This window comes from Urocitellus parryii, chromosome 2 (assembly GCF_045843805.1).
Source record: "Urocitellus parryii isolate mUroPar1 chromosome 2, mUroPar1.hap1, whole genome shotgun sequence".
Lineage (NCBI taxonomy): Eukaryota > Metazoa > Chordata > Mammalia > Rodentia > Sciuridae > Urocitellus > Urocitellus parryii.
Window position 1 is genome coordinate 24732663 of NC_135532.1, and position 576716 is coordinate 25309378.

The window sequence follows — 576716 nt, forward strand, 5'->3', positions numbered from 1 at the left end:
AAACATTTCCACCATTGCAGAAAGTTCTTTTGGAGAGTGGAATTTGCAGGTGTCCAGGTGGAATGAGAGTTGTCTTTTTTTCTTTTTTTTTTTTTTTTTTTTTTTGGTGCTGGGGATTGAACCCAGGGCCTTGTGCATGATGGGCAAGTGCTCCACCACTGAGCTACATCTGCAGCCCTTGAGCTATTCTGAAAGATAAATTTCCAGGTGGTAGAATGGGGAGCTGGCCATTCTAGCAGAGTGAAAGCACAATGAAGCAGGGCTTTGACTCATCTGGAGACTTTAAGTAGTTGGGTGTGCCAGGAGTGCAGGGGCAAGGAAAGAAGGCTAGAGGTGGGGCTGGAAGACAAGGTGGGCATGGGTCCTGGAAGGCTGGGAGAACCAGGTTGAAGAATTTTTTGGTAGAAAGATCAAGAGTACTTTTACCCATTACTTGCTTGCCTTTTAAGGAATAATGAAAAAAAGGTTTATTTTTTACTTAACCAAGAAAAAAAGCCTGTCATATTTGCAAAAATATTTTTTCCTAGTTGCTATAGTTTGAATCTTGAATGCCTCCCAATGGCCTATGTGTTGAAGGCTTGGTGGTCAACCTATGGCACTGTGGAGAGGTGGAGGAACCTTTGAGTGAGAGGCCAAAAGAAATTAGCTTGCTGGGGGGTGCCCTTGTAGGGGATATTAGAATCCTGGCCTCTTCCTGTCTCTCTCTCTATTCTTTGGTCATCACCACGAGGTAAGCATCTTTACTCCAAACATGGGGTTCGTCCTGGCCCAAAGGCAATGGACCAACTAACCACAATGGAAACCCCTAAAACATTGAGACCTTCCTTCCTCATAAGTTGATTGTCTCAGGAATTTGTTACAGCACTGAAAACTTAACACTCAAGTCTTTTATTTGCTTTTTTAAAAGAACATGATGGTGTTAAATTTTTATATTCAGACGAGTGCTGCTTTTCCATTAGAATTTGTAAGCCTAGAGGCTGATAAATTTTCAATTCTGATTTTGGTTTTTGTTTTCCTTTGCTTTTATTTTTACATAAAATGGTATTAATTTTTGTATGCTTGGAATGAAGCATCTAAATCATTCATATATATATATATGTACATACATCTATGAAATATATATTCATATATGTATACAAATGATTGCTAGCTAGTAATTCCCAAGTCATTTATGAAGCATTTCCCATTCCTAGTGTTGGATCTTTTGTCATATATTATGTTTTTGTACATAGTGAGATGTACTTGTGTTATTCTGTTCTATTGCTTTTTCTTTTTATGTCAATGTCACATTGTTTATTTATGCCACAAAATTATGTTTTGTATATTAAAACTCATGCTTCTTAGTTTCTCCTTTTATGTTTATTGGTAGGGCCTAGCAGTGTTCTCAGCAGGCTCAGTTACACAGCCTGCCACAGAGGCCTGGAGTACAAACACCATTCATTCATGACAAGTACATCTTTAAACATATTCTTTTAGTGCCTTGAAAGAGAGTGTTACCTCGTGGTGAAGAAAAATTCAGTAGTGCATTTAGCACACATCTGCCTGTGTGCCACAGGAGTCTTGCATAGTGATGTTAACAATGCTGAGATTCATGGCAACACAGTAAGTCTGTAAGCATCAACTATAGAGAGAAGCTGTGGCCTTGACATTGCATAGATTGCAGACTCAGAGAACGCAAAGTAGCCTTTTGAAGGCACTTTAAATTAACCAGCCTAGCTAGAATTTCAATGGCCCTGTTATTTTTTCTTGGTCAATCTCTTTCTCTCTCCCCCAACACTTGTGAGTATCTGCTAAAGAATAGAGTTGAGAGGTGTAGGGGAATAGGATCTTGAAAGCTGAGGTAATTTACAAACCTAACTTCTTCAGTAGGTCCTTCCTAACAGTGTGGCGTGAGTTTGAGAGTGTCAGCTTGGTCGGCATTGTGAGTGATCTTCAAATATGGTGAAGAGTGTCTTTTGTGTGACATGTTCCTATTATTTACCTGTAGGTGGATCATCATTGACAGAATCAGAAAATGTTCAGTTTTTCAGAGGTTGCTGTAAGGAACAATTAGTAATTTTCTGAAACAATTTGAATTCAGATATTAATTAGTTTACAACAGACAAGCAAAAAATCAGTCAACTGGTTTTAAAAGATATTCCTTAGTTATTTGTTATTGACACAATGTCTGTACGTACTTGTAAGGTCCAATGTGATGTTTTGATTCATTTAAGTACTGGGGAGTGGTCAACTCAGGATAAGTGGCATACCTACCACCTTCAACTTGTATCCTTTCTGTATGCTGACTACATGCAAATTCCTCTCTTCTATTTTGAGATATATAGCTGATCACTGGTGATTGTATTCACCCTGCCGTGTCATAGAACACCAGAACTTCCTGCCCTATCAAACAATAACATTACAGAAAACCCTAAGGATCTGGTGAACTCTGACAAACCTCAGGCATATGGCAGATTGGAAAAGGAATTTATCTTGCTTGGTCCATGTCTCTCCTTCCCGCTCCACTCCCCTCTTCTCCCCAGTCCTGGCAACCAGTATTCTGCCCTCAACTTCTGTAAGATCAACCAGTCAACAGTTTTTAATTGCCGCCCTGCATTCGTTTGCTGTGAACTATTCCCCAGTAGAAATGACTCTCCTTGGTCGAGCGCTTTAGCATCCCCAAAGCGCCTGTCTCATTTCTCTCATTTGGTGCTTACTCAATACCTGTGAAGAGGGTGTTCACGCTTAACCACACTTTACAAATGTACAACTCAAGCTGTGGAAAGTAGAAAGCAACCCCAAGAATAGGGTGAATTCCCTTTCCAATCTGCCATGTGACCTCAGTTTGGTGGGAGTTCTCCCAGACCTGTTCCTCTGGGTATTCTATAAAATGAAAACAAATAGAACCACTGTAATTATAATGGCAACCCATCTTTGCATGGTTACTCATGCTTATAAAAATTAGTTATATGATTACATTTGAAATATAATATAGGACTATGTCTATTTATTTAAATTAATTATTAATTATTTAAATATGCAACATAATGAAGACTAGTTGAGCCATTTTATTGGTATAGGTATTTTTTTTTTCCCTTAAGTAAGTTTGATTCTGAGGCCAGCCTCTGAGTTTTGCCACTTTGGTATTTCCCATTGCTGTTGGCCCATGGGGTAGGAGGATTATTACAGGAGGCAACTGTGAAGGATCCCCTGTCCTTTTGAATCAGCTGCACTAAAGGCACACACAAATTCATACATCTTGCTCTCAGTTTCATTGCTTTGTGTAGAAAAATGTGGTTTACTATCACTTATATTTATATCTCTTGCTGAATTTCTGCTTCTCAGTGGGACCGCCTTTGCCATGTGCCTCTAATGACTCTTCCTCATTGTTCTTGAAGGCTCACTTTGACAGTCTTTTGTTAATTAATGAAATTTGCTTATGAACTTTGCAAAGTGAGTCTCAAGATAACTGAAGACATCCCAGAGCCCATGAATATAGATAGACACTTTTCTTTCACGTCTCTGGTAACCATTGGCCTAAATGGTTTCAATAATCCTTCACGTTACCTAAGCTAAAAGCACACAGTGGCAACTGTGAAAGAAAAGACATGTCAAAGAAATAATAAAAACATGGTAAAAAACATCTCAGAAATAAATCTTCATTTTCTTATCAGCATCTCTGGTCCACAAAAAATAGTTTAATCTCATTGTGACAAATGACAAAATGCACAGTTAATGTACTTTGTAGTGAAGCTGCTGTACATGTGACCAGGGCATCTGTGCCCCCATTTAATGGCCAAGTTTTTGGTGAAATACTTTGAATCCTATTATTTTTTTTTCTCAAGTGGGACCTAAAAAAATAGGTCCTATTAGCTGAGGGATCTGGAATGTTTCATTGAGAATGGCATCAGGAATGTTTAGGATTTGGATACAGGGAGCTGAAGGAACAAGGTGTTCCCAGTGGGGAACAGGACAGAGAGAGGTCTGTGGAAATGCTCAGAATGTGATGTGGGCAGAGAAAGTTTGCATTTGATGGGAGACGAGAAACAGGTAGTGGATAGAGAGCAGTAACGTGAGAAAGGTGGGCTGGGCTGGTTATGGAGTATTTTGGATTCTTTCATTTACTCCCCCTATACTTGGACATTTGTAATTAAGTTTTAGAAAAACTCACACGTATTTTGTACTTTCCCAACAGAATCTCACTTTATCTCCTGAGCATTATTAGTATGGAAGATTGGTGTACCTTCCTCTGTAAGATTGTCTCTACAAATTATAGAATGGTTTTCAAATGTCACTGTGTTGTTGAGACTCTGATTTACATAGTTCCTGTGGGATGACATTAAGGAATCTGGCTTGTCAAAAAAGGAGGTCAGTGAGAAAAAAAAACAAAAAAACAAAAAAAAAAAAACATCTCATGAGCTAAAAGCAGGATTGATGTACTGTAGCTTTGTATGGCCTGTTACCTAAGAATGGCTTTACATTTTAAATGGTTGAAAAAAAAAGAAGCCTGCTATTTTATGACATGTGAAAATTATATATAATTGAATTTCAGTGTCCATAAATTTTACTGGAACCCAGCCAAAGTCCTTTGTCTACATATTGTCTGTGGCTGTTTTCATGCTATAATGACAAAACTGAGAAGTTGCAGCAAAGACCATCTGGCCCCCAGGGCCTAAATTTACTATCTGGCCCTTCACAGAGAAAAGCTTGTCAACTACTTGTCTAAGGCAGTGGTTCTCAAAGACTTTAGCGTATGTCAGAATCACCTGGAGGGTTGGTTAAACACAAATCACTGGCTCCCACTCCCAGAATTTTAAATTCAGGAGGGTGAGGCTTAAGAATGCACATTTCTAGCAAATTCTCAGGTCACCTTGAGGGTCCTGGGACAACCCTTTGAGACCTACTGGTCCAGTGCAGTGGTGCTCAGACTTTAATGTGCTTGGAAATCATTTGAAGAGCTTGTTAAAATGCAGATTCGGATTTCTCAGGTCTGGAGCAGAGCCTAAGAGTCTACATTTTTAACAGGCTCCGGAATAAAAACTGTGTATCGAGTGTCCAAGTCTGATACACTTGGGTAAGTATGGCTTGCTTTGTCTTTTTTTTTTTTTTTTTTTGCCTGACATGTTGACACAGCCAAAGGAATAGACTTCTTCTGAGATGGGGAAAAGTCTGTGTGACTGGGCTGTAAGCAGCTATTTGGAGAAATAAAATGAACTGGAGACTCTAGGATGGTAAGCAAAGAAATATGCTTGGGCTCTTTATGCTAATTTTTGGCTCATGAGGATATTTAATTGTCTTTGATGCTACCCTATATACATGACTGAATACACAATAATTAAAATTTTTCACTTAACTGTTTCTTTATTGTGATTGAGTTTATTCTCATTACTGTGGCTTACATAAGATTTTATCTTACTTTATATGAGTGTCTTAATTTGAGCCTCGAATGTGTTAATTAAAATTTTACTGGAATTCATGCTTTGACTGTTGCAGACTTTGGCTGAATAGTAAACATTTTTCCTGCAGGCAGGGGTGCCGTCAAAGGTCTGGCACTTGGCAGATGCTTAGAGATGGGTATACAACTTGGACCTGAATTAGAGATTAGGAACTGGACTATTGCTTTGTGAGATGTGAGCTAGTGTCAATTTTCTGGAAGGATAGTTCTTGAGAAAATAAATTAATTTTATAATTTCATTTGGATGAAGTCTATAAAAAGGTAACATCCAATATGTTTGTCAATGATTTGTTGATTTAGGGAACAGGTCCTCAAAGTATCTATTAAAGACACTTGAGGATTTTAGCTTTTGTAAAATTAAAAAAAAATGTCTGTTACTATTAATGGAAACAAACTATGAATGTGATTTCACCTTGGAACCAAAGCAGGCTCTTAATCATATGCATTGATTTTTTTTTAAGCACTGGGAATTGAACCAGGGCCTTAAGCATGATTGGCATGTGCTCTACATCACATACATTTGATTTAACACACTCTTTTTTTTTTTTTTTGTACTGGGGATTGAACTCAGGGGCACTCAACCCTTAAACCCCAGCCCTATTTTGTATTTTGTGTTGCTGAGGCTGGTTTTGAACTTGCAATCCTCCTGTCTCAGCCTCCCAAGATGCTGGGATTAAAGGTGAGTGCCATTGCTTCTGGCTCATTCAACACATTCTTAAAGTGTAAAGCCCTAGTGTCGTAGCACTTGTATCTCCAGTACCTCACAAATCTTGCCAGTGCTAGTTGATTGATTGATACTTAAAGTTTTTATATTTAAGAAAAAGATAGAAAGAGAATTGTTTTTTGCTTTATTTTACTTTTTTCATCTCTTTCACCAGAGAAAGGAAAATAATAAATAATTGTGTGTTTGCTATTCTCTCTTTGTTAAAGATTCTGAAGATGCTCTTGAAAATACAGCCTATCCAAGCCTTTCACAAAACGGGGTGTATAACCCCAAGGTTAAATTTTCATCAAGGCGTAAGACAACTTTCCAAATGAAATTCTTTTGAGGATAACAGAAAAGATGACAGTTCATTTCCGCGGCATACTTGTGCAATCAAGAATTATTGATGATGTTTGTAATTTTGTTAATATTAAAATAATTTTGCTATGAGTCTGACCTCCAGAATCTAAGCTCCTTCAAGGCAGGGATCCTGTACCCAAGTGCTCACCGAACAATGGTTTACTCACATATGTGACTTCCATATTCCTCCAAGCAAATAATACTTTACCTCAGATGGTAGATAGGAGGGTTTTCAACTGATCCTAATTCATCTACATAATTTTAAATAATCTCTCTCTATTTTAAGAAGATAAGGCTCAGGTCCAAAGATAGAAGTTTAAAGGGAGGCAATTTTGGGTTCCGTGGAAGAAGGAACTTTATAACTCTTTAGGGCTGCTCAAAAATAGAATGGGCTGTCTTGTTAGACAGTGACAGTACCTACAATTAGAAACGCTCAAGCAGATGGCAGACACCTACCTGTCAGGGGATCTGTGGGTGGGATTCCTCTCTTAGGCAGGAAATCAGTCTTGGTGGCTTCTGAGAGTTTTCCTTATGCTACTATAGCTTCTTCCCTTACTTCCATAAAATAAACTGTTCAAATGCCAGAGGTGGCTTCCTGACCCGTTGGCAACATGTTTTCAAGTATCCTGGTGGACAGTTAATGCCTCGCTTTTATCATGGAGATGTTAGCCATTTCTTATTTCACAGGAGTGGGGGTTGGGGAGAAGGAAAGGAAACATGTCCCCAGGTTCCATGAGGCTTCATGTCTTATAACATGTGTCCATCCTGGTGTGCAATTGTATAAGCTCCATTCAGATCTCAAGGACAGTGTGGGCCTGCCCCCCATTCCCTGTTGGATGTCTGCTGGATTCCTTTGGACTTAACGTTGTCCTGGGAGCTCTATACAATGTATGATATTGCTTAACAACATTTTGTTTTCTTTTACTTTGTGGAGAATATGTATATTTCTTCAGATGTAAAAGAGAATATGCATATGTACAGATTGGTTATTCCTAATCCAAAATGCTTGGCCCCAGAACTGTTTCAGATTTCAGAGGTTTTCGAATGTTGGAATGTTTCCAAAGACTTTGTTGGTTAAGCATCCCTAATCCTAAAATCCAAAGTCCAGAATGCTCCCAAATCGATTGACATTTTGGATTTAAGATTTTAGGATCGAGGTGCTCAATTTGTAATAGAATATAAATGTGTGTTTCTTAATAAATGTTTACACTTATAATTTTTTTTTTTTTTACGACAATGACTGAAGTTTACCACAGTTCTGTGGTGTAAATTCACATTGCTGTGCTCCCAGTCTCTAGAACTCCTATACATCCTGCAAAGCTGAAACTACCCATTAACAAGAATTCCCTGTGTCTCCTCGCCACCCAGCGCTGGCAACCACCCATTCTACTTTCTGTCACTATGAACCTGATTATACCTATGTTGTAGCTTGTGCCAGTCATTTTAATGAATGACTTCCCATTGTATGTGTATAGCCCAACTTTTTAATCTGTTTGTCTGTTGGTAAACACTTGGGTTCTTCCAACTCTTGGTAATTGTGAATATTGCTGCTGTGAACGTGAATGTACAAATATGTTTTGAGACCTTATTTTCAATTTGGGGGGATATATATTCCAAAATGGGATTGCTGGATCATATGGTAATATGTTTTATATTTTTCAGTGTACGAGTCTTTTGTCTCCCTGATTAAATTAGTTCCTAACTATTTCACTCTTTTTGATGCTATTATAAATGGAACTGTTTTCTTAATTTTCCTTTTGAATTATTCATCGCTAGAGCATAGAAATGTGACTGGATGTTTTTGTGATCACTTTGTGTCCTGCCACGTTGCCAAATTTATTTACTCATTTCTTAGAAGATTCTTTAGAGTTTTCTGTGTACCAGATCATGCCTTAAGCAAATGGAGATAATTTTATTTACTCCTTTCTCATTTGGATGCCTCTTCTTTTTAGTTTTTCTTTCTTTCTATTTATTTGTTATTTATTTATTTATTTATTGCCTACTGACTCTGTCTAGGACTTCTGGTACTATGTTGAATAGAAAAGTGAGAGTGGACATCCTTATCTTGTCACTGATGTGAGAGGAAAAGCTTTTAGTCTTATACCACTTGCATTTTCCCAAGTACCATTGATTGGGTAACCAAGTCAGAAGACCTGACTTGGACGACGTGATATCTGTGAGTAAGTGATTGACAGAGCATACTGGCCAGAGTAAAGCAGGCTAAGGAAGGTGAGGGTGTGGCTAGCGATGGTGGTATGCACATGTGCAGCCTGCTCATGGAATGCTTCTTCCCCCTGGGAGTGTACCAGTACAGATGCTAGGGTGACATTTGAAAAAAAACCCAAAAACAAAACAGAATGTGTTTTCTATTCTGTGTCACCAGTGTGCCCATTTTTCCTTTTCTAGAAAAGAAAATTTCCTTATTTGATGTTTTTAATTAGAGAGACAATACATATTTGTTTTATTAAGTTAGTGCATAGAAAACTTGACACAAAGATCATACTTGGGCAAAGTGATTAATCTAATTCTCTTTCCAATCCAACACATCCTTCCTAAGATAATCAGTGGTAATAGCCTAGTACACGTCTTCCCAAAGTTTTTCTCCTTCCCCACCAGAAATGAGCTTTACTTTCCCCCGTGTGTACACTGTGTATTTTGTCTAAACAGAATCTTTTTATGTTATTTTTCAATTTACTTTTTCAATTTAACAATAGTCATGCACATCCCTGCAAATTGATAGAAGCAGTTCTAACCCCCATTTTATTTTCTGGTATACATAGGAGTATATTGGATGTTCTTTGAGATTTTTTTTTTCCTGATTTCACTTATTTCTTTTCATTACTGTAAATTGCCCATGTGAATTGTATGGGATCTTCCTATGCTTTCCCTCTATGCCCAAATAACCACTTAAGAACATATGAACACAAAAAGGTTTGGGAATAGCTTGCCTACTGTATTCAATGGTATATTACATATACTTTTCTGTATCTTAGTTTTCCACACAACCTCATAGAAGTACCTTCAACTCAACCTGTATACCTTTAATGCATTCTTTGATAGCTGCATTATATTCTATGATATAAACCCATTACTAATTATTCAATTTTCAGTTTATTAATAAACATTTGTTTTGTTTCCTTTCTTCCTTTAGGAATAGTGGTATAATAAGCTTATTTGCACATTTATTCTTTTTTTTTTCACTTCCAAGTTCATTTTATTTTATTTTTATTTTTTATTTTTTTTATTGGTTGTTCAAAACATTACAAAGCTCATGATATATCATATTTCATACATTTGACTCAGTTGGGTTATGAACTCCCATTTTTACCCCAAATACAAATTGCAGAATCACATCGGTTACACACTCACATTTTTACCTAATGGCATATAAGTGACTGTTGTATTCTGCTACCTTTCCTATCCCCTACTATCCCCCCTCCCCTCCCCACCCATCATCCCTCTCTAACTCATCTGCTGTTGTTCAATTCTCTCCCTTGTTTCCCCACCCCTTTCCCTCGCATCCTCTTCCATGTAATTTTGTGTAACATTGAGGGTCTCCTACCATTTCCATATGTTTTCCCTTCTCTCTCCCTTTCTCTCCCCCGACTAGTCTTTGTTTAATGTTAATCTTTTCCTCATGCTCTTCTTCCCTGTTCTGTTCTTAGTTGCTCTCTTTATATCAAAGAAGACATTTGGCATTTGTTTTTTAAGGACTGGCTAGCTTCGCTTAGCATAATCTGCTCTAATGCCATCCATTTCCCTGCAAATTCTATGATTTTGTCATTTTTTATTGCTGTGTAGTACTCCATTTTGTATAGATGCCACATTTTTTTATCCATTCATCTATTGAAGGGCATCCAGGTTGCTTCCACAGTCTAGCTATTGTGAATTTTGCCACTATGATCATTGATGTGGCAGTATCCCTATAGTACGCTCTTTTAAGATCCTCAGGGAATAGTCCGAGGAGGGTGATAGCTGGGTCAAATGGTGGATCCATTCCCAGCTTTCCCAGGTATCTCCATACTGCTTTCCAAATTGGCCTTACCAATTTGCAGTCCCACCAGTAGTGTACAAGTGTACCCTTTTCCCCACATCCTCTCCAGCATTTATTGTTGTTTGACTTCATAATGGCTGCCAATCTTACTGGAGTGAGATGGTATCTTAGGGTGGTTTTGATTTGCATTTCTCTGACTGCTAGAGATGGTGAGCATTTTTTCATGTACTTATTCATTGATTGTATGTCCTCCTCTGTGAAGTGTCTGTTCAGGTCCTTGGCCCATTTGTTGATTGGGTTATTTGTTATCTTATTGTTTAATTTTTTGAGTTCTTTGTATATTCTGGATATTAGGGCTCTATCTGAAGTGTGAGGGGTAAAAATTTGTTCCCAGGATGTAGGCTCTCTATTCACCTCTCTTATTGTTTCTCTTGCTGAGAAAAAACTTTTCAGTTTAAGTAAGTCCCATTTGTTGATTCTTGTTATTAACTCTTGGGCTATGGGCGTCCTATTAAGGAATTTGGAGCCTGACCCCACAGTATGTAGATCGTAGCCAACTTTTTCTTCTATCAGATGCCGTGTCTCTGATTTGATATCTAGCTCCTTGACCCATTTTGAGTTAACTTTTGTGCATGGTGAGAGAAAGGGATTCAGTTTCATTTTGTTGCTTATGGATTTCCAATTTTCCCAGCACCATTTGTTGAAGATGCTATTCTTCCTCCATTGCATGCTTTTAGCCCCTTTATCAAACATAAGATAGTTGTAACTTTGTGGATTAGTCTCTGTATCCTCTATTCTGTGCCATTGGTCCACCAGCCTGTTTTGGTACCAGTACCACACTGTTTTTGTTACTATTGCTTTGTAGTACAGTTTGAAATCTGGTATTGCTATACCTCCAGATTCACACTTCCTGCTTAGAATTGCTTTTGCTATTCTGGGTCTTTTGTTTTTCCATATGAATTTCATGATTGCTTTATCTATTTCTACAAGAAATGCTGTTGGGATTTTGATTGGCATCGCTTTAAACCTGTAGAGAACTTTGGGTAATATCGCCATTTTGATAATGTTAGTTCTGCCTATCCATGAACAGGGTACATTTTTCCATCTTCTAAGATCTTCTTCTATCTCTCTCTTTAGGGTTCTGTAGTTTTCATTGTATAAATCTTTCACCTCTTTTGTTAGGTTGATTCCCAAGTATTTGTGCTAGTATTTTTATTTTGACATTAGAGTATTTTGAAATCCCATTAAAGGGTATCTTTGGCAATAGATGTTGATTCTAAACTTTTCATAACAATTCCAGTAGCAATTTATGAGAGTATCCTTTTCTGACATCTCTGTTAGCAATAAACATTCATTCTTTCATGTATTATGTTGATCTGAATGGAAAGAGTGGATTTCAACAGCTTTCAATATATTTGATCTTCTGGATCTTGGCTTTTCTGAGAGTTGCCTAGGCATTTCTTTTTGAACATTTCCTATAGTCCCCCTCCCCCAATTTCTAAGAGGGATCTTTATATTATCAATATTAGCATTTTATTTAAAATTTCTTTTACAAATATCTCCTCAAATATATTACTTCCATACCTTCCTTGTGATAGATTTTGTGTTTTTTAAATATTTTTTTCAGTTGCAGATGGACACAATACCTTTATTTTCTTTCTTTATTTTTATGTGCTGCTGAGGATTGAACCTTTATTTTTATGTGTGCTGAGGATTAACCTCACACATGCTAGTCAACTGAGCCTTAGATTTTGTTTTTATAGAAGTTTTAGATTTTCATATAGCCAAATATATATCTTTTGTTTTGTTTTTGTTTTTGAAATAAGAACTCCATGTATCCCTAGGTTATCCATAAATTTTCTTTTAGAGCCTATTGTTTTATTTTTGACATCTAACTTTTACCTTATGTAATTCATTTTTATGTATGAGGCAAGAAAAGAAATTAATTTTCTTCCAAGTAGTCAGCTGAAGGGACCAGCACCATTTATTAAGGTCCAAAAATATATCGAAGGAGGATTTGAAACTTTTCTTATTGCACATAAAAGCAAAGTATAAGGTCTACTATGGTAAAATGAATATGATAGACAAATAGAGTGGACCCTCTGTATCTCCAGGTGCCACACTCATTGATTCAATCAGAATAATAAAAAAATTGCATGTGTATCAAATGTGGACAGGTATTTTTCTTGTTTATTCCCTGAGCCATATAGATTAGAACCATTTACATTAATATTATAGGGGATTTGGAGACGACTTAAAGTATATAGGCTGTGTGTGAGTTCTATGCAAATGTGACATTATTTTATATAAGGGATTTGAGTATCTGTGGATTTTGTTGTTTGCAAGGGGTCTGGAACCAGTCCCCCATGGCAACTGAGGAAACTATATCAAGGGAAAAGAATGGAGATTCCAGAAATAGAGCCTAGTGGGGTTAATTTTTTATATATATATGACAAAGTAGTATTTGAATTCTATAGGTAAGAGAGTGAAATATTTAAGCAATATCTACTTTCTAGAAAATTTCAGCGGGAGGGAATTAGAATTTGCAGAGTGTATTTATTTTCACTAACCACACACATAATTCCAAAAGTCATTTGCCAACAAATTCCAAGGAAAAATGCAGAATCTCTGCTCAAGAAATTCTCAATGGCTCATCTCGAGTGAATTTTAATGATAGTGACAGAAAAAAAATCAAGTCATTTCCTGGCTGCACACTGTGCATGTTGACAGGTCTGAGTGATCTCCCAGTGTGTTCCTTCTCAATTTCAAGGCACTAAGGATAACAAAGTTTCCTTCTGTTAATTTCTGCTCATTATTTTAGGCATCCAGAGCATTGGCATCACCTTCTAGCTGAGCACATCTGGACTGAATTAGGGTGGGCCCCTTTATTTATTAATGTACTTACAGTGACCCATGTGGGGGGGGGGGGTTGGCAGTGCCGAGAGGCTGTCAGTAGGAAGGGATTGTTGTAGGACCATTTGAGAAGTAGAGCCAGGAAGCAGAAGAAGGATTTTAACAGGTAGATATTCCAGGCATGGGCAAGGTGACCTTTTGAGACATGAGTGATATAATCAGATGATCACAGTGACCTGCCCCTGTGGGGAGAGGGAGCAGTGATCAGGTTAGGAGTGAGTGATCAGAGGCGGGACTTCCTGCATGGGGACTTCCGCAGGGTGCTGAGTCTTTCTGGAAGTTCTCTAGTGGCTTGGGAAGTCTTTTAATAGCCTGACCTCATTTGGCTTGTTCTCTGTTGACTGTACCTAAAACAACTACCATATGCAGAGACATGTCAGGTGCCAAAGTTCATGAGGCACTGAGCATTGAAGTCAGTGGGTAGGTCTTAGTATGACAAATTAGAAAATTGAAGTTTAACAGACTGGCATCCCCAGAATTATGTTGATTGGCAGAGCTGTGGTTCGTTCTGTCTGTGTGGGTCCAAAAGCTGTGCCCTTTCCACTCTAAGGCACATCTCCTACCCTCCCCTGCAGCATGGTGCATTGGAATGCTCGCCACCTGCCTGCTGTAATGCCAGCCTGGCATTAAATAATTTTTGTGACGTTTCCCATAATGTAGCTCACATTACGCACAGTTGGCCCCATGCATAATTGAATTGACTTTAAAAATAAAATATAAATACCAACTAAAAGTGGATTTATAACTATCTGGAGATGGCCTTTGTGCAGCACGGTGTTTAAGAAAAGCCTTTTATCTCATTGTCAGCATTATGCCGTGCCAGCCGCAGCCAGTCACATAGGAATGTGGTGGCCCACTTAGGTTCTCTTTAATTGCTCACTATAAATAGCATAATGATGCTGCCATAAAAAGACTACTCTAACGGAGGAGCTCTGTGTGACCCATATATGTGATGTTTTTCTAGGTATCTGTGTCTGGCAAAATGGATGGCTACGGACGAGATGGTTTTCATTGCTGAAGTGAAAGCTTCATTTCTAAAGCCGGTCATTTCTTTCCTCCCTGACCTTCAGATCCTGTTGACTCTCAGTCATTCCATTCTGGCTTCGTCAGTCTCACGTGTCGCATAGAATTCCAGCACCCACTTGAGCTGGTCCCAGAAAGAAGTGCCTCCTGAGTGAGCCCTGTCCCGAGACCTAACAAGAAGCCATTGCTGGATGTTGTGGCATGGTCTTTCTGCTCTGGCAGTTGTGGGAAACTGGGCACCGTGCTGGGTGAATTTCCTTGATTCAATCATAGTGTCTTCTCTGCCAAGGTTCTCACCAGCCTTTGTCAATCATCACCCCCGGCAGGGCAGTCACACCCCTTGGGGTTCCCTCTGGCCAGAGGCTGTGAGTTGTTCCAGGTTAATTAAGTGTGTTTGCAGCAAATCTGGGCTCCTTCTGGTGTCTGTTTACCCCCCATTCGCTGTAGGTTGGGTCCTGACCTTTTATAGAACATCTCTTCAAAACTTGGTTGTTTTCCCACCAAAATCTTTCTTTTCAAAAAGAATAGAATCCATAGGATTGCAGGTTTGAAAGGAGAGGGATTGGTGGGTAAAAGGACAGACAGCATAAAGACTCAGACTCTGGGGCAGAGTGTGGGACTGTGGAAAGGCAGATCAAACATTACGACTTGGAAGATTAAGTGGTAGAGCGGGAGGGAGTCTGGGGGTCATGGGGTGACTGGATGGATGAGCTGGTGGGCAGAATGTGTGCTGTGGATGAGGAAGCATGTCATCCTGGAAAAGAAGCAATGGCTTTTGTGGCCTGGGACTTTGCCTCTGCCTTTCTGCAGGTGCTGAAAGAGATCTGAGTAGATCCAGAGTAGATTCGAAGCCAACCCAGGGCACTGGTCCAGATGCTAACAACTGGGTCATAGCATCTGGTATTTTTTCCCTTCGTGGTGAGGTGGTCATTTCCTTACACATAAACCATTACTAGCAGTGATAATTGGCACACTTTGAAAACCTGTCCCTCCATCCCCTCCTCACTCCTTCCCGCCCTCCCTCCCTTCTCTCCTATTTTCCCAGTGCTGGGGACTGAACCCAGGGCCTTGAGCATGCTAGGCAAGTGTTCTTCCATGAGCTACAACCCCAGTTCCCACCCCGATGATTCTTGTGCACTGTGTTTTTCTCTCAAAATTTAATCACGACTCAGTAGACATTGCTTTCCTTCTTCTAATGGATGAGAAAAAATATTCAGTAACTTGTGGGCCATCGAGGTGAATTTAGAACTCTGGCTTTAAACTCACATTCTTTCTCAGGCCCGTATTTCCTGGAAGTATAGTTGGGCAGGAGCCCTGCTGCAGTGTGGTATCAGGCATCGATTCTGAATGCCATGAGGCTGAGGCATTAGAATAGAAAACAAGGTGCTCTCAATTTTGTGATATGCATGGGGTAGAAGATGTGGAGCTAAGCTCTACGGCGGCTCTTTAATCAACCATTAGCCCAGGCATATTGCAAAAACAGGCCTCTGGGGTGTGGTTTCGAAGCCTGTCTCCGGAAACTAGCAGATGCTGGTGTTGTACCAGTGCTGTCAGCTCTGGTTATTCTCTCACAATAAGAGGGTAAGAAAAAAATTCAAAATGCCTATTAAGCATCTACGGTTAACCTATTCTTCCTGCTTAGTTCCCACAATAGTTTGGAGTCCTCAGCTTCCAGCCTGTCTGTGATCTCTGGCACCCTTCTCAGCAGTGGGTTCACAGAGCCACCAGGAGGAGCATGCATTTCCGGTAGTCTGCATTTGGCACAGGCCATCTGATTTCCCATGGGTCTCCTGTGTGCTTGATTTTTGTTAAGGTAAAAAAAAAACCTATAATAACTGCGGCACCTGTTATTTGAGATCATTTATGTCCGACTTCACTTAGCCAGAAGATGAAAAGATGACAGTCTTCAAACCAAAAGGACATTTGAGCAACCGTGAGAGAGGCTGGAAAACTTGTGTATGGCGTGGAGAGTCTGTGACTCTTAGTCTGTTTACTATTGTTTAAAAATATCTCAGAAGATTCGACTGTCTGGTTTCCCAGCCTGCACACTGTTGAAGTGGCAGATTAAAAGGTGTGGGGATTCTGTGGAGGCAGCCGCATTGACAAGAGCGAGGAATAGAAATTAGAGCCAGCAGTTATAGGGACTTCCCAAACCGGGTCAACGAGTCCCATGTCACATGATGGCAAACAGAAGCACGATTATCACATAACAAACTCACGGGACGTCTTGTAGAATCAACAAACATGTGACTATGGCTGTTTGCATTGTTGAGAGAAAAAGAAAAGTTAAATTGATTTTATGGGCCTCTGTTTCAGAAGGGTAGAGCAATGCCCAGTTCACTTTAAAGCATCTCTATGTTTAAGATGTTACAAAAGATTTTCTTTTTAAAAAAAATTTGTGTTTAGAAAGACAAGCTGGACTTCTGCTTCTAGGAAGCTGGTAGGTGCACTTACCCCCTCTTCTCCTCAGATAAAACAAAAACTCCTGTACTTTATTTATTGGAAACACATAAAAACGTGTCTCGACTTCATGACCCAGCAGTGAGGCCCCGGGGTTTCCTTATTGCTCCTATTTGACTTCGAGTAGAAGAGACTGGAAACCCAGAGCAGCCAATGGGCACAGACAAAAACACCAGAGGGACAGAAAAGGAGCCGCTGAGTGAGTCAGAAAACTCAGATGATGACCATCTTCCCCGGCCAGACCCCACAGACAAAACTTGTGGTCACTTGTACCCAAGCCATTAACCATCAAGAGGGGAGCTCAGACGCGATCGTTCTGAGGCTGCCCTGCCCAGAGTGGCATTAGAGCAAGGATCCTGGACTTTCACCCCCACCTGGCACTGACCAGGGGCCCCTCGCCTCCCCACTGTGGTGAGTCTGAGGAGGCCTAGAGTCAGGACTTGCACCAGCCCCAGGGACAGTGAGGCCTCACACCCCTCCTATGGCTCAGTGGAGGCCACGCAGGGAGCCTGAGCCTCTAGTACCTCTTGTCGGTGAGGAGAAGGCCCTCCCTCCTACTCCCGTGTCCTCTGCCAGAGAATGACCAGAAGGTGTCCCTAAGAGCCAGCCTCCCCTATCCTAATACGCAACCCGTCCAGACTTCGGCGAAGACGTGTTCATCCTACCAAGAACCTGGAAGATCTCCGACTGAAGGCAAAAAGACATCTGTAGATGCCAATCTACGGACATCTCACTGAGGTTACAGATGTTAGAACTTACAAAAACGTCCAAGCAGCCATAATAAAAATGATTCAATAGCCCATGAAAAGATGTTCAACACCGTTAGGGAGATGCAAATCAGAACCGTCATGAGGTATTGCTTCAGATCTGCTGGGATGGCTGTAATGCGGAAGAAAGGCACTAGGAATGCTGGTGAGAATCTGGGGGAATTGGAACCCTCACACTTTCCTGGGGGGATACGAAATGGTGCAGCTGCTTTGGAGAGCAGTTTGGCAGTTCCTCTAAAAGCTAAAGTGACTGTATGATCCCGTAATTCTGCTCCTAGTTGTAAAACCAAGAGTATGAAAGCCTATGTCTACCCAAAATCTGTACACAGGAATTGTTCAGAATGCTCACTACACACTCATCGCATTGCTCAAGCACAGAAACAATACAGATATCCATCCTCTGATGAATGCATGAACAAAATACTGTATGCCCTTATAATGAAATATTTTTCTGCTATGAAAGGAAAGAAGTACTTATTCATGCTCTAACATGGATGAATTTTGAAAACGTTGTGCTGACTAAAAGAAACTACACACAAAACATTACATATTTGCATTAGTCAGAATTTTGCTGCTGTGATCAAAAGACCTGACAGAAATTGTTAGAGGAGGGAAAGTTTATTTGGGGCTCAGAGGTCTCAGTGCACAGACAGCCAGTTCCATTGCTCTGGGCCTCAGGTGAGGCAGAATACCATGGCAGAAGAGTGTGGTGGAGGAAGGTGGCTCAGGACATAGCACCAAGAAGTAGGGAGGGAGGTGGAGAGAGAGGGCCAGCGCACACTCCATTCACAGACAAAATATATACCCTAAAGACACTTCCCCAGTGAGCACCTCCAGCCACCCCCTCCAGCTGATCCGTATCAGGTGATTAATGCACTGACTAGGTTAAGGTCCTCACCACCCAATCATTTCCCCTCTGAACTTTCTTGCATTGTCTCACACAGGAGCTTCTGGGGAACACCTCACATCTAAACTGTATCCTATTGTATGATTCCAGTGATATGAAATAGCTAGTATAGGTAAATCTTCAGAGACCGCAAATAGGTTAATGGTTTCCAGGGAATGGGGAGAAAGGTAGATGCACAGCACTTGCTGTGTGGGGTTTTATTTTAGAGGGATACAAATGTTCTGGAATTAGGTAGAAATGGTAGTTGTACTTTATAAATATACCAAAGCCACTGAATTGTGCAGTTTAAAATAATGAATGTTATAATATGCAAATTATATCTCCAACACATGCAGTGTTTGGTAGAGAAATTACAAACACACATGAAACATGAAAAAATAAGTCACATAAAAAAAAATAGAACATGTAAAGAAGAACCAAATGGAAATTTTAGAACCCCCCCCCCAATGTAACACATTTTAAAAAAGCACCTCAATAGGGATCAATGGAAAAATGAAGGAGACAGAAAATAATTGGTTTAATTAAGATACAGTAATAGAAATTATACATTGTAAATAAACAGGGAAAAAAATAAAGAAATGAACAGCTGTCTGGGACCCGTGGGATTCTAACAGAAGATGGTTGATGACGTTGTTGTCATGGGACTCCTAGAAAGAGAGGACAGAAGAAAGAGGGCAGTCTTAAAAAGTACTCAAATAATGGCCCAATTTGGTAAAAGAACTAAAGATGTACAGATGCAAGCAGCAGAGAAAATAACCAAGCCAGATAATCTCAAATAAATCCATACCAGGATACACTCCCGTTAAACCTCTGAAAACAAAAGACAAAGAGAAGAACCTGAACGCAGCATTAGAGAAACTGTACTTCACCAAACAGGAGAAACAGTTAGACAGTGGATTTCACCCCAGGAGCCAAGGAGGTCAGAAGGAGGTGAAATCGAGACACATTTCATGTTACTACATTATCATTACTTCTACCAAATTGCCCTCCCACTCAGCTGAAACTTAAACTTCTAAATTACAAAACCCCTGCTTATCAAAATAAGATTTTATTGTGGATAAGTTGGGATATACAGATTAATACAGAGAAAATGCAAATGGCTCATGATCCTACCACCTGCCAAATCTTTGTGAGCTTCTCAATGTGCTTCTTTATCATAGTCTGTACAGAATCAAGATCCTCCAAGACATATGGTTTTGCTGTCCAACTTTTCATCTAAACTTTGTATGGCAAGGTGCTTTCTACTTTTTGAATGGTCTTCAGGAACATGCTTTTTAATGGTTGCAAAACATTCCGTATTCTGAGGGTAATTTATCTATCGGATTATTTTGAGGGCTTGCAGATTTTCGTGATTTTTAAAGATAAATTTTACTGGGAATATTTAAGGCAGGCAACATGATGTTGTGGGACAATTAAAGATAGTTAAAAGGTTATATGTGTGTCTCGTATTGCTGCAGTGTTAACAGCTTTTCATTGCAGTGACAAATACCTGAGAAGAACAATCTTGTGGAGGACAGATTCATCTTGGCTCACGGTTGGTTTCGGAGGTCTCAGTACGGGGCTGGCTGGCTTTGGGACTGTCGTGAGACAGAGCATCATGGTGGAAAGGCCAGATGGAGAAAAGCTGCTCAGCTTTTCTGGAATTAGGTAGCAGTGGTATGCAAGGAGCCGGGACCTTTCCAGGGCACACCCCTAGTGACCTACTTCCTCCAACCCCCCGGCCACCTGCAGTTTCTAGCTCCTCTGAGCACAACTCCATTCAACTGTGGGTCCACTGATGAGCTCAGAATCCTCATGGTCAAATCACTTCCCAATGCCCTGACTCTGGATGCAGTTGCTCTGGGGACCATGTCTTCAACACATGAGACTTTGGGGGACATTTCAGATCTGAAACATAACAGCTACTCAATTCTTTCACTTTTTGAAGTAAGAGAAGCTAAAATCTACTAATTTTGCATGAATTCCATATCCAGCACAATTTTATTACCTGTAGTTGTACATTGTTTCCCTAGACTTGTTCATTCTGTGGATATATAACTTTGTATGCTCTCAACTACATATCTTCATTTTCTCTCTTCCTCCCGGTAAACACTATTTTGTTTTCTATCTGTATATTTGATTTTTTAAAAAAGATTCCACATATGAGTGAAATCATGCAGTATTTTTCTTTGAGTCTGACTTATTTTACTTACCATAATGTCCTAAATCATCTGTGTTCTGGCAAATAGCAAGAACTTGTTCCTTTTAAGGGCTGAATAATGTTCCATTTTATACACCCCCCGCTACATGGTTTCTTTATTGGTCCATCTCTCAACACTTTGATTATTTGTATGTCTTGGCTCTTGTGAATGATGCTGCAATGAACATGGTAGTACAGATTTCTTTACAAGATGGTGGTTTCATTTTCTTTGAGTATATATTCAGAAGAAGGGTTGCTGGGTCATATGGAGTCCTGTTTTTAATTTTAACGAACCTCCATGCTGTTTTCCATAATGGCTCTCCCAACCCCATCGGTAGTGTACGTGAGTTCCCCTTTCTCCACACCCTCACCAGTGCTTGTTATCTTTTGACTCTGTGATAATTGCCATCCTAAGGAGTGTGAGACGGCCTCCCATAGTGGTCTTGATTTGCATTTTCCTGATGCTTAATGATGTGAAACACTTTTTCATGTAATTGTTGGTCATTTTTACGTTACCTTTGGGGAAAAATCATTTTTGTTATTTTAAACCATACTCTGTGCACATCACTGGGTGAAAAACTGACTATCTCACTGATTATTTTCTCATAATGGGGTCTTAGGTGTAGAATTCTATTTATTTATTCATATTGGTTCTTTTTAGTTACATATGATAGCAGGATCCATTTGCTATAATTATACAAGCATGAATATAGTGAAAGTCCCATTCTTATGGATTACATGGTGGTGGGATTCACTGTGTGGTTGTCAGATTCATCCCACTGTTTTTCCTTCCATTCTCCATTGTCTACTGCACTTCTATTCCAGCCCCCCACCCCACCGCCATGTGGATTAGCTTCGACCTATCACAGAAAACATCTGGCCTTGGGTTTTGGAAACTGATTCTCATTAGCATGATAATCTTCAGATGCATTTACTTGCTGGCAAATGTCATCAGGTCATTCTTCTTTATGGTTGAGTAATACTCTATTGTGTGAGTGAGTGTGTGTGTGTGTGTGTGTGTGTGTGTATACCACATTTTCTTTATTCATCTATCAAAGGGCACCTAGGTTGGTTCCATAATTTAGCTATTGTGAATTGAGCTGCTATAAACATTGATGTGGCTGTGTCACTGTAATATGCTGATTTTAACTCCTTTGGGTATAAATGTAGGAGTGGGATGAATGGGTCAAATGGTGGTTCCATTCCAGGTTTTATTAGGAATCCCCATACTGCTTTCCAGGGTAGTTGCACCAATTTGCAGTTCACCAGCAATGTATGAGTGTGTCTTTTCCCCAACATCCTCACCAACATTTATTGTTGCTTATATCCTTGATGATTGCCATTCTGACTGGAGTGAGGTGGAATCTCAGTGTAGTTTTAATTTGCATTTCTCTAATTGCTAGAGATGTTGAGCACTTTTTCAAAAATTTGTTGACCATTCATTCTTATTTCTTCTTCTGTGGAGAGAAAAATAAAGGAGTAGAATTCTTGGATTGAAGAGAGTAAACATTTAAACATTTTTTTGGATATATTTTGACAAATTTCTGAACTTGTTTACATTATTGGAATGTATCCAAAATTGCTGGACTTTGTAAACCAGGATTCGGGGAGGAGTGTTAGAGAAGGCTGCAGAGGCCTCTCCATCCAGGACTTGCCCTGGGCTGCTCAGAGGTGCTGGATTCAGAGCCGTGTGAGTCCCTCTCTGGCCTCGGGGATGCTGGGTCTGTGTGCACCGCATCCTGACCAGCCCTGAGGATGGGTGGGGCTGAGCTGGCAGGCGGAGTGTCCTCAGGAAGCCCGTGGTCTCTCTCCTGCACGCTCGAACCATCAATGTCTCCCTTCCACTGTGTCGTTCCCAAATGACATACAGAAACGCTGGCGCTCGAATAGAGCCCCACTCACTCTTCCTTTCTTCTTTTTTCATAAAAGTTTGATTTCAAAACTCAAATCTTTTAATGAAAATAGAGTATCTGCATATAAATAGTACAAAATATATTTAAATAATATAAAATATTATAAAAAGCAAATTATATATTCTATAATAAATATATTTTTTATTTTTTTATTGTTGGTTGTTCAAAACATTACATAGTTATTGATATATCATATTTATTATATATATTATATATTACAAATAATATAAAAAGTGAAAGTCCCTTTCACATCTAATACTTTGTTCTTTTCTGTGGGGGCAAAATATTGTTCCCTTTCAGCACAGTATAATATACATAATATACATACAGTAATTTAAACATATATAATACATATTATACATATAATATAAATTACATATTATACATATAATATAAATTACTGTGCCTCTGTGTGTGTGTATGAGTGTGCTGGGTGTGTGAATATATCCTTTTCTACAAAACAAAATCTCTTCCTTGGCCTCACTTCCTCCATGCATTTTGCAGTTCTGTTTGCAGAGTGATTTTGGAAGATCTAGCCACCTCTTTATCCTCTGCATCCTCTCCTCATCCCTCAGTCGGGTGTCCATACTGTCCTTTCATGAGGGCTGTTCTTGCCAGCTTCATCAGTAACTTCCATTCAGCAACTCCAATGGTCACTTTAGTCATCATCTTTCTTTCATTTTGCGAGCCTTTGTACAGTGGCCCATTCCCTCCCTCTGTCTTGGTCAGCTTTCCATTGCTGTGACAAAAATGTCTGGGAAAATCAACTTAAAAAGAGAAAAGGTTTATTTTGGCTCAACGTTTCAGAGGTTTCAGTCCTTGTTTGCTAGGCCCCATTGCTTTGGGTCAATGGTGGGGAGTGTGTCAGAAGAGGTCTTCTCATTCCACAGTGGGCAGGAAACAAAAGAAGTCAGGGGCTAGGGTCCCCAAATCCCCTTGAATGTCCCCCCCAGTGACCCAACTTCCTCCCACTAGGTCCACCTCCTAAAGGTCGTCTGCCACCTCCCAACAGTGCCAGAGTCTTCAAAGCATGGGGCTTTGGGGGGACATTCAGGTTCCAAACCCAAGCGCCCTCCGTCTTGAAACACCCTTCTGTCTGTGCCGCCTCTGGCTCGGGTGCCCTCATGGCCACACTGCTCAGCCTCCACCTTGGGCACCGTCTAGTGGGGCCGTGTGTGCGCTTCTTCTTGACCTCTGAGTGTGAGTGTGTCCCCGCTCAGCACGGGGCTCCATGTCCTTCCTTCATTTCCTCTTTTCCCACAGGGTCTCACCCAGTCCCTGGCTGTAAAAAGCGGTGGTTTCTCCAAAATTTGTACCTCCAGCCCAACCATTCCACGGAGATCTGTACTTTTTCAGTTCATTAAATAATCTCAAAAGTACCGTTTCCAAAATAGGACTCTGGGTGTCCCCCAGTGAGTTGGCTCCTCCCTGGGCCTCCCCGTTCTCGTGAATCCTGGCGCCGTCAGCTCTGCGCTGGAGTCGACAACCAACAACCTCCCAAGTCCTTTGGCCTCTACTTTCAGAAGGGGCTCCCAGCTCCTTCTTCTCTCCTCTTATTCTAGTCCAAGCCACGGCTCCGCACACCCGTCCTGGTCTTCACTCTGCCATTAAAAGAGCTTTTGAAAACGGAAGACAGATGGTGTCATTCCCATGCCACTTCGAGTAAGAGCCTGGCCCCAGAGCCTGTCTGTCAGTGCCTCTTTGTTTCTTGAACTCACTGGTATTGTCCTGTTTTCTGTGTCTGGGGACTGTAGGGACTCACATAGCTGAAGGGTTCAGGGTATCTCCTCCTTTGGGTGTGACTCCAACAGTGTGACCCTTCTTCCATGGACTGGATCTGCCTTGGAATAAGCTTCGCTCTCAGCAGACTCTCCTCACAGTTCCATGAGAGCTGGCAGAAGCTTCTGGTTTCTTACTGATTCATAATTGTTAATTTTTTAGATAGTGGTCCCACCACAATAGTGCCATTGGTACTGGGTGTCGCTGTTTTGCACTTTTTGTCCCCTGTGTGACTTCATGTGCTAACCCACTGGCTGGGTTAGCAATCCCTGTGGGTGGCAGCCACAGTAGCAGGCGGTGCCTGCACTTGGAGGTGCTCTACTTTACAAAGGACCATGACCACAGGTGTGACCACAGTTACAGTTGACATGGGGCTGAATAAGTCCACTGTGACTTTTCATGCATTGCTGCGTTGGCCTGATGTGAACTGGGTCAATATTCCAGTCTTTCTGAGTTTTAGCAGTGGCCAGGACACTTTTCTGTGTTTGTAACACCTGAGTTTTTAGGTTAGAAGGACCAAGCCTTGCAGTGATGACAAAGTCCCACACCGTGTACTGATGGCTGGACTTTCTTGCTTGCGCATTCCTGAACAGAATCACTACTTTCCACCCTGCTTCGTCTTGGCAGGGTCCCATGCTGTGCATGTATGGTTGATGGTTCCATATGTTCTCTCAGTTTCCATGTGGCTCCTATTTTAGAAACATGCGGGTTGTGTGTGATTGCTCCCTTTAGCTGATGAAGAGCACGGTAATTGCAGTTACCCTGTGACATCAGTGTGACACTTTCCATTTTAGAAGTGTAACGGGAAGTGCCTCTTGTTTCAACCTGCATCGTTATAATAATAAGGTTCGTGCAGATGGTTGTGATTTAGTATTTGCTGTCTTCTTGCTCTTCTGTCAGTGTGCATTTCTTTGCAGTTTTTACAAAGTTCTTTCGGATGATGAGCTTAATTAATTGGAGCCTCCTGAGGTGGGCAGGGGTGTCAGCAGGTGTCCCATTCAGTGCGCAGGGAAACTGTGGCATAGTCCCTCAATCCTTTGTTGAGGCTCATTGTCCAAAGTGGGCCCAGATCTTGAATCTTGGTATGTGTACTTTAAAGTGGGCTATCAGCTGTTTGTTGCTCCTGTCTGCCTGTCTCAGGTTGGCATTGATCCCTGTCTGACATATGTAGTGAATGGTAACAATGATTATGAGAGGGTCACCTGGAAGCTGCTTTGCATTGCACGTCAGCAGTTCAGAGATGCCTGCCTGAGTGATTGTATTAGTCAAGGATCTTCAGAGAAATGTAACCAATAGAATGTGTCTGAGTGTACAATAAGCAGATTTATTTTTAGGAATTGTCTTACACAACCATGGGGATTGGCAAGTCTGCACACTGCTGGCAGGCCAGCAAGCTGGAGACCCAGGGAAGAGTTGATATTGCAACTCCAATGTGAAGGCCACCTGCAGGCAGCCTTTCATTTTCCGCTGGGGACCTCAGTCCTCCTCTTGGGGACATCAGCAGATTAGATGTAGCCTTCTCACATTATGGAATGTAATTTGCTTCCCTCAAACTCTGTGTATCTATTTAAATGTTTCACAACTGAAAACTACCTTTGCAGCAACATCTAGACTGGTTGACCACCATCTAGAATTGACCACCATGGGCTAGACATTTGGATGCATAGAATTGCCATCATATTGGCCAACTAGACAGTGCTCTAAGATGACATCTTTATAAAGAGATCCCTAGTGTCTATAAAAAGGAGATGTTTATATTTTCCTTAGCATTATTAACCAAATGATAATAATGAAATAAAGTAATAATGAAAAGCCGGAGTCTTTAATTATATTGTTACATTTCTGATGCCCTGAAAATAGCACTTAGTAAATTAAAGACATGACCTCCCTTTTTTGGATCAGCATCAAAATAGCAAAAAATGATCAATTCCTAGAAAATTCTGTTTGTGCTCAGAAGAATAAGTTCTGATTGTCACAACCTTTCATTTTGGAGACTTGCTTAAAGACATACAGTTTATTTGCACATTCTTTGATTTGCAAATGCTGATTTTATTTAAGTTCTTAGATAATTTTGGATTTTTTAAATGAACACTTTGTTGAAGGGCTTATTATTCTCTTGAGCATTTCCCAAACTCACATGTTTAATGCCTGTCTTTATAAGCCTGAACCTATGCCTTATGGAAATGATATCCATCCTAAAATATTTAGAAAGTTTACAAATCATAGTGTTTTTTTTTTAATTTGATAGACAATAGTCCTCAGAGGAGTTCTATTCAAGCTGAATTCATTGAGAATAGTAGCAAAATTCCCTTTGGTTAAGTTTGGTAAAGGTGAGAATATCCTGAACTGGTTCCCATGGTCTGGGAGTGACATATTAGACATCATTAACTGAGTCATGAAACTCCCTAGAAGACATACCATGCAGTAACTTGACAACGTAAGAATAATATAGTTCCAATAAGTTGTTACCACGTAATTCAGTCATGGACGGGAATAGTGATGGAACTGTCCACCAAGAGCACTGTTGGTTACGAAGATGACCAACACATGAAATATAACTTCTTATCTTTGAACATGTAGTACACCCTGAGTTCAACTATTCAGTATCCTATTGCAACATTCTCCTGTTTTTAATGGAAGGAGGATGTGCTTGCTGAAACTGTCTCATCATCCATCGGGTGCTTTCTATGATGGTGGAGAGCAACAAAGTGCAATTGTGGTTTGCTGGATATTGGCTTTAGGATGTGCTCTACCCAGCTGTTATACCCTCAGCCTTGCTGGTAAGAACAAAAGGAAGCTCTGGTCTGCTCTAGACACTCTTGATTTACCCAAGAGAGGACGTGCCGGGGGGATTAAAGCCTCACTGTCTATGTCATCCTTGTCATCATTGTCATTTGAAAAAAACTCTGTCATTGGTTGGAAGACATTCTAGACATTTCTTCACCAAAAACACAATTCTGCCTGTTTGGCTGAGGGTGTTAGGAATCTGTGTGAGAAATCAGAGGCAGGATCTAGATTTTAGCCCTGGGGCCATTCCCATGTCACGCTGCCCAAGCCATCCATCTCACACACACGTGTCCCTGCCGTCCAGATAATGTGTTGTGCAAAATGTTCATTTTCATAGGAAAACTCAGCTCAGCTTAAATTCGTGGCTTAGTTTCTAAGATTTTAGTTACCCATAGTCAACTGTGGTCCAAAAATAGAGTATAAGAGCACAAGATATTTAAAGAGAGAGAACGTTCACATAATTTTATTACAATATTACTCTATTGTTTGTATTGTGCCTAATTTATAAATTAAACTTTGTCATAAGATTATGGGAAAAAGATAGTTTATAGAAAACTCAGTATTATCTATGGTCTCAGGCATCACTGGGGATCTTGGATACATCCCCCATGGATAAGGAAGACTATCATATATAGTGAGAACAATTTATTTAAAATGGAGTATATGACCGTGGCCCCTGTGTATTATAAATATCATATAAAAACACATATGAACATGAAAATGTTGGAGCCAGATGCGGTGGCACAAGTCTGTAATCCCAGTGACTTGGGAGGCTGGGTCAGGAGGATTGCATGTTTGAAGCCAGCCTCAGTGTCTTAGTGAGGCCCTAACCTATTTTGTGAGACCCTGTCTCAAAATAAGAAACTAAAAAGGAATAGGTAAGTAGCTCAGTGGTAAAGCAACCTGGGTTCAATCCCTGGTACCAAAAAAAAAAAAAAAAAGTAATATCAAGAGACATAGAACTATAGTATTCATTTTAATAATAATTGTTGCTTATTAGTATTGGCTTATTGTTTATATAATTGAAACATGCAATAGACAAAAATCATTCATGCTACCACCATTGCAGTATAAAGCCTTCAGGTATTTCCAATTTGCTTTTTGAATGCATATAAATTATTTACAGTAATAATTCTTTTTTCTTAGGTAACACTGCATTTCAAACATCTTTTTCTACAAAAATTCAGTTCAAAAATTAATTTATGTTTTTCTATATTTGAATGAACCAAAGAATATTTTATGCTAGGAGGCTGGGACAAAATACAAAGGGAGGTCCACATACTGTATAGTTACACATTTAAAAGTTATAAATTGAGTGAACAAACCATTAAATAAAATATGTTTTGTTCTCATACCTTGACATCTATATGGTTGCAATGGAAGTCTTGAAAGAATGAAGAAAAATTATGATTTTTATATGAATGGATGTTATTTAAAAAAACCCAAATGACAGAATTTATTATTTTGTACTATTATCACATTCGGGAAAATGGGATGCTAATATCATTAAGTTTTTTTTTTTTTTTCCAAAATGCATCAGTTATTTAATTAGGTTCTTGGTAAGAAATTTAGAACATCAATTTGTGAAGATAAATTCCATTTGTTAGAGCAAAAACAGATCTAACGGAGCCCGGAGCTTAGGAATAGCTTTGATTTGGGGTAAAATTTGTGAGTCCACAGCTTTCTGATGAACCTTGTGCTGCCCTGTAATTTTGTTTCTCTCTTTCTCTGTGTTGAAGACGTTACCTTCCTGGTGTCTGGGCTTCAGCAACTTCTTCTTGAATTAAGCATCAGGGAGGTATTTTGGGATTTTTAGGTTGCTGACATCCATCTTTGTGGAGGTGGACAACAGATTTCTGGTGTATTTTACCCCGAGGAACTCGACTGAGAGAAAGAGGTCCCCTCATAGTAGCAAGCCACTGCTCAGCGGCTTTAGGAAAACCACTTTTGCCTCCGTGGCAGCCGGTGAGGATGATCCAGATGGTCCCAGGAGTGATGCTGGCTTGCTGTTTTCTCACAGGAGACCCGGGGGGTTTGCCATGGATCAACAGCTTTTGTGGCACATCTACAGCTGGATGGGATCTAGGCATTTTGCAAAGCTTTACCACCCCGGTACCACTATTCTTGTCACCATTGACTGGTTTGTGACAGTAGCAAGAAATTTCTCCGCCTTTTTTTCAACCTGGAACTTAGCAGCTGAGTACTTCTTCTTGTACATGGCTTTTCAGGACTCTGTAGCAGATTGGGGGTTTCGGCTGCAGTGGGGCTTCCCTTCCTGGGGTTTCTTAGCCTTAGGGTCCCCCTTTTTAACCTTGCCAACACCCTCAGCCTTCTTAGCGTCAGGTTTCTTCTCCTTAGTGTCCAGCTTCTCAGCCTTCTCACCTGCCATCTTGCAAGACGGGAAAGAGAACTAAGTACCTGGTTTCTGGTCTGAATGCAATGATTGGCACTGACTCATTAAGCTTTGATTTAATAAAAAAATCCAAAGTTCTTGGGATTTTATCTTACCAGTTAAGAGCTTGGACTAGATGAAGATATTTTTCTTACTCATTTTTAGTGCATCCATCAGTCATTGAATCTTCATTAAATAAGCAAATTACCATGTCCTGCTGATGAAATCTATGTGGCTCATTCTCTAGAGGCCTCTTTGCCTTCATTTTAACATTTAAAAAATATTTTTTAAACCTTTAAAACTTTTTAACCTTTTTCTTTTCTGACTTTTACTTTCATAGTCTCTATTTCTAAAACAATCTTCCTTTATTCTTAATCATCTAGAGAATTAGAAAATATAATTTATCCAAAGTATGCAAAACATAAATCTATTTTCATCAAAAATATAAAATAAATGTGGAAATTAAATTTTTCAAAATTATCGTCTTCGCTAAAATATTCAGTTATGCAATAAGATAAAAAGCAGAATACTGATTACAATTCATGATATCAAAGTTTTGAATAAAATTATTATTAATAAAACTGCAATTTTAATATCTTGAAATTTTACTTCTCATTAAATACTTTTATGAAAAGAATTTTTTTTTACAAAAATTGTCTAATTGTCAGTGTAAAAAATAAGTATTAAGCTTCATGCATGCAGTGTCTAGATATTGACCTATACAAATTAAAGAAAAATATGAATGGTTTAGCATTGTGAAATAGTCCTTAGCCACCATTCAAACTGGTGAATCTGAGGCTAATCTGTGAGTATCTGTTGAACAGGGGTCAGCGGCTTATGGCCCGGGTACCAGATCTGTCCTGCCACCTGTGTGTGTGAATAGAATCCGACTGGAAGACAGCCAGCCCTGATCATTTTATTTGTACTGCCTTCACACTACAGCAGTGGATTTGCCGTGACTAGAGATTGTGTGACCCACAGAGCCTAAAATATTCACTATGTCCTCATGGTGGCCAGGAAGCAAAACAGAGGGAAATAAGAAGCCAGGATTCCAATATCACCTTCAAGGAAGCACACCCCGTGAGCTTTCAGAGAACAGTTTGCTTCCTTCTTTTGAACCACGAATTAGAACATGAAGAAAAGCAAGACAATTAAATCTTGATCTTGCTGGGAGATGGAACTTTTCATGTAAATGCTATACTTCAAATAAGTGTTCCTCAAAGACCTGTGTGTTGAAGGTTTGGTCCCAGCCATTGGTATATTAGGAAGTAGAAGAACCTTTAGAAGGTGAAGGACTTTAGCTCACTGGGCGTACTTCCTTGAAGGTGATATTGGAATCCTGGCTTCTTATTTCCCTCTGTTTTGCTTCCTGGCCACCATGAGGTGACAGCTTCCTCTTCCATGCTCTCTTGCCATGACGTACTGTGTTATCACAGGCCACAGCAATATAGCCAAGGGATCATGGACTAAAACCCGCAAAACAGTGAGCCAAAATAAAGGTGTCCTCAGAATGACTATTGAGGAATATTGGCTTAGGTCAAACCGATTTTGGATACTGCTTTGCATCCTAGGTCATAATGCTGGTGCTTTCATTTCAGGGCCATGTGGCGAGGGCTGTACAAATGTGCTTCCCTGGCTTTTGCTTGGTGTTAATGGTCAGGCGAGATCCGTAGGGTTAGAGACCCTGCTGTGTCCATGTTGAGGGAAGGACCCAGTGTGACAGAGGTGCCCACACATGGCATTTATCTTAGGTATTTGTGATTTTCAAGGACATCTGATGTGGATGGAGGTAAGACCAGTAACCAATATTTGATTCGCTGAGTCACTTGTATTTTAATCTGAACATTGCTCACAAGTCAGTAATTTCACAGTGCCAGAAATTAGAGGTGGGCATTGGATTTGGGATAGTCCAAAGTGGGAGAAGCTTCATCATTTTAATTGTTTGAAAACATTTTAAAGATATCTGGGCTTAGGGTATTTTTAAAATAAAATAACACTATAATGATCTTGGTATTATTTTTCCCCTAATATTGGTAAACTGAGGCCAGATATATGGTTTGAGGCCAGTGAAACACAACAAAATGAACTGTTTCATAAAGGAAGCAAATATCACTCAATGGTCTGATGAGCCAGGTACCTGGGATACGTTGAAAGGAATCCTCAGGTTTTCATTTTGAGAAACAATCTGAGTGCCTGTTCTCTCAAAATGAAAAAGAAATTGTAAAATAGAAAGAATTCAAATTAATAGTTGAGAGAAATATTAAACCCATTAGGACTATAGCAATAAGAGCTGTAGAAAAAATTGAATGGGCTATAATGTACAAATATGGAAATAGCAATCTCCTGTGTTAATTTGCATCACATAATGGGATATAGACATTACGCTCATTAATGTTGCCACAAATAAAAGCACCATCCTATGTTTTCATAATGCTTATTTCGTGCAGAAATTATCTCACCTACCTGAACTTATTTGATTCTCATACAAATATGTGAGAAAGTACAAACAAAGAACTTAAGTAGCAAAAGAGTAAACATTTGTCCAAAGCTTCCATGTGGCCAAAATGCAACACAAATTTAGGTGCTCTTATCCCATTTACCATTTTCTTTCCATGATCCCAAAGCTTCCTTTGAAAATAAGAGAGTGGATGAACTTTGTGTGTTGCCTACAAACAACTATATTAGACAGAAAAGTCACATTAACACTGATTTCAAGTGTTAATGGTGAATTCCAGCATATAATTTATTGCTTTATTACTCAGGAGAACTTACAAATTTCACAAGACATAGTTTGAGCTTGGAGATATTCAAACTACACACACAGAATGACTATTGAGGAATATTGGCTTAGGTCAAACCGATTTTGGATACTGCTTTTCATCCTAGGTCTGCACAAAGCTATTTCTGGAGAGTGAAGATGGCAGTAGGGTCCACATTCTGGGTGGGGGAAACGCCAACCTTTAGAGTCACAGAAGTCACAGGTATGAGAATGAATGGCATCTCTGATAAGTGACCCTACTGTTTTTCCAGGAGACTTACCCACAGAAAATAGTCAGAATTATTATTCCACAAGTAATTGGTTCCTGAAAAGTCTTTCTACATTACTTTAGCAGGTGGCCCATGCAAGGAGTCAGCTAAAATCATGCATGTTCAGCACCAGGCAGCATTTCAACCACCAAAGTTTCAGACTAAGCAGTGTGTATTTGGGAGTAGAGCATTTTAATGTTCAGAAACCCCAGGTGATCTTAGTTTCTCTAAAGTCCAGTTTTCACTAGTTCTGAAAACCAACCACTTAAGTTCATTTTACCTTCTGGCCTGAGGTATTGTAAAACTGAAATATTAACGTCAAAGCTTCTTGTTGATACCGTACCCTCTGAGAGCTGCAGGGTATTAGAGAATGGATTTTTAAAACCTCTGATGTTCACTTAGTTCCTGTTGTAGGAGAGAAAGTGTACGTTGAAAAGGTAATCTTTTAAAACTTATTTTATATTTTTATTTTATGACTTTAAAAAATATATAAACAATATTCAATTTGAATGCACATCCATATTGAATCCACACCTTATGCTTTATCTTTGCATTTTACAAAAAAATAAATAATAGAAGTAAAATAATTTGGATACAACTACAGCTTCAAATCCTTATCTTAATCCCTTTCCTATGTACCATCCCCAAGAAAACCACTATAGAAATAGGTGTGGGCATTTCCTTAAATGATATTATCCTTTTACTTTATGTATGTATATATCCAAGGAAATATATACAGTTTTATTTTGTGTGATGAAAGCATACAGAGTATATGTAGCCTGCTTTTTAAAGGAAAAATACTAGCATTTGGGGGGGCATTAAAATAGATTCATTTATATTATTCTCTTTAACTGTTCTATGGGAAGAGCATCATGTGAATATAAAATTTTATTTTTCCTGTCTGAAGTTGATGGGCATTGAGATGATTTTTAATTTTAAAATCTTAGCAAAATTAATGCAACAAGATTTCTGATAACTCCATAGACACCTGAGAGGTATTCCTAGGCCACTGTTTTTCAAACTGTCATCCATTAACAAGTCATGAAATCAAGTTAATAGATTGTAACTAACATAAAATTAAGATTATGAATTGTATATTATATAAATAATAAACTGTGCATTATAAAGGTGTTTTGTTAAATGGTTCTTTCTGTTAAATATGTGTGGGGGGGCACACACATGTGCACATGGACCAGGCCATGATGTAAAATGAATTTCTCACTGAGGGTCATAGGGAAAAGGTCAAAAGCTACCTACCACTCAGGGGCATGTATTACTAGTTCCAGTGCGGGCCACAGAGCATCTGCCCCTTCAACCTTACTGATTATTGTCAATGGCTCTTAAAAGTGACTGCATCTTGTTTGTGAGTTTCCTTCTTCTTTCATGACATTCTGGCCATGGACTTTTGTGACAAGGTTTCCTAATTGTAATTGTAATTGGCTTTTCCTGATTACTAATGAGGCTGAGAACGGGTCAATTCTAAGTGTTGGAGACACATGGGGAGAGAGGTTACATTTTTATTTTAGCACAGCATTGGATACCCATAGACAAATAACCACAGCAGGTGGGAATAGAAGATAGAATCCCCACAGCCTGATGGGGAAGAAGGAAGATAAGAAATATCTCACATTTTGATATCTGATGTTAAGGACTTCCGTCTTAGAAGAGGACGGGAATTTCTGATGTTCTCTGCTGCCCAGTATATGATGGATGACTCTTGGAGCAGAGGGTGGAGGTGCAGATGCCCTTGGCAGCTCCAGTTTTACATACTTGAGTGAACTGTGCTGTGTGTTCCACGTTTGCATATGCAGCATACAGGAGGAGGGTTCCTCACGGCTTCAGAGAATTATTCTCTCTCTGATTTTTCTTGAGTCACACTGTCCTCGCAGTCTTCCTCTTGTTTTACACTTTGGATGACTAATGCTCATGCAGAAAGCTGACAGAGCTGGGGACATGATGGTTGGGTTGCACCCTGCAGAGGGCATAGCTCCGCACAGAGGGGCAGCTGCAACTTGGCTCTGGAGGACTTGTGTTTTGTGAGAATGTGAATCAGTATTGTAGATACTTTAATGCATTTTCCAAGAGAAGGTGGAAATAATAAATTTAGTTTAATTTTGTGAAATCTCTTGATTTAGTTTTTTAAAATACTGAGTCACGTTTTTAAAAACACAGTTTGGGCCAAATGAATCATGTTTGAATGAACCCATTGGCCCGCTAATTTGCCTTCTCTGTATTAAGGGAACAGAACTATGACTATATCTTGTGACCCAGTTTGACATTTTGCTTGCTTCTTCCTTGGTACATAACTAACTGGGTGTTGAAGGAGCTGAATTATGTTCATTTGTTTTTATTTCTTAGCACCTAATGCAGTGCTTGTTATGTAGTAGGCTTCTAATAAATATGTGTTAGATCGAATAAGCAAATGATGAGACCATAGCTTCTATCTTCCTTTAGAATTGAAAATCTTAGAAAAACATAGTTACCATTGGCTAGTTTCATGTTATTTTCTCAGGATGAATAGCGAGAGAAAATTTCTGCTGCACAAGACTTCCACACATCACACCCCGACAGTTTTACTGTTCACCAAAATGCCACATAGCTAATTCATGATTTATAAAGAAAGCTCAGCACATTAATAGATTAGATAGTTGGTAGAATGAATAATAAATGGCAAAGCTACATGGACAAAGAAAATATGCATAGCTCTTGGAAAATCCTATAACGAGGGTTGGCGCATCTGGAGCCTCCGCTTCCCCAGGGGAAATGTGAGGGCTGAGTGATAATCCTTCAGTCATAAAAGGAGAAAATGAAGTTCCATATGGGCGTTTGATCAAGCCCAGGAAATTGCAGTGAGGAGGAAATTCTAGACAATTAACACTTCCGCACTTAGCCCAGTAGGCAGCCCGACTGGATTGGTGGCAGCAGGATGTTATTGAAAATGTTAGTGTTGAGTGGGTTGGAATTTGAATCACAATCCTTTCCAGCCCTAGTGGTCAAGATTCGGCATTGATTTTAAGTTTCTTGATCCTAAAACCAATCCAGAGTCATCCCTAGTTCTTTCTTCCTTCTCCTAAGATCCCTACATGAGGACCTCATCTTCTAACTGGCCAGCCTCTAAAGGCTCCTGTCATTGACTTGTTAGCCTCCTACCCTGGACCCCTCCCTGCCCGAGAGCCGGTTAGTCCTCTCCTCTGACACCCACAGTGACTTCTTCAGGCAGTTTTCTCATTTGGGAGTTTTAGTCTCCAAGCCCAGCCTCACCACCGTCCCCTCCAGCCTCTTAGCTTTGCTTCTCTTTTGCTTTCTGAACCAGTTCAAGGACCACATGAGGTGAGCCATTCAGGGTTCCACCTCTGCTGGAGCTCAGGTGAAGGGAAAGGAGATTATACTGTGTTGTCACCCCAGGGGAGGCCGAAGCAGGCACTGGCAGCTGGGGAAGCCTGGGCTTGTTCGAAGGGTCAAAGATGACCTCCTGGGTGGTGGCCTAGCTGTCTGGAAGCCTGGGTAAAGAGTTAGATGAAACGGGACCTTGGCATGTTCCAGGAGGAGGGCCTGGTTGGAGCACAGGAAGAGAAGTAGGAGGCCTGATGTTGCCTGAGGACCACAGTCTGATATTACTCAATCAGCATGATGACATTGAGGGGCACCCTGTGGGGAGCATGTGGAGGGTGCCAGTGAGCCTGGCCTTCATCGAGTGTGAAGGGCAGCTGCTGAAGGATTTTAAGCTGGAGACAGATGTGGAAAGATGCATTTGGGTGCATTTTGGGGGATGGATGAGAGGGAGGACAAGAAACAAAGGAGGTCAGTTGCAAGCCTACTGTGATAGTCTAGGAGAAGGATCCTGAGGCACCGAATAAAGTCGGTGGAAATAGCAAGAGATAGGAGAGAGCCGATGTGCAGCCAGGACTGCAGGTGCATGCCTGTGAGCCCAGCTATCTGGGAGACTGAGGCAGGAAGATCAGGAGTTAGAGGACAGCCTGGGTAACTTAGCAACACCCTGTTTCAAAAAAAAAGAAAAGAAAAAGAAGAAGAAGAGAGAATAGGTATGAGAGTAGGCACAGAAAGAGAAAGAGAAGCAAAGCTAAGAAGCTGGAGGGGATGGTGGTGAGACTGGGTTTGGGGACTAAAAACTCCTGGATGAGAACATTTAGAAGTTAGAGTAAGCAGGACATTTTTGTAGCACAAGAGCAACGTAAGTATCTATTTGACTACTGTGAGGGAATAATCAAGTGATATTACACACATACAAGGGCATGTGGTTAGCTGTTAGTAGTAATAAGGTGGTTTTATGTGGACCAGAATGGACAAACTTCCAAGATATTGGAAGTGGCTTGGGTAGGTAGGTACAAAATAATCTGCATGTTTTGCTAATCCTGATGATAAAGAAATATGCGTGGGCTAATTCTGGAAGGATGTATGGGTTGCCTTTGTGAAATACAGGTAGTTAGGAGGAGGGAAGGTGTGGGGGGGACTTGGATTTTATTACGTGTACTTTCCCCTTTGAACTTTGTCCATGGACATATATGATGTACTCTTAAAAACACATTGCTCTGGATTTGGTGGGAGGACTGAGGAAGAGAAGTTGAGTTACACATAACCTCAGGTTTACAAATGCAGGTGAGGGAACAGGTATATCCGGTTGTCTGTGGGTGGAGGAGGGGAGAGGGGATGATGAGTCAGCTTTACTTACTTTTGTCATAGTAGATTTAAGTGGTTTTGATCAATGAATCCCATTATCATGTATCTTTTTCACTTGAAGCCACCCGGTGTTGTAAAATATTTCAACTCAACCGGCTTTTATTTAGACCAATCTGGAGAATAGGAATTTTAGCTTAGTCAAAAAGAAAGACGTGATAGAAAAAATATATGCGGTTCTTTAACTTGGCAGAGAATTTTAACAGGAATAGGACAGAAGACAGCCACCAGATCTGTTCTTTCAGCTACAGTGACAGAGCCACCAATCCATCCCCCAACTTTCCATTTAGGTACTGGCTGCACTTACCTCTTGCCTGGCCCCATCCTTCCTGGGGTTCTGCCTTTGTCCCATGGGGCTACCACCCTGATGTTCTTATAGCTAGTCTGTGATTCCACAGTGCAGGAGGGGAGCATCTGCAAAAAGCAGTGCTAGCTGGAAGAGATGACCCTGGGCAGACCTAGGGCAGGGCTGACTGGCTGCTGTAGAGGTTCTGGGTGCAAAATATGTTGGTATTGGTGGCTTAGGTGTTTCCATGCTTATTGTTCACATTTCCTGGAATTCTACACCATCCTTTGGGTTAATAGTCAACTTTTTAAAGATGCAAGTGTCTTTGAATAGATCACACATTCTATTCTTTGAATAGAATAATTCTGGGAGTGAAGAGCTGGGAGACGGACTTTTAGAGCAGAGGAAGCGTGCTAGACAAGAAGCTTGGTAGACATTTTGTCCAAGGCTAACAGCCTTCTGAGAAGAGGGAAAGGAAATCTTAATGACCAGAGCTCAGCAATTATTATAATTCATTGTTGATAGATTCAATTTAGTTGGGGAAATTAACCTAGAAACTTAAACTGTGTGTGTGTGTGTGTGTGTGTGTGTGTGTGTATGCATGTGTATCTACTTATTTAATAGGATAATATTTTCTTAGTTCCCAGCAACTTACTTCTAAATCTTGTAAAATATAGGTTATGTGGTAATTGGTTTCTTTATTTGCTTTCTATTATGCAGTTATTTGACTGAACAGAATTTTGTAAAAGACATTTGTATACTGTTATAGCTTCACATGTACATGAATCATCACAACGTTATTTTGTTATGTTATCAGTGAGGATAAAAGCCTTTATTGCAACCAAAATAAAAAATTTAAAAAAATTCCTTTCTTGGGTGCAGAAAGAGAAACAAAAAGATAACTTAAAAGACCAGTGTATACTAATCAATTTTTTCTTTTTGAGCTGGTGGAGTTTAGGGTTTATTATTTTTTAAATGGGAAATTGAAACCTTATTAACTTAAAAAATATCAACTTTGCCTGTTTAATGTTTTGGGCTTAAAAATACCAATTATGAAACCTAATATTTCTCAGTATCACGTTTTTTCTCTAGATGTAATATAGTTGCTATCTCTTTCCTAGACTATCACAGCCTTCTGCAAGAGATTCATAACCCAGCAATGGTCTTGAAGATGGAAAAATGACTTCCAAATCACAATCTTGCACAAAGTGCAGTTGCATTGGTCCTTGAAAGAATTTCTCTGCCAAATTAAAAAAAAAACTATATTTTTTCTATTACATTTTATTGCCACATGTGCATTTCAACTGTTTTTTTTTTTTTTTTAAATTCAGCCTTGACATTCATTAGAGCGTATTAAGACCATAGCAAGTTAAGTGAAATAGGCAAATGTCAAAGATACCTACTGGTGAAAATTTCCCCACAGTTTGAAGATTTTCAAATTTCAGAATGTTTCTGGTCTCACCCAACAATTTTGACAAGGATTAAATAGATTGAATCCTGACTTTTCACTTTGTAGATATAATGCTGATTAGTGAACAGAATAGAGTATCTAAAGACCCAGCCTCAGAAATGCACACTCTGACTACTAGATTAAACAACACAGAACAAAGAGCTTAAAGTCCTTTATAGGAGGAGAATGGGAAGGGGGCAACATTTATGCATTTGTTTCCTCCTTAAAATGTAGAAATCATATAGCTGGCTTTATATGTGTCACAGTGTCACATGGGAAGAGGAAAAGGAATTTAGTGTGAATTCTTACAGCATTTTATCTGCCCAACAGACACACCTTTCTCCTTGGGGAACTTGACCAAGATAGTGATCTCTTACATCTCTTAGAAATTACTGGGATATGATGGTTTACAGTGTGTTTTAAAATAGAAACTCCAATGTATTACAGGTACACACATCCTGTGAAGTGTAATTCCTCATGATAATTTTCTTTTGTTAAAAGCTGACAGCATGTCTCTAGGTCTCAGGGACCTCATGGGCTCCATCCAGGGCTCTCTGGCCTTATGACTCCCCTTCTTGTGACTGATCAGTGGAGTCTGCACCATCTGCCTAGGTCCTTACCGGGGATGCTATCAAAGCTGCTGGGTTCTGATGGCCACAATCACTTGCCGACAGCCAGCCAGTGTGGCTCCTTTCCTGGAACCTTTCACCTCATTTGACTCAGTATGACCTTTCCAGAGTGAACCGCCTATGCTTTGGTCTCAGAGCAGTGTGGCAAGTCTCTCCTTCTGCTATTCCTCAAAGGCATTTGTGATCTCTGGGCCTGGGCTCTCCAAGGAGCACTGGTGAACATTTTAGGACGACTTCTAGATTCCACGTGGTTTTGTTAAGAAGCTGAGGGTTGAAGGAAAGTTTAATGAAGAGAGACTTGTTTGAGGCAGGTGGTGTGACCAACCATAGCTGGGGACTCAAACCTCTTTGTCAGGTGCTCTGCATTGAGAGCAGTGGTTTCCATGACCAAGTTGCTGTGACTTTTATTTATGCTTATAAATTTAACGAGAAAGCCACCTAATTAGTGCTTTCCTATTCTTTAAAAAAATCATTATTATATAAACAGGTGTTGTTATTGAAAGTCAATAGAGCCTTAGCATCCTGAAAACCATGATCAGGTCCTTCCCATTTTAAAGAATAACATTGTGAAACTAAACAATACACTTTAAGGTATATTGTCTCTTCTCAGCTAAAAACAATCCTTTTTTATTTTTTTATTTTTTGCAAAAAGAAAAAGAAAGAAATAAAGAAATGTTTAGAAATTTAGAGATTATCTTAAGGACCACAATTTAAAAATGCAAACTTGAAGTTAAATAGTTTAATGGTAAAACATGGAGTCAATATCAGTTTAGGTTTTTTGGGGGGGGGCTATCTCAGGGTCAGCCCTATTAGTTCTAATGTGATTCCCAGATTTAAAATTGAAAAAATAAAGAAAAGTAAGAGCTTAGAAAATGCTTGACATTGTTTTTAAGCTGCCATTTAATGTACAAATTGAAACAATATTAAAACAGTGTTTTTAAGTTTGGAGCAATTTTTTTCCTTTACTTTAAAACGATTCTTGTTTTCAGTGCACATTGTTCCCTCAAAAGAAATGAGCATGGGTTCCTGCAGAGAATTTGGAGTCATTCATTTTGTGTGTGTGTGTTTAGATTTGTGGCACATGGTTAGAAGGAACTTTCTCACGCTCAGCCAAACTATATGATGAATTTTGAAAAGAAAGAATCAAAAAATGAATTAATTTTAAAAAGAAGTTTTCAGATATTTGAGGGGTATTGAGTATATTTAAGTGCTAAAAGGGCAAATGTATTGATTATCTGAATATTGAAATAATTTGATTATAACAAAAAATTCATACCATTAAATTTGGAAGTTCTTTTTGCAAGGAATATTTCAGTCTATTTTTTCTTTTTACTTTATAAACACTGTTAAAAATTTTAAAGATATTAGAAAATATATCTAAAGACAGTTTATTGTTCCCTACCCCACTTCTAGACCACCCAGCCCTTCATCCATAGCTAGATACACTAATTCTTTGGGGGAGTTTCTTTATACATTGCTCCTCTCACCATCTGCCTTTCTTACATAAAAGAAATAGTATACTCTGTATCTTGTTCTTTGTTTTACTCACTTGAAGGAATATTCTATAGCTCTTTCCATATCAGAACAATAGGGAGCTTCATTCTTTTTTGGGTTGTGGATAGACCACAGTTTCTGTAACCAGCTTTCTATAGATGGCTGCTTGGATTGCTTCTGATATTGTTCTTGTTTTTGTATTGCTTCTGGTGCGGTGATATTTTATAGGCATGTGCAGATAAAAATCTTAGAAGTGAGTATCAGGTATGTATGCATTGTCAAATACCTTCCTTCCCATGGAGACTTAGAATTTTCTCTTTCCCACAGGACTGCTTCAGAGAAACTTTTTCCCTGTGGCAGATGCAGTCATATACTTAAAAAAAAAAAAAAAACATTCAAATCAAGATGCTTCTGAGAATGAAAAGTTGCTCTCTTAATCACTCTAGGACCACAGACTGGAGCTTGGACTTTACTGGGCATTCTAAGATGTGCCTCGATTCATTCATATCTTTTCCCAACAGGATGTGCTATCAGAGTTTCAGATTTTTCTCGAGGGACCTGGAGTGGAATTAAAGTTAAAAATTAATACTTGGATGAGGTTAGTCTCTAAGAATAGAGCCAGAAGTAATGTTCACAATGAGAATGTGTTTGATGCCACTGTTACTTAATGCCACTTCCACATAGTTAAGTTGGTCAATTCTATATTATGTATAATTCGTCACAATTTGAGAAACTTAAAATAGTAGGGACTTACATGAACCTCTATGGGTAAGTTGCAAATTATGCAAAACCAAAGAATACAGTATGAAGACACTACATATTGTATGCTTCTATTTCAATAATATTCTAGAAAATCCAAACTATGGAAACATAGATCAAGAATTTCCAGGGAGTCGAGATTTACGGAGGGCTGACTAGAAAGAATCAGGAGGGCAATGGAACTCTTCTATAATTTAATTCTGGTGTTGTTACATGACTGTGTGTCAAAACTCACAGAATTGTACATCAAAAAGATTGCATTTTATTGTATGTAGATGATATCTTAATAAAACATGAATAAAGAGATGGATGAAAACTAAAGCCAGGAGTATTATTTCCTTTGAGCTTTGGGCACAATGGCAGGCATCTGCTGTTCTTGTATGGGCAAGGTCACTGTGACCTGAGGGGCATTTGCCAATGGGCCTCTTGCCTGATGACCACTGTGTCACTTGCATTTTTTCTAGCTGTCATCAGTGGCCCTGCTGCCTCAGAAACTGGCACCGTGAGGATTGGTCTGGCCTGTATTATGGATCTTGGAGGTGCCAAGGTCGCAGGCCCAGGGCTAGCCTGGCCAACCAATGTGTCACCCCAGGGCTAACGGGGGTGTGAATGCGTCTGGTTCTGTTCTGTATGGACAGAGTGCAGAAGTCAGAGGGGTACTTCCCAGGGCTGTGGCCTTTCTGACATGACCAAAGGATTCTTTTTCCTTTCTTTGTGGAGATAGGAAATTCATTCTTAAGCAGGAAATCAATCTCGACTGTGACAGAGGATGCCGTTAATTGCTCAGGTGAATATTTGCTATTTGCTTTCTTGTCCTCAAAAGTCCTCTGATCCCTTACACAGAATTCCTGGCAGTTCCACCTTCCCATCCCTTAGAGAGGCCTAACTGCTCTATATCAGGTACTGTCACTCAGACTTATGCCGATTAGCCTCCTGTGTGCATTCTAGTTCTCACACAGTGACCATCTTCCGTCCCTAGGCTGTCTGGTACAGCAGTCTGAAGCCCCGTGTGGCTGTTGAACACTTTCAACTTGGCTCATCCAAATTGAGATGTGCTGTAACGCAGAATGCACGCTTGAGTTTGAGGCCTTCATCTGACAAAAAGAACATGAAATCTCCCATTAATAATGTGATATTGTTAACATGTTGACATTATAACATCTGGGGGACTCTGTAAAGTGCATTGTTAAAATTAATCTCACTTATCAGATTTTACTTTTGTAAAGTGGCCATTGGATAATTTTAAATTGCATGTTTGGCTCACATTGTCTTTCAATTGACCAGCACTTTTCTAGGTCAGCAGCACCACCTGGGAACTTGTTAGAAATGCAGATTCTTGGGCCCAAGCCCAGGCCTTTGAAATCAGAAACTCTGGGAACAGGGCCAAGCAATCTGCATGACATCCTCCAGGTGATTCTGAGACAGGCTGAAGTCGAGGGCTCTAAGCAAAGCCCCTCTATCTCAGCCAGTTCCTAGGCCACTACTTATTGTTTTAAAGCACTTCCAATGAAAGGAAATGGATAAAGAAGGGAAGAGCCCACTGGTATCTGTGAATGAAAGCTAAGGTACTAGCTTAACAACTACTAAAACTCAAAGTGTGTCTTATCACTGCTACTGAACACCTTTCTTTTCTTTGATTCCAGCTCACAGTAGGAAGGGCAGCAGGTGCAAGTTCGCCCTAGGAACCGTACAACACTCCTAAACTGAGCCTGTGTTTGGGTTCTGGCTTTGCTCTGGGTTCTCCTCTTCATTTTTAGGCTCCTCTGGCTCCTGGTGTTTTTCTACCAATTTCCGGCCACATCTCAGTAGACTTGACAGCCATTCGACCTTCCCTTTTCATTGCTGCCTGGGTCGAAGGCTTGTGGTCATCCTTGGCTATTTCTGCTACTTGATGTACTTGAAATAATGATGATTGCTGAGTAATCATATGAGCTTTGGTGAATTCTCTTCATTCCACTTAGGTAGGAGGGATGGAAAGATGTGGAATGCTGAATTTTCAGTAGTTTTTTAAATCTCTTGTAGTTGAGAATCTTTTGGGGGAAATGAAAAACTCCAAATTTGTCTTTCCCTCCTTCCTTCCCTCTTTTATTTCTTTTGGGAGAAATTTTTGGTTTCTTCCTAGAATCAATGAAAAGGGGCTGCATGAGACTTCTGCATCTGGTTCTGATGAGATCACGTATGTTTGAACAGATCACGTACCTTCCAGTGTCCTCAAAACAGAGTTCTTGGTTTCCAGTGGTACCTGATGGCCGGCAGCCCACTCTGTAACTGCGTGTGGAAGTGTGACTGGATAGGGCCCAGTGGTCAGGAATCCCTGCACTGGCTTTGACATCTGATGGGGCTATATTTGGGTTCATTTTGAACCTTGGGGGCCTCATAAAAATGGGGTCTATGTAGATCTTAGGGCCAAGTATGTGCAGGAATTTTCACTTCTTCACATTTTTAGCTTATGCCTGTATCATATACAACATGACATTCCTAATGGGGTCTGGGACAGCATCTTGCATTGCATACATGAATATTTCTGAAGTGAAACATGAACATTTGTGCTAAGTGGGATTTCAAAATAGAGTATAAATAGCTTTATTTGGGTTTAGGTTATGTTTTGCTATTAAATGAGGTATGAAAGCTTTCTGTTTTTAGATCTTCTTGGTATTTAAGATTTTGGATAAGGGGTTGTGGACTTTGGTAGTGACTGTGTTGTCTGAAATAATGGCATAAACTCAGATTAGCAAATGTACATCTTTGGTTTACTTTGGAAATGTCTGATAAATGTCCTGGATTGGAAAAAGATTCCAAAGAGGTGATGCATATCAACCTTTTAACGTTAATTTTGTTGCCAGGAACCTAAGGGGGCAGTAGTTTAAATGTTCAGACGTATATATGGGCATTTAGGTGTCAGCACTTAATGTTATGGTTTTAGTTTTAGAAACAAAAATAAATCATCCCAATTGAAATACATCTTTGAATCTGGATATATGCATGCTAACTTGAAAATAGAACACACAGTGGTTGCAAAAATTTACAACAATGCTGTAGGTTTGCAGTTTGCAGTGATACTGTGAAAGCTGTAAGCACAGAGTATGTTCCTTACTCAATAAATATGGACTTTGTGTTATATTGTTATTATAATTACAGATGTTAATAATAAGTAGAGCTTATTATTTTTTAGAACTTACTATACCAAGTTTAGATGCTTTTTATCAAAATTTTTTCTATGTTTTAATAGACTTTAAGCTATGAAGGAAATTATGTTCTCGTATTTTTAAAAAGCTTATCTTAGTTTTTTTTCCCCTGGCTTTATTTCAGTGCCTTTGGTCAAGCCACCTCAACTTGGCAATGGCTAATTTTATGTGTCAACTTTGGCTGGGCCACAGTGCCCAGTTATCTGGTCAAACAGGATTCTGGATGTTTCTGTGAGGGCATTTTTGGATAAGATTAACTTTCAAGTTGGTGGACTTTGAGTAAAGCAGATTGTCTTCCATAAGGTGGGTAGGCTTCATGCTGTCAGCTGAGGGTCTGAATAGAAGAAAAGATTGACATCCTTCCTCCCCCAGCAAGAAGCAATTCTGCCAGCAGATGGCCTTTGGACTTGAGCTGCAATATTGGCTCTTCCTCTCTCTCCAGTCTATTGGCCTACCCTGGAGATTTTAAATCTCCCAACCTCCATAATTGTGTGAGACAATTCCTTAAAATCAGTATTTTCCTTTCTCTTCATACTTTCACACATGCAAACACACACACACACAATACACACACATACACACACACACATAGACACATACACACAAACACACACACACACACACACACACACACACACACACACCATACCCTATTGATTCTGTCACTCCAGGGAACCCTAATGAATTTACCTTTATTGATCTCATTTTGGTTTCTTAATTTCTAGAATCAGAAAATGGGAGAAGATAATCTCCAAGGTTTCCTCCAACAGCATGTGACGTAATTTGAGTCTGTGCAGTTGGATTTAGTGCTTGGAAGCCGTCTAGACTGACTCAGGCGTGGCCAATTGAGAGGGTGGAATACAGAGGGAAGTGAACTCTGGGAGAGGGGACAAAAATGACAAGCTTCATCTGGGGCTTTGGAAGGTGGTGGGGATCCATGAGGAGGTATCTGGGGTCATTTGGATCAGGCTTGGTCACAGTGATGGTGATTCACAGAAAGGTGCTAATTAAAACACAGATGAAAGAATTTACCAGTAGCAGAGAGTTCTAGTACAGGCTCCAGGCGGGAGCAGGTGCTGATGCTTCTTTAGTGTTTATTACTCCAGAGCTGTGCTGTCCAGTGTGGAGCCACTAACCCTGTGCAATTCTGTAATCAGATTCTAGAGAACCAAGCAGTGGGGCATCTCTACTTGAGGGTAGTGAAGTTTCATTCCCCCGTGTCCTGGAAACCATGAATCCATGTCTGCCTCCTCACCAGATGCAAATTGTTGGGACAAAACAATTGCTGAATGTTTATTATGTTCTTTATGAATTTTAGTCACTTTCCTGAGCATAAGATCCTCTAACAGGACCAGGTTTCTTCTGTTTCTGCAGAGCCTGAGGCTCAGGTGGGACATTTGGGCTGGAGAGGTTGGCTATTTTTATTCCCTCTGTTAATAGTGACTATGAGAGTAGTAGCTGTGTTTGCTGATGCTTCTTTAGTGTTTATCACTCCAGAGCTGTGCTACCAGCATGGAGCCACTGGCCCCGTGTAATTAAGCCAACTTAAATTAATAAATATTACATAAAATTAAAAATTTAACTTAGTCATACAAGACCCATTGCCAGTGTTCCTTGGCCACGGGTACCTAGTACCTTCCATATTGACCAGCCCATGTGTGGAATATTGCCATTTTCTCAGAAAGTTTTACCAGACAATGATGCTCTAGTCTAGAGCTCTGTGTACATTCTCACATATTCTTGCATTATTTTGGAGTGGAAATTATTGTCCCCATTTTTTTTTAAATAAAAAAAATTAGGGGCCAAGTTGGATAACTGGCCCTGAATCCTAGTGAGTGTGTCATATAAGTGACACAGTTGGGAACTCAGAACCAGGGTCTATTGGACTGTCTGTGAGCCTTTGACCAATCCACCATATTTGGACTTGTTAGTGGGTAGTAGCAAGCCACAAGTATATCTCCCCTCTTGCCATGGGGCAAAAGGGAACCCTGCATAGAAAGAGGCAAAGTGGGACAGGACTCAGCATGGTCCTAGAGAAGCCCAAGGATGCAGTGTTTGAGATCATCCAGTGGGCACAGAGAATCAGAGTCCGTTGCACGTGTCCCTGTGACTTGGCAGTGTATGGCCACTGGCCTTTGACAGAGTGGTTTCAGTGCAATGGAGAAGGAGAAAGACAGAGTTCAGGGTTTTGAGGAGTAAATGGGAGAGGAAAGAGAGGAAGAGAGAGACAGAGGCAGTGGCTGGAAAGGGGCATGAGATAAAAAAAAAAAAAACAGAATATTTTTAGGCTTGAAAAGGTGTGGCCCTGCTGATGGACTGGGGCAGAGCCTGTCTGTAGGAACCAGGCTGGGAGTAACTTCAGGATGAGGAGGCAACCCAGAGACACTTGCTGTGCCCAAAGGGGGTGCAGTGCTGTCACCCCATCCCAGTGACTGTTGATGAAGGCCATATTCACTTTTGGTTGCCAGAGTCCAAACATCTGCATTTTTATATTCAATGTTCCTAATAATAAACACATTTAAAATAACAGAGTATACTCTCTCCATAAAAAGCAAACATTCCATTGTAGAACAATGTGAATGTATTTCATGCCATAGAACTATGCACTTAAAAATGGCTAAAATGGTCAATTTTATCAACCAACCAATTAACCAACACAGAGCATGTGTCTCTGAGCCATTTGGGCACACAAGCTGTGAGGCTGACTCTGGGCAAGGACCATAGGTCCTGAGAGACTCTTTGCATTGATTGTTCAGTGGAGACTTAACCTAAAGCTCAGGACACAACCCAGAGCAATAAAGTCAGGATATGCAGAAGAAGGACCCAGGCATCAGAATTCTTTTAAATGAATAGGTGGGTCCTATATGCAGCCACATTGAGAGCCTCTAATATGGAAGATGAAGTAACTGGAGGATAGAGACAGGAAGGAATAACACAGGGACCCGGGTGGGAGTCCCTCCCTTGCTGGGACTAAAGGAATTAATGGTTGTTTTCTGATTCAAGGATGTAAGGATATTGTAGCAAGAGTGATAGGGACTTTCATTGTGTCCAGCATTTGGGCTCAGCTCTTCTTTAATTTCCCCAGTTTTAAAGTGGGGGATGATATTTGCAGGCATCTAAGTTCATCATCAAGTCTTCTTGTTTCTGAAGATCTGTTTACTCTTTGGGATTCGTTTTGTACACATCTCATAAAGCAAAAGTGTCATCAATGTTGTTAGCGATGACATCTTAGGAGTCATTTTATCTTTCCATTTCTGTCCCTCTACCACTACCAAAAGACATTATTGAGAAAACATAAAGATAGATAAATGCATTTGTGAAGGAAGAAACCAGTAAAAATTAAATGTAAATATATAGGGCCACTAGCAAAGTTTTTAGTAAACTGATCACCCCCTAAAAATCAACTGACTTTGAACCATTATTTCATGATAACTTTTAACTCCAAGATATTAAAAGTCCATTGATTACCAAACATTCAAAGTCATTCAAAGCCTTTGGAGTAAACAAAGCCCTGAAACAATTTTCAGAGGGAACATTTTTATTAGGGGGAATATATTCAAAACCTGAGAAGATTTTGAATAATTCAGGGGAGAAATGGAACTTCGCCCCCACCCACCCGCCAAATGTAATGTAGTTTGAAGTGATGTAAGCTTGTGTCTAAAATATTAGTTTAATATGAGAACAGGCCCCTTTGCAGCCTGAGATGATGTCCCTTCAGCCTCCCTTGTCACCACAAGCAGTTGTTTGTAATCGAGCTCTGCAGTGCTTTGATTCAATTGGTTTGGGGCCAGCCTCTAATCAAGAGATGCAAATACTTTCTCATCCACAGTTTCACCAGCTTAGACCTGTCTGCAGAGGGGGATTGATATTGAATTCCCTGTAATTGAAGATGCTTCATTGGGTGTGCTTGATAACGTTGGTGAGCTGGGAGCGCGCCAGGGGCTGAGATTCTGCATGGGGTTCAGCTGTTGGAATGAGGCACTGGGGAGTCTAGGCAGCCTCAGGAAATTGTTGCTTAGTTATTGTGGACCTTTAGGGATGAATTTTTATCTTGCTTAAGACCTAACCAGTAAAAGAACTTATGAAAATGAGGCCAACATAGTAATGCCTCTTCAGATAAGAGATGAAATATATAAGGAATCTTTATGGATACAAGTAGAGTTCAGATATACAACTAAGACATAGGAAATAAATTTGCTTCACTAATGGAGTCCTTTATCAGCTTCCTGAACTCAGAAAAAGATACCCCAGCAAACTCTAGGAAGTAGGGGGCTACAGGTGTGAAGCAAGTTAGATTTGGCTTATTGGTGATGGCGATGAAGTCATCTATGAATCTGGGTCAAGATGTGATGAGGGTTGAGTCTTCTGCTCCAAGCATCCTCTGATGGGGTGTCCACAGGACCCAGGCAGGGGGAGACAGTTAGGATGATAGGCACCTTCCATTGGGGTGACAGTAGGAGGGATGAGGATGGATGGACAGGGAAGCACAGGAGGCTGATGGCTCTGCCTAGGATCCCTGGCCATTAATGTGTGCCACACCCGCTGCATTGTGGGTATATCTGTGAGCACAGTACCCACTGATCACTGGGCCATCAGTGCCAGGTCATCTCATTTTCACCTTCAGTCAGGCATCTGGATATTTTATGCAGATTTTCTTGATTTCTGCTTATTGATAATGAGTTCAAATTATTACATGGTGAGGGTCACATAAAATGCCTCTGTAGGACAGATTTGGCCCCTGCACCTGTCTTCTCTGCCCCTGCCCTTCCAAACAAGAGGCTGATGAAGAAAGAGGGTGCTGGCACCTTCTCCCTGGGAGGCACTGTGCTCTGGGTTGAGGCCTCACTGACTGGCCACTCGTGCCAGGCACAAGGCAGGGGAGACCTAGGGAAGTCCAGCCAGGGGAGATATTAGAGGCTTGGGACACTGGAAGGATATGGTCTATTTATGGAATAACCCTTTTAAATGTGGGTACAGAGAGAGGGTCACTGTGAGACAATGGCAGGGAGGGATTGTGGCATCGACAAGCTACATCCTGGCAGGAGACAGAAGGTTTTATGGTGGCTCAGTGGTTTGGGTCTCGCTGTAAGTGTAAAAGGGAACTTCTCAGTAGAGCAGTGACATGATCATTCACACATTTAAGAAATGGCTCTGGCAGAAGAACAAGACGATGCAGGGGGCCAGTATATGTTTAACCCAAGGGCTAGAACTAGGCGGTTCATTTAAGACGGACACTATGCTACCTTGTACAGGCAAGTTCTGTGCTGCTCTTGGTCATGCAGGATAGAATGTAAGTGAACATCACAGGGTCATGTGGGTGTGAGGTGGACTGTCCTTCACTGTCCAGCACAAGCTGAAGGGATGTTTCTCTTGATGAAGGATGTGATTTCTCCATTTTGTAGTGTACCAGTGAGGGATCTTAGGTGGGCCTCTTCATCTTCTGTGACTTAATTTTGACTCTGAACTGTTTCTCTACTCTGGGTTACTGGGAGGTTCAATCTTAGCTGCTTTATAGCATTTACCCTCCTTCTGCTTTGTACAAAGGCCCTGGGGTCAGAGGCAGCGCCTAGGTACAAGAGGTATCTTTTTAGTTAAGAATCTCAGGTCTACACTCCTTACCTCTGAGATGTACAAGGTCACCTTGGGTCAGCCAGTGTGCTGCCTGTCTTCTGTATCCAGGAACTTGTACTCACTGGGGTCCCAGCCTGGGCTGGGCTGCAGCTATTTCTTCCTTCCCAGTCTCTACTGGCATAAGAGCAGCCGGTACTCAGCCTACTGCCTCTGTGAACAAAGCCCACGATACTTTGTGGCTTTGGAGTTGATTTTGGAGGAGTCTTTCAATCTCTGGGCTCTTCTCTGTAGTTCCCACAGACGTTCTTCCTCTCATCGGACTATCACCGCCTTTTCCTCCATGGGTTTTAGCATTTGGAAAACAAATCCAAGAAGGAATGTGTCTTCTCAGTGACTCCTGCTCTTTGAGGGTCACCAAGCTGCCCAGGGATGGGAGAACACTGAGCCCGCTTGAGGGAGGCAGAGAAAGAACATAGAAGAAAGAAACGTGCTGTGCTAGTATTTCCACAAGTGTTTTTTTTTTTTTTTCCATGGTGGCACATCAATGTTACTGTTTGATTTCTGTGTTAGCCTTTTATCGCTGTGACTGAGCTACCTGACATGAACAATTTAGAGGAAGAAAGATTTATCTTGGCTCACAGTTTTAGAGAATTCAGTCCATAGTTGGCTCCAAGACAGAAGCATCCAGGGTGTGGCAGAGGAAAGCCCAGGACAGATAGATCCCCAAGGCCACAACCCAGTGACCTATTTCCTGCAGCCATGCCCCACTTGCCTAGAGTTTTCACGACCTCCCAGTAATCCATTCACATTATTAACCCACTGTTGAGGTCAGAGGCCTGATGATCCTGTGCTCCTCTCTGAACACTGCTGCATCACCCAGCACATGAGATTAGCGGGGAGAGGGAATGATACAAATCCACACCATAAGTTTCAGAGCCTAAAGGGAACAGAAATGAAGATTGTGGGAAAGACAGAGAGGGGAAGAGGAAGCCAGGACCTGCCTGGTCCAAAGATCCTTTGCCTTCTGGGGTGGCAGGGAGGAGGGGGAGTGGGCGAGGGGGAAGAGATATTTCTGATGGCTGCTCACCGACCAGAACCAGGAGCTGTCAGCAGAATTCCACACACGAACTGACTCCACACTTGCCACATTCCTGGGGAGGTGCTAATGAATATTTCTTTAATGACTGCCTTTTCAGTGGTTCACGGCCACCTGATAATACCTTGGATTATGCTTGGCCATTTATAGGACTTGGTTTGGCTGCCCCTCCTCTGCTTCCCCTGGTCCTTGGAAGACTCTAGTCTTGGTGGTTCTTTTTTTATTATTATTATTATGGCAAAATAAACATGGCATAATATTTACTATCTTAATCATTTCTACATGCCCAGTTTCGTGGAATAAAGTACATCCCGATTGTTGTGCAACCATCACCACTATCTATATCTAGAATTTTTTTCTTTCATTATTATTATATTGTTTTTGGAATTATGTCACTGGGAGCATGCCTTTGGGGTTTATATTTGTCCTTGGGGAGTGGAACTTTCTCTTTGCTTTCTTATTTTTTTATTGGTTTTATTTTTTAACTACATGACAGTGGAATGCATTACAATTCTTATCACACATATACAGCACAATTTTTCATATCTTTGTATATAAAGTATGTTCATACCAATTCATGTCTTTATATATCTACTTTGGTTTTTTGCATTACAATTCTTATTACACATATATATCATAATCCATCATACCTCTGTTTCTATATAAAGTATGTTGACATCCAATTCATGTCTTCATACATGTACTTTGGATAATGATATCCATCCCATTCCACCATTCTTGCTAATCCCCTACCTCCTCCCTTTCCCTCCCTCCCCTCTTGCCTATCTAGAATTCATCCATTCCTCCCACATTCCCCCTCCCTACCCACTATAAGTCAGCCTCCTTATATCAGAGAAAACATTTGGCATTTGTTTTTTTGGGATTTGCTAATTTCACTTAGCATTATCTTCTTCAACGCCATCCATTTACCTGAAAATGCCATGATTTTATTCTCTTTTATTGCTGAGTAAGATTCCATTGTGTATATATGCCACATTTTTTTTTATCCATTCATCCACTGAAGGGCATCTAGAATGGCTCCACAGTTTAGCTATTGTGAATTGTACTGCTATAAACATTGATGTGGCTGTGTCCCTGTAGTATGCTGTTTTTAAGTCTTTTGGGTGTAGTCCGAGGAGAGATATAGCTGGGTCAAATGGTGGTTCCATTCCCAGATTTCCAAGGAATCTCCATACTGCTTTCCATATTGGCTGCACCAAATTGCAGTCCCACCAGCAGTGTATGAGTGTACCTTTTTCCCCACATCCTTGCCAACACTTATTGTTGTTTGTCTTCATAATAGCTGCCATTCTGACTGGAGTGAGATCATATCTTAGAGTATTTTGATTTGCGTTTCTCTGATTGCTAGAGATGATTGAGCATTTTTTCATATATTTGTTGATTAATTGTATATCCTCTTCTGAGAAGTGTCTGTTCAGGTCCTTGACCCATTTGTTGATTGGGTTATTTATTTATTTATTTTTGGTGCTTAGCTTTTTGAGTTCTTTATATACCCTAGAGATTAGTGCTCTATCTGATGTAAAACTTTTTTAGATTTGCAAAACTGAACCCATTCTCATTAAACAACAAATCACCATTCCCCTCCCCCAGCTTCTGGCAACCACCACTCTACTCTGTATGAATTTAACTATTCTTGGTACCTCATATAAACAGAATCATATGGTATTTATCTATTTGTAACTGATTAGACTCTTACCATGGTGTCCTCAAGGTTCATCCATGTTGTAGAATGCATCAGAATTGCATTCCTTTGTAAATCTGAATGGTATTCTATTGTAGGTACATAACACATCTTATTTATCCATTCATCCACTGACGGACATTTGTGTGGATTCAGTGTTTTCACTGTGACTAATGCTGCTATGAATGTGGGTGTACAAATATCTTTTTGAGACTCAGATTTCAATTCTTTGGGGTCTATTTTTAGAAGTGGGATTTGGGGATTATATGGTAATTCTATTTTAAGTTTGATGGAGGAGGGGGGGACTACCAGAATGTTTTCCACAGAAACTATACCATTTTATAATCACCTTTGCAGAAGGATTCCAATTTGTACATTGGTATCAATATTTGTTATTTTTTTAACAATAGCCACCTAATAAGTATGAGGTGTTGTCCTGTTGCAAGTTTTTATTTGCATTTCTTAATGGTTAGAGTGAACTTGGGAATCTTTTCATGTGCTTATTGGCCATTTGAATATCTCTTTTGGAAATGTCTATTCAAGTTCCTTGTCCATTTTTTAATCAGGTTGGTTTTTGTTGTTGCTTGTGGAATTCAAGGATTTCTCTATATATTCTGGATATAAGTGATTTTATATGTGTATATATACGCTTTATTTGTGATTTTAGAGGAAAAGCTTCTAGTTTTTCACTATTGAGGATGGTTGCTGTGAATTTTTCATATGTGGTTTTTATTGTGTTCAGGAAAATTTCTTCTATATATAGTTTTGTGAGTTTTTATCATGAATAATATTGAATTTTACAAATGCTATTGCTGAATCGATTGAGATTTACCCTCTTTATTCTGTTAATGTGGTATACTGATCAGTTTTCACGTGTTTAACCATCCTTGCTTTCTAGGAGTAAATATCTGTTGGTCATGATGTATAATATTTGAATATGCTGCTGAATTTTGTTTCCCAGGATTTTGTTGAGGATATACCTATCAGTTTTCATAAGGGGTATTGATCTTTAGTTTTATTCTCATGTAGTTCTTTGCCTGGCTTTTCTGCAAGGTTTATTTACAGTGAACTCACAGAATGAATTAGGAAGTGTTCTGTCTTCCTCATTTTGGGGGGATAAGTTTGAGGTACACTGTATTAGTTCTTCTTTATATGCTCAGTAGAATTAACCAGTGAACTTTTCAGGCCCAGGGCTTTTCTTTCTTGGTAAATTTTTGATGACCAATTTGATCTTTTTACTAGCTGTGGGTCTATTCATATTTTCTCTTTCTTTATGACTTAGTAGGTTTTGTGTTTCTAGAAATTTCATCTAGAATATCCAATTTTTTTGGTGTGCAATTGTTCATAGTCCTCTCTTATAATCCTTTTTAATTCTTTAGAAACATTGGTAATGTCCCCCAATATCACTTCTGATGAAAGGTATTTGAGTTTTTCTCTTTCTACCTTAGTCTAGATAATCTAGCCAAATGTCTCTTAATTTTGATACTTTTCAAAGAACCATTTTTTTGTTTCGTTGTTGTTTTTCTAGTTCTTATTCTGCTTATCTCAATATTTTTTTTCCTTCTGCTAACTTTGTTTTAGTTTGTTGTTTTTCTAGTTCCTTGAGTTTGCCTCCTGAAGTTGTAAATATAGGTCATTCATCTTTAATAAAAGTGTTCTTAGCTATAAAATAGCCCTTTAACATTGCCTTTGCTGTATCCCATGAAGTTTGAATATCATTTTCATTTTCATTAAACTGTAATTACTTTTGAATATCCTTTGTGATTGATTCTTTGACCTATTGGTTGATTAAGAGTGTGTTGTTTTTACAAATTTACAAAATTTTCAGTTTTTCTCCTGTTACTGATTTCTAACATTATTCTGTTGTGGTTGGAGAAGACACTTTGTATGGTATCTATGTTTTTAAATATGGAGTCTTAATTTTAAATTTGGGTCTTAATTTGTGGCCTAACATGTGATCTATGCTAAAGATTGTTCCATGTGCACCTATGTGAGTGTGTATGCTATGGTTGTTGGGTAGTGTGTTCTATATAGGTCTGTTACATCTAGTTGGCTTATTGTGTTGTTTAAATCCTTCTGTATAATATTTCATTTTAAGAATTGAGTGTTGACTTCTTCAACTGTTGTAGAACTATTTCTCTCAATTGTAAACATTTACACATATAACAGTAGATAATTAGTATACATAAAACAAAATTAACAGAATTGTTAAACCCTCTGCTGTGCTGAATATTTTGTTAATACATTTTTTTTGTCTTTGGTATTTTTTTTTAAATTTTCCCCCTCTGAATCTAGTATAGCTTACCCTATTCTCTCTTGTTGACACTGTTCACACGAGATATCTTTTTCCATTTACTTTCAACTCGTGCATGTCTTTAGATCTAAAATAGTATCTTACAAACAGTATAGAGTTGGCTCATTTTTTAAAAATAAATTAGTTCAGTCTCTGACTTTTAATTGGAGAGTTTAATCCATTTACATTTAAAATAATTAACGATAATGAAAAACTTGCTTCTATCACATTATTTGTTTTCTATATGCCGTATGACTCTTTTGTTCCTCATTTCTGACACTTATGTCTCCTTTCATGTGTTGTTTATTTTTGTATTCAAACATTTCAAGTCTCTTCTTATTTCCTTTTATGCATATTATATAGCTATTTTCCTTGTGGCTACCATAAGGATTATGCTTAACATCCTAAATTTATATCATCTTAACTTCAGCAGTGGATAAAAACTCTGCTTTTTTACAGTCCTGTCCCTCCCCTCTTTAGTTTTGATGTCACAAAATTACATCTTTATACATTGTGTGTCCAAATATACAAACTAATATTAATTTTCAACACACATATCACTGAAATCATATAGAAAGGAAAATATTAAATTGAAAACTAAAGGTATAAGAATACTAATATTTATACTTGCCTATGTACTTACTTTTACTGTGATCTTTATTTCTCCATACAGCTTCCAGTTACTGTCTAGAATGCTTCCATTTTAACCCTCAGGAGTCCCTTTGAAATTTCTTGTAGGGAAGATCTGGTGGTGATGAACTCCCTTGGCTTTTGTTTATCTTAAAATGTCACTTTACTGATATTTAAATTTGTTGATACACAATATTCTTGACTTCCTCTTGCCTTTACTTCTTCAAACATCTTTGCAATAGTTATTTTAAATGTTTTTTTTCCCCCTTTGGCTCTGCCTTTGAGTCTTCCTTAGGGACAGTTTCTCTTACTTTCTCTTTTTCTTTTGAATGAGCCATAATTTCCATGTTTGTATACCTGATGATTTTGTTATTGTTGAGAACTGAACATTTGACTCTAATAATTTGGTAGCTTTGGGAATCAAGATTCTCACCCTTCTCCAGCCTTTGCTGTTTTCTTTTGGATTGTTGTTGTATGCTGTCTTGGTGCTGAGGGTCAGCCTGAGATATAAACTGAAGGCCTTTATCAAAGCCTGCATCTTTCCCTAGGCATGTGTGGTGCCTTTCCAATATGCCACATAAATGCAGTTGATTTTGAATGTCCTGGTCTTTAATTTCTGTTGCTCAACTGGGGAAAAAGAGAAAGATGAAATAGATTTTTTAAAAAATGCTAGCCCTTTTTAGTCCCATTGAAAGCGCTTCAGTCTGAGAGGAGCAACAATAATGTCTCCTGCCTCTGTGTCTATGTCTCCCTGATCAGAAGCAGCAACCAGCAATCAAACACTAATATTCAGTATTTGAAAGACAGAGTCTGTCTGTTCTGGTTCCCACAAGATACATGAAAGCCACTCCAGGAACATATGCATGATTGACTGCCATGGGCTGGGGTGTAAGGAATGGGCTAAGATCTAAAATGGACTGTTATTAAGTCCAAGACTTCCCCCGGATGTTGCAATTGTTCAGTAGACTCCAGAGTTCCAAAATAGTGACATTGAACAGATTTTGCAAGGGTATTGTTGTTTGGACAAGGAGATGGATTCCTGATGCTTCCTACTCTGTCATCTTCCCAGAGCCCTCTCCCTGGTTCCTGTGCAGATCTCTTACCATGGGATACATAAAATTCATGGTCTTTTGGTTAGTGGCTTCCACTCCCGCTAATGGATGGAAGCTCCATTTTATTTCTAGTGCCTTGAAAGGAGATGGGTGAACTGTTTTCCAGTGTCAAACAATGGTTATTTGACAGGTGGCACTTGAGTAGAGACCCAAAGGTGACTTTTCCTACCCATGTTTGGAGTCTTCTCTTTCCTTCTCATGCATTATAATCTCTTGGTTTTCTATTTGATGGCTTATTCCCATTAGAATTTAGCCTTGTATATCTGGATACCTTAGAAGCAAGTAAGGAATAAAGAAAGAAAGGGAGGAAAGGAAGAAGATGGAGTGAAAATGTAAAAATCCTTTTTTGACTTTTGGTTTCTCTCTTGACACTCCCTCAATGGCCCCATCTCTGCATCTAGTCAGAGTTCTCACTAGATTTGTGAGAGTTCTCTACTCTTGCTTTCTTCCCTTTCTCCTTTCATAGACCAATCAATGCAGAGTGGCTTGAACTCCACTGGGATGATTGTTTGCAAGGTCTCTAAAGCTTAATTAACACTAAATCCAATGGACTATTTTCGGTTCTTTTTTTGCTTGATCGGTTGGAAGCGTTTAAATTCTGGTTTCTTTTGCATTTGTCTGAGACCTGGTTCTAGCAGATGTGCTCCTTATCTCTCCAACTCTTCTTTCTCAGTCTCCTTTGTAGATGTCTCTTTCCCTTAAATGACTCAGTCCTAAACCCTCTTCTCTTTTCTTTCTGTATACTCATGCTGGGTGATTGAAAAAAAATCTATTTCTATGATTTAAGTAACCATTTGCAAACTGGAAATTTGCAAGACTATATTTTCAGCTGATATCTTTAACTTTTCACCCAATTCCATATGGCAGATCACTTACTAGTATTCTGTCTTGATCAGCAGGTCAGAACCAGCTGCTCTTCCTGCAGAGTTTCCCACTTGGCTGATGAGAACACTACCATCTTAGATACCCATCCACTCAAGTCCCAACCTGGGTGTCACCCTTGACTTCACATTTGAGCCATCACTGAGATTGCCATTTCTGCCTCCTAAATAGCCACACAGCTACCCACTTCCCCTTCTCTCTGTTGCCATTGTCCTTTCTGCTGGGAGTTTGTGTCCCCTTCTTATTCCTTTGCCCCACCATTCTGTCTCATCTCAGGATGTGTTTGGAGCTAAGTCCCCAAAGTGCAGACCTGGTAATGCCAAGGCTCTGCTCAATACTGGTCCTTAGGATCCGTCAGGCTTGCCCACCTGGGGTACCCAGCCCTCACTCATGGGCTCTTATTCATTTCATTCCCACTCACAGTCGCTCAGCCATACCAATGGCTTTCATTTCCTGGAAAACTGTTCTTCTTTGCCTCTTTACTACTGTAGTGAGATGGAGAGACATTGGAAGGGTTGGATGAGAGGAGTTACATGACAGACATAATTTGTACTTTCAAAAGACACTCTAGCTGTGGACTGTAGGGTGGAACCTGAGAGGGTCTGCAGACAGTGGTTCCAGGGATCCCACGGAGAGAAGATGGTGGTGTGGGTACTGCCCATGGAGATAGAGGAGGTAGTCAGATGCTGGATATGTTTTGAAAGGATACCAGAGAACACTGGTGACAGGTTGCATGTGGAATCTGAGAGAAAGGGAGGAGTTGGTGGTGACTGCATGGTATTTGCCCTGGGCCACAGGAAAGGTGAACCTGGCATCAACTGAAATGCAGGCAGATGGCAGGTAGAAAGTTTTGAACAGGGGTAGTGGGAGTGGAAAGATCAGCAGCTTACTTCTGAGATCTGCTCAACATGTGTGCTGACACGGTAAGCAGAAGAGCAGCCTCCGACGATCTCAAAGTGGCCATGCATTACCACATAAGCAAAAGGACTTTGCAGATGTGATGAAGTTAAGGATATTGAGATAGGACATTTTCCTGGATTGTCCATGTGGATCCAATAAAGTCACAGGGGTCCTTACAAGTAGGCAGTGGAAATGTCAAAGTCAGAGAAGGAAACCTGATGATTGAAACAGAAGTTGGAGTGATAGGCTTTGAAGTTCTAGCATGAGGCCACAAGCTAAGTAAGCAATGCAGGCAGCCTCTGTATATCTTGTGAAATCCATTTTTCTAACCCTGGCTTTATAAAGCATGGAAATAGATTCTCTCCTGAAGTCTTCAGAAGACTGGGGGAGACTTTGAATTGCCTCTTGTCAAAATCATGCTAGGACCTTCATTTTAGTCTGATAAAGCTCATTTCAAACTTCTGACCTCTAAAACCTGAGGATAAAAAATTTGTGTTGTCTTAAGTCATTAAGTTGTGATAATTTGTTAAAGCAGCACTATGAAACTAATACAGTAGAGATGTCCACCAGGCTATATTATATATGTCTGGAGTTGTGGGAACTCTTTAATTCCTTCACTTCCACTGTCACTTATTACTAGTCAAAATAACAGTGCTGTTTTGGCAGCCTCAACTATCTTAACAGTAAAAATCTGAAAATAGCTTTTAGCTAAGTGAATTCCCCATACAGTATAGCACAAGTTTCCTGCTTTTGGCGGGTGAATCTTGTCCATACTGTAACTGATATACTATATCACTCTATCTACTACATACTTTTTGCTTCATACAGAATTTTGATGTGTATTGCAAGTGATTTCATATTAATAAATATGATATCACATTAATATAACAAAACAAAAAGTTATCATCTGAAGCAGAAAGTAAAAGATGCAAGATGTAATACTTAAGTAATAACAAAGATTCAGGGAAAGTTAAAGAAAGGTACAAGGACTATAATTAAATTGTATTTGAGTTGATAGTTGAAGGGCAAACATATCTTTATACTACAGTAGTTAATTCCTAAGACCATCACTCTTATTGTAGCATGAGTCCAAAATGGTCAACATGAAAAAATTACATGACTATTGACTGATGCAGTCTTTCAGAAAGTAGGAAATTATACAATATACTTTTCAAGCTATCTCTTAGCATAATTCAAATTTTGAGTGCATTGCCTTAGATATGCTTCAGTTGTCTAGAAAATTAATTTAGGTGGAACATTTAGTTCCTCAGTGATACTACGTAATAATAAAGCATCATTGAATTTTGTGAATTTTAAGTTCACAAATCTTAATGGGAGATATTTGATGGGTAAACTCTAATTTTTTTTCTAATGGCAAACTCTAATGCACAGGTCCTATTGCAAAAACCTTTATCTATAGAACTATAAATAACTAAAATAGAGTTAAAATTATGCAGGAGCAACATACTGGAAGTTCACTACCCAAGTGAGTCCTGAAGCAGCAAGTTTGCTATAGCACATGGAGTGATTTTTAAGTCTCTTTAACAAGAAGCTACATCCTGCCTCGTTCTGTTCGAAGACCCCTGCCTATATTAACTGATTTTAAACCTCATAAAAACAATGTTGTGAGTGAAGTACTGTTATTGTTCCCATTTTACAGATGGCAGAACTGAGGCACGGAGAGATCAAGTAACAAACACAAGTTCATCTGGCTGGTAAGTGTAGATTCCAGCGTAGGGAGGCTGGCTCTGGAGCCCGTGCCCTTAACTGTGTGTTGCTGTGTCTTTACTCATTTTTCCACGTACACGTTTGAATTGCCTTTCCTCTGCTCTGTGCCTTTGAAGTCGTCCATGCAGAAGGTGTTAATGGGATTTCTCTTCAACACTTTCTCTCCTAGTTCAGGTCTTCCTCTTTAGCCTGGTCTAGGCCACTAGTTTATTCGTCCTCTGCGGACTCTGATCCTTAATCCAGATGATGTGGCACTGCCTCACCAGATGGCATCCTTCTTGTTGAAAGCCACGTATCATTTTCCCATATCCTACAGAATAGGCGCCTAATTCCCAAGCGTGACATTTTTATCATTTAAGATTCATGTTTGTGAGCAAGAGAAACCCTGTCTAGTAACTCTGATGGGAAGAGTATTTTCCCTGGGTGATGGGAAAGAGCCAGGAAGCCCTGAGCAGGGGCAGCAGGACAGATGAGGCCAGATGCTCTACTGACCACTGCTCTGCCCTGGTTTAACCCCCACAGCCGGGCAGGCTGCCATTGGTGGCTGCAGTTACTACAGCTGCCACTCATCAGAGCATCTGAATCCACTCTCACCATCACCATGGTCTCTGGGTCATATGCTTGAGATTCAAAATCCTACGTGAGAGCAGGCATTTGACTCCGCCTGGCTGGTTTCCCTAAGGGGGAACAAGGATGAGGAGCAACCTCATTTTGCTTCTTTAATGTAATATAGGTCCCTTATATCTGCTGAGACTGACAGCATTGAGAATTGCCTGAAAGTAGGAACTTGGTTTGGTTCCCAGCAGCCAGAAATATCCCCACAGCTTGTTGCTCTAACATTTTTGTCTGTAGCTCAAAAAAGAATATATGTGCACACACACAATGTATGTCCATGTACACACACATGAACATACAGATATTTAACTGAAAAAGACTTCAGGAAACAATTCTTACCCATGGAAATGTGAGCAACTAATATTTTCCATTATTTTCTTATTTCTTAAAATGCTGGTCATAACTTACTCCACCGATTCGCATTTGACTCTGTAGCATTCTCTGAATAGTATTCAAAATTCTCCCAACAAGTAAGTTTTGCTTAGGTAAATGCTTATTTGTGTAAGAGACGAATATTTTCATTAATCCTTAAGTGAATGTTTCAAAATAGATCCTTGAAGGTTGGCATTTATTACCTTGACAACAAAGTAGGCAAACATGAGAAGAAAATATAAATCTGTTATGTAATACAAAGGAGCACTTTGTAATTTCCAAACAGAATATCTGATTGTATCATCAGAAGTACCTAATATAATACTTCAGCATAGCTTGCCAGGAAATGATAAGAGTTTGCCAGGAAGTGATATGTTTTAGTTTTGTGTACCTCTTAAGCAGTAATAGTTTGTCTTTTAACAAATATGAAGTGAATGAGACACTTTGCTGGGTATTATGACAGATACAGTGGTGAACAGGGCTGAAATCCTGGTCTCTAGGAGCTGAAAGTCTAGAAGAGAAGACAAGGATATAGAAAATAGTTGTATCCATTATAAAAAAAAATAAGGATCATGAGAAAAGAATAAAAAGGAATAAATAAGATGCATAGGTGTTCAGAGAAATGTGAGCATCCAGTTCCTGTTGAGCAGGTTCTTTGAAACAAAGGAGGACAAGAGGGACTACAAGAGGGACCTCCTTGTCATCTGCTCCATGGTGCAGCTGATCAGGCCCTGGGGATCCACATGGGCTTCCAGACCACAGGGCTTGTCTATAGGGAAGATTCCTGTCCTAGTCCTCTTTGTTCCTAGTACATAGGTCACCTTTGGCAGTTAGTACCCAGTCAGTACTGAGTAAATAAATAGCAAATGGATTAACCTTCTTTTGGCAGCAGAGTTTCTAGAGGTGATTGGAGCTCAGTGTTCTGGCCAAGGGCTCTTGCAGAGGCCTCCATGGAGTTGAAGGGGGCATGGGACCTCTTTGGAGAATCAATGCCAGCCAGCAGACAGAGTAGGGCTGGAGTTCACAGGCATGTCTTTCCCAAATCAGAAATGACAGGTTGTGTCAGCAAAATTTGCTGAATGTCTTTTAGGTGAACATTCTGGGGCCAGCAGGGATCTATAGATCCTAAAAGTCAAGGATCCTACCCTAAAGGGCTGTCCAGTTCTGCAAATAAAGTAGGACAGGGAGGGAATGAAGGAGGCAAAACAGAAATAACCACGTGCAGTGAAGATGAGAAAGGATAATGCTGTCAGGGAGGCACAGGCAGAGAAAGGGTAGCCAGTGGCCTGGGCCGCATCCAGCTGAGGAACTCTGGGTTGACTTTGGCCAGTGTGAATCAGGCATGATAGCGTCTATGTGTTACTCTTCTCTAGTCATGATACCAATATCTTGAAACTCTGCTCTTTCTTAATAAAATGAACCTAGTACTGTTAACCTGCTGCATTGCATTCATCCAAGTCCTCGTTTGTACTGGGGGACTGTTAAGTACAGAATCTGCTCTCCAGGAACACGCACCATGGAGATAAAGTGGAAGAGGAATAGTATTATCTCATTAGCTTTTTCAAAACAAAACTATTTTTATGTCCTGGCAGATGGTTCATAGTAACATTTTTTTTCTAATTGTATCCAATTCCTTTAAATATGAAACTGCCTAAAAGACACTCCCCAGTCCTTTACTATGTAAAGAGCCAGTCTCTAAACAGAGATGAAAAACGTATCCTGTATTGATGGGCTCTATAAGTTAGAGGATGGAGAGAAGGGTATGACATAACAAGAGGGCAGGTGGACACAGGTCATCTCCAGGGCTGGGCTGAACATAAGCAGAAGAAAAGGCAAGGTACCAGAGGAAGATGCTCCAAGCTACTGCAAAAGGGAAATGCAAACTCTTCTACCAGAAGAATTGAGAACCAGCAAAAGCAAGCAGCAGCAAAACTCATTCTCATTCTGTGAGTGTACTCCCTTCTGAGGCCCAGTCAGCCATGAAGCAGTGAGTCTGCATATTTTTTTAGTGCAGTGGCATAATACTATATCTTATGTAATACCCACCAGGAAGGTGATAGGTGTGTTAGATGCGCTTTCTTCTAGTCCTCACAATAAAGCTACAAGCCACTATTTTTAGTTGTGTTAAACGGCTGACAAGGAGACAGGTTGAGATTAGTGAGTCAACACTTAGCCAGAGGAGGACAGAGGGTGCCAACTTCTCTTTACCTTAATCTAGAAGATCCCCTTGCCTGTCATTGTGCTTTTTTTTTCTTTTTTTTTTTTTTTTGCTCTGATGAAGGCTTTCTGAGAGGCCTAATGATAGGCAGACAGTTTTCAATTCTTTAAGACAAAACAGGGGGAGAGCATGCTACCAGATAGCACACGCTGGATAATTCACATGCTGTTCCACAGGCAGTTGGAACATCTTAAAATTTGCTTCAGAGGTGTCAAAGCAGATGACTCCCTTCTGACACTATGATTTCATTTTCATTCACCCAGCTCAGAATTTCTTCAAATTCCTTCTTTTGCACTCAGGAACAGAGGATTTGGCATCTCCATTTGCCTATTCAAACCCTGGGCCTGCTCTGCTCCAAATACAGCAGCCTCTCCTGCTAATTTTTATTTCCAATCTCGATATCCTGTCATTTCAACAAGAACATCTAACCAGTGGCATCTCCAGGCAACCGATATAATGATCTCCCCAGATAAATCTTAAATTTCAATTTAAACTGCCAACTTGGAAAGTCAATCTTTTTAATCAGTTCGTAGTTTCAGTCCTTCCCCCAGAATCATCTAAATCGTCCCACTTTGAAGTTTTCTCTAACTATTCCATAAGAAAACAGTGGTTTTACATTTTTAACTTTTAATTCGATGATCAAAGGCTCATAACTAGAAACTGCCATCCTTTGCTCTTCCCTTCCCATTTTAAGTCCACTCCTCAGCGGCCACAGATTTCAAATCATTTAGCTGCTTTTCCCAATATCTAGTTTCACCATTCTAAGAATGTGCTCTGTTTGTATCTATGGTTTTTTAAACATCATTTTGGACATTTGCAGGTGGTTCCTCATCACAGCAGTGGAGAATTCAGCTCTTCACTCCACAACCCTCCTCCCCTTTCCTTCCCCTAGAATTTCAAAATTTACATGTCAGCAGTAACTGTTTACATATATAGCTATTACTTGAAATTTGCTGATGATCCCATTAGTGTGCTACGTTGATTCAGTTCTTTACTCTGCAACTTAAAAATAATTCCCCCCTAAGGTTAATAAATGCCACACGAAGCAGACATGGCTAGCTGCTTCCCATCAGCCATTTCCTTTTCCTTTGTGCTGGATGAGCTCTGATTTTGCTCCTGTATTCACCCCTTTACTACATGACTTAGCAAGTCCTATTGGGCCAATCCAATCTCCAGGTCCCACTCCCTGTCCTTCAAGGAAAAGCCTGTGCAGGTTGCCACTAGGGAAGGTTTCTTTGATCTCAGGCAAACAAGGAAGAAATTGCCTCTTCTATTGCTTGGAGAAGAGAGTTCTAAAAATCTGCAGAACACTACTAAACACAAATATCCAAACCCTCAAAGCCACCATTTTTTTTTTTAATCACTGGATTCACTTTCTACAGCCTCTGATCCATTCTGAACTGATTTATTTCTGGGCCTAGTCATGACCTGTTTTCTTTTGGTCCACCTGTTCTGGCTCCTCTGACTTTCTTTCTTTATATCATTATTTTTCAGAAGCGCACTCTTCAGTTGTTCAGGAAATATGAATATGCAATCACTGCCACGTAATAATGACTAACAGAACTCTCGAGGTCTGTTCCTCCGGGGGTCCCACATAAGTGTAGGGAGGCAGGAGCCCCTGAAGTGGGGCTGTTACTTACATTGAGATCCTAGAATGAATTATCCTAAGTTTCTCTGGCAAGAATAGAAATGATTCCCAGGAATGGCATTTCAACCAATGACAGACCGCATGTATGATGTTGTCACGTGAGATTACATCCCTTAGTGACGTCGTAGCTGTCTTAGTTTGGGTCACTGCCTTCTACCATGTTCACACAACAATGAAATTGCCTAATGATGCCTTTCTCGGAACATATGTGGTTAAGCAAAGCATGACAGTATTTGAATTATCTTATATTTGAAAATGTATTTATTCTGTACTCATTCTTGACAATAGTTTAGCAAGGTGTAGAATTCTAGGTCAAAATTGTGATTTCTTACAGCTTTACCATGATTCCTCTGACTTTGAATATTAATTTTTACTATTCATAAATATGTGGCCAATGTTATTCCTTTTATTTGTAATCTGTTTTATCTCCATGGAAGATATAGGACTTTCTCCCAATCTTGTTTCTTTTCAGTATACTAATTTTTCTTTTTTATTTCCTAGGTCCCTGTGGCCTTTTAAATCTGGAGACTTGTGTTTTTCAGTGTTAAGAATTTTCTTGTTTTTTTCTTTAGTAATTTTTCCTTCTTTGTTTCTCTATTCCTTTCCCTCTCTGCATATCTATTATAATTTAGAGCTCCTAGATAGATCCTGTAATCATTTTATGTTTTCTCTGTTCATTTTGTCTTTTTTTTTACTTTCTGAAGATTTTCTATATTTTAAAATCCTTAAACTGCCTACTGATTTTTATATCTTAATTATAATATTTCCAATTTCTTCTATTTAATTAAATGAATTCTCTGTCCTTTTCTATAACATACCTGTTTTGCTTTACAGAAACTCTTATCTCTCTGAGATAATAAATTAGAATTTAAAAATGTTTTCCTCTTTCAACTGATAAATTAATTTTTAAAAGTTGGTATAGCCATGTAATAGAGTATTTCTCAGAAATAAAAATGGTTGAACTGGGGCTGGGGTTGTGGCTCAGCGGTGGAGTTTTTGCCTAGCACGTGTGAGGCCCTGGGTTCGATCCTCAGCACCACAAAAAAGTAAATAAATACAATAATTTTAAAAAAAGGATGAACTGTTGATACATATAATAATATGGATAAATCTTGGATGCAAGGTGCATTCTATATAATATTAATAATATTGATATATTAAATAGGATACCATATCAAATCAATTATATTAATATAACAATATTAACAATATAATAATATCATTTAAATTCATCCATATTAAAATTGAAAGAAGCCAAATTTAAAGGTGACATGCCATGTGATTATATTTACATGACATTCTGGGAAAAACCTAACCAATATTTGCTAGTGGTTGTGGGGAGGGATACCCTGAGAGAGATTTTTGGTGTGATGCAGTTATTTTATATTTTGATTATATTAATGGTTTCTCTATACATTTATCAAACCTCATAGAACTATACATCAAAAGAAACTTTCTCTTTATAAATTAATTGTTTCAGGTATTTCATTGTGATAACACAAAGCTGACTAATCCAAAACATTATGGTAAGGCAAAGCTGACTAATGCAAGTCCAAATAGTAGACTTTGAACAAATTCCTCTCATCAGTGGTTGGTGTGTAGACATGGGAGTTCTAGAACTATCTGGGTTGAGGATGCCCCTCTCTGAAGAACCACACAGAGGGTCTACTAGCATCTATGCTCCCATTCTGTGCCTAACACATATACATACATGTCATACATGTAAGGATGTGATTCTAAATCACTGTGTAGAATTGAGTAATTCTAAATTGTTTTATTTGAAAGATAAGCATATGGCATTTCTTAGAGTGTCTTTGATTAAAATGGATGAGTTTGGGAATTTTGTATTATTAACAGTGAATTTCTAAGCTGTGGTTTGGATATTTAATTCACACCATTAAAATTCATACTCAGGTTTGTATTGGGCATTAGGAAAGTTATTCTTTTTTTTAAATTTTTTAAGTACTGGGAATTGAACTCAGGGGCACTTGACCACTGAGCCACATCCCCAGCCCCATTTTGTATTTTATTTAGAGGCAGGGTTTCATTGAGGCTGAGGCTGGCTTGGAACTCACAATCCTCCTGCCTCAGCCTCCTGAGCCGCTGGGATTACAGTCATGTACCACCACAGAAATGCTAGCAAGGCATTTTCCTAACCTGGGGTTGTTAATTCGAGGCTATTCAACACAGTCAACAAGTTACTGTTTTCAAAGGCATTGTTCAATTTTCTCTGGAATATAGGTATTTTTGCTATTTTCCTTTCAGCTTTGGTGAAATGTTGGAGGATTCTTACAGATTTACTAAGATGATATTATTCATTTATTTCAGTGCACAGCAAAACCAGTCAATCTCCCTAACATACATCATTTATTTTTTTTCCATGTTTTCAGGCTGAGTTGGTTCCTAACTTTTCTATTTCTCTTCATTTCTTTATCTCTTCCTTAGTAATAAAGATATTCTAAGCATGGTGATCCAAAACTGCCTTGTTGTTTACATAGTGTAACTCATGAAAATATAGACTTTATGAAAGGTCCTGGGATATGAAAGTATATACACTTCCATTTAGTTGGAAGTTTCGTGCCATGCGTTTATTTGCTTTCTGGTTTCTGGTTGACTTTTTTTTTTTTTTGCTCAGGCAGCATCACGGTGTTAAATATTTAGCCTAATCCTTCTAGCCCTCTGGTTTATTTGACAGAAGAAAGGTTATTAACTTTATTTAGATGCAAGATAAAAGAAATTCACCTTCTGGGGGGGGGAGAGAAATTGGAACGCGCCCCGTTGACAGTGACCTGGTGCAGGCTTTGGAGCGCTGGGTGATCATGACTTTATTGCTGATAGTGTGAGCAATATTTCTTTCTTCCTTTCAGATAGCACATGATCCCTGAGGATTATAGCCTGTGGTCCCACAGATAAGCAAGGGTCATGTGCTGCCTCCTCCATGAACGCATTCTGTGAGACCCTGTAGCACAGGAGAGTCAAGCATTCCTACTGCTGTAAAGTGAGCCCTCTTGGAGAGGCTGGGTGGAGCAGGGCCCAGCCACAGAGCTTGAGAGAGTATCTTTTTTTGTCCTCAATTTGTACCAAGTCAGCCCCCACCTACCCATGATCACCACCCCCCCCCCCTTCCATTGAAATCAGCTTCCCTTCCTCCATGCTCATGTAGATTTAGGGAAATTTTTGTGGCTACTTGGTTTAGTCTGTCCACTTGGCAGAGGAGACAGGCTGGGCCATCACATCAGGGGCAGGAAACAAAGGAACCGAGAGGGTTTTGGGGATATACTCAAAGTATATGTGGTTAAACCTGAGGAAGGAATAATGAATGAAGTATCAGCCTGTCATATCAACACTAGAGCAGGTGAATAAATAGAAGCACATACTCTAAACCTAAGAGTGGGTTCAGCCTCCGTGGTGTTCAGGAGCCATCTGGGTAGCAGAGACTGTGGAGCAACCAGGTCAATAGGTCCAGCAGCTGCTGCAGACGGGGAGAGAGCTCCTGGCCTGCAACCAGACATTTGCATTTCATTCTTAAACAACTGTTGCTGGCTCCTCCACTATGACCAAAACAAAAAAAGTCATCTGATTCAGCCCCTGGAGAGCTAATTAATATACCTTTATCAAAATATATGATCTTTTCCATAATTCAGAAATTGTTTGCCTTTATCTAGATTTGGAATTCATGTCTCTCTTTCTGATCTCATTTTAGTAAACACAAGCACAAAATACTGTTACTGGAACAGTTCCCATCTCATCCAGTGTTTTTGTGGATAGCATATGAATCTTTAAGGGGTTAGCGTGTCTCACCTGTCTCCCAAAATCATGGCAGAGAATTTATCACAAGCTCTTGATGGTCAGGGCAGTGTTCTTGCTGCCTTTTGAAACTGTCAATCACTTAAACAAGATGAAAAAAATTTATTCCTCCTTCACCAGAAGAGATAACTCCCAATTTTTTTTTTTCTGGCAAAGAAGATAGGGATTGCAAAGATAATTGAAATCCATAGATAATCCCCAGGCTTCGTTTTAGGTATTATTTTGCCCTCTTTCCTCGTAAAATACTTTTTAGAGCAAGCAGTGTTCGACAGATTTGAGTTTCATAGTGGCTTCCTTTCCTTTGCACTTCACCACTGGGGGGGGTGATATAAGTAAATAGAGATTAAGGAAGTGGGTAACTGGGGGAACTGAGGGTCATGCAACTCCAACATCACCTGCAAAGACAACAATGAAGCTTGGAGTGAGGCATCCCTCTGGATTGTGTGCCAGGGGGCCAGCTTGAGTCTTTTTAAAACTGTAAACACACACACACACACACACACACACACACACACACACAGAAAGACGAACCAAAGATTTCTTTCCTTCCAATTCTTTCAACTGAAATTTCTAGCTCCTTCTTGCCATGACATGGTGCTTGGTATGTCTGTTTAATGGCACATTTTACTACACCCTGCCTTGCTTGTATCACCATTGTTATTAGTTATATATAATTAAATCCTTTTCCTTCAGGAGTTTGCAATTCCTGTAAGATTAGGATTCTTCTTTATGTTTTATTTCCTATTGTCTCTCACCCTGTGTGCTTTTAAAAAATCATTGGATGCTCAATAAATTGGGCCCATCTCAGAGCCTTGAGTCCTTTATCTCTGTTGCTTGTTTTTCTTACCTTCCTAGCCCAGGAGGCCTGTTCAGGGTCTGAGAAGGTGGGTGAGCACTAAACTGGGACATGAAGAGCTTGGCTCTACCCTGCACAGAGTCTGTAACTAGGACTAGAGTAGATCATGCAGGCTCTCCAGTCTGCAGTTTCCTGATTCTAATTACAAAATGAGAGGACTGAGCTCTCAGTTCCTTCCCACTTGTAACGCTTCGTGATTCTGTGATGAATATACTCTCAGCATGGTGTTACCCAGAGAGCTAAGTAAATTTGGAAAGATTCGATGATGCTACCCTATTAATTTATTCAGCAAATATTTATCGAGTGTCCACCGTGTGCTGGGTACTAGTCTGTTCGCCAGGATCTGTAGTGAGGTGGACTTATCTTTATCCTAATGGAGCTTTCATTTATTGAGTGAGAAAGACAGTGAACCAATGAGCCATACAGAGAATACCTGATAAAGCTTGTGAAATAACTGACAAGGGCCTGGGATTGGAATAGAGGATGGCACTCAAAGCCTGCCGAGGGAGGGTACATTGAAGCTGAGATCTGAAATATAAGAAGGGTCCCACCAATTGTAGAGTCAGACACGGAGTGTGCAGAGCTGCGAGGACAGCAATGCAGACTCCAGACAGAAAGGCACTGGCATGGAAGACCCCTGTGGCTAGGGCCACGTGGGAGGGAGTGGGGCAGCAGGTGAGGGAATTTTCACAGGGTCACAGAGTTCAGGGCAAGGGTGCTATTGGAGGGTTTGTAGCCTGCAAATGTCCTGTGGAGGGAGAATGGCTTTTTCTTTTTTTATTTGTTTTTAAAAATTTATCTAAAATGACACATAATGGTGGTGCCTATTTGTAGGGTAAAGTATGATAATTTAATAAATGCATACGAGGTATAATGATCAAATTGGCGTGATGAGCATATCTATCTCCTTATACATTTATTATCTCTTGGTGTTTGAAGCCTTCAAACTCTTCTCTTATAGTTTCTAGATTTCTGGCTTTGGTGGTGAGGGAGATGAGGGCACCAATAACCCAGACTAGGGACTGGAAGTATGAGCTGGGCACAAGACAAGGGGTCTTTCCTCCAGCCCTAACACCCTGGAGCAAGCCCCTCAATTTCTAATATCTCAGTTCTCATTGGCAAAATCTGAACTCTGAAAAATAGCCTGTCTCCAAGATTTACCATGTAAAATAAGAGTTGAATAATTTCACTTCAGAGATTTGCAAAATGAAGAAATATAAATGAGCAAATGCCAGGTGAAATGTCACTCGAGGTAAAGTAAAAATAAAGTAGCAAGGCTTTTTGTATGTATTTTTCCTATCAACTTTGAAACCTTAGGATTCTATGGAGGTTTAAATGGTGGCTTGATAAAGGACAGAGATGACATGTTCAAACCCAGCTCTTCTAGTTACTTTCAGAGTTCCTTTAGCTTCTCTCTGCCTTTGTTTCCTTGTCAGTAAAATGGAATCACAATGCTGCTCACTAGATTGTTATACAGATTAAATATAATAGAACAACAAAAAACCAGCCACTGGTAGTGGTAAGTGGGCTGTTGTGGGCTTAGAAGTAGAGTGGCCAAAGGAGAGGTGGAGGTGCCTGTCCCCCAGGACCCCCTATAGGACTCAGAGGAGGCAGATCATAGACAGCAAGTGAACAGGAGAAGAGCTTTCTGAGTGCGGAGCCCCCTCTGTCCAGTGTCCACGTGGCATTTCTTTGCCTTAGCATTTTGATCTCTCGAAAGTGTTCCAGTTTCACACAAAAACCTATGTGAATGTCTATAGGAGCTTTATTCATAATCACCCAAACCTGGAAACGACCCAGGGTCCCTCCCACAGGGGTGGACAAACAGACCTTGATGTGAAGCATGGAATCCTTTTCTGCCCTGGACTGAAATGAACTGCAGATGACCCAGCCTCCTGGATGAATCTCAGTTGCACTGGGTGAGGTGAAGAAGCCAGACACAAAGGCCACATGCTAGATAGTTCCATGGAAGGAATGTTCTGGAAAAGGCAAATTTGTAGGAGCAGAAAACAGATAGGGGCTAGGGATGGATCAGGTTGTTTTGAGCCCATGGAACTGTTTTGCATCTTGATTGCAGTGGTGTGAGACACAGGACTATGTTTACTAAAATTTTCAGAACTGTAGAGTAAAAATGGCGAACTCTATGTGAATTACAGTTTAGTAAAAAAATGAAAAATGTTTCTGAGCAAGAAAAAATATGTTTCCATTTGAATGATAAATGATGTGGTCACTCTAATTACAGTTTTTCAAGGGTGGGGATAGAGCAGGATGTGGGGAAGTCCAGGGAGAGGATGAAGACTGACACTTTTTTCCTTGAGGGCAGTATGTATTTATTAATGGATTACAGGGCATCCATTATGTGTCTGGCTCTCCTGGCCACAAAACAAACCCCTCTGATGGAGCTTAGAGTTCTGTTTTGAGATGCGAATGTGCTATGCATACCATTCCATACCACTCTGCCTTTAGGATCCTCGATTTTCTGGGAAGAATAATTTTAAAAGGTGAAACCCAAAAACAATCTAAAGTTCAAAAATAGGGGAAATGGGCGGTAAGTTATGGCACAAGTGATCATGAAAAATGATGACGTACTAACTACATGTATGGGAAGAAGCCCATAACATCAAACTCAAAAACTGGAGTTACAGAACTAATTTTATGGGTGTTTAAAAAAAAAGGTCTGAGATATTACCTATTAAACTTAATTACTTGGGATGGGGCTAAGGGATTTGGGTATATTTTTACCCTTTTACTGTAATACAAGCTCACTTTTAAAAGTAATTGGCAATATAAACATATCCACTTAAGAGAAAAAAATCATCCAAGAAACCAAAACAAAATAAATATTAATCAGAATAGGAAAAGAGTGAACACCCTGAATTTTGTGGGTGAAGTTCTGTTCTGGAAAGGATTTGTATTTTAATGGGGAAAACAAATGTTTTTGGTTGGCAAGTATGAATGAAGCTTCTTTTGGAGAAGCACGTAACATTTTTGTTGGGGAGATTTTATCAATGGATGTTTTACTTAAATATTGGATTCATCTAACTTATGAAAAACTTTCTTTCCTGGTCCTCTGTAAGTGGAAAATAGCAGCATTTCAACTCCTTTTATTCAAGCAAAATAGAAATAAAATAGCCTCTACTATCTAAAAAGAGGATGTTCTGAATACAGTCTTGTTTTTATATTAGAATAAAGTTTGATAGTTATCCATGTTATGTACATAAGATAAGGAGAGCAGAGAGGACTCCAGAGAGCTGTTACATTTTGTGTTCTTTGGCACACTTTCATAGAATTCAGCACCACAGACAGCTCCAGAATCTATGAATATATATCTTAACATCCCCCAACCAGTAATTTGATTTTTAACCCTATCATGACACTGAAGTTGTGCAGTTCATTTAGTCTGCAGAACATCAAAATTTAGACTGGCTACCATCATGCCTATTGAGAATAGACATGTACACATTGAGCATCCCTAATATGAAATTCTGAAATCCAAAATGCTACAAAACTTGTAAGTTTTGGAGCACTGACAAGATACTATAAGCAGAAATGTCCATACCTGACCTCCTGTGATGAACTGCAGTCAAAACACAGCCACACTAGAATGTTGAATAAAATCGCCTTCAGGGTATGTATATAAGATCTGATGAATGAATTTCATGTTTAGAATTGGGTCCCCTCCCCAAGGTATTTCATTGTTTATATTCAAATATCTCAAAACCTGGGGGCAAAAACTCAAACCTGAAATACTCTGGTCTCAAGCATTTTGGATAAGAGATACTTAACCTATAAATTATTATAAAATAGTATCTAGAACCTGATTATTGTTAAGTAATTGTAATTACAGAGGAATTATTGCCGTGCTGCTAATGTAAGTGATTTTATATGTAAATATTATGTGTGATTACATATAAAGTATCCTATTCAATGTGTTATAACATTATAGACTCCAAATATTTGTTTAATAGAGATATGAAGTGAAATTTTAAAGCTAGGATTTGGACTCTTTTGCATTATTATTATGCTTAGAATTTGGATTTATAATGCCAGATTCGTGGGACCCCAATAGACTTCCAGGAGCCAAATCCGATGCAATCACACAAGAGTCTTTATTGCAAGCTCCAGCCTGGACTCACAACCATTTCTGACACAGTGGTCCCGAGGAGTGAATCCTGTTCCTTTGTTCAGTGAGATTTTATAGGTTTGGGGGGATACTGTATGTGTCACAACATCACACAGCAAATCATTTTACACCGCGGGCAAACCAAACAACTCTTAACATTGATTAGCACGTTCACTGGCGGGAACAAGATGGGTAGGGGTGATTGGTTAGTACAAGAGGGGGATTTCTTTGAACTGATTGGTTTAATCCATGAGGGGTGTACTGCTAAACTTATGTTTAGCAGTTTCCCAACATGTTATCAACCACCATAAACTACTGGGAGGTCATCTGGCATCCCAGGTATTTTCCCTGTCTCATGCTGATTGGTGGTTGCTAGGGGGTTGCCATGGGTCCTCACCTAGCCTGACTGAGTCAGGGACACCTGGTACAGATCTCTCCTGTTATTTACAAACAACTCAGCAGGGTAGCTATCTGCCTAGGAGTACTCTGTGGGGTTTTCCAAGGATAAGGGTCACGCCCCCTCCCTCTGGACAGGGCCTTGAGGTGGAAGCTGGGTTTTCAAAAATGGAGTCACATCAGTTTCTCAGATTCAGTCTATAGATTTTTCTATATCCTAGAGTTTTCTGAAGGATAATTTATTGCATGGCAGAAACTGCAGTTGAAGCTTCTTTGGCAACTAAGTTTTATTGTGTCAGATGGAATTGCATTCACATGCAGAGAGGCACAGTGTTTGTGTATGTATATGAAAACTCACAACTGATTAGACATTGCATAGTAGACCAGGCAGCTAAACAATGCTGTAAGACCATATTTCTCAAAAATCCTTTAAAACTCATTCCTCCTTTTAGTAACACCCAAATCTTCAAACTTCCTTTAGTTTATTTTCTAAATAATTATTAGGACAAATATACATAATGATTAGAATGTATTTTTTTATTATACTCAGCCCTGGTTTGGGAGAGGGGGCTCACCTCGGTTGAGAGGGATAACTTTTCATTCCCTACCTTAAGACATTGAAAAATGATAGACTCCATGCTCTATTGAGAATAGCAAGAACATTCACTTTTTGAGCTCAAGTTGGGATGAAATGGCTTCATGTGAAGTGTCTACCATGTGCAAAGTGCTGTCCCAGAAACCACTCAGGAAACAGAAGCATCTGAGCAGTTAACCTAAAGGGAATAAGACACACATAGTATATTAACAAGACACATAGCTGCAATTTAAAAAGACATAGAATTGGCCCTCCATCTTTGTGATTTCTGATCTGTGGATTCAACCAATCACTGATCAAACATATTTTAAAAATGCATCTGCCATAAAGAAGAATGAAATTATGTTATGTCATTTGCAGGAAAATGGTAGAATTTGAGGACATTATGCAAAATGAAATCAACCAGAGTCAAAAAGCCAAGGGTCATATGTTCTCTTTCATATGTGGAAGCTACAGAGGAAAACAGAAAAGTAAGGTGGAGGGGGGATCTCATGAAAATCAAAGGAAGAGCAGTAGTAGAGAGGAAAGGGACCTGGGGGGTGGGGGAGAGGCAGGGAAGGAAGGGGAATTCCAAATCATATTGCTATATCATGTACTTGTGTGAACATATTGCAATGAATCCCACCATGATGAACAATTATATTGCACTAATAAAAAATATGGAAAAAAGAAAAAAAATGCATCTGTAGTGAACATGTACAGATTTTTCTTGTCATCCTTTCCTAAACAATGTAATATGTTGTATTAGTCCTCTAGAGATGATTTAAGGTATGTAGGAGGATGTGTTGGTTCCATGCAAGTATTATGTCATATGTTTTTTTTTTAGTACTGAGAATTGAACCCAGAAGCACTTAACCACCAAGTGGGATATGTCCCCAGCACTTTTTTATAATTTATGTAGAGACAGGGTCTTGCTAAATTGCTTAGGGCCTCACTAAGTTGCTGAGGCTGGCTTGAACTCAGGATTCTCCTGCCTCAGCTTCCTGAGCCACTGGGATTACAGGCATGCGCCACTGTGCCCAGCTATCATATCATTTTATATAGGACTTGATTATCCTCAGATGGTGATCCAGGAAGGATCCTAGTAACAATGCCCTGTGGACACTGAGGGAATAGTGTACGTAGTTATGATAAAAAGTGTAGTATGACAGTCCCCAAAGAAAAGACCTGCAGATTCAGGACTTGAGAGATAATATCTAGCTCTTCCCCACCATTTTGGGAGGGGAAGAGGAGATAAATCAGGAATGGCTTTATGGAGAAGTGGCCTTTGAGTTGGATTTCTTCTATACTTGGTTGGAGCTATTGTGCAGAGAGGGTGATTTTACTCAGCAGGTGGGAAGATAAAGGGGTTTAAGTCTGGGACCATAGATGAGCCAAGTGCTCATCAGACCTTGTATGTCAAGCTGAGAAGTCTGGCTTTAGCCTGTCATTTAACAGGTAACTCGGGTTGATGCTGGGGATGGTACAGTGGCTGTGCCAGCATTTCTCTTTCTCTGAGAATGCCTTTCATGCTCCATTGGCTGCAACAAACATGGGTAACAGGAAATTGAAGCCCAAGGTGGATGAAGAGATTATGTACAAGCATCAAGGTGCTATTGATCAATTCATGATTCAAAAATGAATATGAATCCAACTGAAAAAAACTTCTAAATGAGAAGGTCAAACCATTTTTGGAGATTGTGAACTCAGGACAGCTGAAGAAAGCCTGATTATTAAAGATGGGCAAAGACAATTTTGTTTTTTAGCAAGGAGATAGCATGGTGCTCAATTATATTCAGGCTGCATAATGGCATTTCGGTCAACAATGTACACATATCTGAAACATTTCATTAAATTTTAATGGAGCTTTTCCTTATGACCTATTAATATCACAGCCATCATAAGTTCTAGAATAATGCTTTACATGTATGTTGGAGGTAATGCTTGTGTTAACAAACCTACTGCACTTCCAGTCATATAAAAGTGTATCACATACAATTATGTACAGTAATGATATGTAATAATGATAATAAGCCACTATATTACTGGTTTATGCACTTATTATATCATGCTTTTATCATTATTTTAGATTTTACTCCTTCGACTTATATAAACATTGTTTTGTGTAAGCAGTATGCTGTGTTATGCAGGCAGCAGCCTCATCCTCTCATGTTTGCCATGTCTCTTGATTATATCAGGAGGCCACACCATTGATTGACCCAGACCATCTGGGTTTGTGTTCATTTGATGGTGTTCACATAATGCAGTCACCTAAGATGCATTTCTTCTAAGGTGCATCATCATTTAGTGACAGTTAATTATTCATACCAGTTACCAGGATGCTGAGCCTGTAGTGGATTTTTCTAAAACATTGGTAATTGATGAGTTCTGAGTAGTGAGGAAATGAACAGTGGGCCCTGCAAGATGACAGGTGATTATGTGGAACAGGTGGATAGCTCAGCCTCCTTCCCTTTTCTTTCTTCATTTTCATTTTCTTTACATTTTGGATGTTAGCATTATTAACATTTCACAACAAGGCAGACGGGATTTCTTAAGATTCAGCTCTTATGAACAAGGGGAGGATATGAGTAGTGACTGCAGGGACAGGTGGGCAGAGAGGATTGGTCAGATGAGGAGCATCATGGAATTGTATTGAGGTGACCCCCCATGGCACCAGCCACTGTGGCTTTATCTCTTGTCCTGTTAACATTAGTATCAGAAAAAATGAATGATGATAAGGAAGCCACTTCCATCTCTTCAAAGATGATATGAAAACAGGATGAATTGCAAACATTTTGGATGAAAAATTAACAACAGGCACCAAAAGTTTTAAACAGGATAGAAAAATGCAGTGAGACCAGCAAGATGAAGTTTGAAGTGTGTATTCTTAGGATCCTACCCAGGGGTGCTAAAAGCCAGCAACAAATGTAGGATTGAGTCAGTTCAGTTTATGATAACATATGTGGTACAGGTTGAGCAACCTTAATTCAAAAATCTTTTTGGAGCATTTTGGAGTTAAGATTTTCAGTTTAGGGTTGCTTAATCATTAGCAAAGCCTGTGCAAATATTCCAAAATCTTTATTTTATTTATTTTTTTTATCAGCTTTATTTTTTTTTTATTGTTGGTCGTTCAAAACATTACATAGTTCTTAATACATCATATTTCACAGTTTGATTCAAGTGGGTTATGAACTCCCAATTTTACCCCTATACAGATTGCTGTATCACATCAGTTACCCTTCCATTGATTGACAAATTGCCTTTCTAGTGTCTGATGCATTCTGCTGTCTGTCCTATTCTCTACTATAAAACACAGAAGTCTGAAATACTTCTGGTCCCACAAACATTTCAGAGTACTCAACTTGTACTTTGGTATTTTAGTTGATGATATAGAATTAGCAGGGTGATGTGTGTGCCCACAGAGGGGTCACTCTCTCAGAATGTGTGGTTGGAAAGATAACTGGGAATGCAAGGTTTTCTTCTACGTGACTCTGGTCGATGCCATTTAAACTAAAGCATGGTGTGTTCTCCAAGCACCCTGTTTAGGAGGGACTTCAGTTTCTCTGCTGTCTGAACTTGAGGGAAACTGCTTAGAGAGTCAGCTTTCAAAAGCTCCTTGAACTCTTGGGAGAATCTGAGATTTTTAACAAGGAGAAGAGTAGAGTTGGGGAAGAAGGAAATATAGAGCCCTTTACAGACCTGAAAGCTTGTCCAGTGGCAGAAGGACGGGTTGTTCTGCTCCAGGGAGGTGGAACTTGCCCACTGTAGCCCTGTACATATGTGTGAGGGGTTGCTGAGAGGGCTGGCGAATTTCCTGGACCTAGTGCCAGGGGAATCCATGCAGGAGACGATCAGGCATCACACGGGTTATAAGCCTAGAAGATCTTTAAGTTCATTTCAATCCTAGGATGTTTTTCCTCAAGAAAAAATACTATTTGTCTCTAAGGCCATTGTTTGTACTTTTTTTGTAATGATGGATCTGATCCACATGAAAGCTACATGGCTCACCCCAGGAAAATGCACCTCAGTTGAGGATTCACTTGGCTGGATATTTGCATATTTTGTTTACTCACACACAATCCAGTATTAGGAATTGGGGTGTTTATGATCATGTTGGGGAAAATGTTTACCTTAGTAGGGAGATCTTGGAATGAAATTTAGATTCATAAAAAAATAACCCTTGTTCAGAATTACTTTGTGACTAAATGATGGAGCTGGTGGGGGTGTCAAGAAAAGAGGGAAGGAAATGAGAAACATTGCTTTCTGTCTGTACTTTTTGCTTATATAATTAAAGTTGTTTTAAAAATTAACCGGTTGCAGTGGCACACGCCTGTAATCCCATTGTCTTGGGAGGCTGAGGCAGGAAGATCACAAGTTCAAAATTGGCCTTAGCAATTTAGTGAGGCTCTAAGCAACCAAGCAAGACCCTGTCACAAATAAAACATAAAAATAGGATGGGGATATGGGTTAAGTACCACTGGACTCGATCTCCCAAACAAAAAAAAAAAAAAGAAAAAAAAAAAAGGCTTTTCCTGTCTTGTGAGTGTTGCTCCTTTTTGGTTTCTGATTTTACTTTTACATTATCAGTCATTCATTAGCAGCTGTTCTTTTTCATGACTCTTTGTTTTTCTGTCCTTGCTCTGCCACCTAGCTGTGTGACCTTGGAAATGTCATGTCTCTGTGCCTCATTTCCTTATCCAAAAGTGAAAGGAAAAAGAAAAACAAAAAGAAGAAAAGAGAATATTAAGACGTATCCTTGGATGAGGTTATAAATACCATTTTACTTAAGTTAATTCTAAATTAAAGTGTAAATAAAGTATAATTGTGTTAGTCTATTTTCTGTTGCTAATAACACAATACCTTAGACCAAGTAAGTTTAAAAGGAAAAAGGGTTTATTTTGGTTCATGGTTCTGATTCAAGGTTGAGGATTCCTCAAGTGGTGATGGCCTTCTTTCTGGAAGAGCCCGAGGTGACAGAGGACATGACTTGATAAGAGACAGGATATATTAGTAAGTTTTGCATTGCTGTGACCAGTACACAAAAAAAGAAAAACTTAGAGGAGGAAAACTTAGAGGAGGAAAAGTTTATTTTACCTTATGGTTTCAGAGGTTCAGTCCGTGACTGCTTACTCCATAGCTCTTGGCCCAAGGTGAGGCAGAACATTATGGTGGAAGGGTGTGGCCGAGGAAAGCCACTTTACATGACATACAGGAAGCAGAGTGTGTGTGTGTGTGTGTGTGTGTGTGCGTGTGTGAGTGTGTGTGTGTGTGTGTGTGTGTGAGTGTGTGTGTGTGTGTGTGTGTGTGTGAGAGAGAGAGAGAGAGAGAGAGAGAGAGAGAGAGAGAGAGGGGGAGAGAGACTGACTGGGGGAGGTGCCAGGGACAAAATATAAACCCAAGAGACACACCCCCAGTAACCCACTTCCTCCAGCCACACACTACCAGCCTACAGTCATCATCCAATTAATCAATTCATTTGGATTAAAAACAAACTAAAGAAAAGAGAAAATTAAGACCTATCACAACCATTAGGTGGCAGCTCTTAGAATCTAATCATGACTTCTCAACATTCCTGCATTGCCTCACACCAGAGCTTTTGGGGATTTCTCATATTCAAACCATAAAATTCCATCCCTGGCTCCAAAAGCTCTTGCCCATCTCACAGTGCAAAATTAATTTAGCCCATTTTCAGGAATCCTCATAGTTTTAACAGTTCTACCATTGCCAGAATTCTAAGTTCAAAATCTCATTTGAGACTCAAGGCAAACTGCTGCCTATGAGCCCCTATAAAGATCAAAAGCAAGTCACATATATCCAAGATATGATGGCATAGAATAAGCATTTCCATTCCAAAGGGAAGAAATAGGGGCATAGAAAGAAGTGAGTGGACTGAAATCCAATACTGAAATCCAACAGGGCATACAAGTCCTTTAGTTCCATGTCCAGCATCTGGGGCACATGGCATCGTGATGTTCTCCAAAGAGCTTGTTTAGCTCCTTCTCTGTGGTCTTGCTGGTTGTAGCCCACATGGCCTCTCTCTTGGCTTGTTGCAGCTTTCCTTGGCAGATATTCCAGAATACTTGCATCTCTTAATTGCAGAAATCTGCATTGCAGCTTCAACTTCTCACATCTGCATGCATCACCCTCTCAGGGGCTGCCTACAGGGATTCTGACCCTGATAAACTTTGCCTAGCCTCCCAGGCCTTTCTTTGCGATCTCAGTGGACACTTCCATGACACTGTAACTTCATCATTCTGTCCTATATATTTTATTTATATTACTCATCTTTGTGACTATTTAAATGGTCACTTTTCTCTAAATCTTTCCACTACATGTTAGTTTGTGCTCTACTTATCTACCTGTACAACAACCCATCCCTCTGAGATAAATTTCAACTTGAAAACCAGTGTTGATGAAAGTACATGAATCTAGTAGTTGCTTCATAAAGACTGGAAGGATAAATGAATTAATGAATTTGTAATATGAAATAACAGGAAGTAATTTCTCAGGAAACAGATATTTGAAACTGTTAGCTATGCCATTCACACATCAGATTCTTCTACTAAATTCTATGTAGTTTTTGACATTTGAGAATGACTGTATTTGGTTTTGTTTCTAATATGAAGTTGCCACCATAATTTTTGTCTTAGTTTGATAGGATTGGCAAAGTAAGAATTTTCCATGTAAGCTCCATTTACAATACTCTGAGGCTTCTCTAACCTTAATTTTCAAAATTTTCCAAACTCCTCCCAGAAACCTCTTCCAAATGCTCTGAACCACATAGGTTAGTCACAGCTATGACCCCACTTCCCAGTACCAGTTTCTGCTTTAGTCAACATTCCATCTCTTTTATCAAGACAGTCAACAAGAACAACTCAGAGGAGGAAGAGTTTATTTTGGTTTATGATTTCAGAGTTTCAGTTCATGGTCACCTGACTCCATTGCTTTGGGGCTGAGGTGAGACAGAATATAATGGTGGAAGGGCATGGAAGAGGAAAGCAGCTCAGAACATGGAAACCAGGAAGGGAAGAGAGATAGAGGGACAGAGGAGGAAAGAGGGTGGGGGTAAGTGTGCACCAGGGACAAAACATAAACCCAAAGCATGCCTCCAGTGACCTACTTCCTCCAGCCACATCCTGTTTGCCTACAGTTGCCACCCAGTTAGTTCATTCAAGTGAATTAATGCCAATTAGGTTCCAGTGTTCACAACCTGATCATTTCACTTCTGAACACCCTTGCATCATCACATACAAAAGCTTTTGGGGGACCCTAGCTCCAAACCACAGCACTGGGAGTGTGCCTGTGTATGCCCTGGTCTTTCCCTCTTCTTTTAAAGGGAGAATTACAGGAATTCAATCACTGGGGCACAATCCTGATGACCTTAAGTACTACTCACTTCCTGAAGGCTCCACCTCTAGACACCATAGTTGGATTAAGTTTCCACTTTCTTCATATCTCACAATGGGGAAGAAATTTCCACATGAGTATCAGAAGAGAAAAACCATAGAAAATCATACAACTGTAATTTTAAAATTAAATTTTACACATGTCTCTCTATTGAGAATTATCCGTGGCCTCTGGAAGGTTTACTTTTCCACCCCCTTATTAATGAGCAATAGTTACTGTCTACTGATCAAGAATGTCTATGATGTAACTCTTATAAAATTAATTTTTACAATTTTTTTTCTAGCAAGACACTGATTTATCCCTGCTTGTCATTTTCTAGCAATTATATTGTGCCTTGTGGTTCATGATATTCTGTTGTTTCTCCCTGCTGAACAGAACTTATTCCTTTCTCCCAGCTGACACAGTTCAAACCAGAGAGCCCTTGGCCTCACGTTTATATGTCTCTCCGCAGAGAGCTCTGAGGGGCTGCCTTTTTGTGGAAGTTCTTGATCTCCTTGGGCTTTCTGGGACACCCATTTCCTAGCCCAGAGAGCACAACATTCTTTTAAATAGCTGTCTTATCGATTTGCGTACATGCTGTTTGTACTCGTGCCCAGAGGATGTGTGTATCTTCAAGGGAAACATATTCAAAATTGAATAAATAAACAGAAGTTGTAGAGAATCTGCTCTTGTGTCAGGAAACTAAGACTGGGATCCGGTATCAGCCCCTTGTTTGAGGGTCAGTCTACATCTGGGGGTGCCACTGGCTTTCTGAAGATAGGTCTGGGAGCAGAAGAAGAGAAGGAGAAAAAGAATGAGGGAGTGTGGAGGATGAGGACCACAAGTGAGACATGGAAAGAGCAAATGAGCAGCACGGCAGGGAATGAAAATGCACCTGTGCATGTACATGTGTGTGTGTGTTCCCCAGGATCCAGGATCACCTGGACATGGGAAGAGAAGGAAAGATCTAGACGGGTGTCTTAATGTTTCTTAGGGTAAAGGGGAAAATAGACAAATTAGAAAAAAAAATCTGACCAGAAAAATCCAACAGCTTCTAGGGAAGAATTTCACTTAGGTAAAATAATACATGCTTAGGTATCAATGCAAAAGAAATGAATGGGGGAAAAAAGAGAGTTCTATCAGCCACAGGGATGCCCATGGTAAGATATTAAACCAGAAGTTCATCTCATAAGTTAGGGGGCTGTGATGGAGAGGGATACTGGAGTACCTGCAAGATCTTTGAGTTGGGTGAGGGGTTCTCTGGTGTTCATTTATATAGTTGCTCACCCTTATTTATAGCAGATACATCCAGAGACCCCTGGTAGATGCTGGGAGCTGCAGATAGTAGCAAAGCCTATACTGTGTTTTCTCCTACACAAATTGTAATAGCCACTGTGACAAAATACCTGAGGGGAAAAAAAAACAACTTAAAAGAAGAAAGATTTATTTTGATTCACAGTTTCAGAGGCTTCAGTCTCTTGACCCCATTACTTTGGCTGGTGGCAAGGCAAGACATCCTAGTGGCAAAACCCTTGACAATGAGGAGTTATATGTGGTGGAGCAAAGTTGCTCACATCATGGTGGCCTCGAAACAAAGAGAAGTAAAGAAGGAAGGGACCAGAGACAAAACATGTCCTTCAGGGACACACCCCCAATGACCTACTTCCTGCTACAGTTCCCACCACTTCCCAACAGTTCATTAAGGTATGAATTCATCAATGGATTAATCCACTGATGAGGCCAGAGCCCTGACAGCCCGATCACCTCCCAAAGGGCCACCTCTGAACACTGCTGTACTGGGGACCAAGCCTTCAATGCATGAGCTTTTAGGGACATTTCAGATCCAAATCATAAGAAATGCATACTCATAGTAATATTTATCTTATAAATTAGGCCCAGAAAGAGATGAACAACAATGAGTGATAATAGAGTCATTATAACAATATATTGTAATATCATTTATGAAGATGTGGCCTTTCTCTTTTTTTTCCTCTCAAAATATCTTCAGAAAAGGTAAAGTCAATTACCTAGAATTTCAAATGGTTTATATTTGCCAGTTTCTCTCTCTCTCTCTCTCTCGTACACTTTGCTAAATTGAGATTATATCATTCTACCCCCTAAATTTTAAAGCAAATATTTTTCCAAGAACAGAGATAATCTCTGAATAATCCGTGTTATTGGACACTGAGCATTAATGTTGATGAAATACTGTCACCTAAAGCACAATCTGTATCTAAGTCTCTGATTGTTCCGATAATGTCCTTTGCTAACAACAACGAGAAGAAACCCAGGATCTGCTTGCATTTTGGGGGTCAGTTAGGTCAGTTATTTTGTAAAACATTCCTCAATTTAACTTTGTCTGATTATTTCTTTTTGATTAAATTCAGGCTGAACATTCATGCAGGAGTACTACTAAGGTGGTATAAAACACTGAAAATACCTCACGGAAGGAACACATGATGTCCATTTCCATTATCAGTGGTGTTAAATTTGATCATTTAGTTATGATGCTGTGCACCAGATTTCTCTGTTGTATTGGTAAAATTTCTCTTTTGTGGGAAATAAGTTAGTCCGGGGGGTGATACTTTGAGATTCTATGAATATCTTGTTCCCCAGTGACATCTTACCCTTTGTTTCTACTGTCTCTCTGTGTCCTGACTTAGATAATTATTGCTCTGGTGATTACCAAATAGTGGTTTTTCAAATTCTGTAATTTTCTATGCATCATTTGATATTCTTCTCTGAAGAAGAACCTTTCTTTCTCCTCTACATTTTCTAATCAGTATATGCTTGTGGACTTTTAAAATGTTTAAATTTAAGAGAGTATGCATTTATTTATAACACATTTCTGACATTTGTCATTTTTTATAATTTTTTAATTTGTTTTAATTAGTTACACGTGACAGTACAATGATCTTGACATAGCATACATTTGAATCAGAGGGGATATAATTTCTCATTTTTCTGAGCGTACAGGTTATGGAATCATGTTGGTTATGCAGTCATGTATATACACACATTTGTCATTTTGAAGTTTCTGTTTTTCCATATTTGGCCAGCAGGAGCCCGTATCAGAAAAGTTTTTGAAAAAAAAATTATCAAATGAAGGAAAGAACAGTATGAAGTGAGGAACACATCTGTGCTTACCCTGTGTTCCAAGTATCTCTACTTGTTAATCTAACACGAATGCATTTTTTTTTTTTATTTCTCTCCAGGTCTGATGGACTAATTGGCTTTCGTTCAGCAGGAACCTAACAGATAAGTCCTTCTGCTGTGTATCAAGACCATGCTTGGTTGAACAACTTCTGAAAATGATCAAAGCTGTGTTGCAATGTGACATGGTCAGAGGAGGACAAACAGCTTGAGGATTTCCTGTTCATCACATCACAGCTTGAAGGAAGCCCCTTTCCATCAAGCGGGACTGCATGGCCAGCAGTCCCCACTGAAGGGTTGACAATGAGCGTCCCAGCAGCTCCCAAGAAATCCTGTTTCAATCAGTTGCGGGACAACAGAAATGGTGCGAAAAACAATAATGAGAGCATCCTAAGTCTGGGAGATACAAATGCCAATCAAATCATGTTGGAGGTCAGCTCCTCTCAGGGTGAGTCAGAGACACAGGACCTGGTGGATGAAATTGGAAATGCAAATTCAGGTGGGCTAGAACACCACACCCACTTCCTTAAGGAACCTCACCAATATCAGGGCTTTGGGAAAGGACCTCAGGCTGCCTCCACCAGTTTGAAAGATTTTAAACTTTCTGCGACCATCCAGAGGGAGCTACCTGAAGAGCATACGATGGAGAGAAGCACAGATTTCCTGCAGAACCCTCGGAGTGTGCAGGGACCAAGCCTGTCAAGTTGGAGGACTGTCATGGGTGAGGCTAGTCTAGAGGTTCTGGCTAAAAGGGATGTTGAAATTCCCAGGCACGTTCCCAAGGATAAGTTGGCAAAGACCCTGGACAATGAGGAATTGAAAAGGCATTCTTTGGAAAGAGCTAGCAGCTCTGCAGCTGCGTTTGGGAGCTTGACTCTGCAGCATCAGCAGCCTGCACAACTGGATGCCCTTGAGCCCCGGGGTCATGTGCCTGGAGGTGGAGAAGGGCCACAGAGGACATGGACTGACCACTCTCCAGGGGCAGCTTTCCTTCCAGCTGATAATACCTCAGAGGGAAAGAGTGTGCATCCTCCTAAACCATCTACCTCAGAAGCCAAGGAGACCAGTCCCTCAGAGACCCCGACAGAGGGTGCACACAGACTGAATGTTTGTCACGAGCACGCATCACGTGCTGCCCATGCAGACCCTGCTCTGAATTCGACTTTGTCATTGAAGGAAACCTTGAGTTATCCAGAAGCACAATTAGGTCAGGGGAAGGGGGAACCAAAGCTGGAACTGAAATATGTTCAATCCAGGACCGGGCAGGAGCTAAAGTCGACCCAGGCAGGGGGTCTGGGGTGTCGCAAGGAAGAGAGTATGTCACACCAAGACAGAAAGGAGTCACGTGGGGAAGCACACAAAGAAGCCATGTTTGCAGTTAGCAACACTTCAAATGGCAGCCAGCACCATCCTGCGGGGGAAGGAGGCAACAGCCAGGAGAAGGCAGGAGTCGGTGCCGGGGTGGAGGGTCTTCTCCAGATCACCCCCAAACAGGGTCCTGCTTCCTTGGAGGTGGCTGGAAATCTTCCCACTGGCAAAGTGTCACCGAGTATAGGTAAGAAGTTGAAGGAAATGGCATCCAGCAACTTTTTGCCCAGTGATGGCCACGTAGCTTTTGTTCCTAATGACCTGACGGACAGCAAGCCCTTGGATGTCAGCGAGGAGACAAAGAGGATGGGCAGTGGGAACAGGGAAAGGACCATGGTGTTGGCCTCAGATCCTTCTCCCGGAGAGAGCAAAACGGAGTCCCCGAACCTTCAAAGCAGCTGCTTAGAAGCAGGGGAAAAAGAGACCACAGTACCCATGGTGGAAAGTGGGAATCTTCCAGAAGATGCAGCCAAGAGTGAAATCACCCCATCAAGAGCAGAGTCAAGTCTCAGTACCCCGGCTCCTCTCCACCCAGAGACAACTGTGAACACGACCCACCAGCCCACGCCACCCAGTAGCAGTTTTCAGGACCTTGGTGTGTTCAGTGTGAACGCAGGGTCACCCTCAGCAGTCCCACCCGCCACTGACAGTGTGCGGCTGCTCAACACATCCCCCAAAGTGCCTGAGAAGAACACCTGCCCCAGTGGGATCCCTAAGCCTGTTGTTGCGCCTTCCAAGGACACACCTTCCTCAGAGGAAGGAATGGAGAAGCATCAGATTGAAAAAACAGAAGAGAGGACAGACGTGAAGCCCATCATCATGCCCAAGCCCAAGCATGTGAGGCCCAAGATCATCACCTACATCCGGAGGAATCCACAAGCCCTGGGCCAGGTGGACACTTCACTGGTCCCTGTGGGGCTTCCCTATGCCCCACCAGCATGTAGCATGCCTCTTCCCCCGGAGGACAAGGTGGCAAGTGGAGACCTGAAGCCATCAGCTAGCCTCTATGAGAAATTCAAGCCAGACTTGCAGAAGCCAAGGGTCTTCAGTTCTGGGTTGATGGTGTCTGGCATCAAGCCCCCAGGACATCACTTCAGTCAAATAAGTGAAAAGTTTTTGCAGGAGGTAAGAGATTGTCCCTCTGATATGACCTATAAGTTGTGTGTCCGAAAGTCTTCAATGAAGACTTTCAGGTGTTTAATACATCATGGAAACAAAATATCCTCTCTAAGCAAGTTGACAATGTTCATGCATATACATTTATAGAAATCAATGCTTTAAAAAAATTTTTTTAAAAATATTTATTTTTTTTAGTTGTAGGTGGACACCATACCTTTATTTTATTTTACTTTATTTTTTATGTGGTGCTGAGGATTGAACCCAGTGCCTTATGCATGCTAGGTGATTACTCTACCTCCAAGCCACAACCCCAGCTCCGAAGTCCATGGGTTTGATGGGAGGAGATCATCTAGAGGAATGGATAGTTTTGGCTTGAAAAGTTGAATGTCAAGATGAGACACACCCAACATCTAAAGAGACCCATTTTAATTTCACCTAGTGTGACCCATACGAAATTAGATAAGTATGCATTTAATTTGGTTTCCGTGTTTAAATAAGTGAGCATAATTCTGTAAGCCAGGTTAAAGCAAGAAAGAATTCAAAATAATTGGATTCTCTTCAAATTGAACAGACATCCTCTGATGGAGAGTATTTCCATTTTAGGAGAATCTCCTGTTCATACATGTGAAGAACATTGGGAATGAGCAGAACATAATGTGATTTTAGTTTGTTTTTAGTAAAAATGATTATGACATTTAGCTAATTGTCTACTATGTTCTGGGCCCACCTAGCATCGTCTTTGTCAGTCTCCACTCACCCTTACAGTGATTCTCTGGAGGTTGGTATTACAGTGTTTATCATTGTAGATATGAACATGTGGACTTGGGGGGTGTAAACCATTCACCTAAGGCTACAAATCAAGGACAGCACTGAGTCTCAAGCCTGTGCAGTTGCAAACTGCTCCATGCTATTCCCATCAGTGCCCAGGTGCTATGGTAGGTTATCCTCTAAGACCTCAGTAATCTGCTGAAACGACCTCTTCATGGGAGCCCGGGTTAAAATGAAGGTTAATCAGATCATCTTCTTTCTAACATCCTCCAGGGTTATCCAGGACACCTGGAACAAAACCCAGAATGTGTAGGATGGCTCAGCCTTTAGGATGTGCTTCCTGTGGCTGCATTACCTACCTACCCACCCTCCTCGCCTTCTACTCCTCACTCTGCTGCCTCTGGACCTTTGCACATCCTTCTGCTTGGAATGTTCTCCCAGTTATCCAAGTGGCTCTCTCCCTCGCTTTCTTTAGGTCTGTGCTCAGATGTCATCTCATTGCACAATCCCCTCACCTTCCCTCTGAATCCATGTTCTTTGGTGTATTTCTTCCCATAACTTTCCTCTGTCTGACATACAGTTATTTCTGCACTGAGGAGAATGTCAATTCCACAAAGTGAATATTCTTTTCAATGTGTTGTTCCCTACTGGTTCTCAGAATTTATAATGGTGTTTGATGTAAATGAATGCTCAAAAGATTTTGAATGGGGACAGAGTGTAGCTCAGCGGTAGAGCACTTGCCTAGCCTGTGTTTGATCTCCAGGGTTCAATCCCTAGCACCACACATACACAAATCCTGAATGGCAGGTCATTTATGAGCTCCATATGTGTCTGGATCCAAACAATAATACACTAAGACTAGAAATAGAATGATTGAGTCCAAGGCTGGACTCCAGCTTGATTGAAAGTGCTGACATCCTTAAAGAGCACTTGAAGAATGCAGGCTTGCACAGTGTTGTCTGCATGGCCTCCTATTCATTATGGGCCTTTCCTGCACTGACCCTCTGACATCATATTCTAGCCAAGATGACCCTTGGGTCTGGCTCTAGGCAGTGGCTTCTCACTAACATTGGACCAACTGCCATTCTGGTTTTATACATCAGTCTCTGAATTTGGCTAAGGTGAGTCATTCTCAATTTTTCAAATACTCATTCACCTGGGCCTCCAAGGCCAGCCTCATGCTCTGCTGCTGGGCACTCCCACTAGCCCCTGGGAGCTGACCCTCCCGAGGCCTGCAGGCACCTTCTTCTCAAAGTATCACTGCAGACGTTCCATGAAAGGACCTGAGATTTCTCTCTGCCAAACATGCTCACGAGGAAAACTTGATTTGGAGATGAGGACAGATATCCTGTTACTATTGGCAATTCTTTCTCAGGGGCCTCTTGTTTTTCTTCTGTATGTTCCTTTTCTATGTTGCTTCTGTTTTCTCTGAAAATGATTACCATAGGCATGTTTTTTCCCCAAACCATTTTCTTCCTTCCTCCTCCAGAAAACTGGAAGGAGAAAGCCTTGAGGGAGTGGGAGTGTGTGGACGTGTGTGGCACTAGTGGTTCGGAGGGAGAGACCCTGTTGAAGTGGTGAAAGCCTCACAGCCTTGTGCCAGGCACACTATCTGGGGACCATTTTCAGCTGTAATCAGAGCATCCTGGCCGTGCAGTCTTTTCTTCAGGCCTCAGTATGCAGCAGGGAGCCCTGGGCACCTGGGCATAATACTCATTTCTGTGATAATTCTCTTTAATCAAAAGTGGGGAGCAGCCTGGCCCTTGGGCATTTGTTCCTACAGCTGCAACTTGTCAGAACCCAGCAGACCCAGGGCAGGGAGATGCAAAAGCCACCCTCCCCTGCCAGTGTGTCCAGAGCTCTCCACCAGTGGCTCCATTCGGCCGCTGAGAAAAGAACACATTTCTGACCGGTTGCAACAGAAATGCTTTTCCATGATTGAAGCCATATAATTTTTGATAAAGTGGGAGAATCTTAAAAGTAAAAACCCAAACTAGCTTCATGTTTTCCCATTATTATTGACAGATTCCCCCCCCCCCCCCAAGTTAGATAGTTTGGATAAAGACAGAGAAATCCAGAGTAAGTGCTCATGTGAGGGAGCCTCTTGTTGCTTGGCAGAAACAGCACAGACATTGAGAGTTTCCAGAAGTGACTTCTGAGATCATCACGTCAGGTTAATGAAATATGCTCACCTGTTTATACCGGTCTCTGCTTTAGGCTCTCCACAGGTCCCAGGGACACTCTTCCACTGGTGATTTTAAGGGGAAGGGAGGTGGGAAGAAGGGACTAGGAAGTGGAAGGACAGGGGAAGGTCGTGTCTCACAGTCTGCAGATGTGCAGTGCAGGGCGGGTCCCCTCGCCACTCCCTGGTTCCACCTCTGAGGGACACCGTTATGATCAGGGCTCTCCAGAGAAATAGAACCAATGGGAGATTGTGTGTGTGTGTATGTGTGTGTGTGTGTGTGTGTGTGTGTGTGTGTGTGTGTAAGCACCCGCACGAGAGAGAGATCAGCATACATGTACATGCATGTACACAGAAACTGATTTATAATCAGCCCTTCACACGCAGGCGTTCCACATCCTTGGATTCAACCTATTGTGAATTGAAGACATTCAGGAAGAAATTGTGTGTGCTGAAAATGTGCAGAGTTTTTTCTTGTGAATATTCCCTGAAAATATGAATAAAGCAATGTTTCCATAGTATTAACATTGTGTTAGGTATCATAAGTCATCCAGAGATTTAAAGCATATGGGAAGTTGTGAGTAGGGTATCTGTAAAGAATATTACCACTTTATACAAGAGACTTGAATGTCCATGGATTTTGGTATCCGCAGTGCGCCCTGGACCCAGTCTCTTTCAGATATCAAGGGCCAAATGTGTTTCAAGAACTGTCTCACGGGACTGTGGAAGATGGCATGTCCAAATTCTGCAGGCAGGCCCGAGAGCCAGCAGCCCGGACACCCAGGGAAGACGTGGTCCCACAGTTTGAATTTGAATTCCCTCTTCTTCAGAGGAAGTCAGTCTTTTTAAATTAAGGACTTCAGCTGATTGGAGGAAGCTCACCTATGCTGTGAAGGGTGATCTGCTTTATTCAAAGTCTGCTGATTTAAATACTAATCTCATCTAAGAATTATCTTCACGGCAACCTTTAGTTGGTGGAACATTACTGGGACTCTGGGGCTCACCCAAGTTGAAAGATGATAATATTAACCATCACGGGCACCTTCTCCCTGCCCCTGACCCAGTGGCTGCTCAGGAAGGCCTCATTTACCCCGTGTCTCTCCAGCCACAATCCCAGTGAACTCGGGGTGTGGGAGCTAGGAGGGGGACAATACAAGAAGAGTGTATTTGCTTGCATACCTTGATTTTAGGAATTTGTTTGAAATCATACGGTTCTTTCGTTTGCTTTCAAATTTCTTTCTCTAAAAACCTCCACTGGAGAAGGGGAGGGAAGGGCAACTCTTGGCACTGATGTCTATGTTTACGACGGTGCCGGGTGCCCTGTTATGTTCTGTCAGTAAAGATGAAAGAAAGGAGTATGAAGCTTTTTGTAGATTCCCTTGTCTAATTAAAAATGCATAAACCAGGCATCTAAGGCACACTTTTTGCCTTTTTGAAGAATTTATGCTCTTACCAGAAATAAATTACCCCATCAAATGACAGGCATTGAAGTTATCAAAATCATAAAAGTCATTCTGGAGTGAGAGTGCGGTGGGTTTTGACCTTTGAAAAGTGTCCAGTTCCAAAGAACTGAGTAATTATTGAGAACCAGCATATTTTAATACTAAAAACCCTACTGATGTGGGTTGGAATTGATATTAATTCCCCATGAGAGCACCTGCTCGAAGCAATGAGCAATAGCGCTCAAAACTTAGAAATTAAAATTTAAAAAAAAACAGAGGGTATAGGGATATAAGAAAAAAAATCTAGAGATCAATAGTGAGAAAGTAAGGACAAAAATTTATTAGACAGCAGATGTAGATGCCCTTTCTCTGGGATATAATTTACTAGCCTGAGTTACATACATCTATCTGCTCGAACAGTCAGGCAATGTGGTTATGATAAAAGCTTAAACACTTAATCTTTTGTTTCAATAATGTCAGTTTTCAGGAGAACTTTATTTCAACATTAATGAAGTATCACACTAAGTGTTTACCTCTTCAACAGTTTGGATCAAATATTTTATAACCCCTATTAAAGAATATTGTTAAATATTTGTGATTCTTGAATAAATAGATGTTTGACACATAAAATGCATTGTGATTTTGAGCACAGTTTACAGATGTATTTTTTCACATATTGCCCCTAGCACGTTTTTTCCCCCCATTATAACTTAAGAAAGTAAGTATGTAGTTCTGATTCTTTTTTCTGGTTTGATTTAAAGAAGAGATGGACTGGGGAGTAGCTCAGTGGCATAGTGCTTGCCTAGCATATGCAAGACCTGGGTTCTATCCTCTGGATGGCAAAAAATAAAAATAAAATAAAGAAAGAAACACTAGTTGTGCAAACAGACATTGGGAAAACAGGATTGCTTTATAAATGGTATATACCTACCTACAAGTTCTATTCCAGCCCAAACTGGTAAGTACAGGAAAAGTAACAGTAACATTATAATTTCTTTATTTTCTCCGAATAGCCATTTCTCCCTTAATAACAATGCACATTTTGTTTTATACATAGCCAAGTAAAGACAATATAAATTAATAAGTTTTATCTACTTATTTTAAGACAAAGTTATATTCACAATGGTACCTTTACTCCACAGGTGTGGTGAAAGTTTCATAATTTTGTGAACATTTGCTATATTCTTGTTTCACTGCCATTATTTATTTAAAGATTGAATGCTGATTCCAATTCCAGTGATTTTGTAACCATGGAATTAAAGATTATAGAGGGAGTTCATATTTTCTCCCAAAGGAATATAGATTCCTAGAACAATCCAAGAGATCATCTAGTTGTCAACTTAGGCATGAAGACGCCGAGGCTCAGAGACTGGAAGAGATTTGCAATCAAGCCCCTCAGTGGTACCAGAGTGGATGTTGTTTGAACCTGAGTCTCCTGACCCTGTTTAGTGTCACACTGTGGTATGAAGATCCTGACCGAGCTTTTAATCATTTGTTGTAGGTGACAGACCATCCTGGAAAAGAAGAATTTTGTTCTCCTCCCTACACTCACTACGAAGTCCCTCCGACTTTCTATCGGTCAGCCATGCTTCTGAAGCCCCAGTTGGGACTGGGTGCCATGTCCCGCCTACCCTCTGCAAAGAGCAGGATTCTAATAGCGAGTCAGAGGTCTTCAGCAAGTGCCATCCACCCACCGGGACCCATAACAACAGCTGCCAGTCTCTACAGTTCTGATCCTTCAGGTAACGGTCCAACAGTCGCTGTCTTTTCTTAAAAAATGCGGTGACCTTTGAAAATGGGAATGCCTCCCATCCCATAATCTTCATCCATTTGTCAGGAGATGCAGACATTTGTTAAAACTCATCTGTTGGCACCTTTACAATGCCAGCCCTTATCACCATCTCCTGGCTTCCTGTAGTTTCTCCCTTCTCTAAAACACCCTGTCCACCAGGGTTCAGAGGCTGCTTCTGCCAAGGGCCAGGTGGTAAATATTTTACCTTTAGGGTCAAACCCCCATGTCATAACTACTTAGAGCTGCCATTATAGCCTGAAGGCAGTTCCAGGCCATATGTGAGTGAGCAGGTGCAGTGTCACTTACGAACAAGGTGTGGGCTGGATTGCCCGTCCTCCGTTGGCTGTAGTTTGTTGGAGAGATCTTCCTAGGGTGCAACACTGGCCACCTCACCCTTCCACCCATTCACAGTCTTGAAAGCCCCACATTTGCTTGCAGAGAAAGCCTGTTGCCTTCCCAGCCCTCAGCTCCTGTACTACAGCAGTGGCCAGTGGCCAGTGGCCAGGTCTCCCCTATGCTCTCTGTACTCCTTTGCTGTCCTCTGCTCCTGTGATTTCCTCTAGGATTTATATATTATTCTATTATAGAAATAATACATTCCATTTGTCAAAAAGTTTGGATGTGGACAAATATGACATAGACCAATATGACCAAATTCTAATATAGACAAATAGGAAGGAAAACATCCTGCTTACATTATTAGAACCTGGCTAGTGTTGATATCATGGAATGTTTTCTTATATCTTATTGTATATTAGACATGATGTTATGGTATGTTGTGTATTATACTATGTGGTATATAAGTTTGACAAGTGTTATGAAATCATGGAAGAAAATGTTTTGAGAAATTGTAACCAGAAGACTCCTGGGGTGAGACACAGGTGCTTCATGGTAGCCTCTTGGAGGAAGGAGGAAGAGGATTGGCTGGTGGGAAAATAAAATTTATTTAATCATTTTCCAACTACCAATGGGGTTCTGCTTATTTTACACTACTAGAAATAATGCTAACATTTGCATTTTTTATATAATTATTTCTCTTCATTTATATTGTTTTCTTGGTACAAATGATCTGAAGTTCGTTATTGGATAAAAGTACATCTGAACATTTTTTAAGACCAACTAATTTTCTAGACAACTTGCAACAATTGTTTTCATGCTAGTGCTTCTTCAGAGTGCTGTTTTCTTGCCATATCCTTGCCAGTATTGAGCATTATCATCATTATTATTGTTTCACTTCTTTTGTTTGAGAAGAAAGTTTTCTTCGTTTGCCATTGTAACACTTTATATATCATCCATCATTTACTGAGGAAATTATTGACTGTCCTGATGCTTTTTTAAAAGTTCTGTATTATTTTTATTGATTCATGCTTTTATTAGTGGATTATAGCAGGGTTCACGCTGACATTTTCATAATTGGATATAACATAATTTTCTCCATTTCAATCCCCAGTGCTGTCCCCTTTCCTTACTTCCTCCTTCCTCTGAGCCCTGTCATCTATTCTATTGGTCTTCCTTCTATTAATTAATTAATTTTAAAATTTATTAAAAAAATAAATGACAGAGGAATGCATTACAATTCTCACACATATACTGCACGATTTTTCACATCTCTGGTTGTATATAAAGTATGTTGACACAATTTATTTTTGAATTGGTACATTATAGTTATACATAAAAATGAAATTCACTATGATATATTCCTATGTTTGCATAACTTAATTTGGCCAGTTGCATTTCATGGTTTCTCCCTCTTTCCACCCCTCTTCCCTCTCTTTAATCCCTTTCTTCCACAGTTCTCTCTTCTATTTTCATGAGATCTCCCCTTTTTAAAATTTCTCATTTCTCTTTATTTTCTGTGCACGAGAGAAAACATTCGACCCTTGACTTTCTGGTCTGGCTTATTTCACTTAGTTTGATGTTCTCCAGTTCCATCCCTTTACGAGCAAATGACATAATTTTATTCTTCTTTATGGCTGAGTATTCCAAGGATTGGGAGAGCTGGGCCATATGGGGATTCTATCCTAGTCTTTTGAGGACTCTACACACTGCCTTCCAAGGTGGTTGTCCTAATTTGCAGTCCCACAAACTGTGCATAGTATACCTTTTCCCCTACTTATTCTCCTGCATTTGTCATTATTTGTGTTTTTGATGGTTGCCATTCTACCTGGAGGGAGATGAAATCTCAGTATAGTTTTGATTTGCATTTCCCTAATTGCTAAGGATGTTGAAAATGTTTTCATATATTTGTTGGCCATTTGCATTTCTTCTTTTGAGAAATGTCTGTTTAGTTCATTTTCCAATTTATTGATATGGTTACTTGTGTGGATTTCTTTCTCTCTCTCTTTTTTTGGTGTTAAGTTTTTAAGTTCTGTATGTTTTCTGGATATTAATCTCCTGTTGAAAGAGTAGCTGGCAAAGATTTTGTCCTATTCTGTAAGCTCTTTCTTCACTTTTAAATGTTTCTTTTTCTATGCAGAAGCTTTTTAATTTGATGCAATCCCATTTAATGATTTTTGGCTTTTATTTCTTGAGCTTTAGGAATCTTATTAAGGAAGGTGGTACCTATTCCAGTATGTTGAAATATTGACTCTCTATTTTCTTCTAGCAGTGGCAGTGTTTCTGGTCTATTTCCTAGGTCTTTCATCCACTTTGAGTTGAATTTTGTGCAGGGTAAGAGATTGAGATTCAGTTCCATTCTTCTGTATATGGATAGCCAGTTTTCCCAGCACCATTTATTAAAAATGCTATCTTTTCTCCAGTGTATATTTTTGGCACATTGGTCAAGAATCAGATGACTATATCTATATCTACATCCATCTCTAGTCTTCTAGTCTATTCCATTGGTCTTCATGTCCATTTTTACGTCAACATCATGCTGTGTTTGTTACTGTATAGCCTTGTAGTATAATTTAATATCAGGTGTTGTTACCAGCATTATTCTTATTGATCTGGACTGCTTTGGTTGTGCTGGGTCTTTTATTCTTTCATATGAGTTTTAGGAGTGTGTTTCTAGTCTGTGGAGAATGTCCTTTGGAGGGGATCACATTGAATCTGTATATTGCTGTTGGTAATATGCTATTTTGACAATATTAATTCTTCCTGTCCAAGAGCATGGTAGCCCTTTCCATTTTCTAAGTTCTTCTTCAATTTTTTTCTTTAGTGTTTTATAATTTTCACTGTAGAGGTCTTTTACCTCCTTTGTTAGATTTAGTAAGTCTTTAATTTTTTTAAGCAACTGTGAATAAAATTGTCTTCCTTATTTCTTTCTCAGAAAATTCATTATTGTAGTATAGGAAAGACTGATTTTTGTATGTTGGTCTTGAATTTGCTACTTGGCTGAATTTGCTTATCAGTTCTAGAAGTCTTCTGGTGGAAATTTTTGGGTCTTCTAAGTATAGGATCATGTCATCAACAAATATAGGTAACTTGACATATTTTCCTATTTACATCCCTTTAATTTCCTTCTCTTGCCTGATTGCTCTGTCTAGAGTTTCAACAACTATATTTTTAATATTTATTTATTTATTTATATTTTTATTTTAATATTTTTGGGAGTATCAGAGATTGAACCTGGAGTATTTAAGCCACATCCTGAGTCCATTTATTATTTTTTATTTTGAGACAGGGTCTTGCTAAATTGCTTAGAGCCTTACAAAATTGCTGAGTCTGGCTTTGACTTGTGATCTTCCTGCCTCAGCTTCCCAAGCCACCAGGATTACAGGTGTGCACCACTGTTCCTGGCAAGAACTATCTTGAATAGGGTGGTGACAGTGGGCATTCTTCTCTTGTTCCTATTTTAGAGGAAATTATTTAAGTTTTTCTCCATTCAGTATGATGTTCGCTTTAGGTTTATAGTTTATATATACTGCTTGATATTAAGGTTAAGTTCCTTCTATCCTTAGTTTTTCTAGTGTATTCAACATGAATGGGTACTGGATTTTGTTGAAGACTTTTTCTGCATCTTTTGAGATGACCATGTGATTTTGGTCCTTATCTCTATTTATGTGATGAATTACATTGATTTACATATGTTGAACCAACTTTGTATCCTTGAAATGAGACCAACTTGGTCATGGTATGCACTCTTCTTTATGTGTTTTAAAGTACAGATTTCTAATATTTTATTGAGAATTTTTGTGTTTATGTTCATCAGGGTTAATATTCTGTAGTTTTCTTTCGTTGATGTGTCTTTTTCTGGTTTTGGTATTAGGGTTCTGGCTTCAAAGAATGAATTTAGCAATGTTCCCGCCCTTCCCATCTCATGGAATAATTGGAGGAGGGTTGGCATTAGTTCTTTAAAAGGCTGTTAGAAGTAGGCTAAGAATCCATTTGGTTCTGGACTTTTCTTTGTTAGGAGGCTTTTTATTCCTTCTTCAATCTTGTTGTCTGATACTGGTACATTTATGTTTTTTATAACCTCCTGATTCAATTTGGGTTGGGTAGGTTATATACAGAGAGAAATTTGTAAATATCTTCTAGATTTTCTAGTTTAATGGAGTATAAATTTTCAGAATAGTTTCTAATGTTCCTCTGGATTTCAGAATTGTCTGTCATAATATCTTCTTTTTCACTCTGATTTTGTTAATTTGGATCTTCTCTCTCTATCTCTTTTGGTTAGTTTGGATAAGAGTTTATAAATCTTATTCATCTTTTCAAAAAACCAACTCTTTATGAATTGACCCTTTATATTTTTTTTATTCTCAATTATATTTATTGTATATCTAATCTTATTTTTTTCCTGTTTTCCACTGGCTTTGGAATGGGTTTGTTCTTGTTTTTCCAGGGTCTTGAAAAATAACATTAGATTATTTATTTTGGATCTTTCTTCTTTTTTTAAATGTAGGTACTCAATGCTAAAAGCTTTTGACTTACACCTGGCTTCATAATGTTCGGAGTTTTTTTTTTTTTGATATTTTGTATCTATTCTCCTTCGTGTCCAAAAATTTTTATTTCTTCCCTGATTCCTTCTGTGACTCATTCCTTGTTCAAAGTGTATTTATTATTCAATATCCATGTATTAGAATTAGTTTTGTTTTTATCTTGTCATTGATCTCTAAATTTCAAGATTCTAGATGTTATCTTGATTTTTTTGTATTTGCTAAACTTGCTTTGTGTCCTAAAATATGGTGTATTTTGAAGAAGATTCCATGTGTAACTGAGAAGAAACTTAATTCAGTTTTTGATGGATGAAATATTCTTTACATGTCTAGTAAGTCTATTTGATTGATTGATAGTATTATATCACTTTATACATTATCATTTACTCAAGTAATCACTGAGAGTCTTAATTTTTTTACAAGAATTTCTATTAAAATCACACAAACTTGCCATGTTCCATGATTTGTGGACATTGTATGGGCTTTCCTGTTGCAGGGTGGTATGACTCAATTATGTGATTCAGTTACTCACGTGGCAGTGGTTCCTGAGGAACTGTCAGCACCTAGTCCAGTTGAGGACAAAGAATTAAAATAGACAAAAATCTTGCCCAAGCAGAGTTTAAATTTTAGAATGGAGGGGACAGGCTTTTAAAAATTTAATAAATTAGATGGCTGATTGGGAGATAGAAATAGTATCACATAAAGTGAGACATTAAAGACAGGGAATAGAAGGTTTGGAATGAGAAGAGATACTGCAATTTTGAATAGAGTGGTTGGAAAAGACCTTCCTGAGAAGGTGAACTTTAAATCAATCCCCAGAGTAAGAGAGACCCCCATGGATGTCAGGGGTACTGCGTTCCAGGCAGAGGGAGGAGCCAGAGCAAAAGCCCTAGTGGGGTAAGAACAGCAAGAAAGTGGAGCAGAGTAGAGAGGTGAGGGGCAGGAGATGAGAATAGAGGGGATTGGTTTGGGGAATGTGGGATGTACAGGGCCCAGTGCCATTGTAGGGATTTGCCTCTTAACTCTTAGAATAAACCCGCAGAGGCTTCGAGCTGGGCTGGCATGACCAGACTTTAGTTAAGCAGGTTCTCTCTTCTTGAAAGCCAACTGACTATCAGGGCACAAAGGCTGAAGCAAGGAGAATGGTCAGGAGGCAATGTGGTGATCCAGGTGAGAGAGGGCAGGACCTTGAACCATCCTGCCATGAGAGAGAGTCAAAAAAAAAAAATGGAGTTTCTCGCTGACTAGATATGGGCCATAAGAGAAAAGGAGCAATGTAGGGTGACAACGGGGTTTTACATCTGAGCCACTAGAAGAAAGCAATGCCACATAGAGAGATGGAAGTTTAGAAGGACAGGCAGCAGCCAAGTTAGGCCGTGTGAAAGTGGAAATGCCTCTGGTCATCATATAGGAGAAAGTACTGCATCTCTGGGACTGGAGCTGAGAAGTCAGGATCTGGCTAGAGATTTAATAGTGCTAGTGGTCAGCAGGTAGTTGGCATTTACACCAGGATGGTCCTCTTCACTGGCCGGCCGCTGCACTTCCATCATTAACCTATAGATATGACATGAACTTGAATTATGTGCCTCTGGAATAGTATGACATAACACATGTTAATAGTTCTATTTTCTACACAAAATGTGGAAAAACTTCAGATCCCTAAAAATAAACTTAGTTGGGATTCATTTTGCAATAGTCAAGGATTTAAGAATAGACCACTGGCATAAAAATACCACTAGCCAGTAGAAGCAGACAGATGGAGTTCTTCTGAGGCTGGCTTATTTGTATTCACACATTTATGGTCAGGGTGACACTCCAAAGTTCAGTTCGGTTCTGGAGATACACATGTGAGGGGCTCTCTTCTCCCTCCTCCTTCAGGCTCCCAACTCTTTTTAGGGCTTCTGTGTGTCTTAATTCAGAGAACAGTGTGTGCCCCCATGAGTAATCATTGGAGATTAAGAAAATCTAACATGAGGACATGGAAAATGTCGGATTCCTTCTTAGTGCTATTGGGAGGACCACCTGGCAGAGGCTCTGGAATAGACTATGAGAGGTTCCTACACCAGGGATTAAGGGGCTGCAGAGGGCAGTGGTACAGCTACCATTGTTCCCGTCCAGTGGAGCCGTCCTTGGCTTTTGCTTGGTTGGCTCACTTGCCTGACCCCAGACAGCAGGCCTTCCCCTTTCTTGGAAACTTTGCTGGAATCCCCCAAGCATTTATCACTTGCTTTAGTAGTAGCTTGACTCCTTCCTTCCTTCCTTCCTTCCTTCCTTCCTTCCTTCCTTCCTTCCTTCCTTCCTTCCTTTCTTTCTTTCTTTCTTCCCCTGGAGAAATCCTTTCATTTTCTTAGTGTTTTCTTTTGTGATATTCTTCAAACTTTGTTTTTTTTTCTTTTTAATTTCACAGTAGACTTAGATGTTCCATGTTCCATGCAATGCAGAACCAAAGTCCTTATCCACCATTAAAACTGTTAATAGTTCTCCTTCACTTGAAAGCTAAGAGCATTTAACTTTCCAACTATTTTTACTTACCCTACTTATTGCAAATATTTATGCATTTTGCTATAGAATAATGAATATAGTTCAGGGGCACTGTTGAAGGACTGTGCTATCCAGGTAGTACCTACCATAAGTTAGATATTATTTTTATTTTTGCATTATGGATGAAGAAAATAAAATTTAAGCTAATTACCTTGTTCTTCTTCTTGCAACTTGTCATACTGTCAAGATTAGAAATCAAAATTCTATCTCAGCATTTTTGTTCTTAACCCCAACATTAGACAATATCCATCAACTGGCTGTGGTAGAATCTTATTGTCCTGCAATATCTTTATTTCATTTTTTATTTAAATTTTTTTTAGTTGTTGACAGACCTTCATTTTATTTATTTACATGTGGTGCTGAGATTTTGAACCCAGTGCTTCACACCTGCTAGGCAAGCACTCTACCACTGAGCCACAACCTCAGCCGTGTGTGTGTGTGTGTGTGTATTTATTTTTTTATTTAGTGGTGCTGAGGACTGAACCCAGGGCCTTGTGCATGCAAGTCAGGCACTCTACCAATTGAGCTATATCCCTAGCCCCTGTATCTTTATTTTATAAGGCCAACTTTTATAGACTTTTCTATGCTGCAGAATTATGGCTCATGGGCTGCAAACCTGATTTTAAAAATAAATTTTATTATATACCTGCATCTATTTTTTTACTGGCTGCTGCCACAGTTGAGTTATTCTTATGGAAACAGGATTTCGCCTAGGAGCCTAAAATATTTACTGTCTGGACCTCTAAGAAAAAGTAGGTTGATCTTGCCTTTGGGTATTGTCAGTTCGCCATTTAGAGTGGCATCATTTAGGTGAAAAGGTAATGACAAACTTTGAAATTCTTTGATCAATGAAAAATTAGGTATGGAAGACAAGAGGAATTTAGATGTCATCCATACTTGGAGCACGATTAATCTGCTTCCAAGAACTTTCCCTCCATCCCTTTCTCCCTTCCCTTTCTCTCCTTCCCTCTTTCTTTTGAATTTAGCTGTTCCAACACAGGATACAGGACTGTGCTGGTGTCGGGGAGGCCTCAAGGGCATTGTGCACATGGTAGGTCTTTAGAAACTCTGACGTTACACACCTCTGGAGAAGTGGCAGGGCATGTGCTGGGTGACTCTCAGTCGTCACACGGAACATCAGGTAGACAAACTGAGTCCTGTGGTGGAGATGCTGTTTTGGTCATCTTTTAACTGCTGTGACTAAAACACCCAACCAGCACAACTGTAGAGGAGGAATCGTTTATTTGTGGGCTCCTAGTTTTAGGGGTCTCAGTCCATAGAAGGCTGGCTCCATTCCTCAGGGCTTGAAGTAAAGTAGAACACCGTGGTGTAAGAATGTGGCAGAAGGAATCAGAAAGAGAGATCTCCACTTACCAAATACAAATCGATACCACAAAGCCATGCCCCAATGCCCCACCTCTTCCAGCCACACCCCACCTGCCTCTAATTACCATTCAATTCATTCAATCAGGGGATTAATTCACTGATTAGGTTAAGACTCTCATAACCCAATCATTTCTCCTCTAAACCTTTTTGCATTGTTACATGTGAGCTTTTGGGGGACTCTTTATATTCAAACCACAACAGATTCTCAGCAAAAAATCTAATGGAAAAGCATTGAGGTGGTCTCTAGGACTCTTCTCCTACCTCTTTTCCAGACCCCTAGTTTTCTTAGTAAGGTAACTTTAGGATGGTAGAATGAAGAAGTTTTAGCCATTTTCTTTTCTAAGAAATCCCCTCCAAAACAACAACAACAACAACAACAAGAACAGAAAACAATGTAAGTGTCATCTTCAATAAACCAAGAAATCTCTGTGTTTTAGTCAAATTTCTCCATAGGAACAGAAACAAAGGACTATTATACGAGAAGATTTATTAGGAGATTGATTAGTCAGAGGCTTGACAGTCCCACAGTGGCCACCTGCATGCTGTAGAGCCAGGAAAACTGGTTTCTTCTCAGTCCAAGAAGCTGGAAACTCAGAATAAGAGGGACCAATGATGGAGCCCCAGACTGACCCGGAAGGCCCTGGAATTCCCTTTAGAGCTACTGGTGCAAGTCCATACTCAAAGGCTGAAGAATCTGGAGTCTGATGTCAATGAGCAACAATATAATAATAACAACAACAACAACAACAATACCTGCTTAGGAGTCAAGGGTACACAGGCACAAAATTCCCTCTTCTGTCTTCACATTCCATCCAGGTCTCCAGCCTTCTGGATGGTGCCACCAGGTTCAAGACTGGTCTTCCCCAGTCAGTTTGCTGACCCATGTGCCAATTTTCCATGGAAGTACACACCTAGAATGCTTTTGCGATTTTATAGGTCTCCCTTGATATAGTCAACAACCAAAATTAACTTTACAATCTGTATGTCCAAACTACTATGATTAATGAAGGGCAGTCAAACGCAGAGGAAGAGTTCAGCTTCAGGTCTCAGGACAGGTGACAGAGGAGCCCACAGGGCAGGGCACTTACCTGAGAGATAGGACCCAGGTGTCCTGTGTTGGAACAATGGGCAGGATGGATGGGCAGGAGGTAAGAGTGGCCATGGCCCACAGGACAGCAGGAGGACAGGGTTGCATGAGAGCACATACATCTTCATAATAAGGTCAGGTGTCAAGAGGCCCTAAAATACACAGCCCTACAGCTGCCAATTTCATATATCTGCCGAGAAACACAGCTTGAAGAAAGAGCCTGTGCCTCACACACACAACCTCAGGGAGCTGAAGCCTCTTGTGGAGCAGTGAGTGTTCCTGCTGGTTAAGGACCCTGCCTGGTCCTCTTCTCAATTAATGGCTCGCAAATAGCTAAACAGGAAGATGAGTGAGAATCAAGTCCTCACCTCCTTGCACCCCATCCTCTGCTCACCTATCAGGCCCCACCTTCAGGGGCCTGGTCTTCTAGGAAACACCAAAAATATTTTTATTTTAATTTTCACTCCCTCTATTGCATTCTCTCATGATCTTAACATTTTAAGCCTTGAGTTTTACTTGTTATGATTCAAATGAGGTACAGAGGCTGGATCTCTCTCTTAATCATCCCTTGGGACCTGTATGGGACAGTCTCAATACAGACACTGGGGGCTCATTCCCAGGTACCATGAGAATAAGACATTCCAATCTACACCTGCTTCTTACAATGCACCCTAAAAATGTCATTTCCCTTTTCTCCTCTCCTTTCTCATGCCCTACTTTTTTTGAGTCCCTCTCTTAATCATGATTTAAAAATACCTCCCAGGAATGCTTCCAATTTCCCCTGACACCCACACTGGCTGTGGCCATTGGGATCTTCTCAGCTCTCCCTCCCCCATCACCAGCCTCACCAGAGTAAGCATGAGACACAAAGTCACCACCAGACCTCCCACTGTGGTTCCACCGTGTCCTGTGTTCCCACAGGGGAAGGATGGTGAGTCAGTAGACTTTCTGCCTTATGTCTAGGAAATCTTGGAGGATGTGCCATGTTTTTTGAATTCTCAATTATCTTCTTATAAGATGATGTCTTCCTCTCTAGGTATTTGCATGAGAAGTACGTTTCAGGCAGAGGGAACAACACACCCAAAACCTTGGGGGTGGCAATGCGCTTGGCTTGATCAGAGAAGAGGAAAAAAGCCAGCTACAGCTAGAGAGGAACATGGTAGGGGAGAAAGTAGGGAGATGGATGATGGAGAGACTAAGGAGCAGGTAAGGAGTTTAAGTGTGAAAGTTTTAAACATGATCTGATGTATGTATGTATGCATCTATTACCAAGATCAACCTTGGTAGTCTGTGTAGAAGAGGTACAAGTAGAAGCAGGGAGATCAAGTAGGAGCTGTCAAAATTGTGCAGATGAGGGATACTGACAGCTGGTAGGATAGAAAGAGAAAGGCATGGAATTATTGGGACATATTTTGTAGGTAGGATTCCATAGTATTGGCATTGAGAGTGGGTGATGGGTAAGGAGAGGACTCAGTTATGACTTCTGGAATTTTTGCTTGAGCAATGAGGTGGATGGTGTTGCCATTTATTAACAGAGGTTGACTAACGAGGGCACAGGGAAAGAGTAGACCTGGGAGGACATTTTTTAAAATTCTGCTTTGAGAATTCTAATGGTTTTCATGGAGGTAATTAAGATGAGTCTGTAGTTCTGGGAGATTAAAATTTGGGGTTCATCAAATACTAACTGAAGTTGGAGAAGTACATCTAAGAGGAGAAGGCATCCCAGAATGGGGCCCTACAACATCACAACATTTAGAGACATAACAGAGAAGACTGGGAAGCAGCAATCATTGTAAAAGGGGGAAAGCTAGAGAATGCGGTGACCTAAAAACTGTAAGAAGAAAATGCCAACAGATTCAAGAAGAGGTCAACAATTTTGAATGCCACTGATGCACTGGGTAATTTAAGGGCAAAGAAAGGATCTATGAATTAGGCAAAATGGAAGCCATTGATTATCTTCATAAGAACAATACAAATGGACAAAGCCTCATAATCCAGATAAAAGGAAATCGACACCCATGTGTAGTCAACTCAAGCTTGTGCATATAAGACACACATAGCAAATATGGCTAGAAGAGACTTGGTCAGGGCTTCTGGAAAACACCTCTGGTGATTTGGGATGATTGAATCAATGTGCAGAATTTCCTTGAAAGCTGCCTCTGTATTGACTGTGACTCAAACATAAGCAGCGCTGTCAGCTGTACCCAAGTGTGTTATGGATCAGGACAAATCTATTAAACTTCCAGGTAATTGGCACATTCAGCTAATTGCTGTCAATGTGAAATATATTTTCTGCAGTTATTTTCCTGGTCTGTTTGCTCAGCTTTTAGAAAATTAAAAGAGCCAGAAAAGGAGAGCTTAGATAAGCAAAGAAAATGAAAATGGCCCAAGCAAAGGAACAATGCATCTGAAAGGCTTACCATCACAGCATTTCAGAAGATAAATAGAAGTTAAGCAAACCGTGGTCTTGAGCAGGGAAAGATGCTTACTCTAAGGCCAAGAGCTGGAGGAGAAGAATCAATGTGAATCACCTTAGTGAAAGTAATGGTTTGTTTTAAGGATAAATTTGTATACAGAATTATTTTTGACAAATTAAATATAATGATGATGAAGATGATAATTCATTATCATTATGCAGAATGATTATCATATAAAACCATATTTTTATGTCATTTGCAAACAACCCTATGAGATATGTTTTTGTTGTTTGCTTTCTGTTCAATTAATAAGGAACTTGTTTTAGGAGTAAGGCTCAGATCACAAATCTTGTGATTCAGGGAAGTAGTACTCAAACTGAGATCTGTGTGGTTGTTAATTTATGTTATTAATCATCAGGATGATAGCACTGTCATTCAACTGCTACTAGAGGGCTCAATTTGCTCTTTCCTTGGAGCAGATAAGTACAATATATTATTGGCAAGATGCAAATTAAGGCTAAACCTAGACAAATGTGTACCTTTGTACCCACAATCAAAACACAGATTGGTTTCCAAATCCACCAAATTTCCCTGCTACAGGCAAATGACAATCTGCTTTCTGTAGTAATGTATTATATTTATTTTTTCTTGACCATCACATATGTGCAATCACACAGGATATACTATTCTTGTGTCTGGTGTCTATCACTCAGCATGTTTTTGAGATCCACTCATTTTGTTATGTGTATCTATAGTTTGTTCCTTTTTTTTTTTTTGCTGAGTATTGTATCTTAGAGTTGTTTTCAGTGTCTGGCTATAACAAATGAAAGTACTACAAGTATTCATGTACAGGTCTTTTCATTAACATGTGGTTTCATTTCTTTTGAGCAAATACATGGGAGTGCAATTGCTGGGCTATACAGCAAGTGTATGTTGATTTTATATGAAATTTCCAAGCTATTTTCCAAAATGTTTTTTTAAATCTTGTATTCCCATTAGCAATTTATGAGAGTTCTAGTTGCTTTATATCTTCACCAGTATCTGATATTGTTAGTTTTTCAATATTAGTCATTCTAGCGGGCACAAAATCTCATTGTAGTTTAAATTTGCATTTATCTACTTTTTTTCTTTTTTGAACTAGAAAGTGAACCCACGGACACTTTAACCACTGAGTCACATCCTCAGCCCTTTTTAAAATTTTTTTATTTTGAGACAGGATTTTGTTAAGTTGCCGAGGCTGGATTTGAACTTACTGTCCTGTCTTAGCCTCCCAAGCTGCTGGGATTACAGACGTTTGCCTCTGCCCTCAGCTGTAATTAATGATTTTGAACATCTTTTTATGTGTTTACTTGCAGTTAGATAACAACTTTGGTGAAACACGTGTTCAAATACTTGGGCCATTTAAAACATCTGATGGTTTTTCTTTTTGTTATTTAGTATTGTTATAGATCATTTCTGTTTCTGACTCCTGTGCTTTCTGACTCTACATCATGCTTTAAGCTATAATGCTTTCCAGCCATTGGGCCTGGGTGAGAAACTAAAAATGTTGTCTTGAGTGCTCAGACATCAGCTGGTCTTTAATTCCTTTTAGGTGGATATAAAATCCGGTTAGTAAAACCCAAGATGGGTGTAGAAACAACTTGCTGTTAGAAACCTTACTTTTAAGGAGTGAAGACACTACTTTTCTGGACTGCCTTTTAGTAGAGTCTATATGTTTTATGTTTTTTCTTCAGAAAAACATCTCTAATGGCCAGATACATGTAAAAGATGTTAACCTATACCATGTACAGCATGGCGGGGTGTAATTTGGGGGTGTAATATATGCACTTAAAATACACCTAATATTGCTAAAAGGTTTTATATGAACCAATACAAGAAAAGGACTATAATATTTTTTGATCAGAATAGTTGAAAGGTCAAAAGTCTTTTTTATCTTTTAGGAATAGAGGATAATACTTCATTCCATAGATAACCAGAGAAATTCAGTCAGATGAGAAAATCTCAGATAGTTTTTCTCAATTATACGATTTTGTTATGGATTCTGCTTATTAAAATAGATTTTATTTGGGGGCTTTACATGCTGTGTAAACTTTCCTTTTTTGGTGATTTAAATAGAATGAAGACTAGTAGAGTAAAGGAAGGGGAATGGGGGAGAGAGAAGAGGAAAAAAGTACTGGGGACTGAGATGGAGCAAAATGTATTCTCTGCATGCATGATTATGTCAAAATGAACCTCAGTATTATAAATAACTATAGTGCAGTAATAAAAGCATTTGAAAATAAAATAAATGGGGTGAATCCTACCAAGTTTTGAAATGTAGATAAAGAAATTACTAACATATTTTGAAGCAAATAAACTTGATGGAATAATTTAAGCTACACACCTTGAACGGTTTTGATAGTATTAGAAATTTAGTAAAATGTAAGTATATGACCAGTATTTCTGGTGTAATAATTCTAAAATGGCAATGTTATTTTTTCCCCTATGACACTTGCTTTTTTTAGTACCAAAGCATGTAATAATTCTGAATCTTCTGATTTGTACAAGCGATCATTTTCAAGTTTTTTATTTTATTTATTTATTTTTAATACCTTTATTTTATTTATTTATTTTTATGTGGTGCTGAGGATCAAACCCAAGGCCTCACACATGCTAGGCAAGCGCTCTACTGCTGAGCCACAACCCCAGCCCTATTTTCAAGTTTTAATGCAGTTAATAGCTGTGAAGGATATTAATATGAAATCCTTAGGATATCCATACCCCTGAGAGCTGCAGGGCTGTCTCTGCCTCTTCATAGTCTAGCAGAGCTCAGTGGTAGGAGGAATGAGGCCTGGGATGCATTGATTCATTCATACATTTTGCTAAATTTCTAATACTATCAAAACCAATCAAGGTGTGCTAGCTTAAATCATTCCATCAAGTTTATTGGCTCTTCAAAATATGTTAGTAATTTCATTATCTACATTTCAAAACTTGGTAGGACTCACCCCATTTATTTTGTTTTTAGATGCTTTTATTATAGCGTTGTAGGAAGCCTGTTCCTAGCACTGGCTCTGTGCAGAGCACTGGTGTGGGCTGCAGAAAAGTGTCTTAGGGAAGGAAGACTGTGAGGGGGCAGCTTGTCCTGCTTTGACAAGTGCAGGAGAGCTCCGAGAGGAATGAGAGTGAGTCTGGACGAGTTCATGGGATGGACACAGCGAAACAGTGACATCCATGTAGGAAGGAAATGACAGACTGGAGTTTGTGCCTCTTCAGGAGGCAGGGGCCAGTTTCATGGGTGGATGTGGAGTGTGCGGGTTGGTGTCACTGAACCAGATGGTGAAGAGATTTCTGTTCCAAGCTAAGTTTAGAGGGATTTTTTTTTTATTTAGAATTTTTTTTTTGGGGGGGTGGGAGGTAGGGAATGGGAAACCTTTAGGTCTTTAAATAGAGAATTGGCATAATTATATATTTTGAAGAGATAGTTAAGGAGGTAGATCATTGTAGGGAGGCAACAAGAAAACTATTTTCATTATATAAGCATGACATAACGTTTTTATACTTTTTCCGTATTTGAATAATGCCATAAATTACTTTTGTGGTCCTCATGATTAAAAGCTAACACTTCAGAAGTCAGATGGAGAGGGTGCCTAGTCTCTTAGTGCTGAGTCTCATCCCAATTCCCTATATATTAGTTACTTCATCTGTACCTCTGAGCCTCAGTGTCTTCATCTCTAAGATAATAGTAATAATAGAACCTAAAGCTTTCAATTGTTGGGAACACTGAATGGAAGCTCTCAGTCTAGTGTCTGGCACTCAGCATATAACCAATAAATCAAAACATCTCACCTGACCTCCAAGGCCTCCAAGGTCAGGTCTGCTGTTCTTTCTCCCTGGATCCTATTTTCACCCCTTTTCCTCTTCTCACTGAACGTACCCCACCGTGAACTCCATTTGGTTTCCAGGCATGCACTTAGTGACTTAAGATCCTTTGTGTTTGCCACTCCTCTAGAACACACTTCCTCCAACACTTTCCAAGGGTAACTCCTTCTCCTCCTTTAGGATTCAACATGAATGCCTCTGCTTCAGAGACACAGGCTACCCTGATCACCCTCTCTCTATTGACCCCTCCTTAGCCAAATACTTGATACCACATTATCCTATGTGTTTCCTTCAATGCATAGTCTGTAATTATCTTGTTTTGCTTTTACATATTGATGATCTCTTACCCCACTGCACTCCATAGTCTGTGAGAACAGAGGGACTTAAAACCTCTCTATCTGTTGAAACAATAATAATATTAATAACAGCAGCCCAGTAATGGTAGATCTTATTGCTTTTTTCATCATTATCAAGAAGTGAGGGCTGAGAATATAGCTCAGTTGGTAGAGTGCTTGCCTCACGGGCACAAGGTTCAATCCCCAGCACCGTAAAAAAAATTAAAAGGAAGAGGAGGAGGAGGGGAGGAGGAGGAGAGGAGGAGGAGGAGCAGGAGGAGGAGAAGGAGGAGGAGGAGGAGGAGGAGGAGGAGGAGGAGATAAGATCCTGAGATACTTTGGAGCTGGGGTGAGCAAACTGAAGGCTAGATGTTAAATATTTCAGGCTTTACTCTCTCTGTTTCGACTCTTCAACTCTTATTGTAGTCCAAGGGCAGCCACAGACAATATGAAAACACTGAGCATGGATGCACTTCCGTAAAACTCTTTTTACAAGAATAGGTGCTGAGACCAGGGATGGTAGTTTGCCAAATGACTGCTGTTTTGAGGAATCACCAGCCTTTGAGATAAGCAGATTTATTCCTTTTTGTTCAATGCAGTATTCCTTCAGAGATCTTTTAAGGTCCTATTCCCAGGTTCTGGTCCATGTGTTTGGGATGCTTAAATTAAATGTGTAGCCCATGACTTTGTGGGATAAATAGTTGCCAAACAAAGAGAAGCACGTGATAGGGACACATGACCAGGCACACAGGGAGGGGTGCCCCATGCAACTTGGGCAGAGGGGGGCTCTGGAAAGATTTTTAAAATTTGAAATTTTGTAAAATATTCATTCTAAATATTGAAGGATAAATAGGAGTTTGCCAACTGGGAAAGGATAAAGATGTAACGTATAGGTATACCTGTCAAAGAGAGAGGCCATCACCTGAGGCAATTAGGATCCCTCATGGAGACCAGTTACTCCTACTCCGTAGGGACTGCTGTGGAATGTTTTGTAGGATTGGAAGTGGGAGTGAACAATTAGTTATTTGACCACATGCAGAATTTGAGATTCCTAAGGGACTTTTAGATAGAAATTTCCAAAAGGCAGTAATTAGGGCTAAAGAGAAGTCTGAGGCAAAGAATAAATGCAGGGTCTTTTGTATTTGAGAGATGTGAGTTGACATCATAAGGAGAGATGAGCAGATTCAGGGAAAGAAAGGGAGAATAGCCAGGTGGTGGCACAGGCCTGTAATCCCAGGGGCTCAGGAGGCTAAGGCAGGAGGATCACGAGTTCAAGGCCAGCCTCAGCAACTTATCAAGGTCCCAAGCAATTTAGTGAGACTCTGTCTTTAAATAAAATATAAAAAAGGGCTGAGGATATGGCTCAGTCATTAAGACCCCTGTGTTTAATTCCCCATGGCAGTGGGGAAGAAAGGAAGAATAAAAAGAGGAGGTCACAAAAGGAGCTTTATGTGCACTCTTAAGGGGCAACTGAAGAGAACAGCCAGCCAGAGGGAGAACACTGTTTGGTGGGAGTGAAGAGACATCTGGAAAATGTGTGTGAGTCTAAGTAAGAGGGAATTTCCAAAGTAGAAAATGGCCAGACTGTCTCACAGGAGAGAGGGCAAGTGAAAACATGCCAAGGGGCTGGCTGTTGGGATTGGAAATTAGGCAGCAGTTGGTGACCTAGTTTTGAAGAGGCCATTTTAGTAAAACATGGGGGTGGAAGTCACATATGAGTAGGTTGAGAAGTGAATGAAAAGTGAGGAAGTGGAAGCAACGAGAATAGACTGCTGTTTCTAAAAATGTGTGGACGGAGAAAAGAGCCCTGGGTGCTATCTGGAGGGCGGAGCAGGGCTGCTTTTTAGAGTGTGGTGGGAGAGATTGGAACGAATTCCAAATATGGGGAGATGGGGAGGAGGGAGGGAGGGAGGGAGGGAGGGAGGGAGGGAGGGGGACAGAGAGACAGACCCACACACCTGCCCATGGAGAGAAGCTGGTGACAAGTGTGCTGGTGGTGATAACCGTTAGACGAGGTCCCCCTGGAAGGTGGTGAATAATGGATCAAGATCATGTTCAAAAGGGTGAACCTTAGGAAATAAGTGTAACATTGATTCTACTAAAGGAAAGGATGGGGCAAGGACGGATGAAAAATAGAGTGTTGACTCCTCAGTTAAGAATGAAAACCATTTATCCACATCACCTGAATGCCACTTCACCGAAGACCAAGTCAGATGACAAACTGGTGAGTTACTGAGACAGTTAAAGAGAACATGGCCCAGTTACAGTTCGTTTGGCATCTTAGTGACAGCAGATGACCTTGGGACTTGTCTTGGAAGCTGCAATAGAATCATTTAATTTGTTCTGCTTTCTTTTTAGAATATATGTCAATGTTATCCATTTCTCTATACTGTTGAAATGGACATAGACCATAGCTAATTTTTTTTTATTGTGAATTGAGAAAATAAAGCTGCCCTATCTTTCTTATTTTTAATTGCAACTGAGAATGCCTAATAATATCTTGGAGAAACATGTTTAAAAAAATAAGTTTCCTTTACCAGACCCAGAGAACCAGCTTCGATGGTTCTGGAGTAGATCCCAGACATTGTAAGTATTTCTCCATTAACTGAGACAATATTATCTTTGTGTTTAGTCAGTATCTACTGAGCACCTGCAATATGTCAGGGAATCTTAGGCAATGAAGATACACTCATGAACAAAGCATAAGAGGTCCCACAGGCAGTTACAATACAGCCTGATTGAATGCTGTGATGGTAGTCTTCTGAGATCAAGAGGACCTAGGAGGTAAGTCTGACGCCAAGTTTGGGTCTAGAAAGTGGAGTTTAGTATGAAGGGTGAAGGAGTCAAGGTGAGGGAGTGAGGGACGAGTTCATGCCACGAATGGAAGAAAGGGTGTTGGAGGCAAGAGAGAATGTATATGCAGAGAGGGACCATACAGCGTTGGGGGAAGGTTGAGAACAAAAACTGGAGAAGATTGTGAGGACACTGTGCTCAAGATTTTGCCATTTATCCCCAAAGTAAGAAGATACCATTGAAGGATTTGAGCATATTCCTGTTTGAGAAATATTAATCAGACTGAAGTTTGGAGGACAAGAATGGGTTGGGTGCAGGTAAAAAGAGTTGAGGACAGAGACCCTGTAGGAGTCTTTTGCAGAATGCCAGAAAGTATAGCCCAACCAGTATGCTGGTTAAAGTGGATGGAGAGAAGTAGATGTGTTTTAGAGGTAGATTTGATTAATCTGTGTTCATCAGTTTCCCAGAGAAACAGGATCGATAGGAGATTTAAAAATATCTTAAGGTATCGATTCTTGTGATTAGGGAGGCTGAGGAGTCCTGTGACCTACTCCCTGCAAACAAACAAACAAAAAAAATCCAGAAAAGTTGATGGTATACTTTGAAAGCCCAACAACTAGAAGCCAAGAGGACAGGAAAGGACCAATGTCCCAGCTCCCAAGTGGTCACACAGAGAAAGAATTCAATCTTCCTCCACCTTTTTGGTTTATTTAGACCCTCAACTAATTGGGTAGTGCCCACTCACATGGAGGAAGGTCCACCAATTCAAATGCTGACCTATTCTGGGGATACCCTCAGACACACTCAAAATAATGTTTAACCAGACACCTGAGTAGCCCATGCCCCCATCAAGTTGACATATACAATTAAACAAGTACACCTCCTGAACCTGTGGCCAGGTGCACATCAGAATGGATCGGAAGGAAAAGAATTACAGAAGAAAAATCAAGGAAGAATAACAACAGCTCTAGCTCAACTCTATGGCAAAGATCCATTACTTATTCTAAGGAACCTGCTGAAGTATGATCCTTGCAGTTAACTGATCCATCTGTAATTTTTTTCAACATGATAGTAATTTAGTGAGACCCTGTCTTAAAAAGAAAAAAATAAAAAGAACTGGAGATGTAGTTCAGGGCAAAACACCCCTTGGTTCAATCCCCAATACTGCTAAATGAATAAATATTGTAAGATGAAAAAGGTAAACAATTTGGATATTTTCATTCTGTTATCTTTGACCTTTGTTAATATGGAATCTCAAGATGTCTATCTTGTTCCTTGGTGCATACAAGTACCTGACACAAAACTCATCTTATTGATTTTATGTAATAGAGAGCAGCTTGCTATAGTCTGGATCTAGAATGTTCTTGTAAGTTTCATGTGTTGAAGGTTTGGTCTCCGAGTGGCGCTATTGTGAGGTGCTAGAACCTTTGAGAGTAGGGCTTAGTGGTAGATCCTTAGGTCATTATGGTGTGCCCTTGAAAGGGATTTTGGCATCCCAGTTACTCCTTCTTTCTTTTGCTTCCTAGCCATGAAGCACTTTGCTCTTTCACATGCTACCTGTCATTGCCACTCAGCACCACATCAGAGATCTAAATAAGCAGCAGGTGTACCTAAACATGATAGATCTCTAAAACCTCGAAAACTTTGAGCCAAAATAAATCTTTTCTCTTTGTTAGTTGACTATGTCGGGTATTTTGTTATAGTAATGGAAAGCTGACCAACACAGGGCTGTATCCTTATCTTTATGTACTCTTCTCCTCCTTCCTTATTCCAAAACCATGATGTCTAAGCACAGTTTCAGAAGTTGGAGAATACTGAGAGGTTTGGGTAGGTTGAGTCTCCTACTCGAGTGAGGGAATAGAATCACTGTAATAAATATTTAGTGGGTACAGACTGTGTCCTGGCCTTTCTATTCTCAGGATGCCCTTTCCTGTTTCTCTTTTTCTCTTGGTGCCTCCCCCTAGACTTTTGTTGTTGTTGTTCTGGGGATTGAACCCAGGGCCTTGTGCATTTGAGGCAAGCACTCTATCAACTGAGCTACATCCCCAGCCCTCCCCCTAGACTTTTGATCCTGAAGTTCCTGTTTGCCTTCTCAACCAGAACTAGTCCTGAAACTTCCCCTTATCTTTCTCCTGAGATGGATCCATGTTTTCCACTCCAGTTTACTTGTTTGTTTTGCTGGAGTACATCCTTGGTAATTTCCTAACAGACAGTTCAAAGAAAGCGAAGCTGCGGAGTTTTTGCATTTTTGGAACTGCTCTTAGTTTGTGTTCACTAAATTAAAAGCAATTTTCTAGATTTTCTTTCAAAATGTAAAGACTTCCAGTGTTGTTCAAGAGACACGATGATGCCAATCTGGTAATCCTTTGGTAGGTGATCCGATTTTTTTTTCTTTTTCTGAAAGTTCTAGAATCTTCTCCTATCCTTGGTATTTTGACAATTTCTAGTTGTATGTACATGTGTGCACACACATACACACAGGTGTGCCCCATTTGTGTGCCCATGTATGTCAGAGTGAAAAAGAGGGAGAGAGGTTGGTCTTGCTCAGTGCTTGTTGAACTATTTGAAGGCTTGTGTCTTTCTTCAGGTCAGTGCCGTCATCCTGTGTTATTTCTGCTTCTTTGTTTCTTCTGTTTTTCTTTCTGGAATTTCTATTATTTGGTTTTGGACCACATCAAATGATTACCTGTGTTGTTACCCTTTTCTTGCATAATTTTCCCTACCTCGTATTTTTCTTCTACATTGTTAGACAATCTTACTTGACTTTTTCCCTAACCCTTCTGTTCAATTTTTGGTTTTGTATTTTTGATTTCAAAGAACGCTTTCTTGGTTTCTCACTGCTTCTTTCCATAGCATATTTCTCTTTTCTTCTTATTATAACATCTCCCCAGATTCTTTGAGGATACTGATGCTATATACATTTTAAACATACCTTTGGTTGCTTGGATTCTCTTTCTATTCTCTAGGGCAATTTTTTTTTCTCTTTGTTTTTTGTTTATTTGTTTGATGCTGGAAGATTTTCCCAAATTCTATCTGGTCTTTGACTCTAGATGAGTTGGATGAACTTAGAGTTCATTTGCTCAAAGTTTTAAGCAGTGTGTTCCCTCCTACTTTGGGGTTTGTCCGGGGGCCAAGGGAGGAGGTAAATACCGGGTCCTGGGCACACACTCCATGCCTAGAGGAGAAGGTGGTGGGGCACAACTGTACCCTCACTTCTCACTACGGTTCTTGCTCCACCTCCCAGATCTGCATCTCTGAGCCCCTGGTAGTCCAGGCTGGGAGGTCAGCAGGTAGCTTCCTCTACTGCAGCTTTGCTGTCTCATCTGCTGCAGACTGCGCTTCTGCTCAGCTCATCAGTCACGGGCCTCCATCTGTGTTCTATGTTCCAGAAATTGTTGGGATTTCTGGCTCAGTAAGTACCCATCTCTTTCCTTTCTCTTATTCAGGCTTAAATATATAAAGTTCTTAATCAAAAGCCATTCATAAATGCTAACTATGATTCTAAATTTTACCTCTTAAAATTGAATTGTTCTCATTTTTAAGCATCTTTGGTTAAAGAGGATGAAACGACCTGTGTTCTGTCTACCATCTTGAGCTGACAGTGGTCTCCGGTTCTACTTAAGTCAACACTGGTGTCCAGCCGCCCTTGGGGTGCTACTCAGTATTGTAGTACAACTGCATTATTGTAAAAGTGCTAATGAGAATGGTGTTTTAAAATGTACTTTATGGAAATGACCTCTTATGTCGTCATATTATGACTTTCTGATTTTTTTTTCCCTTGGTGAATAGAGTATGTGCTTTGATTCTCCTTCCATTTTGAAATGCTAAAGTCATGCATAATCAAAAAACAGATTAGGATGATTTCCCTGAGAATCACTAGTATAAATAGGACCAGGGCTTTATCAGTCTGCATTTCTAATGCAGCAGTTTAGTGGCATGAATAAATTCAGAACTTGTTAATAGTTGGCTAATTCTTCTAATTCTGGGAGATGGGAAAGTGCAAGGTCACCCTAGATTTGACATATCTTTTGAAGTCGCTTCTATTTATAAGCAGCCCTGTCCAGCCACAAAGCCTGACATTTGTGGGACTGATATTGCTTGTACCTTCTGCTCTTGTCCTTTTGTTGGAAGGACTATTTGATGCTTATTTCCTGACCTTCTCACTTTTCAATTCCCTTCTCCGACCCAGAGGTTTTGATTCATTTTTATACTGGCCATTGTTTTATTCAAATCCAGTGGAAAATATGTCAGTGAATACTTGTCAACCTCTGGATTAAACCCAAGTCACTTTAGGTGATATTAATAAGACCTAATTAGAAATGAAAATGCAGATATGTGGATCCTATTTATTCGAATAACTCCAAAATGGTCATCTTTATTTTTTAGGTTGTCACAAGTCAGTAAACTCAAAATTTTGACCTCAATTAAAAACTGTATAAATAGCTTTATTTGGTCTTGAAGATTATTATTATTCCCTTTATCGCAGTTTTCTGTTTTTACTTACACCAATCTGTTTACAATTCCAAAAGCATTAACAAAATAAAATACAGCAAACTTTCATTAGGTTCTCTTTCTGGGCTGAATATCAAATAATGCCAGAGAGCTCCCATTATCTGATAAGGTTTTCTTTTTGCTCCTTATTCTCATGTTATGTACACTTGCATAAAGAGGTTAAAGAAAGTGTGTGTGTGTGTGTGTGTGTGTGTGTGTGTGTGTGTGTGTGTGTTTTCACACATGTTTGTCCTTTACTTTTGGCCAGACAGAATTTTTAAATCAACAGCATAGGGGCTAAGCGCATTCCATCTGTTCACAACCGGGCCTACAGGGGCATCATGCATACATTCTCCACTTCTTCACTGTGCATGTCTCTGAGTTCTACTTAAGTTCTACTTCTGATGGGCAGAAGGAGTGATCTTGCAGGCCAACTGACCATACTGTAGGAGAGCCTTCCAGAAGACTTTTATGACCAGTTTCCTAAAGTCCCTGCAAACTGCTGTATTTTCAGGTGTGCATGCTCTCAGTGGGGGCCTGGTTTAATTACAGTGGTTCCCATAGAGATCTTCTGGGTATGCAGACTTTTTCTTGTTCCAATAACAAATAGGACTACCCTTTCCTCATCCCACCACTCAAAACTAAGCACTTGGCAAGACTTGCTGATTCTGTAACTTCACCTTCAATCCATCCGTCCACCTCCTCCCTGCTCTCAGCAGGACCGGACTTCTCTCTGCCTGCCGCCCCCCACAGGATCTCCCTGCCTTCTGTCCTGCCCTGTCCAAACTATCCCCCACATAGCAAATCAAACCCTGTTCCTCTTTCTTTAGAATTCTTTATTGGCTCTATTTTACCCTGAGGAGAAAGACCAGCTGCCCTAATATCAGTCAAGTCTCATGCAGCTACCTTTGCAGGACCCTTCCCTGAAATACCCTCTTCCCCTCTGTACTCCTAGCTGGCTTGCTTTGGTTGATCCTGTAGGACTCAGCTCAAGTCCACCTGCTCCCAAGAACATGGTCCCTGAGCAGCCCAGGCCAGGCAAGGGGTCCATTCCTCTTTGTGCTCCCCCAGGTCTGGGATCATGCCTGCCTCCTGCTGCGCCTGTCCTTTTCTGCTGTAGAGTCTGACAGTGGTGTTGGCAGGGATGGCGGCCCATTTCTTCTCTATATTTGTGCAAGAACTGGCATGTCCCATGATCCATGTTCCGTGTTTCTGGGACTCAGATGAATGGAATGAAGCCAGAAGAGATGCGGCTCTGCTCCTTTCTCTTGCTCTCCCATGTCTTCTTTTCACTCTGCTTGAGGTAATATCCGTTCTCTGACCTTGGGTTGTGGTCAAGTGGCTGCTAGACTTGTGGGCACCACAGATGCCTCTACTTTAGTGTCTGTCTCCTGGGTGGACAAGGGCGAACCTGGTCATCCGTCTTCTTTACCTTCTTTCTGTCTCTGTGTTCCTTTCCTGGAGCTGCTTAACTAGCCAGCTAGCTCCAGTGCTCCCAGCCCTTCCCCCTCACTCCTTTGCTCACTCTAGCTCCTTCTCAAACAGAAGTTTTATTGAGATATGATTCACATGCCACATATTTTGCCCATTTAAAGTGTAAACCCAATGGTTTTACCTCTGTGTGCAGAGGTGTGCCACCGTTACGGTGGAGAATTTAGAACACTTCATTGCTCCAAAAAGAAACATCGATTTGCTGTCGCCCTAGATTTTCCTCAGGCACCTGGCAACGACTAATCTACTTTCCGTCTCTAAAGCTTTGCCCTTTCCAGACGTCTCGGGGAGTGGAGGCATCTAATATGTGGCCTTTTACAGGTGGCTCTTTCGCTTGCCTTAAATGCTTTCAAAGATTCGTCCAATTCACAGCGTCTATCAAGATTTCATTCCTGTGTTAGTGGTCTCTAGACTGCTGTGTAGACTTCCACAAATGAAATGGCTTAGAAACTTACTTTCTCATAGTTCTGGAGACTTGGAGTTCAACGATCAAGATGCCAGCCTGGTTGGTTTCTGGTGAGACCTCTCTCCTTGCTTTACAGATGACCAACCTCTTGCTTTGTCCCTGCCTTTTCTCTATGCATATACAAAGAGAGAGGTGACACTGATGTCTCCTCCCCTTCTTATGAGGACAGCAGTCAAAATGAATTAGAGTCCCATCTTTATATCCTCATTTAACTTTAATCACCTCATTAACGTCTCTGAATCCAGGTCACATTAGGGATGAGGGCTGCAACATCTGAATTTTGTAGTGATATAAGGCAGTCCCTAATAATTCCTTTTGTATTGCTGTATAACATTCCGTTGTATAGATTTGCCACAATTTATAGCTTCAACAGTTATTGGGCATTTGGATTTTTTCACGATTAATAATGTCATTGTGAATATTTGTGTATAAATTTTTGTGTAGACGTTAATTTTTATTTCTCCTGGGTATATACCTAGAAATAGGATTGCTGGGTACAGTGATATGTACATAGTGCATGTGTTAGGGTATGGTTAGATATGTAGTGTCCCCAAAAAACTCATGTGTGAGACAATGCAAGAAAGTGTAGAGGTGAAATTGATCAGGTTAGGAGACTCTTAACCTAATTCGTGCATCAGTCCTCTGATAGGAATTAACTGGGTGGTAACTGTAGGCAAGTAGGGTGTGGCTGGAGAAGCTGTGTCCATGTGGGGGTGCCCTTGGGGTTTTATCAGTGGTGATGGAATCTCCCTCTTTGCTTCTGTGTGCAATGTCCTGAATTGTTTTCCTTTGCCATGATGTTCTGCCTCATTCTGGGTGCATAGCAATGGAACCAGCTGTCCAAGGACCAAGACCTCTGGATCCCTGAGCCCTGAAATAAACTTTTTCTCCTCTAATGGTTCTTGTTGGGTCTTTTGGCGCTCTGGCGGTGAAAAAGCTGACTAAAACAGCATGTGTAGTGGTATTAAGAAGTGTGTGAGTTTCCTGTATATGTTATTGGATTCACTCCATTAGACAAAAGCCATATCCCCAAATTACCTCCAGATGAGCCTTTCTCTGTCTTGGACTTTTATTAAGGCTAGTGAAGGGTAACAACCTTGAGCTTGTAGAAGTCTTATCATTTGACAATCATTTAAGACACTACCTTAGGTCTTTTCTGAAGTTTTACCAAAGGATTTTACAAATACATCTTTAACTTCATCATTAGGCCGTGTTTTTCTGAATATGATCATGGCCAGCATTTCTTACGTTGGGTATCATTTACTATGTGGAAAGGCTGAGCATTTTCAAACCCAGCAAATCCTAGCTCCTTTATGTTCAATGGCTCCCTTATATTGAAGTCTTCAACTTAGCCCTACTCTCATTACCAGAAAAGTCAGAAGAATCCGGGTAGCACCTTCAGCACTCTACCTTGAAATCTTCTTAGCTAGATTTTAAACTCCTTCCCTAGAATCTCTACATTTCAATATCATCAGGTAACATTGTTTCTGATCAGTTCTGATTCACTGGTAAGAATCATTGCAGAACCATCTTGGAAGTTAGATACTTTGCACCTTGACCTGCGTTTTATTTATTTCTTTGGTGGGGGGATGTACCTCTACCTAAATTGATTTGTGATTATAATGGCAATAGTGTCATTAGTGATAGCAAAAATAGCAATGCCATATGTATCAGGTGTTTTTACAATATCAGACAACATGATAGGCACTTTGGATGCAGTTTTTCTTCTATTATGATAAGGGTAGAGGGTCTTATCTTCATTTTTCACATGAGGAAACTGAGGTATAGAGAGTCTGAATCTAGTCTGGGACCATCTACTTAGCAATAATCACATCAAATTCAGACCTGTAGTACAATTCTCAAATGTGCTACTTCCCTTGCTTTGCTTAATTGTGTCCTTCTTTTCTCCTTTTGGGAAGCTGCAGTCTTAATATCAAAGGGTTTTGTTTGCAGAGTTTTGTCTCAGTGTGACAGGAGCTTGCTGAAAACTGCTGTTTGTTCATATTCCCAAGCAAGGTGAAGGGAGGCAGAACCGCTTCTCAGGCACGTGCCTTTAGCAAAGCAAACCACCTCCCTGCAAAATATCTGTGAAATAAGAAACTGCTTATAAAAGCAATGAGGAAGAACTATTGTACAATTAAAGAAAATAATTTGGCCCAATAAGGTATGTGTAAATATGCTAACACACACACACACACACACACACACACACACACACACACACACTACTCTTCAATTCAAAATTGTAAGGGAAAAATATGGCCCTTGAATAAAAACCTGAGTCATCATGCCTGATGGTCTTGCTTTCATTGAGTTCTTCTCGCCATAGCCTTAGTCTTACCTCTGTTCGGGCCCTGCCCACCCTTTTATCCTGGGCTGTGGCTGTCTATGAATATACACCTCCAGTCCAGGGGGTTGTCAGCCCCAGGTGCAGACCACGCCTTCTTTGAATTTCACACAGCACTCTGAAGTGACTGCCTACGATAGGTGTCTGTGGATACATATTGAATTGAATTAATATGCATTTACTTTCTTCTGTAGTTTTCTCCTTGGGTTATCAAGAATGTTGGGCCATGATGGTTGGATCGTTATTAATATAATATTGAACCTTCAGCACTACAATCAGATTCTAATTGATTGAGATTTTTTTCTAACCTTACAGAGTCATAATTTAAAAAAGAGAATCAATACAAAAAGGAAAAAGCCAAAACAAATAGAATTCAAATTTCATCAAAATGGGAAGTTTTGCTTTCTTCAAAAGATTTATGTTTCAAGAGAAAAATAATATTACTTTGAAATAGCAACACGGCTTTTACAACTTCAGTAGGCAGCAAAATCTCTTTTGTTGTTGAAACAGAAATTTTCATCTTTTTAATTTTTTTGGAAAAATCTTGTCGAAGTATAAAGCCTTGGTAAAACAAAAGAAATTAGTTCATTATAGCTTTTTTTGAATGAGACTTTAATATTTGATCCTGGAGTTTCTAAAAGTGTTTATTAACTTTTGAATTTATTTTAATTAGTTTTCCCATTATAGCTATGATTATTTGAAAAGGTTTTTGATCTGCTGAACAAAACATTCATTTTACCTAACAGAAGTGTTGTTATAGAGGACACACAATGACAGATTAGATTCTCTGACACAGGCTCTTAAAAGTGAAGATACTGATATAGATTGGGGAACTCATCCTGGATCTACCTTAAGTCTGTTATTTACCTGAAGAAAAAAAGATTATGTTTTCTATTTTTAATCTTTTGTTTTAATATATCAGCTTTATTGAGATATAATTCACAGACTATATATAATTCACCTTTGAAAAGTCACAATTCAGTGGTTTTTAGGACAGTCACAGGATTTTGCATTCACCACCACAATTAATTTTAGAACATCTTCATCATCCCTGAAAGAAAGAAAATCTGAATCCATTAGTAGGCTCTACTCATTTCCCCAAACCCTTGTCCTGGGGAACTACGAATCTACTTTCTGTCCCTGGATTTGTCTCTTCAGGACATTTCATATAAGAAATTACATCATACACAGTCTTTTGTGTTTGGCTTCAGTATTTTCAAGTTTCATCCATATTGTTGAATGTATTTATCATTTTTATGGATGAAGAACATTCCACTATGTAGTTAGTCCACATTTTGTTTACCCATTTACCAGCGAACATACATTTGTGATATTTCTACCTTTTATCAAATGCCACTATAAAAATTGACATGTAAGTAGAACATGGGTACGTGTTTTCACTAGAATGTACTTAGGAGTAGAATTATCCAGACATGTGATACTTCTGTATTTAACCTGTTGAGGAACTTCCAGACTGTTTTCCAAACTTGCTATACCAATCCCTCTGTCTCCTGACCACACTCTTTATCATCTATCTTTCTATCCTCTTGGAGGTGAAGTAGAATCTCACTGTGCTGTTTTGCATTCTCCTGATGGCTAGAGATGTTTGCATCTTGTCATGTGCTTATTGACTATTTGTATGTCTTCTTGGGAGGTATCTATTGAAATGCTTCACTAATTATAAAATCTGGTTCTTTTTCTTTTCATTGTTGAATTGAAATAGTCCATCATAAATTTTATATACTAGACATTTATTGGATATTTGATTTGCAAATATTTCCTACTATTCTTGTGGGTTTTTTTTTTTGTTGTTGTTGTTATCATTGTTCTTCAGAAGTTGGAAACTGACTTCATATTACAGTTCACCCATGATGTTTGACTGATGACTCAAATGTACATTTCATTTAGTTGAAGTTGAACTTGTTTAGTATGCCATTATGGTTCTGAAGGAAGGCAAAAGTTCCATAGAATGTCTAATTTAAAAGTCCAGTGCTGTATGTTCTGAGAAATGAAATGAAAGGCTTCTTTACTGTCAGTAACGTCTGGACACCGGAAGTAGATAAGGAGTGCCTTGGTGAGGCCTTGGGTTGTGGCTTTAGTAGATCTGCAGATGAGTGACCTTGACTTATATTTTGGGCATCTGTGAGGCAAGACGTTCCCAGGTAGAGTTTCCACCTACTGTTGGCAAGGCATTTCACAAGTTGTGGGAAATTCGAAGAAGGTGTGGTCCTCACAGGAGGGTGACAACCCCTTGGAGCACAGGAATATAGTCATAGGGTAACCATGGCCAAAGATAAAGGGGAGGGCGAGGCCAGAACAGAAGCAAGAGTAGGTTATGGAGGGAAAATTCAAGGAAAGTAAGGTCATCAAGCAGAATGACTCTGAGTTCTTATTCAAGGGCCATTTTTTCCTTATAATTCATATTTTAAATGTATATTATTTGGACCAAAGAATGTTCTGTGGATTTTTGTATTTTTTCTTTGTTTTATTTTTTGTTTCATCCCACTGGGAGCAACCTTGAACAAGAAATTGTTGCTACTATGGGTTAGACCAACATTCAGAGTATTGGCAATGGCTAAGGAGTATAAAAACACACAGATGTAACTGTCTTGTGACCAGAGCGGCCAGTGCTACACAACTGCCTGAAATTTGTCCAGTCATGCTAACCCTTGGGTCCTTTCATGTACTGAATCTTTGTGTCCTTGTAAAGTTCATATCCTGAAGCACTACTCTCCAATGTGATGTGTTAGGACTTGGGCTTTTGGGTTAGATTTAGGTGAGGTCTTGAGGGTGGAGCCCATGCTGGATGTACGAAAAGACAAGGAGACATCAGAGCTTCTTCTCTCTGTCATTCAGTGACACAGCAAGAAGGCTGCTGTCTGAAAGCCGAGAGACCCAACCAGAACCCAAGCATGCTGGTAACCTGGTCTTGGACTTCTAACCTCCAGAAAGATAAAGCACAAATTGCTGTGGTTTAAAGCACGTAGTCTGGTTCTTTGTTATGGCAACCTGAGTTGACTGAGATTGGTCCCATTTCTTATCAGAGAAATCCTGGTTAACAAATGAAACACACCAGCTGTCCAGTGAGATCCATACGTGGGGGGGAGGTGACGATTTCATCTGTAAAGTGTACAAACTCTCAATGCTGTTCATCAGTTATTTCAAGTGACTCTATAGGTAGCCAAGGAATTGAGAGAGGAGTGACCTCCTGCGGCACTGTGGCAAAGTGCTGGGGAGAGGGGAGACCATTCCCTCCTGGAGGTGAAATATGTGGGAAGGCCCAGGTTTGGCTCCATCCTACTGCAAGGAGGCCTTGGTAGCTGTGCTGAGCTTGCAGGATGGACTTCTTTAACCCAAGGTGTAATGGAACCTGGGTGTGGAGAGTCACATGTTCAGGGCACATAAGTGCTTGCCTTTTTAGGAGAGATTAGCATGTTGCCAGCATTTGCCAGTCTCATGTTGTATGTGGCAGAGCCAAGGGGGACCGTTTCTTTTATCAGAAGCCATGATTGTTCTAGAGATACCAGGAAGCATGAGAAGAGGTTGATAAAGCTCCACAGAGAGGGTTTCTGTAGGACAGAAAGGGAATGCATGTTGATTGCAATTTGGACAGATTCTAGAACCTTTGGGCAGAGGGGACCCTATTAAAGATGAGCTTGATTAAAATTAGCAAATTAGGAATACTTTTGCTTCCTGAACCTTAGCACTTTCTGAAAGATCCTGGGCTTCCTGTAATATTTTGGATGCTGATAGGATCATTAATTGTTTCTTTTTTATTTTTTTATTTTTTTATATTGGTTGTTCAAAACGTTACAGAGCTCATGATATATCATCTTTCATACATTTGACTCAATTGGGTTTTGAACTCCCATTTTTACCCCAAATACAGATTGCAGAATCACCTCTGTTACATACTCACATTTTTACATAATGGCATATTAGTGACTGTTGTATTCTGCTACCTTTCCTATCCCCTACTATCCCCCCTCCCCTCCCTTCCCCTCCCATATTTTTTTATTTGTTCAAATATTAGTTGTTTCTTGAGAGTTTTAGGGATAAAGTGCCCAATGGTTTACCAAGCAATATTCAAAAATTTAAGGTGACAGGACCATGCATCATGCACAGGACAATGGCCTATCTACTTTTGTGAACTTATTTGTTTTTATTTGTATGTTCCTAATGACTATGCCAAATTAATGTCCTCAAAGAGGATGTTATCAATGTAATGACATACCTGTGGGGCTGGAGAAAGTTGGATGCAATTAAGATTTTCCCTGCATACGTTGTGTGCCCTGGCAGATGCTGTGGTATCTTGTGGGTAGCCACTGGGTAAAGATACACTGCATTCCTTTGAAGGTAAAGGAAAACTGTGACTGAGAAGCTATTAAAAATAGAAATTGAGTAGAACATATTAACCAAATCTATAATAGCAAAATGTTTTCCAATATCTTATTAGTTGAAGTCAGTAATTTCAATGATATCATGTCTAGAGATTTTTTATGAGTAGTATCATAGCATTATGGTTACATAATCCTCTGTGAGGTATTACTAATTCCACATTAAGGCCAAATTGGACTATTAAATTGGGAAGCAGCGGAGGCATGTAATGGGTTTCAACCCTGGAAAAACTTGTTTAAATTTACATTGAGCCATGTTCACTATTTTACAGGGGGATTGGCCCGGGGTGGAGGGTGGGCATTTTGCCACATCAACTTGTATGTGTCATGAACTTTTTTCAGGATTTTCTCCACCTCTGGATCCAGCTCTCTTTCTCTGTCTTTCTCTTTCCCTCCATCTATCTTTCTTTCTTTCTTTCTTTCTTTCTTTCTTTCTTTCTTTCTTTCTTTCTTTCTTTCTTTCTTTCTCTTTCTTTCTTTCTTTCTTTCTTTCTTTCTTTCTTTCTTTCTTTCTTTCTTTCTTTCTTTCTTTCTTTCTTTCTTTCTTTCTTTCTTTCTTTCTTTCTTTCTTTCTTTCTTTCTTTTCTGTGCCTCCTGAGAATTTCCTCTGCTTTGCTCCTATTTATAAATTCCTTTCTTCATGGAGCTTCAAGTCTATGGTTAGGGGCTTCCCCCATACAATGGTTGCTTTATAGGGGGTTTAAGTAAGGACACTGGGTTTAAGTAAGGTTGAATTAATCCCCTTTCTGTGCCAACGGGAGTCGTGGGTGCTTTTTCCATAAGTCTAAGGATTGGAATTTTTGTAGCAACAGAGGCATAGGCAGCAACAGCCACCAAGTTACTTAATGATCCCACAGAATCAACTGCTTGTAGGAATGCAAACATTTCCTTTATGTTTTTCTTATCTTCTTTAATGACTGCTCTTTGATGAGCTTCTACCCAATCATCCTGTATCTTGTACAGGATCTTGTTGTTCTACAGAGAGCTCTATAAATCTAGAGCCAAGACCTGGCTGAGAAATGCAACCAATTGGTCACAGGATAGCCTTTGCCCCAAGTCTAGCATCAGACACCTTTCTTCTCAGATATACAGATAGGTCCAGCATGAGACGTACCTCAGAAAAACTTTAAAGAGGCCCCTCCTCCATCCCATTTTCTTATTCCTAAAAAACAATTAAATATTCAAACTTCCAACTTAGATGAGCAGAAGCTGTGACAGAAGGTCTGTAGGACTCAGTGCCGCACAGCCGCACAGCTCCAGCACAAGCTGGCCAGCAAGCCACAGCTGAAGGTGCCTGTGCACGCGGAGGCAGCAGAGCCAGTTAAGAAGCCAAAGCAAGAAGGGAGACCCCCAAAGATGCTGGCCGTGTTCGCAGCATCCTGCTTGCTGCACCTCTTGTTGTAGCCACCCCAAAGAGGCAGAGTGGACCCTCAGCCAAAATTTGGTTTGAATGTCAAGAGTGATGATGAAGCCACAAACAAAGCAAGAGGGTATGGAAAAGCTTATGCTTATGTAATTGGGGTTTGTGGGGAGAGCAGAACAGGCCTCTCAAACAAGTCTGGAAATGGCTTGAGGGAGAAGGAAAGCACGCTGGATTGTGGTTTTATTTGTCATATGGGGGTAGGGGAGCGGCGAACATTCCCATGCAAATGGGCAGTGGCTTACGTGGCTTGAATATAAATATCCTCACACCTCCCAGCATCAAAGGAGGGACCCCTGGACTTTCTTTTCAGCTTTCCCAGATGAGGGGTAGAAGAGGTAGGTGAGAGTAGAGCAAGGTTGTGAGGTGTTGAGGCTAGTAGCTATTAGCAGTCAAATATTAAAAAAAAATATGGAGTCAACCCTTTATTATAATTCTTAAGCATTTTCTTCTCTTTTGGCCCATGATAAATAAAATTGCTTTCCAAATTTCATTTTTGAATTATTTATTGTGAGAGTATAGAAGTCTACTTAATTTTTGCATGTGAATATTTTTATTCTGTGACCTTGCTGAGCTAGTTTATTCATTAATTAAATAGTTTGTTAAATGAATTTCCTAGGATTTTCTCTGTACAAGACCACGTCAACTGCAAAGAGAAAGTTTTGCTTCTGATTTCCAATACGCACATCTTTTCTTTTCTTGCTTAATTCCTCTGGCCAAGACCTTCCCTGCAATGTGAATAGAAAGGGTGAGAGAAGATATCCTTGTTCCTGATGTTGAGGGGAAGCTTTCACTCTTTCACCATTAAGTATAAACTTACCTGCCTTTATCAGATCAAAGGCACTGTCTTCTATTCCTAGTTCACTAACCACTAATAGGTTTTTTTTTTTTTTAAATCATGCACTGATATTGAAATTTGTATTTTTTCTACACATTGAGATGATCATGGGTTTTGTTTTTCTTTATTAATATGGTATAGTATATTGATTTTTATATATTAAAGCAATTTATATTTCTAGGAGAAATATTGCTTGGTCTTGTTATATAATTCTTTATATATGCTTCTGGTTTTAATTTGTTAGTTTTTTGCTGTTAATTTTTATGTAAATGATTGATAGAATTCACTAAAGAAAACATCTGGACCTTGCAGGAAGTTTTTAAATTACTAATTCAATCTTTTTAGTAAACATATATTCGGATTGGAGTCAATTCTCATAGTTTGTGTCTTTCTAAAATTTGTCCATTTCACTAGATTATCTAATTTATTGAGATATTGTCGTTTATAGTCTTCTGTTATAATCCCTTTTATTTCTGTTGGATCAGTAGTGAAATCTCTCTTAGCTTTTTCACTAGTTATCTCTGGTAAACTAGCTTTTCTACAGTTTATCATCTTGCTTTAATGGAGCTATCAGACTCCTTCTAGTTGCTTACCATCAAAATCTCCATTGCTTCTAAGAATTCCCCTAGGTTGGAACTTCATACAAATATTGTTTCAAATAAACTCAGTTCTTTTGAAGAGCATTTCAGAGATCCCTGTTCTTCTGGTGTGCCTGTGTCCTTGGGCAAAATCTCTTACTTATGACTTTGGTGCTAGGGGTTGTAAGAGCAGACAAAAACTCTTACATTACCAGTAAGATGCTAGATAGGGATGGTGCCCTCTAGTTTTCTCTCTTTATCTTTCCTGGGGGTGAATTTCTAGCCTATAAGTGAACAAGGCAGTGTGATTTAGGCCCCAGTATTTTGGGCCTGTTCTACCTGCGTAGTCCTCTACCCTATAAGTTGTGGCTGGGTGAAGAGAGGGTCCCCCTGACCTGTTGACCACATTTGCATAGAATTTAGCCTCTGCAACATGGAACTGAAGATGGGTGGGATGTGGATGAGAAGTGGTGTTATCCCCATGATCCTAGGAAGATACAGTAACCCTTAACTCCAGAGAGAAAAAAAAAAAAAAAAAACACCTATCTTTCTGGCCACATGTACCAGAGTAGAGCTTCCATCATTCTGTGGTGGGAGGTTGGTGATGGGGAACAAGGGAGGGGGTCATGGTTCAAGTGCAACTCTCACTGTTTTCATTGAGTTTTGGTTAATTTTCTTATGTGTGATATACTCTTAGAATAGTTACCAAAGACTTTAAAACTTTTAAAAATAGTTTTCACCAGTTATGATTGTTTCACTGGAGAGAGTGGCATGGAGATCCTCATGCTATCATTCTGTGAAGTATCTTTCTTATGTATTACCTTAGCTTTATTTGATACTAATTTATTATATAATTTATTTATTGAGAGCTTCCTATGCACTTGATACACTATTATTTCTGTCAAAATATATGTCCTAGATTAGAGCAAGGACACTAAATACTTGGAAAATATATTTCTCTGACATGCTAGATATCTTTATTGGGGTTACTGTATGTATTGGTTGGCATATAAACAACAGAAGTGTATTTCTCACTGTTCTGGGAACTGGAAATCTGAGATCAGGGTTACTATGATCTTCTTATTGTTTACCCGTACGATGGAAAGAGAGTGAGTTAGACCTCAGACATCTTTCAATATGTGCACAAATCTCATTATTGAGAGTTCTACTCTTACAACCTATCTACCTCTCCAAGGACCTGACATCAAACACCATCACAGTGGGGTTACTTTGTAAATACTAAATTCAGTCTAAAATGCTGGACTTGTTTGAAAAATAGCCAGGAATATAGGTTTGTGTGTGTGTGTGTATATACATGTAAATAGTTATTTTTATAAGAAGCTAAGATTAAGTTAATGCAATTTGATCAGAGTTGTCAAATGCAATTATTTCACAAGTGAGTTGACATTTTCTGTTGAAGTTTTTAAAGTATGTTCCAACAGCCACCTGAATCAAAATATTTAATCATCTGTTTGAAAGGCAGAATTTTTTTTTAGTCCTCTCCAGACTACTCTTTTATGCAGAGAAATTTGTGGAGATATTTGACTCATACTTTGGGTTAAATTAATATAGTACAACCTTGGTGATAGATTTCAATGAAACATTTATAATAAGAAATTGTATAATCACTGTGCTAGGTGCTGGTAATATAAAAAGAATAAGATTTGCTCCTCCAATCCTGTAAGCATCTGTACTATTCATGATATTAATCTGGTAGAAGGAAAGACAATTATATAGTAACTTGATGTATAGTATAAGTCACATTAAATTTACAAAAGTTCTACACACAGATTTGGGGCAAGGAATACTCCTACAAGTAGCCTAAACATGAGCACACCAACACAGGCACACACACACACACACACACACACACACACACACACACAACACAGAGCATTACAATCATTGCTCAGTATCCATAGCAGATTGAATACACTGCCCATCCCCATTCCTCCCCAAACCATGGATGTTCAAGTTTCTTATATAAAATGCTAAGAATATTTGCATGTAACCAATGCAAATCCAGTACTCCAAGCTGTCTCTAGACTATATATAATACTTAATATAAAGTAAATGCTAGGTAAGTAGTTGATATTCTGTATTATTTTGAGAACAGCAACAAGAAAAAAGTTCCTACATGCTCAGAGAAGATGCAGTGTTTTTCCAAATAGTTTTAATCTGCTCATTTGAATCTGTCTATATGGAACCCATGGATATGAAAAGCCAACTGTTTACCTTTACCAAAAGGAATAGGGAGGAAAAAAATCTAGAAAATAATTTGGAGACTGCTTCCTATACACAGAATCCTGTGTTGTCCACCCTCCCCTTCTCTCTGTGTGTCCCAAAGCTACCTTTCCACCGATGGAATGAACAACTGGATGTAGGTAAGGGTGGAATAAGACACATTTTTGTTTTACACACTCAGAGACTTTATTGTCTTACATAATGATGTAACAAACTTATTTTTTAAAAAATATTAAGTGAATGCTTTCCACATGCCAAGGTTCTTGGTTAGGAATGCTGACTTTTTTTTCTCCCAAATATATGAAGGCATTGAATATGGCATTGATAGCTGATACAAAAGGGCCATTACTACTTGTTAAATGGTGCAGTATTTCTTTCTTTTCTTTTCTTTTTTTATTAGTGGAGCATTTTTTAAGCATTAAAATAGAACTGAACTGGGGATACCTGCAACCCCAGCTCCTTGTTCCCTTTTTCTTCTGTGCTGACCTGATTCCTTCTCTTCCCAGTCCTGACCCAGGAGTCAGGAGACCACAGCTGTGTGGATCCCACCTTCATCTGGACACATATCGGGCTGTGGCCTCTCTTCCAGGAGGACTTGCTGGTAGAAGAGGCCTTTTGGGGGGCCACCATAGACCTAGCATGACATCTACTGGTTCTCTATTTCTACATTTAGATGCTTTCTAATATGTAGTTTCTTCAGTGATCTTTTTAGACATGGCCTTTGGGGGTTTTATGAATCGACCATTATTTAAATTAAGTTTAGTGTGAAACGCAGTTAATCTTTTATAATAAAGAATAGACTAACGGCAGAATAAGAATGCTATGGACTGTTTCGTGTACCCTCAGGGTAAATATGTTTGCAGGTCAAAGTTGCTAAATACCTCCTGAAGGTCAATCACACAAAATATTAGGAAACTTGGGCCTTTTAAATTTCATATCCTAGTATTTTTTGGTTTGGGGTTTCTCTGTGCTGAGAGCCTTCTTGTAGGGTTGTGATGATCATCCTGGCAGCTGCTGATAGAGCCCAGCTCAGACTTAGAGCATGGTGTTTCTGAGATCTTGGATTGACAGCATATTTTATCATCCTAAAACAGACTGGTTTTGCACATATCTAGGAACTGATTTTGAAGTTTGGACTAAAATAAAAACAGAAAAAGGAGAAAAACTGACATTCATCTGAGTACCTATCAAGTTCTGTGTTACAAAGAGTAATGCTAAACCTTGGAGGCCAGCTTTATCATCATTCTTTATAGAGGAAGCTGATTCTCAGTGTTAGGGCTAGGGCTCAGGGTTACATAGCTAGTAACAGAGAGGTCAGATTTCAGTCTGGCTAGCCCCCCCCCTCCCATCCCTACAACCTGCAGAAGGTCAGTAGGATGATTCTGTGAACATGTTTCTGTAAGACTTATCACATAATAGTTAAAATCACCAATGAGTATTTTCTGCAAGAGTTCTTTGCCTATCATATGTCAAATATTAAGGTGAATCTGAATTTCAGAGACCTACAGGTAGCTTTAACAGTCAATATTCTCTTTCCATTCAACATCTGAAGCACTTTATGCCTATGGCCTTACAGTAGGGTCAACCCGTCTGCCTAACTGGACTGTGATCATTTTGGGGCAGGAGCTAGTTCTCCTCTTCCTGAGTTTCTCTGAAGCACCTGGCTCACATAAGAGACCTTTCTCTTAAAGATTTGTTTGTTGCAAATGCATAGAATTGAATTTCAAGATTAATTTTAGCTACATATATATACATATATACACATATATATATTCTCAGGTTTTTTTGTTTTGTTTTGTTTTGTTTTTGCTTTGGTTGTTTTAAGCAGATTTAAAGAAAGCTTCCAGTTCAAATGCTGCAAAATCCAGTCTACCGAAATCCGGACTTCGACCTCCTGGATACTCGCGTCTCCCAGCGGCCAAGCTGGCGGCCTTTGGCTTTGTCCGGAGCTCCAGCGTGTCCTCAGTTTCCAGCACCCAGTCAGCGGACAGCGTGCCGCCCGAGCAGAGCCGGCCAGCCACCCGTAAGTGGGGCAGGGGGAGGGGTTGGGCACCTGTGCCCAGCTCCTGCAGGCCAGTCCAGGCCCTAAAGGTAAATTGACCTGCCTGGGTCCCTATGTGTCATTTTCTTTGTGTGACTAATAATTTTGATCAGTTTCCTTACTCTACCATCCACTTAAGGAAAATAGCCTATTTGGCACTATCTTTTTTTCAGTTTCGGTGAGTTAACAAAGCCAGGAAAAGATTTTGCACCTCTTACCATCTAGAAAATGACTTACCCAGAGACAGGTTCCAGAAGCCCTTTGCTTCACGGGTTATTAGGTAAGAGGTCAAAGAAAGATCCAAGAAAGGTGTCCCTGCGGAGTGTCATCATGAAACCTACCGAGTTTTCAATATTTGCTGAAAGAATTAGTCACCTGTGATTACCTATAGTGCCTTGGAATTGGTGAAGCATTTAACTATGTTTCCAAAAAGTTAACTAAATGAGGTTAAAAACAGGAAGGAGGGTTGAACAACTTCAGGTTCTGTGGTTGGGAACATTTGTAGCTGATAGGAGGCCACTTCAAGGCTCTCTCCTGGGACTGAGATTATGGAGTGTATCTTATGTTTGCACTGCTAGCTCTCTGGGCCAGTCACAGCAGCCACTGTCAGTAGGGGTCAGGAGGGTGACCCTTTGGCTGAACCTTTGATGACCAGACCTCGCCTCAGCCTCACCAACCTCAAAGTCATTGTTATCCGGTCTGAAGCCGTGACATCGAAGATGTTGGTTGTCAAGAACTGCCCAGAGGACCAGGAAAATCTTAGAGGTTTCCAAGTGGAGAGGTGTTTTGATGGGATTATAGAAATCAAATCAAGTGGGAGTAGTATGCAAGAGACAGAGATCATTTTTTTCAATCTTAGTCCTTCACGCTTCTTCATTCTCCTTCCTTTTTTGGGTTCCCAGAGATGATATGTGGAACATTTGTACCTTTACAGTTCTAATTTTTAATCTGCCCAGTTATTCCTGTTCATAATACTGTTTTAATTTATCTTCATATGTAGGTAAGTGGTTTTGAAGGTTGTTTCCTATGTTTTCTTGGTTTCCCGAAGAGGCTGTGGTTCAGACTTGCTTTCACTTGGATTCATTTTAGGAATGTCACTGTAATTAGGCATTACAACATTATACAGTAGCTGCCTCAAAATATGAAACATGAATATGATAAATAACTATTTGCAAATGTATGATCCATTTTTTATATGTACATGTGTATTAACAGTCTAAAGATTTTGAAATACAGGAGGAACTGTTTGTCGTCAGTTTTAGTGACAAAATTTCCAATAATATGCTTCTATTTTAGAGAAAGCATGAAAGAAAAAAAATCTCATGGTATGCATCTTTCTAAGGAAGGAGTTTAGATTTTGATTTCTTAAAAAAATAGATAACCTTGAAGCAAACTGATCCATGATAGCAGCTTTTGTTGAAGAAAAGCTGACAGGCGTGGGTAGAGTAATTCTAGGTATGCTTAGGGCACTCTGACCACTACTTCAAAGAAGAGTAGACAGGGATCCCCTGAGGACCTGAGGGGACAAGAGTTGTTACATGCCAGAGAAAATAACTTCCAATTTTAAAGGCTTTATAGTAAAAATGATATTTACTGTATTCAGAATTGTTTTCTGTTCTTTTAAAATAGAATTGATTTATAATTATCTGCTACCTATTATAAATAAAATTTGTACTTCACCAATGAGCTACAGAAAAACCTCACATGTATCTGAATTACTGTTTTAGCACCACCTACTATTATACCTATACTTGTTATTAGATTTAATGCAAAGAAAAGCAATTTCAATTCTTTAGTGGATGATGCTTTAATGACAGGGATTATGTAAAACAAGAAGTTCTTCAGAGAGCTGGAAGTTATTAAATTATATCCTAGGAGCAAAGCTTTGCTGGTTCAGCTTGTGATAATGCCAATTTGATATCAGAATGGGCTCATTTTTATTTCTTGGAAAGTTGGTCTTTTGCAGACACTATGTCACATAGGATTCATTTTAGGAATACACTGTATTTAGGCATTACATCATAGCACAGTAGACAACTCAAAATCAGAAACATGACTATAATAGGGAACTCTTTGCAAGTGTGTAATTCGTACTTTTAAATACTTATGCTCATATGCATTTCTGAGCAATTTCCCACTGACTGTGGCATGCTATATTTGGGACACTTTTAGGTGATTCATTATGAATTTATTAGTGTTTCCTAGGTAACCTTGCCTCAACTGTGTCGCATCTATGTTGTCTTCCTAGGTTCTGAAGGACAAATGATGATAAGTGTGGAGAGGGGATCCTGAATGGACCCCTGGATATGAGGGGCAGGGGCTGTTTGGGTCTTAGTGGTTCCGTGTGGACTCTTCTCTCTATTCTCGGCTCAGGCTTGTGCCTCTAGTTCAACCCTGCTGGGAAGAGCCTTTCAGAGTCATGTGCCTGTCTATTTTTTTTCAAAAATTTTGGTAAATGGAGCAGACACAAAGAAATGAACTATGTTCATAGAGTGTTAGAATTAGAAGGTATCTTACTGTCTGGGTCACCCTTCATTTCATAACTGGGCAAACTGAGACCAGCATGCCTTGCCCCGGGCTCTTGTTTCCTTTATAAAGCTGGAGAAGACATATTCATAAACATCTTTCCTTTCTCTTAGTTAAGCAAATCTTGAGGTCAGAGCTGTCTTGAGAAGTCTTGCAGGCCAAACCTACCACTTCCCCACTTTCCCAGGTTGTCAGCCAGCCCTGGGGTGAGCTCCCTAAATTGCTGCAAGCATCCTGTGGGCAAAGAAGCAACCCCTGAGGCTGGGCAGCTCTCATTGTTGGGAAGTGCTCCTAATGGGTTCAAGCTGCCTCCTTGTGATTTCTGCCCCCAGCCGCAGTTCCTGAGGTCCCCACAGCGCCTCTGGGAGCCCAGACTGCTCCTTCCTTTGCAGGTTCATCACTTGAAGATGATGAGGTTGGCCTGTTCTATATGCTAGTTAGTGTCCCACAGCTTCTTTTAAAATTCTAAGTTGAAGAGGAAAAAGCATTCTTGTAACTTAGAACTTTTAACTTTAAACTCAAACACACAGTTCTGACCCAGTATATGGCTCCTAATTCTTTGATGGTTTTCAAGGAAGAAAAAAAAATCCCAGATATATTCTTTAAATGACAAAAACTTAAAAAGGAAAACAGTTGCCCTAGAGTTTAGTGTTGGTGACATACTATAGACTGAATTATACTTGGTTGCCAAATTAATCAATGATTAAGTGTAGACTTGATTTTTCCAGTGAATAGGTAGGTATAATTTAAAGTCAAATCTTCCAGGTGGATATGTGGAGGAAAACTTGGAAGACAGGGTTTCATGAAGCAGTCATTAATGGAAATAGATTCTATTACCCAAGGATGAAGTAATTTATATAAATGATCTATTTTGTTGTGTCTTCTGAATTGTGCCTGAATTATTAGGTGCTTAAGAAATGAAAATTCCTATCAGAAGAGTACATGCAGCATAGGATACGTGCAGCTGTCCTTTTCAATTTCTCTTCCTCTTCCTTTTTCCAAATACTGTGGTATTTTCTCTTTGGGATTGTCTAAGACTAGCGTCAATCACACAAAGAATTTGAAAGGTATAAATGGAAAATTATTTTTTCTCTCCTATTCCTTTTCCTTGTCAGAAAACTAGTAGAATGGCGGGGAGGCAGGGGACAGCTGGGGAAGAAGAAGGGAGTAGTTTGCATAAATACTCAGGATGCAAGGATATGTGTTCTCAGATCTTGAACAATGGTGTAGAATTGAGGGTTGGAGGTGGAGGGCTAATTCCTGTTGAGGACCATGAGGGAATTTCTTGAAGAGAGCTGAAAGTTGGGCAGTATTTGGGAGATAGAGATGGGTGATCTTCTAGGGGAGAAGCTATTGGTGCATCCAGAAACCCACTGGAATTTAAGGAGTTGCCACCCCTGGTACAGCCCAGTGTTCAACATGGTGCTATCTCACAAGTACTAAGTACCTTTTTTTGAGCTCCCCACAGTTTGTTCTCAGAATGTGTCTATTCTGGTTCTCCAGTCTTCCCCTTGGTCATCTCATCTACAGTGGCGGCTCTTAGTACTTTGGATGCGAATCTGATATCCATCTCTTCCGTGCTTCTTTGTAGAACCACTTACCTCCATTTCAAAGGATCAATCACACATTTCCAATCAGCTGACCCATGTATACCTTAGACTGATTTTTTTCCACAAAATGAATTCTTTACTTAGTTTTACAAAAAAGCAAAAACAAAAACAAAACAAAAAAAAACCCTCCTTTCAAAGTTTCTCAATGTTTTAACGATACCTATGGTCTTCTGACAACTGGGGCTGGACATTTCAGAGTGAACATTACCTTTTACCTGCTTTTGACTTCGTTTATTCAATAATCAATTCTTGTCCGTTCTTTCTCTTGGGGATCTTTCTTTGCTCATCATCTTAATTGAAATTTATGGTAGCTCTCATCTCAGCAATTCCTGGCACATCATACCCCAACAAACAGCCACAGCTAGCTGGAGTTGTTCACATTTTTCTAGGAGGGATTTTGGTTTTTTCTGTCTGTGGGCTTAGGTTTAAACCATGCTCTGTGAATGTCCTCCCCTCCCACCTCTGCCAAGTTCATCCTCTCTCTCTCTCTCTCTCTCTCTCTCTCTCTCTCTCTCTCTCTCTCTCGTTCATCATCTTCAGGTGCCTTTTAGATTCCTCAAAAAAGCCAGCCCAATGTGATCTCTTTTCTCCTGGGAACCCCTTGAACTCCTTGCTGATATCACTTACCACATCAGCTATTGTAGTTAGTTTCTGTATCCTCCATTCCCCTATAGATTGCAAACACTTTGAGCATAGGAGCTACACTTCATAATACTTTTAGTATCTGTCACCCCTAAAAGACAGTGCTCTTCACACTGGTAGAATTTTAAAAGAAGACCTCTACCCATAGCAATATGTTCTCTCATGTAAGAATACGGGTTTGGGGGGGGGGACTTTGGAAGAAATTTGATTAGTTTTCAGAATGATTTGTGTTGGGAATACATTTTTACTTTATGCATGTATTTTGATAGTTGGTGAAGTTTATAATTACAGTTTTCACAATTTCTAGGATGTCTAAAATATTATTTTCATTAACTGTGGTATACCTATACATAATTTACACAAGTCAAAGAGTACAAAAGACAATAGGTCATGTAAGTATAATTATATTTAGAAAAATTATAATATAGACTGATCTGAGTCTCACAAATATCTAATAACCTGTCTCTTGCAGATAATCAGTCATTTGAAAAGAATTGGGCTAAAATTCTTACTGTTAAGGCTATTAAGGAGAGAATTTCAAAGTTTCCAGAATTAGAGGTCTAGATTCAGAAAGGTTCAATATCCTTATTAAATTCTAGAGTTTTATTTCTTGTTTTAATATTTAAATAAGTAGGTCTTCTTTTAATTATTGAATAGGATTTGGGTTCTGGAGATAATAATCTGAGGTGGAAAATTACTTGCTTCTTTGGAAGGTTAATCAATGAAAATGAGGGTTAATACGAAAGCTTTCTGCAATGTGATCTCAGCATTTATACTCATTAATATTATAAAATGCATTTACATACATAGCTCGTTTGATTTTCTATGTCTGATATGCATTTTAAGTAAGATCAGGGTTGACAAGAAGTGTTATTAATAACTCCTACAGAAACAGCCATTAACCTATCTCATGTTCCATTGGCAAAGAGGGAGTCATTATTTATTCATGGGAAAAGGAGCTGAAAGTGGCTTGGGAGGTCAGATTTCAGGGAAGCTATTGCCTGTTTGAGATTGCCCTTACTGGTGGCTTTGTTCATTCTTTTTCAAAACATTTAGACAATGATCAAATCCACTCAGAGACAGGATGAAAGTGTAAAGTTGTTTTGTTTTGCCTTTAAGAAAGTTGACCATTTATGGTTGTAACATAAACTAAAAGTTGGAGAAGCTTTTTTTTAAAAAAAAAAAAAAGTAGAAAAAATAACATCTAGTTCAATGGCTGCTTTTTTTCTTGACTGTCCTGTTTTATGAAGATTAGCTTGTTCACTTTCTCTTCTGTGATTCTGCACACTTTAAGCATCTAAATACAAATGCTAAATACAAGCTCAGTGCTGAGACTACTCAACCCGACCCTGACACCAGGGTCCTTGCCCTTGTGGGGACTGGGGAGGTAAGATTGTGCACATACACCTGTGCATGGAAGTGTTAGCATAGCTGTGTTAAAGACCACCCAGCCTCTGGAGTGCAGGGTGGGGTGGGGGAGGACCTCACATCCTAAAAGGCCTCTCCAGGCTGACTCAGTGCTACTACATTATGTCTTTAGATTTGATTATTCTCTACTAGTTTCAGGGAATAACAACATTCTGAGTTTGCTATAAAGACAGGTTTTTTTGTCTTGCTGTACAGAAAAAAAAATTTCTAAGCATGGGACAGGATAGGTGAAAAATGATTAGCAAATTTTTGAAAATCTTTGAAGCTGGATGACAGAACTCTGAGGGCTCATTCACACTTCACTTTAAAATTTCCATATGAAAGGTTAAAGTCTTACTTTCTCATGGGCTTTTATTTCTTTTGTTTCATTTATTGGATTTCATATTTTTGCATGTAAAAGATCTTAGATGACTACCTTCTTTTCTTCCCCACTTTTATTGTGATATAATGGACAAAAAATACTGTCTGTATTTTCAATGTACTATGTATTATTTTGATATATGCATACACTGTGAAATGATTACTACAATCAAGCCCGTTAACATATCCATCATCACCCAGTTACCTTTTATGTACGTGGAGGGAGAAGAACGTAAGATGTACTCTGTTAGAAAATTTCAAGCACCCAATACAGTATTGTTGACTATTGACCCCATGCTTCACCTTAGAGTTAAAGAACTTATTTCATTCTGCATAATTGAAATTTTGTACCCTCTGACCAATATCTCTCCATTTTGGGACCACGGGGTACTGGGGATTGAACTCAGGGACAGTCAACCACTGAGCTACATCCTCACCCTTATTTTGTATTTTATTTAGAGACAGGGTCTCACTTAGTTGCTTAGCAACTCACTTTGTGGAGGCTGCCTTTGAACTCTCAGTCCTCCTGCCTCTGCCTTCCAAGGCTCTGGGATTAAAGGTACGCGCCACTGGGCTCACCAATATCTCTCCATTTTTAAGAGATGATACAGAATAATGGTGAAGGACATATACTCTGGAGACAGGCTGTCTGGGTTTACATCTTACCCCTGCAATTTACTAACTCTGTGGTTTTGTTCAAGTTACTTAACTTCTCTGTTCCTCTGTTTCCTAGTAAAATAACTTTATATACAAAGATATGAAAATAATGTACTCTATATGTGTAATAAGAATTGTAATACAGTCCACTGTTGTGTATTTAAAAAATAAAATCAATTAAATAAAAAAATAGTAATATCAATAATAATGAAAGTGAGGTTTAAAACCATCAATGGGTTGGATGTGAACATTAAATGGAATTAATATGTGCAAAGTGCTTAGAAAAGGACTTTACACAACAACAATAATCTTGCTGAGGCCATTTCTATCCTTGGCCATGTGCATAAAGTCCAATGTTGAAGATTTAAAAGCTGATTTGAAAACGTGGTCGGGTTGCATGAGAAGTATCTGTGGAGGGTAAGGAAAATAGTTGTGATCACATTTGATTCAGGGAGATGACATCCATTCCAGTCCTAAAGTTTTATGATCACCTCTCACATGTTTTCTGAGTATTGAAAACATGCATCACTTATGAGACATAAAGTAGACATTGATAAGTTGATTTTCATGGGAACCTCTGACTTCTGGGCAATGAACTTGTGCTTGTTTGGACAGTTATAAGATAAAGGCAAGGAAAGTTGTGTTTCTGTTTTATTGAGGGCTGTGCCAGGTCTGTAGCACATTATCATTTAAGGAAATACATTCAACTGGCTTCCCTTTAAATGAAACATATTCATTTGGGGTGACTAATACATCGCACATTAATCTCAGCTGATGGCATTTAAAACTTCTGCTCAAAATAGAACCGAGACTTTGGATCTGACTCTGTTTCTGTGCCTTCCCAGTGCCTGCTGGAAAAATGAGAACATTTGATTTCACAGTATGAGAAGGGCTTCACACGGCTCCACATTGTGCTAGAGTCTAATTTGCCTTGTACTAGGGTTGGCTTTGTTGAATATCTCAATCCAATTAGGGTGGGTGGGAAAAAGTGAAGGGTGTGAACAAAAACCAAAATAAGGATCTGATTTTCTCTGGAAATGAGGAAGTCAAACAAATGTCACTGATGGATTTAAGTATCTAGTTCCTGAATCTGTAATTATGCAACTTAAAGTATTCTGTATAAAGCAAAAAATAGAATCATTTTCACTGAATCTTGCTGATAACTTTCCCAATGATTCCCAACATTTAGTTCTCTTCTTCCTCTTTGCTTCCTTCACATACATTTACAAAGGAGAACATGATTCTGCCCCCCACCCTGATATTATTTAGCATTTTGTACAAGTGAAAATAATTTCTTTATTGTATAAGTATCACTTATCCTTCTCCCACTCAGACATCTGGGTGAAATTATTAGAAATCACATTGTCCCTGCAGAGATTTGTATGGCATATAAATGTGATATTTTGTCTTGTTGTAGCTCATTTAAGATGTTTAATGAAGAAAGGATACATCCCCTGAGCTATGGAAATAATAGCTAAGATGAGGAAATAATAGTTACGATGAGCTATGGGATAATAGTTAAGATGAGGCCATACTTGCATACATGGCATGTATCAAAACCAGAAATAGTAGGAGAGTTTATAAAAAGTCAGTTTAACCTCACTGGACTCAGATATTGCTATAATTGGATAAATGTCCTCCAAAGGTCATGTGTTAAAGGCTTGGTCACCAGCCGGTAAGATATTGGGAGGTGGTGGAACCTTTCAGAACTGAGGCCTAGTGGAAGGCAGTTAGGTCACTGGGGCCATGCTCTTGAGGGGATGTTGGGATCCTGTATCCTTCCTGTATCTGTTTGCCTCCAACTGCCATGAGGTGAACAGGCTCTTCACCGTGTGCTCCCACCATGATGTGTTGCCTCACCAAAGGCCCAAAGCAACAGGGTCAAGAGATCATGGATGGAAACCTCTGCAACCATGGCCCCAAATAAACCTGTCCTCCATTTACAGGTTTTTTATCAGCTGTTTGTACATGCAATGGAAAGCCAACCAAGACAAATATTAAAAGTTTGGAGGGACTAGGTTAAATGTATTGACTACTTTGGCCTTTAGAGAGCTGGGATTCCGTGACTTTTTACCGTAAAACTTAGGAAATCATTATGGTCTTAAGTAAGGAATAATCATAATTCTATTCAGAGGAAAATCAACATGACAATGGTGAGTAAAGTTTGGAGACAGGAAACTGGGTACCAGAAGACCTGGTTCTGCCAACATTATGGATGTTTCCCATTTGAGCCAGACATGACTTTTGTTCTTTTTGTTCATGTCACACTGAGATGGAAATTTTAGAACACTAACAGACAGATAAAAAAAAAAAAAGACAGTCCAAAGATTTTACTGTCCCAAATGTTTTCTATAAAATGCAGGGCCAGAGCCATGAGATATTTGGAAATTATTTACTTGCCCTACCCTCTACCTGATGCTGGACATCTTGGATTACTGGTTCAAAGTCAGAGCATAGAAAAGGAGGTGAGAGGAAGGGACAGGGAGTAAAATGGGTCTCCAGACTTAACGATTAAGTCACTGGTAACTTTGAAGTGAATTTGAACAAAATGTAGAAGGACAGAACTGGGGTTGTAGGGGGGCAAGGAAGGTAAAGGTGAGAATATAGACAACAGATGAGAAGTTTGGTGGAGGGAAAGAAGGATCTTGGAGGACTCAGTAGAGTTGTAGGAAAAGTTGTTTTATGTTCAATTTTTGCAACGTTTCTAAAGCACATATAAGAATGTTTATGCTTAGAGGTAGGATCTGGTAGCAAGGAATCAAAGACATTAAAGATGAAAGTAAGTGAGGACAGTAGGTAGAGCAATGAAATGATAATAGGTGAGACATAAAGAAAGGGATAAAAGATGGGTATAGAGAAATTTTAGATAGAAGACCATATTAGATGACCTTATTTATCCCAAGTAACTCAAAAGTAGGGTTGTTACAAAGAACAAACATGATGGAGTTGGGGTGTGGGGTTGCATTAAGTAAAAAGCTATAATGGTTGCTTTGAGCAGTATACTCCAAGTCAATGAGGTGAATGGGAGAATTGCAGAGTTGACAAAAGACCCGCTTGAGGTCAGAGATCATGATTTTTTTTTTTTTTTTAGGAACAATATAACAGATACTAGGACTTTCTCTCATGATGTGGGAGACCATACTTCTTTTTAGTTATTACATCCATTGTACTATAAATTATAACAATTAAAAATCCAGAGTGAAAATATAACATTTCTCAGGATCTTCCATAAAGTAGTAATTAAATACAACATCACGGAAGCCAAGGTGCTGGTGGAGGGAGCCTTGAGTCTTCTCTGGGCTTCTCCCCTTCCCTGTCCAATCTCATCAAACAAATCCCTAGGGGACCCCATGGAGCATAATTGGAAATCACTGGTTTTATGGCAAGGATGTCCAGTTGATTCAAGAATTGGAGAAAGAACTTATTTCTTTTGTCAGAAGAGTAAATTCTCTTCTAAAATTTAAACTCCTAATTGTTATTACCAATTAAGACATTTTCATTAGTACTTGTTGGCAGGAAGGACGTTGTGTGTTTCTAGATCAGCTCAGCCTGACGGAATTTCCTGCAGTTATAAAATGTTCTGTATCTTGTTCTTGGTACTGTAACTACTAATCACGTGGGCTATTGAGCCATTGAAATGTGGCTAGTGGAACCAAAGAACTGAATCCTCAATTTCCTTTAATTTGAATGACTTACATCTAAATAGCCACATGTGGCTAGTGGCTCCCCTGTTAGACAGTTCTAGATTATATTATCAGTTAGGATTTCCTAAAAGACAAATGATACTTCTAATCATAATATCTGTTAAGATTCATAACAGGTATTTCCTCCTTTGTTTGGAGAAGTTTCACATGAATCTTTCATGATTTCAGGATCCTAGATTGATGACACAGAATTCATTAAGACCTCAGTTTGTTCCCTTTAAATCTTTCCATAGGGGTTAGGGCTGAGGAGACTCTTCTAAAACCATAGATGCTGTCTCTATTCCTTTTTGGTTGTTTAATAAGTTCATAAAATTTATTATAAGACTAGGTCACAGAAAATGGAGTAAATCATCCCTTGCAGCAGGGAAGAGAGCCAACATCTTCATATATAAGAAGAGCAGAATAAATATAATTTAACATTTTGTTCAATGTACCTTCATGGAGTATAAACATCAGAACTTAGTTCTAACTCTATCGAGTTAGAGTTGGAAAATACCAAATAGAAGGAAAAAGGTGGGAGAAAAAGAGAAATATTGGAAGTCAGAGGAAAGATGGAAGGGGAGGTTCAGGTGGTGGGAAACAACTGAGAAGGGGGTCCTCAGCCTCTCTGTGGATTTCTTGATGACCCCTCCCCAGCTGCTCTCCTGGCCTACACTCCCCAAGGCAGAGACACAAGAAGAAAGAGACAAAAGTATGAGCTACACGTGGCCCTTTAGTTCTCTTGAGAGGCAGACATTTGTGTTTTTAAAAGAGAGATGCCAGACTACTGCTGGGGTACTCTTCAAACAAACAGAAAATCTGAAATGGGTGCTTAGAGAGTAAAAGAAAACTTTGGTCCCGTGAAATGCACATCTTACTCCTTAAATGTGCCTTCCAGATGAGGGGACCATTCAATCACGTGAAGTCCCTTTTGTTGTACTTCTTGAAGGAGAGCAGCCCGAGTGGAAAAGAGGAGACACAGAGTAGGAAAGAAGTGAGCCCAGAGTTCTCTCTGCTAGTGGCTACTGCCGCTGGAAAGGGATATTATAGCCTTTGCAATCAAGAGTGTCTAGATCTCATTCCTCTTGTAAAGCAATTAAAACATCTGTTCAACCAATGGACACCAAAAATTGTACCTGGTGAATGTGACAACTTCTCAGTGCTAAACGGGCACATTTTACGGAATGTTCTTGAGGGTGTGCAGGTTTCATGTGTGTAAGTTTCTTTTAATTGTTGTTGATTTCAGTAAAAGAGCTTCAGTAATTGGCATTCGAATATCAAGGAGCGCTGCGTGCATGTGTGAATTTGGCATTGAAAGTTGGCATCTGAAAGTTTCTTTCCAGCCACGTTGTCAGGATGATTTTGACCAGGCGGCTTGTCAACCAATCGCAGGGTAACCAGTAACCAGCATTGTTAAACACTAGGCATTGCCCTTTATTTTCCTTTAGATTTAGTCCATTGTATTTATTTTCTATGTGGAATTAAACTGAAAAATTCTAAAAAGAAAAATGATGAATATAAATATTGGAAAAAAATGGTTTGCATGAACTGAAGATAATGTGTCTTTTATATCTTTGTATATAAAATGTATAGAATGCATTTTTTGCAATTGTATATGAGAATTTCTTGTACTGGTTTCCTCTTCCTGCTTTAAGTTAGCAAAGTGGTGAAGTATAAAGAAGGAGAGTTGGACTATAGCCAGGACTACTGGACCCTGGTACTAATAAGCTCTGTGGTGTTGGACAGGTTAACTGATTTGTTTGGACCTCAGGTTCTTCATTGGTGAAAAGAGGTGTTTGGACTCAGTAATATTGAACACTCTTTCCAAGTGATTCTAACACACACACACACAAGTCCCATAAAGGTTAAGCTGAATGTCAGGATGTGTATGTTTATTCTACTTACTGCTTATGGTGCCAGATCAGAGCATGATATCAACCAGAACAACTAGGCATTAGGGGGTTATTACTAAATCTTCTCTGTGTTGATGTGTAGATATGTGTGAATACTATGCTGTTTTAACTTGGAGCACACAGAGACATAAATAAAATGTAATCCAGCCTTCCATAAATCTGCCTCCACGCCTGACCCACCAGGCCCCACCATTTCAGCTGTGTGAGGGCTGCGTGGTATTCAGCTCAGATAGATTACTCATCAAGCAATTCAGGTCTCTGTGAAGATAACAGGAAAAAGCTCAACCCACAAGATAGAATTATATGCATTTATCCTAAATATGTTCAACAAACTTGGATCTATGGTAGGTCTGGATGTAAATGTCTAGTTCTTTTTAGGAACTGGTGTGAAACCTCTCACAGTATATCTGAGACACTGAGATCTTGCTTTCTGACATTAGGACCCTTAGTCCATGTTGTCTTTATGTACTAATTCAAAGTTGTATTCCAGTCCAGCATTTCTTCACCGTATTGCTGAGTTGGGTTACTTCTTCCAAAAAGTTCTTAGAAATTCTTTTGCTTCCTTTCCTTTTCTACATGAGAGCACTTTTCTAGTGTCAAGGAGCTTTCTCTAGCTTGAGTATTATGTTTCCTTTCTATGTAGTGTGGTCCTGTGAACAAAAATGAGATATTTTATAATCCTCTTCTTATATAGGTTCTTAATATGGGTGTAAAGTTAAGATGAAGTTTTCTAGAAGCAGTGCTGTGGCCTCAGTGTTTGGTGCCAGTATTGGGACCTCTGCTTAAGTACATCTGCCCTCGCCTAACTAGCCTCAGGGCCCATCCTTAACACCGGTATGTGGTCATGGAGAACCACTTGCAGCTCAGAACTGTGAGAGAGTATGGGCCTGCTTTCCCTCATCCTTTTATAACTTCCGGGGCCATGTTATGTCAGCACTCTCCCCACCTACTCTTTAGTTTTAATTGTTGGCTACTAAACATATGTCTGTGGTTACCTGGGCTTTCTCAATCACATTCCTCTGTGTGTGTGTGTGTGTGTGTGTGTGTATAAGTGTGTGGACATGAAGTTTGCCCAAGTGGAGATGAAGTTTTCCCACCTCCACCTCTCACTCTTGCCAGATACAGGCTGCCTTCTGTATTCATGGGTTCTGCATCTGCAGAGGCAACCAATCTTAGATCAGAAATATTTTTTTATTTTTTTATTTTTTATTTTATTTTATTTTTTTTAAAGAGAGAGTGAGGAGAGAGAGAGAATTTTAACATTTTATTTCTTAGTTTTCGGCAGACACAACATCTTTGTTGGTATGTGGTGCTGAGGATGGAACCCGGGCCGCGTGCATACTAGACGGGCGCGCTACCGCTTGAGCCACATCCCCAGCCCCAACAGAAATATTTTTTAAAAATTGTATTTGTACTAAACATGCCCTGACTTTTCTGTCTTGCTATTTTTCCCTAAACAATGTAAAGCAAACAACTATTTACCTAACATTTCACAGTATTCTCTAGTATAGTCATCTAGAGATATGATTTAAATTGCACATACGAATGTGCACAGACTCTGTGCATGCTTTGGTGTCTCCAGGGGTCCTGGAACCCGTACCCAGTGGATACTGGGGGATTTATGGTAGGAAGCAGCCACCCTAGGATCTCCCACATAGCCACTCTGACAGAAATCTGAGGCTTGAATCCTCTTCCTAGCACTATTTATTTGAAGCTGTGTGTGGCAGGGAGTTGACATGCCAGACAGCTGCAGCCGTCAGCTGCCAACACCCATTGATTCTGACCCCTTTGATTAGAAAATGAAAAATGCCAACACATCTTGGGTGCTGTCAGCCGCAAGGCATGCCTCTAAAGTTGGTGTCGATAGAGGAGACTTCTGTTGCCACCAGTAAGGTTTGTTAATGAAGGCAAATGAGCCTGGATAGATCCTGTCACAATGGTTTCCCTGAAGAAATTGGCTAATTAAGCTGGAGGTCAAGGAGCAGCTGTTGTTTCAAGCAGGTGCTATTAGTTTGTGTCTGATAGTGGCTCTAAAAGCGCATGAGAAATAGAAAAGATGTGCTCACTGACCAGAGACCGGTTACTTGTCCAGGAACTGTAAATTGTCTTTGAATAGTCCTTTACACCTCTCAGGCAACCTTTACCTTCTGCACCGGCTCCTTCTTCACATGTCTTTAGCTGCGTGGTTCTTCCAAGAGCCCCTGTTCACCATCACAGGAGGCTAGAATCTTGTCAATGTACCTTAGATATTATTCAAATGATCATGATCATTCCACAGGAGATGGGTGGAGAAGAGGTAAGAAGACTTGTCACCATCTAGGGGGAGTCAGTAATGGATCCAGGCTGTAACAGTCCTCTCACATCCCCATTCCATGGCACACACCAGGGTGAGAAGCACAAAACACACCTCTGGGGTTCATTGAAGGGAGGTATACTTATTCTGTGGGTAGGTTGAACCTCAGGGTGAGGGGATTCCATGTTGACATAAATTGACAACCACTAGATTCTCTCTTTCCCATAATATTCTTTTTTCAGCTGCTCTAAAGGTATGGAAGCCCATCCACTGATAGCATGTGGATATTGGCTCCAGATCCTGAAGAGCCATCGACAGAGGGCAGGGGGTGAGGGTGTGTGGTGAACACAGAAATCAGCAGGAGCTGTGATCCTTCGCAAAGACTCCAGAGAGGCAGTGAGGTGGTTGAGCCGTGTCTGAGGGTTTAGGAGAGCAGATAGCCAGGCACTATCCTGGGCTATCACCCTGGATTAATCATACAGTCCTTCTGGATGCTTAGTGTCTTCCCTATAAAATTAGGGGTTAGGGCAGTGTTTTCCAAGATTCCTTCATGGATCCTAAGTCTCTGGTCCCATGACTTCAAAGCAGAGGGTTCTCTGAGGTCCCAGAACCCCTAGAACACAAGTTTTCTCCTTTTCATGTCTTATAAACTATCAGGAAAAAACGCTTACATTTTCTATATTTTTAAAAATCACAATTAGAGGACATAAAAGTTATTTTGTGTGTGTGTGTGTATACACACACACACACACACACATATAATTTCAATAAAAACTGATAATCTCAGGACTGTATACCTTAAGCATACAAATATTACATTTTTCCATTTAAGAAAATTTAAGCCCTTTTGACAATGTAGTCATGTACCACATAGCTACATTACTGTCATGGATAAACTGCATATGTGACAGTAGTCCCATAAGATTGGAATGGAGCTGAAAATCCCCATCACCTAGTGAAATGCTTGTGGAGGTATTGGGGTAAACCAACCTATTGCACTCCCAGTCATATTGAAGCATACTATACATAGTTTTATACAGTATATAATACATGATAATATATGATTATGATAGTGGTTTATGTATTTTTGTGTGTGAGAGTTTTATGTCACTGTAAACCAAAATACCCAAGAAGAAAATCTTAGTAGAGGGAAAGTTTATTTTTGCTTACAATTTTAAAGCTTCAGTCCATGGTTGGTCAACTCCATACCTGAAGTGAGGCAGAACATCATCGCAGATTAATGTGGTGGAGGAAAACAGCTCAGGACACAGCAACCAGGAAGCAGAGAGAGAGAGAGAGCACTCCAAGGATAACATCTAAAACCCAAAGTCATGCCCCCAGTGAGCTGTTTCCTTTAGCCACACTTTACCTACCTATAATTATCACTCAGTTAATTCATATTAGTGGATTAATCCACTGATAAGGTTATAGCTCTCATGATATAATAAATATGCCTTGTGATGCTGGCAGCAGCCTCATTAATCTTGCATTTATAGCATTTCATGATTGCATTATTCTCACTTGTGTTTGACTTGATCTCTTGTTGTTTTGTTCATCATGGCTCTGAGAGCAACAGGTCATACAGCTTGTGGTAGGTTTGTGTAAATACGCACTGTGATATATTCTTGTGATTAAATGACACACAAGGACTGTGTTACTAAGAGGATCTAATCCTGAGTCTCATGAATGTACCTCGGGCCAGTTTAGCTGAGGAATAAATTCTCTAAAACTAACTTAAGAAATCTAAGTGGTGGTAAAGTTAGATTGATTCCATGTAGTTTATTTGGTGCTCTACCTTGTGTGAACTTCATGCAAAGAAATGACCTGAATGACCTAGTACAGGACAGAAAGTAGTTAGATATTTAATGTTACAAATTATGAATTTAAGAAGTATGTATGACAAAATGTTTTTATACATTCTTTTATGAAATATTTAGCAAGATACGTCTTGTAATATTTAGTAATTTAAAAACTTTGGTTAAGTTTTCTAACTTAAAAGTTTAATATGTATGAATTTTATGTTTATATTATTGAGGTAAAAATTTAATTAAAGTAAATGGGAAAATTGGCAACAGAAGGAAATATCCTTATTTCTAATCCACCCCGAAACCCCCACCTCTGAACCCTGACTTACCTATTAAAACTGAAGACAGATTGTAGTCTAACACCAGCAAGTGCCCTCCAGCTTGCTACTGTAGTGGCTTGTCTAGTTTTCAAACACGTGACTGTAGAATTTCATCCCCCCAACATTCTGTCTGTAGTTAGAACTTTAGGAGATGAAGCAAATTCATAAAGACATGCAATTAGCAAGTGTCAGAAGATGCCTGGATCATGACTGTGGAGTTTAGGAATAGCCACATCAATCTTATGAAGGTTGGAAATGAAACAAGGATATCTTCCTTCATCAGTACTAATTCTCTTGTTTTAAAAATGCTGGAGAATTCCAATTAAGTAGAAGAAAGCAATGCTATAAACATTGTAAAGGAAGAGGTTAACTGTTAAAATCATTTTGATATAAGACACTGCTTATGGAAAATCAAAGGAACTCAAAAATCTAAAATCAGTAACTAAGAAGCCCATTTGCAATATACAGAATAAAATAGTAGTAGTCTGCTAAAAGAGAAGGTTGGGTGGGGGAGCCCCAGATAACAGCAACAAAGAAACAAAAATCCAAAAATTAAACTAGATATGGTTCAGGACTGTGAAGGAAACTGAAGAAATGTGCTGAGGGGTGGAATTGAAGATTCACATAAATGAAAATACACCAAGTGTCTGGATGGGAAGATTCAAAATGGTAAAAACATTGAATCAGGGGATCCAACATGGCGGCCGGCAAGGAAGCAGCGATTCCAATGTCTCCACTTTAACGGGATAAGAAAGACCCATCGGAACAGCTGCAGCCTACCTACGGAGGAACTTCTAGCATAATTCCCTTAAGAGGAGAGCTGCCGTGAACTGGTAGGTTTATTGGAAGTGACAGTTTGTCCCAGAGAAGTGGATCTTGGACGGCCACGCGGGCACAGAGGCTAGTCCCACAGCCATCAGCCGCTCCGGCAAGCGGCTACCCAGGGAGGCCTAGCTCTCGCTCTGCGAGCAGCCGCCTCACCTGCACAGTTCCTAACCACGTGGCCACAGCTACCCGGCTCTACAGGTGCCCCCGCGGTGGGTACGGAAGTTAAGTCCTGCAGCCAGCAGCCCCCTTTGCAAGCGGGCCGGCACCCGGAGCGGCTTGGCCCACCCCGCCTGAACCGGCAGTCGGCCTCCGCCATCCGGGCTCCCCTGGGAGGCCTAGCTCTCGCTCTGGGAGCAGCCGCCTCACCTGCCCAGTTCCTAACCACGCGGCCGCAGCTACCTGGCTCTACAGGTGGCCTCCCCGGCGGGCGCAGAGGTCCAATCCCGCAGCCACCAGCAGCTTCTGAAAGCGGCGGCGGCCCGGAGTGGAGTGGCAGCCCAAACCGGCAGACGCCCCCGCCATCCCGGCTCTCCTGGGAGGCCCTGCTCTCGCTCTGCGAACAGCCAAACCACCCGCCCGGATCTTAGCCACGCAGACACAGCTGCCCCGCACTTCAGGCGGCTCCCAGTGGCCCGACTCAGCTAGAAGGGTCCCGCATGGCCCAGCACATGGCCATGCCCTCCGGGCTCTGCTAACAGCCCCGCCCACCTGGCGAACAACCGGGAAACTTCAAAATCTCTTCGTGGACGTGACCGCAAGGACCAAAGGACTCTCGACCCCCCACTCCCCCTACTGCCAGAGTCAGGCAGACCTGAGACCCACCAGTGGAACAGGCCTAGAGGCCTGCCAGCATGGTAGACACGTCACTCAAATTGGAGTAGGGGCAGAGCAGAGCAGCCACCCGCATCCGGATCAGGCCCAACGACCCGAGGGGGTGATAGTCACTTCGCCACAATTGGAGTGGGGGCAGAGCAGAGCCGCCACCCACACCCGCAGGGTGGGCAGACCTGCGAACAACAGGCAGAGCAGGCCTAGCGGCCCACCAGCGCGGTAGACAGATCACCCCAATTAGAGGAGGAACACAGCCACTACCCGCCCTGCAAGGGAGATTTTTCAACTATACAAGAGCAATATAAATAATTAGGGGGAAAACCTCATAAACACAACAGTGTCACCAAGCAGAAAGAAACGTGATCAGCATGAAAAGACAAGGAAAGAAAGGACCACAAGCAATGCAGGTCAACTCAACTTTAGAAGAGGTAATAGCTGCAACAGAGGGAATGTCAGAGAGAGAGTTCAGGATATACATGCTTCAGATGATCTGGAGTCTCAAGGAAGACATGAGACAGCAAAATCAGACAATGAAAGATCACATTGACAAACAAATCCAGGAAGTAAAAGATCAATTTCACAGGGAGATAGAGGTAATAAAAAACAAACAAATAGAAATCCTAGAAATGCAGGAAGCAATAAACCAACTTAAAAACTCAATTGAGAATACTACCAGCAGAGTAGATCACTTAGAAGAGAGAACATCAGACAATGAAGACAAAGTATTTCAACTGGAAAAGAACATAGACAGCTCAGCAAGTCTGCTAAGAAACCATGAGTAGAACATCCAGGAATTATGGGATAACGTTAAAAGACCAAACTTAAGAGTCTTTGGGATACAGGAAGGCACAGAGCTCCAAACCAAAGGAATAAACAATGTATTCAGTGAAATAATACGAGAAAACTTCCCAGACTTGAAGAATGAGACAGAATCCCAAATCCTAGAAGCCTACAGGACGCCGAATGTGCAAAATCATAAGAGATCCACACTTAGACACATTATAATGAAGATGACCAACATACATTATAAGGAGAGAATTTTAAAAGCTACAAGAGAAAGGAAGCAGATTACATTTAGGGGTAAACCAATCAGGATAAGAGCTGATCTCTCAACACAGACTCTGAAAGCTAGAAGATCCTGGAATAACATATTTCAAACACTGAAAGAAAATGGGTTCCAACCAAGAATCGTGTATCCGGCGAAATTAAGCTTCAGGATGGAAGATGAAATTAAAACCTTCCACGACAAACAAAAGTTAAAAGAATTTGCAGCTAGAAAACCATCTCTTCAAAAAATCCTTGGCAAAACATTACAGGAAGAGGAAATGGAAAATAACATTGAAAACCAACAGCAGGAGGTAGGACAGTAAAAGGGGGAAAGTAATCAAAGAGGAAAACAAAACAGGTTTAGTAACATTAATAAACAAATATGGCTGGAAGATCAAACCATATCTCAATAATAACTCTAAATGTTAATGGCTTAAACTCACCAATTAAGAGACACAGGCTAGTAGAATGGATCACAAAACAAGACCCAACTATATGCTGCCTACAGGAGACACATTTGATAGAAAAAGATATACATAGACTGAAAGTGAAAGGTTGGGAAAAATCATACCATTCATATGGACTGCGGAAACAAGCAGGAGTATCCATACTCATATCTAATAAAATAGATTTCAAGCCAAAGTTAATCAAAAGGGATAAAGAGGGACACTACATACTGCTCAAGGGAACCATACACCAACAAGACATAACAATCATAAATATATATGCTCCAAATAATGGTGCAGCTATATTCATCAAGCAAACTCTTCTCAAGTTCAAGAGTCTAATAGACCACCATACAATAATCATAGGAGACTTCAACACACCTCTCTTACCACTGGACAAATCTTCCAAACAAAAGTTAAATAAGGAAACTATAGAACTCAATAACACAATTAATAACCTAGACTTAATTGACATATATAGAGTATAGCACCCAACATCAAGTAGCTACACTTTTTTCTCAGCAGCACCTGGAACCTTCTCAAAAATAGACCGTATTCTATGTCACAGGGCAACTCTTAGACAATATAAAGGAGTAGAGATAATACCATGCATCTTATCTGATCATAATGGAATGAAACTGAAAATCAATGATAAAAGAAGGAAGGAAAAATCAAGTATCACTTGGAGAATGAACAATAGGTTACTAAATGATCAATGGGTTTTAGAAGACATCAAGGAGGAAATTAAAAACTTCTTAGAGTTAAATGAAAACACAGACACAACATATCGGAATCTATGGGACACATTGAAAGCAGTTCTAAGAGGAAAATTCATTGCCTGGAGTTCATTCCTTAAAAAAAGAAAAAACCAACAAATAAATTATCTCATTCTTCTTCTCAAAATCCTAGAAAAAGAAGAGCAAAACAACAGCAAAAGACGTAGAAGGCAAGAAATAATTAAAATCAGAGCTGAAATTAATGAAATCGAAACAAAAGAAACAATTGAAAAAATTGACAAAACTAAAAGTTGGTTCTTTGAAAAAATAAATAAAATTGACAGACCCTTATCCATGCTAACAAAGAGAAGAAGAGAGAGAACCCAAATTACTAGAATACGGGATGAAAAAGGTAATATCACAACAGACACTTCAGAAATACAGAACATAATCAGAAATTATTTTGAATCCTTATACTCCAATAAAATAGAAGATAGTGAAGGCATAGATAAATTTCTTAAGTCTTATGATCTGCCCAGATTGAGTCAGGAGGATGTAGACAACCTAAACAGACCAATGACAATAGAGGAAATAGAAGAAACCATCAAAAGACTACCAACTAAGAAAAGCCCAGGACCGGATGGGTGTACAGCAGAGTTTTACAAAACCTTTGAAGAGGAACTAACACCAATACTTTTCAAACTATTTTAGCAAATAGAAAAAGAGGGAGAACTTCCAAATTCATTCTACGAGGCCAATATCACTCTGATCCCTAAACCAGACAAAGACACTTCAAAGAAAGAAAACTACAGACCAATATCTCTAATGAATCTAGACGCAAAAATCCTCAATAAAATTTTGGCGAATCAGATTCAAAAACATACGAAAAAAATCATACACCATGATCAAGTAGGATTCATCCCTGGGATGCAAGGCTGGTTCAATATACGGAAATCAATAAATGTTATTCACCACATCAATAGACTTAAAAATAAGAACCATATGATCATCTCGATAGATGCAGAAAAAGCTTTCGACAAAGTACAGCATCCCTTTATGTTCAAAACTCTAGAAAAATTAGGGATAACAGGATCATACCTCAACATTGTAAAAGCAATCTATGATAAGCCACAGGCCAGCATCATTCTGAATGGAGAAAAATTGAAGGCATTCCCTCTAAGATCTGGTACAAGACAGGGATGCCCTCTCTCACCACTTCTGTTCAACATAGTCCTCGAAACACTGGCCAGAGCAATTAGACAGACGAAAGAAATTAAAGGCATAAAAATAGGAAAAGAAGAACTTAAATTATCACTATTTGCAGATGACATGATCCTTTACCTAGCAGACCCAAAAGGGTCTACAAAGAAACTATTAGAGCTAATAAATGAATTCAGCAAAGTGGCAGGATATAAGATCAACATGCATAAATCAAATGCATTCCTGTATATCAGCGACAAATCCTCTGAAACGGAAATGAGGACAACTACTCCATTCACAATATCCTCCAAAAAAATAAAATACTTGGGAATCAACCTAACAAAAGAGGTGAAAGACTTATACAATGAAAACTACAGAACCCTAAAGAAAGATATAGAAGAAGATCTTAGAAGATGGAATAATATACCCTGTTCATGGATAGGCAGAACTAACATCATCAAAATGGCGATATTACCAAAAGTTCTCTATAAGTTCAATGCAATGCCAATCAAAATCCCAACAACATTTCTTGTAGAAATAGATAAAAGAATCATGAAGTTCATATGGAATAACAAAAGACCCAGAATAGCAAAAACAATGCTAAGCAGGAAGTGTGAATCAGGTGGAATAGCGATACCAGACTTCAAACTATACTACAGAGCAATAGTAACAAAAACAGCATGGTACTGGTACCAAAACAGGTGGGTGGACTAATGGTACAGAATAGAGGACACAGAAACCAATCCACAAAACTACAACTATCTTATATTTGATAAAGGGGCTAAAAGCATGCAATGGAGGAAAGATAGCATCTTCAACAAATGGTGCTGGGAAAACTGGAAATCCATTTGCATCAAAATGAAACTGAATCTCTTTCTCTCACCATGCACAAAAGTTAACTCAAAATGGATCAAGGAGCTTGATATCAAAACAGAGACACGGCGTCTGATAGAAGAAAAAGTTGGCTACGATCTACATACCGTGGGGTCGGGCTCCAAATTCCTCAATAGGACACCCATAGCGCAAGAGTTAACAACTAGAATTAACAAATGGGACTTACTCAAACTAAAAAGTTTTTTCTCAGCAAAAGAAACAATAAGAGAGGTAAATAGGGAGCCTACATCCTGGGAACAAATCTTTACTCCTCACACTTCATATAGAGCCCTAATATCCAGAGTATACAAGGAACTCAAAAAATTAGACAAAAAGTCAACAAATAACCCAATCAACAAATGGGCCAAGGACCTGAACAGACACTTCTCAGAGGAGGACATACAATCAATCAATAAGTACATGAAAAAATGCTCACCATCTCTAGCAGTCAGAGAAATGCAAATCAAAACCACCCTAAGATACCATCTCACTCCAGTAAGAATGGCAGCCATTATGAAGTCAAATAACAACAAGTGTTGGCGAGGATGTGGGAAAAAGGGTACAGTGGTTCATTGTTGGTGGGACTGCAAATTGGTGCAGCCAATTTGGAAAGCAGTATGGAGATTTCTTGGAAAGCTGGAAATGGAACCACCATTTGACCCAGCTATTCCCCTTCTTGGTCTATTCCCCAAAGACCTAATAAGAGCATGCTACAGGGACACTGCTACATCGATATTCATAGCAGCACAATTCACGATAGCAAGATTGTGGAACCAACCTAGATGCCCTTCAATAGATGAATGGATAAAAAAAATGTGGCATTTATACACAATGGAGTATTACTCTGCATTAAGAAACGACAAAATCATAGAATTCAGAGGGAAATGGATGGCATTAGAACAGATTATGCTAAGTGAAGCTATCCAATCCTTAAAAAACAAATGCCAAATGACTTCTTTGATATAAGGGAAGTAACTAAGGACAGAGTAGGGACGAAGAACAGGAGAAGAAGATCAACATTAATAGAGATGAGAGGGGGGAGGGAAAGGGAGAGAGAAGGGAAATTGCATGGAAAGGGATGGTGATCCTCAGGGTTATACAAAATTACATACAAGAGGAAGTGAGAGGTAAGGAAAGAATAATACAAGTGGAAGAAGTGTTTTACAGTAAAGGGGGTTGAGAGAGAAGAGGGGAGGGGAGGGGAGGAGAGGGGGGATAGTAGAGAATAGGATAGGGAGCAGAATTCATCAGACACTAGAATGGCAATATGTAAATCAATGGAAATGTAATTGATGTAACTGATGTGATTCAACAATCTGTATACGGGGTAAAAATGGGAGTTCATAACCCTTTTGAATCAAACTGTGAAATATATCAAAATAGATGTAATGTTTTGAACTACCAACAATAAAAAAAAAAAAATTGAATCCTTCTCCATGAACCCAAGAAGGTGTTTACTATGATGTCAATCATAATCTCAGCAGGACTTGACAAAAAGATTCATCCAAAGAAATAAATTTGTAAAAATTATCAGAAAATATTTGAAAACATAAAGTAATTAAGAGATATTTTCCACTCCAATTTGAAGTATTTGGAATTATTGCAATATTTGGAATTATTACAATACACATGTGCATCTCAATGGAGTGAAATAGAAGATCAGAAATAAGCCAGTCAACCAATCAAGACAGCCAATCTCTGTGTATTATATGTGCTGTAAATATATATATATATGTGTGTGTGTATATATATATGTATATACATATAATACGCATATTTTATATGGAAAATGCAGATTTTAAAATATGTATAATTTAGAAAAAAGTAGTTAGATCTCTATCTCCTATCATACAATAATAAATGACTTTAATATGAATTATAAGTATAAACTAAAAACAAAAATAAAACCAGAAAACACGGAATATAGATTTTCATATAATCTTAAGATAGAGTAAGGTCTTTCTAATCATGACACCAAAATAGAGGTCATAAGAAAAAAGATTAAAAAATATTTCAATAACGTTAATTTACATTAAAAGATGAAAAAGTTCTTTTCAATTTTTTTAACCCAAATAAAAATTAAAGCTTCCATAGGTGATAAAATATTACAAAGCACTGGGTGCTGTGGCACATGCCTGTAATCCCAGAGGCTCGGGAGGCAGAGGCAGGAGGATTGCAAGTTCAAAGCCAGTCTCAGCAAAAGTGAGGCACTAAGCGACTCAATAAGACCCTATCTCTAAATAAATAATATAATATATGGCTGGGGATGTGGCTCAGTGGTCAGGTGCCCCTGAGTTCAATTCCTGGCATCCCCCCAAAAACATAAGGAAAATAATAAAGTGGGAAGCATTTGTAATTTTTTGAACAATTATTACTATCCCTAGCATGTTAGTCAGGATTCTCCAGAAAAACAGAGACAGTAGGATATATATAAAATGAGATTTATTATAAGGTATTGGCTCACACAGTTATGGACTGAGAAGTCCTACCATCTGTGTGCAAGCTGGAGAGAAGCGGGAAAGCTGGTGATGTGGTTTGAAGACCTGAGAGCTGAAGAGCCAGCTAGATGCCAGTCCAGGTCTCAAGTCCTGGGAACCAGGAGCACCGAGGGCAGGTAAAGATGGGTGTGCTAGCTCAAGTGGGGAGTGAGAGCAAATTCAGTCTTCCTCCATCTTTTTTGTTCTGTTTAGACCTTCAGAGGATTGAATGATGCCCACACACATTGAGGAAGGCAGACCTTACTCTGTCCATTAATTCAAATGCTAATAACTTCTAGAAACCTCCGTAGACACATCCAGAAAATGTTTAACCAGATATCTGAGTGTCCTATGGCCCAGTTGTTGACCAAATAAATCATCATGCCTCACCTATAAAGAAATGTTACAAATCAGTAAAAGTACACAAAACCAACTGTGTTCAATAGGTAAGATGGACAGAGGAGAGATGGGCGTTCAAGGAGAACAGTGAAGCCAATGTCTATCCAATTTATGGTATTTTTACCATCATTATTTGTATAATAAAACCAATTAAATGTGATATTTTCTCCTATTAGATTGACAGAGATTAAAAAGGATTATGAAAGAGTATTGGTGACTATGTGGGAAACTGGGCAGTCTCGCATACCGAGGTCAAATTCACAAATTGGTGAGGTATTTAAGGAAGATTCTTTAGTAATATTTTCAAAGAAAATCCTTAATATTATGAATACCTTGTTTTTAAAAAAATTCTATGTGAGAGATTATCTTGAAGGAGTAATCAAACTATTGTATCTAAGCAATGCTCCTTCATTCTTATTTTAATGGTAAAATATTACAACAGCTGAAGACTATGAGAGAATATTTGATTAAGCAAAACCTGATATATCCACATAATTGAATACTATGAAACCCTTAAAAGGTCCATTATTTAAATGGAAAAATCAGAGCAGTGTGTGTGTATGAGCCTATTTAAAACAAAACAAAACAAAACAAACAAAGAGATAAATGCCTAGATTCTGTTCTCTGAGTTTTGGGAGACTTTAAAAAAGTTCACATATCTGCTTCGCTTTCCTAAACATGGGAACTGAAGTGAGAAGAAACACAGGAAGGTGGAAATATATCACATCTTGAAAAGAAGGAAATGATAAAAAGAAAGGAGGATGAAAAGAAGGCTCATTGCCCCACAGTTACCAGGGACCCGAGGAGCAGCTGAAATCCCTATATGAAGCGGGGAGTCACTTTGGTAGCCACATTCCCCCGGGGGACTGGTGTGCCTTGCAGTTCCCTGTTATTGAATTCCGTTCATTCTGGCAGTGAAGATCAAAGTGAGGCAGGCGAAATCTCAACAACATCCAGACAAAAATTAAAAGATGTAAGAAGACTGTATACAATAATTGGCAGCGCAAGAGAAAGCACAGCCTGCCTGTACGTTCACAGAAGACTTTGATAAAAGCCATTCTTAAAAGTCATGTCATGTTATGAAATTGACAATACATGGAACAAAATGTCAGAGCACTTTCCTAACAAAGTGTAGGAGCACTGGGATTTTGTTTCTTTAACAAAGATCAAAAAAGTGTATGTAATAACATGGTATGTTGGTGAGGGAGTGAGGAAACAAACATTTCTCCCTCATATTTGTAGGACGATACATAGACATAATTTCACAAAGGGGCATGGGGTAATAGTCATCCAAATTAAAATGCACCCAGACTTTAACTGGGAAGTTTCCTCTCTGAGATATTTATTCTATGTATATAACTCTCATCTGTGCGTCATGACACTGGTACAAAGATGTTCACTGTGGACAAGCAGCAGCACCAAGGAAAGGATATCTTAAATGCTTACCAAAAGACTAAACTATGATCAAGCCAAAAGAAAAGAAAAAGAAATGAAGTCGGTCTTTGCATATTGATGCAAAATGGTCTTTAAGAAACCTTAAAGTGGAAAAAAGCAAGTTGCAGTGTTTGTGCAAAAATGGAGCTTACTACTACTTGTGCAAAAAATGGAAGTTAGGTTGCATCAGCATAGGTAATCGCTGGAAAAACTTATTAGCAATTGGTAGCAGGATTGCTCTAGGAGTGGGGATGTGAGAATGGGAACATGAGGAATCAATTCCCCTTGTAATATTTATAATTTTTTAAACCAGCATTTGTATTACATTGTCCAAATAAATACAAAGCTAGTCCCTATCTCTTCCCCATTGAACAATGGTGTATGCTGAAACCAGTATGAAAATTGAGTTGGTCAAGCAACTGGATCTTCTGGGGAGACCCCTCCCATCCACCAAGCATCTCTTTCCCTTGGGTCTGTTCCAGTTTGCATCTTGAATCACCAAGTGGATCAGTTAACACTTCCGAATGCACTGCACATTTGAAATATTGCCATATTCCTGTATTTCTCAGGGGGATGTTTTTTCAGGAATCATAAAGCTCTGCATAATTCCTTATTACTATTTTAAGTGGTAACAGTATAAATGTTTTATGGGACATATATAAGAAACAACTCTCACTCATCCGTCAGGAAACTCTCTTAGTATAGATTGGTCAAAAGTTGTCAGTTGTGGATCCCTAAAAAAGTCTTTAAAAAATTTTTTTTTCTGAAAATGTCTTTGATTGCTCTCATATTTAAAAACTCTACAAATATCAATTATGATCCTATTGGCTTTATTCTGTATTGGGTACTTGAGGTAAGGGTCTGGGTATTAATAAGCTTATAACTAAGTTGGTTAAAAATATTTTTCATACATAAAATTAATTTTATATGAAGAATTATATATACGGGCTGGGGATGTGGCTCAAGCGGGTAGCACGCTCGCTTGGCATGCGTGCGGCCCGGGTTCGATCCTCAGCAACACATACCAACAAAGATGTTGTGTCCGCTGAGAACTAAAAAATAAATATTAAAAAATTCTCTTTCTCTCTCTCTCTCTCTCTCTCTCCTCTCTCACTCTCTCTTTAAAAAAAAAGAATTATATATACAATGTCCATGGGTTCTGAAATTATGATTGCAATCAACTGCAGATCAAAACTGTGAGAAAAACTGTATCTGTACTGAATATGCAAACACTTTCTTTTCTTGTCACTGGTCCCTGAGCAAAGACAAAAAAAAAAAACAACTAGTTAAATAGCAGTAACATTATAGTAAGTGTAATAAGTAATCTAGAAATGATTTGAAGTATATGCAAGGATGTGCATAGGTTTTACATAAAGGCTATGCTATTTTATAAAGGGGGCTTGAACATCCAGAGCATTGGTATCCAAGGAGGTGGGTGGTCCTGGAACCAGTCCCCTGTGGATACCAAGAAACAACTACAGGTTGATTTTGCACAGATAGTGTCAGGTAAATACTTATGGGGAATTTTAAAAAGAAATAAAATGAAGTTAGATTTTGTACAAGGTGAATTTCAGGCTATTATTGGGATATGGGAAGAATACAGGACTTACAGGGAGAAGACCCAGGTTGAAGTCCACACTCTTGTCATGCATTCTGTTGCTTTTTCACTCTGCAGTCTCATTTCCTACTGTAGGATGAGAATGGAAAATAAGTAATTGATGCTTTTTGTAGATTAAAGGATATTACATGTCATAAAAATTGGAATACTCCCTAATTGCAGAAAGTCATTCTCTTTATTGATGCCCCAAAGACCCCCTGTATTAAGTGGGTCTTCCTGAATAGGGGCTGGTGTACCAGGTGAGCATGTGAAGAGAGAAGGGGCTGGGATACACTCAACTCATAAAGGACGGAGGCTTTGGGGGATGGAAATCATGGAAAGTCATCAAGCCATGAGTTGATAATGAGATCTGTCTGAACCAGCTCACAACCTACAGCTTCCTGCCTCTGCACTAGCCATCTGAGTTGTTTTTGTTGCTGGTGAAATAGACTGTTTCCCTACTATTCAGAGAAAGACTCATTTTTCCCCCTTACCCATCTATGTAGCCAATCCGGGAAGACCTAGGTTGATTTTATTTCCCTCCTCCATGGCTTCTGCTAATTCGAATGAGACACTGTGTCTCATGAGAAGCTTTTTGCCAGAGGTTACCAAGAATAGGTATTATATTCATGGAAACCTCTTTGTCTACCTAAAGAAGGATACAGACAGGTAAGAAACAGGCCCCCCCAAACAGTTATTTGATTACTTTTTAGAAGTGCTTAAAGAAGTTGGAATTTTCACTTGCCTAATGATCAGAAACAGAAAAGCAACTAAATAGTACCGCCTTATCTAAACAAATTCACATTCCTGCTCATATCACTATTTCTTTCCTTCAGAGGGAAATTTTAAAGTACAGCTTTTGTGGACCATACCTGATCATCAACCTTAGGTCTCCAGTGCCTAGTTCCCCAGCTGCTGTATACTGTGTGCTGAATACATGTTTTAAATTTAATAATAGTTATGGTGTGGATGTGAGGCATCAGCCAAAAGCTTCCAAAAGTTAATGGAGGTAAATGATTAGATTATGAAAGCTATAAAATAATCAGTGAATTATCTACTTGATGTATTAATAATTTGGAAGGATCACTGTACTGGGTGGTAACTATAGGTAGGTGGGGAATGGCTGGAGGAGGAGGGTCACTGGGGGCATGTCCTTGGGGATCATATATCGTCCCCCTGGCTTCTCCGTATCTCTCTCTCTCTCTCTCTCTCTCTCTCTCTCTCTCTCTCTCTTTCCTGAGCAGTTCTCCTCTGCCACACCATCTGCCATGATGTTCTGCCTCATCTTGGGTATAGAGGGATGGAATCTGCTGACCATGGCCTGAAACTCTGAAACTATGAGCCCAAATAAACTTTTCCTCTTTTAAATTATTCTTGTCATTTGGTTACCGTGACAAAATGTTAATGCAGAAATAATTTTAAAACTATGGTAAACATCAAATTGTAATTTCTAACTACCCACCTTTCTCCTTGACCTTTGTGTGGTTCAGTTTATTTTGATGCTTCTTGTTTTGTATTACTGTTTGCCCATCAATGCTTAATACATTTTATTCAAGTTTGTACTCGGAACTCACTTAGTTTCATTACAGAAACTGTTTTGCTTCCTTTTCCTCTTCTTATATTTAAAGGTTACTGCTTCCCATTTATATCATCAATTGATTTCATTTTGTCATTTTTCATGACATTTTAAAAGACTCTGATTCATTGTGTTCTTAATTTTCATTAACATTTGTTCTCATTTTGAGGTTTTATCACCATTTCTTAACTTACCACAATGATATTTCTATTTTAATATTCAAAATACAAACATTTGAAAAGTACATTTCCCTCAATCACGTGTGGAGACTGCTGCATTAATTACTCTGGCAGTTTCCTGGAGAATAAAACCATAGTGTTTTGAGATTATGGCCATGGCCACAGTCTTCCCCTGAGTCCTTCTTATTCTTAGCCAGACACTCACTGTTCCTATCCCAGGTGTGACTGTCAAGCTAGGTAACTGGACTGGCTCCAGGGACTCTGGTCACCATGCCATTGCTGAATGTTGGGTTACATTATCCCTTCACAGAAACAACAGATAGCTGTTCTCCCTGTTGGTAGACTAAACACCTTAGCCTGGTACCCCAAATCTTCCTCAGTCTACTCTGAACCTATTACCCAAAGCTTTCTCATCCATTGGTCATGAGGAATGGGACAGATTTTCATGAGACTTACATTTCAAGACTAGACATGGCCCTGGTTCTCTGTTTTGATTGGATGTTTTAAGGATGAAGAAGACGTGGCTGTTACCATTGAGGAGGTTGTGAATTAGAAGAGGAGGATACAGTCATTCTATTAATGTAAATTATAACAATATGGTGCAATATTGAAGAATTCAGTATAAAAAAATAAAGTATATAAAATCTAGCTACCATACATACCCATTAGAATGGCTACTGTTATTTAAAAAGAAAATAACACTGTTGGTGAGACTCTTACGCATTGTTGGTGAAACTAAAATGGTACAACTGCTATAGAAAACACTTTGGCAATTCCTCAAAATAAATAAATAAAATTACCACGTGATCTCTCAATCCCATTTCTGGGTATATACCCCAAAGAATTGAAAGTGGGTCTTGGAGAGATATTTGTATGCCCATGTCTATAGCCACATTATTCAAAATAGACAAAAGGTGGAAGCAACCTAAGTGGATAAGTGAATATCCATTAATGGATAAATGGATTTAAAAAACCGTACAACCATATAATAGACCATATAATAGAACTTTATTCAGTCTTTAAAAGAAAGGAAAATCTGGCACGTGTTACAACATGGATGAACTTAGATGACATTATGCTAAATGAAAAAAGCCAGACACGAAAGGACAAGTACTGTGTGATTCCACCAATATGAAGTACCTAGAGTAGTCAAATTTATAAAAACAGAAGTCAGAATGGTAGTTGCCAGGTGCTGTGAGAAAAGGGAATGGGGAATTATTTAGTGGATCCAGAATTTCAGTTTGGGAAGATGCAAAGATTCTGGAGATTAGTGGTGGTAAAGTTTGCACAACAATGTAAATGTTGTACACTGAATACTCCTCAGCTGTCCACTTAAGATGGTCAAGTTATGTGCATTTTGAGATAGTAAATATTATGTTTTACGTATTTTATCAGAGTTAAAAATTAATTTTTAAAAATCCAGTAAGAGCCAGTGATGTAGTAGTTAATAAATAAACAGAAAATGAAACTGAGTGGGCTAAGAGGTCACTTTCATGACTTCAAGACAGTGTATAGGGCAATGGGCATAGGTGTTGTATCCAATAGTGGTAGCCTATTACCAATAAATACCCTGTATAAATGCGAGACCTCCACATGTAACAGGCATCAGATTCAGCTTCTTGAGTAGCTTCATTGGTTTAAAATCAGGCGCTGCTTGAGTAGTTGGCAATTCAACCCAAGAAACACTTAGGGTTGCCAAGCAACATATGACTGCCGTCAACAGAAACAAATCTAACATTAATTTTATATCTCCTGCAATGATAGAAGAAATATTGAATCTAAATGTTTTCATTTCTCTATATTCTACTGAATAATATAAACACTTTGTCAAGAACATACTGTGCTATTTCTACAAGAACAATGTTTCGTGAGCAACCTCATGTTTTGTTTTCTTTGCCAAAGCACGTTTAGTTTTCACGAGACCAGAGGTGACACATGGATACCTGCTACTGGATTTACCCCATGGGGACTAATAGCTTATACAAGAATTTCTGAAGTTACTCAGTGAAATAAAGACACTAACTAAATGGCAAACTCTTTCCTAAATGACGAGTTGTTCTTTTCTTTCTTTCTTTCTTTCTTTCTTTCTTTCTTTCTTTCTTTCTTTCTTTCTTTCTTTCTTTCTTTCTTTCTTTCTTTTTGTGTGTGTATGTATTTGCTTTTAATCCAGGGGACTTCTTTTGTTCAAGCTTAGAAACAAAAACAATAAGCCATTCATTGTACTTCCTACACAAAGTAACAAAGATTTAAGTGAGAGAGCTTTTTGTTTGAAGCATCTCCTCACTAAAGTCTAGGGTCCACAGAAATAGTTAGTAATAAAGTTCAAAACTGAAAGAATTTCAACAGTGTCTTAGTCTGTTTTCTGTTGCTGATATACAATACCATAGGTTGGACAAATTATAAAGAAAAGGAGCTGATTTTTGTTTATGGTTCTGGTCCAAAGTTAAGGACCTTGATCTTCTTGCGTGCAGTCCTGAGGCAGTATAGAGTGTCATATGGCCAGAGTCAGGGAACATATGCAAGACCTAACCAAACTGGCTTTTATAGCAGACCTACGCTCAAGATAACCATTAACCCATGAAACCACTAATCCAGCCATTCATTACATTATTAATTAATTCATTAATTAGTCCATCCATTAATCCATGAATCCACTCATAATTCATTCAGTTAGATTAATCCATTCATGGAAGGGAGGCTTTAATCACGTTTAAAGGTCCTACTTGGTCTCACTGTTAATATCACATAATGGGGAATAAACTTCAATATGAGTTTCAAAGGGACAAACCCTATACAACTCAAAGCAAATTCGATTGGCTACAGTACCCCCGTAGAAGATAGTGGATTCTTTTAAAGCAACTACTGTCATCATTACATTTAACTGACCCTATCTAGAATATAGTTCAGCCGATGAACTATTATTTTTTTATTTTTAAAATTTATTTTTATTTTTAATTGACACATATTAATTGTGCATAGTTTTAGAGTATGTTGTGATGTCTTGGAAATCCTCACATGTGAAATTTCCTTTTTGCCTTGATTCCTGCCCTCTTCTGGCAGCCCATAGAGTGACCCATCACACACCTGGTCTTCTCCCTTCTCTAACTCTATGATTCCAGTGAACTTTGGTTCCAAGCTAACCCTTCACACTCCGTACCTTGTCTGCCTGCTCTGTGGCCCCACCTCCCAGCCTCTTCTCTCTCCCCATTTTCCACAGGCTACTCCAAAACTCCATCTAGAATTCCTTCTTGACTTCTTCCCACCTCATGTCCATCTTTAGCTCTTTCTTTCCTATTTCTTTCCGAAGCTAATGTACTTTCTCCATTTAGACCTTGATTCGACTCCCTCCCTCAACCTGAAGATCCTTCTTCCCAGTAAAAGGCCTGGGTTGGAGCTCTGCTTCCTAATTAAGAGCCATGTAACCTTGGGAAGTCAGTTGAACTATTTGTGTACCAGCTTTCCATCAGCAGACACAGTTAATGGTCCCTAGATCATAGGGTAATTGTTAGGATTAAAAGAGATTGTGCATGGGAAGCACTTTGCAAGGAGTCTGCATGAGGTCAGAGCTCAGCCAGGTTCAATTCCTTGATCACCAGCAGCAGCATTTTCTCCACTCTGCCATGAATACACTTCCACCTGGCTCTTGGGCTCCCCTTTGCATATTCTCTGGTTTCCTCTGGCTCCACCTGACCCCAGCCATCAGGCTGCTCTCACACCACTCTTCTACTGTCTTGAAGTCTTGGCTTTAGTGGAAGTTCTAAGGGAGCCTTATTTGACTTCAGATTTCAACCTTATTTCCCGGACCTTTGAATTTCCCCTCTGGGATGGCCAGTTTCATCTGTCAATACAGTTAGGCTAGAGTACCCAGTTATTCAATGAAATGCTAATACAAACTATAGTACCTAGTTATCAAATACTAAGCTCAGTTTTGCTGTGGAGGTATTTTGCCAAGGTAGGTCCCATCCAAACATTCTGAAGAACTTTAAGAGCAAAAAAGGCTTCCTTGAAGAAGAAATCTGGCCTCAAGACTTCAGTGTCAGCTCCTGCCCCAGAGTTTTCACCCTCAGGCATGGACTATACATTTTTAAAAGACTCTGGAAGTAAGACCTTCCCCGAAATCAGTGTGTGTGTGTGTGTGTGTGTGTGTGTGTGTGTGTGTGTGTGTTTCATATTCTTGGGTACTCTGCTTGGGTTAAACAGCAGCTCTGCGTGCCTGTCCCACACCTTAATTTATTTTGAATGAATGAATTAAAATCCAGGACAGAATGTTTAACAGCACATCCTCGATCATAATAAGAATGGTCTCTTATCAAAAATAACTCTGAAAACTGGCACTGTTCCCCTTACCCTTACAGAGGAAATCCTCATCGATCAGTGTCCTTGTCTTGTCTGTGAAGGGCCATGACTATTCGCCTGCTTTTTGCCTACTGACCTCATAGAGAATCATTCATTTACAGGATAGCTACTCTTAATATAAAAATCCCAAATCCAGAACATTTGGAACAACCAACATGTCTTAAGTGGAAATTTCTATACCTGACCTCATGGGATAGACCACAGTCAAAATGTACTGCACTAAAAATATTGTATAAAATTACCTCCAGCCTATGTATATAAAGTGTACATTACATAAAACATTTGAATTTTATATTTAGACTTGGGTCCGGTGCCTGAGAGATCTCATTATGTACATATAAATAGACTAATATCTTAAAAACTTTGAAATCTGAAATGGTTTTGGTCTCAGATATTTTGGATAAGGGATACTCAACCTGTGTTTGAGATCATGATTTATCCTTTTCACTTCTGAATAACCCATTTTGGGACTTTGCTCTTTGGTTTTCCTACACATAGATCATTTGGATGAGAACAGTTTATAAACAGCTGTTCAGAGCTGGATGACTTTTTTGTTTCCTACTTCATCCTTCACTAGGATTTTTCTCTTTCTATAATAGGATTCTTTGAGAGTTCTGGCAAAAGACCTGTTGAAACCCAGGCTGAGGCCAGCTATGCTCCTGGAGATGCTGGGGTAGGTTTATAATGTGCATTTATTTTTGAAGTCCAGATTTCTCTTTAATGCTATTGTATGACATTTTTATTTTTCATTTGGAAGTTGCTTTACTCTGGTAATAGTTTCTACTATTTCTTAGTTGATCAAGCTGTCTCACGTAAGTCCAAAGTTTGACCTCTGCATTTTTTCTTTTCTTTTCTTTTTCATTGACGTTATTACCAAGAGGCCACCAGTGCGCGGGAACCATCTCTAGACACTGGCAACACTGATAAGATCCTATTTCTGAGCTGACATTGTAGGTCCTTGAGACCATTAGGACTGGCTGGATCTCTTTCCACATGACATAATGTATTTTGTCAAAGTTGGAACACGTTGAAGCTATGAACTCAGGCAGTTCCTTGAATTGTTTGGATCCAGAGACACTTGTAGGAACTAAAAATAACTTTACAGGGAAAGCAATGTATCAGGACATTTCTCTTTTTGGGAAGAGCTCTGCTCATTTTGTCTCCTGCTTCTTGGAAAACAGTCTCTCTGGTTCCAGGCCCAGGGAGCCACACTGTGTTTAGACAGTAGAGGTCAATGCCCTGTGTCCTCCAAGGATCTCTTCAGTCCACATTCTTCTCTGGGTAAAAAAGGAATCAGTGCCGAGAAAGAGTGTAGGGAGGCTGAATCTCAAGAGGCCACTAGAGTTTGAGGGCCTGTTCCCAGGTTGGACCTGGTGAGCAGGAGGTGGGCTGTAGTTAGGGGAGATGAAGGCAAAGGGGGTCGTAGAGGAGGAGGATGAACTGGGTTTTGAACTTAAATCATTAGAATGTTTAACCGTGTCCTCACCACTAACTGATGTGAGCATTGCTGCATGAATCACCCATGCAAGTTGATCAGAGATAGGCAGCATGGTTCTCATCCTCAAAGACTTAAAAGTTTTTAATTGTTAGTAGAATGACTTCTTCACACACTGTGTGAATAGCCTGAAATCAAACCAGGATATTAAGCTAAATTTACCCATCCTGGCCACAGCTGAGGCTGTCTCTATCATGTAAACAGAATGCTGACATAGTGTGGACATGATCCCAAATGAGCCACTCCAGAGTTCTGATGATCTTTGCTTTAGCGTCTCCATGTGTAAAATCCCATCCTTCCTGCTACACACCGTGGTTCTGAAGATTAATACATTCAGGTGATGTCGATGGAATACGTTCTGGGTGTCACATACCCTGTGAAGTGTTATACACACAAGCGTGGAAAGAGCCCACCCTACGTATGAAGAGTTGCAGGGGAGATTAGTGTTGGTGAATGTCTGTAGGATGCTGCGGTAGAGTTGTGTCCAGAGTGGTTGTGTTGGAAAGGCGTGCGATACCGGAGAAGGCAGTGGAAGAGGAGGCAAACTTGAAGGAAGAGTAGAGATTGCGGGATGGGATGGGCAGAGAGTAGAGTGGTGTGAATTCATGGAGGCCTGGCATGCTGAGCAGCAAGATGGGGACAAGATCCAGGGACCCATTGTCATACAAGGCAATCAGGCTCAAGCCATGGATGGATGAGAGGGGAACCATGAAATAAAATTCACAGGCACCAGTCCTATTTGTGAGTTAGATTGATGGGCACTATGGACATGGACTAGAGGGAAGGAAAACTATTAAAGAGAAGACTGAGCAGGAATAGGTGACATGCCAGTAATCGGACAGTGGTAGGATGGAAAAGGAAGGATGGGTATAAGAGGACTTTAGGATTGCCTCACTTTATACAGTATATAGTAGCAGAAGATGTAGGGATGTAAAGAGATATGATAGGATCCAAATTAAATCTCAATGTGGTCTTAATAAAGAAGGATCTTATGGTATGGGAATCATACATTAATGAAAAGGAAAAAAGAAGAATTGTCAGTATTTACATGGGAAAAGATGAATAAAAATAGAATTTCCCCAAAATACTTTGGATTTGAAATAGCCACCAAAGGCCCACAGAGTTAAGGCTTGGTCCCCAGCAGGGCACTATTGGGAGGTAATGGAACCTTTGAGAGGTGGGGCCTAGCGAGAGGTTTTAGGTTATTGGGAGTGTGTCCTCAAAGAGGACTGTGGGACATTGGTCTTTTTTCCTTTCACTGTCTGCTGAGTATGAGGTAAGTGGCTTGCTCTGTCACATGTTCCTGCCATGATGTACAGTGCTTCCACAGACACAAGTCAGTGGGGCTAACTAAAACTTCTAAACTAGTGAGCCAAAGTAAACCTTTTCTCTAGAAGTTAATTGTCTCATGTATTTTGTTATAGTAATAGAAAGCTAACACATTCCCCAAATCAGTATTGAACATGCTGAATCTCTGGGGTGAATTTTTTTTTCTTCCTTCCCTTCTTAACTCTACTTAAGATATTCGATGACAGCCACATAATACTTGTGTAGTTAGTCTGAATATAAAAGAATGCCAGGTTGCCTTCAACATATTCGTTAAATTGGGCTCTCTTCCAACTTTTATTTTTCCCATGTGTTGGTATTTTGCTCATATCTAAAACTGAGCCAATACTAAATGTATTCAGTGATTAAATAGGAAATGAAAGAAAGAAGAAACCCTTCGTCTCGGGTGCCTTTTTATTCTGTGTCAAAAGATGACCCTAGTTTGAAAGAAAATTACAAATAAAAAAAAAAAAGGCCCTCAACATGGAGTCTGGTCGAGCATTTCTTTAGATTTTTCTAAATGTTGTGGCAAGCACAATTTCACAGTGATGGACACTGTGTGCACTTTCCCTGGTTTATAAATATTTAGTACCGTGATCACTCATAAATCCAGGGATTGCTGCAGAACTATTTTTCCCTGGCGGTCTGTTTTTTCATCTGGAATGACATTAAGATTCAGAAAGGACTGGCTGTCATTTAGTTGTGTTATTTGGGAGAACCGAAATTCTGTGTTTCTATCATTGGGCCAGGGCTCAGATTTTGGAGAATGATATTCCAATCTTCTTTTCAGAACTGAAGTTATAAGACAGAAAATTTGGGTTCACGATGATAGTCTTTTCTGAAATCCAATTCCCTATGTAACAGACTGGAGGGTAATCTTTCACTTAAAAAAAAATATACTGCCCAACCAAATCTACCTTCCTTATATCATTATTGTGGAGAGAAAGAGGTCCAGCCTATTCAGTGAGTGATGGATTTTTTATTAGCTGGTAGAATATGATTGTGAGTGGAAGGAGGACAAAATCACTCCTGGCTAGTTAACAAAAGTGTCCTGGGCCTAGAATTGGATCCTCGGGGGCAGGACCTTGGTTTCACTGGGATGTGCCAGTTTTATTCTTTGCTGACTTAGTGAAGCAGAAAATAGACTCTTTTCAGAAAATAATGGTGGGGGGAGAGAAGGGGAGTCATGGTCCATTAGGGTCAACAATGAAGTTGGTTTTCTATTTACACTTAGATGAAACCCTCAGGCCCCTCTGAATCCTGGGATGACCCTATCTGCTGTTTTCTCTTTCTGCTATCAGGGAATCTCCACCCTTTGTGTTTTCAGAGAGCTTTGTGACCCTGAGCTTTGCTTAGCTCTGAGTTGAAGAACCAGGTTAGGACTGTCTTGCTCTTGTCAGATTGATGACAGAATGAGTAAGTCTGAGTTGGGGGCAGGGATGGACTTGGCCATTCCCTGGATGCCCTTATTGAAGGGAACAGAAACGTTTGTAAATTTTGAGCAAATCTTTAATTTCTTTGTGATCTCTCCTCATAGAACAGTTATGGTCGACAGGCACTGCTGGTGAGAAAGTTGCAGTTTTGTTTTTAGAGCCTCTGGGATAAGTGGTCCTGTTTAACACATTTAACTCCAATCAGTTCTCTCCCACTCCCGAAGCTCCCGCTTCTCCTTTCATTCAGAGACCAGCCCACATCTTGATTATCCCAGACCCTAAAGCTCCAGGTTTCTTGGCCTTCCTGGTCTTCCCAAGAGCTGCCCCAGCCTCCTGGCTCCTCCCTGAGGCCTGGAGTGCTTGTACCCAGACCTTCAGTCCCTCCCTGCGGCCTCTGCTCACATGTCACCTGCACAATGTAGCCTTCTCTGACCACTCACACCAATGACAGCACCTACCCTGCCCCTGCATTTAACATTCTCTTCTTTTATCTCCTCTAGCAATTTTCACTTCTGGCACGCTTATTCATTATGTGTATCCAATTTATACGTAAAATTTGCTTATTTTAATATGTATTATTATTTATCTCCCCCTATACAAGAGGGATTATCCTTGACTCTCAACTCTAGAACTCTGGAATGAGTATTTATAGGTGTGTGTGTGTGTGTGTGTATGAATGTGTGCTGTATACGCATAGACATATACTTTTGAATGGGGAAAGTATAAACTTTATTGAAGGAATAAAAGCAAACTTGGAGAGAGATAGCCTGATCCTAGATGGACAGATTCAGTATCATAACAATGTCAATTATCATCAAATTCTATAGATTCACTGTGATTACATTCATAATCCTAATTGTGCTCTCTATAGATGTAGGTTTTTTTCCAATTTTTTATTGTAGTAAAATACATATAACAGAATTTATCGTCTTAACCATTCTAGGTAGACATTCAGTGCTGTTAATTCACACTGTTATTAAGTACATTTGCATTGTTATGCAACAATCAACGCTTTCCATCTCCAGGAATATTTGTCTTCATCGACTGAAATTTGGTGCCCATTAAACAGTAACTCCCATTCCCCCAACCCATCCAGTTCTTGTCAACCTTCACTATACTTCTCATTTCAATGAATTTGATTACCATGGGTACTTTATGTAACTGGGACCATATAGTGTTTTGTCACTCTGTGTTTGGCATATTTCATTCAATATAACGTCCTCAAGATTCACCCATGTGTGTCAGAATATTCTTTAAAACTAAATAATACTCCATTGCATGAATGTGTCACATATTGTTTGTTCATTCATCCTGTCAATATTACTTCCATCTTACTGGAATGATGCTGCTATGAACATGTGTGTACAAATGTCTTTTCAAGATTCTGCCTTTATTCCTTTTGAGCACGTACCTGAAATTGAGTTTTTAGTTCATGTGGTAATTCTATTCTTAATTTTTTAAAGAAACAATCATGCTGTTTTTCACAGCAGTTGTATCATTTTATACCCCACTAACAGTGCAAAATGGTTGTAATTTCTCTACATCCTGGCCAACATTTGCTATTTTCTGGGGTTTATTTCTTTGGATAGTAGTCATACTAATTAGGATCTTATATAGTTTTTATTTCAATTTCCATAAGATAGGTGATGTTGAGCACGTTTCCTTTGCATATTTTCTTTGGAGAAATGCCTATTCAAGTCCTCTGTCCATATTTGAATAATATTGTTTTTTGGTTCCAGTTGAGTTTTAGGAATTTGCTACATATTCTGGACATTTATCAGATATGTAATTTGCAAATATTGTCTCCCATCCTATTGCCATTTTTACTGTGTTGAGTAGCAGTTTTTATGGCACAATTTTTAAAATTCCACGAATTCCATTTTATTCATTTCCCCTTTTGTTGTATATGCTTTTGGTATCAAATCCAATGAATCATTGCCAAATGCAATATTGTAAAAAAAAAATTTCCTATTTTATTTGATGAATTTTATAGTTTACGTTTTGCATTGAGGTCTTTGATCCATTTTGAATTAATTGAATTCATTTTTCCAGATGGTGTTAGGTAAAGTCCAACTTTATTCTTTTGCATGTGAATATTCCATTTTCCAAGGAACTTTTATTGAAGTGGCTTTCTTTTCCCCATTTACTGGACTTGTCACCCCCTTTTAAATTATTGGACCATAAATGTGAAGGTTTATTCTGGACTCTTTTTTATTGGTCTCTGTTCTATCTTTTTGCTAGTACCACAATTTGTTTTTTTCAATTTCAATAGCTTTGGAGTAAGTCCTGAAATTGGGAAGTGTGAGACCTCCAGCTGTGTTGTTCTCGAGCTTGTTTTTGGTAATTTTGGAGATTCCATATGAATTTTTGGCTGTTTTCTATTTCTTCAACAAACATCATTGGGTTTTGATAGAGATTGCATTCAATCTGTAGATTTTCTTTGAAGGGAGGTTTTTGATTTCTGATTCAGTCTCCTTTCTAGTTCTATCCAGTTGCTTGGAGAACTCCCTTTCAATCTTTTTTATTTCTGCAGAATCACTAGCAATATCCCCACTTGTATTGTCAATTTTCTCTTTTTGTCCCCCTCAGTCTCACTGAAGATTTTTTTCCATTTGTTGATCTCTTTGAAGAAACAGCTTTTGGTTTTTTTAATTTTTTCTACTAATTTTTATCTTTTATTTCATTTACCTTGGCTCTATTCTTTATCATTTCCTTCTTCTTCTAGTTTTAATTTGTTCTTGTTATGTCTTCTTAAGTTGTAAGGTTAGGTTGTTGATTAGAAATTCGTCCCTTAGCACTGCTTTTGCTAGTCCCATAAGTTTGATATGTATGTTTTTATTTTCATGTGTATCTATTATTTTCGTGATTTCTTCTTTGATCCTTTGGTTGTTAAGAGTGTATTGTATAGGGGGCTGGGGATATAGCTCAGTTGATAGAGTGCTTGCCTTGCTTGCACAAGGTCCTGGGTTCAATCCCCAGCACCAAAAAAGAGAGTATATTGTTTATTATTCACAAATTTGCAAATTTTCCAGGTATTTTTTCCTATGATTGATTTCTAGTGCTATCCTGTTGTGGTAAGAGAAATTGCTTTTTTGATCTGTCTTCATAAATCTAATGAAGGTTATTTTGTAGCCTACAGTATAGTCTATTCTGGAAAACTTCCTGAGTGCACTTGAGAAAAATGTGAATTTTTGTTGTTGGGTAGAGAGTTCTGTATGTCCTTTAGAACTACTAGGCTTGTAATATTTGTTCAAGTCTTCTATTTCTTTACTTTTTATCTTCTGTCTTTCCTATCCACCATCAACAGTAGGGTATTGCAGTGACCAACTATTAGTACTGAATTATTCCCCCGCTTCAATTCTGTCAGTTTTTGCATCATGTATTTTGATCATCTGTTATTAGGCGTCTAAATGTTTATAATTGTTATATTTTTCTGCTGTATTGAAATTTTTGTCATTATATAATATCCTTTTTCGGTTTTTATAGATTTTAAAATTTAAAGTCTGTTTAACCTGATGATGGTATCATCACTCCTGCTTTCTTTTGGTTAATATGGAGTACCTTTTTGCATTCATTCACTTTCAACTTATGTGTGTTTTTAGATCTAAATTGAGTATTTTTCATTCAACATATGGTTGGATTGTCTTTTTTTTTTTAATCCATTCTGTCATTCTCTGTTTTGTTTTTGTTTTTGGATTGGAGAGTTCACTTCATTTACATTTAAAGTAATTACTGATGAGAAAGGACTGCTGTCTTTTTGTTATTTGTTTTCTGTATGGCTTGCAGCTTTTTTAGTCTCATATTCACTGCATTACTGTCTTTACTATGTTTAGATGATTTTGTTTGTTTGTTTTGTAGTTTTAACTCCCATCTTATTTCTTTTGGTATATATACTATAGCTGTTTTCACTGTGATTATCATGGGGATAAAGTTATAACACTCTAATTTGAATTTCATAGCAGCTTAATTTCAATAACATACAAAAGTTCTGCTCCTTTATGACTTCATCCTACCCTTTCTGTTATTGATATAATAAAATTTCATTGTTGTACATAAAATAATAGTTTTTTCTTCAGTGATTAATTCAATTATGTGGAACAAAGTTGAATTGCAAACTAACATTACAATCATATTAGCTTTTAGACTAATTGTTTTTGTAAACATGTATTAGTCTCTTAAGCCACGTAGAAAACAACTTGAATTACACACCATTGTTACAATAACACTGACTTTTATAATTGCTCAAGTACTTATTTTTTATTGAAATCTTTATTTCTTCATATGGCTTCAAGTTATACTCTAGTGTCCTCTCATTCCAATCTGAAATACTTCCTTCAGCATTTCTTGGGCCAACTCTAGTGGTAATGAAATTTCTTAATTTTTGTTTATCTAGGAGTGTCTTAATTTCTCACTCATTTTTTTTTGGGGGGGGAGAAGGTATTAGGGGTTGAACTCAGGGGCACTGAACCACTGAGCCACATCCTCAGCCTTCTTTTGTGTTTTATTTTGAGACAGGGTCTCACTGAGTTGCTTAACGCCTCACTTTTGCTGAGGCTGGCTTTGAACTCATGATCATCCTGCATAGGCTCTGGAGCTGCTGGAATTTCTCCCTCACTTTTGAAAGACAGTTTTGCCAGATATAGGATGGTGATAGTGTGAAATATAATATATATATATATATATATATATATATATATATATATATATATATATAATTTTTGTCTCTGTTTCCTAACATATGACTTCTAAAATCTCGGTATCTCTGGAGTGATGAGTGGCATTGCTATGCTAATGAGATGACTGGTGGCTGGTGGCCCCTGGATAGCATCAGGATGGGGGCTGGTCACCTAAAAAATCAACTCATGATTGGAGTGGTGGGATTTCAGATCCACCCTTAAGCCACAGGGAGGGCAGGGTGGGGGCTGCTGAAGATCCAGTCCATCACCAAGGGCCAATGATTTAATAAATAATGCCTACATAATAAAGTCTTCATAAAAGGACCAGGTTGGGGAGTTTCTGGATAGCTGAATACATGGGGGTGGTGTGCTTAGAGGGGCCATTGGAGGCTCCATACCCCCTTTCCCATATTTTCCCCTATGCATCTCTTTCATCTGGATAATTCATCTTTATCCTTTTTTTAAAATTCTTTAGAATAAACGGGCAAATATAAGTAAAAGATAAGTGTTCTCTGAGTTCTTTGAACTGCTCTAGTGAACTCATGAACAGGGTTATGGGAGCCCTTGATTTATAACAGTCAAAGTATAGGTGCTCCTGCAGTCCGTGTGTGGGTTGCTACGGCAACATGTGCAGCACCTCTACCTGCTGTGAGGCTAAGGGTTAGAGGATGGGGAACTGCTACCATGGTAAGAGGTGGAGGTGACCAAAAATAACCATGATTTACCATCCTAACCTTCTCCTGGAAGCTGAAAGTCTTCAATAGACTCAAGAGTTCCAAAATATTTATATCAGATGGGTTCTGATAGAAGTGAATGTTTTCTAGGTGAAGAAACAGATCCCTGGTGCTTCTTACTCCACCCTCTTCCTGGAATCCTCCATACACTTTTACGATACATGCCTAGAAATACGAATTTTATAATTCAAGCACTAAATTATACTAAAATTAATATGTGGATGAATGGGATGGAGGATGACTAATGAGCGCAGATGAAGAGTGAAGATGGTGAAAATGTTGTTAAATTAGAGTATATGATGGCTGTATAACTGTAAATACACTAAAATCCATTGAATTGTTTTCTTTCAACAGATGAAGTTTATGGTCTATAAATCATGTCTTGGTAAAGCTGTTTTCAAAAATCTCAGCTAAAGTCAATGCAAAACCCATTAAAAAATGCCACTGTATAAGCAATTTTGCTGAAAATGAGCCAAAACTGTAAGTTGAGCATCCTTATCTCAAATGCTTAGGATCATAAGTGTTTCCGATTTTGGATTTTCTCAGATCTTGAAATACTTGTATGTACATACTGATGTATCTTAGGGGTGGGCTCTAAGTCCAAACACAGACTTCATTTTTGTTTTATATACACCTTATACACAGAACCTCAATGTTATTTTGCACAGCATTTAATAATTTTGTGTGCAACACAAAGCAGAATTTTCTTTTTGTGGTGACATGCTGGCACTCAAAACATTTTGGATTGGGGAGCATTTTGGATTTTTGGATTTTTGGATTAAGGATGCTCAGCCTGCATATGGATATTTTGGAATAAGTAAAATGAAAAGCTGTCAAAGTTATTTAAAAATGAAAAATAAATCAGAGTTGTAGTAAGTTTCAGAGTCATTGTAAAAATTTTAAAACAACAACAAACTTTCCTGATGAAAAAGGATTTCTGACTTTGGAAACTGGTTTTCTCCTTTCTTCCCCAAGATATGGAGTAAAGACCTATCTATGTTAATAAACATGTAAGTCCAGTATCTTCCTGTATGCCTCATTTTGCTGACATTTATTGACATTATTTATTGATGTTCCCAGTCTTTTACTAGATTCTTTATGTGTGCTATTTCAGATAAGCTGGACTACATTTGAGCTCATGCACATACAACCCTAACATGAGAGGTTCTTTTGTTGGACCCCATCCCCTAGACAAGAAATCTCAGGCAAAAAGATTAATTAAAACCCTTGGTTATAGGTTAATAATTTTTCTGTCTTGGATGTTTGCATTGGGTTGATGCTCAAAAGGTTCTATACATCACACACTCCTGTTTTCTTCTAGTACTTTACAGATTTTATATTTAAATCTTTAAACCTATTCAGAATTAATTTGGGGATGCAATTAGGAAAGAATGAATATGTAATAAATTATTAGCTAGCAATCCTAAAACAGTATATATCTATTCTCCCCACCCCATGTGATATGTTTATTATGTTACTAAACTTATTATCTATTTATGGACTCTCTACATTTTATGGAATCAGTCCAGTTCAAAACAAAGAATTTTCTATACTTTGTTTGGATCATTGTTCTTCTCTTTACTTCTTGGACTTTGTGGCTTCAGATCTAGGTAGTGATTATATATTCCTCAGAGCATATAAGCAAAATGGCCCCATGTTACAGACATATAGGAGGAATACTTAAATTCTTATTTGTTTTGACAGGTTTTGACACTTTTTTTTGCCCTGATATCCTAATTCTTTTGCTCTTAAATTTCTAGTTAGTACAGGTCCTGGGTCTCTGAGTTATCAGGCATGTGGGAGGCAGGGAAAAATCACTGTCCTCCCTTTCCTGGGGCTCTCTCCATCATAACTGCATTTCCTAGGTTGAGTTTTTCTCTATTGAGCATCACCTGCCCTGTAATAGCTTCTATTTCCCCAAACATTTGGTTGAAACATGAGTTTTCTTGTTCCTGTGTATTTTCTTGTTCCTCTGTATTTTCATAGACATGAAAGTGCACATCTGTGAAAATACAGAGGAATGGAGTCTGCTACCAGAAGTCATTTTTAAATACTCATTTTAGCTTCCCTCCATCAACATAGAGATTCAATTTATTTGTGAATATATGCATAAGATCTCTTCTGATTTCATCAAAATAAGCAGTTTCTTAAATGAAGAGAATATCTTCATTTAGGATAAATGAGGAAGTGGTTAAATTTAGAAGCTTCAGGCGTTTAGGAATAAGTTAGGAAGGGGTTGGTACCCCCAGGATGGGAAGGCAGGCTTCTCCCGGGATGGCCAGCTGCTAAAGGAATCTCTGGGTTACTCCAGGCACCACAGTATTCCTGGCACTGCTCACAGACCTTTGAGGCCAACGCAAACATGACTTTGCCATGAGGTTGCTCCTCTGCAGTCCCACGTCCTGTCAGACAGGCATGCCAGAGTCCTGAAGGAGAACAGACACGAGTCCTAAATGCTGCAGCTATTTTGGGAATGTCTTCCTTTTGTAGGAAACCAAGTTGCTAGCGTTTGGTGGTGTTCTGAACAGGTTGTTCCTGGTCAGCTGTGGTATGAGGGCTTGCTGGCCTTCAGGTGATATGTTTATTATGGTTATAAACTTATTATAATCCTTTAAATGTATTTGTTCATTCGATTATTTTTTCACCTCTGCCTGCCCCAGTGCCTGGGAGGTGAGTAGGCAGCATCAGGCTCTAGAAATTGACTTTTTCTCTGTGGAGCACAATGACTGGTTAACTGCCCACTTTTTTTTTTATCTTCATGTATAGTTTTTAAATATTCCTTTATTGTTATTTTTAATTGACATATATATTTGTGGGATGCATATATTCTAATATATGTGTATAATGTGTAATGATAAAATCAGAGGAATTAGCATTTTCGTGTTGGGAACCATTGAACTCTTCTCTTCCAGTATGTGATCTGTGTCTCTGTGTGTGTATGTGTATATGTATACCTCTCTCTCTCTCTCTCTCTCTCTCTATATATATATATATATATATATATATATGTAATTTTATTTACATATGTATATATAAATATGTTGTATATATATACACAAATATACTCTCTCTATATATATATACACACATGTTTTTATATATATATTTATATATATATATATGTTAATCAAATTATACTCTCCTGTGCTATAGAATAGCACTGTTTCATAATAGTCAAGATACAGAATCAACTGAGTATAGAATAGCAGTCACTGAATGCTAGAAAAGTAGGGGAAATAGAGAGAGGTTGGGTAACAGGAACCAAAGTTAGGTAGGAGGAATAAGCTCTAGTTTGCCTCATCTTAAAGAGAGCCATGTGGTGAACTCTCAAGGATGCTTCCATCATGAAAATCACTTATCTATAAACTAGTCCATGGTTTTCAGATTGTATTAAAAATATAACAGTATCTGTGTTTGTGCCCATACCAAGTCTGAAATCATGTTTCTTATTACTTGTATACCTTCTCATCAAAATTGATGTTGGTAGCAATAAAGATGAGGAGGGATACAGAAACAGGGGAACTCTAAGCCCTTCAATCAGCAGAGGTGAATTATATTCTATTCTAAATTATGTTCATATTTGGTTGAAAAAAATTGGTGCACAGAAAACCATACACAGTATTAAATCTTACCCCCTTTTATTTTTTCCATCCTACAAGCGTTAACCATAAATTATGTGATAATGCTGGATTACAACAATGATAATCCTGATCTCAATGTGCTACTACAATATATGTTAGTGGGGCAAGCAGGTAGAAATGCTTTCATAATGTATGTAGTCAGAACTAGGATAAGGGTTAATAAAGGACCCCAGGAGCATAAGAGAGGGACATCTCACCATTATGAAGTAAAGGGTTAGAGTAGCTTTCTGAAAATGGCCTTCAAGGATACATGGGAGTTATTCAAGCAGGCAGAGAGGCACAAAGAATCTCCCAGACAGCAGGAACAACCTTGAGATGCCACTAGGGAGGTACAGAAGACTGAGTATGACTGTAGTTGGTGGTTCTAGGAGCCTGGATGAGATGGGATATACAAACATAACCCCATGGAGAGCTTCAGATCAATGAACTTTGTGTGCAGAACCAATTCACTGATATTTAAGTTGGTTGCTTGAATGATGATGAATCAAGATGGAATAAAAAGACGAGGGACCTTCAGCCAAACCTGTAGTTTATATAAAATGTATGCAAAATACTTTTCTAAGTGTTTTGAATGTTAGCTAACAATGATTATACTAACTAAATTTTATCACATGCTTCTTGCTGTCTGAAATAAGTCAAATTCTACATGGGGATCTAACTAAATTTTTTTAAGTGATAAATCATTTAGATAACTATAATTATATTTTTATGACACAATGATTAATTAGGGGTTCCCAAACTTTTGAGTGCATCAGAATTACATACAGAGCTTGTTAAAAGAACTGGAGGCATCCTCTTCATGTATCTGACTTGATATGGTTGTGCAGCAAAATTTGTGCTTGTTGTAAGTTCCTAGGTTCTGGTAATGCTGATCCAGGAACCACTTATATAATTGCAATAAAATTGAAGAAGTTCGGGTGTATGAGAACCAAAAAGTTAAGGCCTAGTCAGAGCAGGATGATTAGGATAATGAGATGAATATTGGACCTGCCATTTAAGGAGGGGGAGAAGTTGGGTTGCCAAATGCCAGCCAAATGGTCACATTGGCTTGAGAAGATGGCATGTGAAAAAGCAAGAAAATAAGAAGTTTGTTTACAGGGGTTAGCTTGTCCAGAGAATTCCTGGATTGAGTTAATGAAAAATTAACAGAATATTAGATCGGGAAGGAAGGTGAATGGAGTGTTTTACAGGGTCTTTAGCAAAGCCAAAATATTTGTGTCTTGAATAACAGGCAGAATTCATTGTAGGATCTCCAGCAGCAATAAAATAGAGCTTAGCACGATGTTTCCTAAATCCTGTGTCAGTTAAACAAGGGTTAGGATAAAGCCAAAAGCAGTAGGACAAACACAAACTATTGTATTTTTCCTAGGTGGAAGGTGATAAAGGCGCATACCCAGCTTTTGTGTGGAAATACCAATAGAAAAAAATAGGATGGATAAAATATAGATAAAACTATGAGAAACTTGTAATTTAATAAAGCAGGACAGATCTGTCTTCCTTCCTTTTTCTAAATAAACACTCGAATGTGTTTTTAAAATGCAATGGATTATTCACTTAAAAAATAAATTGCTGGATAACCCCCCAAATATTTTTCTGCCTCTATTTTCATATCCAAAAAAATGGGATTATATAGCAAACCTACCTCTGGGTATTACACAGATAAACAAAATAATTGGTATAAAGTACTTTGATCATCCAAAAGTCTGGATATAATTATTATTGCTAATGATAGAATGAGAAATCAAGTTCTCATGTGGATTTAAATTGGTTCAGAGAAAGAAAATTTGTGTGAATTCTCTTCATGGAAAGGAACTAATGGGGTGCCTCAGGAATTGGTGCCTAGCATATGAAATAATTAGCTGTAGAGAAGTAGCTAGCTCATTGAAGTAGCTGATGACACAAAATTATGTAGGCTAGTAAAAGCCAGAGAGAATTCTATAAAATATTCCAGAAGGAGCTGATCAAACAGTATGACCAGAAAATAGGACAGCAGCTCCATTTTAATGAAGATAAATGATTTGCTTAGAAAAGGAAATATTTTCTGTTTTCGCAGCATGTTGATTAGCCAAGGAGATAGAACAGGGGAAAGTCATGTGTCATGGTGGTTAACATGTATTGAAATAATGAAGTCCTGCCTTCAAACGTCCATTACTGGACTCTTCATTCAGCTCACACTTATTGACCATACCTGTATCAGACAAATATGCTAAACAGCAGGGGAAAGTAAATCAAGACACTTTCTCTATCTTTGAACTAGCTCACAGATAAGAGAGAGAGACATAAATATAAACAGGTAGGGCCATGAAACCACCAAATAGGTAATTGTGTTAGTTTTTTATTGTTGTGTAACAGATGACACAAACCCAGTGGCTTAAAACAAAACATATTATCTCTTGCTTCCCTGGGTGAGGATCTGAGCATGAATGAAGTGTTTTGCAGGGTCTTTAGCAAAGCCAAAATATTTGTGGGGTCCTCTGGGTCCTCTGCTCAGAGCTCAGAAGACTATAGTCAGATATTGGCTGTTTGCATCTCATCTAGGGGCTCAGCTTGGAAGGAATCCCTTTCTATGCTCCCCTAGGCTCTCAGCAGAACTGATTTGCTTGTGGCTATATAACTGGGGGGTTCCTGCTCTTTGTTTATAGTATCTGGAAAGCAGCTCCTGAAACTACCTGCAGTTCCTTAGAGGTCAACTACAGTTCCTTGTCACAAGGGGCTTATTAAACTTACTTTCTTGAATTAGTAAGGGGGATTGCTCACTCCAATCTAAGATGGAGACACGTAACATGAGCTAATCATGGGTGTAATATTCCATCACCTTTGCCATGTCCTATTCGTTATAAGCAAGTCACTGGTCCCAGCTCTGCTCAAGGTGAGGGAATTACATAGGGCATGAACATTAGGAGGCCAATTTTATAGGGATGGGTTCATACTGTGGGGTCTGTCTGCCTCACACACTAGGCTGTGAAGAGCACAAGCATGTATAGGACAAATACTTTGGGAAGGTTATCATCCATTAATCTGCATGTTTGATGACATCCTTGGAATACTTAAAGTTATTGGATGATTTTATCATTAAATATTGTAGTATCATGTTTATTTGGTTGCTCTTTATGTTTATGCTATCAACTTTTGTCAAAGATCACTTATACTAGCAATAAGAACAATTGCTATTGTAATTATCAGTCAGAAAAGTAAAGACAAAAAGGACAATCTCGAATGTTTTAACTGAAATTTTATAAGCATGAATATGTCAACATGGTAAGACCAACTCCATTTGTAATTTCTAGATTAGGTTTCTTTTCAATTGAGGAAGCTCATAAAGACATGTTGAATTTAAACTGAGTGGATACTATCTTTGGAGTACCTCTTTTCTGCCACTTGCCTATGCATTATCTTTGCAAAACATTCAACCTCTTATTCATAGAAATATCTCTCTTTGTGCATTTGTATTTCAGCTTTTGGTGTATTTTAAATTAATTGCAAAATTATAATAGCAAGCATAACTAGAATAAATAGTTTAGGAATCAAGAACAACAGACCATGGTAGCAGATAAAAGATGCCTTCAAATGGAAGAGATAGCTGGACTAAAGTTATTTCCTTAAGTGGGAACCTGGGTCCATGACTCAAGCCAACTCTATTACCTGCTGTATCTTTTACTGTCATTTCAAATTTTGCATCTTCATTTATTGTAAAACTTTCTTGCTACAGTGGTTCTTATTTATCTCGGCTCAGTACATAAAGCTATTAATATGAATTTATTTTTAAGTAAAATGCTAAATAAACTTTTACTGTCCCCCACAGAATACCAACACTTATGTAATAAACAGACTATCACACCTTGAGCATCCTTTGCCCTAGCTGGAGTGTTCAGGTACAACATGAGGTACAAAAACTTTGGAAACTGGGACATGAGATTTCTGGGTTTTAATACTGATATCCACATGTGGCATGCTTATCATTCCACTTAAAACAGACTATTTTATAATAATCATTTGAGAATTAAATCTTTGAGAAGCAGTTACTCTGAGTCAGATTTGCACTCCCATTTTTTGATCCAAAGATTTTTTTTTTACTCTTCACACAGCTGTTTCAGAACAAAAATGACCACAGTTCATACTCTAGATCATTGTGCACCCAACATTAGCAGCTGCCATCATTACTTCAGATTCACACCATTTTTCAGCCTCAAGTCAGACCTCCTTATTAATGTTTGGTAAACATGTATGGAGAAGACTATTTACTTGACACCTGAGACAGATAAATTGTCTAATAGAAAAAGCCACTTATTACCTATCAAGCATAACTAAATGCCAGCATGAAAATGAATGATATTTGGACAGTGATGTTCATGTTTCTTGGTGAAGCTGGATAAAGAGGATTAATACTATATAGACCCAAGTTCACTGGTCTCCTGCCTGTGGTATGGGAAACATAAGAACATCTGTGTTGTTGGACTAAGGATGAACTACCACATTTATCCCAAGTGCCTAGCACAGGACAGGATATCCTATGTATGCAGCATGGGTTTGTTGAGTGAATGAATGAACAAATGTCCTATTGAATAATTATTGTTGTGGTAGTCAATTTTCAATCAGGATGCGGGGAAAACCCAATGAGATTCCAAACTAAGGAATATTAAGTAAAAACAGTTGTTACAAATGGTCTTGTTAACTTAGGTATCTATAATAATCTTGGTATGTAAAAGATATTCAAATAAAGCCTATACATCACAGTGTCAAAGTTTAATCTGTTACAAGGTTGATTTTAAGCCACATTCATTAACCATCAGTGAAGTACATTCAGAAGAAGGTAGTGTTTACCTACCAAGGCCTCAATATAAATTGTTAAGTTTATGTTTGGCACCTTGCAATATCCACACATCAACCCCTCTCCTTAGAAAACTTCTATAGTTGATAAAGTGAAAAATGCTAGTTGGTTGTTATCATTTATGCATCTTTCACACCCCAAATCTGAAATAAGACACTTCCTTTATTCCTGGTCATGTTGTATTTCAGATTTTTATGTGTCCTTTACTTATATTTCCTATACCTAAACTAATAGCAATGATTTGTTTACAATCAATTTTTCTTCAAAAATAGTTCTAAAATTCACTATAATAAATGCCTTCTGAGGAATTAAAATAGAAAGGGATTTTCTAAAATATGTTAAATCGTTATTTCATTAAAAAAATCTGAAATGCTTACTATGTGGATAAAAAAATACCTGATGGATTTTAGCAGAGTGGTCAGTGTGCTACTTAGAAAAATCCCTTGGTACACACTGCTGAGTAACAAATGACCCCAAACCTTGGTGGCTTAAAACAGCAAGCATTTGTTGTCTCACATAGTTTCTAGGGTCATGAATATGGGTGTGGCTGAGCTGGGTGTCTGTGACCAGGATCTCTCATAAGATTGTGCCTAAGCTGTGAGACAGGTCTTATCTCAAGGATCCAGGGAAGCAGAGTCCCCTTCTAAGCTCACTCCCATGGCTCTCGGCAGGATTTGTTTAGTTCTATGTGAGTTGCTGGACTGGGGGCCTCAGTTGCTTATTGTCTGCTTGCCAGAGCCTCTCTCAGGTCCTGGCCCCATGCTCCCTCCCATGAGGATGCATCAAGATGGGGCAGCTTCTTTCCCCAGGTTAAAATCAGAGAGTGATCCCACAGCATGGAAGCCACAGTCTTCTTATACCTCCTCCCAGAAGGGACAGATGCCCATTCCTCTGCATTCCACCGCAGTCCAGCCCAAACTCAAGGAGAGGGCTCACAGAAGGGCATGGCAGGAAGTGGGGATCCTTGGACACCGTCCTAGAGGTGGCCTGCCACAGACAGGAAGGATAAAGGTTACTTCATTTTTCTTCATTGAAGAGGAAGAGCTTGATGGGTTCAGGGGACTCATCATTAATGGGACTGATTTATGGGCACAAAATGTGTGTTGGAGCAGGTGAACTCAGTAATCCCTCAACTTTAGTGTCCACATGTTTTTTGTGAATCCACTGATTTTGGCAAAGCAGCAGTTCTGGTGGGTCTTGAGTGTACTGCAGTATGGTCTGAATGGAAGCTGAATCACCTGTAGAGGACAGGACAAGGTAGTTGCTGGATCATTATCGTTAACCTAAGAGCCCAAGGAAACCCTGAAGTTAAAACAAACAAACTCACTTTTCTAGTGAGAGAATTAATGGAAAATTTTAAGTTAATTACCTACAAATGTACCACACCATATTTACTTTGGAAAGAATTTAGCAAATTCCACTCTCATTCCCTACTGGCTTCTAGACACAGCCCTTCTCTAGCTGTCTCTCCACCTCCCTACCTCTTCTCATCCTATGTTATAGCAGCAAATGCTTTACAGGGTGTCAGAAGACCCCGAGACCACAACTCTTTCCCATTGTCTGCCATTGTCTCCAGGGAGCATGGCTGGCAGGAGGGTCCCTCTATAACAGTGCTGATCTAACCTCTAAGACAATCCCATTTGGCCTTGGCACATCTGGGCTCAATCCCACTCTACCCCTTCTCTGGTTTTCCAGTTGGCATTTGCTGAGTGAGCACCAGCACCCCAACTCCTACTCCCTAAATCTCCTCTTTCTTCTTTTCTTCCTTTATATTTTAATTTAATTTAATTTATTCATTTTTGATACTGGGGATTGAACTCAGAGACACTCAACCACTGAGCCACATTCCCAGCCCTATTTTGTATTTTATTAGAGACAGGGTCTCACTGAGCTACTTAGCACCTCCACATTGCTGAGTCTGGCTTTGAACTCGAGAGTCTCCCATCTCAGCCTCCCAAGTGCTGGGATAACAAGTGTACACCACCACACCCAGCTTAATTTTATTTTTAATTGTCATAATAATTGTACATATCTATGGGTTACAGTGTGGTGTTTCAATGTATGTATATATGTGTAGTAATTGAATCAGCATAACCATCACCTGTTACACTTGGGTTGAAAAAAATCAGGTGACAGTGTCATTGTTTTTAAATAGTTTAAAGTCTCCAATTTCATTTGGCAGGAAGGAAAACATAGAATATAATGCTAATACCCACCTGCGCCTTCAATTGCTCAGCTAAGAAGTTTTGAAGGTCAAAATGGAGCTGAGGTTGTTAAGAAAAAAAAAAAAACTAGCCATGAATACCTAAAAGAATTTGAAAGATTCTGTGGGGTGGCAAATAGAGGTGTGCTCAGGTGTTGAAGTTCAGTTTATTAATACTGTGTTGATCCAGTCTGGCTCTCTATCACATTGCTCATTGGTTACTGACTATCAAGATTAGATAAAACAAAATGTTATTGCATTTTATAGACTGTGTAATAGGAAATAAATTCTTAGATGAGAACATATAAGATTTATGGGAAAATTAATTTCAAACTCTAGGTTTTCATCATGAATACTATCATTGCAAAATATCTGAACTCATTTGTCTGGTTACTCTTCAATTTGAAAATGCTTTTCAAGTGTTTAAGCAACAAGAATTAATTCATACAGCAATTTTACAGATCTTTCTTATAATACTCTGCAAGTTTATGATCTTACTGGAAATACAAACAAATTAGAAGGCCATCATCTCATGCATTTTCGAACATAGCAAGTTCTACCACTGCCTAAAGCAAATAACCATTATCCTTCTCACAACACAAAAGGAACCAATTTCATAAATAATATACTTTTGTAATGATAGTGCAAAATGAGCTTTTTTCCACAGCTAACATTAGAATAACAGACAAAAAAATATTGGGACATTATTTGAAATTTCAGGAGCAGCAATACAGGGAAAGAGTTCAGATTGCCTATCATCATGCCAGGCGCTAGATGTTTTGCTTACATAATTGTTTGACAGGTTTATACAGCTGGAAATTATTTCATATGGGTGAACTGGGTTGGATATTATGTGTAGCTATTACATAGTGAAGCATTCCATTATTTGGTGATTGTGCTTCTCAATTTATAATCCTTTGCTTTCAATTATATTTTTGAGTCTACAATCTTCTAAGAAACCAAGCACCTCAAAAAGACAGGGAAAAATTAGCTGGTAGCACAAAGATAATGTCACATTAAAATAGTTCCTTTTATCACAGTAGGTGGAGCAGGAGGTAAGTTTAACTGCTGCTGCCTCCTACTGATGGAACAAAATATGCCCTGAGAATTTATGAATCTGTAACAGGAAACCTGAACCCAGTTTTTAATGTTCCAGTTTTATTCCTCTGAATTGTAAAGATGAATTCTCATGGTTAGGAAGGTTGATAAAGATAAAATATAATATTGTCTCAAGGGTTTATAAGATTTGGAAGGTTTACCTATTTGATGAAACTGGACTCTCTGAGAGCACTAAGCATGCTTTCTCAGCTTTGAAGAGCTGTGCAGGTTTCCGTAACACCCCAATAGGGAGACAAAGACTGGGGTGAACTGGGAAATATAAGAGGATCAGAATTTCATTTTAAAAGGCTGATAGCATTTGATCTTTTCACATCACTGTATAATTTGCAGTACTCTTAGCAAAATAGAAACACATAAAATAAGTCCGGAGCTTTTGATCTTATCACCCAAGACAAAGCAGAGCTTTTGAGTCTCCTCTTTCAGCAAAGCACCATACTCCAGTGACTCCCCCACCCCCAAAACTGTGTCCTGTGGTAAGAGTAGAGTGGAGTGAAAGGGTGGAGAGGACAGCTTCGTGAAGTGAAGTGGCTGCCTTGGGCTAGAGGTATGCTAACATGAGACATCCAACATTCAGTCTTCAAACTATAAAATCAGTAAGATTGTGAAAAAGTTGTAATGTAGAATATTTTTCCTCTACAGTAATTCTGCACCCCTAACTCAATTGCATGTGTGTGTACATATTTATTTTTCTTTTACTTCTCTATATAAAAGCAGAAGTCAAGTTATATTACATTACAGTTCTAATCATAGAGATATGTATAAAGACATGTATTTTATATATGTATCTAGAGATACATATACATATGTATGCTATCTATTTATGCTAGGAGATGCATACTTATCTCAATGAGTGCAAAATATATTTAATGTGGCAACCAAGGCAGTGTAATATTAAAAATATTTAACTAGTACGACACAGATATTGACTTAGGAGGCACAGGTAATAGCTAGTGAACAAGAATGCTATCCATAAGCAGCCATAGACCCAGACCCATGTTCTCTGGCTTAATACTAACCTTCATCCTAAGCATCTGTACCCATAACTGTAGAGTCTTCATGAATAAAACATCAATGTCTTCTTTAGCCACAATGACCTGTCCCTTACTGTACTGTTAATCATTAGGGTGCTTTCATTTTCTAGTATTATGAATAATCACACAATTAACCAATTGTGCCATGTTAAAGTATTGGTAAGAACTGAACTACAAATAGCTATAAGAAAGGTTGACAACAGCTCAAAAGAATAAATCATAAATGAACCAAAAGCCCACAGATGTCAGTATAGGACCCAATACTGTTATCCTGTGTGGTCTTGAATATATCACCTATAAAAGTCACTTTGTCTAGATCAGTTTTCCAGTCTGCCAAATGAAAATCATAACCTGTCACTGCCCAAAGCATCTTGGGGTCGTGCTGAAATGCTCAGGGCAAGAGTTCTGGAAGGGTGCTGGCTTTACCTCTTACTGCCTGTGTAGCCTTGGGCAAGAAACTAGCCTCTCCAAGCTTGTTTCTTCAAGTGGTGGTGACATGTACCCTGTCTACTTTAGATTTACTTCTAGACTACAGTATAGGGAGAAAATCTCATAAACTCCAAAACACTGTTGGAATGGGTAGAATTATTATTTCATTTGTATGCAACATATCTACATTGATATCCTTCAAAAATTCTTCTAAAGTTTTGCAAACATATACTCAGTACTTTTATGAAATATGTATGAATTTTTGGATACTTTGTTTTCCTCCCAATCCACTCCACCTACTGAGCCACTGATAAATCAGATACTAATAAATATACTACCTGGACATGCTGTGAAATTTTGGCCATGGTTGTAGAGTATATTCATGAATAATATTATAGTATTGTCTTAAGGGTGTTGAAATATTAGGTAAAGATATCAAAACTGTGTTCTCCTTAACTCATTCCCAGGTTGGTAAGATTCATTCATGTTGGTATATGTAGCTTTATTCATTCATTTTCATTGCTGCAAAAAACTCCACTGAGGGTGCTCCATTCCACTGCCTGTGGGGATTCTGGCTGTGGACTACTGTGAACGAGGCTGCGATGAGCTTATCTGCACATGCATCCTCATCCACCTGTACACATGTTCCCATAGAGCTAGAGATGGAATTGTGGGATCATGTGCACATCTCTACAATTACTAGATATAGCAAAACACCCTCAAAGTAGTCCTAATAATTTTCACTCCTTCCTCCAACAAGGTGTGAGAGTTTATATTTCTTCACATACTTACCAGGACATGGTGTTTTTTTTTTTAATTTTAATAAGATCTGTAAGTGAGAAATGGGCCCACAAACACATTAGAATTTGATTTGTTTTAATCAAATGGCAAGAATGCTTTTTGTTTCAACATTCGCCTATTTAATGTCAACCAAATTAAATACCTACCTTGAAGAAGTAAAAATCACCAGGGACCTATGTTGTGAGGCTCAGTGAAGCCCCAGCATGGACCCTCCTTGCTGTGGCCACTGTAGGCTTCCTACCCTCCTGTCCTAGAGAGACTCACCACCCAGAACCCTTGGGAGGAGGAAATGAAGTACCACGTGTGGCCACTAAGTCAGAGTCAACAAAACTAGAGCCAGGAATCTGTGCCCTTGATACACTTCCTGGGGTGGATGTTCACCTCAACATCAGCACAGATAGAAATCATGACTCGAATGAGGTAGAAAAGATCTGGGATGGGCCTAACATCAGTCAAGAGGAGTTCAAAAAGGTTGTAAAGTGGTCCAAGTGACAAAAGAAAAAAAAGAGAAAAGCATTCCAAAACGTGAAAAATGAAGTGAAATGTCTCTGACTTTCAAAAACTTACCGCTGGCTCCTGGAGAGAGTGCTTCCTCCCTGGAGTAGTCTGTCCTCTCTCCAGACCCCAGCCACATGGGGACCACAGGGAAAGAACAGGCTGTAGCCACCAAGGAGAGCTGTTTTCTGTCCAGCAAGGAAGGCCCAGAGGATGCTGACCTCTAGTTCCATTCCCTCAGGGAGACGAAAAGGAACAAGGGGGGCACGTGCTTCTGCTTCTGTGCCCCCGAGACAGCCGTGTACTGCTTCTGGCCCTCAAGAAAGAGATGGGCAGGAAGAGAGAAAGACAGGCCACTCGGGCTGTCTGGTTCCTAGAGCTGCCCCAGGGCCCTCACCCAACCTGCCTTGTCTTTTCCTCTGGTTAAAAGAATTAAAGTATTTTAATTTCAAGATGCTCAGAGAACCCACTGTGCAAGGAAGACAGTCATGAGAAGAAGCAAAGGAGACCAGGGTGCTCTGATCCACCTCCGTCAGAGGAGGCCGGCCAGGGAGAGGACACTGGCAGAAGTCCACAGAGCCCAGAAACAGGCGGGCTTAACTTGATCAACTTACCACAGTAAGGGATCTGGGAAACAGAGCGGGTGAGCGGTAGGATGGACACTGTTCAGCTGTGAAGATGGTGGCACAGAATTACTAGGGAAAGAGTTGACTGATAACTGAAAAATTCAGGTGATATTGTCTTAATTTTGGTTTTAAAAGTTCCTTCATACATATGTTATATATGTGGGTATGCATATACATTTCTAAAATATACATCTATAAGTGTACACTGTGTGTGTGTGTGTGATGCTGGGGTTTGAACCCAGGGCCTTGTGCATTGCTTGGCAAATGCTCTACCACTGAGCTCCATTGCCAGTCCTATACATGAAAGAGGATATAGCAAGAACTACTGGGCAATTTTGAAATAAGTTTGGAGTCATTTTGACATTGTGTGTGTGTGTGTGTGTGTGTGTGTGTGTGTGTGTGTGTGTGTGTACAAACACATATAGATATATTCACATGTACTTAAATGTTAACACATAAAACTTTTAGGTTTATAGGGAAAAATCTGAAGAATCTAGGACAAAGTAAAGAAATTTTAGGTGGACATCAAAAGCATTATCCATAAAAGTAAAGATTAATAAATTGGACTTCATCAAAATTCAAAACCTTTGTTTGAAAAATATTCTATTAAGGGGATAGACAAGCTTCAGGTTGGTAGTAATATTTGCAAACCATTTATTTGACAAAAACTAGTATATATAATAAACTACTAATAATCCATTTAATACTTAGGTTAAAGGTATAAACAGCCATCCCAGTGAAGAAGATATATGGATGGAAAATAAGATATAAGATGTTCAAAAGCATTAGCCATTTGGGAAATGCAGATTAAAGCAACAATGTGATGTCATTTTACACATCTATAAGAATGACTCAAATAAAAAAATAGCACCACCACTAAATGCTGGTGAGAATGCAAAAATACCAGGTAACTCACACTGCCGGAGGGAATGTAAAATGACATAGAAACTACAGAAAAGAATTTGGCTGTTCCATATAAAAATAACCATTCAATTACTATGCAACTCAGCAATTATAAATCCTGGGCATTTATCCCGGAGTGATTAAGACTTGTGTTCACACAATAAACCTGTACACCAAAGTCCATGGCAGCTTCATTGCAATAGACCAAATCTGGAAGTGGTCCAGAAGCTCTTCAGTGAGCAAATGATTAGACAACTGTGGTATATCCATACCACAAGTTACTACTCAATGGAAAAAAGTAACCAACTATTGATACACCCAATAACTTGAATGAATGAATCTCCAGGGATTATGTTCACTGGAAAAAGCCAATCCCCAGAGATGGGGATGACTCCTTTCATATGACCTTCTTGAGATGATAAAATTATAGAGATGGAGAACAGACTAATAATTAAAAATGTTCTGGATAGAGTGGGGAGATCAGTGGAAAGAGGTGAGTGTGTTAGTAAAAGTACAATGTGACAGGTCCTTGTGGCAATGGAATTGTTTCGTATCTTGATGATGGTGCAATTGCACAGAACTGAATGCATGTGTATGTACACACACACACACACACACACACGTACACTTAAATGAGTATAGGTAAAACTAGCAAAATTGAATGAGATCAGTGGATTTTATCAGTATCCATATCCTGATAGTAATATTTTAATTTTCCAAGATGTTGTTATTGGGTGTAACTGAGTATAAGCTATATGAGATCTCTCTGTGTTATTTCTTATAATTGCATGTTAAGTCTACAGTTATCTTAAATCAAAACACCTAATTAAAAAAATCATATCAACTTTTTATGTTATACAACATATTTCTGCAATTATATAGCAAAAGATTTATGTATAATGTATATTACTATATTTTATAGTTTGGTGTTTATAAGAAGTATATTAATTAGTGATAAAACTTAACTCATTTGAAATATTAAACTGTTTTGTTGCAACATAAAATTAACAATTTGCTCCTCTTTTCAGCAAAACTCAATGAGAGGATTGTCTGCATTCTTGGTACCTGATCCTCTCCTCCTGTTCTCTCCTAAACTCACATTAACTAGGATTTCACCTCCACAGTTTTACCAAAAGAAAGCTCTGCTACTAACAAGCTACATGATGTCAACTGCAAGGCCAGTTCTCAGTCCTGCCTGTCTTCACCCTGGTTGATGACAACCTTCTTACCATACTTCTGTGTGTGACCTTTAAGCTCCTCCCTAACCTCATCTCATACAGCAATTTTTTTTTTTTTTTTGCCAGAGGCCAGTGTCTGCATGCACTCTCTTATCTGCATGCACTCTTGTCATTTAATACCATTTCTGTGCTTGTGACACTCACTTTTGTATTTCTTTCTGTATTTTACCTCTTTTGATACCTAGCAAGGGCTTGCTGCCTGATGCATATAGAAGTCAATACTATGGTGTTGGGTTTTGCAAAATTAAAGAGCTTTACTGAAGGTCAGTGGGAAAGGAGAGTGGAGGTAGGCTCAAATCTGTGTCCCTGATTGGCCAGTGAATAGGGTTCTTAAGGGCTGTGGGGAGTTAAGGGGGGTCTGACAATGTCTGAGGTCTTCATTGGACAGTTGTATCTTCTAGGATTCTGACTATTTTTTGTACTGTGGTCAGCTCCCCTCACTTTTGATGTTAGTGCAAATTGTGGCTGATCCTGAATTTAAGGTTCTGTTGGTCTGAGACTTTTAGTTCCATCCAACTTGGGGTGATCCTTGGGTCAAACTTGAAGGAGCCTCCCAGGACATGTTCTGCAGAGCATCTTAGACAGCTGTTAGAAATGAGGAAACTACTGACACTTGTCCAGCAGTAGGTTGTGGCCTGCTGAGCAAGAACTCGGTTTCATTTTCTGTTGAACTGTGGATACTGAGAGCCAGTGGCACCCTTGACCTCTCCATTTGCTTATCTACTTAACATTTCAAAGTTTAGCCCTACGGATCCAAACCTGGGACCTCTACCCCCCCACACCCCCACAGAACCTCTTGCCCCAAAGCCTCCCTCCCTCAGCCCGTGCTGTTTTCGTTCTCTCAGTTGCTCAGACTAAAATCCTTGCAGTCCTGAGGGCATTTCCAACCCCTTTCTTCCTCTCACACGCCAACATCCCATCCCTGGGCATATCTTGATGATGATTCTGTCTTTGAAAACATATTCAGATTGCCCTGCTTCTTTCTGCCTGGATCCCTTCCTCCCCTGTCCACACCACTCTGATCTGCAGGGGTTACCACAGTGGCCTCTGCTGCCCCCCGCCCTCGCCACTCAGCATAGCTTCCAGCAGGATCCTTTGAGAACCTAAGTTAGATGACCTCACTCCTCTGTTCAGCAAGATGCAGTACGCCTCCCTGCAGCAGTGACCCTGCGACCTGGGTCACCTCTAAACGGTCCCGTGCTCCTTGCTCCAGTCACACTCGGGTATGCCAGGCACGTTCCCACTCCCCCAGATGGCCACACTGCCAGCTCTCGCAGCCGCTTCCCATCTTTGCTGGACTCTCATCTTCTCTACTTCAGCTCCCTATTTAATAGTGAAACTTTCTCCTGTTTAGCATTTCCAATCCCCCTACCCTGCCCAACTTTCTTATTTCCGTCGTTCCCCATCTTTTGACCTACTGTATTAGTTTCCTAGGTACCGTAGACTGGGTGTGTCACATAACAGAAACTTATTATTTTAGAAGCCTAAAGTCCAAAAGCAAGGCACAGACAGGGCCACACTCCCTTGGCAGGCTGTAGGTGAGAATCCTTCCTGGCCTCTTTTGGAGTCTAGTGGTTGCCAGCAATCCTTGGCATTCCTTAGCTTGTGACAGCTTCTCTCCACCTCCCCCTGTTTCACGGGCTGCCTTCCCTCCATGTCTGGATCTGTGTACAGATTTCCCTCTTCTTATAAAGACACCAATCAAATAGGCTTTTGAATCCCCATTAATCTAGCATAACCTCAACTTGACTCAAGTACATCTTCAAAAACCCTTTATCTACAGAAGATCATGTTCCCATGTGCCAGGTGGACCCAAATTTTAGGTAAACATAATTTAATCCAGAGTACATACCAGACAATTATTTAGTTGGTTTATTGTGTTATTGGGTAGTTTTTTATTTTAGAATTTAATATTCTTAGATTCAGGCTCTGTTTTGGTCCCCAATTAAACCAAGTTCTCAGTACTTTGACTAGAAAGTAGAAGCATCACAATAAACTAACTGGTGTGCTTAGATATTATCATATAATGAATGGAAAGGGTTCCTTGGCTCCCTTCCATGTGGGCAAAGTCAGTCAACAAATAGACAAATACCAAGTGACCAAGTTAGAGACCTTATTTAGTCATTTAAAATAAATAATATGATGGAACTATATATACTATATTTCCTATACTTATATATACTCTTTTTTCCTATGTGTACATATCTATGATAACATTTAACTTACACATTAGGCATAGTAAGGGATTAACAATAATAATAAAATGGAACAATGATAACAGTATACTGCAATCAAAGCTATGTGAAATTTTCTCTCTCTTTCTTTCTCCAAATACTGTATTGTGTTGCACTTACCCTTCTTCTTCTGGTGATATGTAAGATCACAAAATTCCTATGTGATGAGATGCAGTAGTGTTGAGAGCCACAGCCGAAGGGGCCCCAGCAAACTTCCAGCTGCCAGCAACCTTTCAGACTGCCAGCTGATGATTGGCTCACAGCAGCCCAAACAACATCTAGCTGATTGGCTCCTCTGCGGTGATGCTCATTGGGGGACTTCTTTGGCTCCGCCCACGTGACCCAGCCAATCGGCCTCAAGAGCAGGAGGATTGTGGGAGGTGGTGAGGCTTGTGTTTGTGTGAGAGGCTTGTGGGAAGCCGGTGGTAGCAGTTGGGCTCTGAGGGTTTTTCCTGAGGAGCTGTTTTGTTTGGTGTGTGTGGTTCTAAAAATAAAGTTCGTTTCTTTTGACAAGTGGCTCCTGAATTGTGCCCAGCCAGACTGAGGCACAGTAGGAAGAAGCATATTCTTTGTGGGATAGTGTTAGGCTACTAAAAGGGTTACTTTAACACAAATCCTGCAATAACATGACAGCCAATCTGATTACTGAGGCAACTACTAAGTTGCTAAAACAGGTGGGTAGGGTATACAGTGGGGATACGCTGGACAAAATGATGATTCATGTCCCAGGCAAGATGGAGCAGATCAGATTGAGATTTCTTCGTGCTACTCAGAATGGCACACAATTTAAACTTATGAGTTATTTATTTCTGGAATATTCCATTTAATATTTTCTAACTGTTTGGGAAACTAAGCCATGGAAAGTGAAATAGCAGGGGTTGGGGGAGGGCAACCATATACACATATTTGCTAACAAACTGTCCTCAGTGATAACTATGCCACTTTTTGCTTCCTGGTGGACTCTTGAGTCACTGGAGATGGAACCTCCAAAAATCTAAGATTTGCTGAACCTGAGGTCCCTTGTTCCCGCCCACATCCCGCATGGGCAGTGGAAACTGGGTTCCTCTGCAAGGAGTAGCCTGGTGGCGAAATAAGTCTAGGAAAAGAAAAGACAAAAGACCACACAACAGGGAAATAATTTTGAAAAGCAGGGTGGGCTGACTCTTTGACCTTAGTAGTTGAGCTCCCACAATGGAAAGAGTGCATGACCCTGCGTTTGGTTTTTATTTATATGGGGGATACACAAAGGTTTTTCCATAGAATATTCTTCACCAAATAAGGCAGGGGGTGGCGTGTCCAAGCCCAGCTAATGAGGCCCAGGTCCAGATATATGAGAAAACAGACTTCTAGCCCAGCTAAGGTCGAGGTCACATGCATTGCACAATCCATCAAGTGGGAGAGGTCCAAAACAGCGTGCAATGCCAGACCAAAACCTCCGTGGCTCAAGGGGGAGAGAAGATGCTAAAGAGCTCAGGGGCACCCCTCCCTACCTTGTTGTGTCTTGATGTCACTGATGAGTTCATCTATGTCTGCTTGAGGCTATGAATGAGCCTGCAAACTCTAATGGATTCTGGAGGTTATAAAAACAGTAACTTTGTATCTTGTCTCTAAACATTTGATCTTTACCATCCCAGCATGTGCACACACACCTGTGTGTATATGTGGTCTGTGTGGTGATGTGTGTGGTTGATGGTGTGTGTGGTGCCTGTGTCACAGTGTAGATATTAGAATAAAGCAAAGCCTTCACCTCAGTGTCATGAAGCCAAGTGATCAAGATAAACAATATTTTAATGTACTATTTTAGAAAATTTAAAATAATGTAAAACTTCATACCAAACAAAATATCAACATTTTAAATGAAAACAGGCTATTGTTTGCCTGAAGATGCCATGTTATTGTGCATCGGGAGCAGTCAGTGGTTCCTGATCTGTGAGGTCAGGTGACCTTTCGACTGTCATGGGGTTCATGGGGGCTGACAATGGTGTTCAGACAGATTGGGCAATCTGAATGCTACATGTTATCATTTTTTTTTTTTTACTGAATAGCTTTTATTTGCTTTTCCCATTTGGCTCAAAATATTGGAATATATTTCAGTGGATGTCTATAGGAGCAAACGTTTTTCCTTTTGCTTCATATTCTAACTTGGGTCAGCACAACAACATGAGCGTGTGTGTATATTTGTGTGTGTGTGTGTGTGTGTGTGTGTGTGTGCACGCGCCACTTTTTACTTCCTCACTCTGACTTTCTTCACTAGACCAACTCTCACCCCATCCTAACCACAGATGTGATATGCCTGTCACATGCCTCTCCATTATACCTGTGTGTGTGTTGTGTGCTTGAGTGTTCATTGTCCATTCTAGGGTTTGGTTTTGGAACAACTGCAGGGAATTTCATGGTCAGATTCTGTTAAGAGGCCAAATGTTCTCTCTGATAGGAGATAAGTGGATGTTGACCTATAATGCAGGGAGGGGGGGACATGGGAAAAATGGAGGAACTTTGGGCAAAGGGGAGGGAGGCGTGGTGAGGGAGGAGTGGGGAGGGTGCATGGGGGTAGGAAAGATGGTGGAATGAGATGGACATTGTTACCCTAGGTACATGTATGACTGCACAGGTGTTGTGACGCTACATTGTGTACAACCAGAGAAATGAAAAGTTGTGCTGCAATTGTGTATAATGAATCAAAATGCATTCTGCTGTCATATATACCTAATCAAAATAAATTAATTAATAAAAAGAGGCTCCCCCTTAGGTTTGCCTTTATTTTAGCTTCATTAGAGGGACAGGGTGATTTTGGCTGACTGTAGGGTAATGTGACCAGGATATTCCAGGGTATTCCTGAGCAAGCCATGTAGGGATGTGTGACCTGGGTGTTCTAGTCACTCATAATTGACTTTGCAACCCATGCATGGCACACTCGTAGACTTCACCATAAATGCAAGCATACAAGTTAGAAAAAAGATTTTCAAATCATCTTCACAACCTTTTTTCCCATACCAGAAATCATAAGTCCTGAAGCACTAACTTGTCTTGACCTTCTGTGCCCAGCCCAAGCACCCTTTAACTGAATGCTGCTGAAAACTCTGATTCATACCCTTTCTTTGTTGGCCTGAAATGGCTCAGAGGAGTAATAGGAAGTCCACAGGCCTGTCCCTACTGTCTCCAAGAATATAGGAAATCCAGAAAAAAGAATGGTTATGCAGCAGCGACATGATTAGACGAGATAACCAGCAAATAAAAGGAACAGCAGAAATTACCAGAAAATTGGCACACTGTTCTCTGAATCCACCTAGGGATAGGGGTGTAGCTCAGTAGCAGAGCACTGGCCAGGCATGTGGGAGGCCCTGGGTTTGATCCACAGCACCAACAAAGACCAAAATACAGGAAGAAAGAGAAGTGAATCCTGCCCAGGAGTGACCCCCATGCCTGTGATGGACTGCAAAGCTCCCTCTTCCTTTGTCTCTATCAGGCTGTATTCAACAGTTTTCCTGGTGCCATATTTTGCTGTCTGCTTGCTTGATTTGCATCATTACTTCTGTCCTGAAAGTTAGCAGCACTGTGCAGTTGGGCTCATACTTTTGACAGCAATTTTGGCAAATGTGCATTGCAGTGAAGACAGGGAGGCTTCTTACATAGTTCTTAATGAGTTCAATGCTCATAAACTCCTGTGGCATTCAAAGATAATATCTTTAAGCTTGGTTATTGACAGAGTTCTTGGGAGAAAAGACTTTACAGTGTCAGTCTATCATGTGATATGGTTTGAGGTATTCCGGTCCTTTGTCTAGGATGACATATGTGTGAATTTAATGCATAGCACTCTTGCACTGGAGTGGGGACCCAAAAAGAAAAAAAAATGACTGAAAATAAGATCCTTTTTTGCAGAAAACGAAAAAATAAAGTGTGCTTTTCATGAAAAAAGTCCCCCCCTCCTTGGGGAAATCCTAGCACCAGCAAATAATTATATATTAGCCTTAATGGATAATTTCAAGTAGGAAATCATTTCTGTCCACCTTAAATTAAAAATGCTTTTAAATCATATGTTCTCCCATTAGTAGAAAATGAAAAAAATTTTTGAAATGAGTATAAAGAATGTTTTTACTGATTAAATATTTTAATGGTGAAAAGGAATTTTATGTAAGATAGGAATGTATTGTTATAAAATATTGTTTAAATTCTTAAAGTTTCAACTTTGAGAACAGGGATGGATATTTCTCTAGAGCCAGAATATTGAAAAGCTTGACCCTCGATGGCTTGCCATGGCACTTAGAATAAAACTTGCCTGCTCGGTGGGAGCTGTGGGCACTGTAGCCTGCGACTCCTCCCTGCTCTTTAATGTCAGTTACATTCTCATTCTTTCCACTGAGGTGGCCCCTGACTGTCCCTCAAGTGCTTGTGCTTCTCTGTTCTCTCCTGCAGCAGGGACTTTGCATATTCTATTTCCGTTTGGAGCTAACCTTCCCTTCACTCTTTCAGTAACTGACAGACCTCAGCTAAAGCCTGTCATCTTCAAGGAACCCTTCTCTGACCTTCTTCACTAGACCAACCCTCACCCCATCCTAACCTCAGATGTGATGTGCCTGTCACATGCCTCTCCATTATACCTTTTATCAGAGCTGCACCATTACAGTTACATTTGAGAGTGTTTGATGAAGTCTCTTGACCTCTGTATAGCTCTTGAGAGCTGGGACTTAAGCCCACTTTTACTTCCAATATCCCTTTTGTCTATCCAATGGCTTAATAAAAATTTTGGTACAAAGTGGAGACTGTCAGTTTGAGGCAGACCTTCCTAGTGGCTAACTTATTGGATATAAGGAATTGCTTTTAAAACACTTGCTGTGTTTCAAACAGGCTTCTGCATTTTGTTGTGGTGGACAGTACCACAGAGAAATTTTCTTTTGCATTTACTTGACTATCATTGCAGCATCTGTTATTAATGCAATATCAATGATGTGTCTACTCTATTCTAGGTTGAAGGAAAATGTTTGAGATGCAGTTTCTGCTGCTCTGAAGCTTTTTCCCCCTACTAGTGATAGTTAAATAATGTGATACATTGGCTTCCTATAAAACGGATACATTTTTTTACCAAAACGTGTCAGAGTGCTGCTCCTAATGAAAACAGAACTCTGCTCTTAGAGTCAAAAGGATAGCCTGGCTACTCATCCTAATTAGAATGAGAACACAGGACTTTTAAGTTTCTGTGAGCTGTAGCCCATCCCTGCTCTCCAACAGCATCACATGACTATTTCCCAGGACTAAGAGTTCATGTATAAATGTTACTGTTTGGACTGGAAGCATGTTGTAGGAGCTGTGAAACACAATTTCAGTGAACCATGGAATTGAAGAGGAAACAGAGTGACATGGGGAAGTCATAGACAGTGGAAGTGGAATTCCAGATATGAGCCTTTTGACAAATGGAGTCCTTCAACCACTGCTTGGAGAATGCCATTCATACTGACCAAAACGTGGGCTTCCTAGTCCCACAGCTCTAGACACAGAAGGATCCAGGAGACTTCTTGCTATTACTGATGGACAGCAGCCCAGAACTACTATGAACTCTGTTTTCCTCATTCTCCAGTAATTCTCAACAATGAATATTCAGAGTTTAAATGTGTGCAATTTATTTGTTCTGAGCTTAGAACATTTTTAAATTGATAGATTTTAGATACTTGCCTTCAAAGTCAGATGAGTAACTGTTTGCAGTGGGGTATTTATATAATTTCCAAATAAAATAGATTTTATACAGATATCTTTTTCAGGATTTAGTGTTTAAATACTTGTCAGGTTAGTAACTGAGTTAGTCAGCTTTCTGTTACTGTAACAAAATACTCGGGATAAACAACTTATAAGGAGAAAAAGTTTATTCTGGTTCACAGTTTTAGGGCTTCAGTTCATGGTTTATTGGACCCATTGCTTGGGGCCAGTGGTGAGAATATACATCATGGCAGAAGTATGTGGCAGAGCAAGTAGCTTACCTCATGGTGTCCTGGAAATTAAAGAGAGAAAGGGAAGAGGCTAGGGTCCCAATAAGCCCTTCAAGAGCACATCCTCTGATGACCTAAATTCCTTCCACTAGGGCTCACTGACTAGATTTTCCACTTCCAATAGTGCCACAAGCTGGGGACAGGCCTTTAACATCTGGGCCCTTGGGAACATTTATTAAAACCTTAGCAATAGCCTACCATCTAATGATAAAATTTAATTTAGCACAATTCTGTTATTGAAGCAAAGATTTATTGTCCTGAAAAAAAACCTTATTTTTGTTGTAAAATAAGATCCAACTCAATTGATGATTTTTTAAAAAAATAAATGAACTTCAATCACTTTTCATGTGCTTCCATGTAATTAATTCAGCTTTTCTAACACTGTGCTATTTGTGATTTTATGGAAGAGCGGAATCATCTGTCTATCAAACCATATATTTTACACTTGTGTCACAGATGGGTTCTGATGTTCCTAAGATCTAATTCTTAAGTATTCATTAGAACCAACTATTAGCTCTTTAAAAATGAAATACTTCTAATGTAATGATTTTTTCCTTTCGTGTTTCTTTTTTTTTTTTTTTTTTGGAAATGACTTTCTAAATCAACTAGCTTAGTGCTTTATGTAAGTTAAATTTGTAAGGAAGTCCCTCTGGTATTGAAAACTAAAATGGGTATAGTGGTGCACGCCTGTAATCCCAGTGACTGGGGAGGCTGAGGCAGGTGGATTGTAAGTTTGAGGCCAGTTTCAGGAATTTAGCGAGGCTTTTAGCAACTTAGTAAAAACATGTCTCAAAAATAAATACATAAAAAATAAAAAGGACTGGAGATGTGGCTTAGTGATGAAGCACTCCTGAACTTCAATCCCCTGGTACCAAAACAAACAAACAAACAACAACAACAAAAAACCCTAAAAACATTTACATGGCTTCTACATTTGCCACAAAAGTTAAGATCAGAATGTGTTTTAGGATTAATTCACATTGAAGGACCTCATAAAGTCATATTACATTTGCCTTCTCAAATTTGTGTATCTATAATACTGAAGGAACTAGAAGGGGCCCCTGAAGAGACCAGAGGACAACAAAACCAATGTCTTTGTGTCCTTTTTACCCAAGTACAAGAAGAAAAGTTCATGTTGATAATTCTGTGGCGCAAATGTCATTTTAAATCATATCAGTTGACATTTAGGGTATTTATTATGACAATTTTACTTAACATTTGTATTTATGAGCAAATTTTGAAATAAGCCAGCACAATGTAGTAAATCCCAGAAAATATAGGAGAAATTTTCTGTTTGTAGTTTTATTTTTTTCATGTTATTCAAAAGACTGCTCTTGACGCTTTAGGTCATTAAACAAGAAATTGCTGACTTATTAAATACATGTTAGCCTTGGAGTGTGACCTGTGCTTGTTAGCGACATTGATGATGTTTCATGTTTCAGCAGAGCCCCACACGTACAGCTGCTTAGGAAAGCACCTTGTCCACAGTCCCTCCATAAATAATATTAGGCGATGGCTCTGGACTTTCTGAAGGCTTTGGACTTGGCAGCCTAGCAACGTTCTTTTGTGAGTTCTCTTTCTCAGCGCTCTTGCAAGGGAGGTAATTGCCATTTGCTTCATCTTGTATTTCAACAGATTAAATAACTTACTAACACATAAGCAGCACCAGGAAGGGGGCAGGATTCACGATTCTGAATCTCTGTCCTTGGCTTTGCCTACTTAATTTTACTCATGTCATCTGCTGACTTGTAGGACAAACAAAGAGAAGCCTACCTTTCTTTGGGAGCGAGACTATGGGAAAGGGCCTCCAAGGTGACAGTGCTCACATCTGGACTCTTTTCTTTCCATTTTTGTGAACAAATGGCCCCTTCCTTTTTGCCTTAAGTTTTTAGTACCATATTCCAGGATCACTGTATTAAAGTTGAAAGCAGGAGGAAGAACTCAAGCTACAGATTCCTCATTCTGCCATTTAAGCCTGGCCTCACAGGGAGAATGCAAATGTTTTGCATACACCACCGCTCATGTTTGGCTCCTTTTGCTTTATTAATCCAGGTGTATGTGTGAAAAGAATGTTGTTAGGCCATTATCATTTCTAGGTCACCCACATGTCATCCCTGCCCTGATATGCACAGCAGAATCAGATAATTGGAACCCCCAAATGAGGCGATTTTCCTTTTTCATGTGATCTGCCCAAAAGCTTTTTGATAGGATAGGAGGTGGCTTCAGTTCTGATTTATGTGCTCCAGGCTTGTTGGGGTCAAAAAGAAAATGTCATACAAATTAGGCTTCACTAATTTTCACAAATTGCAGAGATGTTGAAGACACACAATAATGCTTGCCATGTTGTTAAAGGAGAATTTAATAACAAAGTAAAATATTAGCCCAAGAATGGGCTCCTCTAATGGATCCTCTTGTGAAATGTCCTTCCAGTCTAGTTTACAAAAAAAAAAAAAAAAAAGCATCTAGTGTGACTATGTCTAGGTAACATAGCTGCTCAGCATTTAGAGAAAAATAACAGTTGTTTGCAAGATGAAATGGCTTTGAGTGTGTGATTCATTTTTTTTTTTTTTACTGGAATATGAGAGGTGATACTCGCAGCAGTGAATTTTATCAGAAAAACAAGGCTGGATTTTAATTTTTATGTGTTGGAAGCATTAGTCAAGAAGACTCTGTCAGGGCAGAAGCAAAATTTCAGATAGATATTGCATATAAGTAAATACTACATGCATATAATTACGTATTTCATTCTCAATTTAGAGACATTTCCCATACTGTGAACTCTGTGATGGACAAGTCTAATTTTCTGTTGTTCCCCTGAGTTTTGACAAATAATTAAGGAGAGTTTCTAGTTGATCCTCTTGTTGGCCTTCAGAGTTGCTCTCTGACCTCAGACAGGCTGCACAGTCACACCTGGTGGAAGGACAGGTGACGCGAAGGAAGTGGCAGACACACCTGGAGGACAAGGATCGGACATTTTACATCTGCCTTTCACAGTGGCTCACTCACAGCCAAGTCCCCCAAACCTTTCAACTCTAAGTATCTCCCTGTTGAGGGACCTCTGGATGCTTCACAGCCAGGAGCCTGTTGAGATGTTAGAAAAGCTTGTGGAAGGGTCACAGTAATGATTGATGACGATGTATAAAAAGAAGTAAAGGTTCAATACAAATTGCTGTCGAAATGAGAACTATGAGGGCGGACAGAGAGCCCTGGGAGGAAAGGGACCTGCTGATTTAGAAAAGGTGGAGGAAAACACACAAGAATGCAATGAATCTGAGAAAAGATGAAGAAAAGTGCAGAAAAAGCTTTTCTTAATGAGCACTTTGAAAATGTGAGGAAGCGTGCATTTTTACTCTATCATGTTATTAATATCGGTATCTTATAACTATTAACTCTACCTCCATGAGAACAGACAACCTAGAACGGTTTCATGAGTGCTAATGGACTGGCACTTATCTCCTGTTGAGAGGCTCATTAACCCCAGGCTCCCTGTACCCACGCCACTATTTATCAGCATGTGCTTCTAAGAGCCCCATAGAGCCCAGGAAACCCTGGGGCTGCATTTTTTAATCAAACGGCACAAGATATATATAAATGCCATGTGACATATAATACAATATATATGTTAGTCATTTTAAACCTATTTCTGACCAAACCCTAGTATCTGGGCTCCCTTGCTGATTTCCACCCAAGGTCTCCCAAATGGGACAGGATGTCTGCTCCCCTGCAGGTGTTCCTGAGTATTAGGGTCACAGGCAGGTGGCTGGAGAAATGCAAGACCCCAGGTTTTCTCCTAACACCAGACAGCCATGGATGTTTTACTTCCTTCCCATGAAGTGTGTAGCTCTTGTACGGTTGTTGTTCAGTGGTGTAGTTCTTCGAAACACCTTCCTATTTTTAGCACCATTGATAAAAGCTTCTTTCTCAAGCATGGCAGTCATCCCAGGCTTGCTTTGGGAGGCTGCATGGCCCTCTATTTCACAAGTCCTTGCATCCGTTAATAAGATGCTCATGGACTAGGGATTTGACTTTTAAAAGCTTGCTGTACCCCTGGGCGTGATGGTGTATGCCTGTAATCCCAGTGGTTTGGAAGGCTAAAATTAGGAGGATCTTGAGTTCAAAGCCAGTCTCAGCAAAAGTGAGACACCAAGCAACTCAATGAGACCCTGTCTCTAAATAAAATATAAAATAGGGTTAGGGATGTGGCTCAATGGTCGAATGCCCCTGAGTTCAATCTCCAGTACCAAAACAATAAAAAACAAAACAAAACCTTACTGTACCTTTCCCAACTTTGCTCTCTCTGCATGTATACAATGGAGCGCTGTGTGTGTTCTCAGGAGGATAATATGGAAACTGGATCTTACTTAGCAGGAAAGTTTGGCAATTGACATTCGAAGTTGTTGTAGTAAATTAAGGCTTCTGGTCAACATGGAGCTAACTAGAACATTTTTGTGTTCAGGTTCTACTGAGAAAAAATTCTTTAATGTTGTATTGTATGCCTTGGGCATATGAAGACAACACATCAAGCACATTGAATCTTGATGTAGTAAGAATCCAGCAGAACTTAGAGGCACTTGTTCTGAACACCAGTGCACTTTGCGGGTTGTTATCTAGGAAGCACAAGTGATTGGGCTAAAAGAGAATCTGCCCTGGAACTCTGCGTGTGAGTGAGCTGTGGCAGGGCTTGTGGGGTGCCATGGGACAGTCAAGGAGGAAGGTAAAGCAGGTACAGGGGTAGAAGTGTGGGGGGGTGAGATCTACAAGTAGAGGAAGTCACGTGGAAATATAGGGCATGTGGTCAGATCAATTAGGATTAGGTTTGTCTGCATATGACCCCAAATCTAAAATATTTATGAATTAAATGGGGCTTATATAGCATGGTATTAGGTACCTAAGTTCTATTTTACTTTTTGAACCAAATTTATCTTAGTACTTCTACTTCATGGTCCAAACAAGGTTGCATACAATCTAGTCATTATGTCAGAATTCCAGTGCATAGAAAGAAATAGGATCCAAAGAAGGGCTATACCCTTTCTTTTAAAAGCAGCTTCCAAAAGATGCACACCATGGTTCTGAGCCAGAACTTAGCCACGAGTCCCACCTCTGTCTCCCAGGTGGCCACTTGCTTCTCTAGAATTATGGGTTGTATTCTAAGATGGAAGGGAGAAGGCATTTGGGGATCCAGCCCACAGTCTCTGCTATCAGGTTTGGAAACAAAGGATGGTAATGGTCTCATGGAAACAGCACCTCTGGTACAGGAGGACTCTGTGTCTGGATTCTCATGGTGATTTTGCTGCTGACTCCCTACATGACATTAGGCAGGTCACGTCACTATTTTTCCCAGGACTCAGTCCCATCATTTTTAAAGCACCGTGCAGAACCTCCAACAGGCTAGATCTTCTATCCTCATCTCATAAAAGTAGATTGTCAAAACAGGACCAGACTGATTCATGATTTTAGTTATATGGGGTTTAGTTTATCAAGGATTTACTCTTGTCCATGCGAATGCATTTGGGCCTATAAAGAGAAAACATATCCAGCAAATTGAAGCATTTAATAAACTGAATAAAATGGTGTAATGAGTTAAAGGATTAGTCAGACCTGATATTTCACCGGGAATTAAATGTTGGCAATGTCCAGTTCAGTGTCTTTTTTAATTTAGGACTCTTGGCTCTAGCTAAATTAACATTATAATTTATTATAATAAGATTCAATTGCACACTCAAGCTTGACATTCTTAAAAGAGGTAAAATTACAAAGAGAGTTACAGAGAGGAGCATTGTTTGTCTCAATTAAAACTGTATCTACCAAGAGCTGGGAACTGTATTAGGAACAAAAGGACCTTCTTGGGGTAGCGTGAGGTCACAGACAACAAAATCACGCTCAGGTGTAGAGAAGGAGGAATGGACAGAGAAAGAGGATGAGCTCAGACAGGGATGGGCTATGTTTGGCACGTGGGTGGCCATCTACATGAGAATGTGCAGCAGGCAAGTGGACTGTAGGGTCAAGTTCAGGGTACAAATGTAGACTTAGAGATCATCACTGTGTAAGTGGTGGGAAAAATCATGGGGAGGTCTGAGCCCACCCAAGAGGAGGACCTTGACTGAGGGCTCAGGATAACTGAGAAAAGTCAGTGGAAGGAATTGGAGAGGAGCTTAAATGTAGGATGGAACTTGGGTGCGAAAGCTTCCTAGAAGTCCAGAAGTGGCTATTGTTTTGGCCACCCCGGACGCCTAGTATCCAGCATAGCATCATCGCCATGGAGGCTCTTAGTAAGTACACGAGGACTAGAGGAATGAATGGATGATGAACAAATGTATACCTATGTGTATAAATATGGGCAAAGGGTAGAAAGAGTCATCACACTTGGAGAGATCGGAGACTGAAGCAAGAGTAGAAGTATTGGAGTAGGCGAGAAATGAGTGGGAGTTATGGTAGACATATCCACTCTACCACTCTGGATCAAGAAGGGACGGTGAGAGAGTTAAGTGAGGGTCAAACATACAGTAGCACATTAGGACAGGAGGTCCTGGTGTGTGTTTGGAACTTGAGGGAAAAGAAGAGAAAAGAGCTGTTTGAACTTGAAACCATGATGATTGGCAATCACTGGAGGACTTTTTGGACAGCTCCCAATGATATGAGTAGGAGCGAGGGCAGCTTAGGGAGGTGGACAACCTGTGCAGCTGTACAGAGCATCACACGGAGAGGTGCCCCATGAGTGTTAATATTCTGTTGTCACTATCTTAATATTTTTACTAATTTTTAAACAAGATATCCTGCACTGCCATTCTGCACTGGTCCTGAAAGTTATATAATAGTCCCATATAGAAATAAATAAATCACTGAATCACATCTTCTATAGATTTTCATCATTTTTTCATCCATTCTTCCATCCAACATCTATCTCTCGTGTGCCCCTAAGTGCAGGCACCTTCCTACATACTACTTCTTATATCTGGGACTTCGTTTGCATGTGGGCAATTTTATTGTAAAGATTTTCTTTAATAAAGGTTTTTTTTTTCTTTATCAATATTTTGCTGAATGTGTTAAAACCAATATCTCGGCATCCTCAACCTTTGCTTTTGGGAGTCAGTCATTCTACTGTCAGGGCTGGTTTGTGTTCACAAATACAGACTGAGAAAGGACACTGTTATCTGGCAAGTTCAAGTCCCAGGACGTGTGAATAACAAAGCAGAAAGCACTGAGCAGCTTGGATTCTCAAGTCACCTCCTTCGATTTTGAAGCTCATTTTGTTTTCTCGTCAGGCCTAAATGTGGATGGTCTTAAGGAAACAACCCCAATTTCAGAAGTCTCTATGATCATAAATATTTAAAAATGAGCTCCCCATCACGTTTTAATCTATGTCTTTAATAAGAAAGCTTAAGTTGTCTGATCAATTGTCTGACCATCCATAATTTTATATGTGAGTGGAAAGACTTAGGAATCTGAGACATTGGAGCCTTTACTGTTGTTAAACATCTTTCATTTCCTTAGGGAAAAAAAAATATAGTTCAGGATGAATGATTAAGATGGAAGTATCATATTGATTCTCTCCCGGAGAAGGTTAAGATGATGAACGATGAAGAATTATTTGAACTCCTCTGAGAGGATTAGCAGTGGGTCAGCACTACTATTCAAAGAAATTAGATTGCTTTTCTCACTTTTATTATAGGCTAAGTTTTTTTTTTTTTAAAAAAAACCATCCACCCCTTTATCTATTTGCTGAATTAAAATTACAGCAGCATATCTTCAATACGTGTTAACCTGGAGTTAGTCTCTTAGAACTAAATTCAAGTGTTGATGGACATGCTTTTCTCTCTTTTCTCTGTCTGTATATTTAGACATTAGATGATTTTTTTTCTTGTTCTCTTCAGGGAGTACAGACTTCTACACTCCCATAGAAGGCATACCACAAGCTGTGATATGGTACTTGCAATGAAGTCTGATTTCATTTAATTTTCTATTAATTAAGAAAAAAATCACACCTACAAGTTAACAGTTGCTTCACCCTATTTTCCCCTTAAATCAGCTTTTATTTGCTTTATTGGAAAAAAATACGCTTCATTTATCCCATATGTTTCCACGCTACCTAGAAACACAATGATATGCCTACACCATCTATTTTGCATAATGTGACATATTGCATGTTTGGGTGCTCTCTTAATGTATTCTGTTTACCTCTGAGATGATCAAGAAACCAATTTACTGACGACAAAAGGAGGGTCACATGGCAGTTTGCACATTTCTATTTACTGTTTTACCCTTGAGAAATCCTTCACACTATTTAAATCCTTCACATTAAAAAAAAAAAAAATCTCTCAGAACCAGAGTAGCTTGCGTGCTCTATTCATTAGTGTTTGTCATGGTTGTACATATTGAATTATGGAATGTGAAAGTGTTTTATGCTGTGGAAACAGGGTTGGGTTTGGATTATAAAAACAAGTGACATATGCATAAAAGATTATCCAAACTGCATTCTGCTTTGCATTCTAAAATTACCCCCAATTTGTCTAATAAATGTATTGCTCCCCATTGATTAGTGACTTTAATTTAGCTTATGGTATGGGTCATAGTTTTCTCCTACCATCAACATAGTCTACAGACATTCAGACAAGAATTTCTCCTCTACATAGTATTATAAAACTTGGATGGAATAGATTGAAGTTCTGGTTTCTTGGTCCTCATGAGATTGATAATAATTATTTTTTTGTTTATTTTTTATTTTATTTTATTCTTTCTTTCTTTCTTTGTTTTGTAATGCTGGGGGTCAAGCCCAGAACCTTGAACAAATAGCAATTGTTTATGGCCTGTATTTCATGAAAATTAGATTCCCAAAGATTTATATTTTATATGGATTAACTCTTTGCAGAGTAAATATGAGATGCCTGTGCCTATCCAGCACCTTTCTAGTTCCCAAATTGAAGCAGCTTGTTATTCCTTTGCTGAGACTCATTCAGCTTCTCCGTGCCTCAATTATATTTTCATCCAATAATATATTCATAAATCAAAGGGATAGTTTCAGTGAGATATTTAAGTCCTAGATGTTCCCAGGATCTGAGAATCATATTTTGAGGCCCTTAATATATCATTGTTTATTTCTGTTTTTAGAAGATGTGTATTCTTTTATTATGAGTTGAAAATAATTTAAGACAAAAATTGACATGGAAATCCAACATTATTTTGTATATTATCAACATAAAGTCTATATCTTTTCTTTGAATAATGAAAGTCATACAAGAAAAAAAATGCCTTTTCCTTTTGGAATGCAAAGACTAATGGACAGTGAAACATAAATATTTATGGCTGATTATAAAGGAAAGGGGTTTGATTCCATTTACCCCCAGGGGAGGTAGATTTGCTATCCCTCCCTCCATAATTACAGTCAATTCCACTGGGAACTTTCATAGGCAGAAATAGAGAAGAAAATAACAGTACTCCATTGCAATAGCCCTGGACAATGTGTGTCCCCCACTTGATATGTGGGCTGAAAAAAAAAATGCTCTTAGGAGGGTAACAAAGAAAGCGGTTTGTGTAGTTATCTGCCATTACTGCTTTGTGTCCCTGGCCATGACTTTGGGAAGCATCGCAACATTAGAGGGCTACAGTGTTTCTAGTGTTTTATTGTATTGCTGCATACATGGAACTCACTAATGAGAGCCTTTGAGCAAAAGATAGTGATGCTCACAGAAATAGATATTCAGCCTTCAATATGGGAGCCAATAAGTACTGTCCGGAAACACAAAGCTCCACACTATTCAGGTTCTCAATAATACAATTCATTTTTTTTTTCTTGAATCCTTCAGCAGAGGTTTCCTTGTATCACACTGTGGCTGCTGAACATTTATTTAAATATCACACATATTTTAAAATTATCACTTACTGAAACATGAAAGTGCAACTGTAATCGAGACAAGTTGGTGTTGGGGGTGAGCTCGACAGCCACGTGCATTTATTTGTTTTGTTGGTTCTTTTTTGTTATAAATAACACTAGGATTCATTTGGGCTTAATTATAAAATCATGGAATATAATTTGCTCTAATTGAGACTCCAGTACTTCTCCTTTTCATCCCCGTTCCCTTCCCCCTACTCCCCTGATCTGTAATTTACGTATAGATTTTTTTTTATTAGTGCCTTGTGGATATGCATCATGGTTGGATTCACTATGATACATTCATATATGCACATAGGAAAGGTAGGTCAGATTCATTCCACTGTCTTACTTACCCTCTTCCTCCTTATTCCCCATCAATTCCTTTCCTCTAACTCCACTGATCTTTCTTCTGTTCTGATGGAAATCCCCCCTCCAATCTTTTCTTTACTTTTGTTAAATTCTTTCTTTATATTGGACTAGATTCCACATATCAAAGAAAACATTTGACCTTTGACTTTCTGGATCTGGCTTCTTTCAAGATAGTCTTCAGTCCCATTCATTTACTGGAAAGTGTCCTGACTTCATTCTTCTTTGAGACTGAGTGATGCTCCATTGTGTGTGTGTGTGTGTGTGTGTGTGTGTGTGTGTGTGTGTGTGTGTATCACATCTTCCTTATCCATTCATCTGTTGAAGGGCATCTAGGTTGGTTCCACAGCTTTGCTATTGTGAAGCATGCTGCTATAAATATTGTTATCAGTCTCATACATTTACATGATCCCCTTATTTAATGAGTTTGAAATTTCTAGTCCCAACTTGTCATAGAGAGAATCATAATTTTCTTTAAAAAAAATTGAACTCAACTTGAGCAAGAGACAAAATTTCTACGGATAATAGAGTATGTGAATTTGCCTGTTTGAGGTAGCTCAGTTAGTGCAGAGTTGAAAATATGATTTAATTACCCAGTTCAGTGTTTTCCCATTTTAATTTCAGGGCAAATTTAAAATGTCTGGCTATCTTGCTCTTCAAGCTAAAAGGTTTTCTTTCTACTTCCCCTACCAGCACTTGGTTATAGAGAAAGAGGCTTATGTGGCATCGTGATGGGGAGTAATATCTGGTTTGTTCTTCTTCCAGGATTCGCTGCTCTGCGAGGTCTCCCCCTGCTTGGTCTGTTGTCAGTCTTCATGATCATGATAGCCCCTACTCTGGTGCCCACTGTCTGTTCTCCAGGGGTAGATGGTATCTGGTGCTGCTCCCACGGTTTGGCCAGTATCTTAGTCCATTTACAGTCCTCTAACAAACTGCCTTCAACTGGATCCATTATAAATGGCAGAAATTGACTGCTTACAGTTCTAAAGGCTGGAAAGCAGGGTGCCAGCAGATCTGGAGTCTGGTGAGAACTAACTCTCTGTGTAGTAGGGGTCTCTAGAGAAACAGAACCCACAGAGTCTGGCAGGTTGGAGAGCCCCAGAACCTGGTAGCTGTTCAGTCCACAAAGTCAGAAGCTCACAATGGGGGAGAAGCCCAGGATGCAGCCCGGGTCTGAGACTGAGAGCCTAAAAGACCCCTGGGGAGCAGCTGGTGCAAGTCCACATTCACAGACTGAGGGACCTGGTGTCCCATGCCCACAGGTGACAGCAGCAGTAAAACATGCCACTTGGGAAGGGCGAGCATGGGTGGGAGCTAGCTTCCCTTAGGTCTTTTTTTTTTTTAATCTTTCCATCAGGGCTCCCAGCCCATTGACTGTGGGGTCCATGAGAGTCTTGGTGGTATACAGGTCAAGGTCCTGGAGCTGCCTTGCGGTCTGCGAGTCTGGGTGCCAGGCTCTGGTCCTTTATGAGAGCTTTCTAGTTGCTTGGTGTGTTTTTTCATCAGCTAGTATCTGTAGAACTGACAATGAACTACTGGAAATTTGGTTTATAGATCATACTGAATGCTTGGCAATATGAATGCAATAAAATTTTAAAGCTAAGACTTATTTAATTTGGCTAAAGTATTTAAATCCATGAAACTCATACTTGTTCAATTCTATTGTTTTTCCAGTTTGGGTTTGATGGCCTCCACTCCTCCCACCACATAAATAACCATAATTGTTTTTTTTTCCTATAATTAAAATGGGCTATAATTTTTTTTAATGAAGACTTTTGGAGTAACCCTGGAAGTCCCAGGAGTTACTCTATTATTTTATAATAAGAATTGTAAAACCAGAATTAGGAATCATTGTCTAAAAACAGGGTTTCCCTTGGCCCTGTTGACATTTCTGACCAGGTAATCCTTTGTTGTGGGGCTGTTCTGTTCACCTCTGGTCCGCACTGACTAGAGTCCAACATCACCACAGTCCCAGTCATGACAACCAAGAATATCTGCAGATACTGCCAAATATCCTCTGAGGAGTGAAATCACTTCCAATTGAGAACCACAGTCAACAGAAATGATTTTATTTTTTTATTTGTTCTGATCAGATATATGTGACAGTAGAATACATTTTGACACATCACACATGAATGAAGTATAACTTCTCATTCCTCTGATCGTACATGATGTAGAACCACACCAGTTATGCAGTAATATATGTACATAGGGTGATAATGTTCAATTCATTCTATTATCCTTCCTACCACCAAACCCCTTCCCCTCCTTTCACCACTCCCCTCTGCCTAATCCAAAGTACCTCTATTTTTCCCTACCACCACCCCACCCCCGCCTTATTGTGAATTGGTATCTGCATATCAGAGAAAACATCGGGCCTTTCTTTTTTTGGGATTGGCTTATTTTGCTTAGCATAATATTCTCCATCTCCATCCATTTACCTGCAAATGCCATGATTTCATTCTTCTTTATGAATAATAGTCCACTGGGTATATGAACCACATTTTCTTTACCCATTTATCTGTTGAAGGGCATCTAGGTTGGTTCCATAGTTTGGCTATTGTGAATTGAGCTGCTATGAACATTGATGTGGCTGCATCACTTTAGTATGCCGGTTTTAAGTCCTTTGGGTATAAACCAAGGAGTAGGATAGCTGGGTCAAATGATGGTTTCATTCCAAATTTTCTGAGGAATCTCCATACTGCTTTCCATAGTGGTTGCACCAATTTTCAGTCCCACCAGCAATGTATGAATGTATCTTTTAAAATACTTTACTTTTTGTTCTCTGTGGAAACATATTTAAGACATTCGAACTCACATGTGCAGGTTTTAAGTGTCCCAAATCTCTTTTCATCTTTTCCCTGTCCTGTGGGAGTGTTATGGACTAACAGGGTTTAATTGCGCAAATCATAGGGAAATCTGGTGGTTTTCTAGGATTCCATGACAGAGGATGGTCTTCTGGGAATAAGATTTAATCAGGTGGAGCGCCAGAATTTAAACGAATTAGGGCTCAGTCACACGAGAGTGTTCCAGGGCAGATGCATCCAGCAGGCATGTGGGTTCTCCCAGTGGAAGACTCCACGTGGCTTCCTACATGCTGCTGTTTAATTATAGGAAAGGGTGCCGTTGATGGAAGACCTTTACTCAGATACGTGGCATTGAAAATATGTGGTAGCTGTAGAGTCATAAACATGAAGAGCTTCTTCCATAGAGAAAAAGAGACTGATGACTGAGGAAGGGTCTCTTATGTGTATCTGCAGCAAAAAAAAAAAAAAAAAAAAAAAAAGAGAAGAAAAAAAAATATGCAATGATGCTATGTGTCCTCTATCCATGAAATTTTCTAGGGAAAAACATAGGAAGAAATATTTCTTTAACAATTAAATAGAAAACTGAAATTTGTGTTTGAGGGTATACCTGTATGGTAGGGTGCTTACAGTTGCGAAGCCCTGGGCTCCAACCCCAGTTGCACAACAAAACAAAACAAAACCCCCACAAAACTGAAAATCTGATCATTGTTATTCTTGCTTTGAAAACTGAAAAGTACATTTGACTTGTAGTATTATTCAGTAGGTACATTGTTGTTTATAGTTACACACACACACACACACACACACACACACTTTTTAATCAGGTCATGTAGTTTTCAAATTTTCAGGTTTATTTCACTTGGTCTGTACAAACAGCTAAGCCATTTCATTTAAAAATATCTGTATAAGTTGTTTTTTTTTTCCCCCCTTGGACAGAGGAAAAATTTTAAGGAAGAGTTATAAATAAAGTATAAAAACTAGTAACAGTTGCTGAGTTCTTAAAAAGCAGGAATAATGTGTAGGCATTCAAGGTGGATAAAATTTATCCAAAACTCAGAGCATAAAATGTGTTAAGTGAAGAGAAAGCTTTTTCAGTCCCAAATTTGGTTGATTAACTGTTTTGTCTTTGGTTGGTTTCCAAAGAAAGATGTTCTTTTAAAAAAAAGACAAGGAAGAAAAGTGATTTTTAATGACTTTGACTATTTCTCTGTAAAGCCCTCTTTGAAGGGGGTTGAATAATTTATGCATCTTTAATATTGGAGAGGAAAGTTATTCCTCGAAGGCCAGCTTTTCATAACCACTTTGCCATGGTTGATTGATCTCTACACTCACAACGAGATGCCTCCATGACGCATGTGGCCCAGTGCGTCACTTCACCCCCACACCTCCAAGCACATAAGTGGGTCACATAATGCAGACAACCACACAATATCGATTTTAATCGCCCGGCACAAGGATTATAAAGAAACAAACATCCCCAAGATGAAGAAAGAAAAGTGAAATGTAGGGCAAAGATAGAAATTGTGCTTTATTAAAAGCAAATTAATAAATTACAGCCCTGCTTTGGTGAATCTTAGGGTGTTGAGTTCACTCAGCTTGGAAAAGAAGCACATGACCTTTTTTTTTTTTTTTCTGGGACAATTGGACCTTTCATTGGTCCATGTGGGCACCTGTGTTGCTCTTCGGATCATCCACAGCACCCAGCTCATCATTTTGCTCCCTGCCTAGGAATCAGCTTGCTAGAGTCAGGCGGACATGGTCAGACAGTCATGCACAGAGTTCAGAGCTGGGTCTGTGGGGTTGGCCCCTGTGCGTGGAACAGGGTCCTGAGAGACCATGGCTCAGGATGGACCTCTGACCTCATCAGTGCACTCGAGCCTCCTCTTCTGATGGCAGTATCTTTCTACCAAGCATGGTAGAACCGAAGAGTCATCTTGAAAAACAGCTTTCACCATCTTCTCTAAAAGTCCTTAATTGTATTGTGATTGAAGTCTCTCCTCTCTTTCTATAGAAGAGAGTGTTAAACTCTTCCAAGTAAAGCAGTTCTGTCCCTTTATATCATTTCTCGAACTGAAGACCCAAGGGTCAGAGAAGGAGCTGGTGATGCGTGGTACCATGAAGCCACAGCCTTATTCTTCTGACCTTCCTGATGGCCATAGTTCTGCTTTGGAAGCTGTGTCCTTAGTATATACTGTGTTACCCCATTAGCCACTGGTGGTGACAGGTGCCCTGCTGATGTGTCCATCACCTCTACAGGTGACAAGAACAACTGATCTTCAGGGGCCCACTGAAACTGGGAACCTGGTCATAAGGGAGTGAGTGTCAGGGAGGACCATTCCTTTGTGTGCCACTTCACCTCACAGCCAGGAGACGGGGGGGGGGGGGCTTAGTCTCCCACTCCCACCAATCTGGGTGCAAATAGATTGTAACTGCACAAAGCTGGTTTCTTAATGCCAATGTTTTAAAGCTCTGAAGGGCAAGTGTTGCCAGTTTTGATCCCCAGAGAAGTGACTCTTGGGAAAGAGATCCTCAGATGGCTTGCCTTGGGAATTAGGATTTAGTGGTTTTGAGATTTATTTTAATGTGTGTGATTAATGAATCAAAACGATATTATCCAGTTATCAGGGCTCTTTATCATAACAATAAAATCCATATGAATGATTTTAATAGGTTTTCTAATAAAAAAGCATTGAAAGGCATTTTGAAATTTTAATGTATATGAAACTTTTTCAGAAATAATTCTAATTGTGCCCTATTGGCCCGTGTGTGTGGTGTGTGTGTGTGTGTGTGTGTGTGTGTGTGTGTGTTAGTTTTTGATCAGGGAATTTTCAATAAACATAGGTTTGGGGTTAAAAATAGAAAATGATTATAACAGTCAATTTTGCTTTATGGTTAAACACTCCTAAGAAAGTGCACTCACATTATTTCTCTTTTTATTACAATGATAGGGTCAGGAAGAAGTACAGGATTTACTCCATATTCCTGGTCCCCTTTGTTTCTGCTTAAGTTAGTTAATTGGTGTTTCTACCCCTTTCTCCCTTGGGCTTCTCTCCCTGGTGGCTAGCAATGGAGATATTTTTTCTAGTCCTAATATCTCTTAAGAAGATTTGGATGTCTTGCGGGGACATGCGGCTAAATCAATCAGGGTCACTCCAAGTGAATTTTCACTGACTAAATAAAGACACAGACACAGAAAGTACCTTTTGAGGTTCAGTGACTCCTCAGCCACAGCTCCCACAATGAGGGCAAGGCAGGCAAGAAAGAGAAAGAGCACACCTCGGACCGGGTTTTATTGGGGAGAAGCCATTCAGATGAGGCAAGGGGTCAGGTTTCAGGGGGTTGAGTCTAGCTTTGTGATATCTTGCTGTCAGCAGGTTGATTGACATCTTGGAAGGCCACACCCATCTCAGGTGCTGTGTGGGGATCATAGGGAGAGTGGGCAAAAAGGATACATGTGTCACCAGCCCAAACAGAGAGGCAATGTCAGTCCAGTCCACTCATGTGCTCAGTGCTCATAGGCCACACACACAGCCCATGGCTGGCTGCCACAATATCTGAGGCTTGCAGAGGACTTAACCTGAGGCTGATTCCTGCTCAGACAAAATCCTGGGGGTCATCCTTGACCCTTTCTCTCCTTTTCACTCTCATCTGACATCTAGTCCAAGAGGACATGTTGGTGGTCACTTCAACCCATAGCCAGAACTGCCTGTTGGGCACACGCTCTGCTTGGGCTTCAGTATCTTCATCTGCACAGTCTCTGCTAATGCTGTGGTTCCTGGGAGAACAGCAGGTCCTCCTGCTATCAAGAACTGTATGTCAAGTGTGCTTACTCTCTGTATAAGGCACACACAATGTCAATATCATACAGATGCAGTTTTGCCAATAAAACCATGCCACATTTCTCATCACTAAGTCTTCCAGACCATCCCTGGAAGAATTGATTGTTTCCTTCTCAGTATCAACTTCATACCTTGGATGTTGTAGTCCTCCGTTATTCATTCAACAAGCATTTCCTGAAAACTAACTGTGTGCCAGGTTAGTTTCTAGATTCTTGGAATATAAGAATGAGCAAGGGGCGGCGATGGGGTGGCTCTCGGCCATTTCAAAGCTCACTTTCTAACTGAAGGAGTGAGATGATTTTAATAAAAATAATAAATAAGCACATGTTTGTGGGTAATAAATATTAAGGGAAAAGAAAGTAAAGGTGAGAAGTTGGAAATACCAGAATAAGTTAGAAATTTAAATTGGGTAGAAAGTTGAATTAAGCAGATATTTGGAAAGGGTGAAGGAGTTCATCAAGCACATATCTAGGGAACAACCACTGGGAAGATCCTAAGACAGAAGCAAACTTGGTGACTTGCACAGGTAGCCACCCTGCCTGTGTGGCTATAGGGGAGTGAGCCAGGAAAGACTAGGGGGACAGAGTTGGAGAGAAGGATGATCTAGGACTTTGGAGACATATACACTTTGGCCTTTCTCTGAGTGGAAATTTTAAAGAGGAATGACAGAAGTATGTGTTCGTGGATCTGTGTAGCTACTGGGTTTAAAAGAGACTCAGTGGGGCTGTTGCAATAATCCAGGCTGGGTGTGATGGCATTGGACCAGGGTGGGCCCAGTGGAGGTGGTAAGAAGCAGTCAAGTTCTGGCTGCCCTTTGATGTCAATGCCAACAGGATATTCAGATGGATTGGGTATTGGGGTGTGAGAGAAAAAAGAGTCAAGAGTGGTTACCAAAGCAACCATGTTCAGGTCAGGGTTCTGACCTGAATATCTGGAAGGATGGAGATAATATCAACTGAAATAAGGAAACCTGTAGGGTAAGCAGGTTAGGGGTGTGCTGGAGGAGACTCCGGAATTGCATTTTGTAATTGGGTAAATTGGGATTATCTGTTAGAGTTCTAAATGGAAAGAGAGATCAAGTAAAGAATTGGAAGTTCAGAGGTAAGGTTGTGGCTGGAGATATAAAGTTTCAAGTTGTGACCAAAGAGGTGGGATTTAACACCATGAGACTAGAAAAGATTACCAAGAGAATGAGTGTAGGAAAAGAGGATGTTGAACGGTTGAAGCGAGGAGACACTCAAATGTTTGAGGAGAAGAAGAAGAATCAGCAAAGGACACCAAGAAGGAACAAAAGGTCAAATTGAGGGAAATTGAAAGAGCGTGTGTTCCAGCAGCTCAATGAAAGTCACTGTGTTGAGAATGATCAGCTGGGTCATATCACTGAAAATATTAGGGTAAAAAATATCAGGGTTAATATCATTAGGTCTTCTGTATCTTTACTCTTTTTTTGTGTTATCTGTCTCCTAGTTTTATAACAAATAGAATTTCAAAGTCTGCATAGCAGAAGATAATGTCTTTTACTACTCTGCTTTTCCCCCAATATTTTATTATAAAAACATTCAAACATAAAACGGTTGAACAACTATTATTTCCACATTAGTTTTATCACATCTCTCTATGTATATCAATCCATGTTAATAATTTTTGCACATTTCAAAGTAAGTTGCAGTCATTAGAACATTTTGCTCCTAAATATTCCAGCATGCAGACCATCATCTTACATTCAATACTTTTTACCATTTGTAAAAAAAAATAAGATTTACCTAGAGTGGAACGTATAATTCTCAAGCATACTGTTCAGTTAATGTTGGCAAATGCCCGGGACATGTAGGCCAAATTCAAAAGTTTTCCAGTAATTTTTATTAATTTAGTTTATGCTAATTTATATTGTTATTTTTTATATAAGGCACCTCGAGATAGGTCCTTTTTTCATCTCCCAGTAATCTCTGTCTGCTCCATCCTCCAAAAACAATCACTGTTCAGTTTTATGATTTTTTTTCACTAGAAACCTTATAGACATCCACAAACAGCGGTAGAACACACATTATTTCACGTGTACGTGGAACAGTCTCTGCAGCAGAACATGGGCTAGACCATAAACAAGACTCCACAAATTAAGATGGATTATAATCTTACAAAGTATGTTTTTCAATTACAATGGAATAAAATTAGGACTCAACCAGTGAAGGAAATTTGGGGAATTTACAAACACATGTAAATTAAGTAACACATCCAAATAATCTATGGGTGAGTGAAGAGATCACATGGGATAAGCTAGAAAATACTTTGAGAAGATTGATGTGTGAAAACACAGCACACCCAAACTCATAGGCCATGGCTAATTCATGCATGGAATAAATACATAGTTGTGAATGATTATGTTAAAACAAAAGGAAGATCTCATATCAATAGTCTTCCATACTAAGAAAGTAGAGAAAGAAGAATAGGCAAAACCCAAAGCAAACAGATGGAAGGAAACAAGATTAGAGAAGAAATAAATGAAGTAGATAATTATAAAACTAAAACTCTTAGCAAAGATCAGCAAAATTGATAAACCATTTACTATACTGAGCAATAAAAGAAGAGAGAAAACCCAGATGATTAAAATCAAGTAAGAAAGAGGGATATTACAACTAACCTCAACAAATTAGTACAATTTTTAGTATTTTTAAGGAAATACTATGGCCTATTGTATACTAGGAAATTAGATAATATAAATAAAATGAAATTAGATAATATAAGAAATTAGATAATATAAATAAATAATATAAATAAAATGGACAAATTTCTAGAAAGAAAATTGTTTTAACTATTAGTAGGAAATTTTTACAGCTAATATTATAAGTATTGGCCAAGGGCTTTTGCTAAATAAATGTTAGCTACTTAGGCATATTCATTTCTAGCCACCCTCATCTTACAAATTCAGAAATGGGCTTTAGTAAAGATTCTTTAAAAAAGATTTTTTTTACCTCTTATCCAATTTAATAGCTTAATTTAATTTCTAGACCTAGTTATACAAACGTTCAATGTCTGTGTAAGTCAGTTTTCTAACACTGTGACACAACACCTGACATAATGAAAGATAAATAGGAGAGACTTACCTTGGCTAATGATTTCAGAGGTTTCAATGCACTGTTGCTTGGCCCATCACTTTGGGATTGTGGAGCACAGTATGTCATGGTGGAAGAGCAACAAAGAGACAGGAATGGGTGGGGACTCCAATATTACCTTCAAAGGTGCACTTCCAATGACCTAACTCCCTTCCACTGGGCTCCACTGTCTAAAACTTTCTCCATCTCCCAGTAGTGCCACAGGCTGGCAGCCAAGCTGCTAGCACATGGGCTTTGGGGGGACATTTAACCACTAAACTTTAACAAACCTATGTTGGATTTTGTTTTTTTTTTTTTTTTTGCTCTAATATCTTCAGTGACAGGCCAACCAGTAACCAGAAGAAATTAGCACTTCTCTCTCCTTCTACTCCATTCCAAGGTGGCATTTGACACCTGACTCTTGTTGGTATCATTTCCTCTTGGATCATGACAAACCAAAAGAGAAATAGTGCCCATTTCTTTGTGTCTTCTTCTAAATGCATTGAAACCCCTTCAGGATTTTGTTGAGTATTTTTTCTTTTCTTACGTTTTCCTGTCATATATTATATTTCTCTATCTCGATTTCTATCATTTCATTATTTTAATAACTATTGAATCATAGAGTAGAAATCTCACTGCTCTCTATTTTTTTAAGGTTTAAAACCTTAATAATACACATACATTAATTCATCTCCAAATTGAGTTCATTCCTAACTCCTGGTTTTGATCGCTTTCTCTTTCATAGTAGTTTTGTTGTATTTAAGAGTCAATATAGCTGGGTGTGGGAGCACATACCTATAAAACCAGCTACTCCAGAGGCTGAGGCAGCATTACTTAAATCAAGGAGTTCAAGGCCAGCGAGGACAACACAGTGGGAGACTCTGTGTCCAATAAAAAAGGTCCGTACAATTTTTGCAATATCCTCCATTTCATTTCAGAGGAAATAACAATGGATTTGGAACTGACTTTGCATGTGTGGTTTCTTACTTCCCCATTGTTATGTGTCTGCCGACTACTTAGCCATCTGAGACTCCGAATCATCAACTAGAGATTTACAACTTCACCTGTCTCAAGGCTGTTGGAATTGAATGTAATTAAATAAAATAATTTTAAGAAAGTACTTAACCCATATTCTCCTATAAATAAGGGGTTCATCAAATAAATGTTTATTTCCTTCCTTTCCTTGGGCAAGTCAGTTAATGTTTCATCCATAAAATGAGATTATAAATCTCACAAGGTTTGAGAAAATGAAATACTAAAAACAGTTCATGAATTCTAATGTATTCTACCAATGTACAACATTATTTCCTTGGTTTGTTGTTGGAATGCATTATTTAGTGGATACCTTGACTGGGTGTTATAATGTACTTAGATTCCCATGCACATTGTGTTGAGGTATCTATGGTAATAGAATTCTTTCTTCCATTGGAGGGAGGGCAGGTGGCATAAAACCATATAAAGGAAAGAATTTCAGAGCTTCTGACTTACATATATAGAGCGCTTCTGTTTAAACCTTGTTATGATTTGGATATTAGATGTCCCCTGAAACTCTCATGTGTGAGACAATGTGGGAATGTTCAGGGGTGAAATGATAGAATTGTATCTAATCAGAGGATTAATCCATTTAATGGGTTAATAATTTGAGTGGATTAATGGGTGGTTACTGTAGGCAGGTGTGGTTGGAGGAAGTAGGTCCCCGGGGGGGCCTGCCCTTGAGGATTACATTACACCCAGGCTCTCTCTGCTTCCTGGCTGTCATGAACTGTTCTCCTCCACCACGCCCTTCAGCCACGAGGTTCTGCCTCATCTCAGGCCTAGAGCTATGAAGTTAGCCAACCATAGACTGAAACTCTGAAACTGTGAGCCAAAATGAATTTTTTACCACTCTACATTGTTCGTGCCGGGTATACTGGTCACAGTGATGCACAGCCGACTAAAAACAAGCCTCCATTTTAACATTGGACTGTATGTCTTGAGTACGGCACACAAAGTTGAAATTAAATGCTCTGTCTTAATTAAACATTACTTTAACCAAAATATCCTCAATTAGCAAAGTAATGGAAGGTGAGAACACCACCAATGCCATCCTGAGAAAGTGAGAGAACTTTTTGTTCTTTCAGTGTGATTTTTTAAAAAGTATTTTGTTGGTAAGGAAGAAAAAACAAAATAACAAGAAAACCAAGCAAATAGTGATTGTTAAGATATAAACTGAAAACAGAGCAGAGCTTTGGCGAGGAAGCGTCATTTTAAAGAGAAGACACCTTCCAGCCTTGCTTTCCAGATAGTTGTTAACAAACACATTTGTTTGTGCATTTATCAAATAGCAGCAATAGGCATTTTTTTTAATTTGGAGAATATAGTTTGAATACTGGCCTTATAGGCAGAGTATAATCATAATGTCTACTAGGAAGGGATGAGGCTTGTGCATTGTGGGTGCCTTATGCCACTTTCTGAATTATTCCAGATGCATCTGTCAGTTCATATGATGTGAATGGGACAAGTGAAGCACCAAGGCCTAAAAATATCCAGAGCTATATGACTACACAAGCCAAAATTGGGAATATATTAAGGCCTTTATAATGTTAATATACAGAGGATGCTTTAGAAGAAAAAATTGTCTGTAGAGTCAGGAATGAGGCAGAATCAGGAGAAATTCTAAGAGTACTGCCCTGTGGAAATATGTAAGCCATCTTCAAAGTTTCTAGCAGTCACATTTTAAAATGAAGCAGATGAAATTTAATAACATTTTTATGTAACCCGATAGAGCTAAAATACCATTTCAACTTGTAATCGATATAAGAAACGGTTAATGAGACATTTTACATTCTCTTTTGCCCTTGTAGCATATCTCAGCTACAACTGACTCTCTTCCTAGACAGAGTTCTAGCCTCTCAGATGTAGCCTGGATTTCAATACAATACATACTGGGTTTATTACTCCTTAAAATGTACAATATCTTTAAGCTCTCTGCCTTTATTTCACAATAGATAAGAAACAACTCCCATAATAATAAAGCTGCAAGCCGGTCTTTCAATTCTCTTTTCTACATCTATAGGACACCAAGACTTTGCTTCCTGGAATGATGTTCTGCTTACCTCACTCTCCTATTGTTTGATATTTCCTTACTTTTTGCTGGAAAAGAGAGGTCAAAGTTCTCTCTTCTGACTGACAGACCCTCCTCAGGATGGCTCACGCCCAGACTTCCTCTCCAGCCTTGAAGCCCCCATTGTTTCAAGGGGGCAGTCTGAAAAGGCAGAATAATGGGATCACTTGAACCCCCTCCCCAAGCATCCTAGGGATAAATAGACAATGTGTAGATTCTGGATGTCAGAAAAAAATTAGAATGGGAAGTACCAGTAGCCAATAAGATGTAGTCATCTGTAGTCCTGGGAAAACACCTCTGTGTCTGGCAGATCAGTGCTCAGGAACTGGGTGATTCAGAGATCCTGGGATTGCTGAGGACTTTCCCATAATCTCTGTTGCTTTGTCTGCATTTCGTAAAATGAATGTTGATCTCACCCCTGGAAGGTGTGACCCACAGGAGAGGGGAGAGGGAATGAATATTCAGGACTTTCACAAACATTAGGTTCAGGATTAATACTTGAGAACTTTTAAAATCTCAATGTCTTCAGAGGATAGAAAACCAAAAGTAATTTCTTTTGTTCCAAAGGTCTTTATCATTCCTAAGGAAGAGACAATGGCAATGTTTAAAAGTTATCTTGCATTGTGGAGTGACACGTGCCCATGAATTAAACTCCCATAATAGTTCTTCCTGTTCCTCATCATTTTAAGGCTATAAAGCTTTCTTTGCTTCAGTTAAGCTGTTAAAACTGGTAATATCTACCTAGCATGAAAATCATTTTCTTTATCAGAGGCAAGGGGATAGAAAAAAGTAATCTACTAAAAATGAAAGAAGGAACTTTCACCTCTAAGGATGTGACTTGCCAATTGACTAATCTTGTGCTCCTTGATATGGCCCCTTCACTTGTTTTTGTGTTTGCTCTACTTAACTCCACTTAAAATAGAATTCATTGTCCCTTGAATTAAACTAGGAACTGCCAGCATGTAACCGAGGTGGCCCTTCAGCACTTGGTGCCAGGGACCAAAGCTTCCTTAGTGATCAACCCTCAGAGGGGCCACCTATATTTTTCTTTCCTATTGTGATGGGCTTAATGTATGAGTCCCCCAATACTTGTTGAAGCCCCTACCCCCAGTGATGATATTGGAGGTGGATATTTGTGATGATACTTGGGGGTGGAGCCTTTGCAAAGTGATTAGGTTTAAATCACAGTGCCCTTAGAAGAAGGAAAGAGACCAGAGCTCTGTCTCCTCCACCTAACGTGTGTGTGGCACTTTCAGTACCAAGTGCTTTTTATGTATCAAATCTATTCTTACACACACCCCATGAGTTATGTTTCATTTAACCCCATTATTCAGATGGGAAAAGTGAGGCAAAGAAAGCTGATGTAACCGCTCAGATTTATAAAGCCCGCAAGTGGTAGAGCTTGGATTCAAACCCACTTCATCTGGTTCTAGAACCTGTGGCCTTCATGCTCCGTCTCCTCTGCTGAGCCTTGTACTGTGGAGCTAGTTGAGAAACTTGCCTTGCTCAGGATGGGATTTGTTTGGCCCTGCTGTGACCTTGGCAGTGACAGAAATATTGCTCAGGGGCTGTGCTGCGTTGGCTTGTGGTGGTGCGTTGACTGAACTTGGCATTGTTTTCTAATTACACATTGTAATTCTCAGGCTGGAGCATTTTCGTGTGTATAACTGAATCTGTGGTCCTTTGGGTACTTTGGAGGTGGCTGCGGTGACCCTGTTCTGGCACTCTGTCAGCAGAGGGCTGCTCTCCCGGGGGAGTTTCTGGAAGAATGGCAAGGCCTGGACCTTCATTGGGCTAGGAGGCATTTCCCGTGAGCGGCTTTATCCTTGTAGTAGACTTTGGCAACTGTGCTCTTCTGCCTTTCAATCTGTTTTAGTCAGATTTTTCTCTGCCATGACCAAAAGGCCTGACAAGAACAGTTGGAGGAGGAAAAGTTTCAGAGGTCTCAGTCTGTGGATGGCTGACTCCATTGCTCTGGGCTTGGAGCGAGGCAGAATTTCAAGGCAGAAGGGAACTGGTGGAAGAAAGCAGCTCAGGACATGGCACAGGAATGGGGGAAGAGAGAGAACGAGCTCTCTCCCCAGGGACAACATATAAACCTCAAGGCATACCCTTGGTGACCGACCTGCCCCAGCCACCCCATACCCACCTATAGATACCACCCAGTTGTTCCTATCAGGATACTAATGCACTGATAGGCTAACCTCTCATAACCCAATCATTTCACCTCTGAACTCTCTTGCATTGTCTCACACATGAGCTTTAGGGGGGACACCTCATATAAACTATAACACAACCCCAACAATCAGATTCGAGTGACTTACCCCAGGAATACACCATGCTTGTGCCTTGCCAACACAGGATGCTCATTAAAGGAGGGTCTTTTGGGAATCCTGTTCAGAAAAATGAACACCTTTATCTTACGGCTGCCACGTGGCTGTGGGGGGGAAGCCCAGGAGGTTTGGCCACGGGCATTCTCAGAACCTTCCAGACCCATTCTCTAGAATCTTGTATTGCTTTCGCTTGCCCAACTTGTATTTATGGTTAGCCATTCTGTTCTCACATATGAGTTTGAAAGTGTCTTTTCAGACCACAAGCTGTAGAAAATGGGAAAATGTCACAATGAATCTCAGTCTCTGGTGGCTTCCACATTCCATCATTATTACTAGAATTTCCATGGCACAATATTGTTAAGATAACGATGTCACAGGGAAACTAACTTAAGAGTGAAATTGCACCTATAAAATAATGATGAGAAGCAGACACATGTGATAATTAAAGCAGACCTCAAAGCTCATCTTTATGGGTTCTGCATAACTGAGATGCTGACACCCTGCAGCTACAGTTTGTGTCTGTGTTCTTTAAGTCCCCGAAGACTCCTTTATAGTGATTCTGAAGGAGGGCCACCTACTGTGCAAATGACAGGCTGGGGAAAAATGGGTGACGAGGCTGCTGTGTCCAAGAGACCATCTGGAGTTGAATCAAGCCAGATCTGAATTCTCAGATCTCTCACCAGATGCTAATTCCTGAAGAAACTGGTGTGGAGCAAACTGTCAACTCACCATTCCACAGCACAGGAGAGCCTGCATATTCACACATGGAAACAGAATTAAATAACTCTGAGTACATTTTCCCTTAGTGTCTCTATTTTGAATGGTTATGGTTGGGTAGTAATTGTTAATGACTTCAAAATTATTTAACTATCCATTTCTCCTTTACCATAGAAAAGCCTCTAGTATGTGTAAAAAAGAACTCCATACAGCGTCTAGAAGAAAAATATTTGCCAGTGATGTGGTGAGGATAATGCAGTGAGTTATTTCCCAAGTGATAAATAAAGCTTGGGAGAGATGTTAACAGCATAGAAGTCCATAGGCTCTCATAAATCTTGAAATTTGCTTTGTGCTAAGATATTTTATTACAGCATTGAAAGTACTTGGGGAAATTTATTGAGTCATAAATCACTCAAATTAAGTAATTTCAGAGTGTATATATGCTCATAAACTTCATCTAGGTCTTAAATGTTTGGGTCAGATTTTATGAAACTATCTGGATTTAGTAGTAAAGACATGCCTTGGTAAACATCTGGGTTAGTTAAGTACACAAACCTTAACTAGATTAGTTAAATGTACAAAACAATAGGTATATGATTCTGATCAGGGTGTGATACCTATTTGTTAAAAAATGCTAAACATGTCACATTTTCTATATTTCACTTAGTTTATTTTTAAACCTAAACTTATGAATTATTTCAGAGGTCACAATGAGGCTGCCTACAGTATACTTGGACACAGGCATACTGGAAACAGGTATACTGGATGGTTTGAATTAATTAATTTAGATCCAGAATGGATAAAAATATGGATGGTAAATCGCAATTTAAGAGAAAAATAGTAGGACTCCATGGGTGTGAGGGGAAGGAGTGGGAAGAAAATAGCAAACAATACATTCCATATTTTATCCAGGATTAACTCTTTGGGGAGACTGAGTCAATAGCATAAATTTGCACTTCAACCAATAAGCACAACTGACAGGGGTCATGTCTAGTGTTAATATATGCCTTGATGATCCCTCTGTGATTACTACCCAATGCAGAAGTTGATGGGAGAGTGACTCTCCATTCCCTGTGCATATATATTTTTTTTTTAATTTTCTCAGACAGTGATGGAGTCCTGAATCAGAAGTAGAAAGAAGGAAAGTAGGAGTAAATACAGAACACACCCTTTGATTCAGTTAAGCACTTCTGAGCTAGGAATTGAATTAAATCTTGAGAGCTGTAATAACTAATATGGCACAGGCCTTTGGGTTAGTGGTGAAAGAGACAGAGTATCAAATACCAAAAAGGAGGAAAGTGGAAGACCCTCTGGAAGCTAGAGAAAGGCTGTCTAGCCAATCAGTGGAGTCATCCTGGTGAAGGAGAGGCCAGCGTTAGAGTTGAGAGAGTCATAAAAGCAAACAGGTTTGCGCAAAAACACAGTATGAGGTGTTCAAGGGACTAAAAGAAACTGGTATTTTAAGAGCATCAAATGACGAGGGGATACTGAGAGATGAGCCTAGGCGGTCTCAAAGAAAGCCTCTGTGCTTGCTGTGGAGCCTAAAGCCGGGTCCTTTGAAAGGGTACATGTGATCACATTTATGTTTTAAGGACCACTTTGGCAGTAGGGGGGAGGATGGTTTGAGAGGTAGAAATTCAGAATCACAGAAGCTATCAGGAGAACCAAGGTGAGATGACACATGCCTAAACTTCTGCAAATTTTATGAGTCCAGAAAAATGTGTAGACCTGAATTTTATGAGTATCTTTTATTTTTTTTTTGAAAGGATGAACTTTTACTTGTTCTGATTTTTCTTTTTCTTTTTTTTTTTTTTTGGAAAAATGCATCCACTATCACGTTTACCATTATAAACATTTCCCAGTTCAGTGACTGTAAATACATTCATAAGATGGTGAAACCATCAGCATCATTCATAACCATTTTCATTTTTGCAAAACTGAAACTCTGACTGGTAAACAACAATTTCCCATTCTCCCCTCCCAGGGACCATGGCACCTACTGTTCTACTTTGTGTGTCTGTGATTTTGACTACTCTAGGTGTCTCATAGAAGTGGAATCGTACAGTATTTGTCTTCTTGTGACTGGCTTATTTCTCCTAGCATAATGTCCTCAAGATTCATCCGTGCTGTAGCACATGTCAGAATTTTATTCCTTTTTAAGGTTGAATAACATTCTTTTGTATGCCTATACCACATCTGGCTTATGTCCTAATCCATCAATGGGTCCATTTCATGTTTCCCTACTGTGGATAATGCTACTTTGAACATGAGAGTGCAGATATCTTTTCAGACCTTGTTTTCAATTATTTTGGGGATATATCCAGAGAGGGATTGTTGGATCATACAAACATCTATGTTCAATTTTTTGAGGACCCATTATACCGTTTTATGCAGTTATTGTACCACTTTGTATTCCCACTCCAGCACCGAGTTCCAATTTCTCCATGTCTCCCCTACACCTATTATTATCAATTTTTTTTCATATACTAGCTATCCTAATGGGTAAGAATATAAAGTATTACAAATATGCAGAAAAGTTTAAGAAACAGTGCAAAAACTCATGTTCCAACCAAGAAAGTTAATAGAGACTAATCTTTTCCATAATCTTTAGTTCTTAAGGAGATAAACATTAATTAGTTCAGTTGAATTTTCCTGTGAAATTCACCTCAATATCAATATGTTCACCTATTTTTGAACTTGCTCCTAATCAACCCTTGCATGTACTTTATATGTTTACTGTATGTATTTGTACTTATACTTAAATTATGACATTGTTTATCATGTATTTTTGACTTTTCTACCACTGCTATCTGTTTTAGTCAGTTTTCCATTACTATAACAAATGCCTGAGATAAATCAATTTAAACAGAGAAAAAGTTTGTTTTGGCTCGTAGTTTTGGAAGTTTTGGTTCATGGCCAGGCAGACTCATTGCTTTTTGACTTGTGGCAGACAAGGTTAACATGGCAGGAAGCATGTGGCAGAACAAAGCCATTTACTCAATGGCAAGGATGAAAGAGAAACCAGAAAGAGTATCCCACAGTCACCTTTTAGGATACACCCCCATGACCTAAATTCTCCCACTAGTTCCCACCCCTTTCAGGTTTCCCACTCTCCCCATAGCACCAAGCTGGGGACCAAACCTTTCACATAGGGGCCCTAAGGGTATGTGACATTCCAGATCCAAACTATAGCAGTATGAGACTGGGTGCATTATTCTGTAACTTACTTTCTTCATTTTCCATTATTTTAAAAGTGTATCCACATTGGTGCATCATATATTTTGAGTTTTTCTGAATAATTATTATGTATTGTTCTGCTGAAGTTTATGTATATACTACAAAATGTATGCACCATCTATTGATGGATATAGTCCATTTCACTTTGAACTATTTCCAATAATGCGACTGTGAACATTCCTTTCCACGGTTCATCTCACAGCCTTCCTCATCCAGGATTCCCTAGAGAATTAAGCCCTAAGGCCCCACATCAGACTATTTGTATGAATTAGCTTCTTGCCTACTGGTACATCTAGAAAGAGTTAAACACCATGCTTGGGAGATATGAGAAAATAATCCCCCAAATCAATCTCTGGCTTCTATGGTTCAATTGAGAAATCACAGGTTGAGAAAGTCTCTGAGTAGAATTTTTTGGTCATAGTATCTCTTCATAGCTCTTGCCTTCAGCCAGGTAGGGTAAAATTTCTTTGTTCAACATGATTTTCCTGTTCATATTCTCCACCATTGTTGAAGCTGTTTGTTCCCATCCTGGGCCAGTGGTTATTATTGCCAGACTTAGTGGCATAAATGGCATCTTATTGTTTTAATTTTAAACTAAATTTAAATTATTTTAACTTTTAATTTTAATTTTTTGTCCCTATGCACACCTCTTTCATAAATATACTTTTGGTGATTAGGATTTCTTCTATAAATTGCCAGATTATATATATATATATCCAAATTTTCTATTCAAGTTTTGTCTTTTACTTACTTAGGTTTCTTTGTATATTCTGGCTACTAATCCTTGGCTGGTTAAATGACAAAAAATATATTTTAAAAATACTTATGATTTTTTTCATATCATGGTTTTTCATTTGCATTTAATTATATCAAATTGTCATTATTTTCCTTTATGATTTGTGCTGTTTCTTTAGAAATTGTTTTATATTAGAGGAAAAAAAGAAAAGAAAGGTGAGGGGAGGGATCTCATGAAAATCAAAGGGAGATCAGTAGAAGAAAGGCGCTGGGGAGAGGGAAAAGGGAAATGCTGGGGAATGATAGTGGCCAAATTATATAGTTATAGTGTGTGCACACGGGAATATGTGGCAACAAATCACACCCTTCTGTACAATAATAACGCACCAAAAATAGGAGAAAAGAAATTCTTCCATGGTCGTATTTTTCCCAATATGTTTTTCTATAAAGTTTCACTTTTTACATTGCTGTTTTTATTTCTCTTGCAATTGATCAGTCAATTTTTGTGTATAGACTGAGGTGAAGGTCTTATTTTACTTTTTTCATAGAGAGAACTGGTGATCTAGGAACTATTTGCTAAGTTCTCTTTGCACATGTTTATGGTATACACAGGGGTAGACTTGTTTCTGAACACTCTTCGCTAGTATTGCATTCCATCTCTTCATGCCTGCACCAATATCACACTGTTTTACTTATTATAGCTACCATAAGTTTTGAGATCTGACAGGGAGATTTCCCTTTTTTTCTTTTTTATTTGTGGTACTAGGGATGAAACCCACGTTCTTACCCATGCTAGGCAAGTGCTCTACCACTGATCACTCCCAGACCTGAACCTTTGTTTTTATATATGAGTTTTAGGACCAAATTTGTTCAGCTAAAAATTTTAAAATGTTATGATTTTTATTAAAGTTTTGTGCATATATAAGTTGGGCAAGGTGGTACACGCCTGTAATCCCAGTGGCTTGGGATGCAGAGGCAGGAAGATTGTGAGTTCAAAACCAGCCTCGGCAAAAAAGTGAGACACTAAGCAATTCAGTGAGACTCTGTCTCTAAATAAAATAAAAAATAGAACTGTGGATGTGGCTCAGTGGTTGAGTGTCCCTGAGTTCAATCCCCAGTACCAAAAATATATATATATATGTGCATGTATAATGTGGCATAGTTACTACCACGATTATGTGTAATGTATCCATAATGGTAAGTTAAATTAATCTTTGAGTTAATAGAATAACTTGGGGACAACTAATATTTATGATATTGTTTTCTTTTCCATGAATATGCTACATCTTTGCATATATTTAAATGTTCTTGTATGTTCCTCAGTACTATAATTTACTTCAATAAGGTCCTTTACATTTTTTGTAAGATTTAGTCCTGAGTGTCTTATAATAAGTTTTCCAGCTGTTATTCCTTCTAATACATTTCTCCTTCCCTTCATCTATTTTCCATGTTCTTAACCTCTTTGTAACTATTCTTTTTTGACTCTTTTTGTGCAGTATTATATAGTCCAGTCTAGAATGTTATCCCATCTGGACTGTTTTTATGTATGTAAAGTGGCCAAATTTTTCATTTCAAAAATTTCTAGTTAGTTCTCTGCTGTATCCATATGTTGTTTTATTTCTGCCTGTTTTTGTGCCATAATGTCTTGGGGTTCTGTTATTATTTGTGGGGAGAGGTACCAGGGATTGAATTCAGGGGGCACTCAACCACTGAGCCATATCCCCAGACCTATTTTGTATTTTATTTGGAGACAGGGTCTCACAGAGTTGCTTAGCACCTTACTTTTTTGCTGAGGCTGGCTTTGAACTTGCGATCCTCCTGCCTGAGCCTCTGAGCCACTGGGATTGCAGGCATGTGCCTTCATGCCTGGCTGTTATTATTTTACGGTGTGCCTTAGTTTATTTCTCTGAGTATCCTAAACATACTTATTTAAAAATCCTTGTCAGACTGATGTATAAAATTAATTCATTCACAGGAAACTCATATGGATTTTATTGGATGTCTTTCAGCATTCATATGTTTCATAACTTTTCTCTACAGGCTCATTTTGTGTTTATAAATGTGGCTTTTGATCCACCTCTGCATCGAGAACTGATATGTGCTAACCTTGCAAGATTTGATGTCTGCCCTTTCTGTTTAGTGGCTGTATCTGCTGAGCTCTGGTCCACCAACCTGGAACCAGGTCTTCACAGGTGATTTGAGCTGCCTGTCCCATGAAATTTTGTCGCTGATCCAATCACCACACTGAGATGTCATGGGACAGAGCTGCCACGGTTCTGTCACCAGGCTCTATCTATATCCTCCACCCTCACTAGGTCTGCCATGTTCTAGAAGTGAGCACCAGCTTAGGCTCTGCTTCCTTCACACAGCTGACTCCTCTGACTGCCTGTCTCGGACAATGGAGAACACTGAGTCCTCATCTCCCCATAGAAGCCTGCACCCCACAATGGGCTTGGGACTCAGTGCTCTCGCTCTACTCGCATCTTTGTGCCCTTTTCCAATTCTCAACTCTCTTCATCTGAAGAGTGGCCATGGTTATTTCTGTTTATATTGTTAACCTGAGCCATAGGGATGTATATTCAAAGCAGAAACTATGATCATATTTTGTATGATCATATCTTGCCATCTTAACTTGTCCTCAAGCCTGACTAAAAAATATTAATTTCCTAAGTTATGTGGTGTTATCCTAACATTCGCCTATCACCGTACTGCAGTTCTATAGCCTTTCAACCCCAGGTCCCATCTGTCTTTACAAACACAAAATTGAGGGTGACATTCTTTCAGGGAATCGCATCATGATCCACAGCTGAAAGATTAATTCAAGAAAGATGATTAGAAAGAGACATCTGAATAGTTTATCTGAGCCATAAGGCATGGACATCAGTGACAGGATTTAAATAGCTGAAATGAATTCTCTTTGGTTTTCTTGTCTTACTAAATTAGCATCAAAATGTTTTTACCAGCTTAGGTAAGGCGGTGTTGAAAAGTCTAACTGCTATGCTGGTTGTAAATTACTGCTGCATTCGTGCGCTGATTGAAAGAATGCTTTCTACTAATTAATTACCTAGTTTGCCTTTTGAAACAAAAGTGATGTTATGGCATTAGTATTCTTTGGGGGGATGTACCATATCCTATGCATTTTTTTCAACAATTTGTCAGCAGTCTAAGTAAATGAGAAATCATACCTTCTCTTTAGTAAACTCTCTGTATTCATTGCTTTTCTGCTTTAGAGCAACAATGGCAATCAACCTGGAATTGCTATGTCCTTTAAAATTAGTATTATGTCTCAAAAATGCCATATTAAATTGAGGTTAACACTGGCTGGGCTTTTCCAGTGTTTTGCTGAGTTAAGATTAGCTTGGATCTCATCACCATCATGCCATCCGATCTTAACATGCTAATGGAACAACCTCCCCCAGACATAAAGGATAACACTTTATGTTCTTCATGATCTTGCAGATTTCCACTTAATTTTAGCTTAAATTAAAAGGTGCATGTTTAGAACTGAGGGTGTAGCCTGTGGTGGAGTGACTGCCTAGCATTCACTGAACATGGGTTCTGTCCCCAGCACCACAAAAAGTTAAAAAAAATGATAAATGTTTAAAAGATGAAAGATGATGCAAAAGTACTCAGGGATAGCTCACTGTGGTTTCCACCAAATAATATTTAATATGTATGGTAAAATGCAAGTGCTAAACTTTTAAGTGGCTTTTTATGTTATCATTTATATGATTGAGAGAAGAAGATACAGCATTTAGTTTTAAATATTAAAATATCAAAGCTTTTCAGATGAAGAATTCAAAGAGCTGATGCTCTCTCTCTGACAGAGACCACCATCACTTGCTACTTCAAGGTCATTCCACTTGAGAAAAGACCCTAGATTCTTTTCTTTGATGTTTAAAATTTTTAAACATGAAATAAACATTATTTTTTCTCCCAAAGCTTTCAAGATTACAGAATTCAATAGTGTTCATCAAAATTCATAGGATGTAGAAATAAATTCTTCAAAAGTTGAATTACTTTTGTTTATATTCAGAGCCTCAGAGATATTTTAATCTTTTCTGAAAGAAAGACTCTACCTATTTTTTTCAATAACCAATGAAAGTCATCTAAATAAATGGAAATAATCAATAGCCACAAAGATACAATTTTAAGAAAATTATAAGCAGAGCAGATATCTTTCTAACCTCTAGGAAGGAACTTACTTTACTTATGGAATGAGACCAAAACATTGCTGTTGCAACAAAAAAAGAGTTTTGTGCTACTTCAACAGGTTGTAGACTATTTCCATCATGTAGTAATGATTTGAGCTTCTCTTAGATGCTAAACGTAAGCCATTGTGAAGATGATGTTTGATCCTGGAATACTTAGATGGGTGATTCAGGTTTCAGACTGATTCTAAGGACTTCTTTTTTTTTTCCTGTGAACCTTGTACTCTAATTTGGATAGAGGTGGCTCCATCCCAAGGAGAAAAATCCATTATGTCGTGACAAATGAAGAGAGATCTGCCTCTGGTTGGGAGTGACAGCATTGATTAAATGTCTCCTTGCCACAGTGGATGTATCTGCAGTGTTAGGGCCTGTTTCTCAGTCCCCTGCTGTGTGGAGCTGCATAGAGAGAACCCTCTCTTCCAGCAGGGGAAGAAGCCAAGAATTTGATAAAGGTAACTTCTGAGTGCTACTTGAGTACTCTTTCCTTCTGTAAAAAGCAAGAAGATAAGCAGGGCAGATCTCTCTTTAGCCTCCAGGAGAAGTTACCAAGGGTTTGCTGCTACACATTGCTCTGAACAAGGGTCATGTGCTATTCCAACAGATCATGTGCTATTTCTTCATGTGATTTAGGGCTTCTCAAACTTGGCAGAGAAAGAAGAAACTCATGTCCTAGAAAGTACTAGAATGTGGATGTCCAAAATTTTCAATGAGGTCTTATGTGCTTTCTAAACAATTATGTAAATTTTGTGTTTTATTCTAAAAATATATCCAGCTTTCTACTAATGGAAGTTTACCGTTTTAACTGCCATTTCTGAATTACTACAGCCTTTTTGGAAAGCAATTTGTCAGTATCTATTATACATGCACCTTTCCACCCAGCATTCTTTCTCCTGGGAATCTGACTCACAGAAATAAAAGCATTAGTGCATAAAGATATATGCATAATGATATTTATGACTACACATCATGGCAAACTTGGGAGTAAAGTGAATAACATTCAACAAGAGAGTGTTTGAGAGCCTTAGAAATTATGGAGTCCCCATGGATTATCATCATGGAATATTGTGCAGCCTTTAAAGAGAACGAATTAGAACTCTGTAAGATGTCTTGAAGGGATTTCTATGATTAAAGCAAAATGCAAGAAGTTATATATAAAAACTCATTTTGAAGAAGCAATTATAGAATAACTCTACATGTGTATATATGTTTTGTAGCTAATATTAACCTAAGACACTAAGTAATTCACCAGGTTATCTGAGATAGAAGAGTTGTAGGGAGAACAGAAGACAAGAAAAATAAAAGAGAGAGAGTAATAGAAAGATAGAAGCGAGGAAGAACACATCACATTTATATAATCATGTGAAATTACATATGCATGTACAAAATATGCAATATGAAGTATAAATTAAAAAGTGTCTCCCTATTTATAGATTTGAAAAATGTTCAGGCTCATACTTAGTGGCTTTGCATTCTCCTTATCCCATAACAACATAGGGAACAACCTCCCCCAGATATAAAGGATAACATTTTATGTTCTTCATGATCTTGCAGTTGTATATTGATTTGAGAAAAATAAACAAGAAAACAACAAAGATCTGCCAGGTTCAATCCACAGAATAGCTGCCCACAGCTGTTGATTCTGATGACTCTTCCATGATGGGATCACGAAGACACTTTTTGGTTGAGGCAGATAGTGATTATTTGTAGGTTGTCTAGACTTCAGTACCTTGGTCCTAGGATTTGATTTCTGCTGGCTCCTGTATCTTTTATATATCACGTGGTTTGACTTCTAGCATTTAGTAATAATTTCTCGTTCTTTTTGCAGCTCTATCTTTGGTCACTGACTTTCATCTGGTCTGGGCCTCTAGCTGTCCTGTAATTTCTCCATCTGATCCCCCACTTATTGTTGTAAAGTACTTTGTTTCCAGCATTTCCCCTCATTTTCTTGGCCTTACTTACAACAGCCCATCTCCACCATCTATTTTACCATGACCCAGGTTCAAGGACACCTTTCTTAGCATGAACAATTTCCAGTGTCACCAAATACACATTACCGTACATGCAGTTTCCTTTACCATCAACTTTCATGGAACATTCAGAAACAACTGTGTTATTGATAACAACATGAATCCCATGGTTGAATTTGAATGTTTGGGTTGGATTCTGTCTCAATTTAGCATGTTCATTTCCTTGCCTTAAAATAAACTCACAGGATCCCAGTTTTAGAAGAGATTTTTTAAAGGCATATAATCCAAACATAACTCAAATATAAGAGTCCTTTCTGAAACCCTTCCAACAAGTGCTTGGCCAAAATATCTGAGCATTTTCCTGTCATTCTAGGAAGCTCACTATCCCCAGAGGTGAAACATTTTTATCTGCACATTTCTTCCTTATTTCTGTTAAACTTCAATCTGGCAGTAACCTGCCAGATTGAAATTTAACAGAAACTTCAGGGTCAAATAAAAATTAGACCCTTTCTGAATGAAGATAACATTACCAAGAGCCTCTAAAATGTTTTCTCCCCAATGCTTTGGATTTAAAAAAAAAAAAATGTTACCAAGTATTCCAAGATCAAGGACCAAATAACTAAAAACTAAGAGGAAAAAAACGGATAATAATACCTTTATGAGAGTGTTAGAAACTCTGCTTTCTTCACTGCCTCAGTGCCCTGGATCCAAGGAGGAGGAGGGAGAGGGGAAGGTCTGACTCACATCTTAATGTGTTTTCCTTCATGCTGGTCCATGAGTTGCTCACATCCTGGCTGCTGTGTTGCTTTCCAGTGCTTTCAAGTGGCCTTACTTTTGTATTTTTTGTAGGTTTTGCTATTTTCAGTAACAGGGTTGATTTGATACAAGCAGCTTCCTCATTGAAGCAGGCTGAACACACATGATAATGAGAAATGTCAAGTGTATTTACTTTCATGATCTTTGAAATCAGATAGAATTTTGGAAGAATTAAAATGAGAACTTCAGCTGTCCTTGAACTTTTCATCCTCCTGCCTCAGTCTCCTGAGTTGCTGGGATTACAGGTGTGCTCCACTGTACCCAACTATTGAAGAAAACATTGTGTTATTCAAAGACTTCTTTTATTCAATATTCAATACATAAAGAATTCTCTTCCTTAAGAATATACTTGTGATTCCTAAGTGTGAGATATTCTTAGGCATTAAATGTAATGAAAATATTTAAACACATTGAGTTGTTTTTAGGTCTTTTGCCTTGATTTTAACTTATTATTAATATTTGAAAACTTGATTGTTGGGGATGTGGCTCCAGTCAGAGCACGCTAGCCTGGCATTTATGAGGCACTAGGTTTGATCCTCAGCACCACATAAAAATAAAATAAAGGTATTGTGTCCACCTTAAAAAAATAAAAAATAAAAAAATAAAATGAGAACTTCACAATTTGGGGACTAGAGTTGAGGCCTTCATTTTAATTTTTCTTTGGAGACTGATTTCAGTGTAGGAAAGTGAGCTCAAGTACTCGTGCCAGGTAACCTTACCAATAAGATCCTCTATTTGGGAACTGCTGGTGGAACATCTATGCTGAAGAATTCTCCAAGAATCCAGGTGGGTCACAGCATTACCCAGGAACACCAGGTCTTTGATCCACTTTCCCATCACCAGAACTTTGCCTCCCTCCTGACAACAAATTGATTCCTTTCTACGCTTTCCAAAAATATCTGCACACCTAACTTTATTCAGTGTAACTAAATACCACAATGTATGTCCAGCTCATCCAGCCAAACATGGATGTCGTTCCTGTCATCAGAGTCCATCTCATTCATCATTTTATTAGGTTTGTTTTTAACATTTCAATACAAAGCTTTTCCTGCTGATTCAATGAACTGACTTAAATGACCCTTTTAAAATGTTATTGTTGGGGCTGGGAATATAGCTCAGTTGGTAGAGTGCTTGCCATGCATGCACAAGTCCCCCGGGTTTAATCCCCAGCAACGCGCGCGCGTACAAACACACACACACACACACACACACACACGCGCACACACACGCATGCGCACGCACACACACACACACACACACACACACACAGGTTGTTATTGAATGTTGTATAGCATAAACATGTTCTATTTTATAATATTGTGGATTAACCACACAGAGAACTATTTTAAACATTGTTACTACATAAAGTTTCTAGAAAAACTTTTAGAAACTGTTCTCAGCACGCAAAAGTAAATACTTTCCTGCTGCTATTTCATGGGCACCAACAGTTCTTCGGTCACATCAAATTTCTCTTCATGCTACAGATAAATAGAGTTTACAGTGCTCTCATCAGCTGCAATAGAAACTGTCACAAGTAATTTATCTTTCAATGCTACTTGTTCTATACGTTTTCCACTAATTCTTCAATGCCCTGGACAACAGTATTTCAGGTTACATTTATATTTACAAAGGGTTATTGCTGTGTGAGTAGGATACATAATTTCAGCCACATTCAACACGTTTAAAAACTCACCATCCTTTAAAGAAGTACTGCTCAGCAGTTCTTTCACTTAACTCATTATATTGCAATTGCAACAGTTATTTCATCCACATTTAGAAGCACATCTTATTGAAGTTGCATTTCTTTTTCTTATGAAATTAAGTTTTTATGACAAATCTTTGCTTATGCCAGAATTTATTGTGGTTTACTTCCAAATGGCATCTTATATTGCATTCTTTCAATACAAAAATGTTCATTTTATGTTAAACACTTAGATTGGTGGAACCAACCTAGGTGCCCTTCAATAAATGAATGGATAAAGAAAATGTGGTATATATATTCCATGAAATATTACTCAGCTTTAAAGAAGAATGAAATTATAGCATCTGCTGGTAAATGGATGGAGTTGGAGAATATCATGCTAAGCAAAATAAGTCAATCCCAATAAACCAAAGGCTGAATGTTTTCTCGAATATGCAGATGCTAATTCACAATAAGGTGGGGGCACTAGGGAAGAATAGGGTTATTTCAGATTAGGTAGAGGAGAGTGAAGGAAGGGGAGGGGATATGGGGATGGGAAAGATGAATGAAACAGACATTAATTATCACCTTATGTACATACATGACGGCATGACCAATGTGATTCTACAACATGTACAATCAGAAAAATGAGACATTATACCCCATTTATGTATGATATATCAAAGTGCATAAATGCATTCTACTGTCATGTATAACTAACTCAAACACATAAAAAATTAAAAACAGCATAATTTCATATGGAAAGGAAGAACATTGCTTTCTTCAATTTTTGTGTCACATTAGGCTTTTTGGATCTTTCATATTCCTGCTTTTAATATGAATTTTAAAACCATCACTTTCTTTTTATTCAAATAGAAGAACAAAAAAAAGCAACGCAATGTGAAGTGGCTAAGAGCTGTGGAGACACTAGAGAACAGTGGGGACCGTGGCCAAGTGGAAAGGCCACTGTCTGAAGGAGGAAGCCACTACCCTACACCAGCAGGTGTCATAAACTGTCCAGATCTTCTGGCTTTTTTTTAAGCTTGAAATTTATACTTTTGTATGAATTCCTACAACTTTGAATATTTTAGTTAATTCTGTCATTTCTGAAAACAATGTGTGAGTCAAACAGGACATGTCTGTTGGGTTGTTGGAGTTACATGTGTACATTTGGAACCTTAGTTGGATGGGATTTATAATTGTAAAGTACAAGAATGTTAGGGCTGGTACGAACTTTAGGGTGTACAAACTCTAAACAGCTACTGAGTTGAGGAACTAAGAACAGATCCCACTCCTGACTCCCAGTCAGGGTACTACAGGTTTCTTAGCAGTAGATGTTTTTTATCTGCACAGTTAATGCAAAACCCTGGTATAACCAGATAGTCAAAACAGAAATAGTCCAAGAAAAAGCACTTGATGCTTATGTTTTACCTGAAATAGTTGAGCAACTCTATCCATTTTTGCTCATTTTCCCCCCAGGAGATTTGACTGTGGTGGGAGAGGGATGTGGGCTAGTCTATCTGGGTTTTCTTACATGACCTATGATCCAGAATTAGTTGCTATATGCTTTCTGCTTCTTTTAGGTAAGTAGAAAATTATGTGTTCACAACATAGACCACTATTCTGGGAGAAATATTTGTATTAAGTGAGATGAACATTTCCTTCCAAAGAGTTGAAGTGTTTAAACTTAGAATGGCTTTTTTTTTTTTCCAACTGAATTAAGAGAGATTTGACAGAGAGTGTTCCTAAAGTTCAGTGTGTCCTGCCCAGAGGGAACATGAAACCACTGTGCCTGGACTTTAAGAAAAAGAACACTCAGATGATTCTGATGTCATTTCATAGCAGAGCTAATAACATACAAAACGTGTGTTTGATTTCATGTTGACCTTGCTGTTACCTTTAAAAAAATTAAATTAACAAGTTTTAACTTTCTTTCCATTTTATCCCTCCAATGGTGATGTAGATATAGTTTAGTTACTGTTCAGTATCATTCTGGTTTCAGTATTTTTTAAGAAAATGTTTTTGGTGATGTAGAAGCACCCTGAACCCCTCACAATTGGGGCTGGGAGTAGGTGACTAAGAAGAGGTCCTGCTCAGGCAACTGAGGCCAGACATATTACGTCACAGTGGGGATGGTGGTGGGATTTGGGGAACTGAGTCATTGGGTAGTGGAATCTACCCAAAAGTAAAATAGGAAGCATTACAGTCAACATTGAGGTCATTTTGGATTCCTTTTTACTATAGGTTTGCTCATCTGAAGCACAAAGCTAAATAACTGTATCACCATTAAAGGTTAACCACGATGGGGCGGGAGGTGCCCAGGACAAGTTGTAATTCAGCATGCTGGGAGAAATGCGAGTTTGTATTTTCACTCGCCTGCAGACATTTTGAATTTGTGGTGATCCAATCTCAGCTTTTTAATTCTGTCTGAGAAGTTGCTATTTCCAGGGAAACATTTCTGCCATAATTTGGAAAGGAAAAGGTACATCCACCCTATTGCCTGGAGGTTGACAGGAAAAGAAGCAAAACAACTCTTTTAAATGCTTTTGAAAAGGGAAAAAAAAATGAGCCATTTTAGTCATTCCCATTTCAGAAAGTTATTCTCATCCGAAAAAGACATTTGAAAGGTTGAAATGGAATGTTGCCACCGCTGTACCTCACATGGCAAAAGAAAGTAATAGGCAATTATTTTTGTAGGTGCTTCTCAGAAGAAAATCTATGCAGGTCTGGGCCAATATTCCTAAGATAAAATGGGGAACTGAGCAGTTATTCAATGAATTTCAAACAGTGTCAAGAGCCAGTGCCCTGAAGTATGAAGATGGACTTTTCTGGAGCGAAAATAGCTTCCAGTCTCTCTTCCATTGGAATGATAACATGGTTTCTTTCTTTCTTTCTTTTTCAAGTCAAACAGTATTAAAAAAAAAAACCTAGACAAAAGAACTGCTTTCAGTTTTTCACTAGATCAGTGCCTAATGAGCACCTGCTACATGCAGCCCAAGTGGTAAGTGACCCTCGCCTCTTACTAGTGTCTGAGAATTCCCCTGTTCCCTTAGGCATTACTCAATATTGATAAATGCACCTGGACCTTGTGGGTAGTTTTGTCGCATGTTGTCTTATGTTATTGGAGCAGTTCTATAGCATAATATTATCTGTCCCATCGATGATTCTTTAATGATGAATAGAACCACATTATCTTTAATGACTACACAGTATTCAGTTGTATGATTCCATCATTATTGGGGTAAACTAGCTTTCTATTGGAAAACATATATATTGTTTCCAGAGTTAGTTAATTTTTATTTTATTGATTGATTTTTTTTTTTTTGCTATTTTTTAATTGATAGCTTTTTATCCTTTTGAAACAGATTTAGGTTTGCAGAAAAATGAATGGAAGTACAAAGTTTCCATATATCTCTTCATCCTTCCCCAATTTTCTCTCTTTAGAAAAGGATAAAGCATCTTGCATTAGTATGGTACATTTATTACAATAGATTTATCAGGATTGATAGGTTATTTACTAAAATCCTTGGTTTATCTTAGGATTCACTCTTGGTCTTGTACATTCTGTGGATTTAGCAAATGTATAATGACATGCACCCACCATTACACTTTCACACTGAAAGTTTCACCCCAGTAAAATACCACTGTGTCCTACCTTTGTGCCAATACCCAAACACCTTTCAATCACTGATCTTTTTACTGTTTCCATAATTTTGCCTTTTCAGTATGTTACATAGTTTGGAATCATACAATATATAGCTTTTTTTCAGATTGACTTCTTTCACTTAGCAATATGCACTTAAGTTAACTCCATAGCTTTTTGTGACTTGATAATTCATTGCTTTTTATTTCTGAATAATATTCTCCTGTAAGAATTGTCAGTTTGTTTATCTACTCACCTATTAAGGGACATCTTGGTTGCTTCCAAGTTGAGCAGTTATGAATAAAACTGCTATCAACATTTGTGTGCAGGTTTTTGTGTGAGCATGTTTTCAACTCATTTGGGTAAGTAGCAAGGAGTGAGATTGCTAAATTGTATGCTTAGTTTTGTAAAAATATGCCCAAAGGTCTTCAAAGTGACTATATCATTTTACATTCCCACCAGCAGTAAGTGAAAGTTTCATTTTCTCCACATCCTTGCTAGCATTTGGGGTTTGTAGTGTTTTGAATTTTTGATGTTCTAATAGGTATTGAACTGTTTCAATTTCCACCTTGATCACACATGATGTTGAACATCTTTTCATATGCTTATTTGCTTCTGTATTCTGGTTTTAGGAATTTGTCTTCAGATCTCTTGCCTATGTTTTAGATAAATGGTTTGTATTCTTACTGTTCAGTTTAAGGGTTCTTTGTATATTTTATGTAACAGTAGTTTATGGTTTCAGTCTATGAATATTATATTTTACCGAGCAAACTTTTTAATTTTAATGAAGACCAACTTACCAACTTTTTTTTTTCTTTCATGGACTTTGCTTTTGCTTTTGGTGTTGGATCTAAATTGTCATTGACAAAACAAGGTCACCTAGATATTATCTTTCTTTTTATCTTCTAGGTTTTATAGTTTTGTGCTTTATTTACATTTAGGTCTTTGAACCATTTTGAGTTGTGTATGTATGGTATATTGGGGGGGGCTGAGGCCTCTCCATATAAGCTATAAAATCAGTTTGTCAATATTCACAAATAATTTTCTGGAATTTTGAATGAGATTTCATTGACTGCAGTTCAAGTTGAGAAAAACCAATATTTTGACAGTATTGAGTCTTCCTACCTATATTTATGGAATATCTCTTCATTTATTCAGATTTTTTATTTTCTTCATCAGAGTTTATAGTTTTCTTTATGTATACCTTATACATATTTTATAAGATTTACATGTTAGTATTTGATTTTGGAGAGTACTAAAATAAATGGTATTGTGTTTTTTATTTCAAATTCCAATTATTCCTTGATATACAAGGAATAATTATATTATTGACTTTTATTAAGTTTGTATTATTTAACTTTGTCAAGATCACTCATTAGTTTCAGGAGTTTTTTTCTAAATTCTTTGGGATTATCTTTATGTCCATTTGGAAACAAGAAAGTTTTAATTCTTCCTTCCCTACTTGACTATCTTTTATTTCCTTTTCCTATCTTAGTGAATTAGCCAGAACTTTCAGCATAATGTTAAGTAAAAGTGCTGAGACTGGGAAACCTTACTTTGTTTCTGATCTTACCCAAAAGGTATGTAATTTTTCACTGTTGGGTGTGATGTGAGTTGTGGGTGTTTATAGATGTCCTATATGTAACTGAGGAAGTTCCCTTCTATTTTTAGTTTGCTTAGAGTTTTTTATCCTGAAAGGTTATTGACTTTTGTCAAATTTTTTTCTGCATGTACTGATATGAACATATAATTTTTCTTCTTTTGCATGTTGGTTATGTCAGTTTAGTTTTGAATACTGGACCAATCTTGCATCTTGAATAAATCCCATCTGATCATTGTATCAGTTTACTAGGTCACTGTGATAAAGTGCCACAAACTAAGAGGCTTAAACAACAGACATTTTTGTCTGCTTGTTCTGGACACTGGAAGTTTGAGATCCAGGTGGTAGTGGAGTTAGATTCTTCCTTCTATGGTCTCTAAGGGAGGATATCTACCCTGCCTCTCTCCTAGTTTCTTGTGGTTTGCTGGCAGTTTGGGTGCTCTTGGTTTTGTAGACACATCATCCCTGTCTCTGCCTTTATTGTCACACAGCATTCTCCCTGTGTATGTGTCTATGTCCTGATTTCTCCTTTTTAAGGTCATCAGTGATATCGCATTAGAGGGTCACCCTAATGACATCATATTAATTAATCACATCTGTGATGACACTATTTTCAAATAAAGCTACAGTCTGAAGTTCTGAGAGTTAGGACTTCAACGTATGAATTTGGGAGAGGCCATCCTGCCATCCTGTATGTACATTCTATGCTTCAACTCTTGAAAATTCCTATCCTTTCACATACAAATACATCCACCCATGCCAACTTCTCCAAAAGTTTAAACCCATTCCATCATCAAATTTAAGTTCCAACTGTCATTTAAATATTACCTCATCAGGTGTGAATGTGATTCTGGGTATGAATCATCCTAGGATAAAATTCCTTTCTATTTGTGAGCTTCTGAAGCCGGACAAGTTATCTGCTTCCAAATTGCAAGGACTGGGACAGGCATAGATTGGACATTCCCTTTCCAAAAGTGGAGAATTAAGGGAAAAAAGTCACAGGTCTCACACAAGTCTGGATCCTAGCAGTGTGAAATCCACTGGGTCGTAAGCCTTGAGGATACTCTTTTTTTTTGGCTGGACACTGTCTTCTGAGCCTACAAGGGTGAGAGCTCTGCCATCCATGCTCACCACAGGCAGTGGCCTGGCCTCCCAGGCCGGGGTGACAGCCCTGCTTTCTAGAACCCAAGGAAGAACTGGCCCCTGAGCCACCATCTGGGTCACCCTTCTCTTTCTTGAAGGACAACATGTGTTCACAGCTGAATGGTCTCTGAAATTTCCTGCCCGTGGAATCCTGGAAGTCCAGCAGCCGTCTGTTCTCCTTTCATCCCTTCTCTTTGGCTTCAGTCCAGGCTGGCCATGTCCCTGCTGTGGCTCTGCAAGTCCCACACCTAATCTCTCCAGCAGTTTTTCACCCAGTCATGCATTTATTGCTATCCAGAGCATGCCTTCTCATTTGTTTTTCACATGAAGAGGCTGAGAATTTTCTAAATATTCAAGTTTGGGCTTCTTTTTGTTTAACAAATCCTTCCATACCCCTGCTTTCTTGTGCTTTAGTATAAGCAGCAAAAACCAGACCTCACCTTCCATACTTTGCCTAGAACTCTGCTCACCTAAATATAGGAGTTCATCGTTTACAAGTTCTACTTTTCCCAAGATGATAGGATATACTTCTACCAAGTTCTCAGAAGCTTTATACTGAGAACTGCCTTTTCTCTAGTTTTCAATTTTGAATTCCTTGTTACCTTCTGGGTTCAGATGTATAACCAGAAGTAACTTTGATATTCATATTTCAAGCAACAGACCTGGTAATAGCACTTCTTCTGTAGTCAAGCCTTGTTAAGAACACAATGCTCTGGGATTATTTTGAAATGGCTGCATTCCCTTCCACCTATCAGAAGCACAAGTGAATTTTCTTTGACATTCACTGTGAATTTCTGATACAGATCTTAGAAGTAAAACTCTCAATGGTCTGCAGGTCTCCAAAAGACTGAGTCTGCTTGGAGTGCTTAACTGTTCTCCACTAAGTTCCCTACTACGCCTCTAGCAATTCAGCAACTGCAGTTTCATTTTCCTATTCCTGTGGAGGCTTCTGCTCCTAGATTTCTGCTCCACTGTGTTTTAGTCAATTTTGCATTTCCGTGACCAAAAGATCCAACTAGAACAACTAAGAGGAGCAAAAGTTTACTTAAGCTTTCAGGTTCAGAGATTCAATCTATGGTCAGATGACGCCCTAACTCTAGGCTCTAGGTGAGGCAAAACATTGTGGCCAAAGAGCATGGCAGAGGAGCACTGCTAAATTCATGATAGCCAGGAAACACGGAGAGTTTCTGTGCCAGGAGCCAGGGATAATATTATCCCCAAGGGCACATCCCTAGGGATCTACTTCCTCTAGCTATCCCATACCTTCCTACCATTAACATCCCTTAATCAATTCAAATGGATTAACCCACTGATTAGGTTACAGCTCATATTCTAATCATTTCACCTCTGAACACTCCTGAATTGTCTCACACACTACCTTTGGGGGGATATCTCATATCTAAACCATAACATTCTGCATCTGCCCTTCTGTCTCTCCAATTTGGGGAGGAACAATTACCCAGTGATCTGGGTAACCCATCAGAAATTCCTATCAATCTAAGAACAGTTGTTGATTTTAAGTATGTTCATGGTTTTGTTTTTGTTTTGTTTTGTTTTGTTTTGTTTTGTTTTCCCTGTGTGAAACAGAGTGACGGCTTCCAAGTTCCTTACATGCTGAAAAGTGCTTAATTTTTAGTTTTTGGTTGTGTGTGTATGTGTGTGTGTTATGGTTGTCAATATAGACATGATACAGATAATGACCCGTTACCTTCTGCAGAACGATTCCTTGAGTGGAATCAAAGCTTATACAAAATGCTAAGTGATATATTGATTACATTTCCATATAGTAAGTTTGCTATACTAGGACCAGCATGGATGAATTTCTTTTTTCTGTACATTCTCATCATATTATTATCAGATTTTTGTATCTTTTTAAAGTGGATAAGCATAAAGTGATACCTCATTGTTTCACTTTCAGATATTTGATTAACCATGAGTCTATCTTCACATTCATTATCCTCTTATGTTTATTTTTATTAATCACCTGTGCAAATTACACTTATTTCTATATCGGGATATTCATCTGTTTCCTCTTAACTTATGAGGAAGTTTGTTTTAGGAGTAGTAAATCTGTGTATCTTATGTTTTCTAAATGTTTACTTATAGGTATGTTATTTATTTTTAACCATAGTTACAATGGGATTTTTTGTTATTAAACTTTTGCCTTTTGTAGTAAAATATATTCATCCCTATCTTTAATTTGTGCTTGGTTCTTTTTATAGTGCCCACAAAGATTTTCCTTATTCTTAAACTACTCCGTTGTTTGTTTTGATTTTGACCTTGGATTTTTCCTCAGCCATATTTTCCTGTAGTCTTTGAAATATAAATCTTTGGTTCACCTGAAATTTATTTTGGTGGAAAGCCCCCAATAGGGTCAAGCTTGATTTGTAGCCAAACGACTAGCCAATTGTACAACAACTTAGGAAATAGCTTCTTTCTCACACTGATTTACAGGGCCACCTCTGTCACCTGCTGGGATCTCTTCTGGAATCTCCAGTTTATGGATTTGCTTATTTCACACTGTGCAGAACCATAGCATTTACTCTCTGGTGGTACAGCCCCCAGCTCTGCCTTCCCTTCTATCCCCCACACCCCTGCTATTCTCACATACTTACTCTACAAGGCTGACTTTTAAAATAAGTTTTCAAGGTCACATACTCACAAAATAGGAGTTAGCACTTTGTTGTTGTTGTTGTTAGTCTTACATATTCTCAGTTAAATTTTATATACAAGTTTTTATTTGCTTCTAAATAATTTGAATAAGATCTTTTAAACTAATCAGTCTATTCCACTTTTATTTGTATTTTTAACTGGTTATTTAATTGATTGCTTATCATTTACAACATTTTCAGTGGATTCTTTTGGACTCACCAGGAATGTTAGAATATTATTTGCAAATAATAATTCTCATCATTTCTAATGCTTGAAACTTTTCATTATTTCTCTTGTTTAAGCTGTTCTACTTAAATATAATATCAAATTATAGTTGCATGCATGAATATATTAATCTCATTTTGGACTTTGTTGGGAATGCTTTTGATATTTGTTAATTTTCAGGGTTCAACTGATATTCTGAAACACATGCTTCTGTTTTGTTTTAAGGAATTTTCCCTTTTCTGATACTATTCAGTCTTTAATCAGGAGTAAATGTTAAATTTTGTCCAAGTGTTTGTTTAAATCAATAATTGACAGACTTCCATGTTTTTCTCCTTGACGTGTTCATATAGTAAATTATTCAAACAGATTTTCTAATATGGAGATATTTTTTTCTCTGTGCAGTTGGACTAGTTAATTTGCATATTAAATATTTATAATTTACTCATGAAATGATCTTGACCTAGAGCTTATTATAAATCAGTAACTGACAACTTTATCAATGATTTTTTTTAGTCTGCTTACATGTTCCAGTTCATTTTTATTACATATTATTCTAAAAAATTACCCATTGCACCTTATTAGCATTCCATTCTTTAAGTTTTATCTGCATTTCTGTCTTTCCCCTTTATATCCAATATTAAAATATGAACATTTTATTCTTAGCTAGAGATTTGTATGATATGTCAAGGTAGTTTTCTAAAAGAATTTCTTAATTTATTAGATGATCTTTCTTTTCTTTTTTTATTTGCATTTGTATTTTTAAGTCAATGTTTTGACTTTCCAGGGGCTTCTTTTTCTGCACTTTTTATAACTTTTTCTGTTGAACACCTACTTCATTTATTTTATCCTCCTTCAGTTAGCACAGAAATGTGGAAGTTACACCTTATTCTGAATATATCTTTAACTGTATTCTATAGGTTTTATTAAATAATTAGTGTGAGGTTGGTGCTATTGGATCAAAGAATTCTGACCTCAGGCACTCCATCACCTTTCCCACACCATCCCTGAGAACTCAGTCCTATTGCAACTCAGGCAAGAAAGTGGTATGAACTGTGTAGAATGCTAATTTTTCTTACCTTGGATCATAGACTTCAGTAGCTTCTGATTAAAGTAATGGTGAGGTCTATTCTATTTTATTCTTTCCAATAAGCAAGCTTAAACCCAACAGGACATTTGAAAAGCAGAGTGGGTAACCAGCAGCATTGTGTGAAATGGAAATAAAGAAAGGATTTGAGGAGCAAGAAAAATTCCAGCAGCCCAGAACACCTGGTGTCCAGTAGGTCTTGGCCACAGTCTCCCATGGAGGAAGGGGAAAGGAGCAGGTGCTGTGGTCACTATCCCAGCTTTCTAGAAAAGTGGTGCTGAACACCTAGAACATGGATCTGTTTTTAATATTGGCCACTGGCAGTTAAATCCCATCAGACTCCTGTAATGGAACCAATTGTATTAAGTCTCAATTTCTGTTGGGAGAAGCAGGAGAAGAGGTAAAAAGATATACCTGGGAAAGGAAAAAAAAAAAAAAACTTATTCCCAGAGGCAACTGCTTTCATCTGTACCCGCTTAAATGTTATTTATTTATTTATTTATTTATTTTTGTGGATGTGGTTTTAATGCCTTCCTTGAGCTAAGAGTTGTTGACAAGATCATTTTAAAAATTTCCAGCTGATCCAGCTCATTTATATTTTAGGTATTTATGTCTAGGGGTATGATCCCTGGAGGTGATTTAAAAGCTTTGCAATGTTTTTGACATTGACTTACTGTGGACTCATGTTCTGTGTGATGGCTTCTCAGTACAGTCTTGTCTTCTCTGGAATGTAGACGTGTATGAGTCACCTTTCCATTACAGTAACAAATACCTGAAATAAACCAAGTTATAAAGAGAAAATGTTTGTTTTGGCTCACAGTTTTGAAGGTTTCAGTTCATGATCGGGCAGACTCATCACTTTTAAGCCTTTGGTAGTGGCTGGGGTGCAGGCAGTGTATTTCATAGCAAAACTGTTCACCTTCTGGGTGGGATATGAAAAGGAGGAAGAGGCTGGGGTCTCACAGTCCCCTTCAAGGGCACACATCTAACCCTGGAAGACCTCCCCCAGGGCCTCACTCCTTAAAGGTTCCACCTCCTCCCAATAGGGCCAAACTTTGGATTAAGTCTTCAGCACATGGGCTTTAGGGGGACATTCCAAATCCAAAACTGAAATAAGTAAAAAGCATCACTACAAACCATTCATGTCTCTCCCAGGGCTGCCTGGGGATTTCCTAGTTCCAGATCTGTTTTTACGATCATTTCTCAGGCTGGGCTTTCTGGGTTTCAACACCCAGTCTCAGGCTAAGGGGGATTTGTTCCATTGCTGACTCCAGCACCCAGGACACAGGCAGATTTCAAGCTTCTCTGCTGCCTCTCCAGACTGAGCATGGAATTCTCTGGACACTGCATTTCCTGATTTTAGGCAGGTCATTCACTACAACTCCCTGTGGTCTGTGGACTATGGTCACTTGGTGTTCACAAGGTTATTAGAACCCCCAAAGTGAAGAGGATATCATTTTGGTTTTGACTCCTTCTCTGGTACTGGTTCTGTGACTGATTCCTTCTTGATTTTCTGTACCTGGAGCTTTCCTTTCTTGGTTTTGGACCAGCTATACAATTGAAATTTAGTTTACTCAGAAATGTGCAAAAGACCCAAATAGACATTTCTCAAATCAAGACGTGCAAATAACCAATGAGTACAGGAAAATATGCTCAACATCACTAGTCATTGTGGTAATGCAAATCAAAACCACGATATCACCTCATACCATTAGGAGAGATGTTATCAAAAATATGGACGATAAGTGTTGACAAGATGTGGAAAAAGGGAAATCCTTGTACACTACTGGAGGGAATGTAAATTAGTGTATCTGTCATAGGAAACATCATGGAGGTTCCACAGAAATTAGAAATAAAATTACCAGCAACCATGGTACTGAGTACATATTCAAAGAATTAAAATCAATATGTCAAAGAGATATCTGCACTCCTCTAATAATGTCATCCTTACTGTATTCATAACAATAGCCAAGATGTAGGCACAATGTAATTATCTACGGTCAGGTAAACATCTAGAGAAAATATTATACATTATATATATATATATATATATATATATATATATATATATGATTAAAATGTACTAAATATAATGTAGTTTTAAGGGAAAAAAGGAATCCTGCCATTAACATCAAATGAATGAATCCTGAAGACATTATGCCAAGTGGAATCAGCCAGACTCAAAATCCACATATTACATGATCTCACTTACATGAGACTTTTATTAATCTTGAACTAAGCAGAAGGTACAGTGGTGGTTGCCAGGGCTAGCAGGTGGAAAACATGGCCAAAGGGAACACAGGTTCAGTTATGCAGAGTGGAAAAGCTCTGGAGCTCTAATGTGCCGCATGATGACTGCAGCTCACCATGTAATATTACTGGATTGTGTACTGAAATTTTGTTATGAAAGTAGATCTTACATACTCTTACCATAAACACATGCTCAGACACCCAAACACACACACACACACACACACACACACACACACACACAACTGTTGTATTAATTAGCTAGATTATAGTAATTATTTCACAATATACGTGTATATCCAAACATCACGTTGTATACCTTAAATCTATGCAGTTTTATTTGTCAATTATGTCTCAGTAAAGCTGGAAAAAATAAGCTCTAGAAAGCCAAGCAAAATTTATTTTATCCAGAGTTTGCAAGTGTGAGAAACAAAGGGGCAAAGGTAGGGAGAGGGTGCCTATGTGGCATTTCCATCTGCACAACTGCCTGTGAGTCTGGATTGACTGTGATGCCAACACCGACAGTCAGTGGGTCAGTTCTGGTCCTCAGCTTACCTATATATAATATATCTGCTTCTTCTATTAGCTCACTTCCATTAAATTCAGCAAATTCTTACGGGAATCTCTTCTGGGGCGGTACTGTATTGGATTCTATAAGAGTTTTAGTCTTGATTGCCCAACTCATGATCTAGTGGGGGGGCAGGGGGGTAGTTGGAGCTGTGATACAAAGGAGCATACATGTTTGTGTGCATTTGGGGGGACAGTTCTTATAAACAGTAGAAAGCACAATAATATGTTTTTCCCCCTATTTTATTCTGTCTTTTTAAGTTGATTTTATTCTATCCTTATGTCTCCCCGTCTATCCTATTCTTTCCATACTTTCCTTTCCCAGTAAACAAGTGGAGTATGCATTTTCGGCTGTGATGCTTGGAGTAAACCATGGGTCAGACCACTTGTGTGCAGGGAGGGGTCGATTAGAACTCAGCAAAATGGACAAACATGGGTATAATCCAAAATTGACTTCTTTGAAAATCTTTTAAAAATAATAATAACTCTTATGGACCCTGTTCTTGGAAAAACACTCCTCCATGTTCTGGATCTCTGAAGACCCTCTGCAGATCCCCTTCAGGGGAGGAACTGCTGAAGTCAAGGTAAGACAAAACCTGTCCCAACCTTGGGCAGCAAGTGCTTCAGGAAAGAGAAGCAATTAAGTTTCAACCCACACAATCAATTAACAGATACCCAGTGGCTGACATAATTGCAGTTAACATGCCCACTGGTTCACGAGGATGTCTTTTTTTATTCCTAGCACTGTCTATGGTCTCCAGTATTATTACTAGCAAACTGTGGAGGTGTTTATAAACTCAGTCCCCACACAGATAGTTCTGGTCTCCTTGGCCACCTAGCTTAACTATAAGACATCCAGCATATAAACCCCCAGCTACTAGGCGTGAGGCTGTAGAAACCGTCTGGAAATGTATTGCTGGTGTGACAGTGTCTGGAAGAGGCTCAGCAGGATGCTCAGCATCTGATCTTTGCTTACAAAGTTGAGCATGATTCCTTCCACTTTGGCTATTTTTCCATTGCGGTCTCCCTGCATGAATCTCAGTCTTAATGCTAAAAAATAAGTTTTGTCCAAAAAAAAATTTAGGCAAAAAATAAATGCAATGTTTATTTTTATTTATTTGGATTCTTTACACACTGTGAGAATCTCGGTGCTTTATCATGGGTAGGTGATTTGATTCTGGATAGTTGCATATCCAGATTTTATTTTGTGGAGAGTACTTTTGATGAATTGCCTTTGTTTTTATCTCACATATATCCCTTTGCCTTTGATTTGCTTTCCTTTTGAAGGGCCAGCAGCTGTGACAGTTTTATAAAAACCTTATATATAAAAATTCAACTTTACAGAAAAAGAAAAATTATAATTCTTTAAAGGACAAAAAAATGCCTCATTCTGCCTTTCTCTGCCCTTTTCAGTTTCTTTAATGACATTACATATTTGTTTTTATACTATCATTTAATGGTTGAGAAGTTTAAATATATTTTACAGTTAATATGAATCAATACAGGTTGCCCCAATGTGAAATTATCAAAAGGGGAAGACCCTTTTTGATAGAGTCAGAAGATCCCCAGGGCTGGGTGCCAGAATCTTGAGGTGATACCCAGTTCTGGGTCTGGCCACTTTCTGTATGACCTTGAGCAAAACACGTATCTCTGTCAGTTTCTCTTCTCTGTAAAATGGACAGAAGAGTACTGTGGAAACTTTAAATAAACACTAAATGCCTTCCACAGTATTACCCCACCTGTGCTCACACCCACACACCTTAGTGCTCTCTCCTCTTGGTAGGTGCCATATTTACCAACACACATGCATTGGTTCTTTACTTGTGCCCTGCCTTTTCACTTTGTTGGGACAGTATCTGACACAGTGCCTGACACGCTAGCCAACTCTCTGATCCTTCTCCAATAACATCCCAAGGCTTTTTCTGATCTGATCCTCTCCCTCTCAGTAGAACTAACATCTCTGTTTATTTTTAAGTTCCCGCCTACCGAGCACAGATTTCTGAAAAACAACATGTTACGTTCTTTTACGTTGATTGAATTAATTTTATTTAATTTTCTTTCTTCTTTCAATTCATCAAGCGTCTGTCTCAGACCAGGATGTTCTTACTCCTCTCTATGTCTCTAGCATCTAGGATGGTGCCTGTCCATACTACTTGCTTAATTTTTAGGTGACTCAAGACATTAAAATCGTGGAGGTCATGTTAGCACAGTAGGTGACTTGACTTACGCCCTGGAACTCTGCTGCCTAATCCCCACAGCCCAGCCCATTTTGGGGTTTGGCAGTGGACTTATTCTGAGAATTGCTCCATAGTTAGGGACACTGTCTGTGCTGGCTTGTCTACTACAGGACCATCACATACCTGCTCACCTCTGTGTTCAGTTTTGTATTCACCCAGATATAAATATATCCATATATAACATATATTTCAATAGTTAAGAAATAATTTGTTAAAATTGATTTTTAATAGAACTATATTATCATTTATTTTATGTATACTATTTGACAATTTCATCAGTATCTTCTTTGCATATTATAAAATTCACCAGTTTCACGAGTGATATGAATGTCTTGTTTTGTTTTTGTAAATTTACTGAGTGGTTCAGCTATTATCAGATTCAGTTTTAGGATATTTTTCATCATTCCAAGATTCCTCATGCTCATTTTAGTTCATTCCCATTTCTCCCCCCAACCAATAATCTATTTTCTGTCTCTAAAACTTTGCCTTTTCTGGAAATGCCACATAAATCACATCTATACAATGTAGGCTCTTTGTTGTCTGGCTTCTTTCCTTAAATATAATGTATCCATGGTTCATCTATGATGTAGACGTATCAGTAGTTCATTTCTTCTTATTTTGAGTAGTATTCCAAATGTTTTATTTTTTCAGCTATAGAATTGTGTCAGAATTTAAAACCAATTATTTGGTAACAAATAGTTCAAAAATGCTATATAATTTCATTATTGTGTGCCACCTTTCTCTCCCTGAATGCTATGTTCAGAGGATATCATCACCCTGGCTGTAGTCCAACCTGCCTACTGGGTGGTTTCCAGTAAGAGTTCATATCAACATTTATCAAGCACCTTTATGCTAGATCCTCAAGATAAAAAACGAAACAAGACATCATCCCTACCTTTGAGGAGTTTACCACCTAATGATAACATTTATTAAACACCTACTATTGCCAAGTATGGGTATATAGACATTAGAGGCCTGATTTCATTAAATCCTAACTTTAACTTATGAGGAAAATAGTATTGTCCTTCCCCTCTTAAAGATGAAATTGGCCCTGGAGGTGAAGTAACTTGCCCAGGTTCTGGTTCTGGAGACTGGATGATGGAACTAGTGCTATAGTTTGGATCTGGAATGTCCCAAAAACGTTTGTGTGAAAGGCTTGGTCCCGAGCCTATGGCACTACAGGGAGGTGGAGAATTTTTAGGCAGTGGGGCCAAGTGTGAGGAAGTTAGTTCATGGCGGATATGCCCTTGGAGGGGATGTTGGGACCCTCGACCCTTCTGCCTCTCTTTTGCTTCCCCGGCATCATGAGGCGAGTAGCTTTGCTCCACCATGCACTCCCACCTTCCTGGACCGCCTCACCACAGGGCCAAAGACAGTGGGGCTCAGCAACAGGGACTGAAACCTCTCAGACCATGGACCTAAATCAACCTTTATTCTTTTAAGTTGGTTTTCTTAGACATTTCATTACAGTAACAGAAAGCTGACTAACACGGTCAGTAATTGAGGAAATGCAGAAAGAAGAGCAATTCTTAAGGGGAAGGAATGGAAAACTGTAGATAGTTTGAAGCAGTTTAAATTTGAGATCCACAGGACACTTGAGGAAATGTGTTGGACAGGTTTTTGTTTTGTTTTTTACTTAAAGCTGGCAGGTCAAATAAAGGCTGGAGTGTGCATGGGGGTGGATGGGGGCGGGGGAGAGGATGGTACTGATGATCCAGGGATGTACTTTTGCCAAGGGAGGGCTCAGTAAGGATGGAATGGCAGATCCTGAAGACCTACTGATGGGGTTGTTCAGGTTTTCAGCCATGGATTGTAGAGTAAATAGAGAATCAAGCCAGAGCAAGAGGAGGATGGTTGGGAGAAAATGACTAAGGGTGCTAATGGGCTGCTGAGACCTAAGTGAAAAGCTGAGGGGTTCCTGGCATGGAGAGACAGTAGGAATGAGAGCTTGGGTTTGCCCCCATGATACAGGAATGCAGGGTGTCTGGTAGGGATCATCTCAAGGGTTTGACTGTGGTAGAGGCAGAGTGAGGCAGAGTAAACGCAAAAGTGAGTTGAATGAAAGATGCAAAGGAACCAGTAGGGTAGGGTATTGGACATGGCCATTGTTTAAGATTGAAAACATTCCATCAAGGGCACAGTTTAGGAGGTTAAAAGATGAGCCAGATGCCCATGGTTTTAGTAAATAAGAGGGAACAATCATGGCAGCATATCAGAGTTACCTGGACAAAGAGAAGTAGATGATCAGCCACGAGCCTTGGATGAGGGAGCATTTGCTAGGAAGGCAGTGACGAATTAGTGATGTGGACTGGGCTGAGGAGAGCACAGTCCTCTAACTCAACTCCTTCACCTTGGGCTATGGAACAGTGAGCCTCTTCCACCAGAAGAGGCTACAGGAAAAAGAAATCCTGGGAAGAGATCAGTTAGAGGTAGGCAAGAAATCCAGGGTGGGTCCTAAGCAGAGGCTGGTGTGGAGGAGAGACTTTCTCAAAGTCTCAAACAGTAACTGAATATAGGACAGGCACCCTCAATGTGGGAGCTTGGTTTCCATTTCAAGTCTCCTTCCATCCTGTCATTCATCAATAAGAAAGTCTTAGGTTATGCCTCCCTTGTTTAAAGACCCCTCTGCTACATGTTAATTTTTTCTTTCTGCAAAAAAACAGGCCTCAAGCACAGAGCCGGGCTTCAATATGGTCTTGTAAGCTTTCCATTTATTTAAGCAATTTTTTTTCCTGAAATGGGTTTCTCCATGTTATTCAGACTGGCCTTGAACTCTGGGCTTAAGAGATTCTCCTGCCTCAGTCTTCAGAGTAGCTGGGACAGCAGGTGCATGCCACTCTACCAGGCTTTCCATTTATTTTAATAGTTACCTTGTATTTGTGGAAAATAAGCCTGATGTGTTTATGCCATGATAGCAGATCCTATATAAAAGTGTGGTCAAGTGTTTTTTTTAAGTGAGTTTGTTTTTTAAGTATTTGGTAAGTAACAGAAGAGGTGGCATGGAGATGCAGCAAAAATAGCAAAGATAGCACTAGAATGACTGAGGTTTCAGAGGTATTGATCCAGTGGATGTTTATACAGGACAAGATTCAGGGGAAAGATTGGGAAAAGAGGCAAGCAGTGGTTAAGAGAGCACTAGAAAAGGAAAGCTAGGAAAAGATAAAAGATCTGATGTAGGAGGACCTGAAATGAGTCTCCCGTTGCCTGAGATCAGTCAGATTCCTCAGGGTTCTCTGAAAGAGTCTCCAGAACCAGAGAGAGGTTTCAGAGCTCCTCCACCCAGATCTCAGGATGCTGCCAGACACAGAATTCAGAGACCAGGCGGAGAGCTGGCTCATCCAGGAGAACCTTTTCTAGCTGTGCTCCCTGAAGTTAGAATGTGTCACTAATGAAAGTTCTTAATGAACACATGGCCAGAGCCACAGACCTGACAATCTTCCAAAGTGCCTTGCTATATGGCTTCTTCTCTCCCAACACTCATTTTCTAGAAACAAATTTCTAAGTGAGTGTAGCTGAAGGATCCTTAGGTTTTTAAAGAGTGAAATCAAACAAAAGCAATATTGAAGTTTTCATTTTGTTTTTTTTTTTAAGAAATGGATAGGGAAAAACAGGTATCCAGTGATACTTAAGCATTGAAAGAGAAAAGATGTTCAAGTGGAAATGTTCTGAGGATATTGTAGTGACACTGGCCCTGACAGTTGTATTGTGAGCTGGGCACCTTTCCTTCTGTTCCATCAGCCCAAGGAGCTTGGTTGCTAGTGTGATTAGCAACAAGGAAAATTAGTAAGCGTCCATATCAGGGTGCCTTTGTAAAGGCCTCAGAGCAGTGTATTGATTACTGCCGTTCAGAACAATATGCTTCTTATTGACTTGAAAAATGAGGAGTTGCCTTATTGTCTTAATCTGCCTCTGGAAATCATGCAAGCAGTTCATTTCTCTTGTGTGGCTGATTTTCTACTCTGGATCATTTTGGGGCACCTCGCATGAGCACTTCTCCACAATGAAGCACCAAATGTATAGGCTGAGAAGGAAGACAGAGTCTCATAGCAAAGTAAAAACCTCTCTTTTCTCTCATTTCTCTCTCTTCTCTTTAGTTCCACACAGAAGAAACAACTTTGATTTTAGACATTCAGATATTTTAGTTTAATTATGTCTACTCTGTGTGGAAAATATTGATCAGCATTGCCTTCTCTGGTCTCTCTTTGGATAAACTACTTTTCAAAATTAATATTATATATTGGAGAGATGGACTTAGTTAAAATTGTTTAAATTTTTCTTATCTACAAAGTCCAGTTTAACACCTACCCATAGGGGAAAAAAATCTTCATTGCTCAGATGTATGATTCCCATAGATCTGAGCAAACTGTCTGGATTGACCAAGCTTATAAACACCAAAGCAGCACGGATCAGACCATCCAGAATGAGCACCATGCAGGAGGTTTGTTCTCCTCAGACCTTCAAACACGGATTCTCCTGAACTACATGAAATGCCTCTGATTTTTACTGGCAATTCAAAGTGCAGAAAAAGAAGAAAATGAATAGATGGTGACTTATCATTTAAAGTTGTGAGTACATCCCTGGTGGAAATGGTAAAGTGAAAAGATCCAGCCAACTAAATATGAACAACAACATCATTTAACATAAAATGCAGAGAACAAGTTTTGGGGTCCAAACTTCTGAATTTAAACTCTGTGTGTTAATCAGTTTCCTATTACTATGACAATGGGAATATTTAAGTTGAGATAATCGACTTTTTAAGGATGAATAATATTGCATGCACATTTTGTTTATCCATTCATCTTTTGATGGATGTTGGAGTTGTTTTCTTTTTGGCTATTGTGAATCATGCTGCATGAAGATAGGTCTACAAATATCTGTTCAAATCCCTGTTTTTCAGTTCTTTGGAGGATATACCTAAATGTGGAATTATTAGATCATACGGTAATTACTTTCTAATTTTTTGAGAAAACACCATACTGTTTTTGAATTTTGAATGAGAAATTAGAACAGTGTACTTAGGATCCTTCTAAACTTTGCATTCAACCTTCAGCATAAAAGATAAAACTGATTTCCCCGCCCCCCAGCCTCTCATGTCTTATCTAAACTACTTTTTCAGATGTAGAAATCCCTTTTATACAATTTGATGGAGAGGTATTTTCTAGCCCCATCTCCTATTAGTCTGTGAAATACTGTTTCCCAAGTACACATTGTATTTTCTGGGTTCTCTGACAAAAGGCCTTGTTAACACATAATGTTAACACAAATGATAACAATAATAAACCTTTGGGACTCATCCTGATAATCCACCTTTTCTGAAGCAGAGCTCATTGTGTGGAGCATCCTCCAGGACTCAGCGACTTCTTTGAAGGGGCTTTCCACTCTCTTCCCACCAAAGATGATGTTATAGACCATAGTTTTTCTTTCTACAAGTTTCTCATATTTTTTCTCTGTAGGCTTTATCAGATTCATTCATTCATTCATTCATTCATTCATTCATTCATTCATTCATTCATTCCAGCAATGCTTACCAAATGTCTCCAATGAGCCAGGTAGAGTCCCAGGTGCTTGAGATCCATTAGTAACCAAAACTGACAAAATTTCCTTCAGGGCTTAGATTGTAACAGGAGAAGAATACCTAGTAAATAAACATAGTATACCCCCAAATGACATAGTATATTAGAAGGTGAAAAGAAATAGAGCAAGTTAGGGGAGTTGGCCAATAATGAGGACAGAGGGATCGGGAAGCAATATGGCTAGGAATAATTTTAAATGTTATGATATGTTTAGTGTCTTCCCTCTTAAGTGGTTAGCTCTGCTTGGGCTTCCATTCTGTGGTCTTCCTGACCATGGAGTGGGGTGCTTCTGTTGCATGGGATGTGTGAGGGAGTAAGGAAATGAGTGAATGAACAGATAAGCCACACGAGGATAGAGGAGGCAGATGGCCTGGACCTGGACTGAGGCTGTGGGATGCAAGAGGAGAAAGGACTTAAGAAATGCTTCCTGCAGGAATAGGCAGTGGTACTTGACATCAAGCTGACTTGATGCACCACAGTGCAGGACAGAGTGTTGCTGGCATTGAGCTTTCTGACTGAGAAGGCAGGTGGAACACTTAGCCATTGGCTGCTGCTCTGGGGAGGCTAGACATGCAAGGCCTTCTCTGTGCTTCCTTGGTGTAGGTAGTGGAATTTCCTTTCTGAAAAACATACCATCAATGCGCTCAAGGAAGAATTTCCCAGTCCCATCTCAGTTTAGAAAGAGGTGCCTCTCCTGTGTCCTAAACCTCCGATCCACTTAGCCTTTTCTGTTTGCACCAGTGATTCCTTCCCGTGACAAGAAAATAGAGAAGCACTTCACAGAAACAGGAAAACACTGCCAGCTCAGATTACCTCCACCTCGCCTCATCCTGCAGTTTTACAAGTTTCTGTACTCTTGATCCAGAAATGCGTAACTGCCAGCCAAGCGAGCGATCCAACTCCTCAATGTGGATTGCCTACTTCCTTCCTCTCTCTCTCTCTCTCTCTCTCTCTCTCTCTCTCTCTCTCTCACTCTCTACTCTCTCCCTGTGTATCCTGTAGTTTTTAAAGTTAGAAAAGCCATGCATTACTTTTTTTTTGCATTTTGGGTACACATACGGGGTAACCCAATACACACGTTCATTTTATATCAGTATGGGAGTTATGATTTTATCTCCTTTGGAAATTTTTATAGCATTGGTGATGCTATTAAAAGTAAAGTCAGTATGAATCGATGGGTTAGGATGGGAGAAGGTTTTGCAATTACCATATTGAATTGGCCTCAACTCTGCTGAAGCTGGAGGTCTGAAAAGAAGCAAAGACTAGGGGGAGTAGGCAGCCCAGAAGAGAAGGCTCTGCTCCATCCAAAGTGCTCCTTTTAGAGGTGGGAAAACGGAGAGGGTAACTCTCCCCAGGCCACAGTGAGTGGTTAGAAGCGGAACGCAATCCAAACTTTTTGATTTACAGTCCAGGATCCACATGCTTGTTGCAAAGATTTTTCAACAGTTTCAGCATTGGAATGGAGACTCTTTAGTCAGCTTTGCATTTCTGTGGGGGGAAAAAAATACCTGAAAAGAACAACATGCATTACTTTAAAAAATTTTGTTTCCCTGAATTGTTTACTTGAATTAGCTGTGGCCTGGAATTTTTTTTTCTGAAAGATGCCAAATTCTGAGTATTTCCTAGTGCACAAGAAAAATGATTTCTCCCTTTAGTGCACACTGCATCAGCAGGAAGTCATTCCCGGGTGAGTATTTTCGGGATGCAGCCACTGTAATTGCTGCATCCTCATCGCTGGAGGCAGATGTAAGGGAACTGGCCTGGGGAGCTGCATCTCTGGGTTCTGAGCAGGGTGCACACAGAGGATCCAGATGGGGGAAGGGAAAAGAAGGGGACTTGATGAGCACATGAGCCTTGCAGTTGAGACTGATTAATCCTGGGGCTTTGCCATTTCAGACAAGATTAAGCAAGGCTTCCCTCTTCTGTTCAATGAGTTTCTGTTAGGATTACTTATAGCCACTGTCCCCACACTGTCCCCCCCTAGCCTTACTCCATCTGTTACTCTGTCATCCTGAAATTTAAATTCTATTTATACACAAAATTAAAGAATTCTTCCCCCCCATTAGATATTCGTTCTAAATTTCCTTGGGCTCGTTAGTGTCATTGTTCCTGGTGATTTTACATTTGTTTGGAAAATAAAATCAAAGAAGCAGTAAGACGGTAAGAAATATACCATATTAAAAGCGTCTCTAAGGACCAAACTTTTAAAATCCTTGGGCTTGCTCATTTGGAATGTGAATGCATTTTACTCTCTTTTACTCTTGCATGTTCAATTGAAGAAGACAGGAGGGCACTGTTCCATGCTTTTGCACATTCACACCTACTGTCCATGGGGCAGTCTGAGAGTGGACCAATAGAAGGTCATGGGTGGGGCAACAGTAATTTCTAGGATGTAAGTCCAAAGCCAGCAGGCCCAGACACGAGACTGCTGAGAGTCAGGAGCAGCCCCTCAGTTTTTGTACAGGCCCTGTGAATTGTGACAGCCATCATTTATGGAGTCAGACAGACTTGGATTTGAATCCTGACCATGAACTTGATCATCTAGTCTGATTCAAATTCCTCCACTTCAGTTTTGTGAAATGAGCAGAAGAACTGCCCCAATTACATAAGGTAATCTATGTAGGTACTTTATAAAGTATTTGACAGGTATCGGCCCTCCAGACAATATCAGTTCCTGTTTCTTCCAGGCCTGGACAGCAGGACAGTCTAAAAGGCCTTATTCTAGAAGGATTAACATACTATCAAGACAATAAATTTAAAAAAAAAATACTTGTTTGGGATTCCAGCTGTGAAGCTGTCAAAGGACAGTCATGACAGTGACCAAAGGGGGAGCCAACTCTGTTTGAGTCTATGTCCATGACACCATGACTCAGAGATCAGGAATCTGGTCTCAGCATTGGGACATTTTGTCCTGGGCCAGATTATTAGGATGGTGCAGGTGTCTGGCGCACTGAAGGTGGCCCTGCTGCCCCTGTATGGTGAGGTCTATAACACTGTCCTCAGGGTGGGCAGAGTCACAGGAAAGGACTTGGGCCAGGTCTGGAGGGGTGAGGACAAAATACCAACTTAGGAGAGAGGGCAGTACCTTCTGTTGTCACCATGGTATTTCCAGGTCCTAAATTTCTTTAGGGTCTATATATATACATGGTGCCACCGGAAATCATTATAAAGAGGACAGATGAGTATTTCATTGGGAAAACAAAAAACAAACCACCAACTTCTCTTCTACTAAGGAGCAGTAAAGTCACTTTTAACTTCTGTGGTTTGGACTTAATTGATCCTAAACCAATTTTATCTGCTTTGAAATGAACTTTTCTCACACCTCAAACCGGGCTGGACCATGACTTAGAATTGATCCAGATCAGGGCTTCTTAGCCCATCTCAGCCCATTAAAGACTTATTCAAGTAGGTATTCTCAAACCAGAGTATGTTCACCTAATCACCTTGGTCCCTTTCACGTGCTTCCAGACAGTTCCTCTCTGAGGTTGCTTTCTTCTGCGGGGCCTTCCATGGCTGCAAAACAGGCGGTGTATCCCAGTATTCTTTCCTATGCAAATTTATCCTCTCTAGCTGCCTCCTGCATGTCCTTCTGTGATCTGGAGTCGGCTCAGATGGGACCCTTACTTTGTCTCATTGCCTACTGAAACAGATTCTGGGTTTTTTCCTTCCTTCTATCTTGCCTCATTCTAATTTTGGCAGTCTTTCTAAAATGTACAAGTGGCCATGACATTCCTTTATTGAAACCGTTCATGGCATTTTGTTGCTTAAAGAACTGAGTCCAAACCCTTCAATGCTATAAGTCCACAGGGGCTGGAGAACCATGGATTCACAGCCTGACCTTACCCTGAGGCAGCCTCCCTTTCCCCAAAGCCCGCCTTCACCCCACACTATGTTGGACCAGCACTGGTAATACCTACCTGATTGATGCACCAGTGGTCTTTAGGAGGTCTGTTGCTACCTAATAAAACACAAACCTAGCCACCCGGAACACTTATTTCTTAGCTAACATATGGCAGAGCTGAATTCTCTGCTCAGGATCCTAAATGATAAATTTGAGCTGTTGGGTGGGCTAAATTCTCATCTCCAGGATCTGGAAAGGAATCCACTTCCCAGTTCATTCAGATTGTAGGCAGAATTCACGTTGGGCTTATAGGACTAGGATCCCCCTTTATTTACCATCTGTTAGCCAGGGACTACTCAGCCACTAGAGGCACCCACATCCATTGCTGTGTGGTCCTTTTCACCTTTAAGCCATCAACGGTGTGTTGAATCTTTTGCTTTGAATTTCTTGCTTCTCTTCTACATCCAGACGGAGAAAACATTAAACCTTGAAATGGATCATGTGATTTAGGTCAGGACCACCTAGCACATTTCCCTTTAAAAAAATATTTTTTAGTTGTCAATAGACCTTTATTTTCTTTCCTTATATGTGGTGCTGAGAATCGAACCCAGGGCCTCACACATGCTAGGCAAGCGACCTACCGCTGAGCCACAACCCCAGGCCACATTGCCCTTTCTTAAACTCAGCTGTGCCACAGAATATAACCTAATCTCATCATATTCACAGTTGGGGGCATGATGCGGGGCGCATTCACCAGGGGGAACCCAGCTTAGCATCCCATCTACCACATGTGCCTTGGTTACATGTATGTTCAGAATTTGCCATTTCTTAAATAAAGTTCATTCTCGGAGTAGCCTGGGTTTTTGCTCCTATCTGCTGCCTAACTACCAGAGGTCTCCTTGGGGAAGAAGCCCTCAGCAGATGTTGCATTTCATAAATATTTTAAAGAACAATTTATTCCACTCCTGCTTCAGCCTGAGGGCTGCGGACTGTTCCACTCTTTCCTTTCTGTGCACACAGCCTTTGTGTCTTACTATTCAGGGTGGGAAACAAAGATGGTTTCAGTTACTACTCCTCCAAACTAGCTGGCCCAAAGCTACAGCTACTTAGTCAAGACAGGATTTCTCTGTGCCCTGCAGCCATGTGTTAGGACTAATAGAAAGTCTATATTCTGCTGCTGATTAAAATGCTTTCATTTATTAATCTCAATGGATAAGTGTTGAATTCTAGGAGTATTTACTTATTTTCCATTTACAGGTGTTCTTCATTTGTATGGATTATCCGGAAATAGCAAAAATAAAAGGTGAAAGAGAAGGCATGAGCTTGCTGTTGATGGAGTCGGGGGCTGAGAGTGGAGGAGTGGGAGGAATGTGTGGGGCTGTTTGGCTGTGTAGATGGTTGGACACCATGGAAAAGCAGGGCACCCTTAGGTGTCGGCTTGCGTCTCATGGGCACCCTCCCAATTAGCCAGCATCACATCTTGCCTTTGTTGGAAAAGCAAGCAGGAAGAGGCAGAAGAGTGTGCCAGAGCACTGAAGTGCTGCACGGGGAGCCCAGCTCGGTCTCAGTGACTAATAAAATTCACCAGCCAACAGACACACCTGTCCTCACTGCGTTAGCTTCATGTTGAGGCTTCTGGCATCTTCCCAGGGGAATTTCCCTCAGGAAGACGATGAACTTGAACCTTTGCTTATACCTCATAAAATTTAGAGGCTTTTTTAAGGGTTATAAAGTTCATTTATTGGAGTGTTTATGATAATTTGCAAAAACAGTTTGAATACTGTTTGCTTGAGTGATTTTATGACAGATTTTTAAAATAGCTGTGATTTTATTTTGCACAGAGGATGGTTGGAACAGCAGACAACAGTCACAGCTTCATCAATTAAAATGAGTGGAAATAGAGCTTTTGATTATATTTAAAAATATTTCCAAAGAATTGTGTTAAGAAAGAATAGTGTTAAACCAAGGAATACGGCACTGTGGTTTTTAGAGGCTCGGAGAAGGCAGCCTAGCATTTCTTTAGTGCTTGGCATGCATCAAAATATACCCATAGGATTTTTAAGACCCAACAACGCTTGATTTTCTGGTGTTTCAAAAGAGGATGCAGGTGAAGAAAAGTTAATGATTGTCCCAGGTACTCAGAGCTATGGCAGCATCTATCAGGGCTCAGTGACAACAGGGCTCTGTGACCATGATTTCCTTTCATAGGAGCCGACAGCCAGGGAGGTACGGCCTGAGCAAAGAAAGGCAGTTGGCTTTGTTTTGATTTATGAGTTCAGTAATTTTCATGCTGAAAACTGTTTCTTTCTCTCTATAACTCTAGGAGTCTTCCAACAAATGCAGTATTTCTCCCCTCAATCCTGATGATTTAAGCTTCAAGAGCACCACCACCTGTTTTCTGTTGGGGTTCTCCCACGCTGATTCAATCCAAATCAGTGGCTGTTTATGGTGTCAAGTTATTTTTTATTTGGACTCTAGTATATCTCCGCGGGAATCCAAGTTTTGGACTGGGATTATCAGAGCCAGGAAATTTCAGACTAGCTTCCCAGTTTCTGATTGGGACTGATCAGTGTCATAAATATGGGAAGCAGAGAAGGCTTCATTCCCAATCACTAATATGCTGTTAAATATTTAAAAAAAAAAAACAAACATCTTTATACAGTCTCAGTTCATCTAAAGAACTCATCAACAAAATGAGTGTTTTTAGCTAGAATCTAATCCAGTAGGATTTTTCATATTACCAGTTATATGTTGTATTAAGACAAGTAAGGACTAACAAATCTTTCAGTCCCTCATTCAACTAAAGCGGTGGTTCTCAGCTGGGGGTGGCTCCCTCCTCCCTGCCCCCAGAACGTTTGGAAATGTCTGAAGATATTTTTTGACTGTTGCCACTTGGGGTGGGAAGGGAGATGGGGTCACTACTGGCATCTAGTGGGACCACGCCTGGGATGCTTCCAAACATCCTGTAAGGCACAGGATGCCCCTTGCCTCCAGGAAACAATGGTATGGTCCAAGGTGTGAATAGTGCCCCTGCTGAAAAAGGCTAAAAAGGAAGAGCCCTGCATTTGTGTTGAGAAATAAAACTGGCGCATTGAAAGGAAAAAAGGAAAGTGGCAGTCCTCATGGGCTCTGGAGGAAGAGATGGAATTTTCTAATTCCCAGACTGGGACAGGAAATTGCTCAGAGTTCAAGGGAGAAATATCATTTTGATTTACAAGTTGGCACACATCCTTAAGGCCATTATGTTGTTTATTTCCTAGGAGGCTGTTCAATTTCTTCCCCCTTAAAGGTTTCATATTCCTTAGAAGCAACTAAGTAGGAAGAGTTCTTTTTATGAATGTGAGAGACCCAGACTCCTTCCAGTAGTCCCCAGATTGGTACATCAATGAGAAAGAGGTTTGTGGTTTCATTGCAGTGATCCACTTTTGAACATTTGACTTGGTTTCTCAGGATTTGAACTTGGTTTGCTGTCAAAATTTAGCTCACTAAGGAGAATTTGACAAATAATAATAATCTATGAGTCCTTTAGATGCCTCAAAACGACTAAATCAAAGATCAGTGACACAAAAGGTATCTCATTTTAGAACACAAAATCCAAGCTATGGAAATGGAGCACCTAACTCTATTATTATTCTATTAATAAAAGCTGATCTATAAGCCCTTGATCATTCTATAATTTCTTGTGCTGTATTAGTTACTTCAGGAGAATTTAAATTGAGTTCAAATCAGATGCTGTTATCTTTTAACAACTTTCATATTAAGCATATAATTAAAATGCTCCAGATCAAATATTTTCCCCAAGGTACTAACTACTCAAAGATTCATACAATGAAGAATCAGAGTTAGAGTGTTCATGGATGATGGCTCAAGCTTTTAAGTACTTTGGATAGGGAAAAGGGATTTATTACAACTGGTCTAATTGATATAAGAGAGGAATGGTACAAGGTTGCTTTTAATTACTCAAAGGTCTCTTGATATATCATATTAGCCCTTGGTCTTTTAAGTAACTAACCTCTATCAATATTTGACTAGGTTCTCGCCTTTGTGAGTGTGATTTGGCAAATATTAAAGAGAATTTCCCAAATCAAAGGGAAGCTTTAAGTCACTTATGTGCTGGGAGTTCAGAAGTCCTGGGCTGGGTGATGCTGGCTTTGATCTTCTGTGATTATTTCTATGACTTTGAGAGAGTCAGTGTAAGCACCCCTGGCATTTGCTTTCTTTGTTAACTAGCTCTGTCCTTCTTAGAGTAGTTCTGTTACCCACAGGGAACTGTATTACTTCATTTTCTATTGCTATAACAGAATGCCTAAGACTAACTCATAAAAAAAAAAAAGGTTTGTTTTGGCTCTTGGTTCTGGAAATCCAAGAGCCTGGTGCTGACCTCTTGCTGCTCCACACCTGGCAGGAAGCAGACAGGCAGGCATGGGCAATATAGAAAAGGCGGCTAAACCAGCACAATAACCATTCCCGAAGAAAAGCATCAAGCCATCCACAAAGGCTCGGCTCCCATGACCCAAATGCCTTCCACTAGGCCCACCTCCCAACACTGCTAGAGTGAGGCATTAAGCCTCCACGGGAATTTTGGTAGGGAGAAACCATAGCAGAACTGAAAAGACATCATAGAGAATGCAGCACTTGTCTGTGGAGGAGGGTGGGCCTGCCCATAGCTGCAGAATGCCACAGCTGTCGCAGGTGGAAGAGACCATTTTTTTCAGGAGTGTGTCCAGGACTCTCAATCTTATTTTACCATTTCATCTGCACCCATATTCCTCCGATTTCCTGAGCAGAAAAAAGACAGATGATTCTGTTTTGCCATATATTACAAAGAACTTCAGGAGACATGAGATGCCTGGGTGGGTGGGGAGAGGGATGGAGAATAAAGGAAGCAAGACTTGGCCCCTCTACAAGATCTAGCTGTGATATGAGTCAGAAGAGGTAAGCTTGGGAGGATTGTGCCCAGCTCAGGGACACAGAGATCCTAAGACCATCCATCAGACACTGAGAAAACATATCTTGGAGCAGTTAAGAATTTACAGTGGCAGAGAAGATTGTCAGCATCAAAACCTGCTACTTGTAGAAATCTGTTTCAGTTACTGATCTGGTGGAGTTAGGGTGACTTGAGAGCATTCACGTAGGGCCTGATGAGACAGGATCTGAGGCAGGAGGATTGCTTGTGCCAGGACGACAGAGCAAGACCCCATTGCAATTGTGTGTGTGTGTGTGTTTGTGTGTGTGTGTGTGTGTGTGTGAGAGAGAGAGAGAGAGAGAGAGAGAGAGAGAGAGAGAGGGAGAGAGAGAGAGGGAGAGAGAGAGAGAGAGAGAGAGAGAGAGAGAGAGAGAGAGAGAGAGAGAAAATATTTGAGCTCATTTTTAGGAAGGAATTAAAGGACAAGGAGAGACTGAGAGTCAAACCACATCCCTCCCATGATTCCCTTCTCACTCTATAAAAGCCCAGGCTTCCTGGTGCTGGTCCAGGCCCACAAGTCCTCTCCTAGCATCAGGACCTCCCTCCTGCTCTCCGCTCCCTGTCTGTGCCTGCACCCTCCCTTTGGTCAGCCATGCCCCCTGCCTGCTTTCCACACCTGCCCTCCCTCCCTTCTCAAGTCTTTGTCCCCTTCTTGGTGAGCCTCCCACCCCCAGTCACTACCCCCCCCCCACAGCGCTCTTATCCTTTGTGTGGCATTTTGCACTGTCTGTCATTGTGTGTGATTTGCTCCATTTCTTCTTGTCTGTCCCTACCCTCTAGAACCTCAGCTCCAACAGGACAGGACAGTGGCAAAACAGTGTCTCAGGAAATACTATTAAATAATAAAGGTAATGAGTACCATCAAGTTGAAATGAAATGTCCTGAGTACCAGCCTCGCAGCTGACAGCTGTTCTCCAGCACCCACTTGTCATTGGAGTGGGCTCTTCACCCCACTTCTCTTTCTTTTTGGTTCATACTGTGGCTTAAACCCAGAACCCTGCACATGTGCGGCAGATACCCTCATCTGACTTCTTACAAATGGAAGGACCTTCCTTTCCCTGCTGGAGAGTAGGTAAGATTCCACTGAGTTGTATTAAATCTAGTATTTTTCTTTCTTAAAAGGAGACTGAGATTCGAAGAAATGAGACTACACATTCGTGACAGGGTATTTTTGTTGTTGCTTTTATTCCTCAAACTAAAAAACAAACAAACAAACTTTTATAGATAATAAATAGGTGAGGACATCAGGGAAGATAAATAAGGGTGAGAAAATAAGAGGAAGTCAGAGTCAATGTCAGTACATCAGGATGAACACCACACCATGGGGAGGCACCATCCCTCACCTGTTAGGACCAGTATTATCAAAACAACAAGATAACATGAGGTGATGAGGATGTGGAGAAATTGAAGCCCTTGTACATTGTTGGTGGGGAAGTTAAACAGTGCAGCTGCCATGGGAAACATGTATGGCTCCTAGAAAAAAAAAATTAAATAGAAGCATTATGTGATTCAACAACCTTGCTTCTGGGGGTATATCCCAAAGAATTGTAATCAGGATCTCAAAGAGATATTTGCCCTCAGTATTGTTCCCAATAGCCAAGATATGCAAACAATCTCAATGTCTATCAACAGATAAATGGATAAGGAAAATGGGTTGTATTCATACAATGAAAGGCTATTCAGTCTCAAGAAAAGGAGAAAATCCTCCCATTTACAAAAATATGGATGAACTTTGAGGACAATGAGCAAAGTGAAATAGGCCAATCCTCAGAAGCTCAAATGTTCCATGACCTCACTTATATGAGGTATGTAAAATCTTCAGACTCAAGGCTGGCGATATAGCTTAGTTAGTAGAGTGCTTGCCTCGAATACACAAGGCCTCGGTTCAATCCCCAGCACCACACACACACACAAATCTTCAGATTCATTAGAAGCAGGGAGGGGAATGGTGGATGCCAGGGGAGCAAGAAGGGGTGAGAGGGCATTTGCTGTTCTGTGGATATAAAGTTCCACAGGTACAAGATAGGTAAGGTCTGGATTGTGCCTATAGTTCACAATACTGCATTGTACACTTAAAGTTTAAGAGGGCAGATCTCACCTTAAGTGTTCCTACCACAATATTTTTAAAAAAATGCATATCACAGGGACCTGCAAGAAGTGCCAACTCAAAGAAAAAGTCCCACAAGCCCCTGAGGTGGAGCTCCCTTCACCCAGGAGTCGTCTAAGGGAACTCTTGGGTGTGATGGACAGCATACCCCCCCCCCCACAAGCATGAGCAAGTTTCCAGAAATACTCCTTAGAGGCCTGTGAGCAAATTCCATGTGCAGTTTAGTGACAGTGAATCCTGGGATTAGGATCTTCCTCAGAAAAGGGATGAAAGGGGAGGGAGATGGAGAGTTCAACTGGAACTTCCTTCTTTGGAGTCCCTGTTGGTGTTCCCCAGAGTGTCAGGGATTTTCGTTTTCAGGGATTTTGTGGGGACAGACATGTGGGGCTTGTACAACACCCCAAAGCATGAGCAGGTGCGTCCTGTAGAAAGAAGCTTGTGGCACCGGCTTGGTGCCCCTGGGCGGAACCAGGCCCTTTCTTTGGACACTGTTGCTCCTTATCCTGTGTCTGGTTGGTGCCTGATAGTGCTGAAGCTGGCATGACCCTCTTTCGGGCACACAGCCTCCTGAGCAGATGGCTGGGCATGTTGGGAATTTGTGATGTGCTCTCAGGGCAAGCTCAGGTATCTCCCTTTTCATCTGTCACCATTAGCCTGTCTTCCGTCCCTTCTATTATTGACTTCGCTCAACCTGGCTCAGGACGGAAGAGTTTTGAATATGTTTTACTATCAAACATTAAGTTAGAAAGTCAAAATTAAATGTTATATCCTCTCCTTCATTTCAGGCTGTCTCCTGGGGTCTGTAACCTCAAGCATCCTTGTAGTCTATGCCTTTCAAAATAGAGCTTGAATTAAATCTTTGCAATGCTTTTTGGCTTTCTGATCTCTTTTCTCAGTCTCTGGTGGCATCCCCTGGCCTCCCCCACAAACAGTCTCTTCTAATTGGGGCCTGATGTTTATTTTCTGTCCCTGCAACAATGATTGAGCTGGAGGTAGGTGAGAGAGGCCAATGACAGGAGAGCAATGGAAACACACAGACTGGGCTGCACCAGGTTTAAATGGACACACACCAGTCCATGTCTAGCCAGGCCTCTTTGTTTTATGATTTCTGTTTTTGTTTTTGTTTGTTTTATTTTGTCTTGTTTTTTTTGTACTGGGGGTTAAACCTGGGGCACTTAACCATTGAGCCACATCCACAGCAGTGCTCCCACCCCCTTTAAAAAAAAATGTTGAGACAGGATCTTGCTAAGTTGCTTAGGGCCTCACTAAATTGCGGAGGCTGTCCTTGAACTTGCAATCCTCCTGCTTCAGCCTTGTGAGCTGCTGGGATGACACTAGTGCCTGCGTCACCATGCCTGGCTTCTTTTGTGATTTCCTGATCACCCCTTCAAAACCTCTGTGAACCTCAGCATATCCCCAGGGCTTCTGCTGTTTGGTTCAGTCTTTCTTCCTGTTGCTTCCATTTTCCCCCGGAATCTTACTCTTTGGCCAAGCCAGGCTCCTTGCCAGGCATGTGCTTGCCTAACTGGGGGCCTTTCCTTACTGTCTCTTCTATGTAGCAGTTTTTCCCTGGCTTGGCAGATCCAAATCTCGCCCACCTGTCAAGACTCACCTTTGTGTCTTTGGTAGCACCTTCCCCTGGGCCCCTGGCCTGAGCTTTCATTGTTCTTTATTGGTAGTTAAGGTCTGTGTCACTTTTTCCTGGTCATTGCAGTTTGTGTTTCTGTCTTGCCCCTTCACTGTACCAGAGAGTCTGTGTGCTGGTCGGTGTATTCCCCGTGAATGGGCATAAAACAATAACTACATCAGCCAGCATCTGCTGAACGCTGACTGTGTCTTTCCTGAATTTCTGCAAGTTGACACATTAAATGCGAACTTCTCAGGATTAGAGAAAATGTCCCTCATCTCTTTGTTGCTGAGGCTGAGCACAATGCCTGACACATCACTGGTGACCCATCAATGTTTCAGAGAATAATATAAGGATTTATATAAGCACCAAAACTTTTGTGAGGATTTATTAAGCCTAAACCTTTTTTTAAAAAAAAATTCCCTCTCACTCTTGGTGTTAGTTTTATATCACGGTGACCAAAATACCTGACAAAAATAGCTTAGGCCAGCCACCGGGTGGTGCACACCTGTAGTCCCAGCAGCTCAGGAGGCTGAGGCAGGAGGATTGCAAATTCAAAGCCAGCCTCAGTCACTTAGTGAGGTCCTTGGTAACTTAGCAAGACCCCGTCTCAAAATAAAATATAAAAAGGGCTGGGGATGTGGCTCAGTGGGTAAGCACCCCTGAGTTCAATCCCCAGTGCTGAAAAAAATTAAAAAATGAAAAAAAAAATAAAGGAGGAAAAGTTTATTCAGGATTCAAAGGTTCAGAGGTCTCTCCATTGTTCTGGACTCAAGGAGAGACAGCATGTCATGGCCCAAGGGTCCAGTAGAGAAATGCTACTCACCCCATGGCGGGGTCAAGGGGCAGAGAGAGAGAAGGGAAAGAGGCCACAGAAAAGATGAACCCTTTCAGGAGGCATGCCCCCCACCTCCTCCAGCCCCATCCCACCTGCCAATCAGTTCATTCAAACCAGGATGGACTAGTAGCCAGGGCTTGGTACCCAGGGGGCTACGGAGCCAGCGCCACAAGCTTCTTTCTGCAGGGAGCACCTGCTCATATTTAAGGTGCTCTCACAATCCAATTATTTTGCCTCTGAGAATTCTGACATTTGCACAGGAGCTTTTGGGGGAACATCTCGTATCCAAACCATAATAATTTGACTTTAGAATTTTCTTTTGTAAAAGGTCCAGAATTTAAGACTTTACCTTTTTTTTTTTTTTTTTTTTTTGCTATAGAATCTCATCTTTTCTTGATGGAATATTTCATCTTGAAAAAGAAATAGCTTTGCTGAAATAGCAAGATAGCCTGTTTACTTTAGCTCTTTAATGTGAGAAGACATATACATCTAGGTTAAAATATGCAGAAGGTAGGAAGTAAAACATTCAGTTGATACTTTAATAATTAAACTAAATTTTGTCACCAAGCAGTAAATGCTGCTAAATCAATGAAATATGCATCAATTAGCTAATCATGCAGCCAGAACATTATACAACTTGATTGCCTGGGATTATTATTTTTTTTAAGTCAGTGAAGAGAGTAGTTTAATCATTATAATATGGATAAATATTCAAAATCAGTAAACGTGTTTCTCAGAATGCTCCTATATTATTAATAACTGGATTCCCCCCACCCACCCCAATAGCTTTCCCCTGTCTTAAAAAAACTCATTTTGGTCTGGTTAGTTTTTTCTCGTGGCATTATTTTTTCTTTCTAAAATTCAGGCTCAGTAACTGACATTCCCAATAAATGAACAAGTAAAAAGAGCATTGAATATGGATCAGGAGCCCTGAGTGCTCACCCTGACTTCAGTCATAGTTAGGATTTTCCTTGTAAGAGGCTGGTAAGCTCTGCTCATTACTCTGTGGTATCCTGTGAACATATAATATATCCTCCTCCCTCCTAGTGCCCAAAAGTCTGTGAGAGACTACTCTTTCTTTAGCACAGACTTTTCTGATCTGAATTTGCATGTGCCTTCCTCTCTCTGTGGTGGTCTTAGTCTGCTTTGTGCTGCTGTAACAAAATGCCATAGACTAGATAAAGAACAGTGTTTATCTCCTGGAGACTGGGAAGCTTGAGATCAAGTGGTGAGATTTTTCTGTTTGTATGATCAGGGCTGCCTTCTCTAGAACACAGGAATGCTGTATCCTCACATGGCAGAAGGTAGAAGGGTAAGCAGACCATAGCTTCATGAAGCTCTTTCATAAGGATCTTAATCCCATCCACGAGGGAAGAGGCCTCATGGCCTAATCATCTGAAGAGCTTCACCTCTATACAATCACTTTGCCAACATCTGGATTTTGAGGGTACACATTCAAATGACAGCAGTAATGTTGGATCAGAGTGGGTCAAAGTCACACCTAATTTGATAGAGAAGATAAGAAGGGTGAAGGGCCCCAGGGATGAATAGAATATCACTCTTTCTCCTATGAGCTTGATCAGTGTCCTGTAATGAATGGGATGTGTAGTGAGTTTGAGTAATTTTTTTTTATTCCTTATATAAGAATAGACCATCAGGAGACAGAACAACTTTGGGACAAGCTGGTTTTTGAAATTAAGGTATAATTCAAATATCATAAAAGTGTACAGTTCTTTTTTTTTATTTTTAGGGTTATGTGAGGTAATCCCTATTAATTCCCAAACATATTCATCACCTTAGAGAGAAACCCCACCCCCTTAGCCGTTACTTCCCATCCTACTTCCCCATAGCCCCTGGCAACCACTACTCCACTTTTATATTACCTCTTCTGGACATTTCTACAATTGGAATTACACACTCTGTGACCTTTGTGCCTGGCTTCTTTCATCTGTCCCAATGCTTTCAAGGCCCATGAGTGTTGTAGCATGGGTCAGTGCTTCCTTCCTTCTTAGTACTGAATCACATTCCATTGTGTCGATAGACCACATTCTGTTCATCCATTCAGCCGTTGGTGGACATTTGAGTTGTTTCTACTTTTGGACTACCATGATTATGAATATTTGTGTACAAGTTTTTGTGGGATGCGTGTTTTCAGTTCTCCTGGGCCTAAACCTAGGTGTCAAACTGCTGAGTTATACACTGACTCTGTTTAACATATTGAGGATCTGCCAGACTGTTTTCCAAAGCAGTTGCACCATTTTACCATCCCACATCAGTGAAGGAAGTTTCTGGCTTTTCCCTCTCCCCACCAGTATTTCTTGTTGCCTGTATTTTTTCTTACAGCTCTCCTAATGGGCTTAAAGTGGTATCTCATTGTGATTTGGACTTACATTTCCCTAATGCCTAATGGGCACCTTTTTTGTGATTATTGGCCATTTATGTAACTTACTTGGAGAATTCTCTATTTAAAACCTCTGATCATTTTTAAATTGTGTTATATGTCTTTTCAATTTTGCATTTATAAAATTTATTTATATATTTTGGACACTAGCTAGACCTTTATCACATATATGATTTGAAAATATTTTCTCCAATCCTGTGGGTTGTCTTTTCATTTTATTAATAATCCTCTGAAGCACTAAAGGTTTCTTTTTTTTTTTCATTTTAATGAAGTCTAGTTGATCTATTTTTTAAGTTAGATGTGCTCTTGATATCCTTCTAAGAAAGCATTTATTAATCCAAGGTCATTAAAATTTACTTCTATTTTTTTTTTCTAAAAGTCTTTTGTTTATTTGCCATGATACTTAAGTCTTTGATTATTTTATTTTGTTTTTAAGATTTATTTATTTATTTTTGCATGATGGGGATCAAACCTAGAACCTTGGACATCCTGAGCAGGAATTCTACCACAAAGTTACATCAACAGCTTACTTTGATATATTTTAAGTTCATTTTTGCATATGGCGTGAGGTAGATATTCAAGCCCATGAGATTTTGATAAACTTGCTATTCCTTGCAAATTCTTATGCTGTAATGAAGGAGAACTTGTCTACCAAATGGTAAGTTGATGATATAATTTGGACATCTACAAAAGACGGCACAGCAAGGACACTAGAGGGTACAGTCCTTTAGTTACTGTGGCAGGGGAATACCTTTACATTTGGGGGTGATAGTGTAAGAAATGTGGGGCATATTGTTTGTATGGACAAAGCAAAGGAATAAGAAGAATGACCTGCCAACTAACCAGCTCAATAGTTAATAGTATACAGAAATTCCTTTAATGACATGTGATTGTTTGTTGAAAATGTTGTCTTTTCTCCCTGCCTCACACTTCCCACTCACCATTTATTGACTTCTGTTCTCCTTAGTCTCTCATATTTCCACATGTTTTCTGACAAAGATATTGATAGCCCCATTCATAAAAATGCCAGTATTCCTTCAGTCTTTATAAATCTGATCATCTGTAATGGAGTGTTGCCCCTCTTAGAACTGCCTGTTTCGCTGTTTCTGTTATGTTCTTAGCCTCATTTGTATCTTCATTATCTAACATGGTGCCTAGGGTATAATTGATTTCAGCATTTCGCTGGTCTTAGTTATATCTTTGCTTGTACTTCCATTAGTTTTCAGTTGGGGGGAAAAAAGGCTTAACTGTGTTCATTGAAATTTGACCATTTTTTTTTTCATGGAACTTGACAAGCATATTCTGGAATCTATATGCAGTAATAAAGAGCCAATGGAAGCCAAGGTAGTTAAAGGGGGAAAGATCAAAGCTGGCTCATTTGTTTTGTGTCTTGCACTAGAGTAAATAAATTCAGAATCGCATTGGCATAGCGATAGACAAATAGATCAATGAAACAAAACAGAGAGCTCAGAAATGGGGCCTAATATGGCAGAGGGGATATGCGTTCATCAAACCATTTCCCTTTTCTCTTGGACACAAACTAAACTACATTTACCAGCCTCTCTTACTGATCTCCTGTAACTGAATCCCGATCAATGGGCTAAAGGCATAAATGATGTACCTCTCTCAGGTAGGGCCCATAAAATCCTCCTGTGAACAATTTATGTTCCCTCCACCTACCATCTGAATGTTAAGTTCTTTTGAAAACCCCAGAGTAGGGCAAGAATACAATGTGGACGGAGCTGGGTTCCTAACCTGGAGGACAGCTCCCCAGGACAGCAGACCCATCTGGAGTACCTGTGTCAGATGATTCTTGATCCCAAAATAAACTTTAAGTTACTGAGACTTGGGAGTTATTTGTTGGCTTGCCCTAATACATGTTGCCTGAATGAAGACTTGGCATACAAGATCTGGCTATAGCAGATTTTGCTGAGAAGATGATGGACTATGTACAGGGCAATTTTCTACCTATGCAGAAACCATCTACAAGCTCAGTCCCTGTGCTATGCCCCATTCCAGGTGGACTAATGATCTAATTGTAAAACATAAATGTTTTAGTAGAATACATAGGAGAATATCTTTATGGTATCAGCGTAGAGACTTAAAGTCTAATACACACAAAGTGCAACAGAAAAGACTGATAAAAATCAAGAGCACTAAGATGAGAAAATTCTCAATTAAGGCACCATAAATAAGAAAACATGCCAAAGATAGAAAAAGTATTTGAAATGCATATCCAATAAAAGATTAGTATACAGAATATTTGAAGATTAAGGCAGAAAACCCCAGCAGAAAATGGGCAAAAATTATTAGGGAATAAAAAGCTTACATGTCCAATAACTATATGAAAAAATCTTAATGCCATTACTGTTAAAGATGTAAAAGCATGTTAACTTGAACAAGTTAGTATCATGTTTACCTGATTGCCAGCAGTAAAGTCCAATGATGCTACATTAGTTACCTGTAGAAAATGTGAGTCCCACCACGCAACTTGGAAAGCAGTTTTGAATGTCACGGAGAGCTGAACAAACTTCCTTTGGTCTCAGCAATTTCACTGGCTGTGGGATTGATGTTTTGTATTTCTTAATCTCAGTAATCCATTGTGTTGTTATTCTCACCTCTTTCAATGTCTGAAATAGCTCATCATATTTTTAAGACAATATTGCTCTTCTCTTTAGTCCTTCATCCAAAAGGTATGGTTAGATTTTCCTCAGTCCTTTCCTTTCTTCTCACTTAGAGCAACCTACTTTATATCAATCCTTGAAGACTTTCTAAGTTCCTATAAAAACTGATCTATCAAATAACTATCTGAAGAACTTAAAATTAGGATGTAAGTTAATAAACAAACATATAGAGCATACGATTCACCAGACACTATTTTCTTGAATTAACTCTTGCACCAACATTTTTTTTTAAAGTCCCTTTCGATTCTGACAATAGCTCTCTGAAGTAGGTTGCTATGGTCCCCACTTAGGAATGAAGATGCTGAGGTACAGGGAGGTGGTCGGTAGAGGAGATGTTCACATCCTGATCAGCTTGCTCCCATGATTTCACCTTGCTGAAGTCTCTGCTGCCCTGTGACCAAGTGGAAGCGTAGATAAATTGCCTGGGAATTTCAGGCTAGAGTCAATTAGGGTTGGCCAGAAATGAGGTGACTGAATTAGCCATATGAACCACTGCCGCTGTCTCGATTCTCCAGCACATTTTTCTGACTCACCCAAGCAGTTTGCTTATTTCTGGTTGTTTTCTTCCTCTTAACAAGGAATGGTTTAATGTTGTCAGCATTGTCATGAACTACTTGAAACATTTATAGAATTCAGCAACTATTTCCAAATTCAGAATGCTTTTCGTTTACTGAATAATGCAGCTTTAATTTCTGGCCAGCTGAAGCTGGTTTTTGAAGAGTGGATCTGTTTATTGCAGGCTGCGTCCCACAGTGATGGACAAAATAAGAGTTTTTATAGTTCTTCATTGTATTTTAGTTTTTGGTACATTCAAGTCCTGAGAGGGGAGTACATAGCTTCCCAGAAACACACACTTCACAGATGAATTTCTTCCCAGCCTGGAAAGCAGCCAAATCTCTAAATTGATATTTCACTGAATGATAAATTGCATATAAGAAAATGATGCCAGATGCAAGAGGACTTGATCAAAGGACATTTGAACTCTGCAAATGATATGAAATATTTCTCTTTTTAAGAAATTTTAATAAATTGTTAAATAAAAGACTGTGTGAACAGTTTGAGCTTGATTAAGCTTATCCTACATATTTCAGTGAATACATTATTCTGGCAGTATATCAGCAGTGGGCTGGACATGAGAGAATCCCACGTGGAATATTTCTAGGGGGTGAGATCCACCTGAAATATCACACAAATCAGATTCTCTGGTTTCTGGCACTGGGCTGGTAAGCCTGCAAGATAATTGAGACTCTTAATACTTACTATTTTGCAAGTTCAAGGTATTGCTTTTCCTGATTAGGTTTGAAGCAAACAGGTGCATGCTTCTTTTCTGATAACCAGGACAATGCAAATCCTTTCAGTGGGGTTTCAGTGCATTTTTTCAGCTTGCAGAGGTCAAATGCATTTTCTAAGCCACATTTAGAAGCATTGAAATCCTTGCATGGAACTTAAAAGCACTACAGTACATAAGTTCTGTTTTAAGAAGTAGCACATTCTTTATTTTTCCTTTCCGGATATGCTTTTCTTTAGAAACAACACAGATCTCACCAATTTTAAACAGTTCTTCAGAGCGAGAAAAGCAACAATCTCTTACTTTAAATTATCGAATGAAACTCTAGTATGTTATAAACACTAAAGCCATCTTAATAGTGCTATCAATTTTGTTCAGGTCCTATCTAAATAGAATGTTCCGACTCTCATTTTAAAATGATAAAAACAACCAATCTTTCACTCCAATGCTGTGTGCTTCTCCCAGCTGCCATTGCTTAATTTTTTTCATGGTAGATGGTCATGGTCCTATGAATGGACAGGTTTGTTCCAAACAAGCAGTAGCCTCAGTATATTGAGGCTCTCTACATGAAGAGATTAGAGATTAGACCTCATAGCTATACTCAGAGAAATATTTAAAAGATTACCTTTTAACAGGGAATTGATGGTGGCATCATTGATAAGAAATTGCAAGTATATAGACCACAAAAGTTTTGAGAAGATCTAGAAATAAAGTCTGGTCCACAACAACTTTTCATATTTAAATCTGGGCCACACATCTCATGCTAGGTCTTTAGGATTATAATAAGCTGTCCTATAGAGGAAGACTATTTCTATACTGAATACCAATGCAATTATCTATAGATGTCTTCTCCCTTTGAAATAAATGAGGTTGCTGGTAAGTCCAGCTTGGTGAGGCCTCAGCTTTTCAGACAAATAACTTCCATGAGTTTCAAAGGGATTCCTTGGTTCTGTGCTACCATAGTCCACCTTCATCCCACACCTCCTATTCTAGAGGCAAAATGAGCAGGAATTTGGGGGTCTCTGAACAAACTTCCTGGTTGTGTAGGGCAAGTATATATATAGTCAATCTCTATCCATGTCAGCAGGTCTAACCAACTGTGGATCAAAAGTATTTAGAAAAAAGTCACATCTGTGCTCAACATGGCCAGACTTTTTTTTTTATCCTTATTCCCTAAACAATGCAGCGTAACAGTGATATACACAGCATTCACATTTTATTGGACATGTTAAGTCATTGGGTAATGATTTTTATATGTCAGGGTATGTGTAGGTTCTACATAAATGCCACACCATTTTACATAAGGAACTTGAGCATCTCCAGGTTTTGAAATCCCCAGGGGTCCTAGAACCCATCCCCGACTGATGTCAAGAGACAACTGTCTTTTTATTCTCACTTCTCCTGGGTCACTCACAGTCTGTTTCAAAAAGGCGATGCTCATCCTTCTGTGAGTCGTCCTGTCCATGCTTATCTCCATGTACAATCTCCACGTACACAAGCAACTTCTCTTCAAAGAAGAGAGGCGGCTCTTGGCTTTTGTGGAGCCCCCTTTGGTGCAGGGGATTTGAGTGACAGACATTGAAGCAGTAGCTAAAGGGAGTCCTTTTCTATATCTGTTCCAGAGAAATACTTTTCAAGGCCACTCACTAAGAATGAGGTCAAGTTCTACAGCAGATGGCAGGCTTAGGATTGGCTGGCACGTGCCAAAGGCAAGGGGGTCATCCATTTTTCATGAAGTTATAATTAACACACTGTCTGCCTCCCTGCCTCCCACAGGTTCAACCTTTGGGAATGAAGAACAGCCAGCTCTGAAGGCAGCTCTGCCTTCTAAGGAGACACCCAAGGGGGCCAGCCGAGTGACCCCTCCAGCATCCTCCAGTGTGACAACACCCCGCAGGAGTTTACTTCCAGCGCCAAAGTCGACTTCTGCACCTGCTGGTAAGACTTTCTGTCCTGGAGAGGCTCCGTGGCAGAGTGCCCTTTCTGCTTTCGTGAAAAGGCTTTTGAAAGTCCCTGTGTACATCAGTTATTTAAGTGAGATGACAGATGAGTCTTAAAGGGCATTTAAAATTAATAATAATGCTCTTGTTTTCAAGGTGCTTTCATAGGTCCATATGTTTAAATCCTCAACTGCCTCCTATCTTCCCCCTATTTAGTAACCCTTTGAATCACAGTCTTGATTTCAGAAAGCAAGAATAAAGCTATCTTAAGCAGACTGTCATTTGGCTCAGGGAAGCGAGCGCTCATGAGATCATTAGAAAGGCAGGGGCATAAGCGAGCTCCACACTGTGCCTCCAGTATGAGCCCTGAACCTCACTTAGCACTGCTGCCACCTTCTGGCTCCAGGCTCACACCCCCAAAACTGGACAGGACCCAGAGATTAGCTTCTACTGCAACAGGTTGGATCAAGAGCCGTGCTATGCCAGCAACATGGAGCCCCGTATCCGGCCTCTCAGGTGCCAGGAAGCAAGTGGCTGAACATGGGGAACTCAGTTATGTAAAGATGAGGGGAAGGAAGGTACTTCTGTAGACTCTGCCAAGGCCATCCAGGTGTGGCCCCTCCTGTGCTTTCTCCTGCCTTGTCTCACACAGTGCATCTGTCACCAGCAGGGACATCTGAGCATATTGTCAGCTTTCCATCATCTGCTATCAGGAAGGCAGAGTGTGTGTTGAGCCCCAATCTACTGTAGATGGTTCACTCTGGTATTTTCTTCTCCATATTTTTCTTCTGTGAATATAATCATATATATTAATACACACACACACACAGAGACACACACATATGTATTTTATGAGCTTTTAAAAATGTGATGGCATTACAGATTGAGCATCCCTTGTCTGAAATCCAGGGTGCTTCAAAATCTGAAACTTTATGAACACTGATAAAATGCCACAAGTAGAACATTCCCACCTGTATTCATGTGATGGGTTGCAGACAAAACAAGGGTGAAAAAACAAACAAACGAAAGAAAAAAAAACCTCAGGCACATTAACAATGTTGTATAAAATTACCTTCAGGCTATGAGTATGAGGTATGTGTGAAACACAAATTAATTTCAAATTTAGACTTGAGTCACATATCTAAGATTATCTGTATGCAAATATTCTAAAATCTTTTTTAAAAAATTTAAATCTGAAACATTTCTGGTTCCAAATATTTTGAATAAGGGATACTCAACCTATATACCCATTTTTCTACATGTTGCATTTCTTACTCAATATATCATAGAAATACCTTCAAATTAATGATATGGCTATTCATTTCAATGGCTTCCGGGTGGGGATATAGCATGATTTATTCAACCATTCCCTGCTAAATGGGCACTCTCTTTGTGGTGGGTGTTTGCCTGATCAGTGCTGCAGTAAGTAACCTTCAATGGGCAGCGTTCTTTCCATAAGATCAATTCCCAGGAATGAGCTCGCTTTGTGTGAAGCACCCATAGGTACCTCTAGATTCCTTTGCAAGGAGCCTGCAATGTTTGTTTCCACTTGAATCTCTCCACTTGGGATTGGTGCCTTAGTCAGCTTTTCATCATTGTAACCAAAGAACAATTTAGAGGAGGGGAAGTTTATTTGGGACACACAGTTTCAGAGGTCTCAGTCTATAGCCAACTGTATTGTTCTGGACCCAAGATGAGGCAGCACATCATAAGGGAAGAGCCCCAAGAAGGAGAGCTGCTCACCTCATGGCAGGGTCAGGAAGCAGAGAGAGGGGGAAGAAGGGAGGGGACACAGGGAAGAGTCCCAGTGACCCACTTCCCAGTGACCCACTTCCTCTAGCCATACCTCACCTGCCTACAGTTACCATCCAGTTAGATAAGGTTATAGCTCTCACAAACCAATCATTAATGTATCATGCAAGAGATTTAGGGGACACCTCATATCTAAACCATAACACTGCATCCCTGGGTCTCAAAGTCTGTATCCCTCTCACAATGCAAAATGCATTTAGTCCCTCTCCATGAGTCCCATAGTCTTCACAGTTCCAGCCTTGCCCAAAAGTCCAAGCCCAGAGTCTCTTCTGAGAGACAATAAAAACTCTTGGCCTTGAACCCCTTGAAAACCAAAAATAAGTTACACATATCCAATATACAGTGACACAAAAATTCCCATTCCAAATGGGAGAAATAGGTGCCGATGTCTCGGCTGGCACTGAATCACGAGCCACCACACAGCTTTGTAGGTTCAAACAGCAATTCTTTATTCCCGAACTCACACCGGCCTCCAACAAACACGTTCTGGTGCAATCTCCAATATGCCACCGCCCCCAAAATCCTACTCCACGAGGCTTTTTCCAAATCCCATTTGAATCTCATGAGAACTCAACTGGGAACAAGCAGCAGGAACACCCTAATCCCAGCAGCCATAATCTTCAACCTCAACTTCCCTAAAACCCCTGTTGTCTTAAACCGGGAAACGCCTTAAACCGGGATCACCCTAAACCCAAGGACCGGGATACTTCCTCAAACCTGCAGGATACTTCCTCAAACCTGGATCCACCCTCGATCACCTTGAGCAGGGTCATCTTACTAAAGCATACATGCAATGTCCCATCGAATGTCCTCTAAGCAGCATGGGGTACGCTGGCAAGGAGATTTTGATGCGTCATTCCTACTTGGTAATGGCCCTCAGCAAATAGGGGCATAGAAAGAAGGGATGGGACTGAGGAAAGACTTAAATCCAGTCAGGCAAATAGGTCCCACAACTCCTTATAAGCATCTAGGACACTTGGCTGTGAGGTGTTATTTCCAAAGGGCTTTGACAGCCCGGCCCCTTTGTCCTTGCTGGTTGCAGGGTGAAGGGACTCTCTTTTAGTCTGACTCTCTCTGCAGCCAGCAGCTTCTCTCAGCAAACAGCCCATGGTCGACATTAGTAGCATTTCTTAATTACTGGTGTCTCCATTCTAGCTTCAGATTTACCTTTGCAACTTCACAAATCACCCTCCCAGGGGCAGCCTATAAGGACTCCACCTAACTACACTTTGGCTGACTTCCCAGGCCTTCCTTTGAAATCTCAGTGGAATCTTCCATGATCCCTTAACTTGAGCCTCCTGCATTCCTGCAGAACCAACATCATGTGAATGATGACAAGGTTTGCTGCCAGCTCACACAATGCCTGGGCCCCTGGGAATAATGTCTGTAGTTTCTTCTGAGTGTGTGGCTCAGTATGAACAACTTCCTAGGACCCTCTATGCAAGAAGGGCACCCCCACAATCTCTTCTCAAAAGAATTTTTCCTTCTACATCCTGGAACCTGAAGTAGGTATGGTCCTGCAAATTCCTTAAAAAGGTGCCCTTGAGTTGGCTTTCTAATTGTCTCTGTGCAAAGTACTTAGCATCTCTTTAGGAACTATAATCTCTTTAAACACACCTTCCTTGGCCCCAGCTTTCCATCCACTCTTCTGGCCAAATTGCAAATTGTAAAATCCTTTTATCTCTATCTCTTGCTCCTAATTCTCACATGAAACCTGGCTAAAAGCTGCCAATAACATCCATGCCACTGAGTGAATGTGGTGCTGCCTTGAAATTTCCTCCCCCAGATTAATTAGTCCATCATTTTAAAATGAAGATTCATACAAAGTTTCCAAACATAGGAAAAATGTAGTCCAGTTTATTTGCCAGAAGATAACACAAGTAATCTTTAATTCAATTCCCAGCAGAGTTCTCATTTTCTTCTGAAACCTCATGAGCACAGTCTGTATTCCCATAAGCATTCTGATCTTCTGAGCTCCCACCAAAGTCACCCACCGAGCCCCACTTACAAAAATCTGCATCTCTATAATCTTTTCAAAATTCTTCCTGCAAACAAACTCCAAAAGCTTCTAAGTCCCATGGTAAGATTAGTCACAGCAAGGACCCTCCTCCTCAGTATACCAGTTTCTGTTTTAGTTAGCTTTTCATCACTGTGACCAAAATACCTAGCAAGAACAACCAAAGGAGGGAAAGTTTATTTGGGGCTCACGGTTTCAGAGGTCTCAGTCCACAGGTGGCCAACTCCATTGCTCAGAGCCCAAGGTGAGGCAGCACATCATGGGGGAAGGGTCCAGGGGAGGAAAGCTGCTCATCTCATGGCAGGGTCAGGAAGCAGAGTGGTCAGGGAAGGAACCACAGGGAAGATGCACCCTTCCAGTGCACAACAGTGACCCACTTCCAGCCTCTCCCCACTGCCTGTATTTACTACCCATTTAATCCATTCAAACTAAGATGAACTAAAATTGTGAGATTATAGCTCTCACAATCCAATCACTTACCTCTGAACATTGTGTATTAACACAAGAGCTTTGGGAGGACCTACCTCATATCCAAACTACAACAATAGTATTATCCCTGTCTAAAATTTTCATCTCCTTGATGGGAATAAAATGTCATCTCAATATTATTTAAAAGTGCTATCACGAGACTAGCTTAAAACCCTGCTTTATGCTGCAGTGATACCTCATAATTTCCTTTGGAAAGATATAAATTGTTGAGTTTTGTTCTTCCTTGGGGAAGGTAACCTTCTTGGAGCAGTGACCATGTCTCTTTGATTAAACAGTATCCCCCTTGCCTGCCACAAGGACAGATTCCATAGTAGGTACTTAACATCTGCTTGTTAATGGTTGAATGAATCAACAAATGAATGAATGAATGAATGTCACATGGCATTTCAATCTTTCAATTCCAGCTTCTCAATAGTTTGGCCTTGCTTTAACTAGAAAATAATTACATAAGCCCATGGTCAGTTAAAGTACAGTTGTGGAATCAACCCTATAGACCAATGTTTCTCAAACTTTAATGCATTAGTCATCTATAGGACTAAAAAGAAAAAGAAAATTACTTGGGCCTATCCCCAGAATTTCTCATTCAGTGGATTCAGTTTGAGATCAGAGAAATTTACATTCTAACAAATTTCCAGGTGATGTTGCTGTTCCTGGTGGTCTGGGGACTCATACTCTGTGAACTACTATCATAGAAAAACAGACTAGGAATTCAAAGGGGGCAATTTTTAGAAAAAAAAAAAAGCAAATGGATCTTACGCATATGAAAGGATGATCGACCCTACTCATAATAAGAAAAAATGTAAAATGAAACTACAATGGACTACACAATATTACACTTGAACACAAAATACAGAAGTTTGGCCACATACTGCATTTGTGAGGCTTCCGGGAACCAGGCATTCTCATACATGTCTGGTGGGAATTTAACATGGTACAACTCTTATGAAGAGGAAGTTGGCAGTAGCTAACAAAATCACATGCACATTTATTCTTTGACTTAGTAGTCTCTGTCCTAGGACTCTCTCCCAAAGGTAGAGGGGCAAAGATACAGTGCACAAAGTGATTCGGGGCAGCACTGTTTAGAATAGCAAAAGACTCAAGTTCCCATGACTGGGGAGGTGGATAAGTTGTGATGGGTCCCCAGGGTGCAGTACTTGCGGCTGTTAGATGGATGGGGAAATGGCTCCATTTACCTCCCCAAAGTGATTTCCAGGACATACCATTAGGGGATAAATGTAAAGTGCAGGAAAGTGTGCATGGTAGGCTACCTTTTATCTAACAATTGGGACATTTTATATTATCTATGCACCTATATGAAGGAGAAAACTATGTAAAAATAAGTTGCAATTTTTTAAAACTTATTACACAAAGGGGAAAAGAAAGACGAGGAGGAGGGAATAGGGATAAAGGCTAAAAATAATCTTTGAATTAACCTTGTTTTATAGATCAGACTTTGAAACCACATCATGTTTTACATAATTATACATTCACATTGAACTTAAAAAGATGATATCTAAAATAACAAAAGTGACATTAAACAGATTAAAGTAATAAGTACCCTATTGGTGAGATGACTACACTAAGAAGAACTATCCAAGTAACTTTAAAATCCAGTAATTTGATATTCATCTTCAGTAGTACCTACCCTGGTTCAGAAAGAATTGCAACAAAAATCCTAAACTGTTTTAAGTTATTATAATATTGGTGGTAGTGTCAGTATTGTGGTTCTGCATCTGCTGATATTCTGAATTTCTGTATTATGGAATAAATATGATACAAGTATCATGGGATGAGATATGAACTAATCTGAAATTTATATTTTAAAAAATTCTCAATACTGTCCACTGGAAAGTTATAAACAATGACTGAACCACAGGTAGGGAGCACCCCTAGTACACAAAATTATCATCTCTAAATTCATTTCCCGTTCATGGGAGACAGGGATGGTAGAAGAAATGACTAGTTCCAGGCTTAGGACAGGAAACATTGTTGTTCTATCTTTATTGATTCAGTGACAAGATAACTGAGTATAATGCTGGCAGGTAGAATGTTCTAGAGATAGAGAGATAAATGAGACATGATTCCTGTCTCCCAAAGTTGGTGGTGGAGAAGCACAAAGACATAATCACTTAAAACATTGTAGATACGTGTTGAAGTGAGCTATTATATTGCCTAACATGGGGAGGGACTGTTAAGAATGGCTAACAGCTTCCTCACTCAGACAACTGGATGGTGGATGCTGCCCTTAATTACCAGACTGAAAGTAAAAGGAGGACACGTTTAGAGAAACGCTGGTAAATTTGATTTTGGATGAGATGAGCTAGATGCTTAGAAAACATCCCTAAAACTGTCCAGTCAGAACAGGAAGTAAGCAGCCTGCAGCTCTAAGGAAGTTGGAGATCTAGATTTGGAACTTCTAGGTCATTCTACTCACTCGCGCTGGGAGCTGAAGCAATAGGCTTTATATGTGGATTTGCCTAGAAAAGTACAAAGGAAGGGCGGATCTGAAGGCAGTTACCTTGGGATCACCCATATGGGAGAAGCAGGCAGACAAAGCCCTCCTGCAGGAAGAAGAGCTTCCATAGGACCAAATGCAAACCAGGAGTGGAGGCTGGTTTTTGATGAACAGGAAAGGTGAAGGAAGGAAAACCGGGGGTGGGGGGGGTTGCTTGAAGGGAAAGCAGAGATGAAGGCAGTCCCGGGATTTAGAACGTGTGGTACTTAGCTTTGTGTTTAGAAGAACCAAGGAGGAGGAGGCCAAGGTGAAGAAGGGGAGCCAGGCCTGGAAAGTATAGGGGAGGGGCGGGGAGGAGACTGGGGGTCCCAGCATGGAGCTGGGTTAGGGGCTGGTGCAGGAAAGGACCTGCACTTCTTCTCTTTGCCCACCCCACAAGGCTCCACTTGAATTTGGAGGTGGGTCTGAGGGAGTTTTGACACCTTGTTTTCTGACCCTGCGTTCCCTGCTGGTTGGGAAGTGATGACATCAGAACAACCCCAGTGCACCCCCCCAGGGGCCCAGCCAAACCAAGGAGGAGCATCTATTATCATCACAGCCACTGCTTTTTAAGAGGACAGGCTCAGAGATTGCAGCAAAGCCAAGTCCTCTCTTCCTTCTAAGGGTTGCGGTGTGTCAGCACTGCTAGACTGACTTGCATGTGATAAAATAAATCTAGTTGTTGCCAGTCTTTCACAAAACTGAAAAAAAAAAGTTTTCCTGTGTTTCTACAGCAAATTGGAATACCTTTTATTTTCCAACCATATGGTTGTAAAAGACGTTGTTATTGGAGCCCAGGGGCTTGCTGGAGCTCCAGGAATAAGCAGTAATTAAAGCACATGATATGAACTTTTTTAATTTTTATAGGCAGGAGATCAAACATCCTTTCCCAGGGCAGGTCAAGTGTGGACTGGAGGCAGGTGGTCAATGTGCGGCACTCCCCCTGGAGCCTGGGTGGGCACCCGCCCCAGCTCTACCCACCCTAGCCATTGGACCTGCGGCAAACTCTTCATATTTCTCAATTGGTTAAAAAAAATAGGGCAATAGTAGCATACACTCCATGGGATTAATATTTTGAAAATTAATATAAATGAAAAGACATAAAATATGGCATATATTTAATAAGTGCTCTCTGAGTCTTACTTAGTCTAAGAGGGCTAATTAGAATGTGAAGAGATTTTAGGGGTCATGGGTTCTTTCCAGTCTCTGACAGATAGAAGAAGGCCTTTTTTGAAAACTACTAGGTATTTACTGAAATTGGTCTTCCTTTCCCTGTTTTGCCTACACTTTGTCCTAACCATGAATAATCTGCCCTTTCCCCCTAGACTAACTTCCTTCCTCAAAAACACGCATTCACTAGTGCAGAGTAAACCCATATTGCAATCCATAATGCACGCATAGTCCCAAATCCTTTCAATTAAAATGGTCTGCACATTTCCAAAGCTAGGTGGGGGGAAAAAGTGAAAATCCCCAAAGCCCTTTCTCTAAGTGATTATTATTGCTGCTTTTTGTCCATAAGTCCTTTATATTTTGCCGCAGTCTGGCTGGGCACAAAATCACGAGCCACTCACAGCCTTGTAGATTCAAACAGCAATTCTTTATTCCCGAACTCACACCGGCACTCTACAATCACGTTCTGGGGAAATCCACGTTCTGGGCCAAATCCACTGGGCTCTGCATCCTAAATACTCTCTGAATCCCGCAAGAACTCAAGGAGCGGGCGTGCCTGAGGCAGCAGAATACACCCTATTCCCAGCAAGGTACACTTTAAACCTGGAACTGCCCTAAACCCAAGGAGTGGGATACTCCCTAATCCCAGCAGGATACACCCTAAACCTGGATCGCCCTGGTCCTTGAGCAAGGTCACCTTACTCAAGCATACATGCAATGTCACTGCAAATGACCTGGGTCCAATATGGAGATCCTTCCTCTAAGCAACATTGGGTAGGCTGACAAAGAAATTGCCATGTGTCATTCCTACTTGGCAATGGCTCTCAGCAATATTTACCTACTTCTTAAAAGAAAAGCCAGGCACGGTGGTGCACACCTGTAATCCCAGTGGCTCAGGAGGCTGAGATAGGAGGACTGAGAGTTCAAAGCCAGCCTCAGCAAAAGCTTGGCGCTAAGCAACTCAGTGAGATTCTGTCTCTAAATAAAATACAAAATTGGGCTGAGGATGTGGCTCAGTGGTCAAGTGCCCCTGAGTTCAATCCCCAGTACCAAAAAAAGTTAGCTAAATTTCCTGTTTTGTGTTCCCTTCATGTTGGGAGTCCTCTGAAAACAGGCAGCATCATAGTGACTTTTTCTTGTAGGTCCCTGTTAGGAACATCCCTTATCCCTCGTATCTGACCTGGCTATGGTCTGAATGTTTGTGTTCCACAAAAATTCATTATGTTGAAACCTAATACCATTATGTTGAAACCCAAGGTGTGGTATTAAGAGGGGAGGACTTTGGAATGTGTTTAGGTCATGAGGGCAGAGCCTTCATCAATGGTGTTAGTGCCCTCAAGAAACTGGCCTAAGGGAGCTTCTTCACCTCTTCTGCCTTGTGGAAACACATAGAACGGGCTGTCTGTGAGGCCCTCACTGGACACTGAATCTGTTGGCACCTTTTCTTAGACTTCTCAGCCTCCAGAATTGTGAGAAATAAATTTTGGTTATAAATTACCCAGTCTCAGGTGATTTGTTATAGTAGCCCAAATAGGCCAATACCGGACTCCCTCTCCCTATACAACCCCATTGCTCCTTCTTGTTGACATTTATCTTTTCTTTAGGTCTTAGCCTAATTTTCTTTCTCAAGGGACCTTCCCCTTTCATAGCTCTTCTCACTGGTATAATTGTCTAAGGATTTCTGTGTCTGATCTCTCTCTGCCCCTGATCCTTACAGTATACCTGTCTTCCTTATCCCCCAAACTCAGCACCAACAGGGCGCTCAGCACAGAGCAGGCTCTCAGCAAATACCTGCTGAATGAATAGAAGTCACAGTTCCCCCAAAGGCTTGGGAAGCACAGATCACAATGTGTGCTCAGAAAGTACTTGTGACTTGCCGCAGGTGGTTGCATATAATGAAGCATCAAGACCACCCAGTTCCCTAGGGCAAGTGAGAGACTGCCCTTTCCCTTTTTGCTAGTACAGGCTCTAGCAGATACCCCTAGAACACACCTGCCCTGAGCCTCTGGGGACTACCGCTGGGAGATTGGCTTCTCACGCACCACTGATTGCAAATTAGAAGGCCCCTAGGTGCCCACAGCTGGCAGCTGCCCCTTTCCTCCTCTGGGGTCTGCACTGAGGGAGTAGAGCATAGCAGAGTGTGTGAATTTACTCAGAAATTTAACTTCAGTGTTCCACAGGCTCTGCCTTTGATTTCCACAAGGCATAAAACTTTTTATACATTAATCTATCGTTGACTTGAACGGGGAGGAGCTAGGTACTTTGCAATAAGGATTATAACACCCCAGATGCCCTAGGCAGGGGACCCACTCCAGCCACTGTGTCAGTGCCTGGCTGTGGCCCCTGTGAACACTGCAGCTGGTTCACAGACTCCTTGTCTTCAGTCCCGCCAACCTTGTGAGGTTCTAGGGCTGTCTGTGTTGTCCTTTCTCTAACACCAGGAGACGGAGATGCACCAGAGACTTTGTTTTGTTGCACAGGTGGGGTGAGGAAGGGGATACAGACATCGCCTAAAAAACAGGGAACATGGAATTATCAGAGCAGGATGTGGGTTGGGAAAAGCCCAGTAGAAAGCTCGTTTGAAAATCATCTCCAGAAATGATTGTTTTGGTTTCAGTTCTTATGAGAAATTTTAAATTAACAGACATGATATTGAGGTACTGAAAACTATTTTTTCTGCTTTTGTTAAACATCGGTTACACTTCTCAAAGAGTCTTCTGATTTTCTATATAAATATTTTTAAAAACTTGCCCAGTGTGGTGGTGCATGCCTGTAATCCCAGGGGCATGGGAGACTGAGGCAGGAGGATTGTGAGTTCAAAACCAGCCTCAGCAACATAGTGAGGTTATAAGCAACTTAGCAAGATCCTGTCTCTAAATACAATATAAAAAGGGAGTGAGGACATGGCCCAGTGGTTAAGGACACCTGGGTTCAATCCCCAGTACTCCCCTCCCCCCCAAAAAAAAGAAAGAAAAGAAAAGAAAACTTACTTTTTTAATTAAAATTTTAAGGACTTTCAAACTGCTAAAATACTTAAACTGAGAACATTTTACCATAAATAAATAAATAAATAAATAGAATGAGTTCAAGTCATTCTTTTCTAAGTCTAATGTAACTCTCAGACCTCTTTGCATTTCAAGATCATTGTTGTTGAAAAGTAAATTTTATTACAGAATTTTAGTGTTTTATGTATTCCATGGGTTTGAAATTCTAATTTAAATTAAATCTAGTTTCATGGTACTTCGTTCTGCCATCAGGCAAACTAAACAGCAGATGTTAGGCATGCAGATTACAGTTAAACCCCCAATAATTGGATTTCTTGGGTCTGAGAAGTATTTCAGGTGTTTTAATTACTTAGATAACACACAGTTTTGTTGTTTTAACCCCTTGTTGGAAACACTTCTATTTTTTCCCTTTTGTTTTCATTTTCGTCTTTTGCAGTGCAGGGGATAGAAGCCGGGGCCTTGCACAAGCTAGGCAAGTGTTCCACCACTGAGCTTCACACCCAGCCCCGGAAACATTTCTAACCTGTGATTCTTTGCTTGCATCCCTTGGTGATTCCAAGTTAAAGATGCTGAGCTCCAGTGTCTCAGTGTCATCTGCTCAATGACTGCCATCCACTGTTGGAGAGTCAACATGTACCAGCAACAGGACAGACCCTGGCTGTTTCCTTTAACCTAGATTTCTAATGTGAGTTTTTTGCAGGTTTTTTTTTTTCCTAGTTCACTCATTCAGCAAACATCTGCTTGCTTCTGCTTGCTTTAAGGCACTGGCATCTAAGGATAATTAGAACAACCCTTGCCCTTGAGGGACTCACAATAAGGTAAATGGATTGGTAACCTCATAATTAGAGTGAGAGTTGGAGGCCCATAATCTTATTAACTGGATTCCAGTTCATTCTAGAAGACCAAAAATTCATAGTAAGATGGGGTAAGAAAAGAATGACCCGAAAATGCTTAAACTTAATAGGTTTTATTGATGACTTACTTATTCATTTCTTATTTATTATTTCTTAAATCATGTTGTAATTTATTTGTCATTTGCTCACTTTCTGCTTTCAGGAAAGACCCAGGGTAGTTTACAGACAAGGGCCTAGAATAACAGGCACGGGGCTAAACATGCAAGTTAAAAAAAAGAGAAAAGTGTGATAAAACTAAGCTCAGAGCTCCCTGACTGCAAGGGCAAAATAAGAGACATAGTCAGGAGGAAAGAGCCTACATTTCACCCAAAGAAAAAAACTTATTTCCTAGCACAAATTTTTGGAATTTTAAATAATTACATTGAACAATGTAACTGACCATGAATTAAATGTTTCTGATAATAATTAGAAAATAGTTTAAAATTTTGGAATAGAGAGCCCCTTTTAAGCAAGACAGGAAATCTGGAAACATTTTTAAAATGACAGATTTAACTTATGTAAAAATTGTAAAATTTCTACATACAATTAAAGTCACCCTAGCATTGAAAAGAATGATAAACTGGGATGGAGTTGTGGCTCAGTGGTAGAATGCTTGCCTTGCATGTGTGAGCACTGGGTTCAATCCTCAGCACCATTAAAAATAAATTAATTAATTAAATAAAGCTACTATGTTCATCTACAACTAAAAATATTTTTTAAAAGGAATAGTAAACTGATAGAAAAATGCTGCAATACAATGTTAATATGCTGGCAGATTAAATAACTGAAAATCAAGAGGAAAGACAATTGGATTTGAAAAATGGGTAAAAGATATGAATGAATACTTCACACAGTAAAAGTATGAAGGGGTCAAGGCCTATGAACATGAAAAGATGTTCAAATTTAACAATTACTAAGTATCTTTTTCATATTGAGTTTTTAAAAAATCAAAAAAAAATTTGCATCCAGTGTTGGTAAGAACATGGAGAATGATCACTGGGAATGTAAATAAGTTCAATCTTTTGGAGAGAATTTGTTAACATCTATGAAAATTCAAGTGTATACAAGATGTGATCCAGAATTTCTACTTCTAGGACTCTCTCTTACAAAGATACTTTTTAAGCAACATACATATCTACATAGCAACTTTATTTTGCTGGGGGCGGGGGGCATTCCACCACTGGGCCACATCCCCATCCCTTTGTAGTTTATTTAGAGACAGTCTCAATGAGTTGCTTAGCACCTCACTTTTGTGTGTGTGTCTTCATACATGTCCTTAGGGTAGTGATGTCCAACACATTCCATCGTCTTTTCTACCCCACCCCCACCCCCTTTCTCCTCCCTCCCCTTTGCCCTATCTAGAGTTCCTCTATTCCTCCCATGCTCCACCTCCTGACCCCATTATGAAGCAGTCTCCTTGTATCAGAGAAAACATTTGGGATTTGTTTTTTGGGGGATTGGCTAACTTCACTTAGCATTATATTCTCCAACTCCATCCATTTACCTGCAAATGCCATGATTTTATTCTCTTTTAATGCTGAATAATATTCCATTGTGTATATATATATATATCACATTTTCTTTATCCATTCATCTACTAAAGGGCATCTAGTTTGGTTCCACAGTTTAGCTATTGTGAATTGTTTAGAACCTCGCTTTTGCTGAGGAAGCCTCCTGAGCTGTTAGGATTACAGGCATGTGCCACCATGCCCAGCTAAACAGCAACTTTTATGCAATATTAATTATAAAACTAAAAAGTTAGAAATAATCTAAATTTCTGTCAATATATGAATAGGTAAGGAAATATCACTTACACACTTATGAAAATATTTCCATAATATCCATAATATATTATTATTACTAAAGGGAGAAAAGCCCACAGCATTATGTTATTTTTTAAACCTGAAATATATCTTTTTATATATGCTTTTTAATTTCTACAAAGAGGTGGAAAATGTCATTTAAGGTGTTTGTAGCTATTATTAGTATCATGTCAAATGGAAGGAAAAGTTGCCTGTGAGATAGAACTCTCACTTTTTAAAAAATATTTTATTTGTTTTAATTAGTTATACATGACAGTAGAATGCATTTATGCACTTTGATATATCATACAGAGATGAGATATAATTTCTCATTTTTCTGAGAGTACCTGTTGCAGAATCATATTGATCATGCAGTCACATATATACATACAGTAATAATGTCTGTTCCATTCTACTTTCTTTCCTATCCCCATATCCCCTCCCCTCCCCTCCCATCACTTCTATCTACCTAGTCTAAGGTAGCACTGTTCTTCCCTAGTGCCCCCCACCTTATTGTGAATTAGCATTCGCATATTAGAGAAGACATTGGGCCTTTGGTTTTGTGGGATTGGTTTATTTCGCTTAGCATGATATTCTCCAACTCCAACCATTTACTGGCAAATGCCATAATTTCACTCTCCTTTAAAGCTGAGTAATATTCCATTGAGTGTATATACCCCATTTTCTTTATTCATCAATCTATTGAGGGACACCCAGGTTGGTTCCACAGTTTAGTTATTTTGAACTGTGTGCTATAAACATTGATATGGCTGCATTACTGTAGTGTGCTGATTTTAAGTCCTTTGAGTATAAACTGAGGAGTGGGATAGCTGAGTCAAAAGGTGGTTCCATTACTAGTTTTCTGAGGAATCTCCATACTGCTTTCCATAGTGGTTATACCAATTTGCAGTCCCACCAACAATGTATGAGTGTACCTTTTTCCTCATATCCTCGCCAACATCTATTATTGCCTGTATTCTTGATGATTGCCATTCTGACAGGAATGAGATGAAATCTTAGTGTAGTTTTGATTTGCATTTCTCTAATTGCTAGAGATGTTGAGCACTTTTCATATATTTGTGGATCAATTGTTTTTCTTCTTCTGTGAAGTGAGAACTCTCACTTTTAAAGTGTGTTCTTCTATCTTGACAGAAATTTTCCAAACATGTTTTCATTTTTGTGATCAAATACATAAAAGTAAATGAATAAAAAAATAGGATAGTGATTTGTTCTGAGAAAAAAATCACAAAGAATTCAGAAAAAATGATACAATTAACAAGAATCTAAAAATCTCTGAGTCCATCAAATGGCCACAGTGTGTATTGACATATTTCCTTCCAGTCTTTTCTCTATCTGCATATGGATTTTTCATACTTAATTTGGTGCTTTGTATATAGCTCTGTGTCCTTCTTTTGTACTTAACATTATAACCAAGAATTTTCCAATATCATGATAAGTATGTAAAAAATATTATTATCATGTTATAATAGGTTTATATTGATTAATCATGATTTATAGGATTGTTTACCTACAGAACTGTCTATGTCTTCAGTATTTTAATTATTCTCAATGTTTTACTATCCTGGAGCATTTAATTTGCAAAAACATATTTTTGGGGAGTTCATCAAGACTACCCTCAGCCTTGATGACTTCCCTAGAAGAGTTCGTAGGACTCAGAAGTTGTTGTCTTTATTATCATGGCAGCAAAAGGATCTAGAGTAACATCGGTAAAGGGCTAAAGCTCGTGGGGCAAGATTCAAATGAAAGCAGGTGCAAGTTTCCAAAAGTCTCCCACAGTGGACTGCACAGTTGTGCTTCAACAGCATGAATAAAGTCTTGCCATTGAGAGGTGTTCATCTGAGCCTGTTTGTCTAGGGTTTCATTATAGATTAGTCCCACAGACATGTAGCACCTATTCCGTGTATGAACTCTGTAGGCAAATTGCTACAGCATTGGCTCACGTTTGATCAGTCAGAATATTCTAAGAGCTCAGCTCCTGGGAGCTGACCAATGGCCAGTCATGAAGCAGGCCTTTTGGGGAGCATGCAGGCTTTGAATAATACAGGCCTGCTGGTTTATCCCTTCCCCACAAACATACTGATGTGCAAGTTTCCCTGTATGTTCCTGGGCTGAATTTCTAAAAGAGGAAATACCAGGTTACATTGACATGAGGCTTTAAAAATAGTAAATATTTTGACCATGACTATTTCTTATAGCAAAAGTCAAATCAGTGATTCGATAGTAAATAATAGTTGTGTGAAAAGATTTATTATGGAAGCTAGACTAATATATTCTAGGAGTCTCCCTGTTATGAAATCTGACTTACAAGCAAGAGATTAGAGAACTTATAGAAGTAAATGGTCAACACGTGAGTACAACTGTCCCTCTAAAGTGATAATTATCTCAGTTCAATTTATGATGGTAAATTTGTCTAAACTGTGATAGTATATGTTGATAACTGAAATAATGTTATAACGTGCATAAAAATAACATCATTTTGTTAAGTCGTTTACTTCTTTTTTAAAAAAATTTATTTACTGGAAATTCTCTTTGTACCATGCAATATGCTTAGGGGTTTATATTCTCTACCTAATTTGATCCTAGAGGAAATTGGGGTTTAGAGAAATTAAGTAACTCCCCCCAAATCATGCAACTTCTCTGTGGCAGAGAAAAATCAACCTAGGTCTGTCTGACTTTAAAACCTACAGACCTATCCTCTGTGCTCTGCTGCTTGATAACCCTAGACGGAGGCCAGTTAATAAATGAATCTTAGCTATTTAGTTCTGCATGTTAGTTATGTCACATATGGTTTCCCAGATCATGTGCAGCAACTCTGTGATCCTTCCTTACCCCTCTCTCCCAGGGTTTCAGATACAGGATGAGAACTCATGCATTGTATTATACATGTTTGCAGGTGGAAATATGATCCACTCTTTTTTGTATGTGAGGGTGTTGGGATACTGAGGATTGAACCCAGGGGTGCTTTCCTACTGAGCTAAGTCCCTACGCCTTTTTTATTTTTTTTATCCTGAGACAGGATTTCTCTAGGTTGCTAGGGCCTTGTTAAGTTGCTGGGGCTGGCCTTGAATTTGTGATCCTCCTGCCTCAGTCTCCGGATTCTCTGGGATTACAGTTGTGTGCCACTGTACCCAGTTTGACCCACTCTCTTAATGTCTTCTGTAAGTCAATGATCATTACCTCATTGACGTCAACATGATGCCAAAAGGAGGTGTTGTGGGTTTAGTGCTAATGATAAAATATATACATATACACACCTACTGCCCTATTCATGGCTGTGGAAATGGGAGGTTTGCAAGCCTTTCAAATACTTAGTGGGTCTTTCAGTGATTCGAACTTCCGTTATTCACATGTCAAATATAAAATCTCTGCAGTGCATTCATTGATCCATACAATTGTACACAAATAGTTGGGCTTTTACCCCTTGACTCCTCTCACTGGTTTATACTCTTGTAGCAAGGAAGAAAATATTTTCAGTTGAAAATATTGATCTGGAGATAGATGACTTCCTGGACAATAGGTCCTTTGATTCTATTATGTTGGCATGAAAGTAGAACTCCTTTATTCAGTCCAGGGTATGGAAGGACTTCCCCTGGTCTCATAGAGAAGGAACAGCTGGTGTCTTATTACTTGGATTCCTCCTACCTAATGAAAAAAAAAGAAATCTGTAGCCATCACGAGGCCCCTCAATCTGTGGACTACAGAAACTCTACTTGGATCGTGAAGATTAATTTTTCTTCTTTAAAGACAGGTGATTATCTCCAGTTAAATTCTGCAAATTGAGGTATTACAGGGCACACTATAATTTTCAAAATAACTTTCAAAATTTATCAAGCTGTTCTGGAGCTGCCCGTGAAAGTTCTCCCCACCCTCCTCCAGGCTACTCACAAATGACTTCCCCTATCCGAGCATACTTTTAATGAAGAAACCGAGAAAGATGTTTCTGGAAAGAAAATATTCAGATTTAGAAAAAGACAGGGCAAGCAAAAGGGTCACTTGACTGCTATTGGAATTGGTTGGAGATGATGAGGGGGTTGCTCTTATTGTAGCGTATAATCTAGGTTGCCTTAACACACATAGCTCCGAGAGCAGGTTATTTTCTGATAATGAAAGAATAATGGCGTCTTACCCGCCATGGAAGTTCCTTTCGACTCAGAAGTTTTCAGAAGCATCCCAGGAGTGAGACCAGGAAGAGGCAAGTTCAAAGCAATTAGGTTGCCCTGGGCTTTTCTTGAGATGGTGTTATTGCTTGCTGTTGACTATTCTCCCTGAGGCTGGGTCTGAATTGCTATGGTAGCCTGGACTTATTTGTCATTGCAAAGCCAACAGGGAAACTACCGATCAGTTTGGGGATAGAGGAGGTTGGAGGAAAAAAAGGTGTTTAAAAAATAATCTTTGTAGGAGAAAAATGAGGGCAATAAATATGAGACCCATTCCTTTGCATGAGGACCAAGATATGAAGATGAGATGGGGATGATGTATGCGGTGTCTGGTGAGCGAAGCTGTCCACTTTATCATTAAGAGAGCATCTGAGGGGGCATGCAGGACGGCCCATTTGCTGTCCTGTCTGGCCACTCTAAGGAAGGCCAGGAAGCACTGTGGATCAGAAGCCAAAGACCCTCTGACATCTCAGGGAGTGAGGATAGCTGCAGGTTTGGATTCGTCCATCCATCCATTCATTCATTCATTCAACAAATATGTATTGAACACCTTCTTTGAGTGGAGCATCATGCTAGATACCTGGGGGGGGGGGGGATGGCAAAGCATGAGATGGTGGAGCTGATGGCATGTCAGGAATGAGAAACATAAATTCGTGCTTACACACCTGATTATTTTGTTGAAGTCATGCTAAATGCTGTGAAGTCATGCATACAATGAGGTCTGAGCAGGGTGCACAAAGCCCACAGGTGGAAACCTCAAGTTTCGATAGAAGCTGCAAGACAGTGATGGTGGGGAACATCATTTTATCCACATGAATGGCAAGAATTCCCTCTTTGTAAAGTTAGAGGCTTTCCAAGCTTTCCCCTTCAAATCTAGGACTAGGTCTGCTAACAATTAAATACATGTTAATTTGTATATTTGTACTGTCCTGTTCTTCTTTCAATTCTTATGAAGGAGCATGAAAGCTACAAAATGGTCAAAAGACAGAGAGCAGGAAAAATAATTACGCAGAAAATTCACAGCAGCTTCATCGTCTCTAATTTTACTAGTAAGTCCTGTAAAATTCAATGAGCCGTTTGATGATTTTAGGGTCCTCAAATTTAAAACCCTGATAACCTTATCCTCTCTTGCCAGGTTAGTGGCCCAGCATGCAACTTAGCTATAACAATTGAAATGCCACTGAAATATCCAAGTAAGAGAAAAGGTTATGCCTTTCCAATACTTTTATTGATACACCAGCAAGAATAACGTTTTAGATCATTTGAGAAGCATATAGGACATACCCAGACTGCATAGTGCCATATAATTCTGTACCTTGCCTTGATATTAAACCACCTTCAGGCTGATGTGAAACCTTTTATTTTATAGAGACTCTTCAAAAGTAGGGCAATAAGCTCCTCTTATTTAAGAGGTTCTACATGTAATCTATCTGAAAGGTTATACACCTGGTATGTTGCCCACTCTCTTTGTCATCCTGAGGAGCTGTGGGAGCTAGTCCAGCAGTAATTAATGCAAATGGTCTTTTGGAGCTGTGTTTTCCATTGTGATTTCTGACACTTGTATGTTTCAGAAATCTGCCTACTGGGTTGTAAATGCATTGTTATGGAAATTACCTCACAGTGCTGGCCCAATCTCTTAGTATGATGAACCTGCAACTTTTAATTACCTGTCATTGTCTTAAAGCCTTGCATTTCTTTTCAGACTTATATGTTCTTCTTCCTGTATTGCATTGATGAAATACTGAATATTGGCAATAGTATTTGAAATACTTGGAGGTCTAGAAAAGCATGCTACTATCATAAAAAGGAGACAAATTCCAGTTACCCATCTTATAAGAGAACTTGGAAAGAAAAACATATTTCCCAGGTATTGCATTGCCTTCACATTGTTCATCTTTAATCCATCCGTCAGTCATCAGCCTTCAGTGGGACTAAGAGCTACGGTGGACCCCACACTTTGCTAATCAATCATCCAACCAGCCTGCTGATATGAGTAGAAAGTCCTCAAATTCAGCCTCTGAACATCTGTTGGAGGTCTTTTATCTTCCTAAATGAACATCTGGTCCTGTTACTTCCTTGCTTAGGACCCTTTGGTGTCTCCCCATTGCCTTCAGGTACAAATCCAAACCCTGAGCTGTGCTGGCCTCTCACCCACCACCTGCCTTCTCTCCCACCATGGCATCTCCTTGCACCTGCGTCATCTCATCATTTCATTTGGTCCTCACTTATATACACTGTTCCTTCGGTCCCTTATGCCTTTCTCCTTCTTGAGTATTCCCAACCACTACCCCACCCTCTGATGCTCATTCAAGATGACCACATAATGGCTGCATGGCCACGATGATTCCTTTGCTAGCCAAGCACGTGGCCATCTTGATGACCACCATCATCCTGAGCATGATCCCTATAGTTCTTAACACTGTAATATGCAAGGTCTGCTGTAAGGGCTGCCTTACCCTCTTCTTAAATGTCACAGTGACACCATTTTCAGAGATGAGGAATGTGTGGCTTTCCCAGAGTCAGAGTAACTGACTATTGCCATTTAGATGTGAAGTGTCCACCAACTGCTCACGTGTGAGACAATGCAAGAAGGTTCAGAGGGGAAATGTTTGGGTCACAAAAGCCTTAACCCAATCAATGAATTAATCACCTGATGGGATTAATTGAGTGGTAGTTGAAGGTGGGTGGGGTATGGCTGGAGGAGGTGGGGTATTGGGGATATGGCTTTGGGGTATATATTTGTATTTGGCCAGTGAAGATCTCTCTCTGCTTCCTGATCACCAAGTGAGCTGCTTCCCTCCACCACACTGTTCAACCAGGTTGTGGTGCCTCACCTTGCGCTCCAAGGAATGGAGCCTGCTGTCTATGGATTGAGACCTTTGAAACCATGAGCCCCCAAATAGTCCTCCTCTACAGTTGTTCTGGTCGGGTCCTTTAGTCACAGCAGTGAAAAAGCTGACTAGAACACTGACCCAAGCTTGCAGTGAGGCCTCTCTTTTCCCTAACCCTCTCCTCTTTTTAACATACCACATTCATTTACCTATTGAAATATCTGCTGATGAGTAAGAAATTGGCCCTGACTTATGACTGCTGACCATGACATTGACTTCAGACTCCGGAATATATAATATCATGAAAATGTCAATTAGAATTTCTTTTCAAAAGAAAGCCACTTTTTTTTTTTTTTGGTAAAATGCTTAATGTGGAAGACAAGACCCTAAATGATGTAATTAGAATTATTCCTATATCTGGTAAATCAATATAATTTGTCTGGAGCCATGTGTTACAGCATTACTCTATGGTCTACCACAATAGCCCAGACACATACTGAACATCAGAAGATGGCACATGACCTCAGAGATAGGACCCTGAAATACAGGGTCCTCTGACCTAAAAGAGCTCTGGCTACTTTGAACAGTCTGCACATCAGGGAAGATAAGTGGCATGAATTAGCATGGAGTGCCTAAGTATTCCTTATATGCAACTTACAGCAATGTGACAACACCATTCTGGGTGTCTGAGCTGGGATAATGGGATACATAGCCTTAAACAGGCCAAACTGAGATGGTGGTTCCTTGAGGAGCAGCTGTAATAACAATAATGGCCAGCGTTTATTAAGAACTTTCTATGTCCATCATCTCATTGGGTCCTCACGTATATACCCACTATTCATGGGTACTATATTAATCTTATTTTATAGATTAAGAAACTTCAGATTAAAGGATCAGGTGATTTGCCCAAGGTATCAAAACTTGGAGATTGCAGCACTGGATTTAAGTTTCAGGCATCTGACTGCAAAGTGGTATCTACCTGTACAGTGTCCTTTCCCATAGTCCGGATCAGGGGGATTCTGATGGTTTCTCAGAATTCACCCAGCAGAGCGTGAACAGATATGTAGCACTTTTATGCCTTTAACTTGGGAAAATGTGGCCCATTATAACCCCTCTTTATTTTCAATTGGCTGTAGCTTTTTTAAAAGTCACTTTGGACACATTTCTGTTTTCTAATGACTGTTTGAAAGAAGGGAACAAACTTATAAAAAAAAGTCACAGTGAATTGTTAGTTTCTATCATGTAGAATTGAATGGCAGAGGTAAGTGAGCTTTGAAATGAGACCCAGATTCTAATCACAGTTGAACCACTAATAGCTATATGACCTTGATTCAATACTTAACTTCTCTGACCCTCAGAGTCCTCATTAGAGAAAGGAGAATAACAGCAACCTCATTTAGTAGTGATTGAATATACTAGCACCATGCTTAAATCCATAGGTTCTGTCTTAGTCCCTTAGGACTGCTATCACAAATTCCATAGACTGGCTGGCTTACAAATAGCTAGCATTTATTTTTCACAGTTCTGGAGGTGGGGAAGTTCACAGTCAAGGTGCTGGAAGGCTCTAGTGAGCGTCTCCTGCTTCATTCATGGTGCCTTCTTGCTGCAGCCTCACTTGGCGGGAGGGGTGAGCAATGCTCTTGACCTATTTTATCAGGACCTAATCCTGTTCATCAATCCTGTTCACTTCCCAAAGCCCTCACCTCTTAACACCACCACCCTGAGGACGAGGTTTCAACATATGAATTGGTGAGGAGAGGAGAGATGACACCAATATTCAGATCACAGAGGGTTCTAGACAAATACTTATGATAATTAAGTTAATATTGTTAATAAGCACCTTTTTTGCATGTGTGACGCCTGGCATTATGGTAAGCACCATGAATGCACTATCCCATTTTTTTCCTCATGCACCTGTGGAGTAGCTTTGTTATTATTACCCATTTACACAGGAGAAAACAAAGGTTCAGAGAGTTTAAGCAACCTGCCTGAGATCTGACAACTAAGGACACAGCAGGGCTGAATGTCTGAGCCCTTAACCATGCACTAAACAACCTCCCATTATATTTTTTACCTATGTCCACTTCCAACTTGAAAATAACTGGTATTTAGAACCACTACTCCTATTTTATGGCGGCCACTGTCTCAATTGTCAGTTATCACTTAAATTACTATGTTCACAATTTGTTCACACTTGAAAAATATTGTAGATGAATATTGTCATGAGAAATGACCACAACAGATCAAGTTTTAAGGAATGTTGCAAAATTTTATTGCAGCCCTTATATAACTTTGCAAAACAAAGGCAGACACAAAGAACAACAAGAATAACAAATACACTTAGCCAAAACTCACAAGATAAAAAAAATCAAATGGCCAATAAATATATAAAAAGACGCTAAATAATTTTCAGGAAAATGCATTTCAAATCACAGTGAGGTACACACCTTTCAGAAAGGCAGCAATTTAAAATCTATCTTATGTGTTGGTGAAGATGGAGCAAGTGAGGAACTCTCATAATCCTAGTGGAGAATGGGAGAGTGGGATCAGACACTTTGGAAAACAGTGTGGCCTTATCTAGTAAAGTTTCATGTGAGCTGTAACTTAAGGTTTTCCTCATAGGCACATGAGAAATCCATATACATGTGTTCTTGGTGACATATATGTATCTGTTCAAAGGAGCAGTGCTCAGAATTGCTATAAGCAGAGACATAGCCAGGCCCGGTGGCACACGCCTGTAATCCCAGCGGCTCAGGAGACTGAGGCAGGAGGATCATGAATTCAAAGCCAGCCTCAGCAAGAGTGAGGTGCTAAGCAACTCAGTGAGACCCTGTCTCTAAATAAAATACAAAATAGGGCTGGTGTGTGGCTCAGTAGTTGAGTGCCCCTGAGTTCAATCCCTGGTACCACCACCTCCCCCCTAAAAAGCAGAGGTAACCTAGGTTTCTGTCAATGGTGGAACAAAGGATTGCTTTGTGCCACATCTGCATGACAGATCACTATTTGTCAGTGAGAGTGAAGTAGAGCCACAGGCAGAAAATTATGAGTGTGATGTTTAGTAAAAATTGCAAAACCAGAGGATCTTTACAGTGTGATTTTACTTCTACAGCATTTGTTAACATAAGGATATTGTGTATGGGCATAGTAAAGGTGTAAAGGAAAGCAAGCTATGATGACTAAAAGCATCTGGCAGTGGTCTACCTGATGCAAATGGAAAGTTGAATGTCAGCATGCTCCTGGCTGCCAGTGACGTTCCAATGTCTGCCCCTTCACCAGTATCATGGTGCTGGCCTTGAAGTGACTTGTCGAACTATTCAGATTAGTGATGAGGGTTACACTTCATACTAAAAGTTGGAACTTAGAATCAAAATAAAGAATTTAAGATTATATATTGAATAAATTAAAATATATTCACATTAAATAATATTTTAAGTATTATTTTATTAAGAAAATCTATATGAATACATCTAATTTGCTCTGATACAGTGCATTCCAATGAATTCATGGTGATAATGGCTGGATAAAACTATAATGCAAATGAAGAGAGAATACATTTTTGTTTTCATTTTTCTCCAATGAATATTCTTTAATAGAAAAAAAATAGAGATTTATTAACTTGATGACTGAGTCTTAACCCATTATCTTAGTTTAAACTAAAAACAACAGAAGGCAAAAATCAGTTCACCTGTTTACTTCCTAATTTTATTAGTCCTTATTCCTATTCACAGAAACCCTCAATCTCAGTTTCCCATTTATAAAAAAAAAAAGTAAAAGATATTCAGTACAATAAGTATTTCATCAAACAACAGTCTCTGGATTTTCAGAGGAATTCAGATTCATTAGAGGAAAACTGAATAAGAATATTGGCTTTATTCTGGTGACCTTGACTGTCTTGGAGGACTAGAGACAATACTGGACTCAAGAAAGAAATCCTCCAGTTGCATCCTGCACCCCTCTTGCTGACACCCTTGCTGGGGACCTGGGAAGCCTGTCCTTCCCAGAGAGACATCTGCAAACTTCACAGCTCAGCTCCAACATGGCCTTTTTCAATGAAGCCCTACCTGGCTCCTGCTTGGAGCTCCTAGAGAGAAATCTTTACCTAGACCTTGCTCTAGGCTGACACTTACTGAATGAGCTTGCCATGGCTTATTTATGGTCCTATTAATTGGTAAGTTTCTGAGTCAAGGACTTTTTCTCTTCACTTTGGAAACCCCAACAGTTAATACCATCTCAAGTATGGTATAGCCACCCAATATATTTATATTTTAAGACTGTTGATTATGACCGAGGAGAGAAGTACCAGGCAAGAAATGAAGAAGAGAAAATAAGAAGAGGTTTCAAAGTTGCCAGGATTTCTTTTAATCTTAAGATTGATTTCATTTTCCACAGTGCAGCCATCATATATATGAAAGAAGGAACACTTAGGACTTTTTAAGAACAGACTATTCCAGAAAATTAAAAAAGGATGCTGTAGCCTTTGGAGAAAAACCACAGGATGCGGACATGGGAACACTTACTTAATTCTAAGTAGACCATGTTAGGGATTTTTCATTTATATGGGGAAAATGTGAACTCCAAAAACCACAACTTTATAATGCTTTTGAATTAATTTCAAAATTAAATTGTGGGATGTGACAAATAATCCAGACCATTTCTTTTACCTTGGCTCACCTAACTCAAACTGCTACGATGAATAAAGCCCCAAATCCATTTGTATGGTTTCAAAAATACAAAGTAATTCCCCCAACTACTTATTCATGCACATATTCTCAGTACCTAATAGATCATGCAGTGTCCTGATTCCCCAGGAGAACCAGATTATTTTCTTCCCACAAATCCATCATATTCAGAGCATTACTCGTTTGGTTTCAAACAGGGTGTACAGTGATTTCTCTCTACTCACTTAGGACATGCCTGTTTATTATGACAGAGGAGAGAGATACTAGACAAGAAATAAGAAGGAGAAAATAAGAAGAGGTTTTGAATTTTCCAGGAATTCTTTTAGTCTTAAGGTTGATTTCATTTTCCACCTAGGAAAAACATATAATTAGTGATACTAACCAACTCCCTTACTTCAAATATTTTATTGTGTGGGCAGTTCCCATGCATTGTCTAAAGGTGAACATGGGCAGGTCAAACTGCATTTAGCCCACAGTGTAAAGACTTTGTAGCCCAAAGCATTGTGGCAGCGCCCAGAGTCCTCTAGGCTGGGGTCTGACGTATGCAATTGAACTTGGCGGCTGCACCGAGTTCTATAGGAGAGGTGACCCTGGTCTGAGGAAGTTACAAGAAGTGGACTAAAGGTAAGAGAGATCCAGAATGTGTATTTCACAAGATCAGACATTCTCTTCAGTGAAAAAAAGTGAGAAAGAAGGAGGAGAAAAAGAGAAGACCAAAGGCACATTGAGAGTAGATAAGAGTAAGAAGTTATTTTAGGTGACATTGAGTTCAGCTTCAGGCATATCGAGTGTGATTGAGTGCATGAGAGATACCCAAGGAGAGACAGTCATAGAGGCTGGAGCACAAATACCAGGCTTTCCATAAAACAGAACAGAGAAATCAGAGGGGAGCAACATTTCAAGAAAATTTCCTAGATGAGAGTTAGTAAGTTAAAAGGATCTACCAATGTCCAGTATAATGGGTAAAAAAGTACCCACATGAAGACACAGTGGCATGTGGGGAAAAGGAGAAGATGTCAAGCATCAGATTGGCTAAGTAGCAACTTTGGAAGTTAAAAGAGAAATATCTTCACATTTCTTAGGGAAATGATGGCCCACATTAAAATTTTGAGTTAACCCTAACCATTATATAAAGACATTCTAAGCTATGAAGTTATTACATAATTTTCTTCCCATGCACCTTTATCCAGAAACTAAAAAAGAAAAAAAAAGTGCTCTACCAAAGGAAGGAAGCAGATTAATGAAAAGAAAGACATCATGGGAGTCTAGAAAATAGGAACCCAACTTAGGGAAGAGGCAAAGGAATTTCCCAAAATGATGATGAAGATTCCAAGATATGCCACAGCCCTAGAAATAACCAGTCTAGAATAAAATGGGAAAATAAGGACTCCAGGAAAAATGACTGTAAGAAAAACAAAGTAAAACTGAGGTATATAACCTTACATGTTATAATTGTGACTGGAAAGTTGTACTCTGATGACAGTTTGGGGTAGAATTAATAATGGGTCCATAGAAAACTGAACAAACAAAAACCAAGGCAGCTGTTAAGTCCAGGAAAAACAAAAGGTCATTCAAGTAAGAAAAAATATCTCAGTGTAAATAATATTTACACAGCTGTAGTAAGGTAAACAACTAATTTTTATTTGACTAAAAAATAGGATATATCTATAATGAGATGACAAAGAGGTAGTGTATTAAGGAGCCTACAGAAAACAAAATTGTCATTTTCTGTATTGGAAAGTCCACAAAACACATCTAAGATAAGATGTCAGGAAATTGTGATATAAAAGTATTTTTTATATATCTGTGGAAAAAAAGAGCTCAAAGAGTTGAAAACAATAAGTACAAAGACATATGTAGGGATGGGACAAGATACTCCTTATTTTTATTAAAGCAATAGGGAATGATCTTTCAGAAAGGAACAGATACAGACAGTTACAGATACAGAACAGGCACAGACAGAACTATGGTGTTTTAAAAAATTAAGTTTAGAGCTCAGTGGAAGAGCACTTGCTTAGCATGCATGTGGCATTGGGTTTCATCCCTAGCAATACACACACACACACACACACACACACACACACACACACACACAGAAGACCTTCACCATCTGTGTTCACCCTCCCCTCTCCTCACACCCGCCCTCTAAAAGCTTACTCACTCGTGCCGCATCCTTCCCTTCAAACACCCTATGGAGCTGGACTCTCTTGGATTCATTGTACGTTCTCGTGTCCCTGTCGCAAGTGGGCAGACAGGCAATAGAACATATTATTCACTGAGGCCACAGTGGTGTAGTGAAATGGAGGCTAAATTTGGACAGGAAGTCATAGGTTCAGATTTTTACTTGTACTGCAACTTACATTCCTTTGGTTTTTTCATTGCAAAGTAATAATACAGGTTGAATGTCCTATACTTTATGATACTTTATGCACATAGCTTGAAAGTAGTTTTATACACTATGTTTAGGGCACCTGTGTTTTAACTGTGACCTGTTCATTTTCCACTTGTGGGGTTATGTGGGTACTTAAAAAGGTTTGTATTTTTGGAATGTTTTGGATTTTGGCTTATTGGATTAGGGATGCTCAACTTGTACCAATAATAATACCAGCAGGGGATGCAGAGGGAGTAAGTGAGATCAGACCCATAGAAGCAACTGCTACCTGGTACCTGGCATTTATAAATACTTACGATAAATATACTTCACGAAATTGTGACCTCCCTGACAGTTCATGCTTCTGTATATCATTGGGACTGTGCCTAATGGGTCCTTGGTACTTAATAAAGAATGAATCAGTGGAATTTATTGGAGAGGGAGGGAATTATAAAGCTTTTAACACTACATACATTTTAAAAAATATATACTTCTTCACTCTTTTATCCTTATCTTTCCATAGTTAGGGAATTATTTCATAGTCTTACCCCCAGAGAATAATGGGTCTCTATTGTGGGTCTCTATTTGTAGACCTTTGAGGATAGAGACTCCCTTCATCCTCTATTATATTCCCAGCTACAATGACTGTCCTGGAACAGGCGATAAATGGTTGTTGAAAGGAACCTTCAGTAGGTTAAAATCCACTCTCCTCTCAAGTACAGCCTGATAGAGTCAGGTTGTTCCCCTCAATTAACTTCCTTCCCATCTAAAATCAGGTATTTCTTGGGATGGTTTTTTAAGTTACTACTGACAGCTAAAACCCTTTCCTTCTCCTCTTGTCCTTGCACCTAATTCCATCTCTGCTTATCTTTCTCCTGTAATTTATAACTCGTTCAGGCTTCTCTTTCATTTGATATATTCTTACCAGTTAATGTTTCCTTCCTGCATTCTATTCAGTCCCTGTAAATCTTACCTGGAAGTGTCACTCCATTCAATTTATCTGGAAAGTGGCCTCAGACTCTGTGCCTCCTGGTGACCTGGTTCATGGTTTCTGTTCAGCTCCTCTCAGTCGCACTGGTGGGACGCTGACCACCTGCACTGTTGCTGCACTTCACGTGGTTCTTCTCCCTGCTCTTCCTGTTCTGTCTGCAGATTTCCTGCCCTGGGGCTGGGAGCGGGTTTGTCAGGCCAGGATATGGATCAGAATTGTCACCTTGGCTTTCCTGGGCATTTGGAGGGACCACGTAAGACGGCTGAGGGATAAAGTCCGTGGCTGTGTATTTTCTTTATCCTTTTTTGTTTCTTATCTTTTTTACTTATACTGAGATTTACTTACTGAAATTTGCCGCCTTTTGTGAATTTAAGAGCCTATAAAAATTTCCCTTTGATTTTTTGATGTGCTTTCCTTTTATTAAAAAAACACTCTTTTAACTGTTATCTTAAATCTATTTTTTTATTTTTTTTTTGTCATTTAGATGTGCCTAGTGAGGATTCCGAATTAATTGTTGTCACATGTCATTTCATCTTTTTTTAAAAAAAAAAAAAACAAAACAAAATGACAGCCTCGTCCCCAGAGTGAGCCATTACTTTTTCTCTCTCTCTCTTTTTGTTTTAAAGTTAATTTATTTATGGAATATTACTCATCATAAAAAGAGCCATCACTTTTGATTGGGCCGTTTTAGGGCCAAATTCCATTCTGAAGGCTGCCATGCAAGTTGTCTTTGCTTAAAGCATCCATAAGGAACAGGTCGTGAGTCGCTATTACAATGGCCACTTCAGAAATAAAATACAAAATGCAGCTCTAACCAGCTCTTGTCGGAACCACTCATATCATGGGGAAGGCCCTTGTCCACGGGGCAGACTGAGCTACTTAGGGATTGCCAGGCAGTGTCTTTCGCCTTAGGCTCCTTCTTGCTTTTCAATCTATCATGAAACATTTTGAGACCATTTGGGTTTGTAGTAATTTGTCTGGAGTTGGGTGCATATTATCAGTGATGATATTTCAAATTAAACTAATGGGCTTCTCCTCTGAGACTAGCCTGGGACTGACATTTCGTTCAGCTTCTATGGTTTTCTTCCCATGACAGAAACTCTAAAGGTAAGGTCTGGACTTTTTTATATGTACATCATTTTATTTGGCTCTGCATCTCTATAGATAAGTTGCATGCATGATAGTTTTGACCAACATACAACCCCGTGAGAGAGATGCACTTGAATGTATTTATTAGAGAGCTCTTTTCTCTGGCTGGCATTATATATATATGATTCAGCTCTTTTTTGGTTCCAAGTTATAGAGACCTAACTCAAACTGCCTTGGCCAAAAAGGAAACCCGGGGAAGAGGGGCCTTTGCTCACATAACTGAGCCATTCGGGAAGTCCTGCTAATGTGAGGCACTACCCAGGTCCTCAACATTCCATCTCCTGGTCCTTCTTTGCCCTCTGCTGGTTTCTTCTCAGAAAGCCCGTCCCTGCTGGGGACAAAGAAAGTTGTGATGGTTGATTCTGGGGTGTCAACTTGACTGAATTTAGGGATACCTAAATTAGTAAGACATGCTTCTGAGTGGTCTGTGAAGACGTTTCCAGAGAAGATTGGCAGTGGGTCAGCGAACTGAGCAGGAAGACCAGCCCTTAATGTGGACGGTATCATCCATTCAGCTGGGGGCTTGGAAGGAACAGGAAAGTGGAAGAAGGGTTCCTCCTTAAGGTGGGGGCAGGGATTCATTTTCTTCTGCTGCTGCCCTTGTACGTCAGACTTCAGATTCATTAGATTTTGGGATTCTAAGACTTGTGCCAGTGACTCTCCAAAGGACTGGAGGCTGCACATTGGCTTTCCTTGTTCTGAGACTTGCTTCTCTGGCTCTCTTCTCTGGCCATCATAAAACTTTTAAATTTATGTAATCATAATTATTTCCTAGTAAATAAAATTAGTTCCTAGTCAATAATTATTTCCTGGTAAATATATATACGTGTGTACATATATATGGTCTTGTTTTTATATGTAGACACATGCAACATAAGTACATAATCTTTGATTCGGTTTCTGTAAAGAACCCTGATAATACAGTGCTCAACAACAATTCCAGGTTTACCTCCCACCAGCTTAGGCATCTATCAGAAATGGTGTTCTTTTCTAGTAATTCCAGCAATATTTCCAAGGCAGAAATCATGGTTCCGGTTCAGATCTTGTTTTCATTCTCAAACTAAGACATAATATAATGCCAGAGTGATGCCGAGTTCCGATTAGGCAGGTCTGGACCACATGCCCACCTCCAGATCCAGGTGGGTCAGCCCCACTGAACCACGTGCATCAAGGAGAGGAAAAGGTGGATTCCCCAGGTCAGCATGGATACTGTTAAAAGAAGCTGGCCAGACCAGGCAAGATACGTGTAAACTGCAAGGGGAAAGAAAGTTAAAAAAAACAAACAAAAAAAAAGCTGATTAAAGTCTAAGGAAAGATTGCTATGCAAGAAATGTCAAGGAAGGTAGAAAAAGTTTCATAAATAAGTTTTCGGAACATAAGGAACTAAGACAGACCAAGCGGTTAGTGCTTTCTTCTTTTTTTTATGAGTAAAAAGAGTTTCTTCATTATTTCATTCAGTTAGATGGGGGAAGTTGTGATAGGCTGAATAATGACCCCCAAATAACTTCATGTGCTAATTGCTAGAATCTTTGAGTGTTGCAAAGGGACTTTGCAGATGAGATTAAGTTACATTATGAAACAGGAAGATTATCTAGATTAGCTCAGTGTAATCAGAAGCATCCTTTTAAGAGGGAATCAGGAGGAGTTGGAGGAGATGTGCTGATGGAAGCCGGGATTGGATGATATACTCTGAACACAGAAGAAGAAACCATGAGCCAAGGAACAAAGGAAGTCACTAGAAGCTTAAAAAAAAAAATTCTCCTCTTGAGCTTCCAGAAGGAACCAGTCCTGCTGAAGCACTGACTTTAGCCCAGTGAGAATGATCTCAGATTTATGATCCCCAGAATATAAGAGAGTAAATTTGGGGTTTTTTTGGGGGGGTGGGTTTGATTTTGCTTTTGCTTTTTGGTACCATGGATGGAATCCACTGGTGCTTAACCAGTGAGCCACATCCCTAGCCCTTTTTTTATTATATTTAGACTCAGAGTCTTTCACTGACTTGCTTTAGAACTTTGCAGGAGCTGGCTTTGAACTCACAATCCTCCTGCCTCAACCTCCCAAGCCGCTGGAATTACAGGTGTGCACCCCTGCATCCTATAATTTGGGTTGTTTATAGTCTTTCATTAGAGTAGCAATAAGAAACGAATACAGAGGTTTCCAATAAGAAAAATAAGCTGAATATGAGACTGAGCAGCAGACCAGGCAGACCCAAGAGAGGCTGAACCTTTCAGCTTAAGGGAGAAACATAGATTATGACACTGCAGGCCGGGATCTGTGATATGAAAGATGGGGCAAGGGGCAAAGGATATGAGATCCTGGAGGTCACTTAGCCCATGCCATAGAGTTGGGACTTCCTAGACCATGAGAAGCTTTGGAAAGGCTTTTGAAAATAAACACATGTAATCTGGTTAATGATTTGGGAAGATCTTTCTGACAGTGGGAAGGAGGATGAGTTAGGTAAAGATGAAGAAGGTAAAACATGAGTCAGAGAAACCACTCAGGAGATTTTTGTAGTTGTCCTAGCAAGAAACGATGAGAAGTGAGCTAGGTAAACAGTGAGAATGAATCAAGGGTCAGATTCAGGCACCACCACAGACGCAGAGGCAGGAAGACCCAGTGACTGCTTAGATGTGGGAGGATAAAGATGAGGACAAATGGTTTCTGGTGTCGGTGACTGGGGGAACAGTGGACCAGGAAAGATGACTCAGGAAGAGGGCTGAAAGGAAAAGCTGATTTGGGAGGTCCATTTGGGTCATGATGGTTTTGTCGTCTTGTAGGTTAGTGGTGATGTCTGTGTAGTGGAAACGGGTCCAGATCTCAGGGGAGATGTCTGGTCTACCCGCACTGAAAATGACAGATTTTGTAGCCACTGGTGTATATACATCAGTGGTGCAAGCAAGTTGAGTGGACAAGCTCACTCAGAAGAGGAGACAGTAGAAGGCTGGGGCAGCAGCCTGGGATACTTTTGCTCAAGGGCAGGAAAAGAAAGAAACAGAAGCAACGGAGACTGAGAGAGAATGACCAAGGACAATGGGAAAGCCATGAGACCAAGGACCACACTAGTATTACTAGACACTCAGCCCCCCATGTAAGGGTGGCTTACAGTGGACCTAGAAAACATTTAGGATGAATCTAAATTGAAGAAGGCTGCAAGAGGAAGGGACTGTCTTGACTAATGGTTTTAATTCTCTGGACCATCAAGAATCCCATAACCACACAGGCACACCCCTCCCCCTCCAGGCAGCCTGTGTCCTATAGGGAGGTTTGTTGGCAGAAGGAACATGAAACTCTCCATCAAAGCTATTCCTCTAGGATGGCTTAAACGAGACTGGTGTCTCCTGTCCTTTCATGGATCAGACAAATTATTTTCATTTAGGTTTTCATTTCTCTTTTTTTTTGTTTTTATTTCTTATTATACAAGTAATGTGTGATCATCATAAAAAAATAGAAATACTGCAGAAGCATATTGACCTAAATAGTAAAAGCCCTTCAATCCTACTGTTCAGAAGTAACCACTATTAAAAAATTTGCAGGTCTTTCAGATGACATTTTGTGTTATAAACATGGGATAATGCATTCTGTTCAACAACTAATGTTTTTGTTATTATGGCTATTTTTCCATGCCAGCATACTACAGGACTGCCTCATTATTTTTAATGGTAGTTTTAATAGTACTCCATGGTTTGGATATGCCAAAAGTTACTTAATCATTCTCCAATGTGCATTTGTAGTTATTTACAAATCTTCATTTTCGTAAGTAATGTGATCCATGTCTTTGAGTGTGGATCTTTGCACACTTATGGAAGTTTTCAAGAAGACATTGGTAGAAATAGAATTGCAAGGTCATTGGGTATATAATGAGTGCTATTTAGTGTGAAGCATAAGGCTCTATCCATCATCACACGTGGCCAGATCCTATGCTCCGGAAGCTTGCTTCCTATTGAATTGTAAGTGCCATAGTACCATTATGTATAAAAGTCCCAGAACTTCTCAAAATGGAAAAAGAAAAGAAAAGATAAAAGAAAAAGAAAGAAGAATTGCAGGGTCAAATGGTTCAATATTTAAATTTCTAATTAAGGCCATAAATTGTACTCCATGAAACCTGAATGGAAAATACTGAAAGGCTAAATAAATATTCATGTTCTTTTTTTAGGAAGCATGTTTGGTGGATATCTGGCCTTTAACATATCTCCCTTCTCAGTTCTCAGGAATCATGATATCCTTCCACATTTGTTGATACCTAAAATCAAAGCAGAGGGACGCAGAGATGGGTGATGTTAGCCCCATGTGGGATATCCTCATGTGTGCCTGGGACCTCTGAGGAGTGGAGAAGTGAAATACCAACCTTCCAGAGCCCTACAATAAGTAAATTACAGATTGCCATAGAAATCTGTAATAGTGCTTTTAAATCTGTAAAGGGGAAAATTGACATATTTCAACATGAAAATTTTAAACTACAGATACTATAAATATGTTTTAAAAACTGAAAAGCAGAAAATGTTATCTATGAAATAATAAAGGATTGCTACCTAGAATAAATGAAGAGTTCTTACATATTAATAAGAAAATGGGCAAAGTAGTTATTAAAAAAAGCTGTGTGTAATTAGGTGATTTTCAAATGAAGAAATGCATATGACCAATATGTGAAGATTCTTGGTTTGTGGCAAAAGTAGATTTAGACTTCAATATTGGTGAGGCATGGGGTATGTTGTCAGAAGAGTCGTTCTTACACATTGCCATTTGGAAGTATGTATTAGTGCATCCTTTGGGTGGAAAGTTGTGCTGTCTAGCACATTGCAAAGGAGTAGACCCATAATCCAGCAAAATTGTGTCTGTGAATTTATCCACTAAAGAAATTGGCGCACATGTACAAAGAGATTAGCAGAATGCTTCCTGTAGCACATTTAGTTATTTTGATAGGTAAAACCTATAAACGATCTACACATTCATCCAGGGGAGGGTGGTAAAATGAATATGATGTGGCACTTCAAAAAGATCTGTAAATAGACTGATGTAAAATATCTTCCACAAATGTGATTGGTTTAAAAGAAATTTGTGTTTGATTAATTTATTTAGCCAGTAGCTGTGTTTGTAAGAATTTATGAATACTTATTAAAAGTTCAGGGGAAATAAACACCAAATTGCTAGCATTCATTACTCTGGAAAGGACAATTTGGATGTTGGGTTTGGGAGACATTCCCATTCTGTGTCTGACACCATCCCAAATTTTGTATTCAGAATGATAGTGGTGAAGCAGAGGCAGGTCTGGGGACACTTACGTCTGTGATTTTGCTAATTTTCCATCCTGTTCTTTGATTTTGCAATGAAAGTGACATGAAGGCAAGTGTCATGGCCACCACACAAGGGAGAAGCCACCTTGTGTCACGTCAGCCCCTGACATGATTTGAGGCACATCCACCTGCTGTTCCCAGATACCACCTGTGCTCAGGTTCCACGAAGTCTCAACTGCCCCTAAGAGCTAGAAGGCTCTCTGGGTCACCTCTGTGGACCAGCTGCATGGAAATTAATTAGAGGCAGACTGTGTCCCCTGGGGCCGGGCTCCGGAGGATGCTGAAATCATTAGCAGTGATATTTAGCTACAGCTTCCTTTCCTGTCTTCTGAAAAATTGTTTCAGCCGAGAGGCCAGCAGACCAAGTTGTTGGCTAAGGACAGTAAAATTTTAATTTCCAGATACTTTGTGAGGGTCACTGAGGTGACAGTGACCTCAGAGAAGGGGGCATTTTTCATCAAACCAGAGAGAGCAGTATGATCCTTCCCCTGACCACTCAAAACTAAATTCCCTTCGCTATAAACACATATGTCATCCCTCCAAACCAGGGGGCAGTGACCATAGCAACAAATCATCCACATATTTTGTTATTATTGTTCTGTTAAACTGCCCTTTGCAAAATGCATGCTCCCTGACCATTGAATTGTAACTAGCTTTTCCTTTCTATTTCTCTTCTCAAAACATATATGCAGGAGCAAAGAAAGAAGCACAAAAAGATCAAGATGCCAATAAACCTACTGTTTCATCTCCTAAGAGAACAGCAGCTTCTACCACCAAGCTTCATTCACCAGGTATTTAAGAGGTGTGACCTGTGTTATTTGGGGAGGAAACTTGGAGTCAGTTTGACTCAAATGCTCCTGACAGAGCAATGCCATCCTGTGTGTTAGTGGTGATTGTCCAGGGGTGGACGTACATAGGCTGATGTTGTCTGACTCCAGTTACAACGAGCCAGTCGCCGGCATCATCTTCACCTTCAAAAACAGTATGTGATGATGTGTTTAGGTGGGAGGATTTCTTTGTGTAGTTGCATGGGCTATTCCAACAGCATGTAGCACTAATTTATAATTGGAAATCGACATCAAAGATCTCACCTTGAGAAATATTTTTTTCCTAAAACAGAGAAAAACAGAAACAATAGATAACAAATGATGGCTATCTTGTCAGGGAGGAAAACAGCTGTTTACATTCAGATCTGAATAGGTTGTGTAAGATCCCTTGAAATAAGTTGAAACTTAATTTTGAACGTTCATATGATGCGGCACTAACTCCTCTGTAGAACAGTCTGCAATATAATTTTAATGTATTTTTTACCAGAAAATAGTGACTATAACAGTAGCTTATTTAATCTATTATTAAATGTCAGGTACTATCCTAAACTCTTTAAATGGATTAACTTATTTAATGTCCCAGTAACGCCATGAAACATGTACCATTATTGTCCCTCCCTTTACATGTGACAAAACTGAGGTCCAGAGATTTTAACTAATTTCCCTAATGTCCCAGCAATAAAGACATAGGAATGCAGCCTTGCGGTGCTAATCAGCTTTTCATCACTGTGATAAACACCTGAGAAAAACAACTTAAAGGAAGAAAGACGTATTTCAATTTGCTGTTTTAGAGGCTTCAGTCCATGGTTAGCTGGCTCCAAGGCACCACATGACAGAAGGGCAGGGCAGAAGAAAACGGCTCACCTATGACACCTTATGACAGCTGGGGAACAGAGAGAGGTGGGGAATGGAGACAAGATCCAGTCCCCAAGGGCACACCCCCAAGGACCCTACTCCCGTCAACTAAGCTTTGCCTCCCACAGTTTCCCCACCTCCCAATAATCCCTTCAGCTTCAAATGCCTCAGTGGATTAATCCACTAAGTCAGAGCCCTTAGGATTTAACCACCACAAAAGCCCCACCTCTGAACATGGCTGTCCTGGGAATGGAGCTTCCAACACATGAGCCCTTGCGGAACATTCCAGAACCAAGCCATAACTTGGTCTCAGCCCAGGCATTCTGAATCCCAAACTTGCATCCTTAGTTACTGTACCATTTGCCAGAAAGCTGAAGAATACAGGACTTATTCCAGTTGTGGTTGATTAAAATGTACAAGAAATAGACCAAAGGCACATTAGTGAGGGTCCAGAGACATAGCTTGGTGCCTGAACAGGGTGAGAAATCAGATCCATGACCCCACATAGAATTTCTGAAGGGCAGCACCCTTGCTGGATGAACTAGGGAGAAAAAGAAAGCTCACCCTGCAGGAAACTGGCCTAACGCAGTTCTGGCTCTGACAGAAGGGTAAGGACAGCAAAGCCCTCCCTGAGGACTCCCTAACCACCAGTGTGTTAGTCAGCTTTTTTGCTGCTGTGACTAAAAGGACCCAACCAGAACAACTGTAGAGGAGGAGAAGTTTGAGGGCTCACTGTTTCAGAGGTCTCAGTCCATGAAGGCCGCTCCATCCCTCAGGGCTCATGGTGAGGCTGAACATCATGGCGGATTATGAGGCAGAGGGAAGCAGCTCACATGATGATCACAGAAGAAAGAGAGACTCCACTCTCCAGATACAAAATATATACCCCAAAGCCGCGCCCCCAATGCCCACCTCCTCCAGCCACTCCCCACCTGCCTTCAGTTACCACTCAGTCAACTCCATCAGGGGAGTAATTCACTGATTGATTTAAGGCTGCCACAACCCAATCATTTCTTCTCGGAACCTTCTTGCACTGTCTCACACATGAGTTTTGGGGGCCATCTCACATCCAAACTATCACAGCAAGTCTATCCTACTGCAATTTAAAACCTGGAATCCCTGCTCCCACTGTGCTCTGAAGATTCCATTTAAAAAGCTGTAGTCCTGTGTCCACATAGCAAAATAAAATAGGAAATGAATACACACTCGAGGAGACAACCATCACGAGTAAGGTTTTTATATTCAACGGGAGAGAGTGAAGGTATTATGTCATCTTAGACTTTGTTAAGTTCAAATATTTATGTTAACATTTCTAGGATAAACAAAAGTGTGTATAATTCTGAACAAGTACAGGAGAAAAAGTTAAAATAAAAAGTAAAAATATTAATATGACTTTGGGGAATTAATACAAATGGAGAAAAGAAAAGGAAGAGGAAAAAAGAAGGAAGGGAGAGAGAGATAAGAAAAACTAAAAGAATCAAATAATACATCACAAAACAACTCAAATATGTCATAATGAATGCACAGGAACTAAACTCTAGACCCATTAAAGACCGATAGAGTAGAGGAAGAGATTGGGGGGAGGGAAAGGGGATTGGAATGGATCAAATCATGTCATATGTATATATGAATATGTCAAAATTAACCCCACTATTATGCATAGTTCTAATGCACTAATAAAAACACTAAAAAGAGCGAAGGAAAAAAGATTTAGATTCCCAGTCTGCATTCATTTATAAAACAACCAAAAGGTATTTAAGTGGATAGTATATGCTGTAAAATCTATTTTTGAACTATTTCCAAAAATTTGGACTATTTCCAAAATACATACCTAAAATATATGAATATTAAAAAGTTGAAATTATGGAAATATTAGTATCAAGAAAATACTAAAAACATCTGTGGTGCTATAGTTTGGAAACATTTTTATTATAATTAACAAATACTAAACTGTCCATGTGTAAAACATGCAATTTGATAAATTTTGACATGTGAAATCATTATATCAATCAAGATAATATATACATCCCTCATCCTCCAAATTTCATGGTGCCTACTGGAAATCCCTCCTGCTTAGCCTTCCACGGTTCCATCCCAATCCCCAATCACTGATCTGCTCTGTCACTATAATTTTTATTTTCTAAAGTTTTGTATAAATGGAATCATATCATACGTATGTTATTTTACCAACTTTTTTCACTCACCATAACTATTTTAAAATCCAACTTTGTAATAACAGTCCATGCCTTTTTATTGGAATTTTATTGGAATAGAATTGTGTGGCTACCACAATTTACCTATCTTCCTGTTGATGGCCATTTGGGAACTTTTTTCTTTTCCTTTTATAAGTGAAGCTACTATCACATTTGTACAAGTCTTGTTATGAATTCCTGATTTAATTTCTCTTGAGCAAATGGTAGCTTAGATGTTTAACTTCTTTAAAAGGTGCTGAATAGTTTTCCATAGTAGTTTCCCTTTTCACATTCTCAACAGTGATCTATGAGATTTGCAGTTCCTCCACATTCTTCCCAGAACTGCGTATGGTCAGTGTTTTTAATTGTTGGCATCTCATAGATGTGTCATGGTATCTCATCGTGGTTTTAATTTGCATTTTCCTAATAACTGATAACTTTATTATGTTGTATGTGGCTTGTTTTGCCTTCTTCTAACGGGATCTTTTGCAAGTTGATGTTCTGAATTTTAATGAAGCTGAATTCTTTTTTTTCTTTTATGCACCTTGATTTTTGCTTTATCTGAAAAATATTTGCATAATTCAAAGTCACAAAGGTTTTCTCCTTCATTTTCTTCTAAAAGATCTAAAGATATAAGTTTCATATTTAAGTCTATGATCCATTTGAATTGACTTTTGTACATAGAGTGAGATGGGTTTTGAATTTTTTTCTTGCATGAGGATATGCAACTAAGTAACTTCTGTTTTTATCTTTATGATTTCTTTTTTCTCTGCTTAGACTGGGCTTAACTGCTGATGTACTTAATTTTCTAATATGCGTGTTTAGTATAATAAATTCCCTCTATGGACTGTAATTGAACGCAATTTACAGCTTTTGATATGTTGGGTTTCAATCTTTCTTGAGTTCAAGATATTTTCAAATTTCCTTTTTTTGTTTCTCCTTTTGCATAAGATTATTTAGAAGTGTGACTTTTTGTTGTTGTTTGCCAGTGTTTGGGAACTTTCAATAAATCTTTCTCTTATTTATTTCAATTTATAATTCCATGTGGCTGGAGGACATCCTTTGGAAGATAAAATAAAGCCCTGTCTCTCTACTTACCTCTGATACCAAATGTGTGGCATTTTCACACTAAGAAATTCTCCCGATTCTCTGTGAATACCAGCTGGATTTCTTGCAATTTATTTCAGTTCTGACACTAACTACCCATAGTTTAGCACAAACCCCACAGGTGAAGGACTCAATGTCACAAGACTTCCCCCTACCTCAAACGCCACAACTAGTTGGCGCTGTACTTCTGTCCAATCCGGCTACAAATTAGAGGAACCCACAACCCTGCCTTGGATTCTGTAATCTGCTATAACAGCTCATAGAATGCAGGGAAACACTTTACTTACATTTACCAGTTTACTGTAAAGGACATGCCAAGGACTACAGGAACATATCCAGATGAAGACATACATAGGAAAAGTCCAGAAAGTTCCCAAGCATAGGAGCTTCGGGCCCCTTGGTGGGGGTGTGCCACATGGGTATGTTTGCCCATCCCAGAAGCTCTCCAAACCTTGCAGTTTAGAGATTTTTATATCAGCTTTATCATAAGCTTATATAAAAGGGGCTGGATCTGAACATTCACACTTCTAATCACGACTAGGTCTTTCTAGTGACCAGCCCTATCCCGAAGCTATTCACAATCCAATCCACTGAGTCTCCTCATTAAAATGAGAAATGCTCCCAGAACATTGCAAGGGATTGAAAAGCTGTGTGTCAGGAATTGGGGTCAAAGACCAAATATTAGAACAAAGGATGTACCTAGCACGTAATCACTCAGGAAATTACAAAAATTTTAGGGTTTCTGTGTCAGGAATTATGGGCAGAAACCAAGTATACACTTCTTGGTGACTTGAAACCTTTTAAAATTTATTGAGATTTGTTTCAGGACCCACAGCAATGTTTATCTTAGTAAAGGATTCTTGCCTACTTAGAGAAAATGTCTATCCTGCTTTTTCTATGTAAACTTTTCTACAAATATCATAAGCTAATTTGATTGATAGCATTGTTCAAGTATTCTGTACTCTTCCTGGTTTTATGTCTCCATCTTCTATCAGTAGTTAAGGAAAGCTTTGAAATCTAAAACTATAATTGTAGATTTGTCTTTGTCTACTTTCAACTCAGTCAGCATTTGCTCCATGTATATGTATGTATGTAAATATATAGAGAGAACATATATGTCATATTTATACATATATCCATATACATTATAAACTCATATTACATTGTGATTATTGTTGACTATCAGCACTCAGTTTTCATTTAAAGATATTTAAACAAGAAAAAAATATATTTTCTCTTTTAGTTTCCGTTTCTGGTATTCTTTATTCCTGTAGAGATCCAGATTTTCATCTGTAAAACTTCCTTTAAAGTTTTGTACAGTAGAGATTTGATTGTGATTAAGTCTTTCAATTTTTGTTCACCTTCATTTTAATACACATTTTTACTTTCTTCAGAATTCAAGTTCTAAAGTCAAGTTTTAAAAAAAAAGTCAAGATATTTTTCCACTGACTTCTTGTTTAACTGCTTTCCAGTGAAAAGTCTTTTATATTTATCTTTGTTCCTTTATGCATAATGGGTATCCTCCCTCCAGCAGCTTTAAAAATATTCTATCCCTGATTTTGAACAATTTGATTATAATATGCCTTGGTATAATTTTCTTCCTTTTTTGTGCTTGAGATTCCTGGACCTATTTTTATCAAATTTGGAGTATATTTGCCTTTGTTTTTCAATCATTTTTCAAAAAATTTCAATCCTTGTCCCTTATCCTCAAGTGCTCCAATTAAACATGTATTAGGCCACTTGAACTTATCCCACGTCTCCTAGCCAACTCATACTCTGTTCATTTCTTGAGATTTTTTTTTTCCTGTGTATCTTATTTTGGATAGTTTCTCTTGTGATCTTTTCACTGATCTTTCCTTTCTTTTTAAAATTCTTTTAAAATCGCATCCACTTACTAACTTACAGTTCTGTCAATCAGAAATCCAGGCGTGGCTTAACCAAGTTCTCTGCTCAGAGTATCACAACACTGAAATCAAGATGGTAGCCAGGCTGAGTTTTTTGACTGAAGATTCTGGAAAACAGTCTGCTTCCAAACTCATTCAGGTTGTTGGTAGAACCCAGTTAATTATAGTCATAGGCCTGCGATTCCTGTTTCTTTGCTGGAAGTCAGTCAGGGACCTCCACCAGCTTATGTGGCTACCTATATTTCTTGCCATGTGATGCCCTCCGTCTTTGAAGCAGTGATTATGTACTGAATCCTTCTCAAGTTTCAGATCCCTGAGCTTCAGATCTCTGAACTTGACCATGTAGAAAACTTTGCTTTTATCAAGTTTACCTGCTTAAGTCAGCTTCACTCAATAAAACATAAATAATAATACGTCTTGATATATTTATTTATAATACATCATAATCACAAGAGTGAGATCTCATCCTATTCGGTTTCCACTAGCACTCAGGCCATTATGCAGGTGTCTTAGCTTGAGCTGCTCTAGACTATTAAGTCATCGACTTTGTGGCTTAGACATGATAAACTCACTTCTCATAGCTCTGGAGTCTAGGAAATCCAAGGTCAAGGTGCTGGCTGATTTGATCCCTGATAAAAGCCCTCTTCCTCCCTAGCAAGTGAAAGTCTTCTGGCTCTGTCTTTACATGGGGAGGGAAGAGATCATTCTCCTTTCTGCCTCTTCTTACGATAACACTAGTTCCATTCAGGAGGACTCCATAGACCACCTCTTAAAGGCACCTTCCAAATGCCATCACTTTGAGGATTAGGGCCTTAATATGGAAATTCCAAGGTGACACAAACGTTCAATCTATAGCAGCAGGATATTCACATGTAGGAGCAATATTTTGAAAAATCTCAGTTTAGGATCTCTCCTGTCATATATGGAGTCCAAGCTGCCCCTGGAGAATGGTCAATGTGGAAATGCTACCTAGCCAGGTGGAGAGATCTGGGAGATATAATTTTTCTATTCCTAAGCTCAAAAAATTGCTCCTTGCTTCTTTCTTTACTCTTTTTCTTGGGGGGGAGGGGGTACCAGGGATTGAACTCAGAGGCATTGGACCACTGAACTAATCCCCAGCCCTATTTTGTATTTTATTTAGAGACAGGGTCTCACTGGGTTGCTTAGCACCTCATTTTTACTGAGGCTGGTTTTGAACTTGTGATCCTCCTGCCTCAGCCTCCCAAGCTTCTGGGATTACCCTTTACTCCTTTCTGATAATATCTCTTCTTTCTTTACATTACTGAATATCAAGGATCAACTGAAACCCTTAGTACCTACATTAGGTCTTTGAGCCTTCAAATGACATCAAGCTAGGGGAAGATTTCTGGGTGGTGAATTTAAGGAGTTCTCTCTCCTGCTGATCCGTAAATTGAATGAGGGAAAGGGCTATATTTTCTGTCATCTCTTCCATCCCTAAAACAAAACAAGCTAGAATAAACTTCCCCTGACCCTCATATTGCTAATACTTTTCTCTCCCCATTTGTATGGCTTATGAAAGAATTGTTCATGCTCCTCATCTGTGTCCCTTTACTTGTGAGTTAATCAGATATTTTTATCACTATAATAAAATACCTGAGATAACCAACTTATAAAGAAAAAAGGCTCATGGTTTCTGAGATTCCAGTGCATGATTAGCCTCACTGTTTGGGGCCTGTGGCAAAGCAGAGCATCATGGCAGGAGTGTGTGGTAGAGCAAAACCACTGACATCACAAGCCAGGGAGCAAAAGAGGAAGAGGAAGTCCCCAGGATCCCACTATCCCTTTCATGGGCATGCTCCCAGTGACATAAAGTGATTGAACTGGCTCAAAATCCTGGTTCAGTGGCCAACATGATCTGTGACCTTGGGAAAATTGCATAATTTCTCTGAGCCTCAGTTTCTTCTTCTCTAAAGTGGGAATAATATTTATACCACAGTGTCAAGCTAAAGATGAGTGAAAATTTTGGATTAAATGGCAGTAAAATATCCCTGTCTTCAAATAGGTCTATGAAAATATCCTTAGCAAGTCTTTTTTATTAGGTAAATTATCATTCAAATATCATAAAGTTCACCCTTGATGTTTACAATTCAGTGGGTTTTAGTATATTCACAAGATTATGTAATGATCGTCTTCAATTCCAAAAATTTTCATCACCCCAAAGAAAAATTTTGTTCTCATAATCAATCATTCTCATACACCATCCCCTGACAGCCACTTATCTGCTCTCTGCTTTATGGATGTAACTACCCTAGATGTTTCATATAAATGGAATCATTCCATATGTGGCCTCTATTATCTGCTTTTTTCAGTTAGCATTAAGTTTTCAAGGATCAACCATGTCATCACATGAATCATCCCTTTTTATGTCTGAATAATATTCCACTGAATGGACATACCAAATTTTGTTTATCTATGCATCACTTAGTATTTTGGGGTTTTTGACATTCTGGCTACTCTTTTTAATGCTGTCATGAACATTTAAGTCACTTATCTTTTCCTAACAGTAGTGTCTAATCTATTATTAATTTCATCTGGTTTATTTTTCATCTCAGACATTGGGGGATGTATCTCTAGAATTTTTATTTAGGTCTTCTTCATCTTCTTTGTCTCTACATAATATATCGAGCCATCCCTGTATTTCTTAAGCATATAAATATAACCACAATAATTGTTTTAATATCCTTATCTAGAAATTCCATTCCCTGTGTCATTGATCAGTTTAAATGGTTTGCAATTTTCATTATGGTTTGTATGCCCCTGCTTTTTTGCATGCCTGATAAATCTTTAGATGCCAAACATAGTGAATTTTTCCTCTTTGTGTGCTACATATATTTTTATTTCCATTTTTAAACTTTTTCTTGGATAAAATTGCATTTCCTTTAAAAAAAAAAAAGTTGGATCAATTTGGTTCTTGCATTGCAGCTTCTGTAGGTACAGACTAGTCGTAGTTTCAGGATTTTACCGTACTATGAGGCAAAAGCCCTCGGAGCACTGTCCTTGGTGCCCATGAACATGAGCTGTTGTACTCTGGCTGGTGAAAACGCGGTCTGTGTCTGACCTCTGTGAACTCTAAGGATGTTCCTCTTGTCCTTGACCCGGGTCTTTCCCCAGCCTCGGGTACTTTCTTCACGTTTCTCTCTCTGTGGAGCTCTGCCCTCTCTTTTCTTAACTCACGGATGTCCCTAGCTCCACTTAGGTCCCCTGATTCCCTGCACCACAGAGTTGATGGTAGCCTTCTCCCCTTTCTTTCCAACTCTTAGGGATCACTGGGCTTCATCACCTGAGGTTCAGTGTCTTGAAAAACCATTGACTTATGTCTTTTGGCCATGATTTTTTTGGTAGTTTGGGGAGAGAGGGTAGGTCTGATCCTGCTCACTCTACCATGTCCAGAGATAGCTATTTTTTTTTTTTAGTATGAAAGTTTGGCAGTTGCCATGTCACTATTGAACCACTATTTTTCAAACTCAGAGAAAGAAGAAGTTCAGGCTTAACCTTGATACATAGAACCCATGCTTCTTATGAATAAGTTTTCTGAAAATGAGAATATTTTATACCAACTTATATTTGATGTAAATAGTGTTTATTTAGTTAATGAATTTTTTATGGTTGGCTTTAGAAGCCCCGATTGGATTGTACCTTCCTATTTTTTTCTGTTCTCCTTTACATCAAAATAGAAAAGAATCTGCTCCCTCCCTGAGGTTGGAGACACAGACCTCTGCTTTCTGGGGCATAACAAATCGCTCCTTTGTTGTATGGCTGGATGCTGTCCAATTGCCTAATTTCTACCTCCACCCATACTTCAGACTGGCTGGAAGGACATTTCCCACCCTTATTCCACCTCCTTTCCCCCTCAGTAGCCAAACCCAGGCAAACAGTTGCCAAGACCACGTAGAAAAAAACTGTGTGACACAGGAAACATTTTCTGAAATACACTTAGATTGGTTTAATAAAAATAAGCCCTAAGTCCTCAAAGAACTCAATTCCTGTGTCCCCTGGGATGTCCTGCTGTCTGTTAGGATGTTGACCAAATTCACAGAGTGCTTTCCCTTAAACTGAGAAGCTATCAAAGCCGTGTCCCCTCATGACCTGCCTTCTGGTTTACAAGTGTGAAGGTCGCAGGCCTCCTCGGATGTAAATATGCAGGCTCCAGTGTGGCACTCTCTGTTATTATATCCATTAAGCTTTCCAGTTTAAAAACCGAACCAAGCTTTTCTATCCATTCCAATCCTCCGGAAGTGCCCGGATGGCTGCGGATGAATTTTTAATATTCTCTTTCCATTTTCAAACCCTGTGTCCTCCCCAGTGCTCAGCCTTTGCACGCAAACTGTTTACAGCTCAACCTCTGCACGCAAACTGTTCGAGTTCACCTTGGTGATGCTGCCAGTGTACTGGATTTCCCCCCGGGGCCTCCAGGTTGCCAGTTGTCACTTAGATCAACACAGATTCAATCTGCCCCAACCAGTCTGCTGCAGCCAGTACAATGGATGAAAAGAATTTGTGAATGGGCCAGAGTTGTTCAGCAGCGCTGGCACTGAAGGGGGAAGAACCCAGGAAGGACAATCGGAAGACCCAAGATGCACACCACGGTGCCTTGCTATCATCAGTCACAGAGAAAGTGCTCAACAAAAGTAGCCAAGCATTTTGGTCCCCGACAAACCTCAAGACATGAAGCATCCATGAGAAATCAGGTGTCTGTAGGGCCTGGTATATTTTATATTTCATTCAAAAGCAGTACTTTGAGAATATGACTCATTAACAGGAAAAGGGAATACTTGCATATTGATGGTATGATTGTAAATTAGTACATCATTATGGAAAACAGCACGGGGGCTCCTCAAATAACTAAAGATAGAACTACCGTATGATCCAGCCATCCCACTACTAGATATATACTCAAAAGAAATGAAATCACTGTGTCAAGGAGATACCTGCATTTCCATTTTGGGTGCAGCATTACTTACAATAGCAAAGATATGGAATCAACTGATAAATAGTTTAAAAAATGTGGTACACATGCACATACATGCACACTTAAGTGGAATACTAGTCAATCTTACAAGGGAATAAAATCCTCTCATTGGAGGCAAAGTGGAAGGAACTAGAAATCATTATGTTAAAGGGAATAAGCCAGGAACAGAAAGACAGGCACCACATCATCTCATTCATAGGTGGAACCTAAAACAGTTGATCTCAAAGACATTGAGAGGAGCACGGTGGCTACCAAGGGGCTGGGGAAAGAAGGGGCTGGGAAGGATGGGGAGAGGCTGATTAATAGGTACCATTATCGTTAAAAGGAGCAAGAAGTTCTGGGGTGCTGTTGTACAATAAGATGACTGTAGATAACAATAATGTACTCTCTATTTCAAAAAAACTAGAAAAAATAGTTTGTATGTTTTTACCACAAAAAAATAATAAGTGTTTGAGGAGACAATGTGTTCACCTTGATTCAGACATTAGACAAGGTTTGCATGAACACATCCTGGAGGGTGAGGGTGGAGCTCAGGGACACAGCACTTCCGTAGCATGCACGAGAACTTGGGTTCAATCCCCAGCTCCTTAAAATGTGAAACAGAACAGAACAAAATCACATGGTGCCCCCACCCCATAAATATGTACAATTTTTATGTTTTAATGCATCTCTTAAAAATAAATTTAAAATCTAAAAATATTTGTGAGGGGTACAAGAGCCAGTCAATATAAAACTGGCCTTTCTACTCTTCTGTTAGGACATTGACCAAATACAAGAGGAAGAAGACTTCAACACTGGAGTGATACTGGCCAAATTGAATTGTTATATTGTGTGCATGTACACATGTATAACAATGACTCCTACCACTATGTACAACTATGATGCACCAAGAAAAAATATGAAAAAAATGAAGACTTCAAAACCATTGATAAGCCCTGCATTGAGGGTCTTCATTCACTAATCTCAGGTTCCTAGTCCCACTGGGTGGAATTAGAACGATAGCGTAGGAGACCAGAGCTTTGGTTCCTTGGCAAGAGACTAGGCCCAGATGAGCAGGCTCTACCCGCCTGTGTGGCTGCTTTTGACTTTTAGGAGAAGCACCATAAACCCTGAAAGAACAGGTTTAAAGGAGGTGGTGACAAAGATCCAGCGCGTGGAGGGGTCTTCAGGGGACACAGCATGCCCTCCTTTAAAGCCTGAGTGGTAGCTCTTCCAAGAAAAGCATTTGTCAGAGTCGGGAGTGAGTGGCCATCACCACTTCTCACCCCATTGCCCGCCATGCAGTCCGTGAGCTCCAGGTGACCACCGCCCTCCAGTTGATCCTTTGAGAGCCTCTGCCTTGGCTCAGAGCACCACCCTCCAGTCGTGCCATGAACCCCGTATTTCCCAGCAGATTGGCATTTTCTCCTCATTTTGTGCTGTCTTTCAAAAGAAGAAAGCAAAATGAAACACCTCTTTTGCCACAGATGAGGTTGCTTAGGTGTCTGTCATCTACTTCCCACACAAGCTGTCTCTCCCCCCGTTGGCAAAGGAGCCTGTGACACTGTCTTTATGGACCATCCTGGGGACAGGAAAACAGATGACAGAATGATACTTCAGGGAGTTAACTCTAAGTTGACTCTGAAAAATCTTGTTTCTAGTGAACAGTAAAAATGGGTCTCCAACAGTAAAAATGATTATTTGTCTGAGGAAAAGTGACATTTTACATAGAGTCTTCCCTTTGTATCCAGGGGGGATTGGTTTCAGGATTCCCTTGGATACCAAAGTCCTTGTATATAAAATGGTATAGTATTTGTAGAGGACCTACACAATCTTCCTGTATACTTTGTCATCTCTAGATTATTTACATTATCTAACACAATGTAAGTGCTATGTAAATAGCTGTTCAACTCCGTTGTTTAGGAAATACTGACAAGAGGAAGAAGCTCCATTGGTACTTGGTTGAATCCTCAGATGCAGAATCTGTGAACAGCGAAGACCAGCTGTATTTAGAAAATGGCTGGACCCTTTTAAACTAAAAATCAGTAGAGAACTTCACAGCCAAGTTCATTTCTCAGCTCTTCCAAAGTCTTAGCTCTAGGGACTGGGTCTTTGTCATGTTATAGAAGACACTGAGCACGATGATCCATTTAACAAGGTTCCCAAACAAGGATTGTTTTCACGAGGTGGTTGGGGGGTCCCAGAGCAGTTCAACTTCTGCTTGGTGTGTTGATCCAAAAAGTTGATCTTTTGGGAGCCTCTGTCTTGGCTCAGAACACCAGCTGTTTGGTGGCCCCAGGAGTAGAAATGTCAGCTGACTGCACTGTTCTTCCATAGAACACTAGAATTTTGAGTGTGAGTAAAAGCAGTATAATAATGTCAACAATGTCAAAGTCAAGGCCAATAAGGGGATTTTATGAAATCCCTTTATGTTGTCCATTTACCATTGAGGATGCGTTCTAACCTAATGATTAACAATGATCAAGATAATGATGATAATCTTTTTAAAGATGATAAGTCCTAAGAGGCATGCCACCCAGGAACAAATCTGACAGCTGAAAATTCAGGACAGTGAGCGTTCTAAGGGCCACATGCTCTAAGGTGACACTATAAAATATAGGTGGCAATTAGCTTTAATTCACTGAGCTGGAAGCAAGTTTTATCATTCCTTTAAAGAACTACCCTCCATGTGACAGTGTCAGGTACCTACCTGGAGCCTCAATGCATTGATTAAAGCCCTGAAGTGTTTTATAAATTGACCAGCCACAACAATCAAATGACAAATAGTAGTAGTTATGGGGGAAAAAATCTACTTTAGGTCTTAGACTGTGTCTTAGAGTTGAATGTAGGCTGTAAAATTCCACACTTTTTGTGTCTTTTAGGTGGTTATGTTAGTCTTGTATTTAGGGCTGAGAGTGTGTAGATGAAGCACACACAAAGACTGATTTGCCTATAACATGCACGTGAATTTTCTGAGACATTATATTCTCTGATCTCATAAAAACAGAAGTGATACTTTCATAGCCTGCCATTCCATTAAATTCTAAGAATTTGAGATAGGTCGTGTGTAAGATTGCGTTGCACTCTCTGATGACTTGGAACAGAAGGAAGATTTAGGGAAAATGAGCATGGTTGTCATTAAATGAACAATCAGAAGTATTTAGATCCATAAACCACTTTCCCCCTCAAAAAAACGAGGCCACCTGTGTATTCCCGAGCCTAGTACTGTCCCGTGTGTCCTATCAGGTACCGAGGAAGCTATCATTTTCTCATTTGTTTTATAGTTTGTTCCCTGATATTTAAGAAAGGGAAAAAGGCAAAAGAGGAAGAAGGAACATTTGAAATATTGCAGGTGATTCATGATCGTGACGGTCAGTGTCCGAGTCCTGTCCTCTAGAAGGGTGAATACTTGAGCACAGGAAGGAACAGCCTTTGGGTGTAAGTCCACGGCTGACCACTGACTTTCCGCTTGCCTGAGTCTAAGCAGTGTGACAGGGGTTTCAGGAGGATGCCTGCTCCCCTGGGGGTCCTTGCTCAGAGTGGACTGGTTTCCTCTGTGCTCTCTCCTGGAGTCTCTCTTCTTTCAAAGTTTAGCCTAAAAGTCACCTCTCCTTAATGCCCCTCTCCCCACTGCCACCATGCCAGCCCTCAGTCCCAAGTGGGGCTCCTGGTTCCTTCTTCTGTGGTCCTACAGCTTCCCACATGTGCCTGGTGGGGGTTTTGTGGGGCAGGCATGGAGGGTGGGCTTTCCTTGCACTGCTGTGGAGAGCAGCAAAGGAGTCCATGCAGGTGAGGAACTTGTGTCTGTAGAGGTCACTCCGGCTGCAGGGCAGGGAAGACTGAGAAGCACCATGAAAGGTGAGTGTGGCTAGGATGAGACTCTTAGCCATTAAGGTGACACAAAGTCACACTGGGGAACAAATTGGAGGGGACCTGCCAGTATATGGGTGCTATGTAGAAATTGAAAGTCAGAAGTCCTTGGAGCAGAGGAGATCTGGGTTGTGATTTGAACCTGGCACTGAAGGCAGGGTACTAGTGCAGCCATCTGAAGGAGGGAAGGAATATGGAGAGATTGCCACCTGGGGCCCAAGGACCAGGTTGCTATGTTTCCTGAGTCTGACTTCCATCTGTATGAATTGATTGATTTCCCATTTGACATTTTCTAAAAGCAATCCCCTTTTTATTTTTATTTTTTATTGGTTCTTTGTAGTTAAACATGACAGCAGAGTCCATTTTGATATGATCATACAAGCATGGCATATATCTTACTCTAGCTAGGGTCCCGTTCTTACGGATGTACACAGTGGTGGGATACATTGTGTTGTTTTCATATGTCAGATTCACTCCACTGTCTTTCCTTTATCCAATATCAATCCTCTTTAAGAAAAAAGAAAGAAAAAACACCTGCTTCAGTCTTTCCAAGCAGGCCTAAGAGAAATGTCAGAAGCTGGAAGGCATTTGGTGATTTTTGTCTGTTATCCTTTTTCTAAGCATAAAACTTTGCACTTAGAACCACATAAACAGAGTGAATAATTTAAGTCCCTGGCTGGTTTTTTATTCTCTTTTCTTTTTAATACTTAAAATGGCAAACTGCAGCGATTCTTTCTCTGCCAAACTTGTTCTTAACGAACTCTGTTATAAGAAACTGTTGTCACATGTGTGTTGAATGCATCTTTTCTTTTTTTAAAATAGGTTACCCAAAGCAGAGGACGGTGGTTCCTCGAAATGGGTTTGCACCCAAGCCTGACCTGCAGGCCCGGGAGGCTGAGCGGCAGCTGGTCCAGAGACTGAAGGACCGGTGTGAACGGCAGGCCCGGCAGCTTGGCCTCATTCAGGGGGAGCTGAGGAGGGCCATCTGTGGCTTTGATGCTTTGGCCGTGTCCACTCAACATTTCTTTGGAAAGGTAAGGCCACGTTTGGTAAGGGCATCTTGCTTGGGGACTTTGACAAGGGCGTATATGGTGATGGCCATTGAGTATGTGTCAAAGTTTGAGTTTGGGGTCAGAAGGTCACACAGAATCTTCTGCAGCACCCTGTAATGTTTAGGGGCCAAGATTATCCTCATGTGTCAACAAATGTATTTTGGAAAAAAATACAAGATAACCATTATGAAAATTTTGTAAAAATGAAAGGGAAGGGTACACATTAATATTTGTAAGTTGAGATCTTTGAAGTGAAATGAAAGTGGAATTGTTTTCAAAAAACAAATGGACAGATTCTGAAATTTCAGCTCATTTCCAATGAAAGGGAGGCAAGGCCACAGCACCGCCCCTTTGGCTGGTGGGAAATGGAATGTGCAGGTCTGAGGCCTCCTATCAGGGCCCTGGTCTCAGTGTTCAGAAGCAGGGGGTGGGAGGATCTTTTCTGTGTTCGCTTTCTCTCTGAAAATTGCAGAAACTGTTTTTTGCTTCTCAGCAAATGTCTGGGGCTCCTGGGGCCATCTGGACTCTGAGTTTGTTATTAGCTGTGGAGAATGAAGCTTCCCATCTCACCATGGCATAGAGTCTGGTGGCAGCCTGGTATCTGACTCTCTTAGTGCTCCAACTCCAGGAGTGCTTGGGGGTGCAATTGAATTGGAGATTTAAATACCGTGAATATCTCAATCCATTTTCTGTTGCTATCACAGAACATCTGAGACTGGGTGTTAGTAAAAAACAAAACAAAAAAAAATAGGAGTTCATTTTGACTCACAGTTCTGGTGACTAGAAAGCCAAGAGCATGGTGCCAGCATCTACTCAGCTTCCGGTGAGGGCCTGCCCCTGTGCTGTCGAGGTCATCATGGGAAGTAGAAGGGCAGGCAACACCTGCAAAGAGGGGGAGGGCACAAAGGAGCTGAGCTGCTTTATAACAATGACCCACTCCCTGAAGAACTCATCTGTTCCCATAAGAACTGATCTGTTCTTGAGACTCAACTTTGGTAACCGGATTTCTACATGTGTTTTGTAGTGGGTGGGGGGAGAAACCACATCTGAACATAGCAATGAATGGTCATTTTGAGTTTTACATGTGGACCTTCTGGTGCCTATAAATGGGAAGAAGTAGAAATGCAGTATAAATTCCTCCCAAATAAGAAAGTGAATTAACTGAAGTTCTGGCTAATTTAAAAACACAGAAGAATATTAAGCAGCCCTATGTCCACTGGCTTCTGGCTTTATTTGTCATCGGAGCCTTTAAGGGTAGAGCACTCTGGCTTTTATGGTATCCTACACCCTCCCTCCCCCACAGCATGGAAGCCTGAGCTGCTCTTTTTCGTCAGCTCTTTTCTGTTTTGTTTAAAGCACTCAATGAACTGAGCCACGTGACAGGATGCAGTCAAAACAAGGTGCACTTTTAAAATATTGTAAGAAATTACCTTCAGGACATATACATATAATAAGGTATATATGAAACATAAATGATTTCCATGTTTAGACTTGAGTCTCATCCCCAAGACAACTCATTATGTATACGCAAATATTCCAAGATCTGAAAAAAAAAAAATCTGAAATCCAAAACACTTCTGTCCCAAGCATTTCAGATAAGAGATCCTCAACCTATATACATACATAAAGGGTTTGGCCTGGATGGTACTTTAAGAATAGAAATAATTTTTCTAAATAACTTTTCTAAATATGCTTTCTATAGCTCTTCAATATGCATATTTTTTCTGAATGTGCTGGTGCCACTAAGAATGTATTAAAAACAAGTCTCTTCACTAAAGAAAGGCTTAGAAGCCCAGATAAGAATCTTCCATTTCTGCCCCGTGCTTACAGCTCACGGCAGAGCGGCTGTGAGAGTTGTCAGCTCTGACACTGCCTCAGCCCAGCGTCCAGGGAGTCTAAGACGCCACATTGAGGTGTCAACACCAGCCTCACACTTGCGTTGGCTCCAGGCAGCTCTGCCCCTGCAGTCAGGCATGTTCCCCAACAGACCAAACAGATCTGCTGAAATCCATGGCCCCAGACCTCTGGGTTGGTGTAGTAATGAGTGTGACTCTCCGGGACTTAGACTTCTCGGTGTCAGGTTGAATGGTCTGAATTTCTCTCTTGCTATGTGGTTCCTGAGAATGCTACTCTCTAGTGTCCCCTGGTGGTTAATCCATGAAACAACCCAGCAGATGATCCTAGTGTACAAAGTGGTTATGTTTCACCTTGCAGTATCAAGTTTTACATGTTGCATGTGAGGGTGTATTTAATTTAATTATATTTATTATATTTTTAAATGTTTTTCATATTGGCTTTTGTCACCTTTTAACATTAATTTTATACATGTGATAGTAGGTGATGCTCTTAAAAATTGCTTTTTAGTTATTATTAGTTTAAGCAAAAAAAGCATGAAAACTAATGTCAAAAAAATTTTTTCTGTACTTTATTAGTAAGATTTCCATTACTATAACAAATCACATGAGATAATCAATTCATAAAAAGAAAAGGTTTAGCCAGGTGCAGTGGCACACCCCTGTAATCCCAGCAGTTTGGGAGGCTGCAACAGGAGGATGGCAACAATTTAGCAAGGCATCTAGCAAGACTAATTTAGCAAGACCCTGTCTCAAAATTTAAAAAATAAAAAAGGGCTGGGGGTGTGGCTCAGTGGTTAAGTGCTTCTGGGTCCAATCCCTGGTACCAGAGAGAGAGAGAGAAAGGGTTTATTTTGTCTTGACATTTTGGATATTCCAGACCAAGAACGACCCTCTTACTTTGGGCCTATTGTGAGGCAGCACATCATGGCAGGAGTGTATGATGGAGCAAAAGTTCTCATGTCAGGAGCCAGGGAGCAAAGAAAGAAAGACCAAAGGAGTCTCCTTCGGGGTTGCCTCCTAATTACCTAAAGACCTCTCGCTAATTCCCACCTCCTAAGGTTGCTCCACCTCCTAATAGTAAGTACACAGTCGTGACTCAGCCTTGAACACATGGACCCTTGGTAGACATTCCAGATCCAAAGTGTAGCATGTACTTGCTGAGCCTAATAAAAAAAAAAAATCAATATAGCACTGTCTTAGTCAGCCTTTTGCCACTGTGACCAAAAGACCAGGCAAGAACAATTTTAGAGGAGGAAAAGTTTTATTTGGCACTCGTGGTTTCAGAGTTGCAGATGGACACCTCCATTGCTCTGGGCCTGAGGTAAGGCTGAACACCATGGCCAAAGGGTGTGGAGGAGGAAAGCAGCTCAGGGCATGACAACAAGAAGCAGAGAGTTCCCCTCACTGGGTGCAAAATGTAAACTCCAAAGGCAAGCCATCAATGACCTACTTCCTCCAGCCACACTCTGTCTGCCTACAGTTACCACCCAGTTAATCCCTATAAATGGATTAATCCACTGATTAGGCCACAACTCTCATAATCTAATCACTTCACCCCTGAAAATGCTTGCTTTATCTCACAGTGAGCTTTTGGGGAACACCTCACATCTAAACCACAACATGCATCAACCCTCTTTCTCCCAAAATATAAAATAATCTTGTTGCTTTTACTGTCTGATCTTTTGTACCAAGTTTTTTTTTTTTTTTAATTCAGAAGAGTGGAAAGAATTAGACCCAAATGCCCATCATCTATATTTAGCACTTATTAACATCCTACCACATATGCTTTATCTATGTTTAGTTGTCCTTGTTGTTGGTCAGGGGTGTGTATTTTCAATGTATTTTGTATGTATTGACTTTGACCTTTCAAACTCAATGCACTTGAGTTATCAGAGGATCTTTGTCAATGCTTCAGATGCTGCCTCTGCATATGAAAGTGTCTATGGAGGATTCAAAAAGTCATATGAAAAGCAGAGTTCCTACATAACAGTAGAGCACCTATTGATGGGACCACCTACTGTGTCCTAGGTTCTTTCCATACTTTGTTTGAATTCTCAGAATTAAATTCGTACAATTCTCATGTGGAATTTGGGGAAATGGGCTCAAGGAGATTGTGTAGCCCTCCGAAGATAATTAGAAAGTGCTGCAGCCAAGATACAAATACCCAGCCCACATCCAAGTCCCAAGCTTTCCACTATATGAAAATGCAAGCGCTCCCTCTCCCCACAGCCTTCGAGGTGCTTTTGATATGGTTAAGAGGGGGGAAAACCTAATTGCCAAACAAGTGGGAGGTTAATCTAAAAGTTAACACTTACCTGGCATGCGGACAGAAAAGGACCTTAAATGATCTTAAGCTGGTTGCCATAGAAATCCTATGTGCTTAGAGGAAAGCTGGATACTGTGAAGAGGAAGGAGGCTTGGGAGAGCCAGGATGGGGAGAGGGTGGGACTTGAGGCAAGTAAAGAGGAAGGAGGAGCATAGGTGGGAAGGGAATTCCCAAAGACCAGGGTCTGCTGCTTGGGGTCCCCTTGCCTATCTGTGAGCTCTTGGCAAATCGGTTAATGGTTTATGAACAGAGTTAGGAGTTGGGGAACTGTTCTGACAAGTTCAGTGATGCTCTCGGATATGTGGATCTGGCCCAGCTCCATTTTTAATGCTCCACAAGAAAGCAGAATCCTTTACAGAAGGATTCTACCTGTTTTTCCTCTGTTCCTCTTTAGCATTCTTGGATCAGGTCAGGAGGGTGGACTCAAGAGGAAGAAAGGAGAAACAGATAGAATTTTTTATAAAATGCTTACTTGTGGGGCTGGGATTGTGGCTCAGGGGTAGAGCGCTCACCTAGCATAATGTGAGGTTCCATCCTGGGTTCGATCCTGGGTTCGATCCTCAGCACCGCATAAAAGTAGATAAATAAAATAAAGGCATTGTGTCCAACTACAAGTAAAAATTAAATATTTTTTTAAAATGCTTACTTCCTTGCCTTAACCATTTAATGCTTTCGGATTTTAAATTCGGGAATTCATCAAGATGAATGTCTGCCCTCAAGCTCTAAAAGCAGGAGAGAAGCCATTGTGCCCACCAGCCAAGGGAGTCCAATTTCAGAGACGTCCCCGCTCAGTGGGGCTATCAAAGCAATAATTCCACCTGATCAGAATTAGAAATTTTAAGCTCTTTGTAGCTCCTTAAATCCTAAAAAAGGAACACGTAAGTATAGTATTTTGCGCACCACCCCCTTATAAACTGTGCCCTGCAGTTATCCTCTTTTGGTCCCTTAATTTATCTTGAATAACCTAAAGCTTACTGGAAATGTGAGCACCTTGCTTGGTATTTCTGACAGTTATCAGCACAGAACCTTTGGGAAATGTTGGTGAAGTGGTAAACGTAAGGTAAACAGGTGGTTCCAGTGATCACTAGTCTAAAGAGAGTCAAGTGTCACAGGAGTAAGGCCTCGTACAGTGGAGTGTTTGCTTTCACTCAAAGAAACTTCATAGCCGACCCCCAGATATCAATGTATTCCCCAAATCAAGAGATACAACCCCAGGCACACCCTAGCAGCTCATTGGAGTCATAAGAACCCCTGGCCTGGGGTGTCGGTGATGGAAACATCACAATGGGAGGGAAATATGACTCAGGAGCAAAGTCTTCTAAACATTTATGGAAGATCCTCAATTCTGGAGGCTGATAAAACCCAACTTTATCGATGATAATGTAAATTTCACAATAAGAACTGATACTTGATTAAGGTAAAAGCTAATTGCCCCCATTACTGAGCCATTTCTATTACACTTTGTCATAAATGGTTCATTTGTTTTTTTCAAATGAATTGACACCCTTCTGAGGGACACATGGACACCATGGGGGCAGGTGTGAGTTTCACCAGTCACTTTGGAAAGGTGACCTGCTCGTTTTCCCCAGACCCAGGTGGGCAGTTGTTTAAGACTGGTGACAGTCAAAGTCATGCCTTTAAAATACTCTGCAATGCAGAATTCAATGCAGTCCTCTTGCGGGCCACCAGCAACAGCGTGGGTCACAAGGCCACACCACCCAGCCTCTGTAGACCCTTGGCCTCTACAAATACTAAAGTGTCTCTTAGATGTCACTGGAAACTTAACTAGATCAATTAAATGATAAAACTCCCCTCCAAATAAAAACAAGTAGTAGGAATGATAATTTTAGAAACTAATTAGTAGCGAAGGAGATGAGTATGGTTGCCTCAGCTCCAGAGCCTCTTCCCTGTGAGAAAGAGATTCATTAACTTTCCTAGAACTCAGGTTTTCTAAAAACTGGAGTTACAATCAGCCCATCCTTGGGGAATGACTAGAGGGAAGGGCTCTCCGACCCCGGGCTCTGTGGTTTAATTTGGTGGCTCTAACTCTGAGAGCTCCCGCTCTCATACCTGACACAGCTCTCAGTTCCTCGGTGGATGGAGGTGACTGTTAATCGTGCAGCCATTTAACCCACCCCTGCAATGTGACCATCACAGGGTTGAAAATGTGTTAGATTACTCTCTTTAGGAAAATCACTTAGATAACAAACTGCTGTGAAATGTCGACTTGATTCCATTTCTAAGAACATGACCGTTTCCTAGTTGGTGGGCTTTGCCAGCACAAGAGACGGAAGATCACCTGTCGGGCCCTGACTTCCCATTCCAGAGCTGAGGCACTTAAGTCACTATGACAGGGGTGAGGGGTACTAGCAGGGATGCTTGTGAACTGGACCCGAAAGAAGAAATAAAATCTCAGCAGGTAGAGGTGGAGGAATCAGGTGACCCAGGCAGCGTGGGGGGGGGGCGGGCATGCACAGAGAGCAGCACAGCCCGGGGAAAGGCAGGGCCATAGGGTGGAGGGGATGAGCCCAGTTGGCCTGGAGCATGAAACTGAGGACGGGAATGGGACAGAAGATTCGGGGACCTTAAATAACAAAGAGAAGGGCAGCTGTATTAGAGATCACCAGAAGGCACTGAGGTTTCAGACAGAACACGGAAGAGTTATAAGCTATGAATTACAAAGATGATTATTGTACCTGAGTCTGACGGTGATAGAAAGCAAACTCCAGGTACAGAAAATAAATAGGAGGCTCTGCTAGTAGAATACTAATGCAGGCGAGGGCTGGGGAGACAGCTCAGTTGGTAGAGTGCTTGCCTCGCATGCACAAAGCCCTGGGTTCAATCCCCAGCACCACTACTACTACTACTACTACTACTACTACTAATAATAATAATAATAATAAACCGGGGTCTTTAATGGAACGAAGAGCACAGAGACAGGGAACTGAGGACCTCATTGTGAGCCTGACAATTAAGTGGATTGGGGGAGAAGGTGGTGTTGGTCAAGTATGACACACCCGCATGTTAAGGATGAACCATCCTTATCCACGCAGCCCCAACAATACATGGGAATAGCAACACTGGAATGTTAGTGCTAAGAACTTAGGAATTGTGTGTTTATGAATCTCAGAAATGTGTTAAGGGTCATGAGGACCCTTTTAAGAAATCTCTAAGAGCTGGGGGTGTTGCTTGGTGATAAAATATTTGCCTATCACACACATGGCCCGGGGTTTGATTCCCAACACCATGAAGAAGAAAAGAGGAGAATGAATCTCTGGAACTGTACACTTTATGAATGCTCAAGATCCAGGGAAAAATAAAACAGCACTATAGGGCTGGGCATTTCTCCAAAATTGTGCTTCTAACTCAGACATCACTTGTCCCTTTGAAGTTCAGGAGATACAGCCTGGAACCTCAGCCCACATGCTGGGGGTATTCTAGTCTCTCCCGTCCTCTCCAGGAACTTCAGTGTTCTAAGTGCCACCCTGTGTGTGCTGACTGTGTTCAGGCAGAGTCCCTCCAGGACTGGTCTAGTGTCCCAGGTTAGTTTCCAGGATTCTTTCTGGGTGATGATGCTGGGGGTCTCCTTTCATAAAGGAGTTCAGGGGGCACTGAGATGTTAGGCAAGAAAAAGAGGAGCTCTGGGAAAGTAACTTGGCGTCATTTACAGAGACGTCACATGAAAAGGGATGGGACCGCCAGGAGAGTGCACACAGGAGAGGCAAGAAGACCTGGACGGTGTCTTGAGAAGCTTCCTTTGTAGGAGCCAGCTCAGGACCAGGGCCCCAGAGGAGACAGAAGACAGAAAGGAGCCTCAGAGACTGGGGGAGATGGAAGAACCCGCTTCAGGAAAGCCAAATGAGTGATTGTAATACCAGGAGCTAGACAATGGATGAAAGGGCTACAAAATAAGGAAACACCTAATATTTGGCTATTTGAAGCAAGTATTTGTTGTAATAATAATAATAATAATAATAATAATAATCACACAAAAACAAAAAACCAGATTGTCCTGGACCCACTATGATCAAATGATTTAGCAAAGCTTGGCCACCTGAGTGAGGCCGGCCTTTCCCCCTGTGATAAGTGGCAATGGCGCCATCTACAGGACGCTTCCTGGAAACGAAATTCTGTGCTCAAGAGAAAAGAATCTCCAAACATTACCTTCAATTCCAAGGAACTGCAAAAACCAAGTACTAGTCCCCAGTGTCCGATAAAGTGTGAATCACAGACCCGCTTATTCCACAAACTTAATTGAAACTGGGTTTGAAATTAAAACCGCACAGCTCCTTTCATTTATCATTTTATTCCTGACAATCATATTACTAAGACAGCAAGAATAAGATTTATGTGGTATACTGCAAGCAGTTTCCCTGTGATATAAGTCATAAAAACAATTATACATTGCACAAAGCTACTGTCAAAACTATCTGTACATGTAATTTAGTCCCTGGAGAGAATAAAAGCCCATTATTTCTGCCCCACCAATAATAGAAAAAGAATCATTTAAAAATCTCAAGTAGTGAAACTCTATTACCTGACAATGTTCTTTTGAAAACAAAGACTAATCATAGGTAATATGCTGATAAAATAGAAATGAGGTGCTATTATCTCTCAAATTCTCCTTCAATGGTATTTCTCCAATTTTGGTTTCCATGTGAAAGACATTCAGAGCCAAAATTCTATATATATTTGCTTTGAAGGAATGAAGGAGGGAGAAGACGACCAGTGGAGCAGGAAGCACCAACACAGTGAACAAAAAAAATAATTGCAAAGATGGTAAATGTTGCTCTAACCACATCACTCACTTTGTGAGTGCTTTAAATAAGCAATGGAAAGACAGGAGGAGGGCTGGGGAGTTGCTCCCACTGCCTAGTGCAAAGCCCTGAGGTGCAATCCTCAGCACTGGGGGAAAAAGGGTGGGTAGTCAGAAATATTTTTTTTAAGAACCCAATTATGTATTGTCCATAAGAAACACAATTTAGATATAAAGATCAGATTAAAAGTAAAGGGATGGAGCCTTACACAGTGGCACACGCCTGTAATCCCAATAACTCAGGAGGCTGAGGCAGGAGGATCGCAAGTTCAAAGCCAGCCTCAGCAAAAGCACGGTGCTAAGTAACTCAGTGAGACCTGTCTCTAAATAAAATTCAAAATAGGGCTGAGGATGTGGCTCAGGGGTCAAGTGCCCCTGAGTTTAATCCCTGGTACCTCCCCTGAAAAAGTAAAGGGATAGAGATAGATATACTATGTAAACACTAATCAAAAAAACTGGAATACCCTTATTAATTACAGACAAAGCAACTTCAGAAAAAGAAAGATGATCAGGGATAAAGGTGGGCACTACATAATGATAAAGGGGTTGGTTCTCCAAGAAGACAAGAAAAGTCATGAAGTGTGCAGTTGATATTTTAGGCTGACTCTGTTGCATTCCAGTTACTTGTACATGCAGGTGATGTTTAATTATTGTAGTTCTAAGAGTCCTGCTGCTTCAAACTAAAAAGATCTGATAAAAAAAAGTTCCCAAGGTAGTAAGCAGTAGAGTTAACACTTCATGCAGTTAAATTCTGGAGACCTAATATAAAGCACAGTGACTAGTTAATATCTGTAAGGCATATTTAAATTTTCTAAGGGAGTAGATCTTGGGTGTTCTTACCAAATACACACCTACAAAGGTTAACTATGTGAGATGGTGACTTTATTAATTAACTTGATTGTGGTCATTATTCCACAATATGTACATGTATCGAGACATCACATTGCACACCTTAAAAATATACAACTTTGTCACTTGTAGTAAAGCTGGGGGAAAAGATTTCCTTGCAAATCTCCTGCCTCCAAATGTGTGTGCACCTTCCTGCTATTCTAACTGTAGTATTTTTTTACAAAGACATAAAATTCATCTTCCATGAGAATTCAGCAGTGGCCAGAATGATGAAGAGGGAAGTTTGGCCTATCAGCAGAGTCAAATGGAACCATGTGGACCATTTACTGCAAACCCCTGCCTCAGACCAGACCGACATAAAAAGAGACAGTTTTCCAAAATGCCATCTGGGTATTAACACCTGACTTATTCTTGGGCAGTAGTGAGAGTGTTTTTGCTTTGATTTCCCCTACCCCTGTATCAGTCTAACATCAACAAACCAAAATCTCAGTGCAAAATCGCATCTTGATCTCAAGCTGAGATTTCTGTTCTGACAGTGAAGATATAGTATCAGTACCTGCAGCAATGTTTCAAACTCCACAACGATTTGGCACCATGAGTGAGGGAGAAAATTTATTGGTTTCTTGCTGCTCTAAATCATCAAATCCTAGGTAATGGTGGTACTATGTTGTGATTAACTATGAGGTTGGACAGAAGCCTGGCACACTGTCTGTCACCTGAGAGTAAGTAACCATCTATGGAAGGCTGTCCACCACCATGGCAAGCCATGAAAAAGATTCAGGTGTCAAAGCAGCTGGCTGTTAAGTCATAAGAGTCTATGTTTCCCTCAAAAGTAAAAACCTGAGAGTTTTTTAAACCAAAGATATTAGATTTTTTTCTTCCTAATGTGATCAGATTTTTTTCTTCCTCAGATTTATATATATATATATATATATATATATATATATATATATATATTATTGGCAATGAACATCTCAGGATAACCATTTCTTTTGTTTGTTTGTTTGATTGATTTTTTTTTTTTTTTTTTTTTTTTTGCTTAGCAGTGGTGGGAATTGAACCCAGGGCCTTGCACATCCATCAGCAAGCACTCTACAACTATGCTCCATGCCCTGCTCCCCGAATGACCAATTCTTGTTTGAAGACCCAAAAGCCAAAATTAAGTAGGTGATCCAAGTGATCTCCACCGAGTTCCAGGTCTGGGCGAGGTACAAGAGGCTCCCGTGGCCCCTGCCCCTCCCATGGAAAGCAACTGTGACAGGCAGGTCAGGAAAAACCACAACTTACAGCATCACAGAACTGCTGGTGAGCTTACAAGTGTTTCTCCCCAATATTTCCCATCCTGAACTCAGTGCCGCTTGGACCCTGGGAGTGGGCACCTGCACAGGGACAGAGGGAGACGGGGAGAGGCTCTCTAGTTTGGGCCAGAGAAGTGAGAAAGGGAACTTCTACTATTCAGAGAGAGCTAAGGAGATCTCTCTCTCTCCCTTCCTGGTCATCCCTGATGTTTTCTTCTTCCTTCTCTTTCCTCCTCTTCCTTCTTCATTTTCTCTTATTCTTCCTTCCTTCCGTCCATCCTCCTTTTCCTCCTCTTCTTCCCCCCCGCCCCTCACTCCTCCATTTTCTCCTCCCCTGTGGTAGCAGCAGGAACCTGCTAAAGCCAAACTCTGAGGGAAGAGGACTTTTCTGTCTTCGTGGAGGATGGATCTGTGATCCCAAGACAGTGGGAGACTCCCCTGTTGCTTTTTTTTTTTTTTTTTTATTGTTGGTCGTTCAAAACATTACATAGTTCTTAATACATCATATTTCACAATTTGATTCAAGTGGGTTATGAACTCCCTATTATACCCCGTATACAGATTGCTGAATCACATCAGTTACCCTTCCATTGATTGACAAATTGCCTTTCTAGTGTCTGATGTATTCTGCTGTCTGTCCTATTCTCTACTATCCCCCCTCCCCTCCCCTCCCCTTTTCTCTCTCTACCCCTTCTACTGTAAATCATTTCTTCGATTTGTATTATCTTGTCTTACCCCTCCTTTCCTCTTATATGTCCTTATGTATAATCCTGAGGATCGCCTTCCATTTCCATGCGATTTCCCTTCTCCCTCCCTTTCCCTCCCACCTCTCATCCCTGTTTAATGTACATCTTCTTCTCAAGCTCTTCGTCTCTACCCTATCCTTGTTTACTCCCCTTATATCAAAGGAGTCATTTGGTATTTGTTTTTTAAAGATTGGCTAGCTTCACTTAGCATAATCTGCTCTAATGCCATCCATTTCCCTCCAAATTCTATGATTTTGTCATTTTTTAATGCAGAGTAATACTCCATTGTGTATAAATGCCACATTTTTTTTATCCATTCATCTATTGAAGGGCATCTAGGCTGATTCCACAATCTTGCTATCGTGAATTGTGCTGCTATGAACATTGATGTAGCAGTGTCCCTGTAGCATGCTCTTATTAGGTCTTTAGGGAATAGACCGAGAAGGGGAATAGCTGGGTCAAATGGTGGTTCCATTCCCAGCTTTCCAAGAAATCTCCATACTGCTTTCCAAATTGGCTGCACCAATTTGCAGTCCCACCAGCAATGAACAAGAGTGCCCTTTTCCCCGCATCCTCTCCAGCACTTATTGTTGTTTGACTTCCTAATGGCTGCCAATCTTACTGGAGTGAGATGGTATCTTAGGGTAGTTTTGATTTGCATTTCTCTGACTGCTAGAGATGGTGAGCATTTTTTCATGTACTTATTGATTGATTGCATGTCCTCCTCTGAGAAGTGTCTGTTCAGGTCCTTGGCCCATTTATTGATTGGGTTATTTGTAATCTTATTGTCTAATTTTTTGAGTTCTTTGTATATTCTGGTTATTAGGGCTCTATCTGAAGTGTGTGGAGTAAAGATTTGTTCCCAGGATGTAGGCTCCCTGTTTATCTCTCTTATTGTTTCTTTTGCTGAGAAGAAACTTTTTAGTTTGAGTAAGTCCCATTTGTTGATTCTAGTTGTTAACTCTTGCGCTATGGGTGTCCTATTGAGGAATTTGGGGCCCGATCCCACAGTATGTAGATCATAACCAACTTTTTTTTCTATCAGATGCCGTGTCTCTGATTTAATATCAAGCTCCTTGATCCATTTTGAGTTAACTTTTGTGCATGGCGAGAGATAGGGATTCAGCTTCTTTTTGATGCAAATGGATTTCCAGTTTTCCCAGCACCATTTGTTGAAGATGCTATCCTTCCTCCATTGCATGCTTTTAGCCCCTTTATCAAATATAAGATAGTTGTAGTTTTGTGGATTGGTTACTGTGTCCTCTATTCTGTACCATTGGTCCACCCGCCTGTTTTGGTACCACTACCATGCTGTTTTTGTAACTATTGCTCTGTAGTATAGTTTGAAGTCTGGTATCGCTATACCGCCTGATTCACACTTCCTGCTTAGCATTGTTTTTGCTATTCTGGGTCTTTTATTATTCCATATGAATTTCATGATTCTTTTATCTATTTCTACAAGAAATGCTGTTGGGATTTTGATTGGCATTGCATTGAACTTATAGAGAACTTTTGGTAATATCGCCATTTTGATGATGTTGGTTCTGCCTATCCATGAGCAGGGTATATTTTTCCATCTTCTAAGGTCTTCTTCTATATCTTTCTTTAGTGTTCTGTAATTTTCATTGTATAAATCTTTCACCTCTTTTGTTAGGTTGATTACCAAGTATTTTATTTTTTGGGGGGATATTGTGAACGGAGTAGTTTTCCTCATTTCCGTTTCAGAGGATTTGTCGCTGATATACAGGAATGCCTTTGATTTATGCGTGTTGATCTTATATCCGGCCACTTTGCTGAATTCATTTATTAGCTCTAATAGCTTCTTTGTAGACCCTTTTGGGTCTGCTAGGTATAGAATCATATCATCTGCAAATAGTGATAATTTAAGTTCTTCTTTTCCTATTTTTATGCCTTTAATTTCTTTCGTCTGTCTAATTGCTCTGGCCAGTGTTTTGAGGACTATGTTGAACAGAAGTGGTGAGAGAGGGCATCCCTGTCTTGTACCAGATCTTAGAGGGAATGCCTTCAATTTTTCTCCATTCAGAATGATGCTGGCCTGTGGCTTATCATAGATTGCTTTTACAATGTTGAGGTATGATCCTGTTATCCCTAATTTTTCTAGAGTTTTGAACATAAAGGGATGCTGTACTTTGTCGAATGCTTTTTCTGCATCTATCGAGATGATCATATGGTTTTTATTTTTAAGTCTATTGATGTGGTGAATAACATTTATTGATTTCCGTATATTGAACCAGCCTTGCATCCCAGGGATGAATCCTACTTGATCATGGTGTATAATTTTTTTGATATGTATTTGAATCCGATTCGCCAGAATTTTATTGAGGATTTTTGCGTCAAGGTTCATTAGAGAAATTGGTCTGTAGTTTTCTTTCTTTGAAGTGTCTTTGTCTGGTTTCGGAATCAGGGTGATGTTGGCCTCGTAGAATGAATTTGGAAGTTCTCCCTCTTTTTCTATTTCCTGAAATAGCTTGAAAAGTATTGGTGTTAGTTCCTCTTTAAAGGTTTTGTAAAACTCTGCTGTATACCCATCCGGTCCTGGGCTTTTCTTAGTTGGTAGTCTTTTGATGGTTTCTTCTATTTCCTCTATTGTTATTGGTCTGTTTAGGTTGTCAATATCCTCCTGACTCAATCTGGGCAGATCATAAGACTTAAGGAATTTATCTATGCCTTCACTATCTTCTATTTTATTGGAGTATAAGGATTCAAAATAATTTCTGATTATGTTCTGTATTTCTGAAGTGTCTGTTGTGATATTGCCTTTTTCATCCCGTATGCTAGTAATTTGGGTTCTCTCTCTTCTTCTCTTCGTTAGCATGGCTAAGGGTCTGTCAATTTTATTTATTTTTTCAAAGAACCAGCTTTTAGTTTTGTCAATTTTTTCAATTGTTTCTTTTGTTTCAATTTCATTAATTTCAGCTCTGATTTTAATTATTTCTTGCCTTCTACTTCTTTTGCTGTTGTTTTGCTCTTCTTTTTCTAGGATTTTGAGATGAAGTATGAGATCATTTATTTGTTGGTTTTTTCTTTTTTTGAGGAATGAACTCCAAGCAATGAATTTTCCTCTTAGAACTGCTTTCAATGTGTCCCGTAGATTCCGATATGTTGTGTCTGTGTTTTCATTTAACTCTAGGAAGTTTTTAATTTCCTCCTCAATGTCTTCTGAAACCCATTGATCATTCAGCAACCTATTGTTCATTCTCCAAGTGATGCTTGATTTTTCCTTCCTTCTTTTATCATTGATTTTCAGTTTCATTCCATTATGATCAGATAAGATGCATGGTATTATCTCTACCCCTTTATATTGTCTAAGAGTTGCCCTGTGACATAATATATGGTCTATTTTTGAGAAGGTTCCATGTGCTGCTGAGAAAAAAGTGTAACTACTTGATGTTGGGTGGTATAGTCTATATATGTCAATTAAGTCTAGATTGTTAATTGTGTTGTTGAGATCTATAGTTTCCTTATTTAACTTTTGTTTGGAAGATCTGTCCAGTGGTGAGAGAGGTGTGTTGAAGTCTCCCATGATTATTGTATGGTGGTCTATTAGACTCTTGAACTTGAGAAGAGTTTGCTTGATGAACACAGCTGCACCATTATTTGGGGCATATATATTTATGATTGTTATGTCTTGTTGGTGTATGGTTCCCTTGAGCAGTATGAAGTGTCCTTCTTTGTCCCTTTTGATTAACTTTGGCTTGAAATCTATTTTATTAGATATAAGTATGGACACTCCTGCTTGTTTCCGCAGTCCATATGAGTGGTATGATTTTTCCCAACCTTTCACCTTCAGTCTATGAATATCTTTTCCTATCAGATGCGTCTCCTGTAGGCAGCATATTGTTGGGTCTTGTTTTGTGATCCATTCTACTAGCCTGTGTCTTTTAATTGGTGAGTTTAAGCCATTAACATTTAGGGTTATTATTGAGATATGGTTTGTTCTTCTATCCATATTTGTTTATTGATGTTACTAACCCTGATTTGTTATCCTCTTTGACTGCTTTCCCCCCTTTACTGTCCTATCTCCCATTGTTGGTTTTCAATGTTATTTTCCATTTCCTCTTCCTGTAATGTTTTGCCAAGGATTTTTTGAAGAGATGGTTTTCTAGCTGCGAATTCTTTTAACTTTTGTTTATCGTGGAAGGTTTTAATTTCATCTTCTAATCTGAAGCTTAATTTCGCCGGATACACGATTCTTGGTTGGAGCCCATTTTCTTTCAGTGTTTGAAATATGTTATTCCAGGATCTTCTAGCTTTCAGAGTCTGTGTTGAGAGATCAGCTGTTATCCTGATTGGTTTACCCCTAAATGTAATCTGCTTTCTTTCTCTTGCAGCTTTTAAAATTCTCTCCTTATTCTGTATGTTGGACATTTTCATTATAATGTGTCTAAGTGTGGATCTCTTATGATTTTGCACATTCGGCGTCCTGTAGGCTTCTAGGATTTGGGATTCTGTCTCATTCTTCAAGTCTGGGAAGTTTTCTCGTATTATTTCACTGAATAGACTTTTTATTCCTTTGGTTTGGAGCTCTGTGCCTTCCTGTATCCCAATGACTCTTAAATTTGGTCTTTTGATATTATCCCATAATTCTTGGATATTCTGCTCATGGTTTCTTAGCAGACTTGCTGAGCTGTCTATGTTCTTTTCCAGTTGAAATACTTTGTCTTCATTGTCTGATGTTCTCTCTTCTAAGTGATCTACTCTGCTGGTAGTATTCTCAATTGAGTTTTTAAGTTGGTTTATAGTTTCCTGCATTTCTAGAATTTCTATTTGTTTGTTTTTTATTACCTCTATCTCCCTGTGAAATTGATCTTTTACTTCCTGGATTTGTTTGTCAATGTGATCTTTCATTGTCTGATTTTGCTGTCTCATGTCTTCCTTGAGACTCCAGATCATCTGAAGCATATAAATCCTGATGTCTTTATCTGACATTCCATCTGTTGCAGCTATTACCTCTTCTAAAGTTGAGTTGACCTGCATTACTTGTGGTCCTTTCTTTCCTTGTCTTTTCATACTGCTGGCGTTTCTTTCTGCTTGGTGCCACTGTTGTGTTTTTGAAATTTACCCCCTATTTATTTATGTTGCTCTTGTATAGTTGGGAAGTCTCCCTTGCTGGGCGGGTATTGGCTGTGCTCCTCCTCTAATTATGGTGGTTTGTCTACCCCGCTGATTGGTCGCAGGTCTGCCCCCGCTGCGGGCACTGGTGGTGGCTTTGCTCTGCCCCCACTCCAATTGTGGTAACGTAACTACCGCGCCCTGGGATCGTTGGTCCTGATCTGGATGTGGGTGGCGGCTCAGCTGGGCCCCCACTCCAATTGGTGTGACGAGTCTACCGCGCTGGCAGACCTCTAGGCCGGTGGGTCGCAGTTCTGCACAGCCCCCACTCCCAATGGGGGTACCTGACTACCTCTCCAACGGGTTGCTGGGCCCCCTCCGGACCCGGGCGGCGACCCTGCTCCACCCCCACTCCAACCAGTGTGACGCGACTGCCTCGGTTTTACGTGTCCACCACGCTGGCAAGCTATCTGGCCTGTCTTGCCAGTTGGCGGCAGGTCTGCCTGCCCTGCTCGCTCGGATGGCAGCTCCGTACAGCCCCTACTCCAAATGAGGTTACTTGGCTACTGCGCCGCGGAATCGCTGGTCCTATTCTAGGCGTGGGCGGCTGCTCTCTTCCGCCCCAGCTGCGTTTGGGGTGTCATGGTACAAGCCGGCGGGTCACTTGGCCTGCTCTGGGCGCAGGAGGAAGCTCCACTCTGCCCCTACAACACCCCGCCGGACCCTGATTGAGAAGCAGTCACCGCCGGTTCCCTAGCCTTGGGCCAAAGCAGCTTAGGTAGCCGGAACCCCGCCTCTCCGATCTGATACACTCTCCGCTGGGAGCTGGCTCCAGGGAGCGACCCCCACGGGTTCCCCAGCCCCAGGCCAAAACTGTTCCAGGAGTTAGAACCCAGTCGCCCCAAGCTCAGCGCAGGCTCCACTTGGAGCTGGCCTCCGCCAGCAGTCTCCGCAGTTTCCTCAGACCTGGGCCAGGTTAGCCCCGGGAACCCGAATCCAGCTGCTCAGTGCCCGACGCACGCCTTGCCAGGCACGAGCCTCTAGGAGTATTCTCCACAAGAACCCCCGCCCCGAGCCTGAGCAAGAAATCTGTCTGCTAGACGCAGGCAAATACCAGCCTGATATCACCTGTTTGTAGTTGAATGGGCTGAGATCAGTAGAACACGGGGATGATTACATCATCTCTCCGAAATGGCGGCTGCTGTTCTCCACTGTGGTCCGACCGGTGTCTGGAACCAAACTGGGCCGCTTCTCTCCCCTGTTTCAAAGCCAGAACTCAGCACTAAGGGCTCCGATGTACCACTGGCGGGAGCCCCCCTGGATCCGTATCGCTGTTCCCCCGCTCCGGCACCCTGCCGCTCCCCGGCGCGCGCCACAGACTCCAGCCTCCGAGCGATCGCCTGTCAGGCTATGCGACCCTCCGTGCGGGGAAATGGAGCTCTCAGAGCCGAACTTCGCACGATGGAAATCTGTCCACTAGATTCTGGAGCACCTCAATTTCACTGGAACTTCCCAAAGATATCCTTCAGCAGTTTTGCATTGTCTTTCTCCCACTTAGTGACGCGGCGCCCTGGGGTGATGCAGTCCCTTCGCCGCCATCTTCTTTTTCCTCCCCTGTTGCTTTTATCCTCTGTTTTTCCTCTGCTCAGCCACAGATATGAGCACAGTGGTAGGAACACATCGCAGAACAGGGAAACTCAAGTCCTGGCTTTCAGAGAGGGTGAGCTAACTGGAGACTAACAGTGAGGAATCAGGGAACCAGAAAGAACTATGGAGGTTGGGGTGAAGGAGGAGCTTGAGACAGTGACCCCTTGGAAATGTTTATGAGCCTCTGGGCTCACCCCTGAGCTACACATGTGTGCATCTCATTCTCACAGCACATGTGGACTTTGAGAACCGAGCCACGCTATAGACTAGCACCCCCAAAGTGCCAGACTCATCATCATGTGGCTCATATGTGGGACAGATCCTAATAGTACTTCAAAAGCTTTGAAAACAACACTGACTCTGGCAGCACAACCCACAGAAGGCTGGATGGAGCTAGTAACCTATGTCTGATTGTGTGCCTGCTAGTGATTTTCCATGGGGTTTAGACAAGACCCAAAGTCTCATAATATCTTAAAATGCCTGGAACACAATCTGAAACTACTCACCATACAAAGAACCAGGAAAACTCAACTTGCCTGGCAAAAGCCAATCCACAGACAATAAAGACAGGAAGACCTTCTTATCAAAGAAATAGAATCTTTAAAGGAAAAAATGGAAACTTTAGAACTGAAAAATACAATAACTGAAAAAAAGAAACCCGCTGGCTAGAGATGATAGAAAATAGTGAACTTGGAGACAGATCAATAGAAGTTGTCCAATCTAAATAACAAAAAGACATAATGGTTGAAAATATCCCAGGTTTGGCAAAAGACAGACCTAAAAATTCAAGGAGCCCAGTAGACCTCAAACAGGATAAGGTCAAAGAAATCCATACCCAGATATATCCTAATCGAGCTGGTAAAAAAAATAAAGCCAAAGAAAAGAATATTGAAATCTGCCAAATAAAAATTAGACATATAGGGCTCAGTAGTACATCATTTGCTTTTCATGCTTAAGGCCTTGGTTCTATCACCCAGCACTGCAAAAGAAAGAAAGAAAGAAAAGAAAGAATAAACTGGACCTACATTGACCTATAGGGAAACAACAGTTTGAATCACCACAGATTTCTCATTATAAATCATGGAGACGAGAAGACAGTGGAACATTTTCAAAATGCTGAAAGAACTCAACCCAGAATTCTTTATCCAGTATTGACAATATTAAAAAGTGAAGATGAAATAAATGCATTCTGGGATGAAGGAAAACTAAAAGAATTCATTGTCTGTAGTCCTGGTCTGAAAGAACTGTTAAAGAAGTTCTCTACATAGGGAATTGATACCGGAAGAAAACTTGGAATAACGACAACAAGTAGCAATAGAAATGGTAAATATCTGGGTAAATATAATGGAGTATTATTTCCTTATTGAGTTCTTCAAAGTATATTTACCAAAACTATGACGTGTTTGATGGAGTTTGGAGTACAGATAGATGTGCATCATAAGATAACTACTACTCAGGGGAGAGTGTAAAGTGATCCATATGGTGGTAAGGTTTCCTCAGTCCACCTAGGGAGTCAAAGATTGGTTCTAATTAGACTGTGAAAAGTTGAGTTACATGTTATAGCTCCCAGACCAACAACTAAAAATTACTGGCGCTACATTCATAAGTTCAATAAATAAATGAAAATGGAATACTAAAAAAATGTTCAAATAACCCAAAAGAAAGCAGAAAAGAGGAAGCAGAGAAATGTAAATGGAGGAGACAGTCCCACCCACTGTGCTGCATCTCCACATGCAGCCCACCACTAGCATGGAACAACACAGAAGATGACACCCTGAAGCTCCACCTGGGAGACAAATGTAGAGGAGGAATTGCTAACATTATTTAATCCACTATAGTGTGCACATTTTCACATGACTGTCTTCTTTTCTTCAGAATTTTATCGACCTGATATTATCAAAGCCTCAACTAGAGACATCAGCAATTATTTATAGATATTACCAAATTTGCCATATTAAAAGTCAAATTTACTCAATGGAATCACCATGACAGACTCTCAGACTATGATTGCACTTGGTTTTGCATCTGTGTTTATCTCATTTGCCAACTACTAATCCAAATATGAATACTGTGCTTTTGTGTGGTGTTAAGTCAGCTATTTTGCTGTTGGGACTTAAGGATCTGACCAGAAAAATTTTAGGAAGAACAATTTATTTAGGTGACCCATGGTTTCAGAGGTCCATAGAAGGCCAGCTCCATTCCTTGGGGCTGAAGGTGAGGCAGAGCATCATGGCAGAGTGTATGGCAGAGGGAAGCAGCTCACATGATGACCACGAAGCAGAGAGAGAGACTCCACTGTCCAGATAAAAATATATACCCTATAACCACGTCCCCAATGAACCACTTCCTCTAGCCACACCCCACCTGCCTCCAGTTACCACTCAAATAATCCCACCAGGAATTAATTCTTGGATTAGGTTAAAGCTATAACCCAATCATTTATTCTCCAAACCTTCTTGCATTGTCTCACACATGAGCTTTTGGGGGACACCTCACATCCAAACCTTAGCATGTGGATATTGGATATCCATATGTTGGGAAATCCAACATTATCAATAAAGTAATGAGAGTAAATGTTGATGTTCAACCATTTGGGTTTATAACCACGCATCTGTTGGGCTCATGGATTACAGGTATCTATGTGAGCAGGTTGTTGGTACTCCAGGGATTTTGGATTATCCTTGGGAGGAGTCAGAATGCTGTAAAAATGCAGCCATCACATCCCTGGCCCATCTCAGCACTGTGGTTCTCTCTGTGATGTGTTTGAGCAGTGTGGACACAGGTTAAGGGACTACTAGAATGCTCCCAGAATATCCAACCTCTATTTACAAACAAGCCTATTCTGGTTATAGCAATGGGATATGATGAGTTAACTTTCTGAAGATGATTGAAAAATAGTTATGGATTTGCAGGCTGAAGAATTCCCTGTAATTGAGATAATAGAGACCAGGACTGTAACCAAAGATGGTATTATTAAATTTAATAGAGAGGCTTGTAGTAGACTTTTGGCTCATCTAGTGGAAAACAAAATACAGGGAAATAAAGTCAATGAGGTACCGAATGAATTGTATTTAGCTGTTCCAAACAACAAAAAATATAGAGAATAGTTTCCCTTTATCTCAAAAAAGAGAATTGAAATTGTGGTATCTAAGGAGAAAGGTGAAAGAGATCTTCAGTCAGAAGTGTGTGTGTGTGTGTGTGTGTGTGTGTGTGTGTGTGTGAGTGTGTGTGTAGCATTGGGATTTAATTAATCCATCTGGACACAAGATACCACAGACCTGAGAAGGTCATAATACAGCTGATCATATCAACTCTGCCTCATTGAGCAATTAGAAGAGTTAGAAAAGGAAAATGAGCAAAGGATAGCGCTGAAGAATATGACAGAGAATCTGAAAATGAAGACAATAAATGGAGGAAATCCAACAGCTGGGGAAATTAATTAAAGGAAAAGGTTGAAAATTTCACAAACCAAAGAAAAAAATACTCACTATGCTCACTATGGTGAAATAGAGGAGATCATTCTCCTGGCTGCTGCATGGCATAAAACCAAGGAAGCAGACAGGCAGCTTCTCAGCCAGTGAGGTACCAGAAACCTTCAGGGACACCAAAAGTCCACAGGGTAGAAACTCAACTGCCTAAGATCCACACTGTTAGATGGATAGACACACAAACAACATGAAAAAGCAAGGAAACAAATTATCCAAACACACACCAAGATATCCAATCACAATTCATTGCCACCACAGTGGAAGAAATTTCAGAGAATGTACATAGTTAAACTGATCTGTGAAGTAAAGGATGGTATAAGGAATGAAATCAAAGAGAAAATACAGAAAGTGAAAGATCACTTCAATAAAGAGAGATGGAGGGGAGCAGAAATCCTCGAAATGAAGGAAACAATAAACCACACTAAAAATTCAATTGAAAGCATCACCAACAGACTAGATCACTTGGAAGATAGAGTTTCAAGCAATGAAGACAAAATATATAATCTTGAAAACAAAGTTTACCATGGAGAAAAGATGTTAAGAGACCATGAACAGAACTTCCAAGAAATATGGGATAACATGAAAAAAACAATATAAGATTTATGGAGCTAGAGGGAGGCTCAGAGATACAGAGGAAAGGAATGCACAATCTTTTCAATGAAATAATATCAGAAAATTTCCCAGACCTAAAGAGCCTAATGGAAAATCAAATACAGGAGGCTTATAGGACCCCAAATATACAAAATTACAACAGATCTACACCAAGTTATATTATTATGAAATTGCCTAACATAAAGAATAAGGATAGAATTTGAAAGGCTACCAGAGAAAAGCAATAGGTAGCATTTAGAGGGAAACCAATCCAGATCTCAGCTGACCTTTCAATCCAAACCCTCAAAGCTGGAGGTCTTGGAATAATATATACCAAGCTCTAGAAGAAAATAGATGTCAGCCAAGAATACTACACCCACAAAATTAAGCTCCAGAATTGGTGATAAAATAAAAACCTTCCATGATAACAAAAGAGTTCACAACTAAATTGTGAATTGAGTAAAAATACTCAATAAGATACTTCATGAAGAAGAAATGAAAAATAAAAGTGAAAACCAGCAAAGGGAAGAACTACACTAAAAGAACAGTGAATCAAGCCAGGCAAGCCTGCAATCCCAGCAGCTTGGGGAGCTGAGACAGGAGGATGCAAGTTGAAAGCCAGCCTCAGCAATGGTGAGACCCTGTCTCTAAGTGAAATACAAAATAAGGCTGGGGGTGTGGCTCGGTGGTTGAGCACCCAGGAGTTCAATCCCTGGTACAAAAAAAAAAAAAGAGAGAGAGAGAGAGAGAGAGAGAACAGTGAATCAATGGAGAAACTCATTCAAATTAAAAACCAGAAATAAATAAAAATGACAAGGAATAAAAATCATTTCTCAATAATAACATTTGGCTGGGGTTGTGGCTCAGTGGTCGAGTGCTTGTTTAGCATGTGCAAGGCACCACATATAAATAAGTAGGTAAAATAAAGGTCCATGAACAACTAATAAAAATATTTTTAAAAGACGAACACTGGCAGTTTGGATTAAAAAACAAGAACCAACAATATGCTATCTCCGTGAGACTTATCTTATAGGGAAAGACACCCACAGCCTGACAGTAAAAGGAGGAGAAAAAACGTATCACCTACATGGATCTCATAAACAAGCAGAGGTTTCTATCCTCCTATCAGATAAAGTGGACTTCAAGCCAAAGTTAATCAGAAGGGACAAAGAAGGACGTTTCATATGGCTTAAGGGAATTATACCATCAACAAGACATAACAATCATAAATATCTATGCCCCAAACAATGGAGCCTCTACGTATGTCAAACAAACCCTTCTCAATTTCAAAAAGCAAATAAACCACAGCATAATAATACTGGGTGACTTTGACATTCCTCTCTCACCACTGGATAGATCCTCCAAACAAAAACTAAAGAAGCTATAGAACAAAAAGATACAATTGGAACTAACAAGACACTTCACAGAAGAAGAAACGTGAATGGTCACCAAATAAATGAAAAAATGTTCAACATCACTAGTAATTAGAGAAATGCAAATTAAAACTACACTGAGTTTTCCTCTCAATCCAATCAGATGGCAATTGTAAAGAATACAAGTATGGCTGGCATATGCCTATAATCCCAGCAGCTAAGGAGGCTGAGGCAGGAGGATTGAGGGTTCAAAGCCAGCCTCAGCAAAAGCAAGGCACTAATCAACTCAGTAAGACCCTGTTTCTTAATAAAATACAAAATAGGGCTGGGGATGTGGCTCAGTGGTCAAGTGCCCCTGAGTTCAATCCCTGGAATCACCCCATACTCCCCTCCCCAAGAAAGAATAAAAGTAACAATAAATGTTGGTGAGAATGTGAGGGAAAGGTACTGTCATACACTGCTGGTATGACTGCAAATTGGTGTATCCACTCTGGAAAGCAGTATGAAGATTCCTCAGAAAACTTGGAATGCAACCACCCTTTGGCATATATCCAAAGAACTTAAAATCAGCATACTGCAGTGACATGGCCACATAAATGTTCATAGCAGCTCAGTTCACAATAGCTAAGCTATGGAACCAACCTAGGTGCCCTTCATTAGATGAATAGATAAAGAAAATGTGCTACATATACCCGATGGAGTATTACTCAGCCATAAAAAAGAATGAAATTATGGCATTTGCTGGTAAATGGATAGAACTGGTGGCTATCATGATAAGTGAGATAAGTCAATCCCCCCAAACAAAAGGCCAAATGTTCTCTCTGATCTGCAGACGCTGACACACAGAGGGGGAAGTGGGAGGGAGGTGTAAAGGTTTAGCAGATTGGACAGTGGGAAATGGGGGTAAGGGAATGGGAAAGACAGTAGAATGGATTGGACATAGCTTTCCTATGTTCATATGTGGACACATGTCTAGAGTAACTCCCCTTCATGTACCACCACAAGAATAGGAAGTTATATCCCATGTGTGTATGATATGTCAAAATACATCCTGTTGTCATGTATAACTAAAAAGAACAAATTTTAAAAAAATAGAAAAAATACACAGGAGCCCAGGATGCCTCAAACTACTAAGATGTTCAGTGCACAATTTTGGAGAATGAGACGCATAGACGGTGACAGGGATGGAAAGACAAGGCCACCTAGACAGTCCAGGAAAGACGAACTTGGGGCACTACTTGGTAGGGAAAGCCCAGACTGTCCCAGGCTCTTCTGTAGCTGGGGTCAGAGTTGCTCTCAAACTCAGCGTCTTCAAGATGTCAGGATGGGGAAGAAAACCAAGACTACGGTGAAGAGTTCTCAGAAGCTGCGTTGCCTGGGGAAGCGAGGCGGGTGGGAGACAGGTTGGATCTGAAGTCAAGGACTTGCCCCTGGGAAGAGGAAAGCTGGAGACAGCACTGGGGCCGTGTTCTTGTCCGCTGTCCTCGTTCAACTAGAGGGTCGGCAGCTGTTGTTTCTTGGTCTGGTCTGGTGCAGGTTCATAAAGTGGAATCATAACCTACGCCATGAAAATAGCTGAAGCGCTTGTTGCTCTGCTGAGAACACGGATTGACCTATGTCGGTGTGGGAGATTTGTGTCTCTGCATAATATTACAAATATTTCGGGTAGAAAGTATTTATGCATTTAGTGGAGGATTGATTGCTCCAGATTTGCAGAACTAGAAAGATGTAGTAGTGTAATGATGTTGTTTCTTTTGGGAAAAAAGGAACTACTTTATTTTATATGAGGGGACTTCAGCTCCACACTCATGAATTGTACTTTTTTGAGAAGAAAGTATCTCCCCTTGAGCAGAAGGCAGCCGGCCCCACCCAGCTGGTTTGGGAGCAAACTTATTTATGAGTATGTAAGAACCCTACTTAAAATACGTTCTTAAACTACTTTCTAGTATTTTCATACAATGTATCATTATAATCTGTCTTCAATCATTTTATCCAAAATAAATCTCCAGAATTAAAAAAAGGAGGTGGTGAGGAGTACAATCAGAAAACGATTCAATGACAGATATGAATTTAAACATGTAAATAATGTAATGATTTAAACTAGTGGTGAGCAAACGTGGCCCTGGTCCAAACCTGCTTTTGTATTTGCAGTCTTATTGGAACACAGCCACATTCAGTCCTTACTTAGTTGGCAGCTTTTTTCTCACTACATGCGTAAAGCTGGGTAGTACAACCGACCTACAGGCCACACAGTTTCAAATCCTATCCCTTTATGGGAAGAGTTTGCTGATGTCTGGTTTAAATGCACCAATTCAAAGACCAAGATGGTCAGAGTATGGCTAAAACAGCATGACCTAACGATATGTTGTCAACAAGAAAATGATTCAAATATAACAGTATATTAAGGTTGAAAGCAAAAGGGTCTGGGGTTGTAGCTCAGTAGTAGGGAATTTGCCTAGCATGAGCAGGGTTCTACACTCAGTCCTTAGCATGTCCCTCTCCAAAAAAAAAAAAAAAAAAGTAAAGGGATGGGAAAAGATGTGGCAGGAAGCCATACATCAAGACAAGCTGGAGTGGCTCTATGAGTATCAGACAGAGCAGGTTCCAAAGCAGAAGGAATTACCAGGGATAAAGAGGAATATTACTTAATGATCAAAGGGTCCATTCACCAAGCAGACTTAACAACCCTAAAGATGTTTACATCTAACTATAGATTTTGTAAGTAAATCAAGAAAAAAACTAAAAAGAGAAATAGATGAATCCAAAATTATTTGGGGGACTTCAATACCCCCCTTGCAGTACCAAACAGAAGCAGTAGACAAAAGATTAGCAAGGATATGGAAGAACTGAGTAATACCACCAATCGATAGGATGATGCTGATGTTCAGCAAATACTCCCATCAGCAGCCGCAGAATACACATGCTTGTATACATCATGAAAAGTAAATGATCTGACCATGATGAATTTTTTTAAAAAATCAATAAGAGAAAGATTACAGGAAAATCTCTCCAACACTCAGATGGTCAAGAGTACACTTCTAAATAAACCATGGGCCAAAGAGGAAGTCTTAAGGAAAATTAGAAAATATTTGAACTGAGGAAAAATGGAAATACAGCATGTCAAAATTTGTGGAATTTGTGCCAAGTGGTGGTTATAAAGATACTTAGAGCATTAATATCTAGTAGTTTTCATATTACAGATAGAAAAGAAGAAAGTTCTCAGATCAATCATCTAATCCTCAAGAAAGGAGAAAAACAAAACAAACACAAATCAAATACAGGGAGGAAATAATAAGGATGAAAGAAGAAGTCAATGAAATAGAAGACAAAAAAATAATAATGGAGAAAATCAATGAAACTAAAAGCTGGACCTTTGAAATGAGCAATAAAATTGACAAAACTGTGATAAAAGTAACCAAAAAAAAGGTCAACATCTCCAGCTTCAGGTATAAAATGGGGATTATTCCTCCAGATATTAAAATGGAGTTAGCTGTGATTACACACCACAACTGGGATGATTCTCAAAGCCACTGTCCTGAGTGACAGAAGCCAGTCTCCAAGGGTTACTACTGTTCAATTCCATTTATATGACATTTTCAGGGAGACAAAACTCCCCTGCCAGACAACAGCTTAGTAGTTGCCAGGATAAGAGGAAAATTATATTTTGTATTCTGATTGTGGTTCTCGTTTTATCATTTATAGATGATTTTAAAATTTTAGTACTATATATGCAAAAAAAAGTCAACAACACAGATTCAATTGCTTATGTCAATTTTTAAAATAAGTTTTAAGAAAAGAAAAGATCACAATTCCCATGGTCATTTTCTTATGGTCCTTTAGGATTTGAAAAATTCATTTGAAATTCCCAGGAAGGTAACTTACTGGTGTTGGATGGGGTGGGTGTCCCACTTCACAGGAACAGATGGCATCTGAGGCCGGCCGCATTCCCTAGGGTGCTCTTGCCCTCCTGTGTTAGGCACACAGGCGACTCTCATTGCAGTGGCCACCGAGCTCAGCTTCAGGCTGAAAAAGGTGACAGACATATAAAGATTTGAAACGGGCAGTGAATCCAGGATGAAATTGATCTCCAGGCTCCCTTCACTCTCAATTAGATGGACATGATCCAAGCTTGAAAGGGGAGTATATAAGTCTGTTTTCTGTTACTATAATGAAAGACCTGAAGTTGGGTACTTTATAATAATCAAACGAGGCTTATTTAGCTCACAGTTTTAAAGGTGGAAACTCCAAAGAGGACAGCACTGGCTCTGGTGAGGGATTACAGGTGTGTGCCACTGCGGTCCCTCTTATTAGAGGATTGCTTCCAGCATCTCCTGAGGGCACCTGAATCCACAGAAGCTCACGTCCTTTACGTAACATGGTGTGGTGTTCACCTAGAACCCATGCACATCCTCCTGTGCACCCTAAATGAGCTCTAAACTACATGTGGCACCTCATAAAAGGCAAATGCTGTGGAAAAACTTGTCATATGTGTTGTTTAGGGAATCATGACAAAGAACTGAACATGTTCAGTAAAGGGGAGGTTTATTCCTGTTTTGTTTTTTGTGTTTTTCTTAATATTTGCAATCAGGAGTTGGTTGGATGTGTGGGTGGGCGCCCACAGGTATGGAAGACCGACTCTGTTCCAGCCTCTAGACGAGGCCCCAGGGTGATCACACATCCCGTACAGGAGACCTTCTTCCAGATGGAAACCTGGACCTCAGAGAGGCTAAGACCCGAGGAGCAGCAGCACAGGATTGGAAAGCGTCTGGCCCTCCCCTGTGCTCTTTCCCCCTGGCCCCACTGCCTCTCACAAGAAGTGACCACAGGCAGCCTGTCACTTAGTTATTAGGGCACCCTTGCCCCTGGCAGGGGAGGTAGAGGACCTTGCAGAGACGGTGTCCTGCTTCGGGAATGCTGGTGTCAGAGTGGCCAGTGTGGCCCTGACTTTGGATGGTGGTGACCGTCAGTCAGCACTGGGCGATGGTTTCAGATGGTGAACTTCAGTGAGTCTGTGTTGTTGTCGACATGGTAACACTTGCTGCTTCTTTACAGACAACAGTTCAACATGGGGAGCTCCCAGGAAAAGGGGGATTCCTCCACCTCCCCTCCTTTCTCTGGGGGTTTGACCTGGCATTCCCAGTGAGATGTGACATGTTGGTCATCTTGTCACCTTCTGTTTCTAATGGTTCAATTATGGTGCTACAAGAGGGGACTCGACTCACAGGGACGATTCGTGGGTGCTCTGCCTGACAGTGAAGAAGAAATGGATGCAGTTTAAGCAGCTCCTAGGCCGGGCGAGGGCTGAGACTGCCCACTTTTGCTTTCCCTTCTAGGAAAATGGACATTAGTTTTTAGGAAGATCACGCTATAAGCAAGGGAAGAAGGAGGTGAAATGACCCAAATTAGAATCTGCAGCTGCTAGAACCCTCCTTTCTGCAGCTGGTCATCCATAACTGGGGTCCTAAAGGAACAGACATCTGGGCTTCTGTCCAGATGCAGGAGCTGGTACTGACGAGGAGAGAGGAGATTCCTTGCCAGGAAAAAATCCAGGGCAAAGTAGACTAGGCTGAAAGAGGAGAAAGTCTGCAACCGAGACAGGCCAACGGAGGCAAAATTCCCTAACACAATGAGACAGAAGAGGTTGATACTACATAATCAGAAGCTACAAATGCTTACAGCAAGCTTGCAGTTCAGAAAATAACCTGCCAAAGTGTAAGATTACTTACAAGCATTGAGCTCAGAAGAAGGCATAGCGTGCATCATTAGTACTGTCAGCTGACGTTTATATACACTTACTCCGTGGCACACACTTGGGTAGGTGCTCACCACACCTTGTCCTGTTTTAATTCGCTCATCAACCCTGTGGTGGGCGCTGTCACTGACTTAGAGAGATGAATAACTTTGCCTAAAAACACACAGGAAATGAAAGCCGGGCCAGGATCAGAAGCAGATGGCTAGAACGTTAAGAGCCTGTGTTTGTGGTGACGTTCCACATGCCTCCTACTCGTCTGGGTTTGGAATGATACTTAGTACAAAGAAGCGAGGAACGCAACGTGGAGAAAGCCCAAAATTGGGAATCAGAAGTCTGCCCCAGCTCTGATGATCAGGAAAGAATATCTCTCTGTTTCAATAAAATGAGTCTATCAACAGAGTGACTTGAGATCACACACACGACAAGGGTTTGAAATACTGTCACTCCATGCTGATGACCACTGATTCACAAAGTCATAAGTGAATGCCTGCTCTGGGCTGGAAACTGGGCACACAAGGCAGAGCAAGTACCCTCCTGGAGCTTGGGGTCTTTTAATACAAAGGCCATCTGGGGGAGTGTGTCCAGGTCCGGGAGGTCAGCGAGGTGGTCACTTCCCCCAAGGAAGTGAGAAAATGGTCCAGGAGCAATAATGCCAGCAGGTTGGGGTGGGAGTGTGCATGTGAAAAGTACTGAGAGAGAGAAAGAGGGAGAGAGAGAGAGAGAGAGAGAGAGACGTGGAAGCACATGGAGTTGGAAGGAGGCCAGGGGACACTGGAGCCCTAGGCAGGGGAGGGGCTGACCTGCCAGGCCTTGCAGACCCTCAGCAGTGATGGGACCCCAGTCCTTATCAGAAAGTGAAAGGGAGCCCCCGAGTGGAGGGTGATCTGAACAGATGGGCCAGGAGACCCACAGGAGGCCAGGGCAGTAGCCTACATGGCAATGGGTGATGGGCCTGGACCTGTGTGGTGGATGTGGAGATGGAGAGAAGATGATGGGTGGCTGGAGAGAGATGTGGGAGGTAAGTCTAGTAGGGGGTGACACGCTGGAGTAGGGGTAAAGAAAAGAGGGGTGCCAAGGATGAGGTTGAGGTCTCTGGCTGGGGACCGTGTTGATGAACAGAGCACCATTTATTGAGTCAGAAATGGTGGGAAGACTGGAATTCATGGAGATTCATGGATTAGGCTCTTAGGCTGCAGAGTTGGAGATGTTAAGTAGGTCAGATAGTGCTGGGCCTCTTAAAACCACTAGCTGGCACCTTTTGTCTGACACCAACTTTAAGGAGTGACTGCTTAAGCGCCTTCTGTGAGCCTTCATAGGCTGGGTCCAAAGACCATCTTCCTGCATGTCAGACACAGGGCTTTCCCTTAGAGTGAGCCTCATTGGTGAGATTGGCTGGACACTTAACACAGAGGAAAAACGTAAGTCAGCAGACATTTAATTACCAAAGATTGAGGTACAGTGGAAATGAGCCGAGGGGCTTCCTGCAAAAAGTGAGGCTCAAATAAGAGAAACCTGGCAGACTCCCGACAGATGGGAGGCCAGATAGCAATACAGCATCGTGAGCAGGAGAACAAAGTCAGAATAAATACTTTTCTGTGTTGGGGAGCAGTGAAATTCTAGATGCTTGTAGAATACAGTGTATATATTATGTAATATTGAATCTAGGAGTCCAGCCACTCAATGCAGACATGTTTTTGAAGATGAGATATGTATTTGGGGAGCTTAGGGATTTTCTATTTCATTCACAGACAGACCACTCATGGCAAATGACAAATATATGTTCAAGTGACATAAAAGTTGAATATGTATATAAATGTCTGACACCCCAGGAAGAGCTTTAGAAATTATAGTGTCTAACAGCCATTTTATTAAAGACTGATATTTTAAAATAGGTGTGAGGGTCTAAGGGAAAAGGAAATATATTGTCTGTTTTGACTGTCTCCGTCTGGCTTTTGCTACGATAACATAATACCAGAAACTAAGTGATTTATAAGGAACAGAAGTTTATTTCTCACATTCCTGGAGGGAAATGAAAAATCAAAGCACAAGTCTCTGACAAAGGCCTTCACGCTATTTTATTTCATAACAGAATACAGAAGGGCCAAAGAGGAGGCCTTACTCCCCAAAACACTTCTTGTAGCAATGTTAATCCATTCAGAGATCAGAGCTCATTAGGCCCCACCTCCCAACACCCAGTGCACTGTGGATTAAATTTCCAGCATATGAATTGGCAGACTCCTTTGTCATCTCTTGTATCAGGATAGCCAAAGTGAACCTGCAAGCTCATCTGGAGGTTCTATAGCAAGAGAAATGGACAACTTTGCCACCCAAGGCAGAGGTGTGGTGCTAAGAGAAGAATGAATAAGACTCGTCTTGATCTGGGTTCACATACAAAATGTCCTTTGCTTTAAATAAACAGTGTCCCTGTGCTAGTCAGCTTTCCATTACTGTAAGGAAATACACAAGGTAACCAACTAGGAAAGAGGAAATGTTCACTTGGTCTCGTGGCTTCAGAGGCTCCAGCCCATGGTCAGTTGGCCCCTTGCTTTTGTGCCTGTGGCAAGACAGAGCGTGGTGGCAGGGAGCACGCAGTGGAGCAAGGCTACTCACCTGATGGCAACCAAGAAGTGAAAGAGAGTAAGGAAGGGCCAGGGTCAAGGGCAAAAGACCTCCGATGACCAGAAGACCTCCTACTGGGCTCCACCTCTTACAGGTGTCACCACCTCCTAACAGCACCACCAGTGGGTGCCAAGCCTTTAACACACAGCACTTTGGGAGTCACCGATCCAGACCACAGCTTCCTGTACTGGGAAGATTTCTCATCCTGGGACTCTCAGTTTTGCATTTCTACTACATCAGGCCTGTGCTATCCTCCCTCCCCTCTTCCAGGTGACAGAACCATCCTTGTTGTTTTAGATCCTTTCAGAAGGTGCTCACATGGGAACCTAGGGAGAGGGAGAGTCTCCCCCACCCCCCACCGCCAAGGCAAGAGCTGTGCAGAGGGAGAGGTTCACTTTGCAAATCGGCTGGGAAGGGAGATGCAGGACCTGGAGGCCCAGCATCTCCCTATTCTCTCTCCCAGTTCCATATCCCTGGAAAATCATCCACAGCTACTTACATGGAGGAAGCATTTGTCTTTAACTTCTAACTGCCTGTTCTCTCTCTCTGAAAGTGAAACTGACTCATGCAGAATTTATAAAGTAGTTCAGGGACAGCCACTTTGGGGCCCTTTTAAAATAAGGTGACCTATATTGTATATAATTAAACCTGGAGTGGAGTTGCATGTTGAAAATGCTTTTAAGCTAATGAATGTTTCTTTTTTTTTTTTTTATCAGACCACATAAAAATCCCCAAAGTAAAGGAGGAAAAATTCTGTGTGTACTTATGAAACACCCTCTTTGTGCAGCCATATTTTGAGAGAAGTAGACAATATGGAGAAAAATACATGGTCAAGATAAGAATCTTCTCTTCCAATGGAAAAGACATTTTTGTATCAAAACAAAGTAATGATGAAGTCCATTATTTTCTAAGCTCAGGAAAAACCCTGTGTCCTTTGGACTTCTGGTATTATCTTCTAGTATCATCTGTATTTCTGATTTAATCACCATTATTTTTGCCTAAAAAAATCAACTTTTTGTAACCCAGAAGCTGACCTGTTACATTTTGTCCAGAAGAAAGTATCCTCAGATGCAGAACTTCATATGTTCCTTCATGCTCTGATAATGTTTTAGCACCAAGAGAGGGGGAAATCCAAACAGGTGATAAGAATTGTTCAATACAAACCATGTAATGAATTTCCACATCCATTAAGAGAGTCTGGACCCCTGGGGAGCTAAAGGATTAAGGGAAGATGCTGAAGAATGAGATTGACCCAATTGTGTGCATGTATGAATACGGCATAATAATCTCCACTATTATGTCTAATTATAATGCACTAGTGATAAATAAATTTTAAAAAGAGCTAAAGAATTAAAGACCTTGGACTGGGGATGTAACTCAGTGGTAGAGCACTTGTCTGGCATGCATGAAGCCCTAAGTTCCTTCCCCAGCACCACCAAAAAGAAAGCTATCACATTACCTGTGATAGCTAAGGGTTATGTTCTATGTGCTTTGTGCCTCTTACCTTCAGTCCTAACAGGGCTTGGGTACATGAGGCCTCTGCACAGCTGATAACACCTCTCCAGGGACAGGTACTGCAGATATCCAGTGCTTCCATGAGACACAGCCTTGTCTGTCAGCCTGGAAATCTTCAAACATGGCAGCCCCCAGCTTTGTTCCTCAGTCAACCATGCTCCTAGCCTGTCTTCATTTTAATCACCTGCCTTTAACAGTTATTTCTAGCTGAAAACAGATCATATCTCTTGCTGTTGGTGGCCTAAAAATATCTAGCTGTAGTTTTAAAAATGCAGAAGGGGAGACTGCCTTATCAGTATGTAGCACTAGTGTTTCGATCAAGTCTTAAGCTCAATCCCAGTCAGATTCAATCCTTCATTACATTTTTATTCAAAGTCCATAGTGGGCCAGACACTGCTGAGTTCCGGGTTCTAGCAGGGAGCAAGACCAACACAGGCTACCAGCTACAGCTTGTCAGTTTGAGATAAAGAGGCACTCAGCAGCATCACCACACAGGCTACAATGTGCCAACATTTCTAAGAATAGTAGGCAGTGCTGCTGAACAGCTATGGCCCAACAAGATCACATCTGATTTCACCGTCCCTGTGACCCACACTTAGTAACTCTTCTGGCCTCTGTCCCATCACTCCTCAGTGATTCTTGGAGCAGGCCTGGGTGCTGGCTGCTCCATACCTACAGATCCCTACGATGTCCTTGTGATCTAAATGCCCAGGCAGAGAGGTGGTCAGAAAATAGAGATGAGAAGGACAACCAAGAAGTTTCCCATCACTTTCTGTGTGACATTTTCTTACTTATCTTTCTTTACTCTCCAGGGAAGGAGATGAAGGGGATAGAGAAGTTCTTCAGCTACCCCTCTCCCATCCCATCCACACTTTGCAGTAGCTCCCAATATTCCTTATCACGGAAGTCTGTAATTCAGAGTGCCTGTCGCCTCCTGACCCTGGAATCCTCCCCTCACTGTGGCTGTCCTTCTACCCAAGCTGAGGGATAAATGAACTGCAGCAAAGAGCAGCTGTGTGCCCAATCAGTGATGGCACCACTAGCAGCACCCCAAACACCATCTTTTTCCCACACGGAGTCAAAGTTTACCAGACGAGAAAGACTCCCGCCTCCTAGGAGAAAGACGTGATCATTTGAGCCTTCTTATCAAACATTTCCTAGTATTGTCAAATTTCATGAAAAGTCCACAGTAGCCCAAGGGAGGAAGGATAGAGGAATTACCTACTCAGAATGCTTTCAAAGAATGGATTGAGTGAACCAATTTAAAATTCCATTTTGGACAATGCATGTATAGAATGAACAAAAGAACAAACGAAAGAACATGTCAAGGTATAGGGCCCTCGCCAGATAAAATGATTCCCTTTGTTAAAGAAAAAAAAAATATTCTGACACCTGTTTAAATGATAAGGAAGACTATTCAGGACTATTGTGATAAGCATCAGGACTTTGCAATAGGGGTGAGAGAAGGGGCTCAATTCCGATTATAGCAGGGATGGCTGGGGGTTTATAGCCAAGGAGCAGAGTGATGGGGTCAGTGGATAGAAAATTACTAAGGGAAGAGATCAAGGGTAAGGGGATTCTTGTGACCTGACTTCATGGGATTCTTGCAGAAGGTAGGCCGATACCAAGGGTGGGTTGGGGAACAATTCTTTCTACATATTTCCAGGATGAAAACAAAGCCCAGGAAAAGGCCTAGTCAAAAAGAGGGCTCAGGGGAGCCTGTTTAAAGTTTGATCAAGAAGATAGTTTTTATCACTTTATATTTGGTAAAAAATGTTTAATGAATTTGTTTTATTTTTCTGTATTTATACACACACACACACACACACACACACACACACACACACACACACACTGCTCAAACAACTGAGTCCAACTGCCCAGTTATTCCTAAGAGAGTTCCAATAAGCCTGCTCTACACAGCAGAAATTTAAGAAATAGAAATATATGAACACTCCTTCCTAGTTGTTTTACAAAGACCAAGGGGACATTGAGAGAAGATTCTTGGTCCTGATAGGGCTACCTTCTCCAAACACCAAGAGTTTAGGAATGTTTTCTTTTGCTAATAATTCTTGTTACTTGGGTCTTGGTAGATTTTTCATTCCAAGAGTTATGATTTAAGAGCCTAGAATCCTGAAATTTTTATTTATTAATTCCTCAAAGATTTCTTGAGAATCTATATGTGTTGTGTAGAATACTAAGCACTGGGCTGGGATTGTCAGGGTAGGGTAGTAGCCTCTGCTCTCATGGAATTTATATAGAACTTTAAAGACACCTGTTGCTATGATCTGAACATGTCCCCCAAAAGGAACATGTTGAAAATTAAAAGCTCAATGCAGCAATGTTGGAACATGGGGTTTAATGGAAGCTGTTCAGATCATAAGGGTTCCACCCTCATGAGTGAATTCATTCTGATAGTAAAAGGTCTGGAGGCTACAAGTTTGATCTCTGACCCCTACCCACAAAGCCCAAGATGAATGGTCCCCCAACTCCACTAGCCTAGGTGGAATCAATCCAGGTGGTTGGCAGACAATCAACACAGGAGGATAAAACTCATTGCTGGTTTATTTGACTCAATCCCAGTGGATTTTCCTTAGTTGACATTCACATTAGTACAGTGACAGGGTATCGTAAAATTGTTAATATCATAGGTGGGAAAATTAAGATGGTGTCAGGGAGACGGGTTTTCTAATTACTCTTTATAGTTTCACCTGATTGATTTTACAGGTAAAATGAGGCAATACTTGATACAATGTAGACAGTGAGCTTTCTAAAATGAAATTCAACAGAGTACCTCTGGATGCCTTCTTTTGTGGTCTTCCTAAGAGGAATTTGACTGAGACTAACCTTTGCTCTGGAGGATCCCAAGTCTAAACTCTGCCTACCCACAGAGAACTTGGGCTAAATTCTTATTTTGTTTTGCTTTCCGAGTTATCAAACAACTAGAATTCAACATTGTTTGCACTCATCAAAGTCAATTCTGATTTTCTTGGTGAGGATCATTTTATTTTAAAATTAAAAAATAACTAAGCCACCTTTGCAGACATTGTAAATCGGGTTACATGTTAGGAAAAATTTTTTAAGTCCATGGCACACAAGCAATTCATACTGGATTATAACCTCTCGGAATTTGAGTTTGGCTGCATTGGTACATGATTTGCGATGGCCCCTTTCTCAACTTTTGAATCTACTTGAATTGAAAAAAGGCATCTTCCTATTTTGCCTCTATATGTAGCTTGCCTTGGGCTATAGTTTTACCCAGGCCATATTTCCTAATAGAACTGCCATGTGACAGGACCTCCTATGTCCAGCCACGTCTTTCCTTTGCCCATGGCAGTGATAGAAGCTAATTAACACTTCTTAGGCTAATGCTACATACTTGATACCTTAGTTCTCACTGAAGATGACTTGGGTTACTTTAATCATAGCTTCTTTTATTAACATAGAAAAGGAACCAAAGATTATTTTGCTAATATATGAGATATTTTTCCCCCTAAGAGAAACAACTCAAAGGAATGGAGTAAGGAATCATGAGGCCCAAATTTTTTGTAGGGTCAGGAGTGTGAAAGAAATAAGAGAAGCTTCTGAATTGACTCAGTTGATGTGTGGGAGGAAAGATGGGTGTGTACAACTCTTTTGCAATAAGCCCTAAGAGAGAGCTTGCCAGGCTTAGGAACAGAACCAGCCACTGCAAATTCCACAATATTGTTTTGGAGAGCTTACTAAAGATCAGTTTATATTTACAACAGGCTTCAGGCTCAGTGAAACCCCAAAGGCTCTGGTCATGTCTGGAGTGCGTGTTCACAAAATGAAAGGCATTGCTCTCCCAGAACTTTGCTGGGGTCATGATGTGACAGGGATTCTGTAGTGACATCCAAATGTGTAGTGCCCCAAAGAATTGTCAAGTGAGATCTAATTCCTACTCTCCATGGCTTCAGGGACAATATCTTAGAATGGGGTATCCTTGAAACATTATGGGAATCTCCCCAATTTTTTCATACTCTTGGTCATTTTTGTCTTTTGTTTTTGGTTTTTCTTTTTAAATTTTTTTCTATTTTTATTTTCATAAAATACAAATATAATAAATTCTTAAATATAAAATACATATTTAGAAATGTGCTATTTTGATCAATTTTAGTCTGAATCATCAGTTCAGTGACCTTAACACTCATATCATTGTGTAATCCCCACTGCCATTCATCTCCTGAACTTTTTTATCTTGTGAAACTGAAACTCTAGATCTATTCAATGATAACCCCCATTGCCTTCTCCCCCCAGTTCCTGGCCACCTCCCTCCCCTTTTACATTCTGACCCTGAGTTTGACCACCCCTGGGAGCTCCTAGAGCGGAATCCCACTGTGTCTGTCCTCAGTGGTGGGCCCATTTCACCAACACAATGTCTTCAAGGTCCATCCTCATTGCAGTATGTGCACCCTTGGTTTTGAGATCTGTACGGATTTCTGGAAAAACATAACTGAGTTCCCAACACCATTAGGACACACCCTTTGGGTAGCTATTCCTATTGTATGTTTTGTGTGTGTATGTGTGTGTGTGTGTGTGTGTGTGTGTGTGTTTTACTGGGGATTAAACCCAAGACACTCTACCATTGAGCTACATCCACAGCCCTTTTATTTTATTTTATTTTATTTTATTTTTATTTTGAGACAGTGTGTCACTGAATTGCCCATGCTAACCTTGAACTTGCAATCCTCCTGCTTTAGCCTCTGAGACCCTGGTATTACAGGTTTGTGCCACCACACCTGAACTATTTATATAAATTTTGAGGAAGCTATTGGCAGCAACTAGAATGGTGATAACCAGGGGGGATTCTGGAGAGAAAACTGAGATCTTACCATGCAGTGGGGAGAGTTTCAGTGTGGGGTGATGAAAATGTTCTGCAGATGGATGGTTATGTAGCAAATATGAATGTAAAAATGTCTCTGAGCTGTGTTGCCTCCAAATGGCCACAGGTATAAATTTTATGTCATGTCTATCTTGTCACAATTTTAAAATTCACCTAAAAACTGATAAGTAGAATCTGCCCATGAAAATCCAGAGAGGAGAAAAAATAATTTAATCCTTTTAATGAGCTGGACTAAAGAAATCAGTACAGGAGAGAAGCCACAGTGTTTTCTGGAGAAGCTTGAATGAAGGTCACTTGGGAATGACCTTGAGCACATCTCTTTATTGCCTGCTTCCTGGCTACAAGTAGAACTTTTACCTTTGAAAACCATTACTTTAACATTCTGTCCAAAAATGGACACCCACTTGCCCTCTGATTTCCTGATTAACACTGGTGACCTGGCCATTCCCACTGTCCAGAGGCCCCTGCTCAGATCCTCAGTGAGATGTTGGGTTCTTCCCTTTCTGCACCTGTAGCCAGCCAGTCCCCAAGTCCCAGCAACAAAGGGAAAGATCTCAGTTCTTGGATAACACTGAAGACTCAGGATGTCTTCCTATATGGTTTTGTCCAAAGCACATGATGAGCACATGGTAATTACACAGTAAATTCTTGAATTTAATTTCATTAAAAATACAAATCAATCACTGTGATAGTCATAATCTTCATCCCTATGACTATATTTTTTAATAAATGTTCCAAATTTTGTGACACTTTGTCATACAGGCTGAGCATCTCTAATCTGAAAATCCAAACTCTGAAATGCTCCTCCAAACTCCCAAACATTTTAAACACCAGCATGATGCCACCAGTTGAAAATTTCACACCTGATCTCATGTTACAGGTAGTATTCAAAACACAGTCACACTACAAAATGCTACATGCAATTTCCTCAAGTTGCATGTATGAGATGTATTCGAAACATAGATGAATTTGAAGGTATAGATTTGGGTTCCATCCTCAAAAGATCTCTTTTTGTGTATGCAAATATTCCAAAATCTAAAAATAACTATTATTTTGTTCTTAGTGCTGTACCTAGTGTTTATTTTTTTCCACTTTTTTTTTTTGTGTGTGTGTGTGTGTGTGTGTGGTGCTGGGGATTGAACCAAGGGCTTTGTTCATGCAAGGCAAGCACTCTACCACCTGAGCTATATGCCCAGCCCTACTTTTCCCACATTATTATTGGTACATTATAGTCCTACATAAGGATGGGATTTGTTGTTACATATTCATACATGTAACAATATAACAATATAATTTGGCCAGTATCACTTCCCTGCTCCCTTTCCACCTCCCACTCCTTGATCCCTTTCCTCTACTGATCTCCCTTTGACTTTCAAGAGATCCACCCCCACCTTTCTTTCCCTTTTTTTTTTCTCTCTAGCTTTCACATATAAGAGAACACATACAACCCTTGACCTGAGTTTGGCTTATTTTGCTTAACATAATCATATTCCATCTACTTTCCTGCAAATGACATAATTTCATTTTGTGTGTGTGTGTGCATATGTGTGTGTGTGTGTGTGTGTGACTGAATAAAAACCCCATAATGTACATATACCACATCTTCTTTATCCATTAATCTGGTGATGGACAACTAGGCTGTTTCCATAGTTTGGTTATTGTGAATTGTGCTGCTATAAACATCAGTATACATGCATCACTATAGTAAGATGACTTTATTTTTCAAGATAAATACTGAGAAGTGGTGTGGCTGGGTCATATGGTGGTTTCATGCCTAATCTTTTGAGGAAACTCCATACTGATTTCCATAATGGTTGTACTAATTTACAGTCCCACCAACAGTGTAAAACATTTCCTTTTTCTCCACATCCTCACCAGCATTTATTATGATTTTTTAATTTTTTAAATTAATTTATTTATTTATTCTAACTATGTATATATGACAGCAGAATGCATTTTGATTCATTGTACACAAATGTAGCACAACTCTTCATTTCTCTGATGATGTAAGGATGCACCAGATGTGTAGTCATACATGAACCTAGGATAATGATGTCCACCTCATTCCACAATCTTTCCTGACCCCATACCCCCTCTCCTCCCACCCCCCATTGCCCAAAGTACCTCCATTCTTCCCTAGCTCCCCCCCCCCTGCATTATGGAGCAGCATCCACTTTTGGCCTTTGTTTTTTTGGGGATTGGCTTACTTAGCATGATATTCTCCAGCTTCATCCATTTACCTGCAAATGCCATAATTTTATTCTCTTTTAATGCTATATAATATTCTATTGTGTATATATGCCACAGTTTCTTTATCCATTTATCTACCAAAGTGCATCTAGGTTGCTTCCACTGTTTAGCTATTGTGAATTAGGCTGCTATGAACATTGATGTGGCTGTGTTACTATAGTGTATGCTGATTTTAAGTCCTTTGGGTACATGCCAAAGGGTAGTTCTATTCCAAGTTTTCTAAGGAATCTCCATACTGCTTTCCAGATTGGTTGCACCAATTTGCAGTCCTACCAGCAATGTATGAGTGTGCCTTTTCCCCACATCCTTGCCAACATTTATTGTTGTCTGTATTCTTGATAGCTGCTATTCTGACTGGCATGAGATAAAATCTTAAAGAGTATTTTTGATTTGCATTTCTTTAATTACTAGAGATGTTGAACATTTTTTCATATATTTATTGATCAAGTGTACATCTTCTTCTGAGAAGTGTCTGTTCAGTTCCTTATCCCATTTTATTGATTGGGTTGTTTGGTTTTTTTTTGTTTTGTTTTGTTTGTTTTTTGTTTGTTTGTTTTGTTTTGTTTGTTTGGGTTTTTTTGGTGTTGAGCTTTTTGAGTTCTTTATATGTCCTGGAGCTTAGTGCTCTATCTGATGTGCTTGTGGCAAAAATTTGCTCCCCAAATGTAGGCTGTCTGTTCAACTAATTCATTGGTTCTTTTGCTAAGAAGAAGCTCTTAAGTTTGAATCCATCCCATTTGTTAATTCTTGATTTTATTTCTTACACTTTAGGAATGTTATTAAGGAAGCCAGGGCCTAATCTGACATGATAAAGATTTGGGCCTACTTTTTCCTCTATTATCTGGACTAATTCCTAGGTCCTTGATCCACTTTGAGTTGAGTTTTGTGCATGGTGAGAAGTAGGGGTTTATTTTCACTTTGCTGCATATGGATTTCCAGTTCTCCCAGCACCTTTTGTTGAGGAAGGTATCTTTTCTCCAAAGTATGTTTTTGGCACCTCTGTCTAGTATGAGATAACTGTATTTATGTGGATTTGTCTCTGTGTCTTCTATTCTGTACCATTGATCTACATGTCCATTTTGGTGCCAATACCATGATGTTTTTCTTTACCTGCAAATGCCATGATTTTATTCTCTTTTATTGTTGAGTAATATTCCATCGTGTATATATGCCATGTTTTTTTCATCCATTCATCTATTGAAGGGCATTTAGGTTAGTTCCACAGTTTAGCTATTGTCAATTGTGCTGCTGTAAGCATTGATGTAGCTGTGTCCCTGTAGTCTGCTGTTTTGAAGACATTTGGTATACACCGAGGAAAGGGATAGCTGGGTCAAATGGTGGTTCTATTCCCAATTTTCCAAGAAATTTCCATACTGCTTTCCATATTGGCTGCACCAATTTGCAGTCCCACCAGCAGTGTATGAGTGTACCTTTTTCCCCACATCCTCTGTAACTCTTATTTTTGCTTGTATTCATAATAGCTGCCATTCTGACTGGAGTGAGATGAAATCTTCCTTTGACACAAGAATTAAAATCAAAAATCAATAAATAGGATGGATTCAAACTAAAAAGTTTCTTCTCAGCAAATACTGTATCTGAAATTCTGTTTTCCAAGTGATCTTGTCTGTAGGTGATGTTTTCTATTGAATTTTTATTTGGTTTATTGTTTCCTTCATTTCAAGGATTTCTGATTGGCTTTTTTTTTTCAGAATCTCTCTTTCTTGAAGTAAATCTTTTGCTACCTGTATTTACTCTCCTATCTCTTTGTTGGAGTGATCCATTTTGCCAGTATTTGTTCTCTTATGTCCTTCTTTAATTCACAGATCATTTTAATTATGTACATTCTGAACTCTTTCTCTGATATTTCATCAACGGCACTATTATTGTAGTGTCTTGGTTTGTTTGGGTCACTTTCTTCCCTTGTTTTTTCGTGTTGCCTGTGTGTCTTCCTTTCTTGCAGTGTGGACTGAGGTATTGCAGTTTCTACCCTATAATCTCATAGTGTCCCTGCAGATTACCAGTACCTCACCTTAGTGTTGGGCCTCTAGTCTCTGGCCGGTGTCCCCAGATGGATACTACTATGATTAAAGGTGGTGGCAGCAGTAGGAGAGGTAACTCAAGATAGCAGCAGGGGTGTCCCAAAATGGATGCATCTACTTTCAGAGATGGAGCCGAAAGGGCAGGTCTTAGAATGGCTTTGGGCTGCCTGTTGGGAGATGCAGCACTGTGGCCTGCTGTGCTACAGCATGCAAATGCCTCTAGTCCCTGTCTGTTGTCCCAAAGTGGACTCTACTACATGGGAGGGCTATGGCGATGGCTTCAGTGTCCCAAGATGGAGGCAGGCTGGGAAGTTATGCATTGGTAAATGCAGAGCCCCAGTGTGGCCCTCCACTGTGAGCAGGGTGGTCCTGGGCCTAGGCTCTCACACAGTTCAGCAGGGGTGCTCCTGGGCCTGACCTAGGGCTGGGCTCCCGGGTAGGTCTGCTGGGCAATCTTGGGCCTGGGCCTGGGCCTGGGCCTGGGCTGGGCTCTCGTGCAGGCAGCAGGGGCCTCCAGCATTTATTATTATTTTTAGTCTTGATAACTGCCATTCTGACTCATGTGCAGTGGAATCTCAGTGTAGTTTTGATTTGCATTTTCCTAATTGTTAATGATGTTGAACATTTTTTCCATATATTTATTGGCCACTTGAATTTCTTCTTTTAAGAAGTATCTATTTAATCCATTTGCCCATTTTTAAAGTGGGTTATTTCATTTTTTGGTGTAAAATTCTTTTAGTTCTTTATATAGTCTAGACATTAATCCTCTGTCAGAAGAGTAGCTAGCAAAAATTTTTTTCCCATTCTGTAGGTGCTCTCTTCAAATTCCCACTTGTTTCCTTTGCTATGCAGAGTTTTTAAAATTTGATACCATCCTATTTATTAATTCCTGGTATTATTTCCCAAGCATTATTCTAATGAGAAAGTTGTTGCCTGTGTTGATCCTATGTTTTCTTTTAGGAGTTGCAAAGTTTTTGTTCTAATTCCTAGGTCTTTGATCCATTTTGAGTTGATTTTTGTGCAGGGGGAGAGATAAGGGTCTAGTTTCATTCTTCTACATGTGGATAACCGCTTTTCCTAACACCCTTAGTTTAAAAGGCTATCTTTTACCCAATGTGTGTTTTTGTCACCTTTGTCAAGAATCAGGTGACTGCAGATGTTTGGATGTGTCTATGTGTCTTCTACTCTGTTCCTTTGGTCTATGAGTTTGCTTTTATTGCCAGTACCATGCAGTTCTATTACTCTGTAGTATAATTTGAATTCAGGTCTTACAATGCCTCTAGCATTGATTTCTTGGATTAGAATTTATTTGGTTATTTATTCTTCCAAATGAATTTTAGGACTATTTTTTTCTAGTTCTGTGAAGAACATCATTGTTATTTTGATGAGAATTGTATTCAATCTGAATCTTGCTTTTGGCAGTATGACTATTTTAACAATATTAATTCTGCCTATCCATGAACATGGGAAGTCTTTTCAGACTCTAAGGTCTTCAATTTCTTTCTTCAGTGTCTCATAGTTTTCATTGTAGAGATCTTGGTTAGATTTTTTTCCCTAGGTGGTGGTTGTCGTCGTCTCCTCCTCCTCCTCCTCCTCCTCCTCCTCCTCCTCCTCCTCCTCCTCCTCCTCTTTCTTGTTTTGAAACTGTTGAGGCTGGGGTTATTTTTCTGATTTCTTTCTTAGAAGAATCACTGTTGGTAGATAGGAAAGCAATTGATTTTTGTATGTTGAATTTGTAACTTGCTGCTTTGCCAAAATTTTTTGCAGTCTTTTGGTTGAAATTTTTGGATACTTTAGGTATAGTATCATATCATCTCAGAACAGTGATAATTTTATTTCTTCCTTTCCTATTTTCATCCCTTTTATTTCCTTCTCTTGCCTAATTCATCTAGCTAGAATTTATTGAACTATATTAAATAAGAGTGGTGAGAGTAGACATCCTTATCTCAGATTTTAAAGAAAATGCTTTCAGTTTTTCCCCATTTACTATAAGCTTGGATTTGGGTTTTTCATATATAGCCTTTATGATTTGAAGTAGCTTCTTTTATTTCTAGTTTCTTCATTGTTTTTATCATGAATGGGTGATAAATTTTTTCAAGATCTTCTCTGCATCTATTGAGACAACTAAGTGATTTTTGTCTTTAATTCTCTTTAGGTGATGAATTACATTTATTTATTTGTATATTTTCGACCATCCTTGCATCTCTGGAATGAAACCAACTTGGTCATGGTATATAATCCCCTTAATATGTAGTTGAACACTATTTTCTAATGTTTTATTATGTACTTTTGCATCTAAGTTCATCAGGGAAATTGGTGTGTAATTTTCTTTCTTTGATGTGTCCTTATATGGTTTTGATATGAGTCTAATACTGGCTTCATAGAATGTTTGGAAGTATTCCATCTCTTTCTATTTTATGGGGTAATTTGAGGAATGTTGTCATTAGTTTTTCTTTAAAGTTTTGGTAAAATTCAACTGAGAATGCATCTGATCCTGGGCTTTTCTTTGTTGGAAAGATTTTTATTATTGCTTTTGTCAGATAAGAGATTTTCAACTTGTAATTATTTTTATGATGCAAATTTATTGAACAAACTTTGCATGCCTACTATATCCTGGGCACGCTACTGTAGGCTCTAGACAATTAAGCATCATACCAATGCAGTGTTATTGCCTGCATAACCCTATGTCCAGTGGGGAAGACATAAATACATTGATAATAGCATAGAATTTCATATAGTTGCTGTGAGGACAATAAAGCTGGGGTAAGGGAATGAGGCAGGCATGGGGTGTGGGGGCTGCTGTGCGTGAGGATGATCAGGAAAGTTCATCTAAAGGGTGACCTGAGTGAAATGAAAAAACCAGCCTTGTGAAAACGTAGCAGAAAGAAGGTTCAGCCAACAGGGTCACAAAATGCACAGGTCCTGAGGCAATAGTGGTTTTCATGTGTTGGAGAAATAGTGAGAAATTGTGGTTGGAACTCCAGAAATAAGGAGGAGAATAGAAGTCAAGCCAAGAATTATGCAGGACTCATCATCCATGGAGTGGCTTATTTGCTATGATAAGCACCATTGGAAATACCATGTCATGTGGACAGTGCTTCACTTAATTTCCATGTTGAAAAGATCACCCTGGCTGCTGTGTGGAAAATGGATTGTAGAGAGGCCAGAGTGAATGAAGGGAGGTCAGTTAGGAAGCTATTGTCATGACTCAAGTAAGAGGAGGTCTGGGTTTGGACCAAGGCGATGGTAGAGGAGATAATGAAAGATGGAGTTGGGATATATAGATGTTCCTCCACTTACTATGGGGTTATGTCCTGATAAACCCATTGGAAGTTAAAAATACTGGGTGGGAGGTATAACTCAGAGATAGAATGCTTGCCTAGCATGCACAGGGATCTAGATTTATCACCAGCACTACAAACCAAAACGTTAGAAAATATCACAATCCAAAGTTCATTTAGTCTATCTAACCTGCTGGACACCATAGCTCAGCGACACAACGCACTGTAGAGAATCACTTGTCCCACCATCCCACCACCCTCACACCCACCCCCACAATCGTAGGACTGACTGGGAGCTGTTTGCTGCTGCCACCGAGTATCATAAGAGAGGATTGGACCTTATAGTGCTAGACCAGGAAAAGGTCCAAATTCAAAATGTCCAATAAGGTTTCTACCGAATGAGTATCATTTTTACACTAAAAAAAAATTGTTAAGTTGAACATTTTAAGTTGTGGACTGTCTGTATTCTGAAGATGGAACACACAGTGTGGACGGGTGATGGATTTGGTTTGGAGAAGCCACTGAAAGGCAAAGGAGATTGGAGATACCCCCTCAGTTGTCAGTCTGGACAGTGGATGAATTGTGGTGCTGTAAACCGCAATGAGGAAATGTAGGGCCAGGGAAGAGGGCAGATCTCCTCACTGTACAGGTGTATTTAGAATCATAGCCTGATGTTTCCACATTAAGAAAATCTATAGCGTTTACAAGACCTGGCTTATTAATCAGAATACCCGAAATCTCTACTTATAATTGGGCCACTAGGCTATGCTCTACTGCAACTCAGTAAGCCCTTCGGGGGGGCATACTTGTTTTACTTAAATAACTGTTTTGAGAAGATAAGAACATAATTCTTTTTGTCAGAATTCACCAATATAGTCATTATATAGGAGAACATTGTCATGTCATGCTTTCAAAATGTGATGTCTTTATGGTCTTTAAGAAAAATTGGTACCCTGCAAAATATATCATCTGTACACTGAGAAAAGAAGAAAAATATGCTTCTCAATGTCTTATGCTGTCAGGTTTGAAATGAAATAACACCCATCTAGTACTTCTACACTGAGACAGTCTCAGGGTCTTGCTTTACAAGCTTCATGAAATACATCACAGTTGTTTACACAACAACAACAAAAAAAACCTTGTACTTTTGTACGATTGCGCTCAACTATAGTTAGGATGTCACTCAGTCACTAGCATTTGTAGAACACCCACTGGGAGCAGAACACTGCCAACTAGGATGAAAAGACTTTTTAAAAAGAATAGTCACATGGTCTGCCTCACTGAAAATCCAAAGAAGAGTGCCCCATCCCAAGACATTCAAAAAGACCAACATAACAATCATATCATCTGTACAGAATAACTCCTGGTATAGACGTTTTCAATTTCTGGAATTTAAATCTGCATGGATAAATGAGGTATTGGAAAAAAAGTCCTAGGGTCATTATTAACTGAGCCAGAATAGTGCCTGCCATATATAGGCATTCAGTAATATTTGCCAGATAAATTTATATCATGAAAAAGAATTAGTGTATGGCACAAAGTATCATACAGTTTGTAACATATGCTTGGGTGATGATAGGAATTAAGATGTGGCTATTGTAGTCCTTGATATAGATCTACTTTTTAATGAAATTAAATTCAGGAAAAATTTATTGTGTGGCTATCTCCCATCATGCCTGCGTGGAATCCAAGAGTGAGCTTCATTCTTGAGTACACTTATATTCACACAAATATACAAACATGTTTTTGGTGGTGCTGGGGATTGAAACCAGGGCCTTGCACATGCTAAGCATATACTCTACCACTGAATTCATCCCCAGCCAGGGAAAATATTTTTGATGAGAGGTGCTGCAAGTCCCCCCAAACCACAGTGTACTCAAGAATGAGGGTCAGTTGGGTTCCCTCCTTGGATCCCATGCAGGCATGATGGGAGATAGCCACACAATAAATTTTTCTTCAATTTTATTTCATTAAAAAGAAGATCTGTATCAACCACTACCATAGCCACATCTTAATTCCTATAACCACACAAATGTATGTTACAAATTGTAGGGTACTTTGTGTAGTACACTGTCTTTTTCATGACATTAATTTATTAATTTATCTGACAAATATTATATAATGCCTACTATATGCCAGGCACTATTACACACACACACACACACACACACACACACATATATATATATATATATATATATATATATATATATATACCCCCACACAATCCCAAAATATGTACACTGAATGTCTGAGGTTCCCCTAATCAAACATTTCTTGGGAGATGATAAGCCAGCAATTAAGAAGCAGAACAAGTTTTCATCCTTGTCCTGCTCACTGTGGTACACCATGAGTGCAGCACACTGTAACTTGAGAGCCAGGACCCCACTAATTACCTGGTCCCCATAAGCTCCTACTTGACAGGATGGCCATGATAGAACTTAGAACCAGGATACTAGTTTCAGTGTCTATGATAGTCTGTCCTGTCTCTAACATCCCCTGTAGGAAGGTCAAGGTGTTGCCTTATTTACAACACGTTCAGCCAAGTCAAGAGCACAGGTTCCTTTGGTGAAGACCTGTAATACTCACTCCTGCCTACACTTGCCATGGGGTTACAGAATCCTGGGACCCAGCTTCTTTGATTGGTGAGTTTTGTGTCTAAAAATTGGCTCGCTTCTGGAAACTGGACAAGGTATCTTGACTTTCCATTGCAGTAACCCCCTTCAGTCTTTGTTTCATTCATTCTTGATTTCTTTTGGAGATATCTATTTATCTATCTATCTATCTATCTATCTATCTATCTATCTATCTATCTTGCTGTCTTCCATAGATGCCTGCAGACAGTCCATTATACTGTCATCCCATCTGGTTGATGGTTAAGTGCCGCCACATGGATGTACACATTCCGGTATCCTCCTCATTCCAATGATTCTATAGCAACCTGTTTCATAATAACATGTCCTACTATCATCCCTGGCTCCCAGGAGATCCTCTGCTGAACTCCTTAGTGATCCTGGTGAAATCCTCACCAGCACATTTCTGATATCACCTTAGTAAAAGGTGTGTCCTCAGGGCCTCCTGAGGAGCACGGTCAGCCAAGTCGGCCTTCCAATCTTATATAAAATATCTCCTCTACGTGCTTACTTCTCTAGCCTTCCATTTCTTTCCTCCACAGTCTTCCATGGCAATGTTGGCATCACCACTTTATTTATTGTGGGCCATCACTTTTTTCCAATCTTCTATGAGACATTCCAATAGCATATCATAACCACACCCATGGTCCTTACAAGGCATTTAGTGCTGTGTCATGGAAAGTACCCCATATCTCCCTTATCCAGTTTGACACTTTCTTCCTGCCCTTGATCTTGTTCCTGGGCTCCTTTCCCATACCTGTCATGACAGGTTATGCAGGTCCAGCCACTCCTTTGCTTAATCTTCCTCCTCCCTGAGCAGGCCTAGCTCTTTCCACATGAGTCATGCCTTGATTTGACCTCAGATATAGGTCTGCTTGCTCCAGTGATTACAGATTTGCCAGCAGGCTTTCCCTCTTGTCTACCCCAATCCCTCCTGAAATAACTGTTGCTCTCATGAGAATGACAACCCAACTGAGAACTGAAAGCGAAGCCTCCAATTCCTGCACCTCACCTCCAGAAGCCTTCACATCCTTCTTGATCCTCCATGATCTATATCCTGGACTCTCTCTTACCCTAGAAATGCTCGACAACCCAGACTCCACCGAGCACTCCTGTCTCCTCCATTGTCCAACTCTCAGGTCTTCCTGCCACTCTGCACCAAGACCGCTCTCCAGTTCCTTGGTCCCTTTACTTTCTTCCACTGTCTTAGGACTTTTCTTATGTTCATTCCCTCCATAACCAGCATCAAATAATCAGCCCCCAGAATAGCAGAGGTGACAATGCCTAGGAACTTTGGGGAATTCATGGTCTCAGGCTTTATTCCAGCCCCACTGACCTGGAATCTACGTTTTAACAAGATCCCAGGTAACTGGTGTGCACTTTAAATCTGAGAATCACTGCTGTCAACTACTCTACCTGTGAGCTCCCTAACTCTCTCCTATGCCTGCCCCAGACAAAAGAAGCCCAGCCACGGCGGACAGTGCAGCCCACAGTTGCAAACAATTACCCACGCGGCCTCCAACCATAGTGGGGCTCTCAGAGCTGTTCACCATCCTTTTGTGTTTTCCATTTCCTTCAAGCCCTGACTCAAACCACTAATCCTCTTTATAAATTAGTTTTGTTTAATGTGTGTTACAGTAAAATCGTTATACTCTATCGCATTTGCCTTCTCTTTGAATGTAATGGTTATGTTTGGTTAATATGAATTGACACTTGTGGTCAATTTTCTAAGAATGAACTCTGGAACACTCAGAAATTAGAAAGAGAATTTGAAAACAAAAAGAGCAAAACTATCTGTTTGACCTGGTGTGATATCTACATATGTCTGTTCTATTACTTACTGTAGTTCTCTGTGTGTTTGGTGTGTTTTTAAAATAAGATTTTAAAGGTCATGCTGGTTCAAAGAAAAATTAAGAAGTTTCCCTTGATAATTTATAACTGCTAGCAGCCAACCCTTATGTTTTTTGTTTAATATTTACCTAGTCTGGAAAACTGTAAACTAAGAATTTAAATTTGAAATGTTCTTGGATTCTAAAAGCTCTTGCAGAAGAAATCAAAATCCCCCATGAGAAATAAATTCTCAAACCAGGCCTCAAAGGGTTCCCATGCATACAGCTCCCAAAACAGATGCAAACAATTTTTTTTTATTAAATCACAACACACACACACACACACACACACACACACACATACACACACCTCAACATTAGAGTCAACAGAAACAATAATAACAGAAGCACATACAGAAAACTTGTAAACGTGTGATTCTAGAATTATCATAAATGATGCTCAAGAAATGATATCAACTATCTCAGGAATTATTATATATCTTATAACACACACACACACACACATACACACACACATAATATATTCATTTTTTTTTCCCTTGGCATCTATGAAGGGTTGTTTCCAGGATCCACCACAGACACCAAAATTCACAGATGCTCAAGAATCTTATGTAAAGTCACATAGTGTTTGCATGGAACCTACACAGAGCCTCCAGTGTACTTTTATTTTTCTTTTTGGAACTGAGGATTGAGCCCAGGGGCACTTTCTTGCTGAGCTATATCCTAAGACCTTTTAATTTTATGTTGAGACAGAGTCTCACTATGTTGCTCATACTAGCCTCACACCTATAATCCTCCTGCCTCAGCCTCCTGAGAGCTAGGATTACTGGCATGTGCCACTGCGCCTGGCTTCTTCTAAACACTGTAAATCCTCTCTAGATGACATATAATACCCAGTACAATGTAAATGCTATGTTAACAGTTGTGCTGTATTGTTCAGGCAATGGTGACAAGGTAAAAAGTCTGTACATGTGTAGTACAGATACAATTTTCCCCCTAATATTTTCAGTCCACAGTTAATTTCATGCAGAGATTCCAAACCCATGGGGAGTGCTTCTTAGGTGTGTATGTGTACATATCCATACTTTTGATCTTTTATTCTGTGTATTTCTGAATGTGAAGTCTATGAATGGATCTGTTACTTCTTTCCATATTGTTTTCACAACTATGTTTACATGAGAGTCATCTATATCCAAGGTTTTGTTTTTTTTTTAAATTACATCACTGTGGTACCCAGACCCCACCATTCTGACCAACATCAAGAAAAGAACTCGACCCAGGAGCATGCTCTGTACTGGAACGTGCCCACTCTGAACCAGCCAAAGCCTTTCTCTTCTGGACTGTGTTTTTGAAATATCTGTTGGTAGTAAAGTCAGAAGCTGAGAAAGAGAAAGGAGCCAGCCCAAACCAGAGGCAGCAAAATTCACCCAGGTGTTAGCCAGCTGTGTCTGCTGCTGTGACAAAATCAAAATACCTGAGATAAACCACTTAAAACGAGGAAAGGTTTATTTGGGCTCATGGTTTCGGAAGTCTCAGTCCATGAGGGACTGACTCCGTGGCTCTGGGCCTGAGGTGAGGCAGAACATCATGGCGGGAGGACGTGGTGCAGGAAAGGTGCTCTCCCCATGACAGCGGGGAAGCACAGAGAGAGGAAAGAGCTGCAGACAAGATACCCCTTCCAGGGCTGGCTCCCCCGGACCCACCCTGCTACACAGTTATACCCATCTGTGTGAATTCTCACTTGCTCTCTCCAATCTATGATTGAAATTGAACATGTTCTTCCCATCCCCCACGCCCTGACTGGCCCCGTGCATCCATGCTCTACCTTTCATCAGCCTCCCTGGCCTCTGTTGCTGGGGCTGTCTTTCATAATCATTTCCTCTTTCACTTGTTTCCTTGGCTCCTTCCCTCTGACCCCGTCCCACCCTGTAAGCACACTCAGCTCTCTGCTACTCTGATCTTTCTGCTCTGCACCCACTGGAATCTGCTCCTATGCCAATCCCAGGAACTCTCCCTTCACTGAGCTCATCCCTGACCATGTCCTTGTTGTGCCCGTCACGAGGGGTCGTTTTCCATCCTTGCTTTCTTGACTGTTTTAATGATAATTTTGGCTATGACTTGATTCTGAAAGAGCTCACCTTCTGGTGTGGCACTCATCTGATCCTCCTTGTTTCACACCATTTCTGACCATTTCTTCTCTCACACTCTTTCACAACTGGGTTCTTCCTTCTCAACCCATCTCTGCATAAACCTGTCCTGGATACTACGTCTATACCAAGAGCTCCCCAGACTCCAGCCCTGAGCATCCCCACCCAGGCATCCGACTACCCACCCTGTCTCCACCCTGTTTCCAGGTGCATCAGTTTGACAGATCCCTAACCATGCTAATTGATTTCCTGACATTCCTGCTTCTAATTTTGTTTATTCTGTTGTATTTGGGCACTACAGTCACTTAAACAGGAAACTAAGCACTCAGTAATGGTGAATTTTATGTATCAACCTGACCAGGTGTGGTGCCTAAACATATGACCAAACCTTATTCTGGGTGTGTCTGTGAGGGTGTTGTGGACGAGATTAACATTTGACTAATAGATTTAGTGGAATAGTTTACCCTAATGGCCCTCATGCAAGCAAAGACCTGAATAGAACTAAAATCCTGAGTAAGAGAACTCCTTCTGCCTGCCAGACTCGGAGCTGGGACACCTTTTTTTTTCCCCCATCTTTGAACTCAAAATAAAATATCTGTTTTTCCTGAGTCTTGAGTATGTCGTTTTTTGGACTGTACTATACCATGGGTTCTCCTCATCTTCAGCTTGCCAACTACAGATCTTGAAACTTTTGAGCCTCCAAAATTACATGAGCTGATTCATTTTATATATATATATATATATATATATATATATATAAAATATATATAATATATATAAAATACATACATATGTATTATATAGTATACATATATGTATTTTATAATACATATATGTGTTAGATATACATGTATGCATGTATAAAATCGTATTATATATATATATATATCATACATGTATTTATATATATAAATATAGAGAGACAGAGCCACTAAAATTTTATAAAATCCTATTGGTTCTGTTCCTCTGGAGAACACCCTCCTTTCTTTACTCCTTTGTAACTTTTCTCACCTTTATATGCTCACTTACGTTCTTTGCCTTTTAAGCCATTCCATCTGCTCCAGCGCCTGTCTCAAGCCTTGATTGCTTCACAGGGACACTGCCTGAATCTGATCGGGCCCAATCTGAATGTGTCCCTTCCCTATTAAAAATACACAGCAGGACAACCTCCTTTCTTTGAGGCTCAGTGCCACTATTGGCCCCTTGCCTGAGCCCCTGGCCTAGCCTGTCTCCACAGAGATCCCATTTGAATGTTGGTCTTAGTGTCTAGGGGGCCGCTTGCACCTCGTTCTGCCCCAACTGAGGTCTCCCAACTGGTAAGTCCCTTGGGGAAGCATCAGCTTTCCGAGGCCACCTCCGGAGTTTCTATCCAGGTTATAAACAGAAAGAGGAAGGGATGAAGGGTGAACAGAAGACAGGCCTTAGCCTTCTTACCTACCGTAGGGCTTGGCCTCATGGCAAAACAAAATGAATGGCACAGCATGCGGGCCAGCCACCAAAATGAAGGCAGGCTCAAAGTGGTACTGTAACCTAAACCTTATAAACAGGAAAACCTGGTTTCCCTCTCCCTTCTGGAACTCACCTCAGTATGAATGAGCAGTCACTGGAGGTGTGCGCCGAGGACCAGTTCTTTTTGTAAATTTTAGTTATAGTTATTAAACCTCAAGGAGCCTTTCTTATTGTTCACCATTCCTATATTGATTGTGGAACTAAACTGTTTCTGACATTTCTACAGACATTCTCCCATAAATCTTCAGCTGTTTTAAGCAACTCAGTGAGAGCCTGTCTCTAAATAAAACACAAAATAGGCCTGGGGATGTGGCTCAGTGTCTGTGTGCCCCTGAGTTCAATTCCTGGTGCCAATAAATAAATAAATAAACAAACCAGAGTGAACCACACCTGCAATCCCAGCTACTTGGCAGGCTGAGGCAGGAGGATCCCAAGTTCAAGGCCTGGGTAACTTACTGAGACTGTGTCTCAAAATAAAATAAACAGGGCTAGGGATATGGCTCAGTGCTGGTGTGCTTCCCTGGCCTCAGGTTCAATCCTGAGTACTCCAAATAAATAAAGAGTAAAATCACCCGTTATTCTGCCACCAGGGAACAGCTTAATGTTCTTCACAAATTTGTGACTAATTAATTTCATTTGAATAATCAGCACTTATAAATCATGTTAAATAGCTATGGCTTAAGCATTTTGATTTGCTACTTAATTAAACCATTTTACCAGAGCCTATACAAAAATTTTCAGCTATAAATCCTACTGCCTGCCTGTTCCTGGCTTCTTCATTATTCAAAGAAGAAACTTAACAAGTTTGTAAGATTCACAATTTTTTCAAATAAAAATATCAAGTCCAATTCTGTTTCTCATTTATTCTAAGGAGAATCCAAATTACATTGCCCAGCCCACTCAAAAAACAAAAAGAAAAAGCTTCTGAGGTTCTATATTTTAATCTTACCAAATGTGAGTGACCTATGAACCCTTTCAGAAAAACCTTGACATATTTAGTTTTGAGAGTACAAATTACCCAAAGCAATTTCGCCACGGCAATGGCGAGTGTCCTGCTACCAGAGAGGTACAAGGCTTGCAAAGCTCTTCAGAATATGAAATATTACAAACATTTGGAAAAATGCAAAGAATAATGTAATGATGACCATTTGCTGTGTAAGTTTAATAAACCTTGACATATCATGCCATACTGTCTTTAGATATTTTATGGTTTAAATGAAATATTTCAGTTAGAGGTGAGGTGCCTCTGTGTACCGCTCCATGATCTTATGATCATCTCTCCCAGGAAGAAACTACTGTGTTAGTTTTCCATCATTATAACAAATACCTGTTGGGCATAATGGTGCAGGTCTGTAATTCCAGTTACTAGAGAGGCTGAGGCCAACCTGGACAACTTAGCAAAATAAAATATAAAAGGGCTGGAGATGTAACTCAGTGGTAGAACACCCTAAGTTTAATCCCCAGCACTGCAAAAAGAAACAAAATAAAAAGCTGAGATAATCAGCTTTTAAAGAGGAAAGGTTTATTTTTGGCTCATAGTGTTAGAGGCTTTAATCCAGGATCAATTAGCCCATTGCTTTGAGCTGTGGGGAGGTGGCACATCATGGTAGAAGCATATGGTAGAACAAAACCACTCACCTTATGGCCAGGAAGCAAAAGAGAGAGAGAAGGTGGACCTAGAATCCAACCATCATCTCCAGGTGTCCACCCCCAATAACCTGAAGACCTCGCACGAGGTCTCACCCTTAAAGATCCCTCCACTTCTCAATAGGCCCCTAAACTTCTTGATTGTCTGTACAATAGTACAAATATTTTTTTGTTTTTTTTTTATTGGTCGTTCATAACATTACATAGTTCTTAATACATCATATTACACGGTTTGATTCAAGTGGATTATGAACTCCCACTTTTACCCCGTATACAAATTGCTGTATCACATCAGTTACCCTTCCATTGATTGACATATTGCCTTTCTAGTGTCTGATGTATTCTGCTGTCTGTCCTATTGTCTACTATCCCCCCTCCCCTCCCCTCCCCTCCCCTTTTCTCTCTCTACCCCTTCTACTGTAAATCATGTCTTCCATTTGTATTCTCTTGACTTACCCCTCCTTACCTCTTATATGACATTTTGTATAACCCTGAGGATCGCCTTCCATTTCCATGCAATTTCCCTTCTCACTCCCTTTCCCTCCCACCTCTCATCCCTGTTTACTGTAAATATTCTTCTCAAGCTCTTCGTCCCTACCCTGTCCTTGTTTACACCCCTTATATCAAAGGAGTCATTTGGTATTTGTTTTTTAAAGATTGACTAGCTTCACTTAGCATAATCTGCTCTAATGCCATCCATTTCCCTCCAAATTCTATAATTTTGTCATTTTTTAATGCAGAGTAATACTCCATAGTGTATAAATGCCACATTTTTTTTATCCATTCATCTATTGAAGGGCATCTAGGCTGGTTCCACAGTCTTGCTATCGTGAATTGAGCTGCTATGAACATCGATGTAGCAGTGTCCCTGTAGCATGCTCTTGTTAGGGCTTTAGGGAATAGACCGAGAAGGGGAATAGCTGGGTCAAATGGTGGTTCCATTCCCAGCTTTCCGAGAAATCTCCATACTGCTTTCCAAATTGGCTGCACCAATTTGCAGTCCCACCAGCAATGAACAAGAGTGCCCTTTTCCCCGCATCCTCTCCAGCACTTATTGTTGTTTGACTTCCTAATGGCTGCCAGTCTTACTGGAGTGAGATGGTATCTTAGGGTAGTTTTGATTTGCATTTCTCTGACTGCTAGCGATGGTGAGCATTTTTTCATGTACTTGTTGATTGATTGTATGTCCTCCTCTGAGAAGTGTCTGTTCAGGTCCTTGGCCCATTTATTGATTGGGTTATTTGTTATCTTATTGTCTAATTTTTGAGTTCTTTGTGTATTCTAGTTATTAGGGCTCTATCTGAAGTGTGTGGAGTAAAGATTTGTTCCCAGGATGTAGGCTCCCTATTTATCTCTCTTATTGTTTCTTTTGCTGAGAAAAAACTTTTTAGTTTGAGTAAGTCCCATTTGTTGATTCTATTTGTTAACTCTAGCGCTATGGGTGTCCTATTGAGGAATTTGGAGCCCGATCCCACAGCGTGTAGATCATAACCAACTTTTTCTTCTATCAGATGCCGTGTCTCTGATTTAATATCAAGCTCCTTGATCCATTTTGAGTTAACTTTTGTGCACGGCGAGAGATAGGGATTCAGATTCATTTTGGTGCAAATGGATTTCCAGTTTTCCCAGCACCATTTGTTGAAGATGCTATCCTTCCTCCATTGCATGCTTTTAGCCCCTTTATCAAAAATAAGATAGTTGTAGTTTTGTGGATTGGTTACTGTGTCCTCTATTCTGTACCATTGGTCCACCCGCCTGTTTTGGTACCAGTACCATGCTGTTTTTGTTACTATTGCTCTGTAGTATAGTTTGAAGTCTGGTATCGCTATACCGCCTGATTCACACTTCCTGCTTAGTATTGTTTTTGCTATTCTGGGTCTTTTATTATTCCATATGAATTTCATGATTCTTTTATCTATTTCTACAAGATATGCTGTTGGGATTTTGATTGGCATTGCATTGAACTTATAGAGAACTTTTGGTAATATCGCCATTTTGATGATGTTAGTTCTGCCTATCCATGAGCAGGGTATGTTTTTCCATCTTCTAAGGTCTTCTTCTATGTCTTTCTTTAGGGTTCTGTAATTTTCATTGTATAAATCTTTCACCTCTTTTGTTAGGTTGATTCCCAAGTATTTTATTTTTTGGGGGGATATTGTGAATGGAGTAGTTGTCCTCATTTCCGTTTCAGAGGATTTGTCGCTCATATACAGGAACGCCTTTGATTTATGCGTGTTGATCTTATATCCTGCCACTTTGCTGAATTCATTTATTAGCTCTAATAGCTTCTTTGTAGACCCTTTTGGGTCTGCTAGGTATAGAATCATATCATCTGCAAATAGTGATAATTTAAGTTCTTCTTTTCCTATTTTTATGCCTTTAATTTCTTTTGACTGTCTAATTGCTCTGGCCAGTGTTTCGAGGACTATGTTGAACAGAAGTGGTGAGAGAGGGCATCCCTGTCTTGTACCAGATCTTAGAGGGAATGCCTTCAATTTTTCTCCATTCAGAATGATGCTGGCCTGTGGCTTATCATAGATTGCTTTTACAATGTTGAGGTATGATCCTGTTATCCCTAATTTTTCTAGCGTTTTGAACATAAAGGGATGCTGTACTTTGTCGAATGCTTTTTCTGCATCTATTGAGATGATCATATGGTTCTTATTTTTAAGTCTATTGATGTGGTGAATAACATTTATTGATTTCCGTATATTAAACCAGCCTTGCATCCCAGGGATGAATCCTACTTGATCATGATGTATAATTTTTTTGATATGTATTTGAATCCGATTCGCCAGAATTTTATTGAGGATTTTTGCGTCAAGGTTCATTAGAGATATTGGTCTGTAGTTTTCCTTCTTTGATGTGTCTTTGTCTGGTTTCGGAATCAGGGTGATGTTGGCCTTGTAGAATGAATTTGGAAGTTCTCCCTCTTTTTCTATTTCCTGAAATAGCTTGAAAAGTATTGGTGTTAGTTCCTCTTTAAAGGTTTTGTAAAACTCTGCTGTATACCCATCCGGTCCTGGGCTTTTCTTAGTTGGTAGTCTTTTGATGGTTTCTTCTATTTCCTCTATTGTTATTGGTCTGTTTAGGTTGTCTATATCCTCCTGGCTCAATCTGGGCAGATCATAGGACTCAAGGAATTTATCTATGCCTTCACTATCTTCTATTTTATTGGAGTATAAGGATTCCAAGTAATTTCTGATTATCTTCTGTATTTCTGAAGTGTCTGTTGTGATATTGCCTTTTTCATCCCGTATGCTAGTAATTTGGGTTCTCTCTCTTCTTCTCTTCGTTAGCATGGCTAAGGGTCTGTCAATTTTATTTATTTTTTCAAAGAACCAGCTTTTAGTTTTGTCAATTTTTTCAATTGTTTCTTTTGTTTCAATTTCATTAATTTCAGCTCTGATTTTAATTATTTCTTGCCTTCTACTTCTTTTGCTGTTGTTTTGCTCTTCTTTTTCTAGGATTTTGAGATGAAGTATGAGATCATTTATTTGTTGGTTTTTTTCTTTTTTTGAGGAATGAACTCCAAGCAATGAATTTTCCTCTTAGAACTGCTTTCAATGTGTCCCATAGATTCCGATATGTTGTGTCTGTGTTTTCATTTAACTCTAGGAATTTTTTAATTTCCTCCTTGATGTCTTCTAAAACCCATTGATCACTCAGCAACCTATTGTTCATTCTCCAGGTGATGCTTGCTTTTTCCTTTCTTCTTTTATCATTGATTTTCAGTTTCATTCCATTATGATCAGATAAGATGCATGGTATTATCTCTACCCCTTTGTATTGTCTAAGAGTTGCCCTGTGACATAGTATATGGTCTATTTTTGAGAAGGTTCCATGTGCTGCTGAGAAAAAAGTGTAGCTACTTGATGTTGGGTGGTATAGTCTATATATGTCAATTAAGTCTAGGTTGTTAATTGTGTTATTGAGTTCTATAGTTTCCTTATTTAACTTTTGTTTGGAAGATCTGTCCAGTGGTGAGAGAGGTGTGTTGAAGTCTCCCATGATTATTGTATGTTGGTCTATTAGACTCTTGAACTTGAGAAGAGTTTGCTTGATGAATACAGCTGCACCATTATTTGGGGCATATATATTTATGATTGTTATGTCTTGTTGGTGTATGGTTCCCTTGAGCAGTATGAAGTGTCCTTCTATATCCCTTTTGATTAGCTTTGGCTTGAAATCTATTTTATTAGATATGAGTATGGACACTCCTGCTTGTTTCCGCGGTCCATATGAGTGATATGATTTTTCCCAACCTTTCACCTTCAGTCTATGTATATCTTTTCCTATCAAATGCGTCTCCTGTAGACAGCATATTGTTGGGTCTTGTTTTTTGATCCATTCTACTAGCCTGTGTCTCTTAATTGGTGAGTTTAAGCCATTAACATTTAGGGTTATTATTGAGATATGGTTTGTTCTTCTATCCATATTTGTTTATTGATGTTACTAAACCTGATTTGTTATCCTCTTTGACTACTTTCCCCCCTTTACTGTCCTACCTCCCATTGTTGGTTTTCAATGTTATTTTCCATTTCCTCTTCCTGTAATGTTTTGCCAAGGATTTTTTGAAGAGATGGTTTTCTAGCTGCGAATTCTTTTAACTTTTGTTTATTGTGGAAGGTTTTAATTTCATCTTCTAACCTGAAGCTTAATTTCGCCGGATACACGATTCTTGGTTGGAGCCCATTGTCTTTCAGTGTTTGAAATATGTTATTCCAGGATCTTCTAGCTTTCAGAGTCTGTGTTGAGAGATCAGCTGTTATCCTGATTGGTTTACCCCTAAATGTAATCTGCTTTCTTTCTCTTGCAGCTTTTAAAATTCTCTCCTTATTCTGTATGTTGGACATCTTCATTATAATGTGTCTAGGTGTGGATCTCTTATGATTTTGCACATTCGGCGTCCTGTAGGCTTCTAGGATTTGGGATTCTGTCTCAATCTTCAATTCTGGGAAGTTTTCTCGTATTATTTCACTGAATAGACTGTTTATTCCTTTGAAATGGAGCTCTGTGCCTTCCTGTATCCCAATGACTCTTAAATTTGGTCTTTTGATATTGTCCCATAATTCTTTTCTTGACTGCAACATTTATCCCAAGAACTGTATCAAAAGCAGCACAAACAATTCCTTGGGCTCCAGAGCCAATTGGTTTCAACTGCTGATAACGTTTTAGGACAGTGAAAGTTGAGTCTGCCACTTGCACACTGTAAAGCTGACTATCACATTTACTGTCACTCATGATGTAGTGTCATACAATATTCTGAAGAGCTGGTACTGTTGTCAAATTCCTCGCCTCCCCGCCACCGCCAGGAGAGAGGGCAAGCCGGCAGACTGTCGGCGCAGCGCACTAGCCGCTCCCGGCTCTGCTGCCCGGGGGCTCGGCCTGCCGCCCCGCCCCGCTCTGCTCCGCCCCGCCGCCGCTGCAGTGGCTGTGAGGGGCGCCGGGGCGCTTCGACCCTTCCGGTCCGGCTCCCTTCTCCTCCGCTGTTGCTGCCGCCGCGGCCGCGGCGCTCTGCCTCCAAATATTTTTTTGTATTTTGCTTTTGTTACGTAACAATATGTTCTGGCAACTGTGTCAAATAAATTCATGAAGTTTTTCTTCATTCCTTTTTTTCTCTTTTTTTCTCCCAACCATTGTGCTCTATTTTGTGAATACACCATAATTTGTTGAACCCTTCTACATATGGGCATTTAGGTGGTTGTGTTTTATTGTTGTTTTGTAGTACTGGAGGAGGAACCAGGACCTCACACATGCTGGGCAAGTGTTTTACCATTGAGCTACATCCCTACCCCTTTTTATTTTACTTTGAGGGTCTCACTAAGTTGCCCAGGCTAGTCTTGAACTTGTGATTCTCCTTTCTCAACCTCCACAATAACTGGGATTACAGTCATGCACCACCACATCCAGACACTGGGTTAGTTTTTAAATATTTTGCAATTACAAACAACACTATGATGAACAACCTTATGCATTGTTAGAGTTGTGTCTTCGAGTAAAATCCTAGATGTGTGATTTCTAGTTTATATATATATATATATATATATATATATATCCACTGGCAGTGCTGTTCCCCCAAAGCCTTGCTACAATCAAATAAGTCTCATACTTTTTTATTTTAGCCAACCCGATTGATAAGAAATAGTATCTTGGTGTTTAGTTCACATTTCCCTGATTAGGAGAAACTTTGAGCAGTTTTCCTATGTTTAAAGGCCATCTCTGTATTTCTTGTCCATTGATTATCTCCCATTTCTCTTTGGGGTTTTTAATTCCTGGCTGTTCAATATTGTAATGTTCTTATTAGTGCCTTATAGTTATGTGTAATATGCATGGACTATAATTTGCTCCACATGCATGGATTATAATTTCTCCATTTCAGTCCCTAGTACTTCCTCTTTCCTTCCCCTCCTCCTTCTCCCTGCTCCCTTTCCAATAATTCTACTGATCTTCCTTCTGTTCACTCATTGTTTTTAAGTGGGTACTTTATACATATGCAGAAATGTGAAGGTCACTGTAGTCCATTCACATAGTACACAGCATACTTTGGTCAGTTCCTTCTGCAGCTCCTCCCTGTCCTCCCCTTTGCCGTCCGTCCTCCCTCCCCCTGTTATCTCCTTCCTCTACTCCACTTATCACCCTTCTATTTCAGGTGATCCCCCACTTTTGTTTCCCCATTTTGCTCTAGCTTCCACTCACGACAGAAAGCATCCAGCCCTTGACTTTCTGGGTCTGGCTTGTTTCACTGTCACGATGTTCTCCATTGGGAAGAGTTCTTGGCATTTTAGAAGCACCAGCCCTTAATCTGTGACACATGCTGCACACAGTCTTTCCTCATTTGTCTGTCTCACATGACTATGACATTTTTCACTCTCCAAACTGATAAAACTTTCATGTGGTGACATTATTAGTCTTGGGTTGAATGTGAGTACTTTAAGTCACATCTAAAAAGTTTTCCCCATAGTAATACTAAAAATTTACTCTCTCTTTTTTTTTTTTTTTTTTAGTAATTGTATGGGTTTGTTTTCAAATTATTTCCTCTACCCATCTAGATTTTATTCTTTTTTTATTCTTCAGTATGTTATAAGGTATAATTTCATCTTTAGCCAAATGGTTACCTGGTATTATTTCTTAGTGGAGATTGAACCCAGGGGTGTTCTACCAATGAGCTACATCCCCAGCCTTTTTTATTTTGAGAGAAAGTTTCACTAAATTGCCCAGACTGACCTTGAACTTATGATCCTATTGCCTCAGCATCTTGAGTAGCTGGGATTACAGGTGAAAGTCACTGTGCCTAACCTGGTTACTGCTTTTTAGAAAGTTTATCTTTGTCCTATGATTTGAAATGCCAGCTTTATTATATACTAAATTTCCAAGGTCTTTAACTCTATTGCTGGACTTTTCTGTTGTATTCCACTGAGCTATGGTCTACACACATGCCAGATGCATATGGTCTATACATATGCCAGGTGTAAAAATGCCACAGCATTTTTATTAGAGTAGTGTTGTGGTATGTTTTAATGTATGATAGATCTAACTTCCTTTCAGAAATATTCTTTCTTTCTTTCTTTTTCTTTTGTATTTTCCTGAGCATTCCAGCATGTTTGTTTTGCCAAATGGACTTTAGTATCAATGTGTCTAATTCCATAAACCAAGTCTTGTTGGTATTTTCATGGAGATTCCACTAAACTTACAAACTCACTTACTGAGAACTTGCATCTTTATGAGGCTCAGTAATTTCTCCAAGAATAAAAAATGCTTTTAATTTGTTTTAGTCTATTTTTATATCTTTCCAGACTCATGGAAATTTTACATATTTTTGATAGGTTTATTCTTATATATCTAATCTTTGTTGCTATATATAAATTGGGGGTTTCTCTCATGTGTTCTCTAATAGTCAATGTTTGTGTATTGATTATGACTACATTTGTATTTTGCTCTCTTAATGGGAGCAATGAATTCTTGTTGTTTGAGTCAGTTTTATCATTGACTATTGATTTTTTTAGGGCTTTTCAGATCTATTATCAGATCATGTAAAAATAGAGATTATTTTACTTCTTTACCAAATCTTATGATCCTAATTAGTTTCTTTTCTAATTGCATTGGCTAATGCTACTGGTTTAATATTGAATAGTAGTGGTGATAGTAAGAATCTTTGCCTTATTCCTGATTTGAATGAAAATTCTTTTAGTGTTTCCATATTAAGTCAAATAGTGGCTTTGGGAGTAAATATTTTTATCATGGCAAGGTGTTCTATCATGTTAAGAAAGAATTCTTCAATTCCTGTTTTCTTGAATGCTATTAGTAGGAATGAGTATTGAATTTTTGTGGGAGGCATTTTCAAAATCTAGGAAGATAATCATATTTTCCCTTAGGTTTATCATATTGATTTCCTAATATTGAGCCAACCTTAAATTACTAAAACAAGTCCCACTTGATTATGGTATATTATTTTCTTTATGTGGTATGAGATTTTGTTTGCTAATATATTATTTAGCCCTCTTGCAATGCTATTCATGAGAAACATTGGTAGGCAGGTTTCATTTTCTTTTCTACTTGTTTTGTGGTGTTTTTCAGTTTTAAGTATTGAACTTAGATTATTCTTAATTTTTTAAAAGAAAAGGATTTTCTTATCTTTATATTAGTATTTTTAACTTATTTTTTTATTTGCTGCTATAACAAATCACCACAAACTTAGTGGCATAAACAACACAAATTTATTTATTTATTCTATTGAGATATAATATTTGTACATCTTTCTGGGCCACATTATGGCGATTTAATACATTTATACAGTGTGTAATAATCATATCCAGGTTAAAAGCATTTCCATATTCTCAGACATTAATCACTTTTACATAATCAGAATTTGTGTTCTTCTTTTCTAGTAATTATGAAATATATCATGGAATGTTTTAATCCATAATTACCCTACTGTTCAATAGGAAAACTAGAACTAATTACTCCTCTCTCAGTGTGTTTTGGTGCCTATTATTGAACATCTTTCTTTTGCCCTTTGACCCTGACCTTCCTAATCTCTTAGTGACCACTGTTCCATTCCATGCTTCTACAAAATTACCTTCTTGGTTTCAGCAAATTAGTGAGAACTTGTGGTATTTGTCTTTCCATGTCTGGCTTATTTCACTTAACATAATGACTTCATTTCCATCCATGTTCCTATATATGACAAGATTTCATTAGTTATAATAATATTCCATTGAACAATACAAATTTATTATCAGAAGTCAGAAGTCCAAAGTTGATCTCACTGAGCTAAAATCAAGGTACAGGCAGATTGATTCATTTCTGAAGGCTGTAAGGGAAAAATCCATTTTCTTGCTTTTACCAGCTTTTCCTAGGCTCATGGACCCCTTCCATCTTCAAAGCTAGTAGGAATAGAGTTTTTCTTGTATTCCATCCTTCTAACATTGACTCTGTCTACCTCTTCCACATTTAAGGACTCTTAATGATTACATTAGGCCTCCTAGATAATCCAGAAAATCTTCCCTTTTCAAGGTCATCTGACTGGAGCCTTAATTCTATCTGTAACCTTAATTACTTTTTGCAATATAGCATAACAGACTCTTGGGTTCTGGGAGTTTGGGACTGAACATTGTTCAGTGGGAGGGAAACATTATTTTGCCTACCACATTTTTAGCACTCTAGGACAATTTCTAGAACATTAGAACTATCTTATTTTTGAAAGTTTTATAGAAGACTGTGGAGAAATGCCTGAGCTTTTGTATGTGGTAGTTCTTTAATAATTGTCTCTGCATATTTCATTGAAATTTGCTGTGTTTAAACTTTTTCTCCCTGATAAACTAATTTGGACAATTTTTATTTCCTGAGAAAACTATCCATTTAATATTGAATTTCTTTGTGTAGAGAGGTCTGCAACATAGCCTCTTTCCTCTTGTCATTTCTTATTTTGCTAATTTATGCTTTCTCCCTTTTTATTAGTTTAGGTTAGTTAGCAGTTGGCTATTTTGTCAATGTTTTCCAATTAAGTCTACTGGATCTCAATTCTCTATTAATTTTTGCTTTAATATTTGTTATTTCTTTTCAACTTCTTGCTTTTAGTTTACTTTGTTGTCTTCTAGTTTTTGAAGTTAGATATTAAATCATTTGTTTACATTGTTTCTTTTTTTATCTATGAAAGTGTGTAATGTTCTGAATCTTCCCCTAGTGACTGCTTACAATATCTCATATGTTAGTGTTTGGGGTATTGTTGTTTTTGTTACTTTTTTAAGTGTTTTTTTAATTGTTTACTTTCAGTTTGTATTTGCCCTTTCACCCAAGAGTTGTTTAATGAGAGGCTTTTTAAATTTTTCAGAGGGAGAGCTTTTTGTTTTTAGTTTGGGTTAATGAATTCTATTTCTCTTAGTCTTTTTTGTGCTGCTATGACACAAAAGGTTGGATATTTCATAAAGTAAAGAGGTGTATTTGGCTCACAATTCTGATGGTATAAGGTTCCAAAAGTGTGGTGTTAGCATTCAGCAACCTGATGAGGGTCCCTTTGCTGTGTCTCAAGATGACAAAGAAACAGAAAAAGAACCAGCAGAAAGGGCCCAGTGCACTGGGTGGATTTCCTTTATAATAACCCAGTCTTGAGAAAGCTAACTCACTGTAATGACAGCAGCATTAATTCCTTCTGAGGGTGGTTCCCCCATGACTAACACCTTGCAGGACACCCCACCGTTTCAAATTTCCCACCCCAATACCTCCACACTGGGGACCAATCTTTGAGTACACAAACCATTGCAGGACACTCTCAAATCATATCCAAACTATAGCATTGTTTTTATTGCCTTAGTTATTCAATTTTATTGTGGTTTCATCAGAGTATTTTTGGCAATATTTCAAATTTGTGAAAGTTACTGATGTTTTCTATGTGGTCAATTTTTATGAATGATTCAAAGGTGATTTATAAAAAGGTATATTTGCTAGCATCAAATATATTTATATAATATAATATAAATGCATAACATTTAAATAATTGATTATATTTTATATTGGGTTTTTTCCTTTTTTAAATTTTTTTGTTCACTATCTTGAACCAAGAGTGGCAAAACATCTGCCTAATTTTTTTTTTTTTAATCTCTGAATTCTAACAGGTTGATAAATCTGGGTTAACTTTTCCAAATACCTAGTAGACCCTTTCAATATGCAAATTCATTCTCTGGAAAGTTTTCTTACATTATAATTCTTAAGTATTTGTCTGTTTGTTTTTCCTTTTCAGAGACTCTAATAATATGAGCACTAATTCTTCTCTGTTTTCCACTTCCACTATTTTCTCTATGACCCTTTTTACTTCTAGACTTTTCTCATTTTTATTTTATTGGTTGTCTTCCTAACTTTTAAAATGTCTCTTAGTAAGGTTTCATCTTGGTTTATCTTTTGAACACTTTATAATTTAATATTCATTTTGTAAATAACCTTGCCTCTTTTTCCATTTTTTCAAAATTCAATCAACTCTTTTTTAAATTATTGTTAGTTTCTTTCCCTTGTCCATTTCTGTTCTTCGTTTTTGTATTTCTCATGAGATCTTTTTTTAGTATCCCTAATGCTAGTTTTCATATATTTAATTCAGTTTTCAGTATTCTTGTTTCATGGTTGTTTTCTTGGGGTAAATGTGTTGGATTTCATTTTTCTGATTCTTTGTAGTAATTCAGCATCTGATTATTCTGTTGTTTTTTTTTTTTTCCATTTGTGTAGTTTGGGGCTGGTTTTCAAGATTCCTGGGTTGTTGCTGCCTTTATTCAGTATTACAGAGTCAAGATTCTGTAGTGAATTGGGGGAGAGGGTGAATGGAGCCAGAGATTTATGTCCTCTGATGTTCAGTCTTTTTGTCTTACAGAATCCTGCATTTTCTATCTGAGCTAAAGCTCCATGGATCATGTGACCTCCATAAGCCCCTATTCTGACTGGTAGGCCACAGTGCATTTTGGATTTCCTGGAATTAGTGTCAGTTCACAGACAGGCTACAGTTGTTCCCCAAAGATCTGATTATTTCTTTTCCCCCAATGAACAGATAAAGACCAGGAGAAAGATTAGAAATTTTAGTGTAGTTTTCCGTAGAATACTAAGGTTCTCCCACAAGGGGGTCCAGCATCCCCTTCACTCACAGTGTTCTGGGTCTATAAACTGGCTTGAGTCTGTCAACCTAAATATAAAAGCAATCAGAGGAAGAGAGTCTCCAAAGAATAATGTTATTTAATTGTATATTACAGAGCCGTTGCAACAAGAATGTACATACCATAGTAAACCATGGGCATATTCAAAAGGGTTGAGGCAGGGAGAAGTTTTTTAGGACAAAAATGAGGAGGATTGTATAGATATTTTGAAACAATAATCTTTGGCTACAATGTTGAGTGACAGCAATTCAGGTTTGAACAGAGAGGTACTGGTCCTGTCCTTGTAGAGGACTATGTCAGGGGGCTGTGACATCTGTGCTTGTGGTTCTCATTGGTCTTCTGTGACAATTACTCTGGAGCAATCCTGTGTAAGGGCCCTTCCTTCCTCCATAACCTCTTGTCTTACTTAATTTTTTCAGTAGGATTGACATTAACAATTCCTTCTTGATTCTTTCACATTTCTTTTGCAAGTCTAAAAATGAATCGAGGAACTTTGTCTCTGTTGTTATGATGAAGGTTAGACTTTGTTTACTTGACTTAGAATTTCTCTGAGTATCTTCTCAAGTAAGAATTTACTTGACTGTTCAGTTCCGGAACAATCTAGGAACGTCATGATTAATTGGCCATTTTCTATCTGAGCTAAAGCTCCAGGGGGAAAGTCAGACCATCTATTATGGTTTAGATGTTAGATGTCCTCCAAAACCTCCTGGGTGAGAGACTGCAAGAAGGTTTAGAAGTGGGATGATTGAGTTATATAAAGCCTTTTCCTAATCAGTGTATTAATGCCCTGGAAGGGATTAGCCAAGTGATGACTATAGGCAGATAGGGTGTGGCTGGAGGAGGTGGGTCATAGGGGTGTGTTGGGGTCTATATTTTATGAGTTGGTAGCCATGTCCCCAGCTGCTTTCCTCTGCCGCACTATTCCACCATGATGTTCTCCCTCACCTCATGTGTTGTAGACCCTCCCAGTGCAGGTCTAATATCCACTGTAATATTCCAGTCTCTCTAAGCCTTTAGGTCCCTTCTCTACATTAAACAGAAGCCCGTCCAGCACTTCTGGTTTTCTCACTGTGAGCAACCTTCTGTTCCGTGCTTCAGCCAACCAACCAACCAAACCGTTAGAGCCCTTTCTAACTCCCTCAGCTAGAGCACTGAATACAAAATCTCTCCTGAGTAGCCCATGGTAATAACTTCATCTTGAATTACTTAAGTTACTTCCATCATCATCCCACACCTTGAGTATCCATTCCCACATTTGTTCCCTGGATTTTTGTCTATATAAATTAGAGAAATAATTTCTTCCAGAAATTTCTTTCAGAATGAAATGCATCTCGTAATGGGTCACATTTTGTACCTCTCCTTGGGTGGTTTCTGGAACTGAAGCCTCATTATAGGTCTAGAAGTAAAGAGGGCAGGTGGAGGTTGGTCCTGGCAGTCAGCCTTGTCCTGCATGACAGCCACTTCGAGGGAGGCCACCAAGGTTTCCCCAGGCGATGAAGGTTAATCCCCCCAAGAGCTGAGACTCCAAGGCTGGTGCCACTGGAGTCAGGAAGGCCACTTCCTGAGAGGTTAGGTGAGCCACTTCCTGTGAGGTTAGGTGAGCCACTTCCTGTGAGGTTATAGGTAGAGAAACCTCTTCCTTTGGTGTTGAAAATACAACGGAATTTAGGGGCTCAAGTTAGGGAACCAGCCCAATTGCTTGTCCGAAGATGACTGGACGGGGACACACACACACACACACACACACACACACCATAGAGTTTTACTTAGTCATAAAGAAGAATGAAATTACGACATTTACTAATAAATGGATGGAAATGGAGAACCTCATATTAAGGGGGAAATTCAGACTCAGGAAGTCAAGGGTCAAATGTTTTCTTTCACATGTGGAAGCTAAAGTAAAATAAGGTAAAAAAGGGAGAGGGATTCCATGACAATAGAAGGGACACCAATGGAGTAGAGAGGGGATAGAAGAAGAGGGATGAGGGATGGGAAAGGGAAGGAACTGTGGAATAACCCTGGCCAAATTATGCTATGCAATATATGAATATACCCCAGTGAACTTCAATGTTGTCTATAAAGCACCAATTAAAAAACAGTCAATAAATACAAGTCAGACCAGTAGAGTAATTGGAAAGGGAACAAGGGGCGGGGGTGAAGAGGGGAGGGAATAGGAAGCACTAGAGACTGAAATGGAGCATATTAAATTCCATGCATGTGAGATGATGTCAGAATGAACCTTGGGCTGGGGATGTGGCTCAAGCGGTAGCGCGCTCGCCTGGCATGCGTGCGGCCCGGGTTGGATCCTCAGCACCACATACCAACAAAGATGTTGTGTCCGCCGAGAACTAAAAAATAAATATTAAAAAAAATTCTCTCTCTCTCTCTCTCTCTCTCTCTCTCTCTCTCCTCTCTCACTCTCTCTCTCCTCTCTCACTCTCTCAACCTCAATATTACGTATAACTCTAATGCACTAATAAAATGTTTAAAAATGATTTAGGGCCCAATGTCCCCATGCCAACTTATAGGATCCATTCTTTCCCAAGTAGTGCTCTCATTTCAAGTATAGAAATCCAAACCAGGGGCGGCAGTACAAGCCTGTAATCTGTGACCAACTAAGCAAGACTCTGTCTCAAAAAAAAAAAAAAAAAAAAAAAAAAGGTTGGATATGTAGCTCCATGGTAAAGCACTTGCTTAGTATGTTTAAGGGCTTGGGTCTAATCGCCAGTACTGCAGGAAATGAAGAAAAAGAGTAGACACCCTACATGACTGGAAGTTCAATTTGTGTTGTCATTCACACCATGACAGAATGAGATTTTGTATTTGATTTTCAGCAATTTCAGCCCTGAAGCTACAGAGGATAAGGATCTCTTTCAGGGTACATGTAGAGGCTCTTAGGTTATTTATCTGACACTTGAGCTAGGAATTTGAATTCCTGAGCTTGTCCTTTCTCATGCTATGGCTTAGGAGCCAGTGTCTTGATATTCATTGCTTACCCAGCTCCTTACTTCTGGTTGAGTCGGAATATCCAGAGCCAACTCATTTGCACTTCTCTATCAACAGTTTAGCTGTGAACTGTCAGCGCTGTCTTTATTACTATAAATAGAATCATTAGCATCTTTCAACCTAATTAAAGGAAAAAGCCAAGTCCAGAAACCTTACAGGGTAGAGAATTTTCTCTTCATACTATGGAAGAAAAAGCTGAGGCCTTGAGACAGAGCGAGTGAACTACCCAAAGCCACCCAGCCGAGAGTCAGACTGAAATCCATAAGCCTTCTATTTTGTGATTGCTCTTTTTCTTTCTTTCACGTTCTTTGTCTTAGCAGTCCGCTTATGGTTCACAGATCACTCCTCTCATTTAATAAGTGACAAATAGAAAAATGCACTTTCTGGTTTTGCCAACTTCTTTCCATCCATATATCTGAGTCTACCTATCAATTGTCCAGTCTTGTCCAACCTGTTTACCCTGATAAGAAAGTACTGAATTTCATTTCTCTTATGATGAGTGGCCAACTCAGCTGCATATAAGGCAGAGACTTGAGGATGCTAGTCATTGGCTTAAAATGAAATAAAATCAAAGTACTGTCAAAGACTAAATTACTAGAAAAAAAGATTATCATATTGATAACAATTTTACTACTTGACTATTACAGAAAAAATGATTCTATTTTTAGTTTTCTTTTAACAGGTATCTAAGAAGGTATCTAAGGATTGACAGAAGCACTTAAGTCACTTGTGTCTTCCTTTTTCTTTTAGTTTTCTAGATTCAAGTTGTTGTGTCGGAGGTGTTCCAAAGCCTCTCTATATGTCTATGTGCAGATGATCTTAACCACCGATTGCTTCCAGTGTTAAGATTCCTGTTTTGTATTTCTCCTGCCTGGGCCACTCTCACCTCATTAGAATCTCTAGATGGGTTGAATTTGGTAAAAGCTACGCATATTTTCCTGGCAATCCTCTGCGAACATCCCATACCAGAACTCCGGCTCATATGTTAGATGCATGGAAAAAGGAGGGGCATAGATGTGGGACCAAAATAAACAGATGGTTGCCTTGACGATCTGCAGGAGACTCTCTCACGATCATTTTTCAAGGTTTTCTTTTCAAATACATAATGACACAGGATACTTTTTTTTTTAAATCTCATCTACCACCTGCAAATGGTACCAAGATTCACAAACTGGACAAAGCACCAAATGTCTCTTCCCATAAGCCACCTTTACTGGGTTTGAGTCGCGGGGTCCCCTCCTGCAACACTTCAGAAGTTTTCCTTGAGACCATCTCAAGGCAGATTGCTAGCCTCCAGGGATGAACTGAATGAGACACAGCAAGGGGGCTGTGATATTTGGCAGGAGACAAATGTGAACCATTATTATTACATGAGACAAGATGCTGTGGGGCCCCGCATACAGAATAATGTGAAATCAAGAGAAAGAGAACAAATGGGGTCAGGCAGAGGTCCTGGAAGAGGTGAAATTGAGCTGACTGGGGAGCCAAGTTTGAGCTGAAGAGACTTGAATCTCACTGTGGATGGGTAAGGAATTCCCAGCTTAAGACAAAAATAATAATAAAATTGAACATCCTAACATTGACATGCACCTGATTTCTATTATGTCCATTGTTGTTGGCACATTTTTTTTCTGTAAACATACTTACAAATAATTAAAATGGAAGCTCTTGTTTTGAGCTGTGAAAACATGGAGCAGTTCTATAAACATGTTTGAATGTATTCATATACTCAGATCCCTTATCCAGGTTATAACACCAGCTTACAGGATGTGAGCTTGAGAGGCAGACCGGCATTCAACGCTCCATTCTATCAATAATTTCTTAGTTTCTTGTGCAAGTTTGTACAATCTCTAAGCCTCCCTTTTCTCACCTGTAAAATGGAGATGATAATACTGCTCATTTCACATAGTTTTGCAAAAGTTACATGAAATATTTCATGCAGTCCTGAGCACAGTGCCTGACATCTGTTATCAATTATTTGTTGCTCCAAATCAGAGAGCGTGTGTGAAGTTTTCTCTGATGAGACATACCATTAGGCTTTCATGGGGCTTTTCTAAATCCTTGTTCTAATGCCAGAAATAAAAATTATCACAGATTTTTTTAAATAATGGGAGCCAAAATGTCCCTGGTTTCAAGAGCCTTTAAGTTCACAGTTTCTTATTATCCCAGATTACAGCAGTCTAAACTCCTGTTTTATTTGCTTTCAAGAAGTCTGGTCTTTTTCCAGGTATCTAAGTATTCTGGGAACTTCCTGGAGAAAAATAAATAAATTTCTGGTACTAGGGACTGAACCCAGGACCTCACACATGTGAAGCCCTCTAGCACTGAGCTGTACTGCCAGCCTCTTGAGAATCTTTATTCAGAAGGTGTCTTCTTTCCTAGCCCTGCCTTGCCACTGTGTTATAGTAGCCAACTGATCTTCCTCAAAATGAATTTCATTGAGCATTTTGCCTCTACCTGGACTCCAAGCTACAGTTTCTGAAGGCCCCCAAAGGAGGAATCGTTTCCTTCTCACCACAGCCCAAAGACCCATCCTGATTTCTTCTTCAGCGGAGGTTTGTCTGCAGGAAGGACAACTTCTTCCAAGAGAATTTCACCCCCATTAGGTGGTGAGAGGGAATAACAGCACCCATTGTGTATGGGATCTAATTACCATTCACAACTAGAGGGAAGCAGGGCTTCCGGGAGGATGAATGATTGCAGATCTGTGGCAGAATGTGTGCAAGATGGCTGGGGTCGTGGCTCAGTGGCAGAGCGTCTGCCTGGCAAGTGTGAGGCATTGGGTTCGATCCTCAGAACCACATAAAAATAAATAAAATAAAGATATTGTGTCCATCTACATTAAAATAAAATAAAATAAAAAGAACATGTACAAGATGAGTCTGGGGTACCTTCCAGTTTCTGGAAGAAAGTCAATCAGACTGATGAGTTGTGTTGAAGGACACAGGGGACAGGAAGGGACACCCATATGCTAAATATGGGAGTCACTGAGCACCTAAAAAGAATAAGCTCAGTCAAACAAAGCATATTGTATATATTAAAATTAAAACATCACTTCATAATTTATGATGATATTTTGAAAAAGTGAGAGACGGCAAATGACCACTTCAACAACAGCCTCAGTGGCTACTGTTGCAAGGACAGGGGTTTATTAAAAAAATTGGCTCATAGAAGGAAAGGCAGAAGATGCCGTTAGTCTGTCTTTCCTGTACATACTACATTGTAGGGCATTGAAATAACCTGAGTTGACAAACGCTGGGATAGTGGTGATGTCGAGGAGGAGGATCTTGCTGTGCTGGGGATAAAACCCAGTGTCTTGCACATGCTAGATAAGTGCTCTGCTCCTGAGCTATATCCCAACCTGAAAAATTGGTTTTTATATAAAAATTTCAACTAATAAGTGTAAAAAGACAAAAACAATCAGAACATCATTTTCTACCCCCTCCAGTGAAATAACGAGTTCGGGTAGTAGTTATGAATAGATGCAACTCTTAGGTGAAAGGTTGATGGGAAACTTGCAATGGCAGAGATGAGCTTATCACATCCTGATTCATTGTAACTCACTAACAAGGAAACCCAGACGGTGTGCTTGGGCCACATGATGTCCACGTCACGTCTGAAGTATCATTACCCCCGCAAAATTGAACTTGAATCTAACGCAGACTTGAGGATTAAATCTCCTCTAAAGGGATGTAGGCAGGAGTGAAATGATACTACAAGGAAGCATGGAGGCCAATTCAGCTTGGGGGACCTTCCTCAAGACTGCCGGCCCAGTTCTGAGCAAGGCAGTGGCATGAGGAAGAAAGAAGGGAGGCTGAAGTTGCTGCCCATAAGAGACCCAGGAAGCTTAACACCGATCAAAACACATGAGCCTGGTCGGGGTCCTGATTCACACAAACAAACTATATACAAAAATCAGAAACCAAAATTTTGTTATAGCATAGGTACCCGATGCCAGGGACATATTGTCAGTTTTATTTAATGTATAATGGCACTGTGGTTATGTAAGAAGATGTTCACAATTTTTAGCCATGTCTACTGAAGCATATGCAACTATTTAAAATACTTTAGCAACCGTTTAAGATATTTTAGGTGGAAAAAAGAAAAAGAAAGGGACAAAAGCAAGGTGACAAAAATCTTGGTGATTGTTGAAAGGAAAGTGACCACAACACTCGGAGCAACCAAAAGATCTTTATTGCAGCAGTGCAACAAAGAGAAGAGAGAGAGAGAGAGAGAGAGAGAGAGAGAGAGAGAGAGACAGAGAGGGGAAGCGCAGGCAGGAGAAAGACAGAGAAAGCAAGAGAGATAGCAAGAGAGATGGCAAGAGAGAGGGAGCAAGAGAGAGAGAGCAAGAGAGAGGGGGGCCTGGCAGGAGGGAGTTTTTATAGCCCAACTCTAATGGGGCCTCTGGGTCTGCAAGCTGCCTTGTTGGCCCAAGGGGGGTTGAGTGCTCAGCCTTGAGCAGCACTTGACACAAACAGGTGATAAAGGACCAGATAGAGGGGGGTTTGAGTGCATGGGCTATCTTGCAGCCAACATCTGTTCAGCCTGCCCTGCAGACAACACAGTTCAGCCTGCTCTGCACCCAAACAATTGTGGAATCTGGGTGATGAAAGGTTAATTTGGAAAAGGTAAAAAATGGATAGATGAAACAGATGTTTCAACAGATGTCAAAATCTTGATGATTGTTGAAACTGGACACGGGAAGAGGAAGGTCCTTTGTATTTATCTCTATTTGGGGTATGCATATTATTTTTATAACATGAAAACAAAACAAAGAAGACACAATTCTAGAACACTGGTACATTTCTCATCATGGGGTTTATTTGGGCTGAGATCATGCCACATGTGCAATTTCAGGAGGGACTGAGCCAACCACAGGGCTTGTCCTTTAGTGCTCTCTGAGCACAGGAAGAGAAGCCAAACTTTCTTTGGAGGGGATTCTGCAGTCTCACCCTCTTCTCCTTGGACAACTGCTAGCAAGAGCTCTCATACATGGCCCAAAAATAAGCAGCCATTTTCTCCTAAGGTGCAGTCTAAATTCTAATTTAGAAAGAAATCCTTTCCTAAGGCAAACTTTATCTGAAGGAAGATCATTTTTGCCTGAAGAAATCATTCTTTCCATCATGCTGGGGAGGGGGTTAGCTTTGTGCAACCTCCCCCAGGGCCTCTGGCTCTTCCACAAGGGCCTCTGCCTATCTTGATTTGGTGGATACTTGGTGTACAGGGGACTCCAGGGGACTTCAAGCCACCACATTTTTGTTTAATTATAGTAAAATACAAATAAAATTTACTATTTTAACTATTGTTAAACATACAGTTCAGTGTTGTTGAATATATTCACATTGTGGCATCTCCAGAACCTTCTTCATCTTGCAGAACTGAAAGTCTGAACCGGTTAAACAGATCCCGTCTCCCCATGACAACCAGTTTCTGTGAATTGCTAACTCTAGGTTCTCATATAAGTGGAATCATGCAATATGTATCCTTTTGTATTTAGCTGATTTTACTTAGCACAGTATCTTCAAGGTTCATCCAAGTTGTAGAAATTTGTAGCATCAAATTTCCTGCCCTTTACAGTCTAAGGGTACAGCTCAGTGTAGAGCACATGGCATGCACAAGTCCCTGAGTTCTATCCCCAGAACCAAAGGGAAAAAAAAAAAAACTTCCTTTTTAGGGCTAAATAATATTCCATTGCATGTATGCACCACATTTTCTTTATTCATTCGTCCTTTAATACACACTTATTTACTTCTACATTTGGTTCTTGTAAATAAGGCCACTATAAACATGGGTGTACAAAACAACTGCTTCTTACAATGTAACGTTTTTCTCCCAAGGTTTCAAAGGTTCTAGGAACATCTTTCATCCCAGGTTCATGTTCAAGGTACTGGCTAGGCTAGCCCAATCTCACCACCAAAGAGCATATAAGCCTATGAGAGGAAGCAGCTCTGTTTAACATCACAGAGCCCGGACAGTGGGTGGTCCTTGCCTATTCCCTAGTTTACTTCTTTTAAAACAATGAAATTAAAACATACTGGCAATAGGCTAACAGTGGAAATGAGCTCATTCACCTGTTTCCCATTCTGCCAGGGCTAGCGGCTATTTCATGGATAGCATTCGTGCTTTCAAAGCTTCATTCTAAACAAAACAAATGCATCCACAAATGAACATGCTTGCTTTGTTTTTGATAAAAATTTACCTTCCCTGGGTGGGCATGGTGGTGCTCACCTGAAATTCCAGCTCCTCAGAAGGCTGAGGCAGGAGGATCCCAAGCAACTCAATGAGACCCTGTCTCTAAATAAACTACAAAATAGGGCTGGGGATGTGGTTGAGTGCCCCTGATTTCAATCCCTGGTTACCCCCCACCAAAAAAAAAAAAAGTTTACTTTTTCACAGCACAGTGTATCACCTTTCCATATAGTAGGAAGGTTTCAGAAACCTAGGGTATTTCCTATTTTTATGCTATTACAAATGATGTTGAATTGAAGATCCTGACACATACACTCTTGAGTATTGATGTATTACCATAGGATAGAAGGGAAAACTTGGGTCAAAAAGTATTTGGATATTTTAAAATGTGGTAGGTATGGCCAAATTGCCTTCCTAAAGGATTGTGCTAATTTATCTGCTAACTTTAAAAGATTCGCATTTATTTTGTCACATTTAGGACAAGCATTCCAAATATTCCACTTTGTCCATATTTGACCAAATACTTTTGTCTTTCTACAAGTAAATCAACATAACCTGTACTAGCTATTTAGTTAAAATCTGCTTAGAAAATCTCAGTTAAATTAGTAAAATCATCTAATTTCAGCAACTATTGTCTGCTTCTAGCCAAGGCAACTTTATTGGATGAAAATGTAATTGTGTATTTCTGCTCATCACAAATTTTGGAATTTCTTCTCTGGGTCAAAGTCAATCTTGCCAATATTTGCATCTTTAATTTCAGGATTACTTAAATATAATTTTTAAATACCAAGTCTGTTTTGAAAATAACTTTTGCCCTTTTCTATTTTTAATTTTTTAATTAAAAATAATTAATCAATTGACTTAAAAAAAAATCAAGTCCTCTAAGCTTTTATGCCCATTTGCTTTGGAGAAATACCTGGAAAAAAATATATCCCCAACCACAATTTTAATTACCGAAGTCACTTGGATGGATTGTATACGTGATTTCACAATTATGTCTCAAAATCAGGCACTGGGTTCCATCCTAGCACCACATAAAAACAAATAAAGGCATTGAGTCCATATACAACTAAAAATTTTTTTAAAAAAATTATATTACAAATGTCAAGATTTCATCAAAGAAAGTCAAAAACTGTTCATGGCATGAAATTGGAAAATGGTTCTCATGGGCAACAAATGGAGTTGCCAGGGAGGAGAGGCCACATCATGACACTTACAAAGGTCTTTACTTCTTAGAAGAACAGAAAGCCCGGATCTGACCGCTCTCGGCCGGGTGGTCCTCGGCCCGTCCCTGGAAGCCCCAAGCCCGGGCTCCTTTTGTGTGCGTCCTGCGTCCTCTCCAGGCGCGTCTGCGTGGTGCAGGGCGCATCCGCGCTCGCTCGGGGAGGGCTGGGAGCGGCTGCCCGCTAGAGCAGGCTGGCTGTCCTCCGGGGGAGATGCACTGGCGGATGCTCCGTTGTTAGGCGACTATTGATTTGCCTCACTCTGAGGATTCCGGGGGCACCGTGACCCTCCCTGCTGCCTGTCGCCTCCCTTCCTCCCGCCCGCCAGGGTGGCTTCCCGCAGCAGGATTCCTGAGGCTGCCGCTCCGCCCTCCTCTGCCTCTCAACCCTCTGGCGCCTGGATACCTGAAGTTATTAGGAGAAATAAGGTAGCCGAAGGGACCACATGGAAGTTGTGACAGCTCCCGGCGGCGCGCCCCTTTCTCGAGTGCCAGTTCCTGGGCTTAGGAATCACCGCTGACACGTTGAAAGCAGGAGGTCCCCCTACCAGCCAGCCTGCCGGGATGGGCCATTGCTGCTGCAAGCCTTATTACTGCCTTCAGTGCCTGGACAAGACGGTACTTTGCCTTCCCTCTCTCTCTTCTTCCCCCTCCTCCTTGGCCAGGGCAGAGAGAAAGCCGCCAGCCGACCGCCTCTGTCCCTCGGCTCCCCAGCATGCGTGTGCGCTTTGTTGGTGCCCAGGACCCTCCCTTTCCCCGTTCCAGGGTGCTGAATTGTGAGTGGTGTTCACAGAAACATTTGGCCTCACATACTCTGCAGTGCCTTACATAATTTGGTATTCTGCAGTCACCAATGGAACTGTTGCATTTTCCTGAAATAGTAGAAACATCTCAAAAAACCAAACTGTCAAGAAATCCTTGGAATATTCTTAATGCCTTGTAACGTACCTGGAAGACCTAAGATGAACGTCCAAGAGGGGATTGGAGGCTAGCTAGGCATGTTTTTTTCCCCAGGCTGGAACTTTGAAAGTTTCCCTCTCCACCCCCCCATTCCCCACCCATAGCATAACCCTGTAGTTTGTATCCTTCATGTCAGAAAAAAAAAAAAAACAGCACACCCAGGTATAGTTCTTCCTTCTGTAGTTCATCACAACAGAGAGTGGTGAATAACACAGAGATGAAAACCTGAAGAATCAGGGAGTCTGAGGGTGTGTTCAACGATTCACTAGAAGGAAAATTCACAACCAGGGAACTGAAAATAGAGTATGCAGAGAATTGTATGGCAATTCCTGCACAAAGCCTTTCTTTGCTTTTGACACTTGCCTGATCTGTGAGCTTACAGAGGGATTAGGATATGCTTTTAATTTCAACACTCAATAACTGTTGGCAAGAGCTCTTGTCTCTGTGATATATTTTATTATCATGCACATTCGAATTTCTCAAAGATGCATGAAATGGGATTTCACAGGGGGTGAAATTGCCTCCTTTCTACTCACGTGGGCATCAGCTACTGGATAGCTTGGGGTATAGTATGTGACCAGGTGAAGGAAAAATATATGGTTTAATTTAAAACTCATTACAGGGCCATCACTAGGGAACATCTTACTTATCAGTTCTTCTTATGAACTTTGACCTAAAGTAGGCTTATATACCCACCCCAGAAAATTAAACTGATACCTTAAAAGTCATTTGATATTTTTGTTCCAATAGAAATAACCATTTAGGTGGGTTTGGCTTTTGCCACCCTGAGTATGAACCATATTTCTGTTTTAGCAAACAGAAATATAAAATATTTGCACCCAATCATCTGCAAACCCCACATTGAAGTGGTTAAGCCCTTTTGTAAGAGAAGTGGTCACAAAGAAGAGTCCAAGGAAGTATAACAATGGTTGTGATAAAAGGGAAAGATATGCCATGTGTACAGCAATAGTATAAAGTTTCTATTCCCAAGCCCTGATAGGAATGTCTGAGAAACAGGGTCTTTAAAATGTTAGGCCTTTAAGAAAATATATTTTAAAGTGAGTCTGTCCCCAATTGTCTTTCAAATCAAGTTCCTGAAAATAAATATCCCTGTATAATTCTTGAATTCAGAGATTTGGGAAAAATAATCCAATGTTATTTTTTCTCTTTAGCAGTGTGACGTTTAAGTAGCTTTTAAATGTTTTAGCCTTGAAACTAAATTCAGTACAAATTATTCTTCCTGGATGAAAACTTAAAGACTTATGCTATGCCTATAAACTTTTCCATTATGTGCATACTCCTATTTCTTGACTTTACTATATTTCAGAATAGTATTCCATTTGAGGTTTTATAGATATATATTCATAGGTGCTCTTTAAAGGAATTGAAGACTTTCTTTTTTAAAACAAGAGAAGGAATTGTTTTGTTTATTTGCTTGCTTTGTAGGATAACTTCACAGGCAGTCTCCCAAAATCATTTATTACTTGATAAGGACCTAATAGATCAGCATTGTGTATTGGGACAGTACGGGATTCCACTGAAGTCTCCAACTTCAGAACTCAGTACTGAAATGCCACAGAACCCTTCAGGGTCTTAATCAGCTTTATCTACCCCGGCATCAGCATGGTTTGAAGAGGGCAGTCTGATAAAACTTCTGTTTACCTTAGTCCAGCTTAATAACCCTTTAAAAAAGAACATTTCCTCAGCAATTTATATAGGTACAGAATAGAAATCCTTATTTTGAGAAGTAAAAATTTCTTTCTTTTTTTTTTATAGTTCACTCATAGTACAGAGAAAGATGTTTTGGAAAACATGGTGAGTTAGAGATACTCTTAACAGTCAGTTCCAGAGGTTGGACTAAGAAATAGGAATCTAGGGATGCTTCTTTCTTTAGCATCTGTTTATTGGGACTGATGTTTGTGGGGAAAACTAGAATCTTGTCTAGAGTATAAAATGAAAAAATTTTTTTTGTTGTTCAATGAACAAATGGTTTGCGAAAGCTCTTTGTGTTTATGTACTTCCAACTTATAAAACCCATCCAATTAGCAATATTTATTTCTGGTTGATTCTGTCCCTTGTTAGTATGGGAACTAGTAAAGTATTCTAAAAAGGCACTGTCAGTTATTGGTTTTGTTGTACTTCTAGCTTTTCCAGAGAAACCACAAGTTGGCTAGGCAACAACAGTGCATACAGAGCACTTGATTAAACAGTAGGAAAAGTCTGAGGAAGAGTAGGTGAAAGTTCTGTGATTCTGTTCATACTTGTTTCTGGTCCAAGGAAAAGCAAGTACAGCACCGTGGACTAACTTTCTTGGAAAAACTGGAACATGAATTACACTTTAAGCTTGCGGTGGAATTTTATTGAACTCGAGAGGAGAAGGAATATAATTCCAAGCAAGGAGTGCATGAGGAAAAGTGTTTTCACCCAATTGGATGACATACAAGAGGGCAAACACAGTAGAAAATACAGCACAGAGGGAGCCTGAGGGGATTTTCAGAAAATTTCAGATTTTGGTCTTTTAACTTGAAAATAATTAAAAAGTAGGGACTTATCTTGGGGTTTTGAGCAGAACTGAAATCTGCAGAAATATTCCTCTGTATTATGTTGAGTTAAAAGGCATGACCCAGGAATTCTGGCCTTTGGAACATCAGGATGGATCCCAAAGGGTCCCTTCACCATGGACTCAGTGTGGTCCAGGATGAAGCATGATGTTGTATGTACCAAAACTTCTTAACTTCCCAGAAGTGATGGATTTTAGGAAGGCTGAATTATTAAGAGAACTAGATGTACCAACTAGAATGCCAACCTGTTTTTTTTTTTTTTTTTTAACAATCAGAAGTATAATCCAACAAGCAAATGAATGGCAACAAGCCTGTTATTTCTTTTTGGAATCAAGAGTCTAGCTTTGAGAAGCTCTGATATAAATAGAATCTGAGCCACAAATCATGTTATTGAAGAATCCAGTGGCTTCTGGGCTCAAGGGCCCATGACCATCCCCCACGCCCCCTTGCCTGACATGCACTTGAGAGGGCTGCGTGATTACTCTTGGCCCTGGTGACTGTCTCTTCTAAGCTCCTTTGCTGGCCAACTCTCCTTGTAATGGACTTGTCCTTTCTCATACTGTCTTAACAGATTGAGCATGTTGCCAGGTCTTGCTGGGTTAGGATCTATCCTGAGGCCTGTAGAAGCTACTTGCATATCTCTAAACTAATCTGTCAAAAAAAACTTTTTATTTTTTAATTTTTTCTAATTATACATAGCAGTAAAATGCATTTTTGACACATTGTATACAAATGGAGCACAGCTTCTCCTTCCTCTGACTGAACAGGGTGCAGAGTCACACAGGTAGTTGATTATAATCTTGGTTACAACTAGAGCTAATCTTATCTACCTTTTCTTTAAATTCTTGGTAGAGGTGGGAGTGGAGACAGCAACCTCTCTGTCCCCCCCAGGTATGTGAGGTGCTCTGACATAATGCATTTGGGAAGGTGATTAGAGACAGGTAGGTCCAGAAAAGGTCAAGAACTTCTTCAGTGCAACATAAATAGATTAAAAATCATGATTTGGGCTAATTTTCCTTTCTTCCGCACTTACTCAGGGACGTAGAATTTCCCAATTTCTCAGTATTACTTCCTTGGATTAGCATTCTTTCCCCTTGGCCCTATTAATCTCTGTCCTTTCCAATTGCTCATTAGTAATCCAGATATGGATTTCTCTTATATCTCAGATATGATATTGCCTCATTACCTACAGGCTCTTAGGTAAACTAGATGTTTCTGTTTAACCAGGGACTGTCCCCAGTGTGCATGAGGTCGAAGGTTAGAATTTCTGAGTTTAGTCATTTTTAGTTCTTTTAATACAAGATTTGGCTTTGTTTGTTTTGCACACAATTAGACATTTAAATGTATTGAAGAGCATTAAATTTGAATGATATTTTGCCTTTGATGGATTTATATTAAATTACATTTCAAAAGCAAATCATTATACAAAATTACAGTGGTCTTAGAGTTAATTATATGTGAAAGAAATAATACTTATTGATGAACTGAGACACAGTATCAGTGCTGCCTTCAAGCCATAATAACTAAAATGAAAAATAAAAGGTCAGTCTACCTCCCAAGGGTTTTTCCCACAGAGCCATATTATGAATCTGGCCAGTCTTCATAATATTCATATTGAAAATGAATGCAGTAGTCACAAAGGTGCCCTGAAAACAGCTCTGAAGACGTATATGTTCTGCTGATGTCACCTTGTGGCTGGCTCATTTAGAAATATGAAAGCAAATATTTCCTTAGTAAGACAAAGTTGCACTGTGTTGAAATAAACCCTAACCGGAATTCAAGGGTGAAAAGCAGTATTGTTTCAGAGAAGAAAGAAAACTTCTTAACCTCTATGCCATTTAGTATGTGTGTGTGTCGTGTGTGAATTTTTTAAATTCACAATAGAAAGGATGCATGTATTTCCTCAGATGCCAGAATTCCATAAACTTTGCATTTATCCCTCATTGTGGTTCTTTTGTTTGGCTTTGAAAAATATGACAGAGGTTACATGGTTGGATTTTCCTGATCTGCACTGATTTCAGAGCTAAAAATAGGAAAGAATAATTAAGACAGTCTTTTTGGCTTACATTTGTAAATTTTCTTTCCTTTTCTTTAATATGTGTGTGTGCATAGACACAAACACACACACACATACATATATACACACGCTTGTATTTTGTGCTTGCCTATTATATATATATATATATATATACACACACACACACACACACACGTGTGTATATATGTAAGTATGTATGTATATCTATCTCTATACACACACACACACATATATATGTATAAACAATCTTGTGAGGGAGAAAATGAGTTGATAAAAATGCTCAGCACTACAGTGAATTTTGGGAAACTGTCCTCAGTACTCCTTGAAACTAACCAAGAATTCCTACAGGAAGTATCACAAACAGAGAGAAAAAGAAGAAGAAAGGCCCTGGGTCAGTCATAGTGGCCTATGCCTGTGATTTCCAGCTACTCAGGAGGCTGAAACAGGAGGATCAAAAGTTCAAGACCAGCCTGGGCAACTTAGGGGGACATTGTCTCAAAATAACATAAAAGGGGCTGGGGATGTAGCTCTGTGGCAGAGTACTTGCCTAGCATGCGCCAGGCCCTAGATTCAATACCCACTATTGCAAAATAAATAAATAGAATCTAGTGGTATGACAGAAGTTACCAGAAAGACCCAGGTGCTATTTTGTGTCACTGGTTCTCCTGGTCTTTTTCTGGGGTGCCACTTTAAATCCCTCTGTTTATTCATCCTGTGGTCTCAGTTTAAATCATTAAGACAGCCTTGCCCCAGTGAATTAAATCATGTTGTTTTGGCATTGCTTATGCACTGACTAACTCTGAGAGACAACCTCTTCAAAAGCAGAAATACCCTGCCTGGTGCATTATAGTCACTCAGGAAGAATATGTTGTTTTGTATGAGTTTCCTATCTCTGGATTAATTAGGGGTGAGTGCACCTCAGAATCACCCAGTACTCATTTTTAAAACAGGCGTTTTAAAAATGAGTATTGGTTTCTTATTCGAGGAGGGGTTAGGTGGCCAGCACCCGAGTGTGGAATCTCACGGGTGATGCTAACAATGAGAGGCATTTTCATTCCCTGTCCCCACCGTGTTCACAGGGTGGCATCAACCATCTGAGCAGAGAACTCTCATTGACCAAGCATGTTGAAATAACAGAGTGTGGCAGCTTTGCTTGGGGCTTGGCCACACATCCAGTTGCTTGAAGTTAATGAAATGATGAGTAGGTTGTATGCTTTATCAGGCTTCCCTAACTAGGAAAAACGAAAGGCGGCATTCTCCCAGGAGTTTGGGAAAGACCTTGGCATTTGGGATCCAGGTCTAAAAAGAAGGGTAGGCTCCACCAGAGCAGACCTGCAGTGGTGTGTTTGGGTGTAGGAGTAAAGGGGGTGGTTGGATGTTTCATGGGACTAACTCATCTCGGATTCCATCTTTGAATGGCCTCCATAGACCATGCGGAAAAGAAAGGAGAACTAGGAGTGCAAAGAGAGAGAGACGTGACTAAATAAAAGAGGTGGCTAAGAAGATGCAGCTGCTGGTTTGGGTTATAGAAGAGTGTTCCAATGCGTGTCCAGTTCCAGTTAAGCCTGCCGTGGAGTAAACAGTCACTTTAGAGGAATGGCCTTCTTTGGCTTTGTGATTCCTGGACTATATCACCAGGATAGTTTGGATGGTTAAGTACCGTGTTCTATTTTTAGCCCTCTTGAGTGAACACAGGATCTCATGTGCTTGGCACCAGTTAGGAATTTTCCACTCATCCCCTAGTAGGGAAGCGCTGATCTAACCCTGGGCTGTCAGAGTCCTTGCTCATAGTCCAGTCATCCCACCCTGTCATCGCCCTGGACCTGCCTGAGGTTTGGGAACAACCTTAATGAAACAACATTTCATTAACTTCAGGCAACTGGATGTGACTTTTTAGAGGGATTCCTGAATATTCCTCAGAACCTAAGGGCTTCGTAAGAGAAGACCACTGCTGGATTCCATTGAGCCAGGATGCATGGGGTGACACTTGCAGCACAGAGTAGTGATGGAAGGTTCCTTGAAGTTCACCTCTTGTCTGAGGACCGCTGTTCGTGCAGTCACGGCTGTTGACTCATTTCATTGCAGGGTCACACTACGTCATTCTGGTTTGGCTTGCAGGAAGCAAAGAGCAGCTTGCTTGATGCAGAGAATTTATAAATTAGGAGGGTTGATATCATTTCAAAAACAAGCACTTAAGAAAGAAGAGTTGTTGCCAGGCTGCGCCGGCTGGCTGGCTTTCGGGAGCTTGGGCTGAGCTGTGCCAGTATCTTCAGCAAGAATGTGTTCAGAGGCCATCAGAAAGGTCTTTCCAGAGCTGTCAGGGATAAGAGCTGTCAGCCTTCACGGAGGCTGTACTGAAGAGGGTCCACACACTGGAAATGTACCAAGATGCAACCCACAAATCTATAGCAAGGACAAACCCAGGGAGTGCAGGCTGTCTGGTGGGGAGTGAGGCAGCCAGAGAATTTTCCATGGGGCCAGATCAGTCAGGAGCTGGCTCTGCCTCTCCCTGAGTCAGACATGAAAAGCTGAGTGGTTCAAGTGCCAAGATCCAGTCTGAGGGCAAATGCAATTTGAATCCATGAAAGTGAAGAACAGTGAGGGTGCAGGATTGGAACTCCCACCTTTGCTGTTTCCTAGCAGGTTGTGCAGAGAGAGGCTGGTTACTTCCCTGAAGAGCCCCAGCTCCCTCACCCATAAAGGGAAATAAACCAGAGGAAACCTGGACAGTATAATTGGCCCTTGTATCTGTGGATTCTGCATCCACAGATCCAACCAATCACAGATCAAACATATTCAGGGGGAAAAATCGCATCTGATTGAACATGTGCAGACCTTTTTTTTTTTTTTCTTGTCACTATCCCCTAAATAATACAGCATAAGAGCCATTTATAACTCTTATTAGGCAAGATTTATAATTAGGGATTATAAATCATCTAGAGATGATTTAAAGTCTGCAGGAGGGTATCCATGGGTTATATGCAAATACTACACATCTTATATCAGGGACTTGAGCATCTACGAATGTTGGTATCCTAGTTGGGGCTGGGGATCCTGGAACCAAGTTCCGCTGACACCAAGAGACAACTATACTTTGAGTAGTATGAGGGAAAAGGCTCACCCAGCACTGGGCCTGGCCTATGATCAGTGCTAGGTAGAGGTTAGCATGGATAATAATCTTTATTAATTAGTGAATAATCTTTAGCCAGAACTTACAGACCCATCTTTTATTCGGTACTGTGCTGGGGATGGAACCCAGGACTCTTTCGTGCTAGGCAAGTACTCCACCACTGAATGACATCCCCGACCCTCGTATGTTCCTTAAATTTTAGTCAGGAGTCTGTAGCTTATGTTCAGCAGCCCACCCTTCCTTGCTGAGGCATCTGATGACTCTACTTGAAAACTGGTTGGTTTTCTAGTGTGAACCTGAAAAAAAGATGGCCATGCGAGACTGGACGGGGTCAGCCTTGTTCAGTCTTTATTTTATTTTTAAATATTTGGTGCTGCTGGGGATCCACTGCTTGTGAGGCAGGCACTCTACCACTGAGCCACACCACCACTGAGCCACACCCAGCCCTTATTCAGGCTCACCCATCCCTCTGATGGCAGCCTGCTTGCTCAGGTGGGGAAGGTTCAGGGTCTCCAGTCTCACTTCTATTTCCTTCCCACTTCTCCTTTCACATCTCTTCCCATCCGTCTTCTTTCCCCCCATGCTCCTTTTTTTTTAAATTCTCTCACCCCGTCCCTGTCAATCTTACTTGTTTCTCCTAAAGGCCTGGCCACCAAGCGTCGGCATTAGCTTTCCACTGAAGTGAGTCAGTCTTCATCCTCCACCTCCTCCATCACCAGTAGGTACCTGCTGAGTCCAGTCCCCTCAAGGGACCTTCCAGCCACTCCTTCCCCAAATGCCTGACTATTCTGTGCCCCCCACCACCACCTCTTAAAGGCTCCACAGCATCTCCCACTAGCACCCACCCTGGGGACCAAGCCTTTAACACATGGGCTTTGGGGAGACATTGAACTTGCAAAGTATAGCAAACATTCACAAGGCCTTGATGGTATTTGCACTCAGTATTTGGTCTGCATTTTAGCCAGAATAGTCTATTGTGATGTGGAAAACCCCTGGGGCAGGACTCTGCTAAGATCTGATAGGCCTACAGGAGCTCAGGGAAATGTGTTGGCTTTGGAATAGAAATGGAAGTTAGTTTGTTGTTTTTGTTAAGTTCTGGCGGTTCCATGCTACACCTGGCTGAGGCTATTTCTCAACTGATAAATACAGGGTTTCAGTTCTCTGGCTGTGTTTGGGAATTAGAGGACATGAGTATTCAAAATTGTCTTTGATAAGGAGAAGCAAGTTAGTTTTTTTTTAAGATTATCTTATGGTAAATAATGCAATGACCACTGACCAAAATACTAACAAGTTGGTTGTCAGCTAGCAATATTGTTAGAACAGTGTATAATCCCTGGGATCAGTTTGATTAGGACGTTTTTCCCTCTTCTGGGTTCTGTATTCTTTGAGCTGCATCAAAACTTAGTGTAGGGGCTGGAGATGTGGCTCGGGGAGGAAGTGCTTGCCTAGCATGTGTGAGACCCCTGGGCTTGATCTCCAGTTCAGGAAAAAAAACAAAAAACAAAACACCTTTGAGTAGAGTTTGGGCAGAGCCAGGGAGGTGCTCCAGACCCAGAGGACAAGAATGATGTGTAAATTAGAAACACAGTTGATAATTAATATAGAAAAGTACCTATTATAGGATATTATCTACTTGCAAATAAAATAAAAAGAAACCCTGCAACTATAACAACACCTCACACTGGAATGAGCTTGCTAAGTGCTGGACACTCTTGCAAGTTTATCACATATGTCACTTTATTTAACCCTCATGGCAACCCTGTGCAGTGGGTATGGCATGGAGGTAGCATCATTTAACCATTAGGAAGATGGACACTCTCAGCCCTGAATTCAGGGAAAGCAAGGCTGCTGGAGACTGGATGAGATGGGGGAACCCATCGTAGTTCACTTGGGCTGCTATCACAAAATATCTTGAATTGGGTGGCTTATAAACAAGAGAAGTTTACTTCTTACAGTTCTGGAGGCTGGGAAGTCCAAGATCGAGGTGCCAACAGATCTGGTGCCTGGTGAGGGCCCTCTTATAGTGGCTTCTTGCTGTATCCTCACTTGCTGAAGGGGCAAGGCTGTTCTCTGGGACTTTTGTTTTGTTTTTAGAAAGGAATTAATCCCATTCATGAGGGCTCCACCCTCTGACCTAATCACCTTCCAAACGCCCCAACCCCTAATAACATCACCTTGGGTGTTAAGATTTTGACACATGAACTTGGGGGACACAAACATTTAGACCACAGCAGAGTCCATTGTCCCTCAAAGGATGGATCTGTTGCTACTTTCTTAAAAAGAAATTTTAGCTAATAATTGTTGATATTTGTGACAATAATAATTCTCGATTTTTTATGAAAAAAGTTCTATTTTTGGTATTAAGAATATTATGACTTTGCTTAGCATCGGCCTTTTGGATAACCCAAGATTCTCCTAGGAACTCAAAGTACCAACCCTTGTTACCCAAGTCCAAATGCAGCACATGCAGATTCTGAGAATCACCTTTAGTTTAATTCATTGAGCACAGGTTCATCAGAGGTGCTGAAACCAAAAGCAAAGTAAGGAAAGAACATTATATTAGTTATAACAAAATACCTGAGATGATTAACTTAAAAAGGGAAAAGTTTTATTTTGGATCAAAGTTTTGGAGGTTCCAGCCCAAGATCAGTTGAGCCCATTGCTTTGGGCTTCTCCTGGGTGGTAGACAGCGAAGGCAGCATGTGACAGAGCAAACTTCTCACCTCATGGCCACCTCATGAAGCAAAAAAGAGATAAGAGATCCCACAATCCCCTTAAATGCCCCCAATGACCTAAGGACCTCCCAGCAAGCCCCACCTCTTAAAGGCTCCACAGCATCTCCCGATGGCACCATCCTGGGGACCAAGCCTTTAACACAGGGGCCTTTGGAGGACATTGAACATGCAAAGCATAAAAAATATTCCCAAGGTCCTAATGAGATCTAAACTAGGTGTTTGGTCTACATTTTAGCCAAAATTCTCTCTCTGGACATCGACTTACTTTGGGATTACATTCTGTTGAGTGACAGATTTTCTTAGAAGGGCTGGTATCTCTGACTTATTGCCAGCAGTCCTAATATTAGTGGTGTTATTTAGTAATAAAATCATAATAAACTCTTTATGGTGACTTAGTCAGTCACCCAGCTCACACATTCAGCCCATCTTCAACTACTTCTCTATTATGAGTCATGGAAAATATTTGATTTGAAAACAACGTGGCGGTCAGTGAGTTGCAAATGGCATACTTTGCACTATGTGTGATTTCTTCCTGTCCCTTCTATTAATGTCAATAGTGGAACAAAAAAAAAAAAAATGGAAACCTGAAGTACTGTTCTGAGAATGTTTCAAGTCAAGGCTTCTGTTCTGATCGCCATTATTCATTAGGTAGCTACCCAAGTATGGACAAAAGGGTAAGTTTAAGGGGACAGTGGCAAAGCAAGATTCTGTCCCTCAGAGAACGAAAACATGGACTTTTTCAAGGTCAAAAATCTCAACTAGTTACAGAAGTTAGTGGTGTATAAAAATATATGACAGTTTATTGATGTGTAGGAGACAGATGTGCAAGAAATTGTGGCAGGATGATTTACAAGAGTGTAACAGAAAAGCACAACCATGGGTGTTATTAATATTATATTGCAGGCTTTGCCATTTGAATGAATACAAATGAATGAGTCAGAGTTGGCTTTGTAAGTTTTTATATGCTTATATAATTAGAAAAATTATCTCCTTAAGGGCTGGACTTCTAAATATTTGCTTAATATGATTCATTAATTAAACATGTGAAAGTACTTATTTAGCATAAAACTAGGGGACTCTCGGTATCCGTTTTGTTTTTTCAGAATGAAAGTGCCCTTGTGAAAGAAAAAGAGCTGTCAATCGAACTTGCAAACATCAGGGATGAAGTTGGTAAGTAGGGCATTGGAAATGAGGACCCTAAAGAATGTCTTTTCCTGATTCTTGTGAATGTGTAACAAAAGCAATTATGTCTCCTGTAAAAAGCCTGAGCAAACCTGCCTGAACGAATGAAGTGTCTTACCCAGCACAGCGGTAGGCTGCTGAAGCCTCGCGGGGAGCCATAATTTTTACGTGTCTGTTGTTATAAAGACAGCCTCATAACAGTTAGCAGTGGAACTAATCACGCCTTGACTCTGCTACTCACAGATGGCGGCACATACATCAGTCTGTGTTGTTGGCTGCGACAAGCACCCCTCTATCTAAGCACCTCTGATAATATGTGGGGCTGCCTGCTAAATGCAGATGTTGCATGGCTGCCTGCCACTGTATACAACCTGCCATGAAATACCCTGTGAACTAGAACAAGATCAAAAACAGATCTGTCTGGGTCAAAACTATGAGGATGCATGTTGAAAGGACTAATATTTGGCCATTGGAGTGGTTTAGTTCAGTCAGAACCATGAGAGGCTTTCCCAATAAGAGGATGATCCCCAACCACTGAGGATGTGAGGAGAGATGGGCTTTCCCTCTGGACAAAGTGTTACTGTTGTTGACCGGTGACAAGTCCTTGCTTCCCCAATGTTGAAGAATAACACCAGAGAAGCACACAAGGTCAGAGTAGAAATTAGAAGTTTATTAAAGGACAGCAGAAAAGACTTCTCCCGGAGGAAGAAGGGGACCCAAGAGGGGGAATCCGCTGAAGTGCGGTTGTCTCTCCATTTTATAGTTTTTGGTGATGGAATGTAGGTGGGAAGGCCCGAGGGGTGGGACACAGGTGGGCCAAAGAAGTCATCTGGGCACTTCCCGGTCAGCATCTTTAAATTTGCTGTTCATTAACATTTCTTTGGGATGGGCTATCTTCAAATCTGCTGGGGGCTGTTCCCTGGACTTCATTAACATTCCGAGAGTTGCTCAACTTTTCCGGGAATTCATTCTCATGGCCTCCATTTTAGATTTCACTCGATATTAGACCCAATTTACCTAACTACACTGACTACCTAATTTTAAATCTGGCTTCAAAAGGACTAGTTGGAGTATTTGCATGTTCTCACTTCTTGATCCTATTTTCTTTCTTGACCACCCATGACTCCATATCTCCAGGAATCAATCAGCAAAAGTGAAATACACATGGCCCCTCCCTATTGGCCTGCTCTTCTTCTCCATCTGGTGTGGTCCTGGGAACAGCTCACCTGAGCAGGTGTGGCCCCTCCACCAATGAAGGGACTTGGACCATCCCAGCCATCCTCAGCAGGGGGCCAGCCACACAGATAGGCAGAACGCCACCTTTCCCTGAGACCACAGGCCTGCAGCTGTGCTGTGGACAGGGCAGTGAATTTCAAACTTAGCTTTTCTCCACTGATTTCTTTCCTCCCCCTCTTCTTTAAAATTTATTTTTTTCTTTCTGGTGGGTTTTGTGGCTTCTTTTGTCATTGGAATAGATCAGCAATGGTCACTACTCCCCTCTAAGAAGAGCAGGCCCCTGTGGGAAGGCAAAAATAACAGTGCTCCATGCCAGTCTCACCCAGTGTGACCTACAGCTGCAGGGCACCCACTCCTGGCCACCACTGAGAAGGAGCCAGGGAATTAAAAATCCAGATATAGGCTTTTATGGTGATCCCAGCCAGGAAAGGCAATGGCGGCACGTGGGAGGGAAGCTGGGGTGCAGGAGAGCAGGGCTGACACTGTTGGGTGGAAGAGCAGCCACCAGGGAGGGAGAGGTGACACCTGCTCCCCTCTGGAAAGTTTCATCCTTGCTTATTACTGCAGCTGTTGTTTTTGTAGTGACTGAGTCTCATTTCCTGAAGTCTCCACCATTCCCTTCCCATCTATTTTCCTTTGGGTATCAACCAGGGTCTTCTCAGCTGCAGCTCCCAAGGCCTCAGTGCCAAGGCTCCCAAGCTTGCAGCCTCTGTCTCCACTGGAGTTCCTTTCCACGGTGGCCCCCCATGAACCAGACCCCACTTAGGTTCTCAAGGGCTCGAGTGGAGAGTGACCCCCCCACACACACTTTTTTTCATAAAGGGAAGCCCCTGGCACACTTGCTGGTGGTGAGCCTGCCAAATGCTGGGGACTGTTTTCATTCCCCTCCAAGGAGGCCTCCCATCCCATCCACCAATGGAGCCATTGGTTCCCTGCACAGTTGGACTGTTTACTCTGTCAATGTGCACATCGTACATACCTGTGCACACACAGGGGACCTTCTCATTGATGACTCCCCATGGTCTCTTCAAAAGAACATTCCTCCCTCTTCTCCCATTGATAGAGACCATTGTATCCAAAAGGAGTATCTCCTTCCTGGATTCTAACTGCAGAGACCCACCCCTCCAATCTCCCGACCTCAGGCTCTATGTGCAAGGTGCTGTGACTTGAGACATCTCCCTCCAAGTAAAGCCGCAAAAGAATGAGTTTGACCTAAACTGACCCTTAGGGCAATTCCCAGGTAATTTAAGCATGAAGACAGCTGTGAGCCCTTGATCTTGCCCCTTCTGGAATCATGGCCCTTCCCCTCAAGATGGCCCCTCGTGGCACTATATGAGGCATAGGGTAGAAGGTTCCATTTGCAGTGACCAATGTCTCCATAATTTTTTTTCAGATTCCCAAGGCCAAATACATACTCACAACTCCATTTACTAAGTAGATAGATCTAGGTGACTTAGGTGTCTATGTCTTAACAATGTAATTGCCATTTTGAAAAACAAGCATAAATTGAAAGAAAATAACTATATTTCCATTTCATGTGAGAAACCATGCTTACTAGTGGTAGGTGTGGGCTGTGGGGCCCAGCACAGCTTCTCAAACTGTAGAAGCAGGTTGGACCATGCTACCTTCGGTTCCTGTTTCACAGCTTTTCCGTGTGTACTTTTTATCACAGCAACATCCAAAACCTCAGCTCTACTAAGATTAGGTATCACCAAAAGGAATGAAGTGAGCTGTGTTGCACTAATGTCAGACTGTGAACTGGAGCTCCTGAGGGCCAACAGAGACCCAGCACTGATGTGCTACCCTGGGAGTTTTAAGATGCCCCACAATGTCTCTGTGAGTTTGTCAGCACACAGTTTTGGAAGCACAAAACCTCTGTTCTCAGAGGTCAAGAGATTTGAGGATGAAAATGGGTAGGTCAGCCAGGAATGGTAATCCCAGGGACTTGGATGGCTGAGGCAGGAGGATCACAAGTTCAAAGCCAGCCTCCACAACTTAGTGAGGCCCTAAGCAACTTAGTACAACCTATCATAAAATTAACACACACACACACACACACACACACACACACACACACGGCTGGGGGTATGGCTCAGTGGTTAAGTGCTCCAGGGTTCAATTCCAGTACCCCCCCCCCAATAAAAAGGCGGTGTGGGGGGGTGGTCTTTAGAGACTCAGGAACTGAAAGTTGTTGATGATTGTTCATGCAGAAAAGTATACAGTCTTGTCCCATGTGAATTACACCTCCTGCTACCTTCTTTTCCTCTTTGAGCAAGACATGATGGTATTAACTTAGGGAGTGATAAGTCAATGAAAACATTGACTTAATAGATTTTCTCTGAAGTTTTCCATTGGGAGGTATCATGTCCATAGACCTGAAATACTATAAGCCAGCCTCTGAGTACGTTTCTCCATGAAATGGACGAGTTTGTAGGTGGTTCCAAGGGCTGGAGGTTCCCAGCATGGGCTTCATAGGGTGAGTTGTTTGGCCTCCCTGTACCTCAAGTTCCCTTTCATAAAATGGAAAGTCAATTACAGAAGAAAATGCTGATACAGCACTCAGCAAAGGTGACTCTTATAACTATAGCACCTTGAATCTAAAAATAGAGTACAAAATTCTCTTCTATCTTGGGAAAAGATACAACATATCCCTCCCCAGAGAGATGTCTACCCTACCACAGGCAAACTTTGGATCTGGGGAGGTACAACTGATGCAGCTGGGTTTAGTGTGCCAAGTCCAAGGCTACAGCTCTCTGCACTTCTGAAAACTTCTAAATGCAACAAGCATTTCTCAAGAATTACATCTTTTCTTTTTTGAAGTCATTTGTTTTCTGCATTAGTGCTAAGAATAGAACCAAAATTTATCTGCCAAATTAAAAAAGCCCGTGGAGGCAGGGCAGAAAGCCCTGGCAGCACACCTTGTCTGTTCAGCCCAGCATTTGTCCCAAGGATACTTCATGAGCAAGGTCCGGATCCACTGTCTATATTGCATATGTCGGGGGGCGGGGGATAGGGAATGTGGGGATCCACTGTCAATTGTAAAGCCCATAAATTCTGGAGTCTCCACCTGCCCTGTGTTTCCTGGAATAAGAAGAGAATAAAGCTGATAAACCTCACTGCTAAAGGATCCAGAGGGAGACATGGTCAGCCGCAAGCCCTCACCAGCAGCCCTACCCTTAGTCCTACCTCTTATCAGCTTGTCTGATAGAAGTCACTAGAGATAGAAAGAGTCTGAGGGAATGTAATTTCCAAAACTGTGAATTCAGACAGAAGAAAGGAAGAAGCTGCCAAAAGTCAGAATCACTCAGGCATATTTATCACAGATTCCAGAACAGGGCTGGCTTGTCCTGCAAATCTAAAGCTTTCTGCTTAAACTTTCTCACATCCCATTGTGAAGTACAGTGAAGTCTGAGAACCAGTGAACACACTGATCTGGGTCAGAAACAAGGTCAGGGGGCAGCAGTAGGTAACTTGGACAGGCCTGAGAGGGTGGGCTCCCATGGTTGAGGGCTCGCTCTGGGCTGCAAGGAGGACAGTGAAAGAAACTCACATGCAGGGGGAAGAGTCCAGAGTCTCAGAGAACTGGTTGTTGATGTGGAAAATTCTGCCCCTCCCCGACATTTGGAGTCCGAAACATCATTATGAGAATGGTCTTGAAGTTACCTTGCCGTTCCATTTAATGCTGACTCTCAACTACTCAGTTGGCACAGACCCCGAAAGCTAAGGACTCAATTCCACAACACGGTCCCTACTTCAGACTCCTGGCGTAAGTCCCAGGAGCCACCTGTAGTTCTTACCAACTGGCCATAAAGACACAGAGCTTCCTCCAGCCCCCTCCTTGGTTTCCATGATTCGCCAGAATGAAGCACGGGCAAGGTATGTGAGGTGGGGGTGTGTGGGGCTCGCATGCCCTCTCTGGGGGTGCCACCTTCCAGCACCTTGATGTGACCATTAACCCAGAAGCTCTTGAATGTTACCATTTGAGAGTTTTTATAACTGTATCTCAGCCTCCTCCCTCTTTGTGGAAGTCAGTGGGTTGGGTTGAAATTTCTAACCTCTCTAATCACTAGTTGTTTCTGGTGTTCCGTCCTGAGGCTATCTAGGAGACTCATCTTTTTTTTTTTTTTTTTGACATTTTATCTTTTATTTTAATATTTTATTAATAATTTTCTTTTTTTTTCTTTTTTTATTGTTGGTCGTTCCATTAACACAAGACTTATCTGTCTTCAAAGGAATGCACAATAACATAAGATATGCCATCACTCAGGCAATTCCCAGGATTCTAGGAGATTGTGTTGGGAAAGAGCTATGTTATCCCCACCCTCCAGACAAGGTACTGTAGTTGTGAAGAATGGCTCATTGAAGGAGCCTCTGGGCACCTTACAAGTAGCAGGCACAGAAGTCGTAGCCTTTTAGAGCTGATGAGGATTGTAGTGACCTGTTCCTTCCCATTTTAGAGACTGGTAAACAGACTTGTTCAAAGATCTTGGATAGAGCTGGGACATCTGTAAAGAGCACCCAGAAGAAAAACTTAGTCCTCCTCATCTCGGCCTACTCATTCATGACACAAATATTTACTGAGCCCTTACTTTACCCCAGGTACTGCTAGGTGGCATTCCTATGTATAGAGGACTAGTTTTCTAGAGGGGGCTGAAATGCATCCCCCATGCAGGACTCAATAAGCCTTGTGCCCCAGCATGGGGCCACAGCCACTCAGAAAGGACTTTTTTTTTTTTCTAATTTGCACAAAATGTGACTCTGCAGGTTAGCTTGACCCGGTGCTGTGTGCTGGGGATTCTATGGAGAACAAGACTGAGCTGAAATCTTTCCAGGATTTATAAATAGAAGACCCCAAGGAGGAGATGCTAAGATGGGCCCTGTATACTAACAAAGACACAGAGGCCTGTAGGCAAGGACAGAGAGCAATCACTGAGCACCTACTGACTCCTGCTGCTCCGGTGAATGTGCCCTGCACGGTGGATGCCAATACAGTTTTCAGGCACAGCCCATTCTGCACACCTAAGCAAAGAAAATCACTATTTATCATTTTCCCACCCTGTTTTCACGCATCAAAGTTTTCACACTTGTTATTTCAGAGTCATAAAACATTCTATAGTGCTGACAAACTAGAATAAGCTTCTCTCCTTTGAGCATTTGGATTTTTACCAATTTTTTTCCCCCTCTGTCATGCAATAACAACTGTAGTGTTTGCGAATTCCTTTTTTCCTCTTGGGTTATTTTCTAGGGAGTATGTTCTCAAAAGCATGGATCAATAATTTTGAGAGGATTTCATATTTATTCTAAGTTCATGTGCGTGTTAAAAGTCCTTGATATTTCTTCTGTAAACCCAGATAAAATATCATGGTGGATTTAATCTCAATGCGGCTAGGATTGCCTTGTAAAAAAGGAAATTAAATCTCTCGCTGACTCATTCACTCATCCACACACAACTGAGAAGACACACATGATATCTAATTGTGTATCAGGGCGTGGTTTGGAATGAAGTCATTTGTGCTTCAAGAGTCAAGTCCCTGTGGAGTGGCTGAATTTGCCAATATCTGTGTTATGTTTTATTTCCTCGGGGATGGAGTTTCTTGGCATAAAAAATTAAATCAAGCCAAGGTAGAATTTTAAGGGCCTATTGTGCATACAAAAGTACAGTTCATGAACTGAAAAACCTTAAGCTAAAAAATGGTACCAAGTCTCCATGTTGCCACAGTCTTGCAGATTATAGAACACATGGGAGGGAGTATTTTGACCTTTTTCGTGATGAACTGTCATAGAATCTTTTTAAAGGGAAATAGAGCTGTTTAAACTGGTTCCTCTGTAGCTAATTGGTCTAATTTCATTCAGTCAGGCTGATAAGGACGTTAACATTTGACTCTTAAATCACATTTACAATTTTTCCAGAAAATGTAGTTTCGAAAATATAACCCTTGATGAATTAATAAGAGATGTGCTTCCTAGAGGCAGATCATTTCCTTTGGAGAGCTCCTGCCTCACGTTCTGTTTGCTGCCATCAGGTGGATGTTTAAGGTCTTCTGTCTGCAAAGCTGAGAGAGAGAATGACATCAGCTCTTTGTTACTGCCTTGCTAGAAAAACTCGGCATTAAAAATCAAAGTGGAGCCTGGCTGGGACCCATCTTTACTCCCAGTTACTGAGGCAAGAGAATCACTTGTTCAAGACCAGCCAGGGCAACAAATCCAAGGAAACGAGCTATTAATTAGATCAACTCTACCAAAGAGAAAGTCGTGCAACACAGCACTTAGTACAAGTGGAGCCTTCTGGCTGGCACTCCTAGCTGACCCCTGATGGTCTCCCAATCTGACCAAAAGTCTTGTTGAACGTACAAGCAAGTGGGGCATGGTGGTGCAAGCCCGTAATCCCAGCAGCTCAGGAGGCTGAGGCAGGAAGATCACAAGTTCAAGGTCAGTCCCAGTAATTTAGCAAGAACTTTGATCAAAATAAAATATAAAAAGGGGATATAGTTCAAGCTCAGTGGTAAGTGTCCCTGGGTTCCATTTCTGATGCAAAAAAATGAAAAATGTAATTATATGACACAGTGTGATATTAATTGGTCCTTGACTGTGTCCATTAGGATTGGGTTCCTCTACAAATACCCGAGTCTCCAAACAGTGGTAGTTTAAGCAGGGTAGCTGCTCATTTCTCAGTTATATAAAGCAGGAGGTTACCACCAAATGAGCAGAGATTGGGTTCAGAGTGTGGATCAGCTCTCCTTGGGGGGAAAGTTTTAGTAGCTGCACTGCACCTTACATCTCACAAGCCAGAACTGAGTCACAAGGCAAACAGCCAAGATGGGGAAATGTGCTTTTTGGGGTTTTTTTTGATGACCCTGTCCAGATATTATTTTATTATTGTGGAAGAAAGGGAGAAAGTGCACCAGCAGCCTGTGTCATCCCTTCCCAATTGCCTTGACAGTAAGATAATAGTCCTATTCCAAAAGGTGGGAGCAAGCAAAGAATCTGGAAGAGAGTTTGGAAGAATAATGTGGGCTCATTACACGTAGATTCCCTGAAATTTCAGGTGACACTTTTTCCTCCCTCTCCAAACTTTAAAACAACTGAGTTAAATTGCAGACAACAAGAAGTCAACAAAACAGAAAAGTAGCCTACCCTAGGGTTATAAAAATATTATGCATTTTATAATTTATAAAGATATTTATAAAAATATCAAATATCTTGCACCACCATGCCCCACTTGCTTGTACATTTCAATCCAAAACTATCTTCTAAGCACATTTTAAAGACAGTTTCAGATTGTATAAAAAGAAAAATTAAGTTATTATGTGCTGCCTAAAGAAATCTATTCAAATAGAAAGACATAGATATTGTACTGTAAAAAGGTAGGGAAAAGATATATGATAATACCAGTGTAAAATTGTAGAGTCTGTATTCAAATCACAACAAGGAAGCTTTAGACCCAGAAATATCACCAAAGGTAAAAATGAACATTACATATGCATTTTCTAAACTTGTTATTTACCAATTTGTCAAAAAGACAAAATAGACACACACACACACACAAACACACATACACACACATATATGTGTTTAATAATAGAACTTCAAAACACATTAAACAAAAACTGGTAATAGACAAGTCTTCAATTATGACTGCAGAATTCAGTGTTCCTCTTTCAGTAGAGATAGAAGTAGGATACTGAAGATCTGAACTACTACCAACTTAATGTAATTGACATTTATAGAACATCTCATCCAACTCCAGCAGAATATACAATCTTTCCAAATGCACATAGAACATTCTGCTAAATAGTCCATATTCTGGTCCATAAAACAAACCTCAACAAACATAAGGATTTAAATCATACAAAATGTTTTTGACTTTAACATAATTAATTTATAAATCAGTATCATGAAAGTATATGGGAAGGATGCAAGAATTTGGAAATTAAGTAACATACTTTTATTTTAGTTAATTTTATTTTCAGGGCTGGTGATTAAATCTAGGTCTTTGTGCATGCTAGGCAACCACTCTACCATTGAACCAGACTCCCAGCCCTAAAAACTTCTAAACAACACATGGATCAAAGAGGGAGCTACAGGGTAAATTAGAAAATATGTGGAAATTGAATGAAAATATAAACACAGCATACCAAATTTTGTGGGATGTAGAATCTTCTCATTCAATTTGTTCAATAAAATTTAAGAGGGCACCCCAAACATACTAAATATCATCATAGGTAATCAAATGGTGCAGTGGGCAGGGTTATTTGAAAAAAGATTTTGCTCTGGAAGGCCTAATCCACTGTCAAAAATCTGAATGTGAAATATACTTGCAATATACTGATTTCATTGCAACCTGGACCATCTAGCATAGCTAGATCTGGGAATCCTGCTCCCCTTATAGAAAATGGTATCCATTCTGAGTTGGGAAGAATTCAAACCAATGATGTCAGCTGCCATGATTAAATTTTATTCTAGTAAATGTAATTTTCCTAAGTCATTTTAGTTTTTCTCCCACACAGGTGCTCACCCATGCACAGTAATATCAAAACTGCCAACTCCCTTCAGTGTACCAGAGACTGGGTTTGGTTGCCATGGAAAATACATTATCAGCTACGATTCCATGAAACTACTACACTTTCTTTGAGACAATGATTTATTCCAGTTGGCAGTAACACATTTTTTTGATATTTATAAAATCCTGTTACATCTATATGCATAGCAAATTCTAGTTATTGTATGTGGGAGATGTTTTGTTAGCTTCTAACATATTTAGTTTTTTATGAATAGAGATAATTTTGCTTTCTGATATATGTTAATGTTGAATGTTAGTGTTTTTGAGTCTGCAGGTTTAGGGCTAGGATATAGCTCAGTGGTACAATGTATACTTAGTATGAGAGACCTGGTTTTGTTCACCAGTTTAATTAACTAATTAAACAAAAAAAGATAGTCTTCAGGCTTGATTCTTAACAAACTTGAACTGATTGACTAGCGTAGCTCAGATGCCAAGGGCTGCCCCTAAGCCAGCTGCCATGGATGAGCAGTCTCTTAAGATATGGAGCCAGCTCCTTGTGAACTTGGTATTCCATAAATCTAATACATAAATAGTGGAGTATAATCGACAAAGCCCTTTCATATACATTATTTCATTCGATTCTGACAATAACTGTAAGAAGTAGGTAAGGTAGATAATACCACCACCATTTTAACAGGAAATAAATCCTGGCTACAGAGAGTTGAAGCAAACCCCAAATCATGTAACTATGAAGAATAACACAGCAGGATCCTTATCTCTCTCCACCATGACCATACCAGACTGCCTTCATGTTATAAGAGCTAAATGGTGTCTGGAGGAAGATAATAAATAGCAAGGAAGAGATATGATGTACTATAGATTTAACTTAGAAGTTGCTAGAGAACATTTTGCAAAATGCATGTTATAAATTGCTGTCACATACAAATTATGCAAACATAATCGACTCCCACTTGTGAGTTTCTCATGCACATGGATCCCCTTCACTATGCCAGGAGGAAGGGAGGAATGTGACAAAGGCTCTGCCCTCCAACAATGCCTGTGTATTGGTGAGACACACAGAAGCAGGCAGAATCAGTCCTCGGTATCTATGGGTTCCACATCCACACATTCAATCAACTAAGGATCAAAAATATTTGGGAAAAAAATATTTATACCGATCATGTATATACAAACAAAAAAAATGCATCTGTACTGACAAGATTTTTTCTTGTCATTATCCCCTAAACAATACAGAATAACAATTATTTTCATTGCATTTATATCATATTGGGTATTATAATTAACCTGGAGATTATTTGAAATTGATGGGAGGATGTGCATAAGTTCTATGCAAATACTATGCCATTTTATATAAGGGACTTGAGCTGCAGAGTTCGGTATCCTTGGGCGATTCTGGAACCAACCCCCATTAATACAGAGAAATAAATATAATCAAAATACAGTGTTGTAAGGTGATAGGGGTCCAGGAGTTCAGAGGAAGATTTGTAACCCAATCAGGGGTTCAGTAATAGCTCTAAGGGTGAAATAAGCTAGGTCTAAAGGAAGTGTCCACGTCAAATGATTCTTCCATTCATTTGATCCCTTACAAAGATAGCACTAATAATGTCAATGACTTAACTTCCCTACTGGGAAATAGGAAAAATTGTGAAGATCGTTTTATGTTTTTCCTTATGACTGTTGTAGGGCAACTTTTTAAATCACTTGCATAAAAGGTAAAGTCCGTGTTCGAGATATAGAATGAGTTATTTTTCTCTTGGCAGATTTTTTAACACTTGATTTTTCTTGTCATGTATAATAGAGTTATGAATTTTTCTCATTCACTCAAAGAGCTGCAGGGCCATATTCAGATATCCAAGAGTACCATCCATCCATTTGCTAAATCTGGCAGTTTATATGAACAAAATAATATATAAATTGTAGTGTATGCCTATAGAGTATTCAGGTGACTCTTTTTGATAATAATTGCCATTTTTCAGCCAAGTATTCAGTCTTTGGGAAGTTCATTCTGCTTAAGATGATAACTAGGCAAATTCTGCATTGCAAGTAACCATGCAAGATTTACTAGTTTTCTGCAAAAATGAATCTGAAAATCTGATTGAGATCCAAAGGCTCCCAGGGCTGAAGGTGCCATTTTATATAAGGGATTTGAGCTATCCTTGGGGGATTCTGGAACCAACCCCCATTAATACAGAGGAATAACTATAGCTTTCTTTCAAAATACAGTGTAATAAGGTGATAGGGGTCCAGGAGATAGGCTCATTGGTAGAGTGCTTACCTAACACAGCCCCAGGTATAGACTCTCAGCATCACAGGGGAGAAAAAATTCTTAGTGTTTCTCAACACAGCTGTTTTCTTTTTAAAAAGCTTCTGATAAAGAGTGTGGTCAGAGTTTAGCCAATCAGAATGATGGTTCCAGGAAAAACGTATAGAGTATAATGTAGAAGATCAAAACACCAATTTATTCATTTACAATGAGAAAGGTACATCCTTATAGGCAGATCTACCTATCGCCAAAATTGTCATGATAGGCTGCTCTGTGGACCAAGATCAACTGTGTGCTATAAATACTAACAGCATCTCACTGAGATAGCCTTGATCGTCCATCCCATAAGCCTTTCTTTCTAGACCCTCAGTTAACAGTCAGGAGTCCCTATGGGAGTAGATGGAAACCTGTTTGAAGCTTTTACCAACTGTCCATGCTCAACCTTCCTCCTCCAGACATGTAAGAGTTAACTGCTACTGGATTTAACGCCCCATGATACACAGCTATAAAACAGGCAGAATATAAGAGGCAACTGTTTCCAAGCATTGGACAGTAGATGCCCAAGACTGTTATCCTTGAGAAATAAGAAACATCATTGTAAGTCCCATGGTAGCCCCAGCTGTCTGCCTGGGCCACCTTCCCTACCTGGAACTGGCAGGTGCTCCAAGCAGTGGCCATCATCTTACTGAGCTGAAAAAGCAGATACCAGAGTTCAGGGCGATAGAGGTAACTAGAAGTGACTAGAATGCGCGTGAGACCAGCATTGTAGAGGCGTAACCTGAGCAGAGAAGGGTCCCAGGAATTTGCTTGGTTGGCAGGTTGGGGGTTGGGTTTTTCTAGAAGAATAGGCTGCACTTACGCAGAGAGGCCTGCAGAGGGCAGTTGCTGCCGCTGTGAGAGCTGATAGAGGCAGAGGGGTAAGCCATGCCTGAGATGGGAGATCCCAGCCCGCCAGGGTGGGCAGATCACATTGAGCATCTTGTGCAAAAATCCGTCCAAATCTGAGAAAGGCCGGTGTTTAGGAGCAAGGACCCCAACCCAGAGGAAGACTTTCTAGGACTAAAGACAGATGGAAAGATAACCACCCTAGCAAAGAACAAAGCCAAGTCTGAGAGGGTGAAGGAGTCTAGGAATTTAACTTCCTTATAGAACAAAACTGGGCACTTGGGAGACAAGGTAACACAATCCCCCTGCAGTGTATCACACATTGTGTTGCACTCACAATTAAAAAAAATGACTGAAAAGAAGGATCCACCCACAACTGAGGGGGGAAAGTAATCCATGGGAATGGGTATTAAAGAACCCAGATTTTGAAAATAGCAGATAAGAAATTTTATAAAGTGAGCTGGGAGTGTGGCTCAGTGGCCTAGAGCATTTGCCTAGCATGTGTGAGACCCACGGCACTGCAAAAATAAAATTAATGAGATAAAACGAAACAGAACACTGACTTCAGAATGAACCTCATGAAATGGAAAAATAAAAAGCAAATCCATTTGCTAAGATATAAAGCATTTTAAGAGAGCTCTTAAAATAGTTTCCAATGCCTGTTCTGAATAGATGTATTCTAGGTGTTTCATTCAGACATTATAATCCATGAACCCAGAGAATTTATGATCAGGTAGGAAGACACATGCCTGCAAATGATGGTAGCCCAGGATGCAGTACATGATCTTTCCTTCAAATCCTTGTGGGTCCTGGATGCTGCTCGGGGCCCTCGCTCCTTCACACTTTCCATGACCTCTCTGGTGGTGTCTGTGGTTTCAAGTACCATCTCTGAGCTGCTCCTCCCAGGTCTGCCTCTGTATCCTTCGCCTCTCTCCAGAGCCCACCTCTTGTGAACCACAAGCAGCTCAGTTCTTCCCATGACCACATATTCCCCACCTCAAAGCAAAACAAATCCCTTCTTCTCCTGTAAGCCCATCTTAGTGCAAGTGCAAGGTCAGCTTCTGTGATAATTAGACTCCAAATACACGGAGGAGAAAAGATACATGTTCATTTCTCATGGAAGAGTCCAAAGGTGAGACATGTCCTGGTGTGACCTCGTGTCCTGCTCCACAAAGGCCCCACCGTCCCCAGGATCCCCCTATCCTGTGATTGAGGCTGATACACACAAAAGGCATATTTCAGCCTGAGGGAAAGGGAAAGAGAGAAAGTAAAGGGTTAGAGATTCTCTGGAATAATCTGATCTAGAAGTTACACAGTTCACTGCTTCATATCCCTTTGGTCCAGAGTCAGATGGTCTCATAAATCAAACAGGGAGGTTGGAAAAAGAGCCCCTGGTAGGAGAGCCCTCAGCACTTTAACTTGTAGAGGACTATTTATAAAAGAAGGAAAGAGACGTAGGGGACAGCTCAAAGGGTCAGCCACAACTTGGTGGCTTTATTGACGCATCACAATTCAGAGTGACCTGTGATCTGGGAGTCTTCCTGCACCCTACCTCTTCCTTTCCCTAGACTTCCTATCCGGTAAGCCACCAGACATGGTGGCTATTATTGGAAATGCATCCTAACCCTGGTTTCTCCTCCTCATCTCTAGAGTGACTTGGTCCCTCATATTACAGAAACCTCCTGGCTGGTCTCTTTACCCCCTCCTTGCCCCTGTGTCCATCTTCCCACCTCTACAGCAGGGAATGCATTTGAAATGCAGCTGTGGTTTCACCCTGCACTCCCCCACACCTGGTCAGAACCCATCCAGAACCAGAAACATGCTTGTTCCAGCAGAAACAGGGATGTCTATGGCTGGAGGACCTGGGCTGAGGGGTAAATGACCTTTCACTGTGTTCCCTTTCATAGTGCCAAACTTTTTTTTTGTTTGTTTGCATGCAAAACTGAAAATCAAAACATGAGAGATGCTCAGCAGCTTTCCATCATTTATGGGATGAATACAATTCGAGTTTCCAGCAGGGCATGTGTGGACTGCCCTCTGCCTGGTCCCAGGTGTAACTCCTGCTGCTCCCCACCCACAGTCTCTATGGAAGTTCTTCGGACTTCAGTGGCCTCTTCCTGACCTGTCCTCTCCCACTCACCTCCCAACCTCTGCAGGCTTCCTGGAAAGCTCAAGTCTGTGTCACCTCCCTCTCCATGGAAGAATTCCTGCCCCCAGCACTTCTCGGCTTCCATGGCACACTGGTATAGCACGTGGCCCACTGCTGTCACCCTTCACCCATTCTCCTTCCGACCATGAGACCAGGGCCCCTTAAGGGCAGGGACCATGTTTAATGTGAAGGTTACCTTCCTGAATGCTTTTAATATGGAAGAATTTAACAGCACATGGGGACATTTGTCTGGGAAAACAGAGATGGAAAAAAATCTCTAAAAAGTGTCTTTTGCATTCACCAAAATGAAATGATACAGCAGGCTAAATGAAAATAACATCTATGGCATTTTATACATTTTCATGAATTCTTATTCCCATTCCCTAAGAGAGATGCCCCACGCTCTCTTGCCTGGGATTTTCACCAGATGTTTGCAGGCCATGTGGATCTCACTCATAAATGAAAGGGAGACGATATAAATTTCCCCAAACCCGTCAGAAGCTCATAGTTGGTAGAGATTCCTGCAACAAAAGATGGATTAACAAGAGAAAAACAAGCAAGTTTATTAACAAGTGCAGCGCACACATCACACAGGAGAGAAGTAACTCAGAGCAATGCCTTAGAGTCTGGCTTATATATGTCTTTAAAGAACAATAAATTTTAAAGAAGTAATCAGAGAAAGCAGTTTAAAGGCAGAGAAGTGTGGGAAAGAAAATATACTAGGAATGAACTGATGGGTAAAGTTTACTCACCGATCGCATCCTCTAACACCTCCTCTGAGTTCATAAAGGTTGTAAAGGAGGATTTACACTCCCTCTTTCAGAGGCCGGAGAGTGGAAAGACCTTTTGTCTTATAACTGTCTGACTTGCTTCAGGCAAAACAGAGAAAAAACGCCCCACTCCCCTACATTTTGATTCTCTTATCTCAACCATCCTTCATATTTGGGAGAGAAATATTTTGATTTCCTTCATAATCAAGGCTGCCTTTCATTGAATGTCTGTGAACTAGCAGGGAGCATCTTTACATCTTTGCAGTAACCATGAAAGTCAAGTCACCTCATCCCTATTTTAAAGACAAGAATGCTGAGGCTCAGAGGACCACGCTTTTCACTTGCCCAAGGCCAGAAGTTGCATAGCAGGAAGTTGATCCATGGATAATGTGTCTTCAACCTGGGTCCCCCATAAGCACTCTGCCTCTGGTGTCTGCTCAGTTTCTGATTTGTTTTAGTCTCAGCTTCACCACCCATGTGATAACAGTTCCCAGCATCACGACTGGATGTGCTGGTCCCTCCTTATGCCCCAGAGACACACAGCCCCCAAAGGCACAAGAACCTGCCACTCATTTTTGTTTTCTGTTCTCTCCTTCTAACAGTGGGGCATTTGATATTTGAGTCCAAGTTTATTTTTCTTCAGTTTATTCTTCCCATCAAAGATGCAGTGCAAAAGTCTCTGTTGCCACTCGGCCAAATACTTTCTCCTCCCTCTGTATCACCTCCCTCTCCATGGAAGAATTTCTCCTCCTTTCCTATCTCCAGACCTTCCTTCTTCCTAAATGATTCCTAGCAGCTACGAGAATCATGAAAAGTGTCATCTGTCACGTTGGGAAGTGTGTCCTCCATTCTCAGGTGACGTGGAATCGTAAAGTTCGTGGGCAGCCCAGTGACCAGAGGGGCCAGAGACGTGTGGAGCCCAGGAAAGGCTGTAAGAATGGTGGGCCCTCTGTACCTTTATGCAGCATTTATTTATCTAGAGAGAAGCCCAGCTCATTAGGGGATGAACCGATTTTTTTCTTATTAAAGAAATTCAAAGGCACATTCATAGATTTAGTAGTATAGTTCCATGGCCTGAAGACAAGATCAATAATCTGGAAAAAAAGTGGCAAAAATATTCTATATTTTTTTGTCTTTAATGATTTTCTAAACCAGGCAGCTTCTTAGGGAATGACAGGGTCGTTTTAAAGGGTTTTATTTTTAGAGAACAAATCACTTGATCCCAGGAAGCAGCCCCACGGTATATATAGAACTATAGACCAACACATCACACAGACTGACGACTAAATGGTACATCCAAGTACACCAACAGAGACCTGCTGCATTGACAAGCAATCTTCTGTTCCAGTCACTGTTCTTAGGAATGGGACTCGTGGCATTTTGCCAGGTTTGCAAGTTGTGTGTGGAGCCCTAAGTTCATCAACATCCCGACACAGAGATGGGATCTCTGGGCCTAGAAGTGATAGAAGCAAGACTGACCAAGTATTGGGAACCCACGCAGGCCAGGCTTACCTGGGGCTTCAGCTGATGGGAGACAGCACTGTTTAAGCAGAAACCAAAGCTTTACTGGTTTTCTGGGGTGAAGTAAACATCCTGGCCTTGAGGAATGGGCAGTCAGCGTATCCCAGCAACTGCTCTATTCCTTCTGTCTGCACTGACGTCTCGGCCTCTCGATAAGGTTGAGCTGTTGCAGCTGCTGAGAGAGTGCATGGTGGGAGGTGGGGGGTGCACGTGGTGCTTTTCATGAGTGACAGGTCAGGGGCCCAGGAGTGTGTTTGCCCTCTGTCCTTGGGTGGTGGCCCCCAATAGTCTCATTCTCTCATTTATTCTTTATGGCAAAGGCATCCTGGCTTTTATGATGTACCTGGTTGCTCTGGGTGATAAGATTGTTTGGGAGAGTGAGGGAGTTAAGGAAGAACACACATCATACTTTTAATGGGTACTAGGCCATGAGTTAAGGCCTCAGGTGTGCATCTGCTATGGTAGGTCCTGTCTCTAAGACAGAAACCACACCAGTTATTCACCAGTGAGAACTGAATACAGGTTGAATGTCCCTTATCAGCGATGCTTAGGATCAGAAGTGTTTGGATTTCAGAATTTTTTTTTTGCCCATATATAATGAGATATTTGGGGGATGAGACCAAAGTCTAAACATTAAATTCACTTATGAAATTCACTTATGTTTCTTGTACACCTTGTACACATAGCCTGAGCGTGATTTTATATAGTGCTTTCAGTGCACCTACATTTTGAATACAACCCATCCAATGAAGTCTACACAGATTTTTTTTTTAAACCTGGGGCATCATGTGGGCATTCCAAGAGTATCAGGTTTTAGAACATTTCAGATTTTGCATTTGGGGATTAGGGATGCTAACCTGTATGAAGAAATATTAATTAGGCAACTAGAAAGGAAAAAAAAAACCTACTACAGTGTCATTAAGGAATCGATTGCAGCAAACAGCTGGAACTATCAGGAAGAAGTTGTAATTATTATGACTTGGAAGCCTGGCTAAGGCATTTCATGGAGCTGAATCTTAGACCTCTAATGGGGCACTGCTCTGCCAGTACTCACATCTCTGAGCTTGGAGGGATCCCTGGGATTGAGAACTAGAGCCAAAGAGAGGGAACCTAGTGTCTGGTGAGGAAGCTGGGAGAAGAGATTGCCATGTGAAGAAAATTACAGGTGCAAGCGCCCTGAGGTAGGAAAGTGCCTGCAGCAGTGGTCTTCCCCCACCCAGAGGGGTTTTGAAAATGCAGATACCCAGGTCCCAGCCCAGAGTGTCTGATTCAGTAGAAAGAAGGTGGGTCCAAGAACTTATACTTCAACAACTTTTCAAGTGCTGCTGATGCCATCGGTCTAGGGAACCTCTTTTGAGAACCATAGGTGTAAACATTTTCAAGAAATTGCAAAGAGGCAAAAGTAGCCAGAGCAGAGTGAACACAGGGAGATTTCTAATAGACAAGGCCAGGAGACCACCAGGTCCAGGTGGAGCAGGCTTGGTGAACTGCTGTGAGGGCTTGGCCTTGATCCTGAGTAAGCACAGCAGCAGCATGCTGACCCGTAGCCTTCAAGGCCCCAAACTGGCTGCTGTATTGAGACTACAGGGTTCAGAAGCAAGGACTGGAGCCTCTGGGGCAGCTCAGTAATAATATGGGTGAGGGATGGCTACTGCCAGGAAAGTGGCATTGAGGGGAGGCAGGATGGTGGCAGTGAGGGGGAGGCAGGAAGGTGGCAGTGAGGGGGAGGCCAGGAGGGTGGCAGTGAGGGGGAGGCAGGATGGTGGCAGTGAGGGGGAGGCAGGATGGTGACAGTGAGGGGGAGGCCAGGAGGGTGGCAGTGAGGGGGAGGCCAGGAGGGTGGCAGTGAGGGGGAGGCCTGTCAAATTCCAGACACATTGAGAAGGCAGAGCTGACGTTGCTATTGCTTCATTGCAACAGTTGGAAAAGCAAACCAAGGATCAGGGATGGGAGGCAGAATGGTAGACTTGTGTTTGTTTTGTGAGGAGCCCAGAGACGAAGAAGAAGAGAAGTAGAGGGTAACTGGCTAGAGGGTAGGAAGGAAGAAGGCTGGGCTTTGGTGGGGCTTTGCTTTGCCCATTTTTAGAGGTTGTGTGCATGAAGCCAGTGAGGGAAAGCCCCAGTGACCCCGTAGCAGGGACGAGGCTCTGAAGACGCTGAGAGGCACATCCGCGGAGTGACGACCCCACCCCGACCCCCAGGACCCGGGCTTCGTTTACCTCTCCCGGCAAAGGGACTTTGCAGATGTGATCCAGTTAAGGATCTTGAGGTGGGGAGAGGAGTCTTAAGGTCTAGTGGATCCTAAGAGAAGGCTCAGATAGAGGAGAAGATGTGCCGTGGAAGCAGGGCTCAGAGAGCAATCCGAGGATGCTGTGCTCTTGGCCTTGCAATTGGAGGATGAACCATGAGCTCAGACTAAGGGCAGTCGGTCGAAGCTGGAGAGGACCAGGGGATGGATTCTGCCAGGGTCCAGCACGCCCTGAGCTCAGCCTCATGAGACTCATTTTGGACTTCTAATGTTTAGAACTGTGAGATAGTGCATTCGAGTTGTTTGAAGCTGCTGAGTTAGTGGTAATTTGCTCCAGCAGCCACAGGAAGCACACACAGAGGTATGGAGTCCCATCAAGGAAGGTCACCTGAACAAGACATATCTTCCTGATGGGAGTGTTTTGAGTTTTGAGTTTCAGAATGAGCAATGGGAGACCTTCATACCTATGGACTTCAGTTTTCTTGGTGAAGGAGGTGCCCTGGGAACCTCCTATTAAGCTTCACCTCTTATAGATTCTACCACCTCAACCCCACCACAGTGAGGACCAAGTCTCCCCTCCAGGGGGAAATGCCCTCATGGACACCACTGGATCTGTGATTTAAAAAATAAAATACCTTTCCTGATGCAAGTGGTAAAGGTTGGTGGTCTGCTGCACACCAGAGGAGGCAGGGCTCTCTGGGTCTGAGTGCTGAGTCCTGAGTCCTGGGGCCTTGATACTCAGAAGGCGGTGCCTTCACCAGCAGCAACAGTGTCGTCTGGGGGCTTGTCTGAAGTGCAGAATCCCAGGCTCCACCCAGGCTTGACCCCAGCTAATTCACAGCCTGAATTAATGTCTGCATTTTTAACAAGATCTTCTAATCATTGTATTAAAGTTTAAGAAGCCTGTATTGGCTTCTTAACTGCAGTGGTTCTCAGAATGTGGATTTTGAACCAGAAGCAGTCGCAGCCCTTGGAAACTCATTAAAAACACAGATTTTGCAGGCCTCACCTCAAACCTACTGAATCAGAAACCCTGGGTATGGGGCCCAACAGTCTGTTTTAACAAGCCCTGTTTGCCTGTGATTGTTGATGAATGCTCACGTTTGAGAACCACTGGCTGAGGACAGAATGATGTGGCAGTGACAAGCATGAACTGGAGATTCTCAGAGATTTGAGTTGACTTGGTTCTGCTATTTAGGTGGCTCTTCTGGAAAATGGGAACATGAAGTCAGAATCATGCCTATTTCACAGAGCTCTTGTGAAGTTCAATAATCTTCTCTACATAGAATACTCAGTACAGCACCCAGTGTGCAGTGAGCACTCAGTACCTGTTAGTCTTCAAACTCTGAACAGCAAGTGCCTTGGCTAACATTTATGGAATGACTCATTGACCAGCACTGTGCTAAGCACTTCCTAGGAATTACTCCATTCGGAGCACACTGCAGCCTAGGAGGTTAGTTCTAGTATAAGTTTCATTTTACAGATGAGGAAATCGAGGCTTAGGGGAGTTAATCCCCTAAGGAAAATATCAGTCAATGAGCAGTGACCAGGGCCCAAGCCCAGGTGTGTTGGGCACTAAAGCCAGTGCTCTTACATAGTGCACGGCAATGCACTTGGAGAAATGCTGACCTGGAGGGATCCCAGCTAATACACTTTACCCCCGTCATCGTGTAGACTTCTCTTGAACTTGTCATCTTTGCATACTATTATCCTGTCCCTGTTTGGGATTGCGTATCCAGTCTCATGTCCTGTCCTGAAAAGGGGTCAGTGTGATTCATAATCTGGTCTCAGTTTTGTTTCGTTTTCCTCTGACTCGCCATCCTTCCTAGCCCCACCTTCTAAAGCTCTTAGTCATACCCTGTGCTTGGCCATCAGTGACCTCAGTGAGTGGTGGCTTTCAGCCAGCTAGACACGGGTGCTGGCTGCTTCAGGAACATGAATCCACTTAACCCTGGCCTCCACTCTAAGAGGTAGCGTTACCTTCATGTTCCTGTTAAAGGGCACTTCTCTAAGCGTCCAGTCTGCCTTGGTCACTGCCCAGGTTAGAGCAGCGTACAGGGTGGCAGGAAGCCAGGGCTCCCAGAAAAGCCACCACTAAAGATGCAATGTCCCCATGAACGCAGCGAGGAGGCCGTTCTATTCTAGATGCATCTTAGGGAGGAAAAATTTACCAATTGAGTGAAATCTACAGTAGGGACATAAAGCCACCAGCCAAGGCAACCCACCATCTGAAGGCAGGTGTGCTCAGGTGTCCTGAAGGGGGTATTGCTGTTCCAGACTGCTGTTTCAGACAGGCCTGCTGCTAGGAGGAGTGGCCTCCTGCCTATCTCCTCAGCAGACTGAGAGCTTGTGTCTCTGGCTTTATTTCAAATCAGTGCCTATTTACGGAGATGTCCCACTTGGCTGGCACTGTGCTAAGTGATGGAAACTCGTAGATGAAAGCAGCTGTGTTCGCTTTCCGTTGCTGTGACAGAATAGCTGAGACGAACAACTTAAAGTTAAGAAATGTTTATTTTCGTTCATGGTTTCAGAGTTTTCAGTCCAAGGTCTGATGGCTCCATTGTTTCTAGGCTTGAGGTGAGGCAGGATGTCATGGTGACATGGTGACATGGTGAAAGGCCAGGGTGCAGCAAAGCTGTCATAGCAGCTGGGAAGTAGAGAACAAGCAAGGAAGAGGGCAAGGACAGAATAGATGCTTCCAGGGCATGCCCCAGTGACCTGCTTCCTCCACCTGGGCCCTCCTCTTAATTGTCCATTAAGCTATGAACTCATCAACGGATTAACCCATTGATGAAGTTAGTGTCCTCATATGTTAATCACTTCCCAAAAGCCCCATGTCGTAATATTGCTGCATTAGGGACTGAGTGCACAGTGAATCACATTGAGCCCTTTTCAGCCTTTGGGGGACATTCTAGACCCCAACCATCATAGCAGCCCAGCCGTAGTCTGACGGCAGTGTTGAATGGACACCTGAGTCGGACTTCATTAGTATTAGTCTGTTAATATTCTAAACTACTAATGTATAAGCGTACGGACATTCTTGGGCTCTTGCTGATGGTCTAAACACCTTGCTTCCTCTCCATCTATGACTAAAAATCAGTGGGTAGAAACAATTTGAGGTGGCCTGCTTTGCTCCTTGGGATCCATCTGATGTGTTTGGAAGTAGCAGGAGAGGGTGGGATGAGTTGATGGAGAAACCACCCCTTTTATACTTAAAATTAGGCTTTGTGGATTTAAAACATGAATGCTTCATTCCATGCAAAACAAAAGGTGGTAAACCCGTGAGCAACAAATGAAAACCACCACAGCGCCAGGCAGATCTCATAGAGACGTCTCCCAAGTCGCATGGAGAACCTAGACTGCCCAGGGCCCAGTGTATCGCGTTGGTCAACCTGAAGGAGGAATGACAACCTGTGAGCCTGTCACCATCAGATGGATCCTCTAGCACCACTTGATCTCTCTACCCACCTGGAAGTAAATAACGGGATTGGGCTGCCCACACTATGGGGTGGAGAATGGAGGTCAGCCACCTACTGTGGAAGTCTGCGTCCTGGGAATGACTGGATGGTCATTCAGATGACTGGATGGCAGAAGCTCGTGTTTTAGAAGTCAGGAGGGTAAATTCCACACAGTGAAGAGGAATCAGAACTGAAACTCCTGCCTCTCTGGGACACAGTTTTCAGTGATTTATGAAAGGTTTTTTTCTAAAAGGGATTTTGAACTTGGAAATGTTGTTACCTGGATAATTGATGGAAAGGATATTGATTTGAGATAAAATTAAAAGGGTCATCTTTTGATGCCACTTTAAACAGGAAAAAAAAAAGAAATTAGAAGTAGCAAACAGTCGGTTAACCACATGGAGCCATTATCTGCTCTTTCCAAAGCCTGGGCTTCAGACTGGCCCCTGGGTAGTGTGCTATCCGAGCTGGTGCCTGAAGATGCTTTTAGAGCTCAGCAAGCCCAGATGAACCTGGAGGAGAGGAAGGAGTGGCTCCAGGCAAGACCATTCCCCACAAAGCCATTTCCTGTTTATGGCCAGTGGTGTTATTAGTTTTCATTTGGACAGCAATTTTTTCCTCTTCAAAAACTTAGAAGCACCTTCTTAAGTCCATTTCCTCTTTCCTCTGTTGCCCATAAATCATTCTTGTAATTTTCTCCTCTCAGACCAAGAAAGTAACTTATAAGCATGGTAGTTTTATTCCCCCCCAGGATCACTCATTATCCATTCGTTGAAATGCTCGGCTTTTATCTAAAAGAATGCATCAATTGGCACACCAGGTAATGATTACAGTGGACCTTCAGGATTTTTGTATCAGCTCTTCCTTATATTTCTTTGTTTCCACCTTTTCCATAATATAAGGCAGAATAACAGTATTATTGTGGTTCAAAAGAGCAGTACTCTCAAAACTTCCCTTTTCCCTTCTATAAAATCAGATCCAAATGCCGCTTCATCCTGCTTCACAATTTGCTGTGGAGGTTAAACAAATTAATATTGTGCCTTAAAGGACTTAATTTTTTTTTGCATTGCTGGGAAAATAGAAACCAGGGCCACAGATGCTAGGGAAGCCCTGTGCTCACTGAGCCACCTCCTCAGCCCCTTAAAGAATGTTTTACACTATAAAACACATACAGCGGCCAAGCATTGATATTACTACTGATTTCTCATGTTCCCAGTGGGTGAATGATTCTGCAAACAGCACATTTTCCCTGTGACTTCAGCTTTTCTCTTTAGAGGTCTATTTTGGGGGGAAATCCTATTTTAAAATGGCAACCCCTCCCCATCTTCTTGAGCAGAAAACAGTGGGCATAATGTAATCCTTCTGGGTGACCCTGGGTCATATGGTAAAACCCACAGAATGCCAGGACTGAGGAGGGCCTACACGGGAGAGGTGCCCAGGCTCTCCCTTTAACAGGTGCCATGTTGAGACTCAGAGGGGCTGAGAACTTGCTGGAGCCCCCAGGCTCATGTCTGTTCCTCCTAGACTGGAGGCCCAGCTAGCAACCTCGGTTTCTGCCTTCTCTCTTCTCCTGTCATCTTCTTCCCTTCCTGGGCTTACACTTTTCCATTACCCTTTCTAATTTCCTGTTATCTAGAAACTCTGCCCTTTAGGGTCCTGTGTGTGGTATGTATTTATGTATGTATGTATGTATGTATGTTTGTATGTATGTATTTAGGCTGGGAATCGAACCCAAGGCCTAGCACATGCTAGGCAAGTGCTAGATCACTGAGCCACATCCCCAGCCAGTGTTATTTAATACCATTCTAAGTGAGAAAAGTAAGGGTTGGGGACTTTAGTGCTGTTCTTCAGACATCTGTCTGGGGATCTTGAGACCTCTGTAAATCCCTAGTTTGGAAGCTGTAATTCCCACAGCGAATAAACTGCAAGTCCACTTTAAAATGTCATCTTGATAAGAAATTTTTATCTTTTTTTTTTAACAAAGCATTCAAAAACCCCTAACAGTTAGAAAATACTATTATTTGCTGGGCTTGGTGGCACACAACTGTAATTCCAGTGATTCAGGAGGCTGAGGTAGGAGGATCAAAGTCAGCCTCAGCAAAAGTGAGGCACTAAGCAACTCAGACCCTGTCTCTAAATAAAATACGAAATAGGGCTTGAGATGTCGCTCAGTGGTTGAGGGCCCCTGAATTCAATCCCCAGTACCAAAAAAAAAAAAAAAATTACTCTTCACTTTGTAATAACTACATCTTACATGTCCTTCCACAAAACCCTTTACAGATCCACAGGGAGGAAAACATATCTGTTGGCTTGGCCCAGCTTCACGAGGGCATTCTTACTATTTAACATCTACCCCGAGGCCTCAAGCTTTCAAGATCTCAATATTGTTTTAAAAAAGGGCACAGTGTATGAACATGTGCTGTAGAATTTCGTCATTCATCATTAAAGTGGCACAGGGCTTGTCAAAACTCAGCATGCCTGAATTTTTTATTTTTCATACTAATTGACAACATCCAAAAAGGGCCTTCCTAGGTATGGTGGGTCAGAGGAGAATTCACTTGGGAATGATGGGTCTCTGCATGTACATCAATTAGTTTAGGAAGTCAGTGAAGATTTAGACTCTGTGTTTGCCCCAGTTGGACTTCCTCAGCCTTCCCATCTCCTTGAAGGGCACCACTGTTTCCAGGTGCTCAGACCAACAGCCTGTGTATTCTGGATTCCTGTCTGGCCCTCACCTCCTCCTCCAATTCATGCACAAGATGAGTTGCCTTGGCATCTCAAATGCACCCCCTGTCAGTCCACTGGCTCTAGCCCTGGTCCAAATCACCACGGAGTCTCAGTGCCTGGGCCTTGGAAACATTCTGGCCAAGTACGGTATATTTTCCATGCAGCTACCAGAAGGACTTAAAAGTTTAATTAGTTCTTGTTAACACTGGTTTGAGACTTTCCAGGGATTTTCTGCTGTCGCCAAAGTATAATTGCTCTTTCCAGGAAAGACCAGCCCTGCATGCCCTGTCCCTGACTCCCTCTCTTCCATGGATGCTCGAGCCCCACTGGTTGTCCGTCTGTCCCTCAGCCTGACAGAATTGCTTCCATTTCAGGGCCTTCCACTCTCAGTGCTGTCTACCTGGAGCTCCATTTCCCCCTCTCTGTATTGGTGTTGGAGTCTGTTGAAATGATGCTTCATTGGAGCAGCTGTCCTTAGAAAGCAGGCTTCCCATTTCCCCTGTCCTTCCCTAGCAGGTCCCTATCTGACTTTCTTCACTGGCAGGATCTCCAGTTCTTTTGCTGTTTAAAATCTTGCTATCGAAATCTTATACTCATCACGTTCCCTCCACGACAGGAGTCTGTTTTCCACTGTGCCTACAACCATGCTTGACACTTAATGACTACTTAGTATTTATTTATTTGTTTGTTTATTTATTTATTTTGGAGCTGTGGCTTAAACCCAGGGCTTCATGCATGCTGGGTATATGCTCTACCACTGAGCTTCATCCTCAGCCCCAAATCTGCTTTTGACTGCTGGCCTGCTATCCGAACACAAAGTACAAAAAAAAATGGTTGTGGTGCTGGCTTTCCCTACTGGTGAGGAAGACAGGCAGATGGAGAGATGCATTACGGCTCAAAATGGAGAGCGTTTTAAAGAACCTATGCCAAGGCATTGTCTTACCTCTGACACACAACAATGCTTGAGCCACATGGAGGCTCCCTTGGTCAGGCTCCAGTCTCTGTTCTTTAGGGTCCTTCCCTCCCACACCTTGATCTAGGATCAGTTAGTTACCCTTTCTGAGTCCTCACCTGCTCGTTGCAAGCAGGGTTGCTGTGGACAGTGATACCTGTCCAGGTGAGGCAAGGGCTTGCACCCAGGAAGCACTCTCTGCAGATGCTATTATTGTCGCCTGCTGGCTCTCATTCAGTCACCTGGCCCTGGAGATGCTGCGTGGATCTGCAAGGAGGACAAGACACTGAGTGACTCTCTCTGGCTCTTCTCTCAGCCCAAGAACACTCACGTCCTTCATTTTCAGCCACTCCTTCCCTCTCTTAACATTCTCGTCAGGGCAGTGGGTCCAGGATCCCAGGCCGCCATGTTTCAACCTCGCCCACTGTGATCTAACAAGTTTGGACAAAGGACATTGGCCACCAGATGGCATTTTCAGGTGCTGTACCTCTCCTGAGGGTCACAGAATGCTCACACTTTTTAAGACTCTCAAATCCCATGGGATTTAAAGTGGAATTTACCCTGATGAAAAAGGCAAATTGGGGCTGGGGCTGGGGCTCAGTGGTAGAGCGCCTGCCTTGCACATGTGAGGCACTGGGTTCGATCCTCAGCACCACATAAATAAATTAAATAAAGGTACTGTGTCCATACATCTAAAAATAAAATATAAATTTAAAAAAATAAAATTCCATTCTCTATGTATTTAAATTATGTGTCATTTTGTCTGTTTATTTATTTGGTGGTTTATTTTTGCAGTGCCAGAGATGGAACCCAAGCTCTCATGCATGCTAGGCAAGCGTTCTACCCCTAAACTAAACCCCCAGCCTTTATGCATCAGTTTTTAAGTTAATTTTTTTCCTTAACTGTCATTTTGTTATTTCAGTGACTCCCCATCTTATAAAGAAACAATCTTTCTAATTGTGGTATATTGCTTTCCATCAATATGTAATGATAATAGTAACATACATCATATACCATGTGTATAGTGTACTATGTGTGTATAATATGTACATACTATATATACTATATCTACTATGTGTATGAACATAATATATACTGTAAATATAGAGTAACAACATGTATATACTATATGTATATGCATAGTATCATTTCATCATATTTTGATAACTTATTTTATAACCATTATATATAAAGCATTTATTAGGACACAAAAGGAAGTATGTTCTTTATGCCTTTAACCTGAGCTATACAGCTAGATAGTTGTATAGTTTAAGTCTAATGCTGTATTCACCTATCACTACCACCTCTTTGGAAAACCAATGAAAAGTTACAATTATTCAAGAGACACTTGGGAGAGTCATTTAAAGCAAATTGCTCTTACAGAATATTCAACTACTCACTTGACTAATGATCTATGGTTGAAGTTAAGCTTGTATTATAAATGGTTCCAAGAGCAGGTACACCCTGCTGTTAACTCAAGGATCACACTCCCATTAATGCTTTACTTTCATAAGTCATTTTATATTATATATGATTTTGTGTGTGTGTGCATGTATAATACAAGATTGTTCTCTTCATATTACATATGTCTAAGGATGTTCCAAATACAGCTGTTCTTTTTTGGATACTGGAGATTGAACACAAGGGTTCCTAACCACTGAGCCACATCTGCAGCCCTTTTTTTATTTTTTATTTTGAGAAAAGTTCTAAGTTGCTTAGGACCTCGCTAAGTTGCTGAGGCTAGCCTCGAACTTGTGATCCTCATGCCTCAGCCTTCTGAATTGCTGGGATGACAGGTGTGCACCACTGGACCCAGCTTCAAATACAGTTTTATAGCTTTTGCAGTATTTTTACATCACACACACACACACACACACACACACACACTCACACAGTGTGTATGAGCATTGCTCATTATCAGTGAGGATCAATTACTTAAAATGGTATAACAAGCCAAACATGGTGGCACATGCCTGTAATCTCAGTGATTTGAGAGGCTGATGTAGAAAGATTGCAAGTTCAAAGCCAGCCTCAGCAACTTAGTGAGGTCCTAGCATCTTAGCAAGACCCCATCTTAAAACACAAAAATTTTAAAAGGACTAGGGATGTTGCTTAGCACCCCTGGAGTACAATTCCCAGGGGGAAAAAAGCCTGTAGAACATATCCTAATTTTGCTTTTGTATTTCAAAAGTCATTATTATAAGTTTAAAATGTTATATTCTCTTAGCCAATCATAATCCTATTATTTGGAAAATTTTACATTCTCAGATAGATACCTAGTATCTAGGGATTTATTATGGTAGCATTAGCCTCTTAACTATAACATACCAGTGTTTCCCAGGAATAGAAATAGAGAAATGATAAAAGTAAGATTCCAGATTTCAAATGTTGTTTAATGCTATCAAATTAGCCAACATTAATCTCTGCTGCAAAATGCCCAAGTGGATACATTTTTGAAGGTTTACCAGAAGCAAGAAGATATTTATTTCTTTGAGGACTCCATATTGGTGCCCTTTCCCTTGGTGCCCAGATGTTCTTATTATCCAATATCTTCTGGAGACCTGGGGCTCCAACACAGGGTCGTTGGAAGATTGAAAGTTTCCCCTCTCTCAAAATGTATATACCAAGTGGGAAATTGAGGACTGGAACTGTATGTGCAGTTAAGAGATTACTTTGCCACTTTATAGACTGCAAAACTGAGGAATGCACTGTTCATGATTTATTTAAGACAACAGTGCAGTTCGGGGACAGCACTAGACGGAAACTGATATCTGTGAGCTCCCAACAGAGTGCCAAGTCCATGAATCATCCTGCCCCTAAATGAGTAAAACCAGAAACAAAGTCAAAAAGTCTAACCACTGGATACCATCACCTTCCAAAACCCAACCTTACCTTAACTGTGTTAGGAAGATTTAAGATATTTCTACTCATAAAGATGCAAACAAATAATTAGGATATTATTAATTATATATTGTTATGACCATAATTGCTGAGGCTGGCCTTGAAACTTATGATCCTCTTGCCTCCACCTCCTGAGTAGCTGGGATTACAGGCATGTGCTACCATGCCTGGCTTTTTTTGGTCAAAATTGTATTGAGATATAAGGCTTATATGCACAATTCAGTGATTTTCAGTATATTCACAAGTGGTAGAACTACCACTAAAATTTATTTTAGAATATTTTCATCACCTCAGAAAGAAACTAGTGTTCTTCAGCTGTCATCCCCAATTCCCTCTTAAATTGTGAAAGATAGCTTTGCTCTCTGAAGCAGCTATTTCACCTATATTCCCATTAACAATCCACCCAGTGCCAGAGTCTTTCCTATACATCAGAATAATCTTGATCGCTCTTATATATGACAAAGTCACTTTTATAATAATATCCTTGTGAAATATTTCCAAATTATCTGTTTGTGGCTTTTATTTTTATTTTTATTTGTTTACTTTTTTCTGATTCTGGGGGTGGAACTCAGGGCCTCACACATACTAGGCAAGTGCTCTACCAATGAGCTACACCCCCAGCCCTGGGATTTTAATTTCAATTTTAAAAATATTGTTTTCGAAAACCTCAAAAGTAATTGTAATAATCGTTTATAATGTAAACCAACAAAACACTTTTTTGAGACAGAATATTTTTTTTCACCAACATTATTTAAAACCATTGGCATTTATGATTTGGGATTTTGCTTTTAAGTTCTCTGTAGACAGCATACCCCCCACTACCTACATGTGGAGTGTATACCTCCCATCTGCCCTCAGTAGACCCTGATTACATTGGCAGATCACAATCCCCATTAAGTGGTGAGACAAGAAACCCTGGGCCAACTGAAGCCTTTGACCATGAAGACTATTGGAGACAGTGTTTGGCTGGTGGTCTGAACAACTTTTTACACACTGTTCATACAAAAGTGAGGTACCTGTACAATATCTAGCCAGTCAACCACTCATTCTTCCAGGGCGAAAACATAATTCAGTGTCCCTTATGCTAACTAAACTCTTTTAGAGATGAATGTGGCAAAGAAGCCTTTGAATGAACTGCCTCTATGGGGTAGGATTTTGGATTAGGTGTTTTAAATGCTATCTAATGACCCAGGATATGTATTCCTGATCACAGGCAGCCACCCTCGGTGCAAGTTAAAGTTAACCAACAAATATACTTGCTCACTTTATGTTAAAGTAAGTGACAATGTCTCCCCAGTTCATATCCTAGAGAATACAGCATGGGTGTTCGATCTTCATGCTGTGTATGTACACCTTAATGTGTATGTGAGTGTGTGTAAGTGTGTGTGTGTGTGTGTGTGTGTGTGTGTGTGTAAAATCAACTCCATTTGACCTAGACCCTGGATTCCCCGGATCCTTTTCTCCTTGGAAGCAGGCTTACAGCTCAGCAAGAGATTTGAGAAAGTGAACATCTGCTCTTGCCCACAGCCCAGGGGAGGCACAAGCACCAAGGCAGAGCAGACCTTGGGCAGGATCTAAGCCTGGGAGCAAAGGTGGCCATTCATGCCTTGTGCCCTGCTGGCTGCTTGCCCACTCCATGCAAGCCATGATCTATGACTAGAGCAGAATGTTTATGCAAAAGGGTAACCAGTGACTAATTGTCTTCCCATTTTCCTGAACAAATTGGTGGAGAAGAACAGATTCCTCTGAAAGTGATGTTAGTAAAGCTTCAGGTTACCTGAAAGGAAACCCCCACACCTTCTCTGAGTATGTCCCATTTGGCATTTCCACCATGAAAAAGAGCCTTGAGCACAGGTCCCATCCTGTCTCTAGTGCCCATGCGTATGCACACAGTTCTCAAAGCCTGATGGACATAACAGTCACTCATGTCCCTTGTTAGAGGTTTAGGTCCTGGGATCCTGGCCCAGGGCCTCTGCTTCCCCCAGGATGCACCTGAAATCTGAATTTTTAACAACTGCCCACCATTTTTGATGCCCATGGTCCACACACCACCTGAGGAGCTGCAGGTCTATAGGCTTTGCAATCAGAGAGCTCTACTTGGCCTTCCCAGCTCTTTCACCTGCTGGGCAAGTCCCCAGAGCTCCCGGGGCCCTGGTTTTAAATCAACCTCCAGGGTCTTTTGTGAGGCTCATGCCTGGTTCTCAGGCAAACAGTCGGGGAACCCTGCCCTGTTTCTCGTATTCACCTTGGTGGTCTCACAGTGGAGGTGAACGCGCCACTCGGGTTGCGTCCTTTGGGTCCCTCCTCCCCAGTGAGTTAAGAAGATCTTGTTCCCTGCCAGCCTTCAACACAGCCAAATGTGAGAAGCTGCAGAAGGAGAAGGAGGACCTGGAGCGGCGGTTCGAGGAGGAGCTGAGGAGGCTGGGCTGGCAGCAGCAGGCCGAGCTCCAGGAGCTGCAGGAGCGGCTGCAGGGGCAATTCGAGATGGAGATGGCGCACCTGCAGGAGGAGCACCACAGCCAGCTGCTGCGCATCCGGTGCCAGCACCAGGAGCAGGTCAGTCAGCCCCATGGGAGCGGGCTCTGCTGTTGGGCAACTCAGGTGACAGGCGGAGGGGGGCCAGTGTCACATGAGCAGGAAGTCCTGTTCGGTAGGTGAGCCTGTAGCCAAGTTCTCTCTCCAACTACAATTCTTTCTTCTGACCCTCCCCACCTCTCCCCCAGCTTTAGGTGGCCTCCCTTGCTCTTCCTTGGGGCTTTAACACTCTGCCTGGAATGCTGTCCCTCTAGACATTGCATGGCTCCCTCTTTCCCCTCCTTCCAAGTTTTTCTCCAAAATCATCTTCTCAGTGAGGTCTTTCCCTATCTGAAATTACACTTCCTCCCCACTTGACACGCAGATATTTCCTGTCCCACCGCCTCTGCTTTAGTCTGACATATTATAAATGTTTCTTTTGTCCCTTATTTATTATCTGCATATTCTGTGCGGGCAGAGATGATAACAGGCAAATGCATATTTAGCCCTGGTTTGCTTTTAACTCTTTATATACAGCAGCTCATGGAATCCTCACCATCACCCTACCTGGTAGGGACTATAGTTAGCCCCATTTTGCAGGTGAAATAACTGGGTCCCTGCAGCTAAGTTAATAAGCTGTTGGGATTCAGAGCTGTCCCTAGGAAAGCCACAGTGGAATTCTGACTGACTCCAGAGTCCATGCTGCCAATCACTAACTTAGAATGGTCTGCCAGGTTTTCTCTAGATCTCCACACCTGGAACTGTGCCTGTCAAAAGTAGGCACAGAACGTGTGCTTGTGGAATGAAATAATGAGCTCCAGGAGTTAGCCTTAGCCCGGCTATCTGTCTGGACAGGGAAATTCATCCATAGAATAATGAGGGAGTGATTCCTCGGGGGCCTGTCAATGTGAAAAGTGGGCAGGAGCCAGATGTGCCCACCCCACAGCCATTACTGCCAAGAGCGCTGATGAGAGAGACAAGTGGAACCCAGACTCCAACAGATCTCCCTCCGCAAAAACTGCACGGTGATTTTCTCTTCTTTCACGTTCCCAAGCTCAGACACCTTGAGACCCACCTTCTAATTGGTGATTATTTTATGTGTTCTGCTCATCATACACCCAAGGAAACTGACATTCATGAAGATGCCCTTTAAATCTCAGTGACACTCAGGGTAGTGCTTCATGGCCCTTCATTATCATGAACTTTGCAGCTGTCTTCCAAGGTCACTTCCAAATAGACAGCCCAGATGGCAATACCATGCACCACCTCCTGCTGCCCCAGAGGCTTGGGAATGCTGGGAAGCATAGGAGAAGTATTAGAATAATAGTAAGTACCATTACTGTAAAAAAGAATCTCTTGCTTCACAGTATCTTTTAGATATAGCAAGCATCTCAGGTTAGTCATTCTCCTTTTCTAGAGGCCAGTGAAATACAGCAGCACCTCCCTGCTTGAGGTATTTAGACTTAAGTCTAGGACATAGAAGAGGTCGAAGCTTAAGTTACCTGCTGATGCTAAAAGTGGAAACTGAAGCCTTGGCATCTTGCTGCTCAAGCTGTCTGAGTGCAACTGCTGGACGTAGACTGAGCACCTGCTACAGTCCCTGATCTCACCTCTTTCATGGCTCCTTGGTGTAAATGGAGGCCTCAAACCTGTTGCAAATATCAGCTTGTCCTGTGTCTCCATCCCTGGGCTATTCATCTCACTGTTAAACAGAGAATGTGTTTGTAACTGTGTTTCCCAAAAGCTTCTGATCCATAGGTCTGGGGCCGTTGAGAAGATGCCAAAAGTTGGAGGTAGGCAGGAGGTGGTCAGCTGCAAGGGGAACCCCTGGGACGAGGGCTGGCATAGTGATGCCACATTGCCAGGGCCACTACCCAGTGAAACATTTTCCACCGGCAGAGGCAGCCTGGGGTCAGGTCCTCTCTATGCACACACCAAGACCTGTTCATTAAGCTGGGTTTCAACAACCTTTTGGAGATTTCAAACTGGAAGGAATTGAAAGGAAAAAAAAGCCCTTCACTTCTGCATTTGAGAATGAGTTGCATTAGCTACCTATGTCTATTTTAAAAGTGCTCAGTCTTATGGGGGCACTGGTTCTATTCTACTTGATCCTTTATGAGAGTTAAAACCATTTATTTACTTATTCTCCTATGCAAAAAGTATTTGAGTGCCCACTGTATGCAGAACACCATGACAGGGTTTAGCAAGAGATACAAAGATTCATAAAATGTGAGCTTGCTTATTTCATAGGGGCATTTCAAGGACAAGTACCCAAGGAACAGTGGGATAGGGTGAAGAACACAGGTGATATGTTCAGGCATGGACAGTTGACGGTCCACTCTGAGGACAAGGGGAAGTGGATGGTGGAAACACCACCTGCATGCTCTATGAGTGAGGGAAACCTCCCAACAGGGACCCAGAGCCTGGGGGAAACAGTGATTCAAGTCTATGAATGATTTAAGCCCCTGGTTCTGCTCTTCCTGCCAAATGGCTGTTTCTATGATCTTCAGCTTCTGCAGAAGAACATTCAAGAGGAGAGGAAGAAGAGGAAATGCACATCAGCTCAAGACTTGGATTTCCAGGCAGATTAAATGCTCATTGGTCCCGTGGGAGGGGAGACCCAGTGGATAACTGAGGTGGAGACTCAGTCACTCCAGGCTGGACTCTCCACCTTGGATCTTCCTTCTCACGGACAATCACATGTGGCAATGCTGACCCCATGGATAATGGCATCTCTGTCCTTCTGGAGCCTTTAAAAATCAGGTTACCCAGTCTGGCCTCTCCACAAAATCCAGTGTCCCTAAGGCCAGTAGCACAGGGCAGGGGCCTGCCTCAGTTCCAACCTGTAGGATTTTCTGAGGCTTTGGAATTTACTGATGTTGGGACTTGCTCACCAAGGCAGGCTGACCTCTGGCTTCACCATAGGATCTCTCCACGACAAAAGCAGCCGAATCTCCTCCTAGCTTAGCCATCCACTATCTCAAGGGGCAAGTACTGTCTCCCTGGCCAGGGTCTCTGCTCTGGAGACACATGGAAATCAGCTGAATGACTTGAAGAACATTCATACCCTTTGAATTGGACTTGCTGCCTGGGGTCTCACTGGGGGCTGCTTTGGATCCCCAGGAGATTTCCTGTGTACAGTGGCATTTGTTCTGAGAAGAACAGATCTTCTTCCTCAGCCTAGCATGTGTTAGTTAGGGGCCTGACCATTTGGGCAGAGATGGGGCAGGACCTTGTATCTTGGCTTTTTAAATTGACTTTAAATATATGACGGGGATTTTACTTTATTTTTTGGTACTGGGGATTGAATTCTACCATTGAGCTACACCCCAGTTGTTTTTATTTCTTATTTTGAGACAGAGTCTCACTAAAGTTGCTAAGGATGGCTTCGAACTTTCGATCTTCCCCTCAGCCTCCTAAATCACTGGGATTACATATGTGATCCACCACACCTGGCTTAGAACTCTAAAGTCTGGTGGTAAAGGTGTTTAATTAAAATCAGATAGAATGGGTTCTATAGCAACAGAGGCCACAATGCCACAGATTCCCATTCTCGAAGCATGCAAACCAGATTTTCACTGTAAACACGTGTGTTTTCTCTTTTTGCACCACACATTGTCACTTCTCCACCCAGCTTCTGGTGCTCCATACTGGGCCACCTTTAGTTGTTCTCCAGAGCCTGGTATTCAAGAATGAAACTCGTGACATTTGCCTGTCCCCCAGGACCCTTGGACAGTTTGTCTTCTATTGCAAGCTGCCCCAAGGCACTCGCTTTGGGGACTGCTTGTTCCTGGATGCACTGTGGAGTTTGCAAAGATTCCTTCTCCTTGAGAAGGGCTCATCCTTTGGAGTTGAAATTTGCTTCATCTCAAATCCAGGACATCTGTCCTACCCTTTCTTAATTAAATCATCCTTTTAGACTAAATGGCAGGAACAGCATCCCTATGATTCCTCTGAACGCAGACACCACTTTGTCTATCATGTTGCATTATGGTCTCCTTAACCCGCCTGTCCAGCAGGCTCCCAGCTGCCGTGCAGAGGAAACCACATTCTCTATAATCAAATAGAATGAGATCCCAGGGGGCCTCACTTCCCCAGCATCCAGCACTAGAGCTCCCTGTGCTAGGAGGAGGCTCTGCAGGGGAGATGGAACCTCTGTAGACACCTGCCCATGGGGTGGGCTGTAGAGAGGGCAAAAGGCAGAGGGATAGAGTGGGACTGGGAGCCTCCGCATGGCTAGCCACCTGCTCTGAGCTGATGATAGCAGGGAAAGAGTGAAGGAGGGTCTTCTAGTAATCAGGCAAAGGAAAGTCATCAGCAGAGCACCAGAGAAAGTAGGCATAAGCCAGCGTCCTCTGTCTCCTCCAGTATGAGACATGTCTGGGAGGAGGACCAGTGGGAGTTTAATCTGGTTTTGTTTAGTAATAAAAGCCCAGATAATATAGAGCACGTGCTTCTTTATTTGAAATGTAAGTCTTCTCTAAGTGAATTGCCAAAGTCCCAGATAATTAAATTTTGCAAATGGCTAAATGAAGTAAACTGCACAGGGTGGCTTTCCAACCCTTGGCTCTATTTTAACCAGCCCAGCTGAATAGCAAGGGGCAGGGGGAATGGAGTCACGTCACAGGGAATAGCTGGTTTTCAGAACAAGCAGGGCTATTTGATGGGAAAATTGACAGACTCCTACAGGGCGCAGTCCAGAGCGCCATCTTTGTGGAGGAAAGCAGAAGGTGGGCCAGCAGTGGTTTAATGGGGGCTGTACCAACTGTTCTAACTAAAAGAGAAGGATGCTTCAGTCAGAGGAAGCTTGCTGTAGGCTGGCAATGGTTGAGTGCCTTTGTCTCTGTTCCCCTGATTTACAATGTGTAGGTCATCTTGTGTTTCCGTTGGCCCACTTCTCTAAATCTGCTCAAATACCTTCAGAGGGTTTCAGGGTCTTCTCACACGGGGACTCTTACTGGCTGCTTCATAACTGTGAGCCGGTCATCTAGAAGAGAACCAGGAGGGGCTGGGGCTGTAGCAGAGCACTTGCTGCCCTCCTGTGAGGCACTGGGTTCAATCCTCGGCACCACATAAAAATAAACAAATGAAATAAAAGCATGCTGTCTCTCTGCAACTATAAAAAAATTAAAATTAAAAGAAAGAAAGAAAGAAAGAAAGAAAGAAAGAAAGAAAGAAAGAAAGAAAGAAAGAAAGAAAGAAAGAAAGAAAGAAAGAAAGAAAAGAACCAGGAGCCATAGGAAGAGAAGTCAAAGTGATTTAAACCATGGAAGGAGAGGGGATAGCCCATAGTAGATAGCATCTCTTCCTCGTTGAGGGAACGTTCCTTAAAAACCATAAACATTCCTTTAAAAGGTGCATAAAAATTGCCGAAGAGCGAGGATTATTGTGTTTGACTTTGGGCTCACAGGATGTCACTGGTTTCCCTCCAAATATACTGGTCATCCCTCTAATTCCATATGGACTTTTAGACTTAGGCGATCAGTATTTCATTCATAAAAGCACCTCCTAGCGTCAGCATTGGGTATATCATGCCCTTACACCATCCTAATATGTTGGATGGGGATTTCCATCACAACTCAATCAAAGACGCGTCTTCCAACAAACCATAAAGGCATTCATTTTAGTCACAAACAGAATGTGGTATTGCCAAGTGGGACATGTCCACCTCCAAGGACACATGGATTCTTCTGGAACTTAGTCCTTCCGTCTTTCTGAAACCTGGTGGTTTACGTAAAAGCTCAGTGACTTGGAATCATAGTGAGAACCAATGAAAGATTTTTCATTTATATACTGAACTCTGTAACATCTCCAGATAATGTGTGGGTACTTGTTTCTAAAGAGAGGAGAATATACTGTGTGTTTAACTGACATCTGTAATTGAGCAGAAAGAAATGATATTTCCTTGTCCTTTTATTTAACCATTGATTTATTTTTCCAACAGGCTGAAAGGCTTTGGACAAAGATTCCATTAAAACCTCATATAAACAGGAATTGGACAATTAAATACCATTGTAATCAGCCTTTCTGCTGAGTGGATTCATAGCTCTGAGCCTCAAGTAAAATATTGTTTAATCAAGAATGTCCAATAAATAAGAGTGAATTGTGGCGTAACAAGTTCATTTTCACGATGAGATATAGCTTTCCTAGGTAATTCTGTGGGTTCCATTATTGCTTTTATCCAATGATTATTCCCATTTTAGAGAATAAAAATCTCATTTACCTTAAGAGGAAAGTCAGGAAATTTTTCCCATAAAATTATATGATCCACAATGGGAATCTAGCCATTTTTAAATGAAAATTCTCTCATGGGTTGGTAAGCAGGCTTTCCTTCTTGTAAAGAGCCCTTCCTCCTTTTAGATCACAGAAGAAATTATAAGAATTATCCCCCAGAGAAATGAGATTCTTGCAGAGGTGGCTGAATATTACCAGAGAGAAGCAATGGGTTCCTAATCAGTCCACCTAAGTGCTTCAGGACCCAGACACATTGTCTGATTCTGGTTTTCAAATGGCAGGTTTTCATACATTCCTAGGTCATGAAATAAGTTTAATGGCTTTTAACTAGCATTCTGTAAAATAGAATAAAAGTTTTAAAACCAAATTATTGTAAGTTCCAGGAGAAGTATTATCTTATGACAGTTTGGTTTCATATATGGAGTCGTGCATGCATGTATGTACATGTGTGCTGTGTTGCAGTCCGTGGTGGAATTTTTTTTTTTTTGCAGTGGGTCACTCTCAAAAAATTTAGATGAACATCATATGGTATGCTATGTCCAGGAGAGATTTGCTATCCTAGGGAGAGGTTGTTTTATGCCATTACTCCAGTAAGTCTTACATTTGAAGTTAAACAAAACCATACCCATGATTAAGAAACACAACATCAGTGAACATGATAGGCAAGATGATGGGTAGGAATTGGTGGGGTAGAAGAAACAGGAAATGTGAAAATCAAAAGTCCTGACTGCCTGCACATTGTCACCTGGGGAGAGGGGACAAGCTTATGTTTAGGAACTTGCAAACACATGTAAGTCTGTTGGCCTCATCTAGGCATTGATGAAGGGATCTAAATGTTACTTGTTGGTCTGGCTTGGGTAGAGGCCACAGTGGTGTGTTTGAGAGAACTTCACCTTGGGGGTCAGGCAGACCTGGACCCTGCTGTGAGCTCCGCCATTCACTAGCCTTGGGCAAAATATTTTATACCTCTCTAAGCCTCTGGTTCCTCATCTGTAAAAAGTGCATTAAAATATTGATTTATAAAGTTGCTCTGAGGGTTAAGTGGAATAACCCAAGTCAAGTAGCTTAGTAAATGTTCCTTCCCTCCATTTTGAAGGGAGGATGCTTTTCTTTTCTTTTTCCATCCTTATCTCATAGAGTGGAGCAAAAGGAAGGGATAGGAGTGGGAAGAGAAACCAGACTAGGGCTCTGAAGAAGTGGATGAGGTAGCCATCACCAAGTGGAGCCGCCATCTTTCTTCCAACCGCCAGATTATAGCAGTGACTCCCCCATGACTCTGGGAACTGCCACATCTCCAGCAAATCCTGACTCTCCCTTGGCACCAGGCTGAGGGTGACTGTCACCTGATGTCCAGGGCCACTGGCCTTTTCTTCTCCTTGAATCGAACCTCTGCTCACCTCCCAACCACTGCCCACCTCCCTGGTAACCAGTATTGTGACTCCTCTTCAGGTGGAAGATATCACCGCCAGCCATGAGGCTGCTCTTCTGGAGATGGAAAATAACCACACGGTTGCCATCGCGATTCTGCAGGATGACCATGACCACAAAGTCCAAGGTACCTACCAGCCTTGTATGCAGCAGAGAGCGGGGAGCTGTGCAAGCCAAGCAAGAGCCCTTCTCTCCTTCTTCTTCTTCCTGGTGCATCCTTTGTGTTGGTTCCTGTAAAAAGAGGAAATAGAAATGAAGGATTCAGGTAGGGGTGGGGATGTCCACCAGTGGTAGAGCACTTGCCTAGCATGCATGATGCTCTGGGTTTGATCGCTAGCACTGGGCGGGGGGATGGGGGGGTGGAGGATGTAGGTAATTTCTCTATTCCAGAGCAGATTTTCTTAACCTTGCCTAAATACTGAAATCCCCTGGGGAGCTATAACAAAAACACATGTCAGCTTTGTTCCCACACCCAGGAACCTGATTTAGTTGTTCTGGGTTGTGGCAAGGGCGTCAGGATGTCTTATGGTTCCTTAGGTGAGTCTAATATGAAGCCTGACTTGAGGACCACTCTTCTGAAGCAGGCAAAGAAATCCTGGGCTTCCTCGTGTGATGTGGTCTTATAAAACCAAGTGGAAATGCCAATGAGGGTGCACTTTTCCCACACGTGTGGCGAATCTCAGGACCATCTCCTGAGTTTGTCCTCCTTGTCCCTATCCACCATATAGATAAGTTGAGTCCCCAGATCTTTATTTCAACATTTTTGCAAATGAATTATCTTTGTGTTGTGGTTTGGTTGTGGCTTATTTGTGTGATAGAGGCTTGGTCCCCAGTGTAGCAATAGAAGGGATAATAGAATCTTGAAGAGGTGGCACCTCGTGAGAGGTCCTTAGATCATTGGAGATGCGCCTGCAGAAGGGATTGTGGGGCCCCAGTCACCCTGATTTTTCTGTTCGATGAGGTGATCTCCTTCTTCTGGTACTCTGTGTTAGTCCAACTTTCTGTCACTATAACAAACTACCTGAAATAATTAACTTAAAGAGAGAGAAGTTTTGTTTCAGGTCAGAGTTTTAAAGGTGGCAATCCAGATCAATTAGCCTCATTTTTGGGTGCCTGTGGTGAGGCAGTCCATCATGGGAGTGTGTGGCAGAGCAAAATCACTTGCCTCATGGCCAGGAAGCAAAGGAGAAGGAGAAGAGGGCAAGCGTCTCCCAATCTCCTTGTAGGACATATCCCCAATATCTAAAGACCTCTGACTGGGCCCTACTTTTTAAAGATTTAGCCACCACCAGCCTGGTGACTAAGCATTTAACACATGGATCTTTAGGGGACACTCAAGATGCTATAGCATTCTCCCACCATGAGTCCTGCACTAGATCTGAGCTGATGTTAGCCCCTTGCCCTTAAATCTTCTGAACTGAGAGTCACAGAAAACTTTCTTTTTCTTTATAAAAGAAACCTGCCTCAGGTATTTCATTAGAGTAACAAAAAACAGATGAATGTAATTTGGATAAGGTTTTATGCAAGCCATAAAAACAACATTAGTAGATTCTACTTGGATTTTCCTTTGGGAAATAAGAAGCTTTTTACACTTTCAAATGCATTTATATTAATATATGCAACTTACGTTTTTTTAATTTCCCTGTCTTTTAATTTTTCCCTCAGTAGAGCTGGTTGTTAAAAGTATATATTAAAAACAATGAAATTTAACAATGGATTAATAATGTTTTTAAAATCTGAGAATGAACACCAGAAGTTTTTATTATTAACATATTCTTAGTAAACAACAAAACCCACAGTGCAGTAATCCATTTCGTGTTATTACCTCCCTCAAGTGCCAGCCCCACCACCTCTGGGAACTATTAGTAAGTGAAAAAGTCCACGCTGGAGGCAAGAAAGAATTATTTTCCGAGAACTAGTTAAATATATTACCTGTGTCCTTGGAGTACTAGTCCCTATGGTTGACTGTACATTAGAACAACTTGGAGAGTTAAAACAAACAACACATCCAATCCCCTCAGAGATTCCAATGTAATTGCTATTAGGTTCCGCATCAGGATTTCCTAAAACTCCTCAGGTGATTCTAACAGGCAGCAAGATTTGAGAACCATTGTTCTAGAGCACAGTGTTTACATAGGACAGATTGTCGTGAAATAAAGAACTACATTATGGGAACACATATTATGTAAGAAGCAATGTTTGGGTCATCTTCAGAGTAGATGCTGGATTTCCCTTTCCCCTGGGGTTTTAGGGTCATCTGAAAATGTCCATCATCGCACCATAGAAACCTGATCTCAGGAAAGGAAATCCGAATGCAAATGGTGTGCTAATCGATGATATTATGTTGTCTTTTGTTTGTGGATTTCACATAAATAAACCTGGTAGATTTTTTTCTCACAAATGAAGTCTTATTTAAACATCACATCCAAGGCCTTTGAATTATCTAATGTGAAGACAATGAGGGTATATATAATAAGAGCTAAAATAATCATTATTATGCTTAGAATGATGCCCTCAATGCCTCTTTTTTAAATTTTAATTTATTATATATGACACCAGAATGCATTACAATTCATACTACACATACACATTACAGATTATTCATATGCAATTTTTCATCTCTCTGGTTGTACACCAAGTAGAGCCTCAATGACTCTTAAAACTAATCATTTACACAAAAGCAGGGAGACCAGAAGGCTACTTGGTTTTATGTCAGAGAAATCAGCATAAACTCTTTTTTTTCCCCCTAAATGCAAATTTCAGCTATGGCAACTGGATTTCTTAGCAACCCTTACAGAACTAGTTAAAAGATTTGGATCAATGGAAACCACAGAGTTTTTCCTAATTGCAGTTCGTGCCAGCCAAAATGGTAATTGCTGGTCTCCAGTACTCACCTATTCTAAGCATATGATCCGGTCTGATTAATGACCTTTCCTCTCTCTTGTTATTAACATGAAAACAAATTGCTTGTATAGCCAGAATGAAATGGGCTTCACCCAGCTAATAAGACTCTTCCCATCTGGAGGAAAATAGAATCCATTTGCTTAATAACTCCTACATGACATTTCTTTCTGCCTAACTTGCAAATTACTTCTGGGATGACACATTTCATGGAACAGAATTGCTGCAAACCCTCCAAGAGGAACCAGTTTGATTAGTCTTTCATTCTGACCAAGTACTTCACACTGGATCTTGGCTCAAGCAAATTCTCAGGGTCTGTAGTTCTGAGTATGGCCCAGAGGCCACCAAAGGGTCCTTGTAGACCCAGTACAGGTCCCATCCACGCCGTGCATTCTCCAGCAAGGCTGGCAGGACAGCTATTCTGCAGGACCACTGTCCTTGGAAAGCTCCTTCCCCAGGCCCCAGAAATGTGATGGGGAGAAAATGGGCATCTAATGTGAAGTACCCAGTTGTTTTACCATTAGGAAAAGTGAAAGGATTGATGAGCACTGGCAACAAAGGATCTGACCTGGCCCGGCTGGTTGTGCCACAGGATGCAGACAGGGTGTGCGTGTGTGCGTGTGCGTGTGTGTGTGTGTGTGTATACGTATGCACGTGTGTATGTGGACATGGATGTGGACCTGTGCGAGAGCACAAGTGCATACATGTGCTGTGCTCTGATTCCCCCTCTTTCCTCTCCCCCTTTCTTCTCTCCTGCCCCTCCTTCCTTCCTGCTCTATTTCTTTTACATTGCAACCTGGTCATCACCTACCAGCTGGAGTAACGGACTCTTTAGCCTTAAATCTGTTATATCCAGGATTTATTTATTTACCTAAAGTTATTTGGCCCGGAGCCTTGTTTTATCCTTTTCAAAAGAAAAACCAATGTAATAATTTGATATCAACAATGTCTTCACTCCAGAATTGATATCTACCCATGAACTTGAGAAAAAGGAATTAGAAGAAAATTTTGAAAAGCTGCGGCTGTCATTACAGGTTAGTGTTTCCTTGATCTTCTTAACTGACACCAACGCAGCAGGAGCAGCAGCTGCAGCATTTCTACTCACAAACATTTATCCAGCACCAACGAAATACTAGATCCTGATTTAAACACGAGAATATACAGCTAAATAAGACATATTCCCAGCCCTTTAGGAATTGGTGGTGAGAGAGCTGTGACACAAATAGTATCAGACAGCCACAAAAGGTAACACATAATTGCTCCAAATGAGGAGCACCGTCAGTGAGCGCCACAGAAGTGCTGTAGCTGGAGCCAGATGGGTAACTAAGCTGTGTTTGAAGAACAGGTGCATTCAAGGAAGAGAACGTTCTAGGCAGGGGCAGTGGTGCAAGGGGAGCTGCAAGGTTGATTCATGGATTACACTCTGGGTATTTTAAAAGGGACTTCAGTCACCTGGAGGTCGGCGAGATGAAAAATGCCCCTTCTGCCCCTTACTGCCTCCTAAAGAGAATGTCTCAAATGCCAGAGAAGCTGCCTGGCTTCCCGTGGGTCTCCAGGGGAACAGCAGGTCTCCCAGGTCACATGCACCTCCCTTCTACCTTCCAGAGGCCCAGGCCAGCTGCTTCTGTGAGAGGCCAGTGACAGTCCCAGCCCTAAGGAATTGCTGCCACGCAAGCAAGGGGCAGGGGCAGGGGCAGGGCAGTGGGTTAGGGGAACCAGTTTCATTTCCAAGTGTAGAAAGACTGACCATAAAAAGATTATTTTTCTAAATATTAGGGACACTTGTACCTAGAAATCACAGAAGATGATTCCCATAACTAATATATAAGCAGGAATTTTGCTTCTTCCATGTGGGGTCCCTTTTCCCTGGCAGTATACATTATATAGATGCTCCCCTGCCCAGAAAAGCAAAGCACCCAGGGTTGTGGAGATACCAGTGTCCCAGCTATGGAGTGCACTATTGGAAAACTTTAGGGGGTAGGGGTGTAGCTCAGTGATAGAGCTTGCCTCACATGCGCAGGGCCCTGGGTTCCATCCCCAGCAACACACACACACACACACACACACACACACACACACAAACATGCACAGGGACACAGTTTTGTTTCATCATTTCATCTTTCCTCTGCCACTAACATCAAATGGTCATAAATTCTGCATATTTTGGTCATAGCTCTTCCCTCAGCATAATCCATCTGAAGATGATTTAGTACAAGGTGTATGGAATAGCTACAGCCAACTTCCTCGGGCTACTGGCTGCTAGAGAAATAGCTAGTTTGGGCAGTTACAGATTTTGAGCTTTGGGTTTAAGACTTTTCTGGCCTGTCTTTACTAGCTTTGAGGTCTTTGACAATTACATAACTTCTGTAAATGTTAGTTTACTCTCGTGTGAAATGGGGATGACAGCGGTACCTCTCTCAACATGTGGGCAGATTAAGGGAAATAATGTGTGGAAAGTGAGTAGCACTACCTTGGCTTGTGCCAAGTGCTAATAAGTAGCAGCTCTTGCTATGACAATAGCTGCAACCGCTGTGACATTTATGATTATCATCACTATTGTTATCATGCCATCTGTTGACTTGTGAGTGGTCCATGCTGGGTAGGGCCACCAGCTGGGTCTTTGTGTCTCAGCCTGACATAAAGTAGCAAACCCAAGTTGAGAATCAGCCTGTCTTGTCTGATTACTGCAGCACTGTTCTGTCCCTGTGGGTCTGTTTTGAATAATGGTGAACAAGTCAGAAAAATCGGTTTGGTATTTTAGATCCATCCTGGGTGGTAATTGTCTGATGTTTGGCGTTTTAGTGATGAGGAAGAGGTGAAAGGAAATGCTTCCTTGGACAGCTCTGATGAGGTGTGGGGTGAGCCTCAGGTGGCCATGCAGACATTTTTATAGGCACATTCTGGAAGGCAGCCGCAGCAGCACAGTGGACCTGCGCTGAGCCCCGCAGGGCCGCCCTCAGTGGAGGCGATTTCCCTGCGCTTGTCAAGTGCATACAAACTCCCACTGACAACTCTATTGCCCTCATGTACGAGCATTTGCATTTAATGGTACCGTGGGGACTTTCTTCAAAAGGAAATGCAAGTAACTGGAAGAAAGAAAAAAGGAAAGAAAGAGGAAAAAGGAACCCGCCCAGGGATGTTTGCAAACCAGAGCATCTGCCAGGATGAAGGAAGGAAGCAGACCTTGACACTAGAGTCCCTGTGTGGAGTCACAGAATTTAAAGTGCCCTGCTCCTACTAGTTGGTGGCATGAGGCCGTTTCTCTTGCCAGAGCAGTTCATGGGAGACCCTAGTCCCTGTGCTTTAATAGTACAGAAATGGAGTCCTGGGGTGGAGGACTTTGGAATACTCAGCTGGAGTGAGCCAGAAGAATGAGGCATCATAAGAAAGTCACTGTCCAGCGTCCTTCACTCCTTGGTGATGAGGTCCACAGCTGAGGCTGGGTGGGGAGGGGTCAGTGTAGTTTCCTCTGCCCTGGGAGCTGGGGAAGGGGCTCAGTGACTCCTCAAACACACCTTTGTTCCTTCATTGTATACATAGAAAGCCGCCTGTGGCTGGCATGTGCTGGGGACTGGGAGTGTCACTCTAGTGGGGAGAAGGTAGGACATGCTGGGTGGCTCGGCTCATAGAGTGACTTCTACTGGGGACCTGCGACCCAGCCCTGAGCCCAGAAGGTCAGCTGGGGCCCAGAACTGAGGAGGGGATGAGAGGGAACGGGCAGAGGAAGGTGCCGGCACTGGGGAAGGTGGAATGTGAGGTCTAGAACCCGGTTGGCTCTGATGCTGTATGAGGAAGGTGCATTCGCCTTGAGGACAGTGGAAGTGCAGCTAGTGGGACGGCAGGTTCAGGTCTGCGCGCTACAAGAGCAGCCTGGCTGTGGCCTGCAGGCCAGAGAGCAACCAAGGAGTGCTGGGGTAAGGAAGGAGCCACCAAGGTGCCTGAGCCTGGGTGGAGGGAGCAGGAATGGCGGAGGTCATGGGTCCGGGGACATGAATAGGCTGAATTTGCTGATTGTTGATTTGGTAATTAGAGGTCTTGGCGGCGGTGGTGGGAGGGGTCTCAGGGCAGAGAAGGAGGCCTAGGAGGGTGCGAAGGTTTCCAGCTTCAGCTTTATAACTGAGAACAATGCTTTGCGACAGACTAACTGCACAGGGACGTTATTTACTTGCAGGACCAGGTGGACACACTGACCTTCCAGAGCCAGTCTCTGCGGGACCGAGCCCATCGCTTCGAGGAGGCTTTGAGGAAAAACACCGAAGAGCAGCTGGAGGTAGTCACTGCTGTCCAGGCTCCCAGCACCTGGGAGGCCTGGTGTCCAGCCCAAGGATAAGGCTTCTGTGCTGATCTGCTGCCAAAGTGACAGCTGATCACGACCTCCTTGGGAGGCTTAAACAATGCCTGCCAGAGCCTGTCCCCTGAGACAGGCCACAGCTGTGTGCTTCTCCATCAACCTGTCATCTTTTACCAAATCCCAAAGCACCCCCCAGGCAGGGTCCCCAGGCTCCTGTGAGAGGAACAGTCTAGACACTCCACCCCAAGCCTCTTGAGGCTGGCCCCAGGACACCAGCTGAGGCATGAATCGAGGGAAGCTTTTTCCAGAAAACCTAGAAACCCCCTTCCCTCTAGTGTAGTGCTGACAGGAGAAATGCACAGCACCCAGTTAAGTCTGAACAAAGGTAGGTGATGTTTTGAAGATAAGTATCTCCCATGAAATACACTAGAATGTTTTTTCATGTTGTTTGTCTGAAATTCAGATTTTGCAGTTGTCCTGGGTTTTTATTGCTTGCCTCCCTGAACCCTGCTCTAACATGTCTTTTTCTTAAATGACTTTTCTGCTCTTTAAGCCACTTTGGTTTCTTCCCATGTATGAGGGCAAGACCTCGCCATGGGCTCACGTGGCATCCACAAGGTCCCCGGTTGCCTGGTGAATCAAGGTGTCTAGGAGCATGTTCAAAGGCAGCATTGGATTCTTTTTGCCCCATGAGTCTCCTTCTGGGGGTGGTGGCAGCATCCAGCCAATCTAGTATCCAGATTTTTTAGTGAACGATGGCCGTGTCTCACAGCTCCCCACCACCCAGAGCTGGGTTTGCATGAGAGTTCACAGCGAGAAGCTAGCAGGGCACCTTATCTGGGGAGGCTGTGAGCCTCCTGGCTCTCTGGCTGGTGCTGCAGCCGCCCACCAGAGAGCTTGTTACAGGCCACTTCTAGCTGGATTCACAGCCTAGGGTCATGCTAGGTTTTGCTGGGGACCCTGGCCAACAGCTCCTGGCTCTTTGCCCCTGTAGATTGCACTGGCCCCTTATCAGCACTTGGAGGAAGACATGAAGAGCCTGAGGCAGGTGTTAGAGATGAAGAATCAGCAGATACACCAGCAGGAAAAGAAGATTATTGAGCTGGAAAAGCTGGTGAGTTGGTGACTTGCTCGGGAGACAAACTGCTGTGATTTTCCTGCCGTTGTCATCGATGTCCTCAGCATTGACAGTGTTCAGCCAGACGTGCCCCTTCCCTGCCTATTGTTCACATGTGAGCAGGAAATTCCATAGCTGAGCCCAGAGGCCATTCTCTGGAGGCCCGGGGTTCTGATGAGGAGTCGCAGAGGTGGCCTGACTTTGTCCATCTCTGTGGCTTCCTCGTTGCCTGTCTCTTCTCTACTCTGGGTTTCCTGTGTAAGTGCCAGGTCCTCCCTCAGCCCTGAAGGATGTGTGACTGGTGAGCCAGCACGAAGGAGCATCTATCACGATGCTCAGTGTGCCCAGTGCCGTGCAATGCATTTGTTTTCCCACTCCTGCTGCTGCTGTGTGGCCTGGCTTGTGTGGGGACAACAGCCATCTTCCTCCTCCGGGCTGGGTTGTCTGCCCTGGGCCATGCACCAGCCATGGGGTTAGTCTGTCCTGAACCGTGTTCCTGCTCTCTGCAGGCAGGCACCACTTCTCATTTCAGAAATCTTTCCAGGCAAATGAATTGATTTGCTCACTTCCCTTCCTGGGAGCAAAGTTGAGGGTCAGGTGGGGTCCCTTGCTAAAGATTAGGGACAGAGGCCAGTCCTATGGCTGGGGTTCCCCAGCCCTCATCATGGGCAAGTGACAATTTTCTTGAAAGATTAACTACATGAACAGTGAACATGTCCATTCTTTCAAAATGTAATTTATTTCTGAATCATTCTAGAATGAAACTGCCCAAGACTAGGTCTCAGGCCCTGGGGGACACACTGACAGCAAAAATGTCACAAATCGTGGGGGAAATACAACCATGGGCTGGTGGGATTCTCTGATTATGTGCCAAGCGGATCTTGGGCTTCGTGTTCCTGGCTGCCCTTGACCCCAACAGGAAAAAAAAAAAAGACGTTCATATCGTTTGTACTTCCATGAATTCACAAGAGTCTCTATGGGATAGCGTGTGCCTACCTGGCCAGGGACACTGATGCAGTAGAGTTGACCCTTTGGGAAGAACTCTAAGACCCACTGGTCACATTAGGTCCTAGTGCTAGCCACCATTTGTATTTGACAATGACAGTAGCCTGGGACACTCACTCTAAGAAATATATTTACACAGAGCCCAGTACACATATATACATAATATATACAAAATAAAAAAATCTATATCCACAACACAGACAACAGTGCTTACTTTTACTACATATTCTGGCATTTTCTACTCTGTTTTATTTTATTTAAAACAAAAATGCTGATCACATCCCTCTAACCTGATTTTACAACCCACAAGTGCATTGTAAAGGGCAGTTTGCAAAATTCTGCTCTTGATAATTCTCCAGTGCCCAGAAGCAGCGGGTACTGGTTTATTGCATACCTTGCTGAAAATGTCTTATATACTGTCTCCATTATAGGCAGAAAAGAACATTATTCTGGAAGAAAAGATCCAAGTCCTCCAACAACAGAATGAAGACCTTAAAGCAAGGATTGACCAGAACACAGTTGTCACCAGGTAGGAGTCTGGGCTTACAGATCATGTCACCCTCAAAATGGCCTTTCCCTTAAGCATCTTCTCATCTAATTTGCCTTGCTCTGAGCTTCGAAGATTCCTTGTGTAGTCTTTTAGCATTTCCCATACGATCAGAAAAGACAAAACAAAACACGTAGCTGTGACCCTCTAGCCTAAAACCTGGAGGGGAAGCTGGGGAGCAATGCCCCCCCACCAAGAGAAATGAGAACAATTGGCAAAAGCAGGTGGCAGGGGCCACCACCAGCTCTGGGAGGTCAAGAGATTTGTTTCTGGAGGAGATTGAGAGAAAAGCAGCAGTAGAGTGTTCCCAGGCAGAAGAGAACCAACCATCGTACTCCTCCTGGCTTCCAGAATCTTCCCTTTCCATCTCAGTCCTGCCTGTCCCCGCAGGATCTGATCTGGGGAGCCCTGACTTACAAGGAAGGGGATGGGCTCCTCACTCCCATAGTGCAGATGGGCCGAGGCAGGATTTTGGCTTTGGGGCCTGCTGAGGCTCTTTCATCCACAGGACTGAGCCACCTTGGTGAGACTCAGGCCGGAAGCCTTGCCCACTCTACTGACCTGGGCTCCTTGGTGCACCCACAGTGTGTCCTCCTTTGCACATACACTTAGACAGGGCATGCTGTACAAACACCCCCACACACTCACATGTACACACACTGGGCACACTCACCTGCCCTCCTGCTCACACACACTCACACTCTACCCTCAGTCACACATTAACCTCACACCTACTCACACATGCTCTTGCACAAAGGCAGACACACACACACACAGCCATTGGCTCTGCAACTGAACCCCTGATGCTGCCTCTTGGTTCCCACCTCAGAGGCACACAAAAGACTGAAGGTAGGGTGCAGGTCATAGAGTCCTTGTCCTGTGGGTCCCCAAGCCCTAGGCTATAGGTGGGCTGTCTCATCTGCCTTCCTGCAGACACAGGCTGAGAGTGGGAGGAAGTGTCAGAGTGGCACTGGCCTCCAGGAATGTGCAAGTCACCCTCATCAGAAGAGCAAATGCAGGCTTTGTCCTAGAGGGCTTCTGTCTGTCCAACTCTCAGGTGCATATGTACTTTCCCCAGTCAGATCCTCAAAAGTGCTACCGATTTGTAAAACGTACAACAAACCAGCACCTCAGTCTTCATGACGGAAGGCACAAAAAGCATAATCGTATTTCATCCAGCATCCTTTATCAGCAAACACTGACCAAGCATCTATTATGTGCCATGGGCCATGGGGGAACCCAGGGAATCAACAAGCAGAGCCTTGGCCCCTGTCCTCTAAGGTTTCCCATCCAGCAGTGGACAGATACACAGACAGCTTCTGCAGCAGGGTGGACAGTTTCTATGGTGAAGGCTAGTGCCTGGGGTGGGAGACCAGGGCATGGCACCCCCAGCTGCCTGGAGGCCATCACCACCCTGTGCCATGGCCATGGTCAGTGTCCATCTCCATGAGGTTGACTCTCCGCCGAGCCTCTCAGCAGTACACCAGCACTGCCCCTGCCTCCCTCCTTTCTTCTTCAGTCTCTGCTATTTTCTGTGGGCACTGGGCAACCAGTATGTACCCCTAACCTTCCAGAAGCCCTGTGGGCAGATCAGGTGTTGGCAGAGAGGCTCCGGAAATGAATGAGTCAGGGAGACGGAAGTTAAGTTTCCACCAAAGTTCTTGGTCCCTGGGGCAGACCTGTCCTTGTTCCCCATGAAGGCGATGGCCTCCTCCTCTCCTTGCTCTCCACCCATCCCTGATCTCAGGTTCAGTGTCATTAGCTTCTTGCTGCCTAACTGTTTGTCACCTCCCTCCCCCATGCAGACAGCTGTCAGAGGAAAATGCTAATCTCCAGGAATACGTGGAGAAAGAGACCCAGGAGAAGAAGAGATTGAGCCGAACCAACGAAGAGCTGCTTTGGAAGCTTCAAACTGGGGACCCAACCAGCCCGATTAAACTCTCCCCCACATCCCCGGTTTACAGAGGCTCCTCATCCGGGCCCTCCTCCCCAGCCAGGGTCAGCACCACGCCCAGATGACGTCACCACGCAGCCTGCGGGAGCTCAGGCTTCTGTCCACCCGGGGGAGTGCTGACCATGTGCTGGCCAAGTGCCGGCGGCCGCCATGCGCGCATGCTCAGTAGCTGCATAATGCATCCTAGGCAGCATTCTCTTCTGACCCCTGTGTAAGACTGTCGTGGTGTTGGCGCTTAGGAAGGTGTAAACGGTAGAGTCTGGTGTGCAAAAACGTTTTACCATAGTTAGAGCCAAAAGACAACTCCAATTGTTCTTGAGTGATGAACTTTCACCGCAGAATTTCAGGTTAGTTTCAAATAGCTCAATTTTGAATATACATTGAATAATCATTGTGTACTGCACCGATATGTGTGTATATTTAGATATACGTATATACACATGCAGCGGTTCTGAATTGCATTTTTTATAACGTGATTTGCTGACATATTTTAGTGAAGGTCAGCAGTTTTCTAACTTGTGCCTAAGAATTATTGGGAAATGAAAATGCATTTCTATCCAGCTTCCTAGGGATATTTCTACCCAAAATAGAAAAAGGAAAAAAAAAAAAAGATACAGAGAAGAAGCGCCTTTTGATCTACCACCAAGTGGTACTCTAACACAAACACCAGCGATTTGTGAATGATAACTGCCTTTGGAACAACTGGCTTCATAGTCAACATGACGTGAGGTCACTACTATTCCATCTGCAAGTTTTAGTTACAAATCCTCCAGTCTGAGTCGATGAGGGATAACAGTGGGAAGCCCTAAGGGGGTTGAAATGTTTTGCCAGTGTTATTCATGACAGTGACTCATCGATACAGTCTTATGACACAAGTTTTGCTTTTTTTCCTAAATGGCATCTTGGAATTGGTCATAAGCTATTAGTGCACCCTCAAAAACAAAAAATACATGGAGGAGCATGACCTTGTAGAGTGAGGGTGAGACCTTGGACATGACCTTGGACATGACCAAGACCATTCGTGTCCTATCCTCATGAAGGAGTACTGCTGATGGATCCATATTTGACCAGGCACAGAATAGAAAAGCGTCCTCCTCATTCCATTACAGCTCTAAAGGATGCTGTGAACAGTCAACTCATTGAAATCTGACCCTCAGGCCTGCATTTCCTAGGCAACCCCATTTCAATTTGGTTCTGTATCTCAATCCCATCATTGCACATTGAGATGGCTCAGGGGTTCTAGCAGGGACTTCCAGAAAACCAAACTGTCTAAGAGGTGCTAGATCATCACATGATCTCCCCGAAACCCAGCTGTACTTTCTCCCGGATGATTGAGCAATTCTGTATCTGACCGTGGTCCTAACCTAGGACCAGAAGGATCTCCCAAACAGAGAAGCCCAGTGAAACAGCCAGCCAGCAGTCCTCGGCTACTGGACTGGCCATTGTCTCTGAAATGGTAGAATTAGAATGTGAAAGATATTCATGTAGTGCTGTGGACGATTAGGAGCATGACACACAAATGAAAGAAGTAGTTTAAACAGTCAATATGGTGATGATAAGGATGCCTTTGTTCCCTGTGACAAAGACCCTGCACTTTTCTCCCCAAAGCCCTCAGAGTTGTCCTGAGCCCAGGTCTACCTTCTAACATGCCCATGGCAAGAAGAGCCACTGAGCAGGAGGAAATGGCCCATGGAAGGGTCGCTTGCCCAGTGTCACACATGTGGCTGACCTGGAGGCAGACGTGGTATATATGCCTCACATGCTCCAAGTTGGGCTTCTTGGCCTCAGGCATGCCTCGTTTCTAGCGAACTTCCGAGGGTTTTGCCTGTTCTGGGGACACACACAATAGCTTCTCCGTGGAGAAACAGTTCTTTTCCCTTTAGTGGCTTTGCATGATCTGTGGTATTGAGTTGGGCCTTCCAGTAGAGTAGATCATGCCACGTTGACTAAACGCACAATCTTTATTCTTTCAGCAGGCACAACCTGCCGACACAAATTCGGTAGCAGCTTAGCTCTCCGAATTAGGAACCGCTTCCATAACCGCACATGCTAAAAGCAGTTACACAGCAATACAGACTTCAGTGTGTGATGCTAGAATGTGGTACAGTGTTAGGCTGTTGCGGTCAAAGTCGTAGCAATGTTAGAACTAAGGAATCCCTTACTCGGTGGACTAGAGTTGTGCTCTAAGCAGCCCTGACCGGGGCTCCGAGCTCATTTCCACACGGCCCTGGCTTAATTTCTTCATCACCAACACCCATCACATATGGCTCCTCATCTGAGCCATTACTGCTCCCCAAAACACAGGCAGCAGTAGCAGCATGCCTCCTCCTTAATACCTCTACCCCACACCATTCGGATTTGGACCTCTCTTGACATGGAGATCTGCCTCCCAGGCTGGGGTGCTGTGTCCTCATATAGATGCCGCAGTGTCCCCACCTGCTGCAGACAGACCTGCCCAACAGCACTGGTCTCTTCAGGAGGCTGGGAGACCTGCCCGGCCCTGTCCCCACTGACTGTTTGCCAAAGGCTGGGACAAAGAGGTTCTGGCTGGATGTCATGATGGGGTGGGGCTGGGGGCTTGCATTCTCTGGGATTAGTCTAATGGGGCCACAACATTCCTCTTCCTGTCCCTCCAGTTTTTGTGTTGCATATTTGTGTTTAAATCTAAAGCCTATTAAAACGAACTTGAGGGACCTTCTGTGATATCCACTTGGTGTAACTGGAGACCTGTCCCTCTCAGGCTGGGGATCCCAGGCAGGAGGCCAGGGAGGTGTTTTGCAGGTGGGGTTCCTTTTCTATGTGTGGGCCAGGGTCAGCAGAGTGTCACTGAGAGAAATCTAGAGACTCCCCTGTCCCCAGACTTAGCAGGTCCCTCCATCCACTCTTCCAGTCCAGGGCCTTTGGCAGCCCATGCTGTGGACTTAGGGAGTTTCATGGCTCTGCTCTACCCAGATGGATTGAGCCAGAATTGGCTGGAAAGAGGACACAAAAGATGGAGTGAAACCCCTCACCATTTATTTAAAATTCAGACCTGGATGAGGATGTTTCTACTCCAAAGAGAGCTCGAACTGCCTTAAATTCTGTCGATTTGTATTTGTATCCCCTGTCTTGGGCCCTCCTGGTGGGTGTCTACACTGACAATGGGGAACAGGATGCTGGGAATCTTGGTGACTCTTTCTGTAACACCAAGTGCAACTGGGACACATGTTCACTCATTCCAACCTAAAAGGGCTCCCTTCCTCCATCCTGCCACTTTGGGGTATGGCAGGTTTGGCCACCAGGCCTGACCCTGGAGTGTCCAGTTGGCAGCTCGGTTTGCCAGTTCCCTGTGGCGGTTCTAGAGCACGTGGGAGTGCCAGCTACTTTTGGGAGACCTCAGCAAGCCCACTTCATGAACAGGTGTTGCACAACATTGTCAAACGGCACTGAAGAGTCCCCGTGTAAACGACACATTTCAAGCCACTTCCTGTCCTCATGAGGAATACCTAAGGACCCCCCTCAGATCACCTGTGCTTCCCAGATCATCGATGGTGGCCTCCTATGGATTAACGCTTTATTTGTCAACATGTCCCCACCTACTTTCTTCTGGGGCAAGTTGGGTGCCTCACACTTCTACAGTAGCTGCCTCCCATTGTCCTTGCCCCATCCCTGTGCAGTAAATGAAGCAGATGTCAGAACTCCACTTAACAAAGGAGCCAAGTGGTGACTCATCCTTGGCATGGACAGGAAATGAGATTAGCATGGACTCTGTCCTGTCTGCAGAGAAAAAACTGTCCCCTCCTGTGGCTGATGTAGAGCAGGCAAAGGAGACCCCTGAAATCAACCCAATATTTGTCACCTTCCTTGTACCAAGAAGCCTTGGAGAGTTTGGCTATCCTATATTAAGAGTCTTGTATCATCTCAGAGCTGCTAGGGAGGAGTTAAGTGCAGGAGGAACCCAGGAGTCGAATGGCTTCCCATCTGCAGGCACAGTTGAAAGTCATCTGCAAAGCTGGTGCTTCATCAGTGCATGGTCATCAAACATTGAATGACTTGTCCTCTCATTCATGGTGACCAGAAGGTGAGGATCCTGCTCACTCCTGAGTCTGCATCATTTATTTAAATACCCTCCCCCCCCCCACACACACCACTACCACCAAGACCACTATCCACCATCATCAAACAGCACCACCACCTCTAGCACCACCAGTACCATCACCACCATCAACAGCACCACCACCATCACCATTATCCACCATATCATCATCACCAGCATCATCATCACCACCACCACCACCATCAGCAGCACTGCCACTATCACCATGGCCACCACTACACCACCATTACCACCATTACCATCACAGCGCCACCATCACTAAAGAGTGGCAAGCCATTCTGGTTGTTAAGACAGGAAGAGTTAATTCACTTAAATTGCATTTGCCAAATATCTTTTAAAAAGCCAGTCTGTTTCTCTGAAACCTCTTGACCCAGACCTCATAAAAACAAAACAGTGAAAGACACCTGGGGTTTCTAAATGCCAAATTCTGTCATTCCCATCTCAGCATGGAGATGCCATCCATTCGCTTCCTCACTGTGTCTGTTAGTGTTTCCAGTGGGGTGGGAATGCTCTGTATCTCTGAACACCTGTGTGTGTGACCCCCTTCTTTCCTCTTGGGCATGTATCACACAGACACCTGAGCAAGTCCTGTAACACAGCTGCTGTCTCTGCCTAGTGACTGCTCATTTTTCTGCACCCAAATGAATGTATCAGGGAGCAGTCTTTAGTTTCCCACCTCCCCCACCGTGCTAGTGGAAGAACACACTCTTATTGTGCAGAGTTTAAAAGCATTGCTGGCAGTTGCCCCCTACCCCCCAGCATGGCTCCTGCCCACTTCCCTACTCATCCTCAGTCCTCTGGGATTAGGGGTCTGGCTTGCTGAGAGGCCAAGGAGTTTGCTGGGGCTGTTCTTCCCAGTACCAAAGACACTGTTTTATTCTGAAGATTTTTTTTTTCACATTGTATTTTTTTTACAGCTCTATGTATGGCTTGTAAAACTAAACAAATCCCTTTGGGGGGGCAGACATGCTTATCTACAGTTGGTTCCAATCCTCCCCTTTGCAGCCCCAGATTCTGCCCAGATCCGGGGTGACTGAAGGGTCTGGAAGGCTAGGGGAGTTCCCCGGGCTAGAGTTCCATAGGATTCCTGGTTACCAATGCTGAGCTAATTTGGGGGACAGCTTTTGGTTCACCAGAAGCATCTCACAATCGAACTACATGAGGAAAGGTTTGCCTACGTGAAGTTCCCTTGGTACTGCAGACTGGAATGGCTGCACAGGGGGCTTATGAAGCCCCGGTCTAAGAAATTGCTGAAAAACTGAAGCATCTTTCCAGGCTGCTTTGCAGCAACCAGAAGCAACCACTAGGTGGCAGTGTGGCGCTGCAGGAACCAGGGTCCAGAGCTTGCCTTCTTACTAGACACAGACATCCAGGAACAAGGTGTGCCGCCAGCCTGTGCCCATTTCCAAATTCCAGTATGCATTGAGCACTCTGGGCTGCCTTGCTAAGACAGCCCACTTTGTAAGACCAGGGCTGCCTGTTGGTTCTCTCCTTCCTTTAAGTTGTGTCTAACAGTAATCACACTGGGGGGGTGGAAGCTACCCTGTCTTCTGAGACACATGCACATCCTTGTTTTCACACTGGCCAAGCTTGGGTCTGATTCCCTGTGTGGCCAAGGAACCCAAAATGTGTGTGCAGTGCCCTGGCACGGATTCACATCACACCGTCCTGATCGTAAACACGATGGGCACCAGAAAGAGCAGTTTGCTGTCCTTCCCTGTCCAGCCCCCTGCATGTCTGCTTCCAGTGCTATCCATCAGCTGAGCAAACGCAAAGGTTAAACCTTATCTTCCAGGCAACCGGTCTTCCAGTATGAATCACTGCACTCAATGTCTGGGAATTAAGACCCACATGGCTGAATTTGCCTTCTGTGCAAAAACAATGTGTCCTTTCTCCAGAGAGCTGGAGGAGTGGGATATCAATCATTAGAATAGCTACAATCCTGCCCCCAGCTCCTTTATGCCCTGCATGTACCCCAATCCCCCTAACAAAATAGTGAGCATGTCAGCCAAGGTGTCAGTGGAAGGGCTTTTGCTGAGTCCCATGTCCTCCAGTATTTGTCCAATGGCTGGTGACCTCTGGAACCCCAAAGCCAAGCAGGTTTGGAGATGAGGCAGAAAGAAGACACTCACAAATGTGGGTCTGAGGGATTCCCTGGCTGAGGCTCAAGTGATCGGGATAAGGATTCCCCCACTGGCTACAAGAAAATGAGGCCGTATGATTAAAACCATCAGCTATGGGAAAGCAGGAAGACGCTGAAGGAGCTGAGATCTGTAACTTTCCACAGTGGGGCGCGCTTGGGAGGAACCCAGCCAAAAGCCGCCAGAAGTCTTGAGATCACACAGTATACATGGAAGCCACAGACAGAATTTATTAGATTTTGCAGAAGCATGAGATAATGTACCACAAAATAGTTGGATTTTACAACATAAAGTATGGTAGGAAGTTGTCAATGTACAGTGTAGTCAGCAAAAAAGAGAAACAGAGCAGTTTCACATTTATTTTTTTTAAAGGTGATGGATGACACCTGCGCTTGTCCTTAAAATAAAATAAAATATAATACGAAAACAGGAGGGGCCCAGCAGAGACCAACCTGATTTGCAGTTCACATCAGAATCTAAATCTAGTATCACCATTATAAGAAACTATAAGAAAACTATTAGAAAAATAGAACATCAAACAAGCAAAAAAATATCATACAATTTACATAATAAAAAACACACAACTCTTTTTGTAATGGCTCCATATTCAGTAGAAGAAAAAAACTTCCTGGAGAAACCACAGCTATTCAGGTTTGATAATAAACCAACCCTCATTAGTATCATGACCCTTTTGTGATCCTTAAACCCACTGAAGCTGAAAGGCACAACGGAAGCAGGAAACATATCTTAAATATATATTATAACTTCTCAAATGGGAAAATAAGTCCCCAAACTGAAAAAGTTTGTCATCGAGAAACATGAAACTATATACCTTGTTAATCAATTAACAAAGTTTGAATGCATCTCCCCACCCCTGCTTCCTGACCCTGCTGGACACATTACACCCTGAGAACATCCTCTTGGACAAGGTCTCTGTGTCACGTAGGTTTCTGGCCGGCAGGCAGTTCAACTGGTAATAGGACGATCCTGGAGGGCTCCTTGGGAACTGTGCCTAGAGTGCTCTGGCCCCACCAGGTCCCTCTGGGAAGAGAGCCTGTGGCTCAATGAAGCAATGGGCACCAAAAGGCTCTGGATTAAGAGTGACAAAGATGAAAGCCGGGTGACTTATTTTTGCCTTGAGAATCCATTAGGTACCATAACCACAATGTCACTTGGAGTGTAGCATCTGGCACCACCGCATCAATGAAGCATTTCATGATCCCCCAAAAAGTCTGACAAATGTACTTCCCCCCTGGGAGCCTCACATAGAATACTCATGACCATGGCAAACAGACAGGGTTTGAATTTTACACAATTATACACAACATATACTCAGTTCCTCTGAACTTGAACTCTGTAAGTTTTGCACACGCATCACACATTCTCTGCCCAGTAATTCCATTGTCCTGGGAGCGCAGGAACCCACTAGAGGGTGGACCTGGACACACTTCTCCACCGAGGACAGGCGCCTGGCACTTGGGTGCCAACGGAACTTAACCGTCAGCTCCTATTAGCAAGAAAAAAGCGTCAGTGAACAGGGCACATTCAAATCAAAAAGGTGGGTCCCAGCGGGGAGCCAGGAACGCTCCTGCAGTGAGCCCAGTATGTCCAGCAATGCCTAAGAAAGGCTGGGTGGGGTCTGTGCAGGGCATGTCCACACATGGAACCCGGCCTCCTGTCTAGTACTCACAGCGTCCAAGGCTCACCGTGCTGGGCGAGAGCCTACAGCTAATTCAGAATGCCTGCTCAGTGTCAGCGGGGAGGCGGGAGCAGACCCCTCACAAGTCTCCCAGCATCCTGCTTGAAGTGCAGCAAAGTGCAGGGCGGCCAAGGGTCTCCTCCAGATGTGCACGCGGCCACACCAAAGGTGCAGGAGGGGGTGCTCCAGGGCCTGGGTCAGGAAGGATGGGTGTAGAATCCTAGAAACCCCTCGTCCTGCAGTCACTTCCGGCCACAGGCAGGGGAGTGACATGTGGAGCTAAACACTGCCTCAGCACTTGGAACTAGGTGGGTGATTGCCAGATAGAGATAAGGGATTCAATGGAGTTTTTGCATTTGCAAAACCAAAATCCAAATGGGGGAAGATCTGAGCAATTCTGAAAACAGTATGAATTTAACAGTCTTCTGATTCTGAGATGGCCCAGGAAAGAGGAGTATACAGTTTTCCCTCTTGGATTGAAACCATGTGTCCAATGCACAAAAGCCCACCTGACGGGCGTGGACGGGGATGATGGGAGTGCCACCCAGAAGGCAGCTCTCGTCCCAGCCCGTCACTGGGGTCCCCCGCTGCTGCTCAGGAGACATCTATCACCCCTATTCTTCAGCAGAGCTCTTGGGGGTTCCTACTATTGGCTTCTTCCTAAATTTGAGCCTGGCAAGAGAAAGGGTGCTTACTCATTGAAAATGAGTCTTTCTAATCTGAGTATCTGGTCCCGGTGCACAACAAGAGAAGACAGGGCATTCCGCAGGATGTGTGCATCTTCAGAAGGTTCGCACTTCCTGACTATGTAGGAAAATACCACCCAAGTCCTGAAACTGAGAATGATATTCTTATTTGCACAAGGGGTTAAGAGATGTGAAACTATTCTTTCTTTTCTTTTCTTTTCTTTTTTTTTTTTTTTTTGGCCTGTGTGTTTTTATTTTCGGGGAAGGAATGAGGGATGTGGTAAGAAAAGGCTTATTAAAATTGAGAGGTTCACCCCAAATACCATTCCATGTATCACTGCCCCTATTACACAGAAAAGCCCCCTGACAAATGCACACAATCTTTAATAAAAGCAATGAACTCTTCATGCAAGTCACCTTATGTGTGCTTTCTGAAGAAGTTTTTCCTCTAACAAAGGAGGGTATAGGGGCACCATATCCCCCACCCCCGACCCCTGTGAGCTTCTGTGTCGCACAGTAAGCATCTGACTGAGGAAAGGAGGGCAGATCTGTGGTTGTCAGCATGTTCCCATGATGGGAGACTGTTTGACTGTGGTCAAACCCCCAAACACCCCTTTCTACAGTGCAGATTGATGACTGATACAGGCCGACACATCAACTTGTAAACAGACCATCAAGCGCTGCTTGCACAAAAATTTCAGCCAGAAAGAAAGTTAAAGAAACAGAATGCTCTCTCCCCACCACCTCATTGCTCACCCTCATTCCTTCAAGTTCTCTTTGCCTATACAGAAAAAATAACAGGAATAAAAAAATCAGGCAAACAAACCTAATAGGTCATAAGAAGACAACAGACAACTAAAACCCCCAACAAAATAAGTTAATGTTTATGAAAATATTTTACAGCACCAATCTACATAAATTTAAATACCTTTCTTTGGAAACCCAACCCTTGGGGTCTTAGGATACTCCCTCTGGGACATTCACAGATGCAATTTGAAATAAAGCTTCCAGCAAGTGGTCAGAACTGGACATAATTACCTAGCTCTTGGCCATGGGCCACCCTCCATTGGCTGACCTGGTCTTTTGGCTGTTTACTAATTGTTCCTAATTTTTATTTTGTGGTGCTGGGGATCAAACCCAGGGCCTCGCACATGCTAGGCAAGAGCTCCACCACTGAGCCACAGCCCCAGCAGTTTTACTAATGCTTACATCTCTCTAAGAACCTCCTGGAACAGAGGGGAAAAGACAAGTGCCATCAATCAATCAAGTTTCTTCCCACCAGATTTGCATCAATGGTCAGGCAGGAAAGAAACCGGAATCTAAGCTTTAAAAGCAGCAGCTATTTCTCTGTGGTGTCTAAAATGCGTCTCTCTCTCACCCTCCCTGTGGGCTCCTGTGGTACTTTAAATGGAAGTGAGGCTCCATCAGCATTCCCCTGCCCTCGGCTTCCATCTACAAGGAGTGTGTGAAATGGTGTTGGTCCTGGATCCCACCCCAGCTACAGGAGGGGACAGAGTGTAGGGTGTAGACAGGAGTCACAGAAGGACACTGAGGTCTCCGCTGGACCACAACGGTATGGAAAGCCGCAGCATCTGGACCACAGATACACAAGGGCAACGGGACTCCAAGTTGCCTCCTTGTGGACCACACACCCCGACCCACAGGCCAGCGGCTCGAAGTCATTGTTTGGCCATTTTCCAAGTTAATGTTAAGCCCCAACTTAATCTGGTGGAGTGATTCACAACTAACAGGAGGATTCAATTTCCTTACACATCAGAAGCCAAACAGACCACGTCAGGGGGCAGAAGTGTCACAACCGCAGACCGAGCTGCCACCTGTTTTGAGAACCTTATAAGATCCAAAAGACTGGTGTGCAAGCCACCAGAGGGCAAGACTTAGTGAATGGAAAAGACCCCAGAGTGTGAAACTCTTCTGGGGCCAGTCCTACACAAACACAGTGTTCCAGTGACTCAGGACACATGGCCAGCAGCGACAGACACCAGAGCCGCAGGAACTCTTTGACTGGAGAAGGTCCCCTGGTCCAGGGGCATGCACGAGACAGCCAGCCCTCCCCTGACCTCAAGGCCTTTGTTCGCACCAGAAGCCTCCCGCCTTCTGTGCCTAGGATGAAGCCTGCCCTGGGTCCTGCTCCCCCGCGGTGGGCTGGGTCTGTGACGGTGTCAGAGCCAACCTGCTCAGAGGGCACTGTGGGCAGAGGCCCAGTCCTAACACCCCACCTGGAAGCAACTCAGAGGGCAGGAGCAAGGGAAGTCAAACAGCCCTGTTATTCTTCTAGTGGACTGCTTCACTCGGCTCTGGGATGGCACTGCTGGGGACACACTGTTTTGTGGTACTCATCTTGCATCTATGGCCGGCTGTTTGGGGCTGAGGGGGTAATGGCTACGGAGGTCTGGAGTATTACGCTTGCAATACCAGAGCAGTCCCCAGGGAGGGAGCCCAGGTGACCTCCCCTCTGCCCGGGGCCACAGCAGCACAGCCGCCTGGGGAGGAGAGGGGCTGTTCTCTTTGTTCAGAGGGAAGTAAGGAGATACATGGCCAGCCACAGCCAGGTGGCCCTAGCCAGGGAGCTGTCTGGAGGAGGCCGGGGCCTCAGGCGCTGGCGGCGGCTGCAATACGGTTAGTTGCACCTTTGGTGGCACTGGGGGGTGTCGCGGACGAGGGTGGTTCCTATGATACTGGTGGAGAGTGAGGTGCTGCCCAGTCCTCTGCAGACATCCCTCGGGGCTGCCACAGCTCTGGCCAGCGAGGCTGCACGTCACTTGCACTGGTCCAAATTGCCGTCGGGAGTCTTTGCCTGGTCAGTGCCCAGGGACGCCTCCTCACTGTGCCACAGCCCATAGCCGAAGTAGATGACAAAGCCTGTGGGCCAAGAGCAGAGCAGAGGCGTGAGCAGGGTGGGCGGGGCTGCCGGCACACACGGGGCTCAGGTGCAGAGGGCCGCCCGGGCGCCGACTTCTCCATCTGCACAAACTGGGCACGTAAATAAGGTCGGCCAAGGTCATCGACTTACTTCTCCTAGGCAGAGCTACCCACATCCTTCCAGGCGTCCTCACGCTGCCCCTTCCTGAGCAGCTGGGGTAAGGCCAGGGAGAGCCTCAGGGCCCCAGCTTGACCCCTACTGCTCCTGACGAAGGTGGGATTTGGGGCAGGTTCCTGGCTTTCTGCCTATCCCACTGCAGGTGAGGGGGCCTACTCAACCTGCAAAGCCAGCATCCGGGACTCCAAAGGTGTTGGTGGGGCCTGCAGCCTAGGCTTCTAACCCAGAGACTGGCCAGCGGCCCCAGGGCCACCTTGTGCGGTTGACACATGGGAGGAAGCTCAGGAAATGAGCTCACAGGGACTTCTACGGGGTGGGGGGGCGCTCCTCTCCACCACCAGCAAGTGGCCGCAGTGGGCGAAAAGCAGCTGTTTTAACGAGTGCTATAGAGTCTGTCTAATGTCACAGGCGAGACTACAGAGGAGGACCTGTCCCTTCACCTAAAGAGGAGTACATGTCCTTGAGAAAAAGTGCCGCTGGGGAGCCCTGGGACACCAAGAGGTGGCAGCCATCTTGCTGTAGCACCTGAACCGTGAACCCAGGGCTGACAGTCTTGGCAAGGACACAGCCCTCAGGGCAAAGGTCAAGGAGGGGCTCCTGGGCATCAGTGTGAGGACTCAGACACTGAGAGAGACCCAGGTAGAGCCCCTCCAGGACCAGGGGTCCCACAGAGGAGTGGGACACAGCCCTAGAGCGGGTTCACTGACACCCAGGCAGCAGACCCCCAGACCAGGCAACCCTGGTCGTCACATGTCAGGAACAAGAGAGTGAGTCCCGTCAAGCGCCTCCTGGGCCTGGCAATACCTTCCCCGGGCTCTCAAGTGCTGTCCTTCTGTGAGGAGGACACTGTCATCAGTCGGTGATCTCGTACCTGCCAGGGTCTACAGTCCCACACAGACCCGGTGCGGGCCAGGCTGCAGAAGGCACAATCCAGACTCTTCCGAATGGAGTAACTGGCATCTTGTCACCAATACTGCGAGCCTGGTACTTAGTAACATCCAGCCCCAGCCCAACGAGGTGACCAGCTTGGGCAATAGACTCTTACCTTGAAAAGTATCTAAAAGGGAGGGGAGAACCCCCAACCTACCAGGGGGGCCTAACATTGTTTTAGAGAAAACAGTTGATGACGTGTTTCCTTGTGTTATGAAATCTGGAACGAGGGAGGGTCTGTGGCATCAACCTCCCAGCCAAGTAGCAGGCAAGACAATGAGCAGCCCTCACAGGCCCGAGGGCGGGGGAGGCCCCAGGAGAAGGTGGAAAACCCCTGACCTAACATACCTATGAGCATCCACACAGCAAACCGGACCCACGTGCCCTGGTCCAGCTGCATCATGAGATAGATATTCACAAAAATGCTCAGGACAGGAAGCACCGGCAAGAAGGGGACCTGCAGAGACAAAAGTCGGTGTCGGATCACAGAGGGTGGCCCACGACTGCAATGCACATCCCCACACCTCCAGTTCACACGGACACGCCCACCGGCAAATCCCAGCAGGTGGGATTGGATTCCAAGCCACTAACTGCCAAAGCGAACTTCTTTCTAATTTTCCTCTCATTATTCTCCACTTCATCTCTAAGGTACAACTATTCTATGATTCGTAGAATCTAAAAATGTAGAAGCTTGGAAATGACACGTAACCCACCGAGACAGACATTTACAATAAGTCCCCGTGGACGAGGTGCACCCCACCACCCGAGAGTCACGGCTTTCCTCAGCAGACACCCTCTGTGTCCTAAGAGTCCCTGCCCCATTTCCCAAGGACAGCTGGCCTGAGCACCTCTGGAGCAACAAGGTCTGGAACAGCCTCCCAGCAGGACCAGGTCTCAGATCTACCAGGAGACTCCCCACAGGTCTATTAAGCTGAGGTGCTCACCTTGAACGAGAGCTTGGTTTTGCTTTCGGACTGCCTCCAGATGATGCCCGTGACCAGGGCACAGAGGAGGATAGATCCCGTGACCAGAAAGATTGCCCACAGCTCCCCATTGCCCAGAGCCTCTCTTCCAAGCACGGCCACCAGGCACAATATGATGATAAGAATTGCTGAGAGGGAGAGAAAAAAAAAGAGGGGTACAGCTCAACCAGTTCTCAAGTTCCTACAGGTACCCTCAGTTCTCCCCAAAAACCTGTCCAGAGGGAACTTCATTTCTGTGGAATCAATTACAATTTGGACAGAAAAATTTATGTCACAGTCTGTTAGCAAACCAGATATTCATCTTCTCCAGCAACTTCCCCCCACCCACCCCATCCCCATTGACAAGAAACCCTACAAGACCCCACACCCCTTACAGGGAAGAGGCAAGCTCTTACCTATGAGGCTGGCTGAAATGTTCACAACTAGCCCAGACAACTTGGAAGGCTCCATGTTTTTGGGTGACAGTATAGCTTTCAAAGAAAACTTCTCTGCTTCTGGTAAAAAGCCTGTCTGGGAATCACTGGTGCTCACCAGTTCATTCTGGTCGACTTGATCTAGCTCATCACTGGTTCTGGCCATCTGGTACACCAGGTTCGGCTGTTCTGGCTGATATCTGGAAAGAGATGCATGGGGCATGACCACGGTCATCTGCTTTCATTAAGGGAAGGAGCACATACAACTGAAATTCTCAGCAAGCCTCAAATAAAGATAAATTGCCCAAGACACAAGGCATGAAATAGGACAGAGAGGGTCAGAATGGTACAGAGACTGGGAAGAGACCTGGGTACTTCTTCCAGCTTCTCGGTAACACCCTCAACGTCTGTTTTGGGGGAATATGACCTCCACTGTAAGGCAACTCAGTCAATGTCCCAAGAGTTTCTCTACGTCTGTGAAGAAGGGGCCCTTGAATGTTAAGATATTAGGCCACTTCCCACAAAACCATGTTTGCAGAGAGCTGAGAGTAAGGACAGAAATAGAAAGCAATAACACTAGAATCCTGTTTGGTGCAGAGAGCCAGAGAATCCTGTCTGCAGGCTGATGGATTTGAGAAATTCTGTTTGCGTGACCTAATTGGATCAATTTATTCTAAACCTCCAAGAGCCTTGGAGTAAATAACTCTATAGAGCTGGGTGAAGGACCGAGCCTGAGGCATGATTTCCAGGACAGGAGCTACCTGCAAGAAAAGCTTCCATTTTAAATGTGGTTCCTTATCTTTGCCCAAAATGAACAAAGTGCAACTCTCTTCCACAGCTTCGAAAAACAGAATGCCTTTTAAATTCTTTTGCATATTATCAATTCTAAGAGTGAGCAATAAAGACAGTTAACTGTTTTTGCACGGAGTCCCCTGTGTAACATGACCTTGGTCAATTAAGAAAGTGGAGGAACCTTTGAGAACATTCTAGCGTTGTGCCAAGGGAAGGAAGGAATAAAAGGCATGTAGAATAGTTTTAGCTGATTCTACAAAGCCACCACTGAGGCTCAGCTCAGGTCCTATGTAAATTAGGTGCTGAGTACATCAGAAAAGGGACCAAGGGCCTCATAAGTATAAATACCTGAAAAGAAATGAGGACGTTCTTGCAGGGTGAGCAACACTAGGAGTCTCCATGAGCATATGGTCTCATGACAAGTGCCACCTTGGGCCATCCCTGGGGTGGAGCCCCGTCTCCCCACAGTAAAAGGAAAACTGAAGCCTAGAGCTGTGCTTTGGGAGGAGGTACTGGGGTGGGTGAGAACACCAAGCACTGATCTTGGGCCCAGGAGCCACTTCACTGTGACTGTCCTCAAGATGGAAACAGCCAGACCCTGGAACGTGTCCCTGAAAATCAACCGAGGCCACTCACACCAAGCAAGGGGATTCATTTTCCCAGTCACAGTGCAACCAGGCTCCAGGAGCATCACACAGTTCCTTGGATCCTCCCAGTGCCCTCCAGGGCCAGGGCCCAGTCCCCTCTATCCCAAGAATTTGGACAGTTTTAGTCATTACCCTAAACCTTCAAAAATCTTAATCCCAGGATCCAGACCCAACAGTGGAGCTGAGAACCATCTGTATCTTCCTAACTTCTACCCAGAAAAAATGAGGGCACATGATTCAGGAAGGTTGGGGCCACCCTGACTCTTTTCAAGTGTTTCCAACTGCCATACCACACACTGTTCTTGGCAACTTCCAAAGGAGCTGTCACCAACCTAAAAGTTATGCCACATTTTTTATTTTTTTTTTAGAAGAGAGAGAGAGAAGAGAGAGAGAATTTTTTAATATTTATTTTTCAGTATTTGGAGGACACAACATCTTTATTTTATTTTTCTGTGGTGCTGAGGATCGAACCCAGCGCCCCGTGCATGCCAGGCGAGCACATTGACGCTTGAGCCACATCCCTAGCCCAACACATTTTTTTTTCCTATTTTATTTTAAGACAGGGTCTTGCTGAGTTGCTGGGTGCCTGGCTAAGTTGCTGAGGCTGGCTTTGAACTCTCAATCCTCCTGCCTCAGCCTCCCGAGCCGTTGGGATTACAGGCATGTGCCACCATGCCCATCCACATAAGCCTTTTATTAGGATGTTAAATGGCTACATGCACCTACATTTGTCATGGAGCCCGGAAACGCCATACGTACCGTAAGACTAAAACACAGGCAGCCACCAGAGAGTACGCCAGGAGCGTGCCGATGGACATGAGGTCCACCAAGTCCTTCAGGTCAAAGAGAAAGGCCATCACAGCTGCGGAGAAGACAGACATCAGGACCCACAGATGGTCCTCTGCCCAGGTCAACACCAGGACCACCACCCACCACCTGTGATCTAGGGCACACGAGGGGCACTGCTTTCACTCCCAGCCCCAACCCCAGCCTTTCCATGGAAAGATACTGCTTCAAGGGAAGACAATGTTCAGGATTAAAACATAGACGTGGTTTTCAACAGATGGTAGCCATAATTAACAGTAATGACTATCATTTGTATAAAGAGGACTTTTATCCTTTTTGATCCCCATTGATAAACTTTGCAAGCCATCCCTACATACAGATGGAGAAACAGAAGTTTAGGGTTTAGGAGACTTATCTAAGGTTCCACAGCGAGTGAACGGAAGTGCTGGAATCTGAAGTAGGTTCCTGTGACTGAGTCCTCTACACTCGACTGACTCACAGACAGTCATGTCAGTCCATCCGTCTACCCATCCATCAATTATCCATCCACCTATCATCCACCCTTCATCCAATCAGTCATCCACCCATCCATCCATTGTCCATCCAACACTCATCCATCATTCTTCTATCCATCTATCATCCACTCATCTGTCCTCCATCCAGCACTGTGACGGTCACTGGGTGCTAGGTATACACCACTAAACAGGCTGATGGCAACAGGAATAGGAGGCAGCAGAGGCCAGTCTGGTGCTCTGGGAAGCCTCACGGGGCTCCTAACCAGGCAGGTGAGCAGGGAAAGTGGAGCTATTCTTCACATGTTAAATAAATCGATCTACATGGGAGAAACTTGGAAGAGTTTTTTTCCAAATGATATCAGCCCCGTCATCATATCCCCCGCTGCCTCAAAAAGAATTAAACGTGCATGCTTGAACTAGGCCTGTAGCTCCGAGGTAGAGCACTCGCCTGGCATGCACAAAGCCCTGGGTTTGATCCCCAGCATTGCAAAATGAAATTTAAAAAATTTTTTTAAAGTGTGGATTTTGAAAATTTATAATTTCTGCAAGACGTGAGTCTATTTATGTCAGGGTCCATGTCAAGTTTCCCATTTTAAAAAGGAACTTGGCAAGACCTGCCTTGGGATATTTTCAGATCACATGCAATCAATACAAGTTAAAACATAAACATGAAAACATTATTCTCCACAAATATTTCTGAAGCCCCACTAGATCACTGCACACCACACAGATTTAAATTGAGGATAAATAATAGGATTAAAGAGCAATGAAGGCCTTCTGGATAATTAGAACAGTATCCAACTGTGCATGCCACAGATGCCTACGTTCCTACTCACAGAGAAACCCGAGACAAATTTCTTCCATGTGAGGTGATTTCAGAAAACCAAATACTTACCACTCTTGCCAAATGAAGAGAAAGAAAATCCCTGGCCTGGTGAGTGGTATGTGCTTTATAGCTACTTGACAGATTACAGTTTGATCTCCTTTTATTGGCAAGAGGAGGAAACTAAGGCTTGTCTTTTGTGTGATCAACTCACATGTAAACACTGAAAAAAATTACTATTTCCAATTCCTTAGTCCTTCAGATGTACTGGTCATGTTCTGATACATAGCCCCCTTCGACCTGACCACCTGGATCACTTGCAAGAGTGTAAATTACATTTAAAAAAAAAATTGAATAATTTTAAAATTGCTTTCTTCTTTTATATCTATCTACCCACAGAACTCAGCACGCTCTGCTAGGGCCTAAGTAACATAACTTAGTAAATAATTCATGCATTGAAGATGGTCAAGTGTCTTGCCAGTGGCCATTCCACAAATCACAGAAGTACCAATCCTGACTGGTATGTGACTGTCATGTGTCCCGATTTATCAGAAAGAACTACAGCTCTAGTTGGCCTGGCTGCTTTGAACATGAACACAAACTAGGAATCCAGGATCATCTCGGCCCTTCCTGGGTATGCATCTTCCCTCCATCTCTCAGGGCCTCCATTTGTACATCTGTACAATGGGATGGAACCTGACTCTCAGTGCTCATGCAATCATGAAAAAATCAAGAAAGAAGGAGAATACCAACACATTAATGGAGCAGTGTGCATGAAAGCAACCTCTCACTTCCTCTTTCCTTCACTGGGGTCCCTGGAACGTGACACAGTTCAAAACTGGCCTCTCAGAGATGGACCTGATTGGATAAGGGAGCCCTCCTCTGGGTCTGCCATTGTTTATAAACTTAGAAGGAAAAGGCTTCATCAGCAACACTCTTAATATCCTCCAGGGAATTGGTGGCACGTTGTATTAAACACCAACTTTTAGGGACACTCATTTTTCCAGAGAATCTATGAGTGGAAGATTCAAAGACACTGGATTTCCAGGGAATGACCTAATGTCTCACTTGGCTTGTCTCATGCAAGTTGCCAACCTGCTGAAGTCTACCGAGGGACACGTTCAAGGTGGGAAAGCCAAAGGTTGTCCTTGGAGAGGGTAAGGAGAGCTCACACTGTCTGGGAATTCCATCATGCCCTCTGGCCTCTCTGCCTTCTGTCCAAGAAGGGGCAGTTATCTTTCAATGAACCAGTTCAAAGTGCAAAACCCAAGAGTTAAAAAGGCCGGTGAAGATTTCTCAGACAGGTGTGATTGGTGCCTTCCCAGTCTCCCTGGGGAGGGAGAACTCAATTATTAAGACGCTACCATGTGAAGTGAGTTCCCGAGCTTACCAGCAATGGCACCTGACGTCAGCGTGGCGACTATAGGGGTTTTGGTCCTAGCATTGATTTTGGCCAAAAATTTAAACAGCAGTCCATCTTCAGCCATGGCGTAGATAACTCGTGGCATGGGAAACATGGAACCTAGAAGACTAGGCAGAGGAAACAGCAAAACACGTGAGTAAAACAAAATGCGCTCAACAGGAACAAAGGCGCCATATGCTACCGTCACAATTTACCACCGAGGAGAGGAGGGAAGCCGGTATTTCTCACCAAGAACTGGCTTCTCTCCAAACGATGCAAAGCCCACCTCAACCCCAGGAAAAGCACATACTGCAAGAGTGGGCTAGGGTCATGAATGCGGAATGTCTAGTGTAAACTAGCTTGTGATCCAGACGTAATCATTAGGAAAGGGAAGTTTTGTATTTATTCATACGATTATTTCTAGTTGAATCAAACAAAATAAAAGCAATCACGCATTCATGAGGATTTCTCTCTGGCAAATCAATATTTAGCAAATAGATCCTGGCAGGAAATACCCAGGGCAAAATGTTTCTCATTATAAGGCCCTTATTCCTTTTTTTCCAAAGTAGTTCCTGCTTTATAGTCAAACTAAGGGCCAACGGGGGGCAAAAGAGGGCCCTGTCCAGAGGCCAAAGTTAGGATCAGGTGTAAGCCCCTGTTAGCCAGATCACGTCCAAACATGGGCCTCAGGCTCTTCAGGATGAAGACCCAGTTCTCTCCCTGGTCCATGGTCTTGCTATCTGTGGTTACGGTTACCCATGGCCAACCACAATCCCAAAGTATTACATGAGAAATTCCAGAAATAAACCATTAACAAACGCTGAATAATTTGTATTGCATTACATTCAATTGTGTTACTTAATTATGAGCCAGTGTTGTTAATCTCTTACTGAGCCTAAATCATAAATTAAACTTAATCACAGGTACATCTGCATTGGAAACAATGTCATACATGTATGCGTTCGATTCTGTCTGTGGTTTCACGTATCTCCTGGGAGTCTTGGAGCCTATCTCCCCATGGATAAGGAGGCATGACTGTATCAATAACACTAGCAACTTTGGGGATGATTAAAAGCAACAGTGAAGGAAAAAAAAATACACAGTCAGGTTGGGGTGCTGGCTTGAGTTCAAGGGAAAGGAGGGTTTTTAGTGGTGAACCCACCCGTCATGGCTTCTCATGGTTTACATAGCCTTCCCCCTTCCCCAGAGTGCCAGGCTCCCATGAGAAGCATCCACAGAAGCCCCTCTCACCTGGTGGAAAGTGCGCAGAGCGAGCCCACCGCCACTGCATACTTGGCGCCCTCCCAGCCCACGTGCTTGAAGGCATCGGGCAGGGGGCTGTCTATGTCCAGGCAGAAGTAGGGCATCATGAGCGTGAGGGCGGCGGACACCCCGAAGTAGGCAACGAAGCAAATCAGGAGGGAGGCCACGATGCCCACAGGGATTGCCTTCTGGGGGTTCTTGACTTCTTCACCTGGAATCAGCAAGGACTCAGCCGAGGAGGGGCACCAGCACGAGGCAGCCCACCCACCCACCCACATGACACCCAGGGCCCCTCAGTGTCGGGTAACCCACGCAACACCAAGAACAGCCCCCTACGGTGCTCAGCCCCACAGAACGGGCCCTCCCTGCTTCCTATTGTGGAGGGGCAGCCCTGGGTGACACACACAGGACGGCCCACAGCCTAGGGTCGGTGCTCTGTGCCCCTGTGCTGTGGTCGGCTAAGGCAGACACCTGTTTCCTTTGGCCGAGAAAACGTGAAAGGCTCCAGGGAGCGGGGCCTAGTCAGTCCACCAGGATGACACTGTTTCTAATGGCCTCGTTTCTCCCAGATGATGCAGATATGAAACCAGGCTGCAGCCGGGCCGTCGCTCTCCCCTGCTAACCAGCTCTGTCACTTATGTTCATGAGGCAGTTTCCTGGCAGGAACTGCCACTCGAGGAAGTGATAAAGGGGGTGGGGGGACATCAGCAGGAATCACAGATCTATGCGTTACTAGTGGGCAAAGAGCAGCAGGAAGGGAGGTGTCACGTCGTGTGGGCCACGGGTGGCATGAGTCCCGCCTGCCTGCTGGGGGATCCCGTGGGGGCGTACCTGTGGTGGCGATGCAGTCAAAGCCCACGAAGGCGTAGAAGCAGGTCGCTGCCCCCGACAGGACGCCGGAGAATCCGAAGGGCATGAATCCACCCATGTCGACTTTCCCTTCTTTTGTGTCACTAGAAAAAGAGTCAGAGATTAGGCCACCTGGGGTGCAGTCTGGTACAAGGAGTGGAGTGTGTCTCCTAAAGAAAAGTGGCCACAGACTGTCCCCCCACCACCCTGTTAGACCCAGGGCTTCAGACCCTTCGGCCACCATCCTTAGGCCGGGGCATTTTAACTCTGTGGACAGCAGGACTCTGTTTTTCCGAGCCCAGAGCCACAATGGTATACACTATCCACCTTCCAGAAGCATCTTTTATGTACTGACTTTGGGAGGGACAGGCAGGGAGTCCAACAGGAAACAGGAAGACTCTAGCCACTGCAGCTGGTCCCATGCCCTCCTCCCCAGACCCCCAGGGAAAGACACGAGCAGCCAGTCAACTGCACTGTCCCTATCCCAGGTCCCCTATTTATCAGTACTCTCAAAACAGATATTTTCCTGGAGACTAAGGTTAAAAAAAGTGAATTGTCCCTGTCAACCCTAGCATTTCTGAGGTCGTGAGCTGCTGACATGCCCTGAATAAAAATGAAGGATGTCACCCTTGATGGTTGCTTTAAACAACTGGGAGGCGGGGCACCAGGAAGGCTGAGGACCCCATGCCAGGGAGGAGGAGAGCACAGGGAGCTGCATCATTACTAAACCCCAGAGAGATGGGCAAACAGAAGGGCAAGGAGTGGCCGAACGCGCTGTCATCCAGACAGATAACAAAAAAAGTGTGGGAGAGAGGGAAAGAAAGGGCTCTAGGTGATGCACGGAGGGAGGAGGCAAAGGAAAACACAGCTACTGGTTCCCAGGACTGTGGTGGGGGGCACTGGATGACCCCTGGAGCTGAGGGACAGAGGGCCAGGTGGACTCCTGGAGCCGTGAGCAGAGGTGAACCACTGAAGCTGTGGCCCTCGCTGCACCTGCTCCTCAAACCCCACCCGACACTAGCGAGGCCAGATGCCGGGACACCATCAGCTACAAACAGGAGCAAGGTCCTGCCATTCAAAGATCTGCAGGGGACGCTGGCAAGTAAGACCGACCATGCGCAAAACAACAGAGGAGAAAGGGAAGGAACAGGACGCACGCTCTGGCACTGGATCGTGTTTGTGAAAAGAAAAACCAGAAGCTTACACACAAAAAATAACACTAATGACTCCCCACTGGGGGTGGGCAGGAGAATGAGGCAGATGAAGAAAGGAATGGGAACAAGATTTTTCAATGGAAATCTTAACATTAGGATACATGAATCATGGAATTATTTTACTCCAAAAGTTAAACTCAGCTTTTAAGTTTGGATCTTCCTGGTCCCAGAGGCACAGCAGGGATGGAAACATAAGCACAGACCCTGTTCCACGGCGCCTCAAGCCACAGCGATTACAAGTATTTTTAGAGCCTCCTCATGTACCATCAATTATTAAACTGGCACATGCACGTGGGGCGCGGGTCCATGCGTCACTGGCACTGCCACCTTGGGTAAACAGGCTCATGGAGATGTGAGATATTGCCACCACTGCCACCTAACCAATGGCAGCTGGTGACCAAGAGAAGCTACACCCAGGCCTCAGTGCAGCGTCTGTCCCTGGCAGTCTGGGTGACCAGCCTTTCTGCATTCCACTCAACGGGCTACTGAGAAGTGAGAAGGAAGACAGCTGACAACGTACGGGTCTGGGCCACTAGGTATCACCCTCCGGTATCCTAACATCTCCCTGCCACCCTGACCTAACTGTTGGCTGTCCCTGACCGGGACATCTCCCAATTCTTCTACATTATTTTAGTGGGCCACATGGCCACTCAGAATCGAGACTGCACTTCTCAGATCCTCCAGCTGTAGGTGCAGTCACGGGACTGTGTTCAAGGACATCAAAGCAGACATGGTGTGCACATCTTCTGAGAAATGCCCCAGATGAGGGCGGGGAGGGAGGGTGCTCTTCTCCTTTTCCTTTCTCCTTCCTGCTGGATGGAGTGGGAGGAGCAGCCATTGTGGGCTCTGGGGTGGTCTTGGAAATGTGGGTCATGGACAAAGCGATGAAATGGAAGAAGTGGATTCCTCATCCAAGGAATGCAAGATGTTGGATTACCATGTCCACATGTTGACTGCAGAAAGCTACCTCTTTATCTCAGGAAGTCCGTGTGATTTTTCCACCGTTAACAGACACCACCCAACGAAACCTCAGCAGACTCCCATGTGGCCTGGATGAGTTCGGGTTACTTCATGTGTTAGCCATTTCCAGGACACGGGGTAAAGCCAGAGGATGCACAAGTCAAGGCGGCAAGGAGCTATCCAGACAGAGGGTGTCACTCCTGTCCCAGACCCAGAGACCAACCAACTTAGGCTGGAAGGCTTCCCTATCAGTCACAGAAAGAAAAGTCATCAGAAAATCCTCCCAACCTCTCACTCGGAAGCTCCTGTGTCATCATTTGGTTGGGAAAAGCCCAGTTATTTCAGTGGGACAAGCAATTTCATGCAAGACTTCATGGCCATTGTCATAGACAAAAATCTGCAGCTGGAGATTTTAATAAAGCAAAAGAACCAGCTCTTCTGCTGGCCTACAGAATCCCACTTCTAAAAGTGACTGGTCCCTTGCCACCCCAACTGCAGTGTCCCAGGTCTACACTTGGAACTGAGGAGCACCACCCGAGACCAGGAGGCCAGGGCAACAAACACTTCTCTGTCTGGAAGACCAGGGCAGTTCATCATCTCCAGGGCAACCAGAGAAGGATGACCCATGAAGGCAATACCGTGGCTGACACAATCAATCTCTTGATAGAAATAATAAAATTAAATTTTGACTAGCAACCAAGAAACAAGAAGAGCCCTCTGTATTTCATTCCTGACCTGAAAACAAGAACCAGCAAAATATGCTCTCAAAGTTTTCAAAGTCTACTATGATAGTACTTCAAAGCATATTTTGAATTGGCTTTACTCCACCCTGAATTAATAAATTTGGTATAAATACGGCTCTGGAATGCTGGGGAATGATATGGTAAAAGTCCTTATTCCTCTGTCATAGTGTTTGGAAAGGGAAGGCTGATTTTTATTGGAACTGATAACCACATAATAGCAGCATTAGTGACGTTTCATGCATCTCATTCAACACCTCCCTGTGCACATTCCAGTAGTCACACATCACACTCTTGCTGATCAGACCCCTGGCCCTTAACCAATGACCAACTTGGTTCGCGTTAATGCCGAGGTCCTGGTGGGACATAGTGTTCTTCTGCCTTTCTTGCAGCTAGATGTGGCCACCCACTAGGTCCTGCCAAAGGAACGTGACAGAGCGACATGTGTCTTCTGGGTGCATCCTCAGAAGCCCTAGGCACACTCTCCCCAATCCTCTCTTCTCCTTTCTGGAAAAGCGGGCTCATGCTTGTGCCCACAGCGTTGCACTGACCAGGCAGGGTAGGACAACAAAAGACATCACTAGGGATGACAGATGGGACAGATGTCTGGGCTTCTAAGCTGGCCAGCCCCTGCAGGAATGCTCACAAAAGGACCTGGCACCTCAACATCATGACGTAAAGCTACTGCCTATGAGGAAGGTCTCCACCATATAGCAGTTGAACCATTAGCCTTAATGAAAACAATCACAGATAAAACCAAACTCTTCTCCATCCTGGGAGACTCAGATTCACCTGAAAATCTAACAGAGGATGAAAAAGACACATTGTTTGCCTTTGTTTCCTAAATAAGAGCTGGTTGGGGAGGGCTTCCTGGGTGGGAGCCAGCTCTCCACCCACCTTCAGCTCTGGGTATCCGTCAGGGTGCTGGGGCCCTCCTGTGTCGGGGCTCGGCAGCTCAAGACAGATGTGAAAGAGAGATCCCCTGATCAAAGTTCCACATTGATGATATTATAGGAAGGTGTTTCGAAATAAAGTGGTATCACCAAGGAACCGCAGAGAAAATCTTTTGAATATGAAAATTCACAGGTTAGTCTTGTCAGCAAAAATAAGGGAAAAGATTAAAGAGTCTCACAACCACCCCGGACTACATAAATTTGAAGTTCCTCGTCAGGCAATGTTCTGTCCAGGGAATAAACCTGAGCAGAAACTCCAAACATACCCAACACCCTCAGCTCCTTTACTGTAAAAAACAGCAAAGCAAAACACCTTAACAAATTCAGATGATATTAGTTTTGAAAGGCAAATATTATCTTCATCAATTACATCCCCAAATATGTGTGTGTGTGGGGGGGTGTTAAATACCAAATATGGAGAACTGTCACCTGCCAAGAGACGGAGAAATGACTCACTTGTTGTGATGGGGATTGCAGGATGAATTCCGGATATCCTCCGGTGTCAGCTGCCAGTTTTGGATGGATCCTTTCACAAATCCTGACACCACTATGAAGCCCAGGACCAGAACATTGATACAAGTGAAAATTTTGTTGACCATGGCTGACTCCTTCACCCCAAGAGTTAAAAGTCCTGAAAAGGGGGACAGAGACAACTCTTGAGTGTGTTAACCACACACTAGGTTAAGTCCCCCCAGAGACAGGACAGGGACCTAAACAATCAAAGTCCAGACAGTGCTTCTCCAGATACCCAAGCTGGCTTGGCTTTCCAGATCCTCTTGGGAACTGAGGACCCCCACCACAGGGCATGAAAGGGCCGCAGCGATCCGTGTCGAGCAAGCAGAGGACTGACAACCTGCACACCAAGTCACTCCCGATTTGGGGAAGGACAAACGATCTGCTCAAAGCAGAGTCTCACTTTCTCTGAGGAGATGCCGTGCTCCGGAGAGTTTTTCAGATGACAAAAATTATTCAGATGGACTTTGGGATGTTAGCCATGCTGGCAGGAACCACGAACACAGATGGTTCCTCGTTGGGACTCTGGATATAAAATCATGTCTAAACTCAGACTTTTAAGACAACAAAATGAAACAAACATAAAACTGTACTAAGTAAAATAAAACAGCTCAGGGACCTCACGATAGCTCAGGGGCACATGACGGCACTGTTTTTGAGGCATGTGCTCCAGGACCATCTTAAGGTGATCACGCCATCTGGGGACTTCCATGGTACTGTAGTTTGGATCTTAAGTGTCCCTGAAAGCCTTATGTGGCAAAGGATTGCTCTCCCAAGCAGCATTATTGGGAGTAGTGGAGCCCGGGAGAAGGTCTTTAGGGAATTGGGGTCATGCCCCTGAAGGGCAAATGGGCACCCTAGTCCCTTCCTCTTCCTCTCTTTCACTTTCCAGACATGAGGGAAGCAGTTTTGCTTAGTCACACATTCCCACCATGAGGTTCTGCCTCGCCACCAGCCCAGAGCAACAAGGCAGACCATCATGAACTGAAATCTCTAAAAGTGAGCCAAAAGGAAACTTTCCCCTTTCTAAGATGACTATTTTTGGTACATGTTATGGTAACAGAAAGCTGACCAACACACAGGCTAAACCCTGATGGTCATGAAAAGGGGCCCAGCGCCACTCAACCACCCCTCTAATATGAGACTCCTGACCTACCATGGACACCTTTCATGTGTCTTAAAGTAGAAATTGCTGTGCATATTAGATTGGATTGTGAAATACAGACATTAAAAGAAAATTGAGTAATTAATTACAGGAGGGAGGGGGAAGAGATATCATCACACTCCAATATATTCTTTTAGTGTCCCTCCCTCTCATGTTTATGAAAATGAAAATCTCACTACAGTAAGGCAAACTGATTTTCTGATACATGCTTTTCTGCCAACTGGACCAGAAATACTGCTGAGACTGCTGGTGTGAAATTATTCCAATTACGTGGCGTGTAAAGGAAGGCATGTTGTTTTTAAAACTCATCCAAGGTTTTCCAACCCCAGATGAGAATCTGTCTGCATTTTAGCCTCACGCTCCATGAAGGAGAACTTCATTCTAGTGGCCAAGACACCTACTACCACCACTAATAAGAAGGTGTCATTGCCTGTGTCAAGTAGTATCTGGGATTTTAAAATACTGTAACCACGACTTGCTTCTGAAAGAGTGTTTTGGTGGTTGTTCAGTGTAAAACCACCAAGAAGTCTTTAAATGCCCTGACACACCTTGGTGTGACAGACGGAGCTCATTCCTCCACATTTTCCTGGCAGACAAACAACTACTTTTTCTTTTCAAATGGTCACCCACTGGGTCAAAAGGATTCCTATTCCTGAGTCACTTGTACAAAGAACCTTCAGTGCTAACAAAATCTCACTCCATGAACAGCTATAGTCAATACCTTACATTCTTTCTTTTTAACACTTTTCATTAGTGCAGTTTAGTTTTATGTAGTAGTGGGACTCATTATGCAATATCCACACATGAACATAATTCAATAGACTTCATTCCCCTCTCTGCCTTCCTCCCCATCCACTTCTCTACTGATCTTGTTATAATAATAATAATAATTATTATTATTATTTTAAACTACTGCATTGTAATTATATATAGAAATAGGATTCATTGTGGTATATTCTTACATGGACAAAGCCTAAGATTGTCTTTTAATTAAATGGCATACAATTAAATGGCTATTCGACAGGCCAACTCTATGTGAATCTATGAGAAGCCATTAGCACAGGGACAAATGAACAGAGGTCTCCATGCATTACCAAAAAAAAAAAAAAAACAGGTGGGAAGTTGGATAAAAAGACAAGAAAAAAAAAAGGAAGAAGGCCAGGGGTATAGCTCAGTGCTAGAGCAGCTAGAGCACTTGCCAGTCATGTGCAAGGCCCTGGTTCCATCTACAGGGGAAGAAAAAAATGACAAAAAGAAGAGAGACAAACTTAACAAAAGCCTGTCCTCCACCCACTGCACCAGCCCCATGTCCCTGTCAAGGTGTGGCTTTACCTGTTAAGATGAGGATTATAATCACAGCAAATATGTCAGGGTTTTCGGCCAGCACGCCGGGGGCATTCAGGGCCATGTGCTTCCGTGAGAATTCCCCAATCGGCTTGCCTATCAGCTCGTCAAAGGTCGCACTCCAGGCTCTCGCTACACTTGACGTACCTGCCACAAAGCACATGTGGTAATTCTAGGACAACTGTCAACAGAATGTGCGTCATCAGGCTCAATGTTCCCAGCACCAGGCAGGGTCACAGTCAGCGTGCTGGGACCTCACAACAGCAGCCTCACCACAGTAGGTACTAAGCCAGAAGAGAGGCTCAACCAGCAACTGGAGGGAAGGGGAAAGTGTGAGAAGGCTTCCAGGGCCTGGAAAGAAGCATGTGTGTGCCTCAACGCAACATGCATGCAGACCCTCATGTTCACATGGTTATCTCTGCAACAGATGGCTGAACTGAACAGTATTTCAGCTTTACAAGGGGGTGAAAGCAACATGTGTTCCGCAGAAACTACTTTGAAGTTTGAATCTGCATCTTTGCTGGATCTCTCGCAATATTTGGTGTGGTCCTCTGTTTCAATGCTGGTCAGCAACAGTGACCACAGCTCCTGGTCAGTCCCAGGATCACAGGGGGACACAGTGAGACTGCAGAAGATTGGGCTGCTAAGCTAGGATGTTAGAAGGATGACCTGCATTTTCAGGTTATGATATTTTCATATTAGCAATGGGTTGATCAAGGTGAACCCCACTGTAAGTCAGGAAGCATCTGTATGTATAGTTGAAACCCAGCGTATGTTTGCATATATAAACATGTAACAATAAAATTCCTACAAAAAAGTAGTTACCCCTACCACCTAAGAGGCACTCTGACAACATTTGTTCAATTTTATTTGATTTCATTAAAAAAAAATACTGATGACAACTTGAGAAATTGATTGCATGATGTAGTCTTGGGATGCAGCAGGCAGTCTGCCTAAGAAACCCCTTTTGCGGGAACACCCCCTGGCAGCAGGGCTGATGGTACCTGAACCCCAAGATCCCCTCTACAAGGACAGCATTGAAGGGGGTGACCCCATCTCAGGAGCAAGGTCACCACTTATCCCAGGGCAGTGCCACTCTGGGTCTCAATCTGAGCTCTTACCACCTGACCCAGAAGCCACAGTGTCCCACCATGCAGGACCATAGATGAAGCCCCATGCATCTCCATGCATCTCATGGCCACAAGGAACACAGACACAAGCTGCACCCCAAAGGCCAACAGCAGCTGGCTGCTTTCTCTCTCTCTCTCTCTCTCTCTCTCTCTCTCTCTCTCTCTCTCTCTCTCTTATTTAATTCTAAAGAGAGTCATTGCTTTTCCACTAGTGTTTGTCAGGAAATGTCACTAAAATTCCAATATTTGCATATAGTATTTTCCTTTACTTTCAGGGCCTTGCCAGTGACTGGTCTGAATTATCCACAGAATTTTTCCATAGTGATCTGCACAGGATTCAATTTCATTACTTGGTTTCAGTATTTTTCCAACATCTCAAAAACGTAACCATGCTTCTTCATCCTAAACAACAACTTATTATGAATTCTGCTTCTGAAGATCACAACCTAAATGAAAAGATTTGGTCTGTCTCCCCTGTACCCCTAATGAGGCTAGATCACTGCATTTGAGCTCCCAGACCCCACCCTGCTGGATGCCAGGGACTGCCCTGGGCTTTCTTCCCAGCCCACCCACTTCCCATTTCTGAATCATGGTTAAAAAAAAAAAAAAATGTTGGAAAATTTGCCCTTCCCCAATAGCTAAAGCTAGGAATAAATTTCCATAATACATGCATCAGCCTTACACAAGCAAATAGCACTTTGACAAAGACTCTTATTTGTTGGTCTAGAAGCAGTAAACACTTCATGCTCAATGTTTTTGTTTTATGCCCAGGTAAATCCTCTGAAAACATAACAGTCCTTTTAAAATAGCTACATTGTCACTGAGAGACTGCAGTGTAGTGTGAGAGCCATTTGTGGTTACAAGTTTTGATGTTGCACTGAAAAAAAAAAAAGAAAAGAAAACCATTGTGAATTTTATTTTAGAATTCAGAAGAGTAAGCTCTGTTGGCTCTCAGCAGATGCTCAAAAGAAAGAGAAGGTGCTCCTCAAAGGGCCTGCCCATTGACCTCTGCCAGCTGGCCTGGTGAAGTAGCAGTAGTGTCCCTCATGCAGAGATGAGGCCACAAGAGTCCCAGAGGGCAGCACCTTGTACAGGCTCCCCAGGAGAAGGACACAAAGTGAGCCAGGAGTCACAAGACTCCACTTACCTCATCTGTTTTTTTGAACAATATTAAGAGAAAGCTTGTTTTAAAAAAGAAAAAGAAGAACATTTAGTGGCCACCTGAATTTCTACTTTTGTGAAGTGACCATTCATATCCTTTGCTTATTCTTATATTTAGGTCTTTCTTTTGCACTGATGTGGTCACCTTCAGTTGTGATCAAAACACCAAGATCATGAAGAGAAGTAAAGCAGTTTCCCCTACCCCATCAAAAAGATTATATGTTTGGTGGCTCTGCTTGCTGGGTGGTCATGTTTAATGCTGATGCCCAGTGAGAAACAGGTTCCCTGGGAGGACAGAGGGTCAGAGGCGACAAGTAGGTGCATGGATCTAAACATTCTGCTTGTTAGATAGTAAAGATAGAGTAATTAACTGTTATAATAATAACATATGTGAAAACAATTTGAACATCTCACAAGGACATCCAATACAACTGTGCTATGTTTATGAATCTATATAATGGTATGCAACCATTAGCAATAGGACCACGAAAAATGGCTAACGATGAGGAATTAATGTATCCTATTGTATAAAGAGATATACCGCACAAAAATAGACATTTAAATTTACAAATGTATCAGCAATACAAATCTGTTATACTCCAGATAGCAAGTTCTTATGAACTCTTACTCTTCCATTGTATCCCAAATGTCCAGCAAAATGCTCAGCACAGAATAAACACTCAACAGACACTGTGCTTCTTAAGAGAAAGAAAGAAAGAAAGAATGAATGAATGAATGAATGAATGAATAAGAGAAGCCGTCTCTCTGGGTTCTCAGGTTGAACAGCTCTGCTTTCTTGGTGCTTTTCTCTATTTCTCCAATTTTTTTTTAATTGGTGATATATTGAATAACCAGAAAAAATACTCAAAGAAACTAAATTACTTTTTGACTAATTAGAAACAGCTTATTAAATCTATGTCTCTTGAGTGAAGGGGGCGGGCTTGGCTTGCCCCTGCCTCTGGGGCAGTTCACTACAGCCATACCCACGGGCAGCTGAACACCTTTCATAAACACAGAAGGCAACATGGACAGCCCTGAAGGGAAGGAGCTCCGGGAGGAGCAGCCCGTCTTCCTGGGGAGCCAAGAGGGGCCCACTGGGGAGCGGGGAACAAGTGGAGGAGGTCTGCTGGGACCTACCGATGATGTAGGAGAGGATCAGATTCCAGCCCGTGATGAAGGCCCAGAGCTCCCCCACGGTCACGTAGCTGTAGAGGTAGGCCGAGCCCGTCTTGGGGACGCGAGCCCCAAACTCTCCGTAGCACAGGCCAGCCAGCACGGAGGCCAGCGCGGCGATCAGGAAGGAGATGACGATGGCAGGGCCGGCGTCCTCACGGGCCACGGCTCCAGCCAGGACGTAGACACCTGCGCCCAGTGTGCTGCCCACCCCCAGGGCCACCAGGTCGAAGGTGTTCAAGCAGCGGGACAGCCGGCTCTCCTCCCGGCTGCAGTCCACCACCTTCCGCCGCAGCATCTGGTGACCAAGTCGGAGCAGAACTTTGCACCCCATTGTGCTGTTCACGTCTGCCAAGAAAGAAAAAGAATAAAGGTGTCTTGTCACTGCTGTGAGTTTCACCCGGACCTCATCTTTTTCTTTTTTTTAATATATATTTTTTAGTTGTCGGTGGACACAATACCTTTATCTTTAGGTGGTGCTGAGGATGGAACCCAGTGCCTCACAAGCGTGCTAGGCGACTGCTCTACCCTTGAGCCACAACCCCAGCCCCTGGACCTCATCTTAAAGGCAGGACCACAAGGTCCTTTATGATTATTTCCTGCTAAAATGTTCCAACTCATAGCATTCCATCATTGGTTGTCAGAACCAAGACTCCTTAGGTCTCAGGGCCCCCCAGCAGGAAGTTGCTGTACCCAGCTGCCTTTGCTTTAAAGTCCCTGAGCTTCCATGTTTATTTCAGTTCTCAACTGAGAACTTTCCATGGGCAGAAATTATGCGGTATTGGAAACACAAATTAATGACATTGTTCCTACCTGCAGTAATCATATAAAAGGAAAACAAGATGTCATTTCTGAATACTGTACTGTCATGGAAGACACACCAAACTATCTGATTTAATTATTGAAACCCAGAGGTCTTGAATAGCACTGACGATGTTTCCAGATCTTTCCAGGACCCTCTGAGGTCAAGGACAAGTTATTTCCACTTTTAAGTTAGTGGAGAACTGGGTCCAGAGCAGAAAAGCACTGAGTTGTTTCAAGTGAGGGCTTTTCATAGCCATCCTACTCCAGGAAGCACTTCCTTCTGGGCCATGCAATGGCACATTGTGCTGAGTGACATGCACCTGGCTACTCGTGAGAAGGCACATGTTCACTGGCACGCTGGCTCATGTCATCTGCTGCTACATGGAACACGCTCCACAGGGGCCTCAGGAACACATGGTGGACCTGTGAACTCACAGCAGCTTTAGACTACTTTCCTGTGACGGACAGGCCCAGGCAGGCAGGTGCTACAGTGACGCCTTGGTCCTGGGGCAGTGGCCACCCTTGGGGATGTGGAGTTTCACTCCTGAAGGGCAGACTCTGAACAGTGACCTCCTCACACAGAGCACAGTATGGAAGGGGGGACAGCTCCTGTGCTTGGAGAACCCCGACAAACATGGCCTTAGCCAGGCCAGCAAGGTCAACATCAACCCTGTGAAGCCATGCTGAGCATGGGCTGTGATGAGGAGGTCACTGTACCTCTGGGGTCTGCCTCCCCAAACCCATAGCCCACTGGAACCTTGGGAAAATCACCAGACAAATGACCATCGGGCATTCTACAAGGTAGCCGGCCAGTACTCCACAAAAACTGTCAAGGTCATCAAAAACAAATCTGTCAGAGCCACTCTGCCAGACCCTAAGGAGGCAATCTGGGATCCTGGAATGGGAAAGGAACCACAGGGAGAAACTACAGGAATTGAGTAAAGTGTGGACTTCAGTTTAGGTGACAACATGGGTCAGTAGCTGTAACTCGTGCACATCATGACACGAGGCCATTGAGGTACCACGAAATAAACCATTGATTTTTTTTCCATCTTTATCAGTTGATATTTTATTTTACTGACCTAACTCAGCTGCAATTAAGCCATCGGTAAGCGAAACCCTTTAAACAGAGACCACACATCTGGAAAAGCCCCTGCCTAGCCACCTAAGACACTTCACCGCCTGCCCACGCCGTGCACCCTCCCTCCCAGACCTCAGGCTCAGGTCCCTTAGCATTGTTCCTGTCCCTGGCCAACTCCAGGTGACGGAAGAACTGGGAGTGGTTCTTCCTGTGCTTCACCTAATGGAACCAGAAGAGAGGGGAAAAAATCTGAAGATCTGTGAAGTATGAAGCTAGACCCGGGAATCCCCTCACTACAGATGAGCCAAGGGCCAAATAAGGTCGCAGTTCTGAAGGCGCCAGTGGCCCTGGCTCATTTGGGGTTCCGGTGGGACTGCAGGTGGGAGGGAAATGATATCCTGGTGTGGCAAGGTGGGGACAGGTGGAGGGAAATGGGAGGAAAAGGAAAGAGCATTGTTTGTGGAGCAGCAGCTGAGTGGGAAAATCGCAGAATCGGAGTTTGAGGGGGTGCCCAGGAGAAGAAGCAGAGAGGCTCATGGCTCCGGGTGCCTTCGGCAGGGCAATGCCACCCCCTGGAAGCCCGAAGAGAAGATTCTGAGGTGTTCTAGCAAGCTGCCCGTGATGCCTGCAAGAAGTGGGTTTTCTAGGCTGCTGGAGGCAGGAGGGAACAGCAGGAGGTACCGAGGCCCTGCCGCTGCTGGGGCCTGCAGAAGGCTCTGGAAGGTTCTAGCCCTCTTAAAGCAAGCCCAGGAGCTAATTTCTCCTGGAACTGCTTTTTTCTTTTCACCTGTAGAAGATTTAACCTGGTTAACTCAAATCCAATTATAAATCACAACAAATTGATTAGTGAACAGTTCTGGGGTGGTGAAGTTCTTTGACAGGAAGGGACAGCACTGCCATGCCACTCAATGGCTGTGCTGAGAGTGCAAAAACCGTTGCAGGGCTGGGGGTGCAGCTCAGTGGGAGAGCGCATGCCTAGCATGTGCAGGCCCCGGGTTCAAGGCCCAGCGCTGCAGACAACAACAACAACAAAGAAACAAGTTGTAGAGCACTTCGCAACATCACTCTTTATGGCAAAAAGAGTACTGTAAATAGAAAGGAGCGTAATGGGAAGTGGATGTGGGTAAGCTCCATGTACTTGCACAGTTGTGAATTTGGCTGGTAGATGTGACTGCTGGATGGACTGACAGACACAGTACCTGCCAGCTCCCTCCTGTCCCAGATTTCATTTCCTCTTAATAATGGGCAGATTCTAAAAGCCAGATGTAAGGCACAGACAACACCACTCTATTATAGGCTCTGCCTTTCTGTCCCGGGCCCTTTGGGAGGCTGGCCCACAGTTCCCACTCCTTTCCAGAAAGTGTGCTCTAGTCCTAGGCAGGACCACAAGCTCTAAGGGGCCTGAAGTGGGATTCTTGTTGAGGGGTTCATGCCCCAGGAACAGAACTCCAAGCCTCCTTAGAACAGAATGTAATCCTGGGACCTTGTGTTAGGACAAGATGACCCACTTGGACACGCATGGATGAAAGCACAGAAGCACACGTGTACCCATATCGTCCCCTGCAGATGGCCCATGCCAGGGAAAGGCTGCTCAAAGAACCAATGTACTTACCATTGGGCAAACTTCACCTCCACCTTCAAAATGAAGGAGGCAGGTTATTAAATACTATAAATTTGGATACAGATATTGGTTTTTCGACACAAGGTGAAAGGGAGTTCTTTGGTGAGACAACTGTGACCACATGGGTGCAGTTCACTTCTCTTGAATAAGCAAATGGAGGCTCATTGTCTTCTGTCCTGCCCTGGGCACTTGGGAAATGCTCTGTGTATCAGTGGGAGAAGGCACAGCAGGGACTCTGACAGTGGACTCACTTCCCATCACCTCTCCCTTGATGACTTCTTAAGTATCTCTTGCTATCTGGGGTGAGGGTGAGCTCAACTCCTTTGAAGGTGCAGGAACAGAAGCACTGTCCCATTGCAGGGTAGAGGGGCAGAGCTGATAATGGGGAAACATCAGTGTCGCAAGTTAGGTGTTCATTTCTACTTCCCCAGTCAGGAGAAAGTAAGATAACTAAGCCTGGGTTTTATTTGAAGAAGCATCCTTTGTGTCTCTTTGGAGGTGTTGCAGAAAACTGTTCTCCAACTGGCATTTTCTATCAGCAGTTTGCACCCGTTACACTTCCGCTCATGCCAGTATGCCGAAGCGAGTTGTTCAACCAACAGTGAGGCAAAAAACCTACACTTCACTGCACAAAACGAATCTAACCATGCCAATCCCGGCAGTGTCAGGTGGAGACAGACTTCCGGCATGGAAATCTGCAGGCATGCTTTGAAAACATGATCTAGAAACAACGCTGCCCTTTCTTATGGGGAGGGATAATTTGTACAACCGTTGACTTGTACTTCTATTTGAAGTTTTGACAAGAATTCTGCCACACCAAGCGTGTCAGCTGCATCTTAACTGCCTAGTCACCTATTATTGAAGAACACTAGCCTTAGGTGGTATCCTCTTTGAAAAGCAAAGAAAATCTATCCCTTTCCCAAAGAAAGTCTAACTACAAATTTCATTACAGTAATCACTACATAAAAAATAGGAGTGAAATGATCCAATGAGTCAGATTTCAGAGAGAAAGATCTTCCTGGGCTCTGTTTAAAGATTTCTGGTAAGGTGGGCTGTATCCTTGGGGTGATTTTTTTTTTTTAGTCTCAAATTTAATCATTGATTCTATCCCTCAACACTCCAGCTTAATGGCTTGAGGGAAAGAGGGAGGAAAGGGGTCAGAAGTAGGCTGCGAGACCCTATTCCTAAATGTCATCCTTGGAAGAAAACCTTAACCCTGAAATCTTCACTAGGAATTTTTACGAGGTCCTCCAAATGGCTCAGGTTCCAAACCACCAGTCCCCACCAGACATCTGGCAGGAAATATCTAGAGTACAACCTATCATTCCAATGGCAGGGAGAATGCCATCTACATTTGTACTGCGCTGAAGAAACTCCATCTTTGCTGGGTGCTGGCATTCCTGGAGACCACGAGTCGGGTGTAGTTACCTCCCCTCCCCTAAAGCAAGAGCAGCTGGGAAACCACAGACATGTCATGTAGGCACTGCCCCAGGGGCCCTGGAGGGTGCATGCAGCTTTTAAAAGCAGGGCCACAGTGCTTATGATTGGGTGAGTGGAACCAGAGGTGATAGGAAGGGTCCAAAAAAAGCGCTCTAGGATGCTGGTCATTGTGGGGGAGGAGAAGGAGAATCGACGACAGGGAAGAGGTGGTGTGGAAGGAAGTGATCTCAAAGCAGGAACCACTTCCCTCCAGATGTTAGGAGGCCCAGGTGCCAGAACTTCAATTTAAAAAAATATATATCAGGGTGCATCTGGGCCTGGTAGACACTAGGGCAAAGACTGGGGGTATGAAAGGAGAGAAAATGACAGAAGTGAATAAGGTCCCAGGAAGCAGCAGTCAAAGTCACTTCATGGGCAGAAAGAGACTAAGGGAAGAAAGGAGTATGGTCAGCCCCTAAGATTATCAAAGGTTATGTAAGAATTGAGCCAACAGGGATAATTTAAGTGTTCACAAGTCATTAGTTCTTGACAAGGTTCAGAGAAAACAAAACAAAGTCAAGTCTTGGGAGCCACTACCAACTGCTGGGGGTGGCTAACAGAAAGACTGACTGAGTGAGTTTAATATATACCGCAGGGAAACTCCAGTCACAAAGACCCTATTCATGCACAGTGTACAGAAGATATTACCTTATAGGTTAAGAACAGTGTAATTGGGAACATCATGAGGATTATACTCACACAGGCTGAATAAAATTTAAAATCACTCTGGATGTCACCAAGTGGAAAAAAGAAGGGAAATCCTTTTGTTGGATAATAGTAAAAATTGTGTATAACATACAGTAAAATGTGCAATAATGTAGCCATTAAAAAACGAACTGACACAATGGCTCCAGGAATGAGCAGCCAGGGCAGTGGCGTCCAGAGCAGAAGTGTGAGTCCAGAACTCCAATACACTTTAGGCGTATTCTCCTAAACCCCACAGATTGTAGGTAGTGTGACCTCTGGTGCCTGGCATGGGTGGGCACAGGGAGAACGTGATGTCTGAATGGCACAGCCATGGACCAAGAACAGCGGGAATCAATCCAGGAACAACTGATCAGAGGTCCCAACACAGGGACCAGAGCGGGGAACCCTTCCTGGATCCAAGATTACCATGAGGGACATGAGGGACGAGAGGACCCTGCACACACCTGCAGATAACCCCCAGGGCAAGAGCTGACGGACCCTGGACCCAGGAGAGAACAGAGCTGAGCCTTAAAGTGAATCTGTGGCTGAAACAGTAATTTGTCTGCCAACCATTCACAATAGCTCTAATGTCACCGCCACACACCAGGTCAACAGGCACAGGACCCAGTGGGTGCATATGGGGCGTGTCTGTGGGCGGAAGACATCCAGGCAGTGACTGAGATGAGTCTTCAGATTACAGGCGGTTTCCTTTTTGTCTTTTTCCCCCTTGCTGCACTTGTCATGCTGTCTTCAATGATACTTTTAAAATCAGAAAACAACAGTAATGATGAAGAACAACGACCATCTTGGGGCACCAGCCATGAGAGATGTTTCATGCAATGTATTTTATTTAATCTTCCTGCCACGTCACCAAATAAGCAGTGCCATGTGTTCTAGAGACAAGGATCCAGGCTTGAGCACAACTCAGTAATTCTCAGCCCTGGGCGTGTATCACAACCAGCTGGGAAGGTTTTATAAAATAGCGATGCCAGGCCCCACCACAGATGAGAGCGTCAGTGTCACTCCCCCAGGTAACCCACCGAAGGGCAGACAGCCAGGGACAGGTGCGGCCAAGATCATCTTCCTCCCTTCAGAGCCCTGAGCTGCTTTGGATTAACAGGGCCCAAGGGATAGCATGGCTGGGTGGGGAGAGGTAGTGTGGAAAAGACATGGGGACAGATGGCACTGTGTCCAGGTGGAGTGGACTGCACCTGCCTCACAGGGGCTGAGCCCCTCACACCCGCTGACGCAATGCAGTGGTCTCCAGGGAAGGCCACACTCTAGTCACTCTTCCGTCCCACAGCCCCTAGTAGGCGACAGACAGTTTTTATAGGAGTGTAACATGTGCAGTGCCCTTAATGCACTCTCAGTAACTGCCCACTGTTTTACCTCTAACTCAGGAAACTAAGAAGACACGCCGACATTTGTCTTAGGAAGCTATCAACAACCTGGGAGGGTCTATCAAGGGACAGTGTAGTAGCCTAATGCGTAATGGTTTAATTGGCCAAGATGCAAGTTTCTGCTCCTACAAACGAATATAGATGTGCAAAGATGCTACTTAGCATAAACTCAAACACAGGCAACCCAAGTCACCTACAAGGCCTTGACCTAGTTCCCAAGCATCACTATAGTATGCTGATTTTAAGTCCTTTGGGTATGTGCTGAGGAGTGGGACCACTGGGTAAAGTTCACAGGTGACTTCTACCCTCGGCACCCACACATGACCCTCTTTCCTGCTCCACTGTGGGGACCAGCTCCAGTCCCTGCCACTCCCCGTGTCCTGAGTTTCTGTAAGGCCCAAATTCATTGTCTAAAACAAGTCACAGTACTCAGGGCCTCAGTTTCCCATCTGTAAAATGGGGATGGTACTGCAGGTTGCTTATAAGGACCATGAGACAGTGCATTAGGAAACACTCTGAAAGGCAAAATTTGCTCTCGTTCAAATGCTGAGAAGCATTATTATCACCACGCTAGTTCCTCATAATAACTTTTTTCTTTTAAATCTCCATTACAATTTGCAGGTCAATTGTCTCTGCGCCAGGGAAGCAGAGGGCAAGCCACCCAGAGGGCTCAGGGCTCACCTCACTGGGGCCTTCACTCCTCCAGGCTTGGCCACAGTCACTGTGAATTCCACCTCCTTCTCCGCACTTGATCCTTTCCAATGCTGTTTACCCAAATCAGAGAATGACATGAAAAAAAAACGAGAAGCTGGTGGGAGAACTCCTAGGTGTGCTTTCACAAACACTGGATAAAACTGGAGAGCCGATTCCTCCCTGAGCCAATGGGATGTGAGTGAAGAGCACTTTAGTTCCAGGATGGCGTTTTCCACCATCACGTGGGAGCCGCCTGGCGCTGTGCAGAAACGCATGACAGTAATGGCTTCTCCCAGGAACACAGAGCTCCACTGCCAAGTGACTGCCAATCGCACTCACTTTGGTGGCATGTAAATAAACACCCATCCACACACTGTAAAGTGGGGCACAGGAAGGCACGCAGGCCTCCCGAGTACTATGCTGATTAACTAGACTCAGTAAGGGCCTGGGCCTGAGAACTGGGGCATCCATGAAACAGGCTTCACATCAACTTTGAGCTCTTAATTTAAAGCCATGCTGGATACATACACAACTTCCTTTACAGTGCATGAGATCAATGAAGCAGCTAAGTTAGTCCTCTCGTGAGACTAGGAGGGTGGGGCTTAGGTGGCAGACAGATGCCCTCAATCACTTAAGTCACCAGTAGTGGGAGGAACAGAGACAGATCACCTAGTTCTAGAAGCCATCACCTATGACAGGTGCCAAACTGACTCAACTTTTTTTGTTTGGGGGATGGTGTGGATAGTTCTAGGATCAAACTCAGGCCCCGAGCATGCTAAGCATGTGCTGTCTACCACTGAGCTCATCCCCCACCCCGCTCATTTTCTTATAAGCCTGGCTAGTTGCCCAAGCTGGCCGCTACTCATGATCCTCCTGCCTCAGCCTCCTGAGCAGCTGGGACTACAGGGGTACACTACTGCACCCAGCTTGCCTCAACTTTGACCAAGCCTCCTCCTGCTGCCTGACAAGTCTTCCTTTTTTGTTACTCTATCTGAAATTCTACAGATACAAGACTGACTTGGGTCAGGTGACAACTTCTTAACTGCCGACATCCCAGTTAAATTACGTTGCTTACTAGTCACACACAGTGGGCTGAGTCAGTATAACCCATCCACTCCCCTCCTGCTGGACAAGACCCACTGGCTTTGAAGCAGTCTGTGGTTTATTCCAGAGTGAGGAAAAGGGGATAATTTGGGCTGTAGGACCCACCCAGGGATGTGGCAGAAAGTCCTAGAAGGCATAAAGACAGCAGAGGCTTGGAAAAGGTCTGTAGAAGAAAGGGCTAGATAAGGCAGACAGATTCAATATGATGTTGGCCATACTGTGTCTCTGATAAAAACGGGGGAAGTGTCAAGACAGCACATTAGCATCCCTTAAAATAATAAAGGTCGACAAAGAACTGTCTGTGGGGAGTGGGGATCCAAACACTTGTCCCTGGGGAGAAGACGACAGGTGGTTTTTATTTCCTGCACTTTGACAAATTGTTTTCTATCATCAATGTACACTGATGATTCTGAATTAAGGAAAGAAAATTCCTTTAATGAAAGTAAAAAAATGGAAAAAAGGAAAGCAGGAGGGTACAAAGAGGAGTCAAAGCCATCTCAAGATTCTGACTTGCTGGGGGTGTATGTAGCTCGGTGGCAGAGCACTTGCCCAGAGTGCACCAGAAAAAAACAAAGCAGCAGCCGCCGCCCCTCCAAGAGGTGCTGATAATAAGCAACATGGAATTTTATTACGGTTCTCTGTATATTTGTATAGGCTTCAAAGTTCCAAAACTAAATGCAAAAAGAAATTCATTGTGAACTGACCCAGAAAACCCTGAGGAAATTCTACCACCTACACCAAGCACCCCACCCATGTCCCCAAAGCCAAAATAGCCCCAGATGCTGTAAGCCACCACTGCATGTTAACTTGAGTTAAATAGTCTTGTGTATAGGATCAGGTTGAACCATATAGAATTGTTAATATTCAATCATTTTTTAATTGATTGGATCATCAGACCTAACCTGACCCCTTCCTAGCTGTGTTTCTAGACGTTGTCTCTGAGCTCCAGTCTGAATAGATGAGGAAATAGTCTTCAAAGTCGACCAGTCTCACACTAGTCTGTACTGGTGGAGCCAACAGGAGTTCCAAAGGACACACTTACGGAAAAACAGAAGGGTTTATAGGTTATTCCAAAGCTGGTGACTGCTGAGAGGGAGAGGCTGTTAAGCCACCTCCTTGTGCTGTACACGTGAGCGACATGAACGAACTCTGGGGTTCTCCTCCTAACCTAACTGGGGGGACACAGCACCCTCGGTGGATCTACTTGTGGCCCACCAGAGAGCAGTCAGGTGGGACTGCAGCACTGGCCAGTGCCCAGTGGCCAGTGAGGAGCACGAGGAAGGGACAGAATGGCCCCAAAGGGGAATCTTGCCCAGCCATCCAAGGGACTTATACCTCTACTTACAGGTAAAAATTTATTTTAAGGTTTGTCCTTTCTTCATAAATATATACCTTTATTTTATGTATCTGTTTGGTTTTTTGTTTTTTAATTTTTTTATTTATTTCATGTGGTACTGGGATAGAACCCAGAGCCTCACACATGGTAGGCAAGCACTCCAGCACTGAGCTGCAGCCCCAGCCCTAGAGGCAAAAATTTTAATCAAAGAAGGGCATCAGGGGCTAGGGTTGTGGCTCAGCGGTAGAGCGCTTGCCTAGCAGGTGTGAGGCACTAGGTTCGATCCTCAGCCCCACAGATAAGTAAATGAAAAAGTTATGTCCATCTACACCTTAAAATTAAAAATAAAATAAGGGCATCAAAACAACATATTACTGGGGCAGGATTTATCTGGTACTGTCATGAAAGACACTGGAGAGAAAAACTGAACCGTAGGACTTCCAGTTGCTTGGTGTTCGACTTCCTTTTCTGGTAACAGATCAATACATTTGCCTCTGAGCGTGATATTTTAATCCAAGTAATAAAGCACCTTTGCACAAGCAAATGCCATGACCTTTTATATTTACCTGCCCTTTGTCCCAGGCTCCCCCCCCCATAGAGCCCTGAGACACATATAACACACACGCCCCTGGTTACCATGGAAATTATCTACGAGGTATATGTCATGCACAAATAATCCTTAAGCAGGAAATGCCATATTTTATGGTAGGTCTTTCTGGTCTATTCACAACCGTACCTCACTGTTGGCAAAATCTCAGACATTTGCTGCAGAAGGAAAGCATTTATAATCTGAAAGCAATGCCACAGCCTCCTGGCCCAGTTCCCCGCCTGGCCTGTCTTTAGTCCTCAACCACCACCTGCCGTATTTTCCCAGTCATGAGGTTTCCTCTTTGTGTAACAAACTTGGAGCAGGCGTCCGAGTAGGCAGTAACAAAACAGCTTCTCGTAGAGAGAAGGGCATCTGACTTGTCCGACATTCCTTCCAGATGTCAGGAAGTAAATGCCCAATGACACAAAGGTCTTCAAATGTCAGAGTATCTGACTGAATGATCAAAAAACAGGAAACACCAAAGGACCAGGTGGAGCAGAAATGAACACGGCATTCCAAATGCTGAAGAAATGGGCCCCGCCACCTCCCACTAATGAAATCTCCCTCTTCCACCAAACACTAGACAGCGTTACATGCAAAGGGGCTCTCATCCTGTGACACGGTCCATATTTTAATCATAGGTCACAGGCTGTGCCACCTGCATTGCTTCCTTGGAAGGCTCTGGGGTAGCACCATAGCCACAGATGTCACTGCAAAACGCGACTCAAACTTGAACCTGGAGACTCTCGATACTCAACTCAATGTCCCGGACAGTGGATAACCTGACTCTCTTACACTTTAGAGAGCAAGAACAGCATGCACAAATGACTGCACCATTTTTTTTTTTTTTGAGGCTTTTTTGCCTTTCCCATTACGGGGCTCAGGATCGAACCCAGAGCCTCGAGCATGCCAACCACAAGCTCTTTTACTGAGCTACACCCTTTAAAAGGAATTCTTAAAAAAAGCTGAAAACAGACTTTCCAACTTATGCCTTAAGTAATACCTTTGATGATCCCCATATTTAATTTTAAGGTGTAGATGGACATAACTTTTTCATTTACTTTTCTTTGCTGCAGAAAAACCTGCTGGGAAGATATCCTGCCTGCTACAAGTTCACTGATGAGCAAGTTCTTGGACACCCAGGACCACATTTTCCTACACAATGTAATAAAATCAGTTAGACCCTGAGGCAGCTAACAAAGAACAACTTAACCTACCATGCACTCTGGAGCCAGTCACCAGCCAGCAGGTCAGTGATGGCCCAAGACAACTATGTTGGCTGGAGGAGAAGTGGGCCTACAGAGCTGTGAAAAGCTTTAAAAATCAGGATTATTGTAGGAAAAAAAGAGAAAAGAATGAAATAATTTTTTACAAAAATAGACAGCGGATGGGAACTGCTTTTCAATCTATATTCCAAGGAGCCAGGAAGGGTGATCAGCAATGGATAGCCCTCAACACGGCCCCAGGACCTCACCTCCTAATTTCCCGGTATGGGTGGGGCCTGCAGCTGGCTTCAGACCTAGAGAACATGGCAAAGGTGATGGGCTGTCAGGACTGTGGTTAATCACATTACACCAGGCTCCAGCTTTCGAACAGCCTCCTTATTGGCTCAATGAAGCAAGCAGCCACACTGGGAAAGCCCAGGTGACAATGAGCTTAGGGCAGCCTCCAGGTCAGCCAGGTTAGGCTCAGACCTACACCATGAGGAAATGGATCTGGCCAACCACCTGAGGGAGCGTGGAAGCAGATGAGAACCTCAGGATGATAATCAACAGTCAACACCTTGACCACAACCTCTCGGACCCCAAGCACAGGCCCTGGCTAAGCCATGCTGATTTCTGATCCACAGAAACTGTGAGAAAATAGATGCGTGTGGTTTGAAGCTGCTGCAATGGAGGACCATTGTACGTTTCAAATGATCATGTATGATCATAAGCAAGTGTGCAATTCTTCTCTCCTTAACCCTCTCCGAACTAAACCCCAGAGCTCCAACTTTCTTTAAGGGTCTCTGTTTCAGGGCGAATCCTTACTTCACCTAAAACTACCTTTCTTTGGTTAAGGTTCAGTGATTTGAATATGATTTTCTCCTTCTAGGAAAATGGTGTATATCAAATGGCTGTTGTTTCATTTTAAAAAAATCGTGAAGGTCTCTATCCTGGGCCACCACTTGAGGACTCACAGGAGGTACAAAAGATGCAACCACACATTGTCCCTGTCCTTGCAGAGCTCACAGTCTAGAAAGAAGAAAGCAACTATATTTATAAGCATCCATCTGGTGAGAGATAGAAAGGCTTAGGCAGCCAGTGCAAGATGGCGCGTGAGGAGGCTGGTGCAGGGCCAGGACAAAGGAGCATGGAGAGGGTCTCTGATGAGGTCCACTTCCTGCCTGATGAAAGTGCAGAGGACCCAATCAGACAGACACTTCCATACTTGAGCGCCTAAGCTGGGGACCCAATAGAAAACTTAAAACAGACGTACAGAGGGGGCATGGATCAATAGTGGTGAGGAGATCATGGACAGGGGAGAAGATAAGGAAAGGAGGAAATTCTAGAGACTATAAAAAGAAAAGACCAAAATGCCCCCAAGGATTCTCAGCTCGGGCCCCTTCTCTCCAGAAGTCTACCTCTGTCACTTTTGCAATAAACCTCCTGTTGCTTGCTACCTCTGTGTCCCGTCCATCTTTTTTTTTTTTTTTTTGCAGAATGAGACAACAAACCCAGCGCCCCTAGATGGTAACCCCTAGATGGTAACACAGTAGATAATTATTTTGCACCTACTATGTGCTCTCCCCTCCTAGGTGCTGGGGAAGTAGCAGGAAGCACAGGTGAAGCTCTGTGCCCTCCCGGCCAGAGAAGACAGAACCCGACATCCGAGTCGGGCTTTGCCCACAGAAGTCAAGGTCCAGCCCTGGTGTCAGGTAACATGGAGGACGTTCTCCAACACTGTATTAGGACAGCAGAAACTGACTGGTGCAGCCAGGGCGAGCAGCAGATGAACCACTCTAATTTAAGCAGTTTTACCAAATCAGCACCGAAAGAAAGAAAGGAAGAAAGGAAGAAAGAAAGAAAGGAAGAAAGGAAGAAAGAAAGAAAGAAAGAAAGAAAGAAAGAAAGAAAGAAAGAAAGGAAGAAAGGAAGAAAGGAAGAAAGGAAGAAAGGAAGAAAGGAAGAAAGGAAGAAAGGAAGAAAGGAAGAAAGAAAGAAAAGAAAAGAAAGGAAAGAAAAGAAAGGAAAGAAAAGGAAGGAAGGAAAGGAAGGAAGGAAAGGAAGGAAGGAAAGGAAGGAAAGAAGGAAGGAAGGAAGGAAGGAAGGAAGGAAGGAAAGAAAGAAAGAAAGAAAGAAAGAAAGAAAGAAAGAAAGAAAGAAAGAGAGGAAGAAAGGAAGAAAGGAAGAAAGGAAGAAAGGAAGAAAGGAAGAAAGGAAGAAAGGAAGAAAGGAAGAAAGGAAGAAAGGAAGAAAGGAAGAAAGGAAGAAAGGAAGAAAGGAAGAAAGAAAGAAAGAAAGAAAGAAAGAAAGAAAGAAAGAAAGAAAGAAAGAAAGAAAGAAAGAAAGAAGGCTCCCAGGGTCCAGCACACGATGGCTCAGTCTAGGCAGAACATCCTCCCCTTCCCCACTGGCCAGGATCTAATTTTACCTACTGTCTCTGAGAAAGTGCACCTGGCAATTCTGCACCTTTGTCTCTGACATTTACAAGGCTGCAGCAGCCTCATAAACAAGGTGCCTACTTATAGCCTAATCCTCCCCGGAACTGGAGCTTATGGGAGGCCCCTCCTCCTTCCCCCTGAATTCTCACTTCAAGTCAGCCCCCTCCAAGTTACTCACATGTGGCAAAGGCCACTGGCTACATCCCTCACAAAGTCCTTCTGATTACAGACTCAGCTGGGGCTGCTGATCCTGATTATGTAAACATTTTTAACATAGCAATGGACTGAATTAAGGACATGAATGGCCACAAATGACTGAATGAATGTGTGGGAGAGGAAGAAGGGTGGGATGACACTCCTTATAGACATGCTCCTGTGCACACCAACACTCTACCCCATGCTTTGTCCTGACTGAAAAATCTTCGAGATGATGACAATAATGATAAAGTCTTCATATTCAATTTTTAAGTCTAATAGGAAATAACCAGAGCAATAACTTTTAAAAATGTGTCTGTGCTGGAACCCTTTTTTCTACATCCTATCTTGCACCCAAATACAAGACTCAGATAAAACTGAAGCGACTGTGATTTAAAGAGAGATGGGGGGTGAGCAGCCTCCCTGGCCAGCCTTGACCTCCCCAGATCTCATCAGCATCACCACTGTGACTAAAAGATTTGACAAGAACAATTTTAGAGGAGGAAAGTTTATTTGGGGCTCATGGTTTCAGAGGTCTCAGTCCACAGACTGCCACTTCATTGCTCGGTGCCTGATAGGAAGTCCAGTATCACGGCAGAAGGGTGTGGCAAAGTCGACAATTAGAAAGCAAAGAGGGCTCTCCTCCTGAGGGACAGAACATATACTCCAAAGGCATGCCCCCAGGGACTTTCTTCCTCCAGCACACCCTACCTATCTATAGTTACCACCAGCTCATCCATTCAATGGGATTAATGCATTGATTAGGGTAAGGCTCTCATCACCCAGTGATTTCACCTTGAAACTTTCTTGCATAGTCTCATACGTGAGCTTTTGGGGGACACCTCATATCTAAGCCATAACACTGCCACATTCCCCACTCTGAACTCCCAGGCTCAAACAAACTGAGCTACAGCAGCTTCTAGTAGCCCTGAAACCCAGGAACCAGCCAGTGTAGAATTCTTCAGTGAAAGCCTGAGGAACTTCAAAATAGTACTTCAAAAGGAAGGAAATTGGAACTGGCCCTTGACCTTGAGATATGCAAAGTCTCCAGAAGTCAAGAAGGAGCACCCAGAGCAGATGCCACTGCGCTGTGCAGAGAAATCAAAGGCTCAGAGCAGCATGACATAGCACTGCCCAGGCACCTGGCCAGGACTGAGGAGGGGACAGCCTGAAGCTAATCCCAGAGCATGCCCTGGTGACCACTCTTGCTAGAAGAACTTGTCAGCTTCGGGGCATCAAGAGTTCTGTGTGAGGGAAATGTAGGGCTGTAAGACACACTAATGAGGAGGGCAACCCTGTTTCCTGCTGTGTCAGTGGGAACCAAAGGACTCAAGAAGCCTGAAGAATTTTAAAAAGAAGACAGAAATAGGGGTGTGGTTCAGTGGTGGAGCACTTGCCTGACAAGTGGAAGGCCCCGGGTTCCATCCCCAGCACAGAAAAAATAAAAGAAAAAGATTTAAAAAAAAAAAATGACTTAGGTCTTCAGTTGTCAGTTAACTTGGGTCAAAAGTGAGTAACAAATTCTAGCACAGAGAGATCACCTGGTGGGGGGCTGATGGGCACACTGTACCTGGAACCGAATGTGAGGACTTGTCACCTTCTCCCAAGAATTACTGGGACCTGGCAGCCAAGACGTCTCTGGAGGGCTCTGACGGGGGCTTCAGACTCCTGCAAAGCAAGGAAGAGCTGTCAGATGCTTTGTTTGGCCCCAAAACCTCCGACAGGCTGGCGGAGGGAGGAGAGAGTCGCTCAGCACTGCAGCAGGCAGACCGCCAGCTGCGAGGCCGACTGATGACAGGGGTCCACAGGGGAGGCAAGAAGGTCCCCTCGCAGGCATCGACCAGGCACAGGGAATAATGGGGAAAGCCAGGGGGCTAATGGGAAATCAGACTAGATGACCCAGCTGGAGATTCCACCATTTCACCTGGACCAACGGAGGCTCCCATTTCAGAGAGGACCACGTAAGTGTCACACAGGCTATTTCCACAAATACAGGGCACAGAGGTCAAGGTCCTGGGCAGGGGTTGGGGCAGAAAGCCACAGCTGGTTTCTTCAATCTGACTCCAACTCACATAATTGGCCTTTGGTGATGGAGTCCTGGATGGGCCAGCCGGCATGTCCGTGCCAAGTCCAAGCCCACCCTTAAACACCAGCAATCTAATGAAAAACAGGACTTGGTGACTAGAGGGTGGCCTGCAGTCCCAGAGGGAAAGGCACTGGAGCTGACCGCGGCCTGGAAGTGCCTGTGAGGCTTAATGAAGCTGCCCGAGTGCGACTGGCGCCACATGTGAACCCAGAGAGGAATCTCATTACGCCAAGAGTGCAAGCAGCGCCCACCAGCAGCTGGAGCAGCCAGGGATCTCCAACCAAGAGAATCCTGTTCTGTTCCCACCAAAACCTTCTGCACATCGACAGTGACATTTCACCCCTTCCCACTTTCTATTTTGGAAATGCCTGAGCTTACAGAAAAGTTAAACGAAACCCTTCACTTATTAAAATTTAACATTTTGCCATTTTTGCTTTATCTTTCTGTAGGTAAATACACACCTGCCCCCATGAACCATGTGGTCAGTGAGCTGTAGCTGTTCCGGGCATCTGACCCCTGACCTCTAGGGATTTCAGTCAATAACTTCTCAGAATGACACTGTCCCGCACAATCGTAAGGACCTTATCCCACCAACAAACTGAGCATTAATCCAATCACATCCAAACACAGCCCATGATCAAATGTTCCTGAATGTCACGTTGGTGCTATTGCTGGACCCGCATGTGCCACAAGAGGACTGAGGGAAACGAAGGTCAGGGAGGTCAGGTTCACAGCTCAGCAGGGAGACAGTCCAAGCGTCCAAACAGCCTACTGCAAGCTGGGCACCAAGGTGGGGATTCACGATGTGCCGGCAAAAAGCAGCTGCAGGCCCAGGGATGGCTGCTGCAGTGAGGTGACATGTGGAGAGCAAGTTCACAAACACAGAAGGAAGGAGGCAGGAATGTTCCAGAGAGTGGGAAACGAGTGCAAAGATGAAGAAGCTTGAGTGTGACCGATGTGATGATGACCCCCAAAATGTCCATGTCCTTTGATAGGCCAGGTCACCTGGCCTATTCAGGTTGCAGAGGGAACGAAGTGACCATCAGCATCACTAGCTTTGAGTAGGTAAGGGGAAATCCAGGCACGGTGGCACACGCCTGGAATCCCAGCTACTCAGGAGCCTGAGGTAGGAGCATCCCAAGTTGAAAGTCAGCCTGGACAACTAACAAAATTCACGAATATATAAAGGGACCACGAGCCAAGGAAAGCAAGCAGCCTGTGGGAACAGAGAGGCAGGGACAGAGATTCTCCCCCAGAGTCCCTAGAAAGAGACACAGCCCTGCCAACTCTTAGATCTGTGCCCATCTCAGACTTCAGATTGTAAGGTAATAAATTTGTGTTATTTAACCCACTTTAAAAAAATTGTAAAAGGTTAAAAAAAGGGTAGAAACTGTCAGAGCACTGGGCTCTGGGAGTAAAGTCGTCAAATTCTCCTGCTAAGACAGGAAAGCCACTTTATTCTCACGGAAAAGAGGGAGAACCAAGAGTCGTGATTAAGGTTTGTTGTCTGGGGAGGTAACTCTGGAGCTACAGGGACAAAATCTAGAACTGACATTCATTGCCAAGGATGAAAGATGAGCTTGAAGAAAAAAAAAAAATCAGAATTCTGCAAAATTTATAGCCATCACCGAGATTTCAACAGCTTTTGAAATTTGAATTTTCCAATGAACTCAGGATGATATTAACGAATGTGGCATTTTTAAAAAATACATGTGAAATGCAGAGATTTATAAGATCAATGTGGTTAAGTAAAGCAGGAAAATGCACGGGTAAAAAGACTGATTCAAAGTGTAAAACATCCATGGGTCTTAGAGTGTAAAAAGCTCATTGAGGGTTTCAGACTCCACAGGGGAACCGACTCCTGGCTGTAGAGGTTTGATGTAATCACAGTTATCTGAAAGAGATACCATGGGTTGGGGTGCAGCTCAGTGGCAGAGTGCCTCCTTAGCCTGCAAGAAACCCAGGTCAATCCCTAGCACTAACAAAAAAGGGGAAAGAAAGCTACGAAAGCATTCACCCTTTTCTAAGAAGGTACCTTGGAGGCCATATTTTCTTTACATACCAAGCTAAAACAACACATCAAAACTGACTGAATGCAGAGGCAGACATAGAATCCAGATAAGGCTGGGGATGTCATTCAGTGGTAGATCCCTTGCCTGGCATCCATAAGGAAGCTCTGGGTTCCATCCCCAGCATGGGAAAAAAAGAAAAAAGACTTAAGTTTCTTTGATGAAGCTAAGCATTAAATCTATAAGTAACATAGATGCCACTCTTTCTCACTGGATCTTTTTTTGTTTTGAAAAACTGTTAATTTTTCATAAAAACAACATTTACAGTTAACATGAAATAGTTTTTCGTTGTCATTTGTGGAAGGACCAATATACGATTGTCCTAGATCATCATTTTTGAATGGCAAATACTGATAGATACAACGCACACAAGCAAAAGCCCCTTGGAGTCCTCGGGGGTCTTCAAGAGAGAGCAGGAGGGGTGCTGAGACCACACAGTTTGAGAACCACGGCTGGAAGTGTTGTCCACCGAAATGAACACAGACAGCCAAGCTGAATGCAGGCTGGACACGGGGAGGCAGGAGGGCCATGAATCGAGCAGGCTGCCCAAGGGATCCTCGCTGCAGTCACATTCTCCTGCCATGGTTTAAAAGCCCTTCATGCTAAACTGAAGTCCCAGGAAAGGCCCGCCATCCGCTAATCCAGGACGGACTCAGCAGGATTAGCGGGACTGGAATGCACGGCGAACCTTCATCAGGACTGCTTCTCTTAATCCAAGAATGTTCCAGGCGGTCCAATCTCATTTCCCAGATTCGAGAATTCCTTTGTTAAAAGCAGAATAAAGAAAATGCTTTACCTCACACCCAAAGAATTCAATTTCGTTTATTTTATACATCTAGCCAGCAGCGTTCCAACACTGCCTTCGACAGGCTTCTGGGAGCAGTGGGGACTGTGAGACTGTGACCGTGACCTCAGGTGGCTGTATGGCCGCATGTTAATAGTGGACACCTGGCACACACGGGCAACCCACAACACACTGCATCGACCAATGATTTACAAGTCAGAAGGAGTCGGGTCTTTCCGTGAAGTACAATGGAAGCACCAACTAACCTTGTCCTTGGATTTGTTTGGTAAACGTAGTGCCCAACTTCCTGGTAACGTACAGAGCCACTTTGCTCAGGAAGGAGTTTGTAGAACATTCTTCATTCCACAAGTATGAACCGAGTGCCAGGACTGGGGACGCAGCAGGGAACAAGCAGTCCCTGTCTTTGCAGAGTTTACGTTGGATTATTGGGATTATCTCTTCAAAACAATAAGCATGCATGAGACACTAACCGGAAGTGGCACACTCTGGATCCCCCAAAGCAACTCCAGGGAATAAGGAGAGAGTCCAGAACTGTCCTGAGGATTCTGCAGTCCCGTGGGGTGCGCTGAGAACGGACCCCCTACTTGCTATGCCTCTTGCTATGCAGACACTCTGAGTTCACACTCACAGAAGGATCTGGAGAAGCACACAGAACTCGACAGTGACTCCTGTCTTTCAGCCTTCCGGTCTGGAAAGGCAGTGCTGGTGTGGGAATTTTAAAGATATGTTCGTGTGTTGAAGGCTTGGCACTATCAGGAGGGGGTAGAACCTTTAAGAGGTGGGGCCTACTGGTCTTCTGGTCATTGCAGGTGTACCCTTGAAGGGGAGAGCTGAACCCCAGCCCCTTTCTCTCTTCTGCTTCCCAGATATGAAGGGAGGGGTTCTGCTCTACCATGTATTTCCTCCATCATGTGTTGCCTCACCATAGGCCCAAGGCAACCAGGCCAATCAGTCATGGACTGAAAATCTAAAGCTGTGAGCCAAAACAAACCATTTCTCTTTTTCAAGTTAATTATCTCATGTATTTTGTTACAGTAACAGAAAGTTAACACACTACATTTCAGATTCATCTAGACTATTATTAGGTGAAATGAAATATTCAAAAGGAACAGTTTTGGACAGTGACCAGAAACATGTTCCCACTTCCACAGTTCTGTCACAGCACCATAGTCCCACTTACCATTTTCTCATTGACAAAATGTACTGTCTTCTACCTGGCAAGAGTGGGTTTTACAATTGTCAATCACGGTTCCTTCTACAAATTCATAGAACAGATTTCACTGTCTGCTTGAGAATATGAGTATCTTGCCTCTTTTAATTTCTTTTCTTTTTACATTAACAGATAAAAATATACATGCATTTACTGTGCACAGCGTATTTCAAAGTCTATGCACATTGTGGAATGACTAAATCTGGCTAGTTAACATATACACTGCCTTGCATAGTTATCATTTTTGTGGTATTCTCCTCATCTCATGTCCCTCCTGATTCCACCTTTATTTGGGACCTATACCAGCTTCTATCCATCCCCTAAGGAAGCAAAAAAATTTAAATGTGAAAGTTGTTTGAGAGACCGCACATCTATATAGAGAGATTTGTGGTTCTACAATACTTATGAGGGGGTAAAAATCACAAACTCTAAAGGAAATGAGGTCAAGGAGACGACAGCAAGATAGTCATCCTATCCCAATCCTTCTACAACTAAAACCACCCCAGCCCTCTCTTCACCCACACCATGTGGCCCCAAATCTGACGATTCCTCCTTCCTGTGAGATGCAAAATGCTCAGAAATCTGAAGATAAGCAGCTTAAGTAGAATGGTGGCTAGAGACACTGGGAGGGATAGATTTTGGCTGTCACAATCGAGGGAAGGGGGTCAACTAGCAGGCAGAGGCCGAGGATGCTGCTGAATATCCTACAATGCAGGGCAGCCCCTTCCAAAGAATTATCCATCGTGGCGAGGTGGAGAAACTCTGTCTCACTGCACAGAACTGGGGGCTGCCCATGTTCTACAGGTGGAACTGACTTGAGCTGTTAAATGATTCACTACTGACATTCTGAGAACCACCGCCACAAACAGCGTCTGCAAATGTGCACACATTCCTGAGAAAGCCAGACCTTGTCATCACATCCCTGGTGAGCTCTGGACGTCCCCAAAGCAGCACAGGGAATAACTAAGAGGCAAGCCGAGGAAGACAGAGGTAAAGGATTAAAAGACGGAGTGCGGACGAAGACAGGCTTCCCCTACTAATCCGGATTCTCGTTTCGAGGAGTGAGCTGTCTTCTAGAACGGCTGGAGGGAGGCTGCGTCTGAAGAGGTGGGTGGCCAGGGACCTGCTGGTGCTGGGGGCCTGTCAGGCGTCTCCAGGGTGCTCACGACAGCCTCCTGGCAGGACGCCCAGCCCCACTTCACAGACAGGCGCTGCCACCAAGGGAAGGGAGAATTAAGGCCCAAATGCCATCTCATCAAAACACCCTGTTGCCATCAAAGACAGCGCTCTGGCGTGGAGTAGAAGCAGCTTTCACTGGTCAGAGGCCCTGTTCCCAGGGTGGGGAAGGCAGCTCCTCACCCAGGGACACTGTCCTGGCCAGTGAGCCGTGACCTCTTTATTCAACACCTAATCATCTGTAAAACAAAATCGTAGTTTTAGGAGGTTGAAGGGACCAACTAGCCATGGAATGCAGAGATCTTCTTGGACTGTCAAAGGAAAAAATGGCTAGGGCAGGAAAAGAGTGGGAGAAAGAGTGGGAGAAAGAGGAAGGGAGGGCTGGGGCCCCAGGAAGGAGGTCTGGAAGGACACACTGATTTTCCACTCGGTCATTTCCCAACCAGCCTCCTGATTCCGCCTCTGACCCAGCGACAATAAATGCAGACGTGAAGTCAGAGCGCCCCTGACATAATGATGATGAAAGCACCTACTATCATAACTACAATAATAACACCAAGCACCTACCGTATACCAGTGCCCTCTCCTGAGGCACTCTAGGTGTGCGACCTCACTTAACGCTCAAACCAAGCCTTTGCATTTACACAGCCATCACACCACTGCACACGTGAGAAGCCCGGCTGTGTAAAGTGGACACAGAGTGAAGACGGGGCTCGAACCTCAGGGTGTCTGGCCCTCCATGATTTTCAATACTAGCAAAACTCTTCCTGAGACTTACAATAAGTCCCCTGGGGCTGCGGGCCATAATGTAATTACAGTGAAAGTTTAATTGAATACAAGGATGATCCTCCCACTTAGCAAATACACTGAGATGCAAGGGAACAGGAGGCAAAGGTTTTGAAGCTGACATCGGTATCAACCTGCCAACCACAGAACACTGAAGGAGCTGGACGAATTATTCTGAATCTCAGTTTCCTCACTTCTCCCAATGGGGAAGCTAAGCTCACGGAACTGTAGGAATCCATAAGTGGAGATGATGCATATGAGCCCATGAAGCACTTTTTGAAATACATACGTTTGGGGGAATTTCGCGGAGTACACGACACGATTCCAGAAGCGCTTTCTCTTGGTTTTCATTCTGCTCTTAGCGGCCCTGGCTCTGAGCTCGTGTTTTGAGATTTTCCTGCCAAAACAGTCACACAAATAGCTACATGCAGCCAGGGGGAGCTGCTATTTAAAGAAATTCTCCAGTTTCAATGAAGAATTGTTTGACATGTAAATAATCAGCTCTTAATTACACAGTTTGTCCATATTTTAAAAGAACTATTTCATTAACGAGCTGCTCCGGTAAGACAGTGGCCCAACGACCCGATTTTGGACATAGGACATGGCTGTCTGCCCGTGACTTAACCAAGAATATAAAACAGTCTTTGCCAGCAAGGAAAGAAGGTGCGACTGGGAAGGTGAGAACGCTGCATACTTCAGGGCCGTCTCCAACACGAGCAGCAGAGAGAGCAGAGAGGCCCGGGGAATGTCTCCGGGGGCTCAGGGACAGTGAGGGTCTAGGCCAAGCTTCTTCAAGGTCTCTTCCATCTCAATGATGGTTTTCCCTAAAAATACAGGCTCACACACTTGGACTCCAGGCTGGTGCACTCTCCCATGACTTAGTGAATACAATCTATGATCCTTATGACACAGGACCCACTTATTCTGGGCTAGGGCCCAGAAGGATTGACAGAAGATCTACCACCATGGAAATGAGTCCCCCTGTGCATCCAGCTGTGCCCAGGAGAGGTTCCTGGGAAGGACGGTGGCCCTCAAACCCGCCCAGTGGGTTCCCGCCCAGGATGCAGACAGACGCTAGCCTGCCTTGCTATTTCCCTTCTACCAATTCTTGGGAAATCCTTCCAAGTTAACCCCACCCTCTTCCTCTTGCCCAAGCAGCATCTACACAGAGAGGCGCCCTACGATTCTAGACAGAGGACCCATTTCCCTATCTAGACCTTGACAACTCCCAGAAGATACTGAGTTTGCTTCTTATCAACCCACCTTTTTACCAAGAGAAGGCCCGAGTCACTTCCCTTTCTGGGGCTCAAGAGATGGTGAGGATTTTCATCAAAACTCAAGAGGAAGGTCGAGGGTGTCGCTCGATGGTAGAATTATTGCCCAGCATGCACCAGGCCCTGGGTTCCACCCCCAGCAAGGCCAAAAGAACAAACAAAAAAAGGTAAAAATAAAACCTAGAAGAAGAATACTGACCCAATACTGTGAATATACTGAACGCCACTGAACTACATGAGCTCAGAAATGGTTGGGGTGGTAAATCTTACACGTATTTTACCACAATTTTAAAATGCTCATAATTCAAAAAAAAAAAAAATGTCACGAAGGTTAAACATAGAAGTTTAACTCAGGTTTGCCTCAGATGTCTCAGCAATTCCACTCCTAGGTTTATACCCCAAATAATTCATGCAAAAACATGTACAAACACTCACGGCACCATTGTTCCTAACAGCTACAGCCTGGGAACAACCCACATGTCCACCGAATGATGAACAGATCCAATGTGACAGACCCACACATACCACGGGAGGTCACTCATCCACAGAGGTTCTGACACATGCTACAACACGGAGAGGCCTTGAAAACAGTAAGTGAAAGCCAGTCACTAAGGCCACAGGTTGGGTGACTCCATTTATAAGAAATGTCTCCAACAGTCACAGAAAGGAGATTAATGGTTGCCTCAGGCTGGGGTGGGGATACAGGGAGGGAATGGAGAGGAACTATGAATGGTAGGTGGGGCTGGGGGAAGAAATCATTCTAAAATTGTGCTGATGGTTGCATAACTCTGCATCTACTAAAACCCAGCAAATGCATATTTTAATGGGGGAGTTTTAGGGTGTGTAAACTGTATTTAAAAAGCTGCTGGAAAGAAAGCTAAGAGGAACCCATTCTGTGAGGAGCTACAGGATCGGTTTCCTATTGATGGTGCCCAGGCCAACCCAATGCCTTCGACACCAGCTCTGCTGTTCCCTCGGGGCTCTCCCCCACACACTTCAAACCAGCTTCAAGTCAAAACTCTCATCCCCCACCCCACCCCACCCCACCCCACCCCACCCCACCCCCAAATTAATAATTGTGGCTCCAGCTCCAACTGGTAAGAGGCTCTCCACTCTATTCACACAGCCGTTTATTATATGTAAAGCCGTTTTGCTCTCGGAGTTTCAGGAACGTGGAATCAGCTCCTGTGTAATAAACCCTCCCCACCAGCACTGCCTCATCTTCTATTGTGGTTCTGTGGTGAATGCAAGCTCCCATCTCAACACGCAGCTTGAGCAGTTCACGGTGACAGAGGACAGCATAAAAATTAAGGCATACTGCAGCATCTGTTGGTTTAAATAATGTAATATATAACATACAGAGTTTCCACGCTTTTAGCTCCAACAGAGTGCAGGGGAGAGGGAAGCCCTCTCGTGTACGCCTGTGGTCCAGGATCAGGGAAAATGGGATGCTTTAAGAGGTAACGAAGAAGAAGTTTTTGTAAAAGCCCATCAGGCAGGAAGAAACGGACACCTCCTGGCCCTGATATGGTACTGATACCAGAGGCCATCAAAGGGCACTCTTAGGGCAAATAAGGCACCAGGGAGGCTGGAAGAAACACCCAGCTCAGGGAGGCGAAGGCAGACTTGGGGACACTTCCCATGCTGAATGCTGGGGACGCTCACAGGGCTCGGTGACGGCCCCTCCACTGCCAACACACACCTGACTGGGACTTCTGCCATTCTCCTGGGAGCGTGGGGCTGCTGGGTGGAACACCCTGCAGGCAGTTCCACCCACCCTTTCCCTCCCACGGAGGCATCACAGCGTGGCGGAGGCACTAAAGATGCCCATAAAGACAAACCAGCCTGGAGGTGGCCTGGAGCCCAGGCGGGCGGCACAGGTCCAGGAACGAGGAGCTGGTGCCGCCCTGTCATCACCGAAAGGAATTGAGCAAGCACTCGCAAGCCCTGCCACTGAATTTCTGCACTTCTTTTATAGACTTATTAAGAGTAATTTGTTCTCCCGCAGCTAAAGCACTAGCTAGTTGCTACGATTCCACACAGGAACAGTTAGGGACTGTGCTGACTGGAACAGTTAGGGACTGTGCTCACCGTGGAGGGTCCAGTGCCCCTGAGCTTCCACGGGGAGGGGGAGGATGGCCGGGCATCCCACACCTGGCATAGGTCAATCCAAGACTTCACCATAAACCAGCTCTCTTTTCCAAGACTTCACCATAAACCAGCTCTCTTGTGCAAAATGGTCCCAAGAGGCTACATAAGAAACATGAAATAATCAAAGAAGGCAGTGCCAGGCAGGAAGGAGAGCTGCTCTAATCCACTCCAATCCACAGTCTGGGTGGTATGTACACCACCATTGATATTTTCCCCTAAGGGAATCGACCTCTTTATCACCTAAACAATTAAAAAAAAAAACCTACATATTACTCTCATAAATGGAGCACCACAGAATTATCAGAAGTCAGATGTTAAACTCACCTCCATCACCCAGTTTCAGAGACAGCCACCTTGTGGGGACTCTGAAGGCTGCAGCCTAGGGTGCCCTGGATGTGTCTCCTACCTACCTTTTTCCAATTCACAGTGGGATTCAACACACCATTAAAACAGAAAAGTTTCTCCCAGCCCTAAAACCTATCCTACAGACAGAAGCCCCCACCGAGCAGTGAGGCAAACCACCATCTGCTCCAGGAACTCAAAACTACGGCACATGGCCCGATTTAAGACTGACCCCGAATTAAGAATGGTTTTGTTTTTATGTTAAGGTTCATATTTTAAAAGGGGACAAAAGAGCTGAAGTTGTGGCTCAGCGGTAGAGCACCTGCCTCACGCATGTGAGGGACTGGGTTTGATTCTCAGCACCACCTATAAATAGATGAATAAAATAAAGGTCATCAACAACTAAAAAAATAAAATAAAAGTAACAAAAGAGAAGGAGGAGGAGGAGGAGGAGGAGGAGGAAGAAAGAGATGACGACCATTCCAACAGAGGCACATGTGGCCTGCAAAGACTGAGATACTTGTGATATGGTCCTTTATAGAACTCGCTTGCCAAACCCCTGGGCTCATCTGTGCCATGTGAACTCAAGTTCAAGTGCACGGAGTGACGTGGAGGCACTCTGACACAGGTCTGCAAGCTTCAGAGTGAAAGAAGATTTCCAAAGAAGCTGCTTTCCAATGCCTTCCAAATGCTGCTCTGTCTTGTCACTGTGACATTTTAAGAGCGTCTGGTCAAGAAGAAGAAGAAAAAAAAAAAAAAAAGAACGTGGGGCTGCATCACTCATGAACTTGCTTCTGTCCTCAACTCCACTGAAGGTACCCGTCACATCCACTGGCCCCAGAGCCACGTCCCCACCCGGGGCTCACCTGTGTGACTTCACTCCGGCCGACCTACCTTCATCCTTGTCTCTCTGGGAAGATGAAAGGAGGGAGGCGAATGAAGGAGACCCCGCTTCGAGGTGTCTGATGTGACATTACCCATCACACAGCCAGCTGCAGTCACCAAACCTTCTCCAGGTCCAAGATGCTGGAGGTGCCCAGGGAGCCTCCCTCACTACCCTAGGCTACTGACACCCTGCCCTGCTTTTGTAAGTAGTTGCCTCATTAAACTCATCTCAAATTGCCCAATTTGAGAATGCCACCTGTTCCCTGCAGGGCCCCTGATGGCTAGTGTTAGGGACAGTGAGCTCTGGGTGCCTGCAGTTACTGATGACAACTCACGGAACGCAGGCCCCCTCCCAGGAGGATGGCTTGGCAGTGTGGTACTGAGACAGCCTCCTTCCTGTTACACGAGCTGCTCCAGGAGACCAACAGCCACCACCGCAGTCGCAAAAGTTCCTAGAGTCTGGTGATCACTGTATCATCAAAACAACTATCTGGTTTTTTTAAAGTTCCTCAATTTAACAGAATGACATCTGAGCAGCTAATAGGCTGCAGACGCGTTGCTAGGTCTTTCGTGCACTTAGAAACTCAGCCACCAAGCCTCACTTCACAAATGAGAGCAAGGAACCTCGAGTGTCAATCGATGGTGCTTATCCCAGCTCTCGGTGGCTGGGACGGGCGTCATCCCAAAGGTCTCTTCAGTCTGCCCGGATGCCACCTTGGACCCACCTTCGAGGCTGGCCAGGATCCAGCCAGTGACACCTCTCAGCAATCTAATCTGTCCAGACGTCCTGGTCACATTATAGCAATAAAAGGGAAAACAGGACCAGGGAGGAACGTTTTCCCAAATAACAGAAAATCCCTGGCAGCCCCATGCATATAACTGCAGCCCCTGGGTGGGCCAACAGGCGAGAATATCCAGCAGAGCTCGACCCGAGTGTGAATCCTGGGAGGTCCAGTCACGCCATTTCCATGGCATAAAACAAATGACCAGTATGCTACATGCAGAGGTCCCTCTCCTGAACCTTCTCTGCTCTGAACGGCATGGACAAGGATGCCAGGGCCTGCTGTGGATCTGCAGCTACTACCAAACTGCATCATTGAAATGGAGTGTTCACTGAATGGAAGAATTTTCATGTCACATTTTTATCAGCTCACAGATCTGAAGAGGTATCAGAAACCCTATCAGACCCTGGCTGTGTGACCTTGGACAAGCCACTAGATGTCTCTGTTTCAGTTTTCCTACATGAAACAGGAATCATGACTTGGGTTCACCTACACCTCCATCCCTACCCCAGGCCTATCTTGTTCCTAATGTGAGGATCAAGGGACAGAGGCAAGATAGAGGTTAAAAATCTCAAATTAAACTGGGGAAAGTTTAAGGGGAAGTTGCTTAACTTCTTTGAGCTTACTCTTTCATCTCTGCAAGATGAAGAGGGTCAAAAGAATTAATGTGTGTAAAGTACTGAATACGTCAGGCATGAGTGAGTTCAATAAATTTGCAGTATTATTAGCTTCTTAATCTATGAGAAGTCTTACTAGTAGCCAACTTTAAAAGTGCTATGAGGATTAAGTAACCCAAATAACGGATTTACAGTATGAAGGGATTTTGTAATTGACAAACACTATACAAATATGTGGTTTAAAATTTTAAATTTACTCACATATAACTAATTAGAACAAATTTTTTTATTTATTTTTTTTAAAGAGAGAGAGAGAATTTTAATATTTATTTTTTAGTTTTTGGCGGACACAACATCTTTGTTGGTATGTGGTGCTGAGGATCGAACCCGGGCCGCACGCATGCCAGGCGAGCGCGCTACCGCTTGAGCCACATCCCCAGCCCTAATTAGAACAAATTTTGAAAACTTAAATTACAAGGGCTAGAGGTGTAGCTCAGTGGTAGAATGCTTGCCTAGAATGAAGGAGGCCCTGGGTTCAATTTCCAGAATCACCAAAAACAAAAAAAGTGATTAGATGTATTTCCATCTGCACTAATTCAGAAGGCACAAGATTTGACGGCTATTGTCTGGAAATATTAAAACTGAATTTAAACTATTAAAAGTATGAACAAAATGGATAAACCTGAAAAGCATAACTAATAATGACTCAGGTTTTTTAACACCAAACTTTCATCTTCAAATAATTAAATATTTGAACTTCCCAGTTTTCTGCCCTTGGCCGTGACCTGGGGGGTTGGCAGTGACCATGGCCATCGTGAATGTCACCGTGTGCCATTCAGACTCCATGAAGTAAACACACGTCACCTGCCGTGGGTGACGCTTCAGCCGGAGGCCCTGTCACCTCAGTCTGGCTTGGGCCAAATCTGAAGCCTGAACTTGCATTAAGAAAAGGAGACGGCTGCGCCAGTTCCGCTGTGAGGTGGATTCTCCAGTCTCTCGCGCTCTGAAGTCAGGCAGAGAGGCCAGTCCTCCTTCCGGGAGGCCTGCATGGTCACAAAGCCCAGTTATTTGTTTTGCCAACCCGTGTGTATACACTGATGGAAACGTCTGCTTCCCCGTCCCGCCTGACGTCTCTGCAGACACATGATCACAGAAGGGCTGCGAGGCGTTTGTTTTGCCCGCATCCCCTCCGGCCTTTTAACTTACATCTCTGTCCACTTATCAGCCACTCTTTCTTGTTGACCTTTATGTGTACAGTGTTGCTTCAGAAACCTTTTTCCAAGGAAAGGTCAAAACAAAAAGTCACTGGGAAGGATGCCAGGTGGCCAGCAGCCAGAGAGGCAGCGCCCAGACCTGGGGCTACAGGTGACACGTTGACGCAGGCACAGGCAGGTGGACAGGGCTGGCCGCGAGCCCGGCCCCAGGGCAGCTCGCTCTCCAGGCCACCTGCAGCCGGACAAGCCCAGTGCACGGGCCCAGACCCCAGTGGCCGAGCCAGGACCCTTCACTCAGGGGTACTCGCTGTGTCTCCTCCTCCAGGCACACCCTCCCTGAGGAGCTGTGGGTGACAGATAAAGTTGTAGACGTGGCCCCCGTCCCCAAGAGGCTCATGATTCAACTGAGGAGAAAAGACATAGAAGAAAGCAAAGGAGAATGTCAGAAAGAGGGATGGGAAACGGGAAGACCCCGCTCAGGATGACTGTCCTGGGATGTGGTGGGAGGAGGAGGGAGGAGCTGATTGGACAGATGATCTGACAGACAGGACGGAGCGGATGCAGTCAGTTATGGACTCGGAGGGGCAGGAGTCAGGTGAGTCAAGGTTAACTCTCAGACCTCCAAATCTTCAAGACTGGAAGAAATCCCAAGTTGGGATCTGCAGGTGCTGAATTTGAGCTGACACAGAGACCTAGGTAAGACACCGTGACCCTGCCACTTAGACCCCGCCAGTGTGCAGCGTATCGAACGGCTGGTGGATGAAGGTAACTGGAAATCTGCGTGGGACTGCTGTCAGCATTGCACAGAGCAGCCACCAGCCAAATCAATCAGAAACAACCAGCCAGCGTCACAGGCAGAGGCCAGCTCTGCTTGGTCAAAACGCACGTCTGCCAAATTTGACGGACGCAGACTGGGCACTGAAGGAACAAGAGACAAAAGAAAACAGTGGCAAAAGCTAAAATCCATCTGAGCCATCTGCAGTGGGCAAATGGCTGATAAGGGCAGAAGAAACTTCCATAAAAACATAACTGGGAAATCATCTATTCTGGTAAAAATAACTTCATAAAAATAAAAAGTTTAAATGGTTCATCTGCGCTCTAAAAACCTAAAACCTTAGACTGAAGTCCACTAAGAAAATTATTTTCATTGAAAATTCCCTGAAGACATATCTCTGATAAAATATTTTTTGTTCCTAAGAGTCAAAATATCCTCAGATCCAAAAAGCGTTGTCCAAATGCTCTGTGTCCAGCAAAGCAGATGGACATACCTGCCACGCAGCTAGGCGTGTGAGACTCTGCACCCAGGACTACAGACACTGGCTCACCAGAGGCAAGAGGAGCTTCCAGGAGGCCAACAAGGCTGTCCGCAGGACCAAGGGAACAGCCACATTTCAGAAGCTGAAGAAGGAAGTATCACAATAACAAAGGGGAAACGAGCAAATCTAAGGACTTCAAAGGCAGGCGGACTTCTACGCCACCAGAGTGTCCAACTCTGTCTGCTGCCCTTGAGCCCCACACCCTCACCTTGCCAAGCGTGCCAAGAGCCAGGCAGGGCACACCTTGATGGTAGCCTAGTGTGTAGCCATCACATCAGATATAGGATGGCACAGGTAAATCTGAATATAAGTATATCCCAAGTAGATCATCATTATGTCCTAAGTATGCCAACATACAATCTTTCAGCAGTAAGAAGTTACACTAAAATAAGAATAATCATCATCATCATCATCATCATCATCATCATCATCATCATCCACTGCTAACCTATGATTCAAATTTAACTGAGCACCTTTTATTTGCTATGTCTTGTGCTGAGAGCTCAGGTCCTGCACCCTCACTCATTCTGGAGCAGGGCGAATGGTCTGGGCCAGGGGCCTGACTGTCACAGATCTCCACTCTAAAGGCACTCGGCAGACCACTCTAATAAGTAATGCCTGGCTTATGTGATAAGCCCTCCCGCCTGTGGATCTGTAGCAAGTGGCCTTTGAAAGATGCAGAAAAGGGAATAGCCAACCACATGAAGTAACTCAGACACAAGACGGGGTGACGACTGAGAGCAGATCCCTAGATTGCCTTAATAGAAAAAGGGTTACTATGAGTAACTAGCCTAGTGGCTACAGTTCAGTGTCCAAGGGATGAGGACTGGTAGCAAGAGCCTGACCTTCTCTAGAGCTCACTTAACCATAAGGAAACAGGGTTCAAGGCCAACTGCTGTGCTGTCACTGTATCTGCAGAACCTCAAGGAATGACTGCCCTTTAAGGGCAAGAAGTTTGGCAATTCAAAGTGGGCACCTGTAAAGCACCTGGCCAGTGTTTGCTGCAGGAATGAGGAAATGAATGGACACGGTAATTCTCAAAGAGCCTACCTCAAAATTTAAAATCGTACAATTGAAAACAAAGTCTAGAGTAAATCTTGACATTTCATGGTGCACCTGATATTTTTTATTCTTTAACTCGTCTGTCTGCTGAGGGTTACTTCCAGTACCAAACAAATGAATAAAACACCTGCCACCCCACCTGATGGAGCACATGGTAAGTTCTCATCAACAAAGCAGAGGAGCAAGGCCACCACCTCCCAGGATGCACTTTTTTCTCTGCCCCTTTTGTGTAACTATTGCAACTGTCCCTTAGTTAGGGGGAGCAGGAACATGTAACTAAACAAACATCTGAGAACACCACAATTTTCTTATTTATTATTATTTATTTTCTTATTTATTATTACTCAACCCAGTGCCAATTTCTCTTGATCTATGCTGGAAGAATTCCCAGGGACACCTTATCAAAACAATATACTCAAAGAAAAAAAAAAGATAAAGAGTGAGAGAGAAGATGACGACAACATATATTTTTAAAAGATAATACTGTGTACTCCTTTCAACCCATGATAAATCCCCAGTATATTTTCAGTTTTTCAAAAGAAGCTTTTATTTGCTTTATTACTGTCAACAATCTATTCCTCCAAACAGCCCAAAATTAGAATGACAAACAAATAATTGAGCCTGGACCAAGGGGAAGTGTATCTAGCTTTTGGATATGCTATTAAACACTACTCGGCTTAAAACAACTATGCCATGCTTCTAGCCCTAAACTGTTAGGTATTTTATAATACAGCTAAAAGAATTAAGCTGCAAATTGAATTTATGTACAAGTTAATCCATAAGGGTTTTGTGCCACTGCCCAAAAAAAATTTAGATTCCAAATGTAGTCTGTGTTCTTCTAATTTTTTCAACATGACACAAAGGAACACATTTCTGTCTTCACTAAAGAGACAGCCTCTGTGGTCAGCCGCTAGGGTCCTGCAACTTCCAAGGAAGGACCTATCAGCCAATCAGCTCCCTGTTCATAGTTGAAGACGGATTTTTTGAAAGTCATTTCTACCAAGTATTATCAACGGTCTGCCTTCTTCATGTTCCAGAATGGGCATAATCTCATGGGCCTGCAAAATCATCAGGAAATACAAAGCCCTCTGCAGGTAAAAAGAACCACCCAAATAGCTCAGATAAAAATGACCAATTTTCTAACAGCAGAGAACTACCTAATGCCACCAACATGGTCAACATGGTCTCACAATCTGGGATCAGTCCCTTGCTTCTTGGGGTCACCAACTCTCCAAAGGCCAGCACCAGTACCAACTTCAAATCAAACTTAAGCTTTGTGCAACTGCAGACAGAGAAGGGGAGGAGGGGGGTGTTCCAGAGAGTCAGCCTTACCTGTGCATTTGTGAAGAGGCCCTGGTAGGAGAGCGCCCAGGGGCCTTTTTAGACAACAGAGGCACCATCTCCAGCACCATGATGAAGTCAATGAAGAATAAAGAGAGAGGGAAGATCTACTGCCCACTCGCTAAGTGTGCAGGACCACACTGGCAAGTGGCCAGCCATTCCCTCAGTTCCCAGGCCCCAGGAAAGTAGGGGAAGGCTGGGAGCTGGTTCCTACATCATGTGCACACCAGAGCCAAGGCCTGGCACTGACACCTCTATCCCTCCACGTGCCACTCAGGTACTTCCAGTTCAGAGGAGTCCTTGCTGGGTTCTCTTTAAATGCCTTCAGAGAAGTGCTAATCTGGGTCTTTACAAATTCCTATATCCAGAGCACAACACAAGGCCCCTTCTAGAAGACAATGTCATATGTGATGTAGTCTTCTTTAACTGTGGTCTGAGGTGCTAAAGGTAGAATGGACCTGACAGTCAGATGGGCTCGAGGAAGCCACCTTCTCTCCGTGCAGGGAGTGGGTGGGGCGGTGGAGGAAGCAGCGGACCCAGGACAGGACAGAACAGAACAGGGTACCAGGCAGCAGTGTCCCCTGAGTGTGGCTGTGAAATCTCAAGGAAGGGAGGACATGGGAAAGAGAGGGCAAGTGATTCTAGAGTTTGCCTCCAAGAGGGGGTTCCTAAGTCAAACAAAGAGGCAGTGTCCACCTTGGAGTGCAACTCTCTCTACAATCCCAAAAGAATGTAAAAAAGACAGTTCGGATGGGGTCTGGGGGGCCAAGTTCACCCCTGCTCCTTTCTCAAACACCTGCCTGGGGAGCCAAGAACATCAGAAATAATATCCCGCTCAGACTTAGTCTACTCCAGCCAAACGTCCTGTCTTGGGACAAGTTCACAAAGCAAGCTTTGTGAGCAGGCATGTCCCACGATAGCACTGTCCAAAGATTCCTGATAAACCCCAAACACTCCTGGCCCCTGTGTGCTGTGCAGCCACAACCACGTTCTTCAGGAGTCTACCTCCCTTCCTCCGAACGTTTTCCAGGTTTGGTGAGTGTGTTACAAGCCACGCAAAGTCTTTTTTTTTTTTTTATTTATTCCAAAACATTTGCAAGACCTGACAAAGGACATGGCTGATTTTCAAAGCTGGTTGGTAAGTGTGGCCCATTTCGCTGTGGCCCATGGCATTTGAAACTCTGATCACATCTCTGACCCTTGGGGTATCACGATTCTTCCAGGCGACTCTTAGGAATGCTCTGCTATCCCCAAACAAAAGTCAAGGCTTCTTTGGTAACATAATCCTGATCACATTTCTGCCCAGAGAGCAGACATTGAAGACATCTGAACTTGGGCTGCAAAACTGAGGTGCCCTTTTTTCCTTCCCCTAAATCTGACTATTTGCCATCCTTTGTCCTCCTAAAAACCTTCCCTAACCTGGGGGCACTGCTCTGCACGCTCCTCAGTACAAGGGCATGCTGTTTTTATACGCACACATGTGCCTATGTGAGTAACAACGCCCTTTCATGGCTGGATCAGACCTGCTCAGCAAATCTAAAGGACCCTGGGCAAAATGTTGGGGCCAATGAAAAGCACCAGGTGTCCCACCCCCTGTCTCCAGGCTGAGTCTCTCCAGGAGTCCAGGGGAGACCAGGGAACAGCTGCAGAGGCTTTTACAAGGGCAAATGTGGTATTATCTCCTTGCAACGACAGTTTCTTCCTGGACAAGACTAAGAGCTGCGAGGTCACAGTGGGTATCCTCTTGTCCTACACCAGATATGCCTAGTGCTCCAGGCTCCTGAGGAGATGCATTCGGTACCTGCCGCAGGGCTAACAAGAGTCCTCTCATTCGGAGACACAAGACTTCCTTCCATACTATTTCCCTTTCCTCTGCATGCAGGACCTGGAGGCAGGCAGGAAGCCCTCTCTCGCCTTTCACATTGTGCTTTTCTTTACTCTGCCAGGGGGAAGTCTGTTGCTCAAGAGGTGGGGGAGAAGCAGAAGCAAGAGCACCATGAAGCCTTTGCCAAAGGCGCTTCGGGCAGAAGGCAGCTCTTGCTAGATTTTTCGTTACAGAGGTTCAGCAGGGCTTGACTGCTGCTTCTGCTGCTGCTGCAAGGCTTCACCCCCCCAGTCCACGCAGCGTGGGTTAACACAGGCAGGATTTCTTTCCCTTTCCTTTGATGAGGGCTGTCTGTATTTTGATGTGTAGGACTGGCTCATAAGTCTTTTGAAAAATAACCTCTGACAGGCTCCCTCTCTGGTGAGACAGTTTGGAGCTGAAACTTCTCATGGCCTCCCCGGGAGTCACCCTGCACAACAGAACCCTGCTGCCCAGCTCGACCCAACACCAGGAAGTGGCTGGCAGCCATCCGGAATGGATTAGCATCCACTAGTGGGCAATGAGACTGAGAAATGCTGCGTCCAAGACCACGCGCTCCCCAGTTGCAACAAGGAAACTTACCATTCCGGATGCAGAAGGTCTTCTGGAATAGTCCTTTGAGGGAGCACAAGTTTGGTGAACCACATGGACACTAGCTCCAGGTACCTTGCCCCCAGCCCCCACTTTATAAGAGTCATTGTGCCTTCTGGGAGTACCAGAGTCCTGCTCGGCATTTCTGGGCCTACGCAGACAAAGCCAAGATTCTCAATGACAACCTTTCATGTCCTAAGACCAGAACTCCTGTCCCCAGTACACCTGATCACTGTTACCCCTGGACACTCGCTTTCACATGTCACCAAACCACACAGTGCTCTTCCATGGGTCTTTGGTCACCTCTATCCTTTTCAGAGCTGGAAATCCCAAAGAAAGTAACATCTTCATGCAATCCCTTCTAAATCGGTAAGCAGAAAAGATGGCCCTGAGCCTATGTCTTGCCCAGGGTGACAAGAGTCCACAGCATTGTGGTCTATGTGCTTCCAGGTCACTGAAAGGGCAAGTCTAGGGTAGACGCACACCCTAAGGTGGCCTCACTTTGAAGATTGAGGAGAGTGTGGCGAACCCAGCAGGGGACAACAGAGATGGCCTGTCTGGGTTTTCGGGTTCTCGGGGCCCATGAGGCCCTGCTAAGAATCGAGGACTCCTCCACCAAGTTTCTTCTACCTCCCTTCACCTGGTCTCCTAGTTCCTTCAGTAATGCGTGCCCTTTCCTGTGACCATTCCATGTCACTCTGTTCACGCGCACTGTCCATCAATACACCTCGCAACGAGTGGCATAACCTTCTCCTTCACGGGAATTTTTCACACTTCTGAACGTGTCATGATTTCTTCCCTTGGCCGCTTTGTTGAACAGTCATGACACATGTCTTCAGCTGACCGATCCCCCATGCAAGGTGACAAGTGCTGTAAAGCAGAGGGACTGTTCATGAGCCCAACTGCACACTTCCACCCATGCGATCTGTTGTCCATCTTAATGCCTGGTGAGGCGAATACACAGTATGCACCTCTTAAGTGACTGAAAAGGTGATCGTAAGCGATCTCTAAATTCCTTCAAGACGTACCATGAAAACTAATCTGTTTTTTCCCCCAAACAAGGCCATGATGGGATTTTTATAAATTCAACCCGTGCCTCATGCAAAATTCACAAGCTGTCAAAGGGCACAGAATAAATCCTAAGTCCCTCCACCCCCAACCCCACCATGCCCACAACCACCCGGGCCTTCCTGGAACAGGCAGCCTTGGCTTGCACTTTATAGGAGTGATCACAAGTTTCAGATTTTGAAGAAACATGTAAATGACATTTCTTTTATATTTTCCTGCCTTTCTGAATTATTTTTATTTTAGTTTTTTGTTAAGTGGGATTTCTATATCCTACTCAACAAAAAGCCTTCTAATGAGTATATGAGTTAGTGAACGAAACGACAGCAAAACGAAGCCACATACCTGCATTTTATAACACCCCATTCCCATGCCCCCGCACCACTTTCCTGTGAGAAGGTGTAAGAAAACCACTTAGATTAAGAAATGTCAGGGAACGCTTAGGCGTTTCTAGGTGTGTGCCATAGAACATCTGGGAAGCTTAAGACCATGTCGAGGCTCTTTAAGAAACTGTTCCGCTTCATCCCCTTTAAATTTCTCTCCACCGACTCCTGTGCCGGGCAGAGATCCTTGAACTCAATGACAGGCTAGACACAGCCAAGGTGGAGTTATGAGTATTCCAAGTCAGATCTCTCCCCCAGGCAGAGTCCAGCACCTCCACGGAGGTAGAACAGATTGGGAACTGTGCCCAAGCACCACTTTTCCCCTTAGCCATCTCTTCCTGAGATTTCTTAAGAACCAAGAATAAGTAAACTGCAAGGAGGTTGAACCACAAGGGCATACACCCAAATGCATGCTAGCTCTTCCAAGGGGCACCCCAGTTTCAGGGCTTCTGAGCAGGGGGCCCAGAAACCTGGCAATCCATGCCAGCTCTGTCAACACCACGGCCACCCCCACAGGCCCTCTCCAAGCCAGGTTCATCTTCCCCTTGCCTGACCTTAATTAGAAAGTTCCTGCATCTGCCTCTTCCATGAAGAATTTCCTGACGAAGAGGGAACATGTAGCAACCTCTCCTTAGCTCATTTCCACCGCTCCATCGTCTGGAGAATTCACTTTGCATGTTAATTGACACCTACTCTTTTACTAGCAAAGCAAAGACACATTTATGGGCAACCTCAGGAACGGGATTTTTCATCTGGCAGAAACCTCTCTGAAGCCTGAGGTTTAACCCTGCAGACACCATTCCTCACGGGGATCCCATTTTCTCAGCCTGGCAATAGCCCCGAAGCTTTGATCCTCAACACGGCCTGCCAAGTGGGAAACCATGACTCTCCATTTCCACGCAGGGAAACTAAGGCACAGAGTTGCCGCTGGTCACACAACAGGGATCTCCTAAAACAGAAAAGAAGGTGTCCATCATTCAGCTCAGCTCTCCCCACCATGCTGCCTTCTCTCGGCAGCACTCTGCCCTCTCCTCGCTATCAGTCCTCAGCACTGTCAGCAGCCCACCTCTGCAGTGGAACTTATCACTTCCTATCTGCTGTAAACAGATAAGCAGGCTGGTCAAAATGAAAGCACAGACTACAGACAGGGCCACCAGGCCCCTCCAAAGGCACTAAAATAAATGGGCACGGGACAGCAATTTCTTCACTTCCATTGAAAGGGCACTTTTTGAATGTCTACTCTGTACCAGTCATCGCTCCAGGTACAGAAGACACGAAGACAGACGTGGCCTGAGATCTTTCAATCCGTGGTATTCCTAAATGACTGCAGGTTCCAGCATTTTCTAGGGGCTTGCCACTCCAGGTGATCCTGGAGTTAGAAATGTAGTCTCTCAGAACCCATCTGGGCCTCCTGAATCAGAATCTGAGTTTCAACAAGATTCCCAGGGGAGGATTTGTACATAACCCTGGTCGAGATAGCATAAAGACACCCAGAGTTTGACTTTAAGATAGGAAAGGCCCTGACATATTATGCAAAATAGTTTACTTAAATGCTTAGGAAGATATAATCCCTCCTTCTACCCTGGTGGCCGGCCTCCACTGGCACATCTGTCCAGTCCCTATACACCTACCTACCTCTGGCCTTTAGACAATGATGAAGGTGTGACAGAAATAACTCAGAGGCCCATCACAGAATTCACCTAATACACAACTACAATGGAGACACTTCCAGTCTTGTGTGTCATTTCCAGAAACCATATACTACAGTAAGCCCTGCCCTAAGTTTAGAGTTTTACTTTTAGTAGTGTACACCTTGCATCTTTCAGAGAAGTCCAGACCTAAGAGGAATATGGCCCTCAGGCCTAGGCAGGGGGCCTGCACCATGTCCACACTCACTATCAAGTGGGCACAAAGTTCTGCCAGTTCAAGGAAATCCAGTAGCAAGAGCAATTCTTAGAAAAAGGGACAAGAACTAAAATGTCTGAGTCTCTTCATTTGGACCTGGGGCAGCACTTCTTGCTCCCAGGAAGCAACAGTGTGGAGGATCCCATTCTCTCCCTCTGTGCCTGCCTCCTAGTGCCTCTCAAGGGAAAATGATTGCTTCCTTTACATAACTGGACACCTCACCAGAAAGAGACAGCTCTGGGGGTCAGAGCCAGAAGCCCCTAAGAGGCCCCAACTCAACCACCAACACAAGAGCTCATACGGTGGCACGGCAGGATCTCCCTTGCAGAGGCTCCACCAGGACAGTGGAGGGGCACCCAGGTGCAATAGGAAAGTGACTTGAATTCATGTTGAGTGGTATTCTCCACCAGGCACTGCCCCAACTCAAAATTGGCCAAGGTACACAGTTGCACTCACCAGACCAAAGACTCACAGGCATTCAGCGATTACCTAATCCCTACCACAAATTAGTTTTGATCACTTTCTAAATTCTGACTGCAAACGCTAAGACCAACATGATGAACATTTCCCAATTCAGGACAATTATTCAAAGAATTAATGATATTCTTACTTAATATCTCCCCAAGATAGCCCTTTAGGAAGAAAGTAAAATGAAAAAGAAATGTCTTCTAACAAAAGTGGTTTTAAAAAAACCAAAATGGCTGTTAAAAATTTGACATTATAGATTTGTGAGGAGTGCAACACTCAACTACATTTAAAGATTATCACTTATTGCAAATAATACTGATATGTATGTAACAGCATAAAACCAAATTTATGAAGTTCCTACTCAAATACTAACAGTGGTGGCAATTTATAACTTATACATGCATTTTTTAAAAGACTGTAAATTAAGTACTCTGAATTCTTACAGCAAATTTATTTTTATTGAGCATAGTAAATAAAAGAGGTTTGCAAGGAACAAGACAGATATTTGTACAGTGTTTTAATAAACTAGGGCGATTTATTTTGTGTTAGCTCTGTTATGTCACTATGCCCTTGTTCAATGGAACCAACTCCTTGATTTACAATTGTTTTAAGAATTACATACACGGGCTTTGTTATTTAAGAATACTTGTTAAATCAAAATAAAATTCAAATTCTTCTTAAGCAAAAATCCACTCAACCTTTCCAAGAACTATTTAATAATATAATTGTCATTGCTAATATTATATTTGCAATACTCTGTTCAACTTTAATCCAATAGATTGGACAGACCTCAAATTAACTTTTCTATTAAAGCATCTTTTTCCTGTTCTACTCACAAATCCTTAACACTGAAAGAAAAGGCAAACTTTTCAGACGTGTTCTTCCTTAAAACACATTGAAAAAAAAATAAATTCAAAGTACTTGAAATTAATCATGTAAGGGGGATGGGAATAGAGCTCAGTTGGTAGAGTGCTTGCCTTGCACGCACAAGGCTCTGGGTTCAATCCCCAGCACCACAAGTAAATAAATAAATAAAGGCAGGCCCATTTCTGAGAAACACACAAACACACACACATATCCTGACCAGGCCACCTCTAAAAGAGAGCTGATGCCAGAGTTACTCAGTTTGCAACTCAAAGCAAGCTGGAAAGTTCACAGGTGTCCTGTAAACCTGCTCCCCTGCTGGGAATCATCACAAGGAATAAAGTCCAGTTCAGACAGAAACTCTCACCACAAAAGAAACCTCTACTGCACTATTTTCTCCTCCTAGAAGATGAATTATTCTCGTACCTTTAGTGCCTGCAGCAGACCTGAGATTTGGAAAGTTGCAGGCTAGGTGCATCCAAGCGTGGCAGTGTTTTGCAAACTGGAAGTGGCCACTAGGAGCACCCTTCTTTTTTAATGTCTTTAATGAGATAGAAAAGAATAAAAATTATCAAGAGTTTTGTGGGTATAGGAAAGTGGCAGAGGTCTTGCCTAGCACGTGTGAGGCCCTGCGTTTTACCCCCAGGACTGTAAAAAAAATAAAATTATCAGAGTGCACTGTAGGAAAGAATAATGGGTAGGTGCTGTTTCATGGAAACTTCCAATCTTTTTATCAATATGTGTGTCGCCATGTGTGGACTTGATGGCAATATAAATTTAGTTCTTATTGTAGACAGCGGTCAAAGTTTCTGTCCTTGGGAACACCAGTGTGTGGGTAGCAGAAGTCATTCCTCACACCCCCGAGAAAGGCTTCTAGAACTTTGTGCTGACAGCTAGGACAGGCACTACCAGAGCCTTGAATCCCACGTGCCTATATCCTCCTGCAGGACCAAAGAGACAGGTGACAGCCTAAATGAGGGACATTTCCAAAGCTTATCTTCATTGTATGTAGAAATGAAAAGCTGTATTTTCTGAAAACATTATAAATTTAGAAATCAGCCAGTGTATCTTGGTCATCTTTGATACTCAAAAGATAAAAAATCCTAGGCAAATCAGGCAAAAATTCTCCACAACAGGATGGGACAGGCTGGCCCAATGGTGATTTGAGAGAAAGCTCTAATTTTACCTGATCTGTGAAGATATCTAATAACCCACCTAGCAAAAATGTAATATCCTGATACTCCGATCTTAACAGGGCTGGATTATTCCAAATCGAAATGACAGAGCAAACAATTCACCATATGATTTGTACTGAAGTACAAAATATGGTGCATACTTATACCAAAGAACAAAATAAACCCCAAACTGAGATTGGGCAGAATTGTAATAGAAACTTGAAATAACTTATTGTCCTATCTACCTGCCAAACGTTACAATTTACCTCAGTTATTTTTCCTTTAAAATATACTGTTTTACTAACCTATATAAATATTCCTCCAATAAATATTTGTTGAGCACTATCATAGGTGCTACAAACACAGCAGTAAACAAAACAAAAGACTTTTGTGGAGTAGGAGATGCTGGGGATTGAACCCAGGGCTTCTCAAATGTTAAGCATGCTCTCTAGCACTGCGCTGCACTCCCAGCTCCCAAAGTTCAATGTGACCGTATTTTCTTTTTGTGCAAATACACAGATCTCATTAAGATAATGGTGAACATGGAAAATTACAATCAGGGTTTTTTTTTTCACTTTCAACATTAAAGTTTTCCCCATTAAGATCAAATGTTCTTTGAAAATGCCATTTTTATTGGCTACACAATATTCTAATATGGAAACAGAATTATAATTCACCTAAAGTCATTTCCGAAAAAACGCAAAGAGACATAGTTAAATCAAATATGTTCAATTTAGGAGCATAAGGAAAAACGCAATCTTACCAACCTCAGAGACCCTGTGCACTCCTCCACACTGATGGATACTCACGGGCTTTGCCACATCAAGGTCTAATTTGCGAATCTCCCTTTATAAGCTCCACTCCCTCTTTGATCGAAGAGAACATTGTCTGCCCAGAACAATACGTTTTCATTTCAATTTCCCTTCTTTTCAGGAAAGGAAATGTTTGCACTTCAAAGGGTTTCTTTGAAGAGCAGCCCTTGGTGCTGGTTGGGCCAGGTTAGGAGTTACTGGGCTCAGCAGGGTGCATGGACCCTGGGCGGCTGCCCACTGGAGTCACTGTCAAGGCCAGCTCCTTCAAGGAGAGGGTCTGGGGCAGGAGAAGAACAAACAAACACATGGAAAAATACTTGAAGCTTTTGATCATGACCTTCAGAGGCCCCTTCTCACACACAACGTAGATTCGCAGCTCAGGGAAACTGAGGTACAAAGAATGAGGCGTCGTGCACTCTGAAATAATAGTGTCCAACAAAATCATTCCAGAAAGCTGACTCACTTAGGAGGACCCATTCGAGGCCAGGAAAAGGGGGAGCCACTCTCAGTGCTGGCGGTGACGGCAGAGGGGACAACCCAAACAGAAGGTCCAAATTCCACTGCACAGGAGTTTTGAAACCTTCCCCTAGGAAAATCTGCATTTGAGTAGCACAGTCATTAACAAAGCCACACAATTTAGAATTTTGCCTTTTACTTTTCCAGTGGCCTCCTAGAAAGGATGAGAGGCTCACCCAGAGGCAAGTCTGCAACTCTAGGCAATAGCCACCAGGGGCCCATGCCGCAGCCCTCTGTCAGGCCCATGTGCATCCTTAACCTCTGCCAAGTCGAGGAAGCGAGGGGTACAGAGCGGACAAGAGAGGACCTGCAACACTTCAAGTCTCAAACAAGTCCTGCGTAGGTGATAATGATCTCCGCCCTTCCCCACCCCAAGTACCTACTTGTGCGCACGAGGAAAGTGCTACCAAGGGAGATTGTCAGCCTGCTCATGTGGGCAACCACCCAAAGAGTGGGCAGGGGCATGAAAGACAGCCTGAGGACTCAGCTGAGGGGGCTCTTCCCAGAAGTGGGGACTGCGGTCTGCAGGGCCAGGTGACCAGGTGACCAACCACTTTTCTTACAATCCATTCACCTGGCCAAGTGCCAAGGCTTTGTGCAGCAATCATGGGCTTTTTTATTTTCTCCTGTCACTGTACTAGTTTCCAAGTTCTTCACGATAAGCAGTCCCACTTTTAGGAACTTTTTCTTAAAGTGAGAGCCTTTAAAAATTAAAAGACTTGTGGTGCAGAAAATTAAAACACGGTAGAATACTAGACGAGGGTTCCTCTGAGCTCCGATTCCCCAAGATACATAAATAGCTGTGAAGAACACCACGTGGACAATTCAAAGTTGAACAAGGGCTGTGAACTTGATAACCCCGCTGCCTTGATGTTCAGCTTCCTGATTCTGATTCGCTGTCAGGCTGCTCGCGTGGCTCAGTGGAACAGAGTTGGCGGAGAATGCACAAGGCCCTGGGTTCCATCCCAGCACTGAGAAAAGGGGGAAAAAGCCAAGATTTCACACTGAAGCCATCCTTGTTCTTAGGAAATACGTGATAAAGAATGGAGAGGCAAATAACGCATCAGGACATGTCAGAAAAGCGTGCCTATGTGCACTTGTGTGTGTCTATGTGGGGGAAAAGGCAGCAGGGCAAAATGGTGGCAACTGGTGGCCTGGAGGAAAGGGCATAAGGGTTCCTTGGGCTCTTGAAGCTTTTCCTTAAGTTCAAAATGCTATCCAAAAAAAGCCGAAAGAAAAAAGAAAGAAATGAGAAAGAAGGAAAGCGCTGGAAAAGAGTTTTACTACATACCTGTCCGTCTTCCTTTCCAGGAATTCTGAGGGTCCCCAAGGCCTGCACCCAAAGCTCCCAGCTTCCTGGACCTGGTCTCATCCCAAGCGAGGGTAGGAGGTTCCCCTGCCACCTGAAAAGCTCTGGCCCCTAGGAAAGCACTCCTGAGGGTAGAAAATGGCCACCCCAGGCTTTCCAAGGGTGTCAAAGGGGTGTCTTCTAAGGAAGGGGACACTTCCCCATGTCACCACATGGCAGAAATCAGTCAATGAAAGCTGGGGGCAGAACTACAACTACCACAGGCCTCAGAAGAATGGAGTGTAAACAGTTTCTGGTTCCCACAAGACCCCCTGCGAGGAGTTCTCCCTGCAGAGACGCGGAGGTGGAGCTCAGGGATGACCGGATGGGCACCCCTGTGGTTCGGGGCAGGAAGCAATGTGTCCAGCCAGAGGCCAGTGACGTGAATGACAAACTACTGACCCCCAAAGAATGCAGCCGGGTCTCTGCCACACATGCTGGCTCCTGAGTCTGGCCACCTGCCCAGCACAGCTGCCCCAGCAGCCCCCGGGCTCCAGCTGTGCAGGGAAGATCTGCATCCAGAGATGGTAGAGAGAAATCAGGGCCAGGGAGGGAAGCTCCCTCTGCAGGTCCTCAAGGTCCACGATAAGAACCAGAGCTGGCCAACGGTGGAGAGGCCCTGCAAGCATCACCACAACTTACCCAGAAACAAACCGGAGCAGTCAAAGGTGTGTGCTGCCATCTCAGCAGGCACCTGGCACACCGGGCACATTCCAAGAGAGGCTGGAGCCCAGGCAGGGCTGGCTTCACAGTCCCATCACACACATGAGCGCTGCTCTGGAGCCAAGCCACTTAGGTTCCAATCTTCCCTCTGCCACTTATTACCTGCCTGTGTGCCCAGTGGGGTAGAGAGGACCTGCCTTCACTTCCCCGTCAGTCAAAACAGCTGGACCAGACTTGACAAGCAGTTACGAGGCTGGAAGAAAATACATCAAGCGCCAAGTACTCAGAAAGCACTAAACATGCACTTGTGATTCCTGACCTCATCTGTCCCCGCCTTCCTTCCTATCTGGTGTGAGACTGGTAGATGGCACTTGGTAGGCAAGGAAGAAGGTGTGGAAAGAGAAAAAGGGCATTTCCCAGCAAACCTTAACAGATCAATTCAAGCCATTTCATGGGAAGAATGAGAACAGTCACAATCGTTGGAAGAAATGACAATGTTCAGTTCCCTCCCTTCTCTGTGCCCCACTGAGGGATGAACCCACCTCCCTTACCCCAGTAGGGATATTACCTACTCAAAGAAAGGATGGAAACAGATGGCCCTGGGTTTGGGGGTTTAGCTTTTCTCAAACCCAAGGACTTCGGGTAACTTGGGTTCAATGTTGGGAATGAAGATGACTATAAGGACAGCCACTATACCCACACCCACTAAACACACATCCCCTGCTAAACACACACATGTACATACACACACACACACACAGCAAACACTAAGAAAGGGGCTACCCAGAGGTGCTCAGAGTGGCCAAGCCCAAGACTGTGGACCCCAAGGTGGCACCTGGATCTCATCAGGCACATCCAGGCAATAGAGCCAAAAGCCCAGGGCTGTCATCATTCCCTCCAGACCCAGGACCAGAGGGGATGGGGAACTTGTCAACAGATTACTCTAAGGCCCAAATGCCCCACAACACCCTGAATTGGGCACATTCCAAGGAAAGGGGACTACATTTTATTGCCATGGCAAATGGGGAAGTGAACTTAGTTGTTTTAAAAATCATTTTTCTCCCACACCTAAATCAAAGAGTTAACCTTTCCTTCCACTATAACTATTAACATTTGTGTTAAATACTGGGTACCAGATGCTGTAAGTGTGTAACATCAATTATCTCATTTAAATCCTTTCCATCCTGAAAGGTAAGCACTAAAAGCCAGGTGCAATGGCACATACCTATACCCCCAGCTAGCCAGGAGGCTGAGCCCAGGAGTTGGAGACCAGCTTCGGTAATGCAGAGACGCCAGTCTCAAAAAAATAAATAAATAAATAAGTAAAATAAAAGCCAATTACTACGCAAGCAGCGTGGGAAAGGATTTCCATGTGGTACAGGAAACACTTTAGAACAGGCATCCCTGTAAGCGGGGCTCACTCTGTCATTCAGCCCTTTCTTTGGGGACCGGTCGTGGCTTCTACTTTGACCCCGTAGTTTGGGGAGTGGGGCCATAAGCTCAGGTTGGCTATATCGAGCAGAGGCCCCTCCCAGAGTCACCACTGCTACATGGTCTCTACGATCCGGAACTAGGACTCACTGTTGAACACACAGGAAAAATGTCTGATTGTCTGTATGGTCAAGAACTATCTGAACATCCTGAAAAAAAGCGCCGCAGAAGGAATGTGGAAAGGTAAGGGAATGCGTCTGCCCAGGCCCTCTGCACCCCCAGAAAAGGGAGGGGAAAAGGAAACACAACCTGGAAAAAGAGACAACGGAGAAAGACACAGTGCTATCAAGAGAGGGGACATTCTTTCTCCCACCACTATCTAAACTGGAAATAGAGCTGATTTCAAAAAAGAAATTGCATGAATTTGACACCTTTGTCAAAGGACTGAATGGACTTCAAGTTTTCCAGCTTCTCGCCAGGGAGGCTGGGAAGGACAGGTCCCCATAAGTGCATAAGTTTCAGAAAGTCTAAATGACGACCCAGAGTCTGCACATGGAGAGAGGGGCAAAGCTGAGTCCAGAAGTCAAAAGCAGCACTCTTCCCAGGCTCGGTGCCCCTCCTCAGGGCTCCTCAGACCACCAGCAGCAGGGCCTGCCCTGAGCTGGAAAGGTGGACGCCTCGCCCCTCAGTCACAGCTTGTACTCAGCTTGCACAGTGTGATCCCTGAAGGTACCATCTGCAGGTCCCCCCTGTCCATAATAACCAGAGAGGGAAAGCCCAATGCCAGCCACTGAGTGTGGCAGTAGGGTGAACCTTCCAATGTCCAGAAATGTCTTTCCAGCAGCCCATGTTCCTGGGAGGACCGAATCCTGACCAGTGGATCAAGAAAACAGTGTCCCCCTAGTCTGCCAGTGTTGCAATGAACCAACGCCTCAGGAGGGAAACAGACATCGTTAGCAGTCCACCAAAGGGTTTCCCCCATTTGTGCCCATCCTGGTGGCAGAGTCACTCCAAGAGCAAATGCACTGAACCTCCCTTGACAAATTCTGACTCTCTTCAAACAAGTGCAGGGGCCATTATTTTCCAAACTGTTGGAGGGCAGAGGGAGGACAGGTAACAGATTATGGAGGAATAGAAAGAGAAGCAGCTCAAGTTTACCATGAGGCTGAAAGCCAAAGATTTTTCTACTGTATTCCCTCCCTGGAGGAGAACTAAAACCTGGGAACCTTGACCTGGGATCCCCATCCTACCAGCGAAGTCCACCAGCAAGCTGCCCACTCTGGAGGGGCAAGGGAGGTGATAGGTAGCAGAAGAGATAGAGCTCAATGAGCTCCCCACTTTAGTGTGAGGTGAATGGGAAGAAGGCTACCACTCTGGGACAGGTGGCTGCAACACACTCATACACCTTGGAAGGGCCCCAAAAGGATCCATCTCGTCCAGGCCTGTCCTTAGGGATAGAAGTATCTAAAAATGTTAGCTGTGTCTTTTCAAATCTTTCTTCCACCCCACATGCTCTTTTCCTAGCCTTCCCACCTCCACCATGATTCCCCCATGCTTGGATTTATAGTTGACCTCTCTCACACTTCACATGGGAATACTGCCAATCTGGCTGGGTATGCCTCTAAATTTACGCTGACCAGGGACTGCTAGTGCAGCCCTGTGGTAGAGTAGCACGGGAGAGGCTCTGGGTTTGATCCCTAACAAAACACACACACACACACACACACACACACACACACACACACACACTACCCAGGCCTAAAGGAGCCAATCATTCAGATAAGGCCAGGGTCTCATCCATAGGTCTTCCATGGAGCAAGGACGAAGGGCCAAGTGAAATGAAGGGTATCTGGGGAGAGCCTCTGGGCAAGATGACAGAGACCCAGGTATCCCCAGAGTGAGAGGAAACAGTTCCCTCCGTAACAAGGACTTCTTCCTATTCAGACTCCTCCCTGGCATTAATAAGCAATACCTTCAAATACACAGTTACTTATAAGAAAGGATTCGTTTCATTGGATGCAATGGGCCCTCCAACGATTGCCTGATTTTACTGGATTCGATAAAAAGAAACTAGAATACCCAATAACCATGTGCTAATTCCATCAGAGGATGAGATCTTCTATAAAATGTAATGAACATATGTGTCTTAGAATTCAAACTTCCTGAGGCCATCAATCTTGTCTTCCATGACTTTTTTTCACCTAAAGCCAATAATCACATGCATAAAAACAGCCATGTGGCTCTAAGATTCATATCCAGCCAACTGAGTACTTTTCTGATGGCTTCTTATTAAGCCCTGTCCTGTTTGTTTACTCAAAACTTCTTTGACACCTTTTGAATTTTTACCTTTATAATCATTAAACATCTCAATATGCCAAACCTTTAAAAGGAATTTTAATCCATTATTGACCTTTCCCCTAAATTTCTAAGTAAGATCCTGTGTCTTACTTAAATAAGACTTTTTGTTTTAAAGCCAGGCAGGTGCATGCATATGAAAATAATGATAGTCTCCACTGAGACCAACAAAAAATATCAGGGGAATAAATGTATCATGGTTTCCTTTTATCTGAACCACACATAAAGGACAAGCTATGTTAAGGTACAAACCCCACTAAATTATAATTTGAATTACCATTAGAACATTCAGCCAGAAGGCAAGGTACACAGTTGTAGTGAATTTTTACTTAAAAAGCATATTTATTTTAGGGAAATATATCTGGGATTGAAATCCCAACCGTGTCCTCTGGGAGAAAACCTAGCAACAGAGAGCACGACTGTGGGTACTGGGAAGTGTAGTTCTTTCTTCCTGAAGGCACATGTCTGGCTACCGTAATGACACAAGTCAAACACAACTCCTGTTTGGTTCCCACCACCCCCCACCCCCCCACCCCCCGTGAGGAGGGTCAGAGGCTCACCCAGCAGGCCACGGTGGTAGTACTGTGGAGCAGCTGCTACTACGTGGACACGCAGGGCTGGTGACCTGCCAGTGCCCGGGAAGTTTCCTACTACGCAGAGAGAAACACGCTGAGAATGGGTTGTCTTTATGAAGCCGGAAGAACTTCCTCCGACTCCAAACCATCTGGAGGGCCTGGGGAACCCTGTATTTTCAGGCCATTCCGGGCCACAAGAAGCCCCACCTTGAGGTGACCTCCTCAAAGTAACCCTGGGGAACTTGGATAAGGGCTGGGGGACAGGGCGGGTCTCGGGATCTATCATGAAAGGGAGGAGAGGCAGGAGGCGGGCGCCGCGACCACCAAGCAGGGGTGCACAGCACGGTCCCCAGGTCGGCCACCTGCCGCGACCACTCTCCCAGCGTCCCGGCGGGGTCCCCACCCGCGGCTGATGACACATCCCAGGACCTCGTGGCGGGGCGGGGTGCTCAGCACCGCGCCATGTAAGGGAAGGTCTCCCTCGCAGCCGGCGGGCTCCGGATGCCTCCTAGGCCGGCCCCCCGAGCCCGCCGCGCGCCCCGGGCCACACAGGCCACCCCGAACGCCCCGGCGCCAGGGTCCCTGGGCAGGCGCGCGGAGCGGGCATCGCGAGGCGCCAGGTCGCCCCGGCTTACTCTGTCGGTGTTGCATCATGCACCACGCCGCGCCTTCAGGGAACCAAAATGGACTCCGTGGAAGCGACAGCCGCATGGGCACCGGCCCCGCGGGCACGTCCCCGCTCCCGGTCAGCCGGGGACCTCCCGAGAGGATACCAACACCCCCCGCGCGGGACCCTCCTTGACCCCGCTCCCTCCTCCAGCGACCCCACGCGGCGCCGAGGCCCCTCCAAGGTGACTCGCGCCAGGGAGCTGTCCCTCCGCTGAGGGCTCTGGCACTCACCGAGCGGGCGCCGGCGGGCGGCAGGATGCGAGCAGGACTGCGGTGGACCGACGGACGCACAGACTGGCGGACGATCGGCCCGGAGCGGAGGTCAGGCGTGCCGGCTGCCCGCGTGCCCCGCCTGCCCGGCTGGATGCGCAGCTCACACCTGCCCGCGCGGAGTGAATGGGGCGCCGAGGCGGGCGGGATCGGCGCCGGTTTCATCAGCCGCGCGCCCGGCCCCCGCCCCTCGCGCCGCCCGCCCAGGGCCCCGGCCGGCTCCGTGTCACAGCCGGGCACCAATGGCAGCGCGGCGCGGCAGCCGAGGGCGGACGCGCCCGTGGTAGGCGGGGCGGCCGAGGCTTCGCGCGCCCCAACCTGGGATTCCCCCGCCGGCGGGCGGCACCTCCTAGCGCTTTCGCTCGCGGCCTTTTCTCCGCCAATCCGAGCTCGCGGCGCTGCAGCATCTTCTGGTCCCCCGCAGCCCCAACCGCGCGCGGGCCAGGGCGCAACTCCCGGGCTGGTGACTAGTTTCTATTACCAAATTTAAAAATTTAGGGCGTACGTCAAGGATTTTAAGACAATGATTATAAATCCTCACTTGTCATTAGAATACTTTATCGTTTTTTTTTTCCTTTGCCCTTGCTAAAACTTTATTCTTGTCCATCGTCAGGAAAGGCCCCAAAGCCTGCATCTACCTGTTTGTCCCTTGGCTGTGGCATAGGCATGCCTGGCTGGTGGGCCAGTCAGGGCAGCGCACTTCTGGGAGTTACTCTGCAGGACTTGCAGAAACTTTAGTACAGTCCTACCTTGTTCACCTCACTGTCTCACTCCTTGTCATCTCATCTCTTTGCTCTCCAAACCAAGCAGCAGCCACAAACTATAAAGATTCTATAATCTGTAGCATGAGATAAGTAAATAGGTAACAGATGAACACCACCATCCTCCATCTATCTCTCTAAGGAAAAACAAAACTAAAAGCAAAAGAACAGTGTTTGATGCCCATGGCCCCAAATGGCCTTGGTCAGTAATCGGGGCTCATTGGCCGATAGTATCATCCTCCCTTGGAATTAGACAAGCAATGTATAAAGTACATTACTGCATAGCTTTTGTTTTGTTTTTCCTTTCATTTTTATTTTTTCAAGACAGAGTTCTTTCTCTCTGTGTTGCTCAGTCTGGCCCTGAACTCCAGGGCTCAAGTGGTTCTCTTGCCTTAGCCTCCTCCGTAGCTGGGCCTATAGGCACATGCCACCCAGCGGGGTAGGAAAATGTCTTATTGAACACACGGAGATGAGTTCATATTTGTAAAGCTTTTTGAACCCCGTTTGGAATCATAATAAGCCACCTCACATGCTTTGTTTTAAAACGATGAATTTCAGTTTTAGTTATACCATGGTGAAATGACACCTTAGCCACATAAGTAAGTATCCTAAGACCCTCACAATCCCTTCTACTTCCTGACATTGGCATCAAGGGATGGATGCTTCTCAAGAGGTGAGGCTGGTGATTCAAAGTCCACCTGCTCTGCCGTTGGCAACAGATGAGGATTTGATCTGAACTCTACCACTTCATTTGCTGGATGATATACTGCAATATCACCACTTACATTCTGTTAAATAAAAATTCCAGGGACCATTGTTTTGGACAGGGCTCCTGTAGTAGGCCCCATAGACCAGGGAAAAAATCAAAATGGAGCTACTCACCCTTAAGTTCCATGTCACCAAACTAAAACTAAATTATTTACCTAAATTTTTGAGAAATTAAGATTACAGAGATAGCCAAATTTCCCATGCAGTTAATTTCAATTGGCATAATAAATTCTCTCTGCCTTAATCTTTACACTAAAAAAGGAAGCATGAAGTAAATTGAGGTTAACTGTTGTTATTTTTTCTATTGTTCTATCTCCCTGTCCTCATATATAAGAAAATTAACTTTGAAATGACCAATCTATGATTCATTCCTTGTTTCTACATTATACAGCTCTTTTCTGTCTATAAAACCAACTTCTCCTTGGCTCATTGGAATTCAAACTATTTTATAGAATGAAATGTTGCCCAATTCTAGAATTGCAAAGAAAACCAATTAAGAACTTTAAATTGTTGTAATTTTGTCCTTTGACAATTCTGATCAAAAGACTATCCCTTGGTTTTTGAAATATGATTACAATTTTTTTACTGACTTTTGACATTAAAATAGAATTTAGTAGATGGTAGGGATGCTCTACTAGGTCAACACAGTGAGCTCACATAGAGTTAATTTTACAGAGATTTTTAACACTGCTCAGTTCAGCAAGCCCACTCAGTAGACTTGCCCTTCAAAAAGACAATAGGACCCCCTCGATGACAAGGCCAAAGAGAAAGTGATTTCTCAGCAAAAAGGATCAGTATGAACCTGAAAAAAAAATTTTATTATGCTCAAGGTTACACAGATGGACGAAAGGAAAAAGAAAAACAGTGCTGATAAAACAGGCTGACTATTTTAGGAAAAGCTAAATTTTGACAGGTCAGAGCTTATGTCAAAGGTGATAAGCAGTCTTGATTATAATCAAAGAGTAGCTGGGTCAAGAGTCCAAAGACGCTTAAAGAAAGAAGATGCTAGAATTTAGCCCCTGGAGAGCACTGGCCATGGTTAAAGTTAAGGGTAAGGTTGACTGGCCATGTTCCAGTGTAGCACCACAGGGCAACACCAGGTACAGGAAGGTCCTAGAATCAGTCAGACAGATGTGAGTTGGAATTCTGATTCTACTTTCTACCAGTTGTTGGCCTAGAGAGAGTATATGCCTGTCTACTCTAAGCCTCAGTTTCTTCATCTTCAAATAAGAAATTAGCTACCTGGTGGGCAGGTACAAACTCCATGGGAAATATGAAAATATATATATATATATATATATATATATATATATAAATGGGTACAATAGAGAGCCCAGAAATAGACTCATAGAGATAACAGCCAATTGATCTTTGATTAAAGGATCAAAGGAAGTTTAATGGAGAGAAGATAATTTCTTCAATAAACTGTTTTAGTATATCTGGACATCTGCATGGAAAAAATGAATCTAGACATAGACCTTACACCATCTTTCACAAAAGCTAACTCAACATTAACCATAAACCATAAAAATAAAAACTCCAAACCTCAGGGCTGGAGATGTAGCTCAGTGGTAGAGCACAAGCTTAGCATGTACAAGGCCCTAGGCTCCATCCCCAGCACCAAAAACAAAACCCAAACCCCCCACAAAACTACTCAACTCTTAGAAGACAACAAGCATGGGGGGAATCTAGGTGACCTTGAACTTGGTGATGATTTTTTTTAAAGACAACACCAAAATATGATCCATGAAAGGAATAACTGATAAGTTAAACATCGAACTTTATTAAAATTAAAACCTGCTCTGCAAAAGACAATAAAATGGTAATGAAAGGACAGACCACAGAAAAATCTCTGCAAAACACATATTTAATAAAGGACTAGTATCCAAAGTATTCAAGGAACTCTCCAAACTCAGTAAGAAAACAGACACCTGAGGAAAACACCAGGAAGACTTTATGACAAATATGTGGCATTTTCTTTCCCCACACACCAGCTGAGTGACCTCTGATCCAATTTGGTTCTGACACTAACTACATGGAGACAGTAGTTGAGGACTCCATCCCCAAGACTGTCATCACCCTCTTTGGACACCCATCAAAAGGCCCAGGTGGTTTTACTTGTGCTTCTGGCCAAATTGGGGAGACCCAGATTCCCTCCTCAGGTTCAATTAGTTTTCTCTAGCATCTCACAGAACTCAAGGGAAAACTATGTTTACTGGTTTATTATTTAAAAAATATACAGGATACGGGTGAGGAGATGCAGATTAGGGGTGTAGTTCTGTGACAGTGTGGTAACAGACACAAGGCCCTGGGTGAGCCCCAATAAACAAATTAATAAAAATCAAGAGATGCATAGGGTTAGGCATGTGGAAAGGGCATGAAGCTTCCACACCTTCTCTGGACCACCACCCTTCATGTGTTCAGCTATCCAGAAGATCCCAAACCCAGTCCTCCTTGGATTTTTATAGAAGCTTCATTGTGTTGGCATGGTTGAGTAAATCATTGTCCATTGATGATGGGATCACCCTTCAGCCACTCTCTCTTCCCTGGAGGTTGAGAGCTGGACTGAAAGTCTCAACACCTTAATTGGCCTGTCTTTCTGGTGACCATCCCCCAACCACCCATCATCATATTTGCATACTATCATTTTGAAAATCCCAAAGATGTTAGGAATCATATGGAATGATGACCAAATATACCAAATATACATTTTAGAATATCTGCCAACCCAATTGAAAGATAGCAAAATATCTGAATGGATGCATCACCAAGGAAGACATGCAGACCACAAATAAGTTTAGGAAAAAATATTTAACATCATATGTCATTGTGAAGTTGTAAGTTAAAACAACAGTGAAATGACTCTCCATTCACTATACAGTGAATGGCTAACATCCAAAACACTGATAACACCAAATGCTGGTGAGAATATGGAGCCACAGGAACTCTCATTCATTGCTAGTTGATAGGTGTGCTAGTCAGTTTTGCATTAAATTGCAAAATACAATTGTTACAATAATGCAAAACTGACTAGCACACCTCCTATCAATATTTGTAGCAGTTTTATTCACAGTTTCCAAAACTTGGAAGCAATCATGATATCCTTCCATAAGTGAATGGATAACCCAACTGGTACATCTACACAATGGAATAGTATTAAATAGTAAGACAGGAATGCACCATGATACCATGAAAAAACAGAGGAACTATGCAGACTGATAAATGTAAAAAGCCAGTCTGCAAAAGCTATGTGATTTATTATTTTAATTATATGATACTGGATGACAAAACTACAGAGACCTTAAAAATATCAATTTTTGCCAGGAGTTGGGGCTGAGGGTGATGAATATATAAAGCCATACAGATTTTTAGGTGAGTGTAACTGTTCTGTATAGTTCTGTAATGTTGAATATGTATCATTGTGCATTTGTCAATACACATAGAACATACAATATAAAATTAAGGTTCATATCTTAACATAGGCTGTAGAATTTGACTAATAAATCAATATTGGTTTATCAATTATAACACATTTAGTACATGAGTGCAAGGTGTTAATAACAGGGAGAAATGGGGGATCAGTAAAGGAATATATGGAAACTTTCTGTTCTTTCTGCACAATATTTTTAGAAACTTAAAAACAAACATATATATACACATATCATATGTATGTATGTACATACATATATACACACATATGTGGCACCTCTTTTCGATCTGTATATAGAAAGCACTTCATCTTGTAGCTTAACAGTAGATTGCTTGCTTAGCATGTGCAAGACCATGGATTCCCTCTCCAGCACCAATATACAAATAATACTTAAAATTAAACTGACTAAGGACATGGAGTCCTCTATTTCCTGAAGTGTTTTTAGGCAATATATCAGATAGGTTAAGCTTGTGGCTTCTGAATTGGATGACATGGGTCCCGATCCTGACTTTGGAACTTCTAAGCCACACATCCTTTAGCAAATTATTTCACCTTTCTCCAGGTTTCGCTTTCTGCATTTCTAAGATAGGGATCATAGTTTCTGAAACAAATATATGGTGATATTCACCCAGTGCATTTAGCACCATGCCTGACACAAACAAATGCCCGGTGCACATTAATATTACATATGACAGTAGATTCTTTGTAGTGTCACATGAAAGGCTAAGGAGGAAACAATTCTTTTTCCATAATAATCATAATAAATTCTTCTTTGTCCTTCACAATGAACACACAGAAGCCTTTGCCAGTAGCTGGCTCTGCAAGGGTTGTGTGGGCAAACCTTCCCGCCTGGCTCCTGGGGTGCAGGTGTAGCTGTTGCTGTCTTCCAAGGTGGGTCTCTGCAGCTGACTGGGTGGCTCCCTTCCATTCTTCTGGAACCAGTACTCCTTCCTCTTCTGAGAAATTCTTGTTTCTCCCAACTTCCCCCACTGCTGAGGCCTCAAGAGGAACTTGCATTTCACAAAAGCCCATCTCCCTTGGCCTGGGAATTGAGCTGGGGAGAGGAAGCTCCCAGTCAATGGCCCTCCCCCCCACACACATGGGAGTCCTCCAGTGTGTGAGCAGATGACCTAAACTGAGGTCACATGGGAAGCCTCGCTAAGCACTTACAGGCTTTGAATAAGGAAAAGTCTCTTTGCTCCCTGTGGGGAGAGCTGGGCAGTCATCAGGCAGGTGCTACAGTAGCCACCATTGCAGCCCTGAGGAAAATGAAGTAAAGATATCAAAAGAAGCCAAAGGAGAGAAAATAAGTGTCATTAGTCCTGTGTCCCCATGCAGTGCTGATGGAGGTCACCCTTTCTGGAAATGAAAACCAGCGAGGTGCTCCTTTTGGCTGGACCCATGTTATCTTGGGTCTCTGTCACTTATGTCCATTAGAGTCCTGATTTGTACAGATTTCTATCTTTAGAATTATGGGTCCTGGTCCAGACAGGAGGACTTAGAAATACTTTGACAATGAAGCAGAAAAGACTGTGAGAGGAACTGACAAGCACTTAGATTGAAAAGCACAACCCTGAGCCTACAGTTCTGGCTATTGATCAGTCCCTAGGGAATAATATTACATTTCTGCCAAAATTTTCTGCAGATCTTTGAAACCAGCTGCCTGCATACCTGCATCATGATAGAAAGTGCTTTCTCTCCACCATCAGAGAAATGGGCCCACCATGGATGTCTTTGGAAGAAAATACAGCTCTGTCAATACAAGGAGTGATGCTTACCAAAGCGTATGTATGTGCCTGTTCATTTCTCATAGCAAAAGCAGAAACTTTATAAATCTTTGAAAACAAAGGATTGGTTAAATACATTCAGATGCATTCATAAAACAGAATATTAAACAGTCATTAAAACCATGTTTTCAAATAATGTTTAATGTTATGGAAAGGACTCAGACCATATTATGAGAATATTATAACATTTTGTCTGCAATCTACTTCCCATTTTTATAGAACCCGTCACAGGTCACTTAAAGACATAAGTATATTCTGCAAAATATGTTACTGGGCATCACTGTATGAATATCATGGAGTGTACTTATACAAACTAAGATGACTATGATGTCATTGGTGATATAATCTTATGGGACCAGCTTATATACGCAGTCCATCATTGACCAAAACATTGTTATGCTGCTCCTCACAACTATATATTCATACATGCCCTTAAGAACATTTTATGTTTATATGTGTTGTACATGCATATACATATACACATACATGTTACATGTAATCAGGATGGAGACATAAAATATACCCCTAAATGGAGTTTTAATTCTTTGGTATATTACCTCAAAATTCTACAACAAAATTTATAATGAACTCGAAAGATCTTATTAAAAATAAAAAATGTACCCCAAAATAAAATTTTATGCTGGCCTTATCCTCCTCCAAAAATCTGTATAACCGAAAACCACCCAAGCCTTCAATCTCATACTGAGGAATTGGGGTTAAGATGTCAGAGTGTGAGAATGAAAGGGGGTGGGGTGCATAATTTAGCCCATAGCACACCACATATTCCAGAATGTTCTCACTATTTCTTAAAATTAGATGTCAGCAAGCATTCCTATATTCAAGAACCCAGCAAAGGTGTGTTCCAAGCCTTCACTCTCAATTCCTGCAGTTTCTGTGTGTTTTAATCCACTTTTTTGCTGCTGTGACTAAAGACCTGACCAGAACAATTTTAAGGGAGGAAAAGCTTATTTGGGGACTCGTGGTTTCAGGAGTCTCAGTCCATAGATAGCCAGCTCCATTCCTCAGGACTCAAGGTGAGGCTGAACATCATGGCAGAAGAACATGGCAGAGGGAAGCAGCTCACGTGATGATCAGGAAGTAGAGAAACTTCACTTTCCAGGCACCAATTAAATACCCTAAAGACACACCCCCAATGACCCACCTCCTCCAGCCACACCCTACCTGCCTTCAGTTACCACTCAGTTAACCGCATCAGGTGATTAATTCACCGATTGGTTTAAGGCTCTCATAACCTGATTATGCCTCCTCTAAACATTCTTGCATTGTCTCATACATGAGCTTTTGGGGGCACATTTCACATCCAAACCATAACACTGTGGTTTGCCAGGAAACAGGCTCAGGCCTAGTATACAATATTGATCAGTGTTGCAAACCATTGGCACCAAAGAACCTGATAAAGCATGGCAATGAGCTCAAAAAGATGGTGGTGCCCTGTCTTCCCCATAAGTAATTCAAAGTGAACATACTGAAATAAGTGTGAGAGACTCCAGTGATTTCTATCCTTTCTGCCAAGCTGGCCTGAATCCTTTTAAAACTGATTGTACTATTGAGTTCTATAGTTTCTTTGTTCAGCTTTTGTTTGGAAGATCTATCCAGTGATGAAAGAGGTGTGTTAAAGTCACCCAGAATTATTGCACTGTGGTCTATTTGACTCTTGAACCTGAGAAGAGTATGCTTCATGAACGTAGGTGTGCCATTGTTTGGGGCATATAAATTTATTATTGTTATGTCTTGTTGCTGAATTGTTCCCTTCAGCTGTATGAAATATCCTTCTTTATCCCTTTTGATTAACTTGCACTTGAAGTCTACTTTATTTGATATGAAGATGGAAATCCCTATTTGCTTCTTCTCAGCAAAAGAAACAATCTGGGAGGTGAATAGAGAGCCTACAGTTTGAGAGAAAATTTTTACCACTTGCACATCAGATAGAGCACTAATCTCTAGTGTATATAAAGAACTCAAAAAGCTAAACACCAAAATGACAAATTGCTCAATCAATAAATGGGCCAAGGACAGACACTTCTCAGAAGAGGATATATAATCAATAAGCAAATATATGGAAAAATGTTCAACATCTCTAGCTATTAGATAAATGCAAATCAAAACTGCTCTAAGATTTCATCTCACTCCAGTCAGAATGGCAGCTATCAAGAATACAAACAACAGTGTTGGTGAGGATGTGGGGAAAAAGACACACTCATACATTGCTAGTGCAATGCACAAAATTGTGCAGCCAATATGGAACACAGTATGAAGATTCCTTGGAAAACTGGGAATGGAACCACCATTTGACCCAGCTATTCCATTCCTTGGTTTATATCCAAAGGACTTAAAAATAGCATACTACAGGGACACAGCCACATCCATGTTTATAGCAGCACAATTCACGATAGCTAAACTGTGGAACCAACCTAGATGCCCTTCAGTAGATGAATGGATAAAGAAAATGTGAGATATATATATCACATTTATATCACATATATATATATATACACACACACAATGGAATGTTATTCAGTAATAAAAGAGAATAAAATCATAACATTTGTAGGTAAATGGATGGAGTCAGAGAATATAATGATAAGTAAAGCAAGCCAATCCCAAAAAGCCAAATGCCGAATGTTTTTTCTGCTATAAGGAGGCTGATTCATAGTGGGGTTGGGAGGGGAAGCATGGGAGGATTAGATGAACTCTAGATAGGGCAAAGGGCAGGGAGGGAAAGGGATGGGTAATAGGGTAAAAAAGATGGTGGAATGAGATGGACATCATTACCCTAAGTACATGTATGAAGACACAAATGGTGTGAATAATATACTTTAAATAGAATTTTTCATATCCAGAGGTATGAAAAATTGTGCTCTATATGTGTAATATGAATTGTAATGCATTCTGCTGTCATATTAACAGATTAGAATAAAAATATAAAACTTTTTTTAAAAAAAGCTTTTTCCCTTTGACATTGATACAGCTGTTAAGAATCAGGTTCAAGTCCTGTTCCCCAGGGTGTTGAAGATTGAACATCCGAGAAACGAGAAACGCAGAGGCAAGAGCAAAAAGTTTTATTTAAAGGATAGAACAGAGAGGGGTCGGGGTAGGTGGGGACAGAGGAGCGAGTTGCCTGGGAGGGAGTGGGGTGTCCTGCCCCTCCTCCTCTTATCTTGACCAGTGACCAAAGGTGGAGTGACCAGGGGCAGGAAGAGAGCCCTGGAGCGGCTACTCATTAACAACTTCTTGCCCTCGAGGCAGGAAACCTTAGCCGCAGGCTGGAGGAGCGGGAGGTGCTCTGGAGGTGTTAGCATTTCATTTCCTCTTGAATCAGCCCCCATCTTCCTGACCCAATCCTTCATTACCTACACTGACTGTCCTTTGCCCCCCAGCCTCAACATCACATTATATTTAAAGGCCCTGTTTTGCTGGGACCCTTGGCACAATCTTGTTCACCCCTTTAGTTCTCCAGCACTGGTTTTTGGTACCCTCTCACCTGAGCTCTGGCCCAAGTTGCCACCGAGAGAGGGTCCTTTCTCAAGAACATTCTCAATTTAAGTTTGCTTCCAATTTATTTATTTATTTATTTATTTTTTATTTTTTTTTTAGAGAGAGAGAGAGAGAGAGAGAGAGAGAGAGAGAGAGAGAGAGAATTTTTATTATTTATTTTTTAGTTCTCTGCGGACACAACATCTTTGTTGGTATGTGGTGCTGAGGATCGAACCCGGGCCGCACGCATGCCAGGCGAGCGCGCTACCGCGCGAGCCACATCCCCAGCCCAAGTTTGCTTCCAGTTTAAAGGCCTATGGTGCATGTTTCCTATGGGCTCTTACAGTGTTTGGAAGGCTTAAACTGTCCATGAAAAAGTCTTTAATGTCCCATACATTTGCTGTGTTCTTTGACATAGGAACACTGGATCTGGTGACATTTAAATTCAGGAAATACAAAAAGAGAATATTTCAAAATGTGATGTGTCATGGGACGGAGTCCTAACCTTTAATACCTCAGAATGTGATTGCATTTGGATATAGGAGCTTTAAAGAGGTAGTTAAGGTAAAATGAGGTCTTCAAGTTGAGCCCTAATCCAACCTGAGAGGTGTCCTTATAGGGAGAAATTAGGACATGGTGGGAGAGACACCAGGGACGCACAGGAGGACACAGGAAGAAGGCAGCTGCCTGCGGGTCAAAGGAAGAGGCCTAGGAAGAAGCCGAAACCCCAGCCAGCTTGATCTTGGACATCTAGCCTCTAGAAGTACAAGACAATAAGAGTCTGTTGTTCACACCAGTCTGTGACGCTTTATTGTGTGTTCTGTAAAAATATGGTAGAAATCGTATTTTAAAAGATTGCCTGTCAAAGCTGAAAGAGAAATGAATGACTGATTGCCAGAGGAAACCTAGTTTTATGGTTTCAGTCGGTCCTGTGCCAGGTCTTGGGTCCTCTAGGTCACAGGCCCAATTAGAGGCAGAACTAAGCCCTCAAACTAACAGATCTGGGCTCTTTCCACAGTCTAAGACTGACAGCTCCATTTGCTTATTTATCTATATTTGTTGATTTCCAGTTGTTTGGTCCAGGTGCCCAGTAGAGACGATAGGAAAGTCTTACAGCTTCTCCCCATCGGTCTCATCCGCAGTGTCGCAGTTCTGCTGCCAAGCCAAGCAGTCCACGTGCTCTGAAATGAGAGGAGAACAATGCTGTCCGCTTCAGAGGGCTGTCACTTCCCACTGACAGCAGAGTAGGAAAAAAACAGGACTTTGGCCACAGACAGGTGAGGGTTTGAATCTGGACTGCACTGTTAATCAACTTTGTGACCTGCTCAATTTATCTGACCTCTTAAAGTCTCCCTACAGGAAGACAACCTATTCAGCTGTGACTGATTGTTTTGAGATTAGATAAGATACTGTGTAAAAGGAGGGGTCAAAATCATGAGCTCACTCCTAATCTTATTCCCCCCCACCCCTTGTATCCTTCTTTTCCTTCCTCTCCCCTTCTTGCCAGATGGCAGGAAATCGAAGAAAGGGCAAGCAAGACGTAGGCCCAGGTTTCTGGCTCTCTTCCATTGCCATCTCCACTAAAACAGGCCTGTCTCACTGAACAGGGAAGATCAGTGAACCTTAAGATTCTATGTGGCACCTGGAGAAGGCTCATTTGATCCTCACCTTTTGTGGGGCTTAGCTGATTTCTGTAGGTGTTTGACTTGATAAAGGTTATATGGATTAGCCAGCTTTCTGTTGCCGTGACAAAATACCTAAAATAAAAAAAAACTTTAAAGAAGAAATATTTATTTTGGCCCATGATTTCAAAAGTTTCAGTGCATGGTCACTTGGCCCCATTGTTTCTGGGTCTAAGGTAGAATATCATGGTGGGGAGAATGTGATGGAGCAGAGCTGATCAGCTCATGGTGGCCAGGAAATGTTGGGGGGGGAAAGGTAAGGGGCCAGGGCCAAGATAGAGCCTTCAAGAGTGCATTCCCAGTGACCTCCTAATTTTCCACCATATCCCAATCACCCATCAAAGGATCCAATCACCTTCCAAAGACCTCCACCTTTGAACACTCTGCGGAAAGCCTTCAATACATGAGCTTTGGGAGCATATTTCAGATCCAAGGCATGACACAGTTCCCTTCTTTATATTTCTAGAAAGGTATGCCAACTCCTAGCCACAGTGGCTCTTCCACTCTGACAGTACTCATTATAGGCACAGCTTTCTGCCTTCATTAAGACAGGCATAAAGCCGAGTGTGGTGATGTGTACCTGTAACCCCAGCAACCTGAGAGACTGAGACAAGAGGACCACAAGTTCCAGACCAGCCTGGGCAACTTAGTGAGACCCTTTCTCAAAAAAATAAAAAAAATACAGTGAAAAGGGCTGGGGGATTGGCTCAGTGTTAAAGTGCCCCTGGGTTGGCTCTCCAATATTTTTTAAAAAAAGACAGGCATAAAAGATTTCAGCTCTCTTGCTTGCACACCCTAGAAACTTCTACTCAGTGAAACAAACATACTCTTCATGCAAAGACAGTCTGGGCTGCCTAACAGTTTGTCCGGAACCCTAGACTGCCCCGTTCCTGCCTTGTGCTCCTCTAACCTCTCAGCAATGGAATTAGGTCTCAACACTCCTCCTGCAACAGTGCGCTTGACAGCAGAGAGCATCATGCAGTTGCAGAGAACACAGATGGCGACCAAGCCATCTGTGTGTCTTTCAGCAGGTATCTGGCCTTTCTAGGCCTTGGTTTCCCCATTAAAAAGTGGGACATTTAATGATCTGCTTTAGGAATTAATATAAAGCCCCAAAGCTCCCTAAGTTAAGCATTGCCTGGCACATAACAATAAAGACTCCATAAAGCTACTTATTATTATTATTAGAAATAATTTTCACCTAATGCATACTTTGCTGATATAAGGAAATACCAGAAATACCTTCTCAGTACCTAGTTATTTTATTCTTTGGCTACTAATGTGGAAATAACTCCAGGGGTAGAGGTATTTATAACGAGATTTTTTTTTTTTATCGTGAACTAATGGCATGCCCCCACATTACAAAGCTGATAGGAACTTTCCAACAAAACCATCTGCAAAAGACTTGTTGTGATTCAGAGCATGGGCAGCCATCGCTCAGACTGAGGTTAACAAT

At 41.4% G+C, this 576716-nt stretch overlaps 2 protein-coding genes and 1 pseudogene across 7 annotated transcripts; 1 reads left to right on the forward strand and 2 right to left on the reverse strand.

Annotated features, from left to right (window-relative positions):
• Positions 1–28787: 28787 nt before the first annotated feature.
• Positions 28788–29608, reverse strand: LOC113182485 (large ribosomal subunit protein eL6 pseudogene; annotated as a pseudogene).
• Positions 29609–86501: 56893 nt separating this feature from the next.
• Positions 86502–481271, forward strand: Mtus2 (microtubule associated scaffold protein 2). Of its 6 annotated transcripts, none has more exons than XM_026388390.2 (14): positions 86502–88691; positions 94579–94819; positions 134264–134461; positions 286137–286298; positions 322165–322263; positions 338019–338230; positions 429499–429565; positions 461550–461764; positions 469406–469511; positions 473246–473319; positions 476457–476555; positions 477571–477690; positions 479130–479227; positions 481051–481271. In XM_026388390.2, exons 1-14 carry the CDS (start codon positions 86502–86504, stop codon positions 481262–481264), a joined length of 4095 nt encoding a protein of 1364 aa, XP_026244175.2. In that variant the 3' UTR covers positions 481265–481271. The 6 variants fall into 6 exon arrangements, with proteins under 6 accessions (XP_026244175.2, XP_026244174.2, XP_077651271.1 ...); XM_026388389.2 differs by having other exon boundaries at positions 134267–134461; XM_077795145.1 differs by lacking the exon at positions 134264–134461.
• A 6388-nt stretch (positions 481272–487659) lies between these two features.
• Positions 487660–563496, reverse strand: Slc7a1 (solute carrier family 7 member 1). The gene is made up of 13 exons (XM_026388381.2): positions 563299–563496; positions 528838–528935; positions 512600–512983; positions 509160–509318; positions 506606–506780; positions 502265–502386; positions 501422–501644; positions 500159–500298; positions 497404–497506; positions 495188–495405; positions 494754–494920; positions 494158–494266; positions 487660–492701 (listed from the first exon to the last, which is right to left on the reverse strand). Exons 3-13 carry the CDS (start codon positions 512967–512969, stop codon positions 492598–492600), a joined length of 1890 nt encoding a protein of 629 aa, XP_026244166.2. The 5' UTR covers positions 512970–512983; positions 528838–528935; positions 563299–563496; the 3' UTR covers positions 487660–492597.
• Between the last annotated feature and the right edge of the window lie 13220 nt (positions 563497–576716).

Coding starts and splice junctions, on each gene's coding strand:
- Mtus2 (XM_026388390.2), top strand. CDS start 86,502: ATGAGCGTCCCAGCAGCTCCCAAGAAATCCTGTTTCAATCAGTTGCGG. Junction 94,820..134,263: donor CTACAGTTCTGATCCTTCAG/GTAACGGTCCAA, acceptor GGTTGTTTTAAG/CAGATTTAAAGAAAGCTTCC. Junction 477,691..479,129: donor TTATTGAGCTGGAAAAGCTG/GTGAGTTGGTGA, acceptor TCTCCATTATAG/GCAGAAAAGAACATTATTCT.
- Slc7a1 (XM_026388381.2), bottom strand. CDS start 512,969: ATGGGGTGCAAAGTTCTGCTCCGACTTGGTCACCAGATGCTGCGGCGG. Junction 495,406..497,403: donor GCCTGTGTTTTAGTCTTACG/GTACGTATGGCG, acceptor ATCTCTTTCCAG/ATATCAGCCAGAACAGCCGA. Junction 494,267..494,753: donor AAACCAAGCTCTCGTTCAAG/GTGAGCACCTCA, acceptor TTGTCTCTGCAG/GTCCCCTTCTTGCCGGTGCT.